The sequence below is a fragment of the Paralichthys olivaceus genome, chromosome 15 (assembly GCF_024713975.1).
Source record: "Paralichthys olivaceus isolate ysfri-2021 chromosome 15, ASM2471397v2, whole genome shotgun sequence".
Taxonomy (NCBI): Eukaryota; Metazoa; Chordata; class Actinopteri; order Pleuronectiformes; family Paralichthyidae; genus Paralichthys; species Paralichthys olivaceus.
The window spans coordinates 18,822,513-19,261,252 of NC_091107.1; the positions used below are offsets into that span (position 1 = coordinate 18,822,513).

Sequence of the window (438,740 nt, forward strand, 5' to 3'; positions counted from 1 at the left end):
GTTTCCATATTTAGCTCTACTGTTTCCACTGCAGCATAAACTGATTCAAATAAAAACTTCCGTGGCTATTTATGCATGTGCCTGGGTGTACATGGGAGCATCTGCATTCATTGGATCCACACGTGAAGCGATGGCTGAGAAGCAGGTTTGTGAATGACTTACGAGCAGGCTGGGGCAGTGAATGGCCAGAGCTCTGTGTGAATGGAAGCAGAAGAGCAGGTTACATTGTACACTTACAGAATGTACACGCCCTCACTCATAACAAAAAAAGTGTCTGTCGGGTTGTACGCAGGTGTGTACAGCCGAGAAACCACAGATACACCCAATCAGATCAAACAGTGCACACCAAGACAAGCACTCATAAGTGAATGTGCACATAGATATCTACTCCTCTACAAGAGGTGAAGCGGACAAATGAATTAATTTTAGTTTTACTTGTCATTAAACATGGATCCAGGATATGATATACACTCATAATGTGCCATGTAATTAAAGGTGCTTAAGGCCAGGAGAACATTATGCATACAGTTAATGTTGCACTTCCTTGTGTAATTAAGTGCTCCCTAATTGGGTGGAATCAGTTATACTCTAATAATTAGCTGGTCTGAATAAGCTCGGTCAGCTTGTCAGTTGTCAGTACAATGAGTGGGGTAAATCAAGTTCAGCTCTCTAACCTCGATATCTTAAGGTTTAAGGTCCTGGCCATATTGGATTGTACTGACCCCTGCACAGGGAGTTAGTTCCTCTACCTTCAGGATGAAGATACAGCGTCCCACAGGCCTAACAGATTCAAACTCTCTTTTGTCTGTACAGCAATTAATATGCTAAATTTGCATGAATTATATCATTAGCATGGACAGCAGTGGTTAGAACCGTCACCTAGTAGTAAGGTGGTTCCCAATTAGAATCCCACCTTGGTGGGGGTCTTTCTGTGTGGAGTTTGCATGTTCTCCCCATGTCTGTGTGGGTACTCCAGCTTTGTCCCACAGTCTAGAGACATTCAGAGTTGGCTTAGGTTAATTAGAGACTCTAAATTGACCATAGATGTGAGTATGATTGGTTTTGTCACTATATGTTGGCTCTGCTGTACCCTGGTGACCTCTCCGGGGTGAACCCTGCCTCTTGCACAATCTCTCGGAATAGCTCCAGCTTCCTCCTAGACCCTCAAAGGATAAATAATACAGATAATGGATTGATAGTCAGATAACTCAGATAACAGATTTCGTCTTTTTACATTGTAAGAACGAGGACCCCTGTGTTGACACACATCAAAAGAAACCCACTATATATGAACCTTTAGCTGGATGAGATAGCATCCATGTATTCCTCAAACTTCAGCTGAACTAAGACTCAGTTGCCTCAGGCTTCTTTCCATGCTCTGCTCTCTCCTCTCACTTTCCTCACCTCTTACACAACCAGACAAACCAGAGCAGAGCGCTGTAAACCACGAATGAAGGAATGACTGAGTGAATGTCACTGAAGGAGCACACTATCTAATCTATCAACCTCAAGGAGCATGAGGTTGATAGATTATTCACGAGGGCAGGTTGCCTACCGGGTGCTGTATTCTGCTCAATGAAGGTGAAACTGAATGCATGTTCCTCTCGTGCTACTGATTAGTCCACCCAAAGAAACTTTGACTGTCAAGTCTAAAGACTCATTGGATCAAACAGGAGTAAAAAGGTCTTGACAGTAAATTTCCCAGAGGTGGTTTAAGACGACTAATTAAAATATTAACATGGAGCTATTGTAATGAAATCTGCTGGCAAAAGTGCTCATTACAATTTCCTCATTTACTTCAAAGCCATCTGTTATATTAATCAAGTAATATAGTCATAATTACTATGTTCTTTCTTTTCAAATGACTTGTACATGTCTCTTAATCCTGTTCTCCAACATCAAATAATACACACATTCACCACCATATGTGAAAGTACAGTACGATGCAGATCAAATGACCTCATTCTCTGCTTTTACCACAGGAATCACAGGCTCCCCCTATTCACATATGGCAGTGAGACAGAGAGGATGAAGATTTATTTTTTCTACAAAACCTCAGGAAATGGACTCAAATCCTGTCCATTCATAAGCTTCACATTTCAAATGGTGCTGAAACCCTAAAGTCTAAGGAATAGGACGTTAGAAAAAAAGACTGTGGCAAGAGAGAGAAAAATAAATAGCATAGCATGGTCGTATAGAAAATATGCGTAAGGAGTGGGAGCAGAATGAACATATGATTCTTATTGTATTGAGTCTGGCCCTGACCTCTTTTCCACATTAATACAGCTGTGGGTGTAAACACACTGTGTGTGTGCACAGGGGTTGATGAGAGGTCAAGTCAGGAGTCAGGTGGAACTGTGAAGTCAAGACAGATAAAGAAAAGGTAAAGACGTGAGAATCAGCAAAAGTCATTGTATCGTTACCGTAGACCGTATATAAAAAGTCTTTATATTCAGAGTAATCAGAAAACCTCTGCATGAAGCCTATTTATGATATTAGACAGTAGCAATTCATTTGGCAACTAAGGGTACTCATATAGAGAGCATACCTCCGCCAACAGTGCCCTTATGAAATCAATTTAAAATCAAAAGATGCAGAGTTTTCTTTGGATCTGCACCAAATCGCACACACTCATAAATATCAGAAAATCCTGGATCCACCCTCTGATCCAGATCCCTGCACCAAAATCGAATGGGTTATCATTGAGTCGTTTTTGCATAATCCTGCCAGCAAACAAATGTAACAATGTAATTACACCCATTTGTGTTTTCACTTCAATGTCTTGCAGAGATGAAAAGACAAAAGATGACACACGAGGTGGCGGCAGAAGTAACTGAATCCACCTTTTGACCCGCGTGTTGTGATGGTTGGATTTTCAGCAGCATTTACTTGTTTGGTCAAATCCCACTTTGACGTTGAATCTATTTTCGAATGCTACCTTTGACTGACAATGAGTCAGATCAATTAAAATTGATCGTGGAGCTGATTTATTTCATGACTGATGACAGCGATTCTGATGTATACACATTTAGCTGATGACATTCATTAGTCTCGAAGAAATATCCGGTGAACTCTGTCAATAGTGGTCAATAGTGTGGAAAGGCTTCCTGCCTGTCAGTGTGACCCAGAGTAAGAATCATCATACTGAGTCCCTCACTGATTTCTGTCTGGTCTATAGAATTATATTGGCCAGTTACAGTAACAGATGTGTGACTACTGGCATCATCTGACTGTGGTGGGGCACCCAAATCTGTGCAGCAGGCAAAATGCCACAATCTGTTAGCATGCTGTGCAGCCTTGTAGCCTGTGGACAGTGGTGTGTGTAGACAAAGAGCGGGAGCCAATCCAAGAAAACACACAGCCACAAGGGCTGAGCTGAATGTTATCTGCAAACAATGGAGTCACATTGACACTGCAGAGAAGGGAATGTCTCCAGGTCAGGTTTATCCAGATGAATATTAAATACATTAGAGACTGTTGAGAGTGGAGATAAAAAATGTGCATGGGAGAGACAGACGGCAAAACTGCTGCTGTGAATTTTAAAAACAGAGATTCATCACAAGAGAGAAGGATCTCTCTCTCTCACACACACACACACACACACACACACACACACCTTAACCATAGTTACTACTACACCTAATCTTAACCTAACCTAAACCTAACCTTGACCTTGACCTTGACCTTAAACTAAACTACACCTAACCAAAACTAAAACTAAAACCTAAAGCTAAACTTAACATTACATGAACCTAATCTTAACTTAAATCTAACCTTAACCTAAAAATATTGAATTGCCTTAAAATGTATTGATTTACAATATGGAGACGAGTATGCCCATAATTTGACAGTGTTAATAGATATAGGTCCTCACAACATGAGTAATACCTGGACCACACACACACACACACACACACACACCTTGTTTTACGTAAAAACAGCTGAACCCTCACGAAGTTCATCGCAGCTTCAATCTAACTCATGAATCCATCAGACGCAGTCGTAGGCAGCAGCAGCAGCCAACACTAGCCTCATGGGACTGAGGGGGATTTATGGGATGTAGGCAGCAGGGTGGGTAATCCACGCAGTCCTCACTCCCACCAGCACTAAACATGAAATATTTATTTCCATGTAGGCGAGAGTCTGAACTGTTCTCATCCTCGGTACAGGTACGACTGATTAAAAAATGACTCTAATCTAATTTGTATGAAAGAGAAGTAACATCTCACAGGTGGATTGTGGGATAATATTTATATCAGGAAGCGTGGCTGTGGGCTCATAGAACTACTTGTGATATACTTTATTATCTTTCCTTGAGGAATAAATTTGATTTGTAGCAGCTGATAAGACGTACCAGTGATGCAACCTCTTTTACAAAGTGAAAATGATTATTTGTTGTTCATGATGGACAGATATGGTGTCAGTTTATTAATGAAAAAACATTTTATCATAATAATGATTATACAGTTGACCATTTTTAAACCAATGATAGAAAAAGACAACAAATAGGCATGGGAGGATTTGCAGTACTAAGCATCTGATTATCTTCATACAGACAAATCGAGTTGTGAGGAAATCTGTTCCCCAGCAGGTGTGTGTGTGTGTGTGTGTGTGAAGGGTATAGCACCAGCAGAGTATCAGACAGGGTGTGAGATTGAGGTGTGGATTACAAAACAGTGAGACAGTTCTAATAAATGAAATGACACAACAAGAAGATATTTAAAGGTTTTCAGCAGTGCTGTTCTCCTGCTTCTTGTGAAACCATGAAGGAATTGTGGAGACTCACATTCACCTCATCACAGTTTGCACCTTGCTCTGTTCGCAGGGAATTATTTCAGCAAGAAAGGTCCTTAGGTGCCACCTAGTGGTAGCAAATTCAAACGTAAAACAGACATCCATTTATCGTATTTAGAATGGTCTAATACTTTCTTTTTCTTACAATGGCCTGAATCCATCTTTATAGATTGTTTTTGTATTTATCCATCTTTCCAATTATGTTTTCTTACCTTGCACATGTTAACACAGTATCGAAACATGTTATAAGTGTAAAGCCAAACACAAAACAGAATTACTGCAAATTAGACTGTAACTTACAGCATATACTCTATATATATACAAATATATATCTATATATATATGTGGAAAACCCTGATGCAATTAATTCTGTATGCCTCCACATATCTGCTGGGGATTCCCAGGGATGATCAGACTGTAGACAGATCATTTCCCAGTTGTGTACACATAACACATGTAAGGTGTGATGGATGAAAACAGGGTTGACTAGAGTTGTATATTTATATCTGCAGCTAACCTTTATTTACATGGATTACAGAGTGTTTAGTTTTGTATTGAACGAGAGGAACTAGAATACATATTGCAGCATTTCTGATTTAATAATAAACCACTTTAACAAACACTTTAAAGTCAGGTACAACTTCAAGTAGGTGTCGCTCTTTTTTCAATGCAGTGGAATCTTAGATTTCTTGGTCACTGATATTTTCTTGTTGGGAGACAAATGTCTTAACACAAGAGTTGATCCGGAAATGAGGATGATATCGTTTTGAAAGCATTTTTGGTGTGATATAAAGTGTTCTGCAGGGCTCTGTGTTGGTACAGAGATGAGTGGATGCATTTCAATATTTGTGGGAGTGTTTTGGTGCAAACAACTAAACCAGATACTCAGTGTTCAAGGTTGAACATAAAATTGTCATGGTCCATGACTAAAACTAAAACAAATGTAGTTTGTAGCAGTGAAAACAGAGACGAAAACGAGAGTTTGCTCTTAAAAGCCTGTTTAATAATTTTCATAAAAATAAACCATAGTTAAGATAAGTGAACAAAGAAAAACAGAGGAATGAATATTCCTGCCACAAGGCCTCGTGAAGAAGAGAAATCTGCTAAATTCGGAATTAAGCCAAATTTCAGTAAATCCATTTGAAATCAAAACCTTGATACAATAGAAGTTGAACAAAAGAGAAACATGTAACATCTTCAATGTAATTCAATGCAAAGTCACAATTTAATTAGAATCAATGACTCCAAGCCCAGTGGACGATCAACAACATAAAAAGTTCACAGAGTGCGAAAACAAAGCAGTCGTCTTCATTACGAGGTATCCATCGTAGCCGCTTCTGAAATGAAGAGAGAGAACAAAAACAAATAACGTTATTTTACTTCATAACAAGGTTGTATATTTGGCTCTTGACTGAAAGGGAGAGCTGAGCTATCAGCATGATAGGGAACAGTTTTATAGATCCTGTTAAACTTTAGTTTTCTGAAATGATTGCAGCAGATTACAACAGGTCACCATGGGAAAGAGTCAGTTTTAGCATTTTAATGCTTTGTTGGGACTTTGTTTTAACTTTTGAGAGGATTAGGATCAAACTCACGTGTTTCATTAAAGAGGAAGGAATCCTGATACTCCTTCATGTACTGAGAGGATCTGGCCTCATCCAGGAACAGAGAATAGACCCGTTTAATGTCCTCCACCTGCACTTCTGTCCCCTGAAGAAGCCAGAACACAAAGATGACATCAACACTTGGCTAATTATGAGTAAATGAGTTAAAAATGATCAGTCTGAATTTTAAGAGATGGTTACAGGTGTTAATGAAGACTGTTTTTTTAATGTATTACAGCTGTGTTCCGTCCGAGCTTACCTTGCGCTTGCGACACACCAGTCCTGCGGTGCTGATCAGCTGAATGGCGTAGCGCAGCGACGTCTCCATGCCGATGCGAGTCAGGACGGAGTGAGCCTCGTCGCTCAGCTCCACGTCCTCCTCCTCACACCTGAAGTAAAAAAGGTAGATTTAACAAATTCCTTCACTGGAAATAAAGAAACAATGTTTGCTGGTGGATGATCGGACCAGTTTCTCACCGGATCTTGAGGATCTGCCTTGTTTCTTTTTCGGAGTAAGGCGAGGTGGCAATGATGAGCAGACGATCCAGCAGATCGATAGGGATGCCATGAGGACTCTGATAGTTTGTGCCCCGGATACTGAACGGGAAGATATTCAGCATTATATGATTAATATTCTGTTAAATGTGACACCAAATATATAATTATTGTTTTGTAAAATTATATGAAACCTATATGGATACTTTTTTTTAATTTAACCACTTAAGACATTTTGTAGAATTAATTCTTATTCTGGGAATATTTTAAAAGGAAGATAATTTTTTGCAGTGGATAAATAAACAGAACTGTAAATCAGACATCAAATTAAAGATAATCCATTTAGGTAATTTCATATAAGGAACAACTCAAATGAAGAGATGGGCGGTAAAGGTAGATGTGAACAGTACCGGGTGATGCCTCTGTTGGTGGCCATAATGAGAACTGGGGACAGGTCACTCTCGAGTGCACGGTTCAGGAAAGAAAAGCACTCCATGTCCAACATATGGACCTCGTCAATAAATAACACCTGGAGCACAAACATGGAAGATCAGCAATGTGCAATCACAAAGACGAGAAAGACAAAAACTCACACATAACTTTGTACTTCTATCTTAGTGAGGACACTTATTGGCATAATGCCTTCCCTAGCCCCTGACCCTAAAACAGCCCTCTGAAAAAATGAGGACCGGTCAAAATATCCTCACTTTCCAAAATTGTCCTCACTAGGGTCTATGCTTAAAATGGTCCCCACAAAGGTATGAGTACAGGAACAAGCACACAGACAACTGTACCTACCCCTGGAATGATCTCTGCTTTGCCTTCTTCCCTCCACTCACACACTTTAGCATTGATCTGCTCGCGGACTTCCGACTTGATCTCTCCGGTGTCTCCGGAGAAAAGAGCCAGGAAGCCTTGTGTGCGGCTGTTGATGACATCGATCTCATGGAGGGACACTGTGTGGACCACCTCTTTCCTCTTCTGCAGCTCCCCCTCTGGACACTGCACAAACTGTGTCTGTAAAGACATATTTGAAAAATTAGGTTAGAAAATGTAAGCACCCACTTTTCTGCAAATAGAGTTGTTACATCCATCAGTTAATTTCAAACGAGGTAAAAGAGGTAAGAGGTAAAGATCTTAATCATGTCCATCATGTGAATTTTAAAACCTAAAAATACTGCTTTGCATGTAAAATTTGTCATTTTTTAACAACACAATGAATTTCTAAATTAAAAAAGCAGTAAAGTGGCCTTAATGAGGAAAACCCTGCTGTTGTTTGTCAGTATGAGTTACAGCATCTGGAGTTTAGTGATGTGACAACTTACCTGAGCTCCCATGGCATCATAGTCTCTGGCTCTGGTGAAGGAGCGGCCGAGCTTGCTGATCTTTCCTGTGGCTTTGTCAATGGTAATCACATCTCTGTAAGAAAGCAGAGAAAAACAGTTTATATCCTGACTGCCTGTCCAATAGGCCTGAGTGTTATGAAACTCTAGATTAAATAAAAACAACAGATTCTGTAAAGATCCATTCAAAGGAGATGATCTTACCCTGCTTGAACCTTCTCTTTACTGAGACTGTCAATCATCTTGTTGCCTAAGTCGTATATTGTCTCCATCTCAGTCGTCTTTAGAGTCAGCTTGCCTACCTTGGCGCCCTGATAGAAGGAAAAGTGTTTCAGTAAAAGGTTGATCCAGGAGGGTTGTGTTTTCAATAATGACATGCAGGGAACATTTATTCACTCAAACATCTTCAAAGCAGGAAGGTGGAACAGTGGAAGTGACCTACCGTTCCAGTGGCTGGTCTATCAATCTGGATTTCCACCACCTCTCCTTCAATAATCTCTGTTTCCTCTCTATAAAAACAAACAAAGAGTTAACAGTGATTTGTTTCAAACCATAAGAATAACTAAACACAAATATTGTGTTTGCACACTCACTTGATCCTCACTCCAATAGCTTTTCTAAAAGCTTGGCTGAGTGCCTCGGTCTTGCTCATCTCCAGAGAGAAGATCTCACTACCAGCCAGTGCTGTGAAGGGTGTATCAGGGCCAAGAGACTGGGCGATGCCTGCATTAAAAAGTTTTCAAATGAATTAAGACTTAGCCAAACAATCTGAGAGCAGGAACTCTTGCTTTACAAACATATTACTTAAGCTAATTACACATCAATGCAAGGAAACAATATCACTTCCAGACGAGGATGATGAAATGACATTGTGTCATACCCATGGCAATGGCAGTCTTTCCTGTGCCAGGTTGGCCAGCTATCAGTACTGCCCTGCCAGCAATGTGGCCATCTTTGATCATCTCCAGAATGACCCCTGCTGCCCGACGGGAGGCCAGCTGGCCGACCATCCCCTGAGACACCTGCGGGTGAAGAGAATAGAAATAAAAGGTAAATTCAAAACATATGCACACCATGTAACCCCACATATGCACACAACAATCTAACTTCACTCTACCTGTCTTGGCTCCAAGGCATCATCCAAACCAAGGCCACGGATGTGAGAATGTGCACCTGAACGCAAGATAAAACCACGTTAATATTAACCCCCTCAGGTAGAAGGGGTTACACAACACCACTAGCATCAGCATACAATAGGGTTGGAATATTTTAAAAACACACTAGGCAAAGGTTAATTTGAAACAGTGACCAGACAGGGCATCAGTGTAAATCATTTACATATTTTACATATATATCGTTACCAATTCTCTCGATCCGCATGATGTCACGGACCTCTGGAACCTTTGGAGTCAGCGCCATCTGCATGGAGCGAAAAGCAGGTCAAACGTGTCCTGATGATAAAATAGCACCAATATCTATAATATCTATAATACTAGTCCCGCAAATTTTCTGCCTTCCAATATTTTAGTATGATCATTAAATGAAAAACACACAAAGCCGCTGCTGACCATCTGTCTTGTACACAAGGACTTTTTTTCTAACCCTATTCACAAAACGTGGCTAATCTTCACAAACAACAACATCAGGTTCATGTGGGTCTCTGTCTTGTGTAACACAAACCATTTTAGATCCTCTAATACAGAGGTATCACCTATATCTGTTCATATGATCCAACATTGCAGAAACTGGTTCTCATCGGGTTTATTCTTGAGTTGTTAGCTCATTAAATGTGTTGATGCTTGTGAGATGTTCTCTTTAAACAGAGGATCTAAGATAAAGTTACATCGCAGGAGAAGTTTAATAAATGGAACCCATGTCCTGGTCGGTGGGTTGTCATAGAGACGCTCCTAACGTCTGCATCAACACGAGTGACTCGGCGGCCATGTTAGCCACATTGCTGTAGCTTTTAGTGTGTAATCTTTTAAGTAGAACTTTCCTGTAAACAACAAACCACTGAGCTGTAGATAAACTCAACCTGTCTCTCAGTGTCACCCAGAAGCTACAACTCTAACCAGCGAATATCTCCACACAGACAGTCCGGCGAAGCGTGATGCTAACGCTAGCTAATGTTGTGTTAGCACTCTAGCTAGCTCCATTCACAGGTTTCTTATCTTCTGCAGTCGCTCTCACAACGAAGACGCAACGCGGAAGCTAGCGGGAGGGATCGAACTCAAACCCCGTGTTTGGTGATGTAAAGACGCAAACTATCCCAGTGTAGCATATTTATTACGCTCGTCATAGGAAAGAAACACTCACCTCTGCGGCCACACTTGCGACAATGTGGGAACGCGGCGCTTCTTTCTGAAGTGTGCGCAGGGGAAATGTGTCCGGAGAGAAACGACGTGCTGTTTTTCTGTGTGCGAGCTTTGAGGCTCACTGCCCTCTGTAGACATGGCGGCGGTAGAGAAGAACGAGGGGACGGGACCGTAGATCCAGAACTTTATCTACATCACATGTTCCCTCTACTTTCCTTTATATGAAGAGGACTTTTTTTATTTGAAAGGTAGGGAAACAACACCGGAAGTGACAGAGAAGATAAAATAAAGCATTAGCAGTTTGTTTAGGTTTGCTCCTGTTGAGTGGACTCCACCACTGAAGGCAGAGACATTGAGTTTAATTTACTGGGCTACATAGTTTACACTTTAACTCTTCTGGAGGAACGTCAACATGTACGTAAGCCACAGTTTACACAGTGTAGGACAAACAAATGTGTACCATGAGAGGGATAGGTCAGTTTGTTCAAGGTGGTTCCCTGTATGTCTGTATGTCTGAAGTAACTAATCCTGATCCTAAAGATAATGAGTGAATTTTCATTTTTGGGTGAACTTGGGTGAACCGTCAACATACTTTTCTGGATCTTATTATCTCTACCAACAGTGACACATCTTCCCAGACAGAAGTTCATCCCGGATAGATGTGAGGAATGGTGGGTGACAGGTGCATGCATTTCTCCACTAGATGTAGCAAGACTCACCAGGGATTTTACAAGTTGAAGAATGAACAGACAGAGTGACCACAGGCCAAAGTTACACAGCTAACGTTCACTGCATTTGCTTGTGAGCAAAACTGTCAACATCCAGCATAAGGCAGATAGTTATATATAACTTTTCTGTGTTCATTTTATTTAATCTTTATTTAATCAGGCAGTCTCTTTTTCAACATGAGACCTGACAACATTTACAACCAGCAAATGAAAACAACACAACCAGGATTAAAGGTGTGTAAGATTTAGGTGAAAGGGATCTATTGGCAGATATTTAATGGAGAATAATCCTCATGATGTTTTCACTAGTTCATTTATTGTAGTTTTCTTTCCCCTAGAAAAGACCATTTACATTTAAATACTTCATATTTACATGGAGGGGACCCTCTCTGCAGAGGCAGCCATGTTTTTAGTCCAAACTGGACAAACTAAACCTTTTGAGTTTTTATAACAACTGAAGCTACCACAGGTTCTTTTTCATGTTTGGAAGGAGAGAGTGAGGTGAGGGGTGCTCAGCTGCAACATGTGATTTCAAAAACAAAATTACCTTAAAATAAATAAAAGCAACACAACAAGGACTTCATCAGAAAAATAACAAGAATCATGAAAAACATCAGATAACAAGATTTTAAAGGGGGATGTAAGACTGCAGTGGTCGGACAGATTGCAACTCCATTCCATTTTAAAGGTGGTATAATACTTGAACCGAGTTCTGCCAACATTAGTGCAAGCTTAGTTATATCTCAGATGATGCAGTTACTGTAATAAAGTATTTATGTCCTCTAGTAATGACAACGTTTAAATGAGTGAAGAGAAGTAGTTTGAAATATTCTTCAGTAGAGCTTTTGAAATTAATAACATAAGATGACTGTTTCCTCTTGACTGTAAAGATGTCCATCCGACCAAGTGATACAGAGAACAGTAATGAGTGCGAAATTTTTAACTTGTGATAAAAAATTTTAACTGGTGAGATATTGATGGGGCATGACGACAATATAGAATGTCTCCATATTTATATACTTCTTATCCCCAGTGTTTTATGTCAAAGCCAAGTAATGTGTAGATGTATCTGTTTAATGAGTGACTTTAGTCAGATCCTAATAGTTTTCAATGCATATAATTGAGATGACTTGGTATCTCTCTTTCGAGGGAAATTGTTTCTTTTAAATGTCACAATAGCCTTTTTTGTAGTGCGAGTTGTTCTTTCAATCTACTCGCTCTCCTTCAGTGAAACATTTAAATCAACATTACAACAATAGGAATGGATTTTCGGGGGGGGGGGGGGAGTTTTTCATATCCTCTCTGCAATACCTTCAAAGTTTTCCCTTGAGGCTGCAGTTTTAGAATTCCACAATCTAAACCTACACACCTCCACAATAACAAGAGGGCGATACTGACATTTACACACTGTTCACACAACCTTTCTGTTTGTCATTGTCACCAGTTGTGATTTATGTGTGATCACTGGCTTACATTTAAATGAAACACATGCTTTGTTAGTCTTCTAAAATAACTCCCAGTGCAGAGAAAATGGCCACCAGCTTGGAGCACATTAGACCTTTTTTCTCCTAGTGATGAAGTGATACTCTCATTTCAGCGTTTTAACATTAAAGATACTGACAGAAACCAGACTTTTAATGAATAACTAGGTGATAAAGATCTTTACTGTCATGCCCTCGTTCAGCAAACCACAAACAATTTAAACTACTGCTTGATGAGTTTCAATCGTGTGTGAACTCAGGAGCTCTCGGTTACGCCCCACCTATTTCTGTACAATCCCTCTGAAACCTCTCAGACTTCCACAAAACCAACACTGCTGTTCACACACAAAGCACTAGTGTTAATGAACAAAGACATTGTCTCACTCTTGTACTGTCTGATCCATTCGTAATGTATTCATCTTATGTTGGCGATAGAGATGCAAGCCATTTCTAATTATTCTTGAGACATAATATTTGGGTTTTGTGCTCTTACAAAGCAGAGAGCTGGCCGAGATGTTATTGAAAAGTTACTATTAGTTTTTCCACAAACAAAGTGACTGTTGTTTGGTTTTGTAAAAATGTGCCTTGAATCTGATGCTTATCTTTTATTAATCATACTGGACAAAGCAAATTAATCAAGGAATGAATGAAAGCAGTTTCCCTCTTAAGTTTATATTATGTTTTCATGGTAAGCAGGCAGAACCTGTGGAGCATTGACGTTTCTGAGAATAGCAGGATGGAGTAAAAACACAACATACAACATTTTATCTTTGTCATAAAAATGTTTATTGATAGAAAAAATATGCATGTACTGCAAGTGTATCCTATCCTCTATAAATGATCACAAAACATACTTCAATCAAGTACAACCTTCATTGTTTTAAATAATTTAAATGCTTCATACACCTTCGAGTCCACACATGTTAATCTGTAGAATACTCACAGTCATCAAAAACTAGTCCCCTGATACTTAACACATAGTGTGTGGTCTAAAAAAGAACATATCCAATCATGTAAAATAATTAATAACATGTTATTAGTGTGTAGTTATAGTTTTGTTCTCCATGACAATCACTTTTGTACATTGATTATTGGAAGTGTGTTATTGAATCACAGCTGGATGAGGGTGATGGCCGATTCATACCAAACCCAGAAGCCTGGATAGACAGCTTCACTAAAAGAGGCTTTGAAGCGGTGGATGAGAGACATGCTGTCCCCTACAGTGTAGAAAGAGAGGGTGCCCCCAGCATGGTCGAGGAACACTCCTATACGAGACGAATACGGCTGGTTGATCTCTATCTGGTCTTTGCTGTGGCGGGCTGAGTAGCTGGAATCAGAGCAGAACAGGCTCCAGGACTTGCGGTTGTATCCGATGCGGCAGGTGTCGCCATAGCCGTTCCTCTTGATGCCTTTGTAGGTGACACCGATGGCTGCCCCCTCCCCGCTCCAGTCAACCTCCCAGTAGTAGGCGCCTCCAGAGAGGGGCTCCTTGCAAAGGATCTGGGGCAGGGAGTCAAACCTGGCAGGGTTGTCGCCGTAGGACTGGGGGTCTCTCTTAAGGGCAGCTTTCCTGTTCCCTCGAGACAAGTAGAGCTGTCTGTAGGCTGTGTTCGGGTCCAGGGTGAGCTGACAGGCATCTAGGGGCAGACAGGAAATAAAGGGTTTAGCTGAAATTGCATGGCTTAAATGTAAAGGAGTAAATCCAAAATGGGTAAAGACAGTGCATCACAGCAGCTAAAGCACCCCTCACCACCAGCTGCAAGGTTGCAGGAGTTAGCAGAAAGTAATTAGGATCTCTAATTTTTGTTATATCTTTAACTAACGTCTGTAATGACACAGTTTCAGAGAATAGTGGGGGACCCCAGGGGTTAGGTGTCACCTGCCTGCTGTCTGCAGGTCACAGTTGGTGGGAAACCCGGTGGCCTCGGCTAGATCTGCCCGGCCTATTATCTGGAATGCCAGAGGTATCGACACTGTTTGTGAGTTTGAGAATTGACAGAAGTCCATCTAACAAAGAGCATACTTGACTATAAAGTGAGACCCACAGCCTTTGAGCACCTTCTAGTGTGACCTCAGAGACGGGGCCCAAGAATAGGAACTAAACTGGCTAACGAAATAACTGTCATAATGCTTATAATACTTGTAAAACCTGTTTTTTTTATTCTGATATGAATACTTAGTAAACAGCAGCTGTGTAAAGCAGCATATCAATGATTGCATTGTCTGTATACTACTGTGCGACACACAGTAGTAACAAAAGCACATTTTGTGGTCAACTACAGGGTCTGAGCAAGAAACTCATCAGCATCTAATTTGCCTTGTGCAGTGAAATGAGCAGGAAGAGCAATGAACTGTGTCACTGCAGCGAACTGTGACTCACATTTCAGGAAATCCTCCCTGTACTGAGGTTCCTGGAGTGGCAGAGACTTGTACATGGCAGCTTCATCACCTGTGGAAGTGAATATATACACATACATATCAGTTAAGTGATATTATACAGTATTATGTTCCGTAACATAATTTATTAATCCACATTACTGCACAATGAATGTGTTATAGCTATGATTATGACAAGCTGGTGAGTGCTATTATAATGTGGGGAGTGTTGATATTCATGTAATATTAACAGATACTCTGACTGTTACAATGTTAATGAAGCTTATCTGAACAATTTAACACCATGCAACTTGGTTTCCGTATCAAAAAGTATGTTAACATAAACTCGGACAAAGTAAATATTTAACCATGTGGCAGCTGAGTGACCTCAGACTACCCTCTAATGAATATTGTTCTCTTGCCACGACCACACATCCAACAGGATGGCACAAAGCCTATTGAGTGCAGAGGAAGTTGTACTTTCCGTTGTACTTTCCTGTGATCAAATCAGAATTTGAGTCCATGTAATGTCTAGATACTGCCATAGTGGATTAACTAGAAGAAGTGTGTATAAGATATCTTTAAAAAGTTCTTTTTATGCATATTATTGCCTCATTACTTTGTTGTGCACATAAAACCAGTGACAGGAAAGTTATTTTTCTTGAATGGCTGACTCACTTTTTATAATTGACTTTTTCTTTTTGGATTCGTCCAGTTGACAGAAGGTCATCTTGTTAACTGCAAAGAGAAAAAAAGAACGAGTTAACAGTTGTGATAGATTGAAATAATATCAAACCAACATTTCAGCATTCCTCTGTTACTTCAAACAACGAGGTCTTGATGGGCGGCCCCACACTCACCTGTCTTGGCGACCTTGACCAGTTCATCATTGCTGAATTCATTCAAGTGTTGTTTCATCTCGGAGACGGCCTTCGTCACGGGGCCGAAGGTGAAGTAGGGGTTGACGCTCACTGTGGGCAGCTCTTCTGCCTCTGTCTGAGCGATCAGCATGTGGTAGCTCTAACAAGAAAAAGAAAACCGCTCATCATCAGGATAATTCTTTTACTTCACATCACATGTTCAGTTACTACACCAAACTGAAACATGTAAAGTTGAAAAAGAATGTAACCAATATGATATATGGTGTATTAATTCAATTTTGTAAGTGTGCCTATGCATTAAACTGGAGAGAGGAAGCAGTTAAGAAAATAGATGGTGGGATTGTGATTATTACTGTATATTGTGAGCTAGGAACTTGACCTAACTGAATATACGGTGTCTTCATGTGTTCGTTCAGTAGTTGTCAGTTACCTGGATGAAGTGGATGTGGTCCTCAGTGCGGGACAGCTGGGTGATCTCGTTGTCTCTCCTCTTCAGGTCAGCGATCTCGTGGGTCAGACGCTCCAAGTGGCCCTCTGCGTTGTTGAGCGCTGCCCTCTTGTTGGAGGAGATCAGCTTCGTCATCTCCTGCTGCATCCTCTCGATGGAGCGCATCATGTCGCTAAACATCTTCTCGCATTCCTGCAGCGCCCTATGAGCCGAGTTCTACACAGGAAAAGGGAGGTATGCAATAAATCAACAGGGGTGTCACACTGGTTTTTCAAGCACACACTTAGGTTAGCTGTCGTCAGCCCGACATAAAGGAATGTTGTCTGTGTTGGTTAGTTGATATGCTGTCACTTCACTTTCAATCTGTTGTGGTTAGTCTGGTTTTATCATGCATGATGGATGAGGGTGGCACAAACCTTGAGTGAGTCGACTGCTTGTTTTAGTTCTTCCATCTGCTTGAGTCGGTCGTGAATCTTCTCCTGGATCTCAGCCTGGGTGGCGCCCAACCGTTGCTATGAAGAGAGACAACAACAGACTTTGTTTACATTAATGACACCAATCCATCCTGAAACCTACAAATGAGACTTTATTACAGCAGTGTACAGCTCAACTCAATGCAGATTGCACAACATTATTTGTACGTGCAGGGAGCAGCCTTCTTATCATGCGGGTGAGTCTCAGAAAACGCCTGAGGCTTCAGTTTATGGGCTTGTTTCATGCACTGTAAACGGTTCTATCGTGCAGTACCTGCCATTGTTCTGCTTGTACAATGAGCCATAGTGGATTCATATAATTCACCTACATTAAAAAGCCACGCACATTTAGCAATAACAACTCAGTGTAATACCACTGTCGTCACTGACAGTTACATAAAAGAGCAAAGGCGCAAACCTTGAGCAATAAATACATTTAAAGAATATTTTTTAAGGAATAATTTGCCAGTTGTGTTTACACTGTTTCTTTCGATACACGTTCATATCTTGAGTGAGATCCACATAGACCAGAATGTGTTTCCAGTGTTTAAACAACACACGGCCAGATAAGTTAAATGTTACCAACCTGCTCCTCAGCCCTCTCCTGCTCAGCAGACACCATGTCGTGACCTTTGTGTTCCTTCACCGTACACAGCACACAGATGCACATCTGGTCAGTGCGACAGAAAAGCTCCAAACCCTTCTGATGCTGGGGACAGATCTGCCTGTCCAGGTGGCCGATCTCATCCACCAGCTTGTGCCTCTTAAAAGTTGCGGACTCGAAGTGGGGCTTCAGGTGCTTCTCGCAGTAGGAGGCCAGACACATCAGGCAGGTCTTGATGGCTTTGTGCTTCTTGCCAATGCAGATGTCACATCCTACGTCCTGGGGTCCCGCGTAGTTGTAGTCAGGCGACGGGGGTGGAGGTGGAAAAGATTCAGAGTTGCGTGGGATGGTGGAGTGCCGGGAGCCCGCCATACGTCTTGGCGTGGGCCTCTTGTTGTAAGAGACCTTGCACTGTGGGCAGAGGAACGAACCTGTGTGGTCAGCATGGTCCCAGTATGTCTTCAGGCAAATGGAGCAGAAGACATGGCCACATGGGATGGACACTGGATCCCTGAGGTATTCCTTACACAGGTAGCAGCTATCCTGGTCAGATGACATGAGGACAACCCGGTGCTGTTCCCTCTAATTCAGTGAAGATGCCGAGAAGATAGACCGTGCCTTGTGTCAGCACAGTAGCAAAGTGATCCCACAGGCACTACGGGCGCGAGTTATATAGCGTAAACAGAAAGGGAGGTTAAACTGGTTAAGCCGAAACCAGTAAAACAAAGGCGGGGCAAGGAAGGACACATGCCTCCATTCGTTACAGAATCGAAAGAGAATGAATGAAATGTGTGATCATAAGATACAAGGTTTGTGTCTATTTCCAATATTTTTTTTTATTTTTACTGAAACAAGCAAAATAACAAAAATCTTTCCTAATAAGTCTTTTTTTTTTTGCGAGCAGGAAAGGACAGCAAGAGGATAAAATATTATGTTTCAATATTGTTAGTTGTATTTGTGTCCTACAAGTGAGTAAAAGAGAAAAGAAGTACAGAGTTCAGTAGTAAGTAAGTAGGAAACAATGCAGTGTGAAGAAACCACAGGTGTGTCACACTCCACTGTTGAGTTTGCTCAAATTGCTGAGTGTTACAGATTGCCTGGTGACAGACTGTTCTCTTTGTACATGTGTTGATACCCACTCGAGTCACAGAACAAACTGACATGACTTCAAGATTATTTTCTGTACTATGGCTAACAAAAATACAGATGATTGTCTTTGTTGCCTTCGGAAAGACTGTTGTTTGGTCTTCTTGAGCTACTGAGAGGTTGACCTTCAGCATAACCTGTTTACTAGTTAATTATTAACTTTTCTTTGCATTTCATTGCCACTGATATCTCCGTATGTTTGACAGGACGCGTGTAGTTTTTGTCAACACTGCAATTCTCCTTTTGAGGTGGAAACTGAACCCTATCCCAAAAAAGAAAATTCCTTCTTGTGTTGAAATACCTTCCTCTGTATATTTCATCTTACAGTGAACACACCTCCAGCCAAAATGGAGTTTCAGTGCTGCTGAAATGGAGATAGGAATGCAACTACACTTGATAGCCCAGATAACAGGAGGGCCGAAAAGCCTACTTAAAAGATTCCATTGTGTGAGAGCCAGCAGGGCCGGAGCAGAGTGCCAGGCATTGCAGGGTCTGTTGTCCGTCAACAACACTAACTACAGCCGACATGCTACACTAAATGTAGCATCTTATTTGACAAGAATTGCCACTGATAATAGCCCAACTCATCAACTGATGCAACCTTAACTTCACGTAGTGAGGATAATATAGCTTTGTCTTTACAAAATAAGTTTTCTCCAATTGTAATTTTTCTCAAAAAGATCCACAGTTTTTGTGTTTTCCCCTGTGTTTGAACCCCTTATCTTAATATGACTTAACAAAATTACAAACTTGCAAGAATAATTACTTTTAATGAATCACTGACTTTTAATGTCATCAAAATTTTCATTGACATGTATAGCACCCATTCACATGTAAATTCAGGAAGTGTGACTCCAAGATTTTTATTGACCATGACAAATGCAACAAAAAATAAAGGTTACGGGTTAAATGGTATTTACGAGTTTCATTGACTGGTATGCTCTGCAATTGAAAATTGAATATTAACTTTGTAGAAAATACCAGTAACATTCAAAATGGCACTTCAGGTGTTCTCCAAATGGATATTAAACTTCAATTACAATATTTCATTATTGTCTTTCAAAACTTTTTTGTGAACTTTGACCCTCCAACCCAACTGGTCACTTATAAAACATGAAATCAAATCTTTATGGGGAAAAGGGACTTGTTAGCTTACACAGTTAACCTTGATATACTGCATATGAGCCACCACTTGATACACAGTGTTTCTCCTTGACTTTTGCACCTTACATTGTGAGACCAAACACAATCAAATGATTTGTCAGGCGTTATTACTTAAACCTGCCCAGTGGTTTTTCATTGAATTATATAAGCGCTCAATTTGAGTAAATTTGGACTAATATTTGTTCATCGTGTATAATTCAGCTTCTATGCAAAACCAGCATTTTTAACAAACCTTGTACACACAATATATCCAGGCTAATAAGAGTTTATGTAAAAATCTAAATATTGTTATCATGGCAACTTAAAATGATGGGACTAGTTTTCTACTGTAATGTCTTTCATTCGCCTCCAGCCTGTGCGTGTTTCAGATCTCTGCGTATCTACCAGCATCAACTAAATGCGCACACCGTCTGCCTATTCCCTGTTTAAAAATTGTGACTTCCTGTTTTTATTATTCACACTCAGTAAGTGGCTTGGGCGGGACCACATTTCCTTCGATCACCATTTGTGCTCTCCTGCACTCGCCCTGCAGAGAGCACACTCGCTGCACCGTAATGAAGGTTGACCTTTGACCTTGAACTTGAACTCAGCCACTGATGACTGCAGAGTTTCAGTACAGAACACTGGGACCTAAAACAATGGTGCTACTGTTCGAGAGATGCGTGGCATTAAAGTGTCTTGTATCCTAAACACTATCATGCTTCATATTGAATTTCCCTATGATTTGTTTGTGTGCAGAGACTACATTTTTTTATCATGTGTTAGAACCACTCATATGAATCAAAGTAACATCCAAAGTTTTGACCCTGTGTTTCCATCTTATCCTCTAACAGGTAGTTAATCTGTAAGCACAGAGCGCTCCCTTTACTCGGGAGGAAGGAAGGAAAAACTGGCTTATCAGAAACCTAACCAAATATGGAGAGGTGAAACTGCCTATTGTATGAAGTAACGCTCAGTATGAAGTGAAGGTGGAGCTAATGTAGCTTTTACAACCGTAAATCATCCTTCGTGTATCTCTATAGTGACTTGAGATCAGGCTGGAAATGCTAAATACATTAAAACGTTTTTTTAATTCAAACAAGCTCCTTAACAGTTGGGAGTTCCAAAGTAATCCTGAGCGACAGATTGATACTTCATCACTGTAATGGGTCTGTAGTATTGGTGGAAACCAGCAGAAAAGGCCCAATTGAAATGCTAATAAGAGGCGATAATGATGTCAGCAGACACTTCATGTTGCAGAGGCTCCTCTGAGGCTTCTCCTTGAGCTGGTTTCAAATTAAAATGTCATTCTGTAAAGAAAAATGACAGGAATGAATAAAATGCAACCTATATGCAAAACACTCGGTGCAACAACACACCTGCAACGGATAGGAATGTTCTGCTTGTGAATGTATGTGCATGCATGTGAGAGTGTGGCTTCCTGTTTGGTGTCTCATCCATGACGTGTCCTTTCTGCTGTACAAACAGATACATATCTACAGTTAACAAATTGACTCTTACAAATGAGCCGACTGGTTTGACCGGTCACTGTGTAACTATTGCACTCTGCCTTTGGACAAACCTTAAACCTTAAGCTTTCGAGCAAGTTTGTTGGTGATAAAAGAAGCACAGAGTGGGGATGTTTGTGTATTGGGTGGTCCCTTGAATTCCTACAGTACCTTCGTCCACACTGATGTTTGTCGGACTATAACCGGTTTGAGACAATGGCGATTCTGTCCTGACAACAATAGGTGGAAATACAGCTGCCAAGAAGTGTGCGCGCAATTCATCCACAGATGAGACACAGGAGAAATTCTAGAGTAAAGGAAATGGCAGGGAAAATGGAGGCGTTTTTTCTTGCACACTAGTTGTCACTTCTTTTGCCTTTCAAACTTCATTCATTCGCTTTCTTTCAGTCTGTTTTCTTTCTCTCTCTCTCTCCTCTCCTGTCTGCCTGCCCTCTTTCTCGCCCTCTCTCTCTTTCTCCCTCCTTGCTCAACCTGCTTATCTAAACTGGGCAGGGCTCAATATACTCACAGCACAGGGGGAGGGCCTTGTCTGCTTTCAATCAATAACCTCTGGAATTCAGAAATACAAGTAGGTCCTGTCCCTGGCAGGCTGTACCAAACTCTCGAGGGCGGGCTCCCAGGCACAGTCGACGAAACGTCTATCTGCTTCTAGTTTTCTCTCTGTTTGTCTCCACAGGTCTCACTGTGTTTGGAGTCCCATCACAATGGCTGACCCGACTTCTCCAGATTACTTCAGTTGCACCCTGTGTCTGAACCTCCTCAAGGACCCCGTGGCTATCCCCTGTGGTCACAGTTTCTGCATGGACTGCATCAGCGGCTACTGGAATGAGGCTGACTACACAGGGATTTACATTTGTCCCCAGTGTAAGATCACATTCACGCAGAGGCCTGTGCTCCGCCCCAACGCCACTCTGAGCATGGTGGCCGAGAAGATCAAAAAGAGCGGCCTGAACCTCAACCTCAACATGTCCCAGGGGAATATCTATGCTGGGCCGACGGATGTCCCCTGCGACTTCTGCACTGGGAAGAAGTTAAAGGCTGTGAAGTCCTGTCTGAACTGTCTGGCATCCTACTGCGAGAAGCACCTGAAGCCTCACTATGAATCAGCTACGTTCAAAAGGCACAAGCTGGTGGAGGTGCTGGGGAACTTGGACAGGAAGATCTGCCCGCAGCACCAGAAGTCCCTGGAGCTCTTCTGTCGAACAGACCAGATGTGTATCTGTGCTATCTGCACAGTCAGTGAACACAGGGGCCATGACATTGTCTCTGCTGAGGCAGAGAGGGGGGAGAAACAGGTAAGAATTCCTACTGTCTCTATACTGATGCTCTTCTTTCAATAGATTAAACACTCTCAGGCTCAGTAATAGTTTTGTTAACCTGTTAGAAAAATCCCTTTCAGTCATCTTCTCAGAGAATGACAATGTGAGAAAGATAAGTAGCTGCATGTGAGATAGTACAAGCTGAAACTGCGCCACCAGTGTCATGGGACACTTCATGTCTCGAAGGTGAGATAAGAGAGATACACTTTCACAAAGAGCCACATAACTGATTAATGAAAGTTACTGTATAATAGGCATTGAAGTAACTTGAATTCAAGCAAACATTGTGTTTTGCCCAACTCTTGTCCCTGCTTTACAAACTGGTGCTTGGACTTTGACCCATTTCACCAACACTATCAGCTACCCTGGCAGGCATTCACCGCCAAAACAAATCCAGCTCTCTGATTAGCTGTTTGGAGGCCAGGGGGGCGGTGGTGGGGGTGTCTTCTACTTATCGCCTCTGAGAGCCGTTTCTCACAGAATGTAGCTTCCCAGCTGTGGGATAGATACACAGAAACTGCAACTGAAACTTCCTGCCGCTTCCCCGGTTCCCACCTGTGGGAGTGGGTCTGGAAATGACACTGGAATGTCAGGGAGTCGTGACCATCCGCACACCGCATGATCAAGCGGTCACAGTTCATTGACCACATTGAAAATCAACATTCAAATGACGTCCCAGTCAGGTTGCCTTGTTAAAACACTGCAGGGTAAAACTGTCAACAGACGCTGCAGTGTAAATATGCAATGTTGGGAACAATTATGGCTGTTACACACGAGTGATTGAGGAGGAGTGTTTTTTATGGCAGCCTTGAACATGAGCATACGGATTTTAAGGACACGATGAAGGAATAACTCATCCTACTGTTTTCTTTGTAACAGGGGAAGTCTGGTTTCTCTCATCCGAAGATTTACAACCTGAATCTCACACATCTCACTCCATCTCCCACTCTCTCTCCCCTCCCCCTCTCATGCCCCACCACCACCAACCCCCTCCCTCCCTCCATCCACCCCCCTAGATTCCCCACATTCCTCAAGCTTATCTTGAAGAATGGGTCGGTGGGCTCGAGTAAAAAGCTGAATTAGAAGCCCCTCTATTTGGCGCGTCAGTGCTGTGTGCACCTTGAAACATCTCTTTAAAAAGTCAGGCGGCGGTAGATTTGCATTCCTGACAGAATTCCATTACACACACCCCCCTCCTTGCTCCCTCCGAGATAAAAGCTGCCCGCATTAAGAAGATTCTTTGAGTAGGGTTTATTCAACATGCCAAAGGGCCTGCCCACATATTCCTTGATGAGAAAGAATGTTTGAACTGAGCCAACAAATATTGGGCTTTTTACCTTGTGCAAGAAAACAACATGACATTGAACTACATCCCGTGAATCTGATGTGTAACAATTATAACACTGCATAAAGATACTAAAAGAAGCAAGGTCAGCTTCCAGCAGTGGGAGTGCATGTGAGAAAACAGTGAAATTGATGGCTGTGTAATCCTCCTTATTTCTGCAGAAACTATTGGGCGTCTCCCAAGCAGAGATTAGACAAAAAGGCCAGGAAAGGGAGAAGGAGTTGGAGGAACTGAAGACTGCAGTGGATTCACTGAAGGTGAGGACACAATGTTGATAATTCAGTGTCTTTCTGCCAACCAGCTGTCTCCGATCATGACAGAAAAGAAAAACATTGCTCTAAGATATCTACCATGACTGCACTGCTTATCGTGAATCAAACGATAGAAGTGTCTGCATCTGTCAGGTACTTAACATCCTGTGTGTCATGTCCAGAACTCAGCCCAGAGAGCCATGGTGGAGAGCCAGAAGATGTTTGAGGACATGATCCGCTCCATTGAGAGGATGAGGTCGGAGGTGACCAAGCTGATTGGCATCAACGAGAAGGCCGCTTTCAACCAGGCTGAGGCTTTGATCGAGCGACTGGAACAAGAGATTGATGAGCTGAAGAAAAAGGAGTCGGGGCTCAAGCAGCTGTACAGCACAGAGGACCACATCCACTTCTTGCAGGTGAAATACAGTTTTAAAAGTGAATAGAGCTTGAGATATATCTGTCTGCTGATAATACTGGCCAATATGAGCATTATTTTCTTGATTCAAGTTATGTTTGGTTGTGTTTTCTTGTTATTTAAATGTATTTATAATAAAGTTTATGGTTATAGTGTAAAATATCAGGCTCAATAACATTTCTTCATCATAAGGGTTTGATAACGACATCTTCGGAATGATATATATCAGCAGATGAATTGGTATAGGAAAAGTTTTACTCCTTAATATAGGTATCAACATTAGAGCTCAAATATGTTTTTCAGTTAGCTTACTTAGAACAAACACACCTGGAGCTGTCGTTTGAGGCAGGTCAACTATGAGTTCATATCTCACAGTGAAGTAATTACTGAAGCAATTAGTATTATGATTAATGATAAATTAAGACATGTGGGTGCTGCTTTTAATCAGATGGCTTCTGACTTAACAGGCTCTCCCCGGTTATGATGACACCATAAAAACCAAAGTCCTTTTGTGACGTGAAAGATTATAGCTTTAAAATGTTGAGTTAAACAAATAAATCTAATTTCCATGAAGATAAATGGCACCACCCAATCAACAACGTTCCTCTCTGTGTATTGATATTTAAAGAATTTATTGTTTATGTCACCGTATCTTCATCCTCATCACAACGCTTTTTCTCTTCCCATTAGAACTTCAACTACCTCTGCACTCCAACCGACGATGGCTTCATTCCCAGAGTGACAGTAAACCCTGACTTTTCCTTTGGGGCTGTCAGGAAAGCTGTGTCTGAGATTAAGGATCGCCTCGAGGAGTTTGGCAGAGAGGAGCTGCTTAAGATCTCTAAGTCAGGTCTGACCTTACCAGCAGAAACATTTACCAACTGTACATAATGGGTGTAAAACACCAACAACCTCAGTTTACTGAATATGAATGTGTTATGTCTTGCAGTGAGTGAGGTGCCGGTGTACACTACAGAAAGTCGAACATTGGACAGAAAGAGCAGAGGTGAGCTCTATCACATCCTATAGTGATATAACACTGAAGGAGGTTAATTATTATCTGTTGACAGCGTCGTCACCCTGAAGTCTTCAGCACCAGCCTCAAAACATTTACTTCATACATTCCTCTGTCACAAACGCTGCGAAAACAACCACATTAAGATAAGAATTAAAGGCATGTGTGTGGGTGTGTGCAGTTCACATTGACCTCACTCGGAGCTTCTTCATCTGCAGGCAAAGAAATGGCGGTGAACAACCTTCCTCCTGCAGAGCCCAAGAGCAGAGCAGACTTTGTGAAATGTAAGTTATCTGGTGTATTTTACAGGAAATGTGTCACTTTAGGTCCAAACACGATTCATTTAGCAAACAAACACAATACAAATCTATTGATTCTTCCCCTAGACTTCTGCCAGCTGAAATTAGACCCGAGCACAGCTTACAAGGAGCTGTTCATCTCTGAAAACAGCAGAAAAGTCATCCGCACCAGGGACCTGCAGCCCTATGAAGACACCCAGGAGCGGTTTGACAGCTTTGCCCAGGTGCTGTGTCGGGAGGCCTTGTCCGGTGGACGCTTCTACTGGGAGATCGAGTGGAGCGGGGAGTTCTCCATCGGAGTGGCCTACAGGAGCATCAGCCGAAAGGGCAAAGGCTCGTTGTGCCTGCTGGGCTACAACGACAAATCCTGGAGTCTCCTCTGTTCCGACTCGGGCTACTCTGCTTGGCACAACCGGGTGGACAAGACCATCAACGGCCCCCACTCCCCCAGGATAGGCATTTACCTGGACCACACTGCGGGCGTGCTGGCATTTTACAGCATAAGCAACACCATGACCCTCCTGCACAGGTTTGAGACCACATTTGTTGAGCCCCTCTATCCAGGCTTTGGAGTCGGGACCTCAGTCAAGATCTGCAATATCAAGTGATCACCGACATTTGAAAATATTTTCTACTGTATTTGTTTCTAACACTACACAGCTACAAAGCTTTTGGAGTATATATTATTTCGCTAAGTATTAAAGTTGTACCAAACCACATCAAATGAGCTTTATCACACATTTATTAGAGAAACATCCTTTCAAATGTGTATATATTTTTAACCCCATATATTATATTTTGCATTCTGCTGTCAAATCTCATTTTCATGTTAGTTTTCTATGACCTTACTGAAATATTACCTAATAATACAAGTACAATACAATATAAAGAAAAGTGTTATTCCATTTAGCATCTGATAAAAACTGTTAATAATATTATAACATGTCAGTATACATTATATGTCCACAGATAATATAATATCATACATTATTAGTTTTAGATTTTAGAGTTATAGTTTTCACAGAAGGTATGACATGTTGAAAATAATGATGTTATTATAACTCATCATACCCTTGAGATCACCCAAGGAACATTTTCTTATGTATCATTACTCTGTTGCCCAATATTATTGTAAAATACATTCAAATACATTGCAGCTTGTATAATGTTTACAGTGCTGCATTTACAGGTATTATGTTTTCAGTACATTCTGAATATTTCAGTGTCATTTCATTATATTTTGATATTATCTGTCTATCAGTTGCTGAGTCCTTACAGTTTTTTTCACTTGAACTAACCCTTATTTAAATTTACATATGTTTACTTATATAATGGCCAACCGGATTATAACTGTTATCCAGAAAAGACTTGTTTTGTAACAAAATGATTCATTTAAAGTTCGAAATAAAGAGCTAAGTGAATGAATACATTGTTTTGTTTTCAAGATTATTTATCTGTTCTGACATATGCATACAAAGAGTAGACCAAATAGTGTTATATCTATATTACTAAATGTTATTTCCTATTGAAAAAGAAATGATGGGTCAGTTTGATATGAATATATATTAGGAATATGTTTTCTTTTATTGTTTGTTTTAACAAAGGTCAAGAAAGTCTAAAAAAATATTAGTACAAACAGATACAATTTGAAATTTAAAATGTAACTGGTATGTGAACCATGTATGTGGCAGCCACCTGCTCTGAGAGTCCTGTACTAGAATATATGACTAGTGGCTCCCTCTGTTGGGTCATTGCTGGAACTGAACTGATATTAAACTATAATGACTGTTGTTATGGCTTTGTGTATTTTCAGGCTGACAGAAATATCACCAATGGAAACTTTGTATATTTATCTCTGGGTGTAAAGATATTATAAATCAAAGTTCAAATTCAAGTTAGGAGGGAAATACTGAGATAATGACCAAGAGTCAAATAAAGAGTGACATCACTCTTGGTTCATAAATCTGAATTTTCTCAGATACATTTTCTTGTTACTGATGTTATTAAGGAAGTTTATCAAACAGTAATAACATTAACCGTCAGGACTTTTTCACAGTAGAGATTCTAAATCATCATAGTAAGAGCAACTTTTACTAATAACATTAATGACTGCTGACTCCTCTGATAGTGAACAAGTACGCACACCACTAACCCCATCAAACTGATGCAGTAAAATGAAATTCACACAGCAGATCATTTACACTTGCTCTATTCCCAGTTACTTGGGACAAATTCCTCTGTGACAATGTTCTATCCTGCTGGATATGATCAAATAAAACTGGGAGCATTCTGGGAGGATATAGTCCTTCATACCTTAATTATTTTATTTTATTTTTTTGTGTGCTGGCATGAATCAAATACTTGCATGCTATATGAAAACGAAAGTCTGTAGTAAACCTGCAGTTAATATATAACCAAAACACAATAACCCATGACACAGAAAAAGCAAGGAGTCAGAAAACTGTGTACTTTTTTAACAATAGACATTTGTTTATTAGATCCCGGGTGTCTTGAAGGAAGTTGAACATACAACGCTCAAGAGAAGAAAAGCATGACAGTCCACAGTTCAGACATTATAACCAATGAGGCCTCCTTTGCCGATGCACTCTCCGATGTAGAACCACATCAACACCTCAGTGGCCACCAGTCCATTCCTCATAGCATCCTGTGAGGAAACAATTTCATTTGATTAGCTTCTGGAAAAAAGGAATATTTGCCACTAATGACAATATTACTGGCATAATTTAAATGTGGATCACTTTCATGGTTTTTATTTTGTACAGCAGAGACTAACTATGAAAAATGTATTATTCTTTGTTTTACCTGGATTTTTAAAGAATGCAATGATTCAACAACTAGCCAGAGATTCAAAACCATGTCTCATGATCCCAAATGTCTCCTGGCCAAACTGATAAATTACTATTTATTCATGTTAATAATGCTTCACTGTGGTGAAGAGACCTGCAAGTAAAACTACGGTGACTTTCTTCATTGCTGATAGAATCAAGATGACTTTCTGTTGATAGAACATCCACTGGAGTACTGATCTAAAACTCCTAGAACATTATAGTACATTGTGTACCCACGTGTTTTAATACAACAAAAAGTTCTGTCAACAAACACAAACGACTTGAGAACCAGGTCTAAACCTAACTAGCATATAACATATACAAACTACCTATTGGATACTTGTATTAGTATTTCTGATGGTGTATGTCATCACTGGTGCGGATAGAAAATACTGTACACATGGATTGTTGTGACACCTGTTAATTGATTTTTAAAAAACATATCTGCAATCACACACACACACACACACACACACACACACACACACACACACACACAGCTTGTCAGTGAATAACACATACCCTGACTGTGGTCTGACCCAGACGTCCTGTTTGGAAACCCTTGATGAGGTTGGTGGCTCCCTCGATGGCCTTGGGGATCTCGGCAGGGGACGGGGGGACAAGTTCAACACGAGCATAGTGCCAGAAGGTGGCTAGCCGGGGTTTGGAATAGGTGACAGCGGCTAGAAGGAGAGGAGAAACACAGTGATCACTGCACGCCTCTGGTCTGCAGCCACACTCAGACTGACGTTAGCTTCGAGCTGGAGCACTGTACTACACGCTGATTGCTAGCATTAGCTGCATAGCTAAATGGCTAATGGGTTCAATGTGTGTAAACAGTATAAACAATCCCTGCTAGCTAGCTACAGATCAATCTAGTCTGCTAAGAGTTACATTTTAAATGTTCATCCGGGCAGCATTAGCTCGCGTGACGTCCACTTCATTGAATCGACAGCTAGGTCACGGCCTCGCTACGTCTTGTCAATAAATAAAACACTAACTAGGTCTTAGTTCCTCGTTCTATACAACACTTTATATTTGTATATGATAACACAGTACAGAGACTTACCGCCGAGCAGAGTAGGAACTTTAGCCACCAGCTTTTGCACTGCCTGCGCCATGTTGAAGTGTTTGTCGATGCTAACCGCTTCCCCTGTTCCTGCTAGCCGAACGAATGTCACCTCCAGTAGAAGGACCCCTGGCGACAGCTGACCGCACAAGTGCCTGAACACAAACAGGCGAGGTAGTCGCTTCTTATAGAATTAAAGTGTGTTAATATATATAATGTTATGTTTACACGACGCGTTTTCAGAATGTCACTTTGATTTCATTCTCACTTTCCCTACAATGTTTAACTCAGATGATAAGGAATTTGAGTTGATGCACCAACTACATTTGTGCCACATACACTCAGCAGAGGAGTGAAGCAGACATATTTACAGGATTATTAATCTGATACATTTCGATTTTGGATTTGGATGTTTTTGACAAAGTCAACCACAGTATATTACGAGACCGACTGGAAAACTGGGTAAGACTTTTTGGCACAGAATCTCTAAATGACTGGGATTGTTTTGTGTCTATAGGTGAGTCCCCATCTAAATATACAAATATAGCGTGGAACTCCTCAAGGCTCTATTTTGGGGCCACTTCCGTTTAACATCTACATGCTTCCATTCAGATAATGGAAAACATCAAAATATGTTACTGACACACAGATATATAACCATACCACCAGGGGACAATAAAACAAGAACTGACCAAGTGTATTGAAAAAATCAACAATTGGATGAGTTGGAATTTAAATGCTTTTGGAGACAGAAGACATGCAGGCGTTTGTTGCTTTTAAAATTTGTCATGAGGCCTTTCATATTTTATGTAAAGCACATTTAATTGCCCAGTTGTTGAATTATATTATACAAATAAACATGCCTTGCCCTTTATTTGATGAAGGAGCTATATTAAAATTTTAATTCATGTTTAATCATTGTCTATTTGATTTATGAGAACCATTCTGGGCTTACAGCTTTCCAGTGCACATAACTGGCAAGTGGATAAAAGTACTAACCAGCTCACTTTGCAAAGATTGGAGAAGGTACATGTCACCCCAGGGCATGATCATCAGATCCCCCCCCATCAGATAACAGATGCAATAAATATTCAAAAAGTGGTTACATAACACACAGACATCATCATGCACATTACCACTTTATCAGCTTTGTCCAAAGTAAGGACAATATTGGACTTTCCGTCACACCCTCTCCATAATGTCTTGATTAGCCTCTGCAGCTCGTTCAGTGGCAGACTCATTCACCCACACTGCTCGACAGAACGCCACAGGAAATCATTCCTGCCTGTGGCTGTCAAATTGTATAATGACAACCTGTAAATAAGCTTATATTGTGTATACTTTAACTTACATTCATGTACAAATGTAAATCTATACACACCCAGTTTTTATTTCTACATATGTATATCTTTCGTTTCATTTTAGTTTTACGTGACTTTTATATTATTATGTTTATACCTGCATATGCTATTTCACATCTTTCTCAGGAGCTCTGTGACGTTTGAATTTCCCTACGGGGATTAATAAAGTACTTCTGATTCTGATTCTGATCTTTATCTAGAATCTTGTATCATGTTATGTTTTAATACATTTTCCATTTATGTGTTTTAAGTATTAGGCTTTGTCATTTTTGGCTGTTCAAGGTAACACACTGAATATATTTAGAAACAGGGAACATGTCATGGGAAAAATCTCAACAACAGATAGTTGGGATCAACGATAAACATTTAATTTCTTTTTTATACATAATACATGGTACACATAAAACATAACCTTCCTCTTCCATTCACAACAATGCAATCAACACAAAATGTACATATTCAAGGGCCATGACAATGTTTTAGCCCATTTATTATCAATACTTTACATATCCAGTGTTCATTTTCTGAAGAGTAGTAGTTTTCTTTCTGAGCAGATATATGGTGAGAATTTCTTCAGAATCATGTGTCTTCAGTGCTCACAAAGATGATATCTCAAAGTCTTCCTCCTCCTGCTGAGTCACAAATAAGATAATATGGTAAAGATCGTGGTATTTGTTAAAGTGATAAAGGTGTTAACAGACTTAATAGGTAATATTTTTACCTCAGTGACGTCATTGGCTGGTGAGTCAGTCTGCTTCATCTTGTTATAGCTTGTCTTTTCCATGACTAATAATGAAAGAAAATGGCCTCCATCCTTCATGAGTATCATAACATCCTCCAGATATTTCTCCTCCACATTTTGTCCATTCACTTCAATCACCACATCTCCCTCGATTAGTCCTGCGCTCTGCCCCGAGCCGCCGAAAACCACCTACAGGAGAAAAAGATAATCATCGAAAGCATTTGAGAAAATACACAATATCTCCAACTGCTCTATTATTTTCCTTGGTGCCTCAGCAACAACGTTATTTTTACTGGTACAATATTTCATCACCCACCTTGCTGATGAAGGTCCCTGGACTGTGTAGTACACAACCCAGATTAAAGCCAAACCCCAAAGGGCCTTTTAGGAGAGAACAGAGTCTGGGCTTGCACAAGCCTTCCATTTCATTCTGTGATGACTGCTCTGCTTCAGAGGCTGCTACACTGCTCTCCTTTTCTTCCTCAACTCCATCATCTTCACAGAAGAGAAGAGGGGACAGACCCAACTGTAGACAAAATAGAGAAAAGACACACCAATCCTGGGTGACAATTCAGTTGAGATATTTCTTTATATTAGATATAGCTTCCAATTTTCAGTTAATTTAGTCTCTGCTCTCTGTTCTAGGATATGAATGCATAATAATTGTTTTGATTGGCTTGGACAAAGTGAGGATCTGTATTATAATGCGATGCCCAGCTGAAACTCACAAGTATCTGTAAAAGTCTATGGACACCCATTATGGTGACTATACATTTTATCAAGAAGGTTATATTTTAACCCCTGTCTGTTTGTTGAATGGTTTGTTTCATTGTAAGCGAGACACCACAAAAACGAATGGACGGAATATCCTGAGCTTTGGAGGAAGTATTGGTTAGGGAAGAACATTAGTGCAGAGAACAACACATTTTCACATTGCTAGATAGGATGTTTTTCAACTCATGATTTTCCTTGATTTCTCAGAGAATAATTCATAGATCGTGTTGAAAAACTTGGGAACTATTATTTAATGAGCATGTGCAATTTAGTGCACATCCAAATACAAATCTAGTGAATTTAAATGTGGTTTCATAAGATGACACCTTGGTGGAGGTATGCACCCAAATTCAAGTTTCAAGATTTATTGTCTTATGCAAGTTAAATTAAGCACAATGAAAAGTGATAGGTTAGGCTTGTCTTATTGTAAGATTAATTCTGGTAAAGATATTCTGAGGAAGGAAGGTGTATTTTTGCAGTCATATGCACAGGGTGTGTCTGTCCATACATATGAAATGTATCATCTGGCCTCAAGTTGATTGTCATGGGAACACTGTATATGCATTGTTATTTCAAATCCCTTTATCTTGTAGCCTAAAGCTGTTTTTAAATGTATTAGTTCCATCACAGTTCTTTTTATCTGAGTATCATAAGTATAGTTTTGCAGTACTCTTTCTCCTAAATATATAGTTTAGGAAAAGACATGCAGTTGGTTAGCAATGCCGACCTTGGTGTAAAACTCCAGCCCCTGTGAAGTGATGGTGGTGAGGGAAACCTGCTGTCCACTCTGTCTCACTCTGTCCACAACCTCTTCATGCGTCAGTGCCTCCACCGACTCAGCATTGATCTCCAGCAGCAGCTCTCCGTCCTGCATACCTGCCCTCTCTGCTGGACTGTCTTTGTCCATCTCTCGCAGGACATGAGCTGTTGATCAAAAAATACCATGAAATACATTAAAAAAGCATCAATGCTAACAATGTTTTGTGGTTAAGCTTTGCGCTCTTTTAGTCTCTTACACATGCGTCCTGATGGCGCCCTCTCCAGCCTAAGGAGGAAGCCGTAGCCCTCAGGCCCTGAGACCAGGAGGAGTTTCCTGGCTCTATAAGGCAGGTTATGTGGAACAGCCATGGTGGGTAGGATGGGCCTCCTCTGCCGCATGTGGCTCTTCTCACTCTCACTGTCGATCACCAGGATGGTGATGTGATTGCCACATTTTTTCATCTACAGAAAAACATTATTATTAGACAGGACTGAGCACTTTCTTCTACTCACTTCTCCTACACTTTGTTTTATTGATCAGATTAAGCACTGAGTGTTCAAGTGTTAGTGTTGTCCCTCAGTTGTTAGTCACCTTGGATAAAAGCATCTGCCAAATTATTGATTGTAATGTTATTTCCTCTCTCATTTAAAATGACTCACTACAGGAAACAATCCAGTAACTACATCCCCTGAGAACTTGGTTGAGCTATCATTCCTGTTTCAAATGGAATGAGTTAATATCTGTCCTACAACTGCAGTCTTACATTCCCCTTGGTGATTTAAAATCTTTTTTTTATTGCTTTAAGTCCAAGAGTAACCCTTCTTGGAGTAATTCAGCAAAAGAGCAGTATGGCTTTCATTTTAAACATCTGATTCAAGGTTCAAATATTTAAACTCATTTTTATTTTTAAGAGAAATATCAAAACCTATTACATTTTAATAACAAAAAAAACAATTCAGGCAATTTATGTAACCTAATTAGGTTGTTGGTTGTTGGGCCTGTTGACAAGGTTGTGATAACATATCGGTCTGATTTTGGATTGTTTAGTGTGATTTTGCTGTTGTGTTTGTTCTGATGTTTGTTGGTTTTTTTCTGTTGTGAGATATGTTAAATATATCTCCATAATATATACATATATATGAAAAAAACTGTTTGACTACGTACCATCCTGTTGAGTGCAGTGTGTGTGAGGTCGCACACTGTCGCTCCATTCATCCACACCAGACGATCTCCCTTACACACTCCGGCCTTTTCAGCTGCACCTCCTGTCACCAGGCTCACTGAGAAGTGCCCTTTCTCTCCTGCAGTGCAGAAACAGGTGAATTACACTGTTTGAACTCCAACGTATAGGTTTTGTTAGACATCCGATCTTGAACCTTGGACTTTCTGTGATTACCACAAAAGCGTTACCTTCCACGGGTAAGAAGCTGATGCCCAGACCTGAGGCAGGATCCCTGGTGATGTGGCAGAATCTGGGTGGTTTACAGCCCTCGCCCTTGTGTGCTCTGGCCAGACCGCGGAGATCTTGACCTTGTGACACAACCCGCTCATACTCCTCCCCATTCAACACTAGTAAACACAACTGGTGTCCGCTTAGCTTTATCTTCCTGGACACCTTATTCATACAAAGGGAAACACAGCAGATCCAGTATAAATGCTATGATTCTTTTAGAGGAAGTTTCTTTCTTTTTGACAGGACAGAATCTCATCTTACCTCAGGGTGAGGAACATCGTCAACATAGCAGTTGTTGACTTCCAGAAGTCTGTCTCCATCTTCCAGGCCACTGAACCTTGCCACTCCCCCTACCACCACGTTTCTGATGATGTGACCCTGGAGCCCCCTCTCCACTCGTAAATTAAAGCCATAGGACTCCCCTTCCTCACGTTTGAGAACACACAGCCGTGTGCTGGGTGTCGACACAGAGTCTTAGCAGGAAGAGATAGAAATGTGCTTTCGTACTGAGAAGATGTTTGGATACACTGAAGATTGTAAGAAATGTTGCATTAGATACCTGCATCATCTGTGATGACCATCACTGGGTTGTCTATTCCCTCTTTAGGATTAAATGTAAATTTCCTTTAAAAAAAAAAAGAGAGACAATTAACCTCCAGTCACTAAAGGCTATTAATTGCATAAATTACAATTGCGTTGCAATGTTTTATGCCTATTAATTGCACAACCTCACCATTATCATGATAATAAAAACAGTATTTATCTGTGCACTACAGGCCTTATCTCAGGCCCAAAGTCTTTAAGATTATTCTACTGCAAAATGCAAAATGTTAAGCCTATAGTCAAATAAAATGGTGTTGGTTTTTGGGACACATAAACCGAATTCTGTTTTTCAGGCTAAATTTACAACTCTCTTCAGTGTTTTTCACATAGTAGCCATACAATGTTGATATTGACACTCATAATGATGGTGTTTTTAAATATGTGAACATTGGTTCAAACAATGAAATGAAAAGCTCACTTACTCTGTCAACCCGATGATTTCCACCAAACCTTAAAAAACAAGAATCATATGAAGTAAATGGCTTTAGCAGCACAATACCATACCCACACATTTCAATTCATATCATATATGTATATATATATTTAATCTGTGATATTGTTTCTATTATAATTTTCAATCTGCACTGGTACCAAACACTACAGATCATTCTATGCATGATAGTAACACCGACCATACATAATCTCTCACATACCAAACATATAATAGTAAATGAATTTGAACTTACAGCTCTATGAATATCTGCGTAGTTCTCTCTTCTAAACTGTGTGGCATCAACCTAACTGTTAAATAGCTGTCTGAGCCTTGGATAACATATCTGCTGACTATATCCCTATCAACAGAGGCATCATAAAACAGGGTTTGACTTCATATAATTACCTTTAGTCTTTGGCCTCTCTATCAGGGGAGGGTAATCAAGCATATTGAAAAAAGTTGCAAATATGAAAAATGAAAATATGGCCGATACAGAATAAAAATTTGTCATAACAGGATGTTCTTACTAGGGCCACATTGGGAAGTAGGATTATTTGTAAAGACAACTAAGATAAATAAACTGTATTGATATAGTACTTTAGCAAGGACACTATAGCCCTTGGGCAAGGACACATGCATAGTGAGGGAGTCAGAGGTCAAACCACCTAGTAGATGATCTGCTCTACTTCTGATCCACTCAGGTATTAAGTGATAGCCACTGAAAATAATAAAATAACAAATAACAATAAAGTCTGGAACATTTTTCCCACTGTGGCTCTGGAGGTGTCGAGGGTTGTCCATTAACCAGACGGTCGGTAGTTTGATCCGTCTCCTCCTCTGTCCTTTAGCTAGATACTGGACCCTACGTTGCCCCTGACAGCTGTAGTGAGTGATGCCTGATAGAGATAGGGCTGGATAGCTGTACTGTGTGAATGTGTGTGTGAATGGCAACTGTGGAGAGCTCTGAGGGGTCATCAAACTAGAAAAGTTCTATACAAATACAGACCATATGGCCCATTGATGCCATTATGAACAAAGTGTAATTGTTGTTTGGGAAAAAAAAACCTACTGTCACTTAATGTGCTTGAAAAAAAATCCTTTTTGACTTGTGGACATTTTTACTTTCATTCATTTTTAACTAAAATCCAAGTTGTCTCACCAAACCTTTGAAATATATCCTCACGGTCAACCTGTCTCCCATTCAGCATGAAAATGTTTTCATCTCACACACTAAATAAACTGTCCTCTCACACTGCTTATCTATGTGCTTCATCACGTCAGTGACATTATGTCCTTGCTCCTTTGAGACAGAATCAAAACGAACCACCAGCACACAAAGCTTCAACAGCACACTTCCAGCTCTCACATTACATCTCTGTGGCCGAGCAGCCTCCTTTCCTCAACAGCCTATACCACAGGCACTTTGCTGTGGCTAATGGATCACTGTTTGCCTTTCCCCCATAAATCCTCTCTTTAATGTTCTAGGACGCAGCAGTCCTCCAGATCCACACAAGACATAGAGCTGAACGCTCAAATCTCTGAATGATCACAATTTAAAAATGTCATATTTTCACAGACTTTTTTTTAATTAACATATGGGAACACAATCCAAGCCATTAGCTGAAATAAAACTATAAAAGGTAGAGAAGTGAAGTGGTCAACCTCTACTCTGTATTTCATTAGATAAATAAATGAATGGAGCACAAGAGAACATAAAGGCAAAGACATACGGAATACTCAACAAGTTTACATAATAAAAAATAGAAATATAATAATTTGTACTTTAAAGACAACATGAACGAAACAGCTCATATAGTTGAAAAAACAAAGATGGACTTATTGCAAAGGTTTGAATCCTGTACCTGAACTCGATCTCATGTTGTGTCTCTTTCCCATCAGGGCAGCAGTAAAACAAACGATGCAACCGTGGCAGTCCCTGACATCAAAACATTTATTCTGACCAGAGAGAGAGAGAAAGAGAGAGACTCCTCCCCATGAGGGGGAGCACCAAGCTTAATGGTTAATCTGTTCCTGAAAGTTTCAGTGCACCTATTTCTGTGTAAGGCCTGCATTGCTTTGGGCTGTGTGCGAATCATAAAACTAGTTGTTCAGGATCAGTCATCAGCAAAAGGATTTGCTTATGTTTCCTGAAAATATTTCACCTCTCATCCTGGAGGCTTCTTCAGCTCTAGCTGACTCATGTTTGTTTATGTCGACAGTCATTCTGTTAAACAGATAGATTGTTAAAACATCCACCACAATGTCAAACAACTTTACTTACAAAATACTAAAGAAAAGTAAAGGGCATCATGTCAAAAAATTCGATATAACTTAAATATAAAGAGGAGAAAAGAAGGAGGCCTTTCAAGGTTCACTGAAAATGTTATTGTAAATTAGGACAATATTGTTACTTTTTTTAGTGTCGATAAGCTGTAGAGTCCTGATATATAGATAGATATAGAGTATAAAGTACTTTAATGATCACAAACGTCAAAATGTTCTTCTCATATAGATGTACTTAATTCAGGATCAATTAAGAACATATACCTTTTTTATATTCATATAGAAGTCCTGTGAAATTGAGGTTACTGTTTGCTATTCAGCATTAATGTATGTGAAATTGACCTTACAGAACCATTAGGTTTATTATGAATGAAGTTAATGTTATTATTCATCATCATTTTATAAATGTATAATAACATTAAAGGTCAAACAACACTAGGAATTACACAAGATAAAATCCTACAATCAAATTCAAAAAGTAATGGAATAGATAGACAAAGTATCAGTAATGGTGGTATATAGTTCATCACCATATCACTTGTCATCAGGAGTGGCTGTATTCTAGTATAGAAGTATATCTAGTATATACTTGTTTAATTACATTCATATGCCTCTATATTTCTATATATTTTATATTCCTTACACTTAAGTATTGCATGTTTCTTATTACTTGCTGAAGTCTTTTTCACTCTTGCTGCTGTAACACTGCAAATGTCCCCATTGTGTGACTAATGACATAATAAAGGACATCTTATCTTCTTATCTTATCTTTTTCTCAGTACTTCTTGAAAACAAAGATGACTTTTTATCAAATGGGATAAACCATTAGGAAAAACCTTTTCATCTCATAATTAAATTATCTGCTTGTTACAGGAAAGGAGTTAACAGCAAGGAAATGTTCATACCTAAACAATAACAAGATCATTCTCTACTGTTCTGTCTCAATAAACAACTTTAATCCTGTTAATCAGGAACAGTTATGACGATCTGTGCTAGTATTTACTGTATCTCTGCCTGTTCCCATGAGAAACATTTCCAAAAGTGCAGAGAAGTTGCACAAACAGACCAACAGAAAACTTAACAGCAGTGATTTCCAGTTCAGCCGCTGTAAGGCAGAAAGGAAGGTGATAATCACAATGAGTGGACTCTCTTATCTGGGTTCACAGACACATGGCACACACAGCACAGGAGAGACAGCGACTCAGGTCAGGACTCAGCAGTCCACATCTAAAGGATAAGGGACATTCATTTGAAGACAACAGTGTCCACATTCAGGCCAGGGAAGACGGGTGGTTTGAGAGAAGATTGAAGGAAGCTATCTTTGTCAAATTAGAGAAACCATCTCTGAACAGAGAAGGAGGTTCAAGACACCTCCTATCAGTCACACACAATAAAGTCTTGACTTCCATCTCCAGGAAGTTTCACTTCAATTCACACCTTGGGACACTTGACAGGGGGTGGGTCTGTCTAGGACTCCCAATGAATCCAACAGCAGGGTGGGTCCAGCCTTTCAGGTAACCTCAATGACTCCTAACAACCCTACAAGTTAAATACCTGGGACTCCCAAAAACCAGTTAGAACTGAAGAAGCCTCTTGGATTAGAGGTGAAATGTCTTCAAGAAACTCAACCAAGTCCAGTTAATCTGTTTTTAACACTTGGATTTACTTTAGTAAGGTAGTGCTCCTCTAAGTGACTGTCATGGAGCATCACATTCAATAAATTTGTATTCATTATGAATCATTTTATAGTAGATCGACTATTTAGACCATCTTGTTTCAAACAGGTTTAAGTTCCCATTCATTTTGTGAGTTCAAATTATAAATTTGATTTGTTGAATCGCATCACTCCATTTATCTGTTAAGGGACATATTTTCTGGAGCCAATTTCTTGTTATCTGTTTATGTCCTGATATCCGCAGTATCCTTAACAGGTATTTATCATGTTTGTTTTATATTTTGTCTTCCATTTTTAGAATAATATTGATTCCTTCCTCAATTTTATTCCCGAATAATTGTTTTGATGTTTTCAGACAGCATTAACTGTTGAGATTTGATGTTAGACTTTAACATTGTTATAGTACTTTAAAAATTGCTTAAGTGGGTGTAAATTACTGTTAGTCTTCCTTCCTAGTTTGTTGTTGTGAATGTAACTTCTCATTTGTAAGTAGCAGAAAAGGTGTGAGTGTGATGAGTTGGTATTTTAAAAGCTCAAATGACATTATTCTATTTTCATCTTAACATTGCCAAAATATGCCCAGTCCCTTTCTTACCTAAGTATTAAAAGCAATATCTTGTTTATTAGGTTCAGAGTCTTCCTTTATCTTTTTCAATGATATAAGGTCATCTGTCATTTCACAGTATCTCTTAATTATTTTCCACACCTCCAGTGTAATTATGCATTGTCAGTTATTTGTGTTGTTCATTGACTTTCTTTACAAATGGTTATTTTTGAGTTTTTATCAAGACACGGCACACGTTCTTCTCTATTAGCCTCCACCTAGATTCAGAATTGTCATTTAACCAAGTGTTCATTTGGGCAGCATCATGATAATGCTTTAGATTGGGGAGGGCAAGCCCCCCTTCTCTTTAGCCATTATAAGTGTTTTCATTTTAACTCAGTTTTTTATCATTCCATAAAAATGTACTTATTATTTTATCCCAATTTTTAAAAACCCTTGCACTTGGGAGGATATTCATTCTAATTGCATCCATTCTTCTGCCCAATTTCTCCACTGATTGAGATCCTGCCTGATCTGTACTTCCAGACAGTTGAATTTCAATTGTTATAGTAACTTAATATTCTTTGGTATCACAGTTCCTAAGTATTTGACTCAATCCTTATTGCATTGCCTTGAGTATTCTTCTTTCAGTTCACTCCAGGCAGAAGCAGCCAGGGTCATTGCCTCACACTTCTGCATATTCAGCTTATATCTGACTATAACTATTGATGATTTGCATAAGTGCCGGCAATGATTTTTTTAGGTTTGTGGTTATAAGACCACATCGTCTGCATAAAGAGCCAATGTGTGACTTTGCCCAGCTATTTTCACACCTTCAATTTCTTTGATCATTCTTAAATATGTGGCAAGGGTTTCGATACAAATTTTAAAGGAGATACCGGTTCTCCTTGACTTGTTCCTGTTTTTAATTCAAAGCTTCCTGACAGGCTGCCATTAGCTCTGACCTGTGCTTTTGATGTTTTATAGCTTGAAGCCATTTGAAGTGTCATGGAAGCCAAACAAGAAGATGGCATGTTGAGGGATGACAACTGCAGACGTTATAACATGTGAAAGTGGGATAATCATTTATGCTCTTGATTAATATTTGAACAAGGGATATTCTCCATCTTGTCCTATGTTCTAACATGGAAATGCATTTAGTTTAAAACGGCATAGAGATAATGATGTCTGATCCACATGGCTTTCATAGTACTTTCATAGTACTGCAATACAAGCCAGTAGCCGGTCAGATTTACCTTTAGCCTCAGCGTACCCTCAAGTCCAACCTTTATCATTGGTTACAAGGTCAAAACACTTGATGACGCCAAGGTGCACAACTGAAGTTATGTCCCTAACATCCACTGGTGACCACTAACACCTGCTAACATCTGCTGGTAGTTGGTAACTTAAATTGTGCAGAAGACCTTCAGTCATACAAGGGATATTCACCATCTTTTCCGTTATTCTAAAATATGATTGATAGCTCTGAGATGTTCAGAAATTTAAAAAAATCTAGTGTTATAAAGGCTGTAAGATTTAGCACATTTCAACATGTGATAGGACAAGCATGGGTGTGAAATGAAAGCTGGCTGGATTTGATTTTCCTGCTTCAGTTTCAGGATCCTGATGTTGTTCACTCTGCTTCACTGTGACACTGTCATGCCTGACACACACACAGAACACAACTGTCTTTAATGTTATCAGTACTACACTGTAAAATCAAACATGTGGTTTCAACCTAAAAATATGCTTAAAATATTTTGTTAAGTGACATTATCTATTATGTATAAATGTATAATTTGTTCTTCTAATTTAACCTGATGTTATATTGATTAAATATTCCTTGCTGTGTAAACCTGCCTTCGTTTGTTTGATTTGGATTTCACCATTTTTTAAACTCCTTCTATTTCAGCTCAACTAAATGGTAAGTTGTGTAAAACCTTTTGTTTAAGTTAAGATGATTTGGATTTGTTAATTGATTGAACTGCTTCTTTGAATTTAAGCTTGTACATTAACTTCAGATTGGCTATTTGACTTTTGCATTCAAAATCATGTTTAAAGAAACCTTAAACCATTAAAAAAGTGATTAAAAAAATATTACATTAACCTGTAATTGTTTGTTTCAAAGAGAAATATGACAACCACCACTTAACATGCTAATATTTTAAACATTAACTGGTGCATTTATTTTATCAGCTGTTTCTTAAAAACCAAAAAATGCTAAACAGCTAAAAATAAATGCCAGTAAAAGTAAGAATACCACCATGGTTAGTAAGAAAGTGAGGAAGTCCAGCATAAGATCTATGCACTTTCTTTTTGTGGAGCTCGGATTAAAAAGAGAAAAACAACTGAACAAATACCAGTTACAGTTTATTTAGCACCAAATACTTGTAGCCATTTAAAATATTACTAAACTGTTACATTGCAAATTGCAAATGGCTCACTTCCCATCTGTTATGGTGAGAAAAATGACAACAAAAAATTACATTGTATTAGAAAATATGAACTTTTAAACTGCACCAACACAACTTTGGTAATTTGGACAACTCAAATAAACATGTCTCATCTTCTGTCCACTAGATGGCAACACAATTCAAATATACAGTATATGTCTGCACTGATGCTTTATTTTATTTTTATTGAAATAAAATATAACTGTAAATAAACATGTGAATAAACTGTATTAATTGTTACTACTGTAATATTCTAGTGTTTATGACAAGTCAATGACATGCTCAGAATTTATGTTTTCCCCACTTTTTGCTCTGAATTTAAATTTGCACCTAAAATATCCTGAATTAACTTTTTGAAGGTTCATTTGCAAACAAGGCTAAGTATCATTTCATTAAAGAAAAAGGTAAGATGTGCAAATTGCTCTTCAAAATAAGTTTGACCTCCCTACTGCAGGTTTTGAATCCTGAGATTAGGGCATACACCTTTGACCTAAATGTAAAAACAACCGACCAAGAATTGAATAACTCCACACTCAGATATTAGATAATTTGACTTTGTTGAACTGAAACAATTGTATTCCTTAGAAGTATGTGTGTGTGTGTCTGTGTGTGTCTGTGTGTCTGTGTGTGTGTGTGTGTGTGTGTGTGTCTGTGTGTCCTTCCTCTCTGGAGCAAAGGCCCACAAACAGTCAATTAGTAACTTCACCTCTCCTGGTGTTCAAAGGTTATGCTATGCTGAATGGCGCTGAAGAGTCGTCTTTGAAAATGAAATCAAAATATTGTAACGGCCTGACTATACATCTTGCATTTCATGAAGTACCAGCATGTATAATAGTTGAACTTAGCTCAAAGAGAGACAACATATTGTAAAGTTTAAATAAGGTCTGGATGTAACCGTCCTCATATGACAATGACAGAGTGAGCTGAACTTGAACCCACTAAATGACAGACAGAAAGAGAAACAACAGAAAGACCATGTTTGTGTGATGACATTGTTGTAACTCCTGCCGGATAAAATGCAGCAGACAGAGTGATAGAGAGACAAGTGGGGAGAGTAGTAGACGTGCAACCGGGCTTCTGTGGGACTTTTCGTTCCTGCTTCCTGATCCAAGTGTCCGCCCCTCTCAGTCATCCCTGATGGGATCCTCCCAGCCACAGGACAACACTGAGCTCCCATCTGTGCCTACATCCTTGCCAAAGCACTGGAGTGCAGCAGCCAAAGAAAAAATGTAAAGTAGACAGTAACCTTTTGTAAGATTCTCCCCATTTGCTACAAATATCTCAGGTCCCTGCATGGCTGCTGCTCTGCTGACCTCGCTTAAAGGTTCAGTGTTTAGGTGAAAGGTATTTTTGGCAGAAATTGAATATAAAATATTCCTAGTGATGTTTCTACTGGTGTGTTTAATCTAAATTGTATTAATAATAGTTTTCTTTACCATAGAATAGGCCCTTTATGTTTAAAACCTCTATATTTGCATGGAGGGTGGATCTTTCTGTAGAGGCCGCCATGTTTTTTACTGTTGTCCAAACTGGACAGACTACCACCTTTTGAGTTTTCATGACAATGAAGTTCACCACAGGTTCTACAGGTGAAATGAGGGATATTCAGCTGCAACATGCAACTTCACCTCTAAATATCTCTGAATTCTGAACCTTTAAGTCTTCCCCCAGCAGGGGACGACCTACAGTAATGTTAGAGATACCTTGTTGTTGGGTCTACAGGGAAAGATAAGGGCAAAGTCTGCAGAACTACCAACACTGCCTATCGTTTCTCATGGAGCTTGAGGTTAATTTCAGCCTCTGCGGGCCTGTGCAGCATCCTCGCAGAGGGTCCGAAGGCCGCTCTTTTATATTGACACACATGGCTTCTCTGTGAGTGCCTGTGTCTTGTGCTCCCTCGTCCTGTGAATCCATGGCAACAGCAGCATGAATGGTCCATTCAGGACCCCTACACTCTCTGCCTCTGAAAATATATATCAGTAAACAATTTACGTAGTTGGTTTGGTCCAAGTTCATGTCCACGTAACAAGTAATCATGGTATTTCATTAACGTTGGTCCCAGAAATCAAATAATAAACCCCCTTTTTTTTAATGGGGGGAGACTGCTATTTATGTCCAATGCTATCTTCTGTCACTCAAGTAGAAATTCATCCACCCTTGCACTGTAGTGTAAAAAACAATACTTTGACTATTGATTTATGATTGATGGCTCTAAAAATGTCATTAGAACTTTGTGCAGAAATAAAAATCTGGTGTTTTTATGGCTGTAAGATTTAAAACATGAAGAAAACCACTGATGGCAAATCATAAAAATATATATTTAATATTATAGAATAATTTAATATTATTAGAACTTTTTTTTTTTTTACCATTTTGTAAATTGTATATACCCTACCACCAGCACCTCCCCTTAACATCTGATTTCTATTCTTTTTCGTGATCCTTCTGGGTGGATCAAAATCCAGATGTTGTATTGTACAACTTGGAATTATGCTCTTGTGACTATGCATGATTATGACACCTCAGAAAACAGCAGAAGCGATCACAGGGAACCATTTCCACTAATAAAATGGATGAAAATCTATGAAACATCTTATTCTGTTCTGCATTGAAATTATCCGGATGTTTATGGTCACATTTCATTTGGTCTGAAGAAATCCAGTGATGTGATGACGCAAGATTATTCGCTGTCACCGATTAAAGACTGGCGTTAACACTTGGATGGTTTACACTTGACTTACTTGTTCCTGCCCTACATCCAGAAAGTTTATACAAAGCACAAACTTATGGTTGCACTGCTTTGAATTAATATTAGCACTGTTATGGTCTGTTCATTTGGATGTCATGTTGTATTATGTTTTTATGTGGATTTATATATTTATATGACTTAATTTCAGTTAAGTTAAGTTTTTATTCAGTAGAATCACACAATATAACTTATATTTATACTATTTTAATTTGCAGTTGTGTTCTCTAATGTTCTTCTTCCCGGATTACTGCTTTCTTCCGGTATCACGATGTGTAATCGCTAACTAATTCTCCTGCAGCCACACTTTTCTCCACATTGCTGAATCAACAGAATGAAATCTCTGCTAAAAGGTCAGAGCATTTGACTTTTTTTTTTTCAGTATTCAGTTTTACGTTGAGCAATAAGGTTACATCCCCTGCCAGCAGAATCTGTGGATGTTAAAAAGGGGAAATGATCACTGGGGTGCACACTCCACCCTGCAGATATTGCATGATGCTAACCAGAACACACAAATCCTCAGAATCAGCTTTATTGGCTAAGTATGTGTGTGTATACAAGGAATGTGACTCAGGTTTAGTGTTACTGTCAATGCACTTCCTTTGTAAACGACATAACGGTTCAAAAAATAATAAAAAACAATATACAATATATTTAAAGAGTGATGAATAAGAAATGAACACACCATTACTCTACATAGAGACTTTGGTTGAGATATTGTTAATTTATTCATTACAAAACTTATTTGATACATTGTTACAGCATTCTGTGTAAAAATAAAGTGAATCCTGCTGAACACGTGGTATATCTGACCACATAAAGCACATTTGAACAGAAAATAAACGTTGAATGGATGCTTGAAGAAGTTTCCTCAGTGGCTGATCAGAGTGATCTGATTGGCTGAGAGGAACAAGTGTACAACACGTAGGAATGACGTTAATTTACATAGGCGAATGATGTGGCAAAAATCAAAGGGCGAAATAGAAAGAAGTAGTTCCCCCTCTAGATTCGTTCCATGGTAGTTTTATCTAACGTGTCTGTTTGGGCGTTTCAAACTGAATGTAGCACATTGTAAATATGCCAAATAAATACTGATTACACGCGGTATTATGTACTTTTTATAAAAGTGACTCCGTATCCATCCGCCTCGCTGAGTGCACTTCCATTTCCGGGATGTTTTCTGCGCTGACCAGCCTCCATCGCCATTGCGGGTCCAGGGAGTCGGTGTAGCGGCACTTCGTTAGCTAGGGGAAGCCCGAAAGTAAACAGTTCAGGGACGAATTTAAAAAAAGTACCATCACGCCGACAGCACGCTTGAAACAAGGCTCGTAGTCGAATCCATTTGGACTTTAGACCTAGAGGCTCCCTGGCTGTCCGACGAGGATCTGAGTGAAGGAGCTGTAGTTTGTTAGCATTAGAAGAAACCGGAGGAGAGTGACAGAGGAACCGCCATGGCTCAGATCCTGCCTATTCGCTTTCAGGAGCACCTGCAGGTACGTGTGTAGAAACTGACCCGTTCACTCGGCTGTGAATGAATGGTTGATTCACTAGGTGAAGTTTGTCTTTCAGTCACTATCGGTGCGAGACTCTTCGTGGCCCCAGAGAGTTCTCAAAGTCTAACAAGCTAAGTTAGCTCTCGGGAGCTAGGCTAACTAGCTTGTCTGGGTGGATGACGTTTATCTTAGTTAGCATCTAGCCTTCTTGCTAACACTTTGACTAGCCACCCTTGTGCATGATGTTAATGAGGAAAGTCTACAACACAGAACCAGCAGCTTTATAAACACATTGTTATCAGGTTGTATTAAGAAACAGGCTAGACGCTGGTCTAACCCAGTCTCACCGTATATCGACCATGAAAAAACACCCTCAGCGAAGTATTCATTTTCTTAGAGTACAAACCGCTGTAGTACAAATACTCACTGTCAGTGCTGCGATAATGCTAATTGTTACAACAACCATATATTTAATACATTTCCTTATTGCCTGTAATGATTAAAACCCATTAAACTACCACACTAATGACAGCTCAGTAAGAGATGGGGGTTTATATTGACTTTACTTATTAAGTCATGTGTTTTGCTTCGACATGTATTAAATATGCATCGTTTGTTAACATTGAAAGTGATTGTCCGACCTCAGGAGGCTGTCAGATTGGTAGATTGTAAACTAGTCATGTGGTGTGCCGCCTTGTCAGATAGCTTTCCGGGTACCCATGTTGAATGACTTAGTCGGAGTTGGCCGAGGCTCAAACATTCACTGAGACCTCTGTGTCTGTGTCTGACAGGAAAACGATTCCCTTGATATGGCAGCAATGAATGTACAACCCGACAAACAGGTGTTTGCCGTGATTGTTCGAGCTATGCACATGGATTGTACTTGGTTTAAATGCCTGTGCCTTCACTTTAGCCCAATAAAACTTCAAGCTGACCCGGTTTAGGAGGTGCAACATGCTTATGGATTCAGTCTGGAGTGCTGGCATCCCAAGTGTAATGAATAAATCATCGTCACTTTTGGTGTTTCAGTCTAGCTTCTAATCAGACATCTGATCTACTACCTTGAAGAAAATGATTTTGTTGATTCAGTCTTTGTATTTGTTTTCTAACCTGACCTAAACACAACAAGTCAGACAGAGTTCACGGGAAAGACAATTTAGACAGTTTACTTAATCTGTTTGCATTGTCCTATTTTCCTTAATTTCCAAGAGGGAATGAGTCTTCTGAGGGCATAGTCATGAAAACAGTGTTTAGACATTGATCCCTGAAGAGAGGTCAGAGGTCAAGGTCAGTGCCTTTTCAGGTGACTAGCATTTAGCTCAGCAGGTGGATGTATAGATCCAGGTCCTCTGGTCTCATTGAAACTATCACTCCATGACGCTAGAATAGCAAGGTTAGGTATTTTTCTAGGTTTAATTAGGTGAATGGATTTTGTTTATTAAAAAAAATCCCAATTTTCACTAAAGTCAGTGTAGCTCAACACTGTATTATTGCTGTTTTAGTTTATTTAAAAGCAGTTGATGAGTTAATATAAAGGCCTATCAGGAGAGATTGAATATTTAACAAAGCTATGTAAAAGTCTTTTGTGCATACAGTTACAATGAAATTATTATTTGACTTCTTTGTTAAGCCCTTTTGATTGCAGGAGTGGGAGTGAAAAGAGAGAGCAGTACAGAAGTGGTGAATTACAGTGCATACTGAGATTTACAACTGAAACTAAGATTATCTTCAGCTGAGGTCTGTGCTACCGTGCTCTCATACAACAGCTTTGCAGCAAAATGATCTTGGTAGTTTTCAAATTTAACCATTTCATTCAGAAAATGCAACTTTAAACATCTTATTGTTCATTCATAGTTGATTGTGGTTCACTTTTATACACATATTTCTAGGATAATACAATAAATGGTCACATTTATTTCAGTCATATAAAGTGCCATGCTGTGACTGAAGTTCTGTAATTTGTGTCATTGGCACATCACAAGGTTATTTTGTGTGACTAATCAACTCACATGGAATGGAATATCACTAATGCATGACTTGCATATGTTGTTTCATGCATGTTTCACAGCATACGTCACTTGAGCAGATCGTGCAGAATATTAGTGATGGGCAATATGAGCTTAAATATACATCAAGACAAATCATGAGGTTTACCTCAAAAATGCCAAATGTGTCTCCTCTTTAGTTAGGTGACATGGCTCCTCACAAGAGCACCCAGGTTGTAGAAAGGCAGTTAGTTTATTGGTACAATTGAGTCACATGATCTTGGAGTGATCCAAGATGGTAAAACATTTTTGAGTGAAGTTTTTCCCTATGCCATCACTTAACATTTCTAACTGAATTTTGTGAACTGGAGCTTCAATATAAGTCTCATATACTAAAGCAAAGAAGTTCAATGTAGTTTCAGCATATATATTTCTTTTGAGAAGTTCATGATAAAAATTATCATGTCAAACCCCCCCCCCTTCTGAAGCGGTCCATCTGTGTTAGTAAATTTGGATTAATCGAATAGTAATATGGTATATAAGGACAGGGTGATACATTTATTGCCAATTTAAAATTTGTTGCATTCCACTTTTTTCAAACTACATCTTACACAGACAATTGTCACACAGACATTGTCTTCAAGATTGTGATTTTTGTGGACTTAGTGTAAAGAGCCCATGTACGGAGCCGGCATCAAAAGCAAGCATTTAAATTGGTCTTCTACCTGTTTGTCCTCCTTCCCTGAAAATCTGCAGTAGTGTTTTTTCTGTCATCCGGTCAACTTGCATAGCTTGCATATTTATAGATCATCCATTTATATAGTGTAGTTTAGACTCCAGTTAAATAACTTTAATTGTTCAAGTGTCAAGTAAAACGCATGTATCTTAGCACCACAGATCTTTTCTTATGCACTCAGTTCGTCATACACTTTATATATTATCCTGGGAGTAAGTATTGGTATCATGAAGATTATTGATTATGGTATCTGTATCAGGACAGTTGTACACAAAGACTAAACCATTAAACACCAAGCGAACTGAAAGAAGTAATTCTTCTGAATTATTGGACGTATGTATGAATTAATTAATGATATTCAAATACTATGAGCATCAACTGCTGAGAGTTTATTGATGTTTCCATTGCTACTGCTACTGAGACTGTAATGTTTCAGAATAGTTCAGTTGTTATAAAAAAGAAAACCTGTTAACATTCTTTAAAAATGCTTCCTTTGCACATATGATTTATTAAGATGGTTTGACAAGCCTTTCCTGTTCCTAGGCACTGTTGTGGATTTGTGGAGGAAAAATCAAGCCTCTGCTTATCAAACGTTTTAATTCAACACAGTTTTTTCACAAATGATTCCATAATTACATGTTAAAACACTGTTTATTTACTTTCATTGATGCTTTGTAAGTACCCACAGTAATCCTTTATTCTTTTCAAAACATGTCATCAGTTAAATCTCACTGCTAAAGTAATTACTAATCACTCAACAAGAACCTTCTTGTTGAATGTGCAGCATGTAGTTTCCTTTTTTTTGAGGCAGGGCCCCCAAAATGAGTTGCAATTTTTTAAACATTTTGACAGAACATAGATCAATATTGGAGTAAGAAAAAATATGCATTATTGACATTGTCATGTTTGTTCTTTTAATTCATGCGGGTTACTTTAAATGAGATGTTTGTGTGCTGTGGAAGGCCTAAGTTCCCTTATTATCCTTGAAAGATGGGGTTTAGGCTGACAGACTAAAGAGAAATAATTCAGATTTATTTTCAGCTGTGTTAGATTGTAAAATGAATCCGCTTATCACGTCTACCTTTAAGGCATTAGTTTATTTTGACATGTAACTGACCAGCTGAGATCCCGTGACCGGCTGGTGAGGAAACAGATCTGCTGAACACTTGAAATTCTTCGGCACTGTTTAAATATAAGATAAAGCATACCTATGGGAGAAAAAGGAAACTGCAGTCCCAAAAACCACCTCAGCAGAACTGGCCTGGAGTGGAGACGGATTGCCTTCAGAAATCCATGCGATCCTTCCGTCTTTCCCCCCTCCCTCCACTTTATCAGTAAAGGCAGCCCTCTTGCTCTTCACCCCTGGGCTGGTCACATGTCCCCTTGCTAGTGTCACATGATAGTGGAGGAGGCAGCACTGGGCCAGCCTGTTGTTTCAGTCCTTGTAGACAATGGGTCCCTGGTTTCCTGTTGTGGAGCACTGCAGTGAAGTGCTGCAAGCCTCAGCACATTATATGTAACATCCTTCTCTGACCTGCCTTGAACTTAACATGTGTGGGACACTCATCTTTTTTTTTCGCTGAGCAAGATGCTGTTTTCCTTTGAAGGAAGAGCATACAGGTTATATCAACAGATGGGATTCCCTTTGGGTCATAAGGAATAGTTCAAATCAGCTGGCTAAGTCCTCCCCTGTGTAAGATTCAGTTGCAATCATCAGCTCAAATTTGTAGCTTTAAGTTGAAGTTAAATCAAGTTTGATATACTTTCTTTCCTTGAGAGCAAAGTATATTTTGAGCTGAATCACTGTGTATAGAAAAGCACACATGAACAGGAAAACATGCTCCCTTCAGTTACAGTACATGATGATGTATCAGTTCATTGTATTGAGCAGGAGTTTAAATAATCTTCTTGATTTTGGGACCCATATCATATGGATGACTGATATATTACACCAGTTGAATGGAAGCTCTCAAGGTTCCACATGAATAAATAAATGATTGTCAAATATTTTATAATGGAATTATGTTGTTGCCATTCCAGCCACCAGGAAACATTGTTTTGCACATACTACAACTGATAACATCTCTCAGGGATTTTTTTGTATATCTCGACATAAACAACATGTTGCACAAAAGTGGAAGCCATAACATTCTTTATCAGGAAGTTGTGATGACCTCAGTCAACTCATTCTTGTGACTAGTAGTAGAGAGAAGTGTCTCTGCAGTAAATCCTCAATAAAACATCCAGTGAGGTGGCAGTAGATAGCACTCATTTCTTGACTCTCTTGATAAAATTCCTTCTCGCAAGCTCTCTCTTTCACTCTGAGGTTTCAGTGAGGCTAATGCAGCAGGACAGGTTTCTGCGCTGTCTTTGCTGCAAAAAAAAAAAAATGCCTTGCAGAGACACTAATTTGGGGTATTAGAATGTAATGAGGCAGATTTGAGTTAGTGATTTATCAAAGGACAAATGATAGCAATGCATAATGTACTTGTCACTTGCGTCTCTTGCTAGCAGTTTGTTGATGCAATTGCAGTGGCTACCTGGGTGTTGCATGTAGCCTTCAGGAACTCTTTTGCAAATTGTTCCACTTCTTCAGTATCTCCTCATATTTTCATTAGCATTCTATCATTTTGTTGATTGTCTGTAACGATGGTCGCATTCTTCACTCTGTTTTTTCTCCTCACAACCCTGTTGTTAATTAGCTGTTGATTAATTAAAAGCATCTGCCCGTTAAAGCTTGTGCTGACTACTCAGCTGAACACAGCAGCACCAGGCCACATCAGGCCAGACTAAAGGAACTGAATGATTTTCCAGAATGGTTGTAGCTCCACTGGGTTGACCTGCTTTTACCAAATTCCTGCACATTGATGTCACAGTAGCACTAGCCCACAGCTGTGCTTTACTACAAGAAAACTAGTCTGACTGACCAGCCTGTGGTGCAACATCTATCTGTATTTGTTGTACTTTTTTTCAAGGGACAGAGGTTACGTATTTATTGTGATGAATCCAAACTGCTCTTTCATGTTTTAACAAATTATTTTTTTATAACAGAGGGAAGGAAATCCTTCTCATCCAGGAATAGATGACAGATGGGAGAGAATGGGTGGGCGTTTTCTAGAACGTTGACAAATCTGCCATGAATACGTATTTTTTATGAACAGAGGGTAACCCTCCTTGGCTGCTTAATGTAGTCGTCACTTAGTCTGGTTTCAATAGATTAGAGTTGATTTTAAGAAAGTACATTCACAAGGTCTCAGAGCTCAGAACCACTGCATGGGGTTTTCTGATATTGTTAATAAAGACAAGTGCCCTTGTTTTAGATTAGGTTCAGGATATTAATGGATCCCAGGTCAGTACCTATATTTGAAGAAATGTGGTAGTTTTTTTTTTTTTAGAATGTTTTGATGAAACAAACTGCTGTTAGTTATTACTGAAATCCAAAAATATATCGTCTATGTGGGCCCTTTCCCTTCATGTTGTGAATAAATATTGCCTCAGTAAACAAGTCATCCACTCAGGAAAATGGCAACGATAAAGAGGCATGGGAGCTGCGGTGATGTCACTGTATGATGTAACCCTTGTCAGCAATGAAAAAAAGTCTCTGGTGAAACCTTACTTCAGATTAGTTTTCAGTTCTTTGCTTCAAGCTAGTAGTAACACTTGTTCTGCAAGGTCATGTATCGCAATGTCATTGAAAGGGAAACGGCTTACCCGCTAGTGAAAGAATGTGGGTGGGGCAGAGTTGTGGGGAGGGTGTGTCCAGTCATTGATAAAAGGTGTTCCCATTTCGTTGGGCAGTTCCTGGAACTGTGGTTTGTGTTTGCTGATTAGGACCGATCTGTGGCAATTTGTGGACTTTTTTTTTTTTTTTTATCATTAGCAAGGTTTGAAATGAACTCACCACCAGGCATGGGACAGCTGTGGCTGAAGCTGGCAAACTATGTAACACCAATTATGATGTATATATCCCACAATAAACTGTATTTGCTAATTTACATTGACAACTCAGTTGTCTGGAACATATGAAAATAATATCAAAACAAGGCTATTAAATTTGTTCTCCAAAGAGTTATAGGTAATTATACTACAGTTGTAGCTGTGGTGTATTACTAATAGGTTGCAAAAGTAGAGGAAGTTGCAACAGCAATATGTGACCAATGGGAAATGGTTCTGGTAGTTTCATTTCCCTCAGGCTTACTTCACAACCACCTGGCCATTTGCAATTGTTTAGCTGGAATTTGTGCACTGATTGCATCATTTGTCTATCCGTTGTCATTTGATTTAATATCATATTCTAATTTGTAATAATAAACATGATGCATGATTTGTTCTTGTATCACAGTCTTGGCACAGCCATCCAGTGTTGCTGCCTTATGCAGGTAGTGCTGTGTCAGTTAGTGTGAGGCAGGCAGGATGTCTTGTTTTCAGCCTTGGCAGTAATCGTGGCTGCAGAGCTTGCTGCTATTTTGTGCTGCAGAGCAGTGCACCTATAGTCTTGAGCTTATCTCACAGGATAATAATTAATTTCCTGTCTCACACTGTTTGTTGTGTTGGGACCTCAGCATGTCTCTGAAACTGAGGCTACACTTCTGAACTCTGGTTTACTTTCTGTGTTTGATTGCATCAGCTTTTCATTTCCTTTAGTTTACGTCACACAACATAAGGCTCAAGTGATTGTCAGGACAGATGTTGTCTTATTGCAGTAATAGTGCTACATGTTGTCTTTACAAACTGCATCTGAACCAAATGCAATGAGCTGCTCAAAGTCAGAGTTGAAAAGTTGCTGGCAGTCGGATTGCAGCATGACAAGAGTGTTGTGTAATATGGTTGTGGTTTCCTCTTTGGCCCATTCTTGGAGAACTTGGATGAGTACTCCACCCAGTCCATCTCTCTGACTGTTGTGATGAGCTTCATGTGTCCAAAGAGCTGCTCAGTGTCCAGCATGGACACCTGATTGGCCGTGGTAGTGCTAAGCAGCTGATTCGAGTGTCAGTGCCTTCTTATTGAACACTATTGTTGTTTGGTCAACATCAGGAATTTAAATTAATTTAACTGTTGAAATCGTCATTGCTATGCACAATATAAACAAGTGTAACTCAGCCTCTTGACACTGGAACACCTTAAACTCACACTTGCTGATGCCTAATGTGAAGTTCAGTTAAATTTTGCCACGTAGTTGCCCTGACTCCTCTTACTGAACCAATTTGAAGTGAAAATGAAATGATCTATTTCATCTCAAATAACAGCCTGAAGGAGAGACTGTGGCGAGAATGTGATCTCAGGGCTGTCATAGATTCTTCGCAAATCATTTCTTATTCAACTGAAAGTTTTTGTTGGCAAACTCTGTATTTCTAAACTAACTTTATTTCCATCCTTTTCTCATAGCTCCAAAACTTAGGGATCAATCCAGCCAACATCGGCTTCAGCACACTCACCATGGAGTCAGACAAGTTTATCTGTGTGCGGGAGAAGGTGGGCGAGCAGTCTCAGGTGGTGATCATTGACATGGCCGACCCAAATACACCTATCCGCAGGCCCATCTCAGCTGACAGCGCCATCATGAATCCAGCCAGCAAGGTCATTGCGCTCAAAGGTACGTCAGTGCATTGGCATCACAGACGCCAAATTTCAATAAATTAGCGTTAACTTATATAACTACATCATATACTTCCATGTTATATTTTAACTATCCCCTTGTAAGGGGTGTCCAGTCCTCAGTTCAGTCATGTTCAATAAGACAATATTGTCTATTTTACAATTGAGAGTATTTAAAAATGATTTCCATCTACTTATGTGCATACACATCCAGCTGTTTTAGTTTTTCCACTATGAAGTAGTTTCACTGGACGTTTTCGAGTATTTGTTGTGTAAAAATTCAGGATAGTGTATATTTATCCTTTTCGTTCAGCATCCATGATTGCTTTGACGTTTTTGTTGTTTTTGTTTTTGTCTTTTCTATGTTTGTTTTTTTTACTTTACTGCTTTCTTATGTGTTTGCAGACGGTGAGTTGAAATTTAACTACTTCATTGTGGAAGTGAAATCCTGTTTTCAAGACGGTATTTAAGGACAAGTTACACATCTGAAATGATCCCATTAAGTATATACAATATATTGATTTAACGTACCATGACTAAAGCCATCAACTTATTGAACCTTAAAGCCTACAAGTTAATGGCCATGCCTTTAAGCTTTTCTGTATTTTTTAACTAAATTCTGACATTTCGGACGTTTTTCTAAATCTTGGTCATTCAAAATATTTCCTCGTAAACAGGATTTAGCTTTCACGCCTTATAGCTTGCTGGCATTCCATTATTTTTACTGTTTGTACAAGTGATTTAGAATCCATTTACATGTGGTATTACTATGGGTAAAATGTATTTCATTTTAATTCACTTTCCTTCTCAATTTCCATTTTGAATTTTCATGTCTTCTTCCATCTCTGTGAAGTTGTAATTACCCAAATCTGTTGTTTCACTTGTTTCCCAGCTGTGTTTCATGTTTGTGAATTAATTCAGTAATTTCACATAAACGGTTCCTGATACCACAAACTGACCTCTGACCTGATTTGAAAGTCTGAAGACATGTTCCTGATGTTATATCCCTCCATCGCATGCAGTCTCAGATCAGGAGTGAACTGGGTTAGGAAGAGACTGTCAAGTTTGCTTGTTAGGCTTAGAAATTAGAAACGCAGGTTTAGATTTGGTCACTATTGAGAGTTAAGGAGCTGCAGATCCCAACACCCTTATGTGTCCATCTGTCTGTGTTAAGCTCTTGGCCTCTCCCCCCTCCAACTAGTGAAATAACATTTAATGAGCCAAACACCTGTGTCTTAGCACTTTTGGCTGATCTGTCTCCCTGTGGTCACAGTTAGTATGTTATGAAATGAATGGATGTCTAAGTCTCCCTAGTCCTACAGGTTTACTTGTGAAATGAATTGTGTTTCTTCACTTTCTTCATTGATCCTTAAGGCACTGATTTGATCACAAGGTTTCTAGTTAATTTCCCTTATGTGACTGTGGGAACTACTAACAAGGCTTGTAAGTGTGGATTGACGTTTAATAGTGACCATTGGTTAGTTATAATGTTTTGCAGTGACATAGGAGGATGTCATTTTTGTAGAGTTAATGCTGGGGTGTTATAGTAAAAACAAATGGTGATAAATGGTGTGTTTGTATGAAATTGTCTCTCCTGTTTAAATTAATATTACAAGTAGTTGTCCTTTCTTGCTGAATGTCCTTTCAACTGAGGATGTGGTACAATGTGCAGTTGTTAATTGTGCTGCACTTTTATAGTTATAGAGTTGTAACATATTGCTGACAAACATGTGACTTAGAGGCGTGAGCATTACAATAATGGCATTACTTAACACTATACTGCCTAGTTAAATGTTACACAATTCAGTTTTTTCTTTTTTGTCCAAATTTATTGTCGTTTTGCTGCAAAAATAAAACACTGATTACCAAAGTTAAAATTATCTGATTAGGTCAGATCAGAAAAAGCTTCTCACAAAAACCAGTTGCACTTAATCAATGCACCATGTGTACAGCAAACATGAGCATGTCATTATGATGGATTTCTGTGAAAAGGAACAGGTAGTTCAATGAAACAGCTGTGTATAGTGTCTTGGCTCAGGCTGTAGTACCGGTCTGTTCCTCACTAATTATACATTGTAGCGTCAGCATAGATCCCTCCTCCCTCTTTCCACCCCTCACTGTCTTCCCTGCTCAGTCTACCATAATGACGCTTCTCAGCCAAACTTGTCATGTGACACAGTACGTAGCCTTGACCTTTTCATGTAACCATGACGTCTGAAGGATGGACACAGTGCAAGCACACACATCCCAACACCTCCAACAACTGATCATTATTCATTGAAAAATCTCTTTGCTTGCTAAAATTTGGCTGCTGCTGGTCCATTCGCCACACTGCTTATTGTTCTCTGATTCCATGGCTTAGTGATGGCAAAATGATCTTGACAGATGTGCTAACGCATTGGTCTTTGCTTTTTTCTCACTTTGTTAATAGTAGAATAATGAACAAACAAGGAAGTCACACTGCTTAATAATAAAGCTTTACCTCACAAAATTAACCCAAACTAATAAAACAATCAAAAATAAACACAATCAGGTGAGTGAACCTTTTTTAAACATGCAGTCTTATCATCTGGGATCAATACGTCACAAAACATTAATCTGCAACTTGAGAGAATCAACCATCATCATTATTTGAAACCTTTTCTGTGACTGTTGTCTAAAACTACCCCTGCCCCTTAATTGTGCCTCTGTGTTTGTTTAAATGTCGTATTCCACTGTTTGACAAATTGGCTCAGATGCAGATGTGTTGGCCTTTTTTGTGAGTTGTTTGTTTCTCGCTTCTCCCCTCTGTATGCTTTGTTTCTCTCTGACGGCTGTTCATTTGATGGGGTGGGCCAAGTAGTCGGACATATTGATTCATGACACATACTAAGTACATTTATAAAGAATCTTTCACGAGCTGTGGTTAGTTCAGTTAAATATTGAATCTATATTCTTTGATTTTGAAGTTACTGACCTGTGCTAAGGAGCGGTGTGCATGTATGTAGTCACTGTCACTCTCACAGATCACAAGGAGCACCTGCAATCCTCTAAAGTTATTACACATTGGAAATAACGTATTCATTGACTTATATTTCAACCTGTTATTGGGCAACACTACAGTTATGTGTTCCTATTGGCTTGTCAATTCATAATTTACCTATAGTGTGTAGAAAAATTGACTAGCTTGAGTACACATAATTGGCACAGTGACACCTGGTGTAGCCTCCTGTGAGGTCAAAATTGTATTCACTTGTATTTTTTCTACGCCTGTCTCACTACACTTCACGACACAATTTCCGACTACAGCATGTATGGCATCCCTGTTCCATCGGTCATGGCCTCGTCATTGCCTGATGACCTCTGTGCCATGACTACTGATATTTCAAATTTGAATCTCTCTTCTCTTTAAATTTGATGTGTAATCTTTTCCAATTAAGTGTGTGTTAGTGTTTGTAGAAATCCTGTCAGAAACTATAACATTCTTCTGGGGCCTGGCTCCTGCCCCATCTCTCCCCCCACTCTAGCCGCCAAAACCCTGCAGATTTTCAACATTGAGATGAAGAGCAAGATGAAGGCACACACCATGACTGACGATGTTACCTTCTGGAAGTGGATCTCCCTTAACACAGTTGCACTTGTGACTGACAGTGCTGTCTACCACTGGAGCATGGAGGGTGACTCACAGCCTGTGAAAGTTTTTGACCGCCACTCCAGCCTTGCAGGTTGCCAGATCATCAACTACCGCACTGACGCTAAGCAGAAATGGCTCCTGCTCATCGGCATCTCAGCCCAGGTAAATTTCTGCTTATCTCTTTCGATTAGACATTTTGATGTTGATGGTTTAGTAATCCTTCAAACATTATTCACAAACACTAAAGCCATTTTCAAACATGTGCTGCAAGTAGAGTGCGGAGAATTAAAAGTTCTACTTCACACATGCACAATGAAGCAGGAGGTTCTTTGAATGTGTAGGTTCTTTGCACCTCCCTCTCACAACTGCATCAAATCCCCGTGTTCAGTGCATGTCTGAAAACTTAATTAACCTTGCACTCAGAAGTAACTCGGCAGCTTTACCTTTAGCATTGCTTAACCAGTTTGTTTTTCACATATATATGAAAACTGCTTTGCCCTTTTTCAGCAAAATCGGGTAGTGGGAGCCATGCAGCTCTACTCGGTTGACAGAAAAGTTTCTCAGCCCATCGAAGGCCATGCTGCCAGCTTTGCTCAGTTCAAGATGGAGGGAAATTCAGAGGAGTCAACTTTGTTCTGCTTTGCTGTCAGAGGCCAAGCTGGAGGAAAGGTAACTGGTGTCAATTACATAAAAGGGAAATACATTCTTATAGAACAACCTACTGTGACAGTTTCTTACTTGTGATTTCTCTCTCTGACACAGTTGCATATCATAGAAGTGGGGACTCCACCAACTGCCAACCAGCCATTTCCAAAGAAAGCAGTAGATGTGTTCTTCCCTCCAGAAGCCCAGAATGACTTCCCTGTGGCCATGCAGGTATGTTTCCATAGTTTGGCAGGTGGCTCAGGCAAAGCTCAATCATCTGCTGTTCATTTGTCCCAGTTTGTCTTTGAAAAGCCCTTTCGGGTGGTGTAAAAAATATTTATTCAGTTTAAACAAAACAGAGCATATGCTTATCAGGTGTGTGCCATTGGTTTTTTTTGTTTCTTTTTTTTATCAAGATAATATGAACAGACATCATTTCTTTTTGAATTTTGTCTCTTCTCTGACAGATAAGCTCCAAGCAGGATGTGGTTTTCCTTATTACCAAATATGGCTACATCCACTTGTATGACTTGGAGACAGGCACCTGCATCTACATGAACCGCATCAGTGGAGAGACCATCTTTGTCACCGCTCCACATGAGGCCACCTCGGGTATCATTGGGGTCAACAGGAAAGGACAGGTAAAAATGTCAACCCGTGCCCGTCCTATGCTTGGGAGGGAAAGTACAATGCTCTTTAGCATAGCTGCTCAGTATTTTTAATGTCAAAGTAAAATAAAATATTCTTCTAACCTCAGCCAAAGATGAACCAATTCGTTAGTATTTTCCACTTATGTCAGCAGCAATCACATGTCCAGCAAATCTGACATAGGTTAGTAATTGTTGACGAGCACAACTTCAAACATCAGCAGTAGCAATAACGTCGTCTTCTTGTTTACCTGTCATCATCAGGCAGGCCAGGCTTTGCCAGGAGGCATTATAAATAATCCAAAGTGTAGTGTTTCACTCAGAGAGAGGGGATAGGGCTGTGTCTTACTGCTTTTGTTAAGCTGAACCAGAGAGCAGAACTGGATCCAGCCAGCTGATGAATAATGTTCAAGCCAGGACACACACACCACATGAATTATTGAGTGAAGAGAGGAAAGCTGATCTGAAGCAGTGACAGATTTCGATGTATGCCATGGCAGTGAAATGTGTATGTGTGTACACACAAACACAGAGACAGTGTCTCTGTCTAGGCCTCTCAGTGCCTCCACTTGAATGGGTTAGTTCCTATCATATTGGGAAGTGATAACAAGACATACATTACAACATTGCTTTTATCCTACATTTCATCTAATTATACCTCTGTCTTTGGTCAACTGGCTTGCATAAAGAAAAACTAAATAGATCATTGGAAACTGTTTTCTTATTTATATATTATGAACTTGGTTTGATTAGACAAACAAAATAGTGAATAAAGGGCTGAATATGCAGATATATGCTCCTGATAACGTTCAGGATGGCATAATGGTAGTTACACATATTTATTAAGTTGTGTTTGCACATTTACATTTATTAGGTTTTACAAAGAATTCAGGCCATACTTAATAGTAAACAAGCAGTCTGACAATCAACCCTCTGAAAATAAATAATTCTGTTCCACACAGTAATAACCATCAAATGTGTGAAATTGGTCAGAAACCTTTAGAGAAGTAAATGGTTGCCAACCACAATCACAACCCTGTGAAGTGTCAAGATGTTGAAGTCATGGATTTACATTTTCTTTTTACCAACATGAACATGGTCCTCCTGATCTCCTGTAATTTTGAGCTATGAAGTTAGCGATGCCTTTTTGTTGTTGAGTTTGATTATCAGGATCTTTGATACCATGACTCACAGCAGGCAGCATGTATGTGAAGAAAAGCTACAGATAAACCAGAGGAGTGAGAGGAAGGAACAGAGCAAGAAAGGAAAGGGAAAAAAAAGGACCCACCGCCACATGAGGTGAAGTGGAAGGCACAGCCTGGCGCCACGTAATCCTCTTAGTGCTGTTCCTCTCATCCAATCACCTCATCAGACAGAGACCTGTGATGTCTGCCTGTAATTTTACTATTCCATGTATCAGTTAGTGTGTGTGTCTGGGCTAGTGTTTCACTTGATGATACTACAGCTCATGTATCATCTGACACGTGGTGTTGTCTTGTTAAGAACAGATATGTGGGCAAGATTCCCACCTCTAATCATTGTATTTAAATGGAATATGATATTTAAAGGGTGTTTTTCCTGAATCTTAATTCATCAAGTCATCAAAAAAATGTGAAGCAAGGCTTTGGACAGTATCCACTCCTTGTATTTATTTATTTAACATGTTTCTGTTTATATCATTCCTCAATGTTGTACTTTTCATTTTTCAGACACTGAATCCTCCCCCTTGCATTCACCACACCTGCATGATTAGGACAGAATTTCCACTAAGGGACCTATTGCTACTCCATGTTTTCTATCCATCTTTTATTTAAACCACCTTCAATTAGTCCACTTACATTATCGTAAGTGACCCTGCTTTAGTGGCTGGAAGAATGAGGTCTATTCAACCATGTTAAAAGCTGGGGTACTGACCTGCTGGGCTTGTTTGTAGAGGGGCCAACACTGGTGGTCTTTCTCCTTCACCACCACCCCCTCCCCTTTCCTCCATCCTGCTCCTCCTATTTGACTTGTTCCCCTTTCTTTCTCTCTGTGTGTTGCCAGACAGCTCACAAAAGCCATGCGTTACACTGACCTACTAATAATACATTTTTATTCAGTATCCACAACCTAAGGCCAGACAGACTTTAATGGAGTTATCACATGACCCTCTTCCTGAAGGAGGAAACCTGCACTAGCTTCAGCTACGAGTGGAGTAGGCAACATGGATAACTAATTGCAGACCTTGTTGTTTTTTTCCTAACCGCTGTTGTGAAGTTAAATTCTGCATTTTACAATGATACAACTGTGTACATGCGTAAGAGACAAGCTGTTACACTGGCACCTGCATGCCCAGTGTACATGAGGGGTCACTGATGTATGTTTTCAGGCATGTTAATGTGGACGAGGATAAAAACGAACACAGAGCAAGTTATTTGAGAGACAGCATTGGCAGCATGATTACACAGTGTCACGCTTTTCTGGTCCCTAGTGCACTTTACCAAATCATTCTCTGTATTCTCCTGTAACACAGGTGCTGTCTGTGTGTGTGGAAGAGGAAAACATCATCCCCTACATCACCAACGTCCTGCAGAATCCAGACCTGGCTCTCCGCTTAGCTGTCCGCAACAACCTCGCCGGCGCTGAAGAGCTCTTTGCGCGCAAGTTCAACAACCTTTTTGCTGCTGGCAACTACTCTGAGGCTGCCAAAGTAGCTGCCAATGCACCAAAGGTACAGCCATCCTGTTTACATAGGATTAATCAACAGGTCTTGTTTATAGTCTGAACAAAAATGTACTGACCAATGTTGTCTGTTATCAGTTGTTATCAGTTGTTCAGATCTATTCTTACCCTCAGTTGACCTTTCCCCTCTCAGGGTATCCTTCGTACCCCAGACACCATCCGTCGCTTCCAGAGTGTGCCGACTCAGCCAGGCCAGACCTCCCCCTTGCTCCAGTACTTTGGTATCCTGTTGGACCAGGGCCAGCTCAACAAGTTCGAGTCCCTGGAGCTTTGCAGGCCCGTTCTGCAGCAGGGGCGAAAGCAACTTCTGGAGAAGTGGCTGAAGGAAGACAAGGTATTGTAGATCAGCCTCCATCTCTGCCTCCACTCACAGGAAGAGGCTCTTCCTGAGTGGCCCATTTGTTTACATGACTTCTCTATTATCTTGGATAGTGTGAGATCATTGTTATGTAAGGTGTTTGTGAAGTTTCCCTGAGAAGCGTTTTTGTGGCTCAAAGTCCCTTCATGCTAAGAAATAGAATTATTTATCGGGGCTGTGAATTTTTGAATGTTCCCTCATTTGATTAATTTCAACATATATAACAGTAATTTGTATGTTATTATAATACTCTATGTTATGTTTTTTATAATACATACATTCACACATTTGGCATTCTTTTCTTTAACATGCTGCATATAACCACCCGATCTTGTGTTGTCAATAAAGTTAAAACAACAGAGAAAGAGTTGGGTGAGGGTGGCATGGCTGAGGGTGGTGACTGTATAGTCATCATATCACAAGCTTTCGGTGGTCCTGCCAGTTTTTTGTCAGGCCCATTTGTCTGTAGCTTGAGCTGTGGATTTATTTTGATTCCTTCAGAGTATTGATATTGCAGTTTCTACAACATTGGACCTTTTTAATAGAGATGTGTTGTAAAATGTTTTTAGGCCTCTGCAACTGCGATAGCCAGTGACTGGAGGCATTATGTTTTTGTGTTGTCCGTCCATCCGGCCCGTTCTTGTAAGCGCTATATCTCTCGAACGCCTCGATGAATTATCTTCAAATTTGGTACAAACATGCACAAAGGGCAAAACATGTTTTGGCCTCATAGGCCTCATAACATCTCAAATCTGACTTAAGATTAGATTTCAGATAAGTTTGCAGTGACCCCATGACACAAAAATGGATGTAAACTGAAACTGCCTTTGTTGACAGAGGCACACAAGCGCAGGGCATAAATTGTAGTTTGATTGGTTCCAGTGCTGATGTTACTTGTCCTACTTTTCAGTTGGAGTGTTCAGAGGAACTTGGTGACCTGGTGAAGGCAGTGGATCCTACCTTGGCTCTCAGTGTCTACCTGAGGGCCAACGTCCCAAACAAAGTCATTCAGTGTTTTGCAGAGACTGGTCAGTTCCCCAAGATCGTCCTGTATGCCAAGAAGGTAAGTCTGTCTGGTTCAGATATTATTTGAGCTCTTTTAGTTTTGATAATTCCCAAAATGAGAAAGTGCAGAGAGAAAACACACCATGCAAAATGAATCCAGAATGGAAAACCATCACTAATTGTGTGTGTGTTTGTGTGAGTATGAGAGAAGTATTAGAGAATAAGAGCACTTATTGTTGGATTTGTATTAATCTTTTTCCAGGTGGGCTACACTCCAGACTGGATCTTTCTGCTGAGGAATGTGATGCGAATCAACCCAGAACAAGGCCTGCAGTTTGCCCAGATGCTTGTTCAGGATGAAGAGCCGCTGGCTGACATCACACAGGTCAGAGGAAGGGAGGAGTGATTTCAAAATTATAAATAAATAGATGTTGGCTTTCTGTTTTATTATTTTATTCTGAGTAGAAGAGGTCTCTCTTTAAGAACTCAACATTAAACCTTCTCTTACTAAAACTTGGTATTGATTGGTATTGTATGAGATCAACAACTGTTGTCCTGAAGAACAGGGCAACTAGAGTTGTAGTTTCTGAAGTTTAAGTTTGACCAGGCTATAATTATCAGAAGAAAAACAAACCTTGCAACTTCTGCATATCCCAAGTTTGCAATTAAGGAATTGGACTTTAACTTCCCTTGAAATCTAAGTAGTATTTGACTAAGTCACATGACACACCAGCATCTGTGAACCTCAGCAATCCTTTTATATATAGGAACTGCACCTCTTCCTTTGCTTCCTGCCACTGCAAAGTCTCTGCACTGCAAATGTCAACTGCTGACACAGCCCTCTGTATTGCCTAAAGTGCTGTACTGGCCGGTAAAAAGACTTTTAAGAATAACACATTGCATCAGAGGCTGTCATCGAGTGTTGGAAGAGGAAATGAGTTGTAGTCAGCCAACTTTTACTTTACGTTGTAACTGGTCTTTTGGAGAAGTAAAAAAATGTCACTGCCGCATTACTGCAGGAGGCTGCAGTAGGACTTTTGTTCACTATTAACTATAGTGAAGTAGCACTTTAGTAGAACAAAGGAAGAGCTGTAGCAGTTACACAAACTTGATTTCTCCTTGAGAGTTGTTTAACAATGTGTTTCTATGTCTGTCCAGATCGTGGATGTGTTCATGGAGTACAACCTGATCCAGCAGTGCACGTCATTCCTCCTGGACGCTTTGAAGAACAACAGACCCTCAGAAGGACCACTGCAGACTCGGCTGTTGGAGATGAACCTCATGCATGCTCCACAGGTAGACACGTGCACATACTCTACTGAAAGGAATTTTATAAATAAAACTGAGAAACCATTTATTATAACTGTTTTATTTCTTTGTAATGGGTGCAGGTTGCTGATGCTATCCTAGGCAACCAAATGTTCACCAACTACGATCGTCCCCACATCGCCCAGCTGTGTGAGAAGGCTGGACTCCTGCAAAGGGCGCTGGAGCACTACACTGACCTGTACGACATCAAGCGCGCTGTTGTGCACACACACCTGCTCAACCCAGAGGTAGGCTTCACTCACCAACTGAGGAAAATTAAATTAAAACTAGAAGCGATTATTCTTTGTCCAACGACCTAAAATAACATTTCCCTTCTGCACTTGCAGTGGCTGGTGAACTTCTTTGGCTCGCTGTCAGTCGAAGACTCTCTGGAGTGCCTCAGGGCCATGTTGTCAGCCAACATCCGCCAGAACCTGCAGATCTGTGTCCAGGTGGCTTCCAAGTACCACGAGCAGCTCAGCACACAGTCCCTCACTGAGCTCTTTGAGTCATTCAAGAGCTTTGAAGGTGAGATCACAAATTTAATGAAAGCATACTGCTTCATTTGATATTCAAATCTTTTTTTTTTCGGTATTCTGTAATTCAGAAAATTGGAATGTTGGGCATTTTTGAAGTTCATAGACACCGATGGCATGCTTGGTCAGTTAGAGAGACAAAGATTTGAAAAGTAGCAATATAATATTTTGTAAAATGGGACAATTAACATACATATTCCTGTCTCCAGCCAGCCATTAGATTAACATTTGACTTGTTTCTTAGTTATGTAGCCATTCCCTCCTGCCCGTGTTCTGAGATAGATGTTCCCCAGCTATTAATTACACAACTAGGTCAGAGCAGAAGCAGGACAATCAATAGATTGTACAGAATGTCCTAGAGGTGATTTATTGCCACTCCTACTATTACGGGGTGGGAATCTCCAGGCCGTTCGATTTGATTCAGAGGGCCACGATTCTGTGACTAAATCATCATCGATGCATCAAACAATTTTATTTATATACAGGATTAGTATTTTTATCACTATGTGACTACTAGAGGTGGGCAACTTCACGTCTGCTTTAATTTACAAATTAACCTTTTTCAATAAAATAATTGGACTACAGCAGTCAGTCTATAACACTGGTCAGTGTTCTCCAAATTGACTTGACATTCATTCAGTTTAGACTTGTGGACAGCATCGTTAGCCTTTACTGTATCAGGGTGGCCCCACCTGTCCCCTGCTGGTCAACAAGGGACTCTGCTCCTCTGCTCTTTTCTTATCACTTACACTTAGAACTGATCTTTATAAAAACCTGCTAAATTAATATGTATGATCCTGGGTAAGAAGGGCATCCCTTCTTCTGGCAGAAAACTTGAATTGAATGTTCTGTCTCTGCATCGTTGCAGAGTCATTCACATTGTGATGCATCTAAGAATCGAGAAATTTCCCCACCTCTAGTAAAGGTTAAATAAGCTATTTGGAGAAAAGAAAAACTGAAGTCATGGAGCAATATTTAATTTCAATTAATATAATTTTGACAGTATGTATTAGTGTATCTATAATGCTGTCATTACATTGAAGGGAGCTGATGTCATTTGAGTCTTTTTATAATGGACCTTTGTCTGTCTCAGGTCTGTTCTACTTCCTGGGCTCTATTGTGAACTTCAGTCAGGACCCTGAAGTTCACTTCAAATACATCCAGGCCGCTTGCAAGACAGGCCAGATAAAAGAGGTGGAGAGGATCTGTCGTGAGAGCAACTGCTACGACCCTGAGCGTGTCAAAAACTTCCTTAAGGTAATTCTGAAGCACAAAGCCACTACAGCTTTCTTCTGTCTTCCTTAGGGTTCCAGTCTGTTTTCATTCATATCACATATTTCTGGTCTTTTTTGCCACCTTTCTTTACAGTACTTTAAACACATCTGTCTCCTGCCCACCATGGAGCCCTTTAAGCAGAAACGCTGTGGCTACACCCTATTTTTGTACAGTCTCTGGTCAACCCACAGCACGGCACAGCTATACTACTGATGCTAGATATGCTAACCAGCTCTATTGTGCAGGACAGCTTAGATTGGATTCTGGCAGGCCCATTCTTTACTGGATTGTCTTTTTAATGGCTCGTCTGTTCACAGCGCAACTTGACTCAGTTTTGCTTGTGTGTTTCGGGGCCTTTTTCAAGGGGCTTCGCAACACTGCAACATCTCAGGGAAAAGGAAGGGGAGGGGGAAGATGGGGCTAACAATGCTTTCCATTCATCCCTCACGCAACATCTAATGGCATTGAATATCTTATATATAACCTTTAAAATGCTACATGTTATTAAAAGACAATTTGAACAGATTAGCACTTTGACCCCTTCCAATAGATTAGAAATTATGACCATTATTAACAGCAGATCCACAGCAATTTGCCTGTATTGGTTAAAATTTTTCAGCCAACCGTCCTGATGGCAGTCAATTATCTTTTCTGCTTTTCTCCTTTGTCTTTTGAATGGCAGGACATGTATCAGGTAAATCTATCCCTGCTCACAGTACCAAACTTCGCCTGTTTTTTTTTTCATCCTTGACCCTTAATTTAAGGCACAGGATTGAAACTGGGATTTGTATGCAGACATGCACTGTTTGCTCGTACACCACAATCCATACACCCACTGGGATGTAACAAGTTTCTTGGAGTTCAGCATTGTGCTGGATGTTTTCTGTGTGACTGTCGGACAAGTTAGGAGCATGTGCTCCAATTCAAATTGAGACGTTTTAGGACATTTAAGATGTCTGTGTGGTCAGTGTGTAGTCCTGTAACAGAGCCTCTAGCCTGTGCAGCATGTTCTTGGGTGATATTAACAATGGTGCACAATCCCAGTTTGTTAATCCTGTATGAGTATGGATGGCAATGCACTCCAGTGCATCATAGGATAGAGGACTAGTAGTCAGTGCTACCTGGTCGTGACCTGGTGACTCGCAGCTCTCCTCCTTATGAGAAAGAAAGCTCCTCTAGGATACTTAGAGGTCTTGTTCTAATGTGATTCACATTAGTTTTACATCTAATCATCCTCTAGCCTGTGAAATGTGACATCAGTTTGTTGTAGTGGCAAACCTTTTATTTCGTTTCCCCCTTTGATATTGTATTGTGCAATATTTGAAGGTTCATGTACCTGGAAAATGCACCTGAGAAATCTGTCATACAGAAAACGAGTCATAACTGAACTAAAAGAATTTCCTTTGGTGAATCAGGTTTGGCTGATGTTTGTGTGGCTCGTGTGGTTGTTTTTATGTTGGTTACCATATCTTGCTGACTCTCTCCATCTGCTCTGTGTGGTGAACAGGAAGCCAAACTCACCGACCAGCTGCCGCTCATCATCGTCTGTGACCGTTTCGACTTTGTCCATGACCTGGTCCTCTACCTGTATCGCAACAACCTGCAGAAGTACATTGAGATCTATGTTCAGAAGGTGAGGCTCACTGCAAAAAACACTAAAGTTACTATTACACAGCATCCTTACTTTACAGACATAAGCTAAATGAGATTGATTGTGTTTCAGGTGAACCCTAGCCGTCTACCTGTTGTGGTTGGTGGTCTGTTAGACGTGGACTGCTCAGAGGATGTCATCAAGAGTCTGATCCTGGTCGTCAGGGGACAGTTTTCCACTGATGAACTAGTTGCTGAGGTTGAAAAGAGAAACAGGTGCTGCACTGCTCCATGTGAATGTTTCAGATCAATACATGTTGTGCTGACAATGCTTTAAATTAAATAATTGATCAATTACAGTAATCTAAATTAAAGGCATTAAAACAAATACTGATCCAAAAGTAGATAATCATCTCGATCTGTTATCCCAAATAGGATCTGAGTTGTAATTCACGCAGATCTGAGCAGCCAATTTGAATCTCTTTGTCTTACAGACTGAAGCTGCTGCTGCCATGGCTGGAGTCTCGTATCCATGAAGGCTGCGAAGAGCCAGCCACCCACAATGCCCTCGCCAAGATCTACATCGACAGCAACAACAACCCAGAACGCTTCCTGCGAGAAAACCCGTTCTATGACAGCCGTGTGGTGGGAAAGTACTGCGAGAAGAGAGACCCCCACCTGGCCTGTGTGGCCTACGAGAGAGGACAGTGTGACCAGGAGCTGATCAATGTGAGGATGAATCTTTGTTCTGGCCTCTGACTACTTGTCTGAGTTTCAGTCCACTTTCTTCTGCGCTGCATTTAACTGTCTATGCTATGGTATTTTTTTTTTTTTCTCAACATCAGGTCTGCAATGAGAACTCCCTGTTCAAGAGCCTGTCTCGCTACTTGGTCCGTCGCAAAGATCCCGAGCTGTGGGCTAGCGTGCTGCTCGAGAGCAACCCCTACAGAAGACCACTCATTGACCAGGTGAACTAAACACAAGGCAGGTTTCATCTCATTCAGTACTGGAGCCTGATGGTTTTCTAAACTTCTGTTCTCTTGTACCTGTTCTCAGGTGGTGCAAACAGCACTGTCAGAAACCCAGGACCCAGAGGAGGTGTCAGTCACAGTCAAGGCCTTCATGACCGCAGATTTACCGAATGAGCTCATCGAGCTGCTGGAGAAGATTGTATTGGACAACTCCGTCTTCAGTGAACACAGGTATGTAGCATTAACATGTCAAGGTTTTCACTGCTGCCCAGAATCCAAAAAAGAAAATCTCCTGAAAGTTCTTTGCCTTTTCACTCCCACAGAAATCTGCAGAATCTGCTGATCCTCACAGCGATCAAAGCTGACCGCACTCGTGTGATGGAGTACATCAGCAGGCTTGACAACTATGACGCTCCTGATATCGCAAACATCGCCATCAGCAATGAGCTCTTTGAGGAGGCCTTTGCCATTTTTAAGAAGTTTGACGTCAACACCTCTGCTGTGCAGGTCGGTCTTTATCTCTTATACAGCTAGACTAATAATTTATTGATTGGTAAAAGTGTTGATCGTTCCTGTTTTTTCTTTGTTCTTCCTTAGGTGCTGATCGAGCATATTGGCAACCTGGACCGGGCCTATGAGTTTGCAGAACGCTGCAATGAGCCAGCTGTGTGGAGCCAGCTGGCTAAGGCTCAGCTACAGAAAGGCCTTGTTAAGGAGGCCATCGACTCCTACATCAAAGCTGATGACCCCTCTGCGTACATGGAGGTGGTGCAGGCTGCTGATAAAAGTGGTAAGGAGATAATGTATTGTGACCTCATCAATCACTATGACCAGAAGCAGAGTTTTATTTATTTGCCGCTTGAATTTAAATCTATCAGTATGGGACACATCAGCTTATTTGTGGAGTTAATTGTAGAGGGGTATTTGCTGAAATTTTCATTATTCAGTATCGGCTTACAGTGCAGTCAAGGTAGTATTCCACATCTACCCAGAAAAGAGGATTCATGTGACAACACACCTTGATGTTACTGTCCATTTGTTTCAGGTAACTGGGAGGACCTGGTCAAATTTCTTCAGATGGCTCGTAAGAAGGCCCGTGAGTCCTACGTTGAAACAGAGCTCATCTTTGCCTTGGCCAAAACCAATCGCCTGGCAGAACTGGAAGAGTTTATAAATGGACCCAACAATGCTCACATCCAGCAGGTTAGACTCACTCTCACTTAAGACTCAGTGAATCAGCCGACACGTCAACACAATGACACAGTGAATCTTTATTTGATCTGTCCTGCAGGTCGGTGATCGCTGCTATGATGAGAAAATGTACGATGCTGCTAAGCTGCTGTACAACAACGTCTCCAACTTTGGCCGTTTGGCTTCGACTCTCGTGCACCTCGGGGAGTACCAGGCTGCAGTGGACGGTGCCCGTAAGGCCAACAGCACCCGCACCTGGAAAGAGGTGTGCTTCGCCTGCGTGGATGGAAAGGAGTTCAGACTGGCCCAGATGTGTGGTCTCCACATTGTGGTTCATGCTGATGAGCTGGAGGAGCTGATCAACTACTACCAAGTAAGCTGGAAATGAAGGCATTATTGTACACTATTTTAAAAACTGAGCTCACGTTCATAAACACACATTTACCAAATCCTAAATCCTCTCCCTTCTCTTTCAGGACCGCGGTTACTTTGAGGAGCTGATCACAATGCTGGAAGCCGCCCTGGGCCTGGAGCGCGCTCACATGGGAATGTTCACGGAGCTGGCCATTCTTTACTCCAAGTTCAAGCCCCAGAAGATGAGAGAGCATCTGGAGCTCTTTTGGTCCAGAGTTAACATTCCAAAGGTGCTGAGAGCAGCGGAGCAGGCGCACCTGTGGGCCGAGCTGGTCTTCCTCTACGACAAGTATGAGGAGTTCGACAACGCTATCATCACCATGATGAACCACCCGACGGACGCCTGGAAAGAGGGACAGTTCAAAGACATCATCACAAAGGTACAGTTTGAGATCACTAACTTTGTTTTTATTTTACTGATTGTATTTATCTTTTCAGTTAAAATGACACTAATGTAAAATCTATAATGGACATTTCATGCTACTCCCATCCATTCTCTTCAGTTCAACTGTAATTTTATGTATTATTGCTTAGATTATTATATTATAAAAGGCTGCTATACTGCAAAATTAGAATCAGCCTCATGTCTCATGCTGCACTGTCCTCATCCAGTGTTAATCATCTTAAAATAGTTGTTTCTGAAACTCTCTTTCCCTCTGCACCCTGTGTAGGTGGCCAACGTGGAGCTGTACTACAAAGCCACCCAGTTCTATCTGGAGTTTAAGCCCTTGTTACTGAATGATTTGCTCATAGTGCTTTCTCCCAGACTGGACCACTCCCGTGCTGTCAACTTCTTCAGCAAGGTACACGTCAATACACTCTGATAATGATAAAGGAATATGATTGAAAAGTGCTTTGTTTGCCGGGATTGATATCTTGATTGTAATACATGTTCACAGGTGAAACAGCTGCCTCTGGTCAAACCATACCTGCGGTCAGTACAGAACCACAACAACAAATCAGTCAATGAAGCACTTAACAATCTCTTCATCACAGAGGAGGACTATCAGGTAAGAGGCAGGACCACGGTATTGAATCAAATCTTATTCTATCTCCCAAATGTAACCCTCCTTTCATTTATGTCATTTATGTCACTCCTGTTAGGCACTGAGAGCATCAATAGATGCCTACGACAACTTTGACAACATCTCGCTGGCCCAGCGCTTGGAGAAGCACGAGCTGATTGAGTTCAGGAGAATTGCCGCCTACCTCTTCAAGGGCAACAACCGTTGGAAACAGAGTGTGGAACTTTGCAAGAAGGATAAGCTCTATAAGGTGCTTTCTCAATTTTCTTTTTCAATCATGGTTCAATCATCACCACTTATATTTCAGATAAACTGCTATAATGATTTGAGACTATTCCACAATCTGTCTGTACTCTCCTGTCCCCCCTGCAGGATGCCATGCAGTATGCATCAGAGTCCAAGGACACAGAGCTGGCAGAGGAGCTGCTGTCCTGGTTCCTAATGGAGAACAAGAAGGAGTGTTTCGCCGCCTGCCTGTTTACCTGCTATGACCTGCTGCGGCCTGACGTGGTGCTGGAGACCGCCTGGAGGCACAACATCATGGACTTTTCTATGCCATACTTCATTCAGGTCATGAGGGAATACCTCAGCAAGGTGGGGCATCTATGTTCTTTTCAGGCTGGAGCTAAGTGAACTGTGAATTAAATGGTTTTGATTTAAATACAGACTTTATTTCTGTAAAAATGATGTTATCTGGTCAGAGACGAATGCCGATGTGAATATCCACACACAATTCTCACCCACAATTTAATTTAAATACTTCATGATGGCTTTCTATTAGTCTTCCTTCTTTACCAGTTTTCTTTATGGGCGAAATTATTTAAATTTTCTTCTACTATGCTGCACCTCTTCTCTTCCAGGTTGATGCAGTTACAGAACAGGTGAAAGCTAAAAGCTATTAGTATTAAGCTTGGAAGACTGCAGCCTTGAGTGTGCATGGTTTTAGCTATACCACGCATTACACTCTCACTTCGACAGTCTCAAGACATCTTTCAGGCTGATGCATAGCATTTGTAGGGTGTCGTTGTAGATACAGTCTCTAATCTTAGGTTTTTTTCACCATATATATATATATATATAAATATATATATATGTGTGTGTGCGTGGGTGTCGATCAACGTTTCTTCCTTCTTTCTCGCGTGCAACAAATTGAGTGACAGATACACAGACTAGAGTGAAAGATGAGTTCTGGCGTTAGAGAGAAGGAACTTCATTGCATGCCACAACTGCAGCTGAAACTATGAAGTTTTAAGGACAATAGCAAAAGGGCGCAACAAATAGCTCTGCACACCACTACACAATACAGCAAAGTTGGACATCTCTTATGTTGTCATGAGACGTGTGAACATTTTTGGTTCATTATAAAACTGGCGGGACAAATTAGAACGTGGTGGACGACCACAGTTAGGATGATTCCTGGGAAACACTGAGATAGATAGATAAATAGAGATGACTTCATGTATTAACCTGAATGCCGATTATTAAGCATAAAAATCTGTTATCCTCTGCATATTTCTGATTTTAATTTAGTTAAGAAACACATGCATATTATAATTGGCTGTAGGAATGTATAGTCATAAAATTTAAGCTTATGGATGAGGAACAAGTTGATGATGTTTTTAAGGAGAGGATATTACAAGAGAAAACACATGCATCCATTTCTTGGTGAGAAATGACGTAAACCTAGTTAACTGACTTTGCATCAGATTAGAAGGTGCATGTTTAGTTAAAATAGTTTGCCCTTATCCCTTGTTGTAAAGTAGAAGCAGCAACACATTAAACTATAAGTGAAAATAAAATACGTTGTCTATCCAGCTATTTCCTCACAGTCAGTGACACTACACAATATAAAGCTGTGTGTTTGTTTTTGTTGATGTATTTTGATGGTTATAACTTTAACTAACCGGAACAAGCATGCGTTACATGTAGAAGGAGCCTGTTGGTTGTGCCTGGTTATCTCGAGAAACCTTAGACCAGTAATATCACCCGTCACGAGACTAACCCTCCTCTCTGCATCGCTGTAACACACAAAGCATGGGATCGTGAAGCTTAAGCCTGTTGAAGCTGTGCAGAGAACAGAAATAATCTGCTGTTCATCAAAAAGAGGCATGGCAAAAGTGAATGATGAAAACATGCATTTAAGTGCACTGCTGAGTGAGCTCTTATTTTTAACTGTAGAAAACAATCTGCATCCACATGCTGCTGCTTCCCACTGAGGACTGATGCATTTGTTGCTGCATCGGATATGCTGCCTGAAGACGTTCTTCTTTTTTTGTTTTGAAAGGTGTTTTTTTTTCGCTGTCAGTCAAGCCACAAAGAGGGATCCAACATAAGGAATGAAAATAATCAGTTGAACTTTATATTGTTGCTGCTGTTCAGTACAAGGTGTATGCATATCTGCAATATCTGTGTAAAAAGCAAATACAAACGCAAATAGCTCTGGTTGAATCACCTTGTCTTCTGTTGGGTTTCATTTTGTCGTGCTTCTCAGTGAAATTTGCACAGATTGGTGAATCTTGTCAGAAAGGTTGTCACAGAGTAGTTGCTGAATACATGTAACTGTTTTTAAAACTTCTTTAGTGTGTTGTTTACTCGTAACATTGATGTGGCTTTGTCCTAAATGTACTTGTTTCTTCTCCCTGCAGGTAGATAAACTAGAAACCTCAGAGTCTGTAAGGAAAGAGGAGGAGCAAGCAACAGAGACGCAACCCATCGTCTATGGTAAGGACATCTACTCGGTGTTATGATCAAATGCACAGTTGTTGTTCTACTTTCAATAAACCAGTAACAGATGATGACATTGGCATTTCATTGTTAATGTCATTAGGTATTTCTCTTTAGTATTAAATATTCATGAGCAACAAAGTCTTATGTAATGATTTATTAAGAGTTAAATACTAGTTTCAGTTGACATTAAGGAGACTGATATCTATGAGTGTGTATGCTCTCTACAGAGTGTAGTGTTCTAGTTGCTGCTTTATGGTCTCACAGCTGAAATACTAACTATATGTTGACAAAGTAGTTTGATTAAATGTTTTACATGTCTGACCCATTGTAGGCACACCACAGCTGATGCTGACAGCCGGCCCCAGCGTACCCGTGGCCCCTCAGCAGGCCTATGGTTACGGCTACCAGGCACCTGCAGGATACACTCAGCCACCAGCTCAGCCGGGCTTCGGCTACAGCATGTAAAGACCCCGCCCCCCCCCCTCCTCTCCACATGTAGGCCGGAGCGACCATCCATCCATCTCCCACAGTCCTTCACCAGACCATTTCTGTTTCTCTGCCCTCTGCAGGGAGTTCGGGATAATACCGATAAACCTTTTTTTTTTCCAATTTTAAACTGTCATGAAGGACTCAGTTTTATTTGTCGTCAAAGAAAAGATTGAATCACAAAGATTAATTTTCTCACATTCCGTTTTGACTAGATTATTTTTTCTTTTGTCTATTTTATTTGATTGGGAAATGGTTTATGTACAACAGGGGGGCTTGTGAGAAGAGCTAGTCCTCTTCAAGTAAAAAAAAAAAAAAAGGTCTGTTGTGAAGCATCTGATTTGCACTCTGTAGTGAAAAGAAATTAATGTAGAACCTCTTTTTCCTTTTGTGTGTGTGAGCAGCTTCTTCTGTCCGACTGTAAAATGCATTTAATTATTGTATATTCAGACACACAAACTGCTACTGTGTTCTTCTATATTTGAACATGAGACTGCCGCTTCCATTGACCACAGTCCTGAAACACTACGTCGAACCTGTCAAGTCCCCCAAACTCACACTTCAGGTTTATTTCTTGAAGAAATTCCAAGAGAGTATTTTACATACGATTTTCAGGAAAGGTTCTTTCTTTCCAGCAAAGCCTATGCAGGACTCTCCAAACAAATCTGCAGTCCCATGACATCGCCATGTGCTTTAAACACTGCTCTAACATGGGACCATTTCGTCTCAGGAGGTACTGCAGACCTGTTTGACAAACACGCCCCGTGCCCCCTCTTTATGCTGCAGTTTGTGTCTGCTGGATATCTGTTATTGAGGGTGCAGGGGAGATTTTTCAAACCATACGCTCCTCACATTCTGTCGAGTGTCGCCTTTAGCTTTTTCAGTTTAACCCGCTCATCCTGTTCACAAACAGTATCACAGACTTGTGAGGAATTGAAGTTTTTATTAAAGGCTTGCGTGTATACAAGAAATCAATCATTAACTCCTATGAGCTTATATTCTTATCTAAATTACCTTAGATTGAAATTGTGCACTTAAGATACTTGATTGTGCATTATCAGGATCATAATGAATGAAACAGCAGTTTTGTTTTCCACTTAACAATAAAGGCTTCTTGTTTGTCAAGAGCAGTCTGCTTGTGTCTTGAATATACTTGGTTGTTTTCTGTCTCTCAGAAAGGGAAGTGATGTCACAGCAGAGCAATCAGAGGCTGTAAAGTGCAGAGAGCAGATCATGTTTGTAGTCCAAAGTACCATCGTACAAAACAATGTGATGACTTCATTTCCAAACCAGAGTGTTCTATTTTCCCACAGTGCAAATTTACAAGGCAAAGGTGAAGCTGGGAGTCGACCCGATCCAAACAAAAGATCACAGGAAACGCGCTGTTGATTTTGTGTCGCTCTCAGTCAAAGGCAACAGCAGGTGGAGCTCAGTCTCAGTGACTGGTGCAAGTGTGCTCACATCCTACAACCACCTCACTGGTTCACCCCCACAGAGGTTTTAAGAACGCAGGTTTTTGAACATGCTACTGATTCTACTTTACCTTTAAAACCAACTAGTAACAACTGAATCTGGTACAGATCACGTTTGAATTTCATTGATGGAGCGGTTGTTGAAGCTGCACTCTGGTGTTTGGATTCTGTTTGTAACATCCTCCTTTTACTTTGTCTAGTCTGTGTAATGTCTGTTATATGAATATATAAATATCTGATATAAAACCCAATGGAGATGTAGTACTAGCACCCACTGATGGTAAAAATCAAGTAAACCAGTCTGATCTGCCGAGATGCCACCATTATGACCTCATCTCAAAACATTGGCACCTAATGTTTCTATTTGAAAATAGAAGTGGAAGCACTCAGAGCCTACACCTCTGATCCATTTAAATTCTCTAGATCCAGGTTTTTATTTGGATCTGCAACCTTAAATATACCTTGTTCTTTATGTAAAGATCCATGAATCTTTGATCTGCACCGAAATTTACTGGATTCATCCCTGATGCATATCGTATCCTTCCACCAAGTTTCCTAGTAATCCTGAGTTGGTTCTGACCCCCTCCTTGGTGGCGGTAACATTGAAGATCAAGTATTTCACAGTTGAAGCTAATGAGGCTGATGACACCAGGAAAAACACTTAAGATATTTCATAGTTTTATAACAAAACCTAAATGATGTCCAGTCACAATATTAATATTAGATCCATCCCATCCTAGTGGCTCAACAGCTGCGATGTGAAGTAATGTGAACTCACACTGTTTATTGTGGTGACCTGCAAGTATTTAATACTTTGCAATATGCAGAGACTTTTCTAATTTAATTTCAATTTATTTTGTAGATTGATTTTTGTCACTTAGAGGATTATAACTGTCATTTAACAGTGCTGAGATTTTAATGAAACCAACAACAACATTGTCTTCATCACATGTCACAGGACAATCCGCAAAGAAACACGCATGAAGCTGTTATTACTGATCCAAGAGTCATCGGACTTCTAAAACACAAATGTTGTCATATAAAAATACAAACTCAATATAGCTCAGCTGCGTTTAAGTTGGAAATTGTTTTATCTACAAAGGAACTTGTTTGAGTCCAACAGGTGGAAGCTGGAACTCTAGTAGAGCTTCAGGTCTCCACTGACACTATCAATCAGATCAGCCGGGCCTGGACCGATCCCCAGCACAGTGCGGGACCCTGGTGCAATTTGTGTCCGTCCTGCGTCCTGGATCAGGCTGACAGGAAGCCCGACTTCTTTGGCGTGACCCAGCAGATCGATCAGGGTGTTCTCATCGGGGGCCTTCACCACCACCTTGGGCTGGCCGCAGTACTCCCACTGTTTGAGAAGCTCGGGGTTCCTGCGCTGGACCTGCTTGTACGCCGACACGGCAGCGTGGGAGCATTGGGCGGCCACCTTTCCTTTGCCCATCTTCAGGTCGTTACGGACCACCAGAACCATCTTGAACTCGCCTCCTTCTCCCATCACACTCGCCTCTCCGGTGCCGTTCCCCATCGCCGCCATCATGCTCTTGGATGCAGGGGCGAAGCGTCCTCGAAGGTGCCAACCGAGAAGGAGCCCGCATCCCAGTCCTGCTACCACACCCAAACCCAACGGACCGTACAGCAAATCCATGTTTACACCTGCAAACAACAACAGCACAGAATAAGTCACAAATATGCACATATGAGGAAGTTAAAGATAGACACATATATGCTTTCGACCACAATCACACCGTCTTCCTCACCAGTCATTCACATGTAGATGCTCAACTCTTCATTCCTTTTGTATTTAATGTTGGCTTCACAAACTGACAAATTCAACAGGCACAAACATTAACAACAACAATGTCGGACTAAATATGCACAAACACAAAAATCATGAACCAAGTCAAAAGTAATTACAATGAAAATGCTAATTAAATCAAATTTTTTCTTTGGGGACTAATTAAGTGATACTGCTGATGACAGATATTCATATGATAGTGGGGCTGTTCCTGTATTTATCAGTTTCAAAAAATCTGACTAAAGTGACAATCCTGTCACAAATAAAGTGAATCTCGGGGTGGTTCTTAGAAATGTACATTTGTGAAGGACAACTTTGGCGAATATCACTGAATCATCATAGTGAAATTCATCCATTACAAGATCAAATCTCATTTGACTGAATGTGACAACTGGCAAGAACAAGATGTAAGTTAATAATCATTCCAAAACTAAGTAAAGAGATTATAAAAAGTTCTAACAATTGTATTTCTGTTTTACAGTGTGCACAGTCATGACAATCAATACAGAATATTGAGGATTAGAAAAGATAAACATCATGCATCGTTTTAAACTGCACTTCTTTAGTTTATGGTGACAAAGGAGAGCTGAGGTATCTGCAGCTGATTCTCCTGGAGATTGCAGTTCCTTCAGTGAGGGCTTCGTTTTGAGACTTGAGGGAAACAAACTGAGATCAACCTTCATCCAAAGAAGTTCCACAGCAGGAACTTTGTTATTTAGAGTTATTTCCCTCGAGTTGACATGAAACAAACAGCATCGGACCTTGCTGACTCTGCCTCTCATCATCTCCCACTGCTCCTGTGCAAACCGTCCTTTAAACTGACGAACACTTCGCGGGTTAACGAGCTCAAACTAACTTTAGAGGCTGAAACTAGCCTGGCTAACGTTAGCTCCCTGGCTAAAGGCAGCAGCGTTTAATGTCCCAAAGAGCGCTTCAGCCCAGTGAATCTCACTCCACCACCCAGCAGCCTGGCGGTCACACGTGTCACCGAGTCATCGGGACAACAACAGTATCAATGCAGTGGGTTTAATTCAAACCTGCTGGAGACATCAGACGACCCGGTCCGCTCCACTCTACGAGGCCCTTGGTGATGACGTCACAACAGCGCGACTAGAGAGACACGTTTTTTACATGTAAACTGTGGGAAGATACTTGTGGATTTGTCTTGGGTAATATTTTGTCTGACTTTCTTCTTCTACTGGAAAATGTCATTTTAGGTTTTTTTTTCCCAACTCTACATACAAATAGAATATTAAGAGTAGATTTCACAGGTGTTAATGTAATGGTTGAAAAACACACTTTTATATTTAAAAAAAGGAAATGCATCTTTATGTTGCATCAATATCTCTGGCAAAAAAATAAACAACACTATCACAACTACGGAACTGTGTGTCCAAGTGAAGTTACTTTGTTTTATGGAATCCCTGGTATGTGTTTTTCAGTTTTATCTTTATTTGAATTCATATGTTTTAATCTGCCTTAGTTTTCTTATGTGTATATCTCTATATCTGTGTTAAGTTGAATTATTCCTGTTTGTCTGAATGTATTAAGTGATCAACAGTAAGTAAGATAGAAAAAGAGGAAGAAATGCAACTCAGTGCATTCCTCCTCAGACAAGCTTCTTGAGATTCTCATTTGTCTTATATTTGGTTTTATTCTTGAAGTATACTTATTAATTCAAGCATAATGCATGAACATTGGTTCTTCATCTGTGTAGATGGTGAATTTCAGAGCTGAGCAGAAAATGGACAGTGAGCAAGTCACATTTTTGCCATGATGACAGTACAGTATAGTTCATTCATACTTTTATCTTTATTTTGATATCTGGATATGTTTTTTATGCTCAGTCATTTTGCTGTTGAGCTACATATTCTCACCGTCTCTGTATTTATGGTCCACACTCAAACAAGTAGTCATAGAGCTCCCTCTCCTGTCTGCAGCTGGTCTCAGCCTCACTAGGTCCTCAGCTCAACACTCATATTCACCACACACACTCACAAACAGTTTTTTGTTGACAGATTGTATATTGTGAAACAAGACTGGGAATGAAAATCATCCATATCTTGTCCTGAGATACCCATTCTTCACTCACTGTTGTGCAGCAAGTGCTGGAATGTAATGATGTAGTTTATTGATTTGCTTGTAACTTTCACTTTCAATCCACCACACATATCAGCAAACATTGTTTTTTTTACAATGCACAGCTGTGTTACATGTTGATGTGTTTTATATTTCTAATCATCAATGGGAGGGGAATTAGTCCATTGATCCAATCAGAGCTGACAAGTAACATTAGGCCCCGCCCCCTTCAATGACAGCAAATTGCACCTTCAGCAGCATCATCACTGGTGAAGAAGAAACACCTGACATGGGTTCAGAGGAAACCACTGCCAAGACTCATGATGATGAAGTAGACATTGCATCAGGGAATAAGCTACACTCTGCAAGTAATGTAATACTTATTACTAATCCTTTTTTTTGTCTAATTGTCCTCAGAACTTTACATTGACTTCAATTCATTGTGAACAGCTTACTCAAGACATTATTCCTAACCTCAACCATTATCAATTCATGGCCGGCCCAAACCAAAACCTAACCACAATTCACATTTTACTACTAACCTCAACCAGGACATCAGAAATGACATCTTGTCTCATTCTGACTAGACTATGATTCAAGTTTAGGGTGAGATCTAAACCTAACCATAACTCTATATACTCCCTTGAGGTCTACAAGTATTGACAACATCAGTGTTTATGTTAGAAATTAATTATATTATTTTACAATGCGAGACTATGAACTGCTTGGTAAATTTAAAAAAGTGGTATCAAAACTATTATTATTTAAGGCTCTCTAAAGTTTACATCAGACTTTGGGACGTAACCGATCCTGCGTAAATACAGGCTGTGCATGACACATATATCATCTATATTTAGCTTGTATAAGAAATTAAAGTAAGCAAATTCAATATGTACAGCACCTTTCTCACAAAGTGCTTCTACGTTAAATTTATAAACTTTCATTTAAATGTTGTAAATGAGACAAGAGGTTGTCTCCTATTGAAACTTACTCTCACTTCATATTTTTTATATTCGTCAGTAACTCAAAAACTCAGAAACAACTTCCATCAGTGGGAACTGAGTGACCTGGTGGAGAACAATCCCCAGAAAGTGGTGCGGAATACTTCTCTCATGTTGATAAACAAGTCGACATGGAAATACCAATGAGGTCTTCTGTCTCTAGTTATGAAAAATATGCAATGTCCTGAGGGGAATTATCCAAGGTTCTCTTTGCCCAAATGCCATCCATACACTCTTTGTGTGAAACCCACAGAGGATGGAGAAGTGTTAGAAGCATGCTCCAGGAAAGACATCTATTTATTTATAGACCTGTAATTAGACTGGATCTCTGGAGGTTCGACCGGGCAAAAGATGAAATCTCTCCCTCTTTCTGTGTCTCTCTTCTGTCAGCCTGCTCTCCCCTCCCCCGGCAACCCTATATCAGTTCTCTATCCCTCACTGGCCCCCTCCATCACCACACCCTGCACTCAAGTTGTGATGCAGTTCATGGGTAGCTTACTTCTGCCCTACATTGCCACTGGGGCTCCACAGATCTCACATGAGCTCAGATCTCACTGTGGATCAAGCATCAGCTGAAAGGTGAGTTTACTCTCTATATATTTTTGTTTTACTCAGCTTACAATAGGCTGTTACACTGCTGCCCCTGCTTTGTTTTACACAGTGTGGGTCTGAAACTCTCCAGTGCAGTGTTTTTATCTCAGTTTGACACGTGGAAACTGATAACACCTCATTAGATTTCTCATCCTGGAGTGTACGTGCTCTGTCTTGAGTTTCTTATTGTCCCTTGCACAAGAGTTACTCAACAGGTCTGGGTTGTTTTGGTGGAAGCTATTGCGCAATCAAGTGTGCAGCAGCAGTGCTGTGCTACCGTGTCTCACAAGCAGGGGTGTTGTTATGGAACTGTTTATATACATTTCTAATAAAAGTTATTGCTATGTAGAATAAAGCACATATTTGTATTTGTGCCGGTTTCACACAAATCAACCTTTTTGGCACCAATTTCTAAAGTTTGTTTTGTTTGCAGACTGTTCTCCTTAGTACAAGTGGAGTAATGATAGGGTATATTAAATAATATAGTGCATGAGGAAATGGCACAGTGCTTTTACAGTGTGCTCAATTTTTAAAAGTCTTTGATGAAAAACTATAGTTTGTGGTTCCCGGAGAGGGCCAAGAGTGGCTCTCCAAATGCTTTTCAGTTGAATTGTCGGAGGAGATTTTTATTTATCTCTGTCAACCTTCAATTGAACGAGTCAGAAAGCAGTGTACTCGCAGCCTTGTTGTTCAGTGCTCAGAATGCGTGTGTGTGTGTGTTTGTCCTTCAGGATAACACTGAGCACAGAAACATGCTGCACCTACATAGGGATGGGATGGTTGTTTTGTTACTTGTCGTACAGCAAAATTAAAAAAGAATATTTGAAATGTCACTACTGTTGCAGAAAATAATCAGAAGTTATCACTGCTCGCTGTGATATGTAAGTGTGAATGCACAGAAACAGGAGCCAGAGGCCCAAACCTAGGGCACAGGATGGAGAGATTAAACCTGTGTGTGTGTGTGTGTGTGTGTGTGTGTGTGTGTGTGTGTGTGTGTGTGTGTGTGTGTGTGTGTGTGTGTGTGTGTGACTGACAATTCCACCAGATGGTGAGCTGCATACCTCCGTGTCAGAGTCCCCATCTCACTGCTCTCTGACAGATTCCTAAGAGGCCCGAGGCTCTGTAGTGAGACATTCGCGGGCATGTGTATGAAGATGTGTCCAGAGATGTGTCTCCTCTGAGTGAATGTGATGAAGAAACAAAAAGCTAGAAATTGCTGCACGTTCTTTTACCCATTGTCTCCAGATCAGCAGGGGATGCAGACTTATAATTGAGTGCACACAGAAACATTTACTTGAATTAGGCCTCATTAGGCCATGTACAGGCCTGATTGGGTTCCCAGTTATCTGCAGGATGAAGCAGCAGGGAAACACTGGCTGGTCAGCTGGCCTGTGGGAGTGTACGCAGACATGTTTCAGTGTGTTTGGGGTTGCTGTGTGTTGTTGAATGTGAGTCTGGGAACGAGTCGGTTTTGGATTTGGCAAGTGTACTAAAGGCTGTCCATGATGAACCTCTCTTCTCTCAGCAGCACTCCTTTGTGGTGAACGAGATGGCAGAGCACGAGGATGAACTCTCTCAGAGGCATGTTGGTGTCCAGGAACAACAAAATGGAAGGCTGACAGGTAAAAACAGGCATCAACGTACAAGCACATCAGCACCATCTTTGAAAAGACATGAAAGCTCCTGTTGCATTTGCATTATATTTTTGGGGGTGTCAGTCTTTTGTATGTTTATTTGTGTGCATGTAATACCTAGACCCAGAGTCTCCTGTGGATGAGACAAAGCCGAGGGACACGGAGGAGCAGGAAACCCCGGTGTTATGGAAGAGACCTCTACTAACGCTCTACTACTTCAGCCTGGAACTGCTCATCACTCTCAAAGAGTGGATACAGAGGTGAGGCCAGAGGTGGGGTTTGGCTGGCTGCAAATAATGAATCTAGAGAGTTAGAACTATGTTCTAACCTACTTAGTGAGGAACTTTGAAAAAATGTTTGAAGAAATTCAGTTTATGTCTTTTGCATGAATCAAGCTGCAAAAAGCAAAAAAAGAAACTTGGTTGTCACTTGGTTTAGTCATACTATACAGATAATGATTTGAATATGTTCATGTGCTGCTGTAGTGCTGACAACAGCGAAACAGTGTTCTTGTGAGTTAGTTATGGTGTTGGTTGTTGTACTTCCCTCACTGACACACAAAAACACACACACTTTGCCCCAGACAGGAGGTGGCACAGCCTTCTCCGTCACTGTTTAGTCTTCAGTTAGAAACCAAATGAAGCCTGCAATGCTGCACAGATCATAAATCACAGGATTAGCTTTTCCTCTTTTCCTTGTGACTGAACCTCACCCACTTTTTAACAGCACCAGACTGTGCAACACGTCTTTTGCACACCTAATAATCTTTGTTGACAGCGAGAGCCCGAAAGAAGGTCAGCGCGTTCTCCCAGGGAGGCCTCTGTGGTTAAGTGTGTGAGGACAACGTGTTTATTTTCTAAACTACAAGAGGATGTGGTGAGCCGCAAGCACCGTGAGCAGTGTTTTGACTGAGAGAAGCTGCTGTTCACCGACACTAAAAACACATGCAGTTGTAAATGCTGAAGGGGGAGGGCATGCACCCACAACACAGCTACAAGCATACAAAGACATTTATCCTAAATCATGAAGTGGTTTTTAATCTATAGCACGTGTACAGGCGTCCTCGGGGCAACATACTGTTCAGGGGCTGTGGCTCTGCCCTTGTTTTTCTTAAAAATGTAGAGCAGGACCTTTACGTACATCCAAGAACATTCAGGTCCTCGCAAAACGAGTTCACACAATGCTGGTTACACCCATCACTGCCAAGTGAATCTATCTCAATTTCACGGTATACAACAGTTTTAAATCGTGTGTCTGTGGCGACATTCCTGCTCTTGCACACTTCATTCACACTGACTAAATCCTGTCACCACCAGCAACATTTTCGAACTGCATTAAACCCTGATACACTACAGCAAAGTCCGCTTAACAAAGACTTGGTGAACCGTTCTTTCTTGCAGAAGGTCATATAATTTTTCATAAATGTCCTTCAAGGGTCATATTAAATAGTAAACACAGAACTTCTCTAATGTGATGGCTAGAACTGCTTCTTTTAGCCGATGTCAAATGGTAATTATGAGGATGATGTTGTGTGAGTCTTCCACGTTTGGGTCGGTCTGTCTTGAGCAGAACTGAGTCTTTGCAAAGATCACGTCAAAAAAAGCACTCTACAGTTTATAGAACTTGCGCAGAGAGAGCTTGTTGTAGCTCCTGTACCTTTGAGAACATTGCTCAATCATTTTCCGTTGTAAATCCAGCAGCCGGTTTCACATTAGCGTCCACACCTTTAATGTGGAATGTTCAGTTTCTTTTGGTCACTTTTCATGTTATGACATATCTTTCCAAATATCTGAAGGACCTGTGAACACTCACCAGGATATTCAGATGTCTCATTCTGCCTTGACTTGTGCACAACAGGAAAATGCACACTGTAACCCTTTTCCAGTTGCACTTGCCGCAACCTAAGACCTTCTTCTGATTTAAGATTTGAAAACAGAGAGAGAAGAAGCTGATCAGGACCTTGAAACCTTTGGTAGTGCCAAAAACAGCAATTCCTTCCTCATTTCATATGCAGTGTAGTTATCACATGCACAAAAATCCCTAGTTAGGTGATATTTGTTGTGTTTGCTATGTTAAGTTTGACATGTTAGTGTAATGACTAATGCCCCTTGACTGACCTTTTCATCACAGCAACTGTGTCCCTACAGGACTTACCTTTTACTACCTTCCATGTTACCTTTACTAACAAAATGAATAGTTCATAGTGATATCATGAGAAGTCAATGCAACATTCTGAAAAAGCAGTCCTTGTTTTTCTGTTGTAACTTAAATACCATAAGTATCACAATGTTGTCTGAACATTCAGACAACCAAAATTCAATATACTAACTGTGTCCCAGAACATTTTCGCAGAGAGGAGTTAATACATCAAACTTATCCAAGTGCCTCAGAAGCTGTGTCTCAATTTAGGAGCCACATCCTTCGTCTGCTGCATTTATAGACTAATTGCGTCACAGCGGCGTGATTAAACTGTCCCGACTTCTCCAAATGTGGCCGACAAATGTGTTCTTCCAGCCCCGAGCAAAAGAGGCTCCACTGGGTGGATCCTTCCCGGCACAAGATATCCAATGGTTCACTGCACTTAGGTGAAGATCTGTTTTTCAAAGCAAAACTGTTAGAAAAATTAACTTTTAAACGTAACTACTCAACTGAACAGCTAACAGTACACATGTTGAATAATCATGTTTTCAGCACTTTTAATCCACCAAAGAACATTTTCGTCCTTAGCTTTGTTGCTAGGCAATGATTGTAACGGCAGGACAAGCTAGTGACGCACTCAAAAGACCAGAGCGTCTCTTATCGGTTTGGCTGACGCGGTTTACTCAGCTGTTGGACGATGCAGAAGATGTCGGCTGCGTAGACCTGGTCCTTCGCAGGATGCGGCTGCTGAATTGAGATAGCGAGATTCAGGCATGAATCTGATCACATGATTCAGGGTTTATTTTCAAGTCTTATATTCATATTAGCAACAGGTTTTCAAAATGCACATATCTGGAAATCTCACCACTGTAGTTTAAATGGTGGCACACATTGTTGCTACAAACACATGCACACATTATAATTTATTTATGATTTAATTTATAATTATAATTTGTACTATTACTATTACACGGAAGAGGATTAGGGCCATTATGGAAAAAAAAAGTGAGTTCTGACTTTAATCAGTAATTTAAAAAAGATAAGATGGGTCGGCCCAGAAATCCTAAAAACAAATAGATGCTCTTTGCCTTCTCTGTCATGTGACCCTAATGCAAATAGTATGTTTGACCTTCTGTGTGGACTCCAGGTGAATCATTGAGCCGCCATGATGACGGACGGTGGTAAAGTGACAATCACTGTGAGTAATAATCTCCACATTTGCTTCAGAACAACGCGCAGCTTCTCCAATTTAAATCTCAGTAGCGCCATGATGCTCCATGTGGCTGTCACGTGCGCCAGCCTTAGCTCACTAGCATGCCTGGCTAACCTAACCTGCAGACGGCCGTTTCGTTGAAGCTAATGTTAGCTTCCCTCCAGTGACAGGGGATTTTAACAGAGACAGACTGAGCTGAGACAGTGTGGAGTGAGACCACAGTGAGACAAGGAGCAGGACAGCAGGTGAAAACAACCAGTGCTTCAGAATGAATGTGACGCGAAGGAGGTCTGCTGTCTCACAAGTGTTTCTGAAGTTGGACGTAGGCTAATGATTAGCTCAATTAGCTAGAAACGAATTGATGAGCACAGGGTATTATATACACCAATAGTTAGCAAATTCATTTCATGTTTCATATAATGTTTAAAAGTGTTGTGGGCAAACCCTAAAAGTAGTATTACACAGCCTTGTTAAGTGAAATACTTAGTTCATAGTTAAATTGTGAAATGTGAGATGCTAAGTCCAGAAAACATAATCAAGTAATTCCACAGTATTTCTAATGTTTTGAATTTGTTCTGTATTCTAACAAACTAAGACTGAAACCGCGATAAACTGTCCCAATCATGGACCATGATGAAAGTTGATTAAACCGTGATATTCCACTCACTCATTTATTTTGAATACCTGTTAAAGTTCAAGTTTGATCATCTGCCTTTGTCTGACTTGCATCCATTGATATTGTTATCTTTATTTTAAACATGTTCACAATAAAACAACCCAACTCTGAACCTTTAGTAATACAGCATGAAGGGGTTATGTGATGTGTTTGTGCAGTTTATTGATCACACGTCTGAAGTTCAGCTGTGATCGTGCTGCTCCTGTTGGTGAAGACTTGTGCTGTAGTGGCTCAGTTTCCAGCAGATGTCTCTCTCCACCAGAGGAGAATGTGAAAATAGCACCCTTGCCTTTTAGTAATACTTACTCAGAGTTTCAATGACTACTTATATTTACTCATTATTCACATTCTTTCTTCTAACTATGTATTCTGTTCACCTCTACGTCCTAACACTGAAATTCATTATTTCCACCTTTATTCTCCTTCTCTCCTTCATCCAGGCTCTGGCAGCAAAGACAGACTGTGATTGGCGTCCTGATCCTGCTTATTCTCCTCTCCATTGCCTACTGTATTGAAGGGACACACCAGCAGGTGACTGAATACTGTAAATGTTTTTTATAGCATATTATGACCACACAGGTGCTGCGGAGGGTCAGCAACTTAACTCATGTCCACCACCTTGTTAGGCTGACCTGAAGTGTGAATCTGTACAGTAGTAGTATGTCATACAATTTCATAATCTCTTTAATTCGCCGGGCACTAAATCATGGACGTTTTTGAAACTGCTTTCAGACGTGCTCTGAACTCTGGAGAATCTCCTGACGTTCTCCGGACGTGTTAATATTGCCCACATTATTGGCCTGCAGATTGAGATTCATGCTGCAGAAACAACATCATCTCTCGCAAGTGCGTGAGCACACTAGATCACATTTGCTTAATTATTAACCTCCTACATTTAATTGTATTTGCTGAGTTCTTAAGTCCACAAAGCAAACAACAAGAGCTCGGAGTGTAACCCACAGCAGACCTGTGCTATAGATTCAACTAGAACCTCACTTTTTTCCCCTTGTGTTTTTTCCTGTCATGATCAGTAGTATTTTGAAAACCATAACCATGAAACTCTTTCTTTTTTATGTTATGCAGAAACTCTTGAGGTTGTATAATCAGTTCCCAGTAACTACACGTAACAATCGCCCACAGCATTGCACTTAATTGTGTTCTGCCAGTAAATAGAGGTGCAGTTTGCACAGTTTTTGTTTTGCCAGGTTTCCTGGGAAATTGAGTCTTTGGTCAGAGCTCACCCCATTCCCCCACTTGTCAATTTCCTCTACCCCTCAGTCCCCTCCCTTCTTCCCGAAATCTACACACTATGTGCTTCCTCCTGAAAACAACCTGCCTCAGCTTGAGGAAGGGTGTGTGAAAATAGGGTGATAGATGCAGTGATAGTGGTGGATGAAGGGGAGGAAGAGGAACAGAGAGAGAGAGGAGAGCTCTTGGCTTGACTTACTTTACTAGTTGTGTAAGAGCATTCCTACCCTACGGCTCTGTCCTCCAAACTCAACAACAACCTCTGTCTCCAAATGTCTCTCTCACTCTCTTCTCCTCCCTCTCTTTTGCTACAACTCACTTGCCCTCTCTCACCCTCTAAAGTGCCCTCTGTATTGCACATTTTCACTCTCGTACCTTCTCTCACTCCGTTTTTGTCCCTCCCCTCCTCTCTCTTTATGCCCCCCCCCGCCCCCCTCAGAACACTTCTTGTTTTCCTCACACTCTGTGCATGTGTCTCTGCCATGTGGTTGACCGTCCCTCTCTCTGGCCTCTGCAGTATGTGCATTACATGGAGAGGAAGACGCTGTGGTGTGCCTACTGGGTAAGCCTGGGCATCCTGTCTTCCGTGGGTCTTGGCACCGGCCTGCACACTTTCCTTCTATACCTGGTAAGACAACATTTTTTGTGTTTCTCCACAACAAGTTGTTTCCCACTTCCACACTGCAGTTCTTCATTTCATGACAGAGCTGAAATTCAAACACAGTGTATGATGGTGGTTGTGCTGTGACGCAGCTCTAAAGGCTGTGTTGATTCTGTTGTTAGATTGTTCCTCAGGCTTTAATAAGAGCATTATTAAAAGCTTTCAGAGGCTCCTCATGCACTTGCACATGCATATGTGCATTCAGAGTGGGATGGAGATGAATAGACGCTGTGGTAGCCACACTGTTTTGACAGGCAGTCCAGGAACAATCGCACTCACTGACCCCTCTGACTGAGTGCACATGAGGATAAAAACACTCTCCCTCCCCCTTTCTGAGTTCTTTCTCTTTCCTTTCACCCCGCTCTCCTGCTCCCCACTGTGTTGCTCACTCTCACTTTCTCTTACACTCCCTCCCCTCATCCGTTCTCCTTTTTATGTCTTTCCCTTGCGTACATACCCCTTCTTCCTCCCCCTTCAATTCTCCTTCCTTCTCCTTCTGTTTGTGTGTTTCTGTCTGTTTTCAAGTCTGTTCGTCTCTCCACGTGTTAGCTCAGTTCTGAGTGTAGGGAGGTGTCGGGTCGCCACTGCTGATCAGATCATGGTCTCCAAACATCTGCCTGTCTTCATTGCTCCGAGTCCATCTGTCATCAGGGAGTCCACTGTCGCACTTGTGTGCCCTTGCCCAGTGGAGCTGAACTGGAAACTTTGAAATGCGTGTCCTCCATTCTGCTGTTTTTAAAAGCCAGACTGTGCTGCTCCAAAATGTAATTTGAGAGTTGTTTTTTTTAACTCTATGGCTCACTTCTCTGGAAGGTTTAAAGTGGGATGTCACCATCTAGTGAGCGTAGCTGCAATAGCAGCTTGTGGTGTCATCGGGTTCATGACAGAACTTGGTGCTCCTAGCTGGAGTTGCCGTGGTGCATTTTTTATAGAGTTTGACTGATAATGTTGTTTTTAAAGCCGATACTGGTGCAGATATTTTTTATGTAGTCCTGTGATAGCTGATGTTTGTGGGTATGCTGTATGTTTAAGTACATTTTAGTTTTTTATTTGATATGCACCTCATTAAAATCACACTTTTCCACTAAAATTACTGAATGGAAATGCCTTTGAAATGGAATATGAACCGTGAAACATGTGCACATAGCAGTAAAACACAGACTGACAAACCTGAACCTGTTGATTGAAATTTAGCTTGTGGAATGACTGCTCTGTCCAAACACCTAGATGACCTGATGTCGGTGAGGACAACAAATTGTTGATGCAAGTGCTGTGTATTGGCCTTTGTTGTTTTTATTTAGAATATTTGTGTAATTTTTGCCTTTTTTCAACAGTTGAATAGTAGAAACAGACAGGAAAGCCGAGAAGACAGAGGGGGATTTAACAAAGAGTCAAACCTTAATATGTTGTGGTTACTTGTATGAGTTTGAACCATGAGGCTGTCAGATCTAGTATCTGTTTCCTCTTTATAACTGTGAGACTAAGCCACAAGCAAGAAGCACAAACCTGACCTCAGAGAATTATAATGATATATCTTCTCTTCTGTAGAGCCACTGTTTAAAGAAGCCATTGAGATTCCTAAGTGATTCTGTAGATTTCCGGGTCCTGACAAGATATTTCTGTTTTCTGACAGTCAAAGAAAAGTTAAAGAATTTCTGTGGTAAGTGAACTCTGTAGAGAGCCAGCAGACATGTTGTCCTGTTTTCAGCTACTAGGACTGGGTCAGTGATTATAACTGTGTCAAACAAGTTCAGAACACTTGCTAAGATGTCCCCACAAATTTAAAAGCCTTAACACTCACAGCTTTGAATTCTGGCACAGTTTTTCATCCTTTCCATAAGACTTAATAATATGCTAGAGATGCGAAGTGAAGTGGGCCTGGGTGTTTACCAGCTCTTGACTTTGATTTACGCCCATGTCAACATTTGGAAAGAACACTACCACAATTATTCTGTAAGTGGTATACAAGTGCACCACTAGAGATATACAGCAGCTCAGGGGAGAGACTCGGTGAACTTTTACTGCACAGCTTCTCATTCAGTCTGAAGTTTGGTACAACACCTTAATGCTTTTTCCCTTGACCGTGAGTAACTGAGATGCTGCGTAGATCATGTACTTGACCAGCAGTAATTTAACAGCAACAGTTTTGATAATTCATTAACCATGCTAGTTATTTTTAAGCAAAATTGGCAGGAAAATCCTCTGGTTCCTAGAAGGTGATGTGTCCTATTTTTCTCACTCTTCTATGATTTTGAACTGACAGACTCTTTTGGTTGGTTGGTTTTGGACTGCATGTGCATTGGACAAGATGTCACCTTGGGCTATAGAAAAGTGTAGTGATTATTTTAGGTCAAATGATTGATTCAGAAAATAACCTGTAGATGAATCACTTTAACATCAGTTCCAGTCGGAAGATGCAAATTGTATTTTTCCCCTCAAAATTTTCAAAGAACAGGTTCAAGCTATGCCCTAAATCTCATTGGATTCTGCACTGTGAGTTGGACAACATTCAAAGACATCAATAGCTCTTGGAGCTTGTAATTGCAAAAAATTATAATAAATGAAGCGAACCCTGCAAGCTAGTTCAGGCAGCCAACTCAAACTGCACTGCTCCAATCATGTGACACACATCATGTGACATACCTCACTCTCCACAATCATCTATTATACACACCAACCTTATTAGGCGGCCTATTTAAGCAGAGGGAAATTTCCCATCAACCCCTTTGCTCGCAATGCTGCTGCAGTATCGCTACCAGTTGCTTCAGCCCTTCCACCCCGCCCAGCAGCCACCTGTAGGCTCCAACGGGGGTTATAAGTATCTGCTTGTCACTCCCATCATATCTGTGTAATCATATCGGTGAAGTGATTAAGTCGGAGCCTAGATGCCAAACACAAACCTCTTCGACTGCTGTAATAAACATTTGAACGTGAGTTGTCTGACTGAAATAACAGATTCATGATAACAAGTACACTAGTTGACCTTGCAGTCCTAAAGATACTCCACTGTTGCACATTACAATCAAATCTACTTTAATATTTGCCAGTGTCAGCCAGTCTGTAATTAACGGAAACTTTTGTCAATAACAATAGATTCACAAATTATCATTAAGGTTATCGCTGACCCAGGTCATCACTATTAACAGTCACTAGAGGGTACCAGTGATCCTATAATGTTGACAAACCGGAAGAATCTGTGCAGAGTAACATTGCAGTGTTTGACAAGCAGTGTGGATCATTGTATTGGTACCAACTATCATTTTAATTACATAATATATTGTATATAAATTATATATAAAATGAAGCTCTGGAAAAGCACAAATGAACTTGAAAGCTGATGTGTGGCTTTTACGTATCTACTGTTTGAAGTTCTAAATATTTTAGTGTCTTTCTCCAGTTAAAATAAGGAAAGACTGAAAAGATGCCACAAGACGTTAAGTTCTTCTAGAGTAGAGTAGCACAGCATAACAAAAACAAATACATAGAATCAGCAGTTCCTTGGTACTTCCCACATCTTTGTAAGATCAGGAAAACATGAACACTAACAGGGCTCTCAGCCTTAAAGGTGCACAGTCATGCTATTTTCACGTGACACAACATGTGACTCTATTATGTAGCTTCTCGGATTACGTGTCTGTCCTTTTTCTGACTTCTTTCTAGCACTTAACTTCTTGATTGAAACTATTATTTCAATCTGTAACGTAACAGTAAATGTCTGCTTGCTCTGCTGGTACAGTGTTGACCTCACTGAATTTGGGCAACGGTTCAATTCAAAGTTTTCCATTTATCCTGATGAAATTGATGACAATGGTTCACGGCTTATGTGTATTTTGGTAAAAATGAACTACCCTACCACATATTAACAACATATATGTCAGTAGTCAGTGCGATCAACTAGATTATAAAAGTACTTAAAAGACGCCAGTAGAGGGGAGTGCGGAGCCAGGAACATGCGCACAGTGAAGCAACCAGAGCAGAAGTGGCAGCGCTCCTGTTCCCTGTCATGGGCAATTGCTGCCCTGTGTCTCCTCTGTGTTTGCATCCTGCTGAGACTGCGGGAGATCATTGTACACAGACAGGACCGGTTCATGGAGAAAGATGAAACCCCGCAACTCAAGCGTAGAGAAGAAAAAAAAAAGCACACTTTTTGGCAAAGCATCAAGTATATTTTATCCAGCTGCTCCGAGGGAGGAGGTAGTGGGTGGGTGCTCACAATACAGACCATGAACACAATGAAATCACGCAGGAACACTGGAGAGATCTCATTACGGCGGAGGCTGAGGCGAGGATCGGGACAAACATGCCCACGTCACGTACGAGTCCTGCACCTGCACCCACCATAATGAGTGAAGATCCCAATAGTGAGTGGGACAGGCTTTCATCCCCACTTAAGTATTTAAGCGTTTATTTTGCAGTGACAACTCGTGTCGCAGACCTCCATAAATCCTCTTTTACATGAGAAGAGGTTCACACTGTGTGTGACTCTTGAAAGCTTGGGAATGCTGTAAATATTTTAGAGGAGAGCTCATCTGAGTCATCCACCATTAAATTACTTTCAGTAATGGCTGTTGCCATTAAGTCATTATGGGCAGCATGAAAATTGTTGTGCTCAACGTTAAATCAACAGCAACAAAGAATTAAAGTCATTATAATTGAAGCCGCGCACGTTGCTGTTTACATAATAGCAACTGGGGTAGTCTTTTTTTCTCCCTCTTGGTTTTGAGTTGTTTTATGAGTACGAGGTGAACATGTTGCGTCCCTCTGAGAGCATAAATGTCAGCAACCACCAGGGAGCAAACAATAGAAATCCTATGGGATACCAAAAAAATGTTCCTAACGTGTTTATGACTCATGATTTACAGTTCCCTTGTCTTTCGAAAAGTAAACCAGTTCCAGTACCAGGCTCCTCTAAATAAAGGAACATTCTGTAGTTTTCTATATCCAGTTTCTTTTAGGATTGACTAAATTATAGGTTGCAGCAGAGGTTTGTGTAGAATATACAGATTTTCTCCAGCAAACCCCCTGAAATTAAGTTTTGGCTGTTGGCAATTACCAGGAGCACAGCTTTAATTAGTGCCAACTATCGCAGTAAGGGCTGAGCAGGTCTGAGAGTGTGGCTTCCACACACACACACACACACACACACACACACACTCACACATACACACACACATACACACACACATACACACACACACACACTGCTCAGGTCCTTCAAGTTGTGCTGCTCAGATGCCGTTACACAGTTAAGAGCTGTCCGCCACACACACACACACACACACACACACACACACACACACACACACACACACACACACACACACACACACACTGTTGGGTGAGGGAAATTTGCTCACATGATCACCTGGCCTTTGTATGGCTTAAACAATGACGGTCACTGCTACGATCCCAATTCATGTTCACAGAAACTTGGCGGCTTTGATTGAGTTGTGACTCACCTCTCGCTGCTGGTCTGTATGACCTGTACTAACAGTGTTATTTTGTGTGTTTGTTAGATTTGTTCATGAAGTCAGAGTTGATAAGGCTCTGTGGAAAGTTTGGAAGTCGCGGAAGTCGTGTGTTGGACGTTCATTCAGAATTTTCTATGTGTCTAACATGACTTGTCATCGCATAATGTCCTTTTGTTTTGTTGGACAAAGTGATACTTTGAATATATGTTACCTGGAACATGAGTGACTCATCAGGATCAAGTTCAGTAGTTCTTTGAAAAGCTGAAAAGTGACTCTTGACTCACTACTGGCCGGCAGTAACGGATCTCTCACTTTAGCTTTAACACGTCTTGAATTCAATTTGAAGCCATTAATTTTTAACTACATCTAGATAGTGTGTCAGAACTGTATCACTTGGATTTTATCCGGCTACTACTGAACTCAAGTACGATGAAGATAGTATATTTTGGTTGAGAATTTTACACAGCTCAGTTATGGAGTGGGAATTGTCCAAATTTTGGTTCAAATGTGAAATTTAACAATAGCGCTTTTACTTCCTTTGGCAAAAAGGACAGGCCATACAATTGCTTTCATTCATGATTTTTAAGTAATTCATTTTCTTCCTCATAAGGATGGAGACAAGGATCTGCCGCTACGTCTTGTGACTTATTCATCTACATCAAGCTCATTCAAAGATGAATACCAGAGAGCTGTGTAAATGGGAGCTTTGTGCGTGAGTGTGTTTGTGTGTGATGTTTATAATGGCTTCTCAGTCTTAACTGTCACACCTCAGCCATCCAAGGCATGCGTCTTTCTGTGTCTTGGAGGCCCCAGGAGTCCTGTTAATACCAAGTACAATAAGCATTCACACACACACTCACTCACTCACACACGCAAATACACACTGAGAGCCCACAGGAAGCAAATCCAGCACCAAAGACAGCCTAGTGTGTTGCCAGCCTTGAATGGAACCAACAGCCCTCCCAGAAAAAGCCAAAACTGACCAGACCAAACCAGAGCACTGCTGGCAGACTGCATGTGTTGTTTTGTTTTTTTAGTTTAAAAAAAAAAGTTTATTCTTTTATCATGAAATTCTTCTATAAAGGTCGCCTAGTGCTTTAAAATGATCCTCAGGTGGATGTGTCCCAGCATCAGTGTCGTTTTTCCATCGGAGCAACATAATGTTTCCCTGTTGTAGTTTTAGTTGGAAAAGTGAGACACTCACAGAGGGAATTAACACATTTTGTGCTTCAATTTAATTCACCAATAGTGTCATCAGACTATAACATGCATCATCTAAACTAATTGTTCTAGATATCTTTTTAAAGTGAGATTAGGACTATTTTTTCCATTATTCATTAATTTTATTTTTTAAACATATTTCCAGTTTTGATTTATCTGCCAATTATTTTCTTTAATATATAAGAAATCCCCACCACTGTAAATCTGAAACCAGAGAACATTTTTGCATTTGTACTAGAAAAACAAAAATATAATATGACCATAAATACATTTGGTAGGTATTTGACAATTAATTATCAGATATTTACCTTTTTAAACATTTAATGATTATTTAATATTGGGGAGTTTACTTTTGGTTGAACAATCCATTGTCAAATTGTGTGAGCTCTAACTCTGATATGCAAAAAAGGAAAGGAACATTAAAATAAAGAACATTTTAAATTATTTTTTTTGGATGAATTAGGTTTTCCATTTGAAGTTGTTAAACATTATTTTAAATACACAATGCATTTTGTTACTGTATATTGAAGAGGATATGCATTTTTGTTCATTAAGAAATTAATTGTTATTTGAGGTTGTAAGGGGAAAAAGGCTGCTTATAAACAAATACATTGAATTTGGGTAACTGGTGAAGCAAGCAAAGCATTACAGTGATAAGTTATCCAGCTATCACAGAAATACATAATTTATTAAGGAGAATTTGTGAAATACTCAAATGATAAACCTCCTCAACCAGTAAACACATTTACATTCAATTTCCCTTTTTATGAGTGGGAGGTTTGATATCAGCTTCAAAAGACTTGGATTGAAATGAAAGTGTTAATTTGAAGTGCATGATCCATCGCTCAGTGGGGGGTCAGAGTGAGTGTGTCTGTCTGCTAGACAGGGAACATATGGTAAGATGGTACAACCACATAAATCACTGGGACCATCCCCTCTAACCGTGTTTGTGTGTGTGTGTGTGTGTGTGCGCGTGTGCATGTGTGTGTGTGTGTGTGTGTGTGTGTGTGTGTGTTTGCGCACATGCTTACCACCCACTTCTCAACACCCCACCCCTCCATCACTGGCCTCCGTCCATCTTTCTCTTACCTCCCTCGGAGATCCTGACCGGGGCTTCTTCATAACAAACTAACCTCTAATGTTTGTCCTGTTTAGCCTCCAGCAGTCTCCCACTGTAAGAAGTGGTCAACAGGTTATGCTAGCCGGACCGTGTCTAATGTGTTTAAATGGCCCTTGACAACCACAGCGACCTGTTAATGACTGGACCCTCCTGTGGTCGTGGTCATGGAGGACTGGTCAGTTTATGGTTACCCATTAATACCTGGTTTGGGGATTCAGAAACAACTACCTTTGCCGACATAAATTAAAAAGAGATGTCCACAGCATGACTGGTGGATTATGGGCTGCTTCAGCTTGGGTCTCACATTTTAAAAAAACAAGCTTAATACAGGAATTTTATCATTTCCCCTTCCAATTAAAATCACTTAGATTTAATCGAATTGCAACCTAGTGTGCAACATTTAGTTTTGGAAGGCATTCAGGGACAAAATCTTTATTTACTTATTTATAACCTACAGACCGCCACAGTTTAAATCTGACTTGTGCGCCACTGCTTCCTAATTATAATGTAGTGCTTTTTTTTGACACATGATCATGTGATACGTGATCAAATTTCATCATGAGTGCAGTCACTCCCTGGCATCTGTTTCCGCTCACAGAATTAACCTGTAGTTAGTGTATCATTTAAAACGTAATAAGGCCACTCACACTCTTCTCTCTCACTCAAGCTGCGTTACAGCTTGGATCACCAAGCTCACACCCTTAAATTATGCTGTGAGTGTGTTTCTGCTGAACTAACACAAATTACACAGTGACACACAAGATCACGCACACAAGAAAGTATTGTTCATATGTCAAGTGTTAAACACTTCAAGAATAGTTTAACCGTGATGCTGGATGGTGTGTACCAGAGGAGGTGGTTGACAGTGTGTGTCAGTGGCTCTTCACAGCGGCAGCTACTGGCCTGCCAGCTTTCACATCCTCCTCCAGTGGACACACTGATGCACTCTTTGTTCTCACTGTGGCACTGAGAGGAAGCTCCTCCACGCTCATGTGCCTCAGCAACTGAGATGTTTGTGGTCAATCCTTTGTCCAAGATAGAAGTAAAAGAACAAAGAACAACATGTTTAGAGTCATTTTTCAGTTTACCATCATCGTGTCAAACTCCCTATAATTTTGAGGGGCCAACACTATTAGCAAATTTAACTCCACCTTTGTCTTTGTAGACTTGAGGAACTACAAAATGTGACCCGTTACGATAGGAACGATAAAAAACAGCTGGGGTTAACTCGACTCTGTTCCGTCTCCTATTGGCTTCAGTGGAAGTGAGAAAATGTCCTGTGGAGCTTTCCTGTCAAACAAAAATTAGAAGACAAGAATGGCACAACAGCAGTAGGACTGTGTATCGTGTTACCCATGTTATAACGAGTGGGAATGTGCACGATATTGTCAAGACCATGTTAATAAATTGCTTAATGTGTCAATACATTCTACTTAAATTGCTAAGAGGAGGCTATTGGCTACAGCCCTATTCAGCTGATCCTTGGTAATACAACTTATCATCCTTTAACAGTTTTGTAATCACAGGACATGGTATGTTATATACATGAACTTTTAGCAACCAGAAGACCATACCAGTTAACATGTCAGATTAGCAAAAAATGTACTTCTTCGATTTCCACAAAAGACAAATTTAACACTGATGAAAATGTGTTGACGAATGATCAGTTCTTTCCACTCGATTCACTTTAGAATACAACGATGTACTGAAGCTCCACATGTGAATGAATAAACAGGAGGACCAATAAGTTTGATGAAATACAGCAGTCTGTGATTTTTACTGGGTTTGGGGGGAAAAATCAACCACATAAATGCTCAGGGTGAGATTAAAATAACTGACCAGGACAGGTACTATAATGCAAAAAAAAATAAATTCATCCAGTGTGAATGGAGCTTTAGATAACCAGCTAGACTGTATGATTTTAAGGATCATTCCTTTAAGCATCTCACACTGGACGTCTTACTATTGTTGTTTGGGACCACATACTCTTGCTGGCATTTGCTCTGTAGTGATTATATACTGACAACACACATGGAAACACACTTATAGACGCACTTAATTACCAGATCCAAACTGTGTTTCTCCTCAAAGTGTGTGTGTGTGTGTGTGTGGACATGCTCGAGTGGGGATCCCACTGGTTTTGCAAGGCCAAGCACTGGTTTGTGCAGGTCGCCACAGGAATGCCAACAATGCTGCCTCCATTGTAGAGTCCATGGGGTTAGAGAGAGTAACGTTGTGTCGGTGCTGATGTGAATTTAAATATAAGGGAGATCTCAAAGCAGATCAGGTAGGAGGTGGAGTAAACATTTCAGTATATAACCCACACCATTACTTTTTTTAGTACCCAGTGTGTGGAATGGAACAATGCTGTCTGAGAAAAGAAATAGGTTACTGCTTCCGCTACATGTTTTGCATTTTTCTTTTTATCATCTAATTTGTTTTTCCTGTTTGCGCGTGTGTGTCATCAAGCCAGTAACAAACAGAGACGTTGGGTAGTTACCCGGATGTTGTGGGCTGAGCTGCAGATTAATGGTGACTCACCTGTACAACTTGAGAGGACTGGACTTTTGTGTAAGTTGAGAAGCAATGACACAGCGTTAAAGAGAGGGAGAGAGCAGATACCCCAAGTCACGCAACACCCACTACAGTTGGCAGGCGGTCTGTGTGTGTTTGGTAAACACACATTACCTGAGATAGAGCTGGAAAGTGTGAGCAAGAGGAATAGTCTTTCTTGGCCACTCATACATTCTGCTGGAGGAGTACGTCTAGGTGCATGAAGCGTGTGTTCTTACTTGTGTGTGTGCTGTGTGGACTTGAGGGCAGCATGATCTCATTGTAGTCAGTGGGGAGGATATGAGGCTAAGGAGTCTCCAGCCTGACTGGGTCAGTACTGGGAGTTTCTTGACTCTCTCTCTGGGTCACTAATGATTTTCCTGTTTGTCTTTTGCTTTTGTGAGAAGCATCAGTCATTTTCTTTGTAAGTGCTGGGAGCTTATTATTATTAATGTAAAAACTGCAATGTCTGCTTACTAATACGTGTGTGTAGAAACAAATCTGTGTCATCTAAAGGGAGTGCACTGAGAAGGCGTAGCTGTTTCCTGTTGCCTCACACGCTACTGTCTGTCCTGCCCTCCCCCGTCTTGTCCTGTCCTGTCCTGCCTTGTCCAACACAGCTCCGGAAGTCTCAGCCCCACCCCAGGCCTGCCAGATTGCTTTGGTGCTACATTGCATAATGCCAAACTGCCCCCGTGCGTCACTGGGAGCACCCTTCCTACACACATACGCATGAGTGTAAACACATGGAAAACACACCAAGTACGCATGACTGTCATTTCAGATCAATCTCGATTTTTGCTCAGTTTGTAACAAGGGAACTGCAAAGTTACATGACTTCTTATTCCTAAACTTCCTAAAACCTTATCAAACAATGTTAGCAGTGTTATCAACTTCACTTTCATACTGAGCCAGGGCAGAATCAACCAATCAGCCATTTGTACTTAGTTTCCTTGTTCCTCTCATAACAGTAGCAGTTAAATTTACAGTTTCCTAATGGGCTGTTGTATTTTTTGTACACTGCCTTTGGTTTGACCTAAACAAGAAATGAAATTACTCTTCAAATCAGATGTGTTAAATTAACTTTTAACCATCAATCTTGGAGCCCATTGGCCTCTGGGGAAAACAGTTTTGGGGCTTGCGGTGACTCCTATCTTCTGTTCGTTGTACACTGCAGTCTGAGTTTCTCTTATCACACAACTTGAACGTTTCTCCGCAGAAAACCCAAACCTGTACTTATTTATGGTATTTTAGGTCCAGATTACATTTTGGCTCATTTTTTGTTAACAACTATCCTCATATGAATGCAGATAAATGAAAAGGGTGATAGCTGATGCATAATCAGTCAATGTGTTACACTGCTTTTGCTCTCCTTGTGGACTGTTTACCTGCGAGGAACCAAAGCCTGCTCAAATAGTCGAACTAGAAACAGAAACCAGAAGGGTCCCAGCCCCCAAATCTTGTCCCTTACCTACAGATTGTGCATATTTACATGTAGAATCAGTTTATAAAGATTATTTAAAGGGATAGTTCAAGCAAAAATGAAAATTCACTCATTATCTACGCACCACTATGCCAATGGAGGGGTGGGTGAAGTGTTTGAGTCCACAAAACATTTTTAGAATTTCAAGGGTAAACAGCGTTGCAGCCAAATCCAACACAATTAAAGTAACTGGGAATCACTTCCTCAAATGTAAGAAAAAACAACAGAAAAAAACCTGAAATTCCTCCATACTGCTCCTGCGGTGTCATCCAAGGAGTCCCCAGTTACTTCAATTGTATTGGATTTGGCTGCAGTGCTTTTTAGCTCTGAAATAATAAACCCTATTGTGAGGTAACAATGGAAATTTGAATTGCTTCACATTAAAAAAATCCTGTAATTAGAGAAAGAAGACATCAATGCCAATGCTGGTATTTCAAAACTTCAAAATACCAGCAGTGTGCTGAAATTGAGATTTTCCCTCTCGATTAATTTCTTTTGGGTTTTTTTCTTTGTCATCATCGTGGGTGTTTTAAACCAAATGGTTTCTTTGCTCACTTTGTTTCTCACTAGGGGCCCTTCTCTCTTTGACTGTTAAAACTTTGATTCTCCTTTAATAGTTTAAAATAACATGTTTGCATACTGCCTTATCTTAATCATATGTATGTGTTTCTCAGCATTTCCTTATGGCCTATTTGACTTAAGCAGCAGGAAAGCAGAATGATGATTCACTCTTAATGCTAATTTATAGTGACATATTCAACTGCTGGAGTAACTACAGAAGACACTGACCCATTTAAAATTATCTTCATTTTGTCATTCACTATTTGACTCAATGCTCTCACTTTGTACCCATGCCGATAAAGAAGGGTTCTTCCTCTGACTCAAAACTTCTTCCAACAGTTGTACTCACTCCCACTCTTACTTTCCTTCTTTATCTTTTTCTCTTTATCCTCCACCTTTCTCTCTTTTTCTCAGGGACCACACATAGCATCTGTGACCCTCGCAGCACATGAATGTGGTTCGGTGGACTTCCCTGAGCCACCATATCCAGACCAAATTATCTGTCCCCAGCATGTAGCACCAGAACTGAGCTCTGATGCTGAGGCGGTGGGTGTGGGCTCAGCAGCCATCCATGGAAGCATCTCTCTCTGGACCATCATGTCTAAAGTCCGCCTCGAAGCCTTTATGTGGGTGAGTGCCTGTTACACACTGAATGTGCATACTTTTGACCGGCACAGTGAAAGAGCAGGCAATTGTAGGAACTGCACAGATCTAAGCTCCTCTAAAGATTTCTCATGGCTCAGTGTTGGTCACAGTTTGCCACGACCTTGTACATTCACCACAGCTTTGACCAGTGTTCAGACTGAGTGCTTTGAAATATTGTTGCTGTCAGGTGAAACCCTCATATCTCTCAAATGCAATTTTCTTAGGAGCTGAGAAATATAGTCTTGTTTATACAATAACCACCATGAATTTTTGAATATGTCCAGTGGGTTTTTGTCATTAGACAGAGGCTGGTAAAAACATGACAATTACAAGAATTTAAGGCTTTTAGAGACCCATTTTCCAAGGGCAGGGCATTTATATGCCAAGGACTCCACATTAGGTGCACAAATCAAACCTTTTTTTTCTGACTGAACCAGCAATTTATGGTGTGGTAAGAGAACAGTGGAAAAGGTGAAAACCTGACAACTCCTGTGTATTTGTATATCTAACTTTTAACATGTTGATACAAAGATTTAAAGTTCTCCCTCCAAACAAGTTGGCATATGCTGCCTCAGAGTACTGAGAGCAGATCACATGTTCCCCAGCGTTGTAGTACAGTTTCAGAACTGACATTTTTTTTACCACTCTGTAGTAGAATAAAAAGGTAACACATTATAATGTGTTTTTATTATAACTTAAGAACCCCCTCAAAGAGTCTAGTTCTGCTTAGACCATGCAGTGCTCTGTTGATTTATCAATGACTCGTTTCTGTTAAACAATGGCTTGTTCTACTGTTACACATGCAGTAAAAGACAAAACAGTGAAGTAGAAGTTGCATTCCATTATCAACATATTTGTAAGTGCAGTATCTTTTGTGTGCTTTGTTATTCTCCATTTACCTTTTCTTTCATATTGAGAAAGGCAGAACTACTGAACTCTAAAATAGAGAACCTGGTCGCTGACACATGGTTTGGGTTTAAAATCGTTCTGTTATCTGTTTCCCTGTTCTGCAGAATGTGGAAGGTGCTGAGGCCAAGGGGAAACACAGATCCTCAGCTACTTCTTCATTACTGGGGGCGTTACAGGAACCAGACAGGCTTTGCACCACTGTACTGTGATTGGCCTTAGGCTTCCTTACTTTTGTAATACATTAACTGTACGCACACCAACTACAGGTCAAAGGTTTTAAAACACCCCCATGTTTCCATTTTCTTTTATTTAAACAGTCCAGTGTGCAATGAATCCCCTTGAATGATATAAAAGTTAAGAGCCCAAAGGAGAAGTAATAGTTAGGTCACCAAAAACAAAAAATCACATACATTTCATAGATAACATGGCCTTTTTTCTGACATTTAGAATTTGGTTAACTGACAGCTTACATGCAGCAATGGAAGAACAACAACAATTCTTGAAGGTGAAAAGCTGTCTGTACAAAGGAAGTATAAGAAAAAACTGGTATTACATCCTCTGATGTGTCAGTAAGATAATACTTCAATGCAGACAGTAGCACTGTACACTCATATCAGAATGATGAGAATAAGCAATGAGAAGACAGACTGGTTGGACTGGATAGAAGGTGAAAGCAAAGCCATTTATAAGTGCTACACATTTATGGAAACTTCTGCAATAGAGTTAGATGACCTTTCCAAACTCAATTTGATTTAATTTAGGATTTAAGATTACATTTTTACCGTCCACAAAAGTAATCGAAATGATGGCAGAGTTTAAAGATGGGATTAACCCATTAGTACTGAGGAAGGCAAGGCATGCAGTTTTATTTGTAAAGCACATTTCAAACACACAGATATGGTGTACAGGGACTTTAAAAACAAAACAGAGACACAATTAAAAGAAATCAATTACAATCTGAAAGCACAATTTAAAGCAGGAGAAATATTAAAAGGAGGTAAATAAAAAAAAAAAATATATATTTTAGGGAAAATTGGTTTTACAAATAACGTAGATACAAATGTGTAATTAATAAAATAATACTACAATACAACACAATGATGGTACTATGACCTTGTAAAATTGTTACGGCAATGGATAGAGCAGTTATGCAATAATAAAGACTTCTGTGAACTAATGTAGTAATTGCAGCAAGTGTTAAGAATCATGGTTACATTACATGTTAGTTACAAAACTGACACTATGTATATAAACAAATATATGTTGCACACATATTCACACGTGCTCACAAATGCAAAAGTAGAAACACACAAATATGTTATAAAATTATTTTTGATTTATTGAATAATCATAGTACACAAAGCTATTTGTAAAATATAATTACTAAGAACCATTCATTGATTTAATCTATCCGCTAACCCTGACATCAAACATTTTCTTTACATGCTTAAATACATTTTAATGGTAGGCTAATATAAAATAAATACTTTAATTAAGGATACTTTGATCCTCACCTTTCACCCCTTAAAATAATGATACTCATGCTGTTATAAAGACACACCCTGTCTTGTATATCTACACCCCATCTGCTGTGTGTGTGTGTGTGTGTGTGTGTGTAAAAAAAAAGTCTGTATGCTTGATTTACTGGAGTCACATTTCCTCTGAGCCAAGCGTCAGCCCCAACAGCAGCACCGTGCTCTGATGTATGATATAGGAGTCTGTGTTTGTGGGTGTGTGTGCCACCTAATCCCTTTGGACTCGTCACCACTACACCCCTGTAACCTCAGCCTGGCATGGCCTCGGCTGAGGCTTGTCAGCTCTACAGTTGGAGACACCTGTTGCGCCCACGATTTCAAAGCACCCCTGCCAACATTCCCACCTCCTTCCGTCGGCCTCCCACTGGTGATGAGACATGACATTCCCCCTCCCAGCCATAACCACGGCCACTGCCTCCTCTCCTCCTCCTCCTCCTCTCCTTTCTCTTTCCTCCTCTCTATGTGTGTTCTTCTGTTACCTCTTGAAACCTCTCTGTCCACTACTGCCGCTCCCTGAAGTGCTCTACTTCAAACAACGCCATAGTGCAGGTGGATGTGTTTCACTGCACCATGCACAAAATACACACACACACACACACACACACACACACACACACCCATATACACACACACACTCACACACACACAGAGGCACATGCAGTCTCACAAACGGAGGCACAGCTATTGAATGGAGCAGCTGCCAGGGAGATTAAGGCACGTCTCCATTATGAGAAAGAAAACTGGCAGATTTCATCAAAGAGTGCAGTGTTAACAAGAGAATAGGGTGTCCAGATTAAAGATGCAGTCTGCCAGGTTTTGGGTTTGCACCGCCTCCTGAGAATGATTGTTTGGGCTTGTTGTCGCTGCCATGGTTGCTAACAACCCACTAATCATCTTCTGGCTCAACCATCCAGCTACATGGAGGTAATGTGGCTGTGATTAGTCAGTTATGTTCTTCTGAGAGAGAGAGATTTCAGAGCAGGACCTTTTTTTTCGTTCCTGTCTGTAAATTGCAGGACATTCGGAAAGTATCGGGGCTTAGTAACATGGACATGTCACCTGTGATTTTAACTTACACTAACTAAATCCACAGCAGCTTCTATTATCCCCCTGTTGCGACTCTACTCTCCCCCTGTGCCTGGAAACATTAAAGTAATGAGCTGTGAGCAACTCCAAAAACACTGCATTTCTTGGCGGCTGTTTTCATTGTGTTAATTAAGTCTGTAGCCTTTACCCCTCACTCCCCAACCCTCCTCTTCGTCCTCATGTTTTGGCAGTATGAACTTGTTGAACCCGACCAAGGGCTGAGGATTTATTTCCCTCAAATCACTTCCGCTTTTTTCTTGTTAAGCCTCCCTCAATCACACGGGCTCCAGAGCTTTATAGGTACAAGCTGCTTTTGGCTGTTAGATATTGGTATTTTGGTTGCTTTAGACCTCAGCTGGGCTTGTTAGTACTTCTTAGATTTTCTAGAAACCCTGTATTTCGTATGTCCAAAGTAGATTAGATGAGCGCAGTGTGTTGATGTGTTATTTAGATGTTTTCACCTTCCCTTGGCTTGATTCTATGTGTCCATGTCATTTTTAATCATCTGTCGGATTTTCATTCACTTAAATCATTTCTGTCTTAATCCCATTTAGCACATTGATCCCAGACATCCAGACATCAAGCAGGGCAAGCAATATCTACCTCTATATCTGAATACAATTTAATTCAAGTTGATAAAAATAGACAACTTGCAACAACTCTGTCTTTTTCAAAACTATGTTAAATTCAGATTTATTGGCATGACAGGACAAAAGTCTGTGTTGCCAAAACAATACTTGAAAGCACATCACGTCAGCGAGTATTATAAACACCAAAAGCTAAGCCGTAATAATTAACCGTGTGTGTGTGTGTGTGTGTGTGTGTGTGTGTGTGTGTGTGTGTGTGTGTGTGTGTGTGTGTGTGTGTGTGTGTGTGTGTGTGTGAGCAGGGTGCAGGTACCGCTATAGGAGAGCTTCCTCCCTACTTCATGGCCAGGGCTGCACGTCTCTCTGGCGTTGACCCTGATGATGAGGATTACCAGGCGTTCGAGGAGATTCTGGACCAGACCCACTCTGCACAGGTGACACATCTTCCCCAGCTCAGTCTTCATCCTCATCACCCTCTTCTATCTGACCCTTCTCACCCGGTCCCCCACAACACTCATCCAACTTTTCCTTCTCCCTGCTTCACTTCATTCTCACCTCCCTGCAATTCTGTGCTTGTTCCTTATCTAAATCAATCATTGCCCCCTTATTCCCCCCAAAGTGTAAATATGGTGTCCCAGATTTACCACCTTGCACTGCGCAAGTATGTATGTGTTTTTTTGTCTGTGTGCGCCTCTGTCTTTGTGAGAGCTATAGAGTTGGAAATTATAGGATATTAGGATATTTTGGGAAAGTCAGCCCATTTTGGTCAGTCCTCAAAACAACTTTAAATGGTGAAGAGTTTTAGGGTCATGGTTAGAATTATAATTAAAAGTTAGGGTTAGGGAAGTGGTATGGGTTTGGCATTTAGTTGTGATGATTAAAGTTAGTTTAGGGTAAGGGGCGAGGGAATGCATCATGCATGTCAGTGTCCTTTCAAAGACAGAAGTGCAAGTGTGTTTGTGAGTGTATATTGACTACTGACCATGTCTAAGCGGTGCAACACACGTCATGACTCAGTGAACAGCTATGATGCACTTGAGTAACATGTTGAAATTCTTGTTAAAAATATGTTTTCATATCAAACATCCCTGTAAATGTTTCAACCGTGTCTAACAGCTCATTGTAAATATTTATTTTCCTACCTCTTGTGATTATGAATGGAGCAAGAGAATTGGGGAGGAAATACGTGTGTGGGTTTGGAAAGCCTTTTCATTAGAGCTGCCTGTCCTGACACAGGAATGCTCTTCTCTCTCCAGCAGTGTGGGTCAAACAGTCAGACAGGTCAAGTGCACTGAGACAACTGCCTCCATAAATGGTTTTGAACTTTACAACAGGCTCACTGACTCTTGCATTTGCAAATAAACTATAGCAGACAGTCCCAGAGAGTTAGCAAATAAACTCGCTGGTTGAGGGTATCCCAGAAAATCGAGGGATTACTGAGTGATTCAGAGGAATGTTTCTGTTCGTTAACCATATGCATTTCACTTTTCAGCCTGAACACAGGATTAGTAACAGCTCAACCATGCTTTGATATGAGTCATTCAGTACTATCATGCTTTCTTTGATAATTCAACTACAAAAGGAGAAAATGCCTGCAACGAATGCCTCTGTCTATACCAATCTACTGTACATTAGACCATGTGTCTGTGTGTATGTGAAATAACAAAACATATCTTTGAGTCCCATGAAACAAATATCTGCACCCTGTGCAAAAGCAGGGTGTTGGATTATTTTACATGTGGGTGTCTCCAAAATAACTCAACACAAGGATGGGTTTTCACAAAACCTGGTGGTAATATTTATTGGGAAGGTATTTCCAGATGATTCACTATTTTAACTGATGAGTGATGGTCAATAAAAAAATGGTCCGAAAAACAGGATATATTCACAAATAATTAAGAGTTAGACGAACTAAAATTCCCCATCATATGATGTCATATGGTAAGTTATGTCACAAAGTCAGAAGCTGAGTTCATTCGTAGCATTTCCATGTATATTTGCATATGTCTGTAGACACAAGCTTATTTGAACTAATTTATGATCCTTTGGTATGAATGATGTCATCATGTCACCTTGAAGGCAGAACATGAAGTCATATAGTGAAGTAACAAATCAACTTTTACACCCAATAAGATTAGTGACATGATGATGTTAATGGTATTACAATATAAAAAGGTATGATTGTTACCTCACTATAACTGCAGACATGTTTTTATTTAAAATACAATGATAATGTCTTTCAGGAAGGTTTAAAACAAATTGACAGGTCAGGATCAGGTGAAAGGGTAGAGCACGTTTAATTGATTTAGGAGAGACCCACCCCCTTTTCACAAAGTGGTGGGCGGACCACCAATCATGTTGGTTTGTTTACATTATTTTTTAAACATCTTGTTTAATTAAAAACGTCAATGAACATATTTTTTGTAAGTTGTTACAAATGAAAGTGTATAAATTGGCAGACAGCATTTCCCTTGTTTCCATATATATTGAAAGAAACAATTTTCTAGAATCAGAGCAAATCGCTCATCAATACCAATGATGTTACGTGTTTACATTTAGGAAGTACAGGCAGATTCAATGTATTGCCGCACTTAATCAGTGTTCCTCAAGCATGACATGCAGAAGCCTGTTGGCATCTCTCCTGGGAAGGTCACCTAAAATATGAAATAATAACTGTGTAATTCTGAAGAACTGATTTAGCTTTTTCTTATCCCAATTCAAGAGTGCATGAAATTTACTTAAATTTTTCAAACTTTTCATTGTTTAACCAGTCATCTGTTTACATCACTGCCTTTTCTTCCGCATCAAGGAACTCTTGGACAAAAGTACATATCACAAAAGAGTTACTGCATTCCATTCTAGTGGCAGAAAATCCTTATTGAGATAAAACTTTGAGCCACTACTACTGATGTCAATGCTCATATTTTGCCTTTTGGCATGGCCACATACATAAAATATTTTGTTTGTCTCCTTCACAATGGGTAAATGGGTCTGTTGTCACAAACTCACACACCTTTGCACTGTCCATGCCTTTTCTGTATCTATACAAAATGATAAGATTTGAAAGGTCCAAAATTATCTTTGAATGATAATGATAAGGAAATATCTTTTTTCATGATAAATCATGTGAGTTCCTAGAAGCAGCGAGATCTCATGAATAACACATCTGGCCTTGTGCATGTGCTTTATGAGTATAAATTCAGCCTTATTCTTCAATACTGCATCAATCAGTTTTTCCATTAAAAGCATAGTTGGGCAATGTTTAAGTATTTTAATTTAAAATATTCCAAAATACTTATCAGCCGAATGTGACGAAATAAGTTTTGACCTTAAGTCTACGTACATTGACGCCTATTTATTGAGTTGAAAAAACATCTTCTGAAGTTAGCATGCTAACCAGCTAGCCCCGGTCCACTTTGTTATACTACTTTATACATGCAACATGTCAACAAGCTAAGGGTAGCTCTAAGTGAGGGTGAGGTTTAAAATTTGGTTGTGATTGGTCAGTGAGCCCACTTTTGAAACACGCTATTTACAGCTGACCAGGAAAAATATATCGATTCTTTTTGACAGCCTGCCCATGCAGCAGCCGGTCCGCCTGATAGTCAGTCAGACCGTGGCACAGTGTAAGTGGAGGTGGGAGGAGAGACTAAAGAGGGCATTTTCCTGTTTCTTATACAATAGGGTTTGACACCCCAACTTTTTGTAATATGCTGCCCCCTATTTGTTTCGAGTATGAACTTGGCTATTGGCCAGTTGTGATATATTTCCCTTGGCACCAACAGCAACTTTGATGCTCACAGCACATGTGCGAGAGTGCAGCTCTGACATCACGTACTGATAAAGTGGTACTTCCCACCGAAACTGTGAGAAAAGAGCAGAGACAGTGGAAGTGAAAAGACAAACAGGCAGCCCAGAGAAGAGGAGAGTTATTCTAAACGATCTCAGCATTGAAGAGTTCCCGCGTGTCCTTTCCCAAACAAATTAACGGCGCTATGCAGGAGGAGCATCGCCTATTTGTCTCGCATCCATGCGAGTGCAGATTAGAAGTGACGCTGCATGCTGCTGTCTCAGTACACAGCCTTAGTCTTCCTCTCTCTCTGACATTGTTTCTTTTTCTGTCCTCTCTTCCTATGCTCTCTTTCTTTCTCACGCACTGTTCGCCTCCCACTGTGCATTGCGCTCTCTCTCGCTCGCTCTCTCTGATGATGTCTGGCAGCCATGTGTATGTATGTAATGTGTGCTCGTGTGATTGGAACGCATCTGGAGGCAGGTAGCTTGCAACAGCGAGGACCTGCCGCATACGGAAACAGTTTTTTCTCTCGCCAGAGCTTTTTACCATCACTTGGATGTTCTCAGGGATCCATCTCAGGAGATCCCGCAACACCTCTGATTTTCATGTCTCCACCTTCTAATCTTTTTACAACTTTTAACGGTGGACATGGAAGCATTCATCCACTGGAGTATTTGATTGAAAGCTCAAAATGAATTGTAGTAGATCAAAGAGGAAACATACTCCATTGGGATTGGAGAAACTGTGCTTTCATTGGATATTGTTGTGCTTTGCAGGAAATGGTTTAATTTTGTCATCAAGGATGTGACCCCCAATTTAACACCCCCACCCCCACTGCTAAAACACACACAAACACACATGGACTCTCTCCACCCTGTAGCAACAGCGCTGGATTAATATGCTGACTACGTCCCCTCGGCTCAAGTCACAGAGGTTTGTAGGTGCCAGCAGTTTGACTTAAACCCTGTGGTATTTCTCCCAGCCTGCGTGTGCCAACTTCCTGCCACAAATGCACGTGATGCGCTGCACCAGAGCACTCCGGGGTTTTTTTTCTCATTCATTCAACAGAGTTATTCAAGAATAATGAAGTCATGCCTTTTCTAACGGCTCCAGACGCTGATGTCATGAACATCAGCTTTTTTTTCCCCCTCTTAAATCTTTTGCTCAGTACACGAGCACTCTGTGTGCTGGAGAGAAATTCTTCAGTATCGACGCAGACAGTCTCGAAACATCCTGCATGGATCAAGTCCATGACTGCTTGTAACCTCCGCTTGTAACCTCCGCTTGTAACGGAAAGGGTTAACAGGCTGTGAATTCTTGATTGCCAACTCCCAGGATCGTATCTCCTGTAACTCAAATCAGGGCCATCTGCGCTGGGCGTATGCCTGCCTTTCCCCCTGGCCTACTGCACTCAAAGGCTCTCTGTGCTGTGGTTTGCCCGGCCCCGTCACGTGACTTCTCTGAAAGTGCCCCCTCCCTCCTCCTCCCTCTTTATTTCCAGTAAACTGTTTGAAAGGAGGGGGTGAGTCAGAGTAAAACCAGCTTCCCTTTAACCACAGCTTGTTAAAGAATTTGTCAACGTGGACTCAGGGGTGCATTTTTTTTGTCTGTGTGTGTGTGTGTGTTTGTGCGTGTGTGTGTGTTTTTGTGTTTCGCAGCCCCTATCTTTTCTTTTTCTTGAAAGAGGACTGTAGCTCTGAATGCGTCAGGACTCCTTAATCACTCCACTTCATGTGGCAGAGAGAGCGGGCGCAGGCGCGGGCTTGTCAGGAGTTAATGAGATGAACTTTAACCGTCTTCGTGTTGGGGGGCTCACGGCCACTCCGGAGATGTGTGTCCTCTGTGTGAAAGACTTTCATTGAGAAAAAAAGAAAACAGAGCGAGGGAGAGAAAAAATGTGCGTGGGTGTTGACTTGTGTATAGGCTATGCATAGATTTTTCCTTGTCTGACACTTTTTTCCACATGGAGACGGGTGCGTTGTCACTGCCTGCTATGTTCTATGTTCGAACTCTGTACCACATCAGTTCCGACGTCTACTGAAAACAAAGTGTTTGCTTTGCCAACGTTTTCACAATGGAAAGTTCACTTTTTGTGAAGAAACCTTCACATCCAAAATAAACAGATATTCAATAATCCACTTGAGATAAAAAATAATAATACTTTTCCACTACCGAATAATTGCAATCAATGCAGTTTTATTATTAAGTAGGCATATACTATAATAAATAAAGTAATGCTTTGAATAAAGAAAGTGTGAATATTTTGGGTAATCTTGGGTTTTTCCTAGTAGATGGTTCCCATAACTGTCATCACCTGGCAGCTGAAACCGCAAATATTCAAACTATCATGGAAATGACTGTTGCCCTCACAGATTTCAATACAGGCCATTCTCCTGTACATATGGACCAAAAGCCATTGTTGGGCAATATGAATGTGATATCATTGGGTTCATTATCCTGGTGACTTAATTCCATCAGTTCTGATCTCAGTGCAAATATCCTACCATTCTACTCATTACCTCCACCAGGGAGGCTATAATTTGTTTGTCTGTAGGATCACAGTAGAGTATTTCGATTAGCGCCAACTTATTGGAGGGATGGAGCATTGGCCATGGAAGAACCCATTACATTATGATGTACATCTGGTGAAATGGGTAAAAAGCGGTAAAATGTGATTCCTGATAAGCAATATCATTTCCTTCTTCCAATGAGGAATCAAATAATCCAGCTTTTAGGGGAAGAGAAAAAACCAGACCTATATCAGATCAAATGAGAGTGGTATTCAGATGTTGACTCCACGTGGGGTGACTGTGCAGACTGCTGAGTAAAGCATCTGTGCCGAGCAGCCAAACTTGGAACCAAAACCTCCATATTTTTAATGACGCTCCCTTGATGAGATCTTATCAAATGTAATTGCAGCTAAACCCAGCCCTACAGGCCACCACTGGTGGGGGTGGAGGAGGGGTGGGGGTTAGGGAGGCGGCAGGCAGCCCTTGGCAAGCTGCCTGGCAAAGATGGTGATTTTCCATAAGCCGCCAACAACAGACTGGATGTCTGAACCTGAGCCATCCAAGATAGGCACTTCCCCAGTCCAGAAACACAGACTAGAAAAGAGTGTCCAACTACATCGTTCAACTGTAGTAAATCAGTGTCACAAGTTCACATGCGCGCGCGCACACACACTCACACACTCCCTTTCCTCATTTCCTCAGGAAACCTTTGTTCACACTGCTGTGATATTTTCATGCTCGCCCTCACTGCATGAGCCAAAAGCTCAATTACAGTAAACCAATGTAAACAATGTACGTGTCATGATGTCAGAAACTGAATGGGATTCTTATGTGGTCTCCATGGTGCTGATCGGTTCTGCAGGGTTCTGTTTGTGCGACTACGCCAGCGGTTGTCAGGTGTCCCTGGTCCAGTCAGTGGTTCAGCTATAAACTAGCAATACACATTCCTTACCTCCCTGTCTCCTACCATCTGAAAAACTCTCTCTCTCTCACACACACACACACACAGACACACACACACACACAGGCATGCATACACACATGGGGACAGGCTAGAATTAAAACTACAAGCTCGTCCAAAGAGAAACCGACATGATTGGACATCAGGGGAGGCAGAAATTCAAATCATGAACCAATCAGAGTCTATGTCCCTTCGCCCCCCCCACCATCACCATATTAGGCGACCTCCCATGTCTCTCAAATTTCCTGTCGGCTGGGTTGCACCCCATAAAGAATGTCATCAGGACTGTACTGGTGCTGATGACCATATTAGGTATGATCATGCTTTGCCAGCCCCCTCCTGATTCTCCTTTTCGTTTTTAATTAATGTGCTGTTTTAAAAACATAGGCCTTACTTTCCAAAAGAAAACACATTTTTTCAGGTCTTTTCTAATGAAACAATTTAATTTTTCCTCTAGATTTGTGTCAGTTGATTTTGTGATATGTTTAGTCTTGTTTTCATATATATTACACATTCATTCATGATATTTTGATTTAAAACAGTTAAACACTGTCCATTGACCCCTAATTATTTTAGCAGTTTCATTCTAAAATGTAATAGATGCATTTTGTTACATTTTGCAACATGAAAAACATAAAGTAACAGTATAAAATCATCATTTAAGTTATTAAAGAAAGACAAACATTTTTGTAAAGCCTTTAGTTAAATGTTCATAATATAATAATGTTTCCACATATGCATTTTCTTCCAATAGTGTGTTTCACTTTAAAACAAAAACCTTCATGTCATTATTAAGATCTACAGTTGCAGTTATTAATAAATTCATTTTAAATAAAGATTTTTTGGTTGCAAATAAGCAGTGAATTTGAAATTGAATGTAAAAGACACAAAATATATATACATATATATATATATACATATATTCATAACTGCTGTAGAAACATTAAGAATAATAAAAATTGTTCTGTGTAAGAATACATAAAGCCGACAAGGATTAGACAAGAAATATTAAGAAACCAAAGAAAAAGAAGTTGCCCATAGAAAATAATATATGACATAATCAAAATAAAACTAAAATGCATTTATGTATTTATGGACAAATATATTGAGAAAAAAGTACAAAAATATTTCCATCAGTGTTTCTAACAAAGAATGATCTTAGTTTTTTCATGATTAAAAGGGTAAAAACTCTAAGAAAAGCGCTGATAAATCTAGTAAAGATTAAGAATGAATGTCATTAAGCAGCTTTTGGCTGTAAGATCTTTATTCTCTGCTGCTAAAAGGTTTATTTATTAACATATAAACAGTTTAAAACTTTGTTATTTTAGAGAATGACAATCTCATTATATTTTATTTTTGATTTAAGAGTTCAGAATTGTAAATTCGTTGCAAAACAAAGATTAATATTAATTGTACAATGGCAAATCTAGCATAGTATGGATGAAATCATTGTATAATTTACCAAGATATTGTGTCCTCCAAAAAATATAAAGAGTCCTAGATCATGGGGCACCTCTGCATTCCTGCCTTATTCCCAGAACTAGTTGAAGTTAATCCTCCTTCCAGAAAATGTATATTAGGGAAAAATCTGTGTCATTGCTTTGAAAAGAGGCTTTTGTTGAGCTGTCAAGAAGGATAGGGCAAGACCAGCAGAAAAAAGTACGAATTTGTGAGTCACTGGAAGGATCAAAATCTGTTGTCTTGTGCTCACATTCCCAGAGACAATGGAATTAATAACGTGCTCTGGGGTCAAGGTACAGACATTTAAAATCTAGTTCATTTATAGTTTAGAACGAAGAAGCATTTTAAAAGAAAAGTCTTATATTTGTTGTAGAAAATGTGGCAGGTGAATCTGTGAATATCCACTGTGAACTTGGAGATATTTATGGCATAAATTCAGAAGGAAACTCACCCACATTTTACATTCAGACATTCAAAAATATACATTTCCTTCAAATAAGTTATTTTTTTTCTTAGATTAGTTAATATTCTTTGTGATAACATGTAAAATAAAATGTGCCAACTTTTCCATACTGGGAGTTCCTCATCACACATACTTTTCATATTTATTTAACATGATGCATATGAATTAGAATCTTTAAAAATATTTTAAAGAGCATGCTGAAGTACTGATTTTAAGATATATTTATCATTTAAATTCAAGCACCTTAACTTGAAAAGGTTTAGACACTCAAACTCTAAGATGTGCCGAAAAAAATTACTGTCAAGCATAATGTATTAAATATATACAATTTCAAGCTCTAAACAGTTTGCACTAAAGTATATCTAGTGACTGAAAGTCGAATTATTTGTTTTGCCGGTTGCTTGGTTTTGAAATAATTGATGCAAACTTCTTGCTGAAAGCAGGAGAGGGAAAATCCTCTTGTTGCAGCTGCTGCTCCTTTGAATTAATTTAGAAACAAGCAAAAATGAAAAAAATAGGTTATTCCTTCATTTTTCGTTTCATTTGAACATCAACGTGTTTTTAGATATAAAATGGAAAGATTCAATATCAGTGCACACACAGTAAATTGTAAATACACAGAAAACTTTAACATTCAAGGATGAAGAAGGCGTCTTAAAAGCAGATCTTTGACATTTCACTGTAACCACAAGTAATGATATAATTCTAAATTCTTCATTTGTTTTAGCGTGAGGTTTTAATGGGTTTCTAACCACTGATTAAACTTCAAAAACAACACTGGAGCTTGATACACACTTTCTTTCACACACCTCTGTGGTATTCCCTCGTCCACATACGTGCTTACAAAAACATGACTGTGTCACTGCTCATTTTTACCTATCAGTCTGGAATCTCCTGTAAATTAATGATTTAAAATATAGATGATTAATAATCTTTTCAGGCATCAAACTCAGTAAAGCATTTTTAAAGAGAGTATGTGTGTGAAGTAGAATCTACAACAATAATTTTAAAAGAACCATTATTTTCTCATTTTGTATGATTATGCAGTCTGAGGTCTGTAAGGATTATGTACAGTATGTGTGTATGTGACTAAACATCCAGGCTCTGGCAAAGATCTAATCACATATTTCTCTCACTTTTTCTTTTTTTCAGGACTTTGCCTCCAGAGCAAAAGCAGCGGTTCAGAAACTCATCCATCAGGTCGGATTCCTGGGGATTCTGGCCTGTGCCTCTGTAAGTAAAAACATATATTACCTTTTTTCTATTAAATATTCTCCAGTTGTTCATCAGGCTTAATACTTTTGTTTTGTCCACATAGACCTTATATATTGAAAATAACAGTTTTTCATTTTTTAGCAGAAACATTCGTAGAAAAATAAATATAAAATTTGTATCAGATATTCTCGTGGTACTATCAGTGACCTTAGGTATATATGTAGGTACATAGGGAGAATACAAAAGAGAAAATACTTTATGGATTTCAGTATAGCATTACATTGTTTTAATGCATGTGTTGTTTCATATTGTCTCAGCATTATTTTGTCTTTTCATTTATTTTATATTAAGTCTCATCATTGATATTTTGTCGTTTCATCCAGATTCCAAATCCCTTGTTTGACCTGGCAGGAATAACATGTGGACACTTTCTGGTCCCGTTCTGGACATTTTTTGGTGCAACACTCGTTGGAAAAGCAGTTATCAAAATGCACATTCAGGTAAGCTGCAGTTAAATTATACAAATGCATATGGATAATGCCTAGGCTGTTCATAAATATACTGTAGATTATTAGATATCGTAAATCAGAATATGACACCTCACAATATGCAGAACTTGTCTTCTATCTTTTCTATTCCATACTATCTATTGTGTGTATGTTTAAAGTTTGTGTACATCTTTATTGTTGTCTAGAGAGACAAGTGTGTTAAGTAATGAATCACACTCATGCACATACTCTCTGTACTGTACTCAGCTGGTAGTAAGGAGGCCATTTTGTGCAGGCATAGTGGGGGGAGTCAACCATTTTGTGACTGCAGCTGCAGCAGCCCCAGTGCATTGTACAGTAGACTGGTCAGACTTAGAATTTATGGGAAAGAAAGATATCCATCCTAACCCTTGAATAAGAAACTGCTGTTAAGAGACTTGGCATCACAAACGTTTCTTCTAATCCTGGAAAATCCTCAATTTGCGTCCAGGAATTTGCAGTATGTCTGTGATTACCGTTAGGGGCTCAACTTTCTGTTTTCCAAGCAAAGGCTGGTTTGCTCATGGTGACACACAGAGGAAGGGTTAACGGTTACATTTTTTTCCACTCAGCCTTCTTCCTTACCGTACGCAAGATACGTTGTCATGCACCACACTAGAAGAAAAAATAAGGTGGAAGTTTTGGCAGTGAACCTAGTGAGCGCGAGCTAAAGCAGATAAACATTGTCTGTGGGAGGTGATGTAGAAAGAGAGAAGGAGAGATGGGGGGAGTTGGAGGGAAGTGGGGGGGGGGGCAGGCACAGTCAACACAGTCACACACACAGGACCAGATAATACCCATGGGTCCCAGGGGCCCCCTCTGACAGAGGTGCGTCCCTCCCTGTCCCACAGAAAAACCTCACCCGACTCTCCGGCATGTCTGAGGGGCCCCAGTCTATCCTGAAACTGCTTAGTGAAAAAATAAATTCAGTTCGCTTTTAGTAGAAACTGATTGAGAAGTTTACAGAGTGTGAGCAGAAAACAAGAAGTACGAGAAAAAAGCACACTGAAAGCAGGTGCCATGTCTCTCATGGGCCAAAGGGAACAAAAGGGGATTTCGAAGCTCTGTGTGTGGGTGTGTGAGAGCTGTACCTGCAGCTTCAGGTGCTTTCTCACCAGTCTCTAAGGAAAAGCTTGCTTTTATATCCTGTGCAGCCTCCACCTTTTACGCACATTAAGCTTCACGTCTTAATGTAAGCCGCTGAATGAATGAACGTCAGCTGCTTTGTGACCCTGCAGGCCGACAATGAATGTTGTCATGGAAATACACATTTCAGGCCCTAGAGATAGGTGATTTTGCAGAGGTCATAGCAGTCATGAGGTGTGGGAAAGTGAACAGACTTTTAACAGTGAAATAAGAGAATTGTTATTCTGCATTTGACACTCTGTTATTTGACATTTGACTCAGAATTTATTTAGTTTCAGATTTGTAAAAACACAACTTTTAAAGCAGGGTGCTGTTTTTGCTTGTCGTTGTGTGTTTTTAAGACTGGGTGCGTGCAGCTCTTATAACCTTTATCAGTGAATTGAATTGAGCAGGTCAAAAACATGTCACCATCAGTTTCCCTTCCTCCTTTTTGTTGGATTATAGCTCGGTTTACGAGTGTAAGGACACAAAATAAGTGTGTGCATAAGATCAGTGTTTATGTGTGAGGCTCAAAGTACCATAGCAAATGTCAGTGTTTTTCTATTATGGCAAATGCTAAATTTGATGTCAAAGTTTTTATTTTGGTGACACCGACCCAGATTAAAAGAACAACATGGGTGACCTGAATTACATGTAACATAATGTTACAATGAACACTGTAACAAAGAACTTATCAAAGGGCGGGATTGTAATGACATTACATTTTATGAAATCAAAGTTGTAACCATTGAAAAGTTGTGCTCACAAAACTGTCACATTTTATTTTGTCCACTTACAATGTCATTAATTATACTCTTTATAGTTTCTCAAATTCTACACCTTCATGCTTTGTAAATTATGTTGGAGCAAAAACAACATTTTGTCTAAATGACTAAATTCCACAATGAAGACGCGATCAGAACATTTTGCAGCATTTATACTTCTTCAACTGCAATCAAGTTAATATATCAATCCGTGTTAAGGCCCAGGTCAAGTTGTTATCTGCCTATCAGAAAGTAGTTTTAATATTTATTTGATATGTACCATTTAGACTTTTGTAAAAGCATCCTGAAAAATATGGATTGTTGTGTGTCACTATGAAATATTGTCAGCTTAATATAATATGAGCCAAGGTTCGTTGAGACACTTCCACACTATATCCAATATACTCTGTAGGTGATGCCAGTGCCTAATTGGAGCTACACATTCATAATGAGTAAAATATTCAAATCTTGGTTGACATTTTTATGGCTCCATCATTACATAAATTGGAAAATTTGAGATGATGTCTTGTGTATCATTTTATACACTTTCCCTGTAATTGGGTAGTATATATTTAGTGTCTTTGAAAACCTTGGGATCTGGACTAGAATTTAAAATAAGGTTCTGTGGGTTTGAACAATCCTTTTCTGCACAACATGAGTTTGTAATGATGGACCCGCCAAAAGCTCTGTTGGGTTAAGCCTTTCTAATGGCATGTTGAAGTTGACCTAGATGTTACTGGATCAAACCACATATTTAGTTGCCAGAACGCATGTTTGTTTATAAGAATACAGTAACCTACACCAACTCAGAGGGCAACTAAAGGACCTTGAAAAATATGGTCAGTTAGTGGGCACGTGTTCCCGCTCCCCCGCAGGAGGACACTAGGCTTACATGAGCCAGAATGGCTGCCAGTCGCCTGTCTGGCCCTTCTGGCCCGGTGACTAAGCAGGAATCAGACCAGACAGGAGCCAGCACCCAGACCCCCTGTGAAAAAATGACACATCTCTTTTTATTTCCCCCACTCTATCATCCGTTACTTTACACACACACACACACACACACACACACACACACACACTTTTGATACAGCCACTGTGATATGCTGACCTAGTGTACTGTGTTGGTGATGTGTCATTGAGCCCAGGCCTTTTATTTTCTGCCCTCCATGACAAAAGGGGGTCTGCTTTGGTCGGTGCGCGGCATGGCTTTTGGGAATAATGGCAGAGTGTGTGTGTGAGAGAGAGAGAGCTGATGGTGGGGGGTTCAAGGAATTACTGATCAATTATGATGCACGCACTGCTTTGACCTCATGGTTCAGTAACTGTCACGCTCTTTCTCTGTGTGTCTTTGTCATACAGAAACTGTTTGTGATCATCACCTTTAGCAAACACATCGTGGAGCAGATGGTTTCCCTCATGGGGTGAGTAAGACTCAACGTGTGTGTTTGTGTGTATACTTGTGTGTATGTGTGTGTTTGCCATCCAAAAGTACCCTGTGGGATGTGCAGTGATCACACATGAAATAGGTAATGTAAATCTGCCTCCTCTTCCTCTTGACACTGATGAAGGTCACATAATCAGAGGTGGCTTTGAATTCATCTTTGGAAGATGTCTTGTTGTGCTGTTTTAAATACTTGTATATCTTGAAACAAAGGTTTGTACCATGTTCTCCGTTTTGGCTCCTCACTCTGCTGTTATAGTCTCCATAATGATTAATAGTTTGGATTTTTCCACTGGATGACTATGGGTGTGAACATGTTCTGGCTGCTCCACAGGACAGGATGAACTCTTGTCTATCACAGAAACCTCCTCTCTGCTTTATCTCTCATGAAGCACAGTCATAGATGGTTATTACGTTTGTACCTGATCCCATAGAGCTGCCTCTGGTTGTCTAGATGAGACTTTTCATCTTTTTCACAAAAAAGGTCTCTCAGGTAGATGTGCTTACAAAGCTGAAACCTCTTGGAAAGACAAATCCAGTTTGAGTTTCTGGCTGGAAGAGATTTCATAAGGAGATATCAGTGGTTTTGGAGGCTCGTCTGGAAACGGGGTCAGTGAAAGTCATGTGTCGTGCTGAGTATTCTGTACCAACTCCAGGACGTTGTAGGACTGAAAGATTGGTTTCAACTATGTAAAAAACACGAAAACCATTTCAAGAAAATTTAATAAAAGAATGACTCCTGCACTCACAGCCGCTGGGCTTTTCAAAATAAGGGCGGATAAAAGTTAAAAGAATCTTGGTTTTGGTACTGATGGGTGCTATGATGGGTGTCCTTGTAGAGATGCCAGGGGCTGCAGCTGGAAACTGCCCTCAACACACCTGCAGGTGGGAGTGCCATTTATCACACACACACACATGCACACACACACACAGATTGACATTCACACTCATGCAATCTTGGTGTCTCTCTCACACACACTTGGTGAAATCAGACGAAGAGATTGCATCAGCTCTCTGTCTTGCCATGTTGTCTGTTTGGGCATTTGCTTCATGTCTAAAATGATTTTTCTGAGGTAAATTAATTCTGTGTATGAATTTTTATAGACTGTATATAATCCTCTTTTACTGATTCAAACTAGAATGTTGTATATCATGTGTGTGTATTCCTATATGTATAGTCAACCATAGTGTGTGAGGACCATTTTGATTTTGGAACCTAAGGAGGGAGGACATTTTGGCTGTTTGAGGGGGAAGACTTGATTTTAGGACTAGGGTTAGAATTAGGTTAGGGTTAGGGTGAGGCATTAAGTTGTGATGGTTAGGGTAAGTGGCTAGGAGATGTATTGTGCCGAGACAGGTGGGTGTGTGTGTGTGTGTGTGTGGGGAGGGGTGGTTGTGCAAGACCTGTCCCTGGTCTCTTGCATTCACAGTTCATTGAGCTGCAGACTCAGAGCAGCAGATCATTGGTTATTGACTGGTTTCAGTCTGACTCACTACGCGCTTTTTCTCTGAAGGAAGTTTCCCTCATCACAACCTCTCAACCGTCAGCTTCCTTCCTCACTGAGGCCTTTCCGCCTTCACCTATAATTTTCTGTGCCTCACTTACTCTCACTCTCACTCACACATCACCTTATGAATGGGTGACAGCCTCTCGGTTTTAACCCCTTCAGGCACAGACAGACCGCAGGCACCTGCACTTGTGCACATGCAGTTCGATGTCTGCACACACACACACACACACATACACAGAGTCAATTTGTATGCCCTATTTCTAAAAGATAAAGCTCCACATCTCGTTTTTTGATCTGCTGGATTTTTCATGTTAGCTTTACACGCTTTCCATGTTAGCTCCCACCAACTCATGTTTTAAATAAATCTACATTTTCACTGAAGCATTTAGCACCTGGCCTTTTTTGGAATTGTCCTGAAATCTGATTTTTTGACTAATGGAAACCATTCTCAGTGAATTTCAAATTTCTTGGATTTAGATTTCACAGTAATGGTTGATTTAATGTTTAGTCTTATCAGTCTTGAAATGTTTCACGCATGTGCCATCATTTGCAGATCTTTGTCCTTCAGTAATAAAATTCACTGTGAACTACATATTTCTATTTGGTGAATAAATGAAAATACAAATTGTGTCTTTATGGTGCAGTTTAAATATATAGATGTTTGTTTTTGTTTGCCTCTGTGTTCGTGGAGTGTGTTAGTGTTTGTGTGTGTGACTGAAGTAACTGTTGGACTTTGGCTGTGGGGATTTCAGTCTTGCATGACATAATACACGTGCCCATCAGGTGAGCTGCTTGGCACACGCACGCACACACACACACACACACACACACACACACACACACACACACACACACACACACACACACACACACACACAGCAACTGAAATCAGAGATAAATTACAGAACCTGTTTGTAATAAGGTTTATAAAATTTATAAAAATAAAATCAATTATTATAAAATGCAAATTATCCAATATCTTGAGGGTGCTTTTTATTTTCAATTAAGTTATTCATCTGTTTTATTTATTCAAGTTTGTAATTCTGTCATCATATTTTAACTTACCAAATGCTGTTTGTTGAAAAGATAACACAAGTAGACCTGGTGTAGTAACCTGGTGAATCTTGTTAATTGCATATTCTAATGCAACATTTATTTTTTGTTTAAAAGGCCAGCCTTTTAATGATAGTGAAAACATCTTTTGTTAAGTGTGTGTGTGTGTGTGTGTGTGTGTGTGTGTGTGTGTGTGTGTGTGTGTGTGTCTCCTTCAGTCCCTGTGTATTTATGTAGCTTATAGATGATGTCAGATATATATTTCAATGCCGTCTGGATTCTGTAGTAAATAAAATCTTCAGCACAGCAGCTGTATCATTTGATTAACTTTTAACTCGGTTCATAGTCCTGTAATCACGACACGGGATGATGTTCTCATTCAAGGAAAAAGGAGTGTCCACAAATTCCTTCATAAAGAAACATTTTTGTATTGCAACACTGTATTTGTGTGGCAATAAGAGCTGTGCATCATGATATAGTCACTGTCTGACTCAGTAAATTTTTGTAATGATCTTAATTCCAAACAGGGCCCTTTTTAGGATTATTTCTCGAGGTTTTCTAACACTTTAACAGCTTGAGTGAGAGAAGCATTTTTTCTATGGATGACAAATGGAAAACAGTGTTACTGAAATTCAGTTTCACGGGAGATGTTTGGGTCTGAGGTTTAAATGTCACAAGGCCCTAAAACTGTCAACAGCCATTTTCATCACCTCTGTTAAGAAAAATGACCAACCCCAGAGTTTTTTATTAGCTGGAAATAAAATGTAGACAAGATGCAAAGGACCATTTTAGAACATCTTGCACTTAAGTGACTTAAAATTTCCATTATACATTTATGAGTTTCTGATATTCCGTTTTAGAGCTGCAACAAAAAAAGGGTTCTGTGGAAAATAAGTTCTGTCCTGACAGTTGTTTAATCAAGTGAAATGTTCTTCCTTTTTTTAACTGTTTTTTAAATTTACTGTGTGTTTAGGACAATAAAACTGTGTCAGACATTGCGAAATTGATGTGGTAGTAGTTCTCATGTGTATTGTGGAAACAGATTCTTCTACAGATTCTCTGCTAGGTGAGTTTCACTCTTGTTTTCTTGGCGTGCAAAGCATTTTAAGGTTAAATCTGTAACCCTCTGTGAGTGCTATAGTACGACAATAATAAAGATAGTTTTGCCTTGAACTGCAATACAGTCACAATAAAACCCTCTTCACATGCCTTTTGGGCTGATAAAAACAACTGATAAACAGGCTGGAGTAGCTGGAACCGGGTGTCTGATCAGACTTGTTAGGTTTCTTACGTCCTATGACTAATATACAGATGCCTCCTCTTCAAGATAAACCATGCGTGTATCATCATAGTTAAATTCTTCTAACTCACACTGAGCAAGGCTTTGATAAAGATCTGAAGTCTTTTGTCAGGAGGTTTAAAACTTTTTTTAAATACTTTTTTTTGTTACTAAAAATGTTTATTTTGCAATTTCCCTCCTCTTATTAAAGACTTATTCATCTTTTAAAACTGGTATTTGAGATTTTAGATTTTGTAAAAAATAAATATCAGGACCTATAAAAAACTTCAAAATAAATGTACCTCTATCTTTTTACCTTTTAACTTTTGTTTTACATGAAATCAACCAAATTTGTCAATGTAGCTTTTTTCGTTTCACTGAACGCCCTGAGAAAAAGCCTAAAAATGATTATCTTGGTTTTCCTTGGATGTAATTTGTAAGTTAGGTCAATACCCCTACAAACACATCAGAGAATGGTGAAGCCACTGCTGCTGTGTTTTACATAATTATAGGGCAGCAGATTCATCTGTGCCAAATCTCCCCGTCCCCCTTTCTCTTATCTCAACTGGGGGTTTTTAAGCCAGTGAGGTGATTTACAGCAGGAAAAGCTCAAAATCACCAAGTGCATGCAGTGAAGGAATGGCATGTTTTCCTGTTTTTGGTTCGCAGACTGGGCCTCCTGTCTCCTTTGATCTGTTGTGAGTCGCTGTGTTGCTAACTCTTGATTCATGCCACTTTTCCCGCAACCATTTCTATGTGATAATAGGTTAACAGGAAGTAAACAGTCTTCCGTTATTATGAGCTGTAGGGATGAGGGCCTTTTGGTTTTGCTGTGCTGGTAGTTCTGCAGGACCCCAGTGTGATTACACCATATCATTGGTGACTGTGGTAAGTCAAAGACTCATGCACACTAAAACATTTTCAATAAATAAAAGTGTATCACAACCAAAACTAGCTTCATCCAGAGGAGCATTTTAGTTTTGTATCAGAAATAACCGCTGTTCATACTAACACAGCTGAAAATGCATATCACATGACTATTCCCATACACTGGTCATGCTCAGTGCAAACTGAAAGCAGATTTTCTGTTTCAAAGATGGTTACAGAATTCATAACGATGGGGGGGGGGGGTCCTCTACTGTCAATGGGAATTTCCCTGCTTCCAAATGTTTCTGGCTGTCCGTACTAAAACGCAAAACCAGAGCAAGGTGGCAAATGTAGCCGAATAACAGGTTTCAGAACTAAAACGTAGTGTGACCTTGGTTTAGTTTCTGAAGACGTCTGGGAGAGGACAAAGTGTGAGGCAGTTTATGATGATGGTTATGTTTGTGAAAATGTGGAAAAGAGGGGAAGTTAGTAGAGAAACTATGACGGTTTCGTCACCTTGTATCTCACAATGGTGTTTTAAACGACTGGTCTCAGTAATCCATCATCTTGATTAAGTGAGCTTCTCTCCATGTCTTGTACTGACTTTAGCAAATCCATCAGACTCATGTGTCGAGGGAGGGATTATCACTGTCAGGCTCACATGGAGAAAGCGATTGAGATGCAGAGAGTAAGAGTCGAGATTTGAAGGTAATCCAGAAGAAACCGGTGTGCCGGGGCCTTGGGGGTAACCTTGCACATCTCCATGAGAATGCACACATTGCCTTTGGAGTCCATCTCTGCGGCAGGTCTACATTACCAGCACAATGGGCTTGCAGATGGCCGTTCCTGCCACACAAGGGTGTTGGCATTAGAGGATCACAGCAGGTGGCTCTGCTCAGAGGGAGGCTGGGGCAAAGTCACAGGTCAGGGCAGGGCAGCCGGGGGTTGTATGAGATGCTCACAGTAACTTTCTAGATCACAATCAACATTTTACTGTAATAATGTGGCTGTCAGGTTATTTCAACCTGTGTGAGTGTGTGTCTACTATAACTTTAATGCATTTGACTCATTTTCTTTATGTTCCTATTTTCTAGTAGCCTAGAAGGGACCAAACATTCATGTAGACATTAATTCTAAAGTGACTCAAGTGAACCTGGGTTGGTGGAGATGTGAGATCTGTGAGACCATTTGAAATATTCTAGATTTTACACAGTAGTTCTGTTATTTCTGTTCAATTAACAAATAACTTCAGCTACAGGAGAACATCTGTAACTGCTCGAAATGTCACCTATCTAGAAGAGACACCCCCCTAGCTCATATAGAAACTCTGCTTGTTTCACGCTAAATATGCAAAGTTGGCTGGGTTGAAGGTGCCTGGTGTGAAGCTGTGACAGTTGTCACTTCATGAGGAAGGGTTTTTTGTCTTTCACCATATCTGTATGAAGTAGCTTGCACCAATTTTGGAAAAATAATCTTCACAATTTATATTAAAAAAACACACTACAATTTAAATGAAGTGCAGACTGTGCTCAAGGTTATTAGCTAATATTTTACTTATGCTGATGGATTGCACCTCAGCCGATTGCTTTTTGTTAAAGAGTAGTGAGTTGATGAAAAGTCCCAAATGTCACTGTTGTTCTTTACCTTGATCACATCACTGGTACTGCATATATACTATAAATAAAGAATCCTCTTTGTATTATGTGAGCTTCCTGTTAGCCATTCCTAGTCACCAGGTGGTCCCTTGAGACGGACACTGACAAAGATGGTATTGATCAGTCCTTCTGTCCCCTGCCCTCCTTTCGTCAGGCCCACATACAGTCAGACGCCTCACTTAAGCCCCTTTCACACCAGACAAGAAACCCACTATCAGTATCCACCTGGATCAAATAACTGCATTACACCCAGGTATTTATCAAGTCTAGCGCCAATCATCAGACATAAAACATTAACAACAGAGCAGGAGATCATACAGCTACTGTATAATATTATTACTTTGCTTGGAGTATCCTCCTTCCATCCAGTATCACATCTTCTTACTCACTATTTGCCACAATGATAGACCCCTCAAAATAAACCATAAAACTATAATATAAACTCCTGAAGCTGCTACAAATGATGACACAAATAATATTTTTCAGTAGCCACTATACTTGTTCACCTTGTCTCATATCCTCAGTTACATTACTATTAACATGGTCCATGATAGGTAATATTTAAAGATAATGTAACAAGATGTTGTTACTATGATGCTAATTGATTTTTGTACACTAGAAGGAATATATTCTCTTAAATATCCTGATTGGCTTTTTATCCAAGCAACATATGGATATTGGATAAAACCATTATTATTAGTGTGAGTACTTTGTGGATACAGGCATATCCTTTTTTACTGAAATATTTAGACACATCGATTATATTTCTACAGCACCCTTTAAAGATGAAATCTTGTTTTTATATAGATAATGACAACATCAGACCAGAGAACACCAGTTACAGTAACACATAAAAAAGTGCACTGTAGCTTTGGCGTCTCCCTAATATCAAATGAGTTGAAGTTGGGTGCCAGACAGCAGAATAATCACTGTCATTTTATTTGTACTGATTTCAGTAATTTCGAGAAATAGCCCCGTTAGCTTACAAACACAAAAAACACAAACCATCAACTCAGCTTCATCAATCAAATGTCAGAATGTTCAAACCAAATAATATCAATTTAGAGGTTAATAATCATAAGCAAAAAATCTAACAATCAAAATATTCAGTAAATAAATAGAAACCAAATGTTAAATTCAAGGACAGGACAAGAAAATCTAATTTTCCTTAATTATATTTCCTTGATACAATACTGTAATATATTTCCTTAATATAAAATAAATATTTGAAAAGGACAAAAGTTAAACTGCAGCTTATTGATTGGCCTGTTTCTAACATAATTTAACGTGAAAAAAACAAAACATATGCTATTTTCTAATTAGACTCTGATCTTGGTCTCTTGGTTTATTTCTAACCCTCTGAAAGTAAAGGTGGATCATCTGGCATTAACATGTTTGTCTTTTGAAGGCAGTTGTGGTCTCAGTTTTAAGCCAGCATGAAGCCAGTGGTGTCATGTGAATGTTGAGATTTCTATTAATCCGTTGATATCAAACATGTTATGCAAGCTTACTGGGAAAAAGCCAAAATGTCAATCCAAGGTTTAACTACTTTTACCGTCAGTGACACCTCAATTGTGTTGTAAAAACTTTTAGTATCCATGGCTCCATCAGGTTACCCTGACTCACATACAAGCGTGTGTTCATGGTTTTAAGCCCTTGCGAGGGGATAGCTCTCTCATATGACTGTAGCTCTGAGGCTGATTAATTTCTGCTATATCCTGAAAATATACTCTGAGCTGGATGCCTGGCCGACTGAATCTAAATAGCAGCTGATATTAACCTAAACCCTTCTTAAACTGTGTGAGTTGTGCTCACTTTTCCTTCTAAAAGAAATTCATCAAAAGCTGTTTTCCATCAGTTTGCTTTCCTTTCTTTCTTTTTATCAGTACCCTGATGTTGACTGACCCTAACTCACAACAGGTTCTGCAGCCTCCAGCATCAGCAGTCGTACAGCTCGATAAGCTGCGTTTAGAGCAGCGCAGGTGCGGATGTGCAGACGAAACCATTTTGCGTGTTTTGTCAGGGGTGAGAGGGACCTTAAGGACTCTTTTTTCTTTCATGGTTCAGTCTCTCAACCAATGTTGTAAGTCAATTTTAATTTACCCTTAACAGTAATTACGTAGACTTAAAAATTGCCAACAAAGAAAGTTTTTATTCTGAGCTTTTTTAATGGGTCGGTCCTCATTTGGGCCCTGGTTAGTCAATTCCATATATCCCCCCCTCCAATTACGACACCCCTGGTAGGGGTGAGGGATGGTGCGGCAGGTCGCAGCCCACTCTCGTTTTATACAGCGTCGTTAAATTTAATGTAAGGCTCTGTGGGGTGTCTGTTTTCTCATTTCGCCACTTCCATTCTGATTACCTTGGCCTCCGAGCTCTGACAGAAATACCGAGGAAGTAACAGTCAGAGAGAGGTTTGACTCTGAGCCAATGGGTCTTACCACAGCCATTTAGAATAATATTCAGTCGCTCAAGACTTATTGTTCAGATTGTGCACAGTGGGCCTAGTTTTGTGGTAAATAGCACACAGATACCCTCAGTAAAGAGATGCACCAAGGTCTGAATGTAATATAACTGTAGCTTTGATGAGAAAGTGTGTGTGTGTGTGTGTGTGTGTGTGTGTGTGTTGTTAGATACAAAGAGAGGGACAGGTGTGTTCTAGGTTTGGTGTCATGTATTCTTCTCAGGCCCAGAGTTTGTTTCGGGTCTCTACTCATCAGTGATTCATTGTATTGGTCCTCAGTGTCACACCGGCTTCACCACACACTCTGCTTGCTCATCAAGCCACTCCTACACACACTCAGACCAAGACTATGAAATTACTAATGTATTTATTCATCAGGATGGCAACTGACTTGCATGTTGTTTTAGGAAACAGTTAAGCCATTGATTCATTTTTAGAGCAGCTCATTTATCAGGGGAACACAACGTGACCTTGAGCTCTTAATCAGCATCATCCACTGAAGTGTATTGTTTTGTAAAATCCCATGAACAGTTGTTGAGTGTATGTGTTTGTCTGTATCTGAGTTCTGTGAGAGGAGTCATCCAAGACAGGCCCTGACTCACAGGCTGGCCGGGCAGCCATCTGCACCACTCTTCCTCCCCGCCCTGCCCCTCACACCTCAGTCAAAACAGATCCTTTGTCCAGCATCAGCCCTGTTTAACAACAGCAACAACTCACGAAGAGGGAGAGACAGCAAGGACATGAGATCATTCCTACTGTAAATATCCGCAGTGTTGTGCGAATTTAGAAGAATCTTTGTTTGGTCTTATCCTGATGAAAAAAAGCAACGTGAATCGTAATCATGAGGAGGCTTTGTTATATTTGTTTCATCCTAAATGCCATAAATCTTTTTTGTCAAACTTCAAACACTGTGGACACAGTTATTATTAATTATGAGACTGCTATGGGATCTTAAATCACAATCACACAACATAACTAATGTCTTTATTTTACCCAGTATAGCACTTTTTCCACATTAGTTCAGTGCTGTTCCAGACACACTGTAGTAAGTAACTGTCGTGCAGACACCAGGAACTTTCACTTTTCTGCCTTCACTGACTTCTAACCACAAACTCTGCAATATGTAAACATGTATGCAAGCCTATATGTACAAACAATCAATTATAATCACTTCAAGCAATTTGACTATTTATTTGACTTCTGTCATGTACAAACCTCATAAAAAGAAGCAGGCTTAATTGATCTTGTTGTCTGTCTTTATGCTGAGTTGCTCTTTATACAGCAGCCAGAGTAGAACATGGTTTTTTGGAGCAGAGGATGCACAGCATGTTGTGGCTTTTGACAGGTTCGTAGTAGCGTTAGCGGTTGTCTGAGCTGCATGTTGCGCTGTATGTAAACCACATAGGCTCCATACAGTCCTACAGTATACTGTATACTGTATACCGGAAGCGTCCCACACATCTCATCTGTGCTCAGTGGCTACCCTGCTGTGTTAAATTAGTGACACACTTTGCGTTTATGGGACAGACAAGTGTCAAACAGCATCAAGTTCTCATTTATTCCATGTGCCATTCATTTTCACTGCAGTGACAAGGTTTCTGTGGTCTGTTTCTGCCCTTCACTTTTATTCAACATGTCCTCATGTGTTCATTTAATTACTCTTTTATGTTTCAGTTGTCTGACGTGCTGCAAAGCGTCCCATTTGGAGTAATAAAGGTTAAATTAAAATAGAAGTACAATAGGTGTGGTTATCACCAAGTAATTAGGGGCTAATGTGAAGAGAGGGCCAGACAGAAATAATGTCACCATTGCTCTTCAAACATGACATCACAGGATGGTTGGAGACTCTCTGTGTAACCTGTGGTACCCTACACCGCCTCTTCTTCTTCTCCACCTCCTCTATTTCTAGCCTGCCTGTCGCTGCCACTCTACGAGCGTCAGTGTGACTTGTCTGGATGCGTCTCCACTTACATCTGACTCATTGTACAAATCTTTCTCACCGTTGGAAGGGTCCAGGCCTGGTCACCCAGTGACCTTGCAACTCTGCACACCTTCACACCCGCGCCAAGAGGGTCTGTGTGGGCATGCCGACCTGAACCTTGGCGGGGGTCTCAGGGGTTGGGGGGCTGTTTTATGTGGCTGTCTGGGAAGTGAGGGGAATAATAGACTGCTATAATTGGTGCCCCTGATTTCCAGGCAGCACTGCGGACACCCGAGAGGATAGTGTGTGTGTGTGTGTGTGTGTGTGTGTGTGTGTGTGTGTGTGTGTGTGTGTGTGTGTGTGTGTGTGTGTGTGTGTGTGTGTGTGTGTGTGTGTGTGTGTGTGTTGTGCTGGCTGTGCAGTAGGGATGTGATAAACACCCTGGGCAGGGGGATCTCCATCGAGGAGTGGGCTCCATGTTTTAGTGGTGAAGTCACTGGGAAAAAGCCCAGTTGTACCGGAGGAGGAACAGACACGCGCACACACACACACACACAGAGATTACCTTACAACATGTGCACATTAATCAAAATTTTCCTTACGCTAAAATGAAACACAGCCCTCCTCCCATAATTCCATTATTTCATTATTCCAACACTTAATAAAATCAAAATGGAGCACTAGTATTTTATCAAACTTTTAGCTGATAACACAAAATGCGTCGGATCATCAGTGTTTTGCACAAAGATGGTGTAGAGGTCAGAGTTTCAGTACCTCAGGTCAGATCTCTGCCAAGCCTCAGTGTGTGTGTGCGTCTTGCAGTGTCTCTGCTGTTGTGTTAGGTGTGAACTGTGGCCCTGCGGAGCATTGGGTAACACTAGCGATTGCCTAAGCCAGTTGTTGTGATGATGTCGTAACCAGTTGGACCTGGCCAGGATTTGTCTGTCATGTGAGGCCTTGTTCTCTATCATCCGTCAGGGCCCGTGTGTGTGTGTGTGTGTGCGAGTCAGTTGCTTTGGAATATATTATCATTAATAACCATAAATTGTGAGTTTTATGAGTGTGTATGTATATATATGACCGCACGCCATCAGAGGTCAGACAGACAGGCCAAAGGTCGCCTCTGACTCATTGCCTATGGAATTTAGTTTTCACCAAACAGACACAGGATGCCTAAACGCCGTACATGAACAGCTCAGGAAATCATAGTTTTACATTGAAAAATGAGAGGCAGACGTGTTCACAAAATAAACCCTTCACAGCAAAAATCAGGAAACAGGAAGCTAAGAGATCTGGGGTTTTCCCTCTTCATCTCCTTGTTTTGTGAGAGCTTATCTCCTCATTTATAACTATTGATTTAGTTAATTCCTTGCACAGGTTAACTTACAGACAAGGTTTAGTTTCAAACACTGGTTATTGCAGTTTTACTGAAGAGGGAAAGTTATGTGACAAGATTATATTTTCATACTCAAGGCTGGAATGATCACTGGTAGATTTCCATTCTTCATGATCAGACCAAATATGGAGCAATTGGTATTATTTTCAAAGTTGCAAATCTGAAAAGGAAGTTTCTGTTTTGAAGCTTTAATCTGCAATTTACACTGTAAAAGACTGTGCCACCCTTTTAACTCTCAGAAAAATGTGGGGATGTGTCAGATATATATAGTGACATGTGTGCCTTGTTTGTTTAAAGCACTTATCTAAATTTGTCTTTGTCTCTAAAATAACTTGGTTTGGGTGGCATTGTAGAATTTTACTCAACACACTGATGCAAATTGTCAACTACTTTTGTCTTGTTCATACGTTGATGTTGCACAAATTGTGCTGAATCTCCACACTGAGCAGGATTTGGAAAAAGGAAAAAGTGATTTGCTGGCATTGTCAGACAGTGGTGGTACTTTAGTTTCTTCTCTATCTCTGGACAATAACTTGACTTAATATTGGTCAAATTGTGTTTAGTTCCTGAGATGAAGCTGTGTTGCCTTTGAACAAAGGAAGTGTGTATAGATGACACATGTCCGTTTTCTGTTTGTTCTCTGTTTTGTTTGAACTCATATATTCAAATGGGTCAAACGGTTTCCTACCTGTTGTGGCAAAAAAAAATAAACCCAACAGTTTAAGCTGCTTCTCACCCCACACCCCAACCACAAGTCACTAAGGTTGGGTTTTTTTTCTTTTTACGTATTTCCCCTTAGCTTCATTTGTTGTGGTATTAAAAAAAGATTTACTTTTGGTTGCTTTATATCATGATATTTTACCTCATTTATCGATTTACTTTGGTGAATATATGAATAATGATTACGATAATTTTCTCCTGATATTACAAAGCCTATGTTACCATGTTGGTTAAAAAATCAATTATCACTCACTGCTTAGGTTTACAAATATGTGCTGTTATACAAGATATACCAACAGCATGCATAATTAGTATGGTACATAATCATTTTATAATGTGTGTTAATGAAGCTTCTTGTGCTTTGTGCACAGCTTCTGGAAGTAATTTAATCAATTGGAGAACAACAGTTGTAAAGTTGTAGACTAGGATCCACACATGCAGCGTTTTATGGCTGTAAAACCACCTAGATTGTTAAGACTTTTCATTGTTGTAATTGTTATTATTTAACTATACCATATTTTTCTCTTTAGAGAAAAAATTTCACAGTTTATAGATCAGCTCGGATTAACTGCAGTGCATGTTCGACAATAAATTTGTATCATTTATGCGTTTTATAACAGAGCCACAAATAAATAGAACATTATCGTATGTAATACACAGAAAAAATCCTCATTCAAATTAATATACATCATTAAGTCATGCACAAAAAATATTGTTGGTCTCTGTGCTTTCCTGCCACATTAAATGAAAAGAAAAAAACAGAGAACTCTTGATTGAGTTATTTGAAGTACATTTGTGTTGTTCCGGCTCATAAAATAAAATTAGAGACATTAATCTCTGAGCTTGATTTTAATCATGACTTGTAGCTGAATTCTATACATTTAATACATTAAACAACTACATTATCAGAACTTAGCAGTAGACATGCTGTTCAACAAGAATACGTGGTTTTTACCAAATTATGCTCACCAGAAATTTGGGCATGATCAGTTTTTGTCTATTTAGAAATTAGGTGAAAGCTTTTAGAGTGTAAAAATCTAACCTAAATGCATTTAAAAAAGTGCCGTAAATACTTTATTTCAAACAAACTCACTTCCTTGTTTCTCAAGGCCACAGAGTTTCAAAGTCTCACCCAGGAGAAAAGATACAAGTGAGGAGTTTCTGTCACTCTCGCTTGAAGCAAAAGATTCTAGGAAACTTGTAGTTTGTTCAGTAGCCGCTGAGTAAATAGTTCAGGCATATTATTTGTGAAATTAACATCTTATTTTTATACATTTTAACTTGTATCTGCTCCTGTTCTCAACTCAAAATCAACACAGAAAACTGTAGTTTTACTCCCTAAAATTTGACTGAAAATTAAGATCACCGTTTACAACTGTTTCTGTACAACATGGAACTATTTATTACACATATTTAATGCATGCACAGGTTACACAGATTCTCATTCAACTCCAACTAACAGGAAGATAATATTCTGAACTTTTCTCACTCACACACACACACACAGAAAGATGCTGGGCACAGGTACTCACGAGTCAATTCTAAACACACTTTTCAAATCCAACAGTTTCACATGTTCAGACGAAAGTGAAAATATATTCCCAAAAAAAGCATAAAACTGTGAGATATTTAAAGGACAGACGGTCCTGACTGTGAGGCATTAAAACGTGTTTGACTAGCAGCTCTGAGCTTCTTTGTTGCTGGATTTGCCCAGGCTCATGACTCAGTATTGCTCATCGTGTAGGAGATGATTTTGCCCGCCATTTCTCAAAACAGTTTCTCTCGCTCTTTGTTCTTGTTTGCTTTAATCTGCTGAACCCATGTGTTTCTTCGAGTGTTATCTAAAATTTCATTTTCACGCACAAACCCACATGTGGCTTTTCATTCAGATTGTGTATTTTTAAATGAGTTTGGTAAGTTTCTGAGGTGTGGAGATGTGAGGAATTTTTGTGAAGAGGGGGATGGGAATAGTGAAGGCTTTGTTTCCCTCCCAAAGAAAAAAACTGTAGCTTGATTTTTGATACGTGAGTCCTGAACATATTCTATTGTGTCATTTAAAGCATGGCATCTGTTCGACTTTCTGTCTGCCTTATGTACGGTCACATTTAAGATATCATTACCTGGTATAAAGTTAATCATTACTCAAAGGCTTCCTTGTAATCTCATTTAACACAATCAGATTTTTTTTCACCACATGATAAGTGTGTGTGTGTGTGTGTGTGTGTGTGTGTGTGTGTGTGTGTGTGTGTGTGTGCGTGCGTGCGTGTGCCTGTGTGTGTGTTAGGGAGGACGGAAATTACTTTTCTCCATCAGAGAAAGTTGCCAGCCCTAAACTCAACCGTATGTGACATGACTGCCCACGCAAACCTGCGCTCAGATCTCTGATGTGTCCCATGGCTTTGATGATGGCCCCCAGACACGAACAAAAGACGTAAAAGTGGAGCAGAAAGGTGGCTTTGAAACAACAGCTCAGGGGATGTAATTATCAGTGTATAGCCACCAAAAAAGAGAATAAGTGAAGGTCTTTAGTATGTATTTGTTTAGTGATTAATCACTAACTCCAGTCCAGGGATGGGCCACTGATTCGCTCTTCTAGGGCATTCTCCGCAGTCTCTCGCGTCATTTTTTTTTCTTTGAGTGTGTGTGTGTAAGAGGTGGGTGGGTGGGGTGGGGGGGTTCAGTAGTGTGCTTGTAGTTGGTGGCTAAATCTTGTAAAGGGTTTCCTAATATGGGCCGTCTTACAGGAGCGCCCTCCCCCTGTGGGCCATCCCCCCCAGGTCCCAGCCAGTGATGACACAGTTTGGGTACGACTCACTTCCTCATTAATTGGCTGAAACCAGTTCTTACAGGAACCGCCTGTGATAAATGTGGGAGTTCTGAGAAGTCATTCATTTCTCCTCGCTGCAGCGGCAGAGGAGGCACTGCAGGGGAGTTGAACGAGTTCACCGATGTGTGTGTGTGGATGTGTGAGCGAGAGGGGAGAGAGAGAGAGGAAGCCGAGTATGTGTGTAAGAGGAGAGGAGAGGAGAGCGGGAGAGTGACTCCTGATGCCGAGGCTGCCGTGTGAGGACCAGCCAACTTTTATTTATGCTTTTCTTCTTTTTTTAATTTTCTTTTTCTTTTTCCTCTTTTGGTTTTGAGCACCACTATTTCCTGTGGCTGTGGTACAGTCTGTACTTTTTCTGTGTTTGTGTGTGTCTGTTTGTGTGTGTGTGTGTGTGTGTGTGTGTGTGTGTGTGTGTGTGTGTGTGTGTGTGTGGGGATGAGCAGTGAAGGGATCGCACTCGTTGCTCTCTCCGTCTTTCTCTCTTCTCGGAGAGGAAGCAGGGGAGAGCGACACAGTACAGGAGATAGGACAGCATGCCTCCCTTTGTTGCTGCCCTTGGGCTGGTGAGTAACAATGATGTGACGTGATTTGTGCCCCCCCCCTCCACCCCCCTCCCCTCCCTCCCTCCCTCTCTTCCTCCATGCCCCCCTCCCCTCCTCATCCTCCTCCTCCCCCCTCTTTCTCTCTTCTTCCTTCCCTCCCTCTTTCCCTCCTTTTCCTCCCCTACCACCCCCTCTCCCTCTCTCTCTCTCTCTGTGTGTTGGTGGAGGCAGATCTGTTCCACTGCTGGGTGCGGCACTGCAGAAGCCCTTCAGGGAGCACTTGGAGGCCCAGAAGGCCAAGCTGCACCATCGCGCCAGAGAGGGGATCCCAACTGTAAGTACAGGGGCCTCAGCCCCCAGCTCACAGTCTCTATTCATTCACATGTGTGCGCGCCAAGAAAAGAATGTGGCCCCCTTACTTTTGCCTCTTTCACTCCTTCTCCCTCCACTTTTTTTGTGTCCTTTTCTTCTCTTTATGTAAGCCTTCCTTTATACCTCTGACCCATTTTACTCTCACGAACACAAGTAATTCTGTTTTCACCTTATTCACCTGTACCTTCTGCTGTTGAATTAGATTTTCCTTCATACGTATTCCTTTAACTTGATTGAATGTTTATAGGAGAAGTGTTGATGTAGATTTTTTCTAGGACCTGTAGTGTTACAGCAGATAACAGCAGCTTGTTTAGGGCCGGGGTGACGGTGTAGGTTAGCGCTGCGCTGGGCGGGCTGGAGGAGAGGGGGGAGAAGAGGGGCCAGTGTAGGGTCTGGCTCCACTCGCTGTATTGAACTGTACTACTGTAGCGCGGGGCGTGCTGACTCATGCTCCATCTTACCAATTGGGATGGTGTGTGTGTGAGAATATGGTCACTCCCCTATGTGTCACACACACATACACACACTTGCACTCAGTGCTCCGCCTGAACCCAGCAATGACTGTAGACCGGGGCGGGGGCCTACCCCCCCCTCCGCCAGTGACAATCCATCAAAACCCCCTGTCTAGAACAAAAAGAGCCAGTTGTAGCTTTCTCTTTGAAAGCTTTTTTTTTTTTGCACCACTCTGTTTCTCTTTCCCTCTTTCTTGCTCTAAGTGATTCATTGAAAACGTTTTTTTTTCTTTTTTACATGCGGATACAAAGGATAGACTTTGAGTTGCACAAGGACAGATTAAGGCATTTCTAGAACAATGTTCCTTTTTTCTTGTAACTTGAGCCTCCTGCAGTTACAGGAGAGAAGCAAGCCAGTTTAACTTGGTGGAGGCAGGCTGCAGGCTGGGGTCAGCGGGGGCGTTAGGAGGGAGGACTGCGGGGGCTGCCGCGTGTTTTATTACCCCTGATCTCTATCTGTCCAGCACATGGAGCTGGATCCCCACCTAGCCTACAGCATCAGGAGCAGAGGGGAGAGCAGGGTGTCGGGTGAAGGAGGGTGGTGGTTGATGGGGGGGGGCAGCGGTGGCCGGCCTTCACTTTACTGACCAAGCTCCTCTCCTCTCTCTCTCTCTGTTCTCTCTGTGGTTCCTGGCAGGAGGAGAACTGGCTGTCGTGGCTCTTCGAGAAGGTTGTGGTCATCATGGTATGCTTCTTTGTCTGCTCCATTGTCAACTCCATGGCCCAGAGCTACGCCAAGCGCCGGCAGCGGGGGAAACACTCAGAGGACAAGACGGAGTGAAGGCCAGCCGTCAATCACGGCAGACCATCAACTTCAGAAGCTCCCACCTCATCGCTCCTCTCCCTCGCGGCCGATACCCCGGCATTATCTGAAGCAGCATATCTGCCCCCATCTGGGTTCTCTCTTGTTATTGTAGCAACATGTTGATGTTGAACTTGGACTTCCACTCACTCACTTTTTAAGGCTTTTGCATTTGGTAGTAATTTCTGCGAATGTTCCCTGTAAGGTAGGTGCTTGTTGGAGTGTGTGTGGAAGCTGCTGCGTTGTTCCTATGCAGTTGGTGTGAAGTAGGTGCTGGCAATAATTCTCCTTAATGAGGCCTAGAGCGGCACTACTCGTTTTACTACAGCATCCTCACAAGTCTCATATCTCCATAGTCCCTTGAATTCACTTTTTCTAGTTTAATCTCGGATATTTGTTACTTTTGATGATGTGGTGAGTGTTCTGTAAATCCAGTGGATTCATTGTTAAGTAACTTATTTATTTAGTTAATTTATTAATAAGAGATTCTGTATTTATTACTGTTAAGAGTTGAACAGTATTGGTTGTGGTTAGTTAAGAGAAGTAAATGGACTGTAAATAATTATGTGCTCTTCTAATTTCTACACATCGTAGAGTACTAAGTCAGCTGTACATGTTAATGAATGTTTCAAAGTGTCTGTGGTGCTTTAGACGACCACTTTGTGAGTGTGTGTGTGCGCAGTAAAGCACATTTTGGTAGTTTTGGATGAGAAATGATAAAATCGGCCATGAATCACCCTGCTTGTCCCTTTGTCTGCCCTTATTGTTCTGCTTCCAGGAAGAGAGCACATGAGTCAGCCTGGAGCTACTTTACCAGATGCAGCCATATATTGAATCAGATCTACGACTGTGTGTGTGTGTGTGTGAGAGACAAAGAGCTAGACAGAGATAGTAGGTTGTGTTTGCGTGGCTGCCACATTTGTAGCTCTCTTTTATCTTTTATGGATTAGAGCAGATTGTGCTCCACTAATAGACTGAGAGTCTGCCGGGAAGTGGTAGTGAGGCAGATCGTAGGTGCTCGCTCTAACTCAGACAGTCTGTGTCATGGTAAGTGTTTTTCTTTGTCTCCAATTCTCCATCGAGCTTCTTTTTTTTAATCCTTTTTACCCACGATGAGGACAGAGAGCTCATGTTTGACATCACATGAGCAGCTCCTTACACAACAGCATTTTACATCATCCGTGTTTTGTTCTTTTTACCTTTTTTTGTTCATTGGACGACGTCGGCCAGCTCTTAATATATGCACTACCGTCTTTTTTCTGTAATTGCCAGTGAATTGTGCTATTTTCTTCTCCGTCTCTGTACCGCTGCTGTGCTATGCTGGACTGAGCGCAGTGGGCGCTAGAGCAGGCACAAGCAGGAGGGGGAAAAAAAGCCTCAAGCGCACAGTGAAAAGCGTCTGTGCCGTTACCTCAGCTGAACCTTCAAATGAACTCGTTGCACTGCCCTAGTCATGGAGCCAGGAGACGAATCACTCGAGTAGATTCAAAACAGAGGGGCACTGTTGAGCGGGCTGAAGCCTCCGCTCTGCACCAGCTCTAGTCCAAATGCTCACCTCTCCTTTTCTCCTGTCATGGTAAGTGGGATTAGCATTCTTTTGTTTAGCTTTTTTCATTTCTTTTGTTTCTGTACATGTGTCCGTCTCAGGCATGTCCGTCACTCTCTCGGCCTGTCAGATAGCTTATCAGACTGGTGTTGGCTGTTTAGATTGCAAGGCGACAACAGTCTGTAGGCTGTCTGACATTTCGGGCTCTTTCATCTTGACCAGCATCCTGTTTTGTCCTCCTTCTGTTACTGTCATTGTCTCAGTTAGCATCAGTTCCCATTTAGAGGTGTGCACTTGGGATGTCACTTCCCTTTATCCAAACGTCAGAGACACGGGACTATTGTTTATTTCCTCATGCTGAAGCCTGTGAAGGATTTAATGTGGTTTCATGTGGGGAACTGTGTCTTCACATGTTTTGCAAATGCTAATGTCAATTGTGTACTTCTGTATATGAACACGTGTGTGTGTGTGCGTGTAAGTTGGCTCTGTCCTCTTGAATTTCCTGAGAATCCAGACAGTACACACCTTATTGCAACACATCACATTGTGACACCCAGCCCTAGGTATGGTACACACAGTGCTCACCCAGCTTTCCTCTTCCCTTTCACACTTCCCTCTTCTCTTCTACTCAGAACTTTCTTCTCTTGCTCAATAGGCACTTTTTTGTAGGAGGCTGCAGTTTATTATAACGACTCTCCTGAGGGGCTGTTTCTGTTTTTTTTCTCAGGGCCACACATTGGTAATTATACAAAGCTTCAAATCATTGCTTGACCAGTGGATGCTTTTTACTGCAGAGCCTCAGTTTTATTTTAGATTATCCTTTTTTTCTCCACCAGTGCAAAAGTGTAAAACTTTTTCCTGGTCATAAAAACAAAATCATTGGATAACACTGGAATGGCTCGCTGGCTTAGTGAGTGTTTTTCTTGGCAGTTTCAGGATGTCCTGTTCCATAAGGGAGCCCCCTTTTGGCATGCCTGTCTGTGTGCGTGCGTGTGTGTGCGTGCCTACATTAGTCTCAAAAATGTGTTTCTATTTCTATGTGTAAGTGCTTGTATCTCTAGTGTATCAGTCTGTATCTGGGTCATTTGTAAATGTAAATGCACTGTATATTTTCTCTGCTTTCACTATAAATAAAGTTGGTCAGAAAGAGGATTGGTGTTCTGTCATTATGTGATAAGTCTTGATCACACCGGGGCCAGTGTTGACCCACAGGCCTCCAAAGAATCTCACATGTCAGCCTGGAGCGAGGGACAAGGAGGATACTGACTCCGTCACAACTCTGATTTCCCCGTCTAGTGTTTCACCTCCAAATGGTTATCATGTTACAGATTTGCTCTCTCCATACTGACATCAGCTCCATTTCAGATTCCACATTAAGCTTTTGCTGTAAGTTATGACATACAGCTACACTTAGGCTCTTGTAACTAATTAAACCTGTAATTAAATACGTTACTTATATATACACACAAGTATTTGTGTTAGTAAAGCACAAGAATATAAAAGATAATTTATAAAACAATACCTTACACAATATTTTAATCATCTACATTTGAGTTAGTTGCTACTTAATTATTATGTAACTGCAATTATATTACATCATGTTTTGTTTTACACACTTTGGCAAATACAATCCTCAGATGAAAGTAAAATGAATGAAACACCTCAGTAATACATGATGATACAAAGAAGGTTTCTATTTTGCATGATGCAGGTATTTTTGGCCTCGGATCAGTTCTTTGTGGTCTTAAGTAAAAAAACAAAGGAAAAGTAACCTGACATTGGAGTATGTGTGCGAACGCAGCATGATCTTGTGTCCTGAGGTCAGATTATGTGACCTCCGCTGTGAAACTCCTGTCGGGAGAAGTCCTGTTCCCAGAGCAGCCACACCCAGAACACCATGAAGACGACTATTTCCACCCGCCTCACCGCGCTCTCCACCCCACCCTGCCCCGGGGCTCCGGCTGAAAACCCAACATGCAAATCCTGCCTGTCCAAACAGGCTGGGGGACGGATATTCAGATAATGACACTGCTTTTATCTTTCCTCTTTTTCTCCCTCTGATCTCTCCATATGCTGTACATGTACTTCAGCCGAATCCGACGGTGCTGGTTTCATTTCTGGCACGGTGACCCACCCACCCACTCACCCCCCGCACACACCACCTCCCTCACTGTCTCTCACTCCTCCAGTTTTCTTCCCCCTCCCTGTCAGCAGGCTAACCACCGAGGGATGCTGAAATATCACTGACTTCATCCAACACCCACCCACAAGCCCACTCTGCATTTGGTTATCCACTTAGTTCCTTTCACACTCTGTCTCATTAAATTATGCTGACCATGTGGATTTTTTTCTCTTTTTTTTCTTAAGTCAAAATCACATTAAGGTCCCTTGTTTTTGCAAGTGGCAGTCAGAGGGTCCCATCAGACCACACTGGAGGGAGCAGACACACCAAACGGCACTTAGTACAAGAAAATTACAATTGATGGGTATATCACCCAGGATTACTCACTGCTTTTTTAGAATGAGGGATGATACAGTGTCAACTTGATGTGAGGGGGAGCTGTGGTTTTAGATTTAGAGAGAAAATGATTATAAACTCGATGTATCTTAGTTTGTACAATTAAATACTGAATTTCTGAGCAACAACTATGTGATTTAAATGTCATCAAGTCCTCGTCCTTAAATCTGAGCTAAGAGACAGGTTGCATCTTCTTGTTCAACTATTGAGCCTTAAAAAGTATTAGTGCAATAACAGGGAAGGGTTGGATCTACTTTCAAAGTAATTTAACTCGTCTGAGAATGTAATATATTTGTATATTATGAATACACAAACCAAAAAATAGAGAATTATTGTCATATAGTGGTAGTTGTTTTCCCAGATCATGGTCACTGTGTCAGCGGATAATGAAGAAAGCTAAGAAAGCAAAAGAAAGTGACTTTTTAAATTTACGATTTAAGATTCAACAACTTTTTTTCTCCTGAATTAAAACAAAATGAATGGTTTTCAAATGTGAGCATAAAGCTCTGTGCAAATCTACACACAGGTTATATTTGTGTGACACAGTTTATTTGGGACTGACCGGCGCAGCTGTGTGTGGGTATCTCTTTCTCCGTCATACACACATGTTTATATGGGCACACAAACACACACACTTCATAACTGTGGTTACTGCAAAGCTCCGGCTCCAAAAGCCTTTGTTTCCTTTATTGTGGCTTTGGCACATCAACATCAAGCTTATCAGCAGCTTCAGACCCCTCGTAACTCAGTCCATGTGAGAAGGGAGATCATTAGATCACCAGATCAATTCACAAAGATTGAGTGCCCTAACTAAACTTATCAACAGGCACTTGGCCGCCCTCTGTTGTTGCATGATTTACAATTATTCAAATATCATTCAAATCATTACAATCTGTTGATGCACTGTCTCTCCGATTCAATTTGACACAACAAAACACGTCGTCCTGCGCTGTGTTAAACTAAATTATGTGTGGGTATTTTAACAGAGTATAGTTAGGCAGGAGCATCTGCTGCTCCTCCCTGCACCGTGCCAACATGGCAGACTGCCTAATGGCTGCTGCCAGGTGGCAATGACGGGGCACTGTCTCGGAACACATACACACACACACACACACACATCTGTAGCTCTTCCGCCTGCCTCTTTGTCAAGGCGGTAAAGCTCAGATCAATGTTTAGTTGCTTATCTGTTGCTGTACTTTCAAAGATTCCAAAGTATTTTCAGTCCAGTTCTGTATGTTTGTCTTAACTTCGTCTTCTTGGTTCTGAAGTACATTCACCAATGGAGCGTGTGAGTTATGTCATGGTCGTGCTCCTCTCTTTACGTGGCTATGCGTTATAACCAGACGCAGAGGGGTCATTGTGGACTTGCGTATTAGCTCAACATGGTTCTTTATTTCTGCTGCCTCTTGTTTCCCAGGAGCTCTGCCAAGGACACTGCATCATCCAGGTGTGTCATAGAAACACAGGAGATGCTGGAGTCAGATTAAAAAAGCACAATAAAGCAGCAGCATTCCTCACAGCAGAGTCAGTGTGAAATTGTACCTAATGTACTGAATGCTTCGTCACTCAAACACTGTCAGAAACAACACAGCACTTTGATGTGGGAAGACTTCACCGAGTCAGAATCTGACAGAACTGACTCTCCTCCTCTGCAGCAGCAGCAGATTTTAACCCCGGGCACTGAGGGCAGCTTAAGCTACAGCTTTTACATGTCACTGCAGGTTTCTGTGTCATGACATGATGCCACCTCAGAAATATTACTCAGGAATGTCTCACACTGCCTTCCAAGCATACCAACGCTGGGAATGCGTGGTCGGCTCTTTCCGCCGACCAAGCAAATTGGGCAATGCCAGAGTGAACCAGAAAAACTGCCAGTAGATAAATGTGCAGACAAAGGTTTGAGTTTTCAGGAGGCTTTTATTTAAAAAACGTGAATGTAAATAGTCACTTTGGTTCAATAGAACTGGAAGTGATGCGACAGGAAGTCAGGAGATCATCAGTCTGTGGGGTTCTTCCTCTGGGGACCATGGATATCTTCACCTCATTTTGTTTCCATCCTTAACAACTCAGAAAAACCTGAAAATCTCAACCTCATGGTGGCACAAGAGGAAATCACAGGATCCCCAAAGTGAAGAGAATTCTATCCAACTGCAAGTCCCAATATTCAATCTTTGAAAATAAACTTCTAACAAACAGATCCAGATCATTATGAGTTGACATTGTCATGTAAAGCACAATTTCAAAAGTAAATCTAGCAAACGTAGACTCGCAGTCAACATACACCACATTTTCTAAATCTTATGAATGGATGATATCACAATTTGATTTGCAAACATTAAAAAAATACTTTGTTTAATTCGATCACACGTCAGAAAAGGTTTTCTGAGTCAGTCAAAGGCGGCAAAAGAAAAAGGAGCTTCTGTCGAGATTGAACATTTTTGCTTTGATGTTGGACAACATGCAGACAGAAATCTATCTGCGACACCACTGCATCCGCTGGTTCTACCGTTACCAACTGAAGCTCTCCGCCTTTGTGCCACTGCAATCAGAGCTAATTTTACTCTTGTCCACATACTCTGCATGAGGCCTGTTCACCGCATGCAGTGTGGTTGTATGCAGCGTGCCCATCAACGTGCCGCAAACGACCACAAAGAGCAAACAAAACCAGACACGTTCATGCCAGAGCACACAGCAAACACACTGCGCTCCCAGCTCCTCTGGACTGGCTCTTCAGCTGTGAAGTTCCACCAAAAAGACTTTTACTGCTCTTTTACAGCCTCACCTGAGCTGCCAAATTGTTTATACGCCTTCTTTTGTTGTTCCATCTGTGATTGCTACCAACTGTTGAGCATCATGTATCAGAATCATCACGTCTCTGCTTTACCTCCACATCCTGCAGTCTCCATCCTCTCCACACCGAAAAGGGAAAGAGTCTCAGAGTTAAGGGTTTCTATATTAGTTCCATATGCTAACAGGATTTTATTAAAATCCCGCAGAAATTCCTGAATTATCAAAGTACATCAGTGCTTAACTTTATCTTCTAATCCAAACAGAACTTAGAGGGAAATTGAACATTTACATTCATTCCTCTCCCTGTATGTTCCACCAGATATGTATGGAGACCCATTTCTGCCAAGTAAAGGAAATAAATATCAAAAATATATTTACCATGTCAATATTTTGACATTCAATTTTGTTATTTTACCTGCTTTTTGCCCAAATCTTGCAATTTCATCTGCAAGCAACATCCCATTGTTGTGAGATGCTTATTGTATAACTTCTAATATGTCGTTTTCATTTAACATCTCAGGTTGCCTCAGTTTTTGTGTGGTGTTTCTTGAGGTGTTTCTTCAGGTTTGAGGTTTTCTTGGTTTTGTAGCTGCAGAACTCTGCCGGCAAAACTAGATGCACATTTTCCACCTTTTCACAGCATTATAACTGAACTTTGTCGAAATATCAACCCACTTTGTTTCCTTCATGTTCTTTCCCCTTCACTGGGACATATTTGGGTTCATGGTCGTGTTGCTGGTGAGCACAATCACCAGAAAGGGAAATATGCAGCCGAGGGACATTTTGGTTATTTAATTGTTTGGAAAAAATGCTTCAAGGAATTGTGTCTCCTTTTTGGATTCGGAAAAGGTTTTTAGATTCTTTACAACTAGTACTCTAGGACTCTTTTTAGTTTTTTTGTTTGTTCTTTTCCTCCAAAATATGACATGTTGATATAGTCACATAACTGTTGTTGCCATCCTAATAGCTCATATTAGTCATTTTGAAATGAAGCTTTTAGTCACTTCTTATCTTTGTTTTCTGGCAAAAAATATAAAAGTTCATTGACAATCAGAGAGCACTGAAAACGTTCTTCCAGAAACCTCCTGTTTTTAAGTCAAATTCTGTCCTGCCATACTCTGCTGATTTAATATCAAGATATATAAAATGATATATCCTCTGAGCACAACTTGAAGGAAGTATCGTTTCATTTGAGACATTTCAAACATGGTTTAGCGTTTAATTGCTTCGATACCCATCTGAGCCAAAACCCAGCGGAACTCACCTGACGTATATGTTATGGCTGACCCGCGAGACTAGTGGCCCTTTGCACAAAATAAACTTAATATGCCGGGGTTACAGGGATTACTTTACCAGATGCTTAAATATTTGGCTCTGAAAACTCACTGTGCGGCCCATTCTCTCTTTTGGAGAAGACCCCCCTCCCCCCTCCTCCTGTGTGTTATCATCTTTTCACTGGATGTTGCTGTTGGGACGCAGCTCTGATCAGATAACTTTACTCATATTGTGGAAATCTGAGCCAGGCTGCCGTAGCGTTAAAGAGGAACACCTGCCATTTAAACAGTGAGGTAGCATTTACAGGCTGATTGAGCATCATGAAAACAGATATGGGCCTGTTTTCTCACGTTGTTGGTATTTATTGTTCACATAAAAACATTCCCATTGCAATAAACAGGCATGTGCGTCCAAAAAACAAAAAGACGCTGACAGCTTTCTCCCTCCACTTTAAAGAAATGACCTTCCATATTGACCGGGGCCCAAACGTGGGAACACAGCGTCGTCCGTCGCGACGCAAAGTGATTTCGAAGGAACACAGTGCCGACCTCAAGTCAGCACCGAGACCCACAACAGAGCTCTGTGACTTTCTACCAGTGTCTCATCTGCTCCTTTGTAAACATAAACAAAGCTAAACAAAACAGGGAACACACACAGAAAACATATTTTGCAACCCACTGCAGCTGGTCCTGATCACCGGGCAATCGAAGCAAAACAAACTATCGGAGGGAATCGAGGCTGTGCTCAAAGTAAGGCTGCCCTGCAGGGGGCCTTTTCCTGAGCCTCCTGAGAGAGCGGGGGTTTCAGGAGAAGCCGAGACAGAGGATTTACCGGGAGTTCCATCTGTGATCGTTGTCACCTGTATATTATGGAGGTCATATATGGTTTCAAAGGGAAGCTCTCTTTGGTTCAAATCAGAAAGAAGAAATTCTCATTGGTATGTGGGGCAGCTGGGACATCCTGCTGTTTGCTTTCATGTCTGCTGTAGTGGCGGGGGAGGGCTGTAGATTTAGTTTATTTCATTTCATATGCATTTCATATGTTCTCCTCCTGTTTATTAATCATACCATACTCTCACATCCTAGAAATAAACCAAGGAGCTGTTTCCTCAGTATCAAAATAATCCAATGGATGCCTTGTTTCATGATTCTTGGGTAATCAATCAATTCACTTATATGGCACTTTTCTAGGTTTGATGACCAATCAAAGCTCTTTACAACACAGTCTGCCATTCACCCATTCACACACACTTCCATACAGCCATCTATAGCTATCATGGATCACTTACACGCTGCTGGCACAGCAGTCAAGGGCAATGTGGGGTTCAGTATCTTGCCAAGGACACTTGGCACGAGGAATGGGGGAGACAGGATCGAACGGCTCAGCTGGTCGTGTGGACGACCCGCTCAAGCTCCTGAGCCAAAGCCATACTATCAATCAGTAAGTCAGTCAATCAATCAGTAATCATCAATCAAATTTTATTTGTATAGCTAACGTTTGCCTCCAAGGTTTCATCACTGGTCACATCCAGATCTGGCACTACTCAGTTATTTATTATTGTTATTATTATTATTACTATAACAATATAATTATATATTTTTAATGTGGAGCTACTTTCATTAATAACATCATTACATCTATGAATATGCAACTTACACAAGAGTGATGTGGAAATGTAAGACCTTGAATACACAAAAACAGTTTTCAGTGAAAGAGGAGCGGCTTGTGTTCTGCAGTTTAACTCTTGGATTATGGAGATGGACAAGAGCCGCATGTGCTCTTAATGTATTGATTAAACAGCCAAAAGAAAATCGATTTCATTAATGTATTATTGATTTTTATTTCATATCCATTTTCGTTCTGCTTGTACTAGATGGAAAATGATCAAAGTGTGTTTGATATTTGGTTTAGATTTAGATTCTGCTCAAATGTTCCCAGCTGTATAAGTGGATTATTTTATGAAATGCATTTCAGAAGTGTCTCTGTAAATCTCTTTTTTTCTCTATAACCCTTTCACATTTTTACATTAAACTTTAACATTAAACTCAGAGATATGTCAAGATTTCTTAAATGACAGAACGAATTGAAACACTCTCTGCTATATGTTTACATATCTTTCCAATTATACATCCTCCTTTCCTCTCTAAAATTGTTGGTGACAAAGAATATAACAAAAATCTTTGTATTGAAACACTCTCAGAGGCATGACAACATGAACCAACCCGATCTCAGACATATTTCAAATTTTCAAAGATGAAACTTGACATTTCCCAACATTGGAAAAGAATTCAGAACAGAAGAATCACGAACAACTAGTAAATACAGAGAGAGGAAACAGCAACAAGCTCCAGTGCCACAAAGATCAAAATAAAGTGTGGAGACGGCCATTTAAACAAGAAAACTATGAGACCAGGACCTCCAGAACCTCCCTGTTTATTTACAACAATATCCTGCATGTAAAAATGAAAAATGAAATATTCCCCTTCACCCACTTCATCATCAGATCTGGTGATGTTCCTTAAACCCAAGAAGTTTCAATTTGCTGGACGCAGATGAAGCCAGAGATTTTATTCTACCTGACAGCGCCTCTTGTCTTATTCTGATAAACGCACCTCCTATTACTTTTCATTTGTGTCATGTTTTAATTAAATGCTGTGTATATTTGTGTAGATTGTATGTTTTTTTTTATAACTCGTTTTTCTCTCCAACTGTTAAAAATTGTAACATCAGTAGCCTACATACATACATATATTTATTTATTTGTTTGTGTGTTTTTTTTTACATTGGTTTTGGGTTGAGGATTGCTGGGGAAAGATTTTCTAAATACGCAAGGGCGGTTATTTTCATGCTGTAACTTTACGCTTTGTACACGCGCAACTACCCTGCAAAAATTTAACTAAAAAAAGAAATTGAGTCATCTGTAATTTCATTTGCCCCTTATTAAGGCATTTGATATATAAAAAAAAATCAACATCTATTTCTTTGTGAAGATTCTCAGTCATCCACGTGCCGACGGTTATTCCAAGAAAAAGTTTGAATCAAGAATAACTGGTTGTACATACTTGACGAGTTTCCATTTCTAATTTTCAGTTCCAATAGTCTTCATCATCAGGATTGAAGAAGAACTGAAGAAGTCATCTACGAGCTGAAAAAGCCTCTTCGATGACAGTTTAATATTTTCACATCTCAGTTAAATCGCCCTCTATTCAACCTTTCTTGGAGCGATAAAGCTGAAGCTCTGAACCAAAAGAAAGAGCAAAAAGCCATGACTCCATAAACTAAAATACAAATACGGTGAAAAAAATATTTGCCTTTTTTCTGGATCTTGACCTTAAACCATTGAACACAGTGAAACTATATGTAGATCTTAAGATGAATGAATAATGGGTGTCACACGTGAAAAGGATTTACATTTCCTTACTGCCACCTACTGGTAGAAGGTTGTTGTAGACAGATCCTGCAGTGAATCACAGGGTTCCAGCAATCTGATTATGACTGGGTGGAACTCACTGCACCCACAGACTTAACCTCTTACAGTGAACAGACACGAAATGGACTTTCTCATAGCTGACGATTTGCATCGTCATAGTAGGTGAAGCACACTTGATCCTGACAACATAAATGGTGATGGCTCTGTTGTGTTCAAATGTACCAGTAAACCATGTGACAGGGTCTAGAATCATCAGGAACCCTGACAATACTATGATTGAAATAGATTGCTGCTGTTGTTCTTGTTTTGGATATCAGTGATCACTGTTTGAGTCCATGTCAGAGATACAACATAATGTGCCAAACATGTAGTCACCAGCTATGTATGTGTGTTGATCATTAGCATTGGTTACATTATCAATATCAATTAATCTACCTGTTATTTTCTTGATTAATTGTTTTGTCTAGATAAGATATATGATAACATAGATATTTATGTATACATGGTCATTTTTGTTTCCCTGTTGATCTCACTACATGACTAGGTCTGTTTGAACAAAAATATACTGCAAAAAAAAGTTAAAGTTAAACTTTTCTTATGTAAAATACCCCAAAATAAACTTAGACCACCAAACCCATAACCACACATTATCCCATTAAGGTGATCAGATTATGACTTGGCAGGGTATGAATAGGACTGTCCACATCGTAGGTGGAGGAAACGAGAGGAAGCAAGTGAGGCACATTCTTACATCCTGCTGCCCATTAGTGAAATAATTAGGACATTGAAAAAGATACTTGTGATTTCTGGGAGGCCTTGAAGCTCCACTTCACTGAAATGAACGTTTTAGACCAAATAAATCTCAATCCTGTGCTGCTGCCATTGGAAGTACCTTGTGGCTCATGTGGAGGAGTGTAATGCAGATAAATTCACTCTCTGACGTCGAAGAGTGATGACCAGAGACAGCTACTTATATTTAGTACTTTACTGTGTATTCTAGTACTTTATGTGTATCATTTACTGAGGGAGTATGGACAGTTTTTAGTACATTTCATGTATTGTTCGTGTCTGTTTTATTGCTGCTTGGCCCTATGTGCAATGTCCTTGACATGCTGCTGTTACACAATAATTCCCCAAATGGGATCAATAAAGTGTATATCTATGTATCTATCTATCTCTCTACCTCTCTCTCTATCTATCTATTTGCTTGGCAATGTAACATCAGCGTAAGAATTGATCTCATAACTCTCATAAAACTACAGCCGTCTGGAACAATCAAAACAAATAGAAACTAAATATTTTCACTTCAAAATGTGGAAAAATGAACTGAAGTACTTCAGAAAGAAAAATGAAACTTGCTTCAGCAGATTTTCTTTAAACGTGTGTGTGCAGTGAATTATTCAAACAATTTAAAGCATCAAGGTTTTTTTCATTCTTCTTTAATTGAACATGATAATCATGTGTCAACGTGAAGTGCGTGCAGTAGTACCGGTGCCGGCCACTAGAGGCTCTGTCTCGCTGCCGCTCTGCTCCCGTGTTGTTGTGGTTAGCTGGATGCTAGTCCACGCTTGCTTTGCTGTAGCCGGCTGTAGCGGTGATGTCTCTCCCATGAGGCCGGTGAGCAAACTTGTGTTCTGTGGTTAAACACCGACCGAAGCACCGAGGCCATGGCCGGGGTTTTCGACATCGATTTGGACCAACCGGACGAGAACGTCTCCGACGACGAGCTGGAGGACGGGGTGAGTTCACTGCTAACACCGCCTCTGTTAGCTAGCTAGCACCGAGCAACTCTGAGGCCTGCGCTGCTGGCTACTGTGTTCGCGTATCCATTATCGGACACGTCCACTTTCCCGCGGAATTTACTAGCTGCCTTTTAAACAGTTAATGTGTGGAGTTCTAATACATTATCATCGCGTTTTCATAGTTTTAACTACGACCTGTTGCAGGAATCCCATGTCGTTGCACACATCGGACAAATCCATCCTCAGAGTCCGAAGTGTTGCGGGCAGACAGGTTGCTGGGGCTCCACCTGCTGAAGTTAGCATGAACACCGCTCAGCAGCATGGGACGATACAAACACCACTGAGCTGGTGGATGACGGAGACAACACCCAGTGAAGCCGCTTTAATAAAAGACACTGAACATTAACCAGAAACACATTCACGACTAATGCTTCGGGCGTCGCCGCATGTCCGATAATGGAGTCGTGCATGTAGCGTATCCGTGCCCTGCGTCGGCATTTGTCTGTTGTAGCGGTGTGCAGCAGATTTCGTGATTTCACACGTGGCTGCGGTTTGTCAACTCGTCAGACTGTGTTAGTTAATGGACTTTAAATGAAGAGACAGTGAAACAGTGGTCGTGGCGATGCTAACGGGACAGTGGCTGGGAGCTGGAGCAGCACACTGTGCATTAGCTTTGTCACCCATCACCCAACGTCAAGTTACTCACTGAGACGAGTTTGTGGTTTAAATACAACTTCGGTCACTGGTTGATTCATTATAAAACATTTTCTCAAGTGAATATTGTCTCTAAGTTGTTAATAAAAGAAAGCGTTTGTTGAACTAGCTGTGTGATAAGTTAGTTAGCTGTGCATGTTAAAGGTCCAGTGTGTTTGATTGAGGTGAAAGGGATCTAATGGCAGGACTTGATTTAAAATAATCCTAGTGATCTTTTCACTAGTGTGTAATGGTGTAAACTGTACTGATTTTGGTTTTCTCTCCCCTATGATGGGCTCTTTATATTTAAATACTTTAATACTATATTTCCATCAGGAGCGGGTCCTCTCTATGGAGGCCGCCATTTTTTTTTACAGTAGTCCAGACGGGGTCAAACTAAACACCTTTTGGGTTTTGAGAGGTATTCAGGTGCAACATACAACTTCACAACTATGTGTCACTAAATTCTACACACTGAACCTTTAAAACTACTACTATAATGTCTGGCTAGCACATAAACAAATATAAATAATACTTCTCACTTGTTACCAACAATCCGCCTCCTGCTGAGCTTGTCTGTCCTGTTGTTTTCAGGCTCAGCTCAGTGAATACATGGACCAGTGCAGTAGCTTTGAATTGTGAGTATAATACTGTAAATATCACAGTTTAACTAACGGAACCATGTCAAACATTTTCATTTGGATGTCTGGAATTCATTTCTGAAGACTTGTGCTGTGTTAGAGCTAAAATGATTGGTAGATTAATCAATTAGTTAATTGTTAATATGTTTTTTTCCTGTCTTTCAGCTTGAGAGCAGGACTTGTTGATTTGATGTTCAGATTTAGTCGTACTTTCCCTGAAAACCTGTGCTCTCACTGAGATAGCCCCTGCTTCCAGTTTGCTCTGCTTGTGCTCAAACTGTGCACTTGCTTAAACAGATTTCCTGCACTCCAGCTTCGGCTCTTCTCCTCGTGCTCACTTCGCTTCTGTGTGTGCATGAAAAGTCTGTTCTTGCATTTCCTCTATGCTCTTGGATTTTAATGGCTATTAGAGTGCGAGCGCATGGTATTGAGTAAAAGTGTTCTAATAGCAATTAGTAAACTTCTGCGTTTAAACTTAAAGACCACACTCTTGAATAAACGTAGGGGAAGCCCCCCGTAAATGATGCAAAATAAATCACTATTTTCTTTCACAATCATCCCTTGAAAAAACTCCATAGTATTATTCAGGTATTTTGTCAGATAATGAATATAATGGTTTGCTACAGACGTATTTCATAGCATTCGTGGTATTGTTTTTTTTTTAAATACACACTCCGTAAAGGTAATAAATATATACAGTGTTGTACAGTGGTCCCAGTACAATGAGTACATTTGTTATTTTTCTCTACTCCCTCATTCAGGTTTGTGCTTAAACGTGTCACCCACCCTCACGTGCACAGTAATAACAGATATTATCTTTAAAGAGTCTCTTAAAGCAAGATATAATTAGATGGACCACCATTCTCTAATCTGGATCTATTTGATGGACTTTTTGTTTTTGTTAATGTTCAGGAGCCACTCAAGCAGTGTGCACCCATCCCAGCATCCCCTTCCCATTAATAAAACTGCTGCATCCTCAACCTCAGTTCACCCATCACCATGTCTATGTTAAAGCACAAATGTTTATAACACTGTCTCATAATGCTGCTGTCGGTCTTGGAAATTGTAAACACACTGTGGAGTTAATGTCGTGTACGTGCATGTTTCCATTTATTTTCTTTATTCTTTGTTTTGCCAGTAACATGGATGACTGTGAGAAGTTTGAAATTTCAGAGAACAGCGTGAACAAAGGAACAGAGCAGATCAGGCCTGAATGCTTTGAGCTGCTGAAAGTTTTGGGAAAAGGTGGCTATGGAAAGGTGAGACTAATGATTCTCTGGCATGGAAATGTGAATTTGAATCATTTCCCTCACATCTGTGCATCTTCATACCTGTACGTTGTCTTCCTCCTCTGTATTCCTCTTAAAGATGTAGTTTGAATTGAAATTTAGAATCAGAATGTTGTACCATTTTCTATAAAATGAAATTATAACAATTATTACAAAACATTACAAAAATATAATTTGTATATATATATATATAATATAAAGTGTCAGGAACAAACTGTCATTTGCTTTTTGTGCTGGGGACCTGCTATCACATTGTCAGTATTTAGGGGATTAGATAGTTATCTTTAAAATGCAATTGTTGGGAATTTTTTTGCTGAAGTGTCTTTACATGTAAGATCTGTCATCGCAGAACCACCTCCTACTTTACCTACACATAGTATCAAATATTACAGTAATCAGCTGCATGTCATCTGCATATTCACTCCCGGTCAAATGTTCTAGAAGACCACACCAACATTTTTCTTGCATTCATTTTCATTTATGTCCAATGCTACAGTAAAGCTGTTCTTTAACCAGTTTTTTAATTCCTGGTAGAATGGCTGTTTTCTATTAAAATAACATATTTTTTTACTTTGGGTAGTTAACCACTAATCTGATGAAATTTCTCTAAAAACTGGAAAAATTGAGTTGTCCTAAATGTTTTTACTGGCATTGTACATTTGGAAATCTGTCTAGTCATGGTTTTATTCTGGTGTTAACATGTTTATTTAAACCAACCTGAAGAGGTCTGGAAATTTTCTGACGTACTTCTTTCTTAGCGTAACAATGAAAATCCACACCAAAGTTATTTTGGAATCGTATTTCACTTAACAAGCAAATGTATGACTCACACTTGTCTTGAAGTGGTTTTTTGTGTGGCTAAGATGTCATTTTCTGCAGGTTGAGGATTTCTCAGCATTTCAGAGTAATTACACTTCTTGAAAAAACACTCACAGACTCTTTCAACATTTATGCTGGTATACCTACACTCAGACAGAGACTTTAGTTCGGGTGAATCAGAGCAGTCCCTGTTTGGGCTGTAGTCAGAATTATACAAGAATAACACAAGTTTGACCCAAACTAATGAAATAAAGCTCACTGTCTTTGAGCTTATTTTTTTAATTACTTTGTCAAACAAATACACATGCAACAGCTTCCAAACATCACATCAGTGCTAAAGAAGTTATTTTAATTTGTAAGGAATCTGAAAGTTCCCATCAAAGAAAGAATCTGGTTCAAGGATTGTGATGCTAGGGTATAACAAGCTCTGAGTGTATTGAGTTGAATAGACTGTCACTGTTTTCTTAGTTAGTTATGTTTGTAACAAAATGTTTTAGTTTTTCAGTGTTAGAAGACCATACACGCCTATAGACTAAAAGTGGAATAGTCACTGTGAACTTCATACAGGAGGCTATTCAACTTTAGTTTATTTTTTTTAGATTTCGTCAGCCACCAGACTTACAGCAAGCACTGCCACTTCTTCTAGCTACAGTTATTATAGTCATTACAGTAGTGATTACGACCCCATTGTCTCATAATGGAAAAGTGTTGATTTCAGCAAAAACGGAACTTAAAAGAGATAATAGTTTCTGATTAGTTCAAATGAAATGAAATGATTCAAGCTCAAATCATTCCTCCTACTTTTCCACCATATTTTTAATATTTTATCCAGAATGACTGAATAGGCATGGCATTCTCTGTATTTTGAAATGTCTATGGGTTTCATGAATTTAATCTTTACAGGTGTTTCAAGTTCGGAAGGTATCAGGTGCCACCTCCGGGAAAATATTTGCCATGAAAGTTTTGAAGAAGGTGAGTGCCTAAGTTTTTTTTACACCTATAATAAGCATACTTAACTGCCCCCTAGAGTACATACACAGTAATGTAATGTTAAAGCAGCAGTGTCTGAATGATCTAATTCACTTGTAAAGGAACACAAGTGGCAAACATCCATGGGGAATTAGCTCCTATAATACTCAGTTGACTCCAAAGTGTTATAGAGCTTAACAGTGTATAGAGTTTCACGTGCAAGTTATGTCACTATGTGTCGTTAATGGTTTCATACTGGTGCATTCAGCTCCAGCCAGAAGCAATGTGCAGACCACCCAAAATAATGACAGCAGGCTTTTTCCCAAGAAACCTCAAAGCTGCTGCCTCTGTTCAGCTTGGCCTCCTCTCTCCAGCTGACACAGAGCTGATGTCTGACTGTGCCTGAAAAGCCAGCTCATATTCCCCTGAAGTTTGAGGTTCTGGTTTTTACTGCAGCAACCATCATGGCATCCTGATCCCTCATTGTTGACACCAGCCAGTTGGGTGGAAGGTATTGCCAGAATGTTCTCACACACTGACTTTCTGTGCTTCTCTGTCTCTTGCCAAGGCGATGATTGTGCGTAATGCTAAAGACACAGCGCACACCAAAGCTGAGCGGAACATTCTGGAGGAGGTGAAGCATCCGTTCATTGTAGACCTCATTTACGCCTTCCAGACTGGGGGAAAGTTGTACCTCATCCTGGAGTATCTGAGCGGTGAGCATAGTGATGCCCAGTCAAACCAACGGCACAGATCTCAGGGCTCTTTATTGTCATTAATTCACATTCAACAAATCTCAACGGTGAATAACATTGGCCAACTGATTTTGTATGTGGTTAATGCAGGAGGAGAGCTGTTTATGCAACTGGAAAGAGAGGGGATCTTCATGGAAGACACAGCCTGGTAAGTCTATTTAGTAAACATGGCGTCAAGCAAGATCACACCTGACACGTTAAATCAACTTTATTTCATCCTTCACACAGTCGCTGCTTCCGTGCTGCTCAGCTAAGTCTAGCTTGTTAACGTTTTTACACTTGTTTTTACTAGTTTATAGTGTTTAGTTGAACTTTTCCTGATAAATAATTCCCTAAGCTTTTTGTGACTCATGATTCACAGCAGGATCATGAATGCCAGATGATGCCTGATCATCAGTCAGATCTGTTGTCTTTGGAACACTGATGCTAACAATTACACATGTGCTGTCAAAGAGATTAACGGCAATAACATGGATTCTGACATCAGCACGCTGGAATATTTTAAATGTGCAAACAGCATCTTAAGAACGCTGAGTCCAGTGAGTTTTGTGAAAGCAGGCAGATGTGTGGTAGGTGTTTCTCAGGAAGTGTAAGAGTGACTTGGATCAGAAGCAAACACTTCTGACTTCCAATAATCCAAATTCCACGAAAGAGAGAGAGAGAGAAAGATTCACATTTTGACTTGACTTGCTCGTTTCTCTTGACAGTTTCTACCTTGCTGAAATCTCGATGGCACTGGGTCACCTGCATCAGAAGGGCATTATCTACAGAGACCTGAAGCCTGAGAACATCATGCTCAACAACAACGGTACATAAACCTGAAATGCTGCTCAGAAAACAACTTGGAAAGACCTGCATCGAGACTTCCACATGTGAACTCGGTTTTCCCTCTTTCTCTGGTTAACGTGATACTCAATCTATTGTTTGTTTAAAGTGTGGTTTCTCTCACGCTCTTGTTGTGGTTCTGTTTCTATGCAGGGCATGTGAAGTTGACAGACTTTGGTCTATGCAAAGAGTCCATCCATGACGGAACAGTCACCCACACCTTCTGTGGTACTATTGAATACATGTATGTCATACAGTCACGCTAAGTTCAGATTCTGTTGTGAAAACCTGTGGACATTGAGACTGGACACAGTGTGTTGAATCAGCTTGTGCTTCTCTCTCTTTCCTCAGGGCTCCAGAGATCCTGATGAGGAGTGGACATAACCGGGCAGTGGACTGGTGGAGTCTTGGAGCTCTCATGTATGACATGCTAACAGGCGCAGTAAGTTCACACTACTTCATCACATTGTAGCATTTTCAAAACTACTGCTGTGCCCATTTTAAACCTGGCTGTTTGAAATGGGCTGTTTTCTTTTCCTGTGTTCATGTTCTGGTGCTACTTCAGAATTATTCCTTGACATGAGTGAGTCCTCCGCAAACAGTTGTACATTATACTGTCAGTTTTTATTGTTTGTGTGAGCTTTTTATAAACAGTCTATGTTGCAGAGTTAAGTAAAAAAACTTCAGCATTCAAACTACCTGTTCTATTTAATGTGTTTTTCAGAAAATAAAACAGAATTTTCTTTCTTATCATTCTACTGTGTAGCTCATATATAAGTGAATTACTTACTTAACTAGCAACAAAACAAAGTTTGTGCTTTTACCTTGAAGGCTAAAGAGGAAGTGATTTTATGATCAGCACTGATGACACTTGTGAATGTCTGTATCAGTCCCATAAAGAAAAGTAAAATATCAATTATGTTCTGAATGCAGTTTGACCCACAGTTTGACACAGTTGTAGACCACTGCTGTAGTTTATATGAGGACCTAGAAGAAGACGTGTTAATCTCAGTCCAAAGACTGAAGGAACTCTGCCCCCACGGACTGCTATAGAGCGTGGTCGCCTGTCTATTAAAATTGTATTGATATTGAAAAAAAAAACATTCAAAATCGTACCAAGTTTGACACTGCACTTCCTCGGGCTGATAAGAATACACAAGCTGTTAAGATGACAAATTCTTGAGATATTTGATCCACAGACAGACAGACAGACATTTGTGGAATTACTATGTAGATAAGCTAATTTATCACAACACTGCACCACGGAGAGGCCAATTGAAGAACGAAACATGTGCTGAACTATTGTTGATTGTCTGACATACTTTTCATAGCCTCCATTCACTGGTGAAAACCGAAAGAAGACGATTGACAAAATCTTGAAATGCAAACTCAGCCTTCCACCTTACCTCACACAAGAAGCCAGGGACCTTCTGAAAAAGGTGAGTTGTAAGATCCTTCCTCCTGCACTTTGCCTCACTGGCTGTGGTGTCTCTGCTAAAATAATTGGAGAAAAAAATTATTCTTTAAACTTTTCAGCTGCTGAAACGAAATGCCTCATTACGACTGGGGGCTGGACAAGGAGATGCTGCTGAGGTTCAGGTAAATACATTCACTGAAAGAAGAGTCACAAGTGTATGCATGCATTGTGTTAACAACCTGATCTGGGACATTACCTTAGAAAATGAGAATCCATCCTGATAAACCCGGTGGTCTGGAAATATTCAAACCTTGCTCCTGTCATTGTCTTTCGCAGGCTCATTCATTCTTCCGACATATAAATTGGGACGACCTCCTTGCTCGCAAAGTAGAGCCTCCCTTTAAACCTTTCCTGGTGAGTTTTTATTTTTTTAAATCTAATTTGATGCAGCAACGTCCTCTATGACCTGTCCCTGCGAGAGGATTAACTGACCTACTTCATTTGGCAGCAATCGGCCGATGACGTCAGCCAGTTTGACTCCAAGTTCACCAGCCAGACTCCAGTGGATAGTCCTGACGACTCCACGCTCAGCGAAAGTGCCAATCAAGTCTTCCTGGTAGGTTCTGGACTTCCACAGAGAATTGTGGATCCAGCTGCTGTGCTGTCTCAACATCTGGCATACAGTTTGCACAAGGTTTTAATAAGATCAAAACAAGTTACATAAGGAGTAATTCCTGACAGGCCACTCAGCCACTCAAATATGATGCTTGATGAAGATGACAATAATCATTAGGTTGTTTTGAGTACAATAAGGCCACTTGCTGAAGCCTAACCTACCTCTGCCAAGGAGGTCAAATGTTTGCATCATTGTGTTGTAGTGGGAAGGTTTACACAAAAACCACTGAACTGGTTTCCATGACATTTTGTGGAGAGAGAGAGAACTGCTTGGGGGTATGTGCACAACTTATGAGGTCTGTGTCTACGAGGATGCTAAAAACTTAATGGAAGATAGGGCGAACAAGCATGCAGGTAATAGTGCAGCACACAGCAATGGAGCAAAACACCAAATTACAGATCTTATATGATATTAACATTGGAGTTAGTATTACCGTTTTTGGTTCATTATGAAAGAATGGCGGGAAAAATAAGAATATGGTGCCTGCCACAGTTATAATTAATGGGAAGCACTGTTTTGAAATAGCGAGTTGGGCATTAACCTTGTCAGAGGAGTGAGTTCTCAGTGCCCTCTAGTTCATTTAGGTTTTGGGTCAGAAATGTTTAAATACATGCTGTTGTTTTTTGTTGGCATCACCTTTTCCCATATTGGAGTAAATGTGACTTGAAAGAGCAGTAAGCAGGAGTCACTGTTACTACCAGTTAACCTCAGAGAGTAATATGTATGTATATCAACGTGAGCTTAATGAAAGACTACCCACAGTCTGTATCCAATCACATTATTTAGAATTTTGTATAAATCTCTGTTAACACTTACAACAAACAGGGATTTTGAGTAATACTCAATCAGTTTAATGGTCAAGTAAGTAAACTAAAGTTCAAATGTGACACTGATGGCAGTGAAGATGTTGATGCTGGATTTTAGATCTGGTTTTAAGGAAAGATAGAGGGTTTTTAATAGAACAGTAATGTGACATTTACTTTTGCCCTGTGCAGTTTTTTTGTTGTCAGCATACAAACAGAAAAAGAAAAGCTCTGGATATGATTTTTTAAATTTTCTTTTCAACAAGTAGGTCTTACGAGAATCGGTTAATTCTTCCCATCTGGTTTAGTCCTGTTTGTTTTCCTGGAAGCTTCAATCACTGTTCCACCACATTGCATGATCTGGTTTACTCAGCGTTTCATTTCTCATCAGCTGTGGGTTGTTTTCAGAAAGATGGTCTTTGAAGAGGTGGACTCAGATCACTCTGTTTTTGTCCCCCACCCCTTCCACAGGGTTTCACATATGTAGCCCCATCTGTGCTTGAGAACGTCAAAGAGAAGTTCTCATTCGAACCAAAAGTCCGCTCACCACGGAAGTTCCCAGGAAGCCCAAGAACACCTGTGAGGTAACAGCAAGTTGTTTTTCTCTCTGGTTCCATCAGATTCCACTGGTCATTTACAAGTCTCTCCCACAGCAAGGCTTCTCCACATAGATGACTCATTTGCTGACCTTGTAAACGTCGGCTTGGCCTAAATAAATCCATCCAGTGTAAATAAAGGTTTCTTTCCAATGCCACAACAGTAATTGCCTGAAAGCTTGAAAATAGCGGATCATCACATTCAGTATAGTTCAAGTATGGGAGGGGTCCGTTTTTGGAAAATGAAATCCTGGAGGTTACTGAGCAATTGGCCCTTAGCTCCAGTGTTTTTTCTATATCGTCAATGATTAATAACGTCCAGTTAGAATTGTGCGACACACATATCTGCCTCTGTACATTAGAAAAGAACCTGTCCAAAAGCTCAGAGGTATTTCAAAGTTTCTCACATCTTCTCTCTCTAACAGTCCGGTGAAATTTGCAAGAGGTGACTGTTGGCCCAGGGGACCCAAGCTGACAGGCGCCCCATCCCTGCTGTCCCCGGGCTCTGGAGAGCAACCTATGGAAGGAGTGGAGCAAATGGACACATGCAGCAGCGGAACCTCAGAGGCCTCGGCGCCACTTCCCATCAGGCACCCTTCAGGCATCAATGCAGGGCTGTACAAAAAGCAGGCCTACCCCATGAACTCCAAGCGGCCCGAACACCTGCGCATGAATCTATGACGCTTGGCTTGCCTGGGAACATTAGGACTCTTCTAATTCCTCTCCTCCTCCTCTTTTATCATTTTCTTTAAAAGAGACTTGTAGTATTTTATTAAGAAATATTGACTGACAGTGTCAACGCAGATCACCAGCTCTTCCAGCTGCGCCTTCTCCTTTCTGGCCTCCAAAATCCTCCTGACTCAGCATGGCCTCCTCAGCCTGCCACTGATGCTCAGCAGTCAACCACAGTATTGTGGATTTTAAGTCTACACATCCCTGTTAAAAGTGCCGACTAAAAACTGCAGTTTTAACAGGCGTGTTTTTCAGACCTTTTCCATCTTTAATGTGACCTTTACCCTCTGAAATTCAAGAGAAAAACAAACCTTTTAGAAGAATTACCTGGTTGCCTAAATGTGCGTGACCTCTTATAATTAGGAATATGGCTGTGTTCATGATCAACCAATCACATAAAAACGTGGGTTAAATAGTTATTACACAGCTAACTCTGATTAACACTAAATAAGGTTCAGCAGTTCCCACTGAATTTTCCCGATGTCCTATTTGTATTCTATAGTTTAAGTCAGGTTCCACAAAGAGCCTCCAAAGCATACATCATGTTGCCGAAAGATATTGATCAGGAGAGAGACGGGTATGTAAGAATCTTTAAGGCATTAGCTAGAACGTGCTGCACAGAAGAGACGGTTAGCAACAAGATGTTTGTCCAAAATTGATGAGACAGGTAGAGGTCGGTCAGGGAGGCTGCCTACAGCAACGTTAAAGGATCTGCAGGAATTTCATCTAATATTCTTCATTTGCCTGCAGCTTTTTCTCACAGAAAATATCAGACCCTGGTTTAAAAAGCATGTTGATCTGATGAGACCAAAGTTTTGACTCAAAAACAAAGCAACACATCAAAGAACAACAAACCAAGGTTAGACTTGGGCCAGAGCGATCTGCTTTTGCTCCAACTTCTTTTGTCACAGGATACTTATTAGGCTCTTGAATAGTTTTTTACAGGTTATAGGTCACATCTAAGTTTTTTTTATATGACTCAACGTTAAACCGTGGTGTGTAGACTCTATCCACTGTCGATGTGCAGTCAGTCTGAGGAGTGGTGGATGAGAGGTGCTTCTCAAAGGAAGTAGATTTGCTTGTTGGCTGGATATTACCAGCTGATGAACGGTTGTTACAGTGTACTCAGCTGGTGTTTTATGATTTACTGGTGCTCTTTTATCCTCACGTCTGGACCATGTTACTTTTAGTGTTTGCGACTTGTCGCCTCCATCACAATGAGAGAATTGGGTTACAGGAGGCTTTTATTTCTCCCTCAACATGCCAGACTTTTTTTTTGTTTTGTTTCTTTAATGATCACCTTGTTCTAAGAACTTGCAGGTTACATTATGAGTCGAAGTAGAAATATTCCTAAAAGGTTCCACTTGGAACACGGCATTCCTTTACATTTGAGGAAAATAATCACTTTGCCTTTGTCGCCGGAGCGTGTGGTGAGGTGGGGGGGGGCACGACTTACGGAAAAAGCAGCTATAAAAAGATGGGCAGTGAAATTTCATACGAAAGCCTCGGTTCACCACAATCGATTGTGCTGTCTCGGCTGACTGGAATGCTTTCTGCAGGAGGCCTGTCCAGAAGCACCATTCAGTTTCTTTGCGTTGAATGTAAACAGAGTTGAAATGCCTTTTTGCGCTTCGTTCCGATGACCCCTCCGATGCAGCATTATTTTTTACCTCTTTTACTCGTGCAGCCTCATCGTCTCGTTCAGAGTTATAGTGACAAAGAATCATGTCGACCTGGAACACGCTCCTCCAAATTGATAGCCCTGCGTTTCATTGATTCAGGCTGCATTCATTCATCCGTCTCATGTGTTCTGCATATGCTTTTAGTGCATTGACAGTAATAGGGCTCTCAGTGTTACGGGGATTAACCCAGAGGCATCTAAGTAAAATGTGTTCTAACTGAGATGTTTGACATGAAGCTGCATTTAGAGCCTCTGGAGTCAAAGCCATTTGAAACTGCATCTTAAAACAACCACACAGTCGTATGCAGATTTCCATGATACATATGAATTAATATTAATTGAATTGAATAGGTGTTTGAATGGCTCCCTAATATTTCTTTTGATTCAAATACTCGTTTTAAATTGACCAATTGCACTGTCTCAAGGAACCAAATCATTTTTTGCTGAATGACGACTGTAGAGGACTCACTGATTCTGCGAGGTTCAAAGATCAAGCATTTTTTTTCGTATCCAACATTGAATTAATTGCTGTTTTGTTTCCCACGTTTTTACTCAGATATGTTTTGTGTTTCTGTAAGTTACTTACATTTTTTTACATCGTTGAAGCTTGTGTTAAGTTCATATGTTTATTTAATGTGTCAGCCTGAGAGGATCAATCTTTTTCTTTTTACCATTCCGGTCAAACCGCAGTCACTCCACTTTTTACTCTGTTTGGTTTCTTTGTTTGTATTTATTTGAAGCGCCATTGTGTCTCCGCTGCATTGTTCACACTATGCAAACTAAGTATTTATTACGTAGTATTATTTAGATCAGGCAGCAGAATGTGTGGTCATTTGATTTAGCATTTATTTCAGAGTATAATGATAAAACACGTGAGAGTAGAGTATGGTTTTTATTTCCACACACTTTCTTACTTCCAGCAACCTCAGATGCAGCTTTTTTTATTCTATACTCGAGGACGGTGACCTTAATGTCTTACAATATTTATTGTGTAGTGGAGCATCATTCATTGAAGGTTTTCAAAAACACTTTGATATCTAAAACTTTCCTCGTTGAGAACTTGAAATTTATTTTGTCTTTTTTTTTTTTGCAGTGCTTAAAGTAAGGACAGATATCGTGGATTAAAGAAACTGATGCAAAAACCAATGGGGCTGGCATTGTGCCTTTGCTGACAGATTCCAGTGTGTATGTACAGTATGCTGTTTATTGTTCATGTGTGTGGAAAAGTTTGAGGTTGATCCATAAAGTTCACTTCCTGTTAGATCTCTCAAGGACGTGCATTTCTTTGCTTCACTAATAAATGACTGTCAGGTTAATGATTAGTAACTAACAATGATTCTGTTCTTGTATGTTTGAGATGCACACAAGAACAAATGTCATCAAGCTACTTTCAGGTGCAAAACTCCATCTCTGACTTGAACGAGTGTTTGAGTCGCCAATTAACATCATTTCTGTTGATTTACTCCTTCAGATAGAGCATGATAAACAAAGTCAAAATAAAAAATTTGCTCTGAGAACTTAAGAGGCAATGTTACGGAGAACAGGCAAAATCAAATTTTATTGTGCGCTTACGTTAATGACATTTAGGGAATAATTTTAACTGCTCTTTGTTCTTTTAAGTCAAATATACTGTGGGGTCATAAAGGCACAATCCCACATACGCAAATCCAAAGTAAACATTGTGGGTCATGTGCTTCACCACAGGAAGTGAATGTTTTATTCGCCTCCTCGCTCACAGATTGAAGTTTACAGGAGGTTCGCCTCTGAAACATCTGCACATATGTGACAAGGCCCTAAGACGGTAACAGACTTTACTGTTAATAAACGATTGTCATTGTGCTTCATGAAAAAAGTCACACATCGTTCAAATGTAAATCTTTATTCAGATACTTTATGGATCAAAATGGATCAAAATAACAGTGAAATGATTTTTATACATAATAAAATAGATTCTCCCAGTCTTTGGTTTTTACAAAACGAGGCTGAGTCACCTCTATAGAAAAATAGTTTTTGTGTAAATCCTTTTTACCAGTTGAGAAAAAAACTTGTCACCAAAAGCTGAAAGCAAAAGGCAAACTGTTCATCATGTTGACAGTTTCTTTATCCTGGTCTTTGGACCATGTGACTTTACTGTGTGCTCTGCAGTGAGGTTGTCGTCAGCCCTTCAGTCTCACATTTGAACCCGTTAAAGCAGCGAGCGCTCCTGAGCAGAGATGTGCAGCCGCTTTGTTCTGCACATTTATTATTACAAATCACAAAAGTCCACAAATTTAGAAAACACTGGATAAGACAAGGTTAATGTTTTGCCTGTTTGCTCAAACGTATGATGGAGGAAACCTTTTTAAAATACTTAATTTTAAATATATTTTTCAATCTTTCCATATTTACAAGTAGACAACAATTTGCTGCCCCACAAAGAAAGTTTATATTAAGATTAAAAGGTATATAAAAGCAACACAAGGGGAAAAAACTTAACTGAAAAATCAAATGATCAACCTTCAGTTTGTCAGAGAGGAGGAATGTGCTGGTAAATAAGGCAGGAACATGTCTCCTGCAGGTGAAAGCTATGTGCCTGCACTGACCCCGGCAGCCCTCAGCTGATGAATCAAACAGTGTGTACAACATTACTTGTCAGTGGGGTTTGACAGGCGAAGAAAAAAAATCACATTAAGTACAAACTAATAGCAATGTCCCGCCCCCTCCTCCATCAGTAAATCTGCAGGTGTGGAGATGTGGCTCCGTCCCTCCACTTGTAGACTTTCTCTGTGATCACAGTGCGGCAGAGAGGGCAGCTCTTCTCCCGGTTAAACCACAGAGCGATGCATTCGTCACAGAAAATGTGCTGTGCAACAGAGAAGCAGCATCGTGTTAGTGCGTCCATACTGCTCCTGTGGTGTCATCCAAGTGTCCGTATGTTTTTAGTCTTAATGTCTGTTGTTATCCTCCTAGCCCGTAGCCGCATTCACGTCCACATGCACACACCGCACAAGCTTGGGCCCCTTGGACGAGAGCTTGTGCGGTTGTTTCGTTTTTTTTTTTTACGTGTGAAGAATCAGTCACCATTTACTTCAATTGTATTGGACTTGGCTGCAACGCTGTTTACCCCTGAAACTCCTAAAGTGTGTTGTGGACTCAAACACTTCACCCACCCCTCCATCGACACAGCGGTGAGTAGATAATGAGTGAATTTTCATTTTTCTGTCAACTATCCCTTTAAGTAATAATTCGCTCCCCAGATAAAATTCCTATAACTTCAGTCATGACAAAGCCTGAACAATGTTGTGATACGACAGACCTTGTAGTTTGGTCTTACCTGACAGAGTAGAGCTCGAGGCTCCCTGTAGTCTCCCTGACAGATGGGGCAGACATCTCCCGCCTCGCTGCACTGACTCCTAGTGGCTGCTGTGCCTGTGTGCTGAGGAACAAAAGAGAACTGGAATTACCGCCCTGCGGGGCAGATTCAGTTTACATTAAAAAAATTCCAGATTCATGGGGTCACTGTGACCTTTACTGAAATCTAATGAGAAATTCCCAAGAGTCAGATAGGAAATGTCCTGTTCAAGAGGCCAAAGATATATTTTGTGAGGTCAGCATGACCTTGACTTTGACCTCAAATCTAATCGGGTGATCAGTGAGTCTAAAGGGGCCATTTGTGCCAAATTTGCAAGGTTTCTCGTAGAGTTCTTAAGATAAACGCATTCACATGGCAAAAAATGGGGTTTGTGAGGTCATAGCCGCCTTGACCTTTGTCAACCAAAATCAAATCCAATGAGTTCTAGTGCCAAAGTTGAAAGGATTCCTTCAAGGCGTTCAGTTCATCCTAGAGTCCAAGTGAATGATGCACAAAATTTGAAGAAATGCCCTCCAGGTGAATATGAAAACATAACGCCCCCGGTCACTGGCTGTCGTCGGTGCAGAGGCATGAAAAAAAAACCTCAACACAGCTGGTTACTGACTCTGAACATTAACTTGTAAATAAAGTTGTAAACACTTACCTCGCCATTCAGACATATCCTCACAGTTTTAAATAAAGACGTCCACTGTCCATACAATCCTAAAAGCTGCATCAAAGAGAAAAAGAACAAATCGAATTAAACAATTTGAACTGTTAATTAAACGCCAGTTTTTTCTTGTCAAAGTGTCACTTTAAAAGTGAATACAACACAGATCTACGGCTTCATCCACACTCATTCATTTCACTTTTGCTTAGTTTTCACCTGGTGTCCAAACTACTGACCCTTAAATGGAAACCTTTGAAAACACTAGTTCTAAATTTTTTGTTGGAAAACTGAGATGCTATGTGTTTTCAAGTGTCTGTGTAAGAACAGATTATTTCTGATATAGAGCTTAAACACTCGTCTGGACAGAAATTGTTTTGGTTTTAAAACACTAGAATGTTTTAGGTGTGGCTGCAGCCTCCATCTGTAACATTCCAGTTATCACACCTTCAGTATGAGGTAGACCAAAGCCAGCAGGACCCCTAGTGTGAGTCCAAGGGCCCCGTCAGCCTCCTGGTAGGTGACCAGGTAGCGGAACCACAGTGAAACTGGAGCCATGGCCTGGTGCACCTGACCCAGCTCCTCAGTCAGCATCATCCACCTCCCCTGGAGACATTAACAAAAAAATCACACTAGAGGACGACTGAGCAAAAACTGCATTATAGTGACATTTGATTTCTTTCATCAAACAGCCCAATATTAAATCCACCAGTCTTACCTGGGTTCTGTATGTCACTAGTGAAGATGGCAGCAGCAGAATAAGGCACTTTATCCCCATGAAGAGGAACTTAATGATGAAATTGGTGATGCCGATTGCCCATAGAACCTCCCAGAAACCCAGCGGCTCAATGGTTGGGCTGAGGAAGATGAGGCTGCAAGGAAACCGACATTTAGGTTAAGTTCTATTCCCTCAAGCACATTAAACTGCTCCCCAGGCTTAGAAGTTTAATAAAGTGCAGTTCATTTAGGCCAGCATATGCATATAGGTCAATGTGACAGAGTAAAGGTGTATCTCTGCTGATTGCACCAGATGAGTTGGACCTTACCACTGGTAAAGTGTCTCAGTGAGAAAGGAGTAGTAAAGCAGAAGCGTTGAAAAGATCAGGAAGAGCAGCAGCCATATGCACTGTAGCTTTGAGTGATGATCCTAAGGGTCCAGACGGATAAAAACACAGTTTAGGATTCTAACAGCAAAGAAGATCTGCATCATGAATCAATGGCTTCCATGCTCTTGACTTACCTGAAGAAAAACTTGCGTTTGAATACTTTTATTCACATATAAAAAAGTTGTGAAGAGGCCAACCCCAACCGCTAGACCTGAAAAACAAAGAAAGAATTTGATGATCTTGTGTTCACTGTTTTTAAGAATGCTCTCTGCATAAGTCGTACCCACCAAGAGTATGTTGGATGACCAGTTTAGCACACAGTATAATGAGGAAAGGAAGACTCTTTTGGAGCCAGCGGAAGAGACAGCGAAGCTCAGACAGGGAGGAGCTGGGTTCTCCCGAGTCCACATCAGAGTCAGGCGGGTCAAGCTCTGGCTCCGAACTGGGATGATGCTGTGCCCGATTATGTCCGTGTGAGTGTGAATGGGGGTGGCTGTGGAAACTGACTCTGGACCTCCTGGATGATGATGAGCCGCCACCAGACTCCACAGGCTCGCTTGTCATGGGCACCCGCACCTCGTGGCTCTCAGGGTTAGCAACAGCTGAACCAGAGCCCAGCGTCCTTGTGAGAGGACCTTGTTGCAGCGTCAGGGGCAAACCGTTTCCTGCATGAGCGTCCCGCTCGCTTGAATTGGGCTGCATTACAGTAGGAGACTCCCTCAGTATCAGTGCTCGTCTGGAATCACTCCTTTCACAGAGAAGACAGGACAAGTCAATGTATCTGTACAGCACATTTAAAAACAACAAAGTCAAAGTCAGCTTTATTGTCAATTTCTGCAATACATACACAGACATATTGAGGAATTGAAATTTCTCAAATTTTCTCCCCATCAACACAGATTTAAGTAAAAAACAGTAAACACTGAATAAAAAGTCTTAATATAAGAAAATATTAGCAAAATATTAAAGAAGTATAAGAAGAAAAGGTACAAAATATTAAATATAAAACAGAGGTTGAACAAGGACAGTGCTATACATCGCTTGTGTTGTTTTATGTTGTGGCTATGAAGGACAAAGAAATGTTAAAATCACTTTGAGGAGGTCTGCTACAAAATCATAGGAGTCCAGCAAACACACCAGTGCTCCCTCTGGGAGAATGGCGTGTTCCTCAAACCCACAGAAATCATAAACCATCAAAATCTTGTACTCTCTGTGAATCACAGTGTCAGTCGTGACTCTAATTCCTTCATTCCCTCTGCGTCAGGACACTTACTGTTTGTGACTGTTTGTAACACAGCATCAACAGAGATCACTGTGTTGAGTTAGCTGGAGTTTTGTTCGCTAACTTTAACTGACTAGATTAGCAGGTAAAGGTGCAAACGTTAGCTCATCCTGATCGTCTCAATCTTTGTATGGGTGTTAATGAGAGTCCCACCAGTCTCTGATCACACACCACACACAGAGGGAGGAACAGATAGCAAACAGCTGACCGCTTCCTAACCAGCACTGGGCTGTGGTTAGCATTAGCAGCTAGCTGTAGTTTGCTCCCGGGTCACACAGACGGCTGTGAAGGCTGCGGCTCACCTGTCATTCTGCACCCGGAGTTTCATGGTAAGCTCTCGGTCCCCATGTGATACAGCGTCCGAGGCGCCAAGCTAAACCAAACTAAAGGGAACTAAAAAGAAAACCAAGTTTCTTAGCTTCCGGGCTAAATCATAATCTGCTCATTCAGACGCCCGGACCTTGTTTACGGCTGCAGACGTCACCAACTTCTTCTGGTGGAGTTTTCACGGCGTATCGGATGTGACGCGCTGCGATACCTCCACCTAGTGGTAGGTGTTTAAATGACACTCATGTTGGCTGGACTATTAAAGAGATAGTTCACAGAAAAACGAAAATCATGTCATTATCTGCTCACCAACATGCTGATGGAGGGGTGGGTGAAATGTGTGAGTCCACAAAACACCTCTGGAGTCTCAGGGGTAAACTTTGTTGCAGCCAAAAATATTTTCATGAATGAAATAAAGTCTCAGTTGCATTAAAATAAAAAGCACACGTTTAAATCATGAAGTCAGGGATGACTGAATTTCATTTAGCTGCTTCAGCTTCAGGCTCCGTGTGTGTGGACACTGTCATTGTTTATTGGGACGCTGCGCTAGACCTACATGATCAGGGACACATTGCACATCATTAATATAAATTAAAAAAGAAAACATGTTTTCTTTTGCTTCAGAGAACATGAATGAAACAAGGTTGTGCTTTCCATCAGCATCAGCTCTTCAAATAGCCAAGTACTTATTAAAGTTCAGTCAGCAAAATGATTTCAATATATCCTAAAATGGAGCTTTTATTTTATTCAACTGCAGAAGGTAAAAGGCCTTTACTTAAGGCATTAAGATATAGAAGGGACTTTATTCCTACTTTCCTGTGTGTGATCCACTCTCATTTGACTCTCAGCCCTGCCCCCCAGCCTCACAACATACAGAGGTTTACACCGTACATCCAGATGTGTTAGGTTTCAATTATTACAAACACTGCTGTAGACACTCGCTGCCCGTATTTCCACTTATGGAGACAGGTTTCCTCTAAATCTTTGCTGAAGTCATTGATCGTTTTAAACCTTACCAGCCATCTGTCTTTTATTTGTTTGTTTTTTTAATTGGATGTCAGGAGCCCTCGGCCCGTGTCATGAATGTGATGCGGTGGCATCACTGAGGTTTAAACCCTGCCTACCATCAGTCTAACCTTCACACTCCACTAAGGAGGCGTTGAAAGCTTTTGATCCAGCCCCATGGGACCTCAGATATTCTGGCAGCCCACAGCCCGGCTCACCACTGAGCCTCAAGTTCATAGTGTTTCTCCTTTAAGGCTTTCAAAGCCTCTGTGGGAGCTTGTGGGTTGATGGTAGGCACTATTGATAGGTCTCTCAGTCACAATAGTGACATATGAATGGGACATGTGGCTGTCATCAGTCCACTCTTTCCCACAGAGGAGAGACTGGTAGCTACTGGTCAGGAACCAGTCCTCAGCTGTCCCAGGACGGCAGCTCATTGGTCAGCCCAGGGACTAGAGCTGACTTTAGACCAAGGGTTCCTTTGTACAGAGTTCACACTGTCTGTATTTGTTTCACTGAGGTTTTAGATTTGTTTCCGGTGAGGGACTGTTGAGTTATCAGTGCCTTCACCACCAAATTTAAAATTTGAACCTTTTTTACATTATTAAATATGGATATATGTGTGTGTGTTTGTATATATATATATATATATATATTTACCTCAGAATAGTGACAAAGTTCTTTGAATCATGAAATTTGGGCTTTTACAGATACAATTCTTCTTTGAATTCAGATTTTCTGTTTGATTTTCTTCTCCTTGTGAAAGCCTCAGTGATGTACTATGTGTGAACAATAGAAGTGTCACCGAGTTTCCGTTTTTTCTGCCAAGGTGTCTTATTAAAAGCCAGCCAATGAGCTGACCTCAGTCACTTGTCCGTCCGTCAGCGAGCTGCAGGTGTGTGAGAGGTGAAGCTTTGGGCCTGGTATTGGTGCCAGCCCAGCTTCCCAGCTCCATGGACGCTCCACCCTTATTGCCTCTCATACTGAAGACACACCTGGAGACTATTGTCTCATTCAGAGCTGATATGAGCAGGGGGCGCTCAGTGGCTCACTCTTGATGCACTTTATCCAGGTTGGCAGGAACAGGTTAGTCTCCTGGAAGACACTTTAAGCAACCTGTCACCTGGAGCCTGGATCATCTGTTTGTAGGAGACTTTTGTGCTTGACTTCACCACAGGGAAGATTTGAAATTCCACTGAGGTACAAGTTACTTTCTAGTGTAGTTGTTCAGTTGTACTTGTGTGTAAATGTTTTCCTGTGATGTGCAGCTGTACATTTATGTGCTTCTTTCCCACTTCCTGAGTTGTGAAGCCTTCAGTGTGTCCATGTGCTTTGAAATGGAAAAAACATGGTGGTGGTAAAAATATTGTTTTTATGTGTTTGAGGCGTGTAAACAGTTATGATATTCACATGATGATGAAGAGCAAAGAAAAAGGATCAGGTCTGACAGACATATTTAAAGTGTGTGCATGTTAATCATAAATAAAAACATCAATGTTGGTGCCTGTGAGATTGACGCAAGTGCCAAAAATATAACGTTTGCCAAATTCACATAAAACTACTATTTAGAGCTGATTGTAAACTTGTGTTAATTGTTCTATAAGTGATGACATCAGCCACTCACTCCGCAGCTTGTGTACTAAAATTTGTGCCGACTTGTTGTTCTGACTTGAGGAGGCCTTCACATGAATTTTTCCAGTCGGGACCTCGTTATCCTGATGCCACCTGAATGCACCATATCATTGGTTTGCATTATGCAGCAGTTTGACCTTGAATATCCAGAAGGTGCTTGAAGTAACACTGACTGTGGAGCCAGATCTGGGTTGCCAGATATTTTGCTGTTGAGATAAATGATGTAAAATATGCACAATATGCTCTAATATATTTTCAAATTGTTATCTGTTTTATAGTTGTCTTAGCCACTGCTGATTTGCCTATGCTACTCTGCTGCTACCTGTGCTATGATTCTATTGGTGATTTCATATTATACCAGCAGTGTGTGAATGGATCAGATTTAAGTTGATGTCAACTTCCAGGGTGATTTGACCCCAGTCACTTATCTTTTTCCCTTTTTATCCCAGTTTCTTTGCCAGACTAATCAGCTGGTGTGATATTTGTGCACCCTCTCTTGCACTGCATGTGATAACTGTGTGCTTCTATGGTATTGCACAGTATAAAGTTCCCAAAGCCTTCGGCTACATTATATATACTGTATATACATTTTGTGTATATAATTGCCCACGTGAAGTCAGAATCCATCTCCCTATGTTTTATTTCTAGTATTTTGTCTTTGTCTAAATAAATCTTCCTGTGGATCCTAACCCAGAGGTGGCATTGTCCAACGCTCACTGGGGCGCACCATGTTGCCTTGGTTACAGGTGGATGTTAAGGTCAGGAGGAAAATGGATCATTAATCCATGAAAGGGAAAAAGTTAACAGTCTTTGCCTTGGCTTTCATAGGAATAAGGGCTCGTTTAATTTCAGTTTAATGGACCCAGCACGCCGTCACCAACAGAAACCCTGAAACCACAGAATCCACCCCATCACAAATCTCAGTTTAACCCCAGGTGGTTCTGTCTGCATGTATCTGAATGCATGTTCAGTACTGCTCGGGCCTGTGTTGCTTAATGATGCTCTGTCTCTTACAGGTGAGTGTCTGGTGTTGAACTGTCTGAGGAGGGAGCATCAAGTGTGGCACATCCTCAAGTGTCTTTAAGATCAAGGTTTGTGATCCAAGTCCAACACCACTTCTCTGGATTTCAGAACAACTGGCACTTTTGTTGCTGCATGTGGCTAAACATTATCCTTGAACCCTGCTCCTCTGTCCATGGTCTTTCTTTATAAACCTGAGCATTTCACTTGCTCTCAGATCTAAAATGAAATGTCTGTCGTCCTCACCCAGGACAAACTGCTCAAAGAGGGATCTTGTCCTGAATGAGTGGCTCTGAACACATCCTGGGATTGGTTGGTTGGTGACGCTCTTATTTCGCATTCAAGTGGTGTTGGAATTAATTCTTGACTGGGAAAATGTGTTTCACGAGTTGCAGAAGTCTCACTTATAAAATCATTTTACATTCGACTCTAATATATTACCTTTAATGTGAACTTGTCAAACTTTCACTTTCTTTAGATGCAAACTTTAGTAACCTTTCTAAACCCTAAATTGGTTCGCGTGTGTGTGCGTGTCAAAACTGTACTGTAAAGCACTTTAAGAGATGGAGACAAAAGCTCCATATAAATACAGACTTTTAGATTCTTTGAAACATTTCAACTGATCAAACAGTAACCAACGTTAACATAATGCAGACAGTTAATCAAAGCTAATATATGAACTGTATCTTCCACTGAGTTCTCTGAATTAACTCAACTTTAAGATGTATGATAAGTTGGTCTGATTCCATAGATAGACTGGAGTTGAGGGAATATGAAATTCTCATCCTCCAGTCAGTCAGTCTTCCTCTGTGGCCTCGTGCTTCTGCGGACCTGACCGGCCATCTGTTTTTCCATCCAGCAGCCGTGCCTGCTCAAACTCACCTGCAGCTCCAGGCAGCTGATATCATCTCCCACAGCTAATAAACAGAGAGAATCAAAGCAGGAACTGTGATTGAACTTCCCATCAACTCCTCCGTGAGACTGCTTTTGATGAATTATAGTCCCTTCATTTCCTCCACTGAGGTTTCACCAGAGGTAACAAAGGCAACTATAAAAGTTAAGACAGCATGGGAACAAGTTTTCCTTACATCATCAAGAACCAAATGGTTCCATATATTCATGATCATTTTGCAGATCTGTACTTCAGAGAACTCTGCTGTGTTACTAATGTATCCAAGCTGTTCCATGAAGCATTTCTCTGATCGGGCAGTGGTCAGACACGACCACTCCATGGGGGGCATGGAGGACAAGAGAAAGTATAGTGACACCAAGTTGCATTAATATGATGTGTAGGAAATAAAAGGTTGATACTCCTGTGCTGACAGTTTTCCTAATATTACTCAATTTGGATATTTTACTAATTGCTTTTGCTGTTTTAGATTTTAAAAAATTGTGGGGTTCGTGGCTTCTGAAGGCAGACATGCCAGAAAAAAAATTGAGTACCACTCCTCTAGTGCCAGGTTCAATTTTGTCCTTTCCAGGCTTGCTCTTTTAGAATATAGGACAAGATATGAATTATCACTATGCCTTGTATTGAATAAGCTTATCATAAGTTATTGTACTTAAAATCTTAAATAAGTAATAATAATGGTTTCCTTCTGACAGATTATAAAGTAGTAAATGTATATAACCAAGTAAAAACTAAAATTGTGCTTGTGTATTTGAGTTAATGTTTGTAGTCACTTTCTATCACTGTAACTGGGACATTAGATTTAATAAAAACCTCAGTCTTTATCTACAGTATTTGTGTCATTCTCTACAAATTGATTTTAAGAATATAATTTGGGAATTTACACCACGCCTCACATTGTATATTTAGATTTTATATCAGTGCAAATATAATATTACAATCCATTTTCACAGAACAGGCTCAGTTGTTTCTGCAGGTTTTTAACAGCAGTTTGACCTGTTTCTGCTAAAGAGGTTTGTTTTCTCCCGTGTTTCTTGGCGTTGCCTCGACATTGTATGAGAATGAAGTCAGTGATTGTGGTGAAAGGCGGTTAATGTACTACTGCTGTCAGAGCTGTTCCCCAGCTCCAGCCTGTACCCTGTAATTGTGTTATTGCTCTGTAGAATTGTCAGTAGAGTTGTACTGCCCCAGTCAGGATACCGGAGCAAGGTCTGCGGAGGGAGGTTAACTTGACAAATAAATTGCTATCTGCCAAGATGAATGGAGTTCGCCAGTGAGCAGATGAGGAGAGCGGTGACCTGACATCGCTTCTGACATGCTCTGTATATCCCCTGTCATCTCTCCCCTTCCTTTCTCTGTACACGGTGCCAGCTGCTGCTTCCTCTGATGTCTTACTGGAGCTGCCAAAGACTCAACTCCAACACTATCTCTGGTTTTGTGTGTGTGTGTGTGTGTCTGTCCATGCATGTGGTTACATCAGAGTAATACATTGTTTTTAAGGGCCTCTTCACTTTTTCATTATAATTTGTTAATGTCAAAGTTCTTTATAGTACAGTTTTCCATTCACACACACACACACACACACACACACACACACACATTCATACAGTGCATCTATTAGCAGCAGTTTTTTTGTTCTATGACGGGCAATTCCCCAGGCAGGTGGGGAAGACTGGGAATCAAACTGCCGATCTTCGGGTTGGAGGACGACCACTCTACCCTAGGTTAAAGACCATATGTTTTCATTATATTATTATACCATCATTAGATTTCTAATACTGATTATCTTTCACTTGCATGGCATCCAGCAGGTCAGTGTTGAAGAGGAGGATGGCCCTTTAGATCACATTTGACACCTCAAGTTTGCTGACACTGAATATGAGGAGGCACTTTGGTTATTATGGTCCACTGCAGGGAACGTAGCTTATATAGAGGATTAACTGACAGTAAGTTTCTCTAACCATAGCTCTGCTCATCTGATTACAGCTGAATCATAGGTCCAGGCATGATACTGTACAAATGTGTCTGTTTGATTGTCACTGCTTTTCATTTTTCCAAAATTCCCATGTGTGTAAAATAAACCACCAGGTGCAGTTCCATATATTAGCCAGTAGTAAAAATATGTTTTCACCCCTGTCTGTCCTTGGTTGGTATGATTGTCAACAAGATTACACAAAAACAACCAGGTTGAATTCCATGACGCTTGGTGAATGGATGTGATATGAGTCAGGAAAGAACCCAATAAATGTTGGGGACAGATCCAAGAAGTCTTTTCACTTTCTTTGACGGTTTGAGAAATATCCCAGAGAATAATTATTGAATCTTGATTTTTAAAGGTTTGACCTATTTAGGGAACTGATGTCTGTAAATGCATAAAATTCAGTGCAGCTTGATTGAATGTGGGGGCCTGATTGGCATTAGACTGAGTGTTGTTCTACTCATTTGATTATTGTTCACTCATTCCATTCTTCCAATTTGTCGAAAAGTTGTTAAAGAAAATGGAGTGGAAACAGATCTTATGAGTTTTCAGGACTCAACCAGGGAGAAAATGATGGAAGGAAATCTTCCTATAGTCCAGAGATGGTTCTTTACTAACATCTTGTCCTTCATCTTGTCCCTTTCAACTCATTTACAATTTATTTATCTTTATTTGGCATCACTGAACACAGCACACTTCATCTATTTCTGCAAAAATGTCCCCAGAATTACAGCAGCAGGTGTTCAGCAGCATATGTTAAGGCCTTAACTGACAGAACTGTTAAAGTGACTCTAATAGCATTGCACACAGACATAAAAGACAGTGTACTGTGTGCAGCAGCATCAAATATTACCTCAGACCTCCCACTTAATAATGCATGCATCATAAACACTGGACTGCAGAGCATCAAAGACACAGAAGGACAGATTTTCCTCTCAGCTTCTTGTGGCTCACTGTTCTCTCAACATCCAGCAGGTGGCGTTGTATGATAAGTGATGAGAGGCTGTGTCGCCTGTCCTCAGATGTGTGTGGCACAGTAATACCACATTACAGCTGCTACAAAATGATGAATGGGAATAATCAATGTCATTTTAGGAGGCTAATTTGAAATTCAACAACAGCCAGACAGTAACGTGGGCTCACACTGATGTATTGTTCATGTGGGCGGCAAACACGGATGTTTATTCGTATGATTGACTGTTATTAGCCTCAGCCATCACAAATCATTAACATTTACTAGTTGAATAGCTGAAGAGTGAAAATCCATAGTATTAGAGGGAAGTGAAGATTACTGTTGTGCTGTTCTCTTTGCGCATCCCTACAGCAAACCGGTGGTCACCAAGGTGAAAGGAATCGTCTCACGGTGACCTCTGTGTGCCTCTGCTTATTCAAAACATGCCCCCACCCCCACATCACACATCTCTGCAAGCCTCAAGCATCAGTTTGTCACAAAGCCACTGGCACGACTACACTGTCGTCCTTCTTTTCCTCCCATTCATCTTAATAGATGAGATTCTTCCCAGCCGCCGAAAAAAGAGGAGCATCCTTTTCAGCCACACCACGACCAGTCGATTGTCAATCTGATGGATGCGTGTGGCCCAGATCTGGGCCACTGCATTAGTCGTGGAGGCTCCTGGTTATTCACCGTGGATCCACATCGCTGCTCACATCTTGTTTGTGTTTGTGGCGTAATTGTTTTGTTGTTGCAGCTCAGACTGGGTGTAACACGGTGTCCATTTAAATGTGGTCACAGCTCCTGTCAGGTACATTTGTTTCATGTCGTCAAATGACCTGAGACGCAGTCGAGGATTTACTTAGAAACATGTTACCTTTAAAACTGTGTCTGTTAATTGGTTGTTTTTGTGCATAAAACGTGTATTTGTGTTGTACTGCTACTGAAGGTCATGTTTTACTAATGCAAAACATGAAGCCCAGTAACCAGGGGCAGATTTCCCGGCGGGGGGGGGGCATGGAGGTCCAGATCCCACTATCCTGGGAATAACAGAGGTGTCCCCCTCGTCATCATTGAAAAAGTAGCTGTAGGGTTTGTATCCCCTCTCATGTGCCTCACTGAGGGTTTGTCCTTCATTATGTTTCAAACATTTAAACAGTGACAGCAAAATTTAAAAGATCTGCCTCCTCCATAAAACAAATTCTATTTAGGGATATTATCTATAGTTCAGTTAATGGTTGTCACTTCTCTACTGTTGTGCATGTATAGGCTACTGGACTTATAAGAAATGACTTGAATAATATAATTACAGAAGCCTGCAGATACAACCTGTGTGTTATTTATGTGTGTCTGTCTGTCTCCTTTGAGAAATGTTAGTTTATTGTCCCCTCAACCATAACAGGAAATGGCTGCTCTAAATTGAAGCAGCAAAGTGAACTCCAGCACAGGCTTAAAAAGCTGCCTTCTTTTAAGAGGCACCATGATGTTTTCAATTGATGGCGTGCTACATCTCAGCAGAGGTCCTCCTCTCACACAGCTCTTTCCGCCTCTCTCTCCCCCTGCTAGCCCGGGGCCAAAAGCCCGGGCCGCCACGCCAGTCCTAATAAAATCCTCAGCTGAGAGTGGCGGCGGCAGCAGCAGGCCTGCATTCTTCAGGAGCCAGCACTTCCCCTAATCTGCCCCAGAGATGGAGCAACAGTTGGCCTGGCTGGTGGGGAGGAGAGAGGTGGAGGGAGGAGTGGAGGGGGCTCCCTAGTGACATGAGCACGATGTGTTTGTAAAAACATAGGGAATGTTGGAATTGGATACGCTCACACTCTCAGGGCCTGGTTTTGGCAGATGTGTTCATTTTCTCCGGCGACCGGCACTAAACAGAGAGACAAGCAGAGAGCATTTTCCTACCTGCCACACTTTGATCCCCTGTGTGTGTGTGTGTGTGTGTGTGTGTGTGTGTGTGTGTGTGTGTGTGTGTGTGTGTGTGTGTGTGTGTGTGTTGATGTTGGAGAAAGCTAGAAAAGAGAGGAAGAGAGTCAGGGAGGCACTGGACTAGTAAATGCCTTGCAGATGTGTGCAGCAATGTAGCCACTTGTGTCAGCCAAGAGATTTTTTTTGTTGGCGCATAAGAACATAATTCTACATTGTAAAAAGGTCTCCCATGGCACGAGTTACGTGAAATGTATTTTCATCCCTTTATACAGGAGTCCTGCTGTGATTGTGGTCAGTAGGCCTGGTTGTGTCTGGTTCTGTACTGTAGCTGACGTAGCCTGTGCGGTCTTTATAGAGCAGATCAAGCCCCCATGAATTAATCCCTCTCTGCTGGTCTCTAGTTTCAATTGATTGCTTTAATTTGGCCTGTAATGATTAGGATGCCTCCTGCCTGCAATTAGTGCTTGTGTGTATGTGTGTGTGAATATGTGTACTGGTGGGCTGTGTTTAATTACTGCAGTGGATGGATGCTGTGTGGCCCAGCAGGAGCCTGCAGGAAAGGGAGGATCCACGACTGTGCTTGGCGTCCACTGTCACCTCTACCCACAGTGAATCAGAGCCAGGACCCGGTTTAATTCCTTCCTGTCCAAGTGAAGTAGCCAGATTTTTTTTTCCCACCCTATTGCCACGAATCCCAGAGTTTGACTTTGTGAACTGAGCTTTGATAGACTGAGGTCTGAAGTGTTTGAGTAAATCAGGACTCTGTGTGTGTGTGTTTGTTAAAATTCCACATAACTTATTGAATCTAGGAATTTGACGAGCGAGCCAAAGATCTGGAACATGTCTGTGTGTATTCGAGGGAGAAGTAGGTGTGTTGTGATGGTTTATTTGGCTGAGGCACAGTGTCATGGATACAAATCCACCACAGGGCAGAGGTGGAACAGATGAAAGAACATTGACTCAGGACAGTTTTGTGTTGTGTGCTTTTCATTTTACCCCACTTTATATTTATACATTGGTACATTTCAGAGAGAACATTCCCTGTACATGACAGCTATAGTTCAGGTTAGAATTTACATACAATGTCTATTGTCTGTGAGTTATTACAAATTAGATATTTAATATTTCAGTAAAAAGCAAAAGGTGGAAATCAATTCTCTGTGATGCAGAACATTTGTTTTTTTTTTAGCTCCAACTCAGTCTGTAAAATAATGCTGTTGCATCAATGCACACAATCAAAATGTAGAGTTATTTTAGTTCACAGTTACATTTTCTGCAGAACATTGACTGTTATATTTGAATTAAATGAGTTAATACTTGTTTTCATTCAAATGCATGGTTTATACTTTCATGGGATTATTGTTTACATTGTAATACTGGTTCTTGTCATTGAGACAAAGATCTTATCCATCACTGCCACAGCAACATGTGTCAGCACCTTATCCCTATTATCATTTATTTGATTTATTATTGTGTAGGACAGCAGTTGTTCTTAAATCTATCAATCCATGCTCAGAGAGAGATTGTGAGATCCCTCTCGTTGAGATACTAGAAAGAGCAAATTGGGAGAACGATGTTAATACATTCTTGGTTCGTTTCTCCCTTGGAGACACATATACTCTGTTTGTATTGATAATATGTGACGCTGTACGGTCATATTGATAGTCATCATATTGATGATATAAGGATACTGCACCTGTTGTGTGGATTGCACTATGTATAGCGCTCATGTCTGAGTGCATGTGGCGACCGGGGGATGAAATTAGAGCCACCAGCAATAACACAAGTGTGAAAACTGTGCACCGACATCCAGATGGTACACGACCAAAGGAGTTCACGTCCTCAGCATAATGAAAAACAAAATACACCCCCGGACACCCTCTCCCCCAACCTCTCATTTGTCTCCCTATCTCTGTTTTTGTTTAATAAAATCGTGCTCGCTCATCAGCAGAGGAGGCCGGGGCTTCTCCTCTCTCTGGTGCGAGAGCAGCAGCAGGAGCTCCCTTGGGGCGTGGTGGTGGTGGTGGTGGGCCTGGTTCGCTGTGTGCTGCCGCTGTCAGTCTGTAGAGAATGCAAATGAGGCTCTGCTCGCTCTCTCTCTGATATACTCTCTGTATATAACCAGGCACTAACTCTGTCTCTCACTATCACACTCTGTCTCTTGTCCCATCTATCTCAAGGTCCTGAGGGTGCACGCACCATCCTCCACCTTTGTTTAAATCATCATACCTCGGTGCACTTAGTACTCACCTGTCACATGCAGCTAAGATGCTGGCTTTATTACGCTATAGGCGTGCACTTTACTACCAGGCTGTGATCATGAAGATCATATTTTTTGACACATACGCCTTTTTCCACCACAGTGAACCAGGTCTAAGTGCTGGTTCAGAGCTGGTTCACCTTGGGAACCTTTTAAGAACCAGTTTGCTTTTCCATGGGCGAGTGATGCCTGAGAGCCACACTTGCGCCATCTAAGCACAACATAAACAATGGAGGACTACAGCAGCAGTTTTCAAGTGTGGTTTAGTTGTTCGCTGTATTTGGTTAAGTACAGGGTTTGTTTTCGAAGCTCCATCTAATATGCCTTGGATCTCAGCCAATGACCACACGGCAAGGTGACAGTTTGTCTCCTCTCCAGACCACTGCTGCTACGTTTTTCGCATTCATTACTTTGCTGCAGACTATTCTGTTTGCATGGTCGGATTTTTCAAAATGATTGTCACCACAAAGTCACGATAGCCTCTAACGTAGGCGGTTCATTCTTCCAGACCAGCAAAGAGCTGTGCCACTCTGGAACTAGTTATTCTGGCTGTCGAAACACAAAGAACTGGATCGAGATTATGCACTGGCTCTGGAAATGCCTCGGTGGAATACGGGTAAAGGTGCTACACAAGGCTGCTCCAGTTTGTAGGTTACTCCCAAAACCAGGACTCCCAATATATAATAAGTGATTCCAGAGTTTAACCCACCTTCTTGTGTTTTTAATCATCGAACCCCAGACAGCAGGGCACTTGGTCTCACATCCAATTTCATCAGGTTCAAGGACTGAAACACACCACGCCTCTTTAACCTTCAGTTGAGTCCTTCATTGAATATGAATGCTCTTATTAGTTGAGAGCAAGTGGACTTGTCAAGCGTGAATGGCTCATCTTGTTATGCAGGAGCCATATTGAAGTTTGGATAATTGTTTATGCCTCATTAATAAGCATGTAGGATTATTTGTTCACAGATCTCCAGTCGGCCTTTAACCTCTTCCTTATTTTAATTATCCTGGAGGTGGAGGTGTTCCATGCTAATTTGAAGTGTAAAGCAGCTTTCTTTAATGATGTTGTGAGTTTGATCGCTCTGAAGCTCCTCTACCAGTACGATTGATTCCATTTGTTTTTCTCAGTCATTAAACAGATAATCCTGTGCTGATTGCCAAAAGCTAATTACAGTAGCCACCGCAGGAGTTTTCTGTGCAGTACAGAATAAAACTGTCATTAAAGAAAGAGCTGAAGAGCTTTTAGTGGAGCGCCCCTGCTGTTTCCATCCCCATATTTTCTTCTTAATCACCATAAATATTACTTATTGTTTCCAGAAGAAAACAAAACCATGAAGCATTTTTATTCTCTGCTGCTTAGCAATGCTGCAGACGTGAACAGATGGACATTAGTACTGTGCTAAAAGAAAGAAAGAAAGCCAGAGAGAAAGAAAGAAAGAAAGAAAGAAAGAGAGAAAGAAGTTACACCCTGGTGTATTTCAGCTGAACCTACAGGACCTGTGTGCTTCGGGATGTTAAAATCTATTACTTATTTCTGTACAGATAATGTAATGCAACATGACACGGTGGCAGCATTATTTTTTATAGGTTGGCTGTTTTTGTTAAATTAAAGTTAAACATACATCAGAGTAAATAAAAATATTACTCTAACATTTTAGGAATGTTGAGATTTAATGAGGATATTTTTTCTGCTTCACTTTAAAGGTCTTTATTCCTTTATTGCTTAAAGCCTTGTGATTTCAACCCTCCATTTTAAATACATACAATTCTTTATGATTCAGGAAGTTGTGTCAGCTCTCAAGTATGATCCTGCTCCTTTACAGAGCATATAACTGCACACCACTCTCACAGGTTTATAACTGATGTTAGGAATGAGAGAGGCCGAATTTCCAGCCTGTAAGCTCTAAGTCGAGTTGTTCATGAAACTGGTTGGAGATGACATTGTGGCTTTACTCAAACGCTTCAGATCCCAGTGACTTAATGCATAATCATGCTCTAAGATACACTTGGTCAGCAACATTTCCCGCTGTTAACCCCAATCTTGGAGCCCATCAGCTATCATCTGACAATGCAGGAGCCTGTGGGGTCAACAGACAATATGTGGGGCTACTCTGTGTTTTGTTCACTTACTGGTTACAGCACGATTATTATTATTTTATTTATTTTTGATCATTTGAGTTAAACATTTCTCTTTTACTCTTTACACGGACTGAAACGTGATTGATCAAACTCAAAATCACCTACAGATTCTAAATATTCACATACAGAATCTGTTGATAAAGCTTTAAGGTTCAGTGTGTAGAATTTTGTGATATCTTATCTTATCTAGTGTTGAAGTTGCATGTTGAAGCTGAACACCCCTCACCTCACCCTCCCCTTCCAAACATGAAAAAGAACCTGTGGTAGCCTTTAATTGTCATAAAAACTCAAAAGGTGTTTAGTTTGTACAGTCTGGGCTACTGTAAAAACACATAGAGAGGACCCCCTCCATGTAAATATAAAGTATTTGAATATAAAGGGTCTTTTCTGGGCTAAAGAAAACTACAATTCATACAATTTAGACGAAACGAACGAGTGAAAACATCATGAGGATTATTCTACATTACATTTCTGCCAATAGATCCTTTCACCTAAATCTTACACACTGGACCTTTAAGGTCAAACCTCAGATAGAGACTGTGGCCTTCAAACCATGATTGATGGATATTAAGTGTGACAAGAAAACCATTTCCATACCACCACACCACCACTGTTATAAACCTCCTTCACATGCAGTTTCTGTCCCAAAGCAGCCAAGTGAAGGAATATATTAACTCTATTCTCCACAGTCACACACATACATGTACAGTATACTTCTGTATTGTCACAGCTCCTCGTTGAAGCTTCAGGATGTTTGCACTGAGTGAAATATTCAAACTTTCATGGCTGCCACCTTCCATCATAAAGACATGCACATCATTTATTTACAAGTTTCTGCAAACTTCAGCCTAACAGATAAGAATTGGAGAAAAATTTACAACCCCCCCCCCCCACCCTCCAAAGTAATGCAGTGGTTAGCACTGTCACCTCACAGCAAGTAGGTTCTGAATACGATTGTTCTCTGGGTGTCTGCATGAGTTTTCTCAGGGTACACCAGCTTCCTCCCACAATCCAAAGACATAAAGTGACAATAAATTGCCTGAAGGTGTGGTGTACTTGTGAGATGGATTAATTGAATCCCCCTTCCCCCTTTCCCTGCTTGGATCAAGAGCAGAGCTCTAACTGGATATGGGTCATTAAAACAACACAATATTTATAACGTCAATATTTTGAACAATTGATTGTAGAGGTATAGAGGTCTTTTATTCTGAAAATCCTGTCGGCAGCAGAGGTACAGACACAGGCAGCTGCAGGCTCTCAGATGAGCTCTGAAGTCTTTGTGAAAGAGTTTGCCCAGGAGCTGAAAGGAGCCCAAGTCCAGGAGCTGAAAGTAAAATAATGCAAGAATAAGTTTTCAAACAAAGTTTAAAAATCAGTTTGAGTTGTGTTTCCCAATATCACTTCAGATATAGTTGGCACTGTTAATGAAATTAAAATATAGAATATTCATTATACAGAAACAGATGTCCAGTTTCATGCAAATTATAAACATTATACATATACAATACATGTTTGCATGATTTTAAAAACTTTCTGCAGAGTCATCAGACAAAAGAACCAAACCTACTGTATGTACTTGTCTCTGACACTTTGGAAACTTCAACACTAAGCTTTGTGGGTTTGGCTGCACAGGACTTGTAATGACCGGCCCACGATAGGATCAGTGAGATGTTTAGAGTTTAGATAGATTTGTTTAAAACATCTCAAAACTTTAACTATGCAATTATAAGTGTCAGACTTTTAGAAATTGCAGGTTCAGTGGAATTTAATATAAATATGAAATGATTTGAAAGTCAACTTTTTTGTGTTCAAAATCAAGTATCACTGTACCATGTGCTTTATTGGAAGGTTGCCCTGCACATGATAGTTACATATATCGCTTGGAGGACAAGGGCCACAAAAATTTAAATCGGACCTCTGAATCTCTTTGCCGACAAATATAAAACACATGCTGTGTGTACTGTTTAATATCTGTGCATTTTCTCAAATACCTTCCAGAGTGAGTATCCTGTGTCGACACGGTTTTTGAACCTCTCCTTTTTTTCAGTCATCAGCATCTTTTTTTTTTTTTTCTGCAGTCCTTGATTTTCTCCGGTTATTTCAGGACATCCACCGGCAGCCATTCATCATCTGGGAAGTCTTAACTGTGCACACTAAAAACACATTTCCAACATCTCCCTGTATCACTTTCTTTTCTACACTGATTGTATTTCATCCATTCATCCCTGGGCTTCAATCCCTCTCTGTCTATATCATTTTTTTGTCTCTTTCACAATTGTTACTGCTTTTGGCCTCAGCTGTGTTAGTAGATATCTCCGAGATAACAGCTTACCCCATCTCTTCTCTGTCGCTCCTCAGGGATAAACTCAGACTGAAGCTCCTGGCCCTGGAAAACACTGGATAACAGTATTGTAAGTGTTCCTCTTAGTCAAGCTTACCTCTGTTACAGATGCTACTTAGTGCATTTACATTGTAAGATGAATCACACTAACTAAAACAGATTTGAAGCGCATCCCAGTAATTGAAGAAAGGGGATAGTGCTTCCATGTGGCTTAACTGGTCCTGTGAAAGAATGCAGCTACACTGTGCAGCAGCAGTGCGTAGAAATAGGTAGAGGTTGTGTGTGTTTGCAAATGAGCCCACACAGCAAAAAAAGAGCAAATTAGGTGAGTGTGCATGTGTTTCTGTGAACTTGCTCTTGCATTTATCTTTGCACCTGTGCATGTGTGCGTGCGTGCGTGTGTGTGCGTGTGTGTGTGTGTGTGTGCGTGTGCATGTGTGTGTGTGTGTGACTTCTCTCGCCTGGCTGTTTATGTAAGATGATTGTTGTTGCCTCTGAGACCTGGCCCATCCAGCACCTCCAGCTGTGTGCTTTAACCCAGGATGCTGTGGGCTCCCAGCACATCAAACACAAGCATAAACACACACACACACACACGCTTACATCTCTGGACACACATCTTAAGCTCTAATTTATGCAATCACTGGTCTCAAATTTACATACATTAGCATGGATCATATATGTTGAGGCTGCTTGCAAGGTCACTGCTGAAATGCTCCCTCTTATTTCAATGGGAGGATAACGTGTATGATGAGTTGATTTATTTCAGGAGCTAGAGGCGGAGATCTTCTGACACTCTGTAATGCTACATGCTACCATCCCCACATGTTCCCTGCTACCTGCTGTAACCCCTCATGAGGACGTGTGAAATGCATAGACCTCATCAGCACAGTATTTGCAGGGGGCACCAGCAAAGATGTCTCTCCAAGCACGAGAGCCCTAAACGCTCCACGTTGGGCCCTCTGTATCCTCTGTGGAGGGATGTAATGGCATGTGAGCTGGTGAAAACAGGGAGTGGGCTGCAGCAAGTGATATCTCCCTCATCCCCTCTCTTTATTGTCCCTGCCTCCCTTCCTCTCAGCTGGTTAATATGCATTTCATTAGACAGCCTGCTGTTGGGAGAACCTTGCTCTTTTGGCGCGTCCCCTCCCCTCGCAGCGAGAGTGACTCACCCCCCAGGATCGGATGTAATGATTCTCCAAGATGGCAGCAGGTCCAAGCCTACTTTCCACTTTGCATCCAACCACAAAGAAAGCTGCAGATAATTCACCTCTCCTCACTCCCCTGTCTCCGGCTGAGATGGATGCAGATGAGCTTCTCTGTACCTTTCTGTGTGTATGTGTGTGTGTGTGTGTGTGTGTGAGAGAGAGAGAGAGAGTGTGTAGGAGGCGGTGTGCCTAAAGCTAGGAATGGATTGGACTGTCTTTAGACTGGGCCCGGTGAGGCAGGCGGAGAGTATAATCTGATTTAAAGCATGTCAAGGATTGTGAATAATTTCCTCATTACCCCCACCCTCCCGTCATTTTCAGGGCATATTTAATTTAACAAGAAGAGGGAGAATGAGTGTGTATATGTGTGTGTGTGTGTGTGTGTGTGTGTGTGTGTGTGTGTGTGTTTTTGTGTGCACGTGTCTTTGTGTATGTCACGTCTTTGCTGAAGACTGTCTCCTATCTTCCCGCTCGAGGAGGAAAGAATTACTCCTTGCATATTCCTTCTCTCTCTCTTTTTCCGTGTCTCTCACTTTGCTTCTCTCCTTCTCTCTCTCTCTCTCTCCGACCCCCTGAGAGCTACAGCTGTCACAGTGTCACTTTTCCCATCCATAATTGAGGAGTGTGCACTGCACAAAGCCCATGAAACCATGTCAACCACTTCCAGTTGCTCCTGTTAAATAATCAGGCAGAACCAACAGTGCCGGGGGGGAATCTGCCTGTGCAGCTGCCTGTATCACTGGCTTGTGCAATCACTCCTCAACCGTCTTCTCCTTCAGACCTCATCCACCCACCACACTCACACACTCACACACACACCCCTCTTAGTTTAATATTTGCTAATTAGCTCTAAAAACACTGCATGATGCTGATGGGACTGTGTTGGGAAAAGTAAGTAAACAGATGACGGTGGCGCTAGATGAAAAGATCAGGGGATCTGAGGTCTTACAAATCTGCCCTCAGGGAACCATGGATGTCTGTGCCACATTTCATGGCAACACAGTTATTTAATCTGAAACCAAAAAAGGTCAACCTGCTTGGTGAGATATTCCTGTGAGTCAGGGAAAACCTTTTGCTTCTTCATATCCAGCTCTCTGCAGACATCTGTGATAATTAGATCACTATTAGCACCCTGGTTAGGGAGCCACAAGGTACAAGCAGGTTATTCTTTTCTCTTTTTTCAATTATTTGTTATCACTGCCTGTGTGCACCCTCTCTACCTGCACCTCTCTCATTCTCTCTGTTCCAGTCTCCTTCATCCCACCACCCCTCTATTCTACTGACCCCACATCTCTACCTCTCTCGCGGCAGCAGGTTCTCACTGGAAACTCACCGTCAGGAATCAAAGAAGGCGGACAGCTCCCAAGAAGCCATGCGGCATGCTGTGCAACAGCCAGCAGAGCTCTCACCCTCACCAAGGTGTGTAGGGGTCTCAGTATAATTAAGCATCACCACCTTCACCGTGGAACTGCAATAACTCATGCTGTTCGCAGATCCAGCAACCATTACAATGACGCCACCTACCCTGATGATTATTAGACCCACGCTCCCATTCACAGTGAGACTGCGTATGTGAAGGGATGGAAAAAAGAAAGTTGGTTAAGATGCAACTTTCAAAACTGCAGAAAACAGCTTACATTTGGAAATAAGCAGCGCTGTCAGATTTGAGATGATTGCAGTATCCTACATGCAGAAATTGTTCTGCGTATGTGTCTGTGCTGTGTGATCAAAAGAGCTGTCGGGAAATGTACGCTTTCTAAAGAAAGGTAGAGTACAGGGAGGCTTAGTAATGAAAGATCTGTAATTACTGTGTGGTGAACAGTAATGGTAACCTCCCACTCTGCAGGCTTTTGACAGCCATACTGCTCTCTGGGGAGCGTGGATTTCTTTATATAAGATGGCTCTCAAATTCAAGTCCTATAGGAGCCGAGATAAACTGGGTAGGACATTGGAGAGGTCTGGTGCGGAGATTTCCACCTCATATCACTCCTGGTCCAAATCCTGTCAGGCATCACACATGTGGGTGAGATTGAGTTTTAGTATCACTTTCTAGGGATTGTATTGAATAATGTTATATAATATGGTATTGATTAGTAATGAGTCATAACAAAAACAAAACACACTTTATATATCATATTCAGCTGCAACATGCAACTTTGCCACTAGATGTCCCTCAATTCTACACACTGAACCTTTAATGAAATACTTGTAAAAGAGTGGAGTACTGAGTTCTGATATTTGTTGCAATGAAGTAAAAAATAAAAGTAACCACAATAAATCTACTAAAGTACACAGATAAATGAAACATGTACTTAAGTAGAGTAACTAAGTAAATGTACTTGATTACATCCCACCACTGAGACAGGGTTTGTATTTTCCAAGTCTGTCTATCTTAATGCAACACTTACTAGCTGTTACGCACATTGAAATTGTTATTGGTCGCTGTATTCATTCTTCCTGCCTGTGCTGTCTGTGAAGAAATTCCTTCCTAATGTGATTCAGAGGAGAAGGACATATTACACAGATTTTCATATTGTAATATTAAATTAATATGCGTCTTCAGCACTCATACGTCAAACCAGGTATTCTTGTTAACAGGTCTGCTTCCAAATCAAGTCTGCAGTGTGTTAAGTCATCAATTCTTTATTACCAATTAAGAAAGCTATCTTTTACACGCAACATTTTGTGAAGTATGACTTAATGAGTTAAGTAGAATATATAGCGTTGTGTCTTTTAGGCTACAGGAAAAGATAATTCAGTGTATTTGATTTGCTTTATGATAGAAAATTGTTACATACAGTATATGCTCATCATACACTGGGAACCGTTGGGTTTCTCTATAGACTTCTCTATAGGTCTTGACCCTGTTATGTTATGTTATGATTTGGCTCTTATATTGGACTGAACAGAATATCTTTGATTACAATCAATTCTTCATTTTGCCATGGACTATTGTGTCAAGCACTTTGTAACCTTGTTTAGATAAGTGCTATGTATATAAAGTTATTATCATTATTATTATTATCATCATCAAGCTCGTTATATGTCTGTGACAGTGCTGCAGCATTTGGGGTGTTATTTAAAGTAGCTCTGCTGTGGTCCTATTATTTAGAGCCCTGCGTTCGTGCACCTCTGACATATTGAGTGAGAGAGTGAGGAACATTATTCATTCACTTTTCCAACCATCAGTTTCCAGCTGGGCTTCAGAAATGAAACAGCAACCTGCATGTGCTGAACCTGCTTCTCTCACCCAAAGGCTGCAGCTGTTGGTTCAGGGCTTCACTCCAGACGTCTTGCTGATCTTTGATGTGATTTTGATAAGGGCTTTGACTCCCCTGTTTTCATATTGCTCACAGTATAGCCAGGGCGCTGCTACTGTCTGTGGGCCATGAGTGTCTCTATGATGTAGTCCTGTATTGTAACATGAATGGCCACAGTGCCTCTCTTCTGAGCCACACTGCTTTGTTGTTATTTGCTTTGACACATGCAGGGACAGGAAAAGGTTAATGGCTTCTGCCGTAGAGAGAAACATGACATATGCATCACAACATCTGCATATCTACGAGCCGAGGAGACACTCGCTGCCGTGGATTTATTGACTAACATACTAGACTAAATGGGGAGTAATAATTGTGTGGCGACGAAGGAATCCAAGCAGACTACATTATGTTAATGTGGCGTCTGCGAGAAGAGAAGAAAGGACTGTGGAGTAGTATTTGTGTTTTCCTGCCACTCAGAGTGTGCGGCTCATGAAAGCAGCCGACTTCAAGGTTTCACTCTCTGTGTGCACTAACCACAGCTATTCATAGCTTTGATTGCCCCTGAGCAGAGGTTTGTCTGTGTGAGTGACTTACCAAATTGTGCAAGATGCAATATGTCTGAGTGATGTGTGTGAGAAGGAACATTTTTAATAGTACTTTTTTTAAAAATATAATTTGTAGTGATATTATTTCAGCTTTGAAAGACACCGTGTGACTGATTTACCACTAGATGCTGTGTTTGTGTGTTGTGTGTGTGTGTGTGTGTGTGTGTGTGTGTGTGTGTGTGTGTGTGTGTGTGTGTGTGTGTGTGTGTGTGTGTGTTGGGTCCACTTGAAGCTGAGTTGTCAGAAGACAAGAAATATGAGCCAGAAGTGTGGTCTTCTTAAGCATGTATCCACTGGTGTGTCCAGTTTAAAAAAGAGAGATTCTGGGACTAGGTTTACAAAATACCACGTGTGTGCATTATGTTTTTCATTTAAGCCAAAAACTATTTTACCTTTTTTTCCCTGGGTCAAATCTCAGGTTGGAGTTTATATGTTCTATTCTGTCTGTCTGGGTTTACTCCTGTGACTCTGGCTTCCTCCCACAGTCCAAAGAGATGCACATTGGGTTTAGGTTAATTTGAGACTTTATATTGTGACTGTAGGCGTGAATGTGAATGGTTGTTTGTCTCTGTATGTTGCCCTGCGATACAGGGTGCAGGTGTACTCCGCCTCTTGCCCAATGTCAGCTGGGATTGGCTCCAGCCAACCCTGCCACCCTCAAAGGATGAGTGGTATGCTGAATGCATGGATGGAGTTTTAAATAATCTATATTCATATAGAGATCGCCTTGATGACGATTCAAAGGTCTTTACAGTACGATTTTGCTATTCACCTATTCACACACATTAATATACAGTGCAGTCCTTTCTCTCTCACACATCACTCACTCACAACCAGCACAGCCACCAGGGGCAGTTTCTGGTTCAGTCTCTTGCCCAAGAAAAAGGAGACTGGGATTTAGACTGGGTTGCCCTGAAAGTACCTAGGGAGTAGCTTTCTGCATGGTGCTCACTATACCTCAAGTGTTGTCATAATTATGCAAATAGGACACACCTCTGAATGAATGCATTAAAAGGTCAGTCTCACCCACCCCCAAATCTATTCCACGGTTTGTGTGTTACTTTTTTTTTAAGCGCAGTAGTGTTTGATGTGTTACCACACACCACTGGTAAATGGCCATTTCTGAGTCCGGCATTGGACCGCACCCTGTTATTGTCCACCCACTAAGGAGGTGGATGAAATACAACAGTGTGATTCTTCAAGCCTTAAAATATTGCCATCTTTTAGCACTAACACAAATATGTGACACTGCACGAACAAATATTCTGCCTCAGTGGCTTCAGGGAAAAGCTCCATACACGCTGCTTCACAGCAAACCATTAGGAGAGCTACTTCTGTGTGCCATGTGTGGGATCAGATGTGACACGCGGTGGATGGAGGGGACGTCACGCTCCCGCGCTGCTTGTGTGTCTGTGGGAGGATCGCTCAGTAGATCAGGAGGCCGCTGTGCTTATATCTAAGTGCTATTTAGAGGTCAAGCTGTATACCATGAGGACTACAGGAGGGGCCTTGCACAACACAACGATAACTGACTTAAGTGTTTATTCAGACGGCAGGGATAATATCTGAATATCACACAGCAACGTCCAGCACCTCAGTTTTACAGCTTATTCTCCCCTCATGTATTTCTCTTCGGCAAACATTTCTCATCCTAACAAGGCAGTTTAAGGGGATTATTTTGCCCCACACTGGGATGCTTTCTTGCCATTATGTGCGTCAGGATTGTTCTTAATGATTTCCTTGTGTTTTCAATGGCCCACCAATCAAAATGTCCTTGACTCTGTCAGCTGTTTAGCTGCCAGGAGAACATAGGGAGAATAAGATCCCTGCATGCACGCTTGTGCACACGTGTGTAATGTATTTTCAAGACACCGACCTATCCATCCATCTATATGGAGTTTGTATGCATGCATTCTACATGTGTTAATCTCTTGTGTGTGTGTTTGCGTGTCTGTTTCCTGTGTGCAGGCACTGCAGCAGCCCCATCAGCACAAGGCCTGGGTTTTGCTCTTCAGACATCTTGTGCGTCTCTGGTGAGTAATCAGGTACTTGATCATAGAGACAGGTAATTATTCCTGTGCCAAGCTCACTGGCAAATGAAAAGTCCAGCAAAAAGCATCCGTCTCATCTAACACAGCCTGGAGTAAGAGGACAAGGAAAGAGTAAAAATCTGGAGAGAATAGATGGCCAAATGATCAGGCCTTAAATCACAAGTTAGGGTTTTTTAGGCTGTTTAGTCTTGGCGTATTAGAGAGGTATGTGCTCCAGATGTTCATAACTACAACCCTCGATTTAGGCACGGTGATTAAAAGGACAGATTCCTGTGTGATTCAGAAGGGATTCCCGTTGAGTCACTTGAAAACACATTTATTTTTCCCTCAAAATCCCATGGTCATACTTTAGAAGTTTGAAGAGCAGTCTGAGCCTGCAGTGGCAGGGATCCAGTGATTAGAACATTTCACTGGTAATACAACGTGTTTTACTTGGGCCTGCACTCTGTAGGCTGTAAAAGGTGAGCTACTGTTGACGTGACAAAGTGCTTACAGGCAGAATTTCTACCTCCCCGTGCCTACATCTGTGATCTAGATTGCTTGCTTCATTGGTGTCATTTAGGTTTGTTCTGGAGCAGTGAGTAAACCAATCTTCTTACATACACCTCAGTCTGCAGTTTGCCTTGATTTATGAACAGGGAATAACCCAGTTGAACTTGAGGCTCATTTGTCACCTGTCATTAAGATGTACTGGTAAGATGTTTTCCTGTAACAAATAGCCACCTCAGTCGTTGTGCTGCTCCTGTTACTTCTGGGCCTGTGCTGTGGAGATCAGTAGAGGAAGAAGAAGAGAAGAGCCACTCCAGATGTGTGCGGCTAACGCAGAGGGAAAGGCTGTTAATGTGTTGTCCACTTTGTCTGTCGTAATTGCGTTGCCGTCTGTACCAAGAAGATCTTGTTCCCCCTCACGGCGATCATTCATTGTCATTTTTCATCTTTGTGAGTGAGCGTGCAGTGCCTTTATCCCTCTCCCCACCCCCTTCCTCACACACACCCCTCCACCACTCGCTGAGGTGGTTGCGCTCTTGTGGGCTGAAACTCCCATCGGAGACAGACACTTATTTGGCTCCAGGATAAAGCTAGATGTGTGCTGAATTGAAATGCTAAGTCTAGCATGAAACTCCGGGGCCATGAGAGACTAATCAGATGTTGAGAGGCAAATAAATAAATAAAGTCGCACTACAAATCTAATTTCGCCCGGACGTATGCCCAAGCATTTTGTGAGTCTGACGGCTGCAGAGGCCTTAAAACACTGGCAAGTGCAGGAATTAATTTTCTGTGCAGAGTGATCGAGGGGTATAGGGTGGGACAAAAGCTCGATAGAGGGTGTGTGGGATGACTCAAATGGGTGAGGCTGAAAGAAGCAGTTTCAGATTTATATTCAGATTTACATTCTATTTTTAGTTTCATTAAATGTGCATCTCCTTCAGCAGAAATCCTCTTAAACACACTTCTGCTGACATTCTGTTGGTGTCCTCCGAGCTGTACAGAACAGAGGGTTGACACACAAAGGGAGAGGCACATCCAGGCAGAGAGGCAGTGTAAGAGAGACTGTTTGACAGGAATAAGGAAAAAGGCAGGAGACGCTGCCTGCATGGGAAGACTGAGCCGACGAACCAGTTAATGGAGCTTTAATCAAACGTGCAAGTGTTAAATATTCTGTATGTAAACAGTGACGAAGAACCTGAAATATGACTGGGAGCATTGTTAACTAAACGCAGCCTCAGATCTTCAGTTTTTTTTTTCCACTGACAGTGAAATTGAAGCTACTGTTCCAGAAGTGAAATAACTGGAGCATGTTTGACAGCTAAGATTACACATAGCTACACAGCTAACACTCATTAATATCTGAGCCTAATTATAGAACTCTGGATTGAACTTGGAAGCTTAACAGCGATTCTATTTCCAGAGGGGCTTTCAGTCTGTATTCATTTACCTGTTCACAGCACAGAGGTGCTACGATGATAGTACCAGACTTATATGTGGGCACCACTTGAAGTGGCTTTTAAGAGACGTCAGCAAAGATAAATTATTCCTAACCACTATCTGATGAGAAATCTGGTAGTAATCCCTCTGACTCAAACAACTTGGGCTTCCTTCCAGATTTACCATTTTGCAACATTCATCAAGAAATTAGTTTCTGCCCCAGCAGTGGCCTCAGTCGCACACAAGGCAGAAAAACTTCAACTAGAGTTCTCCTTTGAGCAACAATCAATTCTTAATTTTTCTTTATCCAAAAAATGCTGCCTCCTCACATTGTGCTATTGCTATGTACAACTACATGTAAAACAACAGCTGAAAGCAGCAGGTTGAAGTTCAGTCTTACGTAGAGGTCATAATGTTGAATATTTCTGCCATAGGTCAGAAAGGTGAATCAAAGAGGACAAATCCAGTTCTTGTCTGCAGCCATGCTAAGAGCTCCTTGAGGCACAGTGCTACTTTGAGCTACAAATGATATTTGTTAGAAGTGAGGTTTGGTGCAATGTTTGTCATGTTCACAATCATAGCTTAGCATATTAGCACACTAACATTTGCTTATTAGCACAAAGCACAGCTGAGTCCTTCAGGAAGTGTTTTAGTCAAAAATCTAATAATGGGACAAACTGAGAGTTTAACGTAATGATGAAGCGCAATAAAAAAACAGAATGTCATACATGCTTTTTATGTACAGTCTATGGTCACACACATAGACGCCAAGATAATAAGCTGTTTTCCCACGAAGGATCTCTGGAGGTCAGTGCATGTCTGAAAGCTGCTTTATAGAAATCAGTCCCCTCAATTTGTAAGATTTTTTAATTGAAGATTAATGAATTTCTCTGGGAAATCAGTGAAAATATCCAAAAACGCCCTATTTAGCATTTTTAAAGGAGAGAATCATTCCCCTCTTTTTCATATTTTTTGCGTAATCTTGCTCAATAAACAGGTTTGAAAACATAATCTCCTAGGCAGAGGTAATTGAGGAATACATCCAGAAGTAAACATAAATGTTTGAAACAAATTTCAAGGCAATCCATCCAATGGTTGTTGTTGAAACATTTCACAGACATCGCAATGTCAACATCAAGCTATTTATTGAAGAAAAACGAGGGGATTACCAAAGTAATTTGGGTTCATATCAGGGAATTTTGGATAACTTTAGGTCAAATTGATCAGAAACATCTGGATAAGTAAACATTTTGATCCACTAGTGAGGCTAGAGGTAAAGTCTGGGGATTACCAAAGCTGTCAGGGTTCATCCTCTGGAAATCATGCCCATTTGTAGAAAATGTCATGGTGGAGACATTTTTTATGAGTATTAGCATAGCAGCAATCAACCACAGCATTGCTTTTATTATCTGTCTTCCAGCTCCCTTATATTTTCTGCATAAGGATTTTTACCTGCTCTTACTTTGAAAATAATAAAGCCATATCATGTCATATTTCAGAATCTCCATGCAGCACTAAAAGTGACTGGGAGAGACAGCACCACTGATTCCTTCTGTACTTGTCAATGCCCGTCTTGTCAGAAGGGGGTGAAAAGGCCAGTGAGTGGTATTTTTTAAATTCAGTCTCACAAGGTCAGTTCCTGCTCGGTGAAGGGTTAATCTGAGCTCAGTGCAGGCAGACCTCTCTGACACTCAGCAGGAACTCCCCCTGATGAACACAGGTAGTGGGCGTCCAGTACGCTCCCTGCAGTGACTGGTGGTTAGAGAAAGATGGAAATTGCATTTGCACACTTTCTGAGAGCTGCTTTCCTCCACCCCGTCAGGTTGAGCCCTAGAGGTCTGCAATAAAACCCCTAGTCCAACAGTGTATTAACAGTAAATGGTTCGCAGCTATTTTTGTTGCTTTCATCCCTCATAAAATGTGATACATAGCACATCTTAATGAGGCTAAAAAGCTCTTTATTCACTTTAATTTTTCACTCTCCAAAACTTATTGACTAACTTATAGTTGACAAGGCCTTTTTACATATCTACTCTCATTACTCCTCTACATGCTGTGCAAGTATATAACCACGTTTTGGATAGCACGTGTATACTCTGAGTGATTACATTTTGCCTATAGGTGGCGTTGCAGCAACATCGTACATTTCATATCTAACTTGGAATAACTTTTTCAAAATCCAAAATTTTACTGTTAGATCCTATTTTTTGCATCATCCTCCATTCTACAGTGGGTTAAATGAGGGGAGGCTGAGCTGTCATGTTGTTGTTGTCAGAGTTAAAAGGCCACAGAGTGACAGAGAACTTAACCAACTCATTCAGGCTCTGCTGAGGCTAACTCTGACTCATCAGGTCCCACACGCCATGTATCAGAGAGAAAAGGCCAGAGTAGGTGTGTTTTCATGTGCGTGTGTGCGTGTGTGCAGTGGGTGGAGATGCCATGGGAACAATAAAAGGATTTAATATGTCCTCAAAAACCACATCAACACTGAGCGCCTGTGGCTGATAGTACTGGGCAGATGTTTATCTCTAATCAATATGAGCACAAAGAGATTATAGCAAAGTATTATCCTCCTCCATCTAATACAGCGTGGTTCCAGTAAATATACTGTTGTTGTCTGCTCTACAATCTACCTGTTGTGGGGAATAAAACCTACAGCGCTCCAGTAGTCTGACTAGGCAGCTTTGAGATTCGGTGGCAGTGGTCCAGTCAAAGCTGCGGTGATAATAATGATACCAGCTCAGCCGGGTGTGCCATTCCCAGGCTTTATAAAATGATATCATGAAAGCGCTTAAACATGTGAGGGCACATCTGATTTGCAAACCAAATAACCTCAGCCAAAACAAGTGGAGCATAGTAAAGAAGTACTAGTCACTAAATTATATCACCCACAGTGAGTCTACACAGGTTTTTCACCATCTGCCACTAAGACTGTAGATAAACTGACAGAATGATAAGTTCCACGTTTTTAATTTTCAGTCTGCAGTCAACTTCGGATGAGGGTGACAGATGCAGTTTCTATCCTCTGTTTTTTCTAAATTAAGCAAAATGATCAATAGGCAAAAGTTCTTATATTCTTAAAATGTAATGCTGCACACTATGATTGTTAAAAACAACATGAGACAGTGCATCCAAACTGACAGAGCTTATGTCTGATATATCCTATCCAGTGCAGAGAATGGTGCACACTGATCATATACTTTATCCCAACCATGTTGCCCCTCAGAATAAGACACTCCACACAGTAAATGTAAGACACAGATGCAGACATGCATAATGCATGAGGGTTGAGCCAGTGTTCACGTTGCAATGCGAGTTTGCTATGTTGAGAGTATTTATGGCATATTGTATGGTGAATAATTAACCCATACACACATATGTGCACACACACACACACACACACATATTGGACGTACAGTGATGCACACACGCCTGCAGACACACACGGAACAGTCCAGTGGTCTCTGCTAGCAGTACAGACAGATGTCTTTTTGGCAGCTCATAACCTGTATCTCACAACCTGCTCAGCTTGCACAGAGCAGGTAATGACATGTACAAGGTATTATTGGATGCATTAATAGAAATGAAAACTACAGTCCTCCCGAGATTATGTCAATATTAATCAGCGTTGATATTGAGAAGACATTCCCGGGGCTTTCTTTACATTCAGAGTTACAACAGATTTAATGTAATGCATCTATTGATTACAGAGCAGGGGATGATACCGTATCTGTCAGTATTCTCTGTTGGGAAGAGCCTGTTTACAAAGACCTTGGATGCTGCACTTGGTAAACGTATTGACCAGTAACTGGCTTGTTCAAATAAACCCCTGCTCATGAATATTGACCGACACCCCATAAAATATTGACAAGTGTGCTGTGCTGGATCCTTGGTTGTGTGTTGCTGTTTGTTTCCCTGCAGATGCATACAATGATAGCATTCTTTCAAAATGTATTCACATGAGTGTTACACTCAGCTGTAAATAGCCAAAAAGTATTTGTTTGCCTGTAAAAAGCAGAATTATCATTCAATGTAGTTAGTCATGGTCATGAGTATGATGAGAACCTGGAGACATTACAGTTTGAGGTAAGAGCTCATAAAACTTGTAGGGAAACTTCTTTTCTTTTCCCACTGTGTTCATCATTTCATGGTTCAATACCTTGTTCATTCAAAATCAAATCTTCATTTGCAGATCAAATGAGTCCTAAAGTGTTTCTTAAGGTTTCTGTTGCATTTCATTAATCCACTGCTCACTGAGATGTCAATTCCATTTTCAAACATAATACAAACTGCTCAAACAACCCTGCACATATAAAACTTAAATGAAGGTCAGTATGTGTTTATGTGCGTGTTCTGACCAGGGCTGTCTAACCTGTGATGCTGGTTGCAGCTTTCTCTTTGAATCTGCAACAGTGACCTATGATTAACTGGATTCTGTTTTTGCATCATTTTTAGAATCAATATTTTCATGAAACTGAATTTGCTTTTATATAAGTTAAAAGATTTACTTAACTGTTGTTGTTCATCGTACTTTGAGGTCTGTTAAGCAATTAATACAATCTTCAAACCCCAGCACACAACTTCTCAAAATATTCATACCATTGTGCTTTAACTTTGCAGACAAATTGCGAAATAGAAAGTTATTCGAGGAATGTTGCTACTATGACCAAGATCAGCACCTGCAACTCCAGTGAATTTGTGTCAGTCTGCTGAAATAGTAAAAATCAAATTTATAAAAATAACTTGGGAAAACATATTATTGCTGGTGGGCCAGTTTAAACATGCGGGCTGCCAGTCGTTGGCCACTGGTGTGGTTTATCTGAGGATGTGGAAGAAGACATGTTGAACTCGGACCACGGACTCACTGTTAAGCCCCACCCCCCACTGACTGTAAATGTATTAATTCTGAACTTATCATGAGTCCAAATCACAGCAAATTTGACACTGCACTTCAATGGGCCATTAACAACACACATGCCAAGTGTGAAGCCCATAATATGAACGGTTATTGAGATATGCGTTCCACGTACAGACAGACAGATTTGTGGAAGACAGACGTAGAGTGTAAGGTCCAAATGTCTGAAATCCCTTCATTCAATTGACTGGTACTCAGACCTTAACAATAATGAGCTGAAAATGGAATGTAGACTCATGAGTGGACGCAAACAGGGACCATTGTCTCTCACATCTGTTGTTTGTTACATAGCGGTCGGCGATAACCATCAATCACAGCGCTACTTCAATTTACACATTTGTGCAAGTGTTGCAATTTTTTTTACAACGTGATCAACTAATGTAATGAGCGCAGTGCAGGAAGCTGAGGGGCGAGGCTGAAAGGGGGCGGGGGGGTGTTGATGTGAGCTGATGTGAGCTGGTGACAGTGCTGATGGGGCAATCAAGTCCTATCATGAGGAGGCGAGGCTTACTGGGTGGTAAATAGGCTCTATATCAATCGTTGAGGAGGGGAGGGGAACACGTGGGCTCTGGAGCCCCCTCCATCCCACACACAGCCTCCAATTAAACAATTAGGGGCAGAGGCTGCTCTGATCCTGCTGCACAAGGGCCTCCACTACATCAACAGCCCTTCAGCCACCACGCTACATGCCCTTGAGTTGAACTCTAACATCCCCATTGCTCTCTGATAAACCTCTCTCTCTCTCTCTCTCTCTCTCTCTCTCTCTGATCTAATTGCAGCATTCCATATGGATGGTGGGAAAACTGCAGTGTCTGCAAACCTGGATGTATTTCCTGTGGCTGCTGTTTCCTTTATTATGGCACAAACTGCCGTAATCCGAGAGTAAGACTGAGGATTGCATCGTACCATTATCTTTATGTGCCCATGTACACTCTGTTGGACCCTGGGTGTATAACCTTCTACACGTGTCCTTTGAAATTGAGTGTCCCCATTGTCAAAGAAAACAACTGTCCTGACAAATATTGATGCATGAGCTGGGAAGTCCACATCGTGAACCTGAACAATTACACCACCCTGAGACTCAGTGAATGCTGTTTCCTTGGATGTGGCCCACCCTACAGTGTCACTGAGAAGAAAATGACAAAGCACCATGTCACAGAGGAATGCCAGGCATGTTGTAGCCAGTCACCCAGGTCACACTCCTGACCGCAGGCCAGTTTTATGGTTTTGCTGACAGCTGCTTTTGATAGTGTAATTGTGACAATGATCTCACTCTCCCTCTCTCTCTCGCTCTTCCTCTGTCTCGAGGAGCTCTGCGCTCAGCCTTCCTCCCAGCGGGGGAGGTGGGAGAGCACATTTCATTAGCTTTCAATTCATAGTGAATTTATTAATCCCATGCTGGTTCTGCAGGGTGGAAGGCTGCCTAAGAAGGGGGGAAATATCTTCGATATAGACACCTTTTTCCTCCATCTGCTTACAATGTGTGTGCAAAAGTGTATGAAAGAGGGATGGGAAGAGGGAGGTGGAGGGGATGGGTGTGGGGGGCAAAGGAACCAAGAAGGCGGGAAGGGGAGAGGGGAGAATAACAACGACGGGCTAACAACAAGGGCTTGTGAAAAGACTGCAGCAGGAAAAAGTGTGTCAGATCATTTACCAGCGGGGATGCGCGACTTCGTCTTTTTAAAGGCAGCAGCCCTGCAGAAAGGCTCTTGTCTAGTCAGCACTGCAACAAAGGCACAGCCATGGCTCTATTTGAGCGCCTGGAATGTTCCTGTGTGCACGGGGCCAGCACCGAATAGTGAACCCTCGGCTCCATCAAGGGAGAGAGCGCAGAGTTCACCTCGGCCAGACCTCGGGCCCCAGATAGAGAAGCAAAGCTGTGTTGCAACAACGGGGCTGACAAGCACTTCACACTATTTAACGACAGAAGTGATTCAACAAAGAGCAGCTCTCTGCCTAACTGCCTCTGAATAACACTGTTTGACATTGTTCTGAAGAGACTGAGACAGAGAGCGTTGTAGCGCACTGGCCCTGTACCAAAGCAGGTTGTATAGAGTTGTATGTGAGCTGGTGTCAGATTAAAAAAAAAAAGTTTATGAATTCCTTGTGAAGACAGGGAACAAGGAGACAGCTTTTACTCTTATTAACCGGCAAATCCGAATATCCAAAAGACATTGGTTTGGAAAAGCTGCCAGGAGTACAGAAAAGTAGAACTCAAAACACTTTAGATTGCATTTTCTGCATTTGACATCTCCTTCTTACCCTGATGAGCTCACAAAACCTGAATACCTGCCAATCAGCCCACACACTTTATCTGACTGAGATCAGACAATCACACAGCAACACTGGATTGACCTTTCATGCATTCATTTCTAATCAACTTCCCTGATGAGATCCTCCACTACAAGACCGTTCAAAAGGAGTACGGCTTATTCTGCAGCGATCATCAAGAAGAGTCAACTGCAAAGTTTGAAATAAGTCCAATAAGATTTCCTTCGGTATTTCATTCTCCATGTTTCTATACTGAAATGATAACTCTATCCAGTATGATGTAATGACATGTAATATCCTAATGTCTGTTTGTTCCATATGTATCTATTTACTTTTTTTTATAATAATGTAATGTAATAAAAACAATGTCTGTGATGTGATTAACAATAAATTGGATCTTGATCTTGAACAGTGAAATCCAAAGAATACAAATTTGACTACGTCTGAACTGAAACCAAACAAGAACCAATTAAATGTTGTGCATTCTGTTTCCTCCTGATTAACTTTTATTTTCATTGCCTCTCTCACCAGCCAACTGCGTCATTATGTTTTATCTTGCAGCACAAGTTAGAGTAGAGTTACTCTGCTCTTTCCAAGCTGCCACTTTATCAGCAGCTTTTAGTGCTGTTGCACTTTTATTTTCATGTTTTATTCCCTCCTTTAAGACCAAATTCACTAATATACAGTGGTTACCACATATGACAAATGCACAGGTCAGTTTATTCATTTATTCAAAGCTTTTGCTCAGTGTTGATTACAGTTCAGTTAATTACAAAATGAGCCAAATATTGTAACTATTTGAATCTTGTGTGTTTTTATATTCCAGATCAGCCCTTTGGCTCCTAATTATTATATTATTGTAACTCAGGCAAAAATCTGGGCTCTCAAGATGTTTTGATTCTGCATTTTAATAATGTTGCAGTCACGGCCAAGTGCTACTATGTGTGTAAATTAATGGAATAAGTGCTTGTTCTCATTATCTTCAAAAGATCTGCTCGATCTGTCTTTGCAGACGAGGCTTGTGGGTCCTCAATGAGCATGTTTGTTTATGTGTGTGTGTGTGTGTGTGTGTACAAGACAGACGAGGAAGGAGGGAGGGAAAGCAAAGAGCAGATCTCGGTGTGCTTTAACGTGGGGGCTGGGAGGAGAGCTACTTTATTTGAACATGGCACGCTCGTTGACCTCTTCATAGCTATTCCTTCTCTGCAGAGGCCAAGAGGGGGATATCACCACTTAGCCTCTGTAAACACAAGTTACGCTGTTGAACTATGGACCTCGGAGTCTTGCTCTTAACTGCTGGATGCCGCAGCTTTGTCCGCCAGTGAAAGAAAAACCTTTTCAGCCGGTGTGATCGATTTTATTGATTCGCAGAAAGCTTTTCAAATATGCCACGTGACTCTTGTGATCTTTCAGTAACAGCACTGTGCGTCATGCTTCTTGTCTAAGGTCATATATGGCAGACCTGTATTTTACACTTTACCTACTCCTCTCCAATATTTCTGAGTGCTGCTGAGTTAGAATATATATATATATGTTGGGGCGTCTCAGTGGGACGAGATAAGAGGAAGCTTGAGATAAGTGAGAGAAAAGCATCACCAGATAACGATCTGGTATCCACGTTAGTTCCTCTGCTGTGACAACTGCACTCATCTGCTGCACTATTAGATGCTTTTCTTCTGTTAAACAATCTTATACAGATGGTATCATGCCACAGTTGTATTTCGTATCAAGGGGAGTGATGATAAAGCGTGGGAAGTGCTGAAAGTGAGATTATCATTCATTCCTATGGGGAGATTTAAGGTTGAGAAAGCTGCTCGGTCCTTGAGGATAAGATGGAAGACACAAAGCTGATTGTGCAGGACCCTCGGAGGCTGCACAAAACAAGCACACAACTGTTGTTATACATTGTGTTAATATTGGGTTTTAAGTGCTTGCAGATTTAATATATCTACGCCAGATCACATGGCTTGGGAGCAGTGAAAACATCAGGTGCAACTTTTTGTTCGAGCCACGCACAAACAGGAACAATGCCGAGACTTGTGAGAAATCTTTTTTTGTCTAGTGTCAATGGTGTCTTAGATAATGTGTGAACAGACACTGTCTCTTTATTGTCCGCAGGTTTCATCTTCTGCAAGTTCAGGTATAGGTGAAACATCCTCTAATCACTGGAACAAAGTGATCACCTCACATGTTTCTGTCTGGCACAGTGTTGTTACTCTTCAGGCTACCACACCTTCATGACTCCATCAGCGTTTCAGGAGGGGCCAGTTGTTTTCTGGCCCTGGGGTCCTCCTGTCATCACCACCTTTATGGACGGCTTTTCCAAAGCTCTTTAAAAATGGGATATGATACAGGGGAAAATAACTGACGCAGATTGTTGAATAATTCTGATTTATGAGCACGTCGATAGTTACAGTATATTTAATTTTAAGAAAGGCAACAATGACTTCATGAAAGTAACTGGTTAGAATAACAGAGACATCTTGTAGAGACAGGATTACGTAGAGTAGCAAGAGCAGTGGTTAGGATCTGCTGAATAAAGGTTTCGTTCAGAGGAGAGTTTTACTTATTAATCAGTCATTAGGATAACAGAGGCAGTTATAGGTTTGCTGCATGACCAGGTGCCAATCAGGTCTAAAAAGAAAAGACCAAACCACTAAAATCAGCTTACATAGTATTTATAAAATTATAATTACCAGGCATTACAAAAAGAACTCATCATTAATATTATATAAATCTATGTTGCTCCAACTTAGAAATGAAGTGATATTTTTGCTATGAGAGGGCAATGGGGTTAAAATAGAATCCTGCGTTACCTGAAGAACTAACTTTACAAAACAGATGATATGATCAGAGAGAGAATTAGTTTTGTTCATGTTGATATTGTGTGTACAATTTGGAGGATTTGATTCATTGTTGAAATTGTCCTCAACCATCGGTTCCAGTTGAACTGACTGTAACAACCGCAGTATTCACAGAGGATACGCTCCAATGTTCAGTGGTAATGTAAATTCAGCTGGATGCCCTTTAATATCAGTCACACTACAGTACATACAAACCAAAAGAATGAAATCAGAAAAGATTATTTTGTTTGGTTTATCTCTGTCATATTGTGATCATTAGTTATCTGGTTGTGTAAGATAAGTGGTGCAGCAGCTCTCAGTTATGCAGTGTTTTAAGAAATTTTTTGGGGAAAAAATCATACACACTATATTGCTATGTTTATTTTAAGAGCAAACATTGTGGAGTTTAATAATTAACATCTGTCTGGTTTGAATCAGGAATTACTTGGAAGGAACTGGAGGCTGCTGCTGCCAGAGAATGACTACACTTCAATAAAGATGCTTTTTAAACTAGTAATTTTAAATACTAATGTTGAATTAATAACACAAATTCTGCAAAGTGAAGTCAAACAGGTCCAGGTCCATGCTCTTCCATTATTGCTGCACAACTGGCATGAGCAGAGGGAGTTGGGCTTTTGGCTGCTCAAGCACCTGCCCCCTTGGCACTCACTGTCCAAAGTACCGTGGCCTTCATTGAGAACATTTGACAATTAATAACAATACAACCATTTAGCTAAACAGAAAACGACCTGGCTGTTGGTCAGTTTACACCTCATCATGAACTTTCACCTGCACCACTCGGATGCTCAGTGTGAGAAGGAGAAGCACAGGCTATGTTCATTTCTGGGGAAATTCTGTTAAAGAAACCCTGAAGCAATATGTTGAAAGATTCTTAAGTTTCCTTCTGGTTATACTGAAAGTTGTGTAGGTGGTGTTTTAATATCACCAGCATCTCTCAACAAATCCTATCTTGTCTCTAAAATAGAGGAGCCAACAGTGACATCATAGTTCAATATTATTTCCCCTGCTGCATAAATGCACATAACCAGGGCAACAGGTTAGTGTGAGGATCAGAGAGACATCGACCAACCTTCATTCAGTCCACTGTCTTCCCAATATGCCTCCCACTTACTAACATGTCCTGAGTTGTGCTGTTTGACCTTCGTTAAGTCATCATTTCAATTGTGTCTGTGTTATTTATTCATCCATTTGTGCTCTCGGTGTGTCCTCTGTTCTCTTCAGTGATATACATGATTTATTCTTAATTTTCTGCACTTGATAAATAGTTTTATTCTATCCATGTGAAGCCTCGCTCTGCTGGAGGGGGGGTGAGCGGGGTGAAATGAATGTAGTGGGTAGAAATAAACCCAGAAACCCAGGGCGCACCGGTGCATCTCGGGCTGCACGGTGTCACTTGTGCAAGTGCAACATCTCATGCGCTAGGTGGTGCACTGTGAAAGTGAGCAACTTTAGAGGGGCTGATCATTAGTAACAAAATCTGTTGCTCAGTAGCGCCACTTGCGCTCGGCCTAGCGGCAATACCTATCAGTCCTGTGTTATTACAGCCCTCATGACCACGACACCGGCAAGCTGGCACAGGCCAGAGACCACGGTTGTTACTGTGACTACCAAAATAAAACGCGTCTAACAATTTAAATGTTGCAGCGCCTAGTTAAGATGTGTGGTTCTTGAATGAAGAAGGACGTGTATTTTTGTGTCATCAAATTAGAAAGCAAAATTCGTTTTTTCCTGAATCTGCATCCACTGTGTTATTTATAATGATGAATAAAACCCCGCTGCACTTTTACTTCGCCGGAAACGCCGCCTGCAGTCTGACGTGTGTCTGCCTGTCGTCAGCCAGCTTGACGAAGCTTTGACCACGAACGAGCCAATAGGCTGTGGAAGGCAGAGTTGTCCCTGTGGCCGCCATTAAAGAAAGGAATCCATGAATTCAAATGGAAACCAACAGGAACCGAGGCTGAGAAAAATGATCGGATCAATCGTTCGAATCTAGGCCGATGCCGGATTTCGAGGGGTTTTCACGGGATGCGTTTCGTGTTCGGAGCGGATTTTGCGATGGAGGAGTGAGACAGGACGGCTTTTATTTTTTTTTTAAGCAGAGACCGTTCCAGGGCTAAGGGGGAGGGGGGGAGTTGCTTCTTTGCTCTCCTTTTCTTTTTGTTTTATGGACATTTGTCGCTTCCCTGCATGAGTTCCCACCGTGTGCTGCCGGAGATGTCGACGTGAGGGCCACACGGAGTCTTTTATCCGCTCTGGGCTCCGGCGGCGGTGGGAGAACTGCAGTCGGGGGAGGTTGTTGAATTAACTCTCCTCCAGCCAAATGTTACACAAAAAATATCTGTCGCTGATTTGAGCCTGCACACCTCCGAAAAACACCGAAATCCGCCCGATTGTTCTTTATTTCCCGGGACGCGACACGATGGAGAGTTGGACCTCGCAGTGAAGAAGGATGAGTTCTTGTTTTGTACCGAACGGGGCCAGCTTGGAGGATTGCCATTCCAATCTATTCTGTCTGGTAAGAGATTTAAAACTAAAGGAAAGCAGCCATTTTTAACTAGCTGAACGGGGGCTAAGCTAACGTTAGCCGCACGGGCATCAGTTGATAGCAGCTTAGCTAGGCTTTACGGCCCTGTCGAGCTGACATCTTCTCAGGACAGGGTATCCCACAGTGTTTCCACGAGCCCCCGTTACAAACACTTTGTCACCCAGTTGTCCTTTTTTAAAATCTCATCGCTGCCACATTTCCCACTTTTCTGCGAACACAAACACTCGAGGCTCGCGCTGCTCGCCTGTTAAAGCTCCACTCGTCTGACACATCACAGCGACTCTATCTCCCGCTAACACGCTGGAATAAATGAAAAAGTGGTTTTCATTGAGCGTCCTGCAGCCTGGACTCGTGTTTTCCCTGTGAGTTGAGTTGTTGTTGTTGTTGCTGCACTTTCTGGCTCTTCCACACAGTGTTTATTATTAAACGTACCCCCTCCTCCTCGTTGCACTTCCACTATGCTGTATCAAGTGCTCTGCTTTAAATCAAACACACACGTTTGCAGCTTTAATCACTGACACACTAAGTGTTTTTTGTGTAACACTGACAACTTAACCCCACGTTGGACCATTGTCAGTGTCTAACTTGCACTAGCCGCCCCCCCCACACTGACAGCTATTGTTTAGCACCAAGCATGTGCAGAGAGATCGTTTGAGGTAACAGTATTTGTTTACACGTCACTATCATGATATCCCTGGACTTTATTTTCTCATATTCTCACCAACTAGGGCACAGGCCCCAGGTGGAATTATACAATCTGTGGCATGCACGCATTCCTGTACAAATCTCAGCTGCACTTTCTGTTACCATGAAGCTACAGTGTGAATTGGCTGGAAGAGTGTTATGCATTTCCTTGTTTGTCTGCCAGACTTCAAATATCTTTTTCATTATACGCAGCTGTCAGTTGTGGGTGGTTGTCATTGCCCTTAATAGTTGTGGTTGTGCATCTAAACACTTGGAAGTTCACAGGTATATTTTCAAATCCAATTTGAGAGAGATGTCACAGCGATCATCATCCACTGTGTCTTTGCCACTACAGCAGATGTAAAGGGTGTACAGTCCCTCCTGCGGCTGGATAATCAAGAACATGGTCTGAATGTGTTTGTTGTCACAGTTAATTGGCTTGTCAGCAGGCTTAACTACAGTTTCACTTGAAGGTTTAGCCGAGAAGCGTAATACTACCGTAATGTGCTCAATTTAACATCTTGCCTCCTCAGTGGGAAGTTGTTAATATGATTTGTCATGTGCTGAAAGTTAAATGTTAGGGCAAAGTAGATGTTTTTATCATATTGAGTGACACTGAATAATTTGAAGTGAAGTGGAAGTAAAATATCACAAAACGTATAGGCTGTAGATTGAGTTTATATTGCATCTATGTGAAAAAGTTAAATGAGGAGTGTGAGTAGAAATTCATAAATTGCGATATTGACATAGATGCCTGTATAATAACAGTATACTGTAAAACTACACTGCTTTCATCAGAAATTGACCCAGCTTCCTAACTGTCCGCCCCCTAAAGGCAACTTCTCATTGCAGAAAATCCCCCACTCTCAGCACTACACTTTTGGGTCGATTGTGTGTGCTGCACTGGTAATTACAATGTTTACGACAGCACTTGAAGGCAGCGTTGGCTACAGTGGACAGGCGAGGTGGAGGCTGGTCGTTGTGGTGCTGTGCCTGTCTGGCTGACATTTTCCTGCACAGTGAGACTAAGCATAACACCACTGCTGTTATGACTCACTCACTGAACAGACTCCACTTTGTGGTTTTATGGTGAAAGAATGTGAACACACTGTGGCACTTTTTCCCTGCTTCATTTTTCAGTGGATGGTTTTCTCTTGAGAACGATACTACTTGTTGCATGCTTTTTTTGTGTTCTAAAGAGCCTTATGGAATCTACTTGGCATGTAAGTTTAGTTTATGTATTCCTATATTATTATGCACTTATGGAGCTGGCTTGTTATGAAAATTGTAGTTTAGCCTGGCATGCATTTCAGTGTTGGAGTCCGTTCAAACCTTTATAAAAAGCCCTTCTGTTGCTGGTAGCATTGAATGGGGCATGTAATAAATTAACGGGAACCATGTATAAACCAGCTCTAATGAAATTGATCGATGACAGATAGGAAAAGTGACACAGACTCGTTCGAGGAGAAGCATCTGCAACACGATTTGAGCAGCATCACCTGTTGCTTGTCTCATATCTTGAAAAGCAGGATGGCAGCTGTTTGAACACAGTGTTCCCTTCTGAGGCCCAGAGCCCAAAGTGGCCCAGGGGAAGGTGAGCAGCTGGCAAAATCAGGGGTCATAACCTCCCAAGTACGCATCACCTTAGGACAGCTTCTTTGGCCATATCTAGTGTCTTTGGCCTTAGATTCCACCCCACAGCAGCCGTGTGAGTTTTGGCTTTGGAATATGAAAGATAAAACTCCTCATGACCCACAGCGCTCGTTCTGCCAGGACATTTTATAAGCAGTTGCTCAGATACCTGAGCAGTCACTACACAGTAAAGAGGAAATACCGTGCAGCTTTACAGCAGAGTGTTTAAGGCATGTGCATGTGTAACACAAAGTTGGAAGGAAATGCACCCTGTTTTTGCACACAGACTGTGATTTATTTTGAAAGGACAGACCGAACAACTGCAGAAGGAGCATTTATCGCTGATGGGGTGTGAAGTACTGATGTGTCTAATCTTTGACAGTGGGACTATTAAGTTCTGCCTCTTCAGGCTCCGAGTATGTACCGTAAATACTCTTATGAGTAGCTGGGATAAGATTCAGACCAAAGTTGTGATAAATACAGTCAAATGCATTTTTTGCAAAATATGATTTAAGACAAATATGACAAATCAGATTTTAGTATGTTTTGCACATTGTTACTTGTAGACCCAGAATGCTGCCACACAACAGTGCTAGGTAATCCATCAGTTTAGTATTTCAAAAGGAGCATTACACTTTATTAAATCATTAGTAGAATCATAGATTACATAAACAATTTCAGTTTTTATCACATCTATTATGAATCAGCAGAACATATACGTGGCCCACTTTCAGTGTAAACAACACAGATTCTGGTTTAAGTCTTGTGGGAACAGACTGGTTTCATTCAAAGGGACCTTACACATTTTCTTCTATTTCTCCAAAATAAGTTCAGCAGGTTTAAAACAAACTCATCCAGCTCCAGAGCTGCTGCACACCTTCAGTTTAAAAACTTTTCTCACCAGCCCTGGGTCATAATCGATACAGTGTTAGACCAAGTCCATCAAAGGTTACAGTCACTTAAACTTTATTAAGTTTCAATTTGGGTCCAGCTTACTCCAACCTTACCTCTACTTTTTTACGGTATGGAGCATAGTTTCTCACTGGAAGTGATTTTGTTGAAATACAACATCCAATCAATGTACAAGAGAAAAGACAACTATGAATGTCCATGAATACTTCTCCACTCTGTAGATTGTCAACATAATGTATTGCACAAATCTTCATTATACTGTAACAACCTTCTTTGGAAACGTTTTATATCCTCATGTCCATTACTGCAGCTCTTGTGTTGTGCTATATTAACTGTTACAATGCATGCTTCAGATATCAGATCAAACATTAATGGACCACAAATTCAAAAGGATTGCAGGCCTGCAGCAAATCCATCTGCGTTTAGATTTTCATTGAATCTGTTTGAGAGATGTGTTTAAGTTGGGGCTTTAATACATGGCACTAGGTTATACTAAGAGGTGTTCCTAATATTTTTCCAATCCCAGTTATATAAATTAAGGTTGATAACATTTAGGGAAGACCCCTCATTATAACCCACCACGATTCAACAACACCATAAATTAAAGCCTCCGAAATGGCCATTCAAATGAATGAACATGCTCTTTAACAGATTCAATAAAAAGTGAACAATATCTTCTCCGTGTACATAATAAACTGTGTAAGTGAGTGAAGATTAATAAATATTCGCTGTGTGTCAGCTGTTTCACTGAACTGGAGAATCAGTTTGATTTAGGAACGTGACTTAAAACTTAAAGTAGGTGTGACATGGATATATTTAATCACTGGAGTAAAAAGCACTTAAGAAAATCACCTGCAAATGTATTTTTGTTCCAGCAAGGAAATGAGGTTTGAAACGATTTACTGACATGAATAAAAGTTACTTTAAGCTGGTTTCTCACTCAAACATGGCAGGAAACAGAAAATATACAGCGATTGAATAAGCTGGATTGTGCATGACGTTACGTTACATTACTATAACACCAGAGGTGAATAAATCAATTGTTCTGCCTGTTAAGAATAATAGTATATCTTGCTTTGGTGAGTAAACAAACTGGTGCTGTCTGCCTGTTGCTGCGTCGTAAACGAAGCGCTCCGGGATGCTTTTGCTTCTAGTGACTGTACATAGCTGTTGTACTGCCAATTTGCAGAACTTGAGTCTTTCCCAAACACTCCCACATTTTTCATGATCCTGTGCGAGGTTTTGTAACTGCAGCCTGAGTTCTTTTGTAATCGATGACGTAGGTTATGTGGATGCTCACTCAAGCACCAACCAAGTCAGCGACTGTAACTTAATGTTTCTATTTTTGAGTTCCTTAAGAGCTGCTCATCCGAGAAAAAAAACGTCACAGCCAACTCTGCACTTCCCTGGGCCCTCAGCCATGCACCAGCCGCGTTTAAAGTTGATCAGTTGAATGGCTGTCAAGAAGAGGGAAGAGCAGAATTTAGGTAGATTATCTGTTTTCACTGGCATGAATACATCAAACCAAAACCTCTCCTCTTCTGGACTAAACTATAACATAAGCTGAAGTGTACCAACCTCTAACAGCGAGAGTTTCTGAACTTGTCTTATTGATTCTTTTTAAACCAACATGGTGTTACACGGTTGGATGATTTTAAACTATACATCACATTTAGAGACGGTTATTTTATAAATTTCACAATATCTTCCCATTGAGCTGTGGTTAGGTGTTAATCTGCGGCATGTTCCCAACATGTGTGTGAGGAAAGGGTGCGTCCTTGAATCTTGATCAGAGCAGAGATGAAGATCACAAGCAGTATTGTTTTTACAGTATATTATTTAACTACTTTTGGCAGCATAGAATTTAAGACACGTTGTAATTATTGTGCATTTATGAAAAGCTTTTTCTTTATGATCAAGTGAGGATGAAGATGTTACATTCAATGAGGCATTTATTACAGGGGATAATAACCCACAGCATTATACTTAATACTACACTTGCTGTAGTGAATGTCTTTTTAAATTACACATGTTCTAAATGAGATTCATGTTTTCAGTTGCCTAATTGCTATGAAACTGCATCATAGATGGAAACATCTTGTTTGTAATGCAAACTGTGGTAAAAAGGAAAGAATTGTAATCTAAGATGAAGACGTCTGCTATTGCTTGTCATTCAATACTTCAGCGGCACATGCTACTGCAGAAGCTAAACTTCCACACCAATTTTCAGTGGTCACAGGATGTTGTCAGCTCCCTTTACCCTGCGTGTTCGGTTGCACTGCAGCAACTGGAGATCAGTCAGTGTTTTCTCTGCGTCCCATTCAAAGATCAGCTGATTCCAGGCTGACTGTTAAAGTATGTTTACATCACATGGGACTGATGTTTTTAAAATGATCTGTGCAATAAATACATCAGTTGAAACGATAAATGTCAGTTGAGAAAGTCTGTAACAAGCAGATAGTTTTTATTATTAAATAATTCACAGTTGATTGATAATCCAAGTTCTCATCAGTTTATGTAACCGACCTATCAATTGATCGAGTAGCTGTTCATTGATTGTAATTTGCTATGTGCGTTTCTCCTTTCTCTAAGTGTTCCCCTTTTAAAAGTTAACCTATCATCTTAAGTAAATGAAAAAATAAGTTACTGAAACTTTTATTTGAATGAGATACGTTTTTCAAACTGAAGTATCAGTCCCCTGAGAGCAGCTTGATGCCCGGCTGTCTGTGTGCAGCACATAATCATGTGTAAAAGTGTTAAACCAATATCTAGGAGGAGCAGAGGCTGATAATAAAATCAGAAGGGCACTTATGAACTAAACCTTTTATACAGTGAAACACACAGTACCGCTGGGGACTTGGCCATGAATGGTCAGTAAGATGATTGGGGTGTTCCTTTGCTAATTGCCTATCTGCACGGCTTATGATCTGGTTTCACAGTTTACCGTTGTCCCAGCCCCCGCCCCCCTTTGCATTGTGTGCACAGATGTTTCCGAGTGAGATGCAGGTGTAATGTGCCGCTTCTCACACTCCAGCAGGAAGGAGAAGCCTCACTGCTGCATTACACCCTCTGTCATTACACACAGACCTAGTTAGCTCCGTTGGTTGCACCTCAGAATTTGTGCTCAGCATGTGTTGCAGCCTATGAATTCCTCAGAAGCCAGATTGTTCATTAGATACCATGATGTTTTGATCAAGTATCCTGGCAAACGTCTGTGTTAATTTATGCTGACATTATAAACCAACTTTTTTCTTAAGTTACTGGTGGAAAACAAACCAAACATGTGCTTTCTGTTTATTGATGAGACATAAGGTGTACACTTGTAACATAACTGGCGAGCCTGTATACTGCTGATGTATAGCCTGGGCATGAACAGGAGCCATAAATGTAGTCAAAACAGATTTTAACCTCTGGTTTCTAATGATTTGTTGATCTGTGTGAGGCCACAGTGTCTTATGGCTTGCTAACTTGTTGTTGTGATCTAGCTCTGCTGCTGCTGACGCCACACAATGCTCTGTTTTGACAATCCCCAGCCTAGCCCCAACCCTCACCACCACCACCACAAATAACTCCACAAATCTCCCAGCTTATCCCTAGCCAGGCGAAAGACCACCGCTTTTCCACAACCATGAGTAATCACTTGTTCAGGCTCAGCGCATCTGCACTTGAGTTAAGATATCCCCTGATTTGTAACGGATTAACTGATTGAATATACAGGGACCTGTACAACTTGGCATCTCAGCCTGAATGAAATAGAACTAAACCACATGAAAATGAGCAGTTCGCACAGTAATATGCTGAACTATCATGTGTCCATTTTTTTGACAACATGCATACGCACTCATGACATCATGTCAACAAGTTTACTGATGACCTGTCATATTCCAGCGTTATTTGACCATGCTCTAGAGATTCCTGTGATGTCAGAGTGCTTGGCTTTCTCTGTCTTCACATTCTTAAAGGGGCTTGAGGTCCTGCGACTGTCGAGGGAAGTCCATGACAATCAGGACTTCTTGGTCTTGGTCTTCTTAAGCGCTGTGTTCTTTCTTTCTATCAAATTCTGTATCTGTTACTTTTCTATCTCACAGGGAAGTAAGCTCCATGTATTGATCTTCTTGTGGTGTTGTCACCTTTATTCTGGTTGTGCCTCGGATACAACTGATATATAAACCTTGTCTTTGTAAATCTAGGTTTACTTGTGAAAACATTAGATTTTCAATGTAGGCTCAGTCCTTTGGATGCCACTGGCAACAGAGGATCCGGATTGCCAGCGGAAATGGGGGTGTACGTGTTTGGGCATTCTCTGTTTGTCTTTTTTGTTGTAGTTAGTATTTGCATGCATGCATTTGTTTAGCTACACATGGGCAGTTTGTTGGTGTGCAGCTGATAAGCAGTAGCTAGCAGTGCAGTGTAATGCTTTAACACTTAATAACCCCGCCAGTGATTTACTGCCAGTGAGGCTTTTTCCTATGTGTTTTGTTCTCTCTATAAAAGCCACATGGTGTTTATAGAAAGGCAAAGTACACACATCCCTGAGTAATTGCCAACAATGAGGATTAAGGTGGCGAGACTACATTTACCAGTATTACCTTTTTCATATTGTTTATCGAACATGTTGTTCAAAGTGATATCGGAACAACCTGAAACATAAGTACACAGTACTTTGCAGAAACAAACAGTTATCTAACTTTTTTGTTGTTCTTTTGTGTAAAGAATGTTGTTTTAATACACACTCCACACGCTGCTCAGGATGTTTAGGTTGGATGCCGATTGTGTCCTTAAGCAGCAGCTCTGCACACTTAACACTCTCTTTCCCTCCCCTTTCCCTTGTCCTCCAGGCTGACTTGACGGGGATCAAATGGAAGAGGTTTGTGTGGCAGGGTCCCACCTCTGCACCCATCCTCTTCCCAGTGACAGAGGAGGATCCCATCCTATGCAGCTTCAGCCACTGCCTGAAGGCCGACGTGTTAAGTGTATGGCGGCGGAGTCAACGACAGGGTCGGAGGGAGCTTTGGCTTTTCTGGTGGGGGGACGACCCTAACTTCGCAGATCTCATCCACCATGAGCTTGCAGGTGAGCGACCTTTGACATGCACATGAGGGGCATGTAATTTAAAAAAAATGTATTTCAAGAGCTTTGCAGGTACATTGTCTTAATGATACTTCCTCAGCACATGAAGGTCAGAGGTCAGGGTCAGCTGTGGAACAACATTCAGAGTGCTTCAAGAGGTTCAGTGATTGAGTGCAAGGGATAAGAACAATATTCTCAGACATGGATGTATCACTTGAGGAGCAGTTAATTTACTCTGCAGCCAAGTCGGTTGTTCGAGTGTTTTTGAAAAATGAAATGAGAGAGAGAGATTGTATTTCTCTGTGTCAGTCAGAGAATATGATTTTACTTACCCTACCAATGTACCTTTTGTTTGATTCACTCAAGATTATATAGCTAAAACAATGATGGCTGTTAAAAATAATGAGTCCTGTGGAGGGCTCATAGATTGCTTTGTCAAGATATGTTGTAGAGTGAAAAAAGACACAGATTTAATTTTTGATTGTCACAGATTGCACAAGGAAGAAGCCCTGTAACTGAGAACCTCAGGGAAATCTGAAAATCTGTGTAATCTGATACCTTACCCCCTTTACCCTTTTCTGACTGAGTAAGGCTGATAGTGCCAACTCCCTCTCCCTGGAGACACTGGGAGTCCGATTATTGGATGAGTGTCTGATAGAGGATTATCATATCTAAGTGACTGCTGCCCTACTCCACATCAGCACCTGGCATTTTATTTTTGCCAGATAGAATAAGTAGTCCACAGCCACATGTCGGTTGAAACAGAAAGGAAAAAGGTAACGGAAGCAGAATTCACTGTGGTCATAACTTGAGCGAGAAACACAGCATGCAGGAGCAGCCAAGCAGAAATAAGGCAAATACATCCAGCCCCCACTTTCTTGTTTCCCTCTTCAGTAACCGTGATATTAGTGATGGAAGATGGGAAAAGGCCATCTTTATTCATGCCCTCTGCCATGTAGATTGAACTTTGGAGTCTGAGCCAAGCACAGCCTGTCTGTGACCCCCCCTTCATTATGGGGATATTGTGCCTGAAGTGGACTCAAAATGGGAGCTGAAGGCTACAATGGGCAGCTCATTCAGGCCTAACGGGTCCTGGTAATAACCTGAAGCGTCTGGCTCTGGCCCTCTAATGGAGTGAGCTACATTTCAAGTAGAACAGGGTGGCATGGAGAATCTATGTTTGGAAATTGTTACAGTCACTGCGGTGTTCCTGCGCAGGCTTTGTGGTGGTAGTTGACGGGGTGCTTTCGTAAATTACTTGTCGAATAATACTTTATTGACTGTATTATTTATAGAACATTGTCACAAATGAATAACTAAACAATATACATATATGCAAACAACTCTATATCTTTGTTTTCTGTCAATCTCACCTGTTACCTCTACCCCTGCTGGTGCTCCTCTGGGTATTCAATCCCATTTTTCAGTTTGATCTGACACTTGAATTTGGATACCTGTTTATCATTCAGTGGTGGTAGTTTTTTGACTTTGTGGCAGGCGTTCAGAAGTGTATCATGATGATACAGTAAACACTGGATGAATTGGGATTTTTGCAAGTCTTGAAATGTCCTGTTTCAGATGTTGTCTTCCATGAATGTAATAAAAACCATGGTGCAGTTCATTTCTTCCTCCCTGTCCCCATGGACAGCACAGATGTATATCCTGAACACCTGATGAGATGTTTCACACTCACCATGATACTCAAGTGTTTCGCAACCTGACTCAGCTGTGTCTCAGTGTGAATGGTTCCCAGATGGACGGTGTCATGCTCCATTTTTCCTATTTTGGAAGCTGCTGCTCCCTTCTTCTTGAGCTTCCCCTCCTTTTGTAACTGCTCTGGGACTCTGGCAGTGAAATGAGACAGGGCAGCGTCTCTGGGTGGATCTAAAGTTGCTGGAGGGCCCCCTTCTGTCCTCCTTTCCCCCCCTCAACCTGTGCACCTGCAGCTGTTGATCAGTCTCTTCAGGATGGTGTGTCCTGAAACCTGATAACACAGCTGAGATGGGGATGGAAGAATGTCAGAAGTTCTGACCTGTTCCTGTAGACCCGTGTCTATCATTTCATAGAGACACTTAGTAACATGAATTTACCATCCTCCCGAGTTCCCTGATTTCAGCTTGATCAGGAACCAGAGGAAGTTTAGGTGGATGCTTGTAGGGAAGAAACTATCTTTTTTTCTGTGTCCTGGGCACCATGATTGAAGAACACTGCTCTGATATTGTTGGTCTATCCCAAGAAGTAGAATGATTGACAGCTGGCTGCATTTATTGACTCTACAAGGTGCCCTCCCTGCAGATGGGTGCGTCGACACACTAGAAGTCACAATGGCAGAGCAGACTGTGACAGGACCAGCCCAACATTCTTTTTACCACCACTCTCTTCTTACCATTAGATGGGTGTCATTTTTTGCCTTTGGTCCCAGCATGTCTTGAGAATTCTTAAAAGCTTCCTATTTCACATTGTGATTCAGCTTAACTTCAGTGCAATGTTGGTGGTAAACATGAAAATCTGCTCTTTTCCTTTCATTTCTGTGACCGAAATTGCGCTTGCTTACACACACACACACACACACACACACACACACACACACACGCACACACATATACACACACTCTCTCTCTCTCTTCCATCCTCATTAGATTAGCGGCCTGTGAAAGTCTTTTAATTTTGAGCAAGTGCCATTTCTGTATACCAGCGTGCCAGTAATCCCTTCACTCCAGGGAGATGAGGGGAGAAGGAGTGAGCTTGAGAGATGAGAGTCGTGAAGGGCGGAAAACTTGAGGGATCTTTTAACGTCTAACACTTAATCACCATTGAAGAAATGTATGGGTAACAAACCACCAAGCGCCTTTTCTGTGCTGTTGGAAACCCGCCTTGCTCGTTACACAAGGAGAAAACCAATTCTAATCTTCTCCTGACCATGCACAGAAATTATTTTCAACAAGAGAATGCCATTGCTGAATTAAATGGCTTGCTTCCTCCCTCCTCGTAGTTGAATGTGGGCATGTATTCTTATGCAAATCCTACACTCTCTTCATTGTCCTTTCCCTTTAAGCCGGTGAGGTCCCCTGCCCAGGGACGCCCTGGTCAAGTGAAAGATACAGTAAATTACTTCTTCCTCCTCCTGTGGCCCGCTGACTTTTTATTTTTTTTAAGTAAAAGAAATAAGGAATGATGTCTTTATTTTAAGGTCATTGCTACATAGTACTTACCTTAGTCTATAGGTTGTGTTCACATGAAAGGGCTTTAGTTTAAAAATGCATCATCTTAGCTATACCTGTGCTTATTAGGCCCATAAAACAGAATTTTGAAAATGCAGCTGGCCCTGTTTTAGTTTGCAAAGTCCAGAGTTGTGTTTTGGTCTGGATGGACAGAGACAGACATTAGGACAGAATAAGATGAGCAGCCATGTTTGTTTCCTGATTGAGTCTTATCAAGTCACAGTGTATCTTTCCCCTAATCGCCACACTCCTACCATGTGACCCATTAAACAAATGGCGTCAGGCTCGACTAGCAGTATTGAATGCAATATGGATAACAAACTGTTGTTGTCCTTGTTGTCTTTGCTTGTTGCTATTGAGCTGTGAAATTCTACATTTTATCATACATTTCTTGACATGGCTGAAAGACTTTTCTCCATGGGTATTGTTGTCAAACAGCATTTGGAAAATCTTATCACGATATATTCTTTTATATCAGTCGATATCGATAGTATCAAATCAGCGCCACTGCACTGAGGTGCATTACTCAACAAGTGACTCTGCTCCTCTGAGTGTTGCTTCTTCTGCAACAATGAAGTTAAAACACAGTGTTGCGTCATAAGCAATTTACAAAGTTATATCACTATAATTATCTAGTGTAAAAACGTATTAGTTTGGACAGAGCCTTACTAGTTTGAACTGATCCCTGCACTGCATGTCCTACTAGTGCTCTCACTGCACCCCATTCCGTTTTACACATTTCCTCTCTCACTATTCCTTCAGCTTCAAATGACTCTTGTTTGGTGGACTAAACATCGCAGAGATCTTTTACATTTTTTATTTAGTTGAAGGGGAAAAACTAAAGACGAAGGTAAACAACTATTCTTGTATATTCCTGTCTTTCAATGATTGACAGTGGGAAAGTTAGAAAAGGTCTTCTGTACTGTGGTCCCTGGAGCTCACACATATATTCTTTATTGGGTGTAGGGCTGAAACAACTCCTTGAGTAACTTGAATAAATTGATTACTAAAAACCAAGGATAAAAATTCTTTGCCCCGAAGCTTGCTGTAATCCATGTGCTGCTGGCGAATGGGTGTAGACGGGCTCTCGTACTGCTCAGTGGCCACTGTGTTTCACACGGATGAGTATAACTGTTGCACGAGTGTTTAAGGGCGGAGTTCTCCGAATAGTTTGCAGATTATGTTGCCAGGTGTTTTTTTTAACACCATTTCTTGCTCCTTTGCATAACAAAGGAAAGAGACGACAGAAAGCATTGTTTACAATGCAAACGATATTTACCCCATAAGTTTAGTTGTTGGTGCTGCCTTCGGGTGCTCTCGAAAAACCAAAACAAGTACAACCAAGCTAAAGTGTCCCTGTGTACATAGTTTGCCCATTTACTCAAGCATAGCAGGGTGTTGTATTTAATTGCAGTATCGTCCATTCACACCTTTTGTCCTGACATACCTGGACTCATCACCTGTATGTGTGCCTTCGTGCAGGCGTAACGAAGTGCGGTGGCTCTAGCTCTGCCGCTAGTTACTGTTGATCGGTGGAGAGTGAAGTTACGCTTTTGGAGAAATCCCTGTAAACAACTAATAAATATATTTTCCTACATTATAGTAGACACTGAAATTATATTCTGTGCGTGGCAGGCTGCAGCCGTCTGTGTCTAACGAGAGGGTCTAAAGATGTTGGCCCAACTTGCACTCACAAACTCTCTCTCACAAACACTCACACTCAAGTATTTCTTATCCGGTTAATCGATGGAATAATAGATAGAATACTTGATGACTAAAATAATCCAAAGCTGCAGCCCTAACTATGTGTTGGGTCACATCTCTAGAAAATGAAAGAGAGAAATGGCAGGGGGAGCAGAGAGGAAATCTGTAATAAAATGTCCATCTCCTCCCCTACGTAATGATAGGAATCCATTTCAATGATTAAACAAAGAAAGGCTCTATTTAGCAGCATTCTTGCTTTGACAGTGATATTCTGACAGTTGTCTTTGCTGGTATGCAGTAATTCTTTGAATTTTTCTGCCTTTGCCAAGTTCATAGGATTTTTTGTCCTTGTTTGACCACTCTTCTCCATGCCTTGAATCAAAGGTGAAATAAAAACAACCCCCCTTGCACCTCGGGGTAGAATATCCATTTCCAAAGGGCATATTTCATTAGTCAGTTGAAAGTTTTTTTTGTCTTGTCTGTGGGGAAAACATATCTCCTTCAAAATTAACTGCCTATATGTCTAAAGAATATACAAATTTCAACCAGATTCTTTTTCGAATTTCAAACCGATCTTGTCCACGTCTGGATTATGTAAATCACCTGAAAAACAAGCTGAAGTGAAACAAATTGTCCACCATCATCTAAAGCATAGGTCACCAAAAGGCGGACGACAGGCTGGACTCAGACGCCGTTATATACGGACCCAGACCGATTATTCGATTTTGACAGAGAGTTTCTATTTTATCCTGCGCAACTTTCCTCGCATTTAAAGTAGTCTTATTTTAACCTGCACAGCATTTGTTGTCTTTACGGTTATAAATCTTGGCAGCACATGATAGAGTTTACTTCTCTCACTGAACAAGTAGGAACAAAGAGCAAAGGAGTGTCAAAGCTGTTTAGTTGTTAATATTTGTTCTGATTGTTTTTATATGTGAGACTTAGGTAAGAAACAAGAAGAAAAGGGGAAACTTTTGTCAATTCATTATTATATCAGTCGATTCAAAAATCGAATCGAATAATTCATTGTTAGATGAATTGGAAAAAAAATTATCAATAAGTGCAGCCCTAAACAGAACCACCTTTCAAAGTTAAACTGATTTCTTAACATTGAGAAAGTGAAAATTCTGATGCTTAAAGGAAACCATGTTTTGTCTTAATCGATCACATGGTATATTGTCACTTTAGTACTGTTTGATCGCCACCAAAAAACCCTGGAAGGTGACACTTTTAGTGAAGTTTTGTCGGGAATCTGCACTGGATTCACAAGGCTGCGGACATGTATCAAAGATAATTAGTTTGTGACACACTTGGTTAAAGCTTTTTCCTTCAAAAATGGTTCTAAGTGCAACACAGAGAATGATGAAGAGATAAACCCATACCAGTTCTAAGGGGAAAAAGGCAGAGGAGGCCAACGGCTTTGTACTTTGGGATCAATTTTCAAGGGCTAATCTCCTGCCTGTGAACCACCCTCCGCCTTCCCCTTTCCCCTGCTCCATCTCTCTCTAGTGCTCTCCCTGATGGATCTCCTATGGCTGGCACAGTGCAGGAACTCGGCCATGCATGCAACTCTGGCCCATGGGTGCAGTCTCCCTCTCTTCTCCATCTATCTCGCTTTTCCTCTCTACTCAAGAAATATTCATTAATTAGTAATGGAGACTTTACAGAGCACTGCTGGTTCTCTCCCTCCTTCCTTGCAGATAAGGGGAGAGAAGTAGGAGAGAGGAGAAAACCTTCTGGCCAGGCTTGGTACAATCCCCTCGAGCACAGTCGATCACAAAGCATTAATCCTGCTGTTTAATGACCGACTGCTGCTCTAATTGCTTGCACACAGAGGGGTGGGTGGGTGGTGCTTTTTCCACGTTTTATGTAAACCCCAGAAACGCCCACATTTTGTGATTATTTTTGGGGTTGAGTGTATATGGGATTAGCGACTGATGCTATATCCTCTTGATGTTATACCGTTTGTGGACTTCTGTGAGCATTCATGTCTGAAAGTGTGAGGTAGATGTGAGTATTTCAACAGAACTGCTGTGCACCCACTTAAGAACTTGTATAAAGGTCAGCTCATCTGGGCCTGACACACAGGAGACAATGACATGGAAGTGTCCTTAACATCAGTCGAGCTCATAAATCTTTGTTTAAATGAGGCCACTCAACTTTCCGCCCATGCACTGACCGCCACACGCCAGAGCCCACCATCCGAACATATACTGTATCACACTTACACTGACTAGGAAAAAAAACTACATGTGTGTACATGTGTTCTGTGTTAAACAGCAGTATGCACAAAAACAGTAAGTCCAGCAGGTTAGAACTGGAACAGAAGGTTGCCTTGTTACATGCACAGTTAAACCTTAAAAATCTTTGCTTTTGCCAGAGGTAAAACAATCCTAGCCCAGAACCTCACTCACGTTCACGCGCACCTGCACAAGCTCTGCCTCTGTGTGAGCATGAACACGGCTCCGATGCAGGATAACAGCTGACATTTAGGCTACAAACATGGTTCAGGTCCTAATAACGCCTGATTAGTGTAGGTGTTTATTGGTAAAGTGTAAAGTTAGCGCAGGTCGGCAGGAGTGTAGAGGGAGGACAATCAAACAGGAAAGCAACCTCTGCTTCTGCTCTGATCCGGAAGCAATTTTACAATCGTGTGTGTGGACGCTCTGTATTCACACTGTTTGTCGCCACTGTTCCGGCTTTTACCGCCTCGTTCACCGCCTCTCCTCCTTCATCACTGCTTCACTGTCCATGTGTCAGTGTGTGAGTGATTGGGGGTGGGGGCCCAGGGCCGGCCTGTGTATGAGTGTAAACTCTGCAGCGGAGATGAGATGAGGAAGCGACACGACTCGCTAAAATACAGAGACAGACCAGCAAAATCTTACGTGCACCGGTGCGACCAGGGAAAACCTTTTGTCACACTTGACAGATTATTTGGTCGCACTCTGGAGCCCTGACAGAAGGAAGGTGCGGTATTTTGGATAAGTGTATGTTTCTGTAAGAGACAATGTTATGTAAATAAACTTGAAGCTGCCACTACTAGCATGAAAGCTGCGGCACTCTGCGTGCTCTGCTGCATTCTAGAAAGTAAAGCACATCTGGCTACAGGAGCCTGAAAGCTCTATTTTGTAGCGTACACCTGCTAGTTGAGTTGGATCAAGAATAGATCACATTCTCACCTCAACAAATCCCCGCAGAGTTTGTGTTCACCAGACTGAACTCATCCTCTATAAAGGGGTCTCAGTGTGGTTGTTTTGACCTATCTCTCTTTTCTCTCCAAAGTTCTCAATTTAAGGAGCTGGAAAAATTCAGGATTCTGTTTGAGTTGTTGAATAGTGCTATTTAATATTATTCACGAGATGCAACTTGACCCCTGGGTGATGCAGTTTGAATTAGCACCCACTTCTTTGCAGTAGACTGTATAAGCAGAATATCTTGAACTCTCACAACAAAAGAAACATCTAAACACGCTGGATTTTTTTATAATGAGGAGTTCGGGTAGATGGGTCTCATCCATACCTTAAGGACCTGGAAAGACAACAGTTCTTTTTAAATGACTAGTCTGGCATTGTTACCCTGTCCCTGCAGCAGGTTGACTCCATAGTCATGTATCTTAGAGATTTCTGCACTAAAAGTTTCATCTGATCCAGAGTCCTGCTGGTGTTGTTGAGAAAATTCTTTGTAAAATGTTTACATCAGACGGCACGCTAGATCTCAACTTAAAACGCTGTGTTTGTGTGTGTCTGTGTTTGAAGTGGGGAGTGTTGTGGCACTCATGTTGATGAACATGATGTCGTTTGGAACACTTGATTTAAAACAGACGCGTGTTTTAGAGTTGCCTGTCGCTAGAGGGAGAGACTGAAGACGAACAGGCGACAGAGTAGGAGGGCAGATGTGGTCTTTGCAGTGGGGAACAGATGCGATTGCTGTGGTAGTTGATGTAAAAGTAGGTGGAGGGAGGTTTCTGCCAATCTCACCATCAACAGATGCTGAAGTAGGACTCAAGGTTTAACAGCAAAATTCGAAGTAGTTTGAAGTCTCTCTTAGGAGGGCTTTGAACTTTGCTGCTCTCCTACTCTCCTGTCTTTCATGTTATCAACTTTACCATTAATTGCTACAGTTTCATAATGAGCCAAAAATGTTTCACATTTCTCACAATAACATAAGAGATCTCTAACTTGGTGTTCTGCTCCATTGCTGCACTGCATAGCTGTGTGCAGCACTATTTGCTGCGTGCATGCTCGTACTATCATCCTTAAAGTTGTTACCCTCCACACTGACAGTCAAACGTCATAGTTTCAGCTGCTGTTGAATCTATCTCGAATCTGTTGCACGAGAGAGTGAGGTTTAGGCTGGCCCCACTTCCTGGAATTTAGTACCAGTTTCTGTACTTTACTCTCAATGCATAACAAAAAAAGCCAGACTAGGATTTTTCCTGCGTAGAGAATTACGAGTCGGCCAGAACAGTGGAAACCACTTATAGTGATCACGTCCGTCCTGGGCCAAATCCATCACTAGAAGCGATTGCTTACTATGTATGGAGGGCTGGAGGAGATGGTGGGGTGTGCTCGATTTGGCTCGACTTGGTTGGCGTAGCGCAAATGATAGACACAGAGAGGAGCAGCTAATTACAGACAGAGCCGGTAAAAAAAACTGTAAAACATAACTTTTTTGCATGGCTCCCTGGGTGTTTGCGCCATTGACTCTCCGTTGTTCAGACTGTGTGCACTGATCAGAAATGAGCTTCAATGTCAATGCATCAATGGGATGTGTTTTTTTTGTGTTGACACCTTGCCTGCCAAGTCTTCACCAGTCTCTGTGATGAACAACTCGATCCCATGGATACTAGCGTCCTTGTTTTGTAAAATGTTACATGTTTTCTTTTTACTCGGGTTTACTTTATTCTGCAGTTGCTGTTAATTTTTAATGGGAAATTGCTGTTTTCCTTCCTTTTTCCTGCCTTTGCCCTGTTTTTCTGTGTTCCTGATCTAATCCCTCAAGATGTGCGTGCACCTGACGTATTAGTCGGTTGCTCTCAAATCATCGAGCACGTAACCCCACTTCACTTGGCAGCTAGCCTGAAATTGTTTTTCTTTAGTTGATGTAATGTTTTTAAGGCAAGCTGAACCCGAAGTGTCTATTAGAGCTGTGGCATTTGATGTGGGATGGATACCTTTTTTCCTTTTGAATTTAAAGTTGACACTCATACTTTTAGTTTTTCCAGCAGATGTTTATAATTTCACCCTTGCAACATATAGTTGGCTGTTTTCTCAAACTCGAAAAACCTTATAGCTCTCAGCATCACCTTAAATAACCTTATAAACCCGCCAGGCTGGCACAGGGCCATTGGTGTCTCTCTTGTTCAAGGAAGGAAATCAATGTCATTTCCTATTTTGATAGCCTGAGAATCATCTAAATTTAAAATATCTTTACCTACCCTTTTCATTCCAAGAGCAAGCCATGGGTTTACTTAATAATTCAATAAAATGTGATTAACTTGCCTCCGGGCAGGATTGTGCTTAGCTGGCGCATGTCAAGCTGTCATGAAGGGTGCGTCACAACCGATATTTATTTTGTCTCTTCTCAGGCAGGAGGGTGCACACTTGAGGAGATGTTTGCTGGAGACTTGACTGAAAGGAGATTAAGTCCTGTAAGATGTGAGCAGCGGCTGTTAATGAGATTAAACCAGCATTCAGGCCAGTGAGAGCAACTCTGATATGGGTGTAACAATACATAGCTTCACCCTGAACAGCTTGGTACAGTGTGGTATGTCAGTTGTCTTGATTCAGTAAGTCATGAACTAAGTAATGATACTGTTGTCTAACACTGTTTGACCACAGTTTAACAATTTTCCTATGTTTGAAGGAGACAGAAAAGGTGCACATCTTACAGTGTGTCTGTTTGGATAGCACAGTTTTTATGAAACACAAAATAGAAGCCAGAGAAAACCCTCCCATGTCACTCCTTATTTGATAACATCGTAGTTTCCCAGTGAATTGAAGCATCAATGGAATTGTAGTAGTGCCTTTTACAGAAGTTGAGAAAACCAAATTTGGGTAGCATTGTATATTTGTTGTATATGGACACTCAGATATTAACCCAGTTGAGCCAATAGTCTGTATAAACAGCATTATCTGAGAACATAGATAGTGACCTAAATAAGGTCATACTCAGAATAGCCAGTTACTGAATTAAGACATGGGGCGTGTTTTCTTAGTTGCATTATGTAGACATGTATATGTCTGAATTGCATTATAACGTTTTCACATCATTTAGCAACATAGACATACGGCAGTTACCAACTGCTTGACGACATATGCCTTGGGTGTAAACAAGATGGAAAAATAAAAAGGAGTTGTTACTAGCAGTATATCGTACATTTCAGGTTGGGGTTTTTAAACTGACGGAATAACCTTGGATGTTAAGGCGTAGTTGATGTAATGGCTTGACTCATAAATAATCAGACCATGCTCCGTAAGCATGTAAGATCTGAATAGAAAATTATATATGTAATTTCTACATGTGCACGGTTGCTACGTCTTTTAGTGATTTGCATTTTTACAACAAAACAACAAGAAATAAAATCTGGTTTTCCCCACTGCACCGAAAAACAAAACTGGGGCTGGGAGTTTGCGAGCCATAGTATTCTTAAACACTGGTATTAAAACTCAACATGTGCAGTTGCCCGGAAGCACCTGAAACCCTGATATCTTAAAAGTATGCAACAGCAGGTTTCACCTCTCTCTGTAATAGCGAGTGCAATCTTGTTTGCATTTACATGTTTTTTTTCCCATCTTTATGCAATATGATTCTCAGGTGTCAGTCTAGATATGACTGTCTGTTTTGCATTTCAGGAAATATGAGTTTTCTGCATCAGGGTGTGAAAATGGCTTGTCATGCTCAGTGGATTGCCAGAGAGCGACCTTGTTGTAATTTTCCTTAGTGATAATGGGCAGGATAGGATCGTGTGCACAGTGAATGTGCAAGATCCTTGTCTGAGTTTCCTGTATGTTTGATTAGTTGATATAGTTGCTCACAGCTGTTTACATGCTTCTGAGAGAGTTTGCCAGACAGGGTTTGCAAGGTGTTTCATTCTATCATTATATTGCATGTATATTCATATACTGTTCATCTGTACTTAGACTCATCCTCCACACAGTTATACATACATATACACAGTTTAAAATGTTCTAGGAATTAGAAATCTTTTATGTGTGACTTTTTCAACTTTTTCAAAGTTGAAGCATTTTAATAAAAACATTAAAAAAACGTTTAAATTCAAAGCTTTAAATTGGTGATACAATATATGTTGTACCTGCGCTTAATCTTGTAAACACTGATGAATATCCCTGTTAGTGACTGTACCATCTGATCAAGTGCATGGCTGTGGTTTGCCTTTACCAGCCACAGCAGCAACATGCACAATTCTCACTCTAATTGTAAATAGAGGTTTTGTGCTGTCAAGATTGACACCGCCTGCCCTGGGGAGTTCTAACTGGTTTGCAAAAAAAAAAAATGGTTTGATAACTAATACAGCGTTCCACACCACTCAGATTGCTCTCTCTCTCTCCTCTCTTTTTCCAGCTGAGGATGATGGGCTGTGGGAGAACGGCCTTTCTTACGAGTGTCGCACGCTGCTGTTCAAAGCCATCCACAACCTGCTGGAGCGCTGCCTCATGAATCGCAGCTTCGTTCGCATCGGCAAGTGGTTTGTCAAACCCTACGAGAAGGACGAGAAGCCCATCAACAAGAGGTGCGTTGACTCTCACTTTTTTACTCCAACTTTTGTCCAGTTTGCTTCTCTTTGATGGCGGAGCTCTGTGCATGTACCTGCACTGTGGAAAAGTTTTGAAGTTCTTCCTTATTCTTACCTTTTTGGCTTTTGGACTCTTTGTTGTTGCTGGCGATGTTGTGGTCTGTTGCAGTTCAGTGGGCTGATCACTGCTCCCACAGACACAGGCTTACACTTTTATGTGTAATTCAGTTTGTAGGCTATTGAACCAACACTTCCACAGGTTTTTAATTCCATCTGGGAAACACGTGACACTATTACACATTCATATGGCTGTTTTAGACTGAGGCAGATATTCAGTAACATGTATTGTATCAGAGATCTGCTTTTTTTGGTTGCAGATCCAAAAGATCTTGAATTTCCAGTTCAAGGAGTTGACACTGTATCCAATACATTGTTTTTAATCACATGATTATTTGTTGTTTCTTGTATGTTAAGCTGCACAGCACATGCTTACTTGAGAGCAGTAGATCTGAAATAGTGGCCTTATACCAAATCTTGAACTCCATTGAAAATAAGCAGAAGTTTGAAGGTTTAACTGATATATAAGGCTCATTGATTCCAATAAACATAACTACATCTGATCATAATGGAATGATATGCTTCTCAGATGCATGTCTCTTTGTTTGCAGCATCAAACAGCTAGTGGCTGTTTATAGCAGGTGATTAATGCGATCAATTGGTACGATTTAATGATTTTTTACTGCAGCACAATGTATAGATTTGCTTAGATGAAGACTGTAGACTGAGAACAAGTGTAATATTGCTCTAATTATGTTGCGGGATAAAATGGTCAGTCCTGAGAGGCAACCAGAGGCAACTATGCCGGCCCCTGCATGATTGATGGATCAAAAAATGTCTGGATCTGGCCCCATCCTGATCCTGTGGATCAGCTCGGGACATGCCTGCATTGTACACTGCATAATAGCTGTGACATGAGAGTTATAAGAAGATATAAGAAGAGTGATAGAGGAGCTGCTGCCAACAAGTGCCAACACTGTCTGTCTGCTATCTCTCCTCTTGCTCTGAGTGTATTTGTGTATGACTGAGACTTCCACCACCTCCTCCTCTCTCCTATCTGCTGAGCTGGATTTCTTGCCGTCGGTGTCTGGGTTCATTGATAAGAGATGTAAACGTGGGTAGAGAGGAGAAAATGACCGTAGCATTCGTTGCATTACATCCCCACCAACTCCCTGACTCTTCCTACCTCACACTGACTCCACACATTACATGCTACTAGTGTTTGACAGCTCAAACTGAGGTCTTTTAAAATGTGTTTTTTTTTTAAAGATTACACTTGGAGGTGTGATATTTGATGCTTGTGTATGTGACACAAATGCGTGAAAGTTTCAGACGAGACAAACTCTTGAGCTTCAAAGAGATCAAGAAGTCTGTTATGTTGTTCAGTGAACAGCTATCAAAATTCCCACTCTATGATGCGTCTATTGTTTTGCATTGTTTTGCAGCATTGTTGCCGGATTTCCCCGTCAGATGACCATCTGGGCCATGCAGTGTTTGCTGGCTAGTTGTGTTTCCCAGGTTAGAAATGAGGAGTGCTCTGCTATTTGCTGTCAGCTTTTCTATATTCATTTCCACTGAGTGGAGTGGCAGAGTTGCCAGCTTTAATACGTAACTCTATCAGGGCCTTGTATCTGTGGACAGTGACTCACATCTCTCAGGACGTGTATAATACAGTTTCACTTAACTGGCAGAATAATAGACAAGACAAAATAATATGGAAGAACTAATTCCTCTTTTAAGCTATCTATATTCATGTCTTGTTTTTGGCACTATTGCTTTACCCAGTACGCAAATCACAGAGGGCCCCAGTAAAGGAGAAACAATGGTCCTTTCCTTGAGACAGAAATTCACAGGCCACCCGCTATCTGTGTGTCAGCTTCTCTCTCTCCTCTCATTTTCTCTCTCTCTCTCTCTCTCTCTCCTTTTCCCTCCGTCCCCCTCTGCTGTCACGGAGCAGACTGGGCAGGTTATAAATAGTGGTGCAACCACCCTGAATCTCAGTTGTCGTCAAGGATGTTTTTCCTCTCCCTTCGCTGTGTTCCGCTGTGCCCCAGCCACGCTGGGATTTAGACAAACAAAGCACAACAAACCTTTGACAGGAATTCACTTGGAATCGTTTTGTGTTTTTTTTATGTTACTGCTCCCAGACCAGTTCATTTGACAGTGAAACATTTTGTGTTCTTTATTACAGATGTAGAGCTGTTGTGTTTGTAATCTATTAAATGGCTAAAGCAATGTTGATTTTCATTTCTGCAGGATAAAGTAAAGTTGGGTACTCTTGCTTGTTTGTGATCCAGAGCTTCTCTGTCTTCTTTGTGTCTTGTCACTGCTCAGTGCTGCCATAGAAAACCATAGCAAGGATGCAGTGTCAACAGAGACTGTTCACCCCTAGTGACACAACGTCCTCTTTGGTGGCATGATGATGGCCTTTACGTCCCTGTTGACAATTTACCTCATTCTCTGTGATTGACAGGAAGTAGAATGGAAACTTTCCAGGGAAGTCCCACTCGTATTGTCCAATGAATTTTGCATTGTTTCATGCCTATCATTGGACACTTTTCCTTCCTTCCTTCCCTAAATGAAGAAACACACACTAGACTGATTAGTTAACAAGGTTTGCTAACACCTCTGCTCATCAGGCTCCTCTAAGCACCTTATTCACCTTTCATCGAGTTAGTGGGTCAGGCACTATTTACTATTGTCTCTACTTCTTAATTACAAGTAGATTTGGTATACGCTAAACTGTCCGTATAGCTTTATCTTCTCTATCTATCTCTTCTCCAGTGTGACCATACAATTCTCATAAAATACATTTGTAGAATAAAATGTTTCTCTTTGAACATAATCTGCATGATTTTATTAATACAAACCCATGAATTGGGGAACATCACAGTTTACTCTCTCTCTCTCTCTCTCTCTCTCTCTCTCTCTATATATATATGTATATATATATATATATACACACCATATCACCAGGATCACTGAAGCTAACCCCCATAAGTGGAACTCTGATGCAAAGATATTGTAATATTTCAAAGGTTAGAGTTTACTGACTCAAATTCATTCTAAATTATTATTAATTTTTTCTTCATTAATCTATAAAATTGCTTTTCCACAGTTTCAACCTCTAACAGTATAAGGTGATTGGTTTTATTGAACAAACGGACCAGAACCCAAAGTTATGCCATGACAGGGGCAATATGTACAATTTCCTCCTTTTCCGCTGTGTAGCATTTGCACACATTATATTTATGTTATAAATAAGACACACAAAAAACATACATATGCACTCCATAGATATTTATACAAACAAGCCCATTCAATAAACAGGAATAAAGAAAAATGATAACACGTAATTTCGCTGTGTCAATGGTCCCACACATTTTGATGATTGATTGATTAATTGATGAACTTTTTGGATCCTTGCATTATATGTGGCTGAGTCTGGTATCAGACCTCCTTCTATTGTTCGCAGACTTAAGGCTGCAGTAATATATTTAAAAGGTATTTCATGGCCCTCTCATCCTGGCCTTTGGATATTAGTCCCAGCAGTGCTTCTCTCTCCACAATACACTTAGCTTAGCTTCTTCCAACATGGGCTGTAATTTATTAATTGTTTTCTAATCTCTATTTGCCATTTGGATTATCAACTTTTCTATTGAATAGGTTTTGTGAGTTTTCCCCACTCCTTGTGTGTTGTCAGGAAAGTTGTTTGCTGTAATTATCTTACATTAGTCATTTATCAAATGTTGTAAGATTGTCACCATTGAGTCATTGGTGCAGATAAACCAGTTTACGATCTTATCATATTCTTAAGATGATGTGTAGATTGTTTGGCGTAAAGGTTTCCATAAAGCCAATGCTTGTTAAGCATGAGATTAGTTTCCAAAAAAGCTTTTGAAATGTATAAAATACAGGCAGCTTTCAGATATTAAAGAGTCTGCCAGTTCTTTGCAGTGGCATCTGGAAATGTCAGAATTTGCAGGGGCTCATATTTCATATTTTTCCTTTTGATTTTATGCCAGTGTGGATACAAGCCATTCTGAATCCACACCATCAAAGGCTTTAATTGTTCAGGCTAGAAATATTATTTTCCCTTTGTTAGTGTAAGACCTCGATCTTCTTTCGGTAACTGTAAAAAGATGAAGCCTGATTCTAAGGATTTCCATATAAAAACTAAATTATTCTTTCACATTCTTAAAAAATGTTTTCTGGAATGTAAATAGGTTGCATCTGAAATAAATAAAGTAGACTCGGCAAACAATTCATACATATAGTTTCAGTGCGACCCAGTAGAGTAAGGGGGAGCATGGACTGTTATTCTAAATCACTACGAATACACCAATATTATTTTACCTGAAGTGATTTTGTACAAATGAGGCATATTTGTATGCTTAAGTATTAAATATCTTCTTCAGACCTTACAAACCAATACACAGAATGGGATCCTTTGAATTAACATCTATCGCCTCTGCTTCATTCACAGATCCCCATTCAGTTTGATACTGGTCTGTAGGACTGACATTTAGTGCAGTCTTTACGCTCTTTATTTATTACCACTTGAGGCTTTTATGTGATTTGGAAACTCTGCTATTTTATTCAGTCTAGTGACAAAGGTGTAAATCTAGGATTTTGCAACAAGACACAATTGAAAATCAGTTGATCAAAAAATTATGAATTGATCATAAAAGGAATTGTGGTAGCACAAATGGGTTATTAAATAATTGCTCATTAACTGTCTTTAAATTGATAATTGAGTGAATGTTACAGCTGCACTCATCACCTGTCCCCACATAAATATATTTCTACATACAGACTTTTAAAGAGCTATAAATAATAAATACTGAAAGATAAATATATCTGCATATATGGGAAACACTGGATTATCTCTGTGATCATGGGATGACTCCCGTGCAGCATCTAGAGTCTCCAGTTGGTGGAGGCTGTTGCTAGCTCACAGTGTTCATAACCTCAGACCTCTGCATGTGTTGAAATGCTTACATCATCTCTCCCCCTCCCTGCTTTCTCATTTTAGCCCGATGTGTGCGGTAAGCAGTAGGCAGCAAACTGAATTTTCTGACTCTTTAATAATGATAACCTCTTCTGGTGCCATCAGTTGCTTGTTTTGTCTCCTTCTCATATCAAGCTATTATGGAGGATTACCTGTATGTTTCTGAGGAGCTGTCATTTAGGTGATTCAATATGAAAATGAAATATGAATATAAAATATGAATATTAAAATGAAATGTTAAATACTCAAGCAGTTTTGAACGTATATCTGTCGATAAATCTGTGCACAGTGATTGGTCACAGCCTTTTGTTTTCAACGTGACCTGCACAGGCAGCAGTATGTGTTGATACAGCTGAAAGGAGTTCTCTTTGTCTGGAGGACAGGCGGCTCCAAGTTGTGCAGCCTGGTTGTTCCTGGGAACCTTTAGCTGCTAGGTAGACTGACTTCAAGACATAGAGAGGGGGGGGGGGGGGGGGGGCACAAGGGAGGGAGAGGGGATTGGTGGGAGTGAGGGGTCGAGCAAGGGAGAGCTCCTCTTGGTTGTCATGGCAGCAGGGAAATGCGCCCTGGGATCGTGTGTTTCCAAGGTGAAGCGGGATGCTTGTGCTCTATTGGTCAGCTAACGGGTTGACTTGCTTCTAATTGGCTGCGTTACTGAAATACAGAGCAACATTAAATCTTTGATGTTTCAATTTGATCAGGACAAAGGGGATATCATGTCTTCTCATCTGCTTGGTATGCACTCTGTATTTAAAGCAAGGTCCACAAAGCACTCTCCAGCTGCGCTGCAAAAAGAACATTAGATCTCTACTCCACTGTAAATATGTGTCGTCTGCTGTGCGTTTAGTTCTCGTCTGACTGAAAGCATCATTAACAAATCAAGCTGTTATGAAATGAGGCCATTGTGCTGCAGCTTATGTTCCAAGAGTGATTGATAATGAATGAATGCAAAACATATACAATGACACTAATGCCCGCATAAACTAATGCGGCTGTCTGTGCTTTTCTGCATTACCGTGTTGCGTTATGTGGCGGAGCACATTCTTCCTCTATTGTTTTGGCCCCGACATTAGGAGGTGAATATGTGAGCCCTGGTGCGCTGTGGCAGGCAGAAGCAGAGAGCAGCACTCTGTTAAGTAGGACAGTGCAGGATAAAGGGCCACTGCCTCCAGTCTGGGGCTAAAGCGCTAAATTTATCCCTTCCCTGCTCCCAGCACAACTCAAACGCACAGGGACATGAACACATAAACACACGTCAACAATCGGCATGCAAGCCAGTCCACACCGAGGGCTGTTAGAGAGTTGGCACACTGGCTCTTCATTAGAATTATTGGACACTCCACATATAGCATACAAGCAGAGTAGTAGCCCTGATATCGATATACAAGACAACTTAGCAACTCTTTTAGATACCACAACCCCCTCAACACCACCCGACCTGCTACCCGTGGCTCTTCGCTGTGCTTCATCAGTCTCTCTAGCAACAAGAGGTCCAGTGAGACTGGGCTGTGGGACCATGTGACCCAACACTCTGGGTATATTATGTTGCAGGAGAGATACTGTCCAGAAGATAAATATGGATCTGCAAGGAAAATGCCTGTATTTTTCCTCGGTATGGGTCGTTCCTTAATTGCCGCATAATGATGCATTATTGATAGTCAATGTACTCATTGCATCATTTTCGTGTTACCTTTTAAAGTAAAGTTCTTTGCCTCACTGACCTTACAGAGACCCTATAATTTGCAGCAATCTGCAAATATATCAATTTTTAACTGCAGACCCTCATTTGAACTGGCATCCTGAAGGCAAACCATATTATTTATCGTGGTGCGCACATTTTGCCTAATGGAAATAAGTAAAGCTTTTCTCTGAAAGACTTGGCACTGCTCCATTTAAAATAATTGATTATGACTATAGCATGTCCAAGGGAATGAGACATCAGAAGTGAAAATAATTTTGACTAACATATCTAAGGACTCCGTGTGCTCACTGAACAGAACGCCTGTAGTGTTTCAAGCAGTGTAAAGAAATAAGACACCGTCAAACTTGTCGTACCTCGTTGTAAGATTATTCTACAAATTTCTACTCCTTAATGCTTTCCTCATTTCCTCCAGTGGCCCTAGGAGAACACAGAATTCTCTCATTGCTGAAGTAACAGGCATCATAGTCTTTTTATGTATTATAACAATGAGAAAAACCAGAGTGGTGTCAGCGACATTTTTACTATTCATGGAGGGAATCCTGTGTCCTTACATTTCCTCCGCTCCCTCCCAGTTCTCGTTTTTCTTCGACAACTCCCACCTCATCAGCCGCTGTACCCTGCATTCCTCCCATTCCTCCCATCTCGCCTTGTGACAAAAGGCTACTGGAGAGCACGGGGCCAAATGCAGGTTTGAAGAAGTCCTCATAGTTAATCTGTTAGCCGTCCCTCCCCCCTCCCTCTCCCTGCCCTCCCCCCTCCCCTCTGTCTTTTTCCAAGTAACTGTGGTCCTGTCTTAATCCAGAGTTTTAGACAGATGATCACATTTAAAGATAATCCCTAATATGGTGTTAGAAATTTCACCTCATCGCTGTAACAGCACTAGTCGGTCCCTTTGTAACTTGACCGACCATAAAATGTTTAAACGATTTACACGAATCTCACTACAGGCCGAGACCATGGCCAGAGAAAGCCTCAAACCTGGTGGCTCCAAATAGATCTCTGTTAGACAGATGTTGGCTTCATTTCAAATCCAGTGCGTAGGCAAATAATGCAACTGAAGAATTCTTAGGATGCAATTGAGGGTTACAGAAAAGGTAATCTTCATATAGAGCGCCGGATAAAGGGCCTGTAACTGAGCTGGTCATTAAGTGTGTTTTATGCTGGGTAGACATCACTCTGCAGCCATCAGCTAAAACAGCTCAGTTCCTCCTCAGTCTTCAAGGCTCCATTCATTGAACACGTGATTCGTTTTACAGTGGATTGAGATTGATTCCATTTCCAGAAGTAATTTTTGGGCTTCCTTTAGAAGACATTTCTTAGGAAGAACTGGCAGGAAGTTTAAGTGGAGGCAACATTTTTTTTAATCCAGCCCACTGGAAATAAAACACAGGAATACATGACTTTGCAGCACATGTGTTCCAGAGCTAGACAACGCTGGGGATTTGAGTTTTTCTGCTAGTATTTGTCATGTTGAACACTGTTTGATTCTAAATCTATTGTACCTCTCTGTTCGGCATTTGTTTCAACACTGCTCAAAGTCTAGCATTGTTTTCGTAGCATTATCATAGAATCAACAAGAAAACTTCCACTGCTGTGAACAGAGCATAAAAACAGTTGTCAGTAAACACATCGATGCGATTTAAACAGTATTACTACTCTTACAATACTGATGATCAATCTGGCACTTAAATTGTTCCGTTTCTTTTTAAGAGCAAATAAGAACAGTTCGGGAACAGCTGTATTGTCCTTACATCTACTGTATATAAATAAACATTCTTGAATACGTCCCTTATAGACTATAATGGTTTTGTTGAAATATATACAACTATTTTTAAAGCATAACAATCATGAAAGTTTTGAAAACATCTCTATGTTAGACTTCTAATGTGTGGTATTTCGCCTGCAGCCCCCACATCACAAAATCCGCTCCCTGCTCTGAGTGAGACTGAAACTCTACAGTGGATTTCTGAATGAGAGTTCTGATGATGTTCTGTTGAGACTGTCTCAGATTGAATTTATGTTTATATCCATAACAACCAGCTGGCTAATGGTTACTTTTAATCATCAACCCATGTCTGTGTGATTCAGTTAACTCGGTGTGTGGGCTCCAGGCTCCTCACATTCATAACATACTCCGGGCAACGACAGATGATCAGCCAGACAGTTGAACGGTGCATTTCTCTCCCTGTATGTGCTGGATGTTTATTAGATGTTTTTGACAGATTGCTCGTATTGTGGCCCTTATGTGCAAAAGACTTGTTGCACTGCATTGTCATTATTGGCTCTACTAAAGTATGACCACACTTCTGAATGCTAAGTTCTCTCCGGGATTGTCAGAGTCTGTCTGTATGTCAGTGTGTGATCGAGAGAACAACACACAGGCTCTGGTGCAGCTGAGATAAAAATGTCTCAGATAACTTTAATGAAGCAATAATAACCAGGAAATCTTTCTTCTTTTATACTTTTAATACTGTGTGTCAATACACATCCCTTGTCCTGATCAGTCACCTTTCCCATGTTGCACTGGGTCTAACATACATATCAGATCTACTTGTGAAAATAGTACATATGTTTATCCACTAGCGCTTATATTGCTGGCTAATACTGTTAAAATGTATAGGGGAATATACACGCATCCTCTCTCAGATTACTTACATTGATCTTTAAATTTTAAGTCAGAGTAACGTGCTTCTAATTCTCGATCATTTTCCTACGTTATTAGATATCAAAGTAAAGGTTTATCTTTTCTTATATTGAAAGCAAATTTCGCCATACACATTTCACACTGGCCATCTGACATTAGTTAATACAGTCTGCAAGTTAATTTGTTTGTTTAGTAAAACAAAGACACGATGACCTCCTGTTAACCTTTGCTCAGTCCTTTGGATTACAGTGAGGAACGCACACAAATGTTTGCCTCAGCATTTTGTCACATTTCTGTTGTGAATGTGTCACAGCTGGCTGACAAGTTTTCATAACCACAACCCTAACATGATTCTCAACAAGCGTTTCTGCTAAATTGAAAGAAAAAGTGGTTAGGCCTCGCCTTTGTGGGTTAACTGCAGAGCCAGCTTTGATCCAGGATGAGGCTGAGTAATTGGCCTCAGCTCTGGGTAATTAAGCTTTATTATAACAATTGCCCAACTTATTTTACTAATGGCATGGTCTAATGACTGAATGTTAGGGCTGCAACTAACATTCATTTGATAATCGATTAAGCTGTCAATTAATTTCTTCGTTTAATCGGATAACTAGACAATAAGCTAAATTTGAACCAGCAGGTCTTCTTGTACAATGCTTTTTTACATGTATGACAGACATCTACAATTTAATTATGACAACAATTCCTGTTTCAGAAACCGACAATTAAATTCCGATTTTTCATAATCCAACTTCAAAATGTCTTAAATTCAAGATACTTGAAATTAAGTTTGAGCTAGTCAGTATGGTGTTGTATTGATGACTAGATACAGATATCTTAAATGAAATAACACACACATGAATTATAGCAGTAATTTGAATCATACAATGTAATTACATATTTGGAAAAGTGGAGTATTCATTAAAAACAAATGTTTAACACATTCATGTAAAACGCTAAATGTTAAAACTAATTTGCTCTGAATGTGCCTCACAGCTGACCAGCAGCACTGAGCTGAATTCATGTCTGTATTCACATCCGACTCTTCCACCAGGTTGTGTTTGTACTTTAGAACATAAGTGCTGTGAAACAATGAGAGAATCGAGGAAGAAGCAGAAGCCTTCAACATGCTTTCTCCTCAGTTTCATTCCACTGTGATGATGTGGTGCTTTTCATTGTGAAATCAGATTCACACAGTTTAAAGCTAACGCTCTTCTTGAAGACTTGTTCTCACATTCTTAACGACTTGTCTCTGCTGTGTCTTAACACTAAATTAGTTGCCAACTATTCATATAATTGATTAATTTGATTAATTAGTTGTTGCAGCCCTACATACTACCATGACAGATTTAGCTCACAGGTGTGTACGACAGGTTATGCTTCACAGTTAAACAGTACGATTGTTTGCAAGTGTGCTTTGAATACAGTACTTTCGGTTTCCAATGAGACACAAGTGTCTTTTTCTGACGAAGGAACAGATGTCGCATGATAATCAGGATGCGGTTGCAAAGTGATAATGTGAATGTGGTAATGAGTGTAATTAATAAAAAAAGATCTAAGTTATGTAGCTCCTATTGCGAGAGTACATCTTTAGCTGACAGCAGGTGTATCAGAGGAAACCCGGTGTGTGTGCATGCGGGTCAGAGTTTGTGTGTGTGTTGTAGCCTAAACTTGGAGGGAGCTGGGACCCGCCGTGATGTCAGGGTTATGTCAGTATTATCTTTGGTCTGCTCTGGCTGCATCCATATGAGTCTGTGACACACTTGGAGAGGATCGGATTTCTCCTCTTTTTATGGACTTTGGGACTTGTCGCTCCTTCTCTTTTCATTTCTCTCTCTCCTCCAAGTTCAATCTGACATATATAAAGAGCCCCCCCTCTATTTGCAGCAGAGGGAAATCAATTCAAAGTAATAGAGCTCTGAGTATGTGTAAGTGAATGTGCCGGCCTTAAGAGTTTTAGTTCAGTGTTTTCTCCAGCACCTTGTCTCCTCTGTGAACTGCGTACTAAAGCCAGAGCTGCTGTTTCTATCAGAGCCCTGTGTGTTTGTGTGCTTGTGTTACTCTGGCAGCAGACAGTGCTGTTGTTTCCCAGCGGTCAGGTGGCTAGACAATAGCGAAGATTATATCACCCTGGAAATGTGGCCTCGAATACCCTGCTGTCTACCTCCTTTGTTATTTTTCTTTCATTCCTGATTCTTATTTGGCACATTTTACTCTTGATGGAAGTACCTCCTGGTTGATGTTCTTATTGCTTATCCTTTACCTGTTCTCATGTTGCTTAGATATGAAAGTGACATTTTCATATCCTTCTAATATTCCTCTGACAGATGATTGTGGTTATTGTGGAACCAAACTCCCTAGTAGTGCATCTCCCAAGAAAAAGATTGAATTACTAATAGGGATATCACAAAAACCGATACTTCTGTACCAAGTTGATGCCAAAATTCTACAAACCTCACGGTACTCCTTTTTTTACAGTACCCGGTTCATAGGTATCGAACAATACCAACCCGACACTGCAGGATGGTTGCTGCCGCTGCTTCAGGAACGGCATTGAAGTGAATTCAGCGGGTTATTGTGGAGATGGCGTGTGCAGCCTCTGCTCTGTTCTTATGCCTGATAACTGAAATCACATTATTTTCCTTTATGCCACTGCTCTATTTTTTAATAATGTTTTTTTCTTTTTATTTGTTGCCTACATAGCCACTGTTGTTTTGTTTTTTGCTGTGGCATCGAAATGGGTTTAAAAAGTTTGGAGATTTTGTGGTTTCAGTATCCCTAATTACCACCCATGTTTTGTTGTTGTGTGTTGACAGGTCTCACTTACGTCATTGTCCGTATTTGTTCACGTAATGGCAGACTGTTATTGTAAGCCTATATTCCAGAAGCATTGTTTATTGATGTTGTGTCAGGAGCTGTGCCGAAGCCAGCACGTCCTGTCACTGCAGCGGCACATGACCAATCAAAACAAGTTTACATGTCCCAAATTGTAATAACAAGCTGCTACAAATGGCAGATATCCATGACACGCCAGAGGTGGCAACTGTATGCCCAGAGATGGAAGAGAGGGCGTCACATTTGCTGGTGGACTTCTGCTGCTGTTGTGCTGAGGAAATGTACGTCGGCTAAACGGAAGCTCAGTTCAAAGTGCACACCCATTCAAGCCCAACAAACATCTGTGGAATGTCACAGCTCAGCTGCTCTTTCCCTTTTTCTCCTCGGTCCCTCCTCATATATCCCCAGGAACTGTTCTAGCCATGTCGGGCTCCGTGGTCTCCAATTGACTTGTGATTCACCTCAAATCAAGTTTCATATTTCGTAACTTAAAATAAAATCCGGATACTCTTCAGCAGCAATATGTTCAGTAGCGAATGGTTAGTGACAGACTTCTCTTTTCTTTTACAGTGTTGAAACAATTAAAACTCAAACAGTGATTTAATTACAATGAATTGATATCAATCAAACAATACTTATTTTACACCACCACTTGAGTTAAACCCCCCGAGGCCTTCAAAACACCTTATCTTTAGAGCAACAAGGAAAAAAGACTGTGGGCACAGTTTTGTTGCAACAACAAAGAACAGAACCAAATAATAATGGAACAAATTAACTCCCAATGAAATGCATTAGTCTTTGGCAGCAATCCCTTTTATTTTTTTTTAGGTCTTCATGGGTAACTGGTTGTGTTGCCAGTTGCTGTAACAACAAGTCACAAATTCATCTGCTGTCAAGCCTGGACACAGACAACACACTCGATAATGAGACGTTGTTGTTGTTTTACTCAGAAACAACAATCTCGTGTCATCGTTTCAATGTTCTCCAGCACTGTTGTCAAATAAGTTTTAAAGGGATGAGAAAATATTGTTAGTTGATAAAGAAATTTATTATTTAACAGTTTAACAGATTTTACATCGTTTGAATTATATTCAGCTTGGTGATGATTCGCCGTTTTTACATGATTGTAAACTGAATACCTGTGGGATTTGAGTTGTGATTTAGACAAAACACTGTTTGAAGACATCAACTTAGATTGAGAGGAATTGCAATGGACATTTTCTTGACAACTATTTAACTTTTTAGACAGTATATTAATAGTTAATGGAAATAGTAATCACCTACAACCGTAGAGAGTAGGACATTTTGCAGATTGTGAAATAAGGTGTTTTGTGCAATTTAGACATTTTTAAGAAGTTAAAAACACAGTCTGAAACATGGGGCATGGGAAGACACTGCTTTGGTTTGTCAGCTGGTGAAGTGAATAAACTCTCAGATTAAGTGAAATGTCAAAAATGGCAGGCCTGTAATCTACACGGCTGAGAAACCGTCTATAATGCACATGTATTGTGTAAATAAAGACCCAATCAAAACATCACGGGTTGGTGATTATCTCTCGGTGTGCCACACAGCAGACCACCCATGTGACTTTGATGGAGGCTGCCAGTCGTACACGTATCCCTCCCTCACTCTGATCTCCCCTTGCTGCTGTGCAGGTCGCCAGTGGCCTTTGGCACCTCATTTCCATTGCGTGCCAGCTGAAGGCAAATATGCCCTCCTGCCCTCCTTTGTACGTCACCCAGCTCCAATTCCTCACTGGATTCTCTTATTGTCCCCTAACAGAGCCAAAGGCCAACCAGCGATTTGCATCTGACAGGTGGAGCAGGTAGTGTCTCTGTGGAGAATCAAGGCGGCGAGCGTATGCCACGCGTGATGGCGAGGATTGGAAAAGGAGCGAGCAGCTCAGAGAGCGGTTCAGTCTATTTGCCAGCCGATTGATGAAGAGCAGAGCAGAGGGGAGTGGGTGGAAAGGTGGAGATGGATAGAGAAAAGATGATTAAATGATCTTGTGGCTTTTTGTCAGGTACAACAGCAGCCCTCCCTCCTTCATACCCTCTCAACATGACTGACTGAAAGAGAGGCAGATAAAAACAAGTGAGATCCAACAAATCAGGTTAATGAACATAATATTCTGACAAGTATCTGCTTCTTTGAAGGCTGTTGAACTCAGTGTTTTAGATGCACTGCTGCCTGCTTCATCATACTTTCTGCTGTTAAAATGTGTATTGAATTCTGCTTATGATAGAGCAAACAATTGAGATGAGAAATATTTAGCAGCTTTAATCAGGGATCTCTGTGGTCATTAGCTCATGTACACTGTGCTGCTGACAGGTGGTGTTTTCATCGCACAGGTGCACAGTGTTTCTCTGGTTCTCCACACTGGCCTTGCTTTTTGCTCCTCTTTTTATTGAGGCACATGCAGTATCTCGCTGCAGGGGAGATGACATTCTAAAATCCCTGACAACCTCAAGTCTTGAGTCGAGTTTCGACATACTTTAACAACACAGTTTGTAATGGAGAAGGGCCCCTGAGGGGTCCTTCAGGGAATTCCTGGGGACCCTGAGGCAATGTGAGAAATAGTTTTCGAATGAAATTATAATTTCATTATGATTTAATTTAGAGGTCAGGCAGAAGGCGGGTTTCTGGGAATTCTTTGTTCATTTTGAAGAAGATGCTCAGAAAGTCACTGCACCTGAAAAAGATGGTTTTGCATGTAACTTCCCCTAAAACTGCAACATGTCTTTTTTGTACAGACTAAACAAATGAGATCTTCAGAGGTGCTGATACTTAGATTGTGTTACTGTTGGACCATGCATGGCTGTAGATCCACCAGATACCAAACAGCCAGGAAAATGTTATTCTATTTCTCCTCACAACTTTTGACAAGAACACATATTTCCCAAACTGTTAAACTATTTCTTTAAACCTTCACTATTTCTCTTCTTTAACCGTTAGCCTATGTTGGACAGTTAAAATATAAGAAAAATGGCAGAGAAAGACAAAGGTCCACCATCCAGGATTTGAACTGTGGACAACCATTAGGTCACTGGACGTCTCTTAGCTGTCTCTGTCTGTCTGTGTATAATCATATATAAATAGGAAAATACTAAATCAGGTGTATGGCATCTCCATGCCTACACATTCCTGATTAGTATTGGTGTTCATTGTTATCGTGTAAAGTGAGAGCAGGTCAGTGGTGAAGTGAGGACATGTGGCAGAGTAATAGAGCACGGAATGTGGCAGATCGTGAATGCTGATGAAAGTAGACACGGAATTACCAACCTGAACAAGATAAAGTCGGTTATAGGTTATAAATGTATCCAGGCATTTTCGGTCAATCCCCAGCCCTGCTTCCCACCATGTTAAACAGCTGATGTTTGCAGGTGTGTGTTTACCCCACATGCTCAGGCATGTGCAGTTGTGTTTGCTGCACTCGTAGGCTGTGGATGTTTGCAGAAGGGCTGAATTTGATGCTGTGTTTGTGCGTCACGTGTGGATGGGTCGTGTGAACACCCCTGCACACACACAGATCCAGGAGACAGGAAGCAAGGGCACAGAGAAAGAGAGAGAGAGAGAGAGAGAGAGAGAGAAAAAAAGTCCCCCTGCCTCGTTTACTGTACTTTGTAAGCTTCACTAACCCCCTGTTCATTTTGTGTGTGGGTCAGTTAGAGAAGCAGCGGTTAAGCAACGTGTCATGTGCTCATGTGTTGATGTTTCTTTGCTCGCTTGGCCAAGTGCTCACCAAGCACCTGTTAAGTTCAGTAAGGCTCATATCTCATGACCTGAAATACTACCAGTGCGCAAGTAAAAAGTAAAAGCACATTTTGTTGTTTATTAAGGTTGACAAAGACAGATTACAAAATTATTTATATTTAGTTATATAAAGTAACAGTTTCAAATTGAATGAGCCGTACTCTAATCACTAATGTGATCATTTAGCCTGGGACAGCTGGCATGTCAGATAATCTTCTTAACCAATCGTCTGGCACTGACGGAGCAATCTGTACAGTCACATTTATGAAGAATTGATTTGAATCTGGTTTAATGCGGCCAGGCGTGTGCGCGTGCGTGCGTGTGTGTATGTGAGAGAGAGAAAGTTGGGTTGTACTTCTGCCCGCTGGGCCACAGATGGCAGCCCTCTACCTCGAGCTCACAAGTGCCCCGGCAAACACAGATGTGTGTGAATGTTTAGAGTCAGTGTTTCTTTGCATGTGAGAGGAGAACACTACACTGCAGTTCTGTTGATGTCTGCAGAACACAACACATGTTTGTAGTTCCGCTGTTGTCCTTGATCTCTCACTCGCTTTTCATTACCTCCCCCTCTTTGCTCTCCAGGCAATTTCCCCCCGTTTTCTACATGTACATATATGTATTATACACCACAGTATTAGCAGCATGTACATTCTTGTAATGACATCATTTTCTAAATATTAGATTATTCCTTTCAAGCGAGCCTCAGATAACCCCACCGGCCCTTTGCTACCCTGCAGTCCATGGTTACTTTTGCTTCCACTATTTGTCTCCATGCTGTGCAATGAGAAGGGTTCTCTTCAGCTTGTCATCCCATTTTTAATTATTTTCTTGCTTTTCACATTCACCCTCCAGGCACTTCGGTGACGTGCTCTATTGCCATTAAGAAGACCCCTCATTATGTCGGCTTTTAAGATGGCACTTTGGAGTAACAGCCATGACTTTGAACACAGTAATGCGTCCCCTTCTACTCCCCCTTTTACCCATAAGTCAGCTCAGCTCTGGGACTACCTCTGTCCCTCCTCACTTTCATGTTTGTACTTTTTATTTACAGAATGGCGATGTGGAATAAAGCTGCAACATTCCTGCCTTGAACAGGCTGTGTAAGAGAAGCTAAAGAAGCCAAGTGTAATTTACTACTCCAGCACTGGAGCAGTCATGACACACCTCCCAAACAAAAGCGTCTTTGCTCTCTGTGCCAGCATGCGGCCTAATTCCCTAGTTGTCTTTTCACTACCTCACCTGGCTGCTCACCAGTGTTTTTCTTCCTGTGTTTGCATTTATCCACAGCTTCTCCTCAGTCGACAGCTGGTAGTAACTGTTTTTGTTTTACTTGCACAAGCATATTTTCTTCTATCAAGGGTTTTTCTGGAGGGCTTAGACACTTGGATGATTTTGGGGGATGTCCTGAAGGTATCAGTCGTTTTCTGCATCATACAAAATAACATTACTGTGAATTGATTTGAACTGCAGTTTTTTTTCATCCTCCCATACCCATCCGATAATTTGGTGTTTGGTTTGGTGTCTGCAGTGTTATTTTGGCCCAGTTTTTACTGGTTGTTTATCAGTGAGCATTGTCCCTGTAATTTTAAACCGAATAAATATACCTGTCATTTGGGATGGATGAGAGCGAGCTGCATGCTGGACGCCAAGAAGCCAACATGAATTGATTTCCTCTGTAACAGCCGGGCATGTTCCAGCAACATTCAAAAAACTTCTGCAGGTCAAACCTGACCAAACAGTTTTTGGTTGATTCACTCTGAAAGACTCGTTATTGACGGACTTGAAAAGAACCCACAAGCCTGGCAAAACAGACTACAGATTCCATGGTGCATGATGATCTGTAAAAGTAAAAATATAGTATCAAGAAAACACTGATACTTTCTCCAGTCAAAAACAATATTTTTTGTAATGAATGACCACACTTTTTTTTAATCAAAGATTTAGAAAAAAGGGTAAAAGATGGTATCCTTTCTCAAGAGCTTGTATCCCTGAATGTTCTGGCATCATCTGAATAAAGCAGTGCTCATTCACCTGAGTGCAGCCATTGACAAATCAAGTAGCTGTTTTGTTCCAGTACACAATTCCCCTTTTGCATTCCCCTTTTTTGTGCAGCTCAAGACGGCGATAACACATAGAAGGAATTTCATTCAAAAGAAAGACCACATTTGGAAAATACGTCATACATCAAACTACTGGATTTGTCCAGCCCAGATTCCTGAAGACTCACAGCAGCTTTAGAAAGCGGGTCTGGTTTCAGCCTGAATGTCCTGTAACTCCGACTGCTGAAGCTTTACATTAGCTTGGATGAACTTAAGAATTGTATTATTTTTTGTCCCACCATCACGTGGCTTCAACACGTTCCGGAGGGATGACTTCCACACTGCTTTTGAGTTTGCAGAGACCTATAATTAAGTCAGTCTACACACACTGATATTAGAATTGTATTTTCTTTATCCACTACTTTATTACCAAAACATTGGTATTTAGCTGAAACTGCTGAGGATGTCTTTTCACCTTCATTAGCCTACATTGCCTCCAGTCAGGACTGTTATCAACAGTTAATATCACACATTTATAGCCATTCATTAACAAGCACCACCTTATCTTAACCACTAAAACCAAAGTCTAAGATTAATGCCAAGCTCTGGGGGGTTAGGGCATCTCTTCAGTATGTAGGTAGTATTATCTCATTGAAGTGCGCTTTCTCTCTCTCTAGCTTGCTCTCCCTCTGCTCCTTTTCTTTAATCCTCTGCTGAGTAGGTGTGCCAGAGAGAGACGGGGCGAAAAGACTGATATTTGCTTAACCAAATCCTCTGAGGACACAGCCCACTTTGATCCACTTCCAAATTCACCCCTTCGTTTGGTCATCTGTCACTTGCCCTGTCTCCCGCTCTCAGCGATTGTGTAACGTGTGCGTGTCTGTGGGCGTGTACGTTGGATGAGACTAGGCTGAAAGAGAGAGAGAAGTCTTCAGACAATGGTCTGCATTTTGCTCTGCCCCTCTCCCATCTGCCTCGTCCTTGCTTTGCATTTATTCTTCAACTTGACACTTTTGTTGGGTGTGCTGTTGAGGTCAGACTGGCACAGGCAGGCATCGTTGCAAGCAAAAGAGCTTGTGTGTGAGAGAGAGAGAGAGGGAGGGAGGGTGGGTGGGTGAAGTTGAGTTTGTTGGCTACAGGGTCAGTGTTAGTCCTTTGTATTACTCACAGCTCTATCCACATTGGACAGACAAAGTACAAACCACCTGTGAGCACTGCTTTGTTGACATTCTTCCATCCTGAAGTCTATAAAGGATGCAGCAGACACTTCATTATCATCTTCAATAAAGAGCTGTCCAGCTGTCTGAGCAATTTGATATAAGCATATAAGGCTTCTTTTATAAGACCAAAGGCTGCACAGATTAGTACTTTCTTGCATCTACCTCTGGCTTCATTCTTCCTATCGAGGCTCAGTCACGCTGAAGAAGAACATGAGCGAGAATAGAGATTCCGTTGCAGCCTTTTGCAAAAAAAGACTGGTTTTTATTATCATATTTTCTCTCTCTACCCTTCCTCTGGCTGCCCCCCCTCTGTGAACAGGAGCATGAACTAGTACATCTGATATGCTTCCTTTTTTTCCACAGCAGTCACTCACTCTCTGTCAGAGTTATTCATTGCAGGCTGCACCTCTTTTCAAAGGTGAACATTAAAGTAGTGTGATCCCAAAATACCCATCTCTTTCTTTCTCTCTCCTTCCCTACAGTGAGCACCTATCCTGCGCCTTTACTTTCTTCCTGCACGGCGAGAGCAACGTGTGCACCAGTGTGGAGATCAACCAGCACCAGCCCATCTACCACCTGACGGAGGAGCACCTAACTCTGGCTCAGCAGGCGTCCAGCCCCTTCCAAGGTGGGTCTCCAAAAACACTTGATGTCTTTGAACTCGCGCAACCGCCTGCGCACTTAAAATCCAGCATGTTATGTGATGGTGCAGTAAAACCAGGGCCAGTTAGAAACCACACAGCGTATTTAACCTCATCCTGCTGAGTTCACTGTGGGGTCACATAGTGCCCCATGTTTTCTAAAAATCTGATCAGCAGCTCAGCAGCTGGATAAACAAATGAACAGTGTCATCCTCTAGTCACTTTGATATAACCCTCGAGTGGAGTGCCACACACAGTTATGATGAGGACACATCGTTACCCTCGAGTTTTGTTCAAATCTGATCAGCACTGTCTGAGAGAATACATGTGACAGATGAACAGAGAGAGCCCATTAGACCAAGCCTTATTCAGTGGGAAAACATAAATACTGCTCCAATCCTTTGCTCAGTGTTTTCTCTTTGAACTTTTGGCGTCAGGGCTGCCTGGGAATTCCTCATTCCAAGGGAAAAGGCTGTAATCAGCTGACAGATTCCAGTAGAAGTCCTCTGATATGTTCATGTGTGAACACATGCCTGCTTTTGCACTCTAGTGGCCAGAGCAAAATATCTGGTTGCCTGTTCTGGCTATATTGTTTCCCTTGAAACTTCAGCTGATGATAATCCTCAGATGAAAAGCAGCCTTGTCTGGATAACATTTTCTAATAAATGGCATAAATGTCTATATTTTCATAATAAGCAATCAATATTGCACAAACCTGAACAGAAAAGCAAAATCGCACCAAAAATTGTTGGCGCTATTTTACTGAGGGCACCATAAATCTTTAAAAAAGTCATTACAAAGCAACTACACATTCTCTGGATTTTATTATGCCTCTACACAGGTGGCAGAGACATTTATTCAGGCTATTCGTCTGTTTGTTCCTTCCGTCTCTCCCATTCTAATGAACATCTCTTCTGAACACCTCAAGGGAATTTATTTCAAATCAGGCACAAATCACTAGAAGACTTGAAGATGAACTCATTGCAATTGGTTGTCAAATGCCTATAACTCAATTTCATACACTAATTATCACTTTTATCAATATCCTTTTTTTAAGTCCTCACTACATGTATTATGTGGGTCTGAGCAGAATACAAACTGCAATTTGACTGGTTGGCAAAGGTATACAGCGATGAGTCAGTAGTTCTAGTCGTTGAATTCTAAGAATAATGTCGTGTTGCTTAAAACGCAGCTGTCAAGGGTCAAAGATACATTTCTTACCTGTAGCAGAGGTGCTGTTGCCTGTGCTTCTTTTAGGAATTACTGATTTTATCTAAAAAACATTTGGCCTTATTTTGTTCACACCCTACTGCTTTTTGTGGAAGCACAGATTCAATATTTTTATAAGATATCCATCCAATTCTAACTCACCCTACTGGGTTTATTATTTATTGGGCCCATCAGTTCACCTCTTTGTCATCACTGTCTGCGTACAACACCATATTTTAGCAGAAGGTGAGATAACAGTTTCTGTGTCAATATCCTTATTGGGACAGAAAAAGTTTCATCCATACTGCATAAGATTAGTTTGAAAAAAGCTTAATGTGTGCACTAAAACACAATTTTATCATTAGGATTCAAAGATGCCATTTGGCTCAAAGTATTTTCACTTGTTTTATAGTAGTAAATGGAGGAAATGTGCTTTCAAAAGTATATTTTTTCATATCTTCTTGCAACATTAAACTTTAATATTAGTGTAGGAGAGTAAAGTTTTAAATGAAATTAATTAGTAAGCTTTGTGTGTGCTTTCTTGGGTGCTGTTGTCAAGATGATACATACGCAATCCTCCCGTCAGGCTGTCTTTCATTACACTGGCGCACATCCAGTTTAAAAGAAAAGCCTCTTAGTCACTTTGAATTACAGTGTAGCGCAGTTATGAAAATCTGTGGCCCTAATGATATTCCATCATTGGCTCTAAATTTACTGTCCCACCCCGAGCCAAACACTATAATCCCAAAACCATTGTTAGCTTGTATCTCCTCTCACATACAGTGACATTAATGTAATGACTGTAATATACATATTGTCTTATTTTGCCAGGGGATGGGAATGGTTTGCTTTCTTAATAACATTATTACATTAAAGTGATTTAATATGAGTATCACACATAGATCCTGGCGTTTTCTATCATAAGTGAGGCATGGAGAGCTGTACACAATCTTCTTCCTGCATACTGACGCCCCATGATCATTCCCTCTCGTTGATTGTCACATAAAAGAACACACATTTTAAATAATTGTCTTAATAGGAACAAGTGCTTCATAGAAAATAGACAAAGCCTGACTAAAGTTTGAGATTAGTTTTTCAATGACTTTGCTTTATAAAAGCTTCAATTATTTTCCTGATAGACACATGAACCCTAAGGAAATGTTTTCTTCCTTTTATCCTCCCTGTCTCTACATCCTGAGGGGTGATGAGGTCCTGTCTGTTGTTTTTGAAATTAAACAATTAGTGGAACCTTGCGTATAAATTCAATTTGAGGTTTTGTTAGGGTTTTCTTCTAGTTGTTCAGTATGGTGATTCCAGTCACTAACTAGCAGTTAGTTAGTTTTGACTCATTTGAATCTTCTAAGAAACCTGTCTGCACTCTGTTATCGTCCTTTCAATTGTCCCAGTCATGTAGCTCCAGACAAATCATGTGAGTTTCCCCACAGAAACACACACTCCCTTTTATTATGAGATAAAACATTGTCTCAATTAAATGAAGTTAAGTGTGCGGAATTCTTTGTATTTGTGTTGACACTGAACTACCAAAATTTAATGAATTACCTCCAGCTATGAGGATCTGCATTTGTTTTTGTTTATTATTATAGCAGGATTACACCGTAACCACTTCACTGCTTTTATGTTGTGGATAGGTTGGGCATTAACCCATAAAACCTTGGTCAGGGGGCAGATCCAGGAACGTTTTCAATTTGAAAGAGTGTGCTTTTTAACATTTTCACTGATTTCACATTGAATAATTCATGGACCTTGTTGTAAATGTGGTTTCATAAGGGGACTGTTGTGCCGTGGTCAGGGTATGCCTTCTCTGTGTGCCATTATAGTTCTTATTTTGAGGCCATTGAAAATACCTCCTAGTAATCCCATGTTGAGAACATCGATTTTTTTTAAGTAGCCTGATGTGTATGACTTTTATGATCTCCCTGTTGTGTCTGTGCGCAGGTGTGTTTTCACCCAGGCAGTATATCTCTAGCTTCCTAACAACCCATCCTCTCTCTTCCCCCCTCACCTCTGCCAAGCTTGGTTTACTGTGCGGTAGAGCGCTCCGGCAGGCAGACCTCTCCAGGATGTGACCTCATAAAAGGGCGCAGAGTGAATGTAATGAACTCTCAGCCCATTACACTGATCTGAACACATTTGACATGTCTTCAGGGAGCCAGAGATAGACTCGCAGGCAGAGAGAGATAGAGGCAGCGGTAATGGAGGAATGGAGGAAGGGGAGGTGGTGATGGGGGTACGGATGGTGAACCATTTCATAATTGTGCTGAATTTGATCTGTTCCACAACTGACCTCAGGTCTTAAGCGTGTGTGTGTGCGCCGCAAAAAATACAGAAATTAAAAGGAAACTATTTATATTTAATTAATATGATTGTCCATAACTGGATGTTGTTGTTGTGTTCTTCTCTGTTGTGATGTTTCTGCTGAGGTAGGACTGTATGTACTGTAGGTGAAACATTATGTTGAGGGGGCATTCAGGATGAGCTTCATGTTATAGCTTTAAAAAAGCCTTCTTAGAAAATGTTAGGAATGCCACCCAGATTCCTTTCACAATAAAAATATTATCTCTATAGGTGCCTCACTTTGCCTAATGCTTAACAGAGCTGCTAATACCCAACCCTATCTATCACCACCACCTGCCAACCACATCCTCAAAATATCCACGAGTGTTGGGTCTGTACATTAGTTTTTTCCTTCAAAATAGTAATTTTCAAACCTTCATAGTGACACCTGTGGTTCCCATGGTAACAGCAAGCGCAAGAAAACCCTCCTCGAGCACCTACTTTGGCAGAAATACAATAGCAGTGCAGAGTAAAGTTGCAGAAAAGGTGGACGTGTGCAGCCTGTCACCTGCAGCTCTTAATTTAACACTTCACTGTTGCTGCTCCTGTCGCTCCCATTACTGTGGCATTTAATTAGTCTCAAACCAGAGCGAGGGTTGAGGGGGTGTTGTGTTGAAGCAGTGGCAAGTAGGGCTGGATGATATGGCTAGAAATTATAGCAATATCAGAGAGAGATCACAATAGTTTCCACATTATTATATAAGTTTGAAGATTTTTCTCATGACTTAATGTTGTGGTTTTTAACTAATATGAGCAGAAAATAACAAACACTTGTCATACAGTGAAATATTTTACATATGTGTAGTCGTTAAACCCCCTTACTGTGTTTGCACAATGCATTGGCAATATATTGATATGTACTGAACCTTTCTGATTTTGCTATTAATGAAAAGTATATTGCAATAGTTACTATATTGTTGTATTGCCTGGCCTGTACAGAGGGTTGAGCTTGTGTTTGTTGCAACCATGTTCTTGCTGGACCTTATTTTTGCATGTAGAGCAGGAGAGATGTCTCATAAGAGGGTTTTGTTTTTGCATAAACTGTTCTCTGTGTGCATGGACTTTGTGTCACAATACATTATGCCTTCACAAAATAAAATACAAATATTCACAGATTTATTCTTTTGTTGACGACTGTAGCTAGCACTGCAGAATTAGTTTGTTTCCTGTGTCTGCGTCACAGTAAAGGCCTGTTGCCAATCAAAGGCTTTTAATGTGAAGCAGTAGCCATAAAAAAGTTTTTTTTATTAGCAGTGACATCTGACGGTATATAAAGAGAATAAAGAGCAAGGTTGATGTCAGTGAAGTCAGATTGCACTGGAGAATCTGACTCCTGTGTAGGGAAAGTGAAATTCCACTAAACTGCTATATAGACATGGTAATATGTCAAAGGCCACCTGCAAAATAATGCAAACCATAAATAAGATAAAACATATTGACTATTTTATTGAGGATTGTGACTTTATGAGTAGGAGTTGAGCCTCACCATCTGCAGGACATTTTGTCGGAAAAAGGCCCCACTCCCTTGATCCCCCTCTACTAAAACACTGCTCATGCATCATGTCCTCCTTTTCCTACCATTTTCTCTGTCTCCCTCCATTTTCCCATCCTGGAAGCTCATCTACGGTCCAGCCCCAGGATCAATACCTGGAGACAAAGGCCATACAGTCTAGTAATGACATACTAGAAAAGCAGAGCAGATCGGGACATTAACAAATGCTCCCTCACACACCCAACCACCCAGCCAGTCTGTTCGTAGAACCATTTAAATGGATTGCAGACGCAGAGACAGAAAATGGAAGCATTACGAGCTGACGGGCCATGCGTTCATATATACATGTCAGGTTGATGTGCATGTGGTATCTGTGCTCATATGTCTGAATTATGCATGTTAGTCCATGGTAGTGCTTTCATTCACTGATGGATGTAGATCTCTTCTGTAAGCAGACTGATGGGCTCACTGTGTGACTCCTATATGTCTGTGCAGTCAAATGTGTTTGCAGAGGAGTGGCCCTTTTTTATAAGCCTCTGTTTATGGGTTCTGGGAGGCCAGTGCTTGCCAATAATTGGCGTCTGGATTGCTCTGTAAGTATTTGGTGAGTCTGCCGGGACCAGCTGAGTCCAGCGGTGCTCCAGAAAGATTCTGTCCGAGATGACAGAATCACAGGGAAAGGGAGAAGTAAGAAGAGATGATCAATATAAAAAGAATTTAGATAAGTATGAGGGTGAAAATGGGAAGAGGATATAGGACAGGGAATGAAGGAAACTATAACGTGAAGGCAGGAAGAAGGACATGAGATAAGTGATGGAGCTGAAGAAAGAAAAGTAAGGAGTGGAAGAGTGGAGTAAGGATTCAATGCAAAAAAGGAAGAAAAGAGACAAGAGGTGTGAATGGAGGTCTGGGGAGTAGAGAGGTAAAGTAAGAAGTGATGGGAGAAAAAGAATGAATAGTTCAAGAACTGAGATAAGGGGAAAGAATGAGAACGGAGTGGAACTGTGAAAGTAATAGAGGATTTTAGAATGTAAGATATAGGAAGTAGAAAATGAATTAAATTGGAAACAGACACAAAGAAAGGAGAAAAGAGAGTTGGTAAAACATGGACGTTCTAAGGTTATGCAGAGGGGAATCTTGGGAGGAAATGGATTCAGAGGTGAAAGAAAGAAGAGTGGGGGATTAGTGTTGTCAGAGTGATGCAGACATGATTTTGCCACTGCGTCTAAGTATAAAGTAGAGTAGTACTTATGTTGACTGACATGTTCTGTTTTTCTCTCCTTTCCTTTCCTTTCCTTTCCTTTCCACTCTACCCCTCTCTCTAGTCATCCTGAGTCCTTTCGGCCTGAACGGGACATTGACGGGACAGTCTTTCAAGATGTCAGACCCACCCACTCAGAAGCTGATTGAGGAGTGGAACCAATTCTATCCCATCGGCCCCAGCACTAAGGGGGGTGTGTCAGAGGACAAGGTGGAGGACATGGATTGGGAAGATGACTCTCTGGCCTCTGTGGAGGTCCTCGTCGGTCAGTCATTTTTAGAAACATACATCACTAAACTGTTTCTCTTTGTGTTTGTCTCATTAGAACGTAGATTGGATGCTTTGGTTGAACCTGTTTGTTTTCTTTCTGCGTGTGTACAGGTGGTGTGCGGATGGTGTACCCAGCCTGCCTGGTTCTGGTGCCCCAGTCAGACATCCCTGTTGTGGCCCCTGTGGGGTCCTCCCAATGCACTACCGTCTACTCGGGTGGCCACCAAGTGCCTGCTTCCCAGCGAGAGCCCGCCATTTCTTTGGTGACCCTCACCCCTCCCACATCGCCCGAGGAGACGCAGACAGGTAGTGGTACACATTGTGTGGGTTTATATCACTGAAGAACAATGATTGTCATGGGTTGCTCTTAGAATGATCTATACCATTGAATTGATCATTTTTTGTCAAGTGGTCCGTTGACCTTGCCCTCTCCCTCTCTAGTGGACTCTCACTCGGCCAAGAAGTGGGTTAGTATGCCCTCGTCATCTGATGTGTTCAGCGTGGACAGAACAAGTCACCATGGAGGAAAAGTTCCACGCCGACTAGCCACACAGGTGGTGGAGCGTGTATGGCAAGAGTGCAATATCAACCGAGCCCAGAACAAGTAAGTTACTGTGTCGAGGAAGCAGCACAAGGTCGTGTTTGATATCAGGGCAGATTCAAAATATGAGTTTTGCGCTGCGATTGGTCATTTGGTATCAAAATCAATTCACAAATGGCACAGTGCTGCCATGTTCTTGCTTTCATGTTTGCAAGCGTGGACGGAATAATAATTTGTTGTTCAGGTTGTCTCCTGGCATGAGTTCCCTGTTTGGTCTCCATGGGCCTGGGCAAACTCCAAAAAAGTGTTTCCCCTCCAACACCCTATCTGTTATAATTGTCACCGTTGATGGTTGTGAGTTGGAGATATTATGGCGGGGGTGTTGTTTATGTAATTGAAGCACTCAATCAAACTAATAAGATGCCAAACCAAGCCAGATAAATGTGTGTCCTCATCTATCTTCTTGCATGAGTTGTGTTCATCAACAAAATCGTCAACAAATTGTGATTAAAGCTTTCATATTGCAGTTTTCTCATTGGGTGCCCAAAAAGCATTTGATCGGATGGAGTGAGGCTTTGTGCAGTAAACTGTTCGCACTCCGCACGCCGGTGTTCCTTCAGGCGCCTGTTTTGGTTGTAATATTTTCTTTTCATTAAATACACAATAGAAAAACTTCAGTGCAAAAAAAAAAAAAAAAAGATCACTCAACTTCTCGGCTCTATCATCGCATTCAGGAGAGGCTGACAGGATGAGCTGTTTTCTCTGCTAATGCTCCTCCACTAACGTTATTTTATTTTATGAGCACTTTTATGAGACGTAGGCTTAACAGGCAGAGAAAAGAGGAGCACGCTTGTGTGGCAGTGTTCAAGTAGTTAAGTACTCGAAAAGTTGAGAATATCATTTTCATTTTAAAACTGCTCATCTAAGCCTTGTACTTCAGCTCTGCATTGGCCAGATTCAGTATTTTTTAAACCTTGACTAATGTGTGATCACAGGTTTCTGTGTTCCACATTTAAAGTTAAGCTGGTCAAAACTGAAAAGCCTCTCCCGCTGACTGATGTTCCCAACAGCACTGTTGCCCTTCAATGTTTTGTTTCCCAGCACCTTTCAACTCCAAATCTGCCATATACAGTTAGCAATGCTTTTATGTCTTAAATGTCAAACCATTTTCTCCTGTATTTCATTGCATTTCACCAGTGAAAAATCTTTCAATAAAACGAGATGGAAATGCCGATCACAAGTAATTAAAGTAAGATTTAGCTTGCAGTATTGTCCCTTGGTCTTTTGTTTTATTCAGCATCAGTGAATCTGACACATTGGGAGCACCCTGGGATCTGTTGCCCCTTGACCAAGCACAGAATGTCGGCTGTAGTTAGCTGTTGGCTTGTCAGCCAAAATATTATTGCTCCGAGCAAGACTGTGAAATTAGCCTCAGCACAAAGCTTTTACCAATCACCACTGAATAGCAAAGAAACATGAGATACAGCAGTGCCCCTTGAGGATTTGTGTTACAAAACTTGAAAAAAAAAAAAAAGCAAGGGTCTCTCTTCACATGAGTAACACCGGATGAAAAATAGCAGAGGAAGTGATTAGATTCCAGTCACAATTCTCCCTCAGAAAATTTGTTTCACAGTGTTGTTTTTCTCCCCAGGCGGAAGTTCTCAGCTGCAACCAACGGTACCTGTGAGGAGGAGCTGACGGAGAAAGTGGGAGCCTGGGATTTTGTGGAGCCTTCGCAGAGGTCGTACTGTAGCTGCTCGAGGTCAGTCACTTCCCGCGCGGAGGTACAGTGTGTGCAGGTATAGCTCATGTAGTATGTGAGCTCAGAGACATGTCCAGGTTATACAGAGTGTGTGGAGCTCTGAATACAGGCGCACAGGGCCACTGTCAGCATATTCTATTATATATAAAATATTATACTTCATATTTTTTATTTATCAGTTTTTATAAAGTGACAGCCATGCCAAGGCAAAAAAAACCTCTGCTGCACTTTGGGTTTCTATAAGTGAGACATTTTTATTTCTGCACTGATGGGGATAATTTAAAGGGAGAAAGAATAAATTAACCTCTAATAGAGCACTTAAAGGATACTGTGGTAGTAAAAAGAGCATGTGTTGCATGCTCTTACTGTTAACAACCATGAGCTCAGAACATGTTGAACTCATTAATGTGTGTGTATGTTTAAATAACTACGCCCTGCAACAACGGTCCACGATATGCGGGACATTAAGTTGTCTTGTGTGACTCTTTAGACACTTTCTGGACGTCACTCAACAGTACATGGTAGAAACTTGACAGGTACACTACTGAGTAGGGGGGTGCTTGGCTATCCTCTACTGAGAGCAGGCTGCAGCTATAGTCCGACTCAGTTTTCTTATACCCGGGTGATTCCTGCACATTGCACACCAGTTGAGATGGATATCCATAGATAATAAAAATCTATCTGACTTAGTGTGGCCTTCTCACCTCGGCCATGTGTCACCATGCGTCTCCACCCCCTGGATCTCTTGCCCTCTGCAAAGTCATTTGATTGCAACCCTATGATGTTGTGTACACCTTGTACAGTGGTGGGCCACTGCTTAAAATGTAAATCCCTGAAACACTTGCCCAGGGAGGGGAGAGCAGACTTGGACCACAGGCGAGAGCAAAGTGGAATGGGCCAGTCAGCTGGAGCACGTTCATTTGTTGAAGCCACCCAGCACTTTGGTGACACAGAAACAGGGAAGCTCCTCTCTTTGCCAGTTTGAATGGCCATTAGCTTTGTTTAGTAGGTGGAAGCCTTCCATGTCTCTGCTTAGTTAGACATCTAATAGTCAGGACATGTGCACACCCCAGCCATTACAAAGACACAGCTTCTTAAACAATTCCCTCATTTGTATCCAAATAGTAGTCTGAGTGGTGACCCAACACAGAGAGGCTTAAGAAACACTGAGGCTGACTTGAGAGACTCTGCTGTGTGTGCACAGTGGTGTAGATGAGTTTTTCAGTGTAGTGAGGGAAGGTGAGCAAGAATGTTTTGGTTGGCTGTCAGCCGCGTGGATGGTTACAGAACGGGCCAGCATGGCCTATTCTTTAGTTTCTTTGTTCTAAAATTGCCATTCTTGCAAATTTGCAAGATACAATGACAAACTCACCCTTCAGTGTGGAAACAGGTTGGTCTATGGAAGACTTTAGTTTGACTTATGTTTAATGATGTAGGATTTATTAGGGCTGTTTTCAGACATGCGCTGAACTCCAGATAATCTCGCAAATGTCCAAGTCAGTAGCTGCGGATATTCGCAGGATCTGCTCCCGCCAGCCCCCTAGTAAAAACTCTTGTTAACATCCAAGTTAGCCCATGTGAGAATACAACAGAAGGTTCTCTGTGATTGCGTGAGTGTGTTGATGACGTTTCTAGCATGTGACCTATTCAAAAATGAAAAAATACAACAATACAAATCAAAAAGAAATATCTCAGGAAGAAAAAGAGGAGCCATGTATGTACACAGCGTTTGGTGTAATGAGGTGATGTGCTGTAAACTAAAACTGATCTCCGCAGTGTAATTAATACGTTACCTCCTGTGTTTGAATGCAGCACCACCCCTCACCTGAACGCTCTATCGAGATTTCTTTGTCGTTGTGAACGTGTCTGACCGGAGAATCTTCGGCGTCGTCTGTACCAAACATGCATGTTCCCTTACGTCTGGAGAATATGATTTGTAAGCAGAGGCATTTTTTTAGCAGCTTAATTTATGATTGTATTTTCGGACACAATTAACCTTTGGTTTGGATAGTGCACGTGGCCATATTGCGATTTCAGTTCCATTTCCATTAATTGTTAAGCCCGGGTGTGTAATATGGTTTGAAAGGTTATCTCTGCTGTCATTTAACAACATTGTTTCACTGTATTTCCCTGCAGATATAAATCGGTGAAGCAGCGAACAGGCAGCACCCCAGGCCAAGCTCAGTCAGCAGGTCAGCCTTCCCAGACTCCGACCAAGCACAAAGCTGGAGGAGAGAAGCCTGAGAAAGGTGACAAGCAGCAGAAAAGACCCCAAACACCCTTCCATCATCGCAGCCTGACCAGCGACGAGACCTCACTAGAGACTGAGACAACTGCAGGGCAAAGGTTGGCAATGAGGAGCCAGGATGGAGGAAGGTTTCCTAGTATTCGCTCTGCAGATGTGTCTGGCATCCAAAAAGCCCACCAGCTACACAGTGGGGGGGGCAGCGCGGGACCATCAGAACAGGCCAACTCCCCCCAACCCCCACCACTTAGCCCCCACCCCTGTGAGCGCAGCGAGGAGTCGGGGGAGGGCATGAAGAACCCTTCAACCCCCAACAGCCAACACTTTTATCAGCCACCGCCGGAGCCTTGTCTAGTCAGGGTGAAGGGTGGCGGCGAGGAGCTCGGAGGTTCAGAGGGTCTGAATCAGCACTTCCACTCGCATCAACCCCATTCTGGAGTATACTCTGACCCCCCTGAGCCCACCGTGTACGTGGGAGCAGCGGTCAACCTGGAGGACAGCTCTCACGCGCCATGGCGGTTATTCAACCTACCACGTAGGAAAGAAGCCGAGGTGCCCACACCACTGCTGCCGGGGGACAAGCTGAGGGACGAGGCATCAGCGTCACAGGACAACCTGGTGTCAGTCACAGAGTGAGTGACATTCGCCAGCTAATATTTTCGCTTCCACCCTTTCCCTCCCTATTACCCCTATTACAGAAAGTCCCTGAGGCCACTTTGCAGCACTTTCTCTAGTCCAGGAAAATTGTTTGGAAAGTGTAATGATGCAAACCCACCGTGTTGCTCTTTCTCATTCTATCTTTCTCTCTCCCAGTTCCCCCAACTCATCCCACCCCTCATCCCTCAGCTGCAGAATATTCAGTATAGTGCTAAGCTGCACACAGCATGTTAATCTCTTGCTATGTGCCCTTTTGACTTCATACATTTCCAATATGCAGGGCCAGCATTACTCATTTATCCCAACACAGAAACACACACACACAAACATGGGAGCTAGGAGATAGGAAGAGTAATGGTAGATTTAGACGAAGATAAACATCCGCTATTGAGACATGCTGGCTGCTGGCGATCAGTTTGGCAGGTACTGAAGAGAGACCTGCACCAACACGAAGCTGGTAGCAAGGTAGCAGATCACAGATTGACAGAATAAGAGGGTGGGGGCTGTCCAATGTGAAGACACACAGGGCGACCAGCGGGCCGTAGGGTGGCCGTAGTGGGAATTATCATCAAGGTTATGGAATCCCAAGATGCCAGTCACTTGTATGGACAGTTCTAGTGAGCTGTAATCCCCATGGCCACAGCTCTTGAATGGCTTCTAATCTGTGGCCCAGGCCACTGCACACCATCATCTCACATCAGAGCCGGACAGGCATGACGAGAGGACAGAAGTACAGAGAAATGTAGGAGGCAGCGAAGGGGGGAGATAACACTTAAGCTGGGTCAGTCCCTCCTCTGTCTCCGTGCAGCCAGCGGTTCTCTTCTTTTCCCTCCCTCCATGTTCTTTCACCTATGAGGAACAAGAGGGGCGCAGTCGTAGCGACGTAAAGAGATTTTGATGCCGTGTCACAGCAACAGGTGATAAATGTGTCTATAAGAGTTTGAGCAGTCAGTGCAGCAGTCACCATGTTTCCATCAGTCTGCCAGAGACGAGATTGTCTGACAACGAACGTGATGCATCAGTTGTGTTGCAGGAAAGCTGTCAGATTTGTTTGCGATCTCTGCCATTTCTGTTAGTGCAGATAACAATGCAAGCATCACTGACATATGATATCAGGCAGCATCAGGTCCAAATAGAACAGAAAATCACTTTAAGTTGTTTTTCTTTTTAATGTGTAACTTTTATTACCAATTTATCAGGTTGGTAAAATGTAGCTCTTGCCATTCACATTAAGAATGAGGAGGTGGTACCTAATTGTAAATTGTTCTGATCTCTCTCCATTGCGCTCTTCCCAGAATCATGTCCACATCCAAATGGCCACTGAAGGTGTCAGAGGAGCGTGTTCAGATGTATCGAGCCAGGAGAAACCAGTACTTATCTGCTGCCATAACTGACGGAGATCACGAGCCGGAGGTGGACCCCTATGCCTTCGAGGAAGGTGATGTCAAGTTCACATTCTCCAACAAGAAGGATAAGGCTGGCGGAGAGCGTGAGCCAGGCAAGAAACATAAGGTAAGTGGAGGAGTGAGGAATGCTTTGATTTGTCCAGGACCACCTCACGTTTAGCTCGGTTGCCTGGGACAAGTGTATCCGCTACACACAAGAGAAAATGTAAGGGCATAGTACAGATATTATATTTCATCCTCTGTGCATTATTAAGAAATGGTATGGGACACAGATGAATAGCAAACACTTCAGGGCATCAGATTAACTTCACCACTGGTTGCACTGGTGCTATCAACTTTCTCAGTTGGGCACATAAACACATGATTTGGTCACGCCCCTCTCTGTTCAGGGATTACCCTCATGTGACAGCTGAAGGTGAGGAGGGGGTCAGTGTGTCAGGTCATGCATCGGTCACTGCAGGGTTTGTTTCTTATTCTTGGTGTGCAACTTCAAGTTTAAACTGTGTTGACCTGGTAACGAGTTTAGAGTAGCCTGCAATGGTCAGGCCACATTCACCTAGTATAGAATTTCCCTCGTACCACAAGCAAGGTATTGCATCAGCTATTGTAGCTCAAATCAGTACTCTTTCTTCTTCACTGGCTCAGTTGGTTTCCCCCCTGCCTATACCTGCACTCTCCCTGCAGCGTGCACGCTCATCATCGGTTGTGTCTCAGTCAGAACTGCTTGGATTTGGGGCACAGTGCCAGCAGGAAGAGTGCAGGTGAAGCAGAGTGAGTCACTAAAGAAAAATGGTTTCAACCACAAAAGGCTAAAAAACAGCTCCAAACATCCCAAATCATCATCATTATGCAGCACTGTGAAATTTGAACTCATAAAGAATATGCAAGAATGTTTCCAAGATTTAACGTTGAGGGTACCAACACATTATTTATACACTTATCTGTATAAACATAATTTCACACTTTTAACAGCATCTTTTTATCAATGTTCCACCCCAATGCTTCACAGTGCTACACCTGTTTTACTTAACAATACTCGGTTCTTTTATTGCACCCATACGCTTAAAATTATCATACAATTGTTTGTGTGTGACCTTTTACTCTAATCTTAAAAAAAAAATCGTTAAATTTAAGAAGAATTCACACTTACAACCAAAAACACACTAATTAATGGTAGATTATCACACTAGTTTTAAGCCTCGTAATGCAGCTCAGATTAATCATCTAGCAGTGTAGCTCATATTATGTTTGGAAAATGATACAGCTCTGCTGCCACTTGTTATGCTGGTTTTGTTAAACTTCAATGTTTACTCCACCGAATGTATCGTCACACATCACAAGGAAACTGCATGGCCCCTGAAAACAGCTGTTTGCTATGGAGGGAAGTTTTTTTAAAGTTAAAGAAAAAAAATAACCCTAATGATATCATCATGATAATCTGTGAATGTGCTGAGACCTGAACATTTAAACACAGGATGTTCCTAACCAGCAATAGTGTCATTGTGGGAAATGTTGGAATCAGTATTTTTGTTGCTGAACCCACACACTGCAGTAAGAGTTGGGGTGTTTCAGCCTGTGTCGCTTTAATTTTGACCATTCTTTTGTTTGAAGCTGTCTCTCACAGTCCTCCAGCTTTATGGAAATTAAGTACAAATACACTGTGGTTAGTTAACCTGAAAGACATGCCATACCGAAACTTTACCATCATTGTAAAGTACTCCACTCTGCTTAAAATTGAGCCACGCCCCAGTGCCTTTTCCAAGTTGGCTGCTTTCAGTCTGGTTTGCAGCCACACCCCACTGCATGTAATGCAAAAAAGATTGAGGGAAACCACTTGATCCATACCTTCTTCACTAGTTACCCAGGGTGAAATCAGGACAAGAGGGCCGACTCCAACATCAGGGAACAGGCCATGTAGAAAATAGGCTATCAGCATCCACAGCAATACTGCACTAAAAATAACAGTGTGACCGCTTTCCGCATACATCCGCATTCACTGCCCAAAACTAAATGAGCAGGAAGCCCTGAATCCCCATTGTTAGATGAAGCCAGAGGAACACCAAGTAGTTAGCTTGTCCAATTTCCCTTTTCTATCCGATCTGTCCTCTCCCTCCTTCGCCTTCTCACTGTATTCGGCAGTGTGTCGGCTCTGGTTCCAGACGGGGGCCACCTGTTAACCGTGGGTTGCCCCTAGCGTGCGATGCGTTTATGTGTGTGTGCCTTGGTCTGAATGTTTATAGGGGGCTTCACGGAGCCTGGAGTTCGAACCACAGCAACAAACCTGACTCACTGAACCGTTAAGCTGAAAAACTGCACTCAAATATTTTCCTCCCTTCTGTCTGGTGAAGACCTCGCTGCATGCCTCCGGTCTGTGTCGGGATGTAAGGATGAAGGCAACTCTCAGTGGAGTGTAGAGTCCCCAAAGAGCAGCCTGTGCAATGGAGCCCTACCACTGTCTGTCTGCTATTAGTGTGTGTGGGGGTGTGTGAGCACCATGGACATGTGGATTCCCTTGTTGTGTTTGAGTGATTTTTCTCAAGAATGGTTGTCATTCTTCGTTGCTGTATGACACTTAAAGTCTAACCTGACTGATGTGAAAAATTAACAAGGGACATCCATGTCACATTTTCCTTTCTTAGATTTATTTATTCTAAGAAAATAAAAGACTGAGACACCAGTACAACTTCCTCACCTTGGAAGCTTAATAAGATTTTAAGTCTTCATTGTTTGTTGTTCACTATCGGCTGAAAACAAACCGTTTGCGAGCACCTTCCAATCATCCGACTTTTACCTCCTCAAGCTGGATAGTTACTGACTCTGCTGCAGGCCACACAATACATGTGCTTATAAGGACTATCATCTGATCACCATACCATTGCACAGAAGTTGTGCAAAAATATTCAGTTTAGTTTAAGGTATATGCATGGAAATTCTTAAATATGAGATGGGAGAGAGAAACGAAGGGATGATCTCATGCAGGCAGCCTTGGAGTTGAAGAAGCCCCTTGCAATATGTAAAGACACTATACACACTTCCCCACCCAAGGCCAGGTTATTGATAAGGGTTAAGGCGTCATTACCACTTATAGATTGTGGCCTTGGTGCGGATGTTGTGCTGTGCTCTAGATTGGTCCTTTAAGGGAGACAGATTAAATCCTGCGTTACACAGAGAAAAGCCCTGGAGCGCAATGAAATCAATGACCAAAACATAACATTCCTGTTCCACAGCTACAACTGCTCAGAACATAGTGTACACAACTTGTCATAAGAGCTCACACACACACACACACACACACACACAGACACACACACATGCACGTACATGTACAGAAGGTCAGCCCATCCAGATATTGATGTCTGGGTGGGAGTGTAAGAGTCCATTCCTTGGATCATGATTTCACAGTGATCCACACTGGAAATCTCATTTGCCACAGCAGAAGGAGACCTCTGTCTTTTATCCAGTATTCTGTCCAATTTGATCTGCATTATACTGCTATTTCTTTCATCTCATTTTTTGCTTTTGTTTTGATCAGTGGTTCTGTCATAAATTTAGTCCAGCAAATTAACTTTATTTATTTCCATATTCTTAATCACAGTTAAAAGTTAGAAGATTTTAACACAGCAATTAAACAGGTCATCCAGCCATGGGGCTTTTATTAACAACTTGAAATGCTTTATCAACATGGGATTGTCTTTTAATAAACAGTTTATCTGTCTGGATTGAGCAGTGTTTATTGAACTGGTTGCGTTCATTCAGTAGGTGTGGTGTCTTCCTTTCTGACCTTCTCATCTTTCTCTTCTCCCACAGGGTGAAGATGGAGGATCAGGTCCATCAGACGGTAAGGAGTGTATTCACTTCATAACAGCTGCTTTAGTTTTTTTTTCTCCTGTGACTTCACTGCTATTACACAAACACGCAGTATCCCACTCTTAGAGAATCTAGACAGTGACAGTACAGTCAAAATACCATGTGGTCATTGAGATCCAAAGACACAGAACATTGAATATAACTTGTCACTTACACTGTGTCTTAAGGAAAAACATTCCTTCACTGAATAAAGAACTTTCTTTTTATCATTTTAACAGATTTGTTGTAACACATACATTTTAATAAATCTTATGTCCTGGCTTCATTGAATCCAGTGACTTGAAGTCTGTTGAAGTCCAATAGCATTGACAATCATTTTTTCAAAACAGGAATCTACTTGTGCATATTAACAGTTGGACGTCTGATTTAACATTACCTGTATATATGTGTTGATAGATGCTCAGCGGGCGGCTGCTCACAACCGCATTGCTCCCACCAGCCTCATCCATGAGACAGACCTGGTGGTGTCCATCAACGACCTGGACAACCTATTCAACTCGGACGAAGACGATCTGGCGGTGAGCAGAGACCTTGGCTCACGCAGCTGCCAATATTTCATTACGCAGGGTAGCCTGGCACTGTGTGTGTGTGTGTGTGTGTGTGTGTGTGTGTGTGTGTGTGTGTGTGTGTGTGTGTGTGTGTGTGTGTGTGTGTGTGTGTGTGTGTGTGTGTGTGTGTGTGTGTGTGTGTGTGTGTGTGTGTGTGTGTGTGTGTACTCTCACTGGCATTCATGTGCCAGAGCTGTCTCTACTCTGCCCATCATTTGCTGACAACTCTCACAGCAGTTCCTCCAACAAGACGTTGTACGTTATACTGACTTCAGGCCCCACGGGTGTTAGAAATATAACAGGAGTAAATTCAGAGCAGTATTATTAACTGACATTTTGAGTTACCAAAATTGTCAGGTGCTATAAAATTTACTTTTTTGTTCACAGCCTGGTTCTCGGCGACCGGTGAATGGAACCGATGACAAATTCGGCAACAAGGAACCAAAGGCATCCACTTTGGACCCTGTATCCTGCATCAGTATGTATCTCTACACTCATGTCATCATCTCCTTTAATCCACTCAATACAATTAAGGCTTTTACTACACAAGCATCACTGATGCTCATGTTTGCCTTTTCCACCTAGTGGTGAAGAATATGGCTGTAACTTGACAGTGCATCAGTGATCACTCTGTAGCTGCTGTCTTGTGCTCTATGTGTGAGTGTTTCCTTAAAGTGACGTGTCTTAATGTGTTGATTTGAACACAACTATAAACAGTTCTTTCGGTGGTTTTTATTGTTATGTTTGAGCTCAGGGACACTAATGTAGAAGTAAAGACAATTTAATGACACTGTTCAGTAGATTTTACTGTGAGGTGAATTGCTCTCATATTAACAGTTTCTCCATTAGTTTTATGAACGAATAATTCACAGACTCTGCTCTTTTACCATGAATTGTTTCCTTGAAATATTACTAAAAGTGTGAGACTACATATTCCCTCCATTTTCTCTGTGTATATATTTGCTAGAGGCTTTTCATTCTGAGGTTGATTCAACTAATGTCAATGATTCACAAACTGTGCCCTGACCCCAGAGGGGGATAGATGATGAGGATGAGTCTTCTGATGCTATCGTATGCTGGCCCTTTTTTTTTTTCTTTTACCTATTTTAGTGTGTTGCTACCCTAGTTACTCTGAATGACTAATAAATATGAACGAGTATGTTGGAGAAAGTTTCAGAAACGCTGTCTTTATGTAAACAAAAGCAGTTCAAAAAGAAAACTCTCCAGCTTTTGAATAAATAGTTCATGGGAATTCTCTAAATTCTTAGTAATATGCAGTGAAAAAATAGTCGTGAACGTGCAAAGACAAACCATGTTATCATTTCACCAGTTGTGGGTGAGAAGCTTGTTGGGCTTCAAGCGTGTTGAAAACGTTTTCAGCTGTGGAGCATGGTAGCTGCCTGTAACAACAACTGCTTGTCATATTTGGCTGCAGAACAATGGAACATTCATCAGAAAGCATGTTGGCAGTAGTTGTCATAATAAACTTATTCTCCTCACATGGTAGAATCATCAGCATCATGTACATAATTAAGAAATGGCTTGGGTTGCAAAGTGTCAGATTTAGGGTTATTACAATTGTGGGAACAAAATATAATTAAATGTATCTTATTAGCATGTTCGGCAGTATAAGCTGTAAACTATAGGCAGCAGTGTTCAATTAGACTTTAACATTCCTTTTACCTCTACGAACACATTGTAATCGTGATCCCACATATTCTAATATCGTTCCTTTCTCCGCCCAGGCTCAGCAGACCTGCACCAGATGTTTCCCACACCTCCCTCGCTGGAGCAGCACATTATGGGCTACTCACCCATGAACATGTGCAGCAAGGAGTACGGCAGCATGGATCCCCACCAAGGCATGACCTCCTTGGATGGCACCTCATCACTGGGAGGCCACTTTAAGATTGAGGTGGAGGAAAGCTTCTGCAGCCCTAAGCCATCTGAGATCAAGGTGGGTTCGGACTAAATCCGTCGGGTATCGTAGCAGTGTCTATTACAACTGACTGAACCAACAGGTGGAATTTATTGCCAGAACCAACAGATGTCATAAGCCGAGCCATTTTCAGATAGGCCGCATGAGCAGAGACTGCGCTTCAGATCTGTAATCCAGGGCTCATTCCACATGTCAGCAAGCATCTTCCCAGCTCAAGTGCCTAGAGTCCTGCAAGGCGTGTAACTAATGGGTAATCCATAAAAGAGCCGTGCATATATTTATGTAAGTTCACGGTTATGGACACAGATAAAAATTATTATTAGGATATTTATTGATTTATTTCTCTGCAGAATTTGAAACAAAACAGTTTTGCGTGGGTTTTTAACATCTAAATCGGTTTATATGAATCCTGGTCAGCTTCAAGGATTTGTTTTTTTGTGAAAGCCACAACATCACCTTTTAACCAATTCACCCATGCTCTAATACCTGTGACTACGGACAGCGAACATCAAAATGGATCACATCAATACAAAATTAATCAGTGGTGAAGATGTTCTCAGCGGCTTTGCTGCTTGTATAAAGTGCCAAAAAGTATTAGCTTCTGATAGCCACTGGCTAGATACATTGTCGGAAAATAGATCTGAGGAAAAACATTGACAGCTGCAGGAGCACAGCTGCGATGACAATTGACAGAAACTTCTCTGAGAACACAACTCCACCAAAACAGGAGGACGAGGAGGCTGTAACTCATTTGATGTGAGTGACTTTGTATGCAGCATGTGTTTTTACTCACAGGTGATGGGTTGGCCCACAGGTCTTTTGTTCAGGTCCAGATTGACTCTGAGTTAATTCCAGGTAACAGGTCAGGTCTAATACGGAGCTCTGCGGGTGCAAGCAGGTGCCATTTTGCAAGAATGGACCTTTACCGGTCTCTAGAAGTGCCCATCTGCAACACACTAAATCTTTATCAGTTTTAGTCCTGCAACAATAGACCTGACGATAATAACAGGTCTACGAAGTGTTCACCTCTGCCTTGCATTCGTCACTTCACTGAAGGAGTCATTAACTGTAACACACATATTTTTAGATCCAGTGTAATGTTTAAAGATATCAGTATATTCATCTCATTAGTTTCAAATTGTTTTACTATGCCTTATTTTCTGTCCCCCATTTAGGACTATTCATTCGTGTACAAGCCAGAGCTGTGTCAGGCGTTCGTTGGCTGCTCCATGTTTGCTCCTCTGAAGACATTGCCCAGCCAGTGTCTTCCACCTATCAAAATACCAGAGGACTGCATCTACCGACCAAGCTGGACCATGGGGAGGGAGATGACCTTCCTCAACAAGGACAGGTACGGCAGCTCTGAAATTCAAAAATGCCTTATTACTTATCATGACGATGTGGGCAGAAGGTTACTGAGGCATTGTAATTTACATTTGCAGGAGACATGCCAAGGCTGTGCTGGGCTGGTTTGCGTTTTTGTGTGCACAGAAGCATATACTCATACTCTGCTCTCTTTCTGTCCACACTACCACCCTCTGTCTCTCCACGGACACCCCCTTGGCATGCAGCTCAATTCTATCCATGCGTGGCTGCTGCAGGCGCTGCAGGGAAATTAGTGTAAAATGCATTCTTGGATGAGGATTATCGCTGGAGTGGTGAGATGGTCCCCCACAGCGGCTCCATGCCACCTCGCTGCTCATAGCAGCTTGGAGTCTCTAGAATTACCTGTCACTGATTTCTTAACCACACACATGGGAATTTCAGTTTATAAGCAAAGTAAAAATACCTGGCTTTGCTCTATTGATGTATGTGTTTATAACATTTGTATGGACTTATTTTTTATCATACCCATGTGTCATATGTTTTTGTTGATGCAGAAACATGAAATCTGGCAGGCGCACTAGACTTAAGGCGCTCACTGATCTGATCATGCAATTCCGAGCAGAAACTTTAGCTGTTATTCATTTCTTATTCGGGGTTGTAACAATGTCAACCTCACTCTTAAGCTGAATTTTGTGGTTTAAAAACGGCAAAGTGTTTTAAACAGACGCCATCAAACCTGTGAACTAACAAACTGGCTTGGAGCAAATGCCAAAGAATGTCCTTTTCATTGATCTTATATTGGAAGTACTATATTAAAATTCATGTAAAAGTGAAGGTAGACTACAGGGAAAGAGAGGTGTCTGGCCATTTTCCAAAGAGTCACTGGTAAAGATCTTATAATGTGTTTGCGTACACATCCCATCTCAAACGTGCCCTGGCTGGAGGAAGGAGAACTGCGCCGGGACTTCCTCCTAATGGGTCTTTGCCAGGAGTTGTTCCCCACATACAGCTAGGGACATCGTGTGCTCACCCTCCCTCCCTCTCTCTCATACACTCTCTCCATGCTTCCTCACAGTTGCTTGCCAGCCCCAAAAATAAACCATACCTCAGAGGGACGCTTGCTGAAATGTTTATTGAATGTCTTTCTATCTCTCTCGCTCTGCTTCTGTACACTTTTCCATTCTCTCTCTCTCTCTCTCCCCCTCAATCTTCTTGTGTGCTGCCCACTCTCAATTCTTTTTGTAGTTGAATGTCGTCGTAGCCTTCTGCCTTAGACTATGTTGCATATGCAGAAAGACAGTTGGATAACAATATATTGTTATTTTAAGCAATTGTGCAGACAATTGGTGTTTTGCTTTAAAAGGAAAAAATAACAATTATGCTCTAGTACAGGATGACAGCCTTATTTTCCTGCCACATTCAGTTGTTCGTCCAATTCTTTTTTTTATACCGTGCTGAACATGGGAACTTACTGTTGTTGACATTGGAACCTGTGATTTTGACAATTTTTCTTGTGTTAAAAATCACTCTTAATTACTATAAAGTCCACTTTATAGTGAATTCACCATTTGTTTGTACTGTCTGAAAGTAAATTGACATTTTTTATACCCTATATAGTTTTGTCAAAGGTAGTGTACAAGCAATATCTGCCATCATGCATTGTGCTCACAGCTGTGACTAAAAGAAAATTAGCAGAGAGATGAGGGGGCAGCGTGTCTCAGCCTTCCCTCTCTTGTGATTGTACTCTTCCTCATTGTTATCAGAAAAAATATGAATTATCATGAGGATAAAGATAGATGATTTATATTTGCAGTCATATTCAAAGACTCATTTTAGGCCATTCGTCTTTTTTGTAACGGGCGGTAAATACATAACTTTTTCTTATTTTGCCAATAAGCTCGCTGTATAGTCCTCTACATAGACATGCCTATATAGTGAGTAGGGTTTAGTGAAAGAGTGGGTGATTTCGGTCACAGCCAGTGTTTCCACTATCAGACATACTGCTATACCCTCTTTTGGTTCGAGTGTCTTTCCTAATTAATGTCCTTAAATCTTTGTTCCCTCAGTAACATCCCCAGTGTGGGCAGCACCATGGACCAGGACTACACCCAGACGTACACTCCTCAGACCCACACACCCTTCATGTCGAACAGCGCTCCACCAAGTAACAGTGGTGCTGGCATCCTGCCTTCACCTGCCACACCGCGTTTCTCTGCCCCCACCCCACGCACGCCACGCACTCCACGCACACCTCGGGGTCCCTCCAGTGTCCAGGGCTCGCTCAAGTATGAGAACTCGGACCTTTACTCACCAGCGTCCACCCCCTCCACCTGCCGACCGCTGAACTCAGTGGAGCCGGCCACAGTACCCTCCATCCCCGAGGCCCACAGCCTCTACGTCACCCTCATCCTCTCCGAGTCAGTCATGAACCTCTTCAAGGACTGCAACTTCGACAGCTGCTGCATCTGTGTGTGCAACATGAACATAAAAGGAGCCGATGTGGGCGTTTATCTGAGCGACCCCATTGGCGAGGCCCAGGAACCCTGCAGCTGCGGCTTCAGCGCTGTTGTTAACCGACGCTACGGCAACGGCTCAGGTCTCTTCCTCGAGGACGAGCTGGATATCATCGGCCGCGGTTCAGATGTCAGCAGAGAGGCGGAGAAGCGCTTTGAGGAGCTGCGGCTCTCCTCGCTGGAGAGAACTGGATTTGGGAGGGGCGACCGTGTCCCAGACGATCTGATTCTCCTCCTGCAGGACCAGTGCACCAACCCCTTCTCACCCATTTCAATTCTGGAGCATGAAATCGTGACACGAGGGCCAAGCGGGGCCCCTGTACCACCCTGTGTGAGGGTGGAGGAGCGAGACTACCATAGCGACTGCTACATGGCCCTGGAGCATGGAAGGCAGTTCATGGACAACATGTCAGGTGGAAAAGTGGATGAGGCGCTAGTCAAGAGCACCTGTCTGCACCACTGGGGCAAACAAAATGGTGAGATTTTAAATTTTGATTTAACAAAGTCTCATTCATCTGAAACAAATAAAAGTATCTAAAAAAAAAGTTTTGTGTGCTAATGATCAGTCATAGTGTTCAAACTCAAACACCAGTTACATTGTCAAAAAGACATTTCTGCCTTTTTTGTTGCAGCCAGCATGTTTGTGTCATATGTTGTGATTAATCTTTAGTTTCCCCTTTTCTTGTCCCTTCTCCAGCAGTGGACGTGAGTACTCTATGCTCTCAGGACGTGTTGCGGGCGCTGATGTCCCTCCAGCCTGTACTCCAGGACGCAATCCAGAAGAAGAGGACGGTGCGGTCGTGGGGGGTTCAGGGTCCTCTTACCTGGCAGCAGTTCCACAAGATGGCTGGACGTGGCTCTTACGGTAAATCTGAGAACAAGCTGGGGAAGATTATCTGTTCAATACACAGCTCTTACTAATGCATTGTGACAGTCAAGTGTAGCTGTATTAAAATAAATCCAGTATCAGTGAGTCTGACAAAAGCACACAATATTTGCCTGTTGCCATCTTGAGCACAGAAATCTATTTCCTAAAAAGATTACCATGATATCCGCAGTGATGGTTGGTGTTAGTGTGTGGGACATTTTCAGATGTGTGTGTCTTGAGGAAGAAAAAGCCTGGATGTTGTCAGATCAATAGGCAGCATGGTCCCTCTGCTGTGGTCCAGATGTCAGTGCTGTTGGGAGGAGCTGTCACATTGTTTGGTGACCTCACATTCTGATGCACAGTGGAGGGCAGAGGGAGGAAGGGAGGGGGTCTGACACCTTACCTGTTAACACCACTAACATCCCTGTTCTTTCTGTCTTCACTCTGTCTACCTCCTTCCTCACTTTGTTTCCCTTTCCTCCTCCTCCTCCTCTTTCTTCTTCCAACTTTCTCCCACAGGCACAGACGAGTCCCCAGAGCCCCTGCCCATCCCCACCTTCCTGGTGGGTTATGAGTATGACTTTGTGGTACTGTCTCCGTTTGGTCTGCCCTACTGGGAGAAACTGTTGTTGGATCCCTTCGGCTCCCAGCGGGATGTCGGGTACCTGGTGGTTTGTCCTGACAACGAGGCCCTGCTGAGCGGCGCAAAGAGCTTCTTCCGAGACCTCACAGCTGTCTACGAGGTAGAGACTTTGAAGCAGAGTGCAAACCTGCCACTGATTGTGCTATACAAATGTTACATTGCTTTATTTGTCTCCATCACTGGGTTGGCAGATGTTTATTACAATAATGAACAGTTAAGAATGGTTTTAAATGTATATCGCTGTAGATTTCTACATGTGTGGCTTCCTTACAGCTCTGTAAATGATAAATCAGATTTAAAGTGCAGTTTCTGCTGAAGAAAATATACCATGTATGGGAAGTAAGGTCATTTAAAAGGCAGGAATTAAAGCACGGAAAGTGTTAATTGGAAGTAGATATCAGAGAGTTAATTACACAACTAAATTATTTAGTGTCTGTGGACGGAAAAACATTTTTTTACTGGAAAAGTAAAATATCTATTTTGTTGTGTAAAAGATGAGAGATAAAAAAGCAAATGAAGCAACACTCCAGCCTTCATTCTTTTGCTAATTTTCACAATGAATAACATGTATTCACCATTTTGTAAGAATGATTGTCTTAAACATTCAGCCTCTATCCCTGTTTGTCTACAGTCGTGTCGACTCGGCCAGCACCGGCCCATATCCAAAGGCTACCCTGATGGCATTGTCCTCGTCGGTGGCAGTGGAGCAAAGAGCCTCGTGGATCAGCCAGTGAGCGACTGGTTCCTCAAGGCTGCCAGCGGCAACAGCGACGCCTTCACTAAACTCAAACTCTATGCACAAGTGTGCCGCCACAACCTCGGTACGTATCATTTCCAGCCTGCAAGGGACCCACAGCAGTTTTGATCCTGCATGTCTCAGGTTCTTCTGTTGCTCAGTGCTTGGTTCAGTCAGCTCTTTGTTGCTGAATTTCCACCTCTAACACCACTTGGCTTTGTCATTATAAAAAGGCGAGCCGGAGAGACTGCTTGATAAAGAGCAGATCTTTGAAATGCGAAAGCAGTGTAGGAGGAGGTCAAGTTGAAGTGGAATTAGCTGAGTATCTTTATTTTCTCCTGGAGTGTTTCATGTTAATAATAAAGATCCAATGTTTTGTGTGTTTCTCCCTTTAGCTCCATACCTCGCTTCACAGCCATTGGACAGTTCCCTCCTCACACAGCCCAGTCCCCCACCCTCATCCAGCCAGTCATCTTCCACGCCACTGTCCAGCTCTGCCTCCAGCTCAGTGGGCCAGCAGGGCTCTATGAACACTGCGGGATCCTCTGTTCCCAACAACAACAACAACAACAGCAGCAGCAGTAGCAACAACACTGGGACCGGAAATGGCTCCGCATCATCCAACAGCCTGGTGACATCCTCAGGCCAGTCTGGCAGCGGAATGCCGTCTGCCAAGCCCAACTCATTTCCCCCTTTTGGGACCGTGGGCGGTCAGGGCCAAGGAGGTGGCCCCCAGAGTGGACAGCTGGGACAGCAGGCTGGTACCCAGAATACTGGCACCTCAGGGGACAACTCCAGCAGCCAGGCCCAGGGACCCGCAGAGCCTCCTGAAAGGTACTGCACGAACCATAAGCGTGCATGGCATCATGTCAAAATCTGAAGAATGTTTTTGAACAGTATAGTACATAAGTGGCATCAATCATATTAAGCTTTAAGCTGCTATATTTGAATATTTTCAAATGCTTTGAAATCCCTCTGAAGCATTTAATGAAATAATGAATTCCTTTTATGAAGGGGCTGGTAGACATAATAACACTAATAATAATTACACAATAAAATAAATACTTATTTTCTCCAATGTAGAATACATTGTTTGCTATAGTATGCAGATGAAAATGTAGCAAGTACCAGGTGAGAGCTTATTTGTGCGCTTTTTTACGTGAATAAATGAAGCTTGAAGTCTTTAATGTGTCACAAATTGTCAGAAACTAAGAAATATGCTGTGGACAAAATCTGTTCTATAACACCAGGTTTGTGATCTTGTGCTTTCCCCAGCACTTTGGAACGAGAGAAGGTCGGCGTGCCCACGGACGGGGAGTCCCACGCCATCACGTATCCACCTGCCATCGTTGTTTACATCGTGGACCCCTTCAGCTACGAGGAGGCCGACGGTGGCCCGGGCCCGGTGCCCGTCCACTCCAGTGTGTGGACACTGGGTTTGCTACGCTGCTATCTTGAGATGCTTCAGTTCCTGCCCTCACACGTCCGCAATTCTATCTCTGTACAGGCAAGTAAAGTTCCAGCGCCATATGTTTTATTGCTGATCATATTGTTTTTCATTATCACAGCATTAACTCCATGAGAGAAAAATAAATTGTGTATCCAGTTTCAGTGAGTCGGTTACTCCTTCATAACATAAGGATTAAATATTCAATAGCATCATTACAGACACATCTATCATGATTAGTCACTCACAGTGTAATGTAGAATGGCACTCAGTAGAGAGCATAACTCTGCCATGGCCCAACAGGCCACTTGTATTCATAAAGATGTCCAAAATTCCACACACTCAAACATAGCTCCCTAAATTTGTCAGGTATTTTTTTTATCAAGATCCATGAATTATTCTTGGGATGATATTTGTGAAGATTTCCAACTAACACCCTATCTCATAATGCTAAAAATCCTGGTTCCGCCCCTCTGTCCAGATCCATGCCAAACTTTAATGGGTTTTTTCTTGGCCCATGTCCCATCCTTCAAAGTTTTGTAGTAATACGACCAGTACTTTTTGCGTAATCCTGGAGACAAACGAGCAAGCAACAAACAAGGGGCAAAACCATTAACCTCCTTGGTGATGATTATAAATACCACAACACCAGCCTTGATAATGACCACAAAAACAATCATCACCTGTCTTACCCTGTCTACAAGAATCTGAATGTTCACTTTAACAATATATTTAGACTTAAGCTGTAGCCAGATCAGTTTCTTCCAAGTGTCGATGTGGCTTAGTCATCAGGTTTTACAGACAGACATTGCAGTGAAAACTGCTTTTATAAGTGTTTCACCTAGTGTTAATATGAATTATTACCACAAACAGTTTAAATGAATATTATTTTCCTGATGGTTTATGCTTACTCACCAAAAAACATTTCAATGCAGATTTTATTATATACGATTTCTAGGGCTTAAGTATTAGATATTGCAGGTTGCCCACATCTAACAACATATGTTTTTCTTTTTCTTACCCCAGATTGTCCCCTGCCAGTACCTGCTTCAGCCAGTACGAGGCGAAGACCGTCATATCTACGCCCAGCACCTCAAGTCTCTAGCCTTCTCTGTGTTCGCTCAGTGCAGACGGCCACTGCCCATCTCAACCAATGTCAAGTCTTTAACAGGCTTCGGCCCCGGCTTGGCCATTGACACCGCACTGAAGAGCCCAGAGGTAAATGCATTCATCATTGACATAATCTATATGTAAAAGCAAAAACAGTTGTTATGCTATCATGCTTTTGCAGCTCTGTAGCTGCACCCTGTTGGCATTGTGTGTAAGCATCAGCATGCCTGTGTTGTCCTCTGATCGATAGGCAAGCAAACGGAGGCTGACACCTCAGACTGGGCAGCAGCATTGTAGTAGCGTTCTGCTCTTCAGCCAGACATGAAACTGACCTGAAACGACACAGCCTTTTGCCCCGGCTGTGTTCAGTCTGCCAGTGAGAAGAATGAAGCCAATGAGATTTAAAGGTTTTAGGACTAAACATCCACATATTTTTTCTTCTGGAACAGAACCAAGGGAACTTGTAACCCTGTACAACTGGAGTTTTCTTTCCATTATCTGCTTGGCTAGCTCCCTGAGACCTCCATAATGGGATCTTGACTCCAGGTTTAGACAAAGGGGCGCTTTAGATCAGGACCTAATTCAGTTGACTTCCTTCCTTTCAGCCAGCGATACCTTGTCCCTCTAACACACCAGCAAACCCAGCCCTGCTGGAGGAACTGGGACATGAATGGGACAATGGGTGCGACACCAGGGCCGTTTTGTTACTTAGAATGTGAAATCAGCAGGAATTGGGATTGAAAGAAAGAATTTCCTGTTTCTGTGAAGTCTAGTAGCCAGTCATGTGTGCTGAAAAGAAACAAATCTGTAGCCTGTAAAGTTTTTGATCCATTTGTTTTTAAGGGCTGAACATTAATCATTTCATCTTCACCTCCTAAATTGCAGAGACCGGAGTGTCCCCGTCTGTATACACCTCCATTCATCTTGGCACCGGTGAAGGACAAGCAGACGGAGCTTGGGGAGACATTTGGAGAGGCATCGCAAAAATACAACGTGCTGTTTGTAGGATACTGTCTGTCCCACGACCAGCGCTGGCTCCTGGCCACATGCACTGACCTGTATGGGGAACTGCTGGAGACCTGCATCATCAACATTGATCTACCAAACAGGTAGGACTACACCATATTAAAACTTACTTTCTACTTTTGCTATTTACATCTACAGGAAACACTTGTTGTTTTGTTTTGAAGTTTGGGCTTTTTCTTAAGTTAGGTATACTGGGAATCTACTCAGGTCATTAAACTCCATGTATTAATGAAAAAACAGATTTAACACAAAGTCACGTAAGCTGCTTTTAGACATGGACTGAGCTCTGAATAATCAACATTCTTTGGTAGGGCTGAATTTGAGAAAGCAAAAACCAGAGTGAGAGGTGCCGTACTTCCTCCAGAGTTTCTCCCGACAGCCCCCTAGAAAAAACTGCGGAGAATGTCAGAATGAGCCCATGTGAGAAAAACTCACTGAAGCAAAACAAAAAGAGAGAAAGCGAATACAAATATCTCAGGATGAAAAATCGGTGTCATACACATAGGAGACATCAACGAACATCTTGAGAGCCTTTAATGATAAGGGCCAACGCTATTGTCAGTGTACTGTAAACAGTGATTTCTGCTAATACAGTACATCTTGCCTCTGCCTGTGGCACAACCCCTCCAGAGATTTCTGTGTTTCTGTGAACGTGTCTGAGCCCAGAATCTCCTGCTGCGTTGTTCAGCTGTGAAAGGAAAACTCCAGAGAAAGACTGGACCCAATTGTACAGACTTTCTGTCAAGTTAATGTCTGAAAATGACTTTGTCGTGCAATATGCAAACTGCTGTATTTTAGTTCAGGTACAGTGCATGAAGCTTTACCTTTTGTCTGAACACTTTAGCTATTCATTAAGGGGTTTTAGGGCAACCTGGCATCGTTCTCTACACTCTTGACTGGTTATATTTCTCTGTGAATATCACACATTCAGTCACAGCTGGGCAACAAGTGTATATGACCTCACAAAAGGTGCACAGCAGCTTTCATTCTATTCAAAATGTGTCTGCTTGTAAAACTGTGTCATAGTAGCTGTCAAAGGACACTCAGCTAAAATATAAATTAGACCCGAGAGGAAGGCACATAACTGTCAGTCAAGCATTGTCTGCACGGGCCCACACATTCCTGAGAGGAGGTTCACCTTCACCAATCTGAACAGCTTAGACTCATGACGTATTCATAATGATATGCTGTACAATATATCATATATTAATAATATATAATATAATATATTTCAACCCGCCTCTGATTAGTAGCTAAGCACTCTGTATTTACAGTTGACGATGAAAAGAGGTTTTGACATCTGTGTCTGCATGTTCCACAGGGCGCGGAGGAAAAAGGGCTCAGTGCGGCGGCTCGGCCTACAGAAGCTGTGGGACTGGTGCTTAGGATTGGTGCAGATGACATCACTCCCCTGGAGGGTGGTGATTGGCCGACTGGGCAGGATAGGGCACGGAGAATTAAAAGGTGAGGAGGACTGTCATGCTAAAAGCTTTTTCATGACTTAAAAAAACGGATCATACAAGACATTTGAGTGTTTTCCACACCAGTTTATCACTTTCATTCATCCCTGGCTCTCTCCCCGTCTGATGTTCCAGACTGGAGTATTCTGCTGAGCAGGAGAAACCTCCAGTCACTAAGTCGCCGTCTCAAGGAAATGTGTCGAATGTGTGGCATCTCCGCGTCAGATACTCCCAGCATCCTCAGCGTGTGCTTGGTTGCCATGGAACCCCAGGGATCCTTTATCATTATGCCAGGTACAGTATGTGCACACTCGTAAAACTTTAAATACACTTGTTATCTTTTTTTAATGCACATGTCAGATGCGTTACACTACCAAGTAAGGCAGCGCTGCTGTGTGTGTGTATGTCAGTGTCATGATGGATGGCAGCAGCATATCCCCACGCATGTCCCCTGCTTGTCCAGAGCAGATTGATGGCAGGGAAGATCATGTACCTTTCGCTCATAAAGTACTATCTCTCAGATTCCCATTGATCTCAATGCAGTGTGATGGAGAGCTTGATCAATGGGTTTATTTTGGGAAACGAGTGGGGGGATTGTCAGTGCATCATAGCAGGATTGTGTTGAGCGATGCTTGGCCGAGGACCTCTCCTTCGTCAAAAGCTCTTCAAGCTGAAGAGACTAGAGAGGCTGTGTTAGCCACAGATGTACAAACATGTCTAACTATGACTGAGGGGGCTATAGTTGACTGGAACATAGTACCTTGAACTTAGAGATATGTTGCATCGCTGCTTATATGGTATATATGTAGTTTCTTTCACAACAAGCTTTAAAACTTTAATATCGTAAAACAATAAAATCATTGAACTGATTTTAGCATGTGTAAGTATAGTGAAAGGGTTGCTGTGTTGATCACAGTTGTGACAGTGTGAGGCAGAAGGTGTAGGATTTGCTGGTTAATAAGATCACAGTGCTGTTCTGGATGCCTCAGCCTTTATGCTCACACAGTGTACAGCACAATAGTAGTTGGAATGGAATCTGTTTTCCACAAAACTGTTGTAATAATGTCAGATTCTCTAAATCATGCTTTACATATAATATGTAATGGAGCCTCCTGCAGCAACATATACATGATCAGTCTGTTTTCTCCACATCATACGTATTATCCATGATTTATTATTTGTGGGTCGTATAAAATCATCACACTTGTTTATTCCCAACACAGAGAAATAACAAGGGGAGACATGGGTGAACATGTAGTAAGAAATTAGTGATGCAACAATGCTCATAATGTTCTTTTTTATATTGGGGGATAGGATATATTTTAGATATGCCATTTTTTCTTGTCACAAAATTAATGTTCATTCTTCATTTTCTACTTATTATTTTTTCCTTTAAATTTCTCACTGCATATTAACAATTATGTATACAATTAATAAAAAAATGCAATAATTCAGATCAGTGGCTTTAAAAAAAATATATAAGTAAAAGTTGGATTGCAACAGAGACGCCAACTTGTGTTTTTATGGCTGATTGTTTTCTCCTGCCAACTGTTCCCCTCTTGCTGGGGTGGCATATCTTTGCAGAAAGCCCTGATAATGAACTGTTACTGGGCTGAGATTTGTGATGAATTCTCTTTCAGTGACGCTTTGATTCTAAGTCTGTTAGTTAGAGTTTAAGTGATTTGGCCCAAACACAATTTTCTCAGTCAGACACGAGTTAAAGGATTTTTTCCCACAGAAGATAAAATGATTGTGACAAGGATCCCTGTCTCGGTTCATTCTGCTCAGCCGCAGTGTTTATTGACCCGCGCTCTCTCCTTCCTTTGTGCGTCCCATCAGACTCTGTGTCGACAGGCTCAGTGTTTGGCCGCAGCACCACCCTGAACATGCAGACATCTCAGCTGAGCACCCCACAGGACACCTCCTGCACCCACATCCTGGTCTTCCCCACCTCTGCCTTCGTCCAAGTGGCCAGCTCCAATTACACCAACATCGACACCAACATCGACATTCTCAACGCCACCACCGGTCAGCACTTCTCCTTCATCAATCTCGTGGTCCTCTTCTGTTTCTACTCCAGTCTGACTCAGGCTGTTTGCTGGAGCTTAAACAAACTCGCTGATGTTTAAGCAAAATGTAGCAATTACTGAGGTTTCCCCTCTGAACTGAACTGTTTGTCTCCAAACACTTCCTGTTTACTTTTCCAGTCTATAAAGACTCTGGTTTAACAGTGTATGCTTACATACTTCTACAGCACCCTCAAGTGTCTTCACTTGTTGTCCCTGTGCAAATGTATGTGTTGCCAGAAATATGAATCATGGACCCTCGCATTCCATACTCACTAAATAAATTAACCATATAATGCAATTGACGGTTAAAACCAGTGCCCATGTTATATTTTCTGAACTGTACAAAATGCAAGTTATCGCCACAAAGAAATGGTCTGATAACATACAGAATGGAAAGAAGGGACATTTTTCCTCTGAGGATTTTCAGTTGTGTTCGGAGACTTATTGATAGAACGTGTTATCATTAAAACAACTGAATTATTCTCCTGTTCTCCACAGATGGGTCTGATGCTATGGGGATCATTGACCTGCTGGACCAGGAGAACGAGCTGGTGGACCCAGACATCATCAACATCTCACCCACCACCTCGCCAGTACACTCCCCTGGCTCTCATTACCACCACGGAGGTGACGGCAGTAAGGTGAGACGCGCACGCACTCAGAAAGACCTTTAAGCGGCACATGTTAAATAACGGACACTGAGCTAAGCATGAGTTCCTGCCTTGTTTCCAGGGTCAGAGTACGGACCGCATGGAGTCTCATGAAGAGGTCCCTAATCTCCTGCAGCAGCCTTTGGCCCTTGGCTACTTTGTCTCCACGGCTAAAGCCGGCCCACTACCCGACTGGTTCTGGTCAGCCTGTCCCCAAGCTCAGAATCAGTGTCCACTCTTCCTCAAGGTACCAGGATCCGGCCTCCCTCATCATTATTTGTTCAGCTATTATAGTTTATTTTTACACAAGAGCAGAGTGAAGTCGTTGTTTTTCTTTTGTGGTTTTTGTGGTGAAAGAGCACGACAAGCTAGTGAAACAATTAGATGCTGGGTGAGGACACATTAGGGATAAAAAGAGATATAAATGAAATAAACTTTAACAAGGCGACTACAGTAAACAAATTAGTCTTCAGATACTCTCCTTTTATTACTTTTCCATTAAAATGCAGTTTAGATGTAAACCGTGAGCTGGTCCCTAATGGAAAATGGAAGAATTTTTAGACATCATCATTAATCAACTGAATATCTGTTCCGTAGCATTTTTGTTGCTTATGTGACCCTCCATCAGCAAGTGGTCTTGTGTTAATTGAACCCTCGGGTGTAATTAAATGGCACATACAAGAAAACGGCTTCACTAGCTTTGATTTGCAGCCATATCCCGACCCTCAGGATTTAGCCACAGACTCTGCACTGCTGTCACTCTGCTTCTAATAGAGCAGTGATTATTTAGATGAGATGTAATAAAAGGTTAATAACTTCATTAAGATACTGAACCATCTCCTTGTGCCCCCCCCTCCTCTCCCAGGCCTCTTTGCACCTCCACGTGTCTTCAGTGCAATCAGATGAACTGCTGCACAGCAAACACTCCCACCCCCTCGACTCCAATCAGACCTCAGATGTTCTCAGGTAAACAACAGTAGAACACGCTTCCAACACAGGTCAACTGCACAGAATACTATCGGCACCATGTCAGCTGTGTTTCCTGGGTGATATTTATAGTTTTTATTCATGTTTTTTTTAGCTTAAAATTGTTTGTGTACACTCAGTTTCTTTTTTGAATTGGATATGTTTCCTTTTATTTATACTTTTATTTTTATTTAAGTCAAATTCTACAGGGCAAATAACAATTTAGTCAATAATTTGTCATTCAGATGAGTTCCAGATGATGTCTTTATGAAATACTGTCCATAGCCAAGTGTGTCAACCTGTGAACATCTCCAAATTAGAAACAAATAACTGCTTCCCTCTTTATATGCCTTGACAGATATGTTCTGGAGCAGTACAACGCCCTCTCCTGGCTGACGTGTGACCCGGCCACACAGGACCGACGATCATGTCTACCCATTCACTTTGTGGTGCTCAACCAGATGTACAACTTCATCATGAACATGTTGTAACCGACAGCCTGTTACAGGAGGGATGTAGGCCAAACATTTCACAGAAGAGGAAAGGTGCCAACTTTCGTCAGAGAGTTTCGTCACGACTGAAGAAAACTGCAAGAACCAGACCAGAGTACGGAGCTGGATCTTGCACTGAGATAGGATCGGACGGCTGTTAAAAGCTGAGATGTTCCTGTCCCCCCGCGACTGTCAGGACAGTCCTGTCCCTGTGATTTAAAGACATGCACATAGAGACAAGGGAAAAAAAGAAGAGGGGAAACCAGAAGTTGAGTTGCAATTAATGAACGTGAGAGAATGACAGATTGGTTGTTATGGTATGTAGCATGGCAGCACAGTCACTGGCCAGTCTGTATTGAAGAGACGAATCTATCTGTAAAGTTATTGGAAGAAAAGGGACATATTTGATCAAGGAAAAAACTAAAGAATGGATCTTTGGTTTTAAGACCTGAAATTCCTTTTTATTCCTTTGGATGAAATAGTATCCAAATGAATGCCTGCATCCATTTTATTTATTGTTTTTAAATGTATAATTTGTCTTATTTCTTAACCTCTTTTATATATAAAATGGAGAAGGTTTATATCACCTTCCTGCTTTAAAGCAATTGGTCTAAGATATATGTAATCGTCTTAATTAAAAAACAACCAGGAAAAAACCCCATAAAAATTCAATAAAGTCCCAGTAGGTTGCTTTTAGAGTATTATTTTTTGTAATGGAGACAGAATATTTGTATTGTCACAATGTACAGAAGAATTAGAGTGGAAAATTATGTTCCATGCCTTTGAGCATGAAGGACTTACAGCAAAGCTGTAGCTACAGAGGTCTTGTACAGCAATGCACTTCACTGTGTTCAAATAAAGAGGTACATTGTTGTATATAGTATTTTATACCACACATTTAGACACAAAAACCAAACGGCAATATATATAAATAATTATATATGAATGCCATGCCAGCAGTTGGTGGTGTGGCTTCTGTTTTAGGAATAAAGTTCGTCAACTTATTTTCCTGTGCTTGTGTGTATTGCTTTGGGGAATGGGACTGTGATGTGCAATTGGACAAGGACACCAATAGAGGAGTGGAACAACTATTGGAATCTCTTGGAAGTAGCTGACCTCAGGTTTGATTTTGTTTTTAGATGTAAATGAATGAGATGCGAGAAAGGTTGTTTTAATGGCAAATATGCAGGGTCCTTTTCAGCTCATCTCTCTTGGCATCACTTCTGATTTGGTTATGGAAGCATTTAGATAATCCGATTTCACATCCGTGTTAAAGGTCCAGTGTGTAAGATTTAGACGAAAGGGATCTATTTGCAGAAATTGAATATAAAATAATACTAGTGATGTTTTCACTAGTATTTCATTTAAATTGTGCGAATGTTGTTTTCTTTACCCTATGGGCCTTTATATTTAAATACTTTATATTTATATCAGGAGTGAGTCCTCTGTATGGAGGCTGCCATGTTTTTTACAGTAGCCCAAACTGGACAAATTAAATACCTTTTTTGAGTTTTTATGACAACTGAAGGCTACCACAGGTTCTCTTTCATGTTGGGAAGGGGAGGGTGAGGTGAGGGGTATTCAGCTGCAATATGCAACCTCACCACTAGATGTCACTGAATTCTACACAATGAACCTTTAAAGTAAATGTGTGATGTACATGAACTTTAACCAGCCGTGGATGGGTGCCCGTTGTATATGCAGTGTTTGTGCTCAGAGGAGGAGGAAATCTATTTTCTGGATTTCTCCTGTTTCAGAGGGAAAATGTACTTTTGATGGAAATTCATTGGTATTGCTCATTACTTTGCATATTTGCCTAAATTTGTTGACCATCAAAATGTAATTGGTCTCTTTTGAGTGTAGATAAATACATTCAATATTTAATAAAAAACCCTGAAAAATATATTTTCAGTCCGGTGCCATGTTTTCTTTTTGGGAAATCATGGTTGCTTGAAGTAATCATCTGCTTCTGTAATACAGTTGCTCTGCAAGCTTGTTACCTCACTAGCACACTGAGAAAGGCATAGAAATGAGCCTGCAGAATTGCCCTGGAGTCATGAAGTAGCAGCTGGCGATTCATTCATTTGAGAGTTCTCTGCATTTCTTCTTGCAGTCAGCAGCCTTTGAATACACAGAGGTCCTGCTCTGTTTAACTCCATCCCTCAGCAATTGCTGTCGGTGTGCCCTTGAAGATGAAGTGGAATTTACTCTAATAGCATCTCAATGACTGGGGAGGTGGAATCTACAGCATTTAAAGGTCCGGTGTGTAAGATTTAGGTGAAAGGGATCTATTGGCAGACATTTAATGTAGAATAATCCTCATGATGTTTTCACTAGTTCATGTCATCTAAATTGTATGAACTGTAGTTTTCTTTACCCCAGAAAAGACCCTTTATATTTAAATACTTACATTGAGGGGGTCCTCTGTACGGAGGCCGCCATGTTTTATACAGTAGCGCAGACTGAACAAATTAAAAACTTTTGAGTTTTTATGACAACTGAAGCTACCACAGGTTATTTTTCATGTTTGGAAGGAGAGGGTGAGGTGAGGGGTGTTCAGCTGCAACATGAAACTTCCACACTCGATATCACTAAATTCAACACACTTTACCTTTAAGAGAGAGGTCTTAAAAGTTAGATGTCAACAGACATTTATGGTGTTTGTTTGCATAAAGCCTCATAATTAAAGCCAAGCTAGCCATGCCAAGTTAAATATTGATATGCTCTTTTTAGACACATTCATAATGGTCATAGTTTATTGTGCTCTTCAAATGTATCAATTCTATTTTGCAAATACGTCTTTGTTTGCGAATGATTCTCAAAATGACACTCTCGGTTTATTTATCCAAGGTGTGCTCATCAGGTAACCCTTTCCTTGTCTTTTGCTATTTCCCCTCTTTCAGTTGCCCTGATAAAGTAAAGGCAAATCATTTGAAGGGAGAGTAATGTTGACACTGCTCCTTCCCTGCAAATTCAATTAGATTTTATATTGTACCTTGGACAGCAACAGAACTTCTGTAATGTTGCCTTTGTACACCACCTGAATGGATTTAAGTGCAGAATTTATTTATTTTTTTACTTTAATTCAAGTGTAGAATTGACTTTTGGCAGGTGTTCACAGGAACAATATGCAAACTAAAGAAGTATGCTACGAGTGAAGAAAATTAAAGGTAGATTTATAGGACAAAATTTGGGAAATCAACAGTTTGTTGCATCATTAAAAAGAAGGTGAGCTCATCGACACAATCAACAAGGCCTGGGGGACCACTGAAGACAATTAAAGTGGATAATCACAGAATTGTTTCCTCGGTGAAGATAAACCTTATTACAACATGCAGCCAGCTCACAAACAATTAGAGGGAGGTTGACATATCGGGTCTACAATTAAGAGACATCTAAATACAGAGGCTTTAAGGTGCAAACATCTAGCAACACTAGAGAACAAAAAGGCCAGTTAACAGTTTGCTAATCTAACATTAAAAGCCTAAGATTCACTTGTCCTCACGTGTCAATCATGGAGGAGGAAGAGTAATGGCATGGCCAATGTGGCTCCAAATGGACCTGAGTGAATGGTGTGTATTGATGATGTGACTGCTGGTAGGAGTAGCAGGTAGACATCTGAAGTGTTCAGGGCTATCTGCTCAGATTTAGCAGAATAGTAGAAAAGTGATAGGACGATGCTTCACCATGGATAATGACTCAGTCTAGACGACAGCAGCTTTTCCAGGGAAAGAAATGGGAAATTCTTCAGTGACCAAGTCAGTCACCTGACATCAGCGCAACTTAGCAGCTTTTCACTTCTGGAGTAAAAAAGTCACACGATTACAGAAAAACATGATGGATCAGGAGACAACCATTTAAATGTTGGTACAGATATGGATCAGGGGGAGGATGTAGATTTTTTTTTCTTTAACATTGCAAGGTAGTTTGTGTTTTTCAACATTTTCCCTGATTTGTCAGAGAATAATTTATGGATGTTGATGGAAAAAATCAGGCAGGTTTGAAGGACTGATTTCTGAGTGTGTGAATTTTGGTGCAGATCCAAATAAAAATCTGAAACTGGAGAATGTAAGTGTGTTTTCATAAGGAGATGCTTTATAAGAGCAGTCTAATAATAATATATAATATCATTAATATCATTATCATAAGTTGGAGTAGTAGTTGTAATACTGGTGGTAGTAGTAGTATGTGTGTGTGTGTGTGTGTGTGTGTGTGCGCGCGCGTGCGCGTGTGTATGCGTGCGTGTGTGTGTGTGCGTGCTGGGGGGCTGGACTGGAGCATTGTGCTGTCAGTGCTGCACACGGTGCAGACTGGATCAGTCCGCTCACTGTCTCACTGTCACAGATAAACTTCATCTAAGTGGACATGCGGAAACTACACGAGACAGGACGTGAAAGACACACAAGCTAAAGACATTCCTATAAACCTTCCTACCGGCACATGTGTGGACAGACTGTCCTCCCTCTTGTGGTTGACTCAGGATTCTCCTGTAGAGCCCGGTGGTGGGAAACCCAGTCCGAGGTCTCAAGGCCTCGATGGTGAACGTTCTTGTTAGAGGACGTCGTCATAATACGCGAGGTAAGATTACTGTTGTTGAATTATTGTATTATATTAACCACCAGGTTCTTAAACGACAGCAGTGAGCACAAGCGTCAGTCTGATTGTTAGCCTAGCCTAGCCTAGCCTAGCTTTAGCGGTGACCAGTGGGTAAAAGTGTGTTGACTCCAGGCTAGCGAGCAGCTAGCGGTGATAAGTCGCCTAGTTTTCACTAGCGGATATCTTACAATATTACTTCCGCTTTAAAAATATACACGTTCATATAATTGAAAGTCGAAAAAACAATTTGATTCTGACTTGGGGGGAAACGAATTCCACACAAGGTAATGTCGACGATATTAAATAGTTCAAGTATTAGCTAGCATTAGCGCTAACAGATGCGTTAGCCCAACCCTTTATCAAACTGCTAACACTAGCTTGTTTTGTAACCTTGATGTTAACTAAATCATTTTGTTGGAAATATCTACGAATAAACACATACAACCGAATTAATGACAAACCCAGAAAGGGTCAAAGGAAGCTGCAGTAACTTGAGAAATGAAATCCATGTGTGCGTGTTGTTACATGTAGCTTGTGCTAGCTGAGGTCTCCTCGCCGGACAGGCTACTGTTTAGAAAAGTTTCTGTACTCAGTTTCTGTGATGTTTGCTCAACGCTTCCCTCAAGACTCAAAGACTGTGTAGTTTAAGTGCTTCCGTTTAAATTCTCTGTTTTGCTTGTCCCCCTCAGCTGCAGAGAGATGGCAGACAGTGCAGGGCTGCAGTTTGTCAGCAGCTATGCTTTTGAAGCCATGCAGAAGGTGGATGTAGTGCGCCTGGCTGCCCTCAGTGATCCAGAGCTCAGGCTGCTGCTTCCCTGCCTGGTGAGGATGGCTCTGTGCGCCCCAGCTGATCAGAGCCAGTCCTGGGCTCAGGACAAGAAGCTCATCCTCCGCCTGCTCTCAGGAGTGGAGGCTGTCAATTCCATTGTTGCTCTTTTGTCTGTTGACTTTCACGCCTTGGAGCAGGATGCACGGAAGGAGCAGCAGCTTAGGTATGACAGACACACACATTGTACCAGATTCCACAGTCCGATGTGGGGATTGGGAATTCATTTTAGTCTATTCTGCCAGGCACAAGGCCGGCGGCTCTAACGGAGAGAGCATCCTGGTGTCACAGCTTCAGCATGGACTGACCCTGGAGTTTGAACACAGTGATCCCCTGAGGAGGCTCCGTCTGACCCTCAGTGAACTGTTGGCCATCATGAATAAGGTAAAGTCAGAGGTCCATCTGTAATTCAGGAAACTATTGGACATTGATAATATTATTTAACTTGGCTTTGTACTGTCTTTTTCTTCAGAAGCAATTAATAAAATCTAGACAATGACAAGGAAAGACTGCAAACCTACAAACAAAAAATTAGCAGTGTGTTTAAAAGGTGGTATGCCACCCTGAATTAGCCAGATAAGTATCATCATTGAGAGGTGAAACTTAAGAAAACAAGACATCATGATTGTGACCAGCCTTTGGGCATGGTAAAACACAGGCTTCTTTCAGACATGTACTGAACTCTGCAGTTGCTCTGTATTTTCTCCGGAGGAGGTGCATGTGTGAACGCAAATGTCAGAGTGAGATGCTCCACAGTCTCTGCGGACGTTCTCAGCCAGGGCCCCGTATAATGTCTGTAGAAATCCAGGAGAAGTCGATGTAAGAACACAGCAGGGGATCCCCCGCTGGATTCACCATGAGCAAGTGTGGGAGGGGTTGATGATACTGATGATATTCGCTTCACATTCGTGTATGTTTGACCATGCCCCGAATCTGAGCTGCTGTCTTTTGTGTAATGTAGAGATGTAAAAGAGACATCTGATTGATTCTTGAATATAGAAAGTCAAATTAATGAATAATTAAAATATCCTTACAGAAATAGTTTCACATGAAAGAAACAAGATCTTTCATCAAAGGCTAATTTGGCATCAGGAATGAGTCTTATATTTATGCTAGCTGCTCTCTTGCCTTCTTTTAACCTCGCTGAACAGGCTGAGTTGAATGCTTGATCCACACAATCTCTTTCATTTCCCCTTGTTGTTTTTCAGGTGACAGACTCAAATGGAGAATTTTTCTTAAAGTCTTCTGAACTTTTTGAAAGCCTGGTTTACTTGGAAGAGGTCGCAGATGTCCTCTGTATTTTACAAGCAGGTGCTCAACTTCTTTTGTTATTTTAATATTCTGAGTTAGAAGTGAGATAATGTTAAATACAGGAGATTTTGTACACCCTTGCAGGTATGAGAATTGTAGGATCCAGAAGGCTATAGCAAAGGAGTCATGTGAAAGATAAGCTCGATTAATATGGAGACCCATAAAGGAAGGCCTCTCTTTATTTACTATACATTTTCAGTTATGGTTTTACATCTCAAGAAATGGATAAGACAGGTCCAAATCAAAAGGCTTTTGAGCCGGTATGCCAATAGAGAGGTAGAGTTTCAGGGTTAAAGAGCGTTGCAGCCAATTCCAATACAATTGAAGTTAATGGTAACCAATTCTTCAAACATTAGACAACAAACAACACTGTTTACCCCCTGAAAGTCCACCCCTCCATCGGCAAAGTGGTGAGTAGATAATGAGTGAATTTTCATTTTTGGGTGAACTATCCCTTAATAGGAAAGCAGGGCATCATGGTGAATTAAAGAAATTTCAAATGTTTATACTATGCTTATTTTCTCTCTTTATTAGAGCTGCCGTCCTTGCTACCCATTGTGGATGTGGCAGAAGCTCTGCTACATGTGCGCAATGGTGATTGGTTTCTGTGTCTGTTGGTTGCCAATGTCCCTGACAGCTTCAATGAAGGTAATTCACCTGTGTCACAACACTACACATAATCTCATCTGATAATATGAGAGTAAGTTGCTGTTAAAGGCCTGTACTTGCTTCATGTAGTTTAAGAGTGTGTCTGCTGGCAGAAATAGACCTTTATGAAGAAATAACTCCACATGGTCTCCTTGATGGTTTCATTATAATAATGGGCAGATTGTAATTGAGTTGCCATTGCATATTTTTATTCAGAGTTGAGCTATATCCTTCCCATAATTCTAGCCATGCTACAGGCTTGAGTGTGTGTGTATTTGTCTTTGATTGATGATGAACATTATTGTCCTGCTCTGGCTCATAGAGAGTGCAGTGTGTCCTTTGAGAGACTCATAAAATGCTGGCTCTCTCCAGTGGCTGCTTGTCACACAGAGGGTCAGAGCGAAGTTGATGGCTTTTTTGTGTGTGCTACATGGCAGTTAATGTCAAGGAATCATTCTGCCTTTGTTACTGGACAAGAAGTAGTTCAAATAAATCGAAAATGAATTGTTTTGAGGGTGGAAAATAACTGTCTAGAAGCATGAAGGTCTGTCACATGGGACACAAGAGGATCAGACCTAACTCCATTGGCTCTTTCAAATAATGCAGAAGCATTAATGGCAGCTAATGTTATGTCAGTGACTGTCATAGTCTCAACCATAAATTGTTTGCCTTTTAAACCATCAGATATGGGGAAGCACAGGGAAAAGAAAGAAAGAAAGATAGATAAAGCATTGGAAATTATTTCCTCTGATGGCTGCTAAATCGTATTTACTGGCAAATAAATGAGTTGTGATTCTATGTATTAATGACAGAACATGCCTTATTCCTCCTGGCTCTACAAGACCAATATTAGTACGGTTTGTTGAAGTAGTAAATAGAAATGTTCACTTAATTTAACTTCATACAATCAAACAATTTTCATCTTCAGCACAGAACAACAAAACAAAGAGGAAAAACAAAACAGGTTCCCACAAAATGATGTTTTTTAAATGTGCATGTCTCTATGTGCAGTTTGCAGAGGTTTGATCAAGAATGGAGAACGTCAGGATGAGGAGAGTCTGGGTGGTCGACGCAGGACTGAAGCACTGCGACAGCTATGTCAGATGAACCCCTCACAAGCCCTCAACATCAGAGCTATGGTGGTCAGTTACACTATTATCATAAGATCAGAAGAAAATGAATTCTTGGAGCAATTTCTGGAATTTGGAATCTGCAGTTTGGAATCAGTTAGCATGGCTCCATAATGAAGCAACAGCACAAAACACTCATTAGAGATCTTTTTATGTTTTAATGAGAATTATAAAAAAAATGTTTTGGTTCATTATAAAACTGGCGAAAAAAATTAGACTGTGACGGGCAACTGTACAACTGCATGTTGTGCTGAAATGATAACATATTAGAGAGGAATCTGCCGTAGTTGTCGGCAGCTGGTGTTTGTTATGGATCAGCTGTTACTTTGAAGTAGACTTTACCATTAGAAATAGCATTTTGAAATCACTAAAACAACATATGTTACATCACTTCAAGTTCTGAATACACTCATGGCAACAATTATGAATTTACAGAGTGAGTAATTCTTAAATAAAGGACATAATATACTGTATGCATGTTATCTCTATGTGTCCTCAGGTGGAGGAGTGCCACCTGCCTGGTCTGGGTGTGGCCCTGACTCTTGACTATAAACCAGAGACACCAGATGAAGCTGTCAGTCCTCTGGTGTCTTATGTAAGCGGACTGCTGCTGGGTACCAACAGCAAAGTCCGTACCTGGTTCAGCATGTTTATTCGCAATGGACAACAGGTGAGCTTTTTGTCTCATCGTGGTGAGCAGAGGACACAAGTACTTTTTTGTGAGGTGACGACAAAAATGTTTGTCTGTAGTAGTGGTCCTAATATTCAGTATTCAATCAATATACAATGTATGCCCTCAACAATCAACTTCAATTACTGGTAGAGATTTTGTTTTCTGTCTCTTCCATTCTTTCCTGTAACTGACCATCATAAATTGAATTTCCCAAAATGTAAGCTAATGTTTTAAATCTAGAAATAGATATGAAGGGAATATGGTTTCTTTATATGTGCTAGCGTTTCTGGCAGTTTATAAATGAAAGTAAATTTTTCACCATGAGCCGATCACGGCTTATACACTGTAATTGTCATCAAAGCTGGTTCAGTAGATTAGTATGTTGATGCACAGAAAATCAAACAACCTTGTTAATCAATGAACTGTTTAAATAAAGAAAGCTTAACATTTGCTGTTCTCGGCAGCTAGATGGGAGCACAGCAGTTCATTTATGTCTTTCTCATTCTCTCTGTATTGCCAGCGAAAGAGAGAAAGCAGCTCGGTACTGTGGCAGATGCGCAGGCAGCTGCTGCTGGAGCTGGTCGCCATCCTGCCGCGCTCACGCAGCACCCACGTGCCCAATGACGGTGACATGGGAGGGGAAGGCAGCTCAGGGTATTCTGGCCTGAGAGAGGAGCATGTGGTGAAGGCCAGTGCTCTGCTCCGACTCTACTGTGCCCTCATGGGCATCGCAGGCCTCAGGTAGTGCGAAGGGGATGCAGTTTCCCTCCAGACATTTGATACTTGCGGATTTTAAAGTCTGATAGCGTGGGTGTTTAATTGTTCTTACGTAACTCAATGCTTCAGTACAAAACAAAAAATAAAAATGCCCCACAGTCAATTATTTAGTTTGAAGTTTTGGTTACCTGAAAAATCTCATGTCCTAAAGATAATAATAGACTTATTGTGCCCCTTTCAGACCAACAGATGAAGAGGCAGAGCAGCTACTACAGCTGATGACCAGCCGGCCTCCAGCAACTCCTGCTGGCGTTCGCTTTGTTTCCCTGTCCTTCTGCAAGCTGCTCGCCTTCCCCACTCTGGTCAGGTACACAAAGTCTTGTCTTTTCATATGTTGGAATCACAAATCCTATTCAGCTAACAGTCCGTTTCCATTTTGATTCTCTGCCAATGCATGCTCCCAGCCTAAAGTCTTTTAGCAGTTAAACAGTCCTTTGTTATATGGTGTTTGAACCCTGTCCTCGGTGTGTGTATGTGTGTGTGTCTGTGTGCGTCCAGCACTCCAGAGCAGGAGCAGCTGATGGTCATGTGGCTCAGCTGGATGATCAAAGAGGAGGAATACTTTGAGAGGTAAGAAAACTATTTACCATCATGAGGCATTATTGAACATCATTTTATAGTTATACTTTGGTTCTTAGTTTTTATGTTCAAAGAAATGGTAAGTGAAACATTTCTAAAATCTGATTATCATACGTATTATTATGTTATTATCAATTATCTTTACATAAAGGCAAGTATTGTTTTCCTTTATTTGCATTCCCAACATTCTACTAACCTTTAAAGCTGATTTAAAATCATGAAACACAATCCCATAATATATATCACTATTATTTTGAATCACTAAATATCAATGTAAAAATATTTATGTTGACATTGCTTGACTTAATTCACGATGGAATTTTAATGAATTAGTAATGATTGTGTAATGTAGCATTAGCCAATATAGGAAAGCATTGTTTAAGTTATGTAACTACATATACATATATTTTAAAAGTAATACAAGATGTGTAATTCACATCTTGAAAAAGCTTTCTGTTGCTGTATTTCATTCAGAGTATAACATTTTCATTTGTTGTCAGATTTATGTGGTTTTTCAAAATGATTTAATCTTGTTTGTAGCATTTTGTTTTTGTCCTCAGCAAATATCTGATAATCATAGGATTCAGATAAAGAACACCATCCTCTCTATTGTTGCACTTTAATCTCAGTGCTTCCTCTCACTGATCCTTTGTCTGCTCCAGATCTTTATTAAAACTTTCTTACAGTGAAGGGTGATGGGAAAAAGTAGTTTGTTTTCTGTAGTCAGTGGAATTAAGAGTGAGCTAAATATGTTATTTAAATAAGTCAAATCCAATATCTGTATTCACAGAATCTGTTTGTTGCTTGTCTGTTCTCACCTCAGGGGCATTTGATGTCTCTTGTGTAAATCTTTGGTGTCCATGGGAACAGCCAGTGATAAACTACAACTGCGGCAGTGCATGTCCATGGGTCTAGTCCATAAAAATAATTCATCAGTCCTAAATGACTTTAGGGGAGACTGAACAGATACAGGCTGGTGGTGAAACTTGTATGTAAGCATATGTGTAGAATGATACTACCGGCATAATCAGTTGATTAAAATTCTGTCCTATAAGTTGCAGGATTAATGACAAGACTGAATGTCTTTTCTCACTCGCCTCGCTTGCATGTGTGTGTCTTCCTACTTACAGTGCTGCGGGCGTATCTGCTTCTTTTGGAGAGATGCTATTACTGGTTGCCATGTATTTCCATAGCAACCAGCTCAGCTCCATTATTGAGTTGGTGTGCTCTACTTTGGGGATGAAGGTAAGGTGGTAGGTGGAAGAGAGGCACTGATCAATACATCAGTCTGGCTGGCCAGCTCCTGGCTGCACTCCTCCACTGCAGCAGTGGTGCATATGAGGACTAGATCACTGAAACACTCGCAGTTCACACATATCTACCAAGACACTCTATACCCTGTGGCCAATTTTCTGTTTTATTACTTATTAGGTGCACAATTGTTTCCTGTCTGTGTGTTAAGTAGTTTTCCTGTCTCAGTGTATTTTCCACTAAGATGTGAAATGTAATTGGATTTAGAGCCTGTTTGTTTCCACCCTCAGGGCAATCATCTCAATTCAGGGTTGTGATGTTGTGCCTGCCATGTAGAATTTTTCTTATGAAATATGAAAGGAGGGAATTACAAAATACCAGCACTGTTGCCTGCAGGTTGTTTTCACTCAGATTGAACCTTTTCTTGCTTTCTCTTTTTCACAAATGTTCAACTGTCCACAGATTGCCATCAAGCCAAGCTCTCTGAGCAAGATGAAGACGATCTTCACACAGGAAATCTTTACAGAACAGGTACGCATATAAATATATGTACATATACGTTTATACATTTTCCACCTGCAGTGATGACCTACTTCTTTCTACATGGTATGTTATGGTTACCGTCACGCCTTTTTTAAATGAAAAGCAGGATGATTAAATGTTAAAACCACTATATTGGGAGATATAGCAGGTTGCTATGGGAATTATATTCAAACTAAATTTTGTGCATTTTCACTTCAGTGTGGTGGAAAGCTTTTAAGAAGGTGTTCTTTGATAAATGTTCCATTGTTGCTGTACTGAAAACGTTGTTTCTGATGTGCAGGTCGTCACAGCCCATGCGGTTCGGGTCGCTGTGACCAATAACTTAAGTGCAAACATCACAGGATTCCTCCCAATTCACTGTATCTACCAGCTGCTTCGGAGCCGAGCCTTCACCAAGCACAAAGTGTCCATCAAGGTATGAGGTGTGCACTGGATGGCTCATAATGATGCTTGCGTGATTAAGTGTAACAAATGTTCCCAAATTGATTTTACCCTATGGTTTATCTTTCAGGATTGGATTTATCGCCAGCTCTGTGAGACCACCACCCCCATCCACACCCAGCTGATCCCTCTAATTGATGCCTATATCAACTCCATCCTCACCCCAGCATCCAAGGCCAACCCAGAGGCCACTAACCAGCCTATCACTGAGCAGGAGATACTCAGTGTCTTCCAGAGTGCTGCTGGGGTGAGTTAAACTGAGATGTGAGATAAACTGAGATGCCAAACCCTAAAACCGTTTCTCAAAGTTACCAGTCATGTACATATCACTTGTGGTTGAGTGATATTGTTATTGTGGTTTTCCTTTCAGGTCTTGTGTTTTAATGTTATCTGTATGTGTGAGTATTTGAAGGCAGTGTTTTCCTCTTTTGAATGTATTTAAAAGAGGAACCACCCTACCTTGTATAATACAGTTATAGGAGTCATAATTGTTGTAATTAAGTTTCTGTTGTGCTGCAAAGTGTATTTTATGCTATTCATCTTGGTTATTTGATTTTCATTTTAAAATACAAAAATTTATGTTAAAATTCAGGGGTTAAAATATATATATATATATATATATATATATAATTTTCTATTTTGTATAATAAGTAAAATGAAACTGAAAACAGAAATGAAAAAAGCTTGTCTTTCCTGTTGTTGAGATAAGTGTTGCTGACAGCTGCATACCTATCATAGGAACCTTACACAGCTAAAATAGAATGTGCGGAAATGAATTTTAAGGCAAATTACTGTTTTACAAAGGTGCATTATCCTTTGATAGGTTTATCAATCATAACCATCTGTTTAGAGTTATTAGACTGAGCATTTGCATTTTTGATTCAACCAAACAATTCTCAAGGGGAATATTTTCTGTTCTATATATATGTGTGTTTAGGCATAGTAATTTTAGACAGTTAGAGAAAACTGATTTGATCAATTACAGTGTGCAATAGCGCCTCCCACAGTTGTATTTAATGTTTCCTTTCTGAGGATACACTTTGATTACAGGTGACAGTTAATGTTGTTGCTGCCTTTGAAAATTGGTCTCAAATGTATTTTCATATTATACACCTGAAATAATGGAATAGGTGATTTTTGCGAGTTGAAAAGATTTGGTTTTTGTAATTCTTGCTGACCTCAAGCATCTCAGGTTTTTATTTTGCTGACGAACCATTGGAAATGATCCATCCCCACATTCACTGATAATTAAGAGCCCTATTGTGCTGCCTTTCCTTTGGACCTTTTTCCTAAAATTTAAATTTCTCCTCCATGTTCGAGCAAATGTTTGATGTTGAAAAAGTGACCGCTGTATTGTCCCCAGTCTATAAAAATTCTTTCTGTTTCTCTTTGTTGGTTAGCAAGGGGAGGGTGGTCGAGGGGGACGGCAGCGCTACTCCATCACCACCCAACTGCTTATCCTCTACTACATCCTGTCATATGAGGAGAATCTGCTGGCCAGCACCAAACAACTAGGTATGTACATGCTAACAATGAATGCATCCTATAAAGCACAGCAATGTGCCTTGCTTCCCTCTGTGCTGTTTGCTCACTTCCTTTCTATTTCTTCTTTTCTCTTTGCCCCTCTAAAGTGTGCATATTGTCATCTCCTTCACTGAAGATGTCATTGTATGTGAGATGAGGGGAATATGTCAGGCAGCGAGAGAAGAGAAGAAGCCTTTATCCTCTGTTAAGTTGTAGGAGACACTTTCACTCTGAATGTGCAGTCATTCATCCTTCTCTCTCTCGACACTGACTGTCGGCCGCCTCATACAGAATAAATGGAGGGCTGAAAAAGAGCCAAGTACAATTGGAGCTAAGCTAACTAGGACAGCTGTAGGTTAGATTGAGCATTAGCAGTTAGCATAGTCAGTGTTTATTCTCTCCCAGGACAAGCTCTCCTCTTGCCCTTCATTAGGCCAGATTTATGTGCGAGTTTATGCCCATCTCTTTAATTGCTGTGTTTACCCAAGTGCTCCCGCAGCCTTCAAAGAAGGAGTAATGATGCCCATCAGCAGTGGTAATGAACCCACGTCAATGAAAAATCACCTCCGCTCCTCTAACACATCGGCACAGTGGCTCTGGCGTCCTTACACAGCCAAATAAAACACTTATGCTCTGTCTTGTCCTTCTCTTGCTTTATGTTCTCACCCCATCTATTTACTGTCCTGCACTTTCTTTGCTTCACTCACCTTTTTTTCTCCTTTTTAAAGCCCTGATGCAGAGGAAACCAAAGTCGTACTCAGCAGCATTGATGGACCAAATCCCCATTAAGTACTTGGTTACCCAGGCCCAGGGACTGCAGCAGGAGCTTGGGGGTGAGATATGGACTTAATGTTTTGTTGTGTATCTAGATTTTACTTTAAGCTACCGTTACTTTTAACATTTTTACTCAAGTAGAAGTAAAATTACTTGAGCTAAAATGTACTTAGATAAAATTGCAAAGTGAGTCAGTACTCGATGTACTCTGAGTAAACCTTTATTATACTAATAGAAGGGGTTTTGGGGGGTAAATGATAAAGCTGTAGAATTAAAGAATATCTTTATGTATGTATTGGTATTTCAATGCACATATGCAGTTCCAGGTGGAACCTGCATTAAAAGTCACCAAGAAATTCAAGACGGGCTGTACATAGAACTGATACACCCACAGCAGGTGTCCACTGACTTTATGTAGCAATGTTAAACAACATAAATCAAATAACCACTTCCTAAATAATAATAATAAATAATAGCAAAATGGAGCAGCAGGCATTATGGGGATCTATAAACCACATGCTCCTTAAGGGCTGCAGCCAACAAAAACAAATTATTTTCTTTCTTGGCCACATAGTGGTTGTTGATGCTCCCCCCCTCTGTATCAGTTATCTGTTATCTGTTCACACACCCACCTGAACGTCCCACTGTGAATATTGTGTACCACCCAGTTCTCCATGATTAGCTCTAGATCCAACTTCTCTGCTTGTTCAACGTAAAATACAACCAGTCCACTGCAGTAACAACGGGGATCCTCAAAAACATCAAAAAGAGTTAAATGTAGATTTCACAGATGAAGGATCTATTGCTTATATCCTAACATTTAGATATTAACTAGACCCAGCATGCATTTGGTTTGTGTGTTTGATTTAGGACACTTGCCTTTGTTGCTGTTTAATGCTTCAAATATACAATTTATTTCTGCTGATTTGCCTCTTTTCATTTGTTGCATTCTCAGTTAATCATAACATAATCATATGGCTTCTGTATTTGCTGTCTAATGATTCTGTATTAAATTAACACATTTTAACTTTAAAGTTACTGAAATGACAGATACAAAAAATAAATACTGCAAATACAACAAGTGTTACAGGCTTGAAAACACAAGTTACTAGCCAGGATTATAGTTATAACTATTCATAACTTGTCACTTCACAGTATATTTTACTACCCCAGAAAATCTACCAAACCCCCCAACTACAATGCTGACTATAACCCCAACCATAATTTTTTGTAGGCAGTCATAAAGATCTTAAGCAGTTATCCCATGTTGGAAATGGAAAATACTATTCTATTGGGGGAAACAGAAAAAAAACAGTCATACAAAAGCTCAAAAACACAAAACCTTTGTGGGCAATAAACGTTCAAGCAGCCTTGGTTTTCCCTTTCCCCAGGCCTGCACTCTGCCCTGCTGAGGCTGCTGGCCACCAACTACCCCCACCTGTGTCTAGTGGAGGACTGGGTGTGTGAGGAGGAGGTGACTGGCACCCTGCCCCTGCTGAGGAGAATGATGCTCCCCAGCAACACCTGCAGATACACTCAGAGCCAGCTCCACCAGGGTGAGCAGGGGTGGAGTGAGGGATGAAAGAAATGGGATTAGGGCTTGTAGTTAGGAAAGTGATACTAATATTGTATAACACGTTGACAGGTGCCAGCCTTTATCCAGCTGAAATCTTATCTCAGTGGTTAATCCTTTAGGCTTTAGAGGGATTATGCTGTAATTGGCTTTTCATTGATAGAAATTTTTAATAAAAAGCAAAGGTGTAACAGATCATTGGTTCCATGCAGGTTAATATACAGTATACTGTATGTACCTTTGCAGAGGGGGATAGAGACAATAGTCTTGTTGACGTGCTGTGTAGAGCTTTTAGTATCCAGTAAAGTAGATGAGCTGCCTAGTACCCTTTTCATAGCGTAAAAGTTCTTTTCTATCCTTTGTTCGTTTTCTCATTGAGAAAAGTGCTGCAGATAGATGCACTGTATGAATGTAAAACTACTGTAAAGTGAGTCGTCATCAAGACTAGGAAAGCATTTACCATTTACCATATCACATTAACCACTCTAACGAGACAGCGAGTTATCTGATGGTCGTCACAGCTGGTTGTAGCCAACACAACAATCCTCACCTCTCAGACCATGAATGGTTTGCAAAAACAGTAATTCCTCCCTTGTATCGCACTTGGCAATTATCCTACATATGGAAATGACTAGTTTGGTTGAGGCCAAAGAGAAAAACAAAAATGTCCTCCCTTGTCTATTTAAGTCCCTTTGCCAGATCTTGCCTGTGTCTTGCATTAAAGATTTGTCTGATTCCAGAAGTTTAAATTAATTCCAGTGTGTGCACTTTGTTCACATCACTGAAGGGAACACAACAAGGCTCTGCAGCTTGAGACACAGACAACTAATTCAATAGTTTTCCACCCGCAGCCTTCCAGAAGTTGCCGTCCAGCAGTCCCAGGTTGATGCGCATCCTGGAGCACTTAACGCTGCTTTCACCTGGAGACCTGATACCTTACGCAGAAGCACTCACAGCCAGCATGGCTCTGCTGCTGGAGCCCTCTGTGCCTCGTCGCATATTGCAGACCCTCAACAAGCTCTGGATGGGCCTCAACACTGTGATGCCCCGCAGGTACATACACTGGACACAATCGCATGTTGTAAGGACAGGAAAGTTTGCATTCATATAAGTACCAGGTCATTTATATATCTGGATGCAGATATGCCTTAGTGCTATATGTATGCCTTAAATTCATGGCAACTCTTGAATACTGTGGAGAATACAAATACCTAACTAACTGGGCTCAGCATAAGAAAATGTAAATACATTTAAAAAAAAAAAACTGAATTAAAGGCCAAATGAAAAAGATCAGTAACTGTTTGTCTTTTCAGTTAAAGGTTAATGATAGTACTTGGCTTGGTGTCATCTTTCCCAAGGCTCTGTGAAGTTGCTGTGACACTCCGTAAATGGATTAAAGGAGAACATGTGGAAAACGAGTTGTGACCCTTGACTCTAGGCCGTTTGTTCAGTGATTACTGTGTGAATAGATCAGAGGTATTGAACCAAGCGACTCTGTCAGGCTGTGTGAACACTCGGGACAGAGGAGGGTGACCCTCACTCTGCCCTGGGCCCTCAGGAGCACAGTTACCAGAGCTCTGAGCAGACATTCTATTGATCCAAAAGGAGTCTCTAACAAGAAGAGCTCAGGGCAGGAAAACTGAAAGAGACGCTCCATGAGGGAGATGTAAGGGATTGCTGCCCCCTCCCTCTTCTCTTCCTCACTCCCTGTTGTAGTATTGAATCTTGCAGGGGGGCTAAACCAGGGGCTTTGGTGAATCAAGAAGGAGGGCAGCAGTGTCAGATTTCACACAGATCAACTGATTGATGCGGCTGTGCGAGCTGCGGGAAAACTGGGAGCTCCAGTAGTACCCTGTTATTTGTAGTTAAATATTGGTCTGAGAAGAGACTGAGGCTACATCCACACTCATACGTTTTTAGTTTTAAAAATAAAACGATCTCGGTCCAGATGAGTGTTTAAGCATCCTTTAAGAAATAGTCTCCATCCAATACTAACATGTGAAGACACGGATCACGTGACCGTGCACATGCATGCTGGTGTTAATAGGAAGCAGACTGTCAATTTGCAATTGGTTGCTTAGTAACAGAAAATACTACTAACAAGGAACAACAATGGCGAAAAGTAAGAGCAGGGATTTCTTTTTCGTGGACAGATGATGAGGTGGAACTGGTATTAACATCCATCCTGAGTGAAACAATCACAAGTGGTCAGCTCTAAGTTCACGCACCCGAATTTCACAATTAATCAAACTTACTTTTACTCTACTCAGTGTCCAATCATTGATTTGTGACCAGCACCACACTGACCACGACTGATACTCTTCTTCAGTTGGTAAAAGCAGCAAGAGATTCATTCAGCCCCTGTTGACTCCTCCCTCTCTTCTTCTTGCAAGCTCATACAGACACACTACATCGGATACGTCTGTAAACTGTGAACATAAATGATGTGTTCATTTGCATGTGAGTGGGGAAGTGAGATCTGGTCTCAAGGACGCAATTTGATCTACAGGTGTGAACACACAAGCTTAACGTTGACCACACAGAACAAGTTTTAAGCAGGAAGTGAATGTGGGTGACTGCATCATCTTTTCTAAATGTATCAGTATCTGCCAGTCAGCTGTGATTCTGAAGTTCTCTGTTTTAGGAAGTAGTATGAATGCCAGGCACAAACATAGCAACAGTAAAGTTGTATTACTTATTTATTGTAAGTTGCTTTGGATAAAAGCATCAGCTAAATGAAATGTAATCTATGTACCAAAACATATTAGTATGGATATCGCCTGAGGGTGAAATGCTGTTTCAGGCTAATTTAGGAGTAATCAAATCACTGAAGTCATATAACCCCTCCAGAAGTGTGTTGCATTGTATTTTATTTGGCATTTAAATATATTTATTCCAACAAACAAAAGTCTTACACTCTGACAAATGTTCAGACGTCACATTTCAAAATACAATACTTTGAGTTATATACATTGCAAGTCAGGTACTGTATTTCCTCCACTTTGTAATACTGATAGATATTAAACTATGACAAATTTTGTGTTGCAGGTTGTGGGTGATAACAGTAAACGCCCTCCAAGCCTCAGTGAAGCTGCTTAGACAGCAGACATACACTCAAAACGACCTGATGGTGGATCCTCTCATTGTGCTGCGCTGTGATCAGAGGGTGTACAGGTGATCACAGAGATTAGTCATATTCCCCCAAAAAACAGATCTCTTCTTAGGTTATTCAAAGTGTGTTTACATCAAGCATATCTATTAGATCTCTGGACCATTTACTTGTTAATTTAGTTTTGTTTTGGCAGATGCAGTCAAAACCTGTCAAATATGTGTTTGTACCTTTTTGTAATTTTCTCTCAAAGGTTTTGTGGATGTGAAATAAGACCAGTTTACCCACAATCATGCGTTTGAGTCTTACCTAAACAAAAAACAGGTCTGAGTTGTTGTTTCCGTTTTGTCCAAGGTGTCCTCCCTTGATGGACATAGTTCTTCACATGCTGAATGGCTACCTGCTAGCCTCAAAAGCCTACCTACACTGCCACCTGAAAGAGACAGCTGACTTTGAACGGCAGAGCCAGACAGTCTCAAGCCTGGGGGTGCCTGGACAGCCAGATACACCTGAGGTCACCAGGGAGGAACTGAAGAACGCACTTCTTGCTGCACAGGTATTTGAACTCCAAACTGACACACTACCACACAATTATTTGCCCTTACATTCTCAGATCTCACTTGTTTTGAGTTATGTGAAGGGATCTTGTTAAAGCATGAATGCAGAAGTAATGTGGCATTAAATTATACAAAAATACTTACAAGCTGGACTTTGGTAACCACCTGTTTCTTTTAAACTCCAGGACAGCGCAGCAGTCCAGATTCTCCTTGAGGTGTGTCTGCCAACTTCCGAGGAGCAGCAGCAGGGGGCCAACACAGAGAGCCTGCTGAAGAGCATCAAGGGTCCCATGCCAGGGAAATTGAAAGAGGGAAGCCCGGGGCTGAGAGCCAGCAGAGGCGTGGAGGATGCTGAGCCAGAGGGAGGCCTGCTCAGTGACTTGAGGGAGGTGCAATGTCTGATCTGTTGTCTGCTCCATCAGATGTTCATCGCTGACCCCAACATCGCCAAGTTGGTTCACTTTCAGGTAATAACATAGTAAAAGCAGGTACATTTACAGCCAGAAACACAGAGGAGAGACTGAATTAAAGGCTACATCCACACTAATAAATTTTAGTTTTATATGGCACCACTTTTGTCACCTTTATGCTTGCCTTCCACACTACTGCAGAGTTTATGAGCCCCTAAAACTGAGACTTTTGAAGACACTGCATGCCCCGTTTCAGTTTTACAACTCTGAGGTTGTTTTTTAGTCGACAGGCTGAACTGAGACCTTTGGAAATTACACCCACATTTGTCTCCTGATTGGATCTTTTCAGTCACAACTGGACTACCAGCGGTGAATGCAAAGTGTAGCTAGCACTGACAGTAATAGTTTCACCTTGCCGTAAGTGTGTCCAAGAAAAGTAATCCATTGTCTTAGAAAAGAGCAGCATCAGCCTCGGAAAATGAATTACAGGTGTTGCTGACCTTGTCTCTGCTCGCTGCACTTGTGGAGTTTAATTCAGCATTTTATAATGCTACATGAGCACAGACAAGATATTTGGTGATCTACAATTCCCTTGGCCATGTTCTTGTCCTGTTTCCAGGCATGTCTGTACGGGCTGCTCTTTTTTGGACAGAGTTTGTTTTTAGTTTGAAGGTGAAAACATAGTGTGGATGTAAAATCCCTTGCTTTCCTCCAGTTTATATCATTAGTTGGTAATTGTATCATTAGGGCAGAACGATATGCAACAATCTCACATATCATTTTGACATATATTGTGATTTGCTTTATGAGTTCCAGTTTCCACTGAAAAGACTATTCATATATATTGTTCTAAACAAGTATTTTCTTTCACATCAAGACAATATGTAATGCTTTCCCTGTTTACCTCTAATTAAATTGCAGCTCCTTTCTTTTAGATATTGTGCTTGGCCATATGGGGATTTTGACATTATTTCCATTTATGAAGGTGATGTTGACCCCATTAGCCATCACGTTCAGACGTGGCATTATGTTTAAGTGACTGCAGCACTCCCAGAATGAGCGGACCATATGGTGGACTTCACCAAAGCCGTCCATCCTCTTTGATGTTAAACGCACCCTTGTCCACACTGCTGATTAAAATCTGCTGTGTGCATTCATGTGCACATGCTTTTGAACGTAAATGACAACTTCATTAAATTTACTGTGTATTCTCGACTCCTCTCTTATCACCTTAGGTTCAGGATAAGTTTTACATTTCCTGTGCTCTCACTCTGTGTCTCTCCCTCTTTCTGTCAGGGTTACCCTCAAGCTCTGTTGCCTTTAACTGTGGCAGGCATCCCCTCCATCCATATCTGTTTGGACTTCATCCCAGAGCTGCTGGCCCAGCCCCAGCTGGAAAAGCAGGTGAGGCTTCCCAACCTTTCCTCCCCCCTCATCTCCCCTCTTTTTTTCTGGCTCTAAATTTTAGAGTTGCCTTGGGCCTTGTGCCAGACCCACTCTTACACAGTTGACTCTGTTTTGTTTAATGAAATAGCTTTAGAGCTCATCAGCCTCATTCCTGAAGTAAAAAGCCCATTCATTTTTTCAGCAGAGATTTTGATTATCCAAGGTAGAATTCCCACAAGCTACGAGGTTGTGAAATATTCTCCAGCCAGATGTCTGTATGATATCAACCATGTTTTAAGAAGACATGTTTTATTCACAATTTCTAGGAGGAGTACCACAAATCCCCACAATCCTCAGGTGTAACAGCGAGGTCTCTAAATGGTGTTACCATTGTTACCAATACTGTTACCATGCAAATGTTTACCACAACTGCAAAAATCAGCTACAAATTATTCAGTATTGTCCCTTTGCATTGTTTTCTGTTTTGAAACATATGTTTTTGATCCAAATCAAATGTTTTATGCTCACGGTTCCCCTTGTGGCTTGTCTGCCTGGTTCTAGACTAACAACTATTTACAAAGGATTTTCTAGAACATTCATATGAAATTCAGCCGTTCAGAAAGTGGGTAGTTACTGTTATACTCTATTGGTGCACTTTGCTGAGTGTTTGCATATTTCCTACATGTGCGTGCGCGTGTGTGTGTTTCCTCACAGATCTTTGCAATCCAATTGCTGTCATACTTGTGTACCCAGTACGCTCTCCCCAAGTCCCTCAGTGTGGCCAGGTTGGCCATCAGTGTGATGGGCACACTCCTCACAGGTCAGTGAACAGCTTTTCTCTTCTCATCTCCTAAGCCGTTTTCAGACATGTACTCAGGGGGGACTCTGGAGAATTGGGTCCAGACTTTCTCCAGAGGTTTCCTTTCACACATGAACAACGCAGTGGGAGGCTTTCCGCTGAGATGCGTTCACAACAGCAACAAATCCTTTGGAGGATTCAGGCGACGGGTGGTGCAGCAGCTTGGTTGTTTTTGCGTTCACACATGCACCTCCTTCAGGTTGTAGCTTTTTTTCCCTCCCAAACTACTTCTTATAATCTACTCATACATCGCCATCATTGAACTGGCTCCCAGCCGACTCACTGTTTATAGTGCATCTAGTGTAAATTGGCTCATGTCATACAGTATGCCTTAATAGTTTTTCACAATATTTGGCTGCCCCCATCTGGCCTTTGGCTGTTAGTGCAGCATAATCCGTCAGTTACTTAAGTTTAAAATATGTGCCAACCGATTAGCCACTATTCAATGCATTCACAGCTTTAGTGCTTACTAAGTGTGTTTTTTTTTTTCTTTTAGTGCTGACTCACGCCAAGCGTTTCTCCTTCTTCATGCCCACGCTGCCGTGCCTGGTGGCCTTCTGCCAGGCCTTCCCCCCACTCTATGATGAAGTGGCAGCTCTGTTGGTACAAGTGGGTCAGGTTTGTGCCTCTGATGTAGCCACCAAAGCCAGGGACGTTGACCCTCTCATTGCCCGTAAGTGCGGTGCTCGTTATCTGTAATAAATCCTTTTTTTGCACACGCTGCATTAACGCGTCTTTAGTGTGATGAACACAGGGGATGATATCATTGAAAAGATCAACCTGTGTTCAAAAAAATGTTTAAGAAATTCATGTTCTTCTGACCCTAGGCCTGCAGTATCTGAAAGAGAAACCTCAGGAAGCTGTGGTTAAAGGAGGAGGTGTCTCCTCAAAGCTGACTTTGCCTCAGAAGACAGCAGAGGAACTGGGCGGAACTGACCCTGATGTCCAACTGTGTTACTGTATAGAAGCAACATTCATGGACATCATCAGCTCCACCCTTCATGGACTATAGGCCATACACATTCTGGAGGAGGGACTACGCTTTAACCAACAACTCTTAACACGGACCCTGATAGACGTTCACACCCCTGAGAAGTACGGCTGCACGATATAATGAAAACATCCGATATGCGATAACGTTGTTGAATATCGCGATTATGTTAACATATTTGTATGATCTGCATTTCTTGTATGACATACCATACAAAAAAGTTTATAATTATTCAATTATATCAGTCAATATCGCCAATTAAAATGTTACGTTATTTTCCATTTTAGGTTTAAAGACACTGATTTTTGCTCCATAAACATTTTTTTTTTTAACTCTGAGGTTCATAGGTAGATCAAGTATGCTACCTCTTCTCTGTGTTTAAACAGTGCATGAGCAAATTAATTGCTATATATTATACTTTTGATATATTGCAATCGATTAAATGTATCTTTTGATATTGTTGTATTTCCCAGCCTTAGTGTTAATTTGAGTCTCTTCGTTTTTACTGTCAGTAATTTACTGCTCCTCTCTGCGTCTCCATCATTCGAGCTGCACACTGCACCAACCATCTCAAACCAAACTGAGCGCGCCGCCATCTCCTCCAGCTACATATATTCACTGTTTACAAATTCTGTTGTTTTTGCTCAGTCGCTGACTCTACATGTGTGTCAGATTATATTCTGAACATCTTTATTTATTATCTAGGGCAGCAGGGCTCTATCTGATTGAAATATATTGACATTGAAATATATGACTTTGCGAAACATCTATCACGTATGTTTATTGTGAAGACGATACATTTTCGATATATCGTGCAGCCCTGCTGAGAAAGGCTTGTGTCAGCACACGTCTACTTATCTTCAACAAATGGACCTGGATGTTGACTTCATCAAGGGCTTTCATTTAAAGTCAGGTTGTGGGTTGCCTTCATTCTCTACACATATTGGGATATGCACAGTTTAACCACTCTGGTCTGTCACTGTTTCTGTCAGTCATGTTAAGAAAAATACATTCTTTACCAGCAGGCTCCTTCTTGACACGTTACAAATAAAAAAACAAGTTTCAATGTGTGTGAATGTGCTCTGTGACAGTTTGTAGAAAGTAGAATACTGAAAATGTTAAATAGGTAAATTTTCTTGACCTCGGTTGGTGTATTTTTCTAAGCTGCAAGTGTTTTAACTATTCTCAGCTATTGAAATGTATGTAGAGCTTTTATATTGTATTTGTAATAAAACAAAAAATCTTTTCTTTGACAAGGTGTGTTTGTAACAAAAGAAAAACTTGAATTTGAGTTCATGTTTGGTTTCTTTGGTTGGAAATAAAGGCTCCTTGTTAACATGGTGTGATGTGCAGCAGTTCAAGTAAAACTGAAGTATGCTTACAAATGGTCCACATCTGATTAAATGTCAGTGGTTATGTCTTGACATATAAACAGGAAGCTGTCCCCAACCTTCTAAAACACTCAAATTTGTATTGACTGAAGATATTTCACTACAGCACAGTTTTTTCAAGACTGATGTTTAGAATTGTTTTTGTGATGAAACTGAAACTACTCATCACCAATCTTTCATTTTGCATCTTCTCTGAATCTCTGGATGTTAATAAATGGCTAAGCCCCCAAATTTTCCAAATTGAAACCTTTCCCCAAAATTAATATTTTTTGTTAATATCATTCTGATCCTTGGGGAATTTCACATTAAAGTACAGTAGAAGCAAACTGTTTCACAATGAATTTCTGTCTTATAAACCAAGCACCTTAAATCCATGAAAATAAAAATTGCTCTACATTGTACAATAATACAGTTTAGAAAACAAGTTTAATCCTTTTAATTTTAACTGTAGTTTATTTATTTTCTTGTGCTGTACAATATATAAGATTCATGCTGAACATTCTTGTTTACAGCATCTTGATCATATTGCTTTACATTTGAAAATTGTAAAAAAAAAAAGAAAAAACCTATTTCCTGTGGCAGCCTCCATCCTGATGACGCGCCCATGGTGTGAACAGAGAAGAAGACCTGAGGGGAAGTTTGGGCTCCTGCAGCTTTGAGTGTGAAACAATGAGAAGCTCCTGGAAATCTATTAAAAGACACAACGTGACTCTTGGGAAACACGTGCTTCACGTCTCAGACCTGGAGGGGCCATGGTGAGACCTTCAGGTGCCAGGTGAGGAAGCTCTTCACCTCTTTTACTAATACTTTCAGATAAGTGATACTGATGGTCCTGTGGCTGAATCTTAATGGATTCATGTGATTAGCATGATGACGTTCATCACAGAAGCCATTTTCACTTGAGACGAGAGGTTAACAGGTGTAATGACGTCCAGGTGTGTTTCCCTGCTCGTTCATGTCAAAATGGCCGCTGTTAAAAAGGTACCACACTTCTCCTTCCTCCTTTGTCTCCTCATCGCATCAATGAATCCCTGTTGTAGTTTCATCTATAGCTGGATGTGTTTTTTATGTATGAATTTATTTCTTTATATGTTTATGTACTTTCTCGCCAGAAAATTACTGTCGCAGTAAACAGTAAACTATTTTGATTGTTCATGCTGTCCAATTATATAACCTGGAAATAGTGTTATCTAGGGCTGGTTATCAAAAGATACATTTCATCAATTGTAATATGACAAAAGTCTAAATTATACAGATTATTTGACTTATGCATTGTTTAGATAAGTGAGGGGGTAATATACTTAAGTGTTTTGTTAAAGGTCCAGTGTGTCAGATTTAGGTGAAAGGATCTATTGGCAGAAATTTAATGTAGAACAATCCTCATGATGTTTTCACTAGTTTGTTTCATCTAAGTTGTATGAATTGTAGTTTTCTTTACCCCAGAAAAGGCCCTTTATATTTAAATACTTTATATTTACATCGAGGGGTCATTTAATTATCATAAAAAGTCAAAAGGTGTTTAGTTTGTCCAGTCTGGAATGATGTAAACAACATGGCTTTAAACTTAAACTGAATAATAATGTAATATTTGAATTGGCAATATTGACTGATATAATTTTATAATAATACACTTTATTTGTATAGTACCTTTCATACAAGAAATGCAGCTCCAAGTGCTTTACATACAATATAGATACAATTAAAAACATGTTTAAATGTAATTCATATAAAAGAACATTTTGAGGAACATAACATGTTAAAATGACATTTAAAAGAAAAGTAAATGAACATTTTTAATTGGATATCATTTTGGCCATATAACCCAGTCCTTTAATAATTTACATGTTTTTCAAATATTAGTTATTTCAATATCTTGCAGGTTACATTAATTGGAAACTCTACATTGGCCGTAGGCATGAATGTAAATGGTTATTATGCTTTATGTGATTGGAACCTGGCAACTTCTCACTCAATGTCACGTGGTGCTTCATTTCCATCTCAGTTTAAATGAATTGGTATCCCATGGTTGTTGGGAACTCCTGTTGTTCAAACATCAACACATAGACTGAAGCGTAGACGGATGTGAATCTCTTTGTGATGGTCAGTGACAGTGATATACGTGCCAGTAGCTCCAGTAGCTCTCTCTGTACCTGGATAATGTCTGTCACTGCTGAAGGACTCAGTAAGTGATGTCTGTCTCGTCCTGTGCTGCTGCAGTACCCACACTGACTGTAAGTGACTTTCTGAGGTCAGCTGTCACCAGTGAGTTAAGATGTTGTCTATTAAACATGAGACTGATTCTCAAAAATAAGTGTTTGGAATAGGAAGTAAAGCTATTTCAGGATCGATCCACAAACCACTCGCATATAAGAAGCATGCTTACAGTTGTAGTAGTCTGTAATAGTAGCAGTCGTAGTAGCAGTAGTAGTTATTGGTGTTTTTGTTGTAGTAGTAATTGATATGGTACAATGCTTTTTCTATATTCAGTACAGATATCTGCATCTTCATTTTGATTATAATTCCAGTTTCAGATATTAACAGATATCTTTGATTCGCCTCAGTTCAAGATACCTTTAAATTAAGTTTGATGGTGTAGATATCATGAACCCGGCCTCCCCAGGCCTGGATCGGGTGTACAGCCTCCAAAATGTTCTTAGTACTTAAACAGACCTTTTACTCCTCATTGGCTCTGCCTCTGCTGTATCGTAGTGTTTGCCTCCACCATTTTTCAAATATTAACTCCAGAGATGAGACGGCATTGTCACGTTAGCTACACCTCCTTACCACGCCATTGACTCTCTTACCACCTCAGGAGTTGCCACAGTGTGTGCCGTGCGTCATATCATTGACCCAACTAATCAATGGTGAAATTTGTTGCCGACTATTTTTAAAATCAATGTTTATCGATTTAATCAATTACTTATCAGAGCCCTAGAAAGAGCATGGGATGTTATTATACTATGTTGTTGTACTATACAACCAAGGTCTCACTTGGACTAGGAACAGGAAACATGAACAGTAAGCAGTGTGAACATCCTGTGGTTTGCAGTAACACACGTGCACTGCTGTGACTCATGGTCATATTATCGTATCATAGAAAGTCTTTATTGTAGAAGTTATAGCTCATTGGTAGATTCTGCTGCGAGAAAGTACTGCAGCCTAATAACTTAACCTAATAACTCATTTTAACATCAGTTTGTTCATCACATAAACCACTGTTGACTTCTTTATCATTTCAAATGCTGCTGTCCTCCTGAGTTTATCGTTCACAGCCCACTGTCCATAATACAGAGGAACACTCTAACTGAAATAAACTTATTGCTCATAAATCATATTGGGGCAGCTGTGCCATCACATCCTAATAGACATTTCCTGGTAATTCACCAGAGGGCAGTCTTGCCACACTGAAAACAACAGATCCTTCCTGTCAGACTAAACCCATTAATTAAATAAACTATCCAGTCCTTTTCAAGGTTTGCACATTTCGCTGAAATATAAAACGTATCACTCTTACAGTGGGAGAGTAAAATAGCCAGTGATTTACAGTGTTTATGGACAATAACATGAGAGTGAAATTGTGAAATTCATAATTTCTTTAACATTCATATTTTTGGTGTCTCCTGGTATTTTACTTGTAACTCAAACCTTTGTAGAAGAAGGAATTATCAGGGAATTAAATGATCACACAGGAAGGTGCACATTTGATAAAAATGCAATGTTTTTTAATGTGAACACGTTTGAGTGACTTGCATCCATAAAGTCAATACATCCCTCTGTGTATTGTGGAGGCATTTATAAAACACTCAGGTTGTTGTGCTGCTGCAGTTTCCTGGTGCTGTGAGAGATGCCTGGAGCAAGTGAGGGTGAAATCACAGAGCGGTTGTGTTTTCACTGGCATTGCTTTTAATACCTCAGCACCCAAAATACAACTTGCTGTAAACAGCACCGGGGTTGAGGAGGTTACAGGGAGAACTTAAAGAGATGCTTTTACTTTCTGTTCAGTCTGAAGACAGAACAAGGGAATCACAATTTATTATTTCTACAGGTTAATCCATGAAAGCAAAACATATTGATCTCGTAATAACAATAATTTCCTTCATTCGCCCAAAATGTATTATTATAATCATTATAATTATTATTAATTTAGGCGCTGGTGCTGTAAAGTCCATTAAAAAAGTATGTATGTATTCAATTATCAGACCAGCAGCTGATTATGTTGTGAATACAAGACATAACATATTCGCTATATATAGTACTCTATGTAATGCTCTATGTATAGTTATAATGAAGTGAACAATAGAATGGAAAGCACTGTCTGTACAACACAATACAACAAAATGCTCCTTAAAACAACATCTTTCAAAGTGATGGTGTTGATTCGGCACCTCTGACAACAATGTCAGCACAAACTGACATTATAACTCTGAGGATGTACCTAATAAAGTGCCAGCCCAGTGTACTTCAAAGTGGGGTGGGTCTGTTAAGAGAATTCTGCCAATTTGACACAAAACTTATCCTCAAGTTAATGCTGACGAAGAACCTCCTCTTATCTATTAACTCGATTGATAAGAAGAAGATGATTGGCTTTAAAGCTCCTGATTGCCACATTAAAGTAAAACATAATGTCAGCACTACCTCGGTTACAATTAATGAAGAATTATTTTATGCCACACCCCACCCCCCCATCCATGGATGATGATCTGAACCCCACCCCCCCGAATAAGATGCTGGTCAACACGTGACTCTGCTCTTTGCTAAGCACTCACACGTTGAACTGATCTTTATAAAAACGTGCTGAATTCATATTTATGTTCCTGGATGCTGCTGCTATAAGGTGTGCGTGTGTGCGTGCGTGTGCGTGCGCGCGCGTGTGTGTGTGTGTGTGTGTGTGTGTGTTGCAGAAACTGACTATCACATTTATTTAGTCATTAATCGATGGTGTCGGAGCATGAATCTGGATCGTTCCGGTCACTTTAACCAAGATGTCCTGGCTTTGCGTCACGTTACGTCTTGCATCAACTGTGTGCGTGCAGAATGTTGGACCTTTTTTTCAATGTGCTAAATATGCATCTCATAAACTTTAGAGCTATTCAAACAAACACAAAGTAAACTTTAAGTACTGTATGGGTCCTGATCAATGTTGGTGTTTACTGTTAATGTGTAAAGTGAGTGCAGGTCAGTGGGGGAGTGAGGAGGGAGAATGTGTGTCTGGGTTGTACAGCACAGTACAAGGATACTGGGCACGTACTATGTGTCTGCCCTGATCCTGAAGAGAACAGTTTGTGAATGAACACATTGGGAAAAGTATTCACCGAATTACCCGACATGAGCAAGATTAAATCGGTTAGAGGTTATAAACGTCTGTTTCAATACATTTACTCTCGGTTAATTGCCCAGCCCTTGTCAGCGCATTTGGCAAAGACTCTTTTGTACCATCAGTCAAGTCAATTTAGATGTTGGTACCTGGCCTTATCACCAGTCTCCGGTGGACTTTAAACCTTTAAATACCTGTGTACACATTTTTGTCGCAGTTTGTCAATGAATGTGTCCCCGGGACATTGTGTCTAAATCACCTCTCTGCTTAAAACAAGTTGTACAAATTGCATAAAGCTGTTTTTTTTTCAAAAAGCCCATAGAGATATATAGATGTGTTTGGTTTCCTGGAACATGCAACAGTCTGTACTGTTCCTGATTTCTATTTTCTTCTTTTTTTCATTGCTATGATGGGTTTGCTAAAAGAAGGATTGTACATATTTATTTGTCTTTAGCATGTGAAGGTGAGATCTGATCTCAAATGGTTTATGAGAACTCACATTAGACATTTTCTAATGTCACATTGTGATTGGATCCCCCAAAACACGTTAGTATCTCTCTCCCGCTTCTCTCACGGGTTCTTCTCTTTGGAGGAAACGTAATAAACAAATATGTTGTACTGATAATCAGGGATGTAAAGTATGTCTATTGGTTTCATAAGGTTGCCAAATTCATTTGGCATTGTTCAAAATGGAAAGCAGTAAATTGTAAAAAGAGAAAGAAAGAAAGAAAGAATTGTTAAGAATTCTGTTTATACATGATGGTAATTGGGTTTCAGTGCAATGGGGTTCACAGTGTGTTTACTTTGAGCTGGTTCTCTTATTTGTGTTGTGTCTTTTTCTTTCTCAGGCCTTGCACATTATCCAAGGATGTGTGAACAATAACCTTATTGAAAACAATTTCACAACACTCATCTACCTCTTTAGAAATCTTCCCCAGAATGCCAGAGGGAAGTACTTAAACGGTGTTCTTAATGCACTTAGCCCACTATACCATACCTCCAGCCTTTTCAGTTCACATCACAGGTCTATTTGCTTCTGTTTACTTGCAGGTAATGAAAAGTGAGCTCTTAAGAGGCAGCAGAGAATCCCACTTCAGCTTGTTACAAGAGTCATTGAGGTTAGCATAGCATTCTTTCCCTGTTGGCCTTGGCAGCTCTTTGAGAGAAAGGCACTATTGGTACAACGCAGTAAAACACCCACGTAGTGCTGTGACTACTGTTGAGCCATCCTCAAGGAAGGACAGTGTTTGTCTTTCTAGTGCTTTTAAAAGTGGATATCTAAATGTGGAAAAATGTCCCTCATACTGTTCACTAGTTTTTGTAGTTTTCAGTTTTATCATATAATATAATTTAATTCAAGATTTTCATCTCTACCCATATTGTTTAAGTGAAGAGTTTTTAAAAGATACACAGTGGAGTCTATTTAGGCCAGAGACCACTTTTCAATTCGAGTGAATGGGAAAGTGAGTACGGAATATCCCAACAGCTACTGCATAGACTTTCATGACATTTTGTACTGATGTCTATGTTCCCAAGGGGATAAATACTACTGACTTTGATGGGAGGCAGAACTTGTCTTACAACACTGTGTGTGACAGTACTCTGTGTGTCTATGTGAAGATGCAGGATTGAGAGTTAGAGTTGAATTAAAACCTCATCCTGTACTTAAGGGCATTAAATCCATTAACATCGGTCTGAATGGTGACTGGCCTTACAGTGCTCACTCACTCGATGTCAATGATTACTGACCTTTTAATTAGCCGCTACACCCCCAACTGAATGAATATCTGCCTGCATAGATGACATGGATTTCTTTTTGTCTGCTTTTCCTTGATGTGATGTGTTTTGCATGATCAAAGAACAAGTAGAGACAAGTGAGATGCTGATTCCTCTCAGATCTTCCCTCCACCCTGTCTTCTTTGGCTGGAAGAAGCTGAGGGAATTGATTACACGGAGCAGGAGCACTTTGTCAGGCCTGAATGTGTTTTTCACAATGTGTTGCTAGGAACAAAGAGAGAATATTAAAGCTTTCGTAACACCCGCTAAAACTTTTGATTTCCCTCTCGGTTGAGCAGAAAGTGTCAGGAAGACGGCGATTGAAAATTAATTGGCAGTGTGTCAATGGCGTATTTACATTTTGTTCTTATAAAGATGCCATTAATTAGAAGAGATGAAGAAATCTGCGGAGAGATGGGATGTGTTGCGTTGGTTATCCTCCCTGAAGAGTATCTTCTGCTCTGATGGAATGAAGACAGGCTTGCCAATTATCCGAAGACTATATAGAGACCAAAAGCTCTGATGTTTCAGCAGGTAAAAAAGGCCCAAATTTAAATTGCCAGGCAGCAGATGTCACAGACAGTAGCGTGTGGTTAGCATACTCTTGTGCTTCAAGCTACACTGGGAAGATGTAACAAAATCTCTCCCTTTCAAGAGTTTTGAAACTCCAGGAAACTATTGCAAATTAAGTTCCAGAGAGCCATAAAGTGCAGTATGCAAGACGTTAAGGGCTCCTATTGCTTTTGATTGCCAAATGAGCTCTGCTTCAATGTATGACTAAAACTCTCAACCAGAAAAATATTTCTGTAGTTACCCTTGCATAAAGTCCACCTGGCATTCATCATCATCGTCATAATCATCAAGGGAGCAGTTACATCGACGTCCCACAGCCTTCCCTGTCTAGACTCTTTGACTATTTGTATGAACTGAATTTGCAAAACACAGAAGACGTTGAAACAGGGAAGAAATGAGGCAATCAATCTTTGCTGTGTCAAAATGTCCTTATTGATCGAGGAGAAGGTTTAGAGATCTAGATGTCGAAAGCAAAACCTTTATTTTTCCAACATCTCTCTTGAAGACTTGTGGTTCCATTTTTTCTTTGGGATGCCCCGAGTTAACCAGTTACAAGCCTGTGGCCCCCCCACACTTTCGGTCAGAATAGCAGTGCCAGTGAGAGACCTATGTCACAATAAAGCCAGGGTTAGGTTTTCTATTTCCTTTTAATGCTGAAGAAAACACAAAGCGATGCTGTCAGAAATGCCCTGAGGCAATTTATTGAGTATTTTTCCTTTTCTTGCCTCTTTCCCCCCAGCGACCACAAACACAGCGACAGCACCCAGGAGTTGTTGTGGCGCTTCTTTAAAAGGAACATATGCTTTTGTACTGGTAATACTTTAGTCATAAGGGGAAGGAAAAGGAGGAAGGGGGGCAATTGAAGTTTAGCAATAACATCTCAAATGCCCCACATTTCCACTCTGGCAGTAAGTACGGTAAAGTTTGAGAAGAAAGAGAAAGTTTGATGTAAGCACATAAAAAGGAATAATGCTAGATACCTCGGGAGCTTGCTCGCTTCGCGCTTTCCTGTGAAGACCAAAGAGGGCCTTTTAAAAAGCTTGTATAATTGATTCCACCCAGAGGTAACCCAAGGCAATCACCTACCTCACCAAAAGCGAACACTGAAGCCTTGTGTAAAGAGCCCCTGTTTTTGTGCCATGCTATTGCTTTCCAGTCCTTGCCATCTTTTTTATTTGAGCTTTCATCTGTGAGTGTGAATAACTGCGAAGTGAGGCAAAGCTGAATAAACATTGTCTGAATAAATGATTGATGGATCAATTTAGGTCCCTCGTTTCCCAGCGCTGGTGGCAGCACTCACATTGATTATGTTACCTGTGGTTGCTAGCCAAAACACAGTCCTTGAAATGACTGTCTGTTGGAAAACATCCAGCGTTGCTTCAGCCAAACAGATGGCTCCCAATGCTGCAGTCATATCCATATTAATGGCATGATTACAATTCATTACAATCGAGAGATCTTGTCATTAACGTTGTGATTTAAAAAGCAATTATGGAGTTTGATTATCCTCTGCTGCTGCTATAAGGTGTGTGTGTGTGTGTGTGTGTGTGTGTGTGTGTGTGTGTGTGTGTGTGTGTGTGTGTGTGTGTGTGTGTGTGTGTGTGTGTGTGTGTGTGTGTGTGTGTGTGTGTGTGTGTGTGTGTGTGTGTTGCTTCCCCGATGGGCCTATAGAGATGGCAGATTGATTCCTCTGCTAAGGACTGTGTTTAGCCATCTGACTGACGTCTAATGAGCTGAAATAGCTTCTGCATAACAATTGAAGGGAGCACACTCCAAGGTTGACAGTGGAGAATATGAAGATGATGATAGGTGTATTATTGTTGGTTTGAATAGATGTGCAGTTAGTGCAAAATTTTTCAGGCAGTGAGGTCAAAACTTTGGCCAAGACTGAAATATATTAACAATTGTTTGGGTTGTCAAAGTTGTGTACAAATATTGAGGATTAATGCTAAGGACCTTAATGTGGCCACCAGCCGATAAAGGTTCTCCCTCATCCCGTGAAATACCTCAACATGGACAAGATGGATTAGAACAGACATTCATAGTTTTCCAAATGCTGAATCCTATTAACATTGATGAACCCTAACCCTGATCCCCTGACTTTTACTGTAGCACAACTTTGAGTGGGTGGATTTCCATGAGATTTAGTAAAAACATTCATCCCCAACAGGATGAATCCAGTGCAGAGTTTGTATAACTGGCATCTCCCATAGGAAGATATTAAATAACTTTTTTAAAGTTAATAGCAAACTATAGTCAGACTAACTCATGCATGAACAGACCAACAAAAGCAGCAGTGAGGGGCATAGGTTAACAACATTATATACATATGTCCACCATATGCTACATAATTAAATTAATTAAACTTTAGAGATCCCTTGCCCTTCATTAATGACATTCTCATCAAGCTCAGCTGTATGAAAATACATTAAAATCAGAGGGTTGACATAACAAACATTACCTTTACCTGTCCTTCTGACAGGTGTAATGTTTTTTTTCTTTCTTAGTAGTAAAAGTAGTTTTGAAAACATTATTGCAATAACTTCATCCGTATTGAAAGAGACCTCAGAAAAACAAGGAACTCAGGCTGGTTCACTTCAGTCCTGGAAAATATAGAAAATAAACTTTAAATCCTAGTACACAAGGCAGATCAGAGGAAAGTAAAACCAAGAAATCACAATACATCATCACATGATGATTTAATATTTTGTAGGACAATTTCCTTGATTACATGAAAAGAAATGTCATCCTTAAACAAATATTCAATTCAGTTCAGTCTTTAGAGTGACAGCGCTGTACAACAAACAGTTGTACTGCTGCGGTGATGACATTAGCCCAGTCTTGTGAATCTGTGCCCTGTATGAGGTAATTGTACTAGATTAATAAGGGCTACAGGGAAAAAATGAGCACAAGCAGAGTTAAGTGAATGTAAGACACTGTGTTGCTCTTTATAAAGTACGTGCATGTAAAGGGCAACACCGTCTACTCCGATGAAGAGAAACAGACAGGTAGCAGTGTTAAAATTTGATCCCATCTTCTATCTCTTCTCTGTTATTACCTTAGGTGTGAAATCCTTCCCTGCTCATGCTGGAGAACCAAGCGGGCGTGCTCAGCTGTGAAATTGCATCTTTTCCGCTCTCTGCCCCCTCCCACCAGCTCCCTTCCATGTCCTCCAAAAAGATTGTAAAATGCTATTTTTCTTGCCTTTAAAAATGTGGTTCTTCCTGCTGTGACGTGAAACTGAATAATAAGGTGGCTTTCTTGCAGCTAATAATAAAAGTCTCAGAGAAACCTTGACACGGCAGCAGTACAATGGTTTGTTGTACAGCGCTGTCATGAGTTGAGACGGCTGGCTTCTCACTTTGCAAGCAGACTGGGCTAATGTCATCATGTAAGAATACTCAAAAGACATGAATCCCACACAGAGCGGCAACACTCAGCAAAAAAATTAAAGCACAGCAAAACGTTTTATCTGTTAACATTACAAGGTATGTTGAGCACATTCATGAGTGCAAAATGGAAGTGCAGTGTCGAATTTGGTGCAATCTACAAACTTGAACGTGTTCAATATTAATTAACTGAACAAATAAGCAATGAGTGTTTTGCAGCCTATGGGGGTGGGGCAGCATGAACAGGCAGTCTGTGGACCTGTCGAATGTATCTTCTACATCGTCAGATCACAGACAGCAGTGGTTGGACACTGGAGGCCTGTATGCCAGAACTGGACCACCAGGAATATCTTGTCCGCCAGATACATTTTGATAATTGGATTATTTTCATTTCACCATATTGTACTGACACAGACCTTCACAGGGATCATGGGTTGTGTTTTCCATCATGATAGCAACATTCATAGAATCCCTTCCTCTAAAAGCACAACATTTGTTTTGTTGCAATGTTTCATATCAAACTGAATTACAGAGCTTGAAAAGTTGTGACCTTGCCTGAAGATTGTGTTGATTGTTTAACAGGCCTCTGAAATAGCCGACATGCAATGGAGGAAAACACAAACCGTGATCAGTAATGAAGCAAAAATGCGAAACGCATCAGAGAAGCATTCATTCTTAAAATTATAATATACATGTATTATTCACAATATGGAAAGTCAAGATAAAACAGATCGTAAGAGCATTTAATAGGCCTACTAATTCCTTGAATGTCTGTCTCTGTGGAAGGCATCTCTTGAGAATTGATCATTGCGTTGGCTTCACACTTTAATTTCTTTATTGTAGACACATCGTTTGTTAATTCATTGTTAGTGCCAACCTCAGGGACAAATGCTGTACATTTCCTGTCGCTACTTCACAGTAAGTGTCACCCAACTTAGGGAAGTTGAATGTGGAGTGGGAGAAGTAAAGTTTATGGTTGGCAGTATCATTAACGTAATACAGCTTTCATATAGCAATATATAGAGTCCGAAATCTCAATGAGATAAACAGTAACCCTGGATTAGATCGTATCTGCACTGTATCCTCTGAATCCCTTCTCAATAGGAAAATATATCTGAATATTGCTCAGGCAGACCAGGCTGCACATAAATGCCCTTTATCCAAGTAAAGAGGAAAGAGCTGCTTCAATCAGTGACAATGATAATTGGAAACTCGGAAACTGGGAAATGGCAGCACATTTCAAATATATCTCTGATGTAGCACTGCTGAAACGACCCATGGAATAAATTCACATTTTTCGATAGTCTAGCACACCCTTGCCAGTAACTATATGTTTGGAAACCTTTCAACAGGCAACATGAGCTCCATACCCTTTATAAAAGAATGGTGTTTCTCTTGCTGCAGCCCTCAGTGGAGTGAGGCTGTCTGTAGGAACGCCTGCAGAATAATTTAACAGGACTGTGGGGAGAGCCAGAGAAAAGACAAAGCCCTCCAATATGATCTCTGAGGACCCTGCAGCAATCCACTGTTCTCCTCCTGCCATCACCATTACTGACACTATTGATTATGGCCCTGGAGTGATGATAGCATTCGGCTTTCCCTCTCCAGCGGAAGCCACAATCACGCTGCCATGTTGCCCAAATGATAGACTGTCTCGGAAATGAAAGAGGAGGTGAGGGCTGGAGAAAGGGAGATAAGGGTGATTGAGAGAGATAGGAGAGGGAGGCGTTGGGAATCGGGGCCAGTAAGGGGGGCATTAATGTGGCTTGGTTAGTTTCTCATAGCATCGGAGGAATGTAATGTTCCTGTCTGCCGTATTAAACACAGGAGCACGGTGTCAGAGTTGTGTCAGATGAAACAAGGCCTCTGTGGAAACATGAAAATGGCATAATTGCCTCTTTGCCTGTTTGAATTGCTAACAAGGGAGCCTGACATTTTCAAATGGTCCTGATTATGGAGAGCTCAGGACACCCAGGCGGTCCAGACTCTTGTGTTAACAGTTGCTTTAAGTGAGACAATAGACAGCGTGCTGGTGCATATGGACAAAGTTAAACTGTAATATCATCTGGAATGTGTACATAAACAGAAATGTACTTCATCTCTGGTAAAACACACACACACACACACACACACACACACACACACACACACACACACACACACACACACACACACACTGCACGCCATACGCCAGGTGGCTCCTTGATTTAATTAGCACACTGGGGCTCAAATTAGCTGTGATAGTAAATCAGATGGTGCTTTTCATCATTGCACTGAGCTGATAGGCCCAGTAGGTCTGTATTCTCCAGGGAGGAGGGTGGATTACATTCTGCCTTGAGTGAAGGATTATTGAGAGATTATAAGAAGACGTCGCTACTTCAAGACACTTATGTTGGGACTTGGGGCACTTTCTTGGATCCATCGGGAAGTGGCACCATCTCAATGCGAATGTCTTGGCTAAGGCAATCCACCAAGGTGTAAGCAGCACATCTTGACTCCTGACAGGGGTGAGAGATGGTACTTTGGTTCATTTATTGTATGTTATACCCAGAATACACTCATGATTGATTAAGTAACTAAATGCAACCCTTTTTGAACCATACACTTGGTAAAGCAAACTTTTTTTCGGTTTAAGTAGCACAAGTTAATCTGCACATGCACTTAATGCGCTATTCTTGTGCTTTGATTCTTAAAATGGAGCCCTCTGTCATTGTCAGGAGTTTGCAAGAATTTTAATTGCCTTTTGTTGGTTGGTTTTACTAAGGATGCAGTTGTTTGGTAAATTAAAAAATATTCCTGCCTTCACATGAAATGGTGATGTTGTTTTAATCACGGATACTGAAGTTACTGCCAGATGTCTTTATGTAAACTGGTTTGCTTGACTTTCAGATTTCTCTGTGAAACCTTTTTGAACAATACTGTTACATGTTTAAAACCTTTTTGGTCCTTTCTGTGTACCATGGCCTCAGACTCTGATAGTCTAATACAGTTGAAGTAAATAGTCATGTAAAAAACCGTTTAGCTGCGAGGCCTCGCCTGTGAGGTGTGTGCAATGTGAACGTGGCCCAGGACTAGGAGGATAACAACGGATATTTGGGCTAAAAACATGATATAAATGGTTTACAGACACTTGGATGACATCATTCTTCAACTTCTTCCCAGTTGTCACTCAAAGATTAACTGATTAGATTCCACTGGTCAAAGGTCATGGTTACCTCATATGAGTCTGGAAGAAAAAATGATGTAGATGGAAACTACACTGGTTGGCTGAGGTGTACAAGGTGTGATATTTCTAGTTTCCTTTAGAGAAATACCAAATTTGAAGCTCAATTACAATATAACAATTAGATATTCACATATTCAGTGCACACATGAACAGGTGTATGTGCTATCCATCTTCTGTAGAGACAGTTATGCCCATCAAAGGATGACATGAAAGGCTGACCCAGAAGGCTCGATTCGATCTCCTGACTTGTGCTGCTGTGGCTCCTGGCCGTAGCCATAGAGAAAGCCAAGCAGATGGAGGATGGCCCAAAAAGGCAGGATCACCGGTGTGTGTGTGTGATGGTGGGCGGGAAGCAAAGTCAGGATCCTGAGGACTTCAGCTTGACTTAAACCTCCCTCTCTCTGTTTTATATGTGCATTTTTATTCACACCTGTCACACTGAGCTGGCTGAACTGCTGTGGGTTTCCAGATGTCCTGCTTTGCATGTGTGAGACACACTAATGAGGACCGCTACTGTTTTCCACTGTCAGTTATAGTGGTGGAATGAAGAAATTAGGTGTTTGTTATGCTCTGCTACCAGTCACAAATACATTCAATAATCTAAACCTAAAGTACATAAAATGAACTATGTGAGAGGATAAATAGCATGACAATTTAAACCAGCAGGTTCTCCAATATGAAGGACAAAATAAGTAAGTTGTTATTTTGCCCATTCTTGCTCATTCTTGAAAACAATTCGTACAATTGAGATGAAACACTGGTGAAAACATCACCTTTTATATTCAATTTCAGCCAGTAGATCCCTTTGACCTCAATCTTACACCATCAACCTTTAACATAGAATCGTTTTTTAGTTAGTATATTGTTTGGTGATATATTGCTACAAAAATGTCAGGTCAGTCTGGTCAGGAGACATTATTCATGCAATGAAATGTTTTTGATTCTACAAGGGGTCCTGATTTAAGGCTATTTGTAAGGATAGAGCTGTTAGATAAAACGATTAAGGTGAAGTGCAGGAGCCTCGTGGGGCAACCAGTGTTTAACCTTACCAAATATAATGCAGATGAAAGGCTCGGGTGATGATTGGACTCAAAGGCAGCTTAAGGCTACATTTGGTCCGGGCTACAGAATTTGGTGTCACATCTCAGGGGTTTTTGTAGATTTATGACAACACAGTCTGATACCCACTGCAAAGCCCAGCGATAAGCAAGTCAAAACATCAAAAAGACAGGACTTGGCACAATTTGTATTCTTAGCAGTGCTTTCAAAAACCATTGTACGACTTTAACAAACAAGGTCCATATGAAATGAAACTTTTGACATAATAGTGTGCACGGCTGCAGTAGGCCAAAGATGAGCATGTGTTCTGCTGCCTGCTGCTCCTCCTATGCCCTGTGCTGTGTGCATCAGCCTAACCTGACGTGGCTGTAACTCTATTCCAGCCACATGATTGGTTCCGAGCGGCGCTATTCAACCGTTTGTGTTGTCTGTCAAAAAATGAATGGAATGAGTTTTATCATTGTATCTCAGTTCACATAACCACAGATAAATGTTAACATACTGTTGTTCTTTCCATTCATCAGACAAACTATGCTGAAGTTTTTCTGTTGAGGATAATCTCAAATTATCATTGCCCTGATATAAGTCAAGTTCAAAGATGTTGGCAAACTTGATGAAACTTTTTGAAAACCTGCATGAATCTAAAATTTCAATGACCAAATGAGAGTCGGTCAGGTTGTAAAAAGTGATGTTATTTCTCGGATAATTCACATTAATATGAATGATGGTTGGTCAGTGCCATTAAATGTCCATCTGACAGGAGAGGGTGGGAGGAAATGGAAGATGTGAGGAGATTAGATGGAGTGACAAATGGGCCATTATGAGAAATACTTTTATCATGTAAAGTAGCAGACTGACAAAGATGGATTTCCCATAGTTCCTTGCTGTCCAATATATCACCAGGTGTTGGCTTTGTCCTTCGCTGTTAACCCTAATAAGAACAGTCTACCGCAGAGTTTCTACAAAAAGTTCAAGAATGTCACTCAACTGACATTATACTAAGTACCGTACCATGCATTCAGTTTTATGAAATTGTTAAATTACATTTCTTGTTTTATATGTTTGTAGGTTTAGCATTTATATAAAAAAACTATAAAAACATTTTTAAATGTCTAATTATGATGAACACAATCTGAGCTGAATCTTAAACTCTGCAGAAAGATCTTTTCCATTTAATTTATGCATCCAAAAAAATGAACATTGAGACAGATCTCTTTCCCCCTAAAAGCTGTTTTTATTCAAACAAATACTATTTTGATTAACCATTGTTGAATGCTCAAGTGTGGCTCAGTGATTACATGTTCGTGCTTATGGCAGGAATCAATGTGTGCTTTTGTTCTGTTTATTAACCACACATTGGCCTTTTCAAGTTCTTGCACTCCACTTTTAATGAGTTGAACCTTTTTGTCGGTTAAACCCCATTAATTTTTTACAAGGTGTTGTACTTTACTGAGCACGTTTTTCTCCTGATTTTGATATTGTTCTGGAACTGATGTCTAAGCGAGCGGCAACCACCCTTTGAGTTATCTTTCTATCTTGATATCTATACTCTATCACATCTTAACTGATGTAAAACCAGACACAGTGGCTACTGGCTTCCATTCAGCTGAATCTGACTATGCTTCAGGGATATAAAGATTAAGGATGCTAGATTACAACAGCTGAACACACCGAGGCAGAAAACTTTCAGACGACCAGACAAGGCTGCGATAATCACATCTGTGGCTACTTCCATTTACATAGCTATCCATCTTTGATAGCAGAACTGCAGCTTTGTTTTGACCAGAAGGAGTGGAAAAGCTTCTCTATCAAACACAACTGTTGCACTCTAAACACAACCAATTAGGATGATGGATGACTTGCGCCTTGGCAAGCATCCCCCGAGAGACATGAACATACAACTTGAATAACAACACAAACAAAGAAAAACAAAGAACGACATCACAGAGCAAAGTGGAGTATTTTTCATCCTGGGAATTTTGGTGCTTTGATTCCCTCCCCTTGGTCGATTGTTCTTCATCACGCCTGACACACTGTTCTATTTGAGGAGATTTGTAGTGCAGGTTTTGATGCATAATGGATGGGGGCAGACTCGGAGCAGTGCCTTGTGGGAAGATGGAGGAGAGCTTAGCAGGGCATGCCGCTGTTGCTGATTGCTTCTTATTGAGCCTTGGGACCCTTGGGATCATCGTTATGAAGCCCTCAGCAAGCAGAAGCACTGTACTGTGTCATGCCTCATGTTATGACCTACATGATTTACATACAGTATATCAACACTTGCTGTGTCCACAGAAGAGCTTGCCTTGATTTACAGTTCAACACACCCTCGTCTGCATTGGTTCCACATTGCGTGGCACAGTGGAATTCTCCTCGAGGAAATTAATCAAGTTGGAAACAATGTGAATTTGAGTTCCAGGAAACAAACCTCGGCCTCGGTGCAAGTGTTCTGCCAATAGTTGAAGGAAAAACATTACTGAGAGGGACAGAATAACAGAACAACAGAGAGCTCCTCATTGTTCTATACCATACTATGTATTTAAGAGGTCAGATGTTATGTCAGATGTATCATTCATATGCAATGTGTGTGTACATGCACTATGCATATTAAAATATGACGCTAAAATAAGGTTTAAACTCCCAGCATTACTTTGGTTTCCCTCCAGCTGTTTGTTTCCTCATTTATTTATCTCGCTCCTGTCCACCTCCATTTTCCTGCACAGCGACGTCTCTGTCAGAGCTGCTGTAGCCTACACAAATATGTTTTTGAGCCGTGTCTCTGTGAAAAAAAGGAATCTATGTTCAGTGATGACAAGAATTGATTTCCAATTTCCTCCACAATGACTGCGTCATTTCCAGCAACTCTAGCAATTTGGTCTACATTACTGAGGCTGCCGGGAGCCGTAGATCAGGGTGACAGCTGTCTTCACCTGAGGCCCTGCTGTCTGAGAGGGAGAAGCAGGGAGAGAAACGTACTCAGTCTATTCATTTGTGTTGTCTATATCAGAAATTGGTCACGTCCTTAAGAGAATTCAAGATCCGTTTTTTTCATCAGCAGAAACAAATCTGCTTTTGTGTTTGTTTTAGGTGAATATAAATTCAGTGTGTACGCAATTTGTCAGACTGTGCAATTTGTTTCGGTTTCTATTTGGCCTCATTCACCAGTGCAGATCAATGACAAATACCATAAAATAATACTGCGTATAGTAAATACAGATAGTATAATCATACTTGTCAGTATAATAAATATCACCAAGATGTTTGAGAATAATGAAAAACAATTTTGATTTGTTGAATTCTAAATTATATGCTTATATTGATCTAATGTAATGAGATGTTTTCTATAAACCAATATTTAGTGTGTCAGTTAATCAAACTATGAGTCTTAATCAATAGGTCACCTTATCAGTATGTCTTTAACTCATAATTCCTCATAACCTTCATTCTACCTGCACCTGAAACAGTGAGCTCATATTAGCTTACTGTCCTTTTCCTCATTGAGCCTGTGAGTTTTGAGAAAAGGTTCTCATGCTGCATAAGAACCTGTGGTTAAGAACCATAATATGTATTTGCCTCCTTTTTCAAATCCATCCATCCCCCACTGAAAGGAAAGTAGCTTCAGTCAAATTTACAGTTACATCACTTATTCACCACTTCAATTAGATCAGCTAGAACCAAGGGTTTTTGACAATTGGCTTGTGCTTGTTGTAGAGCCCCAGATGCTAACACCAGCATCACTTTCCATTGCTCTTCTAGTCTGTTTATACAGTTTTGATATAAAAAGGTTGAAATACAGAGCCATGATGTAGTGTCTTTCATACCGTGTTGTGGGCCTTTCAGAAGAGAATGGAGGTCTTGTTGTTTTTAGAGGTTGTGGTTGGTAATGTGTCGATTCAGTGTTTCTGAGAGTGCTTCATGTTGAGCTGCAGCAGAGTGATGGGTGATGTGAGGTGGAGCGATCAACCTCTCATCACCCGCTGTCAGCTCTCCACCAGCCTCCCCCGCTTCTGCTGGCAAATCTGCAAATGTCAAACTGCTGCAACAAAAGGGTCTGTCAGTACACAGAAAAAACTTACACCAGTAGTAGGGTTTTCTTTTTTTGTTTCAGTGACGTGTGTGTGTGTGGGGGGGGTCGTCTGTCCGTCCATGTCTACAGAAGCCCAAAGGTTAGAGTTTTCTGCTCAAAACCATTTCCTGAAAGCAGAAAACTGACAGATCATGTGAAAGGGCCTGTTGATCCAATACAGAGCCATCATTCAATTTACACCACAAAATATGTGTTAAATTGGGTCTCTATAAGGTGACAGTGGCCCCTATTAGAGGTGGTGTGAGGATGGAGCTTTATCATAGTGCTGGTGCAGAGGGATAAGTGGGAGGCCATTTGTCAGCTGTAATGCATTGCTCACAGCAGTTTTAATCAAAGAGCACTTTGTCCTTTTGACGAATGGTTGGGTGGAGGGCTGTTCTGCACTGAAGCGCTTTGTGGCCATGTTAGCTGGGATGGAATTGGGCTTCAGTTACATTATATACACAATATTATAATTGTGACAGTTTTTTATTAGTATTAATTCCACAAGGACATGAGAAAATGCTGCAGTGCATCAAATACTGCTGAAGAAACTAACAAGTTAAAAAACTGTGTTACAGTTCATGTTGGTCTTGCTGCACAATGAAGCCTTAAAATCTCTATTTCATGCAGATACGCAAAGATCACCCTGTTTTGAGCATAGCTGGGGGGTTGTTCTACATTTCTCTTCAGGTTTTGTTCTCCTAAAGGAATCATTGCAGCACATCAGTGCTTTTAGTTTTGCTACATTTAAGGACTTCACATCGCATTATAATGAGATGAGGGAGATTTAGTTCACCCCCCAGGTGGATCACGATGAGAATGTAATATAATTAAACCATTCCCAAGATGGCTGTAGCGGTTTATAGGAAAAATCATTACCTCTTATTCAACTGGCAGTGGGTTTACATTGCAGTGGAGATTACAGCGATGCTTTACATACAGAAGATGTTTTAATGTATGAGGCAATACAGGATGACACAGGATATCAAGTTCAAACCTCAGAGTCTTTATTCTTTGTAATTCCACTGTCATGTTATGACACGGGGGAAGACTAATGTGCAGAGAAATTAAACAGAAACTGTGATATAAGAGAAAATAAGAAGTCCACTTTTTAATTTGTCTTATCATCCCATTCTTTAATCTCCTTTTCTGTTAAAGAAACAATGTTCTCCTCAATTTCCCAACCATCCATGTAATGTTCCAAATAGCTGAAAATCTGTAATACTGTTGACTGATGAGTTGCCTAATCCAGAGCATGTGGTGAATCAATGTAGAAACCAGTGTCTGGATCAATGAGACGCGCCGCTCATATTGTCTAGGTACCTTCTGGTGGCCCAGCCTGTGATGACACTAAGAGAGCTGGGGGGGTTTGAATTAATCTTCCGAATCACAGAAATGTATAAGCGTTGTTAAACGCATTTCACTTAAGACGGCAAATGTGCGCTTTTGAGACGCATAAAATGAGTCATCGTTTAAACTGTCTTTTAGCATCGTGTCTCCACTAGCCGTTAAATGCTGCCAGGCCATCATTAAGCTACGTCTCATTTCATGTCAAATGTTCATGTCAATGGCCCTGATTCATAGCTGCAGATGTCTCCTCGGCTCTCAACTGATGGTAAAGCACCAAAGGGTCACACACACACCCCCGCTCACACAAACGTAACCACATAGAACACATTAGCACTCTGGATTTTATCTGCACAGAAACTCATGGAGCTGCTTGCTCTGTATTCAGGGAATGATCTCACTTTCTCTGTGATCTTAACAGTGATGTCATTGTTCATTGTTTACACAGGGGTGTAACGTAAGGGAACTTCTCTTTCTATCATTTACCTGCATCTCTGTGGAGTGAAACCTTGGCCACAGGGTGGTGATGTTTGCCTGTGAATCATCTCTGTGATTACAGATGATCACAGTCTGCTCAGGTGCACGGTTAACTTCATAGAAAGCCCTTCAGACAAGCAAAGATGTTTTTATCATGTCCATAAACCTTTATGAGAGGCCAAGGGCAAGTGTTTGTTGTTGCCCCTTGTGACTCCTCTTTGCAGCCCTGTACATTGTGTATTTTGCTCACATTATGTAACATGACTTGCTCAGACACCCAGAGACCAATGTGTACTTCTACATGGGTATGAATACATCTGCAGGTCCCACAGATCCCAGTTTTTTTCAGTATGATATAGTATATGAATACTTTACAGTACAATACAATACATTGCCCCTCTAAACCTGGATTACAAAAGTGTTCTCTCTGACATATTCATTTTGACAATTTGATTAAACACAACATTTCACTATTTTACAGATATTACAAGTGTGGACATTTAGGCTAAAAACATGGTGTAAATGCCACTTCAAGTCGAATTTGAATGTCGGGGCTTACATACTGCTCCTGTGGTGTCATCCACAGGAGCAGTATGGAGGCATTTAATGTTTGTTTTTTTACATTTGAAGAAGTGGTCACCATTTACTTCAATTGTATTGGATTTGGCTGCAACACTGTTTACCCCTGAAACTCCAAAAGTGTTTTGTGGACTTAAAAACTTCACCCACCTCTCCATCAGCATAGCGGTGAGAAGATAATGAGGGAATATACATTTTTCAGTGAACTATCCCTTTAAGTTCTTCATCATTTTAGGTGGTTGGACATTTTGGTGATATTACTTCTGCCAGTAAGGTAATGTGAGTTCTTATTGTTAGTGTTTCAATCAGGGTGGGGTCATTAGAGGACTATATCATCTATCAGTGATTGGCTGAGTCCATCATCAGCTGTTGGCCAATTTAAAATAAAATTTGCAAATAGAATGGTCTGCCTTCGAGAATTCATTCAGCTCTATAAATAATTAACCTAGGACATGGCACTTGTGAACAGACAAATTTAGAGCTGTCCACTCAGTAGAATGCTTACCTCCGCCAAGGCCCAACATTCCTCATGAAACCATATTTTAATTAAGTAGATCAAGGAAAATGTTGAAAAACGCCCTCACCACCCTTCATCTGAATCCACGACAAAATGTAATGGATTCTACCCTGATGCATACTGCATCCTTCCAGCGAGTCTCATGGTTATACCTCTGGTTGTTTTTGGTGTAATCCTGCTGACTTACAAACAAACCAACAAACAAATGGACAGGGGTGAAAACATAACTTTCTTAAAAGAGATAATAAAACTACTGGGAAGTGCAGTTTTAATTTCACAGCTCTGTCCCAGTCAAGACTCCTCAAACATATGGTATTAACAAGTTTTTATAATGGATCTTTTGACAACAGTCATATGGAAAATAAGATTGATGGAAAATATGATGGGCCCTGCACCAATCAAAAGATTGCTTTGCCACCCTTGACTCTTGAGTTGTGCAAAAATCCTTTGGTTCAACGATGATTCACTGACTATGGCCATGGTGTAAGTACTCCTCATCTCTCTGTGTTGTCCCAGAGTTGCCATCAAACCATGTGCCAAACCATGCTCTAAAAACATCAACTGAGCATGACAGTCCTGCACAGATTCCAGCCCCACAACTCTTGGGCATATGGCTTTGTTGGCCATTTTTCTTGTGTGCCAATAAATCCCCTCTACACATAACTCTGAAGTACAGTGAAGCATTAAGGTTTGCTTGTGAAAAAAGGGTTTCCTAAAGCTCTACCCAATAAAGTATGGGCCTTCTCATTCCATCACATTAATGTCCCACACAAAAGGGTTTTCTTCTGGTTGCTGGGGAACTGAAGTGGCTTTTTTTTGGTGGTGGACATCATTTGGTTGGATGATTTTGGAGTCCTCTATCAAGAAAATGTTATTTTACTTGACTTAAAACTGTCTGTTTTCAGTACAATATTTGTACTTGGACTTTAGCAAGAAGAAGACTACAACAAATGTCCTTACATATGACATAGGCAGCATGTCCTGAAGTTATCCATTACATAAACAGTGAGAGAGAACACTGTGTACTGTGCAAATACATGGCGTGCAATAAATGGATATGAATTTGATATGAATCTGTTGGTGTCAGTTAGTTCCTCTCTCACAATTATGTTTTCTAAGTTTGTCCTCTGCAGCAAAACATGTTACACCTTCCTTCAGAAACTGAGTAAACCAAATCCATGCACTGTAGACTGTCTGTGAGAGACTCACTATGAATGGACTTGAGAACATAAACCAACATTAAGGCTTCAAACAACTTATCCTCTCTCTCAGGAGTGGTAGAGAACTTAGTTGTCATTTCATTCAGCTTAGGTTCTGTGTAAAAATGCTGAGGCGCTGCACATCACTCTAAGACTAGAAGTGGAAACCCTACACACAGTTCAATATTTACCATGTCTCACATTCAAAAGCCAAACCAATCCACACTGACCTTTTTCCCACCTCCTCTGGTGAGAATCCTGAGTGTTTGTTTAAGCTGACATGAAGTTGAAACAAGCATTGACTGTACTAGAAGCTACATAAGAAGAATGAAATGACAAATGCCATGTGTCAAGTCTAATGACTGTATGAAAGGAGATGTTATGGAAGGAGATAAGGGCTCTTAATATTCATGTAAGAGGCGTAGTATTGCTTTGTTTTACCTCTTCATGGACTCTAGACTTTAATCAGACATTAACTTTAACTGAATTTTAATCCTGACATGTTAATTTATAATATATGTATAATTTATAGGTCTGAAGTCTGCGTGTGTCCCTCCCTTTTTATTGAAATGTAACGTTTTTACCGTGTTTGCGCTCTGCTTCGATTAATTGGGCTCTGTCAATGAATCTGAAGTAGCATTCTAATAGATTAACTTTTGACCCCCACCTTGTGCACAATGATATAAAGGAAGTAAAGATTGAGGAGACTAACAATCTTACGGGCAATCATTTTGTTTATTTATGCTAACTCCTCGGTTGCCTCAAAGGGATTGGGTAATGATTTGTTGATGTTCTAAAATGTTACACAGCACAGCAGCATGTTATGCAGCAAGGCGGAGAAACAAGGCAGAAATAGAGGACAGGGCGTTTTAAGGTTTCAACACCCTAATTAGAATCTTCTGTCGAGCCTCCGCTTATTAACATAGCTTTCCTTCCGTTAAAGGAAAACACTGCTTCCTCTCTTTCCTGGGCTCTTTAATCTCCTTGTCTCTGCCTTGCTGCATCGGGAAGGTGGTGCGTAGGAAGATGCAGCAGCTGAGCGAGACATATAGCACAGGGCAAGGATGTTGACACAGTCAGCTATCAAAGGAAGTCATGTTGATTAGGCAGGAAACACGCTTCACAAGGTGAAGCATCGCATTATTTCTGTACAGCTGAAGTCTCTCAGCGGAACAATCGCAACAGTGCACCTCTTCAGTTTGTGTTGGGTTACCTGATAACCAGTGGGATATATTTATGTGTACATGCATACATTCATGCTGCATATATACGTGTGTGTGTGTGTGTGTGTGTGTGTGTGTAATATGTCAGCAGCGTTTAATCACTGATTGACAATGAATGGGGCTGGGGTCTTAAGAGTGGGATGCACCAAAAGGTTGGCGGTCTGATCCCAGTCTCCCCCATTCTGCAAGTCTGAAGTGTCCTCGGGCAAGATATTGAACCTGCACGATGGCTGTGATGACGGTGTGTGTGATAGAGACAGTGCTGCAGATATATGCGCTGTACGAGTTTGTGAATGGTTGAATGGTCAAACTGCACTGTAAAGAGCATTGAGTGGTCAAGACTAGAAAAGCACAAATACTGACCATTTACCATTTTTAATTCAGTCAAGCTGCACCAAACTACACAATCTGTTAGATATCAATCCCCTTAAATACCTGATTTGTTTCTCATCAAGAACCATGACTAATTCTCTGGGAAAACATTAAAAACCAATTTGTCCTCAGGAGAGGTAATAACTTCATCAGTCTTTTCTGCTGAAGCATTTTTATGCAATAGTAGCAGTGAAAGAGCACATTACAATGTGATTTATCTTCTCTGTGTGAGATCTGTGGAAGTGTGACAAGTTTTGTAACACAAGCAGTGCAGCTCCTTTCAGTGGAGAGGTTGTGTGCGTAGTGTGTGGAGAGAGAGATTGGATGTGTGATGGTGAGGCTGGTGACAGGAGCAGAGTTAGAAGTTTGCAGTTTAGAAGTGAGTATGTGCAGTTTAGGCCATTTGTCAATAAAGAACCGGCTCAAGTTCTCAAACTCTCACTGCTGTCAGATGAGCTGGTCTGAAACTCTGGCAGCAGAATGATTTCACATGTCCACCATCAACAACTGCTGTCAGATAAAGCTATGACACAGGATACAAATATACATACATACAGCACAGACTGTGTATCTGGTATTCATTGACAGTTTTTGGATATTTTTAGTGCTTTGCAGGAACACATTTAACTCTACTGAAAGAGAGCTAATAAAAAACCACCCTATTTAGATCTTGTGCCTTTTAACAGTGTTTCAAATGTTGGAATACCTAAGCTTATCTGGAATCACCTGGTTTTCAGAGGGTGTGTGAAATCACTTTGAGGATTAGTTTTACACTATTTAAGTTTTTAGTTTGACAGTTTGCTTCCAGATGTTTTGCCAATAAGGAGAAAAAGGGATTTTCACAAGGTCTTTTCAGGAAATCTGATATATTATTGCCCATTTTAGTCAGAGGCTCGACTGAGGGGTTATATAACAATTTATAATCATGCAAAGGAGTCTCAATTTAGAATTATAGCGCTGCAAAAGTGTTTTGTAGAACCACAGACACATTGTGGTCATTACGCAATATATTATGGCCACATGGTAGCCAAAGGGAATGCCTGATGGCTAGCTTTTCTAAGGTTTCCTAACAAGCAAGCAGACAGGACCAATGCACAGATAAATGTGTACAGGCAGTGTTCATATTCTCTCTTCCTCAGATTTTGGAGAGGTGATTTGTGATGACAGGGAGGAGACATGGGCCGCTGAGCTCAGATATCACAATGTTGTACTACTGATTGAATTGCAACTGGTAAGCTCTTCCTGGCAGCGCGTTTCCTGTTCAGGTCAGCACCAGACAGGAGACAGAGATGATGGATTTGGCATCTGACTGTCTGATTGACTGAAGCCATACAGACTGCACTGTGTTTTCTAAAACCAACTTTGTTTTACAGATGTACTTGCCTCACTTATCTCTTCTGATGGAACATGAAGTTTCTGGGTGTTATAAGTGGTATTAGATTCATACTCGCAGTGACAGCTGGTTATAATATTTATTGGGGGGGCAGACAAACTGAGGCCAGACTCAACAAAAACAACACAACACACCATCCTGTAGTCTTCATCGAGCTGCTGAGCAATGCTAATCCTGCCGCAAAAATGTAGCCTCACTGTGTTGTCTAAGTGACTGTGGCAACTTTCATGCCTTTTGCATTTTTCAGAGAGATGTTTTAGCTCTTGTGCACCGGTCGTGGTGGTCACCAGTATCTCTGTGCTGACACTTTGAAAAAGCAATAAAAGGCATTAATTACACCACATCCAGTTAGTCAACTCTGTTTCTCATAACAAGAGTGGGAGAACCCCCGGGGGTAAGCTCGTCCTCCATCACTTGCCGGCTGCTGAATCTGTAAATCAGGTCAGTCTGGACCAAGCTCCTTTTTTTTTCTTTGAGTGAACGCTTTGTGAAATGGTGTTTTTGTAAAGAAATGACTAGATTTGCCGCAGTTACACTTGAAGTTGCCATATCTTTGTCGGTCACAGCAGAAGTAACTCTGTGACGGTGGACGTACCGGAGACGGCACCAGGGGTCGACCAATCACAATACCAATTCACTGTAAATAAAAGGGGGAGTGTCTTGTGAGCCGAGAAGTGGAAAACCAAAACCAATTCAAGAGCAGCCTCAGATCTCATTGTTGCCAAAGGTTTAAGGGTATTAAGGACATTCACTCTTATTTGTCCGGCGCCCCACACCAGGAAGTATAAGACAGAAATTAACCAACGACAATTTGAAAACAATTTATATTGAATGCTGATAGGCTCTTACAGTCTACCAGATGCATTGTGTGTGTAAACTATTATCTAATTCAATTATGTTTAACATGTTTAAATTGGCTTTTTTTTATCAGGATGTTGGGGGGGGGCATGCCCCAGCACTGGATACTAGATTGTTCAAAGTAATCTATAAATTGACAGAAACCTGATTCTGTGGCTTATTTGTAACACGGCATGACAAAACACAATTCTCTCTCTTCTGCCTGACAAAATGGAAATGAGACAGACATCGTTTTGATTTCTGTCAGTTTTATGCAGAGAATGAATCTATTCGATCTAAGTATATGAGTAAGTTTACCTGCCTGCATCTCAGTAAAAGACTAAAGGATGTGGATTTATGAGAAGTAGAATTAATTCAGAAAACATTTTTAAATCATGGTTATTAAATTCCAGATCCCTTTTGAAGAATTATACATATAATCTTTTGTTATTACATTCTACTAGCAACTTACACATTTACACATACTTCCATCATCTGTATCCAGCTTGCCACCTTTAATCTAGTTCACTAAATTACTTGATTTAAGGTTTGATATCAATATAGCACAAGCAGTTTTTGTAAAAAACATTTCAAAATCCACTGATTGTGGTTTCATATACAGGGCTATTCATTTTTTAACCTCACACATTACACATCTCTGCCTTGCTACATACAGACGGCGTGTGAACTGTGTGAATGGGTTTTGTGTGAGACTGAGAGAACAAAGGGAGAGTGGTTGGAGGCTGACGGTCGGACTGTCATTCACTGCTCAGTTCAATGCCTGTCATCATCTTCAGCATAATCATTTCCCCCTGGCACCTGATTATTTTTTATTACTTGTACTACACTGATCCTAAAACACACACACACACACACACACACACATCATATCAAAGAAAGATGTCTGTTGACGTCTGACAGCTGTGTTTGACTCGGGATCACACCACCATGTTGAGTATCTGCCAGAGGACACAGAGAGAAAGCCTTTGATTTCTCATGCAGCGTGGGGAGGATGGGAGGGTGGAGTGGGACAGTACTAAAATTCATTAATTCCAGTGATTTGCCAGTCAAAGCTTCTATTTTTTCAACTAGACCAAACATAAACAAACACAATCATGTGCAAATGAGTCCAAATAAGATGTGACAGTTCTATTGGGCTTAATTTATTACCAGTGATTATGCAGGCCCGCTTTCTACCGGCAGCCAGCAGCCGAGCGTAAATAAAAGAAATCAGCAGCTTTATGAAGAGTGGATATTATCAATTGTGATGGCTAAAGCTGCTGGCCTGATGAGATTCATTTAAGCACTGATATGAAAGCTCAGCTTCTATGAAAAGAATTGTATTTGAATTTGTATTATTGAGCACTCAATCTAAACTAGAAATGATTTTTTCATGCCCCGCTGCAGACTAAGTTGTCAATGCAGGGGTTAAATGGACACTATGCATTTTTAATGCAATATTTTAGGTCTCTATAAAATAGCAGACATTGGGAAATAAGCTTGATGGCAAGCTGGAAAAGCGATTTAAAGATTGTTTTCGCTGGTCATGAACGACCTAAAGCTGATTATCTGAAAGGTCTCCAGCTTTGCCTCAACACCTGATTAATCTAAAGTAAGACCCAAACCTGGGATAGATGTCTCCCCTTCTGACCGAGACAATTATTACACAAACAGCACTCTCCAACAATGAAAAGACACCAAAGGGGCTTGGCTGTTGATTGCATCTTTTTTAGACTGTAGTCATTCCTCTCAACACTGAGTTTCTTTTTTATCCTCAGTGTCATCTTTCTTGGATGAAAGTAACAGTCCCCTCACTTCAGCAGTGTTTAAGTCACAAGCCTGTGAACCACAGCACAGGTATAGGAGACTATGGTGAAGTGTAACACAGATGGGTTTATTAGAAACGTCACAGCTCTTATTGTAAGGCTTCATCACTGCAGTGGTGGTGAATACTCAGGACTGTATGAAAGATAACTCACAGAGGGTTTGTCTGGTGAGTCATTTAATGCAGTACATGACCTAATACTGCGAAGATGCAGGTATACAGTAGTTTTGAGGGTAGACCATGTCATACCAAAAGGTCACTGCTTTTCCAGCCATGGTCTGTGAGACTTGTGAGTATACAGTGTAAACCTAGAATACCAAATTCACTGATGTCATACTTATCAATAATCTAGTCAGGTGAGCGGCAGCGACACTGCTGACCACTGAGGCTCATAATATCAACCTGTTGGCTGTGAGCTGTCTAGGCTGCTCCACAGGGAATGTGGCTGATTTCTCAAAGGAGCCTCAGCGCTGCTCAGGGGCCAAAGGTTACGGTGCCTGTCAGGGCGTGTTATGTTATTTAGACAACACACAATGGTGGCTGCCTGAAACTAAACAGGGGAAGCTCTTAAAGGACATTTTCATTCTATTTGACGCTCAGTGCTTGGATCAATAATGGCATGGCATATAATAAGCACATCCATTCTAGTAACTAATGGTCATAAATCACAACGCATGAACCAAAAAAACAGAAACGTCTTGACACATCATCATTAAAGAGTCATAAAGGAATTCAAAGAGTTGTCTCATCTGTGCAGGTTGTTTGACAAGGATTTGCCAGAATACCATAATTTGCATGTTAGAGATGACAACAAGAGCAATAGACACAAGTGGTTGAAGAGCCTTAATTAGGCTTGTGAAGATGCTGCATAATTGCTTTAGCATTGGTGTCACTGTAAACAAAATGTGTTGATGTGTTTGCATGTTTACTCATCTTTTCCAACTGCATGCTTTTACATAGATCTTGGGATAATTGTAGAGTTTAACAAACTCGGATTAGGAACAGATCTGATCATCAGCTTAGACACCTGCATCCAAAGCCCTTATGTGTATATATTCTAATGCACTGTGGGAGTCAGGTTATAAATGCGTTAGTTAATCACTTTTATTGAAATATCAATTTAGATTTTGATGAGATTTGTGACAGGGCTTGATTGAAGGGTTGCTCTGGAAGAAGCTCCCCAAAATAAGAAATAATGCAGATCAGTAATATTCATTGGACACTAATTCAAATTATGCACAACACAATTACATATTTAGGTCAGTGACAAATAAAATGTTATAAAAACTTGTTTTAATAGCATGCATCAGTTATGTTCAAATGTATATTTTATATGTTGATTTCATATAATTTGAATTATTTGTATTTTTTAGTCAGGGAAAGTTCAGTGTGGGTTTTCCTTTTAAAATGTGAGATGAAAAAGTATTTTTATATGTTTCTGGAACAGTTTTTTAACACACAAGTGACCACAGTCCACTGGAGCAAACCACACAAAACTTTGCAGACCTCCCAGTGTGTGTGGACTCTAGGATTAGGCATGATTCTCTGGCTGAAGGCTTCTCTCCCAATAGAGTGAGACAAAAGGAATCTTCCTCTCTCAGTTGGCCAATAATGACCTTTTTGGAGCCATTCACTGTCGTTAAGTGAAGAGCCTGTAGCCAAGGCCTTAAAACCCATTACAAGTTCTGATTGTTTCATATATTTCACTAATTGAATGCCATCCCTTAGCCACTTTTCATCAGTGAAGAGCCCATGCTGGTTAACTGATTTGGATATAATTTGCACAACGAGAGCTTCAATCACAAGAGACAAACATTTTCCCTCTCATTAAAGAGCACATTAAAGATTATCTTCTCTAGTTGCCACAGTGACTCTATCTAATATGATTTGCTGGAAGTGTGCAGAGAACAATTTCCCTGTGTGATCCTGCGAGACTTGTATTTTCTCTCGTCTCTTCTCTCGCCTCCTTTGTCTTCTGCAGTAAGTGAGTCTAAAGAGACCTCTTTGATCTTGTCTCATTGCTCTCAATACTCCAGTCTGAATTTAAATCACAAGGCCGACTATTTTAGGAACAAAGCTGCTGTCGTGCTGAACAAGGGAAAAGAGGCACTCACTTTTATTTCTACCGCAATCCTGTCAGAATAAAATTTGCTAGGCAGAAGGAGAACCTGTGCTTATTAGAATGTGTCATTTGAATTCATCACTTGATCATTTGTAAAATTAGGCCGCTAATAATTGTCTGTGATGATTGTGATTCATTTTGCATACCAAATGCTAAAACATATACGAGTGTAAAGCTTTGACTTTCAACTGATTCAGGGCTGCTAATGAATAATTTATGACCAACTCTTGTCAACAAAGAAAAACCTCTTCATTTTTTAAATCATTGTTGTTAGGTGAATTAATCATTATATGTACACATCATAATTTTTATCTAAAAGTGCCCATGTAGCCAGTGGTCATTTTAAATTCAAATATTTTAAAAGCATTATTTTGAAGAAGACATTGAAAACTTTTTACAAAGGTTTGCTTACTCCATAATCTACTCTAATGGGATTGTTTACTTGCTACTGTCAAAAAATGCTCAATACTTGAATAACTGTACTTTAAGCAATTTTCTAGTGTAGCCTATCGTAAATGCATATATGTTTTTCAAATACATGGCCCAGATTTAAACTGCTTGCCCTCCGGCAATGTTGGCAATATTCTCTACCGACTCAACTCCAGAGCTCATTACTGCCAGGGGAAAAGCTTATTCTGTGACAATTCACTGTGAATGTTTTCTTTAGCCCAAAAGAGTTTGCAGAAATTTCTCAAACTGTTTTAATTACGTCTTTTAACTGTATTTAAAATCTGAACATAAAAACAATCAAGGAAAGGTGGTAAACATTACAAAAGCACCAGATGTCAACACTTATACACTTTTTTGCAGAATATATGAGGATGCTCATAACGTTTAAATGTCATAGACATTAAGACTAACCGATGAATACTATTAGTTAAACAGTTAGAATATATTTAGAATGAGCTTCTTGAGGCAGGTCACTCTGAAGGGTATTATCTCTACATTCCTATATATTGCTTCCATCTGAGTAGGTATTCTCTGCTGCTGGTCTCACAGTCAACAGACTGCACCAGACTAACTCCACAGCACGTTGTTATTTCTGAATAAAAAACCAGCAAACAAGCTGCTAGTTCTGAATAGGGTTGATTATTATGATTGCCCACTGAACATTACAAACATTCACATCATTGCAAAGCTTTGCTTTCTGCCTGTATGAAAAGGCTTTGCCTTTTTCAAAAAGCCAGGAAACATGCCATGAGAAATCTCCGTGGGATTTGATTCAAATTCATAGCAAGATCTTCACAGGCTCTCTTCTGCTTGTCTCAAATATCCCATAAAAAGACTTTCTCCTCCATTTTACAGGTAGAAAACATTTGATGGTCTCGTTGTACAGTAAAGTGCTTTTGCTGACTCTGGCCCGTGACGGACTCTTGGCACCTCTATTGCTTTTTTTTTTTCGCTGACTGACATTGAATTTACTGGCAGAGGGATCCTCGCTGTAAACAAGAAAGGGAAGTGTCAAAGGTTGGAGGAATAGGGATTTAAGCTTGACAAGGGATCAAGGCTGAAAGCCACATAAAGCTGTACTCATAAAAGGGCATGGCTTCCCATAGCAGGTGTCAAACAAGGAAGATGCACGTAATGGCTCTTGGCTGACAGACAGACACAGGGCTGCCATGAGAGAGTAGGAAAGGATGGGTTATAACACACACTACACTCTTAACCATCTAGATCCTCTCACATGGGGGCAGTGTTGGACCACCTGTCACACTGCCTTCCTCCTCCTCCTCTTCCTCCTCCTCCACTTGTTGATGTGCTCTTCATCTACTTCAGCTATCAGCGCTTTGGGTGTCAAGGGGCACTGGACCTCATACTCTGTACAGATTGCCTTGTTATCCACTAAATGTTCTTCAGAATTATAATGTTGAACTGCTGATAGAGCAACAACTCTTTGAAGAGTAGTGACATGAAGTACAGACGTACACATAGTAATAACTGTAGAGCTTACTTTGCTCAAAACCGATTATGCTATTAAATCAGCATTTTAACCGATTTTTAGTTTTAGATTAAAGTTTGTATCACAGACTCAGGATCAGCACAGTTGTTTTTTGCACGATCATTGCCACATTTACTGATGTAAATTGTTAACAGGGAGAGAAGTGTGTACTAAAGAGTTAAGCATTCTGTCATGGCCAGAGTTTGATTATTATAGCTGGATGCTAAAGTTCTGCAGATGATATTGTGTTTTTTTACTGTGATTTTTACTGCAATACAGTCAAGCTATATTTAAATAAATGTGAAAAATACTGACTGCCCACTATCGATTTTGTCCAGGTACTTCAGCAAAGAAACAGCAACCCATAGGAGAAATGAGCTGTTTTCAGGCCACAGTGACAACCTGAAGCACCCCCATCTAAAGCACACTCTCTCCATGCAGCCTCCTTTTACACAAATCTGTTCCACAGGTGGTAGAGAGCGGGCACGGTCTGGTTCAGTGTGTATCACAGCGGGTGGCTTTTCTCCCCATTTCACAATACCCATTGATTTGTGAGCCGGTGCTGCGCTGGTCCCTCGGCAGGTATCTCTCCTCTTTCTCTCTTTCTGTGCTTGCTTGGCTCCAGCCTGGCAGCAGTCATCTGAGGATAACTGCAGCGTGAGAAGATGGCAATACATCACCAGTGGGTGGACTGCTGTTGTTTCATTAAACATGACCCCAGTGCACCTTGGGAGAGGCAGTGCATACGGACAGCATGTACATTTGTCTTGTCTCTGCTGGAGGGAAAGAGATGCAAACAAATTGATTTTGAAAAAGCTTTAATGGTTGTGCATCTGGATCCTAATGAGAAACTGGATGTTTGCTAAATGTGCTCAGCAGGAAATATTTCTTATTAAATATTCCTTGTAAGTTCTATCTAGCCTGTGATGAAATTATTTTATATCACACATTCATAAATTACATGTGACTCATGAAAAACATCTAGAATCGAACACTGAGTTCTAGGTTTGTCTTTGATTCATGACGGCAGTATGTGCTGCTTGGAAACAGCATGGGCTTTTATGTGAATTGGTCTGTGCCAAGCAATGGAGTTAACATATGTCTGCCTGGACTGGAATACAATGAAAACTTTAATCTTGCTTGGAAGAAGACCTGTTGAATAAAAGAATCGTTAGAGAGTTCGATAATAACACAGACTACTGCCAGCCGTCTCAAATTTTAGGAAATGAATTGTTTCATAATTTGACTTAAGCCAAGATCACGAAGCGGGGGATAAAATGAGGGCTTGGTATAAAGGCTGTGTATCTGACAAGAAGTGAGACACTGATAAGCAGAGCCTCTTGCTCTTTTTCCATTTCCTGTCATCTCTGTTTTCCTGCCACCAGTTCTTAATTCCTCTTCTCGGGAACCCCAACATTCCTGTGGTGAGAACTCACTGGTGGATCCCATTTCCTGCCATTCTCTGCTCAGAGCACATGCAGACAAACACACATGGAGATTGTTACCCAGTCAAAAGACCATGTAATCCAACCAGTTTCCTGTAGGGTCTTGCTTTTTCTTCCTCCCATGACCATTTATGTCAGTACAGGTTCAGTCTAAACACTGCAACGATTTCTGTAAACTAGAGGAAGCACGTGTGTGTTTAGAACTAGCTAAGTGATCACAACCTTTCCTATCCTGAAAACCCTTGACATCATCGGTTGAGTATGGAGGTGTCAGTCATTCAGGACCAGAGCAGAAGCCTGAGTTTTTCTCATGGGATTTACTTGACAATAATGATGGATGGATGAATCTCATTAGAGCTCAGAGGACAGCGTAGACTGGAAGAGAGGATCAACTCTGAATCTTTCTTTGGTATTATCCACAAATAAAAATCAGGATTTCTAAGAAACCATCACATTCTCAAATCACTGTAGATTCTCTTATGGTATGTTTTGTAATTTATGTTGCTTTTGCATGCACCGTAATGCATACATCTATGTACAAATATTTACAGTCTATTAGTAGATATGTCACCATGGGCACGACGTTGAGTGTTCCAAACTCTGTCACATTATGTTTAATGTCTATTACATTCATTGTGTCTTATTGCAGTTACTAATTGCTATACGACGTATAGATCTGAGTGTAAATAAGATGGGGAAATAACAAGGAGTTGAAGCTTTTGCAAAATAAGAGAGTACACTCAAAAGGGTATATGACAGCATCGTACATTAAACTGTGTCAGCGTTGGATTTTTAAAGTCTGGGGGAAAGTCTTTGTGAGCAAATGGATAGCACTATTTTTCGTATGCTTTGCGTTACTATATGCAGCAGTTTGTGTACACCACGTAAGAGTAGAGCTAATGTTATTAAAGAACTTGTTAGTAGAGTTTGAGTGTAGAGGTGGAGACAATATATTTTAGATAAGGGTATAAAGGTGTCCAATTGAATAAAAATAGCATAAATTGTTGTGTAATGTTTTTGAAACCTGAGCTTTAAACAGAAGTTACAATCCTGCGTGCATTCTCACCACCACACAGCTGTTCTGTCAGTGCACAAACTGTGTGTTCTTGTTGGATTTTCAGTTATTTTAAGTATTAAAAACTACTACTAACCTCCTTTTAAATAATGAAGCATTTTGTTAGTTCATGCAGGACACGGAGTCACGTGCTCAGCTGTCAGCTACCGACGGTTATGGGTGCTCGTCAGTCACCCACCAATCACAGCCCATTCTCTTACCAAAGCGGTCCCATTAAATACGACCTCATCCTCACTGATCCCTGCTCAGCTACACTGCCACCCACGCCTGCTGCCGGCAACTTGCCACCACCCCAGCCTCCACCTTTTAGACCCGAGTCCAAACACGGTCGTGGCAAACCATATTCATCTTGAAACAAACGTACCTTGAGTGCTATGCCCACCGGGGGGTTCTGCATATGTTTCCTGTTTTATCTTAGCGCGATGCTCAGCTAATCCAGGGAACATCCAAAGAATGGAGCCTTCAGCGCCAATCATAACTGTATCCCCATTTGCAACAAATTGGTGAATCATGGCAAATGTTCCTGACTGATCTGTATATGTTTTAGAATAAAAAAATAATTTATCCAATTGTCACTAGGCTTGAAACAAAAATGGTAAATCAACAGTACCGACTGGAGCATTTTTAAAATCGTCCTTAATTGGCTTCAGACTTTTTTGTACATGATGCAAGTACAAAGTGCATAATGAGAAACTCTTGAATGTAGACTTTGTCAACACTCACACATGAATTTTGATGAATACCAGGGTAGGGCGCTATACGAATAGGCAAATATACTGTGTGTGTGTGTATATGTGTGTGTGTGTGTATATATATATATATATATATATATATATATATATATGTGTGTATATAATAGGCAAGTATATCAGTGAATGCAAACATGGAAGAGCTGTGGCCATGGATCTCACTTCACTGCTCCGTGTGCAAATAAATATGACTGTCAGTTTTTGTTCATGATGACCAAATAATCATCTTACTTAGTCTGAGTTTACATGTGTCTCTTGATGGTCGGTGTGTGTCTGCATTAGGTGTGGGAATCTCGAGGCACCTCACGATTCGATTCCGTCAAAGAATTTTATTACTATACATGATTTATTTTTTCATCACTGCTTGACACTAGCCTCATGATTTGTGCTCTAAAAAGTATTTTAGACAGTTAATGTTATTACAAGGCCACTGTAATTTACAGAATCAGCCAATCACTGGCAGACGATACATTTGTCCAAACGTCCAAACCAATACCATCCTGTTTGCTGTTGATAGAAAACAGTATTTAAATGTTTTGTTGGGTTACTAAATGGAAGTCATAACGACAAGTAAAATGCAGTTACACAATTATTGTCGACTGTGATGTTTTGATACAAGATGACCTAAAAGTTATTGACTTTTGAAACAAGTGAAACGTTTTGAATTGATAGTCTAGTTTAGGCTTTGTATTTGAAAATGTTATCTTAATAAACTAAGCAGAGCTAATATGGAAGTGTATTAAAACCCACTTTCTGAAAAAATCAAAGTATAACATTAAAGTTAAGTCCTCCAAGGCTTTTTTTCCCACTTCTTCTTCTGTATATATGTTTTGAAAATTATTCTTTCATTGATAAGATGTTATATTGTTTGAAAAAGCATGCTTTAGTTCCTGGCTCTGGAAATTGCAGCAAACAAAACAATTTATCTGTTCTTCAATCACTTGAACACATATGACAGGTATTGTAATTTTACAGTCTTTCTCTGACATACTCTGTGCAAAGTGGGATTTCATGCAGTATTACCTGGAACTCCAGTGAAAAACATTTAGTGCCTCTGTCTAATGAGCACGACCATTATTACCCTATTGTTTGATCACCCACTCAGGTCACTTACTGCCCACTAATCCTCTTTATTTAAAGTATTAGAGGGTGGAATGAAAACTAACAGGCCTTTCACTCCTTCAGGACAAGAAAAGTCCATCTGTTCCATAAAACTCCCCCCATATAAAAACACAAAAAAAACCTCCGCGCCTCTGAAGCGCTGCAGCCCAGAGACTTCTCTGAGATTATTATTCCTCTCCTTTCTCCCCTGTAATATAAAACAGCTGTTGTTTTGAAATCTCATATTTGGTGTGGGGCTCAGTAATTAGAGAAATAGCATTGTTGTGTCATACACAGTTGTGCTTTAACCCACACTGTGCATGTGCATGGAGTGTATGTACAGGTGTAAAGTGTTGACTGCAGGTGTGTCTGCATGGGAAGATTAGATTGATGTGATGCAGCCTGAGGTTGTGGAGGAGAGTGTGAAGGCTTTTAAATTGTAAACTGCAGATGATTGCGCAGCACATTTCTCCAATATTATCATGCATAGCATTCCTCTCTTTTTTAGACATAGCACAGGCTTTGCAAGATGTTGACACTGTATTAAATAGTCATCTTAAATCATTTACTCTCACATCAGCTCTCTTTAATTCATTCATATTTTAAACGAGTGAGCCAGAATTTGCCAATGGAGTGTCATAATTGCATTTATCTCCACTAGTGCAAGTTACTTTTGAATTAAGGCTGTTTTCAGATGAATATCACTTGACCCAAAAATATTCTTGAAAAGAGCTGATTTGGTTTGGAATGAAGTGGAGTTATTGAACCTTGTTGATAGTGTCCTACTTATTTCATGAAAAATTAGATTTTAATAACCAACCACTTTGAAAATAAATCGTTATGGACATTTTCTGCAGTGTGAACACATAGAATTGTTTGTCTCTTTTTCTCTGCCTTACTCTCAGGATTTTTTTTTCTTGCGCTTAATGCTTCCTATCTCTCACTGCAAAGCGTTTTGTTCAGAAAGCCAATTTTCTCCAGGCTATACTGGCCTCAGGAGACCAAAGGAAACCTTTCCCAAACCTGATCCCTCACACCTCCAGGGACCCTGAGTTTACATGTTGAAGCACCTCAATCTGATAAACTCCCTGCAGGCTCTTGTTGCATCTCTAAGCCAGCACAACACACTCTTGGTGCCTACGCATCAGCACCTGCATATCCCCCATCTGTGCATTTCAAAGTGTCGCAGTTTGAGCAATATTAACTTTCTCAGTAATGTGAGAAGGGGAGATAGAGAAGTTTTCCAGAAAAATAAACACATGGTTTGTTGAACACTATGAGCACCTTAGTGCAGAGTCAAAGAGTAATGAGATAATCTACCAACTAATTCCAAAATGTCTGTCTGTCTGAATGTGGAACGCATATGTCGAGAAGAGTTAATCTTATCAGCTTCAAACTTGGCATGTGTATTTTTAAATTGCCTGAGGAAGTGTTGGATTTTCTGTGATTTGGACACGTGATACCCTTAATATTGATAATATTTGAATAAGCAGGCGACCAGTAGTCAGTGAGGACGGGGCAGTGTGCTGTCAGTCTGTGCACTGACAGTTTAATCTTTTTCTATGTTCTTGGATAACCCACAGCAGCAGCAACAGGTGGCCCGCAGCCAGTATTATCTGGCCTGCCAGACCATTTCGATTAGTTGTTGATCTCCAACATGGCAGCTGCATTCATAAAATCAGTTTCTCTTAAGCAAGTTGTGTACAAAGTAAAAGCACAATGTTTGATTTGTTTGCTTTACAACTAGTTGAGAGAGGTTTTATTTTAAAAAGTTGTGAACTTGGGTCTGAATATTGTGTTGATTGCTCAACAGACCTCTGAAAAACTGTGTAAGTCAGTCAAACTTTTATAAAAGACACACGTGAACTGGTATTAAGCACATTCTGTTTCATTTTATCAAAAACATTGACTATAAGATCTTCATTGCAGATCAACCAGGTGGGATGATCACAAAGTATTCTCACCTCACTCTGGATGATCGACTGTTTATTGGCTGTGGCTGAGGGGGTGCACGTCTGCAGGTCAACAACCCGTGAGTAGAATCCCAGCCCATTCAAGTCATGCAACATAGATATTTTTCATCCTGTTTTTTTTTTTTAAATTCAGTGCTATTAAGTACTAAACAAATCTAATCTGGCAGCACATCACTTACAGATTTAGAGCTGGATAAAGTTCAATGCTGCTACCCGAAAATCTTCGATGAATATTCCGTCTCCTTAGGGTTGGGTTGTGAATATAGTGTTATGGGAGAATGTGGGACACACTTGGCGTGTGAATTAATGACGATGTTTTGGGGGATTGAAAAATACGAGAGCTTGAGTGAGTGAGTTTCCTTCTTTTGTGCACACTTGATTTGTTCATTTACAGCATACGGACAATTTACTGACCGTACGTTTAATCTAAACCAGACTGAACAAGATCATGTTTCAGACAAGGTGCAAACATTATTTGAATCCAAACATAAATCCAGCCATTTCTGCTGGTGTCGTGGCAGCTCGGCTCAGCTCTGTCTCTCATGAGCTTCTCTCGAGTGCGTCTCTTTTAGTCTCTCCGTGTGTCTCTCTCCTGTGTGGCAGCTCTTCTGTGCCTTATGAATCCACGGAGAGTTTATTTTCCAACTACTCTGAGCTGTGCCAATCAACTCTCCCTGGTTCACCTGGAGGTTCTCTGAGCTCCTCCACAGCCTCATTTCCTAAGAACGAGACTCTCATTGAGTTATTACAATAATGGACTGACCATGTGAACTCATGATTCTTTTTAAAATGTTGATACCTCAGTAGGCAGAGATTAAGTTTTGCCGATAGCTTAGAGGGATAGTTCATCATTATCCACTCACCACTAAGCCAATGGAGGTTCAGGTAAAGTGTTTGAGTCCACAAAACACTTGAAGAGTCTCAGAATATGAATATTGGGGCTTGAAGACACTTGGACGACACCACAGGAGCAGTATGGAGGCATGTTTATTCTGTTGTTTTTCTAACGTCTGAAGAAGGGCTCGTATTAACTTCAATTGTATTGGATTTGGCTGCAATGCTGTTTACCCCTGAAACTCAAGAAGTGTTTTGTGGACTCGAACACTTCACCCACCCCTCCATCGGCATAGTGGTGAGTAGATAATGTGAATTCAGATTTTTGTGTGAACTATCCCTTTGAGGAAGGATTTTTTTCCAAACCTTGAGCCATGGAAACAAACATGTATTTACTTTACAAATATAGTAGTCATCCAGTGTAACACTATTGGCCCTTCATTTGAACTGTGGGTAGTAAATCATCAGGAAAATGTTGTCTGCTGGGTAATGGTTGTGCTTCAGCTTAATGACGTGCCGGTTGAGAAAGAGAGAGGGAGGGAAAGAAACGATAATAGGGGAGTCTTACAAATAATCATTAGATTAATGTCATCCACATCAACTGCAGGTCAATATGTGTGAAATTAAACTTGACGTTTTTTAAGCAGCCATTAACAGTCAATCCAATTAGCCGATTGGACAGGGAAATTCTTTAATTTGATCGATTCTAAATCAATCTAATTATAAATGGTGGGATGAAAAATGTGTGCACTAGGCAATAACTGCAGTTGTGTAATCATCGCATTTGCGTCACAGTGGACTGTTTTATATGAGCTTGTCTGTTGTCTGTCTCTGCGTATGTACACACAGTCTCCAGGTGTAGACTACAGATACATCACACATTTCAGTTGGACACAGAGATCTGCTTCATGTTAAAAACCTGTCAAAGCAATGATCTTCCACTCATCAATCTGTACGTAGGTTTTCCATTTCCTGTCTCTCATTTCACCTCTGCTTCACTGACATGTAGCAGAACACCAATCACTCAACAAGCTAGATTGACGAACGTCACATTTAATTAGTATCACTGCTCAAATCAATGTCATAAATTAAACCTCCTTACCTCATTACACAGTCATTTGTGAATTCATTACATCTTTGTAACGCAGAATGTTTCAATGTTTAATGCGGTAATTTACTGTCAGTGTGATATTTATGGGGAGTGGAGGGAAAAAAACAGTTATAGGTGTAATTCAGTGGAAATGACTAGTTCATCAGTTCCATCCATTAACTCTTGCTGTGGTGATTGGATGCATATTGATGTAATGAAGGTATTACATTTGTTGATGAGGTGATTTCTGGAATTGTCACTTTATCAGCTTTCATTTTATGAATCCACTTCCTGCGGATTCTTCAGTAGTCATTTGATTTACGCATATTTGTAAGTAACACCACAAAGATTTAGAAAGTTACCTGACATAGTATCAAGTTGTAATAACAAGGCGTTTCAGTGTAAAGGCAACATTGAGATTCATACACTGAACTGAACAGAATCTTCTGTTTAAATGGATATGAATCTTAGTTTGAGATAGGGGTGATTGTGGTCAGAATACTTGTCCCCATACAGTATATCTTGTAGCAAATAAAAAAGTAAAACAACTTTCTCCATTAACACTCACTACCAACCTCTTACAGAGACTTTCATTTACACTTGAGTGGGGTCAGAAGTCAAACAACTTATATGCTAAGTCAACAAGTGCTGCCATCTGCCTGTTCATTAGCATTGACTTTTAGTTGGTTAAGTGGGGTCACTGAGGAGCAGAACAAGAGCACGTCTGTTCAAAGTAAAGCGACACATAATGGTCTGCCTTCTGTTGTGTGGGGGTTTAACAAAGAACACATATTTCATTATTCTGTTACTGTTATTCATTTCAATCATTACATTTGGATACCTATATATTCTGATGTTGCAGGTTTTTGTTTGTTGTACAATTATTTTAACTGTAAATAAATTAATGAATGAATATGTAAACTATACATCAAATTAATTGCCTTTGCCATTTTATGTTTTCACTAGATGAAATGTTTTTTGATCCTGTGCATACACAGTATGGCGAAAGTGCAACGTCTATGCTTGATGAATGTATTGGAGGCCAGTTGACATATCAGTCTACTGACAGCATACTGTATGTGTAGTTCTGCACATTCACACACACCTGCACACACATCAACTTGTAGTGTAGGGACCTGTCTATTATCAATCCTCTAAAACCCACAAGTCAGACCACACACCAGATAGCTGTAACAGCTGCAACAAGATGAGGATTTACTGCTGATACAGAGGACTGAGGGGAGGAGGGCAGATTGAGGAGTTTGCCCAGTGTAATGGCATTCACCTCACCACCTGGTCAGATTTTACGGAGTCATGCGAAGGTGAGAGGGAAAGCAAGAGAGCGAGAGAGAATGAGCAAGTGATATTTCCCAGCCTGGCCAGACATGAGTGATGGGAGATGAAGATAGTGCTGATAGAGGGTAATGATTGTGATCTTTTTTTTCTCTCTGTCTCACTGAGCTTGTGTCTGGGTTAATGGGAGTCAGGTCAGGGGGTCCAATGTGATGGCCGTCTGGTTATCTGCTCTGACTCTTAGTGGAAGGAATTCATGCTGATAGTGTGGTCACCTACATCACAGGGATAGATTTTAGAAATGAGATTTGGGTCTGGCTTGGTTATGTCGGGACAACAATAGAAAGCAAACATTTGATTTCAGAACCATTTATAAGAATGGGTTAATCCTACTTGATGCTTTAATGTGGTATATATTTATAGATTATTAATTATTTCATATTTTTTAAAATATAGAATCATCATAGATTATATGGTGGAGGCATTGTGAAAATGTACATTTTCACATCTTTTCACCATTATTATTATTACATAGCAAGAACAAAGATGTAAAAATATGCTCATTGAGAAAGTGAACTCTATGACTTTAAGTAATCCTTCAAGTTTTGGTGAGTCATCGCACTGAACGCTGTACATTCACATTTGCTGATGCAGCTTATGAGAATGTGAATGGATTTGAACTGCAATTTTCTCTTGTAGCCATCTGTAAATGTAACAGCATTTGGCTGCTTAGCAAAACCTTTGTTCAGTTGTACAACTATAGACAGCTCACTGTGCTCACTAGTCTGCTGACTGAGTTCCTGTGGCATGTCGATCCATCTCTCAGTCTCATCCCTCTCGCATAATAATTTCCTCTGACATTTAACATTCTTCACACTTCAGTCTTTTTGAGCTCATAATCTGTGACCAATGGCTTGACAGGTCTTTTTCAGTTTCGAGCTCGTCATGAATTATTTCCTCTGTTGGAGAAGAAAATGCTGGCTGCACCAGCCTTCACTAACCCAACATCTTTGCAGCTGTACCTACAGCCTAAAACAATGCTTTTAAACACAAATTTACAAAATGCCCACCTGCAGTCATGTAAAACAGGCAAAATGTGACCACTGGAACAACAACTGTGTGACAGGGTAACACAAACTCAGTGCTTCAGCTAACATTGTAACTGCATTGTGCTCTAGTCAGGTTCAGATAATAAACAAAATGACTGACGGTTACAGGTCGCTCTCACTTACCACTCTAACATACATGTGGGTTGATAGTGGAGATGCAGCATAACATCACATTAAAATCTATATATAATGCCCAGCCAATCATGTAGGTCTTATGAATAACTGGCCATGCACAAATACTGTGTTTTTCAAGAATCATGAAATCAGTCGATACTGTTTTATCTAGTTGCCATCATAGTTTAGTGTGTTAGCATGCTAATCTATCTAGCACCAAAATGCTGAGTACAGCTGAGGTTGATGAGATTGCCATTAGTTTTACAATTATTTTCCATAGGCACAACTTTTGGACTAACTCAACTTTTGACCTGATGATGGTGATTAGAGAAAAGCAAAATATATCTGTACCAATTTTCATGGTAATCAGTCCAATAGGTGTGGAGATATTTCAGTTCATCCTCACAGTGGTGCTAGAGTAGAAGTCAGGGAACCAACAAAGACAGTATGTCTTCCCTGTTCTGTGGCCATCCCCTAGAAGAAGAAGATACTGTAGTAAAAATGTAATAGGTAATTCTTCCCTTGGTTGTTGAGATATCTCAGTATGGACCAATTTACAGAATGACTTTTCTGTCACTAGAGCCATTCCTCTAGCATTATTAAATAGCATTACTAATACAGTCTTGTTATATTTGTTCATGTCTAAAGAATTTGAATAATGCTGAATGAAAATGAAAGTGAACTGTCAGTTTTGGATTACAGGTATTTAGATGTCAAAAGTGAACTGTAAATTGTTTTTTTGTGTATTGCCAAATAACTACAGCTTACAGTGCATTTTACCTTATGATACTTATGGGTAGATGTACTAGGGTGTAAAATTACACAAATGCATGATTTTGATCATGTCCTCAAGACATAACTGTGTGAAAAATGTACAAAGTCTCTATAACAGATTATATTAACCTACAGATCAGGCCATGTGGGAAATGAATAGTTGAGCCTGGGCACCATGGGAACACTGAGCTCTGTAGAGAGAATACATATTATGAGGGTAATGGATTAATTTACCTGTCATCCATTATGTGTATAGATTTAGTTAGAGAGCAGATAATATAATATAACAGAAGAAAAACATCTATCACAGTGAATTCATATATATTACTCTGCAAGTATTTTATCAGGAAATACACTGTCTTCATAAGCTGAGGGAGCATAGGTGTAAATGCATTTAGCTCCTGGTTACACTGGTACCCAACCAGAAAATCAGCTTTCATTCTCATAAGCTCACACACACAAGCTCAGAGGTTGTGATACTTTTACATTTTCTTCACGCAAGAATGTTGAGCATTCCTCTCCTGTCTTTTGCCATTATGAGAACAATCAGTCTGCCCTCCATACCTCATCTGGGCCAAGGGCAGCAGTCACAGCCACCACATGGTGTCACTGAACGCTGTACAGTTTATCACTAACACACTGATGTTAACAACAGCGGCCAAACTGAAGATTTAAATTTGATGCTGATGATTAGATTTGTTGAACATGTAAGTAGCGAATGTTAGCTTATTTAGGTAAGCCATGCTTCCCCCATTATTCAGTCGATCACATGCAATAGACCAAATATTAATTATCTTAACATTGTTGTTAGCCAGCCATCACACCCTAAATGTGCCTTCCCTTGAAGATTGTTTGCAGTTTTAATTGAGGTCAAAACTCCATCAGCAGTTTATAGAAAGGACAACACTGAAGAAGGCCACGAGTCAAAAAGTGTGTGAAAGTGTTGCAGGAGCTTTGACCCCTTTAGACTTTATTCTCCTTCTCCTGCACCTTCAAAGTAGATAAGGTTGTACCAGAAACCTTTTTGTCATTTGAATTTTGCTGGTTGATTGATTAAAAGTAGGCAAAATATATTTAGCGAGAAACATAGTGATGGTAGGTTAGCCATATTTCAGTCAGACAACTCACATTCAAACGTTTATTGCAACAGTAGAACAGAATATTGTACGATGTCTAGGCTCTGGATTAATATGATATGATTACATAGTGCAGACCAACTGGGACATTTAAGCCTCTTAAAAGAAACACAGAATGTTCTGGCCACGTTCAGTCAGTATGCAAGGATGGCCCCCACTTTAAATTTATCACAAATATGTCTTATATTTAACTTAAACTATAATCTCAAGAAGAACGTGGCTTGAGTTGGACTTCCCAGAATTGACTTTCCCCCAGAAATTGTACAGGCATCAGAGTTCAGAGTTCCTCAGACTGGGCATCGACCACACTGATGCTGAAAATACTAACAATACTGTTGACAGTTTAGTTGTTGAGATGTGGCATCCTAGTACAATCTAGAGGAATTGAGATTTGTTTTTGGCGATGAATCTATCTGTGGACTGTACTGCAAAATATCTGTGTTTTAGTGAGAACAGTCAACAGACTGATGTGGGATTTTGGTCTCTGTGCCAGGTAGAGCTACAGCAATGCTAGTGTCAAAGCATAATCAATATGCTGTCCAACACATAAAGAAATAAAATGCCCCCAGCAGGCTATGACATGGTCAAAGGGAGGATGAGATCCATGGAAATCCATGTCTTCTAGAGGAGAGTGACTTAATAAACGAGTCAAATGGGATTCATTCCAGACTCTAATAGGGAACATTCACTGTTGCATGTATACACTATCTAATGATGTCAGTATTATTGTGAAGATTAATTATTTTTTGGTTTATATTATATTAAACATTACGATGCAGACAGGAAAAGCAGTCAGAGCATGAGTATGTTACCAAAGCATTTTTATCCATTTCTCTGCAAGCTTGCTACATCATTGTATTTCTCATGCACTGGGTTGCTCCTTCAAGAATTACAGACTTAACTAGGACCGGGCGAAATGGCTCCATGCTGCGTGCATTTTGTACTTCCTGTTGCCAGTAGGTGGCACTATCACTTTGATGAGACGTGAGCAAATTTTTTTCACCTGGTCATGATAAACGTGTGTTCCGAATTTCGTGAAGATTGGTTAAACCAAGCGGTATTGCTGCATTTTAGGGGGCTGTTGAGTCATTTTGCGAGGCCAATTTCCAATTACTCCAGAATACATACACTTTCACCGGGCCTGACGTGCCCGCCAAGTTTGGTGAGTTTTCGAGTACGTTCAAGCGTCAAATGCGATTAATTTGCCTGAGTTATCAAACGAAAAGCAATGAGCCTTCACACTGTCGTTGCTCAGGCCCTAATTATATAAACGATGAGTTGACAATCTCTGTGGAAGGGAATAAGCTAGTGGGTGGACACTGAATAAAACCCATGCTGCATTCAGATGGTTGACAAATAAAAGGAAACACTAAAGCACAGGTTTTCATTTTGTGTTCACCTGTTAACATGGGAGAAAATCTCATTGCACTGCTGTTACAGCCTGATAGCTACCTAGCACTAGCAATTTTGAAAACAACCTAACAGAGACAATCTCAGGTGGTTAAGTGTAGGGGATGTAAGGGCTCTGCACAAGAATAAAAAATGGGATAACAAAGACTATGTGCTCAATAGTGGGAGTCACAGACATGCTCAGAATTAGCAGTTATCTTGAACACATCTCTGAAAGCAACACTTGTTAAACAACACTATATACCTGCTAGATATCAAACAAAGCCCTATATTATATTTGCTTTCTCAGATTCACCCTGGATTTGGGTCCAAACTTGCCTTCACCCAACAGTTTCACCAAGCAGACAGACTACTTAACGTGGTGGAATGATTTTACCCTGGAGAGTAGCATGAACATGAGGAGGGATTATTCTGCAGGTATGTCTGCAGAGTCGACACTAACTGAAAGAGGCAAAACAAGAACATGAACAAAATGGGCAGGCAATATACGGTCAATACCAGCATTCATTCAGACATTATTTCCCAATTTAAAACTCTTTGTTTGTATCCATATTCTCATAGGTCTCCAGTTTGGATTATCTCACAGGACATACAGCATTTATTTTCTCAATCTTGATCTCTTCTATACCTTGTTCATTGACTTCTTCCTAATGATCATCACTGAGTAAAAAAACAAATTTAGTACAGATCATTATTTTAATAATTGCAACAAAAAAAAAAGCTTTTGTGTATGTTGCAGCATTGTAGACTGGAAAACAGCATCCTCTAGGAGCGATGACGGGGATCTGTCTATTGAGAACCAAGGGATCAGAGCAGCCGACCAGCTCCCCTGTGACCGGCGTCGTAATAGCTAAGTCAGTTGACTTTCTCTCCTGGTTGGATCGTCTGGTCCCATCAGTTTTGTTCCAATGGGAGAGGATGGTAGTGAGAGAGTGTGAGAGCAAGGGAATTGAGTAGTTTTCTGAGTCACTGCAGACCAGACCCCTCAAATTGGGGTCTGGAGAAATGTTTCTGATTAGTGGGGAATATAGCTTGCTCTCTCTCGGTTGCAGTATGTGTTCCGTATGCAGGGGAGGCTGGCAGCCCATTGAACTCGTACTTACAGATGGCTGGCCTTGAGCTCTCTGCTGGGTCTTGGAGCTCTCTTTAACTGTGGTAGTTAATGAGTGTTTCTGCTGCCCGTGCTAATGCTCTGACCCAAGAGCAAAGCTGATGGTAATTGGATGACTCTGAAGTGCTGGCTTGCAAAATAGAACTAGAATCACAAATGTGCCTTTTGAAATCAGTTTGTTAACAGAATTGCTCAAATTAAACTTAATGAATGTTTCTTGGTTTTGAAACCAACTTTATTTTGAAATGGGTCCAGATCAGGTGTATGCATGAAGCAAGTATCATTAGGTGTAATACAAATTTACCATTCCCATTTAGCTCTTGTTGAGTTCTCAAAAATTCAATTCCCACAGCACAAATGAAATATTTAGTAATACTTTCAACTCAATTATGGGGAGCGTGCAACTGCATCCCACTAGATTTTGTAGCTTGATTCCTTTCAGACCTTAAGCTCTACCATCAGCTCCATTGATGAGGGCCATATCAACTTGTTCTTGCCTCATTTTGACAGTACTGCCAGTCAGCCCTAGTGTCTGCTTGTCTGCCTTTCACACTGGGTTGACTCTGACCACCAAGCTGAGAAGATCTCTCCCTGTGGGGCACTGTAGAGAGAGAGAGCCTCAACTCTTATCCCCCGATGGCTCATCAGATAAGAAGTGGGTAAAGCCTCCAGAGAGGCTCTCTTTAGAGGAAATGGATCCGTTTCTCTGTGCACCTTCTTGTGTTCTACCTTCTTTCCTTCTGTCTTTCTCTTCCATTCTGTTTTGCGTTTCCTCTATGTGTCTTTCTCCAGCTGCCTGAGAGAAAACCCAATCCTCCCCAGTGTCTATGATGTAAGAAAATCTAAGAAGTTCAGAGTATACAGATGTTATTGATTGATTGATGAGATCAGTGATGCTATATGATCAGAAATAGTTCTGAAGCTCTTCACAGAAGTAGTTTATGTGATTCATACTGGTACAATTCCATTAGTGCTGAATACCTGGTGGACTTGCTGAGCATGTGTGAGAGTGCTGGAGTATTTTACTGCAGAAACTAATACCAGATACATCCTGTACTAGCTTTTAAAAAAGTGTTTTTGAGCTTTGACGGTCATGCTGATCACCACACTAGCATCATTATTCTGTGTCCTGTATTTTCGGTGTTTTACGTTTCTTTACCGTATGCAATAGCTCAAGAGAGAGTTGCGTCACACACCAATTTTGCTGTTAAATCTAAATCTAACCTCCAAATTTGTCTGGTGATTATTTTGATATGAAAAGGGTAGTCAACAACTAGGGAGAGACCATCAGAGTGCTTGGAAAGATGGCAAACATGGAGAAATTACCCCACTGGGACATCATGGGCTGACAACTCAAGGTAGCAGATTTGCTACACGAGGACTGATACAATTGCACAGGGAACAAGACTAGCCTTCCAGGCTGCAACAGCAGTGGTGAAAGATGACTCATAGCGAGAACATGTTTAGCCAGACAACAGCATGGTCACAATAACAAATGGGATGAGCAAAGACGAAGAAGCCAGCAGATAGTGGAGGAAGGAACTTCAGGTCCTCCTTTGTGGATGAGTGAAAGCATTAACAAAGGGGCTAAAAATACACAGAATAAAAAGGCCAACGACCTTTTAATTAATTATGTAGTAATTCATGTATTGGCAGGTCTATTGTATTGTATTTAATAGAGTGACCTTATCAGAACTGCTGTACTGCTTGTAAAAGCAAGTGTATCAAAAGTTTCTTTAGAGTCCTTGGGTTGCACTGAGTTGAAGATTTCTGCTACTGCTAGGATATGCAGCATCAGCAACTGAAAGCAGGTGTTATCAGCATTTATATTTTTCATTTGAGGATAAATTTAACAAAAGGCAAACATTGTATTGACACAGGGATATGCTGGAAAGCTTCAATAGGATTTAGGATCAAAGTGGGAAAGAAAGCAAAGGAATAAGGTCAGGTACAGGTGATAACAAATAAGAGAGTCTTCAGAGAGCAGAGAGAGGCAATGGATTTAAGATACGGTATCTGCAACATCACAAAGAGGACAAAGAATTGTTAAATAGAGAGGAAACTGTCAGGGGTCGAGCTGGGTTCAGACAAAGATTTAGAAATCATCAGTTTGGGTTTTTGAACAATTGGCTGCAAACATTTTACTTTTGTGTGTAAAAACCATCAATCAACCCATTCCCTTATATAATGTGATAATGGTAAAAGCAGTTGCATGACAGGATAACATAAACTCAGTGTTTTGGCACATTAACTATGTCGTCCTCAGATCAGGTTCAGATGAAACACTGAATGCCCGATGGGTTCATGTTGTTCTCTTCAGTTGCTTCACTGTGCCACTGGGCCACCTTATTGCTACATGTGTGAGCGTGTGTCTGCAGGTCAAGTTGCTTGTTAGCACGTGTGGGTGTGTGTGTGTGAGAAACTTGCAGGAAAAAGGAAAACTTAAAATGGTTTAGATAGAACTCAATAAAATCAACTGTTCACTGAGATGACATTGATAATCCTGTTGACAGAATAATGTCTTCAAGGTTTTTTCATAGTGGAGACAATTACTGTCTGAAACAAATTATCTCAGAAATCCAACATTACATTGAAGTTATAAAAGTCTATTGGGCATGTGGCTGGATCACACTGAGACAGCGCTCCTTTCATTTATGTCCCAGCTGACCGATGAAGGCTGAGCAGCCATTGACCACTAGTTTGTCAAATGTCCTATTGGTAAGTCAACCAAAACGATGAACTGGTCGACCCCTAGTTATTTCTCTTTCTGTCTGGTTGTCTTTGTATAATAATTACGGATGAAACAGTCACAGTTTCACGACTAACGATGGTGAAATATCATTAAAACTGTGGTTGATTACCAAGGTGTAAAGCTCATGGTGAAAACTGTCAAGCATCAATTACAGTGAGCAACAGCATCCCACACACAGGTGCGCTGGCAAAGCATGCAAAATTGGTTTGTTATGTGCATGTATATAGTTAAATTTGTATTTTGTTTGATTCACTTGAGTTTATTAGGCACATATTTATACAAGTCCAACATTTAGTGCACATGCAGTTCACCTGCCACACACAACACGCCAGAACATTAGGGATACAGTGACTGAAACGATCTGGATTCACAATCCGACATTATCGATTAATTACTAAATAAATGTGATTGTCAGTTTGTGTGAAGAGGGACAGACGCGAGCAGGGGGGGGGGTCATCAACCAAAGTCAACAAGTCTCCAAGATGCAGGCGCAGCAACTGCAGCATTTTTGTGTGTTGTGAAAACATGGCAGAAGGAGCAGCAGGCAGTTGGAAGCTGTAACAGCAGGAGAACTGCTGGCAATCTCTGGCCATAGCTAAGAAATGCTAACATCCACTGTCGCCAAATTTTGTGCATAGAAACTGTGATATTATGACCTTCCTCTGCCATTTGGGGTCATCGTCTGAAATTGACATAACAAGTTGTCGACCTTAGATAAATAATGAAGACACTATCATAATTTGTATTACTATTATATAATATCTATTTATAACTTGTGAAATTACTAGTTTGTGTATCAGCACATTTTAACAATACTGTTATAATAGTGATATTTGTTCACTATAATCACTCAAGTGGTAGCAAAAGAAGCACAATTAATGATTAAAAAAAGTAAAGTCAAGTATACTGGGTTGCTGAGGTAACTTTTACAATACATAAATATAATTACAAAACAGATATAGTTTAACACCCATCAGCAAATACAAAATACATTTTATGTTTGGTAAACTTAGATATTAAAGATTATAAAATGTTTACATACACATACTGGAGAGAGTCTTAACAGATGCATGGCCAACTATCGCAGGCTGGGAGACTTGGTGTCAGAGTAACCTGGGAGTCTTTCCTCCATCTGTTCAGATCAGTCTCATTAAGTCGAACAAGCGGCCCACTGCTCCTGCACTCAGCGCACTCTCCTTATCTCTCATAGCCTACTGCTGTCCTGGGGCAATGATTACATGAAGCCTAACCTTGTAGAAAATGACATTAGAGAATGCAAAACTATGGTAATGGCTCAGCCACATGGTCCACTGGCTGGCAGTTAACCCTGGCCTCCTCTAATGGAAAGGATTTGATGGTTTTCCCCAATTTCTTTTTTGTCATTGTTTGATTTTACATAAATTGTCAGGTTTTATGCTTGTGTATATTTGCCTTGAAAAGTAAATGGACATGTTACTCATTACAAACAAGTTTTGTATGGACATGGTATTGCTGGCTGAACTGCATTCATTTTTCTGGGGATGGAAAGTGATACCTTCTTGTTACAGAGGATGCCACGGTGGTGGCCACGGTTGTATAAAGTGGTGTACAAAGCACCGGATCGTGATACTGGATATTAAAATGCCCATGAATGTTTCTCAGTTATGCTCTGCGTGGACGTTTTGTAAATTGGCATAGAGATTCATTTAAAATCATTTTGGTTGAAGAAAAAATAATCTCTGATGGGAGCGGCTGCTGAGAGGGACAGTGATGCAGTTTAACCCCGTGCACCGCTCCAGTGAAGCAACAGCACAAAAGCTCATATTGTAATGAGAACAGTGAAACCTTTTTGGGTTCATTCTAAAACTGGACACATAAAGATTTTTTTCTTTGTAGTTGATGGGAAACACTGTGCCAATATGTTATTTGTATAATGTATTAGCTGTTGTAAATTTGTATAATATATGATTTCATGGAGTCAGACGTGGTAGTAGATCAAAAATAACTTACTCACGATAGAGCCCTTTGTAAAGCAGGAAGGCAGGATAAGTGAGAGTAGGAACAGATGTTTGATTAGAGACAAAGTCAGGCTTCAGATCAGGCTGTGTGTGATGAAGGGGCTGTTTGAAGAGGTGGATGACATGACCCCTCAGGGAATTCCTTATTGAACTTTGAATAACAGTATGGTAGAAGTGGAGAGGAAGGAATGGCACCATGATTTAGATTTCTACATGATGTGTTTTTTGCCTGCTCTACTATTCAAGGACGCTCCAAGAGGGTGGATGATTGCTGTCACTGAGGAGGGAACCCATCCTCTGTCCCATGTCTCCACCCTGCTTCCCCTTTTGGAACTGTTTCAATGATCTCCAAACTGTCAGTTCAGTTTCAGCAGAATGCTGTGTGTTGCAGGAATGTCGATGAGGAAAAACTGACTTTCTTCACAGTAGAGTCAGTGGAGCTATTCTGAGCTCAGGTGTCTTCTCTATTCCACTTTATTCAGCATCTCAGCAGTGGTGAGAGTAAAGGGTGGACTGTTTCAGAATACTCAAACACAAAGAACACACACAAAACAGTTAAAGGTTGGTCACTTATAAATCTTAATCTGAATGCAACTCCTCAAGTTTAAAATAAAGCTCAACTAATGGCCCTTTTTACAATACAATGTATTATTTTAAGATACAAAGTTATTATATTCTTATTATTTATTCTTTTCATGCCACATAATATGTTAGAGAGAAAATCTTTTGGTTATGTTTTTTTTCTTTTTGTGAAACCTAGAGTGTGAGATCACAACCAGATGGAAAAAACAGATTTTAGTTTCACATGAACATGTGATTTTTTTTTTAACCTTTTCGGGAATTTAGTGAAAATACAATTGATTAATGTGGCTTTGACCACAGCATAGATGTCTACTTGATGAAACTGCTGGAAAGATGTGTTTGATCAGAAGACGCCTGACTTATCCCCCTTTCATCTCTTAACCCCCAGTTTTCTAGATCCCATGAAAACACCACAAGAAGGCTGTTGAAGACTTCGCACAAAAGGCTCTTACTGCACAGTATGTCGTCTGAACCCTGATATCTCTTAAATGTGAGCACTGCGTCAGATGTGCATCATGCCTACAGATCAAAGACTAGACTTGAGATTTTAGGAGGAAACTTTAGAAGTGCACAATGGTCCATTTAGTGTCCAAACATCTATGTTGCCTCAGTATAAAGTTTTATCATGAAGGCGGTGAATCCAACATGTTCTTTCAACATAAGAGTGTGTGGCTTTCTAATAATTCTTAGAATCTTCAGGTTTGATTTGTGAAGCTTTAGTTGCAGCGAGGGGATTGAGCTGATCCTTGGTGTTGACACACAGAAATGCACCAGAGCACCAATATTTTTGGAAAGCTATTTGTAAACCCTTTGCTCTTCGAAGAATTTGGTCCCATAACTGTAAACCATGTGTGATTGCAGGTGAGAATACAGATCTGGTATTTTCCAGTCATAGCAATCACAAACAATTTGTTCTCATGATTTACAGAAGTAGATGCCGCAGTGTGGTCATTTTCCCACCAGGTAATAAGCTCATGACAACACCAGAGTTACTGATTGCACTGGATATATAACATATCTTCTGCTGCGCCTGAAGTTCAGGGTTTCCTAGACTGTAGCAGACCACTTCTCACAACATGAAATATCTTTTGCACTTTTGTTTCATTTTTGGATTGTGCGATACTCTGTATAGCTGTCTCTTTCTTGTTTGCACTCTCTCACTCTCTCTCACACGTTGACCCGTCTGCCAGTGGACCTTCAAAACATCCATATAGTTGTTATCGTCTTTTAACACTAAATCCTCCTCTCATTCGGTAATAAGTCTTTATTGCTCTGTAATGTGACTCTGCTGCAGATACAGGGAGTTAGACACTTTCACTTTATAACTGTAGCATCAAACTGAGTAGTGATTATGAGTATTTTACTAATGAGTGTTTTTTTATTTCATGAATGTGGATACCCCTGATACACGAAAATGTACCAAACAAGGTTTATGTAAAGAAGAAAGAAACAGATGGGGGGACCCGTGGTTAGGTTATGTAATCGGCATGTGCTTCAACACCATGTAACACCACTGGCACCAACTACCATGGCAACCCTACTATTAAGTGCCTTTTATTTGCTGTATAAGTTGTGGAAGAGGCAATGGTGATCTTGGGTATGGGGTGTTGGTCATTTGTTGATATTGTTAATGCCTCAGTACGGAAGACATGTATCTTTGTGTTTTGTCTTGATTGAGCAGACTGACTGTGGACTAGTTCACTGCAGCTGTGTTTTGTAGTAGTTTGTAGTCAATATGTACTATGGCAACACCACCTGCACACTCCAGCATAACTGCAGCTACCCTTCTGCCCCCTGCCTGACATTTCCTTCTCATGCCCTGTGTGCAGCCGAGCAATTTTGCAAAGAAGGTTTAATCAGAGAGGTAATGCTTGGCATCTCCCCTACTGATGATTTAAAAAACAAAAACAGCTAGACATCGTAAAAAACTCCAAATCATCTTTAGTTTAATTATCACAATGAGGTACAATATTTTTAATTGCTTGGGTGGGTTAGAATTACTATTTAAAATGGCAAGTACCTTATATAAAATGTGCTGGGTCAACATTCAGCATTTTCATTCTTAACGTCTGACTGAATCATCAACTATGTAGCAATGCAATGCAGCCAATGAACCAACAGCATTGAAATAAGGGTCATGAATCTTGTCCCTGAAGCAATTATAAAAGCTGTTGGAGTTTCTCTCACCATTTGTCCTCATAAAAGCAACACAAACGACCTAATTGTGATTTAATTTGACTTTGTGTTTCATAGCCATCCAAACCTCCCCCAATGGGAAGAGGAAGTTCAGAGAAGACAGGTTACAGATAGAGGGACGGGACTCGACAATCATTTGCTTTTTGCTTGAGGAGCCACATGAAACAATGTGACAGATGTGCCTGGAGTGGGGCTAATACCCGCTGAATGCCATTGCACTTTGGGTAATGCAAAGTAGCTTGACATTTAAGGAGCAGAGGCTGCGTGTAATTGGAGCTTTGGCCTTTCGGCAGCTCCTCTCCTCCCACTCTGTCAGGATAAAGCCAACAGAGCACCTCTCTGAAAAATGCAGAGCCCACTAAATGAACAACTGAGAGCCAAGTCAGGGCAAATTGGTCACATCCACTATGTTTTTAATGAAATGAGAAACAGTAGATTCTGCTGCTCAACCGAGGAGAACAATTTACATTGACACCTCAATTTAAATAAGGTACATGGTTTAAACATCTGCTTTGTACTGATGAGGAATCTGTGAAGTTCATGGATTTTAAATGAATTACAGCCAGGGCAGACATGGAGCAAGATTGCAATGCTGATAGTTAACCCTGCTGAAGACCTCTTTCTTAAGACCTGACTTAACTCTGTCCTGTTTAATTTGTCATCCCAGAAAGTCACAAAAAATGTAATTTTAATGGCATCATAAAAGAGCAGTTAGCTGATATAAAATGGCATATTCATATGTGGTCCTGGTCGTAAAATGATGTAGAATAATTGCCCCTCTCTCTGGGATGAAAGGGGTAAGAGAGGATTTACTGCCTTAATGAGCAAAGTGACATAACACTGTCTGCAGGCTACTGCTGTCCGAATGCCATCCCTGAAAGGTATACCACAGCCAAGTGAGCACATCAAGGACAGTGATGACGATCATAGTGAAAGTTATTATTTTACAGAAGATATTAGGTCTGTGAAGGCCACTGGCTTATTACCCATTTCACTCTTCCTGCTTATTGTGGCTGGATATTAATGCCATATTTGGAAAGCCTGCATAAGCTTTTTTCTTGAATTTCATAGTCTTTACTAAATTTTATAACTAAAATATTATGGGATTGTGATTGATGGGTCTGTTTAAGTATTGGATTAATAAGCAGTATTGGTAAGAGTTGTGATATTGTTAAAATCGTAATGATGCCCTCCCTTAGTCCTGTCTAAGTAGTAATAGAAGCCTTGGTAGAGGTTATATAATAGTTTTAGTGGTACTCGCTAATAAAAAGAAATAATTCTGAAGTAGCAGCTACATACAGGCAGGTTTAGAACAGGCACTGTACACGTTTTTTAAATAACCCACAAAAATGAAATCCTCTTAACAAGGCTGTAAGCTTTTCCACTAAAAGGCAAATGTATTTGTGTGGGTCAAAGAGAAATTTCGTATGAAATGATCCAAGAACATATATTCAAACATTTGTTTTGCTGTGTAGTCTCAGTTTATTAAACAGTTTTTCATTCCTGATGGTATTCAGTCTGACAAGGTTATACGTACATGCACATTTCAGTCACAAAAACCTGCTTTTAGCTCTGATATTGTTATCATCCTGCAGCTGCAGGTAAGCAATTATCCCAGCACCATGATAAAATAATCATTTATTTTCCTTTGCAAAGCAGTCAACCAGAAAGTTTATGAAAAACCTGTTTAGCACACTTACTCAACCTCTTAGAGCTTTTACAGGAGGTTTTCTGATCAATGCTGTTTTCATAGAATACGATCTACAGTCACAGTGGAGACCTTGTACCTCTAAAATGTAAATCTATGGTCTGCATGCTTCTCATCCGAAAGCTTCAGTTGCTGTGAATGCACACAGCTGCTCTCTGATACTTCATGAAACCGCTGTGTGAAATACACAATTGTTTGAGTTAAAGGCTGTTAGAGTCCATGAACCTGTAATTCCCCCTCTCACTCTCGGAGCAGCCCACCCAATTACACCTTTACCTTCTGCTCTAGACTCCTGTTGCTTGGCTCAATTCTTCTCAATTTCCCCTGTCTGTCAATATGAATTGAGATGTTGTGCAGATGGCCCCATTGTGGCAGTCAAAATGATATATTATATTCAACAACTGTCATATCAAATTACCTGCGAGACAACAGCTTATAGAGCATGCCAATAAAACGTAGACTGTGCCCAAAGGCTGTCTGCAGAGAGTAAAAAGAGAGGCTGGTAGAAGGACAGTATTCCTCTGAGGACCATAATGAGATGTTCTTTGTATAGACTGTAGTGATCACTGCTCTTTGAAGCCCTTACATTGCTACACCTCCTCACTATCAAATCAAACGGCTGCTGGCTAATAAATTAAAACAACAGGGGGTCTAGCCCCCCAACCACATGACCAAATCAATAGTGTCCCCTCTTGGCTGACAGCTTAATCGCCTCTACTGCCTGAACCAACAAAATAAAAGCCCATTGTGCTGGCCCAGCACTTTTTCTCCTCTCTCCCACTCTGACCTTGCTAAAGCCAATAAACTCCACTCCTCTTTCTCTCCGTCCCCCAGTGGTGACTTATTCAGAGGTCGGAGACCAGATGACATGTAATAAGTGCGTCCATTCTCTTTATCGATGGGAGCGCTGATCCAAAGTAGGTATTAATAAAGAGCCAGTGCTGGACTCAGGCGGGACAATGATTTTGCTTGATACAGATATCGATAAGAAATTCAATTGAGGCTGTTGTCAGTAAAAGTCAGGCTCTGGATTGGTCCATTGTATGCCTGAGATTCTCTTCGGCTGATAGCAAGACAGAAGTGACCCCAGGACAGAATCAATGCAGCTGCTGTGTTCTGAGAGCAATGCTGTTTTTTCACTTGACTGCCTTTTTGGAAAACACCATCCAATCTGTCTTCATTGGCTTCACAGTAAGTGTAAAGGAGATTACTGCTGATCTCATCTTTTGGTTAATGGAGCACAAACCTTAGATTTAAAGCTGAAATCAATTCCTCCAACTACAGTAAAAATGAGTATAGGGCTGCTTAATGTTTCTTTCTCATCATTTTTGTTGGTGTACCATGAAAATGACATCTACAGATAAGAGAACATAAACACCAGATGAATTTGTGGAGCAGTCCTCATCTCTGCCCTTTCAAACTCACAACCACACATCCTCAACACCAGGTCTGCTACACTAGTTTACCCCCAGACTGAAAATATTATTTTGGTTTGTTGTACGACCTAGCGGAGGATTATTTGGGTGAACAATTGTTTAAAAGTTAAAAGTAAACAGATTCAAAGTGTCCAAGGTACTGTTAGTTGAAGTTAATTCAATGAACACATTGAGATGACATAATTGAAGTACATACAAAATAGTAAAAGTGATCAATTGAAGCAACACAAAACAATTAATGAAATAATATAAACAAAAATGATTCAAGAGCTTTCACACAATCTTAAACCACACACACTTTGTGTGTTTGAGACACTCTGTTTCAAATATTGCCTGCACAAATGTATCATGATGCACTTAAAAACAAGAACCAAGTAGATATAAGGTAAATTAGTAAAAAACTTTTGAAGCTATGAAAGTAAAAATTGTATATCTTCATCTGATTAAAATGGGGAAATTACTCTCTCTCAACTCAACTGCATGATCTTAGTTAAAGTAAATACAGACACCTCAGGATGGAAACATCTTTTTTCTGATCTAAGTGCGATATCAACGTAGCTACTGAGGGAGAATAGGGACTAAAACATTTTGCTTTCTAACTGGGACGGTCAAACATTTAATTGGCAGATGTAGTATTTTGCAACTGGTCTTTATAAGATACATTTTAAACAAACGTGACTTCCGCTTGTTTTTCACATGATTTTGTTTGAGGTTTGACTGGAGCTCTTTTAACAGACATCCATTGGTCTCTTTTCTGCTGCGCCCCAAATGTTAACACATAAATAGTTAGCCACCATGTTGTTCATCATTTCAAAGGCCACCTCCTTCAAAGCACAGGGCTGAAGTTAGAGCTCAGGGAGCATCTACTGTAGAGGAGTCAACATCACAGCAGGTTTTCTTCCTGTCCTCACAGAGACACAAGCGTGGCTTTTGAGATACTGAAGACCAATGACAAATACACCTGTCTCACCTGTTGGCCAGGAATGTGCTGTATTATTTGGCTACAGATATTAACCTTTTCAAACCCTTGTGATGTTTTCAAAAAGGAAATTGCAAATGTAGCAAACGGGGTCCACTGAAATGAGACACTGTTAGTGGTTCCCAGTAGTTTGTTTAGACAATACATCCCATGGGGGAATTCTGATGGGTTAACATGTGCTCCTTAGCCTAAAGATAATAGTGCAGTCTGACAAAAGATACTGTCATCTGTCTTCCCACCTCACATTCTTTCAGTGTTTTTTGCTCCAATTAATACCCTACTGATTCTATAAATATAACAGCAGCTTTAATAAGGTCTGCTTGTAATCTTAGCTCCATTACACAGATTGCCACAGTTTAAGAACCACTCTGTAGAAATGACACTACGTTCTGCTGCAGGAGGAGGCGATGGCTGGGAAAGAAATAGAGCAATAAAATTGAAATGTGATCCCAGCAGAACTCAGCATGCTAAAACGGGTCTGAAAATGTTTATGCTCCCATCACAGCTGTTTGTTTGTTCTTTTTTTTTTTGCTGTTTAATTACTGCCACTGCTGACAATTCTTCATGCAGGAGACCATTTCATGTGTACACACACTCAGGTTGACTAATGCATAGCAAGGTGTATGGTACTGTTTTAGCAGCGATATGACTGCAGATGTTTCTTATTTATTTTAATATTTACATTAAGTTGTGTTCATCATTATTATTTAAGGACCCAGCATACTGACAACAACCACTAACAAGCCTCTACAAGCTACTAACAAGCTTAGAGTCTGATTTAATACTGAACAGTAAAGCAATTAATCACTATGTGTGATTTGCAGTTCAGCATTAAATTAGAGTCAAAGTTTTTTCTAAGCTGCAGATGTTTTGAATCATCATAGAAGGAGAAGCACAGATGTTATTCATATCATCAACAATGGTTCTGATCTATTCAAACACTCCAGTAAGTCATGGCAGTGTGACAGCATGAGGCCAAAAGAGCTAAATGGAATCCAGCCATCATTCATGTTATTCTTTACACCTGCGTTCCCCTAAAGCAAACACGAAGGACACTTATGATTAACTCTACTTTTTCTGTGAGTTGAGTTTTGTTAACTGTAATTGTGTGTGCTCACTAACAGTTTGACCTCAAAATATAGTGGCTGGCTATTGGGTTGCTTCTAACAAGCTATTGGCTTGTAAAAGTAATAAATAACAGTTGTTATGATGCCTGAAGATTTGATTTAACAAAGGCTCATTGTTTCCTTATATTGAAAAAACTAGAGGCATCATCTTCACTCTTCCAGTAAATTCTTAAGTATCATCTATTATAGCAACAAAAGAGTTTTGAGAAATATTCACACTTTTCATCATAATAAGCCCATACACAGCAAGTCCGAACATGTGATCTGATCACTGATCACCTTTTTAAACTGGGAATAATTCAACACAGTGCCTTTCTGCATAATTACTATATTTGGTTATGACTCTCATAAAGGTTTAATTACTGTCCATTCGACAATGAATACATGCTTATGGATATTTTAGTGTGTGGTATTTAAACAGAAACATTTAGACAAAGCACATACAGTATGTGTGAGTGAGGGTTTATCACCCATCAGCATACGTTGAATAGAACTGGTACTTGATACTTGCTGCTTTCCGTTTGAAGATATTTTGGTGTGCATTCTGATGTGTTTTTAGTTTAAGAGTTTATAACATTCAGTTAAGAGTATATATTTTTTTATCCACAGCTTAAAGTGGATTTTTAGTTTTAAGTAAAAAATATTTATATATTTTCATTTAAGTTCATTAAAATCAATCAAATATAGGACATGCTTCCCTTGCTGTCAGTCAAGAGATCCTTGCCTTTTGTAAAAGGTGATTTATAATGAAAAAGTTTTGTATAATGACTAAGAATCCTTCATTCAGCATGGCTGTAAAGTGGGATACGTGGTCAGTGACATGGAATGTGCTGAATGAAGTAAACAAGGTGAGCAGTTAGCCTGGGAGCAAATATGGATGAAGAGTTTTCAAACATTTAAATTGGGAGACATAAAATTCCCTTGTGACGCTGGCTTCTTGCCTTTCACTGTCAACTTAATTGACTCCTGTTTCATTACAATTGGTCCGTCAGACATACAGAATGCATGCCTCGTAGTCTCTTGCAGTCTCCCATGTGTTGCTGCCCATTCTCTCATAAACTACACATTGAATATTCATCGGTTAGAATTTGCCTTCATCTCCCAGGAATATCTTGAGAATAAAATGCAGTCTCTGCCTGTCTCCCTCCAGCTGTGCTGCTCAATCTTGCATTGGCTGAAAACACAAAAAGGATTTTTAATGTGCAGAACGCAGTGCCCCCTGCTCTCTCCATGTTAATTTGCCAAGGTCACGGAGAGTCCGCAGCTTGTGCTATTTTGATCCAACAGTCCAACCAGAATGGCCATCCTTATTAGGCTCTGGTGATCATGTGGTGGTTAATATTCATAAGGAAGGGGAAAGGAAGAGCCTCTGACTGCCTAACAGCTATTGTACCTGATCCTACATGGGTTTCATGTAAATGTCTCCACTGCTCTGTATACATTATTGAGATCAACTGGGAAAGTTAGAGGACATATGCTCACCCACAGATGTTGTCAGGACTTAATGGAGACAGCGCTTAAGTTCTTTGCTGTCACATTAGTTTTGCCTGCATGTAACATGCTCTTCGTATCCTGCAGTCCCTGGCACAATAACCTTTCAGTGATATTTTACTTATGAGCACGTGTTCTGCTATTAAGTATTTGTTTAACACGAACACTTTCATTTCTTTATTTCACTGCTTCTCCATCAGAGCATGCACTGAACAGCAGGGATGCCAAAACAGTGTTAGCATCATTCACTCCAAAATAGTTTTGTCTGTTAATATAAAACATTGGAAAGAGCCTGAATATTAATGGTGATGACACTGCTGCTGTTAAAGAAGAGTGAGGTTTGCTTGTGATAAAAGACACATATATAACATGTGTATAGCATATGTAGCTCATCTGGGGAGTATGTATGGGCAAAAGTGTATTTAATTATTAACACTCATCACATAATAAGACATGATGGTAATGGTCTCAGTGCACAGTGCTAAGACCCTGAACCTGTCAACCATTTCTTCATTCTCCACCATATTGATGTATGTGGCAGTTTGAGTCTGTATTTTAGAGAGTTGTGTCTCTTCCTCATCTCATCACCTCTGCAGAGTTTACATTCACACACACAGGCACACAGACAGTGAAGCAGAGATGGGGGAGGAGAGGCGGTGAATGTTGAATAGTGTTGTCAAAAGGTGTGAATACAGGGTTTCCACTTTGGACCGACGCAGTAAAACGATTAGCGCCACTGCTTCAGGATCACAGATGAAGCTCCTCCACACTCCTGCTGACCTCACTTGACACTTTAACCAGCACTCATCACACTCATCATGTTGTGTTTGATTGATTTGCCCCAGAGTTTATGAGACAAGTATTTAAACACATTGAAGATGTGATGAGCAGACATGCACACTATATACAGATGGTTGATTTAAAGGGAAAACTATGAATGTTTTAGCAGTGTGTTTTGCTGCCAGAACAGCTTCAGTGGCATTGATTTTACATATCTCTGAACTCTAAGTATCGGTATCCTGTAGTGTTCTCCTGGTGTATGCCGCAGACGCACTGGTGGAGAATATGAAAGCCATATCTTCAAATCACTGAACCCTCAAATGTACTGCCATATTTGTAATGAGGGGTTTATCCACTGCTGTCTTACTATAATATCCCTCTCTTTAGCTGTGTTTCAATTTAGGGGCCACATCCTTTGTCGGCTGCATTCACAGATCAATTGCATCATAGCGGTGCAACTAGACTGTCCCAATCTGAAGGGTCCTCCAAATGTGGCCAACAAATGTTTCCTTCCAGACACCGAGCAACGGAGGCTCCACCAGGTGGATCTTTCCCGGCCCAACATATCCCATGATTCATCGGCTTCACTGATAAACAGTTTTTCAAAGAGGTAATGGTGACAGAAAGCGAGGCGAAATTGTCAGGAGATTGAATTTTTAAATGTTTACTCAACAGAACAGCTAACTGTACATATGTTAAAAGATCATGTTTTCAACATTTTTAATCAACCGAAGAATGTAGCTTTGTTGCTAAGCAACAACTCTGATGCCGGGAGAAACTGGTGTAGCAATACACCAGACAGTCATATTTCAGTTTGGCCGACGCAGTGTATGCGGCCATTGGACATGCGGCCGATGTCAGCTGCGTAGACTGGGCCTCAGCAGGATGTGGTCGCTGAATTGAGACAGAGCTACTGTGATTCTTAACAGACTGTTCTTGTTGACACTGTCATGTCCTGCATTGACATTGTCACCTGAAGACATCACGGTCATCAAATAGATCCTGTTGACCAGAACATTGTTCCCATTGATCAAAAATGCTGATATACTGTTTTAGTCACTGTTCTCTTCACACAATGGCCAGTTGAGCATTCTGTGACTGAAGCTCCTGCCGTCTGTTCCCTCTTTCAAAGTCACTTAGATCTTAATCTTCGTACAAAATCGGAATCAACTGGGCCTGCTGAGCAATGTCACACAAGCCACAGTGCATGATGGGATGTTAATTGCTTAATTGTACCATGCAGTGCACCTGTGTTGAAGCATCTGCATTCGTTATGGTTCTTGCTTCATTCAGATTTTTTTCTGAATGAATGAGATGCTTAATTAAAGTATGCAGCATATACAGCATGTGCATAAACATCTTCTGCAAACTGCTTAAATTTCACTTGTTCATGGATATTTGCACTCCTGTTTTGTTTTATCTGGCTTTAAAAAAAAGAACTATGATAGAAATATTCAGTTGCACTGAGTCGATATGCACTGAATGTTTCAGTGTTTAACACAGTATAACTGGAAAAAGAGAAAAATTAACCACTTGGGCTCTACTACTTTTTATATAAATATTGAAGACATCAATTAAAGTGAAATAAAAATCTTGCTTTATGGCATGCTACACTCGCATATTACAGAAGAGTACTTAAATCACATCTAGAAAAACTCTAGTTGAAACCGTTGTGTTCACAGTACTGTAAGATGAGGCTTGGTGAGGCAGGTGGTGTGGTGCCTTGCTGCCGGTATACCTGGAATCTCTTTGGGACTTCACCTTTTGTTTCCTTAGAGAAAGCACACAACTCTCAGTCAGCTCAGTGTAAAAGATCAAATTGCAGCTACACTCTCTGAGGGGCCCAAAATTAATCAGGTACAATTGTTATGAGACATCTGAGACCAACGGTCATGAGAGGCCAATGATTTTCAGGTCTCTGTTTAAATGGAGACAAAACTTGAGTCCAGACGCAGCAGGGAAGAAATTGAAAAGTTTGTTATTCTTTATAAAAGGCACTCCATTCTTTACTCTTCCAAATTAACCATTGACCCAAGCCAACTGATGGAACTGATGGCAGAACATGACCCACTTAAACTGTGAAGTGATCCTGAAAACCCTGAAGAGCAGTTGCATTGGTTTCAGACGGTATGTTTTTTTATTGATGGGATGTCCCTAAATGACGGCATCCAATATTGACCTACTGTTTGGTGGTGTGTAATGTGCTGGCACTCTAAGAATGGGCCTCAGAGTTGCTTTAATCAGTTTGCTTGTGTTCACTTGTTGCCTAAACAGCTGCAGCAGTGAATTTCAATATTGTTACTGAGTGGTTCATTCCCTTGCTTGTGCAGACTACATAGCTCCGTACTCAGGATACCTGCAGACAGGCGCGGCGAAAACCAGAGACGGGGGAACAAAATTGGTCCAATTCAGATTTTATAGAGCAGCTTTTGTTTTGTATTGTATTCCATTATCGGGGGGGCTTGCTATAGTGGTTCAGTGACCACTGATTTTCTGCCAGAGCCCATCACTTTCAATAGGCCCCACACCTCCAGATAATGACAGAAAGCATTTCTCAGAGCTTTTAAACACTTCTCAGAGACTTATCTATAGCCCTGATGGCCTGTCCACATTAATCTATTTCAGCTCTGCACCTCCCTCACCTTCTTATTGATAAAGTGGTTCTATTTTATTAGACTAGAAGCTGGCAGAACATCTCTAATGGGAAATATCGTGGCTTTTTTTTGTTTTATTTGGAATGGGTTTAGAGGGCATGCAGAAGCCATTTGAATTATATGAGCTTTTATTTCATGAACTCAATTTCCTCATCTCGAGCTTCGTAATGTCAGTCAAGGCATATAGCATTTTAATAGTCCATAATAAAACTATTGTTCAAGTTAATGTATCATTAAATTGAAATAGAATGGTTTATACAGTGTAATTTTCTCTGTTGTGCTCGGGGAGCTGTTGTGCTATCAGATCGTGTGTGTGTGTGTGTGTGTGTGTGTGTGTGTGTGTGTGTGTGTGTGTGTGCGTGTGTGTGTGTGTGTGTGTTTATTGACACTTAGCCAGAGAAGAATAATTGAAGCTCTGAAGAGAAATGAGAGAAAGGCAGAGAGATAGAGGGTAAATGCAGGAAAGAGAGGGAGATAGAGCGTCTAATCTATGTGGTGTCAGCCCAATGCCAGATGAAATCCACCACTGCTTTGATGAGGGAAGGCCTTGAGGTGCAGATCTAATAGGAGGGATTGGGAGAGGGATGGCTCCAATCTACAGGTCAATCCTGCTCAGATTTCTCCACCACTGAAAGCACCGAAGGGTTATCAGAGCCGGCGGCGCAGGAGAACCTTTTGGGCTCAGTTCTAACTATCATGAACACTGCTAGCTTGAAAAGGCTATCCACACTTCTTGTGTCTGGGTGACTTTAAGGTGATTTAAAAAAATTAATATCACCAAGGCAAAAGCAATTCATTAAAAACATGTCCTCTATTTGTCACATGAGTTAGGTCATGGCAAGAAGACAGATGGAGGATGGAGAGCATGTCCGGGGCCTGCAGCTGGCTACGTCTTTAAGGAGCTAATGTTGTTATCTCAAGGAGTATACCTGTCACTAATCTGATTGTGGTCCTTTCATTCTCTCCATGGCAGATTGATGGTGAATAATGAAAGGCGGTGATGCCCAGACAAAGCACAAGGCCACAGGGATTAGTTCCCATCTAGGAGACATTGATTTGGTTTTAATACCCACAAATATTGATGGACTGCAGAGTTGAGGGGCCCAAATACATGAATGGGTTTCTCTCACAGCCTAGGCTCTCCATTTCCCCTCCAGAATCTGTGTCGCTCGGCCATTAAAGATGAAAACTCACCAGAGCTGTGAATCAAAAAGTGTGTTATTACAGTCCCACTCAGACCCACATCCACTGTGTGTCATGCTGTTTCTAATGCCTGCTGACTGCGGGTGGCCCTGCTGGGGCTCTAGAGATGTTGGTCTGCTGCCATGTTTGCACACTAACTGGCAGTAGAGAAGGCACACAGGGGCCAAAGATCTTTGATGATCAGCTGGGCAAGAGAGAAAACCCTCTGGAGGAATGGCTTTCATCCGTTCTCTCTGTATCTCTCAATCGCTACCAATCTCCCTCGTCATGATGATGCGTAGCAACCAGCAACACAGAATGCACTGAATCATTGAAGAGAGCTCTTAACTCTATTGCATGTTGTACAAAAGAGGTTTTGTATTCACTGCACATCAAAATACCTCATTCAGATCACTCATTCACGATCTACCGACAAGCCATGCCTCGTTGTGCTTGTTTATGCTCTACCTGTGTGTGAGGCAGCGTGTGTGTGTAAGTGTGCGTTTGTGAGGGATGCTGTATCTGTCTGCCCAGGGAAACTGGTGAGACATCAAGTATGGGAGCAATGCGGGTCACTCCCTGGAAAAATGGGAGGCTTAATGGGGTCAGGCTGCCATGTCCTTGAATCCTGACATTCTTCTCTCGTCCTCCTACTCATCCCCACAGATGGTTCAAGCCAGTTATCACAAAATACATCCAGGGAAAAAGGGAATGAGGGAAATTGTTCATTACCACCGACTTACCTTCTGTTGTTTTCATGCGGGTATAACGTTATTACACTGCTAGTCTGGGCCTCTGCTGCCGTCCTGCCCGTGCTCAGAACTACCAGTCTGTCAGTCCTGTGGCGTCATCACTCACCTGCAGCGATAAGCTGATTCAGTTGCAGCTGTAATGGAAGATGCCTGTCAGTCTCACGGATTGGGATTAGCTCTTCAGTCGACTTTGAGGAATTGTAAGAGTTTCCATTTTTCTCCACCCACAAAACAAAAGATCCATTATAACTCAAAGCGCTGAGAAATAAGTTGTTCAGCGGCAAAGAAGATTGACCACTAGTTTCATTTGTCTGTTTCACAGGCTTCATCAGCTGACAGACTGATGAGATGAGGTAAAATGTTCTTGACTTAGTTTTTACCTTGATGTAATTTAATGTGAAATAAATATCTTCAAAGATTAATTTAACCGGCATAAAAGGGTGGTATCAGTCTAGATTTTAAGTTAAATGTAAAAAAGAAAATCTTCATTAGCAATAAAAATATCAGTATAAAAAATTTAAATATAACAATTAAGATTAAAGTATCTTCGGGACTCTTAATGCAGACAGAGTGTGTTTTGAGTGTGTATTGTAAAAATGGGTTTGAGCTGTGCAGACTGAGGTCTGTGGTAACTAAGCAGGTATTGTACATGGCAGATGAAGGTTTGGTTCAGGATTCAGACCAGACTGACGGGCAGTGCAGTGTCCTGAGACACAGTTAGATGCAGGAGCTGTCAAACAGGCCCACATGATTGGCACAAGAAAACAAGCAGGTGCAGTTGTAGAGTTTTATCACTGTAGGTGACTGAATGAGCTGACTGCACCAGGCAGGATATACAGTGTACCGGTATATAAATTACAATACATATATCTCAATATTTCCACTTATTACTATTCAGTACAATTTTTCAAATTGTTGACCACGTTTTTGAGTCCAGACCAAAGTATCCATGTAAATATAAAGTATTAAAATATAAAAGGTATTTTCTGGTTTAAAGAAAACTACAATTCATACAATTTAGATTAAACGAACTAGTGAAAACATCATGAGGATTACTCTACATTAAATTTCTGCCAATAGTTCCCTTTCACTTAAATCGTACACACTGGACCTTTAAAGTCTTGGTCTGTATTTATGCATCTTTGCATGTGCGGTGTGTGTTTTGTCTAGGTTTGGATATACTAGCTCTTCAAAACACAAATTTCAATATAATATATAGATTTCTTGCATTAATTTACTCTTTATCAAGACCATGTTGACTTTGAGCTACAATGTGCTGCCCCAGTGGAGCTGCATCAACATTTTAAAATGCAGCTCATAGAGAAAAGTTTTTCTGCCTGAAAGCTTAAAGTTAACCAAGTAGTTTTGTTTTTTGCTTAAACTTGAGCAAAGTGTGACTTCAAATTAAAGCCAGAAAGGCTTTCTGGAAGTAAGCCCTGAAGGCAAATTTCTTCCAACAGCCCAAAAACTAGTGCCTCTAATGGGACCTTGTGGTTCAACCTGACAAAAATCTTGAGTTAAGTAGTGGGTCTCCTGTCATCTCTCTGCCGAGGAGGCCTTTGTAAAAATGAAAGCTTTATCTGACATCTAGGAGAAGAAAGAGCTCTTGCGGTACTGAGACCAAATTTGTTTCAAGATAAAGCTTCCCTCAGGACCTCGAATGTGTAGAAAAGAGAAACTGTTTTTCATTCGGGTTCAAAATGCTTTATGTCTTCTCCCCTTCTTTGGCAGCCTCTGTCCATTTTGATTCGAATAGATAAGAGGGTCATTCATCTTTTGTCTTTGTAGAGTAATAAAATGATTAAGTCAATTAAAAACCAGCCAATTTTATCTGTGTGGAAAAGCTTCTATGGCATTAAATGATCAAGCCCTGGTGCTCTATCTTTTCTCTCAGTCTCTCATCTGTATTTATTTGTCAAGTGATACACAAGAAACAGTTGTACCTCACTTAGGGGGGAGAGAGGATTGTCCACTAACCAGAAGTTTGGTGGTTCGATCCCTGGCTTCTCTGGTCTGCTTGTTTCCAAAGCATCCTTGAAATGTCCCCACTGAACCCTGGTTGTTCTGGACAGTGAATAGTGAATTTGGAAAAGCACAGCAAATAGCAGCACCATATGAATGTGTGTGAGTGTGCATGACTGTATAAACACTTAATAACACATTCAACATTGCAACTACACCTTTGAACTCCAGAGGGGTCCATACTCAATTCTGCAGATATGCCTTTCAAGCATGAACAACGCAGCAGGAAATTCTCCAGTCAGAGGCATTCACGACAACGCAGTCATTTCCGGAGCATTTTGGTGAGGGGTGGTGCAGCGGGCGGAGGCAGACGTAACATTATTTCTACTTAGATACTGTGTTTTTGTTTACAGCACACTGACACTGACGTCAACCCTTATCACTAAAATCACCTGACATCTTCATCAGTCTGGGCTGAGAAACCCAGAATCCAGAGCCTCTGACTGGGCCTTCTGCATAGTTACACACAGCCCCTCCAGACAACCCACAATAATCGATAAAACTGGTAAAAACAATATAAGTGCATTTTTTATTGACCGTATATTTATCATCTCTCCGTTGATATATTTAAGCTGTTCGTGTCAAACATTAATTTTCTCCAATAAATGATTTGCCAAGAAAAGCTACCCCTGTTCCATGAACACAAAATTGCATTGATGTTATTGATGTAGTCATGGCTACAAACCTGGGAGGAGCACCGTGGCAGCCTCACCAACCCAACACTGGTGAAACAAATAGGTATGTCTCATGTTGCACAGGTCATTGTCAGCCTACAACTACGTAAAGGTCCACCACCCTGTTTGTGTGTCTCTGTCCGTCTCCTTTGGTTCGGTGACATAGACTTGGCTGGAAGCCATTAGTCCAGATGACAACAAAAACCATCTGTCCCTGTGCTCATCATTAACCCTGTTGGCTGTGTCCCAGCCACTGTGCTGACACAGATAAAGCAAAGATATGGATGAGGCTCACAGCTGAAATAACTGGCAGAAGCTTGACATATCACGGCACAGGCGAACGATTCCATCATAGTCTGGCACATTTTATCATGAGCCGCAACAGAATGATTCTTGGTATTTGTTTTTTTTTGTGCTTCGGTGTTACTGCCTGTAAGGAATGTCATCAGGATGAAGCTGACATGGATATTTCTGTTAGAAAGGATGAGGATTTCTCTCTCCAGTATGTATTGTTATACATGCTGTACACAATGCAGTCACTCGCAGGTTTTACCACCATATGCCGTGATTACACTCTCATATTTCATAAGTACTGATGTTTGTATGTGCAACTAAACTGGATTATGATATGCTGTCAAAATTGTATTGCAAATTGGACTAAAGAGTTTAACTGTTGTCCTCTGATGCCTGAAGGTTTCACTTTTTTTCAGTGTGATATTTAATAAAAATCATCTGTCCCATGGGTTGAAAACCCTCCGGTGTGATTTCAGGCATCTTTGCCTGTAGTGCATATGAGCATGTTAATTGTGCTGTTATACATATCAAATAAAAAACAAAAACCTCATTAGTTGATTAAGCAAAGTAATCTGATGCCCGACACTATGATAGTGCTTGATTAGTGCAGAATACTCAAGAACAATCAGAGAAGAAAAAGATGAGATTTAGTTTTGTATTGATATTTATTCAGCTGAAGATATTGGCCTTTTCAGATATGCAAGTACGCTTTGTCTCTCTGGAAAATGCTGCTGTATAAATATTTATATAGAGTATTTGTAATATTTAGAAATGATTTATAACTCTTGTCTTTTATCAGAGGCAGTAATGTGATATTCATTATAAAATGCTCCACCAGCAATATGGCTTTATCCGAAGAGGATCCGGTGCCTGAGAAGAGTAAAAAGCTTTTAATTGACTATTTCAACTTTCTGAATGTATGCACAGATGATTCCCATTTCAAATTCAGCATTGACAAGGGAACCACAGCACAGTGTAATGTAGCTATCAGTATTATACTCATGTAAAGTTAAGTATCTGTTTGAATATGAAACAAAGCTTAAAATGAGATTTAGTGTATCAAACTAAATTTGAAGATATAAAACAGTCAGGATTTCACAGCCAGTGCTAGCAGCTGCGAGAGAAAATGCCCTTGAAAAGAAAAAGTGCTCGGTGTGAGATACGATCACCCATTGACAACATATTTCTCTCAGAACGCTCTGCTGAAACTGTACAATAAATGTCATGATAGCATAGCAGCAGTGATTAAAGACACCCAACATGTTGCCACAGCCACAGATATATGTTCAAGCTGAATATGAACCGACCCTGCTACTCTCAATACAGGAAAAACCTCTGCCAACGCCTCGCAGGTTGTCTATGTCAACTGGATGAATGGGTCATGATTGGTGTGGTCAGAGGTTTAAATCTCTCTGTAGACAATAAGACACTAATGTAGAGAGAAGGCGAAATATTGCTTGTATTAATCTACTGACAGTTTTTCAATTCTCAATCTCTGATACACATCCAGAGTAGAGGAAGCATTTATGTTTCTTGAATATTTATGCTTCTCATATGCTTCTGCCTTGAACCTCGCTATATTTGTTCCTTACTCGGCCACACACACTCATTTTATGTTGGAAAGACTTTACCTTGAATGAAGAGTTTCTGCTGTGGCATACTGAATCTTTTATTTGAGCTATCGTACAGAGAAGCAGCAAAATGATCAAGTGACTTTGTGAACAACCAGTGAAGCATTCTCATCATGTTTGTCACTCCTACATATTGGCAGGACTTGGCAGAGGGACACGGGATATTGACTTGTGAGGAGAGGTGTTAGTGTATGTGTGTGAGGAAAGGTTGAACAATCTGGTTTTGTGTTAAACATAAAAGCATTCTCTGCAATTGAAAGGCGGCATCTTGTCTGGGTTACAATCCTCTGAGAGTTTAGCAACACACTGCAATTGGCTGAATGTAAACAGGTTTACAAAATGTCACTTTTAATTAATGCAACGATAATTACCATCGTATTCAGGGAGAGGTTGGCTTTCACAACACGAGCAAAGTATTCTGCTGTGATCCACACATATGTTGACTGTATTTAAACCACTGACTTTAATTAGATGCTCATTGCCTTTTGTTTAACAAGATGGATTGAGTAACTCCAATCATGAACACATGTACTAACACCCACACACAGTTAAGCAAATTACGATAGAAATAGAAACAGAATGCATTGTGCAGACTTGTATTTAAACTGGCATTTTTTCTCTTAAAGCGAGTTTGCAACAAAACAAAATAAACAATCTTTCGGTGGAACCTTCTTAGGCTCATCTATCGCAAGATTCATTACGAGCTGGTGACAAAGACAGCAAGCTAGTTAGCTATGCTATGCTATGTATAGATGGGTTAAACTTTCACCCAGGAGACTGGGCTTCAAATTCAGGTTTAATTCTTGATTTTGTTAATGTGTTATTTTAAATTCACCAAAGAGTTAGGCACCAATTTTTGTTATTATTGCTGTGGCTAAAATTCCACAAGATCTATTGTTGTGATTATCAGAGGAAATGGGAAAATGTATCTGCCCTGTATACAACAAATCACCAGGCAATCTTTTACATATCAATTAGATTAGTTTAACATTGTTGGCTTTGAAAAGGCTGTAAGCTGAGCTCAAATATATATACATATATATATATATATATATATAGTGCCTCTCAACATGTTCATGTAATATTATGTTACATGCATGTTCCATGCTTATCAGCTCACTGACATTAATAAGATTTAGTTCTTAGATAGAATGCATTCATTCTACAATACTTGTCAACTGCACTTATTGCCTCACAGTTTTTCCCCACAGTGCTTGACATTTTGCACAATTGTTTAGGCTTTCTTTTGGCCTTTATTTTGTAGAGGACAGAGGCCCAGCTGTGAAAGGGGGCAGACAGAGAGTGGGGGAGGTCATGCAGCAAGGGGCAGTGTATACCTCTACCAGGTGAACTATATGCCGCCCCTTGCACTTCTCTCTTGATAAGAAAATGATCAAATGAGAGTGGGGGAGTTAAGGACGCTTAATGGATACTAAGTAATGAAAATCTCCCCAAGTCACAATGACAGCACTATGGGGAATGTCCTGGAATAAGCCCACATGTTGTAATTCACTGCTTTAATCCTCACAATAAAGTAAGACTAATTTCAATGCAACAGACACTCCGAGATGGACCCACTTCATCAGGTCAAGAGTGTTGACAAACTTGTAATTGTCGGTGTTGTCTAAAATGAGCAAAATAGAACAATATTAATTTTGTTTGATGGTGAATGTTCCATTTAAAATGCCCTGCATGGCAGCTACCAAGAGCGGAAGAGTGATTAATGGAAGCAAGAGCTGGAACACCACCATATTACATCCTGAAGTGCTTGGGGAATGTGGAGTGTGTATGTGTGTGTGCGTGCTATATAGGGGGCTGGGGCTGGCAGAGATTTCATTCTCCATCAGTCCCGTCTTAAAGTTCATGTCTACCTTGGTTTGTACTGTGATCGTTCAAGTAGAAATTAAAGCACAGTAAATTCAATGCAGCGGTTTCAATGTGCAGCTCAAAACAAACAGACTCACATCGTGTATGTTGTTGAGAATAATCCTTGTGATCCTTATTTATTTGACTCCACTAACCAAAGTTCACATCAGTTTTCTGTAGGTTAATGTTTATTTCCTAAATTAAACAACAATGAGTTTGGGATTAGAACTGGACAATAATTGTGTAAAATGAACAATTACATTATTGTTTACTAAATTGATATTTCCATGCAAATTTAATTAATACATAAAAAAATAAGTTAATTATTCTGACTATTTTCTACATTATTTTGGGATATTGATATGTGAATATTATACTTATTAGATATGTTATATTGATTTCAGGTGTTTCACCCAGCTTTACTGAAAACACAGGAAACAACTCATCTGTGCATGAGAGTATTTCTTTCAGGGAATTATCCACCAGACCCTGGATGGCTCAAACAACATACGTAATAGACATATACGCATTGATAATAAAGCAGATATTAGTGATAGAAAACTCAGATATCCATGACTTAAATTAATCAAATTAATTGATAAAATTGAGTGAAAAAAAATGAATAAGTATCATTGTGTTGTTTGTCTCCCTGTGTTAAATGTGTAGAGTTGAAAGGCATGTGTGTTTGTAACAGTAGTTTGTGTCATTATTGTTGCAGAGACAAAGTACCCACTTGCTCCCAATGGTAATGTAATGATTGAAGCAAATAATGGCTGTCCTCCGTCTGAACCCTCCCAAGTGCACACTGGAGGATGTCAATCATCCCCAGAATCTACAAAATATGAATCACTGCTATTGAGACTGAATAAAAACTCAAACATTTCCCTGAGAAAAAAGATAAAATGCATGACTGGAAAGGCTCCTTAAAAGGATTGCATTATAAACACAGCCTTCTCCCTCAGCAAGAAAAATCTTATAGTGAGCCAGAGTTGCATAATAAGGCAAACAGACTGCAGGCTACATATTTACACAAACTGGGGTCATAAAACCATCTCTCCTGAGTCATTTGTGCTCAGGGCAAAGTGCTCTCAAGGAGAGAGATTTATTTGGCTTCATTATGTTTGCATGGCGAGGCTGGTGCAGCCATCATTTCTATTAGACACTTTTCTGGCCCATTAAACCTCATTACATATTGATCCTGTTGCCCAGGATGATAATGTACCATTTATTTCCATTGGTTCCACTTCCGCCTCTTTATGTTTTCATTATTCATAAAGTATCATTGAGTGCCAGTGGAGATACACACTGCTATGTTTAGATGACATGACACCTTGGCCTCCGAGGTGAAGTTCAGAACAACAGACACACTTGAATCCTATGCAAGTGCTTTGTTGACTTTGAACTTATTCAACAGTTATCTCCAAACAACTATGATATTGAATCAATATCCACCTGCACATTAATGATGGTGATAACACTCACAGTGTTAAGCGTATCAAACAAAGAGCCTTTAGAAGATTGTTATTTTATCGTTGGGCTGCTGTGGCAGGTAGAGAGGGTCGTCCACTAAACACAAGGTTAGTGGTTTGATTCCCCCTAAACCCCAGTCTGCACTCTGAAGATACTGAAACCCCAAATTGACCCTGATGGCTGCACCAACAGTGTATGACTGGTGTGTGATGGTTGTTGTATTTAGTAACGCTGTATGAATATGGGAATCAGTGACTGTGAGTTGTACTGTAAAGGCCCTTGTGTGGTAAGACTGGAGATATGCTGTATAAATACAGTCCACTGACCATGTAACTTGGAAGGATGATGGTTTTCTGATGATGATGATGGTTTTCTGATGCACTCTGGATAGTCTATTTGAAGTTACAGCTGGTAGCAGGCATGAAGCTGTTGTACTGAATATACCCTTTACTCTGTTCTTGAGTACTAATTTAAATCCTTGGGCCTTATGCAAGAACACTTTCTCTTTTGATTTATACCCCTCCTTCTTTTCCTGCTAAGTTATTCGACTGAGTATACCAAGTCAAATTCACTACTATGGATATGGATTTTTTGTGAGCCAGTGTATTTGGAGTAAAATAACACTGGTATCTTTTGAATCTTGGCCAATGTGTTCATGATTCCTAATGAAATTAGTAATTTTTAAATGCAAAATGTAAACATATATAGACATCTTTCCCGCATTGTTTATTTTTCAAAATCATATTAGCAAACATTAATATGGATATGTCTTAGCTTGCTTGTTGTAGCCCGGTGGATGACACTAGCTCATAAAGAATCGTGCTATTGTTTTCATCATTAGAATAATTGATGGTCACAAATGTGAAAATTCAAGGAAGTATGTAGTAGAGGCTTCCTGCTCAGCCCATTGTGGACTAGTTTCATTCACAAAAATGCAATTCAGCATTTAGTTTAGTTCTCATGGTGTGTGTGTGTGTGTGTGTGTGTGTGTGTGTGTGTGTGTGTGTGTGTGTGTGTGTGTGTGTCCTCACAAGCTATAGCCACAAAAGGTAACAGGTATACAGTTAAGATTAAAATTAAGGCCAAGTTTAAAGTAGGGTACTAATGTAATGCCGTAGTAATAATACAACGTATTCATGGGTTGGAACATCACCAGGTTGACAAGCATTGCTGCTGGTGTGTTGTCTTTGTTGAACATCTCATCACATTCAGTTCATGTGTGCTCCCATGTGTAACATGTTAATATGCATCACTCTACATGCAATTTGCATGTTTACATTTGCACACACTGCTGATTAAACAATAAACATCCCTCCACCTGTAAAATTCTTGATACATACATAGATGGCTTTATTCATCAAAGCAACTTTATTTATTGTGTTGCTATCTGCATCCCACTCTGTGCTTCTTGCCATCACTGTCTATTCCCAGTCTTTGATTTATCTGATGTCCTGTTTTCTGCACTTCTGTTGCTGCTGCTGCTGCAACGATGCAATTTCCCTGTGGGGATCATTAAAGTTTCATTTCATCCCCTTCTTACATAAACCTGTTTTACTCCCCCCACCCTTTTTAAATTACCCTCTGGTTGTCCCTCACGGAGCACTGAATCATCGATGTCCTTTAGAAACCTGCCAGAAATAAACTTTTTGAGAAAACCAAACCCCCTGATTGAACTGGCATCAGTTCACATTTTCAGTGGATATGTTAAAATGTGATTCCTTTCCTACTTTGTAACTCCATGTGAAAATGTCATTGTCAAAACCATGCTGTACTTCACAGTGTGTTCAAGTATAAAAATCAATATTTACCCTTTAGAATCTGTGTCGTTTTCACCTCCTATATTTCTACCATTTTCACAGATCATCCTGAAACCCCTCCGATTTGCTAAAATAGAGTTCTTCAGCTGCTAGTTTTGACAGTAAGAAAGAAGACTTTACAGCTGTTTTTAGGTTTCTGTTGCCTGTGCTCTGCCCGGGTTGTACCAGCTGAACAGTTTGCTTCTAGGCTGTCAAGTCACTTCACCCCCAGCTTTTGTTGTTTGTCCGCTGCGTGATCAGCTGCCTACAAAACAGCATGTGGTGATGTTTGTGTGCATGGCAGGGACAGGAACACGGTGACAACCCCTCAGTGGTCGTCCTCACTGTCACCGGGGTGAGGTCTCTGTCTGAGGCCACCTGGCTTCCCTCGGAGGACATAATTTATGATGCTAATGAAATGTGAGCATGCTTAGGCCATCAGAAAGCAGGTGATGAATCTGCTGCGCCGAGCACGTCATCCATCACAGAGGTCCCCCCCGCCTGTAGAAGCCTACAGGAAGCCCGAGCCTGTTCCTCTCTGATTAATGTTGAGACTGATGCACCTCCAAGATTATCTCCTCTGATCGTGTCATTTCTTTGTTATTGCTGCTGCAGGTTTTCTCCGATTATATCATGGTATCAGGGCTATATTTTAATACAAAGTCATCATGAGAAATATTTGACTTTGCCTAACGATGAACTAAATCATCAAGGAGAATAACATATGTACTGCTGCACTGCGAGGCTGCTCTGTGGAGTTGAAGCTGCAGTAGATTTTCTTTTTGCTGTTCCCTAATTTAACCTTGCTTATTTTTCCATTAGAGTAAAATTTAGTTACATGCCAGTTATGCAAGATAAGTCTTTTGTTTAAATGCAGATTGGATCCATTTATTTTCACTCAAAGACAGAACTTTTGAACAGACATGGGGGAATTTGCAATTACATTTATCTGAGAATGTTTCTGGCTTTGTACACTGAAAAGTAATTTTGTCCAGTGGAGATTTGCAATCACTGCTACGGCTGCTGAATTTAAAGTCTTTTAGGCATGTTTATTAAAGCCCAGCGGTGTTTATCTGTGGAAAAGTTTTCACCCTCCAGAACGGCTGCCTTAATAAAGGTGCTTCAAATATATGCAAATATATACCCCACCCCCGCTCTCTGTCCTTGCCTATCTTTCTATGGACAAATTTAATTTTTCATGCAACAAAGGATGGAAGCTGAGATTTCAGATAGCTCAGTGGGGCCGGGCAGCTCTAATATTTGCATTGCAACTGTTATGTTCATTGCAGGGCTACAATAAAACATGAATTATTATTATGTTATCAACAAATCCTTTCTCTGTTTATAAGAAGTGAATTGCGAAAAATACTCTCTGAGTCCAAGATACAGTGAGTCCAATATGTTAGTGGCCAGACTTGTAGTCAGGCTTCAGATTCTCAGCCACGCTACAGGCACATCCTGTGACACAGACTGGAACAGACCGGCTGCACTGATTGTAAAGAAATTTGGTATAGACATCCTTCAGGTCAGACTTTGGTGGCAATGCACAGCAGGATTATGGTGTGGTGAAGGTGTTATCTTTTGTAATCGCACTGTGACATATTTATATGAAGGTACCAAGGAACAAGTTGTAAACTTATGGAATGAGGGGGAAGCAATTCAAAATCATATAAAGAATTTACACTATTAAATATAATTTATACAATTTGGCTAATCTATCATCACAGGGCATGTTTTGAAATTGTGTGTAGAGAATATTTAGCAAATTCAAAATGTACAGTCTACAGTAGAAGACTTTAGACCATCTAAAGGATTTTGCCTTGTGATCCAGCAGATCACTGAGCTTGACCTATGATGATCCCTCTTGACCCATCAGTGATGTAGGCCTGTAATGTCACGTTTTTTTTAAAATGGAGTGGCTTTTGGACGTTTTCTGCGGTTCTAGATAGATGGCAAAGTAACAAACAAAGTAAAGCTGTCTGCTGACTTTGTACCTTGCAACAACTCACTCTACAACAAAGATTGACAGCCCTAATGTGATGTCATTACCAACAAAGATGAAAACTACGTACATCTGTGCACTTACTTCAAGACAAAGGTCCTGGAGTGTCATGGATACTGTTGGCCTCTGTAGGAAGCTTTTAACTGGATGCTCCTTTATGGCCTTGTGGCTCCCCCTGCCATCGGCGGACAGAGTTCACCCACCCTGACATATCCACTTGTTTTGGTATAAATCACTTGTTGACCATTTTGAGGTTGTTAAAATGTTGTAAGTGTTCTCCCTGGAAATTGTGTTGGACCAGCATCACAGCTCCTCCGTGTCCCAGCTTACATTTTTACAGCTCTGTGCACGGCCTCTTTTCCTCCCAGGAAATAAATACAAGTATATAGCTCAATAAGGTATGAATCACAACATGTGTATATATATGGTTAATGTACTGTCCTGACTGTAAAATTGTAAAGTACCTTAATATTATATACTGATATGAATGGTTGACTTAGTTCCCAGTTCTTGAAATTATTATATAACATTGACATTGAAATTTGTCAATTGAAATTTGACAAAGTTTAAAATTTGTCCCAGGGTAAATACAGTCTCCATGTATTATTGACAAAGAAAATTAGTTATTTAAAAAAAACACCATCCTAGAATAATGTCAAGAGAGCATGCAATAGGTCAAGCTGATAGTGAGCACTCTCTTCTGGATCACATGCAAACTACTTCAGATGGTCTGATGTGTTTTTCCACAATATATTTTGAATAGGAACAGATCATTACACTTTTCCCTCCCATGTCCAAATGAATGTTTTTGAATTAAGAGTGACAGCCCTTGTTAACATGGCAAACATTATATCTGACAAATATCAGTATGTATCAGTAGAGGTTTTGGGAGTAAATAAAAAATCATAGGCAATGGTATTATGTAATGTTTAAAACAATAATCTGGCAACTACAACCCATAGCTTTCAAAAAATGAACAAATATTCGTGTGAGCAGAGCAGAGCATATTTCTCACTAAAAGCTTTTGTCATTTTAAATCAAATTATAGTAATGTTGAGTCTTTTTGATATAGACTGCCAGTGTTTGTTTTAATTTAGCTGCATGTTCAGTTGATGACATTAAAATGAAACACAGATAAAATCAAAGGCTAAGAAGACACAGTGTCTCAAGCATGATTTAATTAAGACTGTGAACATTTGCATGTGTGTCTGCACATAGGCTGTAGTAGGATCCGTGTCTACATAATTCGATAAGAGAAGTGAACTAGTTCCCCTGGTAGCGTCTTTCTCCAGACGTCAGTGGTTACGCTCATCTTTGCTGTTCCAGTTCCCCCAGCATGCATTGGTCTCTGTGGTGAGTCTACATGAAACAACCAGCGAAGCCCCCCTGCTCCTCCACCCCCGTCTGTCACTGCGGCCGTCATCTCCAATAGCTTTCCACCTTGCCATGATGAAGTGTCGGGCTCTGCCCCCATTGCTCTCCTCTCTCGCATGTAGACTGGTGAGCCAGCACAGTAGAGAAGGCAGGCACAGCTGGTGTGAGACATGAGGCAACACTTTGTGCAAACCACTATAGATGATATGTTAGTGGGCTGCACAGCATGAAAAGAAATCCACTTCTAAATTAATTACCTGCAGTCTGAAAAGTAATTAGACTGAAGGTGTCAGGGATTTACTTTGTGTGAGAATTTCACTTGGTGAAGGAACAAAGTTAAAAGAAAAGGAGCGTTTGACAAGTACCTGTGCTAATGCCTGAGTTCTCCCTGCTTTATGTTTGTCTTTAAAAAAATCAGCTCTTATCATGTCTCATAACAAAGCTTAGCCAAGTCACAGCTTTCTTTTTTCGTACACCCTTGAATACTTTGTACTTGTTTAACTATGCTAATATTGTTTCTGAAGATATAACGACCTTGAGGCTGACACCAATTAAAGAGAGCGAGAAGAAAGTGAAACACCCGTTCTCTTGTAAACAAATTTTAATGAATTCTTGTGGAAATGAGATGTGAAGGGGAAAAAAACTCATCATTAAAGACTCTAGGTTTTCTTGTTCTCAATGCATCTTGTTTGTCGATAATGTAAGCATGTGTTGTGTTAGCGAACACCACAGACTCAGAGAAATAAATAATTTGATCATGGGGGTTTAGAGTTTGTTTGCTATTGTTGGAATCAAAGAAAAAAAAATAACACAAGAATCAGCCTCATTGTATAACTTTTCTGATTTTAAACCCAGTGCTCTCTAGATCGAGCACATACGAATAACCAACTTTTTGGTTGTGGCTTGACAAAACAGCTACGTATACACAATACATTATATTTAAATGCCATGTTGACCATTCGATTCTGTTGAGATGTGTTATTTAACCTCTGTCGTACCAGCACTGCATTTACTGTGCATTATTCCTGCACCACTGCCTCCAAAGAGGGGCTCATGCTGTCTGTCAGCCTAATGTAAATTTCTGCCGGGCGCTTACATTGAGATTTTATTCACAACGGCTTTTGGCATAACTCCATTTTACAGCAGTCAACCCCAGTCTGTCACATTGTACAGAAGGAAATTGTAAATGTGAAAAATGTGCTCCTTGCTGACATCTTTAACTCCACTTCAGATTTGAATAGCCGTTCTGAAACACACGATTTAACAGCCACTATACAGCTCAAACAGACAGCTTTATTCTTGTTCCCACTGTCCCCCGTGTCTGTATTTCTTACTGCTGCTAAAAGCTGCAGTGATCATGGAAGTTATTTCAAATAAGCATCTGTTAGGAGTTTTAATGAAAAAGAAAGTGCTATCAGCTCAACATACAGTAATACATCTGATCTGTATAGGAGGGGCTGCTGCGGATCGGTGGGGACTTTACACTGATGGGACTGCTCATAGCTCCTGGATATCTGGAAGAACGTTCAAAAACAGATTTTGGGGATTAACTTTGCCCTAGATCCTGAACTTTATATATAAGGAATACTCCTTGATAATGTGATGTACAGGGACTTGGTGTCTTTATTGAGAACTCTGCTCTTGAAAAGGATTTTCCTGATTGAAGCTGCGACGCCCCAACATATCACAGTGGAGAGACAGGGTAAAACAAGAGAGGAGCAAGATTACAGCTGAATACATGACCTAAAAATAAGTGTTGGTGTATATGCAATAAGAAATGTGTTCTAAAAGAATAAATGAAAGTGCTTGTCATAGATGATAAAGTCTGAACAGAACATCAGAAAACATCAGAATTGTTGCTTTAATATTTTGCCTCTCTCTCTCTCCTCCCGATTTCAATTTTCCACAAATTCTACTCCACCTCTTTTCAAAAGTTCAGCCAAATCGAAGCAATTCATTAAGAAATCATATAGAAAGGCTCTCCTTATAACATCAAATTTTTCTAATAATCGTGAGATTAAGAGGATTTCTTCTGTATAACAAATTATTTCATGTGGTTGATGTCTTTAGATGTTTCGATACCACGAGATTTATCTCTAATAATGTTTCTGCAGGTTGTTGCCAGGTTGTGATTGTAAGTTGTCTTTTTCAACCATGGATTGTATATAAAGGACAACGACATGAGTACTCCCTAAAAGCAAAAGTGTGTGGATTGCCACCTGGTGGCTGGCTGCTGCCTCCTCCATGTTAGTAAATGGGACATGGACCTGGAACTAAAAAGTCAGGTCTTTCTTATCACACTGATATTAATTCCCTGCTAAGTTTGGGTTTAATAATTCGTTATTTGATGCTTTAGAACAGGGTGAAATGTCATGATTGAAAGTTGAGACTCACGACTGATCGAGCATGTGTGTTGGTGGCACCTCCATCCCTCCATCCCCACTGTGCAGTCTCCTTATGCATAAAAGGGCTGGGTTCATATCCAGCATATTTTGGCTTCATTTCTGGATAGTGGAAGGAAGTGACAACTCATCATCCATCTTTAAAATTCAGTCGATGGTTTCTAATTAAATTTTTGCTGAAGTTGTTCTCACCTATAGTGATCTGACCTATTTTGTTTAGCCAATCAGGCTTCAGTGTTGGACTAATACACTTATTGGGACTTTACCTCAACTACATTTACTCACAAAACATTATGCCAGCCTCACACTACATCTGTAAACTTTATAATATTTGATTCCCAGCTCTCATGTTGCCAGTGTGAAACCAAACAGAGCACAGCTGCCACAGCAGGCCAACAAAGAGCTCACAGTGGCCTGCAAACAAGCCATCACATCACAATTAATAATGTTACCGTAGCACACAGCTTACAACATGTCAAAATATTATTCTTCACAGCTCGTGTGGACCAAATGTGTTCTGTCATGCTCGGCATCCTGTGGTATACAGATCTGATGGGTCGTGGAGTCACAGGGACTGTGTAAAAGGAAACAGATCTTTGTTTAGGCTCAGCCTACAAGGCTTTGGGGCTGTAATGCCCCACTGCAGTACCTGTGTCCAGAAATCCACTCAAAGCTAAGCAGCTAGCCCTCATGTGGTCAGCGTGATTACACTAATACGATTATCTCTTGCTTTTCTATCCTGTCTGGATTAGAATATCGGATAGCTGAGTAGAGAGAAACATATTTTAGACCTTAGCGATTTAAGAGATTATGAGCTCCAGTGGGACTGCATCGTCCTCCAAACACACACACACACACACACACACACACACACTGATTGCAGAACACATGTTGACCTGTATAATACACTAACTGTGTAACCCTGGTGGTTGACTGAGGATAGGGGCCTCATATCGCTCCATCATTACTTCATGCTTCTTGTCAGAGATGATTTGGAGCTTCGCTATGGCTACTTACGTGGAGATATGTGCAAGATTCTTGGTTTTGCATTGACTTGTGTGATAAGCAGTTCAGTAGTGACATCCCTCGACAGATTTTGCCATAGATTTCATATACTCTGATTTTATTCTGTTTTATTTTTAATGTTGTCGTTTTCTTTTCCTTTTTTTCAAGCATATCCCATCGACCTTAACACTTGTCAGCAAATTTGTATTGTTAGGGTACTAGTAACAATATTTTAATTTGGTGTATCAATTATATTTAGTCATTGATTTAAAGATTCAGTTCTGTGAATGATTTCAAAATAAAATTGTCCAGTAAATGCACAATTATTTCTATGACATCTTGTAAATAGGAGCCTGTATGAAAGGAATAGAACCTTGTTGTGCTGTATGTTATCCCATCTTTTATGCTGTCTCTACACATTTCATAACCACACACTTCACCAGTGTAACTTCTTCCCTACTCCTGCTCTGGATGTTTAGTGCTGGTGTGTTCTCTTTTATTATCCTGACTGCTGCCTCAAACCTGCTTTGTACGAACTTGCTGATTATTGACTTGGGTTGCAGCTAAGAGAAAGTGACTGTGCACTGGCTTCTAAACACCATGCAGCATCTAGGGTAATGCCTATATTTGCAGCCCAGTGGGCTGATGCATAACAGTTCCCATTTAATAAGCAACAGCCTGCAGGGAACCCTGGGTTTATTCATCCTCCAGTAGCTCTGTGCTGGATGCAGGAGCAGAGCAGCCGGCTGTGAACGTCCACTGGACACAGACACAGTATCAGCACGAGACTGGACTCATTGATGTAGCTCATAGTCTGTTTCCTTGTGCAGTCATGTGTGCCACTTGTGTCTGGATTTGACACCCGAGACTGACTCATGTTTACTTTTGTCATAAATACACCAGCGAATACATTTACACACACGCCTGTCTTTTAAGTTCCAGGGGTTAAACTGTTAACATGTTTGACCTCTGACCTCTTGTTTGCAGGAATCAACAGAATATCATGTGTTGTCTAGTACTCATGTGTCTTTCCCCCTGTGCAGCGTTCGCCCTAAAACATGGCGTCTATGATGAAGCGTTAGGCCAGTGTTGACTCCTTCATGCTTTTCAATTCACTTTTCACTGAGTTACCTCCAACACACCTTTGTCATTGTGGTTGAAGTTTTATCACAACACTAACTCACTCAGGTGATCTCCATTTTGCTGATGATGTGACTTGCAAAAACCAGGTCAGCTGCACCAGTAATTTATTGTATCTCATTAAAGGGGTGTAGTGTTAGTTTCAGCTTCACTCGCTGGAAGTCTTTCTACCAAAGAGCATCGGGCTTCTGTCACCAACTGTCCTTGAGAAATTTCTTCTTAAAACCACTCAGTTTTTATGACCATTCTTACATTCACCAATGTTTTCTTATCTTGGATTCTAAGGTAAGAAATGAATGTGCTCACACTAAAGAGAAGTCTTATGCACACTTGACTGCTGACGTGCTTGTGGGGAAAAAAATCAGATGATTGAATCATTGCAATTAAGTAGGAAGAAAAACAAACATGGAGCTGGACCGACGTTGTGTGATCATTTTTGCAGCGAAAAACTTTGGATGTAGTCAAGGCTGAGAGGGGCGTTTGTTGTTTTTTTTAGTCACAGCTATGCAACATCCCAGTCAGCTTGTTCTCTCACCCCCTCTCTCTCGCTAACTCTCACTATTGCAGGTTTCTGTTGGAGCCGATTATCGTGATGTTTGATATTTAGGATTCGAGATTAGGGACGATTCAATCAGTAGCATTGAGATGGCGTTGTAAACCCCCCACACTTCAGGATTATTTTTGGCAGATAATCGGGACAGGGTGACCTCAAGTCAGGAACGCTAATGCGATTGTTGCAATGGGCAAATTGGGTCAAAAATTGGCCTGATTATCCTTTAGTGTACAGCAGCCTTAAAGGGAGCTCCTCAGCTTCACTGAGAAGGACATGAGCTTCCCTGAAAGCCTACTCTGAGATATTTAGTGAGGTTCTGAAACATCGTGTTTTTTTGTAAAGAAAATTACAGACTTTTTGATATTTTGTACAATGAGGTTCCTGAAAGTAATGGAACCTTACCCACAAATCACATATGTGGTGACATTTGTTTGTTGTGTATTGGTCCCACAGTCAGAAGGCCGCTTTTGCTTTTTGTGGTTGTAAGACAAAGGGAAAGGGAAGAGAAGTGAGAGCCATGTAGGGAGAAACACAAAAACTGAATGTTCCTTGTAATACCCTGCAAGTGACCACACTGCCACACACTTTCATGTGTGTATATGTAGCTGAAAGTCACTGTGTAATTCAAAACACAGCTTAATGTCTTTTTCTGCGCATTCATGTAAAAAAAAGACACATTAAATGGTTCAGTGTTGTTTCCACTTGCTGTAGAGGTGATACATGGTGGGCTATTTTTAGAAACTATGGGTTTTCTTCATAACAACCCCAACATGTTCCCCTGATTAGGCTGCCAGATGAGGCTCAGTTTTTGCCAGGATTCATCATAGAAGAGTCACCCTGGGATTCTCTTTTAACCAACACCCCTTTTTTCTGCAATGATGTCTCATCTCTCCTGCTGTCGTTTCTTGATGCCCGCTGCCTCTTCTCTTCTATCCTCTGTTCTTTTGCCCTAGGCAACATCTCTCCCCTATAAGACAGAGATGTGATGGGTGGTGCTAGTGTGGAGCGGATTGATGTAGCTTTAGCGACACAGCAGACACAGAGTAAAAGCAGCTTGTCACACCAGGTATTTCCCCCCTCTCTAACAGATTTGCTATCACAAGCCTTCGTCTTAACATCTGAAGGAGAGATGACGCTTTTCAAACACCTGCAAAGGTGTACAGGATTCTAATGTCTCCTTTCTCATTGATGATATCACAAGAAATCAAATTCATGGCATAATTAGAATCAACTGCCAGAGAACTACATGTGTTTTATGGCATGCTGACAGAGCAGAGTTTATCCCCTCATCCCTTTATCCAGTTATTTATCCTCCTCTTCTTTCTTCATTAAACTACATAGGTAGATCAATGCTGTTTTCTTCCAACAAGGCTGTAACTTGTTATATAAAGCTGTTTTTCACTCTCCCACAAGGCCCATTTCCTTTTCTGAGGCTATTAGCAAGGATAAAGCACTTGTAGAAAAAATGCTGCACAACTATGACTCAAGGGCCACATTCCTCTTCTTATATAAAAACGAGGCCTCCTAAACTACTCAAAGTATACTCCTCTCAGCACAAACACAATCTACAAGTACGAGGAAAACAGAACTGAATTTCCTAATGGCTCTTATCCTGGGTTCAGGTTCTTTTTTTATCGACAGACTCTGGTATGCCATCCTATTACATTTGTTGCTAGAATTAGATTAACTTCTTATCAGGTGAAGCCTTTGTCCTGCTAAGTTTCACCTTGCAAGTATATGTTGTCTGGGTTGGAGCACATCTTACTGCTGCTAAAGCATGCCAGAGAAGGATTTGGCTGGGGCTATCATTGGAGGTATAAATCAACCCAGGAGAGCATCGAATACAGGCTTTACTGACTTTTGCCTACAAGTCTGGTATTCTGTAATAAGAACGGCTGAGCCCCGTACCAACTGAAACAATGTCATGTAAACACTCCACTCAGGTCTGAGTAACTCTGAGAGATTCTTGGTTTTTAAAGGTCTCGCTGCAGTTTTTTCTCATGTAGCCATGGATCACTGCCAAAAGCTGCCAGAGAATGGAGCTGAAAAGAGGTATTGTCTGGACAGAGAGATATTATATAGTCACTGACTATTAAATTCAAAGACACGCTGAAAAGACTTGAAAGGTGAAAAACAGACCTGATTCTGTGTCACCCCATTTTGATTTGATGGATGAATAATTTTTTTTAACAGCAATGACATTCTTCACTTCACAGTACACTTCACCCAATCTGACAACTGCTACTGTCACTGAACTTCACCAAAGGTCTGTGCTGTGTAACAGGGTGAAATCCTATCAGAGTGAGCCTGGATGACACACATAGGAAGCTTTGTTTGGATTAGACAGCCACAGAGCGACTCAGCCTCGGTGACCTCACTTGTTTACACCAGCGTGGTGTAGTATCCTTCTATTGGTTTAGTGGTCCTTTTCCCCATGTTGGTAGCCAATGGCAACATGATGACTGCCTAAGTTAACTAAATTTGAGCATTCAGTTCGGTGTTGGGGGTTCTGCGTACTGTGTCAACTTCACCAAACTGAAAGAAAAACTGCAACCAGGCCAAGTTAGCAGCCCGTTCCAAACAGGCAAGTTTAGAGGGGGCAGATCTAGAAATCTCCTTCAGAGCCACAGAACTCATGATACAACTCCATGGTGGTTTTATGGTAATCTGTTTGACGATATCAAATTGGTGCAATACCTTTTCAATACCTTTATCGCACCTTGTCTTTGTCGGCTTAAGCTCAATAACAATGGGGCTGACATTTCGGGTGTTCTTTAGTGCCCACTCAGCACAGATCGTGGAAATAGAAACACTGTTTGACTGTGAGTCATTCATGGGAACCTATTCATGTGGTGAATCAAAGCCTGCTCCTGCCAGGCTGTTGTCTAAATTGTTTTTTAGGCAACTCAAGCCCTTTTCCTTGCTCAGAAGCTGCAGAGTATACAAGAGTAGATAAGTGTTAGCAGCTGATCTGCATACATGCATTTTTATTCATAGCAGTGTGCTTAACTTATCATGCTGCTGCTCTCAGAGGAAAATTTAATACTTGTGTAATATTATACAGCAAATTGTTGCCTTAGAAATAGCCTTTGGATTTGGCACAAAGCCTAGAATTACTACAGTATGCGTGAATTGATAACACTCCACTAAATTATACTTGGTCCTCGCCAAGCATAGGAAAAGAGCTTTAAAAACAAAGTCTCTGACCCAATTAATTAGTAAAATACATTTCTCTCATTTTTAAAATGGCTTGAAATAGTATAAAGTTAATATAATAAATTGTTTTAGAGAAGTTCAAGATGGCTTGACCTCAGGTGAAATTAGATAAATCCTGGTTCTGTACATACCTCAGTTTTGAGGTAAAAGCTTGGTACCTTTTTCGCTACAGTGGAAACAACGACCATTAAAGAGATATTTAATTTCTTTTAATCCAACACTGTGGAGAACACTCAACAGCAGAGACAAGGGCTGGTGTGACTTGCTGGCTGAAATGCGGATAAGATGGAACTTCGAAACGGTGCTTGATTACTTTCAGTGTGTGTTTGAACCCTGTGTTCTCAAGAACAGGGAACTGTCACATATCTGCTGCTATAAAAACACCTTTATCGCTCGTTATTGCTGAATTATTTGCAAGCGGCAGCTTTAATGTCACAGGGAGCTGGGTTTGCACTGAACTCAATTTTTCCTTGTCCCACTAATGTTAGTGGGACATCACTCTGGTGATGCCATTTCAAATGAGAAGACATGTTCGATGTGCTACCAGCTACATATCCGATACATACTGTATATCTTGACAACATGCAAGTGGATATCCAAAGTAAAGCTAGGGTAGGTAATCCTGGTAAAGCTAACACGTATACGTTGTATAACCGATACATCAAACCCCTGCTCATCAACCCTCTCGTCAAAGCTACTCCCCAAAAACACACAAATGTACACTGCCGGACAGCTACTAGAAGCTAACCTTTCCGTGACTCGCTCACTAACTTCTGGCTAATGTCAGTGGTGTATGTCTCACCGCCTCATGCACAGTGAGACCAAGGGCAGAGTGCATGCAGGCAGGCAGGTCAATTAGTGACACACAACAATGACAGCCAATCATTTCATTTAATCAGAATGGGCCACAACTATAACTAATGATGGCTATAGGGATGGGGAGAAGATTTCTACAAATGTTATCTTCTTTGAGTCTGCAGATGGTTGGAACCAAATGTCAACGACCTTAGACTAATGGAGTGGGTCATGAAGTTAAGAGACAGTAAAATAAAATAAAAACCTGCCAGCAGAGCGGCACACATATGAGCACAAGCATGCATACACACACAAACACACATGCCCTCGGTAGATGATTAATAAGAGCACAGCCCAAGGCATTTACCACCACTCCATTATTCAGTTTGATTATCTGGAGGAAATGATAGAGTATTAGAGCTTTTAATGACTTTGGCATCCCCTCGTGTATTACTTGCTGATGAGGACGGTTTTAATCATTGTGCTGCGCTAACTCGGTCCAGAATCAGCAGCATATTAATGCAGTGTGCTGCAAGCTATTCACAAACACAGGTTAACAGGCCTCATAAGCAGAAAAAGAGCAACATGGGGATGCGAGCAAATTAAAATACATGATTAATATGCCTATTCTTTGGAGGAGCTGGGGATTTGTTCTATTGGACCTCTGACACTGCTGGCTGGGAAAATGATCCCACCTGCAGATGTAAATAAGATAACAAATGCTGACAATGGATGCACTCATCATATCCAATTCCCAAGGTCTGACAATTTAGAGTTTACATAAGAGTGGAAATAAGTAACATGGCAGTCTGATAGAAGAGTCTTTAACAACCTAGAACTTCCGTCTCTGCTTAGTAATGTTTTTCTCTCTTTTAATATTTTTTTTGTCTCATAATGTAAATACTGTTTTACTGTAGTAATGAAAGGAGGACTGATTGGATTATGTAAGTACTGAAATGCTATATGTTGTACATAATATGACAGTTGTTCACCCTGGTGGCCTTGATTCATATGAGACTGGGAGGAGGCTTTGAGTGAATTCATGTGTGAATTTATTTTTTAATCCTGAGCTGAACATGTTTCTTTGTTATAATCTGCAGCTAAAGAGTTCTGTCTTAAAGGGATAGTTCACCAAAAAATGAAACTCCACTCATTTTCTACTCACCACTATGCCGATGGAGAGGTGGGAGAAGTGTTTTCCTCTCTGAGGAAGGAGACTCTTTAAGTGTTTTGTGGACTAAAACACTTCACCTACCCCTCCATCGACATAGTGGTGAGTAGATAATGAGTACATTTTTAGTGAACTATCCCTTTAAGTGTGATTATATTTATTGATATATTAGAGTCACTTTAAAGCAATACTTACAATATTATGTTATGTGTCAGTAGTACTGCATTAAAAACGCCAAAGCATCAGAATTGATCTGAAAAGGTTTTTACAGCAGCTGGACATTAAAGTAACAATAGTGTCACGTTAGTTCTTACTCGTAATGGTGTTATAAAAGCTATTATGAGCTCTTCTATTTGCTGGACCAATAAAAAAGCTGCTTGCTGTAAAATCCTGGTCAGGGGCCAGATCTGCAGAAAGAGACTTGTCGCCAGAAGAATTACCACTAATGGGTTCAGGGTCACAAGGCCTAGTGTAAAACAAGTTGGAGGGGATGTACGCAAACTGGAAATCTCCATTTAGCTCACTTATATCCAGAATGTTTCACTCCATCACATCAGTCTGGTCCCAGTGGGAATCAAAAATTATGCTTTTACTAATGTGAAAAGACATCAGTGCAGTACTGTATGTGCACTTTACACAACCACTGATCAATACGTGTATTTTTTAAAAGGTTCCAGAAGAGCTTGCAAGTTTTGTTCAAATATCCGGTGGTGCTGAGAGCTCAATACTTTGCAAATTTAGAACACATAGACAAAATATAATCAAAGGAAAAAACATCTGTGACAAGAATTTGACAACACAAATTTAAATCCATTCATCAATCGATCAACAAATCTAATCTGCACCATGGAGAAATATGCTGGAAATACATAAGGACAATTCAACCATATATGAGCATCACAACCAAAAAGAAAATTGTACTGAAGCTGACACATCTATAGTGCTGGGAAATAAGGTCACAACTTCAGTTCTAATGTAATGGGAGATGTTTGCTACACAGCAGGTATATAACAAATGTACTGGCTTGTACAGTATATGTCCAGACTTGCAACCCGTATATAGCTTGTATCACTTGTATCACAGCAGCCCAGGTTACAAAGCTCAGCAGTATTTTGTAATAATCTGTTGTCTGAATTTAGATTTGTTGTATATATTTGTGTAAATCTGCAGCATTGTTTTGTTCCATATGTGATGTCAAATAGGCTGAGAAGATATTTTTTGACTTGATTGTGATTTAATTGTGTTGAGCTCTCAGGGCCACTTTACATTTGACTTGTTGAGCCTGACAACAACAATCAAATTTCAATCAGGCTTCTGCTGACTGCTCTCTGTAGACACAGGAGTGTTCTCCTATTTAAGACCTAAAGTTGTCATTGGACTTCATCACTTATAGTATCTTCAATCAGTGAGCTGAATGATGTTGGCTTTAGCGATGTGGCTCAGGATTGGTTAAACTCTTATGTCTCCAAAAGGACGTTCACCGATCCTCTTTCGCCTCTTCTGTAGGGTCCTCCAGGGGGCTCTTCTGGGTCCCCATTTATTCTTCATCCACATTCACTTAGACTCATAAATGAAGTGGTGGTCAAAGGTAAATGTCACTGTGACCAATAAAGATAATGTTATGCTAATTCTAACAGTTTCACAGAAATGTCTTATAAGATAAAATAATAACGTGATGATATTTGAAGTCCTAACAGTCACTTCCACTGCTACATCATAATGTTTTCTTGTTATTATTTAACACAAAAACTGGTAATTCTAGTTTGTGTTTCTAAAAAAAATCTTTATTTTTTACAATAAAGCCTTTCTGAAAGGCATTTTATAAGCAGTTATTTTTGGTGATTGCATTTGTTCTCTGTGTTTTCTTGTGAGTCAGGAATACTGAGTCGGCCTGCATCATCTAAGAATAATTACCCACTTGGAAGACACAACTCACTTTGTGTTTTATTTAATTTAGATATAATTCATAAATGCAATCAAAGCTGACAGACTGTCTTATACACTTGAACATGAAATAACTGCTCACTTATTCTACTGTAACTGGGAGAGAGGCTCCAGCACATAAAACACACTCATCACGGAGGTTGCATCACCTCAGGCATGTCTGCCATCATCATAAACATATCTGACCAGGAGCAGAATGGTAATGAAGTCTCGTACTGTTGTGACATACTGAAAATCATTCACCCTGCCTCAGGCTGTAAAGATCAGTTTGATCTCTGACTATAACAGTGATGGAAACCTTATATAATTGACTGAGGGATCATTCGATTGCTTAAATGTGACATTCATTTACACAGCCAACGTGATATAGAAGGTCATTTTCACAGTTCAGTCAGGTGGATGCTGTCAGTGCGCCATGAGAGGTTAATCCCAGCTTCACTCACTGGGACAGTGGGGCAGGAATTAATGTGACACGTAAATGACAGTGGTTTCCTAAAAAGGGCTGAGAATCAATTTTCACTGTGCAGCAACCTGGTCGGACCCACACTGGCAGGCAGCACCCCTCCCCTCTCGCTGCTCCCAGCAGAGTGTGTTAAATCCAGTCCAAGCATGGGGCTTGAATAAATCTGCATTCAATTAGCGGATTAGCCACTGTTTAAACATGGCATCCTCTCTTTACCACTAATCCGCCCAAGTGGGTGTCTGTGAATTACACAATGCAACATTTCAATATGTTTGTGTATGAAATGGTTGGTAGATGATTGTCCCGTGTGTGAGGGGGCAGGATAGCAAGATATTCAGCTGTAATATAATCGGGAATAAAAAGATGTTGTCTTTTAGATATTGTGTCAGGGAATGAATGAAACCTAGATGTGTAGAAATTACAGGTAATAAATCATTTTGAACAGCTTGGATGTTGAAACGTAAAAGAGCTGCCTGACGCGGCAGCAATTAGTGTGGATGTCAGCATATATACAGGTTATAAATAAGGACGTCAGAGTCATTTTGGATTGTTTTATAGCTGAGTCCTCATTATTTCTTCACACTGACACATTTTCTCCAAATCTCTCTGTTTTTTCTACACTTGAGCCATTTTTGGCCGTGCATACGCCAATCCTACTTCAACCTCCAGGTGTTATGACATTTCCCCACGACATTAGTACACTATCATTAATCCCTGTTCAGAGCTTATCTGTTCAGTCTCCACATCCTTACCTCTGGCCTCCTCTCACTGGCCTGATGAGATCCACCAGGCATCAACTCAGCTTTTCTTTGGCCTCACATTCATTCATCACCCTCTCTCTCTTCCTGCTTCCTCTTGAGTGGATATTTCAGTGAGCCTTGACATTATCAATCCTCCTTTTCAAGGGAAACATTGTTTAAGACATTTCAAGTAAAAGATAATGATAGGTGAGCGAGAGAGTTCTTTTTTTGGTATTTGTACTGGACTCAATAAATTGCTGCTTCCTCTCTGATTCAGTATTCACTGTGCATGGTGGAAATCTCAGACTGGAATCTGAAACAACCAGACAGAGCCTCTTTTAGCGACACTGTCTCTGTGAAGGGCCGTGTCTGTGATATGAGCAGTCAGGCCACCACTTTTGTCCTGAGTGAAATGTCTTTTCTTTTGCTCTACGTTGATCCCCAGCCATGGGGACCTCTTATGCATCATTTCTCTCCCTTATATTTCCTATCTCCTATCTCTGCTAGTGCATAAAGGCAAAATGCTAAAAAAATATCATTCTTAAAAAAGACTGCTTGCATTTATGTCAAAGTCTCAAAGCTGTGCTGTGTCCAAAGCTGGATTTGTGTTAGACACAAGGGGTCAAAGATATATCTAGCTTTATGGTTTATTTACATTCAGGTCCTCAGCCAGAAATGTTGGGATCACACTGTATCGTCGTTTTCAGACTCAGAGTTGGGTCCGGACTTCCTCAGGTGTTTGCATTTCAGACAATGCAGAGTAGGAGATTCTCCCCTCAAATGTGTTAACAACAACACAGAAATCTCACAGAGCATTCAGGTGAAGGGTGGTACAGCACACAGGAGAGGGGATGTATTTGCGGAGAGCACATGTATTTATTTACAGCACAAAGACACCAGCATTGGCCCTTGTCAGCAAAAGCTGTATTGACATCTTATACTGGTATGGCTCCACTTTTTCATCCTGAGATATTCATAGTCTTTTTCTCTTTTGCACCTTACTTGAGCTCGGCGTGAATCCTACAGCGGATCTCCTGCTGTATTTTCACAGTGTTCTTTCGGACATTCTTCAGAGTTTTTTCTAGGGGGAGAAACTCAACAGAAAGTCAGCAGAGGCTTTCACTCGGACATTTGCATTCTCACATACAGCCCTTCCAGAGAATGTCAGGAGATTATCCAGAGTTCAGTGCATGTCTGAAAGCAGCTTATGGTATGCATCTTAACCTATAGGGCATCACTACCCAGTCCTTCTTGTGTTTGCTCCTTTCAAATCCACTGCCGTGACAAATATACTTTGCATCACTTCCTCTGTGTCAGAGGTTTGTCCGCTTAAAAAAACCTTACGGTGTTTAGAAAGACTAAACACAGTGTAGCATCAAACTAAAAGCGTAACTAAATGCGATGGATTTTATAGCTCAGATAAAACAATGATGTGAGAGTGTTTGTAAAGGTGTAATGGAAGAGACTAGGATGTTGGGATCCTTTAATCACCATGCCAATATTAATGAAGCCTGCTGCTTCAGGCCCACTCTACACCGGCTCTTCAGCTTTCCAATAACAGCTAATTAATAGAGCACCTATCTGCACACCAGGATGGAGTTAAAAGTGTGTCACACTCAATTTATTTCTCCAGTCCAACAGTCAATAGTGTGAGGAATGGAGCCAACATGCACACATTTACATGGACAAGTATCGGTATCCTAACAAATCCATTCCGTTACACGCTGACACACTCTCATGCGTGCCATTTTGACAGCCTGCTTCAAACAACCACTGAAACATACAGTGTATGGACACGCATGCACACACATGCACACACACAGACACACTGTGCCCGTCCTCATTGAGGAGACAGATCTCTTGAGCTGTAGCCGACATCATGTACTTAGCGTGTCATACAGATGTCACAGTGATGCTGCTCAGACTGCCAGAGAGTGCAGTCAAGTATGAATGGCAGAGCCTGCAATGAATTCCTACGCCTGCCACGGTCAGTGGACCGTCTCACACCCCCACAACCCCCCAGTGAATTACTGAGATAAGTGGCTTTCACAGGCAATGTACGCCACTTTGTGTGTATGTGTGCGTGAGGGGGGGGGCTCCTGAGCTGATAAGAGTCAGACACATATCTGATAATAAAAGATGACATATCCTCCATTGTACACAAGCTTGGAAAACAAGAGGAACCAGTCGGCTAATCTGCTCAATATATTAATGTGTGAGAGACAGAATAACAGAGAGCGAGACAGGAAATGAGTTAAGTTACAAAGTACTTGAAGATCTCTTGAGCTCCCAAATTCACTACAGAGATTCATCTGTATTCAGGTGAACTTCCTCAGCCTATTAACTTATTCATGCTGTGGAGCTGCCATGAAGCTCACTCTAGTTTCCCTGGTATTTGCAGTTCTGCTTCTTTAAAAAACTCTTTTTTTTTCCAACTCTGATAAATGATTGCCCGAACAGTGCCAGACAAATTACTCTTGGATGACTCAGAGCAAAAACAAAATAATAACACAAATAATCCCCCTGAGTCACTTAAGGAGTAAAAAGAATGTTTCTTGGAGTAAGTGGCAGGCTGAAGGCAGGAAAAACACTTCCTTCCCTGCCATAGATCTTGGCATATAGACAAGTGCAGTGCAGTGACACTGTAATAGGAGCTAATGAACCATTCATCAAGGGAGATGATTTGCTCCCTGGGTGTGGTGGTAATATTGATGACAGAGGCTAAGGTAGCCACAACAACACATCAGACCACCCATAACATCTCCCTGCCCCCAGAGGGAGGAAGTGACCAATTAATTACTGACTGTTTGTTCGATGGCAATTAGTGAGCTTGTAAACTGGTATCCACTTACTCCATACCACTGGTTTCTTCCTCTTAGTGCCTCTATCCCAACCTCCTAGGACGAACATGATCCAAGCTGGAAAAATCACGTAAGCATGATCTGAAATTCAATAACGGAAGACAGGAAGAGAGCAAGAGAGAGACAAAAACTATGTGCACAGACATATAGATTCCCAAAGGAAACTGGATCTGTATTAAGTTGGAAAGAAAGCCAAGAAAGCTCTTTAGTCATCCCTTGGCAGAGTAACAGTGGAAATGATGCTGTGGAAATTTGTTGTCACATTTAGATTCATCACAGAGAAATGTCTGTGGTTTAATATAAATAGATCCTACTGTTGTTGTCTTTTGTTGTGGGTTATACAATCCATTCTGTGTTTATGTGCGAGATTATAGAGTTGCACAGTCTTAACTTCCAAAAGCAGAGACAAAGCAGCAGCTCAAACAGATGTGTCTTTTGTCAACAGAATTTCATGGCAATCAGGGCACTGGTTGTTGAGTGAGTATGTTTAGTTGAATGGCACAAACCCAAGGGTAAATTTACTTTCGTCCACATTGAGTAACTTTAAATCAGAACTTTCATTATAAGATTGTCATAAAATAATGGTATACGATATTGATTGTCACGGCCCACGATTATGTGGCCCTATGGGGCGAACAACATGTAAGATCACTGACTACGACTGACACGAATCAACACCTGAAAGCCTTTAGAACAGCAGAAACCATGGGAACACCAAACAACACAATACACACAATGTTAAACTCCCAGGCTGAGGCCCAGCAGAACCAACAGTCCCTACACTGGAAGCCTCTCTTCTGATCCTATCACAGGAGCTTTTAAAGAACCTCAATCCACTGGCAAGGTGCCCCTCACTGATGACTGATGGGTTTAATCAGGGTGGAGCTAAAGGAGAGACAAGAGAAAAACAGGGACACTGTTGGCTCTTAGTTTCTTTAACTCAGTGCAAAACCAATGCTGTCTGAAGATATCTGAAATGGCATGTAAGATGTTTTTGTTGATCGGACAATTGACCTTCTGGTTAGTGTACGGCTCATTCTACCCCCTGAGCTAGTAGATCTGTTGAGTTATGGTCAATACCAAGTCCATCAGGGTTTGAGACCAAGGCATGTCTAGCAAGACCTGGTTACACTTAGTGTTTGAGCCGTGTCCACTGAATATTTGTATCCCATTATTGGAAGTTATGTGCATAGTATGAATTGATATTTGTGTGAGATGTTCAGATTTTGTCCAAATCATGGTGAAGTGAACAAAATCCACTGTGAATAAGAGAACGAATATGCCACACATGTATTTACTTTATGTTTGTCCTTTGTCATTTGTTTTGTCCTATTCTCTGCAGACAGATAATGGGACAAAACAATATTTCAATCTACTTGCTGCACCTGCCTCCTCTCCCAAGGGCAGCGTGGACACATTGCAAGTTTCATTTGAACATGCTGCAGTTTAGGTGATTGCTTTCTGGAGACAATATTGTCAGTGTGTTTGGGGTCTCAGTGGGGTTACTGATGATATGAGTTGTGCAGCAGAAAGGAGTAAAAGGGAGCAGAATTTGCAAACTTGCATTTTTATGGTGTATGCATTGTAGATGCCAGTCGATTGTCTGCACTTTTGTGAATGCTGCACTGACCCTTAACTCCAGTGTTAATATGGATTAGTTCTTATGTCTGTGCCTGCACTAATAGCCACTAGAAGTGCAGATGCTTTCTAATCTACAGCAATTCTGTCTTTGATGACTGAGCCACAGACCGGTTTGATCATGCTCTCCCGTGGATGCAGTCTTCCCTTTGAAGCTCTTTCAGCCCAGCCTCTTATCATCTGGATGAGTCAGCGCAAGAAGGACTTCATTAATCCTCCACAGTGATCTCCTAGGTGTTGGTTTCAACAGGGGGAGGTGAAACGCAGCTTGTTTCTGGCAAAGAGCGAAGAGCTCTGTCACAGGTGTCCAGAGAGCAAAGCGTTGAAAATGTACAGTAATGGCACATAGTTTAAAGTCAAACTCCTGCTGCAGGACAATCACATTTATTACAGTGAGAAAAGGTTTTAAAGTTTCCCAGCTAAGCCACATTGACTATTAATTTTTAGATCAAATACCCGAGCAGGGAGGAAAATAGCCTCTACTCCCTTAAATAAGATTACCAGACTGTATCACAGGACTTCACGTAACGTAGCTCATCCTTTTGAAGGTCATCTAAATCATTTATAGTACTTAGTTGCTCATTCAAACTGTTTGTGTGCTGAATAGTCTATAAATAGTGGAAGAGGATCTTATACAGATTCAAGTCTTTTCCACAGAATGAATTCAATCTATTGGTGTTACTGGGTTGCACGTGCATGAAGGTCACACTCATCTGCAACAGATTCTGAGTGACAGCTACACAAACGTAAGTTTGCGTTCTGCAGAAGACTGACTGTCAGACGGTGAAAACAGTATGGACCATAGCATGGGTATCTGGCAGCTCGCCATAGCCACAGTAGCGTGACAGTGTGAGCGAGCATGCAGCTTATAGCTCTGCAAATAGCGCTGCACACACCAAGAGATCTCTGATGTTATAATGAGCAGTGTAAAACACACTTTTTGCCTCATTATGAAACGTTGGCAGGACAGATTAGAATATGACAGGCTGCCACAGTCAGATAATTAACTGGAAACAATACTATTGTGTGTTTTGTGTCTGTCATAGAAGAGGGGGTTTTAAGGAGATTTCTTAAATGTGTGTGTGTGTGTTTTCTTTGTAGTATTTCTCCTTTAACTCTTAACAAATGTGTGTGACTGAGAGGAATCTTCACGGATAAAGTCAGATAAGACATTATGTATACGTCTACTTCACTGCCTCCCAATTAATTCAGAGGGAGCTATTTTTTTATATCACAGTAATTAATGGAGGATATATGCTGACTGGTCATTCAGAAAGTTGTTATCATGTAGATGATGTAGAGGGGGAAATTGAAAAAGAGTTTATCTCAGAATGGGTTCTGCTATTCCAAAGAGAATAAGGTAACGAGTACCCAAAAATAAAACCCAGCTAAAGAGAATCCATTCTGTATTGATGTCATGTCTACACCTTATGCACATTTGATTTATTAGATCTGTAAAGCAGGAGAGTGTAATTAGTAAATTAATGACCCAGTGTGTATGAATTTGTAAAGTGTTGATGCACATTGTTGTGTACATGCAACAACAGCATACACTTTATCCTGCAGACCCATTTTCCACCATGTGCACGTCACTCGCTGTGTCTGTGGGTTTTCGACCTGGGAGCCTGAGCGCTAATGTGAGGCGTCTGAGCTGAGTGCCATCATGATGTATCTGGGCCGACCACCTGTCTGTGCAGCTGACAGGGGCGTGTTCTAATCTGACAGGTAATCTGCCCAGAAGACACGGTGACAAACGAGTCCCAGTGACACCCCCGCCCCCTCCTCGTCTACTCTCAGGCTAAGACTAAATCAGTCACACAGCCAAATCAGATCCCAGGTAAAAACTAACAGACACTTAATGCTGTAACTAAGAATCATGTGTGTAGTGCACAGCCTCTGAAGTCCTGTTTACTGTGTAGATGAATACCTCTCCTGATAATAGCCTTATTAATAGAAGCAGGTAGATCCAATATGATTATGCATGTTTATGTAAGTTGATTTATTATCCTCAGGTCTTTATGAGAGAAGGTGGAAGGAGAGAGGGGAAATATTCTCTTGGGACATTTGATGTAATCTCTAATTGGATATTTACAGGCGGTTCAGCTGTCATATCAAAAAGAGCCGCTCAAGAGGAGAAGTTAATCTCAGTGTTCTCTTTAAGTCCATCCTAATGAGGTCACCACAGCTAGCTTAACTTTCATCTCTCAACGTTTATTGAGAAACAATGATCTTCCTTCGCTGTGTGACTGATGGCCGAGACCTTAAGAGATAAAAAAAAAACATTTCCTTGCAGTGAATGACTGAGTACTTTTGAATAGCATTAGTGGGACTCCTTGGGGAGAGCAGGGAAGCTATCTCGTGTAAAGCAAATTGAACATGGGGACCGGCATTTCTAAATTTACTCAGCGAAGGTAAATTACCCAAGGGGCAAGCACAACCACAAGTTCATTCTCCCAATTATGAAGTGACACACAAACAAAACCCTGCAATTTTTTAGTTAAAAATTGCTTGAGGTCGCTTTGGAGTGTTTGAAAGAATCTGCTAAATATTGTGGTTTTCCTACAAGCCCTGGGGATAAACCAAGACTTTGATTAATAACTAATATTGGGGTTGGCTGTAAGAGTATTTTCTATTATGTAGTCCACTGTACTTGTACAATGAATAAGATGTAAAGGACACTATGGAACACTAGTTGTTTTCTAATCCAGCAAACAGCTCTGAACAGCTGGAAAGTCGAATCGTCAATGATGCACCAAAGCAATTTAAGATAATACAAAAAGAAGCAATTAGAAATGTATTTATAAAAAAAATAGGACAGAGAGAAAATGAGTAAAATAATGAGAATTGCAAGAGTGAAAGTAACAGTGCAATGTAAGAAATGAGTCATTGTTTGATTTAATGAAAGGTCCTGGTAAACAGGAAAGTCTTCAGCAGTGATTTTAAAGAACTCAGACCTGCGGTTCTCTTCCAGTTATATATTTGTTGATATAAAAACTACACATCCCCTCTGTATGTTTTGCTCTGACTCTGGGGACAGGAAGCAGACTCCTCCCAGATGACCCGAGGGATCTGGATGTACCAAATATGCAATTTGGCCCTTAACCATACAGTGCTATATAACCAACTGCTGGATTCTCAAGTCGATAATAAGGAGGCCTGTGTCAGCATTTTAGACCTGGACTGATATTCTCCACTCTCTTGATGTGTTAGTGAGGAATGTGGCAGCAGCGTTTTCTATTTGTCTGATCGAGTTGTTACAGAGACGTGTTAACACAACTTGAACAGCAGTCAAGTCGACTGACACGTTGCCAAATTTTTCCCAAATCCTGCAGCGAATAGAATATATTCTATCCTGTCCAGCCCTTCATGTTTAAAGTCCAATGCATTTTCCTGTTATATTGCTGTTGAAACATAAGCAAACTGAAACATAACTATGGGTCGTAACAATCTGAGTGTGTGGATTACATTTTGGACCGGGTTGGAAGAGGACCTTCTCATCATGTGATCTTTTTCATATTATGTACTTGCTGGACCGTTTTAAGTAAAGGCAGCTACACACATCAGACTTGGATTAGTGGTCTTGAATGTTTCTGATGTATGTGTATGTTATAACATTTTAAGTAAAGTAAAGGACTTTTTTCAGCTCCCCCAGTCACTCTGTAGCCGACAATAACAGCCTCTTATACAGTATAAGCCAACTAATCAACCTGCACTTGCATGTTAGCGATTGTGTTACTACATTTGTATCAAAGATGTGTGGACTGCCTAACCTGGGCAATAGAGAGAAAAAATGTCCATTACAGTGTTACAGATACAGTGGTCATGGTAATCATGGTAATTAGTCCGAAAGTGTTTTCAGCACGTTCATACATAGAGTATTTATAGTTACACGCCTTTCACTCTCATAGCAACGTGCTTCAGGACATTCAGTTTAAAAAATGGATAGTGAAATAAAGTGCCAAGTCTCTTTAGGCTCAGTTTACATCAATACTAAATGAAGATGTGTGTGAGATAACCGCAGATGTTAGGGGTTCAAAAGGAATTGGAGTGATCTCTATAACTCCAGTTCCATTGGAGTCATACATGTCCAAGAAATAACTGAACCACTGGAGATGTTTGTTAGAGGAGGTGGTGGCTTTGGATCATGAGCTTTTCTACACTCACATTTATTATTTTTTTTCAGACTATAAAATGTATATATTGTTTTCTTTTTGGATGGGAATTAATCACACTTAAACATTCCTGCGTGTTTTTAATGGTGGGATCATCGCATACATAATTGTTAATGGAGGTAACATCCCAAAAACAGCTGCAGTGTTGGGATGACATAATGTTACTATATTGATGTGGTTGCTGAGAAAACATTGTACAAGCAGAAAACGCAGTGAGAAATGAAACCTGAAAAGCAATTTCCATGCTGTAATGCAGCAGGCAGAACAGTCCACAGTGTCACAGTCTCTTTTGTTATGCTTCCCCCTCCTGTTGCTGTCATATGTGTTATGTAAAGCAGCTGCCTGGACAGACGGGTATAATCCAGTAAGTTCATTTATGAACCAGCAATTAGCCTGCAGCATCCTGGCCACTTTCTTCCCTCAGTCCCTTTAGTTTTGCTCTGTTTTCAGGGTGCGTTGCTCTGTCAATGTCTCACACATGTGGCACAATGCGACTGTGTGATCTAATGTAGCAATGCTGCAGGTCTGAATTAGCAAACCATCATTATAAGCAGAGAATCCCCAGTGTTACTAGTGTTTGGGCAGGATCAGCCTTGTTGTCTGAAGAAGGAGAAGCCTTAAATATTCCTTCCTCGTCTATTGGCTGTCTAAGATTGGTTATTTTCATTTACATATATGGCGAGAATATGCAAGCAAATGAGGCAGGGAAATTAGAAAAAAGGAAGCCAAAGTGGTTCCAGGTGGCGCACTGTGATTTTAACAGGGGTGGAATAATTGGATGTATTATGAAATCATAAAAGATTCATTATAGCCGCTGTGCAGGAAATGGAATGAGAGTCAGGCTGTTTGTTCTGTGCGGTGTGGATGTGCAAATCAGGTGGCACAGACGGGAGGATGTGCATCTCAATGGAGGATTGCTAAGTTGCTATGTGACAGTTTATTTTGAGGGGAGTTGGTAAATAAACTTCTCATCTGGCTCCACTGCAACTGCCATTGCCAATACTGATTTATGTAGTTTATTGTGTTTATCTATTGCTAAGTATGGAACTGATTCTGTCTACAACCTATTTTATTTATTTTACTATTATACAGGCCTTCTTTGTGTGAGAAATGAAACAACAATGTTGTCCAAAGCTAAACAGTCCACATGACTAGAGGACTCTATGTCTCAGCGAGTCATGAGGTTTTTTATTTTATCTTGCTAGATGGAAGCTCGTCAGAGTCGTACAAAGCTGCAGTACTCGTCTGTTTGGGGTCAATGCTGGGGTTGTCTTTATTGGGTTTCTGCCTGACTCACTTGTCAAAATCCCTCGGATGCGTATACATCGGATGCCAGCTTTCTGTCAGCATTGAAATATTTAAGGAGGTGGAGAAGGAAATTGGGAAAACACACCGTCCTTCTGCTTAGGAAGACTTTTTTTTTTTGTCAAAGTGCAAAGGAATAAATCTGATCCAGCTAAACAGAAACCACTCTCTGTGCAGCATGATCGGATAGAAAGCTTTTGTACTTTGGTTTTGATAGATTCACCAAACCTTCCTCTATATGACAGCTACTAGTTGTTTAACACACACTGAACAAGATCGGGCTAATGTATAAATATCCAGCATCTGCGGATTGTGAAGAATTTATGAAACCTAATTAAGTCTTTTCAGTTTAATAGGCATGGGGTATGTTCATCATTAGGAGACTCATCACATATTAATTTCCGACCTAATTGTGTGTCTTCCTTCCAGCTTAGGTCCAAAAAAAGCTTCTGTGTAAAAAAACTGCACTGCTTTCATCTATACAGTCGTGTGTTTAAGTTGCGTGCAGAAATCACTGTTGTTATAATAGTGTTCTGTAACCCTCAGGCATTGTACATTGAGTTCTGCTCTGTTCCTGCTGACTGCAGCATCCAATCCTGTGGCACATGCCTCTCTGAATCATTAAGTGGTATCGTACACACAGGAAATGAAAGGAAGGATTCTGTTACATGCTATCAAACTGAGTGTCCTCAGCCTTTAATTAAACCAGATTAACAACATTTACCGTACTTTATATTTTGTACATATCGAAAAATATCACAAGGCCGTTGGTCAACTGTTATTTCATTTTTCTCATGTGAAGTTGTATGTTTTTACAGCCATTTCATTTTGGAACCTTTTTTCTGAGAACAGCTCCTGTACAAACACAATGCAACACACATCACCATTATGTTCACAGTATTAAAACTGACAGCAGGCCAATAGCTGTTCTGTTTCCGTGGGCTGAAACAAACAAATGGTTATGAATAAAACTGCTGATCCCTGAAGAGGTGGGGGGTTGATGTGGGATATTGCTCATGTGAAACAACCTTTAGATCTTGCCTCGAAGGCTAGTTAAAGCTGTACACATGCAGGGCCCCAAACTCCCCTGTGGTTCATGGATTTCCCAAGTTCCCTTGAGCTACGCTGTATTAAAAACACCTCTTTAACATGCTGGTAAATGATAAAACATGAATCTACTTCCTGTAATCGCAATGCGCTGTCTGTTACCCAGCACTATGTTGTTATTTTGCTCTCCCCACTGCAGAGTGTGCTCACGTAGAAAGTCCTAATGTCATTTTTAAAATGATTACATTTTGTTTTATTTAAGGATAAATGAGTTTGTCAAGCACCATTTGGTTAATAATATTACACTTCTGTCAAGGTACATGGCCTTGACTCCTTTACACTCATTCTTCATCGAGAGCTGACAAAGAATGAGTCTGAACACAGATCACATGGCTATCACACTCATATTCAAGACATCCCTTCAGAGAAAACTGAACCTGAGCGACTCTGAGACAGACTCAATGTCTTTCTTTCCTGTTCCTCCTGTTGTTGTCCTCCAGTCTCTCTCCCGCCTTCCTCACATCTCTGTATGTTTATGAAATAACCAGAAAACCACAGGATAAATGCAGATTTGAAACATTTACAGTTTATGTTTTCTTTTTTTGCCTCATCCACATCAGCCTGAGTAAATTTGCATCCACTCACGTCTTTCCATTAACTTTTGACTCCAAAATTAACCTCACGTTTTGTCTGAATACACAGTTAATCACCTGGTCCAATCATACAAGATGCTTAATTTTAAGCTCTCATTGTGTTTTGTGCTTTTTTGTAAAGCTTTATATTAACATGCAACAACTGAGCTAGACAGTATATGTATTCATAATCACACATATGAATAAAAAGTATCACTCGGGTACACCAGACCAAACCAATAAGGGCAAATAAAGTGGTAATTGAAAAAATTAAAATTCAATTTAGCTGCTTCCATATGACATGAATACCAAAATGCATCATTTGAGTCTTTTCCAATGAAGGAAAATGCTTGAGACACATTTAAATGAGTATCTCTTAAAGCCACCCACCCTAACTGCAGCTACATCTACCAACTAATTCTACAAATGTCTGTCTTTCTGTCTCTCAACAATATTCATAGAATCACTTCCTGTGGCAATTTGTCTTCAAAGTACAAGCACAATGTTTTTTTGCTGCAATGCTTTATACTGAGTGGAATTACCAAGCTTTTATTTTGAAAAGTTGTGAACTTGGGTCGGTTGCCCTACAGACCTCTGAAATAGCCAAAATGCAAAATGAAATAAATAATACCAGTTAAGTAAACCATTCAAATGTATATAATCCACACAAGTGAAAAATAATAAAGAATACTTTGTTTCATTGTATAAAAAACCTTGACTATAAAATCTCCATTGTAGTTAAACCAGGTTGGATGATCACAAAGTTTTCTAACTTCACTCTGCACCATTGACTCTTCATAAACAGCCCTGCACAAGTGACATTATATTGTAGAAGTGTTTGAGGAGGACTCATGACAATGAATCATTCTGAAGGAGCTTTGGAGCATTAACCCAGGTCAAGATAACACCCCATTATAAACAGGCAGGTTTAGAATATTTCAAATATTTCAGTCTTGTGTGTAGTTTTTGTCTTATTTCTACTGATCCGTGAACATTTTTTATTTACCCTGGAGTTGTGGCATAAAAGAGCATGCTGAACCAGCTTTGCTTCTCTTTACCTGTATCAGAAATACACAGTATCAGGTCTGTGATAACAGTACGACGATTTAATTTAATTACCATCCCTATTATCCACCCGGATTGTCGCTGTCAAACTTAAGCACCAGGAATTAAGTGGGTGAAAATGTCCACACGTTGCGAGCGCATCTCTCCCTCTCCCACAAAACTTCAAGAGAGCGCTCCATATTCATGACACCTTTTAGTATTTACAGATTGCTCACCGCACACAGACAAGCGTTTAACATATGAAAGAAGCAGCTGTTGTTTTCATGGAGATGTGTACAAATCCTTTTCATTTAGTGGATGTTGATGTTGTCATGCTGCTGTGCATCAAAGCAGGAGGTTGGATCCTTCCAGCGCCGGCTCCGTGGAAATGTGCTGTTGTTGTATTTGACTGATATTCACACATATTTGTTTTCTTCGGGTTGTAGGACAATACATGAACCTTTAGCTTCGATGGCACGCTGTATGATTTTACAGCCTTAATGTAAACAATAACTTTGATGTGGCAGTGAAAGTATAAATAATGCATTTTATGAACGAATGTGCAGGGGATTGGAAAAGGTCAGGGAGAGTTTAAACAGTAATATGTGGCAGATGGAGGCAAAAACCAAGAGTGAATAATTTAAAAGGGGGAACTGACAGTGTAGTGACAGAAGGACAATTCAGAATGAATCCAGTTTGCCAACATCGTCCGCCAACATATCTCACACGACAAGGACCCGGGAGCAAAACTCCATTGGATTTAACCTTCTGTCAAATTTGTTCAATTCAATGTAGCTCCATACATCAGACACACAGCTGTGAATGTTGTGACAAGACACGGAGCAGTGAAAGCTAATGCAACATCAATAGCTGTATATGTAATAATTGAACCGGCCTGTCATTTAGCTGGCAAGCAGTTATCAGACAAGCAAAATCCCCGTTTGATAGCAGAATTGTGACACCACATTCTCCATTGATTTCCACTGACTGGCTGCACAGGCTGTGGTACTGAGGAGAAAAAGCTGTCTGTTATGCGATTAAATCTATAGCAGCTCATCGATTCTCTCTACCAGCAGAATAACTGACTGTGCTTTCTTTCTTTCTTTCTTTCTTCATATAAAGCAGAAGAACAAAAACCTCAGCAAAACATTCAATATGCCAGTCTCCTAATGTGAGCTGCTCGTGGTGCGTTCCTCCAGGCGCTTGTAAGGGAAAGTTTGTTTGTGTGTTGACATGAGGTCGTACCCGCGTGTGTCCTCGTCTGCTTAAGGCTGCGACTGTGCACATGTAACTCTGTTGAAGAATACTGGAGACACGTCGAGTCCTTTCATGTTTTATGAGGGTGCCGGCCGAGGGCTTGTTCACAGTGTGAGCTAAAGGCATAACAAGGGCACCTGTCACTCGATAGCACACCTATTGTGCTCTCCTTTCTCCCAGCCATGTTTCAAAGAGGAGCCCTTAAGAGATGGAGGAGAAGGGAAGTGGGAGAGGAGGAGGAGACAGGAGGATGGGGTGAGGGAAGAGAAGAGATAAAGAGATAGAGGCTCTTCTTTTATCTCTTCCCTCCGCTCGCTACTACTTCAATAATGGCCGGAGCTCGCATTTGACAGTAAAAGCTCAACAAAGTGAATGGTGGAATAATTCAGATCCACAGTGTCTCAGGCAGCTGGGAAGAGATTTGATGTTAAATGTTAAGATCCTGATGAATGCCTCCTGCTCTATCATTGTTAAAGTGGATAAAGACTCTTTATATTTTGACTGCTCAATTTGTTACCGTGAGCTATTATTTTTAAATCAGTGAGTGAAAATTGGATTTAAGAACCACATTCTGTGTGCACCAAGGAAAGCTTTCTTTCAGTAATATTTGCCTAATTCCTGCTGTTGATGCATAGCTGCATTTATATGTCTGGATGTCTGGAGTAAAGGCCCCAACAGACAAGTGTTGACGTAAAACAGGAAATTAGGCTGCTGTTGGAGAATCATCCGTGTTTAGTTACTTTTCCAACATGTGTGAATCTCCCCTTTTATTTGACAGTGATAATAGAAAAGCACATTCATATTTCCAGTTCATTTAGTGGGTGAGAATCATGCAGTTCTGATGGAATGGCTGAACCAACAAGCAGCTTGTGAACTTGTGAAAGCTGCTGTTGTGATGCAGCTGAGCACTGTGAGCACTCAGTAATTTTGTGGAAACAAAACTAAGTCCAAGATTGTTTAAGTTGAAGACTGAGCTATGCTAATGTACCACAAGGACCCTGTAACCTTCAGTCAAACTGTATCCAGTGTTGCCACAATGAGATAATGGTGATGGACTGGTAGAGAGTGGAAATGTGTCATAATGCCAACAAGCTGGAGCAGTAATATAATGCAAAATCAAGCAGTGGTGCATTTTATCAAATAATACAACACAAATTAAAGCTAATTAAACAGATATTAGTTCATTGTGTTAGCGTGTTGACATTTAGTAATTTGCATTAAAATAGAAGCTCAGGCTGATGAGCAGTATTGGACAAATGAAAACTTTGACTTGATGATGGGGCTGGATGAATATATATATTATAGCCTAGTGGTTGAATCCCCGGAAAATGCCATCCAATAGTTATTGAAAAAGATATAATTCTGGACCAAACACTGACATTAGCATCCCTTGAGCCATGACATTATGGCTAAAGCTCTCTGTGAGAGAGCTTGTCTGTGTCATGCAGTACATCCTCACCAGCTCTATAGAGGATGTGTCCTAGAGAGACTCAAAGAGCCCAATAATCTGTATCTGATTAGTAAAATTGTGATAATTAAATGACATCTCATTCTGATATTCAAACACAAATCCACAAGACAAGCATTGGCTGGGAGAACCCTCTGAGTCTGACCTGAGGGCAGGGGTACAACATGCTGTACTTCTGTTTCTGCACATGCTTCCGGAGCCTGTGACAATGAACTGGTCAACTCCTCTCCTCCAATTCTGTGGGAGAGTGAAAGCTCCTCAGGCAAAGACTGAACGCTCATTAGGAAATGAAGAAGATGACATTGATGAGACTTTTTTAAGAAGCACTCCAGGGAACTTATAAAATCCCTTGACATGTGTTCTTGTTAGTGCATTAAACACTAACAGCTCTGTGTTATCTAGTTAGCCAGAGAGCAACTGTGATGGTGCAAGCTCATTTGCACGCTTTTCCAACCTAACAGCACATTACAGGCGCTGACATATAATATGCAGGCAATCCAGCCGGCTCTTGTTTCTGCTGTGAATGCAGCTCCCTCCCAATTGTAATTTAATCCAGAGTGCTTTAAAGTCGTTATTGCAAATCATCCGCTTTGCTATTAGGTCGGCTTGTTACTGTGGCGTTTATGGTTCATAAACAGTGTTTTGCTTTCATCCATTAATGATCATTATGCACCGTTAAAACAAAGTGTCAGAGCATGTCTTGGCACTGAATAAGTGCAACAATAAAATGTTTTTCAGGCGGCTTAGTGCAAAGTTGAATGACTGTCTTAGGAATAAACAAGATGATGCACAAGAGCCACTCTGTGTGTTATGTCTTCACATTATGATCTCCGATTGGTTTGTTGTTCATATGCTTGCAAGGTTTGTGCTGCTTCACATCCAAGCCTATCTTTGAATTCAGTTGCTCAAAAGCAAGGAATTTTCTACTGATGAATAAAATGAATGGATTGAATAGATAGAAGCACAAACGTGCTTTCAATGACAAGCAGCTTTTTCCCCTCTAATCCTTTGTGATAAAACAGCAGCACCTGAGTTTGCTCAGTTGTTGCTGTGCTGCAATGTGTTTTTCATCTTACATAGACAATAGTTGTCTCTATGTGGAGTTTAAGAAATCAGTTAAAACACTTCGCTCTCACAAAAACCATCACTCACCCACTTCAAACTGTGGAGCTTAAATCATCCTTAACCTAGCTGTCTGTCAGTCTGACAGGCAGAATGTACTTCTGTATTGATGCATGACAGCTGTGACACTGACATATGGCTTAATGCCCAACACAATGGGTGAAATACAGCAGAAGGCATTGTTGGATGCTCTGCACATCCCTGACACATGAGCCCATGACATGAAAACTCAAGTTAGAGAAGGCAAATGGGCTCTTTGCTTCCTCTTTCAACCTGCGAAGAAGAATTACCTACAGTGACAGCAGCATGTTTGTTTCCCTTTCTTCTGTCTCGCTCTCTCATTTTCTCTCAGCTGTTCATCAGCTCACTGCTGCATTGTGGGGAAAGCCTGGCGGCTCTGTGAGGCTACACAGGCATCAACGGGGAGCTCTGAGTGATCTCCTGGAAGAAGATTTAAACTCTGAGCTCTTTAATGTGTTTCTGGGGAGGCAGCAGGCAGGTGGGTACACAGGCCCTATCATCTCCCCTCGGAGATGGTGTGGATGGTGCCTGAAATGTGAATAAATTAGGGGGAGAGGCACTGTGTTGATGCTCCAGGAGATAACCTGGGAAAGTGGTGAGAGATTCTTTTGCAAATAGTTCCCCAAGGTGGGAGCCATGCGAGGAAAGGCAAACTATTCATCTTTGCACATTTAAGCGAGGCATGCTTGTGGTCTTAGCCTGGGGCGATGCAGTGGTGATTTATTTTCATCTTCTTTGCTTTGAGTTATTTCTCACTCACCCTTTTACTCTTTTTCTTGCAGGTAAATTACATCTGTCTTATTGGAGCCCCAACGTGTTCTGTGTCAATTACAGAGACTATGAAATTAATGAAATTTAACCAAAGGATCACAGATGATGAAAGAAAGATTGACACATCATCCATCCACCAGGATAAAAGACCGAATGTCTCATTAAACAACAACCAAGATGCAAATGACCACAAGGCATGAGGCCATATCTATAATTCATGAGGTATTCCCTGAAGCAACAACAAATCAATAATCTTCCTCAGCTGCATTTTGATCTCAGGGAGCTGTATGTTTCCACAGAATGGTTAAACAAACAAAACTCCATTTTATTATTAGAATTAGTGAATGTACACAAACAGACGATGAATCTTACTTTTCTAATTAGACCTGAAAAGATGCCTGAAAAACAACTCTTTACAGAATACAGAATAAGTTTCTGTTTTAAAATGGTTTCGTTTGAAAATTCAAAACACCATCAGCATGAACATCCAGGCACATCTCTCATGCATAACCTTTCTGCATTGTAATGGTACTGTTCTTTCCAGTGTCATCATCACCCCCAGCGTCCTCTCCTCAAAGTCAGAAGCGTTTTGATTGGGATCAGCTCGCCCAGCAGTAACACTGCAGCCCTGCATTAACAGGGCCATGCTGTCAGAACCATATGCTTCAGATGCCTCCACTGGAGCTGCATAGATGTTTAGTATGCATGAGCTCGCGGTGGAAGAGTGATAGCCGTCTGCCTCAGGCCTTTTAGCTTTTACTGCGTCTTCCTCTTCAGTGTGTCCCTATCATCCCTAATGATTCACTCAGGACCTGATCTGAAAATCAAATCCCAATGCAAGGTTTGGAATATGTCATTAAACAAGCAACAACACATTAGGCCCAGGGTCAGTCAAAGCCATTAGCAGAATTGGATCAGTTTTTAGGTTCATTACCTCTGTGTGCATTGGATGGCCTCACTGGAACATTGTGCTCTCCAGACTGCTCCTGTGTAGACCAGGCAGCACAGGGGCTTTAACCTGATGAATACATATATTACACCCCACAAATTATTTACTCACAGCCAGATAATTAATTGTTATACTAATGTTTAATGTCTTTACTTTCCTAGGCGTGAGAAGCACTTCCATAATGAGAAGCCTTTTATATATATGTTCTTGTATTTTAACAGTGAATAATTACATTGACCATGTTCTGCTATTAGCAGCTCATGTAGCCTTGGGCCAGTAGCCTCAAGCAGAGATGAGGTTTGGGCTTCAGATGTCTGGTAAACTGTCACTAGTGCTGTAAATGAAGTCACAGTGGAAACATCCATTCTGAGGAAAAGCTGCAGTGCAGGCAGGGGTCAAGCTTATGTAATGGACGAGACTATAAAAACGTAGCTGTCATTTCCATCAGGTATTGTGACTGCAGCAGAAACTGTCCAAGTCTGTTAAGTTGGCTTTGTAATCTTTCTTTATGAAATCATGGCAAATCGTAACTGATACTGACAACAATTTATCATTAGTTAGGTAGAAAACCAAGGTCATGGGATGTGAGTGTACACTGTGAAGCCGTCAATACAGCACACCTTAAATCACAATATGACAAACCTCACAAATGAATGGGTTTTTAATTTATCTATAGCATGACAGAATCGTGACTGATGATTCTTTTATTAAAGTTAAAATGTGAATATGAATTTCAACTTGACTTTATTTCCTCTCCTGGCTGAAAAAAATCGTATTGTTCCAGTGCAGCACTACACCTACTCTTAAACCATTTTACCTTCTGCCACAGAACCTATTACAATATTCTCTGTGATTCTCTCACCAATAAAAGGTTATAACTATCAAGTCGATGAAGGCAATTTCACATTCTTCACAGTGGTTCATAAAGCAGCTGTCAAGAGTGTAACTCACACTGACAAAAACTGAAAATGGTATTGCCTGCAGAGTAGTACTAATGTTATGAGTGCACGAGTCTGGAGGATTTAATATCCATCTTTTCCTGACATGTTCTCGCGTTAACCTCGATCACAGTATAGCTGGATTGTCACTGTCCTGGGTTTTTCTGTGGTCCAAATGTATTTACATCTTTATTGTCTATATCGACTGAAATTTATACAGCCCCATAAACAAAATGCATCATGCTGAGAATACCTGCTTAAGTCAGCATATGTCATTGTCTCACCAAGTATTCTGCAAAACACATTTAATGATGATAAGATGGAATAGTTATACAATCCAACAAAGCTATATCTCAAAGAATAATCATGTAACTGCAGTAAATATAAAAAACACTGAGTGCAAACCTTTCAGGTCCATATTCATACACATTGTTGCACCATTAGGTTGCTCAGTCTGCTTGTTTCAGGCACATTGCATCATATATGCTATACATCACCCAGATACTGTTGTTTCCTTTGTGTGCACACTGTGCCGTAGATCTGTGCAGCGAGAGGAAACTAGTGAGAAAGCTGTAAAGGCAGCCAAGAGTAAAACATCACACCGCTGAGAAAGAATGATTGGTTCCCAACTTTCAAACAAGATTAAGATGCTACTCTGCAGCAGTTTGCACTCAACAAACACCCTGATAAGATCCACTTAAATTGTATCTTGAGGAAGGTTTTGTTGTATGTTGGAAATCCCAAAGGTCTTTCTGTCTTTTTTTGAATATTGAAAGTAGGAGTGGAGACTGGGCCCAGCGACACTATATTACTGTTTCATCACAGTAAATATATGCAAAGCTATTCATGCACTGCAGCTCCACTGATCCACACAGATGCACAGGCACTTACAGACGCACCAGTCTGGAAATGCCAAATCGACATGCTTGTATTGCATGAGATGTGCATCGATTGCACTTGAGGGTGGGATGATTACTTTCCAAAGTGTTAATTCTGTTAGATGTGCCATCGAGGGGGGAAACCAATGCATTCTGGGTTTATTTGGTGGTTCGAGAATGTTCAGGGATTTGTCTGAAATCAAGTGGAAAAAAATAATGATTTAGAAGTTTAAAAAATGACGTAAAAATAAGTCGGTTGGATTGTGATCGTAGCGGGACATTTTCCAGACAGATTAGCAACATGCGGACTGTTATGGTGTAGCTCAGCATGGATAACAATTGATTCTGAGTCAATGTAATGAGATTTATTTTGTTATTCTTCACAGAGTAAAAATGAATTTATCTTTAATTTAGCATTGATTAAAAGTAAACATGAGTTTTATTATCTTTATTGTTCCATCTGTTCTTTTAGCAGTGTGGTAGTTGTACATTCAGTTCTTTGACAGATTTTGCTGTGATGAGGCCCACTGTCCTTGTACCTATGTGGAAATGTAAGATTTCAGAGGGTATGAATTACTTATAAGCATGTTTGATCTCCTCCAGGTGTGTGCTCTTGCAGCACCTCCACAGACACAGTTGAAGCCAATCCGCAATCAGAGAGATGGATATAAAAACCCTGAGCAGAGCTTCAGATGTGGCCAGTGGGCCAAGTGGCAGAGTGGAACAAGCTGAGAGTGGATCATGTGATAGTGTGTAGTAGTTGTTGGTGTTTCTTGTCAAGTGGTAGATCTTACGTTCATTAATAAAAATACTTGTTTTTCCTTTAACACATCTGGCTGGTCACTTGTTTCTCCCTGGTTTATTCTTAATTGTTTGTCCCTCATCCTCCAGACGTCTGTGGGACGTAATAGGTGTATTGGCATGGAATTAATTTCAGAAATTCATGGTCCCCAGATGATGTATCCTAATGACTCTGTTGATCTTGTGACTTTTACTCTACCACCCCCCTGTGGTTGACTTCTTTGGTTTCAAGTGTAATGATGATGATTCCTGCTTGGTTTATGACCAAGTACCTGCACAATCAATTAAATTCCCAGCAGCCTTAGCTGTGCTTTGTTTTTAGAGATAATTAGTGTCAGCATGTTAACATGCTAGACTAAGATGATGAGCATGGCAAAAATTGTACCTACTATATGTCAACCTGTGAGCATTGTCATTGTTGATATGTTAAGACGTACACAGCCCAGCACTCTTCTCTGTAGGGCTTTTATTAAAACTCAGATGTGGTGAATGCTGGGAAATGCGCTCTGTCAACACATTTTATTTTACACTTCATTAATGCAGTAATCACTTTGAATTACATTACCAAAACAAATTGCTCACATTCATGCTAAATAAATAGCTGTATGAACACTGACACTTGTTAGTAAGAGGTAAATACATATTTAGTGTCAAGACTGTTGAAATGTCAAGCAAATCCAAAGTATTTTATTCCACTTCTCTTTTCCCATCTCCTGTAACCAGTCTGTGTTGCAGAGTGTGGTTACACTCTGACATTTTCCTGTGGTTTGCTGCTCTGCAGGAGGCCTTAAAGAATGTCTCATAACACGGTGTAATGAGTTATTGTGGGTTTGTGTTGCTCGGCTCCTATCATTTATTTAGCTTTCAGCTTGTTTGATCACTGACATTTTGATTTTTTTCTTCACAGCTTCCTTTCTTCCTTCAATGACTTCCTCAGGATTATTCGACGATGGGCAGAAAAGTGTTGTCAGTTTCCCCGTATCCAAGGAGAGGTCTCTACGCAGAATGGACATCTTCCTTCAGCTCCCAGCAGGTTGGTGACGTGAATCAGAACATGAGCTCAGCGAAAATGACAGCATGACTGGACACATAGACACATGTTAGACATAGATTTTTCCCTATGAAGTGTGTTAAATGAATGGTAAAAGCTTACTTGTGTGTTGTGTTGAAATTCTCTTACTGTTTTTTGCAGAGCGGATTTTTTTTATGAAAGCTTTAACAAAGCTCTGGTTGTGACAGCTGTAAAGATACTATTACTCTTCTTCTGTTCCAACATCTATCAACACTGTGCACGAGCTTTGTTGTGCTGACAAACCTGGCCTCCTTCCTGCTGCTTTGTTTCCTCCTCTGTCACTCCTCCCACCATTTTCTCTCTGCCGCTATCTTTCCCTGACAAAGCTCATTCCATTAGCAGGGCCGTGTTGTTAACATACACACACGCACGCACACCTGACTCGTTGGACTGTAGCTGTTGGCGCCGTCACGCACAACAGGCGGGCGGGTGAGGTGAGGTGGGCAAAGGTTTGACAGGAGACAGCGGGCTGTAGCTTAACAGACAAGCGGTGAAATGCATGGCAGTGTAATTGCAATGAAGGGATAATTTGACAGCCGCTTGGTTATGAAAGCTTGCAGTTCTCTCATTCTCCATGATGTACACACACGAACGCACATACTGAAGAGAAGATGCAGAAACCAAAACATTAACAGCGTTCCCCATGCTCTTACAGACGTACTCTCTGGTAAAGGCCAGTCATTTTTCTATGTTTGCCCTATTGTTTTTTATGATCCTTTGTGTTTAGATGTACTGTATACAATCAGCATCATGACATTTCAATACACTTATTTCCTCTGTGCTATATTGTTTTTCAGAGAAGTTTCAGTTCTCATTTCATCGCCGCTGACAACGCAATTCATCACTCCGAGGTCTGCATGAATGCCTTCTTTAAACAATGCCAGTGCATCATTGCTCAAAGACTAAAAGAATGAGCACTGCATACCAACCGAAACTATCTACATTTCATCTCGTCCTTCTTTTCTCCCTTTTTCCCTCTCGCCAAAATGAAGCTGTCTCGCTTGTGTTTCTGTCTGCTCATGCCCCTGCTCTGCTCAAGGACATGAATGAAACTGAATAAAACATGACTGGCATCTTGTCATCTCAGAGAGCACGGGCTGAGGATGGGAAGGGAAATAGAAAATCTCACCTCTGTTTGTTTGTCAGTATGGATATAAGGGGGGACAAAAATGTGTAACCACACATGGACGAAGTCTGAACCTATTTTTTTTTAGCGATGTAAAAGGATTTGGAAGTGCTTGATGTAACATCGAGTAAAAAGAGTTCATTACCCATTTGCCAGCGCCCGCCCTTCTTTTATCGCACCGATCAGTGGTTACTTAAGCTTTTACATCAAATCTGTGGATCCTTTGATTGCCCAGCCAATTGCTCTGCCTTGTCAGGGCTCTGTTAATAGTAATCCTTTATGTCTCGGTAATCACAAGGTAATCTTCTGATCTTAATTCAACACTGATCTTTTCCCTCGTTGATCATTCTCTCTCTTCTATCCCCAACTCCTCCATCAGTAATTTCTTCAGGCTCTTTGCTCTAACTCTTCACTCTGTTTTATTTCTTTTGCTTCCAGATACATCAGACAGAAAAGTGCTCATACACTCCATCTCTGCAACCACCCTCTGAGCTGTAGGGGCTTGATCTATGGTTTTACACCAGGTCTTGTGGCCCAATTCCCATCTCTGTAGTCACTATAGTACACTATAGTTAAGATGATACTGACAAGCTGCACACACACACGTGCTGGGGTAAGTGGATGCACACACAACTGAATTGGACAGAAGAGATTCACCCTTTGTGAATAGTTTAATTAGACCAACTGTGTTTCTAAAGACATTTTCAAAAAGCTTTTGCCTATAAAATCAAATTTGCTTGTAAAATCTAATTACATATCAAAATGTTTCTACAGCCATTATCAAGTGCTTCTTATAGCAGTTGGAGAATGATACATTTAATAAGCATTCTACATGCAGATATCATTGCTTTAAGCCATGTATTCTGCATAAATATGGGATTTTATATAATTACACTGGGAAAGCAACTCCATCTTAATCATTTCAGGCAACATATCTTCATATAAGTTTCCATTGGGTCTAGTCTTATACAGCCAATCTCCAGTGCTGTGTCAGTTTTGACGGAACCTTTGCATGTGAGGAGGTGATCACTGTTATAAAAACAACCAATAGCTGGAAGAAAGGATGCCCCACATACAGAGCCCTGAGCCCTGCAGCTGCAACAAGGTCACAAGTTTGGTTCTGAGCTGCTCTTTTCCTGCATGTTCTTCATCACTCTATTTCAAGCTTACACCAGTAAAGACTAAATGCCCCCAAATATCTTAAAATCAGCCAAAAAGAAGATTACATAAAAACAGCAAAAGACATAAGGTGTCCCAGAGGTTAAGTCTTCCTATACTTAGCTCAGTGGACTCAATAAAACCACAGATGTGTTTTTTTTTAAGCTGTATGCAGCTTTTGCATTACATTTATTAGAGCGATAGTGGAACAGATCAGTAAATTGTTCAAGTCAATGTCACAGGCACATGCTGCTGTATAGATATGTACAGATATAAACACCAATAAATATCTCAACAGCTAAAAGTCAGCACTTCGATAGTCAATGCTTCGATCGGTCCAAACAAGATGAAACGGAAACTCCACTTATTCAGTTTTTGTCTGATTTAAAGACATTTCCACACAACGTTCCAGCCATGAGTCAATGTTGCTTTTCTGTTAAAGCAGGACAATGATGTTCCATTAAGTTAACTTGAGTGTTTATTATTGTAACTGTGACGATGAAGGTCCCCTAACTTTGTAGTCGTTTTGACTCCATCCATGTTTCCTTAAACCTATTCAAAGCTTAACCACAGCTCTGTCACTCCATGAATCCCTTTCCAGCAGTGTAGTGGACTTGGGAGAAAAAGATAGATCAGTTGACGGGGCGTCAGATTATTTATGTGTCATTCTAAAGTGTCGTTTTGGATGTTTAATATAGAGGACTTGTGCCTCACATGCATTCATTATGAGTGGAGAATAGTCATTTTAGCCAGAACTTCCACTTCAGTGTGCATCATGACATGGCTGAAAGCAAAACAAACTTGTGATCATGTGTAATTCTTCTTCTTTATCTTATGTGATTTAGTTCTCAGGCGTATTTGTGGCTTTATATTCTAGTGTTGCATTTTCTTGTTTGATTTTTATAATGTATTTTATTCATGGTTTATTAACTTGTGTTTATAGTGTAGTGTTTAAACATGGGTTTGTTGTAGTTCACTCTATTTCAAGTTGCCTCTGAAAAATTGGCTCGGGACAATGGATGAAAATTAGTTTATAAAGCTTACTGTGGCTCATTTAGAGTGTTTTGTATGTTGATTAATGAGCACTGCCCCCATTAAATCAATAAACAAAAAATACAGGCTGTTCTAAGCATAAACTACACGCTCGTTGATATTGTTCATTCCACATCAGGATGTAGTGGCTGCCGTGTAAAAATGTTCCTGTTTGTGCACATGCTCAGTGGAGCCGTGGTGCTAATGCTGCTCTAAGAAAAAACACAATTTGTTGTCATATTTCTATCAGTCACACTCGGTATGTTATTATTAAATGACATACATCTTGAAGTAAATTACAACACCATCCACTCCCCTGACTGTTTGCCTCTGAAGTGGGATTTGCTCAAGTCACTTAAACTCTGCAGCAGCTGTGCCGCTGATCTTACAAGTGAGTTGGAGGGGTCTCTTCGACCAGAGCAATTAAAAGGACAGCGGGATATAGATTTCCGTTGGCTCCGATAAATGTGGTTGGGAGAATTATAATCTGTGTGACTAATGGTATGCTCACGGTATTTAAGCATGGTTCTCATTAATATGCTAAGCAACTCGCGTCAGCTTTGTCTTCAACCCTCCTCCTGAGATCCAATGTTCAATGGTGAGCTCAAATGATTTGCCCTCCCTTTTGTACATATGGGTGGACATACCCTTTGAGATTTCGCACAGTTCAAATGACTTTTACATGGTGTTACAGGATATCAAATGGATCCGGAACAGCCTCTTGGGCTGCAGGGTAGAATACATTTTGCTGGTTGGTACTCACTCCAGTCAAAGAGGTGAGACAGCTACATGTGGATAGGCTGTAAGAGATGGAATAAAATTATCCCCAAAAAATATGAAGAGCTGTAGATGGATGACTCATTGATAACGTTACACAGGGTCATTCATTCTCATCAGGGCTGAGCTCTGCACTGCTTAAAGACCTAAACTGCACCTTCAGTCAGCCAAAAGACAACCTGCAGTATATATGTGGTCTACTTGCCAGATTGGACCACTTTGTTATCCATCTGTCCACAGCAGTCTATCAGTTTGTTTGTCGGCTGCCGTTCAGAGCGCTGTGCCGTTTCCAGCACTCCTGTCAAATAGATCGTGTATAGTGGGCCCGCAATCAATGCTCCCGTCCTCCTCAATGTATTCATTACACCATACAGTGCCCACAGAAGCCCTCTGATCCGTACCCTTACCTCTGGGCCTGAGATGCTTGCATGTCTCTGTGTGTGATCACATCCTGCAACCTCAAAGATAAAGAGCAAGAAGATGCGCACTGAATGTTTTACATAACATCTGAGGCTAATTGCCATGGCAATCCTCACTGTGTGTTTAAGGAGGCAAAACTACTTAATAGAGCTTCATTTGCTTTGGCAACATAATATTCTAATTTTACACTGTTCAGTTTTGGAGAGGCAGAGCTTCTGCTGAATGGTAATAAAATTAATTAGAATCTCTAATAAAAATGATTTCAGCGCTGCAGGTTTTCATGTGGAGCTCACTTCTACTTGAATGACACTTCATAGGCACACATATTTTCTACCATAATATACCATGGAAATGTTTTCCTTCTCTAACTGATTTTAATCAAGAGATGTCAAACACTTCATATCTCAACAGTTTAATTAATCATGCCAAGATACCATTAGCTTTGTTTTTATCACAGCTTTATTTTGTCTGTGACTGGCAATACTCAAATTAAATCCCAACTCAGTGTTTGTACGATTCTCTTACAGTCCTACATGTTACAGGGCTTCTGCACTTCATTTCACCTTATTAGGCCACGAGACCAGATTTATCATAACTAATAATGATGATGATTTAATCAGGTCCACAAATATTGGATTGTCTGATAAAGAGGCACAAGAACCTGCATTGATGTCACAATTAAGTAAATTACAGGTAATTGACACATTTAATTTGATGATAAATAAATGTGTGGATGTTTCTGTTTTGATTCTATATATTGTCCATCTACATCCACTCATTGCCTCCCAAACACATTTTCCACATTTTAAAAGAGCACTGCAGCCAAAGAATAAATGAACCAAAACAACTAACATTGCAAGTTGACTCACTGTTAACTCACTGCACCGAAGGATCAGTAAGTTGTACACATTTAGCAGCAGATGCCTGAAGGATCTGTCTTTTTGTCCTGCAGTTTCTCAGCACCCCACTTGTATTTGTCTTATCCATTTTTCACCATTCTTTTGTGCTGTTTAGTGAAGGTTCTGAGCCCCAACGAGGGAAGGATTAAAACATGTGATTGGTCAGTTCTGTGTCAATTAGACAACAAATAGTAAATGGCTGGACTGGGTATGGCTAATGTGAGATATTGAGGATGTAGTTGAAACCTGTCATGGAACCATTGCAAGCAGTTACTTACAGTGAAAAGGTAAATATTGATCATGTGATTTATAGTTATATTTGCAGTTACACTAGTGTCAGCTGGTTTCAACCCTTTATCTATTTTTTTCTTTTCTACTTTTTGAACTTACATATACAATATTTTAATTCAGACACATTCTCCATAAAGCTGTTCTCATTGAAGTGTTCTTTCTAGTATGAACTAGTACCTGAATTGTGGCCCATTAACACAACATGTTAACTGTCACTTCCAAGCCTTTTACAAGCTGCTGCTCTGTACATGTATATTGAAATGGAAATGTTCACTCAGAAAGAGAGAATGAAGCAGCTGCTGCTGCTCTTTGCCACTCAGTGAATAGAGAACACTCAGACAGACGCCAGTCTCTTGCTCATGGAGCAATACTTGTGTCCGTCTTCGATGGAAGGTAGCTAAGATTTGTCTCAGGATTGTCACTAGATATGTCTCTATGTGCAGGGGTTGGAAAAATGGATACACCTAGTGACTAAAAATAAAGAACACTGCCCATGAATGCCTCCTGATGATGTTGTGGAAAATGTTTAAACAGTTTTTTTATGTGCCAGTTATTATTAAAAAAGAAAATGCTCAGTTATCCAGATTTCCCTGGCTGTTGGTTTCATGCAGACGTGAACACTCTTAATCGCTTAAGGTTTCTTTTTCTTAATGTACTAGAGGAGGAAGGGAGGGAGGGATCCACCCAGAACTGCTTTCTAAATAATTTATGTCATCCACCCATTCATTCATTAGCTATACCGCTTATCTTTTTCAAGCAGGTTGGCCGTCCGTGACAAGCCGGCATATAGAGACAAACAACTATTCATGCTCTCAATCCCTCCTGTGGGCAATTTGCAGTCACCAGTTAAGCTAACATGCGAGTGACAGTGCTAATCGCTGCAGCACCACGCAGCCTAATTCATGTCATGTGCCATGTTATTTTGATCCTTTGCCAGCGACAGTCTGCATGTAACCAAGAGTTGTCAGATCATGTCATTAATTGTGAATTATGTATTATTAACATAAAGATTTGTAGAATTAAAACGTCTTCATATTGCATTCAGAATAGTGTCAGTAACAGGTCATCTCTAGTCGTGGCTCAGGCTCCTTCTGTGTATCAGTGAGGCCTCTGCTCTTCTTTTGGGACTTATGTGAAAAGGTTTAATTTGTGCAGTTGTATATGTGGCATGGGAGTTGATGTACTGTATGTGCCGCTACATATTGTTGGCTTTCCATTCGACAACAAGGTTGCACAGTTGGCGAAGGACATTTATTCTACAACTCCATCTGCTCTACCAGCACATCTATCAGGATTAATTCACGAGTGACCACACATTACATGTTCTGACATTAAGATGGTAAAGAATCTTCTTGAACAGATCATGTATTCTTGTTTAAGTTGTGTGGTTTGTCACTGACTTGCGTTGTTTTGTCAGGCTAAGGTCATTCTTAATAGCGAACCACTTATTATACAAACTGTGTACTGTGAAGATATACATATATACATATAAATAAATGAATAAAGCCTGAGCGTGCAGCTGCATTGTCTGCTGTTCTACCTGGTGTTGGGCATTTGAGCAGATGGCGTTATGAGAGTAATTTTTCATCTGATTTGAGAATTCCACGCTTGGTTCAGTGCAGTGAGGCTTGTGAAGCATGGCAATGTCCAGCTAGCCAGCAGAAACAGAACCTGTGAACCGTGCACCACATCACTCAGACAGTCAGCAAGGTCAAAGACACTTGACTCTCCTACAGTGAAACTCAGAGGTGATTCACTTTCCGAATAAACAACTCTTTTCCGCCGCGATGAATAAAAAAAATGGTGTTCTTTTCCAAGTCTTTTCAGTCTGTTCACTTTAGTTGATTTTGATTTAACATGAATGTTTGAATTTATGTTATGCTATGTTTCTTACACGTTCTGTATCCCTATGCAATGTAATCTATGCACAGCCATACATTCATTGTTTTTTTGCCCTCTTTCTTTATTATTTTTTAATATAATTATCATTAATCTGTATCTTAATTAGATGGCGAGCTTAGAGTATGTCTTTAAAACAACAGACTTCTTCTCAACACTGGTGGCTTGAACCTTTTCACTCTCATGTGACCTCCATCCTACGCAATCCAACTGTATAATTTGATTTGAAAACATGTCCTGTCAGACATTTTAATGACATTAAAAAACGTAATTCAAATTAATTTGCCCTGCAGACAACCACTAAATTATACCGTGTCTCCTGGCTGACAGCCGCTGGCATCCTGCAGCATCACGAGGGAGCTGAAGTTGTAAATACATCACAGAGTTGTCATTTATCTCGATTAAAAAAAGAACATGTGCCTTGAGAGCAGCTCATCTAAACTGCAACTCAGCAAACTGGCTCTGTGGAGACGGAGATATTTTCAGCAGCTGGCATATGGACGGGATCAGGCTGAGGCGGGCTGAGCCAGGATACACGGAGCTTCTTGTTGTTCACCAACAGTATGTGCAATCTGCACAGCCCCATGGGAATCTGAGGGGAGATGGATGGCTTGGTGTGTAATAAAAGTTTCATTGGAAACAAAGAAAAAACCAGTCACCCTCTATAATCCGCTTTTAATTGTGGAAGCTGTAGTTACAGTGACTTTTTTTTCATTAATTTTGATGAGTCATGAGAGGCAAGGAGTGATGTCATTTTGTTGTCAAATTGTCAGATTGGAAAGAGACAAAGCAGATATACCGGGTCCACTTTATTGTGCTCTAGGTTAGCAGGGTGATGTAGTGGTTAGCACTGTCGTCGTATAGCAAGAAGGTTCAGCCTGGATCTTTGTGTGGATTTGTTCATCCTACTGTGGATGTTAATCTTAATTTAGTCTCTGTATGTCGGCCCTCTGATGCACTGGCGACTGTCCAGGGTGTACCCCACCTCCTGCCCAATATCAGGTGGGACTAGCACCAGCATCCCCTGCGACCCTCAGAGGATAAGTGGCTCAGGTTATACTCCTGTGACCAGTGGTTCCATCTTTGTTGTCTCACGTACCTTCACAGCCTGATCAGATAAACTCAAGTCCCACTCAAACATGCTTGAATACTGTTGCTTTTTTTTTCTTCATGAATCATCACCCATATATCCATTACATTTAATTAAAATGTCCAACTTCTAACAATGTTAACCATTTAACATTAACCTTTTGGCTCAGGTTGAGAGACATCTGTAAGTTTACCCCGGAGATTACCCCAATTTGTAATCTACTTAGGCTGTTTATTTTCCTTCTTAAGAGAGAGGCAGTAAATTGTTATGTAGTATCTGCCTCAGCCTTGCAGCTATCAGGACACCTCTAACTGTCCCCTTTACACAAATATTACAATTGTTTTATTATATCAGTCCCTTTTTTCTCTTTGAGTTTGTTGAGATGAGGAAATTGGTTGAGTTCATTTACTCCCAGAGCAGCTGCATGGCTATGGAATCACAGTTATACAGTAGAGCATCAGTTTCACAATATACAGTTGTGTTTTTCAAATTACATTGTGCTCACATTGACAGTTAATTTACTAGATATTCTCTATGTGAAGTTATGTATGTTATGTAAGCATCATCTATCAGGTCTGATATCTGAAGTCTGGGGAAATGCATTCATACATTTCAGGAGTATTCAGGGATGTATTTTTTGTGGATTACTTCACACTCTATTGTTTTGTATAAAGGGAGTGAAAGATTGTTCTTAGCAAATGTGTTGAACAAGATACAATATAAAAGATTTAATGAATATGTGCTGGTGGATGCTGATCAGATTGTACAGTCCCCGATAGCATGCTGTTTTATTATTGTTTCATATTTCGCTGCTTAGTTAACAATATGAAAACTGTGTGTATTAATTTTTTCATATTTGTTTTTATAATTGTTTTTCTGTGTTTCTCTCTCCTCTTCTTTCTTCTGATTCTTCTTTTTGACATTTGATGTGCTTTTCGACAACATACTGTATCATTCAGGCACCAAATAAAATAAAATCCTCTGAAGGAGAGAAAACTGCACACAGATCATCCTTCAGATCCTCATAATCTGTCCAAATCCTCAGGAACAATGCCTCTCCATAATGGGAAATATAAAACACAAGCATTACACATTTTATCCTCAGCGTCTCACTGCTACTCCACATTATTCATGGCACCAGTAGCTGCATACACCACTTTAATATTAGTATTTATACGTTTATTTATTTTATTACTGCTAACAGTTTCCATATTTATACTACATTGTGTGTTTATTGCCACCTCATCAAACACATGTTGTAAAAGCACAGACGCCCCTGAGGTTTCATTGTGATGACGCCGGCTCCCTTCATAATGGACTTCCTCAGTAGGTGGGCCTGTAAATTAATGACTGTAAAACGACTCATCTCCAATAACGCAAGCCGGCAACTCATTGCAGTGGGAGAGAGATGAGAACCAAATGGAGACATGGTATATTCGCCTCCCTCCCACTCCTTCCATTGCTGTCACTTCACCCCCTTTGCTCTTCAATTGCTCCCCACGGGAACCCCCACCTCAGAAAAAAAAAAAAAAAAAGGTATCTCATGTCATTTTGTCTTTTACAATCCACTTCATTTGGAGGCTTACAAATTCTATTAGGATGAACCTGTGTGCATGGCACGGTTGCTGCAGGGGAGCAAGAGGAGGAGGCTGCCTGGGTGAGGGGGGGACAAGCCCCTAATACTAATAAAGCAGCTCGACTTTGCCTCCTGCCCTGCGAGAAGGGAGGGAGAGGGGGTAGAGTAATTGGAAAATATCTCCCCCTCCTCCCACACACACACACACACATTAATCCCTTCTCCACTGCAACCCAGCCACTCTTGCTCCTTCACCATGAAATAAACTCTCCCTGTTTTTGTTAAAAAATGAGAAAACAACACAATTTGTCTAATTTCCAAAATCTGCCTCTGAATGCAGAGGAGGGGGGAGGCGACTCCAAGGTCGACAAAAGGACAGGATATACAATATGAGGCTCTCTGTGTTATGCAATCTGCAAAGTGGAATCGGTGAAGAAGCTGAAAATCGTTCAGTGGACTTTGGTTGCATGGGACTATAAGTCCAGGAGTTTTCAATCAAATATCAGTGAGAGCCCAACACAAATCAAAAGTTATGTGGAAACGAAGAAACAAGGGAGTTTTCATCTGCTCTCTATTGATGAGCACGTAGTTCATATTTTAGAAGGGAGCCGTGTCCTAGGAAAAATTTATGCACCAGGCTTTAGTTAGACTCTAGTTTTAAGTTCAAGCCTTCATTAGTCATGAATTTGACTTTGTAATAGCAATCCAACAACACCCCCCTGACCTCACAGACCCTCTGAAGACCCTCCATGACTTTATTATGTTGAAGTTGAAACCACATGTGTCTGTCAGGCCTTGGTTGTATAAGCAGGCTGATATCATTGTCTTTTAACTCCAGTGTCTGAACTCAATGTTGAACGTGTGTCGTCTCATGATTTAGTTAAAGTTGCTTTCTCGATGATTTCAGTCTTGGACGAGTTGGGGACACCTGTAGTCAGTGGATATTACAGAAAATGTGGTTTCATACAACAGGTCGCAGAATTCTGAAGGCAGCAATAATCACTGACTAAAAATTTGTTTTATAGACATGCTTCTATGAACACTATTGTTAAAATCACTGAAACTCCTTGCATTAACTGCGACTATGCATAACTAAAAGTCAACCTTTAG

At 40.7% G+C, this 438,740-nt stretch overlaps 12 protein-coding genes and 2 long non-coding RNA genes across 28 annotated transcripts; 8 read left to right on the top strand and 6 right to left on the bottom strand.

Annotated features, from left to right (window-relative positions):
• Window positions 1-5,775: 5,775 nt before the first annotated feature.
• Window positions 5,776-10,659, bottom strand: ruvbl2 (RuvB-like AAA ATPase 2). 2 transcript variants are annotated; one of them, XM_020085686.2, is made up of 14 exons: window positions 10,553-10,659; window positions 9,598-9,655; window positions 9,354-9,409; window positions 9,117-9,258; window positions 8,830-8,959; window positions 8,679-8,745; window positions 8,441-8,547; window positions 8,219-8,312; window positions 7,692-7,910; window positions 7,304-7,422; window positions 6,876-6,995; window positions 6,658-6,787; window positions 6,390-6,504; window positions 5,776-6,128 (listed from the first exon to the last, which is right to left on the bottom strand). In XM_020085686.2, exons 2-14 carry the CDS (start codon window positions 9,653-9,655, stop codon window positions 6,106-6,108), a joined length of 1,380 nt encoding a protein of 459 aa, XP_019941245.1. In that variant the 5' UTR covers window positions 10,553-10,659; the 3' UTR covers window positions 5,776-6,105. The 2 variants fall into 2 exon arrangements, with proteins under 2 accessions (XP_019941245.1, XP_019941244.1); XM_020085685.2 differs by having other exon boundaries at window positions 5,776-6,131; window positions 10,553-10,649.
• Window positions 10,660-13,522: 2,863 nt separating this feature from the next.
• On the bottom strand, window positions 13,523-18,196 carry ftr83 (finTRIM family, member 83). The gene is made up of 7 exons (XM_020085683.2): window positions 17,525-18,196; window positions 16,882-16,977; window positions 16,448-16,681; window positions 15,997-16,156; window positions 15,815-15,874; window positions 15,141-15,209; window positions 13,523-14,397 (listed from the first exon to the last, which is right to left on the bottom strand). Exons 1-7 carry the CDS (start codon window positions 18,098-18,100, stop codon window positions 13,871-13,873), a joined length of 1,722 nt encoding a protein of 573 aa, XP_019941242.1. The 5' UTR covers window positions 18,101-18,196; the 3' UTR covers window positions 13,523-13,870.
• Window positions 16,561-27,794, top strand: ftr82 (finTRIM family, member 82). Of its 2 annotated transcripts, none has more exons than XM_020085680.2 (8): window positions 16,561-16,699; window positions 22,037-22,655; window positions 24,186-24,281; window positions 24,458-24,691; window positions 25,381-25,540; window positions 25,640-25,696; window positions 25,924-25,989; window positions 26,092-27,794. In XM_020085680.2, the coding sequence occupies exons 2-8, from the start codon at window positions 22,065-22,067 to the stop codon at window positions 26,610-26,612; spliced, it is 1,725 nt and encodes a 574-aa protein (XP_019941239.1). In that variant the 5' UTR covers window positions 16,561-16,699; window positions 22,037-22,064; the 3' UTR covers window positions 26,613-27,794. The 2 variants fall into 2 exon arrangements, with proteins under 2 accessions (XP_019941239.1, XP_019941241.1); XM_020085682.2 differs by lacking the exon at window positions 16,561-16,699 and adding an exon at window positions 21,797-21,928.
• Window positions 27,795-28,470: 676 nt separating this feature from the next.
• atp5l (ATP synthase, H+ transporting, mitochondrial F0 complex, subunit g) lies at window positions 28,471-30,083 on the bottom strand. The gene is made up of 3 exons (XM_020085556.2): window positions 29,923-30,083; window positions 29,376-29,536; window positions 28,471-28,669 (listed from the first exon to the last, which is right to left on the bottom strand). Exons 1-3 carry the CDS (start codon window positions 29,972-29,974, stop codon window positions 28,571-28,573), a joined length of 312 nt encoding a protein of 103 aa, XP_019941115.1. The 5' UTR covers window positions 29,975-30,083; the 3' UTR covers window positions 28,471-28,570.
• A 1,546-nt stretch (window positions 30,084-31,629) lies between these two features.
• nherf4b (NHERF family PDZ scaffold protein 4b) lies at window positions 31,630-38,028 on the bottom strand. Of its 2 annotated transcripts, none has more exons than XM_020085563.2 (11): window positions 37,911-38,028; window positions 36,038-36,065; window positions 35,572-35,636; window positions 35,274-35,485; window positions 34,970-35,174; window positions 34,724-34,860; window positions 33,816-34,020; window positions 33,527-33,723; window positions 32,342-32,551; window positions 32,005-32,214; window positions 31,630-31,912 (listed from the first exon to the last, which is right to left on the bottom strand). In XM_020085563.2, the coding sequence occupies exons 1-11, from the start codon at window positions 37,942-37,944 to the stop codon at window positions 31,880-31,882; spliced, it is 1,536 nt and encodes a 511-aa protein (XP_019941122.1). In that variant the 5' UTR covers window positions 37,945-38,028; the 3' UTR covers window positions 31,630-31,879. The 2 variants fall into 2 exon arrangements, with proteins under 2 accessions (XP_019941122.1, XP_019941121.1); XM_020085562.2 differs by having other exon boundaries at window positions 31,630-31,915.
• An 8,701-nt stretch (window positions 38,029-46,729) lies between these two features.
• Window positions 46,730-77,195, top strand: cltca (clathrin, heavy chain a (Hc)). Of its 2 annotated transcripts, XM_069539990.1 has the most exons (31): window positions 46,730-47,242; window positions 55,349-55,556; window positions 59,065-59,333; window positions 59,679-59,840; window positions 59,934-60,047; window positions 60,284-60,457; window positions 62,976-63,173; window positions 63,318-63,518; window positions 64,453-64,605; window positions 64,810-64,932; window positions 65,706-65,843; window positions 65,939-66,103; window positions 66,203-66,383; window positions 67,485-67,648; window positions 69,174-69,299; window positions 69,390-69,532; window positions 69,751-69,985; window positions 70,102-70,224; window positions 70,313-70,458; window positions 70,551-70,734; window positions 70,825-71,017; window positions 71,273-71,430; window positions 71,519-71,791; window positions 71,895-72,212; window positions 72,504-72,635; window positions 72,732-72,842; window positions 72,937-73,107; window positions 73,230-73,451; window positions 73,718-73,738; window positions 75,503-75,578; window positions 75,916-77,195. In XM_069539990.1, the coding sequence occupies exons 1-31, from the start codon at window positions 47,201-47,203 to the stop codon at window positions 76,047-76,049; spliced, it is 5,058 nt and encodes a 1,685-aa protein (XP_069396091.1). In that variant the 5' UTR covers window positions 46,730-47,200; the 3' UTR covers window positions 76,050-77,195. The 2 variants fall into 2 exon arrangements, with proteins under 2 accessions (XP_069396091.1, XP_019941214.1); XM_020085655.2 differs by lacking the exon at window positions 73,718-73,738.
• Window positions 77,196-78,373: 1,178 nt separating this feature from the next.
• ptrh2 (peptidyl-tRNA hydrolase 2) lies at window positions 78,374-80,504 on the bottom strand. 3 transcript variants are annotated; one of them, XM_020085656.2, is made up of 2 exons: window positions 80,384-80,504; window positions 78,374-79,204 (listed from the first exon to the last, which is right to left on the bottom strand). In XM_020085656.2, the coding sequence occupies exons 1-2, from the start codon at window positions 80,394-80,396 to the stop codon at window positions 78,681-78,683; spliced, it is 537 nt and encodes a 178-aa protein (XP_019941215.1). In that variant the 5' UTR covers window positions 80,397-80,504; the 3' UTR covers window positions 78,374-78,680. The 3 variants fall into 3 exon arrangements, with proteins under 3 accessions (XP_019941215.1, XP_019941216.1, XP_019941217.1); XM_020085657.2 differs by lacking the exon at window positions 80,384-80,504 and adding an exon at window positions 79,309-80,308; XM_020085658.2 differs by lacking the exon at window positions 80,384-80,504 and adding an exon at window positions 80,108-80,245.
• Window positions 80,505-82,865: 2,361 nt separating this feature from the next.
• Window positions 82,866-142,636, top strand: LOC109628416 (vacuole membrane protein 1-like). 7 transcript variants are annotated; one of them, XM_069509923.1, is made up of 13 exons: window positions 82,866-83,005; window positions 84,546-84,639; window positions 84,773-84,911; window positions 89,120-89,210; window positions 90,445-90,555; window positions 103,412-103,627; window positions 104,656-104,751; window positions 108,062-108,193; window positions 118,100-118,180; window positions 118,546-118,662; window positions 121,938-121,999; window positions 138,486-138,588; window positions 139,776-142,636. In XM_069509923.1, the coding sequence occupies exons 2-13, from the start codon at window positions 84,567-84,569 to the stop codon at window positions 139,917-139,919; spliced, it is 1,365 nt and encodes a 454-aa protein (XP_069366024.1). In that variant the 5' UTR covers window positions 82,866-83,005; window positions 84,546-84,566; the 3' UTR covers window positions 139,920-142,636. The 7 variants fall into 7 exon arrangements, with proteins under 7 accessions (XP_069366024.1, XP_069366027.1, XP_069366022.1 ...); XM_069509926.1 differs by lacking the exon at window positions 104,656-104,751; XM_069509921.1 differs by having other exon boundaries at window positions 138,486-140,677.
• A 10,342-nt stretch (window positions 142,637-152,978) lies between these two features.
• rps6kb1a (ribosomal protein S6 kinase b, polypeptide 1a) lies at window positions 152,979-166,398 on the top strand. Its single transcript, XM_020085746.2, has 15 exons — window positions 152,979-153,238; window positions 154,529-154,572; window positions 155,714-155,834; window positions 157,587-157,655; window positions 158,221-158,368; window positions 158,498-158,555; window positions 159,115-159,215; window positions 159,386-159,476; window positions 159,584-159,674; window positions 160,564-160,671; window positions 160,769-160,831; window positions 160,986-161,063; window positions 161,158-161,265; window positions 162,600-162,712; window positions 163,150-166,398. Exons 1-15 carry the CDS (start codon window positions 153,167-153,169, stop codon window positions 163,403-163,405), a joined length of 1,521 nt encoding a protein of 506 aa, XP_019941305.1. The 5' UTR covers window positions 152,979-153,166; the 3' UTR covers window positions 163,406-166,398.
• A 602-nt stretch (window positions 166,399-167,000) lies between these two features.
• rnft1 (ring finger protein, transmembrane 1) lies at window positions 167,001-172,018 on the bottom strand. Its single transcript, XM_020085748.2, has 9 exons — window positions 171,826-172,018; window positions 170,529-170,989; window positions 170,376-170,452; window positions 170,182-170,282; window positions 169,854-170,007; window positions 169,583-169,741; window positions 169,133-169,198; window positions 168,451-168,552; window positions 167,001-167,979 (listed from the first exon to the last, which is right to left on the bottom strand). The coding sequence occupies exons 1-9, from the start codon at window positions 171,849-171,851 to the stop codon at window positions 167,845-167,847; spliced, it is 1,281 nt and encodes a 426-aa protein (XP_019941307.2). The 5' UTR covers window positions 171,852-172,018; the 3' UTR covers window positions 167,001-167,844.
• A 1,534-nt stretch (window positions 172,019-173,552) lies between these two features.
• Window positions 173,553-204,755, top strand: LOC109628358 (uncharacterized). Of its 3 annotated transcripts, none has more exons than XR_011238630.1 (6): window positions 173,553-174,055; window positions 175,504-175,578; window positions 188,034-188,086; window positions 190,536-190,643; window positions 195,058-195,122; window positions 202,761-204,755. It is a non-coding gene; the product is annotated as an uncharacterized lncRNA (long non-coding RNA). The 3 variants fall into 3 exon arrangements; XR_002202648.2 differs by having other exon boundaries at window positions 173,558-174,055; window positions 190,539-190,643; XR_002202649.2 differs by lacking the exon at window positions 190,536-190,643 and having other exon boundaries at window positions 173,569-174,055; window positions 202,761-204,754.
• Window positions 204,756-208,962: 4,207 nt separating this feature from the next.
• On the top strand, window positions 208,963-286,400 carry med13a (mediator complex subunit 13a). Its single transcript, XM_020085754.2, has 30 exons — window positions 208,963-209,631; window positions 217,728-217,962; window positions 230,469-230,637; window positions 250,381-250,526; window positions 256,921-257,121; window positions 257,238-257,432; window positions 257,568-257,730; window positions 259,319-259,429; window positions 261,566-262,306; window positions 263,627-263,843; window positions 267,545-267,575; window positions 268,001-268,122; window positions 268,540-268,630; window positions 269,898-270,109; window positions 271,267-271,442; window positions 273,484-274,406; window positions 274,628-274,795; window positions 275,318-275,541; window positions 276,073-276,262; window positions 276,573-277,011; window positions 277,453-277,684; window positions 278,651-278,842; window positions 279,620-279,843; window positions 281,082-281,224; window positions 281,356-281,514; window positions 283,060-283,248; window positions 283,788-283,930; window positions 284,022-284,186; window positions 284,805-284,905; window positions 285,264-286,400. The coding sequence occupies exons 1-30, from the start codon at window positions 209,566-209,568 to the stop codon at window positions 285,394-285,396; spliced, it is 6,501 nt and encodes a 2,166-aa protein (XP_019941313.2). The 5' UTR covers window positions 208,963-209,565; the 3' UTR covers window positions 285,397-286,400.
• Window positions 286,401-289,678: 3,278 nt separating this feature from the next.
• On the top strand, window positions 289,679-310,695 carry ints2 (integrator complex subunit 2). The gene is made up of 25 exons (XM_069509958.1): window positions 289,679-289,974; window positions 290,682-290,984; window positions 291,064-291,202; window positions 292,027-292,129; window positions 292,664-292,777; window positions 293,789-293,919; window positions 294,407-294,577; window positions 295,101-295,321; window positions 295,539-295,664; window positions 295,856-295,927; window positions 297,067-297,181; window positions 297,650-297,718; window positions 298,011-298,145; window positions 298,242-298,418; window positions 299,572-299,686; window positions 300,424-300,528; window positions 301,861-302,025; window positions 302,894-303,095; window positions 305,091-305,216; window positions 305,506-305,707; window positions 305,894-306,175; window positions 307,415-307,522; window positions 308,219-308,324; window positions 308,860-309,036; window positions 309,191-310,695. The coding sequence occupies exons 2-25, from the start codon at window positions 290,692-290,694 to the stop codon at window positions 309,373-309,375; spliced, it is 3,639 nt and encodes a 1,212-aa protein (XP_069366059.1). The 5' UTR covers window positions 289,679-289,974; window positions 290,682-290,691; the 3' UTR covers window positions 309,376-310,695.
• Window positions 310,696-311,309: 614 nt separating this feature from the next.
• On the top strand, window positions 311,310-430,739 carry LOC109628500 (uncharacterized). Its single transcript, XR_011246226.1, has 4 exons — window positions 311,310-311,520; window positions 350,278-350,380; window positions 427,198-427,323; window positions 428,160-430,739. It is a non-coding gene; the product is annotated as an uncharacterized lncRNA (long non-coding RNA).
• Window positions 430,740-438,740: the final 8,001 nt, after the last annotated feature.

Coding starts and splice junctions, on each gene's coding strand:
- ruvbl2 (XM_020085685.2), bottom strand. CDS start 9,655: ATGGCGCTGACTCCAAAGGTTCCAGAGGTCCGTGACATCATGCGGATC. Junction 7,423..7,691: donor AAGCAGAGATCATTCCAGGG/GTAGGTACAGTT, acceptor TTTGTGCTCCAG/GTGTTATTTATTGACGAGGT. Junction 6,996..7,303: donor ACCAACAGAGGCATCACCCG/GTACTGTTCACA, acceptor CTTCCCGTTCAG/TATCCGGGGCACAAACTATC.
- ftr83 (XM_020085683.2), bottom strand. CDS start 18,100: ATGTCATCTGACCAGGATAGCTGCTACCTGTGTAAGGAATACCTCAGG. Junction 16,157..16,447: donor ACCACATCCACTTCATCCAG/GTAACTGACAAC, acceptor TTTTCTTGTTAG/AGCTACCACATGCTGATCGC. Junction 14,398..15,140: donor CAGGGAGGATTTCCTGAAAT/GTGAGTCACAGT, acceptor GTCTGCCCCTAG/ATGCCTGTCAGCTCACCCTG.
- ftr82 (XM_020085680.2), top strand. CDS start 22,065: ATGGCTGACCCGACTTCTCCAGATTACTTCAGTTGCACCCTGTGTCTG. Junction 24,692..25,380: donor ACCACATCCACTTCTTGCAG/GTGAAATACAGT, acceptor TCTTCCCATTAG/AACTTCAACTACCTCTGCAC. Junction 25,697..25,923: donor ATTGGACAGAAAGAGCAGAG/GTGAGCTCTATC, acceptor CTTCATCTGCAG/GCAAAGAAATGGCGGTGAAC.
- atp5l (XM_020085556.2), bottom strand. CDS start 29,974: ATGGCGCAGGCAGTGCAAAAGCTGGTGGCTAAAGTTCCTACTCTGCTC. Junction 29,537..29,922: donor AGTTCCTACTCTGCTCGGCG/GTAAGTCTCTGT, acceptor CTCTCCTTCTAG/CCGCTGTCACCTATTCCAAA. Junction 28,670..29,375: donor TGGGTCAGACCACAGTCAGG/GTATGTGTTATT, acceptor GTTTCCTCACAG/GATGCTATGAGGAATGGACT.
- nherf4b (XM_020085562.2), bottom strand. CDS start 37,944: ATGGGAAAGAGACACAACATGAGATCGAGTTCAG. Junction 35,637..36,037: donor GAAATCATCGGGTTGACAGA/GTAAGTGAGCTT, acceptor TTTTTTTTAAAG/GAAATTTACATTTAATCCTA. Junction 31,916..32,004: donor CAGCCAATGACGTCACTGAG/GTAAAAATATTA, acceptor TTTGTGACTCAG/CAGGAGGAGGAAGACTTTGA.
- cltca (XM_069539990.1), top strand. CDS start 47,201: ATGGCTCAGATCCTGCCTATTCGCTTTCAGGAGCACCTGCAG. Junction 72,213..72,503: donor TCAAAGACATCATCACAAAG/GTACAGTTTGAG, acceptor CACCCTGTGTAG/GTGGCCAACGTGGAGCTGTA. Junction 73,739..75,502: donor TTGATGCAGTTACAGAACAG/GTGAAAGCTAAA, acceptor TTCTCCCTGCAG/GTAGATAAACTAGAAACCTC.
- LOC109628416 (XM_069509921.1), top strand. CDS start 84,567: ATGGCAGAGCACGAGGATGAACTCTCTCAGAGGCATGTTGGTGTCCAG. Junction 84,912..89,119: donor CTCAAAGAGTGGATACAGAG/GTGAGGCCAGAG, acceptor TCCTTCATCCAG/GCTCTGGCAGCAAAGACAGA. Junction 118,181..118,545: donor GGATTCTGGCCTGTGCCTCT/GTAAGTAAAAAC, acceptor CGTTTCATCCAG/ATTCCAAATCCCTTGTTTGA.
- rps6kb1a (XM_020085746.2), top strand. CDS start 153,167: ATGGCCGGGGTTTTCGACATCGATTTGGACCAACCGGACGAGAACGTC. Junction 155,835..157,586: donor GAAAAGGTGGCTATGGAAAG/GTGAGACTAATG, acceptor TAATCTTTACAG/GTGTTTCAAGTTCGGAAGGT. Junction 162,713..163,149: donor AGCCCAAGAACACCTGTGAG/GTAACAGCAAGT, acceptor TCTCTCTAACAG/TCCGGTGAAATTTGCAAGAG.
- rnft1 (XM_020085748.2), bottom strand. CDS start 171,851: ATGAAACTCCGGGTGCAGAATGACAG. Junction 170,990..171,825: donor CTCCGGGTGCAGAATGACAG/GTGAGCCGCAGC, acceptor TCTCTGTGAAAG/GAGTGATTCCAGACGAGCAC. Junction 170,453..170,528: donor GGTCATCCAACATACTCTTG/GTGGGTACGACT, acceptor TTTGTTTTTCAG/GTCTAGCGGTTGGGGTTGGC.
- med13a (XM_020085754.2), top strand. CDS start 209,566: ATGAGTTCTTGTTTTGTACCGAACGGGGCCAGCTTGGAGGATTGCCAT. Junction 250,527..256,920: donor GGCGTCCAGCCCCTTCCAAG/GTGGGTCTCCAA, acceptor CCCTCTCTCTAG/TCATCCTGAGTCCTTTCGGC. Junction 278,843..279,619: donor CCGCACTGAAGAGCCCAGAG/GTAAATGCATTC, acceptor CCTAAATTGCAG/AGACCGGAGTGTCCCCGTCT.
- ints2 (XM_069509958.1), top strand. CDS start 290,692: ATGGCAGACAGTGCAGGGCTGCAGTTTGTCAGCAGCTATGCTTTTGAA. Junction 295,928..297,066: donor GAGGAGGAATACTTTGAGAG/GTAAGAAAACTA, acceptor TCCTACTTACAG/TGCTGCGGGCGTATCTGCTT. Junction 302,026..302,893: donor TCAGAGCCAGCTCCACCAGG/GTGAGCAGGGGT, acceptor TTCCACCCGCAG/CCTTCCAGAAGTTGCCGTCC.